We start from the raw sequence: 576,716 nt of genomic DNA on the forward strand, positions 1-576,716 counted from the left end.
CGATATATATAGTGTGTCATGATTATATTGTTGTTTACACACATTTACCACATTAAAACAGGAAATGTCTGACGATGGATATTGCGAGTGTGAATATTGCAGCGACTCTCGGGGTATGTGCGACATGCCTCTTCAGCATGAAGCTTGACGAGAACGGCGATATGTGCCTCCCTTGCCATACAAGAAGATATGTGTTGGAGAGGCTCGGTTTCAAAGACCACGAGAGAATTGAGACGAGGAGCACTAAGCTATGGACTATACATGGTCACACATTTGTTATCCAAGTATTTAATTCAGTTTTTCAAATAGAATTTGTGTGCCCAAAGTGCGAAGATATTTGCAAGGCATATGGATTTCAGAAGGGAATGGAAATCACCTTCGATCTTCGTCCTAAAGATAATATGTCAGACAACATCGACATTTGGGTGGTTGTCGATGATATGCTTCCTGTTTTACCTCCATTTTAGTTTCTCAACCATATTTGTCAAGTAATTTGCATTTATATTTAGAAATAGTTGGTGTAGTCAACCTGTTTTCCTCTCGCAATTTACATGTCATGTGGTGTTCATCATCTATTAAAACTTTGGCCACACGTTGCAGGTTCCTATTTATTGGGCCATAGTTATAATTTTCTCATGTTACATGTTGTACAAACAACAACAACAACCCAAATTGCCCTTTGATTGATCGTAGCACATGTGGTCGCTTTGAATGGTTTATATAATGCCCACATTGTGTGGAACTGTTTAGAGCTCAAGGTGTACTATTCCAAAACTGAATTTTATGTTTTAACAAGTTATACTCATATCTTGTGGACAATTACAAAATTTCTAAGTATTTTTGAAACATTAAATTATTACAAAATTTGGGTGGTTGTCGATGATATGCTTCCTCTTTTACCTCCATGTGAAGTAATTTGTATTTATATTTTGAACTAGTTGGTGTTCATCTATATACTAAATTTCTAAATTATAATTTACAGCTTATTTTGTTGCTTCGACTGAATTACGGAAATTATTGGACACGACACACTACACGTATGGATCACATCTAACTTGGGAGGAGAAGGATGATCTTCTCCACTTTCTTGTTGCTGGTGTACTGGCTTCTAGGGATACCTTCCCTTATCATTTTGGAATTGGCCAAAATTATTCATTTTACATGCCACTAGTGCATAGGTTGAGTCCATATGACATTCGCCGAAATGTCTTGGTAAGAGTTTCCTAATTAAGTACGCTCCACTATTGCATAAATGGTGTTGATTACATTGCTAACTAGGTTATTATTATGTTCTTCAACAACAATTGCCACATGATGTAGTGCCTCCGTTAATGGACCCCGAAGGTCAAATGAGAATTAGAAGCCCGCTGAGGGCTGAGTTCTATGCTCCATACTTGATTAACTTCAAATCAAGATCAAAAAGACTCCAAATTGAAGCATGGAGAGAAATAAAGAAGGTTCGCAAGCCACAAGCTGGAGACCGTTGGATCTCTGTGATTCATCATGGAGCCATAGGTCGTATTCTGTTTTATGACATTATATCTAAGAGCAAGAACTAGGTATTATGAGAGACAAGTTATTCTAGTTTATATTATTACTTGACATGATCGATTAATTAGGATGCATGATGCGTATGATGACTATATATATATTATGATGTTTCTCTGTTTTATTTTATGTGTATCATATGATAACTTGGTATATGATTAAGTTGATGATGAGTTGTTAGATGATCGGTTAGAATACTATTGCCATTCTACGGAAATGATATGAAATGATATAGTGTAAAAAAGATGCATATATGTGCATGTAACTCGTGTCTACATTTTGTAAATATGTTCGACAAAGCACGACGGATGACCAAGCACGGAGATATATAAGAGAGGACACTTTTCTCTATTAGCTAGCTAATAATAACCTAAATTAACCCCTAAACCGACCCCTTTAAAAAAAACCTCAACTCCAGCCAGGTGCTGACGCGTGGATGCCTTCTGGTCCCGGTTGGTGTCACCAACCGGGACTAAAGGCCCCCCTGCCTGTCCTGGCCACAGCGGCCACGTGGAGGCCCATCTGTCCCGGTTCGTGTAAGAACTGGGAGTAAAGGCAAAGGGCATTAGTAACGACCTTTTTGTGCGAGTTCCAAAACCGGGACAGAAGGCCCTGATGAACCGGGACAAAAGGCCGTTTTTCTACTAGTGCTAGAAGCATCGGTAAGTCCATTATAGAAGTTATCAAGTATTTCATTCTTCTCAAGAGGGTGATCAGGCAAAGCATTCAGTAGCTGGACGAGCCTCCCCCAAGCTTGTGGGAGACCCTCTTCTTCAGCTTGAGCAAAGTTGTATAGTTCCTGCAAGACAGCTTGCTTCTTATGGGCAGGGAAATATTTTTCTGAGAAGTAGTAGACCATATCCTAGGGGCTACGCACACAACCAGGAGCAAGAGAAGTGAACCAAGTCTTAGCAGCATCCTTTAGCGAGAAAGGAAACAGCTTGAGGATATAGTAGTGGCGGATCTTTTCCTCACTAGTGAATAGGGTGGCTATATCGTGGAGTTTGGTAAGATGGGCTACAACCATTTCAGACTCATAACCGTGAAAAGGATCAGATTCGACCAGAGTGATTAACTCAGGGTCGACACAGAATTCATAATCCTTATCGGTCACAAAGATAGGCGAAGTAGCAAACTTCGGGTCGTATTTCATCCTAGCGTTCAAAGATTTTTCTTTCCACTTGCGCAGTAAATTCTCAACATCATAGCTATCCTTACAAGCAAGAAAGTCCTCAGCTATCTCTCCCTCCATAACATAACACTCAGGCATATTAGGCAATTCATGTCTAGGAGAGCTAGTTCTAGCAGGCAAAATAGCAGGTTCTACTTCAATAGTATTAGTAGTTTCAGAAGTATCATCACATCTGGCAGCAACTCTAGCAATTTGTGCATCAAGGAATGCACCTAGTGGCAAAGCAGTATCAAGGATAGCATCATCATAAGCATCATGAGCAGCAGAAGTAGCATCATCAAGCACAGGCGACATATCACGATTTGTAGCAGGAGGTGGTGTCGCAAACTTACTCATAACCGAAGGTGAATCAAGTGCAGAGCTACATGGCAGTTCCTTACCTGTCCTCGTAGTGGAGGGCAAGACTTTGGTTTTTGGATCTATCAGATTCCTCATAGTGACCAGCAGACGTAAATCTCAATTGACTCAAAGAATATAGTTGTGCTTCCCCGGCAACGGCGCCAGAAAAAGGACTTGATAACCCACAAGTATAGGGGATCACAACCGTTTTTGAGGGTAGGTTACTCAACCCAAATTTATTTATTTGACTCAAGGGGAAGCTAAAGAATATCCTCAAGTATTAGCAGTTGAGTTGTCAATTCGACCACACCTGAAAAATTTAGTATCTGCAGCAAAGTATCAGTAGCAAAGTAGTATGATAGCAGCTGTAGCAACAGTAACTAGTAGCAGCAAAGTGACAACAGTAGCAGCAAAGTAACAACAATAGCAACAGAGTAACAGTAGCAGCAGTGACAGAAGTAGGAAAAACTCGTAGGAATTGGATTCATCATGTAACACTTATAACACGGAGAGATAGGATGAAGAACACACATATATTGGCGACAACATAATAGGTTCAGATCTGAAATCATGGCACTCGGGCCCTAGTGACAAGCATTAAGCATCGCAAAGTAGTAGCAACATCAATCTCAGAACATAGTGGATACTAGGGATCAATCCATCACCACCCAGCAAGCTGATACGTCTCCAACGTATCTATAATTTTTTATGGTTCCATGCTATTATCTTGTCGAGTTTGGATGTTTTATATGCATGAATATGCTATTTTATATCTTCTTTGGGACTAACCTATTAACTCAGTGCCAAGTGCTAGCTTCTGTTTTTTCCGTGTTTTTGGCCCATTTTCAGACGTAGTACAAATGGAATGAAACTTTACGATGATTTGTTTTGGACCAAAAGAGACCCCCGAAGCTTTGTAAGAAGGCTAGAAGAGCCACGAGGGAGTCACAAGCTCTAACGCCGCCACCACCCCCCTATGTGGCGTAGGCCAGGCTTGTGACCTCGTCGTTGGCCCAACTGACGCAATTCCACCGCCATAAATTCCTATAAATTCAGAAACCCCTGGAAAGAAACCTAGATCGGGAGTTCCGCCACCGCAAGCCTCTGTAGCCACCAAAAACCAATCTGGAGCCCGTTCTGGCATCCTGCCGGAGGGGGAATCCATCTCCGGTGGCCATCTTCATCATCCCGACGATCTCCATGATAAGGAGGGAGTAGTTCTTCTTCGGGGCTGACGGTATGTACCAGTAGCTATGTATTTGATCTCTCTCTCTCTCGTGTTCTTGAGATGTCTTGATCTTGATGTACCATGGGCTTTGCTACTATAGTTGGATCTTATGATGTTCTTCCCCCTCCCCTTCTTGTAATGAATTGAGTTTCCCCTTTGGAGTTATCTTATTGGATTGAGTCTTTGAGAACACTTGATGTATGTCTTGCACGTGTCTATCTGCTGTGATCAACTTGCGGGTTTGCGACAATTGGGAACCTATGCATATGAGTTGGCACACGTGGATTCATGTGAGTACTCGATGTATGTTTTGGTGATCAACTTGCGGGTTCGTAACATTGGGAACCTATGCACAGGGGTTGGCACACGTTTTGACTCTCTGGTAGAAACATTGGGGCACTCTTTGAAGTTCTATGTGTTGGTTGAATAGATGATTCTGAGATTGTGTGATGCATATCGTATAATCATACCCACGGGTACTTGAGGTGACAATGGAGTATCTAGGTGACATTAGGGTCTTGGTTGATAAGTATCTTAAGGTGTTATTATAATACGAACTCTATGAAAGATTGAACGGAAAGAATAGCTTCGTGCTATTTTACTACGGACTCTTGAATAGATTGATCAGAAAGAATAACTTTGTGGTGGTTTCGTACCCGACAGTAATCTCTTCGTTTGTTCTCCGCTATTAGTGACTTTGGAGTGACTCTTTGTTGCATGTTGAGGGCTAGTTATATGATCCAATTATGTTATCATTGTTGAGAGAACTTCACTAGTGAAAGTATGAACCCTAGGCCTTGTTTCCACGCATTGCAATACCGTTCGTGCTCACTTTTACCATTTGTTACCTTGCTGTTTTTGTAATTTCAGATTACGAAAACCTATATCTACCTCCATATTGCACTTGTATCACCTTCTCTTCGGCGAACTAGTGCACCTATACAACTTACCATTGTATTAGGTGTGTTGGGGACACAAGAGACTCTTTGTTATTTGGTTGCAGGGTTGCTTGAGAGAGACCAGCTTGATCGTACGCCTCCTGCGGATTGATAAACCGTAGGACACCCACTTGATGGAAAATTGCTACTGTCCTACTACCCTCTGCACTTGGAGGCCCAACAACGTCTACAAGGAGAAGGTTGCGTAGTAGACATCAAGCTCTTTTCTGGCGCCGTTGCCAGGGAGGTTAGCGATTGAAGGTATATATTTAGATCTTGCAATCGAATATTTTTTTTTCTTGTTCTTTCGCTAGAAAACTACAAAAAAATGGAATTGAGGATGCCTCATATGCTCCACCTTTTCAATGTCTTTCGTGAGCATGATGGGAAGGAAAATTGTTCTCAAGTGCTGAAAGAAGAATTACATAGAATGCTTGACATAGAATATGTGAATGATGAGCATGATTGCAATGTTGTTAGCATGAATTCTATGAATACCCATGATGCTAATGATATGCAAGGCCACGAGCTTGGGGATGCTATATTTGATGAAGATGATATTTTTAGTTCTTCCACTTTGAATGATCAAAATTATTTTGATGAAAGCATGCCCCCTATCTATGATGATTATTGTGAGGATACTTATGCTTTGAAGAAGAGGGATGATAAAGCTTGTCATACTTTCAAAAACCCCTTTGCTAAACCTTGCTTTTTCATTGTGGACACAATTTGTAGTGCTCAAGTCTTTTACGATACTCCCACTACTATTCTTGAGAATAGATTTCCTTATGTAGAGAGTAGTAAAATTTCTATGCTTGTAGATCATGAAAATAAAGCTTTAGGGGCTGGTTATCTTGTTGAATTCATTCATGATGCTACTGAAAATTACTATGAGAGAGGATCATATGCTTCTACTTATTGCAATAGTATCAAGCTTCCTCTCCATATGTTGAAATTTTTCAAGCTATGCTTGTTTTGCCTTCCTATGCAAGTTGATTCTTGCTCCAATAAATTGTTTGATCACAAAATACCTATGCATAGGAAGTGGGTTAGACTTAAATGTGCTAGCCATTTGCTCCATGATGCTCTCATTGTGTTTCAATTCTTACCTTTTATGTGAGCATCATTGAAATCAATGCCTAGCTAAGGGCGTAAAACGATAGCGCTTGTTGGGAGGCAACACAATGAATAAATTTTTTTTGCTTTTTGCTTCCTGTTTTGTTTTATCCACACCATCATAATTCTGTTATGATTGTCTTTTTTGTGTTTCTTTTTGCGTTTGTGCCAAGCAAAACCGTTATGATTAGTCTTGGGGATGATCGTTTGGTCATGCTGGAAAAGACAGAAACTTTCTGCTCACGAAAACAATTTTCAATTTTTTTCTGTAAGAGATTTTGAGTTGATTCTTTTTGCTTCTGATTTCTACGCAAATTCTTATGACTGTCGTAATTTTTCAGAATTTTGAAGTACCAGTAGTATACGAAATATAAAGATTGCTACAGACTGGTCTGCTGTTAACATATTTGGTTTTTGTTGTGTTGGTTGCTTATTTTGATGAAACTATGGATAGTATCGTGGGGGGGGTATTAGCCATGGAAGATTTAAAGTAAAGTAAACCAACATCAGCATAAGTAGAATTGAAGTTTGCTACAGTACCTAAGGAATTGGTGGTTTGCTTTCTCATACTAATATTATCACGAGTTTCTGTTTAAGTTTTGTGTTGTGAAGTTTTCAAGTTTCGGGTGAAGTTCTTATGGAAAAAGAGATAAAGAGTGGCAATAGCTCAAGCTTGGGGATGCCCAAGGTACCCCAAGAGATTCAAGGATGCCGTAAAAGCCTAAGCTTGGGGATGCCCCGGGTAGGCATCCCCTCTTTCGTCTTCAATCCATCGGTAACGTTACTTGGGGCTATATTTTTATTCACCACATGTTATGTGTTTTTGCTTGGAGCGTCTTGTATCGTAGGAGTCTTTTATTTTTGTTGTGTCACAATCATCCTTGCTGCACACCTAGATAGAGAGACATGCACTCACCGTGATTTTGTCGAGCTTCACTTATATCCTTTGGTAGACAATTCAGCTGACATGTGCTTCACTTATATCTTTTGAGCAAGATACTTTTGCTCTGTGTGCTTCACTTTTATCTTTTAGAGCACAGTGGTGCGTGGCTTGGTAGTTGATATATTCTTTGAAAGTAGTCTCAAAAGGGGTAGTTATCCAAAGGGATACGAAAACTTCCACCTTCATGTGCATTGAATAGTTAGAGAACTTTGATTCCTCTCAATTAGTTTTGAGATATGGTTGTGGTAATATTGAAGTTATGCTAGTAAGGTGTTGTGGATCTAGAAATACTTGTGTTGAAGTTAGTGATTCCCATAGCATGCACGTATGGTGAACCGCTATGTGATGAAGTCTGAGCATGATTAGTCTTTTGATTGTCATCCTTTGTGTGGCGGTCGGGATCGCGCGATGGTTTATACCTACCAACCCTTCCCCTAGGAGTATGCGTTTAATGCTTTGTTTTGGTTACTAATAAAACTTTTGCAAAAAGTATATGAGTTCTTCATGACTAATGTTGAATCCATGGTTTAGATGCACTTTCACCTTCCACCATCACTATCTTCTTAGTGCCGTGCAACTTTCGCCGGTGCACAAAACCCACCATTAGCCTCCCTCAAAACAGCCACCATACCTACCTACTTTGGCTTTTTCAAAGTCATTCCGAGATATATTGCCATGCAACTACCACCATGACATGTGCCACCACGTCTACATTGCCATTGCATGATGGTAAGATAGCTAGCATGATGTTTCCATTAATGTCTATGCCATGCTAGATCATTGTCACGGTACACTACCGAAGGCATTTCAGATAGAGTCATCATTCCTCTAAGTTTTGAGTTGTAAGTGTGATGATCATCATTGATGGAGCATTGTCCCATGTGAGGAAATAAAAGAGGCCAAAGATGCCCACACAAAAAAAGAGAGGCCAAAGATCCCACCAAAAAAATGAGAGAAAAAGAGAGAAGGGACAATGCTACTATCTCCTTTCCGCACTTGTGCTTCGTATTAAGCACCATGGTCTTAATGATTGAGAGTCTCTCGTTTTGTCACCACCATATAGCTAGTGGAAATTTTTTATTATATAACTTGGCTTGTATATTCCAATGATGGGCTTCCTCAAAATTGCCTTAGGTCTTCGTCAGCAAGCAAGTTGGATGCACACGCACTAGTTTCCTTTAAGAGCTTTCACATACTTTTAGCTCTAGTGCATCATTTGTATGGCAATCCCTACTCATTCACATCGATGTCTATTGATGAGCATCTCCACGGCTTATTGATATGCCTAGTTAATGTGATCATCTTCTCCTTTTTTGTCTTGCACCCTCCACCACACTCCACACCACTTATAGTGCTAAAACCATGGCTCACGCTCATGTATTGCGTGAGAGTTGAAAAGGTTTGAGAAAGTAAAGGTGTGAAACAATTACTTGGCCAATACCTAGGTTGTGCATGATTTAAATTCGTTGTGCAATGATGATAGAGCATAGCCAGACTATATGCTTTTGTAGGGATAACTTTCTTTTGGCCTTGTTATTTTGAAAATTCATGATTACCTTGCTAGTTTGCTTGAATTATTATTGTTTCCACGTCAATAGCAAACTATTGTTTTGAATCTAATGGATCTGAACATTCACGTCACATAAGAGGAGTTACAAAGGACATCAATGCTAGGTAGCATGAAAGCATCAAAAATTCATTCTTTATCACTTCCCTACTCGAGGACGAGCAGGAGTTAAGCTTGGGGACGCTTGATACGTCTCCAACGTATCTATAATTTTTTATGGTTCCATGCTATTATCTTGTCAACTTTGGATGTTTTCTATGCATGAATATGCAATTTTATATCTTTTTGGGGACTAAACTATTAACTCAGTGGCAAGTGCAAGTTTCTGTTTTTTCCGTGTTTTTGGCCCATTTTCAGACGTAGTCCAAATGCAATGAAACTTTACGATGATTTTTTTGGACCAAAAGAGACCCCCGAAGCTTTGGAAGAAGCCCGGAAGAGGCACGAGGGAGTCACAAGCCCTGACGCCGCCACCACCCCCCTAGGTGGCGCAGGCCAGGCTTGTGACCTCCTCGTTGGCCCAACTGACGCAATTCCACCGCCATAAATTCCTGTAAATTCAGAAACCCCCAGAAAGAAACCTAGATCGGGAGTTCCGCTGCCGCAAGCCTATGTAGCCCGTTCTGGCACCCTGCCGGAGGAGGAATCCATCTCCGGCGGCCATCTTTATCATCCCGGCGACCTCCATGACAAGGAGGGAGTAGTCCTCCCTCGGGGCTGAGGGTATGTACTAGTAGCTATGTGTTTGATCTCTCTCTCTCATGTTCTTGAGATGTCTTGATCTCGATTTACCATGGGCTTTGCTACTATAGTTGGATCTTATGATGTTCTTTCCCCTCTCCTTCTTGTAATGAATTGAGTTTCCCCTTTGGAGTTATCTTATCAGATTGAGTCTTTGACAACCCTTGATGTATGTCTTGCACGTGTCTATCTGCTGTGATCAACTTGCGGGTTTGTGACAATTGGGAAACTATGCATATGGGTTGGCACACGTGGATTCATGTGAGTACTCGATGTATGTTTTGGTGATCAACTTGCGGGTTCATGACATTGGGAACCTATGCACAGGGGTTGGCACACGTTTTGACTCTCTGGTAGAAACTTTGGGGCACTCTTTGAAGTTCTATGTGTTGGTTGAATAGATGATTCTGAGATTGTGTGATGCATATCATATAATCATACCCACGGATACTTGAGGTGACAATGGAGTATCTAGGTAACATTAGGGTCTTGGTTGATAAGTATCTTAAGGTGTTATTCTACTACGAACTCTATGAAAGATTGAATGGAAAGAATAGCTTCGTGCTATTTTACTACGAACTCTTGAATAGATCGATCAGAAAGAATAACTTTATGGTGGTTTCGTACCCAACAATAATCTCTTCTTTTGTTCTCTGCTATTAGTGACATTGGAGTGACTCTTTGTTGCATGTTGAGGGCTAGTTATATGATCCAATTATGTTATCCTTGTTGAGAGAACTTCACTAGTGAAAGTATGAACCCTAGGCCTTGTTTCCACGCATTGCAATACCGTTCGTGATCACTTTTACCATTTGTTACCTTGCTGTTTTTGTAATTTCAGATTACAAAAACCTATATCTACCATCCATATTGCCCTTGTATCACCTTCTCTTTGCCGAACTAGGGCACCTATACAACTTACCATTGTATTAGGTGTGTTGGGGACACAAGAGACTCTTTGTTATTGGGTTGCAGGGTTGCTTGAGAGAGGCCATCTTCATCCTACGCCTCCTACGGATTGATAAACCTTAGGTCACCCACTTGAGGGAAAATTCCTACTGTCCTACTACCCTCTGCACTTGGAGGCCCAAGAACGTCTACAAGGAGAAGGTCGTGTAGTACACATCAAGCTCTTTTCTGCGCCGTTGCCGGGGAGGTTAGCGCTTAAAAGTATATCTTTAGATCTTGCAATCGAATCTTTTTGTTTCTTGTTCTTTCAGTAGAAAACTACAAAAAAATGGAATTGAGGATGCCTCATATGCTCCACCTTTTCAATGTCTTTCGTGAGCATGATGGGAAGGAAAATTGTGCTCAAGTTCTAAAAGAAGAATTACATAGAGTGCTTGGCATAGAATATGTGAATGATGAGCATGATTTCAATGTTGTTAGCATGAATTATATGAATACCCATGATGCTAATGATATGCAAAGCCACAAGCTTGGGGATGCTATATTTGATGAAGATGATATTTTTAGTTCTTCCACTTTGAATGATCAAAATTATTTTGATGAAAGCATGCCCCCGATCTATGATGATTATTGTGAGGATACTTATGCTTTGAAGAAGAGGGATGATAAAGCTTGTCATACTTTCGAAAACCCCTTTGCTAAACCTTGCTTTTTCATTGTGGACACAATTTGTAGTGCTCAAGTCTTTTACGATACTCCCACTACTGTTCTTGAGAATAGATTTCCTTATGTGGAGAGAACTTCACTGGTGAAAGTATGAACCCTAGGCCTTGTTTCCACGCATTGCAATACCGTTCATGCTCACTTTTACCATTTGTTACCTTGCTGTTCTTGTAATTTAAGATTACAGAAACCTATATCTACCATCCATATTGCACTTGTATCACCTTCTCTTCGCCGAACAAGTGCACCTATACAACTTACCATTGTACTAGGTGTCTTGGGGACACAAGGGAATCTTTGTTATTTGGTTGCAAGGTTGGTTGAGAGGGACCATCTTCATCCTACGCCTCCCGCGGATTGATAAACCTTAGGTGAACCACTTGAGGGAAAATTGCTATTGTCCTACTACCCTCTGCACTTGGAGGCCCAACAAAGTCTACAAGGAGAAGGTTGCGTAGTAGACATCACAAGCCTACGATGAGATTACTCACAAAAGGTGAAGAGCATCATGGAATTGGCGATGAAGGAAGGTTGGTGATGAAGATGGTGATGATCTCCCCTCTCCAGAGCCCAGAACGGTCTCCAGATCTGCCCTCCAGAGGAAGAACATGAGGTGGTGGAGCCTCCGTGTCGTAAAACGCGATGAACTCTTCTCCTTGATTTTTTTCCGGACGAAACGGACTAAATAGAACTGGATTTGGAGGCGGTTGAGCTTTGTGGGGCCCACAAGCCTGCGAGGCGTGGCAGGGGGGCCGCGCCTGGTGGGCTTGTGGGCTCCACGCTCCACTTCCTCCGTTGATTCTTGCGCCAGTATTTTTTATGCGTTCCACAAAAATTCTCCGTAAATTTTCAGGTCATTCCGAGAACTTTTATTTCTGCGCAAAAACAACACCATGGCAATAATGTTGAAAACAGCGTTAGTCCGGGTTAGTTCCATTCAAATTATGCAAATTAGAGTCCAAAACAAGGGCAAAAGAGTTTGGAAAAGTAGATACGATGGAGACGTATCAGATATCTATTCAGAACATATCAAAGGTATTAAGTTGCGAGCCCCACCCTAAGTGTAAATTGTGGCACCCCGGCTGAGAGGAAACCAGAACACCCCGTATTCCATCCCAAGGACAAGTCTTCTAGAATACAGAACCATTGACACAAAACAAATCAGCTCTTTATTACTATGGAAAAGATTACAAGGATACATGGATTGCATCGCCTTGGCGATACTACACTTGCCTACGGTAAATCCTACACTAGCAGAGGAACAATGACCGAAGTGATGAACTCCACTCTGTAGGGACTCTGGCTGGAACGTGCATCCTAGGTCGCAACTCGGAATTCTCAACAATCAAGCAATCAAGGCATGACCTGCAATCTGGCATGACAAGCCAGGTGAGTGCTTTGAATGTACTCGCAAGCTCACAACAAACATTAGCATTAAGGCAAGACAGCATCATAGCAATCGAGATTAGTTAAGGGTTTGTGATTACTAAGGGAGTAGTAGACAACTGGATATACCAGGCTACTCCCACCGTACTCGGGTGATACGAACTCTTGTGATCTTACTAAGATCATCCAGCTAGTATCCTCAAGAAAGATACAAGACTTATCACCGACACGATGCCCAACTGTTACCATACTCAGACGAGTTCTTTCATCATTAGTAATATTAACATGGTTGACCATCTACTGAGGTCTGGTCGGGCTGTCCATTACCGTGGACTCGACTATTCGAATAGGTTTGACACTCTATAGAGGTTGCACACTTTACCCACATCATGGAGCACTCACCTCGTGATCCCATTCAGGTGGGCCAGTGTTGCTCTAACGAAACTTGCCTTACCCATGACTCTTTCATCGTACCACCATCAATAATCCTCCCTCGGAGTCCTGCCCTGGGTGGCCCTGTGTCCTCATGACATCTGCCATCGTCGTTCCCAAAAAAAACTCTCCCAAACGGGGAAAGGTACCCCAAACAAATCAACTGGCTCACAGGGTTATCACCACCTACAGGGACAAGGTATCACGCATGCATAACCCTCCCTCTTTCAAGGTACCGGTGAAAGATCACGCGATCAGACCAAGTCAAAGCCGTCCCATATCGGCAAATGTGGTTGCACTGATGAGCCCGGATAGGTGACTCTGATCAACCAACTAGGTATCTTATCCCAAATAATATGTTTGTTAAAGCTGACGCTCCGACGTCACAGTAATCTGGTAAATAATAAGCTCAAGCCACTACTGTTGATCCATATTCACAAAGTAATCATAGACAGTAATCTCAATCTCATGTTATCGACTAGTGCGTAAGACACTAACGATCCCGTACTCATCTCAGTAATAATTTATTCAACAGTGCATACCCACATTCCATACTCTAGATAGATATGTTTATTATTAAAATATTAAATTAGACTATGATATTGCAATGCAATGAAGCAAATGAAAGTTGTGGCTTGCCTAGGATGAGGGAACCACCGGGAAGAAGGGCGAGAAGCTCGCGGAAAGAATTGCCGAAAACAGTTCTCTCTCGGAGAAGGGGCTGTTTACGGTAAGGGCAACATGGTCCTTTCTAGTGTGTGATCACATGGTGGAAATGTTACCATCTTGCCGGGATCGACGAGACGAATACGTGGGCTTGGGAATCACTGGAATCGGAGTCCCGAGCAAAAAGATATAAGGGTTTTGGAGTCACGTACTATTCTACAACAAAAGATATTCACAACGGGGTCCCTGGCAGCTAAGATGGTCGCGCACTCAGGGAGAATACGCTTTCCCTTGGGGAAAGCGTGAACGCTCCCGAGGCGTTTCCACTTAACTGACGTGACAAGGCGGGGCCGACCTCTTGGCCACTGACGTCTGGGGCCCGCGCTGACCCTGGCCCTTTCTCTCTCCTCCTCGTCATGTTTTCTTCTTCCTCCCGACATAAGGAGCTGGGGAGGCTGGGCAGAGCACGGCTGGCGAGGGCCACGGCGGCTCGACCATCCCCGGCCAAGGCAAGACCGTCGGCGGCTGCCGGGGACCAGGCCACACTCGTCCGAACCCTAGATGGGCGCCGAAGGGGCTCGGAGCAGCGGCGCCGCGCGGAGGCAGCGAGCGGCGGCGACCGGATCCAGGGCACGCCACCACATGGCCTCCGGCGACGAGGCGAGGGAATGGGGAGAGTCATCGGTGCTTGGGTGCTCCTCTGGGCACCAAAGATGGAGAGAAGAAGCCCGACACCAGTCGAATTTGAGAGGGCCTTGGCGGTGGCCATGGCGACAATGCAGGGCGAGGAAAGCTCCGGGAGCTCAGGGGAGGGGGCTGGGAGGTTGCTGGGTGGAGGAGAGGATGATGGGGAGCTCGAGGCATGCCGACGCTGCTTAAATAGCCGCGAAGACGGAAGCAGATGAGGACGACCGCCGTGGCGAGCTTAGTCGCGCACTAGAGCTCCAGGGCGACGTGGCTGGCCTTTAGCAGCGTCGAACAACTTCGAGGAGGGTAGGGGACAGCTGAGGCAAGCTCGGGAAGGCTCGGGGAGGAAAATGACATGTATGCAACTGGAGCAACAGGACAGAGCTCGTCGCGATGCTGCAAGGCAGAATCCAGAGGGGGAGAGGGCTCCAGGAGGAAGGGAACGATGAGCCGGTGCTGCTAGACATGACTAGAGCTTGAGGGGGAGGGGAATCGACAAAACCAAGAGCTCCATTGAAAAGAGCACGGTTATTGCATGCCGAAGGCGTGGTAACCACGTGCACTAGCACTGAGAGGACAAGAGAGGCTGACACACTATGTCTAGAAGATAGACCATCCAAAGAGGTGTCCAATGGAGCTGATAGATCACCAAAAGGAGCTAAGGGTTGATGGGAGGCTTCACTGGAAGTTTCCTGCAGTAGACTTGGCCTGATTACTGTGGTCAACAGAGAAGGGATAAGTGCAAAGCACCATGTCTGGGAGGTTTAGGGTAGCAAGGACTATGATCCTGTGAAATTTGAGGAGCACATGACCAATATTTGATAGGGTTGCTTTGCACCTAGAAGTCCAGAATAGAGATTTTGATGTGGCACTCACATACTGGCTTGGATGGAGCTGAAACTTGGGAGGATATGAATATTTTAGGGTTATGAAGATGTTGTATAAATATCATGCCATCTTGATAAGCCCAAGTGGCACTTCCTTCACACAGTATGCCACTGGAGAGAAACTTAGGAGAATTACTAGGAATACTTGGCAAGATAAAATGAGCTCAAAATTGGTTTAGAAAGGTTTTATAGATAGGCGAATGTCCTGTAAAAATTTCAGAATTTATGGAGCAAAATAAAATATAGTTGCTTCACAATCCAAAATAATGACCAGAGACCAAGATTTGATGCTATGGTCACATGGTTGAAGGACCGATGCTCAAATTTGGTGGAGAGGCATTATTTGAGCATATTAAGATTATGGCAAAGTTTCAACTCATTTAAACACTCCTAGCTAGCACTTCCTTCACAAAGCTTACTCTGGATCAGAAACTTTGGAAATTTGCCAATAATTCTTTACTAGCCAAATGAGGTAGAATTTTGTCATGACGCAATGATATGAATAGGAAAGAGTGCCCAAATTTTGAGATCAACCAAGCAAATAAAAAGGGTACTTGCTTCACAACTTGACAAATAGGGCAGAATCAGAAAAGGGAATATTTGAGAAATATTTTTGAACATGGGAAGGAAAGATATTGTCATATCTGAGAAAGATATGACCCAAGAGATTTATGAGAATTATTTGGGAATTTTTGGAGAGATAGAAATGGGGGTTGCATCATAACTCAACGAAACACAGGTTATTCCTTCAAAAGAAAAAGGAATATTCCCACGGAAAAGAATATTGGGATGGGCTCAAGATGGAACTGGCTAGGTCTGGGGATGATTTGAAGGTTGGCAAGCCACTAAGAAAAAGAAATTAAGGGTAATCCCTTTAGGTTTCAAAACTAAAAAGCCACAAAAAGAAAAACCAGATCAAATTCAAAGGAAAAAAGAAATGGGCAAAATCCAAGGTGTTACATAAACTCAAAGCAACGGACAACTACATTAACGAACTTTGCGGAAGGTAAACAATACTTTCAACCGCGGTCACAAGCACCATTGTTTTCTCCCTCGTGCCAACAACACATCACCTAGTCTCATGTTTCTGTCACTCAAGCTAGACATCAGGTGGTGAACCCACAATCATGCATAACGCTCCCTCTTGGAGTTACAATCTACTACTCGGCCAAAGCAATAAAGAGCAACAGAGAACATGCATGAATCACGAAAGAACATAATATAAAAGGATAATCAAATATATAACTCATCACAATCTGAACATAATCTCATAATCCATCGGATCCCAGCAAACCGAGCATAGCAATAGCAGGAAAATTACATAGATGCCTTGATCATGTAGGGCAGCTCACAAGGGCTAATCATTTAAGCACAAGATTGGAGAGAAGACATCACATAGCTACTGGTCATGGTCTCATGGTCCAAGGAGGACTACTCACACTACTAGAAAAAGGTTGTTAGTGGCGCACCAGTTTTTGCTATTAATGGTGCACTATAGGTGCGCCACTATTAACACGCCACTAGTAACTATTAGTAATGGCGCACATTTGGTGCGCCATTAGTATCACAGATAGTAATGGCGCACTATGACTTAGTAATGGCGCACCACATAGAAGTGCGCTATTACTAACAATTTTGTTTTCAAAATTTTATTTCAAAGAAAAATTCCAAAAAAAAAATTCCACAATTTTTTCCCTTTTTTCATAATCTCGGGTCACTATGGCTTAATCTCGGGTCAATATGCTTAATCTCAAGTCAAATCACTTAACTTCTCAGTTCTATCCAACCACAGCACCAGCTCACTTAACATGCACTTGTTGATATATCTATCATATCAATCCTATTAAACCTTGTTGATGTCTAGGACTTTGTTCATCTTATGAGTGTGATGAAATTTTGAAAAAATATTTCAAACTTCCCGGTCATATTACGTATCATATTTTGAACATTTTTTCCAAAAAAAATTGAAACCAATTTTTTTCTGTTACTAGTGGCACACCTAGCAAATGGTGCGCCATTACTAAGTTTGAATTTTTTTTCATTTCCCCCCTCTAGATCTTAAAAGCCCCGTATCTTTTATTCTGTTAGGTTTTTGGGGATTCTAAAAATATTCAACTTGAATTCGGATGTAACTTTTCAAGTAGATGATTTTTCATATAAAAAACTTTTTAATCCGAGTTCGTATGCAAAAGTTATGCCCATTTTACTAAATTCCAAAGAGATTTTGCAAATAAAGTCGAAATTCATAGTTGTAAATTTTCCCAACAGCTAGACCACATATCACATGGGAAACTTATTTTCTTTTATTTTTTTGACATTTCCATCACTTTCTTTTATTTATTTTTAAACTAAAAAGGCGGTCCACACGGGTGGTGGATTTGGTGATGGCGTGATACGTCCATTTTGCATCATATTTTCATGTTGATATTTATCGCTTCTTCGGCTGTTATTTCACTTCACGGTACAATACTTATGCCTTTTCTCTCTTATTTTGGAAGGTTTACATGAAGAGGGAGAATGCCGGCAGCTGGAATTCTAGCGTGAAAAAGGAGCAAGTTTGAGATACCTATTCTGCGCCACTCCAAACGCCGTAAAAATTAAAAAAAATCGGGAATTATAAAAAATACTAGGCCGAAGAAGTGCCAGAGGGGCGCCAGCAGGTGTCCACAAGCCTGGTAGGCGCGGCCACCCCCCTGTCCGCGCCTAGGGGCTTGTGGGCACCCAGCTGACCTTCTGCCCCCCTCTTCTGCTATATGAAGGGTTTCGTCCGAAAAAAAATCTGGAGGAAGCTTTTTCAAGGATTCGCCGCTGCCACGAGGCAGAACTTGAGCAGAACTAATCTAGAGCTCCGTCAGGACGATCCTGCCGAGGAAACTTTCCTCCCGGAGGGGGAAATCGTCGCCATCGTTATCACCAACACTCCTCTCATCGGAGGGGACTCATCACCATCAACATCTTCATCAGCACCATTTCATCTCCAAATCCTAGTTCATCCCTTGTAACCAATCTCTGTCTAGCGACTCTGATTGGTACTTGTAAGGTTGCTAATAGTGTTAATTACTCTTTGTAGTTGATGCTAGTTGGATTACTTGGTGGAAGAGTTTATGTTCAGATCCTTGATGCTACTCATTAAATCTCTCGTCATGAATATGATTATGCTTTGTGAGTAGTTACTTTTGTTCCTGAGGACATGGGAAAAGTCATGCTAATTGTAGTCATGTGAATTTGGTATTCGTTCGGTATTTTGATGTGTTGTATGTTGTTTTTCCTCTAGTGGTGTTATGTGAACGTCGACTACATAACAGTTCACCATTATTTGGGCCTAGAGGAAGGCATTGGGAAGTAGTAAGTAGATGATGGGTTGCTAGAGTGACAGAAGCTTAAATCCTAGTTTATGCATTACTTCGTAAGGGGCTGACTTGGATCCACTAGTTTAATGCTATGGTTAGACTTTGTCTTAATACTTTTTTCATAGTTGCAGATGCTTGCGAGGGGGGTTAATCATAAGTGGGATGCTTGTACAAGTAAGGGGAGTACCCAGACGCCGGTCCACCCACATATCAAACTATCAAAGTAACGAATGTGAATCATATGAACATGATGAAAACTAGCATGATAGAAATTCCCGGGTGTCCTCGGAAGCGTTTTTTACTCCTATAAGACTTTGTCCAGGCTTGTCCCTTGCTACAAAAGGGATTGGGGCACTTTGCTGCACCGTTTCTACTTTTGTTACTTGTTGCTTGCTGCGAATCATCTCAACACTCAATTACTTGTTACCGATAATTTCAGTGCTTGCAGATATTACCTTGCTGAAAACCACTTGTCAGATCCTTCTGCTCCTCATTGGGTTTGACACTCTTACTTAACGAAAGGACTACGATTGAGCCCCTATACTTGTGGGTCATCAAGACTATTTACTGGCGCCATTGCCGGGGAGTGAAGCGCCTTTGGTAAGTGGAACTTGGTAAGGAAACATTCATATAGTGTGCTGAAATTTATTGTCACTTGTCACTATGGACACTAATCCTTTGAGGGGCTTGTTCGGGGTATCTTCACCTCAAACGGAAGCACAAAGAGTTTGCTGCTCAACCTGCTGCACCTACTGAAAATATTTTCTTTGAATTTCCGTCGGGTATGCTTGAGAAACTGCTGGCTCATCCTTTTACAGGAGATGGAACATCACATCCAGACTTGCATATAATCTATGTAAATGAAGTTTGTGGTTTATTTAAGCTTGTAGGTTTGCCCGAGGATGAGGTCAAGAAGGTCTTTCCTTTATCTTTGAAGGATAAGGCGTTCACATGGTATAGGCTATGTGACGATACTGGATCATGGGACTACAATCGGTTGAAATTGGAATTTCATCAAAAGTTTTATCCTATGCATTTAGTACATCATGATCGGAATTATATTTATAACTTTTTGCCGCTTGACACAGAAAGCATCGCTCAATCTTGGGGGAGGCTTAAATCAATGTTATATTCATGCCCCAATCATGAGCTCTCGAGAGAAATTATCATTCAGAACTTCTATGCTCGGCTTTCTCATGATGATCGCACCATGCTTGACACTTCTTGTATCGGTTCTTTTATGAAGAGAGATATTGACTTCAAATGGAATTTATTGGAGAGAATTAAACGCAACTCTGAAGATTGGGAGCTTGAAGAAGGTAAGGAGTCAGGTATGATGTTCAAGTTTGATCGCGTTAAATCCTTTGTTGAAACAAATACTTTTTGTGACTTTAGCGCTAAGTATGGACTTGACTTTGAGATAGTAGCTTCTTTGTGTGAATCCTTTGCTGCTCATATTGATCTCCCCAAAGACAAGTGATTTAAATATCATCCTCCCTTAGAAGTCAATGTGGTTAAACCAAATCCAGTTGAAGAGAAAGTCATTGCCTATAATGATCTTGTTGTTCCCAGTGCTTACATTGAGAAACCACCTTTCCCTGTTAGGATACATTCAGATATTACCTTCCTGAAAACCACTTGTCAGATCCTTCTGCTCCTTGTTGGGTTCGACACTCTTACTTATCGAAAGGACTAGGATTGATCCCCTATATGTGTCGGTCATCATGGCGCACCTTCACAAAGTGTGCCATTAATATGTGTATGACTTCGTCAAACCTTGGTCAAAGTTAGTAATGATGCACCTATGCAAAGTGCGCCATTACTAAGTTTGACATAGTAATGGCGCACCTATGCAAAGTGCGCCATTACTAAGTTTGACCAAGGTTTGACCCAGTCATACACATAGTTATGGCACACTTTGTAAAGGTGCGCCATTACTATATGTCAACTTAGTAATGGCGCACCTATACAAAGTGCGCCATTACTATGTGTGTGACTGGGTCAAACCTTGGTCAAACTTAGTAATGGCGCAATTTTCACCTGGTGCGCCATTACTGTTTTGGTTACTAATGGCGCACCTACACATGGTGTGCCTTTACTATTTAGTAATGGCGCACCACATGTATAGTACACCATTAGTGTCCATATTGGCTATAGTTGTTTTTCTAGTAGTGTCACGGCATGTCCGAGAAGCGTCCATGGCGGTGGAGAAGCGCCCGGAGGGCAATTCTCCCTCCGGTAGGGTGCCGGGAAGAGGTCTCATGATGCTCCCAATCTTGGAAGCGCTACAGCGGCGGAATGATGGAGAAATTCGCAATTCTAGATGTTCTGGAAGGGTTTCCTCATGGAGGAGTAAATATAGGCCAAAGTAGGGCTATGGAAATTTGGGTAAAAGTCCCTGCAAAAAAGAAATCAGCAGACAAAAACTGGCACTCGGTGCACTGAGTTAGTAGGTTAGTCCAAATATGTGTAAAAAGATATAAAAGTGTAGCAAAACATATAACAATGTCACCCAAAAGATCATGGAACAAGCAGAAATTATAGATACGTTTGGGACGTATCAACATCCCAAGCTTAATTCCTTCTCGTCCTCGAGTAGGTAAATGATAACACAAATAATTTATGTGGTGACATGTTAACACACATATAAGAACTTCAAAGTAAAGCAAGTAAGATATGCAATTCAAGTCAAGACAATAACAAGAAAGAGTCTATATCTATTATTGAAATTAGCAAAGTAAGAACATAAAGGTGCAAGAGCTCTCGCTGTCCAAGAACTGAATGTCTCCAAATGGTGTTTGCGTGCAAGAAATGGGAGATGGGTTTAGATCCTAAAAATATATTTTTTAATTGAGAACTCAATCTACTAAAACTTCAGACTTAGTCTCCATCGGAATCTTATTTTGACTCATCCCAAGACCACTAGTCAGGCACTAGTCAAAATGATCCTCTCCCTTTCGACTTTGAGCCCTCATGCAATGGATGAGCGCAAGCAAGATATGTTGGCACTTAGGATGGAAAATATAACAATGATGGCGAAGGAAGACAAAAAGGTGTGAAAGTCTCACATCAATGAGGACAACCATAGGCGAGAGAAAGCCAAATGATAGATATGATGTGAGGAGTAGGGATTGCCATGCAAAGGATGCACATATGAGTAAGCTCTCCTATGGAACTAGTGGGGGTGCATCCAACTTGCTTGCTCATGAAGACCTAGAGCTCATTTGAGGAGGCTCATCATTGGAATATACAAGCCAAGTTCTATAGTGTAAGGATCCCGACATAGTTATGCATGAATGATAATCTCTATGTAGTACAAATATAACGATGGAGTACGAGTGTGGATCTATCAAAAGGAATAGTAGTGTTGCCCCCTTCTCTCTTTTTATTTCCTTTATTTCCTTTTTCTTTTTCTTCCTTTTTTTCTTTTTTGTGACATCTTTGGCTCTTTCAATTTTTCTCTCATTTGTCCTCTTTGGGATCTTTTAATTTGTCCTCTTTGGGACCTTTTAATTTGTCCTCTTTGGGATCTTTTCCTCACTTAAGGACAACACTCTATGTTTTATAAGATTAAAAAGAAGATCATCACACTTTATAAGAAGTACTTAACATAAAGACAAATGAAAACTATCATGATGTATGCAAATGTATGCCTCTGCCAGTGTAGCAGGATATGCAATAATACTAGCGCGTCATGTAGCAATATTAAGGGTAAGGCACAACTAGCATGCGGCTCCTCGATCAAGCAAAAGTATGTATGACATGAAGATCAAGTCATGAGATGGTGGATGTTGCATGGCAATGTATCTGAGAAAGGTTATGGAAATGCCTTAATAGGTAGGTATGGTGGCTGTTTTGAGGAAAGATATAATGAGGCTTAGGATGATAGAGCATATCATGCCAAGGGTTTGGATGCACCGGAGAAGTTCGCATCAACTGTCAAGATGAGAAAGGGCAATGCATGGTACCGTAGAGGCTAGCAAAATATGGATGGTGGAAGTGCCAACAATCGAATACTCACATTAGTCCGAAGAAATCATTCACTTATTATCGGTAACTCTCTATCTAGTCAGGAAATTCACAAAGAGACATGTACCCCGAGGAGGAGTGTTTGGGGGTTTGGTTATCCTTGCGCATCCTCGACACATGGTAACGTGAGGGTACTCTATATATTCCAACCCCTCCAGAGGTTAGCGATCAATCTAGTAGCTAGAGTTCTCAACTAACTTTTTAGTTTTTGAAAAACACACGGATTTCCCAAAATACGACAACTGTAACTAATAGGCTCAAGCTCTTGGCATCAATAGTCCAAATATTACTCAAATCAATACCAAACTATTGCAAGTTACTACTATACTTAAATAGCAACCTCAGTTACCTACTCATGCAGGACACACAACTCAGTGCAACAAGCCAACTCTCTAAACAAGATAAGCATGATAACTCAAGAGAGTTCCAGAAGCAACCTAAATAAAATCTCTTAAAAAGATAAATCATGAAAAATAAGAGCTAAGCATGATAGCAGCTATAAAAAGATAAAGATCACACAAAAAGATAAGCATGAAAACCTATGTTGTGTTCTAGGGTGGATTGGAGCGTGTTTCTCTCCGGAACAAGGAAGGCTAGGTTCCAACTTGTTATGAACAGCAAGCAAAACTAAAACAAACTAAGAAGTAAAGAGCATGACGCTCCAAGCATAGCACATAACATATAAAGTGATAAAAATATAGCATGGACATGGATGAACTGATGATTGTTGATGGAGAAGGGGATGCATGAGGGCATCCCCAAGCTTAGACGCTTGAGTCTCCTTGAATATTTCTTGGGGGTGCATGGGGTCATCCCCAAGCTTGAGCGCTTGACACTCCTGGATCATCTTTCATCATATTCCATCGCATACTTGAAAACTCCCTTCATACGAAACTCATCATAAGCTGATTAGAGTGGTTAGTACCAATGACAAAATAATTCATTTCCTACCGAAAATGAAGATTTTCATGAAAACCTACTGTTTCTCATGATTGCCAAAAGATTTTTGCAAAGGAAAAGCAAGCTTATGATTTGCAAAATGAAGAAAACGCAAAACATGGCAGAATCTGTGAAAAAACAGAACAACTGGTAGTAAATAATTTTTTCCGGGCACTTCTGCAACTCAAATAAAAAAACTCAGAACAGATGCGAGAAATACAATTATATAGATAATGTTTTCAAACAAATTGAGATCAATAAGATGATCTGGTGTTTTTTGGTGAATTTTTCCGTCAAGCAAACATAATCTGTTTCTGGACAGTATGTCACAACTTTTGAACTTTCTTGCAATCGGAGGCTAAAACTTGGCACAAAGCTTGAAAATAAAGATACAATAATGTTGCTACAGTAGTAACACACATCAAGACCACTAAAAATGAAAGTAAAAACTCAAAGTAAAGATAACAAGGGTTGTGTCCCTAGAGCTCTTTCTTTATAGCCATAACGATAGGCTTAAGATTTTAATGAAACTCTTGTAGGAATAAGAGTTGTACAATAAAAGAGAGCATCAAGAAGCAAATACCAAACACTTTTAAGTCTAACATGCTTCCTATGCATAGGAATATTGCAATAGAATAATTCATTGAAGCACAAATCAATAAGCATATGAAGGCCAAACAAGTGCAGCTCCAAAACCTTCGACATAAAGAGGGGAAACTTCTTATTTTTTAGATATTTAGAACCATGTCCCCCCTCTCATTATAAATTTCAGTGGCATCATGCATGAGCTCAACAATATAACTATCACATAAGGCATTATTTCCATGATCCAAAAGCATAAAAGTATCATTACTCTTCTTATAAGCAAAATCTTTCTTCTTAGGAATAGTGAGAGTAAAGCAATCATTATCATCATGGTAATCTTCATATTTAGGATGCATAGTACCATCCAAGCAAATTTTCTCCTCAAAAGTTGGGGGACTAAAAATATCATGTTCATGAATCCCGTCATCCCCAAGCTTAGAGCTTTCCAAGTCATTAGCAATATTGATATTCAAAGAAAGCATACTAATAACATTGCCACCATCATAATTCTCATGCAAATAATAAAGTTCCATAGGTTTTTGAATTTTCTCCTCAAACAATTCATGTCCTAGTTCAAGATAAAGCTTATAAAGCTCTCTCATATTTTTGTTGTTTTCCATTAAGCCTAACTAGCAAGACTAAAAGCAAAGGTAAAAGATAGTGTGCAACTCCCCTATCTTGAAGACTGGTGTCCCCGGCAACGGCGCTAGAAAACTTGCTTGATAACGAGTTGATGAATATACTTCTCGCTCCTTGTTGGTTAACCCAAGTGGAAGGTGGAGATGTAGTGAGCAACAACTTTTCCCTTACACGGAGACTGTAAGGTTTATCGAACCAGGAGAACTCTGAGGATCAACAAGTAGGTGTCCCCTGCCCTGGCGCAAGCAGAAGACATGGACCTGCACACACAAAAAATAACTTTGCTCCCAACGTGTACATACAGGTTGTCAATCTCTCCGGCCTTGTATTTTGCAAAGGATCAAAACACAAGCGAGAATAGTGATAGTGATTGTAACGGAAAAGTAAATGAAAGCAGTAAATAATGGAGGTGTAAGCGATGGTGGTGATATGGACCGGAGTCACATGATGTTCACTAGTGATGTCTCTCTGCCAAAAGACGATAAACAACTATGCTTGGGTAAACAAATTACAGATGGGAAATTGACAAAATTATAAACGCATCGCAATGCTAATTATACTACTTGAAAGTTAGAGGCTCAATACTAATGGGAAATACGCCAAGACAAGTAGACCATTTATTCATCAGCATATACTTAGTAATCATCCACCTTGAGATATCTATCCAGAACATCTCGTTGGTATTAAGTTGCGAGCCCCACCCAAAGTGTAAACTCAAAGCAACGGACAACTGCATTAACGAACTTTGCCCAAGGTAAACAATACTTGCAACCGCGATCACAAGCACCTTGTTTTCTCCCTGGTGGCAACAACACATCCCCTAGTCTCATGTTTCAGTCACTCAAGCAAGACATCAGGGGGCATGAACCCACAATCATGCATAACGCTCCCTCTTGGAGTTACAATCTACTACTCGGCTAAAGCAATAAAGAGCAACGGAGAACATGCATGAATCACTAAAGAACATAATATAAAAGGATAATCAAATATATAACTCATAACAATCTGAACATAATCTCATAATCCATCGGATCCTGGCAAACCGAGCATAGAAATAGCAGGAAAATTTCATAGATGCCTTGATCATGTAGGGCAGCTCACAAGGGCTAATCATCGAAGCACAAGATTGGAGATAAGACATCACATAGCTACTGGTCATGGACTCATGGTCCAAGGAGGAGTACTCATGGCACGTCCGGGAAGCGTCATTGGCGATGGACAAGCTCTCGGAGGTCAATCCTCCCTCCGGGAGGGTGCCGGGAAGAGGTCTCTAGACGCTGCCGGTCTCGAAAGCATTGTGGTGGCGGCACGATCGAGAAATTCGCGATTCTGGATGTTCTGGAAGGGTTTCCTCACGGAGGAGTAAATATAGACCAAAGGAGGGCGTGAGAAGAGGTGGGACCCACCCAGACGGCATGTCGGCGCGGCCAGGCCCTGGCCCCACTGTGGCCCATCTTCGGTGCTCCAGAAGATTTTGTCATGCTCATGTTTATATATTTTTCTCATGATTTTTTGGGCTCTGAAAATTAGGGTAGAAGTCCCTGCAAAAAAGACATCAACAGACAGATACTGGCACTGGGTGCACTGAGTTAGTAGGTTACTCCAAAAATATGTAAAAATATATAGAAGTGTAGCAAAACATATAACAATGTCACCCAAAAGATCATGGAACAAGGAGAAATTATAGATACGTTTGGGACGTATCAGTGTCCTTTTTCCCATTCTTGTTTGTTGCATCATAGTGGACACCGATGTTTTGGTTGGTGATTCTTTTATCTTGGGCAGTCGTGTAAAATGTATTTTCGTTTATCTCGTACCCTTTGAAATGTAATGTAGTCGAAGAAGGTGATGCGGCCAACAAGTAGAGTTGATCTCCAACAATGTTGTCGTTCATGAGATGTGCTTGCAACCAACTGCCGGAAGTATCCATGTGTTTTTCTTCAATCCAGCAGTCAGCCTTCCCCGGGATCTCGGAGCGTACAAAATTCTTGTGTTCCTCGATATACGAAGCCATGAAGGTGGAACCTTTTAGAATTGTGTATTGTGCTTGAGTGAAAGAATGTTCGTCCCTACATATCTCTGCTTTCTTTCCAAGTGTGCCTTTTCCACTTAGTCTCTCCTCATGCCGCGATTCAGGAACACCAATCGGCTTAAAGTCAGGAAGAAAGTCTACACAGAATCCAATGACCTCCTCTGTTCCATAGCCCTTGGAGATGCTTCCTTCTAGCCTAGCACGGTTATGAACATATTTCTTTAAGACTCCCATGAACCTCTCGAAGGGGAACATATTGTGTAGAAATACATGACCGAGAATGGAAATCTCATAGACTAGGTGAACCAGGAGATGCGTCATAATATTGAAGAAGGACGGGAGGGAACACCAACTCAAAACTGACAAGACATTGGACTTCATCCCTCCGTAGCCTTTCCAGACGTTCTCGATCGATTACCTTCTGACATATTGCATTGAGGAATGCACATAGCTTCACACTGGGTAATCCAACATTTTCCGGTAGAAGCCCCCTGAATGTAACCGGAAGCAACTGCGTCATAATCACCTGGAAATCATGAGAATTTAGGTTCTGGAATTTCTTCTCTGCCATATTTATTATTCCCTTTATATTAGACGAGAAATCAGCGGGGAACTTCATACTGCTCAAGCATTCAAAACAGATTTCCTTCTCTGCTTTAGAAAGAGCGTAGCTACTTAAGTATTGACGCCCTTTATCAGTCTTCTTGTCATATGGGTCTTCCATACGTTGCTGCTCCTCCCGTGCTTCTGGTGTATCTTTTGTCTTCCCATACACACGCAGGAAGCCTATCAGGTTCACGCAAATATTCTTCGTCACGTGCATCACGTCGATTGAAGACCGGATGTCACATCCCTAACCCTTAAGCTAGTTAGCCTTGTGCTCATGTCTTCTTTGCATTTGCATCTAAGAAGTTTCAACAAAAACAATAAAGTGGCAAAGGAAATACTCAAAACCCTAGCCACCATTTCAATTAAAGGAAATCTCAAACTAGTTCAAAATCAATGAACCCAAAATGGCCTCAAGAAATGTTCAAACTTTCTGACAAATCATGAAAGTAAATGAGCATTGGAGATAACTATTTCCTTGACACCTTAAGCTTTTTAAATTAATGCAAAACCCACTGGTTTCAAATTTAAAAATTGAAATCAGAAACTATAATTTTCCAAAAATGTTGGAAACCTTGGAAATGGTTGGGGATATTATAACAAATATTTCAGGAGGTCTAAAATAGTTTTTACTTTTTGTTTTGGAGCTGAAATAATTAGCAAAACAATAGTTAGCAAAACACAAAAAACAAAAATAGAAAAAAATGGGAAACCTTACCTGTCGCCTAAGCCTTGCCCGGCCCATCTCCCCGCTCGTCCCCTCCCTCGCGCCAGTAGGCAGCAGGAGGTGGCCGCCGCCTACTCCTGCGCGGCCACGCACCTGCGTGCCTGCCTGGCCGCCGCCTCGCGCTGGCGACGATGGGGATAAGCTCCCCAGAGCCTCCCCTATCCATTACCCGCCTCGGTTCTCCTCCTCCTCGAGCTCGAGCTGCCCATGCCCCTGGCCAAAGGATCCCCTCTGAGAGCACGCCATAAGCTCCGCCTCGTCGCCCTAGTCATCTCTGCAGAAGTCGAAGCTTCCTCGAGCCCTGCAACGCCCGCAACGCCGTCGTCTTCCACCTCCGGCCGCCGGACCTCTCTCGTCGATTCGCTTCCTCCGGCGCATCCCCGAGCCCCTCTTCAGCACCATCGGAACCGCCGTGAGCTCGTCGTTGTTTCCCCTCTTGCCCCACGCTCTCCCGTGCATCGTATCCTAGTTCCCCACCAAGGCCGAGAGCTTCTCGCCGCCGGCCATGTCGCTGCCGACGCTGTGATGGCTGATCCACGCGCCCGAGCTAGGATTCGAGCTCCTGGAGCCTCCAGGACCGTCTCGAGCCCTCCAGCTGCCCTCCCCGTGCCCTAGAACCGCCCCGTATAGAAGGCCGAGCTTCGGCCGCCGCTCCGGCTCATCGCCGACGCCTCTTCCGGCAACCCTAGCCTCCCCAGATGGTCCTGCCAGATCGGCCACTTCGCGAGCATGCTGTAGCTGCCAACCGCGTGCGTTTTGGTGCTGTGCAGCGCCGTCTAGGTCGCCTCCGGCGAGCCCTCCGCCGCGGGTCTGGTCGCCGGCGACCACCCTCCGGTGGGCGTCGACGTGGCCGACCATTAGGGCGTAATCGCCCTCCCCTCAGTCGCTGCCAGAGGGCCCCACGCCTGGTCAAACCCAATTAGGGGCTGGTCAGCGCGGGATTAGTCCCAGAGAGGCTGACCAGTGGGGCCCCCCTGTCAGGTTTGACCTGAACAGGTCGGCTGACCAGCTGACGTCAGCCTGAGGCAATAAATAGAATTTCCAGTTTAAAACTAATTCAGGAAATTGCTAAAATTTGTAAAAATCATAGAAATTAATCTGTAACTCCAATGAAAATAATTCATATATGAAAAAGTATCAGAAAAATTCAAGGATTCTGATTATGCGATTTTCAACCATGTTTGAAAAAGTTAAAGAACCCTAAATTGTGAAATAAGGAATAATTCAATTCTTTTAATCACTTTATAAATGGAATTTGCAAAAATATTCAAATTTCATTATAAATGCAATGATCACACACTGCCCTAATTACAAATCAGTATCATAACATGACATTTCATGCATGTTAACATCAAGTTGATCTGAGCATTAGGTCGAATCAATTAAACCGGTATCCGAGAATACCCCGTTTGAATTGCTATTCGAATGTGATTCAAATCAACTCTAAACCTAATACATGTTGAAAATAATAACTTATCACCTTGCATTCTCATGCTATGCTCATGCATAATTTTGAGTGCATATGATTGTTATTGAATGTGGCCATCCTTTTCGGTAGGCTCCGCACCCCCGGATTCCACCGAATATCCGTCTGACGGATATCGTTCCTCCTCTGAGAAACAAGGCAAGCAACCCCTTTTGATCACCCTGATAAATCCCATGTTCTTGCTCCTGCACCTATTTATTGCATTTAAGATCAAATGCTTCAACTGCTTTTGCCACGATATTTGAACCCACTTCCTTTGCATGACTTAACCTTATCACAGTAAATAGCCAAACCTTGCAACCTCGCATACCTGGTAGTAGCTTGAGCTATGATTTGCCTTATCCTGCTATGCATGCTATGCTTAGAGTTGTGTATGGTCTGTCATCTGGGAGATGAACAAAATTGTGAAATGTGTTTGATGAGAAAATGTGTGTTGAACTTGATTTGGTAAAGGTACCGGTGAAAGGTTGTGTAGGAGTACATGGCGGGTTGTTTCATTGGAACCGTCCTTAGGAACTGAGTTCCGTGTATGTAATCCAAGACTAGATACTACCACATGCTGGGCCCTGAAATATGACCCCGCTCGGCCTATTAATCGCGTAGTACTCGGTCCAGGAGTTGCAAGTAGTTTCTGGTGTTTATAGTGATGCGGTAGGCAGTGGCACGGTGTACCAAGTGGCACCCGGATGGTGGGCTTGGGAACCCTGCGCACATCGTTTGAGGTCGTGGCGGAAACCCCGGCCGGACTTCTGTACGGGTTACTCTCAGATAGGCGATAAACCTGGACTAGGTACTAGTGTGGTTAACGGTCGTGGCCGACTCCCTCGCTGGGCTTCCGCTTGAAGGTTGCCGAGGTGCATGACGTGCAGATGGCGATAAGTGGCGAGAGCGTGTGTGACGAAGTACACCCCTGCAGGGTTATGATTTATTCGAATAGCCGCGTCCGCGGATATGGACTACTTGGAGACATATGTTGTTCATAGATAATTTCAATGGTTACTCATAAAATTTTCAAGATAAGCGTGAGTGTCGTGGACGGCATTTCCGTATGGAGACGGAATGATTCCACGATAGTGTATTGTTGTGGTGTTAGTGGACTCGTGTGCGAGAAATCAAGTTGTCAAAACTAATTTCAAAGTGCAAGTTGTCTAGCCACGAGTCAAATGCTGGCTTCCCGCATGAAACCCCACAATACCTTTTGATACCTTGGATGAGTAGTTAGTTCTCCTAAAGTCTTGCTGAGTATCTTCGTACTCATGTTTTCTTAATAAATGTTGCAGAGGTTGCTAATGACCCTAATGGAGGGTTCTTCGTAGACATCGACGACGACGAGTAGCTGGTGTCCCAGCTACGATCTGGCCCTACGTCGGCTGTGTAGTATAGTCAGGCCATGTGCCTTCTAGTTGCCCTGTCTGTACCCAGACAGTTTATAACTCTTCCGCTGGCTTGTATTGTATGACTACTATTATGGGTCGTGAGACCCTTAATATGTAATATTATGTGTGTGGCTCTTCCGAGCCTCTTAAATAAAGCTTGTATGTTTATGGTTATGTTGTGATGCCATCGATGTATCTATACATATCGGTATGCCATGCGTACGTGTGTCTTACTTGGTATGTATGGGGTTCGAATACCTAGTCGTGAACTTTAGTAGCACTCCTTACAAGGAAATGCCCCTTTGTGATCCAACGAGCCTTGGTAGTTCGCTACTGCTCCGGACACATTGGTTGACCGGCATGTGTCCTTCTTAGTTGCTGTGTCTGTCCCCTTTGGGGAAATGTCACGCGATGTAATGGAGTCCTTGTAGCTTGCTACGACTCGTCTACATTCGCCGATGACCGACACCTGCTTTGTTGGGTCATGTATGCCTGTCCTTGTGCGGTACTGCCACTTTGGTTCATGACTAGACATGTCGATCCGGGTTCTTTGGCATTGGATTGCTAGCGACACTATCGCATACGTGAGTCAAAAGACGCAAACGGTCCTGGCTAAGGTAAGGCTGCAGCCGTGGAGTTAACCGTGCGTGAGACCACAAAGGGATGCGATGTGTTACAGGCTAGATTCCTATGGCTTAGGATCGGGGTCCCGACAGCGTTGGTATCAGAGCCTGACTGACTGTAGGATTACTAAGCCAAACTGGTCGAAGTTGAGTCTAGAATTTCTTAGTTATATATAAGGGAATTGTTTGTGGAAGGGAACGTAACACTCTTGTTCCCTTCTCAAGATATTCTATCCTGGTCATCCTCGTCTTTTCCGCGGGAATTAAGGACTAGATTTCTCATCTTCTCCTAGGCTCGTGTTTCCGATCGGTAGCTTATAGGACTACGGGTCGTGAGATATTGGGTTTCTTTTATCCCTAGGAAGCAGGAAGTAAGTTTGATGATCAGAGAGTTGAACTTGATACTTGAGTGGTGACGCTATTTCATTTTGGGTTGTCTCAAAATTTGTTTTTGAGCATTTACAGCCGTTATGCTGCCCAATTTTGCATTCGGAGCTCTAATGCTTTTGCATTACTCTCTATTTACAGATGCATGGCCGTCCTTCTCGTCAGGTGGTACTTCTGACCAGGTGCATTGATGTGCCGGGTCATACGGCCATGCTGGTCAGGGTGATGTCGGTGTGCGGTTACCGCTGGTACCCCGAGTACACGGTAGAGGAACAGTACCGAGACTTCAACCAGAGCCAGTACATCTGCACTGTTAGGGTATTCCCAGACTACCCTGGAGCGGAGAAGCCAATCCATTGGTCCTATGGGTTGGGGGTCACCGTTGACATGGCAGTACAGGATGCTGCCTATTCAATGCTGACTATTATGAGAGCGAGACCTGCACTGCTGCAGAATTCAGAGTTCTGCTATGTTCTGGCCTCTCAGTCTGGTGAAGAGGGATACCTCAGTGGAGTCTATTTTGATTCTTCTATGGAGGATCCACTTCTGCAGTCCACTGTTGAGATGCTAGAGAACAGAGACAGGGATGCTAGTGCTCTCCGCATGGAGCTTTATGCTACCCGTGCCCGTCTGTGGACAGTTTTGACGCAACTGGCACCGGTAGTCCAGACAGGGTATGGAGAGATGGAGATGCTGAACCCTGTTAGGACCCATGTTCCGGCTCACGTTGACTGGCCAGCTATAGGAGGAGTCACACCTCTTCGGGGACCCCTCTTACGACCAGTCAGGGGACCAAGGCCACATCCGTGTCCTTATGGATCCCAGGGATCTCAGGCTAGAGTGTTTCCTGATCCGCAGGTTGAGCTTCCAGGTCATGGAGGTAATCTCTGTGAGATGTTCTATGCGGATGCCTGAGCTGCGAGCGGAAGGATAATATGGTAGTAGCCGTACATTCACAGTCCTGCATGACTTGTGAAGTATGGTAGTAATGTGAAATGAATTCCGGAGGCCTAGATAAATAATGTATAGGAAGCTTGTAAGCCTCTGATGAGTAGTTCCACCATTTCAGTAGTTTGCTCTTCGAGTAAGTGTGTACTGAACTATGTAAGGGTGTGTATGAATCATGGTGTATATATAGCAGTTGCTTGTTACCATGTTGTTCGGATATTCATTTCCGCATTCCGCGTGTTCAGTACATTCTTAATCCATAGCTAGTATTGATATGATATTGGTCTAAGCTATGAGTTTGTTTGTCAGGATGGTGTTCACCAGGTTGAACCGTGCCCCTGCTCATGAGCAAGGCGAGGGTAGTCAAGCGTCGCAGGAAGACCTGCCTCACCCACCTTCTCTGGTGGAAGTGATGCTTGAGGCAGAAAGAAACAAAAGGGAGACCAACCGACTGCTAGAGCGTATTGAGCAGAATAAGGCTCGACAGCCTAGGAATGATGCAGTGTCCCTCAACGACTTCGTGAAGTTGAATCCTCCAAAGTTTCATCATTCTGTCGATCCCCTCGACGCTGATGACTGGCTGTGCAGCATCTCACGCAAGATTCGCTCTGCGAATGTGTCTGAGGCCGACAAGGTGACCTTCGCGACGTATTTCCTGGAGGGACCCGCCAATCTGTGGTGGGAGAATTTTGAAGCTATGCGTCCCGCTGAACCAGTGGCCACATGGGCAGACTCCAGCGCAGCTTTTCTTCTGCACCATATTCCAGAGGGCCTGATGGACAGAAAGAGAGAGGAGTTTTGTGCCTTCACTCAGGGCAAGTTGTCTGTGGATGCCTATAGCCGCGAGTTCGGTAACCTTGCCCGCTATGCAACAGAGGAGGTGTCTACTGACGCCAAGAAGCAAGCAAGATTCCGTAAGGGTCTGAGCCCTGAGCTCCATCGAGACCTGCGCCTCCATGAGTGTGCAAGTTTTCAAGCCCTGCTCAACAAAGCGATCAGTGCGGAGACTGGTCATACTGACTTCGAAGCCACAAGGAAGCACTCCTGTGAATTTGGCTCATCTTCTGGTTCCGCGTTTCCAAAACGCAGGCTGTGGGTTCCAAACAGTTCTCTGCCGCCAAGATACACTTCGAGGCCATCCTACATGGCGCCTCAGATGAATCAGGCCAACCCTCCAGCAAAAGCTTATGGTGGTCCAGCTGGCAATGCTGCACCACGTGCCAACCAGGTGATATGCTACAAGTGTGGAGAACGAGGGCATTATTCCCGTGAGTGTCCTCAGAATGTGGGTGCCAAGCAACCCGAAAAGTCCATCGGGCAGGCCAAGTCGGGCAAAGATTATTATGTAAAGCCAACTCCTGCACGTGGCCGTGTGAACTATGTGTCAGCAGAAGAAGCCGCAGAGGATCTCGACGTCATGCTGGGTACGCTTCTTGTTAATCATCACCCAGCGTCCGTTCTCTTTGACACTGGGTCTTCTCATTCCTTCATTTCAGAAAGTTATGCACAGTTGCATAACATGTCATTTTGTGATATGCCAATCCCATTGGTCGTCCAAACCCCTGGTAGTAAATGGCAAACCTCTAGGATAACCTATGACAATGAAATTCTAGTAGACAGGCTAGTTTTTCTAGCCTCATTGATAACATTGAAATCTTCGGATATTAATATCATCTTGGGCATGGACTGGATGTCAGCTCACTATGCCAAGATTGATACTCATTCTAGAAATGTCCAGCTTACCCATCCCTCAGGTGAGATAGTAAATGTCTCTACTCGAGTTGCCAAATGCCAACCCTCTTTCGGAACTTGAAGACATTCCGGTAGTCCGTGACTTCCCGTATGTTTTTCCAGAGGAACTGCCAGGAATTCCACCTGACAGAGATGTAGAGTTTGTGATAGATCTTGTTCTGGGAACTGTTCCAATAGCCAGAAGACCTTATAAGATGGCACCCCTGGAGCTAGCCGAACTTAAGAAGCAATTAGATGAGGCCTTGAACAAGGGTTTCATTCGTCCTAGCTCTTCTCCTTGGGCTTGCCCCGTCCTCTTCGTCAAGAAGAAAGACGGAACGGATCGGATGGTTGTAGATTACCGACCAGTTAATCTGGTCACCATTAAGAACAAGTATCCGCTCCCCAGGATCAACGACTTGTACGATCAGCTCGCTGGATCCTCAGTCTTCTCCAAAATGGATTTGAGGTTGGGATACCATCAAATCAAGATCAAGAACGGGGACATTCAAAAAACGGCTTTTGTTACTCGTTATGGCCAATATGAGTACACCGTTATGTCCTTCGGTTTAACCAATGCCCCAGCCACCTTCTCTCGGCTGATGAATTCAATCTTTATGGAGTATTTGGATAAATTCGACGTAGTATACCTCGATGATATTCTCATCTACTCAAAGAATGAACAAGAACATGCCGAGCATCTAAGACTGGTATTGATGAAACTTCGAGAGCATCGCCTTTATGCCAAATTTTCAAAATGTGAATTCTGGTTACCAGAAGTGACCTATCTAGGCCACGTAATCTCTGGTAAGGGTATTGCTGTCAATCCCGAGAGAGTTCAAGCTGTCCTTGATTGGACTCAACCTGAATCGGTTAAGCAAGTTAGGAGTTTTCTTGGTCTAGCGAGCTATTGTCACCGCTTCGTCGAGAATTTCTCCAAGGTTGCAAAGCCTCTAACTGAACTCCTCAAGAAGGATAAAAAGTTCGAGTGGACACCACAGTGTGAGCATAGTTTTCAGGAACTGAAAAGACGCCTGACTTCCGCACCTGTGTTGCTACCACCAGATTTTTCTAAGGACTTTGTTATCTATTGCTACGCCTCGCGACAAGGATTACGTTGCATTCTCATGCAAGATCGTCATGTGATCGCATACGCATCTCGACAGTGTCGTCCACATGAGGATAATTATCCCACACATGACCTTGAGCTTGCAGCTATGGTCCATGCACTCAAAACCTGGCGACATTACCTTTTGGGTAATCGTTGCGAAATATTCACTGATCACCAAAGTCTGAAATATATCTTCACCCAGCCGGATTTGAATCTCAGGCAAAGACGGTGGGTTGAGTTGATCTCGGATTACGACTTAGGGATAACTTACACCCCGGGGAAGGCCAATGTTATGGCCGATGCACTAAGTCGTAAATCTTATTGTAACAATTTGATGCTACAACAAGGTCAACCACATCTCCATGAGGACTTTCGGAAGTTGAATCTTCATATTGTTCCTCAAGGATTCCTTTCTACCCTGGTGGCGAAGCCTACTCTTAAGGATCAAATTATAACTGGCCAAAAGCGTGACAAGGGTATATCACGGATCAAGGAGAATATTTTTTGCAGAAACGCTAAAGAATTTTTCATGAATGATCAAGGTGTTGTGTTCTTCGAGAATCGTTTAGTGGTTCCTAAGAACCCACATCTAAGGCAGTTAATCCTTAAGGAGGCTCATGATTTTCCTCTCACCATTCATCCCGGTAGTACTAAGATGTATCAGGACCTACGCCAGAGGTTCTGGTGGACTAGGATGAAGAGAGAAATTGTTGAGTTCATTGCTAACTGTGACGTTTGTCGCCGAGTTAAGGCAGAACATCAAAGGCCTGCTGGCACCCTTCAACCTTTAGCTATTCCTGAATGGAAATGGGATAAAATTAGCATGGATTTCATTACCGGATTTCCCAAGACCAAGAAAGGAAATAATGATATCTTTGTGGTCATTGACCGTCTTTCCAAAGTGGCTCATTTTCTTCCTGTTCGTGAGAGTATAACAGCTAGCCAGCTAGCAGAGTTATATATCTCTCGAATAGTGTCTCTTCATGGTGTTCCCCTGGAAATTAACTCGGACCGTGGAAATATATTTACTTCTCGCTTCTGGGAAAGTTTTCAGAATGGGGACTCACTTATCTTTTAGCACTGCTTTCCATCCTCAATCAAGTGGTCAAGTAGAAAGAGTGAATCAAATCTTAGAACATATGCTCCGAGCCTGTGTTATTTCGTTCGGTATGAATTGGGAGAAGTGCCTTCCATTCGCCGAATTCGCTTATAACAATAGTTATCAATCAAGCTTGGGCAAAGCCCCTTTTGAAGTTCTCTATTGACGAAGATGTCGAACCCATCTTAATTGGTCAAAAACCGGAGAGAGGCAACTCTTTGGCCCGGACAAGATCCAGGATGCAGAAGAGCAGGTTCGCATTATTCGTGAAAAGTTGAAAACAGCCCAGTCTCGTCAAAAGAGCCAATATGATCGTCATCATAAGGCTGTGACCTTTGACGTTGACGAGAAGGCTTACCTTCGGGTTACACCTTTGAAGGGTACCCATCGATTCGGTATCAAGGGCAAATTGGCTCCTCGTTACATTGGTCCTTTTCGCATTCTTGCCAAACGAGGAGAAGTTGCCTACCAGTTGGAACTTCCTCCGCATCTTTCCAAGGTTCATGATGTTTTCCACGTCTCGCAACTCAGGCGTTGCTTTTCGGATCCTATCCGTGAAGTGGACCACGAAACGCTTGATCTACAAGATAACCTTTCTTACCGAGAATACCCCGTGCGTATTCTTTATCAAGCTGAGCGTACCACTCGACGTCGAAACCTGATGTTTCTTAAAGTTCAATGGTCAAATCATTCTGAAAAGGAGGCAACTTGGGAAAGAGAGGATCGTCTCCGACTTGAGTATCCTGCGTTATTCCCGACGTCTTCTAAATCTCGGGACGAGATTCTTTTGAGTGGGGGTGAGTTGTCACATCCCTAACCCTTCAGCTAGTTAGCCTTGTGCTCATGTCTTCTTTGCATTTGCATCTAAGAAGTTTCAGCAAAAACAACAAAGTGGCAAAGGAAATACTCAAAACCCTAGCCACCATTTCAATTAAAGGAAATCTCAAACTAGTCCAAAATCAACGAACCCAAAATGGCCTCAAGAAATGTTCAAATTTTCTGATAAATCATGAAAGTAAATGAGCATTGGAGAAAACTATTTCCTTTACACCTTAAGCTTTTTAAATTAATGCAAAAGCCAGTGGTTTCAAATTTAAAAATTGAAATCAGAAACTATAATTTTCCAAAAATGTTGGAAACCTTGGAAATGGTTGGGGATATTATAACAAATATTTCAGGAGGTCTAAAATAGTTTTTACTTTTTGTTTTGGAGCTGAAATAATTAGCAAAACAATAGTTAGCAAAACAGAAAAAACAAAAAGAGAAAAAAATGGGAAACCTTACCTGTCGCCTAAGCCTGGCCCCACCCATCTCCCCGCTCGTCCCCTCCCTCGCGCCAGTAGGCAGCAGGAGGTGGCCGCCGCCTCCTCCGGCGCGGCCACGCACCTGCGTGCCTGCCTGGCCGCCGCCTCGCGCTGGCGACGACGGGGATAAGCTCCCCAGAGCCTCCCCTATCCATTCCCCGCCTCGGTTCTCCTCCTCCTCCCGGATCTCCTCCTCCTCCTTGCTGCAGCCATTAGAGCCGAGCTCGAGCTCGAGCTGCCCGTGCCCCTGGCCATAGGATCCCCTCCCAGAGCACGCCATTAGCTCCGCCTCCTCACCCTGGTCATCTCTGCAGAAGCCGAAGCTTCCTCGAGCCCTGCAACGCCCGCAATGCCGTCGTCTTCCACCTCCGGCCGCCGGACCTCTCCCGTCGATTCGCTTCCTCCGGCGCATCCCCGAGCCCCTCTTCAGCACCATCGGAACCGCCGTGAGCTCGTCGTCGTTTCCCCTCTCGCCCCACGCTCTCCCGTGCATCGTATCCTAGTTCCCCACCAAGGCCGAGAGCTTCTCGCCGCCGGCCATGTCGCTGCCGACGCTGTGATGGCTGATCCACGCGCCCGAGCTAGGATTCGAGCTCCTGGAGCCTCCACGAGCGTGTCGAGCCCTCCAGCTGCCCTCCCCGTGCCCTAGAACCGCCCCGTATAGAAGGACGAGCTTCGGCCGCCGCTCCGGCTCGTCGCCGACGCCTCTTCCAGCGACCCTAGCCTCCCCAGATGGTCCTGCCAGATCGGCCACTTCGCGAGCATGCTGTAGCTGCCAACCGCGTGCGTTTTGGTGCTGTGCAGCGCCGTCTAGGTCGCCTCCGGTGAGCCCTCCGCCGCAGGTCTGGTCGCCGGCGACCACCCTCCGGTGGGCGTCGACGTGGCCGACCATTAGGGCGTAATCGCCCTCCCCTCAGTCGCTGCCAGAGGGCCCCACGCCTGGTCAAACCCCAATTAGGGGCTGGTCTGCGCGAGATTAGTCCCAGAGAGGCTGACCAGTGGGGCCCCCCTGTCAGGTTTGACCTGAACAGGTCGGCTGACCTGCTGACGTCAGCCTGAGGCAATAAATAGAATTTCCAGTTTAAAACTAATTCAGGAAATTGCTAAAATTTGTAAAAAACATAGAAATTAATCTGTAACTCCAATGAAAATAATTTATATATGAAAAAGTATCAGAAAAATTCAAGGATTCTGATTATGCTATTTTCAACCATGTTTGAAAAAGTTACAGAACCCTAAATTGTGAAATAAGGAATAATTCAATTCTTTTAATCACTTTATAAATGGAATTTGCAAAAATATTCAAATTTCATTATAAATGCAATGATCACACACTGCCCTAATTACAAATCAGTATCATAACATGACATTTCATCCATGTTAACGTCAAGTTGATCTAAGCATCAGGTCGAATCAATTAAACCGGTATCCGAGAATACCCCGTTTGAATTGCTATTCGAATGTGATTCAAATCAACTCTAAACCTAATACATGTTGAAAATAATAACTTATCACCTTGCATTCTCATGCTATGCTCATGCATCATTTTGAGTGCATATGATTGTTATTGAATCTTGCCATTCTTTTCGGTAGGCTCCGCACCCCCGGATTCCACCGAATATCCGTCTGACGGATATCGTTCCTCCTCTGAGCAACAAGGCAAGCAACCCCTTTTGATCATCCCGATAAATCCCATGTTCTTGCTCCTGCACCTATTTATTGCATTTAAGATCAAATGCTTCAACTGCTTTTGCCACGATATTTGAACCCACTTCCTTTGCATGACTTAACCTTGTCACAGTAAATAGCCAAACCTTGCAACCTAGCATACCTGGTAGTAGCTTGAGCTATGATGTGCCTTATCCTGCTATGCATGCTATGCTTAGAGTTGTGTATGGTCTGTCATCTGGGAGATGAACAGAATTGTGAAATGTGTTTGATGAGCAAAGGTTGTGTGTTGAACTTGATTCGGTAAAGGTACCGGTGAAAGGCTGTGTAGGAGTACATGGCGGGTTGTTTCATTGGAACCGTCCTTAGGAACTGAGTTCCGTGTATGTAATCCAAGACTAGATACTACCACATGCTGGGCCCTGAAATATGACCCCGCTCGGCCTATTAATCGCGTAGTACTTGGTCCAGGAGCTGCAAGTAGTTTCTGGTGTTTATAGTAATGCTGGAGGCCGTGCATGGTGCTGACCTGAGAGGTGGGCCGTGATGCGGTAGGCAGTGGCACGGTGTACCAAGTGGCACCCGGATGGTGGGCTTGGGAACCCTGCGCACATCGTTTGAGGCCGTGGCGGAAACCCCGGCCGGACTTCCGTACGGGTTACTCTCAGATAGGCGATAAACCTGGACTAGGTACTAGTGTGGTTAACGGTCGTGGCCGACTCCCTCGCTGGGCTTCCGCTTGAAGGTTGCCGAGGTGCATGACGTGCACATGGCGATAAGTGGCGAGAGCGTGTGTGACGAAGTACACCCCTGCAGGGTTATGATCTATTCGAATCGCCGCTTCCGCGGATATGGACTACTTGGAAACATATGTTGTTCATAGATAATTTCAATGGTTACTCATAAAATTGTCAAGATAAGCGTGAGTGTCGTGGACGGCATTTCCGTATGGAGACGGAATGATTCCACGATAGTGTATTGTTGTGGTGTTAGTGGACTCGTGTGCGAGAAATCAAGTTGTCAAAACTAATTTCAAAGTGCAAGTTGTCTAGCCACGAGTGAAATGCTGGCTTCCCGCATGAAACCCCACAATAACTTTTCATACCTTGCATGAGTAGTTAGTTCTCCTAAAGTCTTGCTGAGTACCTTCGTACTCATGTTTTCTTAATAAATGTTGCAGAGGTTGCTAATGACCCTAATGGAGGGTTCTTCATAGACATCGACGACGACGAGTAGCTGGTGTCCCAGCTACGATCTGGCCCTACGTCGGCTCTGTAGTATAGTCAGGCCATGTGCCTTCTAGTTGCCCTGTCTGTACCCAGACAGTTTATAACTCTTCCGCTGGCTTGTATTGTATGACTACTATTATGGGTCGTGAGACCCTTAATGTGTAATATTATGTGTGTGGCTCTTCCGAGCCTCTTAAATAAAGCTTGTATGTTTATGGTTATGTTGTGATGCCATCGATGTATCTATACATATCGGTATGCCATGCGTACGTGTGTCTTAGTTGGTATGTATGGGGTTCGAATACCTAGTCGTGAACTTTAGTAGCACTCCTTACAAGGAAATGCCCCTTTGTGATCCAACGAGCCTTGGTAGTTCGCTACTGCTCCGGACACATTGGTTGACCGGCATGTGTCCTTCTTAGCTGCTGTGTCTGTCCCCTTTGGGGAAATGTCACGCGATGTAATGAAGTCCTTGTAGCTTGCTACGACTCGTCTACATTCGCCGATGACCGACACCTGCTATGTTGGGTCATGTATGCCCGTCCTTGTGCGGTACTGCCACTTTGGTTCATGACTAGAAATGTTGATCCGGGTTCTTTGACATTGGATTGCTAGCGACACTATCGCATACGTGAGTCAAAAGACGCAAACGGTCCGGGCTAAGGTAAGGCTGCAGCCGTGGAGTTAACCGTGCGTGAGACCACAAAGGGATGCGATGTGTTACAGGCTAGATTCCTATGGCTTAGGATCGGGGTCCCGACACCGGACCTCTAGGTGTTCCTAATAGGGTAGCTCCCCAAATAAAGATTTCCTTTTACACACGGGAACGTGTCCGGTAACGACGTCTTTCCAAACAGATTGGCCGCCAGAACCCTTTCCAAATAATACTATTTGATCCAAATGCTTGACCTTATCCAATAACGCATCACTAGTAAGGAGGTTAGGCTTCTTCCGGTGATCTGTCTCAACGCTGAAATGCTTGCCTTTTTTTTCTTACGTATGATTGGTTGGAACAAATTGACGACACCCGAGGTAGACAACCTTCTTAGATTTTTCCAAATATTTACCTTTAGTCTTATCTAAATAGTGTGTGCATGCATTGTATGCCTTGTTTGACTGTCCTGAAATGTTACTAAGAGCAGGGCAATCATTGATGGCTACAAAGAGCACTGCTCGTAGGTCAAATTCCCGCTGTTTGTGCTCATCTCACACACGCACAGCTGGTTTGGGTCACAACTTCAGAAGTTCATCAACTAACGGCCTTAGGTACACATCAATGTCGTTGTCGGGTTGCGTTAGTCCTTGGATGAGCACTGACATCATAATGAACTTCCACTTCATGCACAACCAAGGAGGAAGGTTGTAGATACATAGAGTCACATGCCAGGTGTTGTGACCGCAGCGCTGCTCCCCAAAAGGATTCATGCCATCTGTACTTAGACCAAGCCATAAGTTCCGGCGTCACCTGCAATGTCTGGGTACTTTGTATCGATTTTTCTCCACTGTGACCCATCGGCGAGGTGCCAAACGGATTCATGCCGTCTGTACTTAGACCAGGCCATAAGTTCCTCGCGTCACCTGCAAAGTCCGGGTGCTTTCTCTCGATCTTTATCCACTCCGACCCATCGATGAGGTGTCTCAACTTCCCATCTTTCTTACGCTTTTCTTTGTGCCATAGCAACAATTTGGCATGCTCATTGTTCCTGAACAGACGTTTCAACCGTGGTATTATAGGAGCATACCACATAACCTTAGCAGGAACCTTCTTCCTGGGGGATCGTCATCACCCTCAACATCACCAGGGTCATCTTGTCTGATCTTGTACCAACATGCAGTGCATACCGGACATTTATCAATATTCTCGTACTTCTCACCATGGTACAGGATGTAGTCATTAATGCATGTCTGTATCTTCTGCACATCTAATCCAAGAGGGAAGATAGCCTTCTTTGCTTTGTACGTAGTCTCGGGAAATTCGTTATCCTTTGGAAGCTTTGGCTTCAATATTTTCAGTAACTTCTAAAATCCCTTGTTAGATAAACCAGTTTCTGCCTTCCATTTCAACAGTTCTAGTGTGGTACCGAGCTTTGTGCTGTCATCTTTGCAATTTGGGTATAACACATTTTTATGATCCTTTAGCATGGCCTCCAACTTCAGCTTCTCCTTGTCTATACCGCATTCTCGCTTTGTATCAGAAATGACCCGACCAAGACCATCGGCGGGCTCATCTGATGTCGGTTGTTCTTCACCTCCTTCTTCTTCATTGTCTTCCATTGTAGTATCACGGTATTCATCAGCGAACATAGGATATTTGTCATCACCATCTTCTTCTTCATTGTCTTCCATACTAACCCCTCTTTCTCTGTGCATGGTCCAACAATAATATCTAGGCATGAAACCTCTCTGAAGCACGTGGCCTTGAACGGTTTTCGAGATAGAGTACTCCCTCACGTTTCGACAGTCAACACATGGACAAGGCATAAAATTATCCACTTTGTTTGCTTCAGCCACATCGATAAACTTATGCACGCCTATAATAAATCTGGAACCACGTCGTTCACCGTACATCCATCGCTTCCGTGCATCGATCTGCATCATACATCAATACTTAAATTACCACCGTACATGGACACATGCAATATTTTTGTATCAACTACAAATTAAAAGGATAAGGTTGCTAACCTCGGTCGAGGATATCATTTTGTGTGAACTTAAGTGTGATTCGAGCATTAGTCCTGTTTCATAATATACTCCGAGGTGCGTCAGTCATCGTGCATCCATTGGTGGTTCATCTATATTATGAAATTAAATATATCAAAAATGTTGGGGAACGTCGCATGGGAAACAAAAAAATTCCTACGCGCACGAAGACCTATCATGGTGATGTCCATCTACGAGAGGGTATTTCCGATATACGTACCCTTGTAGATTGCACAATAGAAGCATTAAGAAACGCGGTTGATGTAGTGGAATGTCCTCACGTCCCTCGATCCGCCCCGCGAACCGTCCCACGAACCGTCCCGCGATCCGTTCCACGATCCGCTCCGATCTACTTCCGAACGGACGGCACCTCCGTGTTCAGCAGACGTACAGCTCGACGATGATATCGGCCTTCTTGATCCATCAAGAGAGACGGAAAGGTAGATGAGTTCTCCGGCAGCATCACAGCGCTCTGGAGGTTGGTGGTGATTTAATCTCAGCAGGGCTCCGCCCGAGCTCTGCAGAAACGCGATCTAGAGGTAAAACCATGGAGGTATGTGGTCGGGCTGCCGTGGCAAAAGTTGTCTCAAATCAGCCCTAAAACCCCACTATATATAGGAGGGAGGGAGGGGAGGAGGCAGCCTCAAAACCTAAAGGTTTGTCCGAAATTGGAGGTGGAGGACTCCTACTCCAATCCTACTTGGAGTAGGATTCCATCTTCCCACTTGGAAACTCTTTCCACCTTGTGTTTTTCCTTCTCAAACCTTATGGGCCTTAGTGGGAACTTATTCCAGCCCACTTGTGGCTGGTTTATCTCTTCCCATATCCCATGAGACCCCTTGGGGCGTGACACCCCTCCTGATGGTCCCCGGCACCCCTCCCGGCACTCCCAGTACACTACCGATGAGCCCGAAACTTTTCCGGTAATGCACGAAAACCATCCGGTAACCAAATGAGGTCATCCTATATATCAATCTTTGTTTCCGGACCATTCCGGAAACGCTCGTGACATCCGTGATCTCATCCGGGACTTCAAACAACATTCGTTAACGAACCATATAACTCAAATACGCATAAAACAACGTCGAACCTTAAGTGTGCAGACCCCGCGGGTTCGAGAACTATGTAGACATGCCCCGAGAGACTCCTCGGTCAATGTCCAATAGCGGGACCTGGATGCCCATATTGGATCCTACATATTCTACAAAGATCTTATCGTTTGAACCTCAGTGCCAAGGATTCATATAATGCCGTATGTCATTCCCTTTGTCCTTCGGTATGTTACTTGCCTGAGATTCGATCGTCAGTATCCGCATACCTATTTCAATCTCGTTTACCGCAAGTCTCTTTACTCGTTCCGTAACACAAGATCCCGCAACTTACACTAAGTCACATTGCTTGCAAGGCTTGTTTGTGATGTTGTATTACCGAGTGGGCCCCAAGATACCTCTCCGTCATACGGAGTGACAAATCCCAGTCTTGATCCATACTAACTCAACGAACACCTTCGGAGATACCTGTAGAGCATCTTTATAGTCACCCACTTACGTTGCGACGTTTGATACACACAAAGCATTCCTCCGGTGTCAGTGAGTTATATGATCTCATGGTCATAGGAACAAATACTTGACACGCAGAAAACAGTAGCAACAAAATGACACGATCAACATGCTACGTCTATTAGTTTGGGTCTAGTCCATCACATGATTCTCCTAATGATGTGATCCCGTTATCAACTAACAACACTTGCCTATGGCCAGGAAACATTGACCATCTTAGATCAACGAGCTAGTCAACCAGAGGCTTAGTAGGGATAGTGTTTTGTCTATGTATCCACACAAGTATTGTGTTTCCAATCAATACAATTATAGCATGGATAATAAACGATTATCATGAACAAAGAAATATAATAATAACTAATTATTATTGCCTCTAGGGCATATTTCCAACAAAAAAACCATTGCAGAACATCATGAATAGAGAAATGACCAAATTAATACAAGTTCATCATCACATTAAAACCAAAGTACAGTAGTTATCAAATGTTATTATTGCAAAAAATAAATATATAAAGTTCTCTCATAAAACAACATATAACTATGTAAAACATTTAAATGCAACAACAAATGCGATCAAAATCGCAACTAAGATAACAATTCACCCAACAACATAATGATACCAAGCCTCTTAATCAATGGCATATTTTCTAATATTCTTAATCTTCAAGCGCATTGCATCCATCTTCAACCGCATTGCATCCATCTTGATCTTGTGATCATCGACGACATTGGCAACATGCAACTCCAGTTCCATAGTATTTTCCTCAATTATTTTCATTTTTTATTCCAGTAATTATTTTCTTTTTCAACTAAATTTAACCTATCGACAAGAGGGTCGTTTGTAATTTCCGGTTCATGACATCCTAGATAAAAACATCCATGTCACGTTGGACGGCATAATTATCGCCATAAACACTAAATGAAACAAATAGTAATAAAAGAAAATATACCACATCCGAATCATAGGACGGATGAGGGCCGACGTGGACGGATACCAAAACCATCGCACTATATAATAACAAAAAATAATAAAAGTAAGTAATTTATATAAGTACTTATCTAAGTCGTACAAGTAAGATTTTTTTCTTATAAAAAGAAGATAAGAACAAAAGGCTCGCCATAGTGGTGCTGGCGACGAGATCGGCGCGGGTGATCCACAACGGTGAGGACGGTCACGGGACGGCACCCTACACATGTGCAGATTCTAAGAAGTTAATTTGAGCTCGAATTTTGCATCTAAATCAAAAGAACTCCCACATACACTCCTATACTAAAACCCACAATCAACTCTACTTATAGAGCATTTGAAATGAGCTAAACTAGCAGTCAGAGATGAAAGGATGAAGTAGCTAACCTTTTAGACAAATATTGAGTAAAATGGAGCTTGGAGATCGAGCTTGGAGAGGAGAAAGCTTAAGTGTGGCTCGGGCATTTCACCAAACACCTCACGTGCATGCATAGAATGGTGGCAACAAGAGCATGGCATGCACACCGCCAGGCAAAAAAACAAAGGAGAGGGTGGGCAGGGTGCGGGTATATATAAGAATCTCTGTGGTCCCGGTTGGTGGCCAGAATCGGGACAGAAGACTAACCATTAGTCCTGGTTCCAGCCCCCAACTGGGACTAATGCTCAGCGGCACGCCACGTGTAAGTCGCTGGATCTTTAGTCTCAGTTTTTGGCACAAAGGTGGAGAGAAGGCAAGGAAAGATAAAAGGGAAGCACGGCCTCAATCCTAGCGCAGGCCGGACTTATATAATCGCCCGAGTGAGTCGCTGACCGGTGGGCCCCCCATATCCCAGCCTATCCTGATAACAGAGGAAATGTGACCCGTGCCGATAATCAAGGCGTCGTTGCCCCACTTGCCCTGACAGTTGCATCATCACCGGGCAGCGCGTGCAAACCAAAATTTTGAATCCCTTTAATTCCGGACCTGCCGAAGTGATCCATCGCATCCCAAGATCTCGTCAGTCACTCGGAATAACTCCAAGCAGTTAAGTTCATTCGGATATGCATCGCAACACAATCGATCAAGGTGAATGACGAAGCTTTCAGTCAACTCAAAGATTTAACAAATCTAGAAGTATGTCCAAGGTCAGTATGGCTTGACAGACTGTGCGTCAATCCCGTCTTCACTCAAACCCCGATCCATTCGGGGGCTAATGATGGGGATATGTACCTAGGATAGGATCACGGGCCTGTCCTAAGCGTCCTACCTAAAGAAACCTCATTATTAGCTAGAGGGTCACAAAGAAGATTCCGACTTAGTGCACATATCACCTAAAAAGTCACTCGGTACTAATATAAGTCATGTCCACAGAGGCAGCGCTTCACGCGGAAAAATTTCACATGTTTGCAAATAAATCTATGAACAGAATAGTACAAACCAGGAACAGTATTATTCGGCGGGGTGGAGGTACGAGTTCGGCGGCGCAGCGAGCCTGTGTCGGGGGGTGCGGATCCAAGGAGCGCGACGACTCGGCGGCACGGGATCCGCCGCTGGAGGCCGCGGATCTGCACAGCGGCGGCTTGGGGACGCGAGCTCCCTCCCACCCGCGCCGCCGCATGATGCTGGCGTTGCGTGGCTGCTCTGGCGACCGGCAGCGCCAGATCTGGCCGCTGTCCTTCGGCCCTGATATGTGGGCCTATCTCCCGTGGGTTTTGCTGCGGGTGAAGCTGGTGGAGGAGATTCAGATTAGGGGAAATTCCTTGTTTGGCCCAGGCCGGCAGCGCCGACAATGATGGTCAAGGGCGCCATTTTTCTCCTTGGAGACGTCGGTCTACATCTGCTCCTCTGCTCCCTCCCACTCATTGTCTCTCGGATGAAAACCCTAAATCCGGTGGGCGGCGGCGGCATCCTTGTGCCGTGACCTTCCCGAAGGCGTCGCCTTGAGGGCTGAGTGGTGGTGGGCACTGTGTGGGTTCTTGACGGTTGCTGGTGGTGGGCACTGCTTCTGGGGAAACCCTAGGATCTGGTCTTCCATGTCGGATGATGACGGTACTGCGGTGTTGTTTCTCTCTTGGGAGTATAGTATGTGCAGCAGCACTGGGAGACTGAGGCAGGAAGTCGAGCGGCATCGTCTTGCAAGGAATTTCGGTGGAGCTGTCAAGTCACGCTTGGCCAACAGGTGCTACGTTGAGTCAAGTCTGTTTGGCAGGTGCTACGCACGACAGATCTTTCAGAGTTTTCGCTTCTGGACGGATGAGCGCAAGGCGGCAGCGTCGTTGGGTGCCGTGGTGGCGTCGACGGATGTTTGGACTGGCAAGAATGATGAGGATCTCTTTTCTGAAGATGGGTCAGTGGTTCGATGATGATGGCGGCTTGTAAAATGTGTGCGTGAGGTGTGCATTTTAGGTGTGCTGCATGGGCGACTGTTCCCGATACATTATGTGGATGGATTGGCTACAACACCGATTTTTTATATATGGAGTGAGAGCACTCCTTATTATCGAGTTTGTAGGTGCGAGAGGTGGCTTTGGATGGATTGATGTATGTTCTTGTTAGACCTTTGTGGAATAATTAATAAAGATTGCTGCATGCATCGATTGATCCAGAGGTCGAGGATTAACATATTTTTTCCAAAAAAAAGGAACAATATTATTCGAAAAAAAAATTAACACTACTAGAAAAATAGTTATAGCGAATATGGACACTAATGGCGCACTATACATGTGGTGCGCCATTACTATTGGTGCGCCATTAGTAACCGAAACAGTAATAGTGCACTAGGTGAAAAGTACGTCATTACTAAGTTTGACCAAGGTTTGACCAAGTCATACACATAGTAATGACGCATTTTGTATATGTTCCCCATTACTAAATGCAACCCCTGTGGACCGCTTTTTCAGTTTAAAAAAAATAAAAAAAATGATGGAAATGTCAAAAAAATAAAAGAAAATAAGTTTCCCATGTGATATGTGCACTACTAGGAAAAGGGCTATAGATGATATAGATACTAATGGCGCACCACACAAGCAGTGCGCCACTACTATATAGTAATGGCGCACCATGTGAGGTGTGTCATTAGTGTGGTGGATACTAATGGCGCACCACACTCTCGGTGCGCCACTACTATCTTTTTTTTTTTTGCAAAACTACTAGTGGCGCACGAGAAGCTGGTGCGCCATTAGTAACCTGCTTACTAATGGCGCATCTCTTAGTAGTGCGCCACTACTATAAAAAAAAAATTTGTTTTTTTTTGCAAACTACTAATGGCGCACCACAGCTAGTGCGCCATTAGTAACCAGTGTTACTAATGGCGCATCTGTTGGTGGTGCGCCACTACTATTTTTTTCCAGAACTACTAATGGCGCACCAGAGGAGGTGCACCATTATTAACCAGGGTTACTAATGGCGCATATGTAGGTGGTGCGCCACTACTATAATTTTTTTTTGCAAAACTACTAATGGCGCACCACCACCCTCGCCGCCGAGCACCCCCCGCACCCTCCCCCGCTCCACCGCCGCCGAGTACCCCCCGCACCCACCCCCGCTCCACCGCCGCCGAGTACCCCCCGCACCCTCCCCCGCTCCACCGCCGCCGACGAGCCCCCGCACCCTCCCCCGCTCCACCGCCGCCGAGCACCCACCGCACCCTCCCCTGGTCCACCGCCGCCGCCGACCCCCCGCACCCTCGCCGACCCGCTCCAACGCCCCCGACGACCCCCTGCACCCTCCCCCGCTCCACCGCCGCCGCCGACCCCCCGCACCCTCCCTCGCTCCACCGCCGCCGACGACCTCCCGCACCCTCCCCTGCTCCACCGCCGCCGACGACCCCCCACACCCTCCCCGCTCCACCGGCGCCGATGACCCCCCGCACCCTCCCCTGTCTCCTCGCTCGGTTCCCCCGAACAGAATCGGCCGAGCGCACCACCCACCCCCTCCCTCCCCCCGAGCGCCATTGCTATCCAAACAAAATAATATTATTAATGTTGCACCTCTTTGGGGTGCGCCATTGCTATCCAAAAAAAGATTACTAATGGCGAACCTCTGTGAAATGCGTCATTGCTATATAAAAAAAATATTTACTAATGGCACATTGTATAGGGATGCGCCATTACTATCAAAAAAATCTAATGGCGCACCGCTCCGGGGTGCGCCATTGCTAACCGGCAGTGCCAGCCCCGGATCCCGTCCCCCGGATCCGCCCAGGATCCCGTCCCCCGGATCCGCCCCGCTTCGCTGTGCCCGCGCGCAGCCCCGGATCCCGTCCCCCAGATTCGCCCCGCCTCTCCGGCCCAAGCTCATCAGGAGGAGGAGGAGCATCCGTCCTCCGGCAGCGGGATGGAGGGTCACGGAGGAGGAGGGCTGCTGCGGGAATCCCTTCGATGGCCGCCTCTCCGCGCTCGACGCTGCAATGCGCCCCATCCAGCTCCACACCGACGTCGTTCGCACCGTCCACAAGAACATCGACCGCACCCTCCGCTCCATTACTCGTAGCCATCTCTTGACGCTTCGGCGCCTCCCACCTCGGCGCCCCCGCCTCAGCCGCCAGGACCTTCGCCGCGTCCCGCCGACAAGGAAACTGTGAGTTCCCAGTACCTTGGGTGATGATTGCTCGGCGATCTTTTCTCCAAAATCTCGCTTGTCTTGTGAGATTTGGCGCGTCTGGGTGTTCTTTATGCCATTCTTGGCATGTTTCTTGTGCCCAACTGGTGGGGATTTAGAGTTCTTGGCTGTAGGATCTCGGGCACCCCATTTGTGCTGGAGCTGGAAAGAACTTTTTACAAGTAATGCTCTGCCATTTTGTAGGATGAAGGACGGGACGATGAGGATTGGCAGGAGGTGGAAGGTGATGAGGTGAAAATTTGTGTTCCCTCGCTGCTAGTTCACTTGAGTTGTGTGTCCAATTGTTCTGAACCTAGAGGATTGAAGGATGCGGTGAGTCCTCATCGTCCCCTAGCATCTTCCTCATGTGCAAATGCAGACCTCTTTCAGCAGCAGCTTCTCCCTATTTTGACACGTCTTATGCTCCACCTATCCTGCACATTTTCCTGGCTCTTTCATGAAGACCTAGAAATGGAGAAATCTGCTAAAAAACAATTCTCCTTTCCTATAAACAATATGATGTTTTTTTTATCTATTTCAGGTCGTCTTTTGAATTACATCAGATTGATCTTTGCTATTTGTGGGCAATGTGCCAGAAGACAATCTCTAAAAGAAATATGTATGGGCCATATGATGTTTCTTTTTCTACATATTTAATATTTGTAATGTCAATATATCATATAAAATCATTTTCCCTATGCAGAAGTAGGCCGGCTTATGCAAGTTTTCTTCGAATTTTCTGTATCCAAGCATGTTCTAACATGTAGAAATACCTGGCTTACAACTACAACCGCAGAGAAATAGCATAAAAAATTCTGTCTTTTTTCATTGATCATGGTTCATATTCTTGCCTCATAGCTAGATATTTTGGACAACCACCTACCACACTCACATTCCCCACTTTCATTCTCTCCACCTCCTCCTCCAAGCTTGTCTCGGGTGCCTTCTCCTCCTCACCTCATTTGCATCATAGTGTCACAATAGTGTCCCCCGCACCCTCCCCCGCTCGACCGCGGCCGAGCACCCAGAGCACCCTCCCCCGCTCCACCGCTGTCGACGACCCCCCGCACACTCCCCGGCCCGTTCCATCGCGGCCGAAGACCCCCCGCACCCTCCCCCGCGCCACCGCCGCCGATGACCCCCCGCACCCTCCCCGGCCAGCTCCACCGTCGTCGACGACCCCCCGCACCCTCCCCCGCTCCACGATCGACGACGACCCCCCGCACCCTCCCCCCTCCACCGCTGCCGACGATCCCCCGCACCCTCCCCCGCTCCACCACTGCCGCCGACCCCCCCGCACCCTCCCTCGCTCCACTGCCGCTGACGACCCCGTGCACCCTCCCCTGTCTCCTAGCTCGGTTCCCCCGAACGGAATCGGCCGAGCGCACCAACCACCCCCTCCCTCCCCCTCGAGCGCCATTGCTATCCCAAAAAAATACTAATGGCGCACCTCTCTGGGGTGCGCCATTGTTATCCCAAAAATAATTACTAATGGCGCACCTCTGTGGGGTGCGCCATTGCTATCCAAAATAAGATTACTAATAGCGCACCTCTCTGGGATGCGCCATTACTAATGGCGCACCTCTCTGAGAAGAAAAATTTCCAAATCCCGCCAATAAGCCCACAACCAACCAGCACACCCTCACGCCTCTCTATCCCGAAAACCTAGCCAAGTCCCACAGCCGCCTCCTTCTCCCAATCCTTCCCGACCACCCCTCTTTGGCCCCTCCAGATCCCACCTCGTCGCCGCCGCGACCCATCGCCGCCACCATCCATGGATTTCCGACGCGCCATCGTGTCCCTCGCCGTCCACTCCCAGGCATCATATTGCCTCCACCGCGCCGCCGCCTCACCTCCCACCCTCAAGCCGCCTCCGCCCCCGCTGCCCACCTTGAGTTGCCCGGTCATCGTCCCGTGCTGCTCCTTCACCGCCCCGCCCCATCACGTACGTATCCTCCCTCCCTCCACCCTCTCCTCCATCGCCCTAGATTCTCTTCCCCTCACCCCCTTTTCGATTTCGGTGCTCGGAAGGTCAAGGAGGTGTTCAAGGACAACGAAGACGACGCCGGCCCCGACTCAACAATGACATCACCGCCATATTCCTTAGGCTCGTCACCGATGAAGGTGTTGACGATCCCACATCCCACCCTCCTCCTCCTCCATTCACCATTCGGATGTTGAATATATGTCTTGTTCCATTTTTGCAGGGCATGATGTTATCCCCAGGTACAAGGCGCTTTAGATAGCTGTCAGGATGGGCTTGGACTTGGTCGAGCTACTGCATGTTTCCTTCAGTTTTTCGGTTGTTTGTGCCCAAGTGCTGGCAATTTTCAATTCTCGTGGTTATCTCGCCACCCGCGCAGATCCACCGGAAATCAAACCGTTCAGGTATACAATCATTTGTATGAGCCGTGGTTCACTAAGTCGCAAGCACAAAATGATACTTAAATTGTATACAATCTCATTTGTATGAGTCGTGGTTCACTAAGTCGCAAGCACAAAATATCTTTTCTGTCCAAAGTGTTGTTCGCCCTAGTATAAATACTAAACAAATGCATAGAGTGTCAACCTCATATCAAATTACTAATCAACTTGCTGTATATCACGTGCAGCACCCGTTTTTATTTGTTCGAGAGACATTATCCACATCCTGAAAGAGAGAGAGAGGGAGTTGGTCCATGGTCCAATGCGTAGCAGGGGATGCTGCAGAGAGGCAACGTACTAGGACTTTACATACTGCTGTGACGCTTGCACACGGGGCCGCTGGAGGTCAGAAAACCATATTTTAGTGAGTTAGAGCATTGTGTCCGCATCCAAAACTAATATATCGCCGACAATAGCAGGCTGAGAGATGCAATAGCGGACGCATTATACCAAAGCCGCTATATACAAACGCAACGCAAAAGACATAGCGTTAGAGATGCGCTATCGCAATAGTGGACGCAATAGCGGGTGTAGCGAACGCTATTTAAAACCATGCCTCTAGATATATGGTTATTGTGAGACTTAAAAACATAATATTCTCATGTCAGTAGGATAGACATAATATTCTCACTACGGCTATCGTTGATACCTCCTGTTCAGATACAATTGTCGGGACCCCGATCCTAAGCCATAGGAATCCAGCCTGTAACACATCGCATCTCTTTGTGGTCTCAAGTACGGTTAACTCCACGGCTGCAGCCTTACCTTAGCCGGGACCGTTTGCGTCTTTTGACTCACGTATGCGATAGGTGTCGCTGGCAATCCAATGTCAAAGAACCCGGATCGACATGTCTAGTCCTAAACCAAAGTGGCAGTTCCACACAAGGAGAGGCATACATGACCCAACAAAGCAGGTGTCGGTCATCAATGAACGTAGACGAGTCGTAGCAAGCTACAAGGACTCCATTACGTCGCGTGACATTTCCCCAAAGAGGACAGACACAACAGCTAAGAAGGACACATGCCGGTCAACCAATGTGTCCGGAGCAGTAGCGGACTACCAAGGCTCGTTGGATCACAAGGGGTATTTCCTTGTAAAGAGTGCTACTAAAGTTCACGACTAGGTATTCGAACCCCATACATATCAAGTATGACACACGTACGCACGGCATACCGATATGTATAGATACATCGATGGCATCACAACATAACCATAAACATACAACCTTTATTCAAGAGGCTCGGAAGAGCCACACACATAATATTACACATTAAGGTCTCTCGACCCATAATAGCAGTCATACAAATACAAGCCAGCGGAAGAGTTATAAACTGTCTGGGTACAGACAGTGCAACTAGAAGGCACATGGCCTGACTATACTACAGGGCCGACGTAGGGCCAGATCGTAGCTGGGACACCAGCTACTCGTCGTCGTCGATGTCTACGAAGAACCCTCCATTAGGGTCATTAGCAACCTCTACAACATTTATTAAGCAAACATGAGTACGAAGGTACTCAGCAAGACTTTAGGAGAACTAACTACTCATGCAAGGTATCAAAAGGTATTGTGGGGTTTCATGCGGGAAGCCAGCATTTGACTCGTGGCTAGACAACTTGCATTTTGAAATTAGTTTTGACAACTTGATTTCTCGCACACGAGTCCACTAACACCACAACAATACACTATCGTGGAATCATTCCGTCTCCATACGGAAATGCCGTCCACGACACTCACGCTTATCTTGACAAATTTTATGAGTAGCCATTGAAGTTATCTATGAACAACATATGTCTCCAAGTAGTCCATATCCGCGGACGCGGCTATTCGAATAGATCATAACCCTGCAGGGGTGTACTTCGTCACACACGCTCTCGCCACTTATCGCCATGTGCACGTCATGCACCTCGGCAACCTTCAAGCGGAAGCCCAGCAAGGGAGTCGGCCACGACCGTTAACCACACTAGTACCTAGTCCAGGTTTATCGCCTATCTGAGAGTAACCCGTACGGAAGTCCGGCCGAGGTTTCCGCCACGGCCTCGAACGATGTGCGCAGGGTTCCCAAGCCCACCATCCGGGTGCCACTTGGTACATCGTGCCACTGCCTACCGCATCACGGCCCACCTCTCAGGTCAGCACCATGCATGGCCTCCAGCATTACTATAAACACCAGAAACTACCTGCAACTCCTGGACCGAGTACTACGCGATTAATAGGCCGAGCGGGGTCATATTTCAGGGCCCAGCATGTGGTAGTATCTAGTCTTGGATTACATACACGGAACTCAGTTCCTAAGGACGGTTCCAATGAAACAACCCGCCATGTACTCCTACACAGCCTTTCACTGGTACCTTTACCAAATCAAGTTCAACACACAACCTTTGCTCACCGAACACATTCCACATTTCTGTTCATCTCCCAGATGACAGACCATACACAACTCTAAGCATAGCATGCATAGCAGGATAAGGCACATCATAGCTCAAGCAACTACCAGGTATGCTAGGTTGCAAGGTTCGGCTATTTACTCTGACAAGGTTAAGTCATGCAAACGAAGTGGGTCCAACTGTCGTGGCAAAAGCAGTTGAAGCATTTGATCCTAATGCAATGAATAGGTGCAGGAGCAATAACATAGGAGTTATCGGGATGATCAAAAGGGTTGCTTGCATTGTTGCTCAGAGGAGGAATGATATCCGTCAGACGGATATTCGGTGGAATCCGGGGGTGCGGAGCCTACCGAAATGAATGGCAACATTCAATAACAATCATATGCACTCAAAATGATGCATGAGCATGGCATGAGAATGCAAGGTGATAAGTTATTATTTTCAACATGTAATAGGTTTAGAGTTGATTTGAATCACATTCGAATAGCAATTCAAACGGGTATTCTCGGATACCGGTTTAATTGATTCGACCTGATGCTCGGTTCAACTTGATGTTAACATGCATGAAATGTCATGTTATGGTACTGATTTGTAATTAGGGCAGTGTGTGATCATTGCATATATAATGAAATTTGAATATTTTTGCAAATTCCATTTACAAAGTGATTAAAAGAATTGAATTATTCCTTATTTCACTATTTACGGTACTGTAACTTTTTCAAACATGGTTGAAAATAGCATAATCAGAATCCTTGAATTTTTCTGATACTTTTTCATATATAAATTATTTTCATTGGAGTTACAGATTAATTCCTCTGATTTTTACAAATTTTAGCAATTTCCTGAATTAGTTTTAAACTGGAAATTCTAATTATTGCCTCAGGCTGACGTCAGCAGGTCAGCCGACCTGTTCAGGTCAAACCTGACAGGGGGGCCCCACTAGTCAGCCTCTCTGGGACTAATCCCGCGCTGACCAGCCCTAACTGAGGTTTGACATGGCCTTAGGCCCACTGGTCAGCGAGTGATTAGGTCACTAATCGGCTGGGTTAGCTTGCCACGTCGACATCCACCGGCGGCGAGGTCGTCCTCGCCGGCGGGGAGCCTCCGGCGACCACCAGCACGTCGGAGGGGCTCGAAAACGGCGCACAGGGGGCCAAATGCCGCGCGGAGAGCACCAGAGGAACGACACGTCTCCCGCAGCTTCATTTCTGCGCCTAGCCGGGGCCGATCTGGCCGGACATGAGGCCGACGACGAGCTTGGCGGCGGCCAAGGCTCGGGCGTCATCGGGGTCTTTGAATTAGGGGGATCTACGCTCGGTTCTTAGCTGCTACGGCATCTACGCATCGTCCTGGAGTTGCTGGTGCCCTCGGAAGGACGAGCTAATCATCGGAGGGCTACCGGCGACGAGCGGCAGCGGCGGTCCTCGTCGGGCTCCGGTGAAACTTGAGCTAGAGGAGGGGATCGACGGGGAAAACTTAGGGGAAACGACCGCATGCTCACGGGGAGTGCAGAGCACAGCTTAGATGGCTCGGGGAAGGCCTGGGGGCGACGAATCGACGGGAAAGGTCCGGCGGCCGGAGGTGGAAGACGACGGCGTTGCGGGCGTTGCAGGGCTCGAGGAAGCTTCGGCTTCTGCAGAGATGACCAGGGCGACGAGGCGGAGCTAAAGGCATGCTCTGGGAGGGAATCCTATGGCCAGGGGCACGGGCAGCTCGAGCTCGAGCTCGGCTCTAATGGCGGCAGCAAGGAGGAGGAGGAGATCCTGGAGGAGGAGGAAAACCGAGGCGGGGAATGGATAGGGGAGGCTCTGGGGAGCTTATCCCCGTCGTCGCCAGCGCGAGGCGGCGGCCAGGCAGGCACGCAGGTGCGTGGCCGCGCCGGAGGAGGCGGCGGCCACCTCCTGCTGCCTACTGGCGCGAGGGAGGGGACGAGCGGGGAGATGGGCCGGGCCAGGCTTAGGCGACAGGTAAGGTTTCCCATTTTTTTTCTGTTTTGTTTTTTTCTGTTTTTTTTTTGTTTTGCTAACTAGTGTTTTGCTAATTATTTCAGCTCCAAAACAAAAAGTAAAAACTATTTTAGACCTCCTAAAATATTTGTTATAATATCCCCACTCATTTCCAAGGTTTTCAACATTTTTGGAAATTTATAGATTCTGATTTCAAATTTTAAAGTTTGAAACCAGTGGCTTTTGCATTTATTTAAAATGCTTAAAGTGTCAAGAAAATAGTTTTCTCCAATGCTCATTTACTTTCATGATTTATCAGAAAGTTTGAACATTTCTTGAGGCCATTTTGGGTTCATTGATTTTGAACTAGTTTGAGATTTCCTTTAATTAAAATGGTGGCTAGGGTTTTGAGTATTTCCTTTGCCACTTTGTTGTTTTTGTTGAAACTTCTTAGATGCAAATGCAAAGAAGACATGAGCACAATGCTATCTTGCTTAAGGGTTAGGGATGTGACAACAATTAAGTTTTCATGTCTCTCACTTGAGCTGTGTGTGATATGGCGTTTGAGCAGTGCTGGTTTGGCATGTCGACCATATTGGATAACATATCGCTTCATGGATTGGTGCTTGTTATGTTTGCTGACACTTGGATGTTCATAATTTGGTTTCTCGAGCTACGAATTTATCACTTGTATCACATTTCTATCACATGTTAAACTGATGGTTTTGCTACAATCCTCCATTCAAATTAATAAAACCGTTGGCAATGCACTTTGCTTGTAGAGTATAGAGTAGATACCGAATGATGCGCTTAGAAAGTACGATACATATCTTTTTTATTTATTTTTCTCTCCTGATTTTACCATGTTCCATACCACTGGACCGCCTTTTCCAGTATCTCTACAGCTAATCATTCCTGTAGTTTCATTGTCTTGCAGTTTTAGTTTGTTTTCATCTCTTTACTCAACGCTGTTTCTTTTGGCGTAATGCAGTGGGATTGTTAACCCTTTCATTTGCTTAGCTCCCGAGTAGAATTTAGAGGTTTGACTGAATTGTGGAGAGGAATGGCGATTCATTGCTGGTGCAGAGTCAGGAGTGCTTGGAGAAGGTTGGCAAGACGTCTCCTTCCTCGCGCAGCCTCAAGGCTCATTCCTGCTGTTGCTCACAGGTAATTCAGTTCTGATGCATCTGTTCTAATACTTTTATGGAGTTATATATAGGGGCTGCTGATTGTGTGCGTTTACTAGTTAGATTTTTTTTGCAATCAAGGGTGAACACTACGATCGTAGTATCATCTCCATGACTGGAAAGTTTGTTCCGATACCATTGCTTCTTTCCTTCAGGCTTAAACATTTGGTGTCACATCTCATTAGAGCGAGGGTGTGATCTATGTAGCTGGGATTACTTTGGATTCAGCGCAACATCGGCAGCTTATATTTATAATTTGAACCAAACATCATGTGCTTATGCTTGTATGTGAATGTTCTCTTGAAAATCTTAGCTGTATTATTTGGAGCTTATGTGTATATATCTCTGTGTGTGTGTAGTCGTCACTAGTTGACAATTTAAGTATCTTGATACCTCCTAAATTTTGTAACAAACATTGCTTGGTGTTGTTATGTTAGAAGTCAATATGTATCAAAATTTGTAATTCTGAATCATCTGTTTTCTTTCTCTAACGCTTTTGATTCATGCTTCTTTTCCGAGGGGAAGTTCAAAAGGACCGCGCGCTGGAGCTCCTAAACGTGCGCCCCTTCTACTTCGTTTACTTATGTGGCGTGAAGACATAAAGCAAACCTTTGGAGCCATAGTTGTCGTTTTTGTCATCTAAAATAATAATGGTAACATATTAATGCAAACAAAATAATATTGTAGCTCAAAAAATTGTATGTGAATAATGAATGGATGCTATGGAACTATATTTGTTATGGAGCTATGTATGTATGGATGCTATGGAACTATATGTATATATGGATGCTATGGAATTTTGGATGTATGGATGCTATGGAGTTTTGATATATGGATCATGAAATTTGTTATGCAACTTTGCATATATGTTATGTGTTGTGGATCAGTAAAACTATTGGGCACATATTATGTATTATATATTTGATATATATGTTATGTGTTGTTGAATTTGTGGTTTTGAAAAAAACATATATATGCTAGAATACCAGATACTAATGGAGCACCATGGGCTATACTAATGGCACACCTAGGAGCCATACTAATGGCGCACCTGGGATGCGTACTAATGGCGCACCTCGAAGGTATACTAATGGCGCACTAGGGAGGCATACTAATGGCGCACCTGAGAGGAATAATAATGGCGCACCTGGGAGGCATAGTAATGGCGCACCTGAGAGGCATACTGATGGCGCACCTAGGAGGCATACTAATGGCGCACCGTGAGCAATACTAATGGCGCACTACCTGGTGAGCCATTAGTATACCAGATACTAATGGCGCACTTGTGGTGCGCCATTACTAAAAAAATCTAATGGCGTGATGCTAGTGGTGCACCTATAGTGCGCCATTAGTAGCAAAAATAGGTGCGCCATTAGCAAGCCTTTTCCTAGTAGTGGTGGTCTAGTTGTTGGGAAAATTTACAAATATGAATTTCGACTTTATTTGCAAAATCTCTCTCGAATTTAGTAAAATGGGCATAACTTTTGCATACAACTAGGATTAAAAAAAATTATATGTAAAATCATCGACTTGAAAAGTTCCATCTAAATAAAAGATACGGGGCTTTTAAGATCTAGAGAAGGGGAATGGAAAAAAATTCAAACTTAGTAATGGCGCACCATTTGCTAGGCGCGCAACTAGTAAGAGAAAAACAAATTGGTTTCGAACAAAAATTTCTGGAAAAAATGTTCGAATTATGATACGTAATATGACCGGGAAGTTTGAAATATTTTTTCAAACTTTCCTCACACTCATAACATGAACAAAGTCCTAGACATCATCAACGTTTAATAGGATTGATATGATATATATATCAACAAGTGCGTGTTAAGTCAGCTGGTGCCGGGTTGGATAGAACTGAGAAGTTAAGCGTGCTGGGGCTGGAGTAGTGTGAGGATGGGTGACCTTCCGGAAAGTTTGACCAAATGTGCGCCATTACTAACAATTACTAATGGCGTGTTAATAGTGGCGCACCTATAGTGCGCATTAATAGCAAAAACTGGTGCGCCAGTAACAACCTTTTTTCTAGTAGTGTAACTTGTGCGCCATTAATAGCAAAAATTGGTACACTTGATCATTCCATTGATTCGTGATGATCACCCAAAAAGCTCTTAATGAAAGCACAAATATCGGTGTCAAATCCGACATATCTCGTAGTAGAGGTCCTTAGCTAGGTGTTTTGGCGCGATGGTAACATGGAAATAGGATTTTACCCAGGTTTGGGATCTCTATCAAGGAGATAATACCCTACGTCCTGCTTTGATTGTATTGATATGGAAATAGTACATTGTATAGATATCTATCACGAGATTGTCGTAATGAATATGAGATTGTCTATTAACTAGACTAATCTCGGTTTATATAATGCACCGTAGGCCTAGGGTTTAGAAGAGTCCTTGTCTTATGTGTCAAGTCTTGTCCCTTGTATGCATCATGGGCTGTCCGAAGTGGCTCATTAATAAACCGCCATGGGGTCCTCGGCCCGACCCACCTGATCGAAAGACGATGTGGTGAGTACCCCTTGTCCGGGACACCATCACCTCCTCTCCCACTTGCAAAGCAAAAGTAGCATATAATGCAATCCAACTTTTTTTATTAATTGAATAAGTAGGTATCCCAAAACATATTATTACATTTGAAACTCGAGTAGAATAAGGTACGCATTCACCAACATTAACACGATGTGAAAATTTTGTGAAAACTACAACAGCATGTCTTTGTCTTCACCTAGAGAAAATAAAATCACAAATCCATTTGTCACCTTATAAAGATACACTCCGAACCTAATAGTAGCACACATATAACGATGCATGAACAAGATGTTCACACAATCAACTCAACAATGTAGATATGACATTTGTAATAGGTATCATATTCCTATCTATATCTCCAATGAATAACAATGAGAACAATCCGCAAACTGAATCCTTGTAGCCTTTGGGCACTAATTTTTGGGGGTGGTGCTATGGCTGATGTGTATCAATAGAATATATAAGAGATCAGAATTGTGTGCGTGACCACATAGGCACACCACATTCAACATCAAGATCATCTGGATATCATTTAGGATCAAGAAATAATGCATTTTCCCTTGGCTTGTTCCCATTTCAATTATTCTATGTTATTCATAACGTAAATCACTATAGCCAAATGCACAATAGTTTGTGGATACCTACGCATGTTCATAGCATGATATTTCCCATACAGAAATTCTCAAACTATATATTCAGACGACATTCTTACCAGCTGAACGAGATTAGCACATTTAACACACAAAACCACACAAGCATCTATCTATCTTGCAACATTTCAGTTCCACTACGAACATCGGTAATGGTTGTGCCTAGAAGCATAAGAAGTCAGAGCATTCGGAGAACAATTCTGAGAGAAATAAAGATGATTGGTTAAGAGGGGCCAATAGTGACACAATTAAAAAGATGGGCTGTAAAACTATAGCTACATCAAAATAACTAATTTGTATTGATATTTTATAACTCAATATCCATGGTAACAATAGATAAGCTAAACATGCAGAGAATGTTCATTAATACTATACACTTATCTAATTCAAAATATATACTTTAGCACTAGTAGAAAAAGGCCCATTTGTCCCGGTTCGAGAGGATCATTAGCCCCGATTTCAGGACCGGGACTAAAGGGTCCGGACTAAATGACAAAACCTTTAGTCCCGGTTCGCTTTGTATAATTTCTGGAACAATGGATAATCCAAGAGACATGGACCAAGAGACATGGACAAAACCTTTAGTCCCGGTTCGCTTTGGGGGATATAATCCACGGCAACGGTAATGTTGATTTTTTCTCAGCGATGGTGTGGAAGGAATGAATTACGGCTCAGGTGATCGAACAATGGAGGAGGAAGGACATCAGTAGTAGAAAAATGCCCATTTGTCCCGGTTCCATAGCGTCATTAGCCCAGGTTCCTAAACCGGGACTAAAGTTTCGGGACTAAAGCCCAAAACCTTTAGTCCCGGTTTGCTTAGCAACCCGGACCGAATGGTCTCCACGTGGCCGCTGCGGGGAGGCCGGGCAGGAGGGCCTTTAATCCCGGTTGGTCACACCAACCGGGACAACATGGCATCCACGCGTCAGCATCTGGCCGGAGCCGGGGTTTTTGTTTTTTTTAAATGGGGGGTGGGAGGGGGTTTTGGAGGGTTAATTTAGTGGTTTCATATTGAGTTAGCTAGCTAATAGAGAGAAGTGTCATCTCTTTCTCCGTGCTTGGTCAACACTAGCTACTATACATATAGAGAGAACATGACGCTAGCTAATATGAAAATGAAGGAAACCATTTACAATCCCTAACATCTTATATACAATATAACATCTTTTACAATGCTAAACATCATCTACCTAGTATCCAATCATAAATAGCTCACATGGTATTCTCCTTCTTTAGGTATGACGTGGTCAAGAAAGAATCCTGCCATTCCTCTTGAATTGCTCGGATGCCATCATCTGATAGGGGTTCATCCCGCTTCTTCCAGATCTAATTTAAATAAGGGAGTCAATACATGCATATATATGAATAAAAGTCAACACAATTGATGGTAATATATAAAATAAAATTGTGAATATTATTTACGTACTTCAACTTGTTTGTCAGAGATGCCCCACCCAGATGTCGAGAGGTGAATGAACTCCCATACGTAGTATGCACATTTTTCAGTCCCAGCTACCTGGTACAAGCACTTTACGAGAATAGAGTTCAATCAAACTGATAAGAAAGCATGGTAATGATATATTGATGAAAATTTCAATCAATTAGAGATGCGCGGAACTAGCTAGTACTACTTAATGGGGGTGCATAAATTTCAACTCTTTGTTTAGACTGGGTGACTTTGAGGTGAACTTCTTCAAACCTTGCGAGGCAAATAAAATGATTACTTGATATCAGGAAATTAACGAAAGATGCATGTCGGTATGGTCCCGGTATTGACCGAACTTACTTCTTGAGCATTGCAGTCATGTCCGCATAATCCTCGGGATCTTTACGTCTCGATTCTAAGATAGTTACTTTTGCCCCGTCAAGCTTAATGGATAGCAGAATAAAGTGGTAATTGCGCACGCATATATAACTCATCAACTACATTTACTTAACCTCGAGTAAGAGAAACCGAGTATACAGAGAAGACAGCAACACTCACTTGAAGTTGTAAGGAAAGAGTATTTCCCTTTTGTTTTGATTTGCATGCAACGAGTTTAGCAAGCTAACCTCGGTCTCTTTGGTTTCATTTCGTACCAGTAATATATTTATGGCTTCTCGGCTAATGAACCCAACATCGAAGATTCCTGCTTTTTTTAATTCGACGATCTTCAATCTGCATAATATATATAGTGAGGATAATTATATATACATGCAATGAACGAGCTGTAGAGACTTAACTATAGAAGTAATACTTACAAAAAGTAGGAAGTCAAGAGTTGTTTGTCGAGGGCCAGTTGATTGTATAACTGAAATAACTCCTCAAATTGAACAAGCATCATTGAAGTTCCAATGAAATCGTGATCTTTTTTCACTGCGATATAGATAGCTTCTTTCCCAGACTCCCTGCAGATGTTCATGTACCACTCATGCAATTCGCGCATCCTCGGTGTTAGAGGAGGATGACCAGGTTTGACGTGAGGCTTCGCGTGCACATATTCATATTTTCCTTTATTTGTTACCTCAGCTATATCAAAAATTGCTAAATCCTTCATGTAATCACCAAGATTGGTTTCGGGCAGCAACCCCGGATCATTAGCGACGATGATATCACTAGACACATTGAGCGGGGGTCACGATTGCTTCTTCTGTTGGCCGAGCGGGGGAATTGTTTTCCCACTTCTTCATTTTGCTAACCTTGCATCACTGCTAGCCGCCAGAGTGGCGGCAAAATCTGTCTTCCGCTTGAGAGGAGGAGGAGACGACATGTTTCTTACTTGTGTAATTTTCGGTGGAGAGGTGAGGATGCATGTCTTCCGCCGTTGCGGGGGAGGCGGACCGCTCCGACGCGCCTGAGGAGGAGCCGAAGGAGGCGGACTGCTCCGACGCGCCTGAGGAGGAGCCAAAGGAGGAGGACTGCTATGACGCGCCTGAGGAGGAGCCAAAGAGGTGGACTGCTCCGACGCGCTGGAGGAGGAGCCGAAGAAGGAGGCGGAGTGCTCCGACGCGCCGGAGCAGGAGCCGAAGAAGGAGCCGGACTGCTCCGACGCGCCAGAGGAGGAGTCGAAGAAGGAGGCGGAGTGCCCTCACGCACCGGAGGAGGATGAGGAGTGCCCTAATCACTTGTTGGAGGAGGAGGAGGCGTCTGTTGATGCAACAAAAGACCTTCCAACGGTGCCAGAAACACGTGCTGACGGGAGACTGTTCTTGATACTCCTCAGCAACGGCACCAGGAATCCTTCTGCTATAGCTACGCCTTTAAGGACTTCCTAGGCAAATATGCAAAGGAATTCCCCGTGGATTTGGAGCCTTGCGTTGGTGTTCCCTCGAAGCAGAAAGGGTGATGTAGCACAGTGGTGGTAAGTATTTCTCTTAGTTTTGAGAACCAAGGTATCGATCCAGTGAAGGAGTATCACAAGTGCCTGCACAAACACAAAAAGCTTGCTCCCAACGCTATGAAGGGGTTGTCAATCCCTTATAGATTGTTTGCCAAGTGAGAACTGAAAGCAACAAAGTAACAAAGCAAAGTAAAAGCGGAGGTGTAAACGATAGGTCTGAATAGACCCGGGGGCCATAGTGTTTACTAGTGTCTTCTCTCATGAAAGCAAGTAGACAGTGGGTGAACGAATTTCTGTCGAGCAATTGATAGAACCGCACAAAGTCGTGACGTCATCTATGGCAATGATTATATCTATAGGCATCAAGTCCAGAACAAGTAGACCGATACTTTCTGCATCTACTACTATTACTCCACACGTCGACCGCTATGCAGCATGCATCTAGTGTATTAAGTCCAAAAGAACAGAGTAACGGCTTAAGCAAGATGACATGATGTAGATGGATAATCTCATATCTACGATAAAGCCCACCTTGTTACCCTTGATGGCAACTACATGATGTGTGCCTTGCTGCCCCTACTGTCACTGGGAAAGGTCACCACACGGTAAGAACCAAAAACCAAGCACTTCTCCCATTGCAAGAGTCATAGATCTAGTTGGCCAAACAAAACCCAAGACTTGGAGAGACTTACAAGGATATCAAATCATGCATATAAGAAATCAGCAAAGACTCAAATATATATCATAGATAATCTGATCACAAATCCACAATTTATCGGATCTCGACAAACACACCACCAAAGAGGATGACATCGGATAGATCTCCATGAAGATCATGGAGAACTTTGTATTGAAGATCCAAGAGAGAGAAGAAGCCATCTACCTACTAACTACGGACCCGTAGGTCTGAAGTGAACTACTCATGAGACATTGGAGGGGCGATGATGTTGATGAAGAAGCCATCCAACTCCGAAGTCCCCTCCGGCAGGGCACCGGGAAGGGTCTCCAGATGAGATCTCGCGGAAACGGAAGCTTGCGGCGGCGGAAAAGTGTTTTCGTGGACGCCCTGATTTTTTCTGGATTTTTAGGGAATATATAGGCCAAAGACCTAGGGCAGGGGAGCGCCGGGGAGGCCACAAGCTTGGTTGCCGCGGCCTCCCCCCTTGCCGCGGCAACAGGGCTTGTGTGCTCCTTGTGGGCCTACTTGCTTGGCCCTCAAGCCTCCTGATCTTCTTCCGTTCTAGAAAAAATCATTTTGGGGATTTTATTCCGTTGGGACACGGTTCCAAAATCAGATCTGAAAAGAGTCAAAAACACAGAAAAAACAGGAACTGGAACTTGGGACTGAGTTAATAAAAGTTAAACAAAACATCCAAAGTTTACAAGATAACATCGTGAAACCATCAAAAATTATAGATACGTTTGAGAAGTATCAGCATCATGTTTGGAAGCTTAATGTACTCCTTCAGCCATAGACATGTACTCCTCACAGCATGAACCAACTTATTCTCCCCTTCAACAACAGGGTGGTCTAGCTCGAGCTACTCAAATCCCTTCTTTACTTCATCCACCATCACAATAGCATTGAGGAGGTGCCACGTGGAATCTAAAGGTAGTGAAAAGTTCCATTGGATTGAGGAGGTGCAACAAAGTCGATAGCAGCCTTGAAAGTGAGGTCTCGGCATTTCGTCAAAAGATCTTAAGGTTGAGACTCCGTGATAGTATCCACGGGGTAGCTAGGAGCCGTGAAGTCATGATGAACGAGCTTCGTGGAAGCCACGTTGCTTCTCCGCTGAGATTATGGGGTAACTTCTGGGGTAGTTTCGTGCCGCTGAGATGATTGGTCGGTAGCTCGCTGGCTCTCAAGTTCCTCTAGAATTTGTAATCTTGCATTGATCTTCTCCATGTCGCTCAGCTCCGCTTTCCTCTTTCTCTCTCGGCTTCTGTAACCGTTTGCATCGGGAAACCCAACCTTCCGTAGAATGGAGCCTGGTGTGCCTCTTGTTCGTCCAGGGTGCTCAGCATTCCCTAGGGCCTCAGTCAGCTCGTCGTTCTCTCTGTCGGGAAAGAACGTCCCTTTTTGCGTTGCGGTGATACACTTCTGAAGCTTGTTGATGGGTGTTGCAAGTTGCTCGTCCGTCCAACGACACTTCCCTGTTTCAGGGTCTAATGTTCCCCCAACCCCGAAGAACCAATTCCTTCAACAGTCAGGCCAGTTCCATATCTGTAGTTGGACCCCTTTAACAATCAAGTCATTCTCAGCTTTGTCCCACAACGGACGGCCTTTGAGGTAGCCACCCGACCCCGTGTGATGGTGATACTGATTCTTTGTAGCATTGTTCTTGTTTGCCTATGATATTTTCTTACTCTTGTCCGATGTCTGGTAGGCCACAAATGCGGGCCAGTGATCTCTCATCTTATCAAATCGGCCGACGAATTCTGGAGTCTTCCCTTTGTCAACAAAATTTCGTTTGAACTCATTCTTCCACCTCCTGAATTGATCAGCCATCTTTTTAAGACCACACGCGTTGACTAGTGATGCTATTGTCGGGGAACGTCGCATGGGAAACAAAAAATTTCCTACGCGCACGAAGACCTATTATGGTGATGTCCATCTACGAGAGGGGATGAGTGATCGACGTACCCTTGTAGACCGTACAGCAGAAGCGTTAGTGAACGCGGTTGATGTTGTGGAACGTCCTCACGTCCCTCGATCCGCCCCGCGAACAATCCCGCGATCAGTCCCACGATCTAGTACCGAACGGACGACACCTCCGCGTTCAGCACACGTACAGCTCAACGATGATCTCGGCCTTCTTGATCCAGCAAGAGAGACGGAGAGGTAGAAGAGTTCTCCGGCAGCGTGACGGCGCTCCGGAGGTTGGTGATGATCTCGTCTCAGCAGGGCTCCGCCCGAGCTCCGTAGAAACGCGATCTAGAGGAAAAACCGTGGAGGTATGTGGTCGGGCTGTCGTGGAAAAGTCGTCTCAAATCAGCCCTAAAACCTCCGTATATATAGGTGGGAGGGAGGGGACCTTGCCTTGGGGCTCAAGGAGCCCCAAGGGGGTCGACAGAGCCAAGGGGGGAAGGCTCCCCCCAAACCGAGTTGGACTTGGTTTGGTGGGTGGGAGTCCTTCCTTCCCTTCCCACCTCCTTTTTTTTCTTTCTCTTTGATTTTTCTTTCTTAGCCGCATAGGGCCCCTTTGGGCTGTCCCACCAGCCCACTAAGGGCTGGTGCGCCACCCTCATGGCCTATGGGCTTCTCCGGGGTGGGTTGCCCCCCCCCCCCCCCGTTGAACTCCCGGAACCCATTCGTCTTTCCCGGTACATTCCCGGTAACTCCGAAAACCTTCCGATAATCAAATGAGGTCATCCTATATATCAATCTTCGTTTCTGGACCATTCCGGAAACCCTCGTGACGTCCGTGATCTCATCCGGGACTCCGAACAACATTCGGCAACCAACCATATAACTCAAATACGCATAAAACAACGTCGAACCTTAAGTGTGCAGACCCTGCGGGTTCGAGAACTATGTAGACATGACCCGAGAGACTTCTCGGTCAATATCCAATAGCGGGACCTGGATGCCCATATTGGATCCTACATATTCTACGAAGGTCTTATCGATTGAACCTCAGTGCCAAGGATTCATATAATCCCGTATGTCATTCCCTTTGTCCTTCGGTATGTTACATGCCCGAGATTCGATCGTCAGTATCCGCATACCTATTTCAATCTCGTTTACTGGCAAGTCTCTTTACTCATTCCGTAATACAAGATCCCGCAACTTACACTAAGTTACATTGCTTGTAAGGCTTGTGTGTGATGTTGTATTACCGAGTGGGCCCCGAGATACCTCTCCGTTACACGGAGTGACAAATCCCAGTCTTGATCCATACTAACTCAACTAACACCTTCGGAGATACCTGTAGAGCATCTTTATAGTCACCCAGTTACGTTGCGACGTTTGATACACACAAAGTATTCCTCCGGTGTCAGTGAGTTATATGATCTCATGGTCATAGGAACAAATACTTGACACGCAGAAAACAGTAGCAACAAAATGACACGATCAACATGCTACGTCTATTAGTTTGGGTCTAGTCCATCACGTGATTCTCCTAATGACGTGATCCAGTTATCAAGCAACAACACCTTGTTCATAATCAGAAGACACTGACTATCTTTGATCAACTGGCTAGCCAACTAGAGGCTTGCTAGGGACAGTGTTTTGTCTATGTATCCACACATGTAAATGAGTCTTCATTCAATACAATTATAGCATGGATAATAAACGATTATCTTGATACAGGAATTATAATAGTAACTATATTTATTATTGCCTCTAGGGCATAATTCCAACAGCTATAACTGGCTTACTCGGATCCTCCTCTGGCGGAAGGGTGAAATTTTCCTTCAGCTTGGTCCAAGGATCATCTTTCTGCCTATCGGTGACATAATCACCATCAGGGACGTCGTCGCCCTTAGGCTTATTCCATTGCTTGATGTTGATGACAATAGCACTGCACTGAGCAGAAAATGCATCCTTGGTCCGCTTGGGTTTAATCGGTAGGCCATCGTCTGTGAGTGTTGTGATCGTGAACTTTTGATCCTTGTCCAACCTTATCTTCGGGCCTCATCTCGTTACCGAAGATTGGCTCGATCCGGACATTTCAATAGCTCCCTCCTCCGTTCGGTCACCGCAGCCGTCATCATGGTCTCCTTCCTCCGGGATTCGGTAGACACCGAAGCAATTATGATAATGCACTAGTCGAAAAGAGGGATTTGGTCCACTTGATGAAATCCCATTAGTTCCGGTTCAATTACGAACCGGGACCCATGGGGGCATCGGTGCCGGTTCATGAGGCCAGGGCGCCGGCCAGGCCACGTGGGACATTGGTCCCGGTTCGTCTGGCCCTTTTGGTCCCGGTTCCAGACATGAACCGGGACGAATGTGCCTCGCTCGTGGCCCACAAGCACTAGTCCCGTTTTTTGGCTGGAATCACGGCCCTATGTTGATCTTTAGTCTCGGTTCTGTCCACAAACCCGGACCAATGCTTGGCCTATACATACTCCCTGCCCGCGACCAGAGCAGTGCACTACTTTATTTTTTTGGACCGCGTTGGGAGAGCTTTGTGGTACTCTAGCTCACCTCCTATGCAGATGAGGTGCTCGATGAAATGCCCAAGCCACACTTAAGCTTTCTTCTCTCGAAGCTCCTTCTCCAAGCTCCATTTTCATCTAGTTTTGTGTAGCTTTGGAGGTCTGTCCGTGTCCCGTCCCCGTCCTCACCGCCGTCGATCGCCCGCGCCCATCTCACCACCGTGGTTAGTCTCTTCTTCTAATCTTCTTTCTAAAAGAAAAAAGTTCTTACTTGTATGATTTAGATAGATACTTTTGTAATTTTCTTGCTTCTATTATTGTTTGTTATTATATAGTGCGATGGTTTTGGTATCCGCCTGCGTCGGCCCTTAGCCTATCTATGATTCGGATCTGGTATATATTATATTTTATAACTCTTTGTTTTATTTAGTTTTTATGACAATTATGCCGACCAACGTGACATAGATTTTTTAATCTAGGAAGTTGATACGTCTCCAACGTATCTATAATTTTTTATGGTTCCATGCTACTATCTTGTCAAACTTTGGATGTTTTGTATGCCTTTTATATCTTTTTTGGGACTAACTTATTAACTCAGTGCCAAGTGACAGTTCCTGTTTTTTTCGTGTTTTTACCCTTTTCAGAGGAGGATTTTAAACGGTGTCCAAACGGAATAAAACTTCCAAAAGATTTTTTCCGGAACAGAAGATACGCACGGGACGTGAGAACCAAGGCAGGGGCCACCAGGGGACCCCACAAGCCCCCTAGGCGCGGATAGGGGGCCCGCGCCTAGCAGGCTTTTGGCCCCCCTGTGGCTCATCTGCCGTACCTCTTCTGCCTATAAATTCCTGAAAAATCCAAAACTGCGCGAGAGATCCATGAAAATACTTTTCAGCCACCGCAAGCTTCTGTCTCCGCAAGATCCCTTCTGGGGCATGTTCTCGTGCCCTGTCGGAGGGGGATTCGGATACGAAGGGCTTCTTCATCAACACCATGACCTCTTCGATGATGCATGAGTAGTTCACCATAGACCTTCGGGTCCATAGCTAGTAGCTAGATGGCTTCTTTACTCTCTTGGATCTTCAATACAAAGTTTTCCATGATCTTCATGGAGATCTATCCGATGTAATCTTCTTTTGCGGTGTGTTTGTCGAGATCCGATGAATTGTGGATTTATGATCAGATTATCTATGAATCTTAATTGAGCTTCTTCTGATCTCTTATATGCATGATTTCATATCCTAGTAATTCTCTTTGAGTTGTGGGTTTTCTTTGTCCAACTTGATCTATGATTCTTGCAATGGGAGAAGTGCTTGGTTTTGGGTTCATACTGTGTGGTGACATCACCCAGTGACAGAAGGGGTAGCGAGGCACGCATCGTGTTATTGCCATGAAGCGTAAAAAGATGGGGTTTACATCATTGGTTTGAGTTTATCCCTCTACATCATGTCATCTTGCTTAAGGCGTTACTCTCTTCATCATGAACTCAATACACTAGATGCATGCTGGATAGCGGTCGATGTGTGGAGTAATAGTAGTAGATGTAGAAAGTATCGGTCTACTTGTCTCAGACGGGATGCCTATATGTATAATCATTGCCTTAGATATCGTCATGACATTGCGCGGTTCTATCAATTGCTCGACAGTAATTTGTTCACCCACCATAATATTTGTTATTTTGAGAGAAGCCTCTAGTGAACACTATGGCCCCAGGGTCTACTTCACACCATATTTTCAGCCTTACACTTTTTACTTCGTTGCACTTTCCGCCTTCAGATCTCATTTTGCAATCAATCTTGAAGGGATTGACAACCCCTTTTAGCGTTGGGTGCAAGCTCGTTTGTGTTTGCACAGGTACTCTGGACTTGGCCTGATTCTCCTACTGGATTGATACCTTGGTTCTCAAACTGAGGGAAATACTTACTGCTCTTGTGTTGCATCACCCTTTCCTCTTCAAGGGAAAAACCAACGCAAGCTCAAGAGGCAGCAGAAGGATTTCTGGCGCCGTTGTCGGGGAGGATCAAGTCAAGAACTCATCCAAGTAAGTGCCGCAAACTCATCTCTTGCATTTACTTTTTTGCCTCTTGTTTTCCTCTCCCCCACTTCTGAAAAACAAAAAATTACAAAAAATATTTTCCTTTTTCGTTTGCCTTTTTCGTTCGCCCTTTTCTCTCCCTTGCTTTCTGTTCGCTTGTGTGCTTCTTTGCTTGCTGAAGTCACCATCACTGAAAGCACCAAACTTTGTGACTTCTAGATACTAATAATAATGATTTTATTAGTACTCCGATTGCTCCCGCCACTAGTGCGGAATCATACAAAATCAATGCTGCTTTGCTGAATCTTGTTATGAAAGAGCAATTCTCCGGCCTTCCTAGTGAAGATGTCGCATCCCATCTTAATACCTTCATTGAGCATTGTGATTTGCAAAAGAAGAAATATGTGGACAATGATGTGATTAAATTGAAGCTTTTTCCATTCTCGTTGCGAGATCGAGCAAAAACATGGTTTTCGTCTTTGCCCAAAAATAGTATTGATTCTTGGAACAAGTGCAAAGATGCTCATATATCCAAGTATTTTCCGCCAGCTAAGATTATCTCTCTCCGTAATGATATCATGAATTTTAAGCACCTTGATCATGAACATGTTGCACAATCTTGGGAGACAATGAAATTGATGATTAGAAATTGTCCCGCTCATGGCTTGAGACTTTGGATGATTATACAAATCTTCTATGCTGGTTTGAATTTCGCTTCTAGAAATATCTTGGACTCCGCCTCAGGTGGAACGTTCATGGAAATCACATTAGGGGAAGCCACAAAACTCCTAGACAATATCATGATGAACTACTCTCAATGGCACACTGAAAGGTCACCTACTAGTAGGAAGGTACACGCTATAGAAGAAATTAACTCGTTGAGTGCTAAGATGGACTTGTTAATGAAACTGGTTGCTAGTAAAGGTACTCCTTTAGATCCTAATAATATGCCCTTGTCTTCCTTGATTGATAGTATCAATGCGAGCTTGGATGTTAATTTTGTTGGTAGGAATAATTTTGGCAACAACAATGCTTTTAGAGGAAACTATGTTCGTAGGCCTTTTCCTAGTAACCCCTCTAATAACTTTGGCAACTCCTACAACAATACTCATGGAAATTACAATAAATTACCCTCTGATCTAGAGAGTAATATCAAAGAGTTTATCAACTCGCAAAAGATTTTCAATGCGTCCATAGAGGAAAAACTACTCAAAATTGACGATTTGGCTCGGAGCGTTGATAGAATGTCTATTGATATTGATGCTTTGGAAGTTAGATGTGCTGCTCCTAAGATCAATATGGATGAAACTTTGATAGCTATGCGTGTTTCCATGGGTGAGAGCAAAGAAAGAACCGCCCAAATTTGTGCTAGGCATGAATGGCTTAAAAAGGCGTGTTCTCGTGATAAGAATAACGAAGATCTTAAAGTGCTTGGTGTGACTCCCATTGAATCCTTTTTTTCTAGTGTCAAACGTAATGATGATGGGGCTGGATATGAATCCACTTTGGTTGAAAAATGCCCCAATGATTCGGAGTTCATCTATCTTGATGCTAAAAGCATTGAACGTGGAGTAGAAGATAACAAAACTTTGAGTAGTAATGAAACTACTACTTTGGATTTAAAGGAATTCAATTATGATAGTTGCTCCTTGATTGAATGCATTTCCTTGATGCAATCCGTGCTAAACTCTCCACACGCTTATAGCCAAAACAAGGCCTTCACCGATCATATCATCGAAGCTATGATAAAATCTCTTAAAGAGAAACTTGAGTTGGAAGTTCTATTCCTAGAAAGCTTCATGATGAGTGGGAACCTACTATCAAAATAAAAATCAAAAACTATTAACGCAATGCTTTGTGTGATTTGGGTTCTAGTGTTTCCGCGATTCCAAAGTCTTTATGTGATGTTCTAGGATTTAATGAGATTGAGGAGTGTTCTCTTAAATTGCATCTTGCGGATTCTACTGTCAAGAAACCCATGGTAAGGATCAATGATGTTCTTATTATTTCAAATAGGAACTATGTACCCGTGGATTTCATTGTGCTTGATATTGATTGCAATCCTACATGCCCTATCATTCTTGGTAGACCTTTCCTATGGACTATTGGTGCTATCATCGATATGAAAGAAGGGAATATTAGATTTCAATTTCCTTTAAAGAAGGGCGTGGAGCATTTTCCTAGAAAGAAAATAAGATTTCCTTATGAATCCATGATGAGGGCTACTTATAGTTTGACCACCAAAGACGACGATACATGATTCTCTCGCCTTATGCCTAGCTAAGGGCGTTAAACAATAGCGCTTGTTGGGAGGCAACGCAATGAATTTATCTTTTTCTTTTTGTTTTTTTTGCGTCCACACCATCATAATTCTGTTATGATTGTGTTTTCTGTGTTTATTTTTGTGTTTGAGCCAAGCAAAACCTTTATGACTAGTTTTGGTGATGGTTGTTTGATCCTGCTGGAAAAAGACAGAAACTTTTCGCTCACGAAATTATTTTTCATTTTTATTCAGAAAGAGATTTTGAGTTGATTATTTTTGCTGCTGGTTTATATGCTTTTTCCCAGGCTGTCGTAATTGTTCAGAATATTTGAGGTACCATACGTATACGAAGTATACAGATTGCTACAGATTGGTCTGTTTTTGACAGATTCTATTTTTGTTGTGTTGGTTGCTTGTTTTGATGAAACTATGGACAGTATCGGGGGGTACTAGCCATGGAAAAGTTATAATACAGTAATCTAACACCAATATAAATAGAAATCAAGATTTCTACAGTACCTAAAGAGGTGGTCGTTTCTTTTCTTGTGCTAATGATATCACGAGTTTCTGTTTAAGTTTTGTGTTGTGAAGTTTTCAAGTTTTGAGTGATGTTCTCATGGACAAAGGGATAAAGAGTGGAAAGAGCTCAAACTTGGGGATTACCAAGGCATCCCAAGCCAAATTCAAGGACACCGAAAAGCCTAAGCTTGGGGATGCCCCGGGAAGGCATCCCCTCTTTCGTCTTCAATCCATCGGTAACATTACTTGGAGCTATATTTTTATTCACCACATGATATGTGTTTTGCTTGGAGCGTCTTGTATCATAGGAGTCTTTTCTTTTTGTTGTGTCACAATCATCCTTGCTGCACACCTTTTGAGATAGACATGCACTCATCGTGATTTTGCTAGAATACTCATTGTGCTTCACTTATATCTTTTGAGCTAGACAATTTTGCTCTGTGTGCTTCACTTAGATCTTTTAGACCACGGCGGTGTGTACCTTGGTAGTTGGCTTGTGCTATGAAAGTAGTCCCAAATGTGATAGGTACCCAAATAGGATACAATAAAACCTCCATCTTCATGTGCATTGACTAGAAAGAGAAGTTTGATTCCTCTCAATTGGTTTTGAGACATGGATTTGGTAATATTAAGAGTTATGTTAGTAGGGTGTTGTGAATATAGAAATACTTGTGTTGAAGTTAGTGATTCCCGTAACATGCACGTATGGTGAACCGCTATGTTAGGAAGTCGGAGCATAATTGATCTATTGATTGTCATCCTTTGTGTTGCGGTCGGGATCGCGCGATGGTTTACGCCTACCAACCCTTCCCCTAGGAGTATGCGTTTAGAACTAAGTTTCGACTACTAATAAAAACTTTCATAATAAGTATGTGAGTTCTTCATGACTAATGTGAGTCCATGGTATAGATACACTTTCACCTTCCACCATTGCTAGCCTCTCTAGTACCGTGCAATTTTCCCCGGTGCACAAACCCACCATATGCCTTCCTCAAAACAGCCACCATACCTACCTACTATGGCATTTTCATAGCCATTCCGACATATATTGCCATACAACTCCCACCTTTCCATCTCATTACTTGTGTCGTCACTCTCATATTGCCATTGCCTGATCGTAAGATAGCTAGCGAGATGTTTCAACGTCATACGCCAAGCTAGATCGTTGAACATCCCGGTACTCTGCCGGAGGCATTTCCTATAGAGTCATCATCCCTCTAAGCTTTGAGCTGTGAGTAAATAGATGTGTGATGATCATCATTATTAGAGCATTTTCCTATGTGAGGAAATAAAATAAAAAGGAGGCCAAAGTTGCCCACACAAAAAAGAGAGATATGAAAAGAGGCCAAAGAGCCCAAACAAAAAAAGAGAGAAAAAGAGAGAAGGGACAATGCTACTATCTCTTTCCACACTTGTGCTTCATGATAGCACCATGTTCTTCATGACTGAGAGCCTCTCGTTTTCTCACCACCATATACTAGTGGGAATCTTTACTATATAACTTGGCTTGTATATTCCAATGATGGGCTTCCTCAAAATTGCCCTAGGTCTTCGTGAGCAAGCAAGTTGGATGCACACCCACTAGTTCTCCTTTTGAGCTTTCACATACTTATAGCTCTAGTGCATCCTTTGTATGGCAATCCCTACTCATTCCCATTGATACCTATTAATGGTCATCTCCATAGCCCTTTAATACGCCGAGTCAATGTGACCATCTCCTCCTTTTTGTCTCACAACCTCCACCACACTCTATTCCACCTATAGTGCTATATCCATGGCTCACGCTCATGTATTGCGTGAGAGTTGAAAAAGGTTTGAGAAAGTAAGAGTGAGAAGACAATTACTTGGCCAATATCGGGGTTGTGCATGATTTAAATTAGTTGTGTGGGGATGATGGAGCATAGCCAGACTATATGATTTTGTAGGGATAAATTTCTTTGGCCTTGTTATTTCAAAAGTTCATGATTACCTTGCTAGTTTCCTTGAAGTATTATTATTTTCATGTCAATAGCAAACTATTGTTTTGACTCTTACGAATCTGAACATTCATGTCACATGAAAGAAGTTACAAAGGACAACTATGCTAGGTAGCATTCCACATCAAAAATTCAGTCTTTATCACTTCCCTACTCGAGGACGAGCAGGAGTTAAGCTTGGGGATGCTTGATACGTCTCCAACGTATCTATATTTTTTTATGGTTCCATGCTATTATCTTGTGAAACATTGGATGTTTTGTATGCCTTTTATATCTTTTTTGGGACTAACTTATTAACTCAGTGCCAAGTGCCAGTTCCTGTTTTTTCCGTGTTTTTGACCCTTTTCAGAGGAGGATTTTAAACGGTGTCCAAACAGAATAAAACTTCCGAAAAGATTTTTTTCCGGAACAGAAGATACGTAGGGTACGTGAGAACCAAGGCAGGGCCACCAGGGGACCCCACAAGCCCCCTAGGCGCAGCCAGGGTGTCGGGACCCTGATCCTAAGCCATAGGAATCCAGCATGTAACACATCGCATCCCTTTGTGGTCTCACGCACGGTTAACTCCACGGCTGCAGCCTTACCTTAGCCGGGACCGTTTGCGTCTTTTGACTCACGTATGCGATAGTGTCGCTAGCAATCCAATGTCAAAGAACCCGGATCGACATGTCTAGTCATAAACCAAATTGGCAGTACCGCACAAGGACAGGCATACATATATGTCCCAACAAAGCAGGTGTCGGTCATCAGCAATTGTAGACGAGTCGTAGCAAGCTACAAGGACTCCATTACATCGCGTGACATTTCCCCAAAGGGGACAAACACAGCAGCTAAGAAGGACACATGTCGGTCAACCAATGTGTCCGGAGCAGTAGCGAACTACCAAGGCTCGTTGGATCACAAAGGGGCATTTCCTTGTAAGTGGTGCTACTAAAGTTCACGACTAGGTAATCAAACCCCATACATATCAAGTACGACACACGTACGCATGGCATACCGATATGTATAGATACATCGATGGCATCACAACATAACCATAAACATACAACCTTTATTTAAGAGGCTCGGAAGAGCCACACACATAATATTATACATCAAGGGTCTCATGACCCGTAATAGCAGTCATACAATTACAAGCCAGCGGAAGAGTTATAAACTGTCTGGGCACAGACAGGGCAACTAGAAGGCACATGGCCTGACTATACTACAGAGCCGACGTAGGGCCGGATCGTAGCTGGGACACCAGCTACTCGTCGTCGTCGATGTCTACGAAGAACCCTCCATTAGGGTCATTAGCAACCTCTGCAACATTATTAAGCAAACATGAGTATGAAGGTACTCAGCAAGACTTTAGGAGAACTAACTACTCATGCAAGGTATCAAAAGGTACTATGGGGTTTCATGCGGGAAGCCAGCATTTGACTCGTGGCTAGACAACTTGCTCTTTGAAATTAGTTTTGACAACTTGATTTCTCGCACACGAGTCCACTAACACCACAACAATACACTATTGTGGAATCATTCCGTCTCCATGCGGAAATGCCGTCCACGACACTCACGCTTATCTTGACAATTTTATGAGTAGCCATTGAAGTTATCTATGAACAACATATGTCTCCAACTAGTCCATATCTGCGGACGCGGCTATTCGAATAGATCATAACCCTGCAGGGGTGTACTTCGTCACACACGCTCTTGCCACTTATCGCCAAGTGCACGTCATGCACCTCGGCAACCTTCAAGCGGAAGCCCAGCGAGGGAGTCGGCCACGACCGTTAACCACACTAGTACCTAGTCCAGGTTTATCGCCTATCTGAGAGTAACCCATACGGAAGTCCGGCCGAGGTTTCCGCCACGGCCTCAAACGATGTGTGCAGGGTTCCCAAGCCCACCATCCGGGTGCCACTTGGTACACCGTGCCACTGCCTACCGCATCACGGTCCACCTCTCAGGTCAGCACCATGCACGGCCTCCAGCATTACTATAAACACCAGAAACTAATTGCAACTCCTGGACCGAGTACTAAGCGATTAATAGGCCGAGCGGGGTCATATTTCAGGGCCCAGCATGTGGTAGTATCTAGTCTTGGATTACATACACGGAACTCAGTTCCTATGGACGGTTCCAATGAAACAACCCGCCATGTACTCCTACACAGCCTTTCACCGGTACCTTTACCAAATCAGGTTCAACACATGACCTTTGCTCACCGAACACATTCCACATTTCTGTTCATCTCCCAGATGACAGACCATACACAACTCTAAGCATAGCATGCATAGCAGGATACGGCACATCATAGCTCAAGCAACTACCAGGTATGCTAGGTTGCAAGGTTTGGCTATTTACTGTGACAAGGTTAGGTCATGCAAAGGAAGTGGGTCCAACTATCGTGGCAAAAGCAGTTGAAGCATTTGATCCTAATGCAATAATTAGGTGCAGGAGCAAGAACATGGGATTTATCGGGATGATCAAAAGGGTTGCTTGCCTTGTTGCTCAGAGGAGGAACGATATCCGTCAGACGGATATTCGGTGGAATCCGGGGGTGCGGAGCCTACCGAAATGAATGGCAACATTCAATAACAATCATATGCAATCAAAATGATGCATGAGCATGGCATGAGAATGCAAAGTGATAAGTTATTATAATCAAGATGTTTTAGGTTTAGAGTTGATTTGAATCACATACGAATAGCAATTCAAACGGGTATTCTCGGATACCGGTTTAATTGATTCGACCTGATGCTCAGATCAACCTAATGTTAACATGCATGAAATGTCATGTTATGGTACTGATTTATATCTAGGGCAGTGTGTGATCATTGCATTTATAATGAAATTTGGATATTTTTGCAAATTCCATTTATAAAGTGATTAAAGAATTAAATTAATCCTTATTTCACAATTTAGGGTCCTGTCACTTTTTCAAACATAGTTGAAAATAGCATAATCAGAATCCTTGAATTTTTCTGATACTTTTTCATATATAATTTATTTTCATTGGAGTTACAGATTAATTTCTATGATTTTTGCAATTTTTAGCAATTTCCTGAATTAGTTTTAAACTGGAAATTCCATTTATTGCATCAGGCTGACGTCAGCAGGTCAGCCGACCTGTTCAGGTCAAACCTGACAGGGGGGCCCCACTGGTCAGCCTCTCTGGGACTAATCCCGCGCTGACCAGCCCCTAATTGGGGTTTGACCAGGCGTGGGGCCCTTTGTCAGCGATTGAGGGGAGGGCGATTACGCCCTAATGGTCGGCCACGTCGACGCCCACCGGAGGGTGGTCGCCGGCGACCAGACCCGCGGCAGAGGGCTCGCCGGAGGCGACCTAGACGGCGCTGCACAGCACCAAAACGCACGCGGTTTGCAGCTACAGCATACTCGCGAAGTGGCCGATCTGGCAGGACCATCTGGGGAGGGTAGGGTCGCCGGAAGAGGCGTCGGCGATGAGCCGGAGCGGCGGCCGAAGCTCGGGCGTCCTCGGGGTCTTTGAATTAGGGGGATCTACGCTCGGTTCTTAGCTGCTACGGCATCTACGCGTCGTCCTGGAGCTGCTGGTGCTCTCGGAAGGACGAGCTGATCATCGGAGGGCTACCGGCGACGAGCGGCAGCGGCGGTCCTCGTCGGGCTCCGGTGAAACTAGGGCTAGAGGAGGGGATCGAGGGGGAAAACTTAGGGGAAACGACCGCATGCTCACAGGGAGTGCAGAGCAGATCTTAGACGGCTCGGGGAAGGCCTGGGGGCGACGAATCGACGGGAAAGGTCCGGCGGCCGGAGGAGGAAGACGACGGCATTGCGGGCGTTGCAGGGCTCGAGGAATCTTCGGCTTCTGCAGAGACGACCAGGGCGACGAGGCGGAGCTAATGGCATGCTCTGGGAGGGGATCCTATGGCCAAGGGCACGGGCAGCTCGAGCTCGAGCTCGGCTCTAATGGCGGCAGCAGGGAGAAGGAGGGGATCCGGGAGGAGGGGAAGAACCGAGGCGGGGAATGGATAGGGGAAGCTCTGGGGAGCTTACCTCCGTCGTCGCCAGCGCGAACCGGCGGCCAGGCAGGCACGCAGGTGCGCGGCCGCGCCGGAGGGGGCGGCGGCCACCTCCTGCTGCCTACTGGCGCGAGGGAGGGGACGAGCGGGGAGATGGGCCGGGCCAGGCTTAGGCGACACGTAAGTCTTTTTCCATTTCCTCTGCTTTTGTTTTTCTGTTTTGCTGATTATTGTATTGCTAATTAATTCAGCTCCAAAACAAAAAGTAAAAACTATTTTAGACCTCCTGAAATAATTGTTATAATATCCCCACTCATTTCCAAGACTTTCAACATTTTTGGAAAATTATAGTTTCTGATTTCAAATTTCAAATTGGAAACCAGTGGCTTTTGCATTTATTTAAAATGCTTAAAGTGTCAAGAAAAATAGTTTTCTCCAATGCTCATTTACTTTCATGATTTATCAGAAAGTTTGAACATTTCTTGAGGCCATTTTGGGTTCATTGATTTTGAACTAGTTGAAATTTCCTTTAATTGAAATGGTGGCTAGGGTTTTGAGTTTTTCCTTTGCCACTTTGTTGTTTTTGTTGAAACTTCTTAGATGCAAATGCAAAGAAGACAGGAGCACAATGCTATCTTGCTTAAGGGTTAGGGATGTGACACACGGGCGCGCGCCTAGCAAGCTTGTGGGCCCCCTGTGGCTTGTCTGCCCTACCTCTTCCGCCTATAAATTCCTCAAAAATCGAAAACTGCGTGAGAGATCCACGAAAATATTTTCAGCCGCTGCAAGCTTCTGTCTCCGCAAGATCCCATCAGGGCACTTTCTGGTGCCCTGTCAGAGGGGGATTCAGATATGGAGGGCTTCTTCATCAACACCATGACCTCTCCGATGATGCGTGAGTAGTTGACCATAGACCTTCTGGTCCTTAGCTAGTAGCTAGATGGCTTCTTCTCTCTCTTGGATCTTGAATACAAAGTTCTCCATGATCTTCATGGAGATCTATGCGATGTAATCTTCTTTTGCGGTGTGTTTGTCGAGATCCGATGAATTGTGGATTTATGATCAGATTATCTATGAATCTTATTTGAGTTTCTTCTGATATCTTATATGCATCATTTCATATCCTTGTAATTCTCTTCGAGTTGTGGGTTTTGTTTGGCCAACTTGATCTATGATTCTTGCAATGGGAGAAGTGCTTGGTTTTCGGTACATACCGTGTGGTGACCTCACCCAGTGACAGAAGGTGTAGCGAGGCACACATCATGTTGTTGCCATCAAGGGTAAAAAGATGGGGTTTACATCATTGGTTTGAGTTTATCCCTCTACATCATGTCATCTTTCTTAAGGCGTTACTCTGTTAGTCATGAACTCAATACACTAGATGCATGCTGGATCGCGGTCGATGTGTGGAGTAATAGTAGTAGATGCAGAAAGTATCAGTCTACTTGTCTCGGATGTGATGCCTATATGTATGATCATTGCCTTAGATATCGTCATGACTTTGCGCGGTTCTACGAATTGCTCGACAGTAATTTGTTCACCCACCATAATAGTTTCTATTTTTTGAGAAGCCTCTAGTGAACACTATGGCCCTCGGGTCTACTTCACACCATATTTTCAGCCTTACACTTCTTACTTTGTTGCACTTTCCGCCTTCAGATCTCACTTTTAGCGTTGGGTGCAAGCTCGTTTGTGGTTGCGCAGGTACTCTGGACTTGGCCTGATTCTCCTACTGGATTGATACCTTGGTTCTCAAACTGAGGGAAATACTTACTGCTCCTGTGCTGCATCACCCTTTCCTCTTCATGAAAAAAACCAACGCAAGCTCAAGAGGCAGCAAAGGTATGTGAACCGGAAATTCAGACCGACATAGAAATTCTTGCCGAGAAGTTAAATTTGGTTGAAAAAGAAAATAGTTACTTGAAAGAAAAATTGTTGATGATGATCTTTGTCGGGTCATTGTTGATCAAGAGGAACCATATGATGTGCCCGATGATGATCTTCGTCGGGTCATTGTTGATGCACATAGAGAATGTGAAAGTGAAAGGGAGAAGTTGAAGTTCGATCGCATGTTATAGGATCACAAAAAAGGGTTACACCCAAATTGCGAAGATGACAACACAAAGCTCGGTACCACACTGGAATTGCGGCAATAGAAGGCACACAATGGTGTATCTGACAAGGGATTTAGTTCGCTACTGAAATTAATGAAGAAGAAGCTTCCAAAGGATAATGAATTGCCCGGCAGTACGTACGAAGCAAAGACGGTTCTATGCCCTATAGGATTGGAGGTGCAGAAGATACATGCATTCCCTAATGAGTGCGTCCTCTACCGCGTTGCGTATGAGGATTTGAACGCATGCCCGGTATGCGGCGCATTGCGGTACAAGATCTGCAGTGATGACCCTGCTGATGTTGAGGGCCAGCGCACCGGGAAGATGGTTCCTGCCAAGGTGATGTGGTATGCTCCTATAATACCACGGTTGAAACGTGTGTTCAGAAACAAAAATCATGCCGAGTTGATGCAATGGCACATAAAAGACCGTCAGAAAGACGAGAAGTTGAGAGTACCCGCTGACGGGTCGCTGTGGACAAAGATCGAGATAAAGTGGAGCGATTTTACACGTGACCCAAGGAACGTATGGTTTGGTTTAAGTGCACATGGCATTAATCCTTTTGGGGAGCATAGGAGAAAGCATATCACATGGCATGTGACTCTATGTATGTATAACCTTCCTCCTTGCTTGTGCATGAAGCGGAAGTTCATTATGACGCTAGTGCTCATCCAAGGCCCTAGGCAACCCGGTGTCGGTGATGCTAGGTCAACATCTATGGGAATCAACATGAAACCCTTGTGATCATAGGGCGGGGACAGACGATGTCAAGAGCAGAGCTAACGATTGGCACCCGGCAAGCCTTTTTACCCAGGTTCGGGCCACTTGTGCGTAAAACCCTACGTCATGCTCGTCTGGTTGTATTAAGCATTTTGTTGTTTGTTAAAGTGACTGATGAAAACCGTCTTCTGGCCAATCTCCTAAGAGTCTAACCCCTTGTGACTGAGCTAAGGGCCTCCTTTTATAGGCAAAGGGGTCACCTACAGTTCTTAGTGGTAGGTTCACGAGAAGTTACAGTGAACCTAGAGCGGTGCTTATCCATCTACCGGTGGCAGGTGCATTAAATGCACGTCTTGTCCTTGTCAGCAACATGCTGGTGAAGACATGTGTCCAGTCGTTTCGACACCTGGACGCCACGCTGGCGCATGCGGAATGCGCTGGAACTTGGGGGCGGTGGCACTGTGGCAAGGGCGGTCGCCCTCCAGTGCCTAGCCTGGTCATCCCGGCAAGGGAGCTTGCGAGGGCCCTGGGTCTTCGTCCCAGCAAGGAAGGTTGCCGGGGCTTCGATTGTCATCCCGAAAAGAGAGGCTTGCCGAGGACTTGTGCTTGGTGCGTTCATCACGTCCACTAAACAGCTGTGGCCTTGGTTATCTTCCCGGCAAGGCAGGCATGCCAGGGCCTTGGTAATCTTGGGGGTGCATCTTGTGTGGATCCTGCCATACCCTGCCGGCAGGGGCTCTTTGCGCCCGTGCACAAGTCTGGGGCACTAGCAACCCTAGTCTTTAGTGCACCGACACCCGGCAATGACATTGATGAACTTTTACAGTTATGGATTGGAAATGGTGTACGTGTGTGGGATGAGAACGGACAGGAAGAATTTGTCCTACATGTGTTGCTGTTTGTAACCATCAACAATTGGCCTGCTCTCAGTAACCTTTCAAGATAGACAAACAAGGGATACAACGGATGCACACACTGTTTAGATGACACCGACAATATATATTTGGACAAATGCAGGAAGAATGTGTACCTGGGGCATCGTCAATTTCTTCCGACCAACCATCAATGTTGAAAGAAAGGAAAGCATTGCAAAGGTGAGGCAAATCACCGGAAGAAGCCTGCCTTCCATACTAGTGATCACATACTTGATATGGTCAATGATTTACAAGTAATCTTTGGAAATGGTCCAGGCGGACTATCTGTTCCGAATGACGATGTGGGACACGCAATCATGTGGAAGAAGAAATCTATATTTTGGGACCTACCCTATTGGAAAGACCTAGAGGTCCACTCTGCAATCGACGTGATGCACGTGAAGAACAATCTTTGCGTGAACCTGCTAGTCTTCTTGGGAGAGTATGGGAAGACAAAAGATACACTGGAGGCACGGGAGGAACATCAATGTGTGCATGAAAAAGACGGCATGCATCCAAAGCAGTATGAAGGTCCTGCCAGCTACGCTCTTACCAAAGAAGAGAAGGAAATCTTCTTTGAATGCCTGCTCAGTATGAATGTCCCGTGTGGCTTCTCGTCGAATATAAAGGGAATAATAAATATGGCAGAGAAAAAGTTTCAAAAACCTAAAGTCTCATGACTACCACGTGATTACGACGCAACTACTTCCGGTTGCATTGAGGGGGCTTCTACCGAAAAACGTTCGATTAGTCATTGTGAAGCTATGTGCATTCCTCAATGCAATCTCTCAAAAGGTGATCGATCCAGAAATCCTGCCAAGGATAATGAGTGACTTGGTGCAATGTCTTGATAGTTTCGAGCTGGTGTTCCCACCATCCTTCTTCAATATCATGACGCACCTCCTAGTTCATCTAGTCGACAAGATTGTCGTTCTAGGCCTTGTATTTCTACACAATATGTTCCCCTTAGAGAGATTCATGGGAGTCTTAAAGAAATATATTCGTAACCGCGCTAGGCCAGAAGGAAGCATCTCCATGGGCCATCAAACGGAGGATGTCATTGGATTTTATGTTGACTTCATTCCTGACCTTAAGAAGATTTGTCTCCCTCAATCGCGGTATGAGGGGAGCCTGACTGGAAAAGGCACGCTAGTAGCGGACTCAATAATATGTCTAGACAGGCATTCTTGGTCTCAAGCACATTAAACAGTTCTACAGAATTTTACCTTGGTGACCCCGTATGTCGATGAACACAAGAATATTCTGAGCTCCAAACACCCGGAGCAGTGTGACGACTGGATTACATTTGAACACATGAGGACTTTCGGTAGTTGGTTGCAAAAACGTCTCATGTGTCACAACACTGTCTCTGGTGAGCTATACTCGTTGGCCGGGGGACCATGTTCGACTGTATTGACTTACCAAGGGTACAAGATAAATGAGAATACATTTTACACGATCACCCAAGATCAAAACAGCGGTGTCAGCTTTGATTTAGCAACCAAGAGGGGAAAGGACACATATTATGGTTACATAGTGGTCATATGGGAATTTGACTATGGAGATGATTTCAAGGTCCCATTGTTTCAGTGCAAATGGGTCAATCTACCAGGAGGCAGGGTACAGATAGACCCGCAATACGGAATGACAACAATGGATCTGAACAATCTTGCGCACGCAGAGGAACCATTCGTCCTAGCCAATGATGTGGCGCAGGTTTTCCATGTGAAGGACATGTCTACCAAACCGAGAAAAAGAAAATATAAGGAAGCGAATACATCATATGATGAGCCAAAGGGCCACATAGTTCTTTCAGGAAAAAGAGATATCGTGGGATTGGAGGGCAAGACAAACCTGTCGGAAGATTATGAAAAGTTTCATGAAATTCCATCCTTCAAAGTCAAGGCTGACCCAAGCAACCTGTTAAACGATGAAGATTATCCATGGCTACGCCGCAATAAGCAAACAACACAAGCGAAGGAAAATTGAATAAAGGAAATGCCCTTTGTAACATATGAGTTTTCGTATGAAACCTTGATACTTCAAAAGAGATTGTCCGTTTTATACACGAAGTGCATCCAATTTTTGCCGCAACCCTCTCAACTTTTTAGCACATGTTATGTGGGTGAAATGATGATACCATGCCAACTTTCAACATTTTCAGAGCTCAGTTGTAGTGCTTTTCAATTTAAGGGTCATTTAGCTAAACAAATCAGTAAATGCATGAAAAATACCAAATGAAGTCAGAAATAGTTGAAAATTGATGATGTGGTTTTAAATGGTGCATTTTGAACACACAAAAAGTCTTGAGTTCAAATAAGTTCAAAAAAATGAAATCCCTTTGTAAGAGATGAGTTTTCGTATGAAACACTAATACATCGAAAGAGATTGTCCGTTTTGTACACGAAGTGCATCCAGTTTTTTCCACAACCCCCTCAACTTTTTAGCACATGCTATGGGGGTGAAAGGATGATACTATGCCAACTTTCAACATTTTCTGAGTTCATTTGTAGTGCTTTCCAATTTAAGGGTCATTTAGCTCAAAAAAATCAGTAAATGCATGAAAGATACCAAATGAAATCAGAAATAGTTGAAAATTGATGATGTATATTTGAATGGTGCATTTTGAACACACACAAAAGTCTTGAGTTCAAATAAGTTCCAAAATATGAAATCCCTTTGTAACAGATGAGTTTTCGTATGAAACCCTAATACTTCTAAAGAGATTGTCTGTTTTGTACACAAAGTGCATCAAGTTTTTGTCGTAACCCTCTCAACTTTTTAGCACATGCTATGTGGGTGACATGATGATACCATGCCAACTTTCAACATTTTCAGAGTTCACTTGTAGTGCTTTTCAATTTAAGGGTCATTTAGCTCAAAAAACCTATAAATGCATGAAAAATACCAAATCAAGTGAGAAAGAGTAGAAAATTGATGATGTGGCTTTGAATGGTGCATTTTGAACACACAAAAAGTCTTGAGTTCAAATAAGTTCAAAAAATGAAAACCCTTTGTAACACATGAGTTTTCGTATGAAACCCTAATACTTCGAAAGGGATTGTCCGTTTTATACATGAAGTGCATCCAGTTTTTTACGCAACCCTCTCAACTTTGTAGCACATGCTATGTGGGTGAAATGATGATATCATGCCAACTTTCAATATTTTCAAAGTTCATTTGTACTACTTTTCAATTTAAGAGTTATTTAGCTCAAGAAAATCAGTAAATGAATGAAAAGTACCAAATGAAGTCAGAAATAGTTGAATTTTGTGACCTAAAAGCAAAAAGAATCACTGAAAAACAGTAAGCAGGAACAAAATAAAATAAATAAAGTAAAAACAAAAAAATAGATTTTTATTAAATGCCACCTACTGGGCGACCACGGCCTGAAAATGACTAGAAACTCAACAAACCTATTGGTCCAGGATTCAGGCCCGTAGTAGTCCCAATAGGCCGACAGGCAGTGCCAGATTAGGCCCGGAAGCCTGCAATTGAGAGGAGCTTGAGAGGTTGTGCACAGCAGCGCCTATGAAACACTCGCTACCTCTCTCGGCTAGAGATGTGGGACTAAACTTTTAGCCCCGGGCAGCAGAACACTTTGGTCCCAGTTGGTGGCTCCAACCGGGAACGTCGCGTGGGAAACAAAAAATTTCCTACGCACACGCAATACCTATCCATGGTGATGATCATCTACGAGAGGGGAGAGTGCATCTACATACCCTTGTAAATTGCTAAGCGGAAGCGTATATAATGTGGTGCATGTAGTGGAATATCTTTGCGATCCAAATCGCAGCCCATCCGGCGATCTCATCACGATCCGTCCCGCGATCCCATCACGATCCATCCCGTTCTAGTGCCAAACGGACGGCACCTCCGCGGTCAGCACACGCACAACTCGATGACGATCTCCGCCTTCTTGATCCAGCAAGAGGGGTGAAGAGATAGATGAGTCCTCCAGCACGACGGCATGCTGGTGGTGGTGGTGGAGCTATTCCAGCACGGCTTCGCCTAAGCACCATTGAAACTAGACTAGAGGAGAAACAGATCTAGAGAGAGTGCAGCACGTGGCTGTTTTTCTGTCTCAAAAACCCACAATACCTCTAGTATATATACGAGGGAGGGGAGGAGGCAGCCTCAAGCCCTCAAGGTTTGGCCGAAATTGGAGTTGGAGGAGTCCTACTCCAATCCTACTAGGAGTTGGATTCCTCCTTTCCACTTAGAAACCCTTTCCACCTTTTCCACCTTTGGGTTTTTTGCCTCTCAAACCTCATGGGCCTTAGTGGGATATTATGACAGCCCACTAGGGGCCAGTTTGTATCCTCCCGCAGCCCATAAGGCCCCTCGGGGCGTGACACCTCTCCCGATGGTCCCGGTACCCTCCCGGCACTCCCGGTACACTACCGATGAGCCCGAAACATTTTCGGGAACCAAAAAAGGACTTCCTGTATATCAATATTTACCACCGGACCATTCCGGAGCTCCTCGTGACGTCTGGGATCTCATTCGGGACTCCGAACAACTTTCGGTTACCAACACCTATAACTCAACTATACTGAAACGTCACCAAACCTTAAGTGTGCAGATCCTACGGGTTCGAGAACTATGCAGACATGACTGAGACACCTCTACGGTCAATAACCAATAGCGGGACCTGGATGCCCATATTGGCTCCTACATATTCTACTAAGATTTTTATCAGTTGAACATCTATGTCAAGGATTCAGTTAATCCCGTATGTTGTTCCCTTTGTCCTTCGGCATGTTAGTTGCCCGGTATTCGATCATCGGTATTTCCATACCTAGTTCAATCTCGTTATCGGCAAGTCTCTTTACTCGTTTTGTAAGACAAGATCTCATGGCGAACTCCTTAGTCACATTGCTTGCAACGCTTATTGTGATGTTGTATTACCGAGTGGGCCCCGAGATACCTTGATGACCCACAAGTATAGGGGATCAATCGTAGTCCTTTCGATAAGTAAGAGTGTCGAACCCAACAAGGAGCAGAAGGCTCTGATATACAGTTATCAGCAAGGTAATAACTGCAAGCACTGAAAGTAGCGGTAACAAGTGATGATGTAGTGAGGTGAAACGAAGCAGGTGAAAAGTAACAAGAAACAAGAGTAGCAACGAAGCAGCAAAGTGGCCCAATCCCTTTTGTAGCAAGGGACAAGCCTGAACAAAGTCTTATAAGAGGAAAAACGCTCCCGAGGACACACGGGAATTTCTGTCATGCTAGTTTCATCATGTTCATGTGATTCGCGTTCGTTACTTTGATAGTTTGATATGTGGGTGGACCGGCTATTGGGTACTGCCCTTACTTGGATAAGCATCCCACTTATGATTAACCCGTCTCGCAAGAATCCCCAACTACGAAAGAAGAATTAAGACAACGTCTAACCATAGCATTAAACTAGTGGATCCAAATCAGCCCCTTACGAAGCAACGCATAGACTGGAGTTTAAGCTTCTGTCACTCTAGCAACCCATCATCTACTTACTACTCCCCAATGCCTCCTCTAGGCCCAAATATGGTGAAGTGTTATGTAGTCGACGTTCACATAAAACCACTAGAGGAAAAGACAACATACAACATATCAAAATACCGAACGAATACCAAATTCACATGACTATTATCAGCATGACTTATCCCATGTCCTCAGGAACAAAAGTAACTACTCACAAAGCATAATCATAATCATGATCAGAGGTGTAATGAGTAGCATCAAGGATCCGAACATAAACTATTCCACCAAGTAATCCAACTAGCATCAACTACAAAAAGTAATCAACACTACTAGCAACCTTACAAGTACCAATAGGAGTAGTGAGACAGAGATTGGTTACAAGAGATGAACTAGGGTTTGGAGAGGAGATGGTGCTGATGAAGATGTTGATGGAGATGACTCCCCTCCAACGAGAGGAGTGTTGGTGATGACGATGGCGATGAATTCCCCCTCTGGGAGGGATGTTTCCCCGGCAGGATCATCCTGCCGGAGCTCTAGATTGGTTCTGCTCAAGTTCCGCCTCGTGGCGGCGGAGAATCCACGAAAAAGATCCACCTTGATTTTTTTTTGGACGAACCCCTTCATATAGCAAAAGAGGGGGGCCAGTGGGCCACCAAGGTGCCCACAAGCCCTGTAGCCGCCGCTACGGGGGTAGGTGGCGGCTACCAGGCTTGTGGGCCCCTGGTAGCTCCCCTCTGGCACTTCTTTCGCCGAGTATTTTTTATATAATCCCAAAAAATTCCATATTGATTTTCAGGGCATTTGGAGTTGCGCAGAATAGAGAACTAAGACTTGCTCCTTTTCTAGTCCAGAATTCCAGCTGCCGGTATTCTCCCTCTTCAAATAAACCTTGCAAAATAAGAGAGAAAAGGCATAAGTATGGTACCACAAAGTAATATAACAAACTGTAACGCGATAAATATCAACATGAAAGCATGATGCAAAATGGATGTATCAACTCCCCCAAGGTTAGACCTCGCTTGTCCTCAAGTGAAAACCAAGATCCATAAACATGTCCACATGTTTAGGGATGAAGGTGTCGATAAAACATAATACATACATCAGGGCATCATGATCACACATAGAACAACAATACCTCATAAAGATTCTTATGGGAAAGTAACAATTCCTTCACAAAGCAAAGTATGAAGCAAAAACCTTACCGAGAAGTAGCCAACTACAGTCCATAATCATTGAAGCAGTTGCAATTTATCATAACATCAGAAAGAGTCACATAAGAGCTTGTAAAGCAAACCCACATACTCAATCATCTCTTTTGTTTTCCACAATTGTTACAACTCACGTGGTACTCATGGTATCAAAGTTTTAGCTGGACACAGAGAAAGATAGGGGCTTATAGTTTTGCCTCCCAACAATTTACCTCAAGGGTAAAGTCAACAATAATAAAGCATAAGTAATCATCTCCAAGTTGATATATGAATATAGATCTTTCCCTAGCTTGTGACGGTAGCCAAGACGAAGGCAAAATAGGGACTTGGTGAAGATCACCATGAATCTTTCAAGGGCAAAAATTAAAGGTACAAGATAGGTCCTTCGCAGAGGGAAGCAGAGGTTGTCATGAGCTTTTGAGGTTTGGATGCGTGTCCTCTTAGTGCGGTGGAACGTCACTTTATATTGCCTCCTGTGATAAAGAACTTTATTATGTAGTCTGTCGCTTTTATGTCTTCCTCATCACAGGTTCATATAAAGCTTATTTTCCACACACTAATAGATCATACATATTAGAGAGCAATTTTATTGCTTGCACCGATGACAACTTACTTGAGGGATCTTATTCAATCCATAAGGAGGTATGGTGGACTCTCATGGCAAAACTGGGTTGAAGGTTTATGGATGCACAAGTAGTATCTCTACTTGGTGCGGGAGTTTTGGCTAATATGAGGTGGAAGCAATAATCACATGCTATGGGATCTCTAATCATATAACATTGTTTGGAACCAAGCAAACACAATTCATTATGTTGTCTTCCTTGTCCAACATCTACTTCTAAGCATGTAATAGTTTGGTGAGTGTTCACAATTGTAAAAATTGTCTAAGATGATATATTTATATGTGAACCTCTCTTTCCTTATTACTTATTAATTGCAACAATGACTGGGGGGTATGTTGGTCTATTCTCAACAAGTTTCAATCATCATACTTGTTATATGTGAAGCTATCACTTTCCATAAGATCATCTCATGATCTTTCATACTATCGTTCTTTTAATACTTTTGATCACGGCACAAAACAAAGCCCTTGACTAAGATACTCTTTATTATATAGCTCGCAAACTCTAATATATCGGGGGAGACACAAGGCAAAAGACTCAAACTAAACACTAAAGACTTATTCCACTAAGAGAAGAAATAAAACCTGAAAAGGAAAGAACTAAAACAAAGGTAAAAGCAAAAGATATAAAGGTGATACGATACCAGGGCAACTCCCCCAAGCTTGGCAAAAGCCAAGGGGATTGCCCATACCAATGCTTAGTTGTCTTCCTTTAGTGGTGATGGTGGTGGTGTTGTCGAAGCAATCTGATCGTCCGTCTTCCAAGGCATAGGTGCTCCATCATGGCAGGATGAACGAGTCGCCGGAATCCTCAAATCTGCAGCCAACCGTATTGATTTAAATCTATACTCATACTCACAGTTTTGGTTCTGCATGTCATAGATCTGGCCCTGAAATTGGTCAACCCTGTCATAGAGCCTGGAGAGGTGCTTCCCAATGTCAATGGCATCCATCTTGTGATTGTTTGTGAACTCCGTTATCATCATGTGGTTGGCGTTGAGTCCACGCTCCACCATCCCTTGGCACTTGAAGACTTGTTGCTCCATTGCTTCGAGCCTCGTCCCCACGCTTTCGGTCTTCTTAGGCCCCTCAACATCACGGATGTGCAACATCCCCTCACTCATCTTGATAGATTGAGGGTGCTGCAACACTTCCGCGAGGTAAGGATTGATGACCTTCTCGAAGATCTTGTCCTTAGGAGCTTTTGGGGAAGTCATGACGATCTAGATCTGCAACAGAAACAGGCTCGAAACAAAAACAGAGGAAAACTGCGCGATACGGAGATCAAAACCCTCGGGCGTATATATAATGATATTTTCTAGACCAGAAGGAGTGCTCCGCAAGAAAACGGAGTCCGGGAGGCACACGAGGTGCCCACAAGCCCTGTAGCCGCCGCCAGGGGGGCAGGTGGCGGCTACCAAGCTTGTGGCCGCCTCGTGCGCTCTCTGGACTACTTTTTATTTTTCTAATTTTCCATAAATTCCAAAACAGAAAAAATTTCCTACTGGAAAAGTTTTGGAGTCCAATTACTTACCGAAACACATACCTCTTTATTTTCAGGGTCTGAAACAGGCTGATAAACATCCCTTATGTACTCCTATGGAGTTATGATATTGATGATATTGGTCTCAACATTTATGGGAGTACCAGAGATATAATGCTTGATTCTTTGCCCATTTACCACTCTAGGAAAATTACCTTCCGTGTTATTGATTTTCATGGCACCGGAACGATATACTTCCTCGACAACGTAGGGACCTTCCGATTCAGAGAGAAGCTTGCCTGCGAAGAATCTTAAGCGAGAATTGTATAGCAGGACATAATCACCTACATTGAACGCACGTTTTTGTATTCTTTTATCGTGCCATCTCTTAACCTTTTCCTTGAACAACTTGGCATTCTCATATGCCTGGGCCCTCCATTCATCTAATGAGCTGATATCAAACAACTGCTTCTCACCGACAAGTTTGAAATCGAAGTTGAGCTCTTTGATTGCCCAATAAGCTTTGTGTTCCAGCTCAAAAGGTAAGTGACAGGCCTTACCGTAAACCATTTTATACGGCGACATGCCCATGGGATTCTTATAAGCAGTCCTATAAGCCCATAGTGCATCATCAAGTTTGCTAGACCAATTCTTTCGAGATCTATTGACAGTCTTTTGTAAGATCAATTTGATCTCGCTATTACTCAACTCCACATGACCACTAGACTCAGGATGATAAGGAGATGCAACTCTATGGTTGACATCATACTTAGCAAACATCTTGCAGAAAACACCATGAATGAAGTGTGAACCGCCATCAGTCAACAAATATCTAGGGACTCCAAATCTTGGGAAAATGACTTCTTTAAGCATCTTAATAGAGGTGTGATGATCAGCATTTCTAGTGGGGATAGCTTCTACGCACTTAGTGACATAATCAACAGCGACTAAGATGTGAGTATACCCATTGGAACTCGGGAAGGGTCCCATATAATCAAAGCCCCAGACATCAAATGGTTCAATGACAAGTGAATAGTCCATAGGCATTTCCTGACGTTTACTGATGTTCCCTATTCTTTGGCACTCGTCACAAGACAGGACAAACTTATGGGCATCCTTGAAGAGAGTGGGCCAATAGAAACCTGATTGCAATACCTTATGAGCAGTTCTATCTCCAGCATGGTGTCCTCCGTAGGCTTCGGAATGACACTTCTGCAGGATCTGTCCCTGTTCATGTTCAGGCACACAACGTCTAATAACACCATCTACTCCTTCATTATAAAGGTGAGGATAATCCCAAAAGTAGTGTCTCAAATCAAAGAAGAATTTCTTCTTTTGCTGGTAGGAGAAACTGGGTGGTATGTATTTGGCTAGGATATAGTTTGCGTAATCAGCATACCATGGTGCACTATGTGAAGTGTGGATGACATTTAATTGCTCATCAGGAAAGCTGTCATCAATAGGTCGTGGGTCATCAAGGACATTGTCTAGCCTGGACAAGTTATCTGCTACAGGGTTATCAGCACCCTTTCGGTCAACAACGTGCAAATCAAATTCCTGTAGCTGGAGAACCCATCTGATTAGCCTAGGCTTAGCGTCCTTCTTCTCCATAAGGTACTTAATAGCAGCATGATCAGAATGAATAATTACTTTGGAGTCAACTATATAAGATGTGAACTTTTCACATGCAAACACGACTGCTAAAAATTCCTTCTCCGTAGTGGCACAGGTTCTTTGGGCACTGTCTAGTGTTTTACTAGCGTAGTGAATGACATTCAACTTCTTGTCAACTCTTTGTCCCGGAACAACACCAATAGCATAATCACTAGCATCACTCATGATTTCAAAGGGCAAGTTCCAATCAGGTGGTTGAACAATAGGTGCGGTTATCAAGGCCTTCTTAAGTATTTCGAAAGCTTCCTCACAATCCTCATCAAAAACAAACGGAACATCCTTCTGTAAGAGGTTGGTAAGAGGCCTAGAAATCTTAGAGAATTCTTTAATGCACCTTCTATAGAAACCAGCATGACCTAGGAAACTTTGTATACCTCTGATATCTGTGGGGCAAGGCATTTTCTCAACTGCATCAACCTTAGCCTGATCAACTTCAATGCCTTTCTCCAAGATTTTGTGTCCTAAGACGATGCCTTCATCAACCATGAAGTGGCACTTCTCCCAGTTCAAGACGAGGTTGGTATCTTTGCATCTCTGTAAGACTCGATCAAGGTTGCTGAGGCAATCGTCAAAGGAAGAACCGTAAACGGAGAAATCATCCATGAAAACCTCAACAATATTTTCACAAATGTCAAAGAATATAGCTATCATACATCTTTGAAAGGTGGCAGGTGCATTGCACAAGCCAAAAGGCATACGTCTATAAGCAAAGGTACCGAAGGGGCAGGTGAAAGTGGCTTTCTCCTGATCAGATTGTGCAACAGGTGTTTGCGAGAAACCTGAATAACTGTCTAGAAAGCAGAAATGTGTGTGTTTAGATAGCCTTTCTAGCATTTGGTCGATAAACGGCAAACGATAATGGTCTTTCCTGGTTGCCTTGTTCAGTTTCCGGATGTCTATCACCATTCTATAGACAGTAATAATCCTCTAGGGGATTAGTTCATTCTTATCATTAGGAACGACGGTGATACCTCCCTTCCTAGGTACGCAATGTACTCGACTTACACAATCACTATCAGCAACAGGATAAATGATTCCTGCTTCCAGAAGCTTTAATATTTCTTTTCTCACGACCTCTTTCATCCTAGGATTTAATCTCCTTTGATTATCGGCAACTGGTTTAGAATCAGGATCGGTTTCAATCTTGTGCTAACATAGAGTGGGACTAATACCCTTAAGATCATCAAGAGTATATCCAATAGTCGCATGGTGATTTCTCAAAGTTTTTAATAATTTCTTCTCTTCGTGATCCGAGAGGCGAGCACTAATAATAACAGGATATATCTCCTTCTCATCAAGATAGGCATACTTAAGAGTATCTGGTAACTGTTTTAGCTCGAGCACAGGATCACCCTTTGGTGGGGGAGGATCCCCAAGCAGTTCAACAGGCAGATTATTCTTGAGAATAGGGTATTGTTCTAAAACAATTTTATCTATCTCATCTCTTTCATCCATATGCATATCATTTTCATGCTCAAGCAGATATTGCTCTAAAGGATCCGTAGGAGGTATGGCAATAGAGGCAAGAGCAATGATTTCATCCCTACCAGACGACTCTTTTTCATGGGGTTGTCTTCCAAACTTGGAGAAGTTAAATTCATGAGACACACCCTCGAAACTAACAGTGACAGTCTATTTAATGCAATCAATATGAGCATTGACAGTGTTGAGAAAGGGTCTACCAAATATGATGGGACAAAAGCTATCTTGTAAAGTAGCAAGGACGAGGAAATCAGTAGAATACTTCGTCTTACTACACAGGACTTCTACGTCTCTCACAATTCCCATCGGGCAAATAGTGTCTCTATTAGCTAGCGCAATAGGGACATCAATTGGTTCTAACTCAACAGGTGCAATCTCATCTTTGATTTCATCAAATAGGGACCGGGGTATTGCACTAACACTAGCACCCATATCACATAAACCATGATAACAGTGATCTCCTATCTTGACAGAAACAACGGGGAGGCCAACTACACGTCTGTATTTGTCTTTCGCGTGAGGTTTAGCAATTCTAGCAGAGTCCTCACAGAATTTGATAACATGCATGTCTATGTCTTCGGTTAAGATATCTTTGATAATAGCAACACTAGGTTCAACTCTTATTTCCTCAGGGGATGCAAGTGGTCTAATGTAACCCCTACGTATCACAGTTGGAGCTTTAGAATAATCCTTTTTCCTAGCAGGGTAAGGTGGTTTCTGAGCATAGGCACAAGGAACAATAGGATCACTAAAGGCAATTACTTTCTCTTCAACTAGATTGGTTTTAACTATGTTGACTTCTACATGAGGATGATACTTAAACCACTTCTCTTTGGGAAGATCAACATGAGCAGCAAAAGATTCACATAGAGAAGCTACTATCTCAGATTCAAGTCCATACATAGCGCTAAAATCTCTAGAAGTGTTTGTTACAACAAAAGGTTGACAAGCAGCCTAGGTCTGACGCGCCTAAACCCCGGAAGGCCCTGCCACGTATGAGGATTGTCGTGCCAGTTGCTTCAGCATGAGTATTCTTCTCTTTTGTTTCGTCATTGTGACTTTCTGGGTTTCTAACGGCCGAGTGTAATTTTCCTGCCAGGGTTGCTACCTCGGCGACGACGCGTGTCGAAGTCGAAGAAGACTAGATGGACTTGGATGTCGTGGATATGCCTGCTCCTCAACCAGATATGGTAGTAGAAATACAACATCTGTGTTTTGCCTCCTCCTATACCATCAATACAAGGAGGGATGATTTCTAAGGGATACTACCTACTCCTATGCATCCATCCTACCAACAGATTTAGCAATTCTAAAAACAACAAGACAAACAAACGAATCTTGAGGACAACAAAAAGCTCCCATCCATCGTCATGGCTTTAGGCTTGGCCATGATGACGTTCGTCCGTGATTCTTCAATCACACCACAAACTCAAGAGATAGGGAGAATCACATTTTTAAGAGAAAAAAGACACAAAATCTACCCATAAATCAGGCCCACGCCCCCGGAACTGATGATCCACACCACCAGAACATCACATCCAATATCAACAAGAAGCTTAGTTTTACACCATCCAGTCTTCTCGCCCTCCCATCGTGCAGTCCAGAGAGAGAACCAGACTTTAATTAATGGCCATGTTACAACATGTTCCTACAAAAAATAAAGAATGTAGAAACTGTGGCAGATACAAATAATTTTGTTTTACTATGACAATGAAGAAACAATAAAGGGAATGGTTTTGGAATCCAATCTGGAACCAACCAACCCCATCTATGAAAACTACCAAAGCGACCCCCAAAAGGGCTCTTGAAGGCCAACATCTCGCACTCCAAGTCCAAAAATATTAGAAAAATTCAAAAAAATATAATTTTTATGTGATAGATAATTTGATGTGTGAGGAACGTTTAAAATTTTAACTTATTTAGACATCTGAGCAGCTCTCACGAGAAAAGACAAATCAGGGTCTGTAAAAAAGGTTTACTATTCGCGAGCTATTCTGGCCTGGTTTGTCTTTTTGCCGAGAGCTTCTCATATGTCCAAATAAGTTCAAATTTGTAGCGGACCTCACCACACAATTTTCTTTAGAGTTTGTTGAATTTTTTAGTATTTGTTTTCATTTTTTCGTGAGAGGAAGCACATGAACCTAAGAGCGGACTTGGATTTTGGGAGTTGTATGGCTTTCTGTTGGGTCCTCTCAGTACTCTCGCTCACCATGCTCACTCTCTCTGATACTCCCTGACCCTAACTGGAGGAAGAAGAGAGGGAGGAAGGAGACGGCAAAGGACATGGTGGTTTCCAGCGCAACGACGCCCGCCGCATTGTGACAGCCCGAGACCGACGTTCGAGAAGAATTCCCCTTCTATTCCATTTTCGTCGTGTGTCTATTTTCTTTTGTCGCATCATCATCGCATCATGAGCATCATCAGCATTGCATCGGCGTTCCGTTGCCGCCAGTTTACAAAACTTGCATCCGTTGTTAGTTGCCGGTTCCCCTCGTTGTCCGTTCTGAGCCCGACCGCACACGCACGCGCCCGGGGCATCGTCGAAACCCTGTTTTAAAAGTGTGGTGAAAAACTTTCTCTAATCGGGGTGAAACTTGGCGTGCGGTCTTTAGTAGTTATAGCTAGGCCGCCTGTCAAGTTTCGTCGCAGTCGGTGTCCGTTTGGTACCCGAGCGGTCGACCATAGCGGCACCGTATTCGGTCTATCGTCGGAAGTGTGTCGGTGTTTTAAATCATGTTGTCGCGCCGCGCTATTTCCCTCTCTCCCCTACTTAGCCTGTCTACATAGGTCGGTAGTGCCACCTAGCCACTTCCTCCGTTCGAGGTCGTCGGATCGCGATCGGACGGACGAGGTCCACCCACCAAAGGCCAAACCCTATATTACTATCACCCCCTAGAGAGACCCCTCTCACTTCACTAGGGTTTCCCCCTAGTCATTCTTGCAGCCAACCCCCTCAAAAACTCCACCTGCTAGCCCTCACCCTTCTAAATCCCGCAGCCCAAACCCTCTGGACAAATCTGGGCATTGGATTCACATCTAATGGATCAGTTCGCCCAAAACTCCAACACCGGACATGTCCGTGGTCAAATTGTACATGTCCGGGCGACCACAACTTCTCCCAAGCCCTCCCCGTGCAGCCCGAGCCTCCCATGGTTTCCCCTCAATCCGCGCGCCCTAGCCGAGTTCCTCCTCCCTGCAGCCGACCGCTGCAGCGGCTCGCCGGAGCACATCGCCGGCCGGAGCCGCATCCGCCGTTCCCCACTCTCTCCGTGCCATCCCCGTCCCCAGTCAACCGCCGGCAACCCCCGGATCGGCCCCGTTGAGCCCTAGCAGGAGGAGCGGTCGCTCCCCGCAACCACTCTGGATCCCGGGCGCAACCGCCGCCAGCCGGCCGCTCCTGGCTGCCCCCGCACCGGAGCCTTGCTCTGCCTCCTGCTCTCGTGCACGAGAGAATGAGGGCCAGCAGCAGCCGCAAGTCCTTCTGCCGAGGAGGACGACACCGAGCATAGCCGCCTCGCCTGGGCCGGCTTCCCCCAGCAGCCCTAGCCGGCCCAGGTCCCGCGCCCCTTCGGCCCAAGGCCGGCCGGCTCCCTCCAGATCGGTTGAGCCAGCCCGCAAGGTGAGTGCCTCATGCCGCCCTATCTTGCACCGCGGCGCGTTATAGCTATATAACGCTCGCTGTCCTTTTGTCCTAGACTAGGAATTCGGCCCGTTGTTTTTTTAGATTCCTGTGAATTAAATTATTTTCAGGAATTACCTAAATAATAGAACGTTCGTATCTTTTTAACCGTTAGGCGGATCGCGACTTATTGTATATGGTTTTGGTGTAGAAGTTCGCGTAGAGTCCGATTTAACAACTTGCATAATTGTTTAACGTGGTTTGCCGTGCGAAATGCATAGATTTCCGTGTGGTCTCAATAGGATAGTGCCCGCATTTATTTTCCGCGCGTGTTTAAATAGATCGTATGTCGTAGTAGAAATGTCCATGTTTTAGGAACCCCCTTGCCATGTATTTTAGAGTAGTCATTGTTATTTTTGCATGTAGAGATTTGCCGCTAGATTATTTTCCGTGTTTAGGACGTTATCTCGTATTTACGTGTGGCAATATTTTTTTGTTGCAACCCCACATGTTTTATATGTTTTCGGCATAGATTGATTTTTCTGTGCAATTAGTTTTAGCATTTGAGCAAGTCAATTCGCGCGATATTTTGCCATGTTGCCCTCTTGTCTTTTTCGTAAGATTTATTCCGTGCTTCGTTTGTAGGAGTTGTCAACTAGGGAGTTGTTCTTTGATGTTTACACTACCCCCTGGTATTTTTGGTTGCAATACAAACGCATGTTTAGGTGTGGTATGCTTTCTCTGAAGTTGCTAGAAATAGTGATGATTTGGAGGTGCTGAAATATTTCTAAGTCTGAGATCTGTTATATTTTGTTGCTGTCTTGTTTTGCTTCTATCTTGTGATCTGTAGCTCTTTTGAGGTTGGTGCAATGGAGTAATTGTAGACATTGTGATTCTCTAGCATATTGTGAATTTTCATGCCATTTGGAGTCCTGAAGTTTATGGTTTTGCTGCTGTCAATATGCCTTCAGATTGAAAACTGCAGCTTCCTAAACGGCTATTTTCACTAAGTCTGAAATAGTGTGTGAGATGCCATTTTGTGACTTCTTTTCCTAGTGATCCCTGATGCCATGCTAGATGTTGTTGGTTGTATGTTGTAGTGCTTCTTGCCCTCTTTCGTGTCATGCCTTGGTTGAGTAGATTGGAGTTGTGTAGCTCGTAGTTGTGTGGTGTAGAAAGTCCTATGTGGCTGATTTTGGCAGATTGTAGTGATATCTTGTTTTTCTCGTAGTTGTTGAACCGTAGCTCCGATTTGATCTTGTCCTATATGGAACTTGCTTAGAATCTCGTGTAGTTTCATTTTCTTTTGCTGGTTGTATATTTTGAAGTGCTCGTGACCGTCATTGCCCACATACTGCATTCATGCCGTCATATCTTGCGGTGCTTGTATCTTTTGAACCGTAGCTCCGTTGGAGAAGTTCTTTATGTGTAAATTGCTTGTAAAAACACGTAGAATCACGTGAACCTATTTGTATTGCTGTTTAACAACTAATGAAATGTGTTAGTTCAGATCTGGACAGAATTGTAAATTAACATGTGAGGTTGTCTCGGAGATGCTATATGTCGTTTCCGACCTCATTTAAAATGCCTAGATAGGTAGTTTAAATTACGCTTCACCTCTTTCCATGTTAACCCACATTTAATATTGTCGTGTACCTAATCGGGATAGAACTAAATAATAAACGTGGAGTTTCGTCAATATGCAACTCGTTGCATATTGAACTTCACTTAATGTGTAGTGTTTGTTTGTGTGATTTGCCATGCCGTGACTAGCATGTACTCAGCTGCTCATGCATCATTTGTGTTGTGCATTGTGTGGTGAATTCCATGTGTTGATTTGTGTTTCCGGTTTGCTTCGTCTTGATAGAGTTCTGCAGCGTGCCGGATTGTGAGGACCTGTTCGACTACGTCGGCTCGTCTGCTTCACGGAGGCATTCTTCTTCCAAGCGGGATCTCAGGCAAGATGACCATTTTGCCAGATACCATTACTATCATTGCCATGCCAGTTTTATCGCTTCTGTCGATTATGTCTCGTTGCCTACCACATGTTAAATATCAGCCTCTCAACAATGCCATGGAAACCCTCAACCTGATCAACCTAGCAAACCACTGTTTGGCTATGTTACTGCTTGCTTAACCATGTTGCTAGCGTTGCTAGTTGCAGGTGCAGTTGCTTCCATGTGATAACATTGGTTCCTTGTTATATCACCATATTAAATGCTATTTAATTTAATGCACCTATATACTTGGTAAAAGGAGGAAGGCTCGGCCTTTCTAGCCTGATGTTTTGTTCCACCTTTGCCCCCCTTAGTTTCTGCTACCGGTGTTATGTTCTATAATTGAGCGCTCCTAACACGATCGGGGTTGTTATGGGGACCCCCTTGATAATTCGTTTTAGATTAAAGTTGGTCTAGCAAGGCCCAACTTTGGTACTACATTTGCCTAATAACCTAATAAAATTGCATAGGGACTTTCCGGACCCCGAGGATAATTTAATCAACCCCCGGGCCAGTGCTCCGCATGAGTGTTGGTCCACACACCTACCAGTTAGCGTTGCCACCTCGGGGCAACTCGAGGTTTGGCTACCGTCCACTATGCACAGACGATGTGTCCTGAGAACGAGATACGCGGCTCCTATCGGGTTCGTCGACACACTGGGTGGCCTTGCTGGATTAGTTTAACCTTTGACGAGATATCTAGTGCATCGGGATTCCGATGATGCTTTGGGTAATCTCAGAGTTGAGGTTTTCCACTAGGGAATCCGACGAGATCGCGAGATTCGTGATTGAGGCTTTCTATGCGGCTTGTGGTAACTTGTGATGGACTAGTTGGAGCACCCCTGCTGGGTTAAATCTTTTCAGAAAGCCGTGCCCGCGGTTATGTGGCAACGTGGATACTTTGTTTAACACTGGTTCTAGATAACTTGAAGTTAACTTAATTAAAATATGCCAACTGTGTGCCTAACCATGATTGACTATTTCGTGAGTTCCTTGTCCTATCGAGGACACGGTGGGGTTATGTGTGACGTAGGTAGGTGTTCAGGATCATTCATTCGATCATCAGTAGTTCACGTCCATTATGTGTAGATCTTCCCCCTCTTATTTCTTGTACTCGTAAGTTAGCCACCATATACATATGCTTAGCCGCTACTGCAACCTCACCACTTAACCATGCCTCACCCATTAAGCTTTGCTAGTCTTGATAACTTTGGAAATGAGATTACTGAGTCCCCCGTGGCTCACAGATTACTACAACTCCAGTTGCAGGTACAGGTAAAGGTTACTTGATGCGAGCGCGTTGATTGTTCATTTGGAGTTGCTTCTTCTTCTTCTTCTTCATCGATGTAGGATGGGTTCCAGGCCAGCAGCCTGGGATAGCAAGGATGGACGTCATTCTTCTTTTCGCGTTTGATTTCGTCCGTAGTCGGACCCTGCTCTTCTTCATGATGTTAATGTATTGTACTGCCATGACTCTGATGTAGCTTGTGGCGAGTGTCAGCCAATTCTATATATATATCTCTTCTTTTGAGTACATGTACTTGTAATGATATCCATTCTTGTGACACGACGAGATGCGCTTCTATCCCTGACGAGGCCTTCATGCCAAATTGAGGATAGGGTCGCATCTTGGGCATGACAAGTTGGTATCAGAGCAGTACCGACCTAGGAGCCCCCTTGATTGATCGAACTTGTCCGAGTTGAATCTAGTGAATAACTGCTTTGAGTCTAGTTATATATCGGAGAGTAGGATTCTTTTTTCTCCTCTTCTATGCTCTAGTGAGGAATCTTGACGTAATAATTTATTCTACTCCTCTTCTCACTCAAATTTTTTTTAGGATCAGGCGGATATTTTTGGAATCTATAAGATGCCGATGTGACGGAGTTCTGTCTTGGTGCCTCCTGTCTGACTTGATTTTATTCTGGGGAGTTGAGCTCTAGGGGAATCTCGAGCACATCATTATCATTCAGATTTCTTAGTATCTAAGAACGAAGGATGTTCGTAATTGCTTCAATACTAGTAGTAGCGAGATAACCCCGATGTCCCAAGTACTGGTGCAGATTGTTCGGGAGTACTGCCATACTTTGTATCGTTGTGATCACGAGGGTCTGATGTAGATGAAGTTCCGAGATTCTGGATGTGTGTTGACGGATGTGATACAGGTGATGCGTTAGAATAGGAGTTGTGTGATATTACTCCTTGTATCCGTGTACCTGATTGCATGACCAGGTATTTCGGGAATTCTTAGGTTGGAATTCTACTAGTTGCTTATAGGACAACCTTCCAACGAATGCATGATGTTAGGTTGGGGTTCGACATCTAGTGGATTCGTTTGTTGACGGTCGACTTATAGCGGTTCTCGTTGTGTCTTAAACAGTCCTTGTAGCTTGCTACGACTCGGGGACGCTTCGTATGTCTGGTGCACTGCCTTGCACTTGATGGCTACTGTAAGGATCGAAGCCATGCGATCCTGTCCACGAAAATATCGAACGGAAATCTCTATCATGAGTTTGTTCTGGCTAATTGTAAGCTTCATCCCTTTGTTTTTGCTGAATATGGTAATTCAAGTTGCTTCGATGTCAGATGGTGATTTCATATCTTTCCAAGAGGTGTACTCATAATTTTTATGTGAATGCATATTCTTTTGTTCAATCAGGTTGTGATATCAATTCTTGTCAACCGGAGTCGTCATGTTAATTATTTTCCATCCTGTGTGTTTCTCTCCAAGTGTAGTCTATCCTCTCCAATTTTGCAAGATCATTCTCTCATTTTATTCCGGAGTTCATCTCATCTAGCCCAAGTTGTCTTTATATTTCCCCACCCTCCCTCCCTTTTCTTCAGTGCTTGGATTTCATCCAAGTGCATTCCATTTTAGTGATGCTTCCGCTATTTTTTCTTCCGTGTCCTATCCGGTGATTCATTGTGAAGATTCCCAGGAGCTTTTGTTCATCGTTATTCATTCTTATGATTTTTCCGGTGAAATCAATTCAATTATCCGTGTTTATTATATCCTATTCATCCTTGTAATTTTTCCCATGTTGGAAATTCTTTTCAGTCTATCTTGTTATTCATCCTCTCTAGTCTATCCGGAGTGCTGAAGATATCTCTAAATTTCATATTTTCAATTCCTTTAATTATTTCGAGCTGCTAACCTCATCTATTCTTCATTTGTACCGGTGCAATATCTATCTTCCTAAGCAATCTTTTCGACGGTGGTTTCGTTTTAGTGGGCCCATAACCCACAGGTTCTTTCCCAGGATCTTTCCTGGTGCTTTTAATCTTTTCCCGGGGATCATTAAATATTTTCAACTATGACGTAAGTATGAATTTCATCAGTCTTATTCCTTCTTCAAATTTATTTGTCGTCATTGGCTATATTTGTCCTTGTTCTTATTCCGGAGTGTCTCATCTATTCTTGGCGTTGTTTCTCGTCATCATTCTCACCTTGCAAATTCGAAGGAGTGTTCCTCGTAAATCTTGGTTCATTCTCTTGGAGATTCATCATTTCAGCTTTGTGCCATTATCTTAATTGTTGTCAATCATGAGTATCCCTTTGTTGCTATCCGGTGCATTTCTGAATTGTTTCATTCTCGATTCTCCGAAGGCCATCATTTCAGAAGATTCTTCGTTCTCAGCTTTCAGCTTTCAGCCTCAAATCTTCTCAATTGTTGCTTCTTCGTTCGTCTCTTGATTATTCCGGTGCCTTATTCAAGTTTTCTGTTAGGTGGATCACGATCTCTTCATTCTCATGTGTTTCCATGCATTCTTCGAATTCCCATTCAGTTATGAATTCTTACCGGTGCGTCCTTCAATCATGCCTCAAGTGGTGCTTATCTCTTTGTCTATTCAAGATTCATTTCTAGTAGAATAAGTGATATGCTAAATCCGTTTCTTGTCATCAATTAAACTTGATGAAGGATAAGCATAACATAATTCTTATTCTTGTTCATAGTAATCTGAATTCTTCTGCTGGAGTGGCTCTTGATATCTATTCCTTTTCTCAAGTGTTCTTATCTTTCTTTTCTCTCAAGTATCTCTTTGTGAGGCTTCTTCTAAATCCTGGCAAGGTCATAATCTTATTCTTTTATACCTTGTTATCTTTGCATCATTCATTCGTATACGGAGGTCCTTCATGGTGGTTCATCAAGGTTTCAATTCATTCTCAAGTATTCTTCAAGATTCATGTTGGAGTACCTCAAGCATTCTTTCCCTTGCATTTCAGTGCATTTGTTCTTCCTTTATCCTTTGAGGTGGTATTATAGCGTTCTTGTTAGTGTAGGAGTCCCGAAGAGATTTCCTTTCAAGAATGAGATAATTAAATCCACCAATTATTTGATCATGAGATATTTTCAACCCATGATTTCTTCATTGAGCTATCTTGGTTTGGGATTTCACCTAAAGCTTTTCCAATGGATTGTGCTATCATGGTGCTTGTCATTAATCCCAGTTCTCAATGCACCCTCTTTGTGTAAGAAGTTTCGATATCTTTGCTTTCTTCTATCCTTAGTTCTTGTAGTGGTTGGTTGTCACTTCATAAATGTTGAGATGATTTTCATAAGCCCACTACTATCTTGTTCTTGTCGTTGTTGGTTTTCCAACTACTACGTCAATTCTCTGTCCGGTGGCTCTTCAATTCTATTGTGATGATAGTTGTCATTATTTTCTTCATTCTCTTCTTCCGCTTGAGCTAGTTCATAATCTCTTGTTCCGGAGGCATTGTTATGTTGCTCTTTTGGGTCTATCATCTTGTTCTGTCAAGATTGTGGAGTTCCCTTGTTCTATTTAGTTGTTTGTTATGTATAATGTCTATTTCTCCTACCTTATCGAATTTTTTGTCCCATTTTCCTACCGAAGTGCTGCCGAAATTTTCCGTGAATTTTTGCTTGGTTCTCATATCATTCCTCATCTCTTTCCTACCTTCAAGGATCTTTGGTTTCACTCGTTTGTCAAAGAAGCGACTAAGTTTTTACCTCTTGTTCTTTCTCATCCTCTCCCCCTTTCATTCTTAGATCTCGGGGCGAGATCTCTTGTAGTGTAGGAGAGTTGTGACAGCCCGAGACCAACGTTCCAGAAGAATTCCCCTTCTATTCCGTTTTCGTCGTGTGTCTATTTTCTTTTGTCGCATCATCATCGTGTCATGCGCATCATCAGCATTGCATCGGCATTCCGTTGTCGACAGTTTTCCAAACTTGCATCCGTTGTTTGTTGCTGGTTCTTGTCGTTGTCCATTCTGAGCCCGACCACATACGCACGCGCTCGCGGCATCGTCGAAACCCTGTTTTAAAAGTGTGTTGAAAAACTTTCTCTGATCGGGGTGAAACTTGGCGTGCGGTCTTTATTAGTTATAGCTAGGCCGACTGTCAAGTTTCGTCGTAATCGGAGTCCGTATGTTTCCCGAACGGTCGACCGTAGCGACACCGTATTCGGTCTATCGTCGGAAATGTGTCGGTGTTTTAAATCATGTTGCCGCGCCTCGCTATTTCCCTCTCTCCCCTACTTAGCCCATCTACACAAGTCGATAGTGCCACCTAGCCACTTCCTCCGTTCGTGGTCGCCGGATCGCGATCCGACGGACGAGGTCCACCCCACTAGAGGCCAAACCCTATATTAGTATCACCCCCTAGAGAGACCCCTCTCACTTCACTAGGGTTTCCCCCTAGTCATTCTTGCAGCCAACCCCCTCAAAAACTCCACCTGCTAGCCCTCACCCTTCTAAATCCCGCAGCCCAAACCCTCTGGACAAATCTGGCCATTGGATTCACATCTAATGGCTCAAATTCGCCGAAAACCCCACCACCGGACATGTCCGTGGTCAAATCAGACATGTCTGGGCGACCACAACTTCTCCCAAGCCCTCCCCGTGCAGCCCGAGCCTCCCATGGCTGCCCCTCGATCTACGCGCCCTAGCCAAGTTCCTCCTCCCTGTAGCCGACCCCGCAGCGGCTCGCCAGAGTACATCGCTGGCCGGAGCCGCATCCGCCGTTCCCCAGCCTCTCTGCGGCCTCCCCATCCCCAGTTAACCGCCGGCAACCACCGGATCAGCCCCGTCGAGCCCTAGCAGGAGGAGCGGTCGCTCCTCGCAGCCACGCCGGATCCCGGGCGCAACCGCCGCCAGCTGGCCGCTCCTGGCCGCCCCCGCGCCGGAGCCTCGCCCTGCCTCCTGCTCTCGTCCACGAGAGAACGAGGGCCAGTAGCCGCCGCCAGTCCTTCTGCCGAGGAGGAAGACGCCGAGCACAGCCGCCTCGCCTGGGCCGGCTTCGCCCAGCAGCCCCGGGCCGGCCCAGGTCCCGCGCCCCTTCGGCCCAAGGCCGGCCGCCTCCCTCCAGATTGGTTGAGCCAGCCCGCAAGGTGAGTGCCCCCTGCCGCCCTATCTTGCACCATGGCGCATTATAGCTATATAACGCTCGCTGTCCTTTTGGCCTAGACTAGGAATTCGGCCCCTTGTTTTTTTAGATTCCTGTGAATTTAATTATTTTCAGGAATTAGCTAAATAATAAAACGTCCGTATCTTTTTAACCGTTAGGCGCATCACGACGTATTGTATATGGTTTTGGTGTAGAATTTCGCGTAGAGTCCGATTTAACAACTTGCATAATTGTTTGACGTGGTTTGCCGTGCCAAATGCATAGATTTACGTGCTGTCTCAATAGGATAGTGCCCGCATTTATTTTCCACGCGTGTTCGAATAGATCGTATGCCGTAGTAGAAATGTCCATGTTTTAGGAACCCCCTTGCCATGTATTTTAGAGTAGTCAGTGGTATTTTTGCGTGTAGAGATTTTCCGCTAGATTGTTTTCCGTGTATAGGACGTTATCTCGCATTTACGTGTGGCAATATTTTCGTGTTGTATCCCCTCATGTTTTATATGTTTTCGGGGTAGAAAAATCAATAGGAATTTTCTGTGCAATTAGTTTTAGCTTTTGAGCAAGTGAGTTTGCCCGATATTTTGTCATGTTCCCCTCTTGTCTTTTTCGTAGGATTTATTCCGTGCTTCGTTTGTAGGAGTTTTCAACTAGGGAGTTGTTCTTTGATGTCTACTCTAGCCCCTGATATTTTTGGTTGCAATAGAAATGCATGTTTAGGTGTGGTATGGTTGCTCTCAACTCTGAGATCTGTTATATTTTGTTGCTGTTTTGTTTTGCTTCTATCTTGTGATCTGTAGCTCTTTTGATGTTGGTGCAATGGAGTTAGTTGTAGACATTGTGATTCTCTAGCATAATGTGAATTTTCATGCCATTTGGAGTCCTGTACCTTATGGTTTTGCTGCTGTCAATATGCCTTCAGATTAAAAAATGTAGCTTCATAAACTGCTATTTTCACTAAGTCTGAAATAGTGTGTGAGATGCCATTTTGTGACTTCTTTTCCTAGTGATCCCTGATGCCATGCTAGATGTTGTTGGTTGTATGTTGTAGTGCTGCTTGCCCTCTTTCGTGTCATGCCTTGCTTGAGTAGATTGGAGTTGTGTAGCTCGTAGTTGTGGGGTGTAGAAAGTGATATGTGGCTGATCTTGGCAGATTGTGGTGATATCTAGTTTTGCTCGTAGTTGTTGAACCGTATCTCCGATTTGATCGTGTCCTATATGGAACTTGCTTAGAATATCGTGTAGTTTCATTTTCTTTTTCTGGTTGTATGTTTTGAAGTGCTCGTGACCGTCGTTGCACACATATTGCATTCATGCCATCATATCTTGCGGTGCTTGTATCGTTTGAACCGTAGCTCCGTTGGAGAAGTTCTGTATGTGTAAATGGCTTGTAACGATGCGTAGAATCACGTGAACCTATTTGTTTTGCTGTTTAACAACTAATTAAATGTGTTAATTCAGATCTCGACGGAATTGTAAATTAACATGTGAGGTCGTCTCAGGGATGCTATATGTCGTTTCCGACCTCATTTAAAATGCCTACATAGGTAGTTTAAATTACGCTTCACCTCTTGGCATGTTAACCCACATTTAATATTGTTACGTATCTAATCGGGATATAACTAAATAATAAACGTGGAGTTTCGTCAATATGCAACTCGTTGCATATTGAACTTCACTTAATGTGTAGATTTTATTTGTGTGATTTGCCATGCCGTGACTTGCATGTACTCAGCTGCTCATGCATCATTTGTGTTGTGCATTGTGTGGTGAATTCCGTGTGCTGATTTGTGTTTCCGGTTTCCTTCGTCTCGATAGAGTTCCGCAGTGTGCCGGATTGTGAGGACTCGTTCGACTACGTCGGTTCGTCTGCTTCACGGACGCATTCTTCTTCTAAGCGGGATCTCAGACAAGATGACCATTTCCCTAGATACCATTACTATCATTGCCATGCTAGTTTTATCGCTTCTGTCGATTATGTCTCGTTGCCTACGACATGTTAAATATCAGCCTCTCAACAATGTCATGGAAACCCTCAACCTGATCAACCTAGCAAACCACTGTTTGGCTATGTTACTGCTTGCTTAACTATGTTGTTAGTGTTGCTAGTTGCAGGTGTAGTTGCTTCCATGTGATAACATGAGTTCCTTATTATATCACCATATTAAATGTTATTTAATTTAATGCACCTATGTACTTGGTAAACGGTGGAAGGCTCGGCCTTTCTAGCCTGGTGTTTTGTTCCACCTTTGCCCTCCTTAGTTTCGGCTACCGGTGTTATGTTCCATAATTGAGCGCTCCTAACACGATCGGGGTTGTTATGGGGACCCCCTTGATAATTCGTTTTAGATTAAAGATGGTCTGGCAAGGCCCAACTTTGGTACTACATTTGCCTAATAACCTAATAGAATTGCATAGGGACTTTTCGGACCCCGAGGATAATTTAATCAAAGCTCGGGCCAGTGCTCCGCATGAGTGTTGGTCCACCCACCTAGCAGTCGGCGGTGCCACCTCGGGGCAACTCGAGGTTTGGTTACCGTCCAATATGTATAGACGGTGTGTCCTGAGAACGAGATACGCGGCACCTATCGGGTTCGTCGACACACCGGGTGACCTTGCTGGATTAGTTTTACCTTTGTTGAGATATCTTGTGCATCGGGATTCCGGTGATGCTTTGGGTAATCTCAGAGTTGAGGTTTTCCACTAGGGAATCCGACGAGATCGCTAGCTTCGTGATTGAGGATTTCTATGCGGCTTGTGCTAATTTGTGATGGACTTGTTGGAGCACCCCTGCTGGGTTAAGTCTTTTTGGAAAGCCGTGCCCGCGGTTATGTGGCAACGTGGATACTTTGTTTAACACTGGTTCTAGATAACTTGAAGTTAACTTAATTAAAATATGCCAATTGTGTGCGTAACCGTGACTGTCTCTTTCGTGAGTTCCTTCTCCGATCGAGGACACGGTGGGGTTATGTCTGACGTAGGTAGGTGTTCAGGGTCATTCATTTGATCATCAGTAGTTCACGTCTGTTATGCGTAGATATTCCCCCCTGTTATTTCTTGTACTCGTAAGTTAGCCATAATATACATATGCTTAGCCATTGCTGCAACCTCACCACTTAACCATGCCTCACTCATTAAGCATTGCTAGTCTTGATACATTTGCAAATGAGATTGCTGAGTCCCCCGTGGCTCACAGATTACTACAACACCAGTTGCAGGTACATGTAAAGGTTACTTGACGCGAGCGCGTTGATTTTTCATTTGGGATTGCTTCTTCTTCTTCTTCCTCATCGACCTACGATGGGTTCCAGACCGGCAGCCTGGGATAGCAAGGATGGACGTCGTTCTTCTTTTCGCATTTGATTTCGTCCGTAGTCGGACCCTGCTCTCCTTCATGATGTTAATGTATTGTACTGCTGTGACTCTGATGTATCTTGTGGCGAGTGCAAGCCAATTCTATATATATATATATATATATCTCTTCTTTTCAGTACATGTACTTGTAACGATATCCATTCTTGCGACACGACGAGCTGCGCTTCTATCCCTGACGAGGCCTTCGTGCCTAATTGATGATAGGGTCGCATCTTGGGCGTGACACGCATCAACAGAGATTTTTTTCCTTTTCAAGCACACACTCGAGTCCACACCACGCCATTACATCGACCCCCATACGGGTTCTATATCTAGGTCAGCACTAGAAACGACCCATGCGCCTCCACCATCCTGCGCTCATGATCTGGCCTACTCTGCCTGCACCCACCACACGCACACATGCGCATGGCTCGCTTCAAGCTCGCCCTGATCGCCACGCTCACCCAGACCAGGTCGCCCAATGACTTCTCCCTACTACGGTGTGTCACGTGTGCACACACGCGACACCAAACGCAACACACACGCACCCCACCACGGACCAGACACGGCTCAACGGCATCTGACGTGCCCAGTGCACGCGCACACGCATGCTGACGCGCCCCTCGTGGCTTATTGCGCCAACATTCATCCCCTAAGCCACTGCCTAGAGGAGCGCGAGCCCGACGTTTTCGTCGACCGTCGTGACGAGCCCCTATTCCCTCGCCTCCGCCTGATGCGACTTAGCATGAACCTGGTTGCGACGACACCCTAGCCTCGGTGGTAATTTGCAATCCACACCCTAGCATTTTGCAGCAGAGACACCGAAGTTATGATTGTGTTACAAACAAGGCCAAAATTTTGACAAGTCATTTTCGCTAGAAATTTTTGGCAGCATAACACGTTTGGGATAATCCAAATTAAACAATGGTATTATAACAGATATACCAGAAATAAGAGTATAAATACAACAAGTGTTTTTTGCCTCCTCCTATGCCATCAACACCAGGATGGATGATTTCTAAGAGCTACTACCTACTCCTATGCATCTATCCTACCAACACAGCTAGCAATTTTGAAAACAACAAGACAAACTAACGAATCTTGAGGACAACGAACAGTTCCCATCCATCGTCATGGCTTCAGGCTTCACCATGACGACGTCCGTCCGTCATTCTTCAGTCACACCAAAAACTCAAGAGCCAGGGAGGACCACATTTTTGAATAGAAAAAAGACCCAAAATCTACCCATCAATCAGGTCCTCGCCCCTGGATCCAGCAGCAACAACATGCTCAGTTTTACACCATCCATCTGACTTCTTGCCCTCCCGTCGCTCCAGTCTAGAGAGAGAACGAGATTTGAATTAATGGACAAGTTACAACAAATTCCTACCAAAATAAAGAATTTAAAAACTATGGCAGATACAATGACCATGAAGAAAGAATAAAGTGAATGGTTTGGAATCCAATCTGAAACCAACCAATCCCATCATGCAAACTACCAAAGGAACCCCCAAAAGGACTCTTGGAGGCCAACCCGTTGCACTCCAAGTCCTACTGATCCACACCACTAGCTACCACCCAGCAAAACAAGACCACATCCAGGCACTCGTCAGAAGTGATCCATACCACTAGAACAACATCACATTCAACAGTAACCCAAAACGACTAGCTCGGGTTTATACTATTGGATGGTAACCACATCATCATCAATCAATCAATCTCTATGGAACTAACACCAAGTGATGGGACAAACACCACACTTCGATGGCTAGCAGAAAGAGCGGCCATAGATTGAAGGCCAAGCCCAAGAGCAAGTGGAACAAGATCAATACTTACCAGAATGGATGTCTGGGGCGCGCCATCGCGTCAAAGAAGAAGAAGAAGAAGAACCCAAGTTGATGAAGGCAGACATGTCCTCGCTTGCCATCCTGTTATAGTATTCATCCCCATGGCCTTGCCACCGAAGGTGCTGTTCAACAATTAAGTAAATAAATGTTCAGATCAGGGCAATGCTTAAACCTAGACAAAAAAATCAGGGAAGAAGGTATGCATTGAACAACCTATAAGCTATAGCAACTAAAAGCAACATAACATATATTCATAGAAACATTTGCTTGACTAACCATAAATTAAAGTGGGTTTTCTACAATTCAATGTGGCTCTCTGCAGAAAAATGAATTAAATTAAATTGGTTGAATGATCTTATAACTGGACCAGTCAAGTAGCTTATATTCCTTCTGCATGTTTGACTTGAACAATGGATCATTTGCGGGCTCTTGTGCATGTCAGTTACAGGGTGGCAAGTTAAGGATACGTCAAAAAGGACAACTGAAACCCAAGACCAGATGAGGTGGACAAAGGTGGTCTAAATTAATAAACAAGAATCTCCATGCAGCTGATGCAAAAAAGAATGATGCTAAAATGGTTGGAGTAAGGCACTGGAGTAATTAACCACAAATGGTACATTTAAAAACAACCAAAACATTTAGGACCATTTATGAATAATTAGATTGCTGAGATGATGGTTTGTAGAGACTTCAGCTTATTTAAATTAGTAACTTCACAAAGCTTGCATCTGCATTATCACTATTCAAAGTATGATCGAGAAGTGCATGGTTCATTCAAAGAAAAAAAAATCTTTTCTGTGGACAAACCAAACTGAAAATCTTCAAAACCTGACACCATCTATAAAATTAGCAAACATGTTAATCTTAAATGACATGCTTTGCCTATAACTGCAATAATTTTGTTCACGCTGCTATACCTAGGAAGAAATTAAAAGCTGGAGGTCTGCATGTGTGTGTGTGTGTGAGAGAGAGAGAACCTGACGTTCTGAATGCGGGCAACGGACCTCTTCTCCTGTGTGAACACTGCAAGTTTCCATAACTGGAGAAATAGTGGGCAACAATCAAGCATGTCACAATGTCGAGGGCTGAGTAGAGAGATCTATTTTACCTATAGCTCCTGCCAATCCAGGAGATCCTGGAAGGTGCTTCTGTTGGCTTTGTAAGACCATGTGAGATGGAGTTACCGCCATGGCACCTCGTCGTGGCTGAAACCACGTCCTTACAGCCAAAGGACCTCAAGAGACTATACGGATTAAAACCATCTAGCTTCATAAACCGATATTGGCGATTCATTACGATGAGAAAACTGAAATGATTGAATTAACTCGTTACCTCTTCAAGCTCTATGGTGTACCTAAAGCTGCATATGGGCAGGCAGCAAAATAAGCATCAATGCCAGGATCAGACCATTCCAAGCAACGCTCCTTCAGAAATCGCACAAGGCAAGAGGAGCATCCTTCATTCCCGAAAAGTAGATAGTAAGCAAACAAGATAAGCATGTGACTCCAAGATCGCCATAACATCCTACATTACCCAAAATACAATATATTTCTTCCTTCCTGTAAACATCCCTAAACTGATATACGAGTTGCAGCATTTACTCCAACAAACATGTTATAGTCCAACTTGCGGTGCAAAACCAAAAATTAAATCCGCTCAATGTTGACTGATACTATCAATTTTCAGCCTCATGAGCCATCACGCTGTAGAATTTGATGGCCAACAACATCTAATTTAACCGTAGACCAAGTTAGGTAAAAGGACTTGTTCCTTTCATATAAAGGTACAACATAAACAGTAGCATACCAAGGCCTAACCAGCACAAGTATATATAGCAGCACACAGGCCTAACCAGCAAAAGGGACAATTTCTATGACAAGCTCATCACAATCACGATATTGTGATGGCCAGAAGACCACCACCACATACAACAAGACCGCATAAGCAAACCCTAAATCATTGGCTCGATGGCCCGACCATCTTAGGGCACCGGGAGAGAGGAAAGAGAGCAGGCACTCACGAGAACCCATATAGTCGTCCATGGATTACGATGCAACCACCTTCACCGCATAGGTGTCAGGTTAGTATACACTGAGAACACATACACTTATGATATGCCTTGCATGATCTCTCAGCTTATCAATTTTCTGGAGATAAACAACAATGACCGACAGTTAGATATGACATGTAACTTTGTTAGCAGACATGAAGTACTTTATTGACAGATACTCTTAACTCTACATCAACACACTCAAGAGTAAATCACATCTGTTTTCTGAACAAGCATTATGGTTTTCAATTTTTCAAGAGTTTGCCAGACAAAATGTTCAACAACCAAAGAATGTTGAAGACACTATACGATAGCAGTAAACATAAATCAACATTACAATGCTTGCTAAAAAATAGTGCTACTTGATAGGGCTAGATGAATCATTAAGAAACAATATCTACTAACTAGATAAATTCATAGCAGAAAAGCTAAGCTATAACATAGACCAAGGGCCACTTTTGCTCTACTCCGTCGGCCACATAGTTATTGCATGATAGCTGGGATATAGCCAGGTGCTCAGAGAGACTCAGCATCATAAAACAACAAAATATTGATGGTGTGGATGATTCGTCGATAGTGACACTTCATTACCCAAGTAACTACAGTAAATTTCAGCACCCCAAAACAGGACATTGCAGTTATTACTTGAGTTGAGACACTTCCAACCCCTGTTCAAGAATTCATCCGATTAACCAATTAACATCCCGATTAATCAATACTACTCATAGGGTCACCGAGTAGTCGATAAACTGATAAATCGGCCGATTATTTGATTAAATGAGTGACTAACTTATCGATTATCCTATTAATCCCCCCTACTCACGGGCGAACAGAGCAGCCAACGGTTAACGATTTCCTCAACAATGCTTCCAACCCAAGAAAAATGTTAGCAAAGTCACCAGTTAACAGTGTGCAAATGAACCACAACTAAGCAAGAAAAATATTAGCAAAGTCACCAGTTAACAGTGTGCAAAGACACATCAAGTGCCCTTTCAAGCACCACTTGTCAGATTACTACAACCGCAGAACCTGAATAAAGATCAACATTCATATTAGTTGCAGTTAGTAGTGTTGCCTCAAGTAGTAGATTTGGAAGAAAATGAAATTGAATTAATTAGTCTAGTTCTTTCGCTAACACCATAGCTTTCTATACAGTATCAAAATGCCAACATGGAGGAGCATCTCATTCTCTAAAATACAAACAGTAATAAATACAGAAGTCAATAACCATGTTTGAACAAAAATGTTGCCATGACACTACCCAACATAGAGTTGCCATGACACTACCCAACATAGAATTTCAATGGCTCGATGACTGTGGGGATGAGAGCATGACAGGGCAAAGGAGAACCAACAACTTACTTATGCCGGAGGTGAAGAAGAAGCAACAGACACCAGAGGGGAAGGGCTGGAGACATCGGAGTAAGCGCCAGAGCAGGCAGAACCGCTTCGCCGACCAAACTTGTGTCAAATGGCGTCGTCTCCGTGCCGTGGTACGGCCACAAACAAGGTTGGGACAAGGTTTTGCCGTTGGCTTAAGTAATGATGGAGGGAATGTGCCAGACAGGTTGTTGCCATTATGCCTCCTGTTAGACACAAACCGGGACTAAAGGCTCCTTACGGGCCGGGACCAAAGCCTCGTGGGCGGCATTGCGATTCGGGGCGACGTGGCCGGGCCTTTAGTCCCGGCCCAGAGGGAGGCCGGGACTAAAGGGTCCATGCCAAAGGCCCGTTTTCCACTAGTGCATATTAGGTGAGGAACTTGGTGGGAAATTTGCCGGGGCATGTCTTGAATTTCTATTGGTTTTTTTGGTGTTTTACGGTCTGTCCTAATACAAAGTCCTAAATTTGTTTGAAACAGTTAAACATGACTTGGTATCAATCTTGTTTGTTGAGGCCAATAATACTACTCCCAGACAAGAAACACATGGCATATGAGATTGTGACGGGACGTGGATGGGGCGTCACCGATGGAGGCCGTGGCGGGATCCGGAAGGCCAACGGCGTGGTTCCTGGGCCGGGTGGTTCGTGGTTGGCCGAACCAAGGACAATCAGTATAACGTGTCGCTTAACTAGGACATGCCAGTGATCACTGACGGGAGACCTGTTGGGTACAACGAGCAGGTTGAGTACGGCGAACGCGACTACATGTTAACATTGAATAATGAAGTCAACATCGTGTCCTTTGTCATCTACCTCACCAGTCCAAGTAGATGACGCGCGAGCTGCAGAACCTTTCGTAGACATTTGGCCTTTGTCAACGGGGACAACAAAAAGAGTTTGATCCAAATGCATCTTCTATATATGCCAGAAGAGGCTACCTTATTCGGTGGTTTCATTACTATGCCATCAGATGATATTTGACCTTTGTTGTCACCGGTCGACAATAACGTCTGTTGAGGATATATGCACTTGTAGTATTACCTAATGTGCACCCACGTCCTCTTTAGAATACCCTCTGCCTCCTGGCTGTTGGGGCATGTGTGTGTTGTGTTGTCGACTGAACTCTGTCAATCAAATCAAAAAGATGAAAACTGATTGCTTGGTGAGTATTCGTTGGATTGGGTCAAAGGGGCGTCGCTCATTGCTTGGTGAGTATTCGTTGGATTGGATCGATGTTTGGGGCTTGGCGGAGGAGGAATTGGTTTGCCGCCACCGGAAGCTGTTGTTGTCGCGCGCTGTGGTGTGGACAGTAGCATGCCCTTCTCAAAATCCATGCATGCATGAAAGATGGTAACTTTATTGCTCTACGTACTTGGCATTTTTCCTGTGGCTTTTTTACTGGGACAAAAAAATCCGACGAACTGGAGTTGCAACCAAACGTATATGCAGCTTTTTTACTGAGACAAAAAATAGTAAAAAAACGCTTGCAGCAAAAAGGACGCTGGTTGCAACATATTTGGACGAAAAATGTTGCATCCATTGACCAGAGAAGCACGCGGATGGGAAAAAAGTTGTAAGGGCCCGTGCGCGAGGAGGCGACCGGCGCGTCAGTTCGGCCCGCGCGCGGGTGGAAAACGATTCCCTTCTCGAAAACGTTTCATCTTGCATAAAAAAGTACATGCACGAGACCTTCTTCTGCGTCGCTCGCTGCAGCCGCCTCAAGCGCTCTCGCGACTCTCCGCAACTGCCCCTGCCTCAAGCGCTCTCGCGACTCTCCCCTGTCATGGCGGCCGCCTTCGTCGCCACTTTGTGCAGCACAAAACCGCCGTCCGGGCCGCGTGCTGTAACTGCTCATCGGGACCGAGCGTCATGGATGCAGCTCCACCGCCCACGCTCGCCATGGATGGATCCTGCGCTCGCCGTCCGCGCAAGCCATGGACACCATCTTCAGCCTCCGCCCGTGCCGGCCAGCAGGATATTCCTCAAGGTCGACTCCTCCGGCCGCCTACGCAAGCTCAGCACGGCCTACTCCCCCACGGCGGCGCGCGCCACGCTCCCCGTCGGATGTAACTTTTACAAGCGCCGGCTGCAGGCATTCTAGCAAAAAATGATACCGATTGTAGCAAAAATCGATATCGGTTGTAGCAAAAAAATCGTTCGATGGCCGTGGCTGCAACTCCGACGAACCCGGGTTGCAACTCTCACGAACGTGGATGTTGATTTTTTTTATGGACGGTTGTAGAAAAAGTCGACAACTGTTGTAGCAAAAATCAACACAGGTTGTAGCAAAAAATCCATCGAATTCTGGTTGCATCTTTGACGAACATGAATGCAACTTTTTTAATGGACGGTTGTAGCAAAAAATGACACCGGTTGAAGCTTTTTTATCTCCGGTTGAAGATTGTTTCGTCAACAGTAGAAACTTTTTTCATGATTTAAACCTTTCACGCTCATTGAAGCTTTTACATGATTGAAGCTTTTTCACATCATGGTTGAAGTTTTTTTGTCCCCGGTTGAAGCTTTTTCGTCAACGGTTCCAGCTTTCGCGGTTGCATGGTAGCCGGTCCCAAAATTCCATCGCCTTTGATTGAAGCTTCCTAGGATGCTGGTTGTAGTTTTTTTTTTGTTACTATTTACAGCTCTGTCCGCGCCATTCACAACCTCGTCTCTCTCTCCATATATATATATGGTTCCAGCAAAATGAAAAGCCACTCACAACATTTTGAAACACTGGTTGCAACTTCTTCCATGGTCGGATGAAACTCCATCATTGTGAGGGTGTCGGTTCCAGCAAAAAAAAAACGATCGTAGCATTTTTTACAGCCGGTTGCAGCTCTGTCGGCTGCCGGTGGAGCTTATGCATGGGAGATGAAGGTTCGCACGGAAAAGGGGACCGAAGAGCGCCCTGGTTCTTCGCCCCGTCGCGGGACCAGTGGCCGCAGCGTCGTGGGAAGAAAAAAAAAGAGAAGAAAAAATAATTCGTTTGGGTTGCCTACAAAGGACTCCTGATGTGGGGGACGCACGATCGAGATGGATCGCGTGGCTCGTGTTGAGCCGGCCTAAATCTTTCGCCGGCGTGTCGTACCTAAACAGTTCCCTTCTTCCTTTCCCCCTCACACAACCCTCATTTTTTCTGGAAAAATGAGATTGCAACGACACCAGTGGGCAGATGTAACAACGATGATGGGGGTGCTGGGAACCTGCGGGCATACTAGTGTTGCAACCTTCAATAAAAAAGCTTCAACCATATATGAAAAAAGCTTCATCATAGATAAAAAATGCTTCTACCGGCGCCGCTCAACAAGTAAAAGTTACAATCATTAATAGAAAAGCTTCAACTGTATTGTAAAAAGCTTCAAACTGAGAAGCACCATGCAACCGGAAGAAGCTGCAACCATTGATGAAAAAAGCTTCCACCGTATATAAATAAGCTTCAAACACGGATAAAGAAAGCTTTAACAAGAGCACCGCACAATCGAAAAAGATGCAACCATTGGTATAAAAAGCTTCAACCGTAGATAAATAAGCTTCAAACGCGGATAAAGAAAGCTTCAACTAGAGCACCGCGCAACCATAAAAGCTGCAACCATTGGTATAAAAACTTTCATGTGTAGCTAAAAAAAAGCTTCAAACGCGGATAAAGAAAGCTTCAACCAGAGCACCATGCAACCATAAAAGCTACAACCATTGGTATAAAAAGCTTCATCCGTAGTTGAAAAAACACTAGTAGAAAACAGGCCTTTGGCTTGGACCATTTAGTCCCGGAGTGCCTCTGGGCCGGGACTAAAGGCCCGGCCACGTCGCCCCAATTCTCAATGCCTCCCTCGAGGCTTTAGTCCCGGGCCGTAAGGAGCCTTTAGTCCCGGTTCGTGTCCCAAACCGGGACTAAAGGGCTACGCGGCGGGCAGTGGTGGTGGCAACCGTTCGTATCCCCCTTTAGTCCCGGTTGGTGGCTCAACCCGGGACTAAAGGGCTAACACGTGGCCTGCCATAGTGGGGCGACCGTTGGCATACCTCTTTAGTCCCGGTTGGTGGTTGAACCCGGGACTAATAGCCTAACACGTGGCCTACAGTAGTGGTGGCAACCGTTTGGTATACCTCTTTAGTCCCGGTTGGTGGCTCAACCCGGGATTAATGGCCCAAACGGTTTGCATCCCGCGTCGTTTCGGGCGATGAAAAGCACGAACCGAAGCGTACAGTCGCCATTTCTCTGTTCTTCTTCTCTCTCGTGTCGCCCTCTCTGTTCTTCTTCTTTCTCGCGTCGCCCTCTCTGTTCTTCTCCTCTCTTCTTCCCTTCTCTTCTTCCACCATGCCAACTATCTTTCGTGAGGTGGTCGCGCATGGCGCGACGAAGCTCCGTGTCGTGTACACGAACCTGAGCACGGAGGTGCCGTATTTCCTTCAACAGTTGAAGGAACGATGGTTTAACCACGCACCGGATCATGAGAAGTTCTTCGGGCTTGATCTGGAGTACATGGCCGATCAACGTGGTGTTGCCGTCATCCAAATATGCTTCGCAAACCATGTCTTGATCTTCCAATGGGCGAAGTAAGTTTTGAGGCTTTCTTTGATCCAAGATAATCCCTCCCCTAGGGTCACTACTCCCATGTTCACATGGATTTTGTGTATTTGTGTGTCTGATTAAGTAGCGTAGTAGATTTTGCGTATTTGTACATTTGATTTAGTAGTGTAGTATGTGTGGAATTAGTTTTAGTAGTGTAGTATCCAATTATATTTAGTAGAAATTAATTTGTTAGTGTACAATTTTTTAGTGTTCAATATGTTTTAGTGTTGAATAGGACATGCTACTCTTTTGTGTTGATTTAGTAGTGTAGCTAGAGTCCGATTATACTTAATATTATATTTAGTAGGAATTGATTTATTTGTGTTCATTTATAATTCACATTGGATCGAATTTTGTCAATTCGATAAGACTTAGTTGGTAGTTTGGATTTACTAGTTAACAAGCTTTCTTTTGTTTGCATATTATGCATAATGTCCATAATCTATCATAGTGAATTCCACGTATAAGTTTATTTGTTTCTATCATAGTTGGTTCCCTTCAAATAGTTGTAGTGAAACAATTTTGATTAGTTGAAGGGGAGCACATTCTAATTGGAAAAGTTTTCCATAATCTGAAAAATCGTATTAGAATGAACTAGTGTTTAATATGTTCCATTGGAATCATAGTTGGTTCGCTTCAAATAGTTGTAGTGAAACAATTCTGATTAGTTGAAGGGGAACACAATCTAATTGGAATAGTGTTCCATAATCTGAAAAATCATATTAGAATGAACTAGTGTTTAATATGTTCCATTGGAATCATAGTTGGTTCGCTTCAAATAGTTGTAGTGATCTCTCTAGGTTCCATTGCATATGTTCTATATGAATCCTAAAGATAAGTTTCTCTTTAGTTGTAGTGAAACATGTTTCCTTATTGCAGCAGTATGTAACACTTGGTCCATTTTAATTTGTTTCTGTTGCAGGAGTGACAAGCATTGTCCAGGACTCATGGAGTTCTTTCGCAGCGGCGTCACTTTTGCTTCCGTTGACATAAGGAACGACAGGCTGAAGATGAGGCACAGCTTCGGTATTGAGATACCAGCTGGTTGCCTCGTTGATATCCAAACGATATTCATGCTTCAACATGACAGGACTTCCATGGCTCGTATGGCAGTTGCCTTGATCGACGATTCATATGCTCATATGAAGACCAGTTTCCCAAGGTCTCAGCACAGACTTTGGGAGAAGGGCCCACTTGATGATATCAATATTGAGTATGCAACAAAAGATGCATATGTTTCATACGAGTTGTACCGCAAGATTCGAGTCGTCCACTATGGCCAGCGTCACCTCGAGGAAGGTGGACATTCTGATTCAGATGATTCAGACGAGTAGTGTTCTTAACGTCGAACACTTGTATATATATCTATTGTAGCTATTATTATGTACTGTTTGGACTAGTATCATGTACTTCTTCGACCAATTTATATATGTCTAGTTTCTGTTTGTGCCATTATAGTTTCCAAATTTGAATGGTTTAGCCCTTTCTAACTTCATTTGCTACTTTTGAATGGTTTAGCCCTTTCTAACTTCATGGTATCATACTTCGAGAGAGATTGTCAGTTTTGTACACGAAGTGCATCCAGTTTTTGTCATAGCCCTCTCAACTTTTTAACACATGCTATGTGGGTGAAATGATGATAGCATGCCAACTTTCAACATTTTCAGAGTTCATTTGTAGTGCTTTTCAATTTCAAGGTCAACTAGCTCAAAAAAAAGTAAATGCAAGAAATATACCAAATGAAGTCAGAAATTGTTGAAATTTTGTGATGTGCCTTTGAATGGTGCATTTTGAACACACAAAAAGTATGGAGTCCAAATAAGTTTAAAAAAAATGAAATCCCTTTGTAAGAGATGAGTTCTCGTTTGAAACCCTGCTACTTCCAGAGAGATTGTCAGTTTTGTACACGAACTGCATCCAGTCTTTGTCGTAGCCCTCTCAACTTTTTAACACATGCTATGTGGGTGAAATGATGATAGCATGCCAACTTTCAACATTTCCAGAGTTCATTTGTAGTGCTTTTCAATTTCAGGGTCAACTAGGTCAAAAAAAATAAGTAAATGCACGAAATATACCAAATTAAGTCAGAAATTGTTGAAATTTTGTGATGCGCCTTTGAATGGTGCATTTTGAACACACAAAAAGTATGGAGTTCAAATAAGTTTAACAAAAATGAAATCCCTTTGTAAGAGATGAGTTCTCGTTTGAAACCCTGCTACTTCGAGAGAGATTGTCAGTTTTGTACACGAACTGCATCCAGTCTTTGTCGTAGCCCTCTCAACTTTTTAACACATGCTATGTGGGTGAAATGATAATAGCATGCCAACTTTCAACATTTCCAGAGTTCATTTGTAGTGCTTTTCAATTTCAGGGTCAACTAGCTCAAAAATAAATAAGTAAATGCACGAAATATAACAAATGAAGTCAGAAATTGTTGAAATTTTGTGATGTGCGTTTGAATGGTGCATTTTGAACACACAAAAAGAATGGAGTTCAAATAAGTTTCAAAAAATGAAATCCCTTTGTAAGAGATGAGTTCTCGTTCGAAACCCTGCTACTTCGAGAGAGATTGTCAGTTTTGTACACGAACTGCATCCAGTCTTTGTCGTCGCCCTCTCAACTTTTTAACACATGCTATGTGGGTGAAATAATGATAGCATGCCAACTTTCAACATTTCCAGAGTTCATTTGTAGTGCTTTTCAATTTCAGGGTCAACTATCTCAAAAAAAATAAGTAAAAGCACGAAATATAACAAATGAAGTCAGAAATTGTTGAAATTTTGTGATGTGCCTTTGAATGGTGCATTTTGAACACACAAAAAGTATGGAGTTCAAATAAGTTTAAAAAAATGAAATCCCTTTGTAAGAGATGAGTTCTCGTTCGAAACCCTGCTACTTCGAGAGACATTGTCAGTTTTGTACACGAACTGCATCCAGTCTTTCTCGTAGCCCTCTCAACTTTTTAACACATGATATGTGGGTGAAATGATGATAGCATGCCAACTTTCAAGATTTCCAGAGTTCATTTGTAGTGCTTTTCAATTTCAGGGTCAACTAGCTCAAAAAAATTAAGTAAATGCACGAAATATAACAAATTAAGTCAGAAATTGTTGAATTTTGGTGATGTGCCTTTTAATGGTGCATTTTGAACACACAAAAAGTATGGAGTTCAAATAAGTTTAAAAATATGAAATCCCTTCGTAAGAGATGAGTTGTCGTTCGAAACCCTCCTACTTCGAGAGAGATTGTATGTTTTGTACACGAACTGCATCCAGTCTTTGTCGTAGCCCTCTCAACTTTTTAACACATGCTATGTGGGTGAAATGATGATAGCAGGCCAACTTTCAAGATTTCCAGAGTTCATTTGTAGTGCTTTTCAATTTCAGGGTCAACTAGCTCAAAAAAAATAAGTAAATGCACGAAATATAACAAATGAAGTCAGAAATTGTTGAAATTTTGTGATGTGCCTTTGAATGGTGCATTTTGAACACACAAAAAGTATGGAGTTCAACTATGTTTAAAAAAATGAAATCCCTTTGTAAGCGATGAGTTCTCGTTCGAAACCCTGCTACTTCGAGAGAGATTGTCAATTTTGTACACGAAGTGCATCCAGTCTTTGTCGTAGCCCTCTCAACTTTTTAACAGATGCTATGTGGGTGAAATGATGATAGCATGCCAACTTTCAAGATTTCCAGAGTTCATTTGTAGTGCTTTTCAATTTCAGGGTCAACTAGCTCAAAAAAAAAAAGTAAAAGCACGAAATATAACAAATGAAGTCAGAAATTGTTGAAATTTTGTGATGTGCCTTTGAATGGTGCATTTTGAACACAGAAAAAGTATGGAGTTCAAATAAGTTCAAAAAAAATGAAATCCCTTTGTAAGAGATGAGTTCTCGTTCGAAACCCTGCTACTTCGAGAGACATTGTCAGTTTTGTACACGAACTGCATCCAGTCTTTGTCGTAGCCCTCTTAACTTTTTAACACATGATATGTGGGTAAAATGATGATAGCATGCCAACTTTCAAGATTTCTAGAGTTCATTTGTAGTGCTTTTCAATTTCAGGGTCAACTAGCTCAAAAAAATTAAGTAAATGCACGAAATATAACAAATTAAGTCAGAAATTGTTCAAACTTTGTGATGTGCCTTTTAATGGTGCATTTTAAACACACAAAAAGTATGGAGTTCAAATAAGTTTAAAAAAATGAAATCCCTTCGTAAGAGATGAGTTGTCGTTCGAAACCCTCCTACTTCGAGAGAGATTGTCTGTTTTGTACACGAACTGCATCCAGTCTTTGTCGTAGCCCTCTCAACTTTTTAACACATGCTATGTGGGTGAAATGATGATAGCAGGCCAACTTTCAAGATTTCCAGAGTTCATTTGTAGTGCCTTTCAATTTCAGGGTCAACTAGCTCAAAAAAAAATAAGTAAATGCACGAAATATAACAAATGAAGTCAGAAATTGTTGAAATTTTGTGATGTGCCTTTGAATGGTGCATTTTGAACACACAAAAAGTATGGAGTTCAACTATGTTTAGAAAAATGAAATCCCTTTGTAAGAGATGAGTTCTCGTTCGAAACCCTGCTACTTCGAGAGAGATTGTCAATTTTGTACACGAAGTGCATCCAGTCTTTGTCGTAGCCCTCTCAACTTTTTAACAGATGCTATGTGGGTGAAATGATGATAGCATGCCAACTTTCAAGATTTCCAGAGTTCATTTGTAGTGCTTTTCAATTTCAGGGTCAACTAGCTCAAAAAAATAAGTAAATGCACGAAATATAACAAATGAAGTCAGAAATTGTTGAAATTTTGTGATGTGCCTTTGAATGGTGCATTTTGAACACACAAAAAGTATGGAGTTCAAATAAGTTTAAAAAATGAAATCCCTTTGTAAGAGATGAGTTCTCGTTCGAAACCCTGCTACTTCGAGAGAGATTGTCAGTTTTGTACACGAAGTGCATCCAGTCTTTGTCGTAGCCCTCTCAAGTTTTTAACAGATGCTATGTGGGTGAAATGATGATATTATGCCAACTTTCAAGATTTTCAGAGTTCGTTTGTAGTGCTTTTCAATTTCAGGGTCAACTAGCTCAAAAAAAAAAGTAAATGCACGAAATATAACAAATGAAGTCAGAAATTGTTGAAATTTTGTGATGTGCCTTTGAATGGTGCATTTTGAACACACAAAAAGTATGGAGTTCAGATAAGTTAAAAAAAAATGAAATCCCTTTGTAAGAGATGAGTTCTCGTTTGAAACCCTGCTACTTCGAGAGAGATTGTCAGTTTTGTAACCGAAGTGCATCCAGTCTTTGTCGTAGCCCTCTCAACTTTTTAAAACATGCTATGTGGGTGAAATAATGATAGCATGCCAACTTTCAAGATTTCCAGATTTCATTTGTAGTGCTTTTCAATTTCAGCGTCAACTAGCTCAAAAAAAAATAAGTAAATGCACGAAATATAGCAAATTAAGTCAGAAATTGTTGAAATTTTGTGATGTGCCTTTGAATGGTGCATTTTGAAGACACAAAAAGTATGGAGTTCAAATAATTTAAAAAAAAATGAAATCCCTTTGTAAGAGATGAGTTCTCGTTCGAAACCCTGCTACTTCGAGAGAGATTGTCAGTTTTGTACACGAACTACATCCAGTCTTTGTCGTAGCCCTCTCAACTTTTTAACACATGCTATGTTGGTGAAATGATGATAGCATGCCAACTTTTAAGATTTCCAGAGTTCATTTGTAGTGCTTTTCAATTTCAGGGTCAACTAGCTCAAAAAGAATAAGTAAATGCACGAAATATAACAAATGAAGTCAGAAATTGTTGAAATTTTGTGATGTGCCTTTGAATGGTGCATTTTGAACACACAGAAAGTATGGAGTTCAAATAAGTTTAAAAAAAATGAAATCCCTTTGTAAGAGATGAGTTCTCGTTCGAAACCCTGCTGCTTCGAGAGAGATTGTCACTTTTGTACACGAACTGCATCCAGTCTTTGTCGTAGCCCTCTCAAATTTTTAACACATGCTATGTGGGTGAAATGATGATAGCATGCCAACTTTCAAGATTTCGAGAGTTCATTTGTAGTGCTTTCCAATTTCAGGGTCAACTAGCTCAAAAAAAATAAGTAAATGCACGAAATATAACAAATGAAGTCAGAAATTGTTGAAATTTTGGGATGTGCCTTTGAATGGTGAATTTTGAACACACAAAAAGTATGGAGTTCAAATAAGTTTTAAAAAAATGAAATCCCTTTGTAAGAGATGAGTTCTCGTTCGAAACCCTACTACTTCGAGAGAGATTGTCAGTTTTGTACACGAAGTGCATCCAGTCTTTGTCGTAGCCCTCTCAACTTTTTTACACATGCTATGTGGGTGAAATGATGATCGCATGCCAACTTTCAACATTTCCAGAGTTCATTTGTAGTGCTTTTCAATTTCAGGGTCAACTAGCTCAAAAAAAATAAGTAAATGCACAAAATGTAACAAATGAAGTCAGAAATTGTTGAAATTTTGTGATGTGCCTTTGAATGGTGCATTTTGAACACACAAAAATTATGGAGTTCAAATAAGTTTAAATAAATGAAATTCCTTTGTAAGAGATGAGTTCTCGTTCGAAACCTTGGTACAAAGGTTAAGAGAATCCGTTTTTCGCAGAACTATTGATCCACATATCAGGAACCTGAAAGAGGAAGAACTTCTGGAAGATATAATCAAAGACGGCCCCGACGTTGAACCAGCTGAATCTCCGTCGTTATATCTAAACGAGGACGTTGGAATGGAGGTCGAGCGACACGAAGATGAAGCCGATGGGGCAGGAGATAGGTCCAATGACGGAGAAGGTGATAGCTCCACTGATGGAGAAGCCGGTGAAGAGGAGAAGTCCGGCGAGGTATACATATGAAGTTCGACAATCACTTGTAATATGTGAAAAATATTGGAGATAGCTCTATATTGTATACATATACATTCATTTGACAAATGTTTCTCCCTCTTAGGCCTCCACATCGAGCAAAACTACGAAATGAGTCCCGACTAGAAAGTTGGATGCACGGACGCATTACACATTTGAGGTGATATTTCCTACGGGTGAACCCAAGCTTCCTAAGAATGCTGCTGACACATTCGAGAAGCAATGCGGAGTTCTCGTTAGGGATCACGTCCCGATCAGCGTTCGGGAGTGGAACAAGCGCAAAGGGGTAGCCGATAGGGACTATGTCGCCGAAAGGTGCAAAGATAATCTTTGGAATGATCTCATGTCACATTTCAACCTGCCAGAATGTGAGAATGAAGACGCCGCACACAAACTGAGGGCCAAAGTCAAGCAGTGGACTCTGAAGAAGATGGCTGAACTGTTCCGTAGCTGGAAGAAGAAGCTATCGAAAAACTATCTGAAGACACGGAAACTGCCAGTATTCGAGGGGTATCTAGCCAAGCAAGCGAATCACTGGAAGGCATTTCAAGAGTACAAGGATTCAGAAGATGCCCAGGCATTATCAGAAAAGAACAAGATAAATGCCGACAAGAAGATATATCACCACAAGCTGGGGCGAGGGGGCTGTGAGACTGCCATCCCAAAGAGGGATAAGAAAGAGCAAGATCTGATAGATAAAGGCGTCGTACCTGAACCACTCCGTGATGAGTGGGAATTGAGAGCAAGAAATTGGTTCCTTGCGCATGATGGGTCGTACGACGAAACAACAGGGGACCTCATCTGCAATGAAAATCTTAGGATACCCAGGGAGAATTGGAAAAGGATAGTGAAAGAAATTAAGGAGGGAAGAAGAATGTTCACTGCAGATAGAGAGAAAGATTTGCTCACACTGGTCCTCGGCAATGACGAACATGGAGGACGAACGCGAGGCTTAGGTCCTTCTTACCCGTGGTGTCTTGGGTTTGCCAGAGACCAAGACACTTACAGAAGCCGAGAGAGAGCAAAGAAGCGGCAGCGGGATGAGGAGAATGACAAGTTCAACCAGTTGCTTGCTAGGATTAACGAGCAACAAAAGCAGATTGATGAGCTTAGAGGAGTACCGCGCCAGGAAGGTGATATTACCGGCGCCCCATCTAAGCGGAAAAGCAGCGTGGCTGAATCTGAGGCCCCGCCCGACGATGAACGAAGAATGATAGAGGGCGGTCCCGTCTACCCCGTGGATGGAATCAAGGAGTCAACATCATGTGAACTCCATCAGAAATTAAAGAACATATCCATGAAGGTGGCCGTCGGACAAGCTTTACCTTCTGGCCCTGATGCACGCTAGCATGGCCGTGAGATTCCAGCTGGCTTTGCTAAAGTCGGGGTGGATGAAATCATGACGGGGTTTAATGATATGGAGCTCGACATAGCTGGACCCGAATATGAGACGACACTCGGAGAAGTACTGGGTGGAGTCATCCTATGGGACAAGAACTACATCAAGCTTCTAGGCTCGGTCCCAAGGACAACACCGCCTCCGAGTCGTCGCAGGTCACCTACACCTCCATTACCTTCAAGCCCTCCACATGACGTCGGCCAGCACAACACGAGTCCATCTCGATCACCGCCGCCGGACTTGGGTCGTCCGTCTCCGCCGCCGCCCGCACATGATACTAAGCGGAAGCGTGCCAGCAAGAACGCTTCGTCGATGATTTCTAAGCGACGGAGCTCCCCAAAGCGCAAACTGTCGCCCCTCCCTAAGGTACCTCATGCTAATCTTCCTATCAGACCTTATGATCGTACCCCCGAGGAAAATGCTAGGATAGCAAAGGAACAACATGAGGCGCAGATGAAAAGGAAGGAACCCGAGCCCCGCCCGAAATACACCGAGAAGAACATAGCATGGGCAAAAGACTTCATAACCACTCCATCACAGTATGACTTACACTATAAGACTGATGACTATACACGCACATTGCAGAAGGAAGTGAAAAAGAGCAAGTCACATGCAAGTGCAAGTGGGAGCAAATCAAGTTCAACTACAAGCAAGAAAAAATCAGACGTTCCTCAGCTTGGACAACAGGCCAAACTGTCGATCCCACCCCTCAAGGTGTTAACCTAGAATGTTCCCCCTCTGGTGCAGGGACAAGCTTTTGAAAACGCAAAGGAGTTGGTGGATGAATGTGGTATCTCGGTTGAAAATGTGCTGACTAATTCCCAAGACGACAGGATACCCAAGGCTGTGGTAGCCCCTAAGCCACCGTTTGTCATGGCAGAGCCTTTGGTCGGCAAAGATGATCTCCCAACAAATATGCGTTAGTTGCATAAATGGTACTTAAGTGAATCAAAGAATGGGAGAACGATGATCGTGCTGAGTGTCCCATAGGAGTACTACGGCCGCTCCGAAGAAATCCATATCGACTTTGATGAACTCTTCCTGATGTACAATGGCGACTTCCTCGACAAATTGCTTATGAGTTGCTATTGTCTGTAAGTTTTTCAATTCGTTGTCTAGATATAACTTGTTTAGTTATTTAAATTCATTGTCTATATATAACTTGTACTCTATTATGCAGAATGAAGATTCTGGAGTGTAAAAGTAAGAGCATCATAAATATTGGGTTTATTGATCCAGATAAAATACATATAGCGACGCTAACTAATTATCCCAAGGAGACGGAGGAAAACCTTCTAAGGTTTCTAAGAGATGAAAATTTCTGTGACCACATACTATTTCCATACAACTTCAGGTGAGGGTCTTTACTCTGTTGTGTCCATTCACTTATAAGTGTAATTGATAAGTTACTCACACACACACATATATATATATATATACATGTGCAGCTTCCATTGGATTCTGTTGGACATTCAAATTGATAAGGGAATAGTTGATGCCTTCGACCCATTATCGAGACCCTTGGAACAGTTCCAAAGCCTACAGGACATGCTCCAAGTGTAATTTTAATCATTCTTGCGCTCTATCAGTCTCTTCCGATGATTTTCTGATATATCAATTAATGAAAAACTTAGCAAATCATTATCCTTGTCGGGCAGGGTTTGGAATCGGTTCAAGTGCGTGACTCCCGGTAACTTTCCTGAGAAGCTGACCTTTAGAGCGGCTCAGGTAAGTAGTAGTATGATATACTTCTATTAATTTTCAATACATTTGTGATGCTAGATTATTATTTTGATTATATATATTCCATTCTCGTAAAGTGCGACCAGCAGCCACGGGGAACGCATTTATGCGGATACTATGTTTGCGAGACCATTCACACGTTTACCTGTGAGTTCAAGGAGCACAGATTCGACGTAAGCAACGAACATTCACACCTCTATTTTTACCCGTCATTCTTTGTTATCATGATTGATATTCATATTCATCTCCTCTTCTTATATAGCACATGGCCATGAGGACGAAGGTCCTACCAGAGCAACGCGCGATTGCTGTTGCAGAGGAGCTTGCGGGATTTCTGAGGACGGAAGCTATAGAAGACAAAGGACGATTTAGTGTAGCTAAGGGCCATTAGTGATGTTCATCCATTTAATCGAATAGACGGGCTCTAGTCCCGATAATTCAGATCTTCATATAATTGTATATATATGATCGCTTGTAAGATAAGTTAATCTTATATATATATATGCATAATTATTTCTATTTTAAATTATATGAAAACTAATTCCCGAACACAAAACGAGGCATCACGTTAATCTCCTGAACACCTAAACCCTAAAACCCTCAAACCCGAAAATAATTTCATACAAAAAAAAACCCAAAAGCCAGCAAAATCTGAAAATCTTTAGTCCCGGACCGTGTAACGAACCGGGACTAAAGGGCCTGCCCCTGGGGCGCTACGAGGAGCCCACGTGGAGCACCTTTAGTCCCAGCTTGTAAGAGGGCCGGGACGAAAAGGTTAGGCCTTTAGTCCTGCCCCTTTAGTCCCGGTTGGTGAACCGGGACTAAAGCCCCTTACGGGCCGGGGCTATAGGCCCCGTCCCCACTAGTGAAAGCTTCAACCGGCGTGCAGCGACGGAAAACGTTGTGTGCGAGCCGACGACGCCCATGAAGGTTTGTACCTACGTGCTACGACGATAGCGAGTGTTGTGCCGAGCTATGAGGCCAGTGAAGGCGTTCGCCGGTGCTGCGATGGGAGACGCAACAATCCAACGTGAGCAACTTGGCAACCGGCGACGAGGAGTGCTGCTAGCGAGATTTTACTAATCTCTGGAGACCCTTGTGTAAGGGGTAATGGCGGATGAGTCACGAGCAGCGCTGCTGTCGAGCTATGCCGACCGGTGGCTCGATTTTCATCTCGTGGAGTTTCTTTCCCCGGCTGCAAGCGCGCATACTGTTGCGTGTGGATAAAATCAAGAGAAGTGTAATGTTAAGGAAGATGTGATTGCTTTGGGGTTGCCTTGTGCATCCAACGCCTGATATTGGTTTAATCGTAGGGCGTTCAACCGACCGGCCGAACCTCCAGCCTGTCCACCGGCGCCTATTACTCCCCTTTAGAATAAGCTGAAATCCAAACGCTAATGAACGCGTGCGCGTGATCCGTGTGTTACCAGCAGCCACTCCTCGGCCGTATGATGCAGTCACGCACGAGGAGCGATGAGTGGGGTCGATGAAAAGTTGTGGGACAGATGCTCGTTTTTGTCGGCTAGCACCCATTCTTCTTCCCCGTTTCCCTTTCCCCATCTCCTTCCGTGATAGGGATTTCATCGGGCGGCAATCCAACAAGGGAGGAAGACAAGCTGAGAAAAAGGTTGGACGGCTGATCCGGTGGCGACATGTCCTGCACCTCGACCACACCTACGTGGTTCTCGTCGCCACAGCTGCTGCCACCGGGAGAGAGGGGAAAGAGCCCCCCTCTTTCTTATTCTTCCATGGCCTCCCCGTAGATGGGGGGAGAGTTCCCCCTCTGGTCCATGGCCTCCATGGCGGCGGAGGGGCAGGAGCCCCTCCGAGATTGAATCTCCCTCTATGTTTTCTTCTGTTTCACGTTCTTGTTTTCTGGCCCTTTGCCGCTTCTTAAAATTCCTAAAGAACCGTAACTCCGTTCGGGCTGAATTTTTTATGCAATTTGTTTCCATAAATTTTCTTTCTTATGCCCACAGTAGAGCACCAACTGACTTAAGGGGTAGCCACTAACCACCACCATGCGGCAGCGGTGTGGGTCGCGCCTTGGTATCTAGTGGAGGTCGTGGGCCTCTGTTGACGTTGATTCCATCTCCCAAAAATCACATATATCCCAACATAATTCTCCGTAATTATTTGTCACATTTGGAATTCATTTGATATGAATTCTGTGAAACAAAAAACATGCAATAAACAGGAACTAGCACTAGCCACCAGATCAATATGTTAGTCCAATAAATCATATCAAATGTTGCCAAAAGTATGTGAAAGTTGTATAATATTAGCTTGGAACAATAAAAAATTACAGATACGATGGAGATGTATGAAAACACACTTTGATGAGGTGATCTAAGCTTTTAGGTTTAAACTAAGTTTATGAAGAAACTTATAATTACAAGAATGTGAGTAGGAGCACTATAGCATTTCTGATAAGTATATGTGGATCACATATTTTTGATTGAAAATAATGTACAATTTCTGGAAAGCATAAAGGGTTGTTTGAAAGGAGTTTTTCACAGGAAGACATGGGTAAAGCTTCTTGCATATTGAGCATAAAGATCTATAGAGATAGATCAAGATGCTTAATAAGACTTTCTCAAAGCACACACCTTGGAATGATTTTGATGGAGTTCAAAATAGATCGGTCAAAGAAGGAGTTCTTGCATGTATTGTAAGGTGTGGAGCTGAGTAAGACTCAAAGCTTGACCACAACAGAAGAAAGAGAAAGGACAAAGGTCGTCCCCTATGGATCGGCCATAGGTTCGATACTGGATGCCATGTTGTGCACCGCATCTGATGTGTGAATTGCCATAAGTCTGGCAAGGGGGTACAACAGTGATCCAGAGTGGATCACTTGACAACGGTCAAAATTATCCTTAGGTACCTAAAGAGGACTAAGGAAATTTTTCTCAGTAATGGAGGTGATAAAGAGTTCATCGTTAAGCGTTGCAGTGATGCATGCTTTGACACCAATCTAGATGACTGTGAGGAGAAAACTAGATATGTATAGTGGAGAAGTCATTTAGAATAGCTCTAAGTAGATCACGGTAGTAGCATCTACAGTATGACATATGGATTTGCAAAGTACACATGGGTCTGAATGTTTCAGACCCATTGACTAAGACCTCTCTCACAAGCAGAACATGATCAAACCCGAGAACTCATTGCATATGAATCACATGGATATGTGAACTAGATTATTGACTCTAGTGCAAGTGGGAGACTATTGGGAATATGCCCTAGAGGAAATAATAAATTATTTATTATTATATTTCCTTATTCATGATAATAATTTATTATCCATAGTAGAATTGTATTGATGGAAATTGAGATACATGTGTAGATACATGGACAACGCCGTGTCCCTGGTGAGCCTCTACTAGACTAGCTCGTATATCAAAGATGGTTAAAGTTTCCTAACCATCAACAGGAGTTGTCATTTGATAACGGGATCACATCATTAGAAGAATGATGTGATGGACGAGACCAACTGTAAGCATAACATTTGATCATATCACTTAGTTTATTGCTACTGTTTTCCTCATGTCAAGTATATGTTCCTAAGACCATGATATCATGAAACTCCATGACACCGGAGGAATGTCTTGTGTGTGACAAACATCAATTCTTAACTAGATGATCATAAACATATTCTACAGGTTTCTCTGAGGGTGTCTGTTGGGTTGGCAACGATCAAGACTGGGATTTTTCACTTCGTATGATGGAGAGGTACCTGTGGACCCTCTAGGTAATACAACATCACATGAAGCTTGCAATAAATGTGAGTAAGGATTTAGTCACAGGATCTTGTATTACAGAACGACTAAAGAAACTTGTCGGTAACGAGATTGAACTAGGTATAAGATATCGACGATCGTATCTCACGCAAGTAACATATCGCTAGACAAAGGGAATTGCATATGGGATTAACTGAATCCTTGACATCGTGGTTCAACCGATGAAGATCTTTGCTGCATATGTAGGAACCAATATGGGCATCCAGGTCCAGCTATTGGTTATTGATCAGAGAGGTGTCTCGGTCATGTCTACATGGTTCTCAAACTCGTATGGCCGCACGCTTAACGTTTAGTAGCGCTAGGGTAATATTGAGATATTAATAGTGGAATTTCTGAAAGTTGTTGGGAGTATCGGATGTGATCCAGGACATCACGAGGAGCTCTGGAATGGTCGAAGGTAATTATTTATATATGGGAAGTCATATTCAGGGTTCCGGCAAAGTTCAGGAATTTTACGGTAGAGTACCAGGAAGGTTCTAAATGTTCTGGGGGTTCCACCATGGGGCCCAATGACCTGGAAGGGCGCACATGAACCAAGGAGTGGGACTAGAGCCCACATGGGCTGGCTGCACCGTTCCCCAAGGCACATGTTGTTTAAATCTAGAGATAAGATCTTATCTCTAAATTTAAAGGGTCGAATCTAGAGATGACATGTTATCTTCATGTATAAAGGGTTTTCTCCCTTGTGGCCGGACCCTCCCCTACCCTCTAGCCTATATATATATGGGGAGGTGCATGGGTCAGCGAACCCTTCAACCTTGGCCATTGGCTCTCCCAACTCCTCCCACGTGCCTCTGGTACACGCTTGGCAAAGCCGTCTCAGAATTCAGCTGCCACCATGTTCATCACGTTGTTATGTTGGTTCAGGTCTCGTCTACCTATTCTCATTCTCTTGTTGGATAAAGAAACAGGATACTCTACCGAGCCTGACATGTACTGAATTCGGAAGTGTCGCACGTGCGGTGCTTCGGCAGGATTGGATAGCATTGCCATAATCTATAGATCACTAACGCTTTCGGTCTACAAAGGTTTGTAGACACCACTCCCTCTCATTGATAGCATTGCCATAGAATAGATGTTCGATGTTTCGTAAGAAAAAAATTGTTTCTCATGCAACATTCCCCAAAAAGTCCTTCCCCGGGTACCCCCGTAAAGCCCAGAGTTTAGTCCCACTCACCCGTGGAAGGGTGCGACGACCGGCCTAAATAGCCACATCGCCGTGTGCCCTTAAGCTCCTCTTGTTAGTCACTCCCTGCCGCTGCCCTGTGGGGGCACCTATTGCTCGCGAGGCCAGCCATAGGAAGGCGCCCGCATAAAAGCTATATCTTAGAGATGGCGTCCGCTCTACTTATCCGCTCCTCTCAACTTTGATGATGATGAAATCCGGCTCAACAATTTCAGGCTCTCCCCCATCGACTCCAGCATCCTCTGTGATCACTCTGGCCCAGGTTGTTGCTTCGCGTTCAACCACATCCGCGTGTACACAACCAGACTAAATGGTTAGTCGAGGACGCTACTCAGGTCGAGAGCTAGTTTTGCTCCGAATGCCTCCGCAACCTTGAGGAATTCGATCTCTTCGAGTTCTGGGGTGGATCACATATGTAAGTGAGTCGCTACCAGCTTCCATTATGATCCATGCTCCCATTTCCAGTCAAGCTACTTCGATATCGGATTCTCAGGGATACGCCTAGTTGCTAGTCAAGCCACTTTTATGTCGGGACCCCGATCCTAAGCCATAGGAATCCATCCTGTAACACATCGCATCTCTTTGTGGTCTCATGCACGGTTAACTCCACGGCTGCAGCCTTACCTTAGCCGGGACCGTTTGCGACTTTTGACTCGCGTATGCGACAGGTGTCGCTGGCAATCCCATGTCAAAGAACCCGGATCGACATGTCTAGTCATAAACCAAAGTGGCATTTCCGCACAAGGACAGGCATACATGACCCAACAAAGCAGGTGTCGGTCATCAGCGAACGTAGACGAGTCGTAGCAAGCTACAAGGACTCCATTACGTCGCGTGACATTTCCCCAAAGAGGACAGACACAGCAGCTAAGAAGGACACATGCCGGTCAACCAATGTGTCCGGAGCAGTAGCGGACTACCAAGGCTCGTTGGATCACAAAGGGGCATTTCCTTGTAAGGAGTGCTACTAAGGTTCACGACTAGGTATTCGAACCCCATACATATCAAGTATGACACACGTATGCATGGCATACCGATATGTATAGATACATCGATGGCATCACAACATAACCATAAATATACAACCTTTATTCGAGAGGCTCGGAAGAGCCACACACATAATATTACACATTAAGGTCTCTCGACCCATAATAGCAGTCATACAAATACAAGCCAGCGGAAGAGTTATAAACTGTCTGGGTACAGACAATGCAACTAGAAGGCACATGGCCTTACTATACTACAGAGCCGACGTAGGGCCAGATCGTAGCTGGGACACCAGCTACTCGTCGTCGTCGATGTCTACGAAGAACCCTCCATTAGGGTCATTAGCAACCTCTGCAACATTTATTAAGCAAACATGAGTACGAAGGTACTCAGCAAGACTTTAGGAGTACTAACTACTCATGCAAGGTATCAAAAGGTATTGTGGGGTTTCATGCGGGAAGCCAGCATTTTACTCGTGGCTAGACAACTTGCATTTTGAAATTAGTTTTGACAACTTGATTTCTCGCACACGAGTCCACTAACACCACAACAATACACTATCGTGGAATCATTCCGTCTCCATACAGAAATGCCGTCCATGACACTCACGCTTATCTTGACAAATTTTATGAGTAGCCATTGAAGTTATCTATGAACAACATATGTCTCCAAGTAGTCCATATCCGCGGACGCGGCTATTCGAATAGATCATAACCCTGCAGGGGTGTACTTTGTCACACACGCTCTCGCCACTTATCGCCATGTGCACGTCATGCACCTCGGCTACCTTCAAGCGGAAGCCCAACGAGGGAGTCGGCCACGACCGTTAACCACACTAGTACCTAGTCCAGGTTTATCGCCTATCTGAGAGTAACCCATACGGAAGTCCGGCCGAGGTTTCCACCATGGCCTCAAACGATGTGCGCAGGGTTCCCAAGCCCACCATCCAGGTGCCACTTGGTACACCGTGCCACTGCCTACCGCATCACGGCACACCTCTCATGTCAGCACCATGCACGGCCTCCAGCATTACTATAAACACCAGAAACTACCTCCAACTCCTGGACCGAGTACTACGCGATTAATAGGCCGAGCGGGGTCATATTTCAGGGCCCATCATGTGGTAGTATCTAGTCTTGGATTACATACACGGAACTCAGTTCCTAAGGACGGTTCCAATGAAACAACCCGCCATGTACTCCTACACAGCCTTTCACCGGTACCTTTACCAAATCAAGTTCAACACACAACGTTTGCTCACCGAACACATTCCACATTTCTGTTCATCTCCCAGATGACAGACCATACACAACTCTAAGCATAGCATGCATAGCAGGATAAGGCACATCATAGCTCAAGCAACTACCAGGTATGCTATGTTGCAAGGTTCGGCTATTTACTGTGACAAGGTTAAGTCATGCAAAGGAAGTGGGTCCAACTATCGTGGCAAAAGCAGTTGAAGCATTTGATCCTAATGCAATGAATAGGTGCAGGAGCAAGGACATAGGAGTTATCGGGATGATCAAAAGGGTTGCTTGCCTTGTTGCTCAGAGGAGGAACGATATCCGTCAGACGGATATTCGGTGGAATCCGGGGGTGCGGAGCCTACCGAAATGAACGGCAACATTCAATAACAATCATATGCACTCAAAATGATGCATGAGCATGGCATGAGAATGCAAGGTGAGAAGTTATTATTTTCAACATGTAATAGGTTTAGAGTTGATTTGAATCACATTCGAATAGCAATTCAAACGGGTATTCTCGGATACCTGTTTAATTGATTCGACCTGATGCTCGGTTCAACTTGATGTTAACATGCATGAAATGTCATTTATGATACTGATTTGTAATTAGGGCAGTGTGTGATCATTGCATATATAATGAAATTTGAATATTTTTGCACATTCCATTTACAAAGTGATTAAAAGAATTGAATTATTCCTTATTTCATAATTTAGGGTTCTTTAACTTTTTCAAACATGGTTGAAAATAGCATAATCAGAATCCTTGAATTTTTCTGATACTTTTTCATATATAAATTATTTTCATTGGAGTTACAGATTAATTTCTATGATTTTTACAAATTTTAGCAATTTCCTTAATTAGTTTTAAACTGGAAATTCTATTTATTGCCTCAGGCTGACGTCAGCAGGTCAGCCGACCTGTTCAGGTCAAACCTGACAGGGGGGCCCCACTGGTCCGCCTCTCTGGGACTAATCCCGCGCTGACCAGCCCTAACTGAGGTTTGACTTGGCCTTGAGCCAACCTGTCAGCGAGTGATTAGGTCACTAATCGGCTGGGTTAGCTTGCCACGTCGACATCCACCGGCGGCGAGGTCGTCCTCGCCGGCGGGGAGCCTCCGGCGACCACCAGCACGGCGGAGGGGCTCGAAAACGGCGCACAGGGGGCCAAATGCTGCGCGGAGAGCACCAGAGGAACGTCACGTCTCCCGCAGCTTCATTTCTGCGCCTAGCCGGGGCTGATCTGGCCGGAGATGACGCCGGCGACGAGCTTGGCGGCGGCCAAGGCTCGAGCGTCATCGGGGTCTTTGAATCAGGGGCATCTACGCTCGGTTCTTAGCTGCTACGTCATCTACGCGTCGTCCTGGAGCTGTTGGTGCCCTCGGAAGGACGAGCCGATCATCGGAGGGCTACTGGCGACGAGCGGCAGCGGCGGTCCTCGTCGGGCTCCGTTGAAACTAGAGCTAGAGGAGGGGATCGACGGGGAAAACTTAGGGGAAACGACCGCATGCTCACGGGGAGTGCAGAGCAGAGCTTAGACGGCTCGGGGAATGCCTGGGGGCGACGAATCGACGGGAGAGGTCCGGCGGCCGGAGGTGGAAGACGACGGCGTTGCGGGCGTTGCAGGGCTCGAGGAAGCTTCGGCTTCTGCAGAGATGACCAGGGCGACGAGGCGGAGCTAAAGGCGTGCTCTGGGAGGGAATCCTATGGCCAGGGGCACGGGCAGCTCGAGCTCGAGCTCGGCTCTAATGGCGGGAGCAAGGAGGAGGAGGAGATCCGGGAGGAGGAGGAGAACCGAGGCGGGGAATGGATAGGGGAGGCTCTGGGGAGCTTATCCCCGTCGTCGCCAGCGCGAGGCGGCGGCCAGGCAGGCACGCAGGTGGGTGGCCGCGCCGGAGGAGGCGGCGGCCACCTCCTGCTGCCTACTGGCGCGAGGGAGGGGACTAGCTGGGAGATGGGCCGGGCCAGGCTTAGGCGACAGGTAAGGTTTCCCATTTTTTTCTGTTTTGTTTTTTTCTGTTTTGCTAACTAGTGTTTTGCTAATTATTTCAGCTCCAAAACAAAAAGTAAAAACTATTTTAGACCTCCTGAAATATTTTTTATAATATCCCCACTCATTTCCAAGGTTTTCAACATTTTTGGAAATTTATAGATTCTGATTTCAAATTTTGAAGTTTGAAACCAGTAGCTTTTGCATTTATTTAAAATGCTTAAAGTGTCAAGAAAATAGTTTTCTCCAATGCTCATTTACTTTCATGATTTATCAGAAAGTTTGAACATATCTTGAGGCCATTTTGGGTTCATTGATTTTGAACTAGTTTGAGATTTCCTTTAATTAAAATGGTGGCTAGGGTTTTGAGTATTTCCTTTGCCACTTTGTTGTTTTTGTTGAAACTTCTTAGATGCAAATGCAAAGAAGACATGAGCACAATGCTATCTTGCTTAAGGGTTAGGGATGTGACATTTTACCATTGCAATCTCGAAATAGGGTTAAGTCACACTCCAACGAGGTGACTAACCCTGTTAATATTACAAACTCTTGTGCTAGTTGTATCATTTTTCAAATTTTTTTAAAATTTCACCAATTCATTTAGAAGATGTGTCGTATGATTAAAACACTATAATCTATATAATGGACAAAACAGACATTACACGAATGACAAAATCCAAGTACACCGGTACAAACGAATTACCCTCGATTTGTGGGTGAACATACGTCTAACTGATATACCACTTGTCTTTCTCTTCCTCTCCCCCTCCATCTCATCACATTTACCAAATTAAGTTGTATATGGAGCTTTGCATCAGTCAGGAATGCAAGTTACTATGGCAAAAAAATTGTTGAGATCGGGCATAAATGAACCCATTGAATTTGGATATAAAAAGCACATAAAAGTTGTTTCCTTAATTATTCCAATTTCTTCTAATATCTTTCAACAACCACAAGTCGTAATTAGAACCAAAAAAATACTATATGAGCAAAGATAATTTAGACAATTTGAGGAGAAGACTTTATTATATATTTAACAAACGTTCTCACATAATGCTTAACATAAACTTATTTTAGCACAACCTCACAAATTACATATCTCAAAGGAAAGTTGTTGTGAGGCCAGCAACATGGAATATAAAAGCCGACGCTTCTCCCGCTGACAAATTAGTCACTACGCTAGAGGAGGGAATGTGTAACCTGCAAGACCATTCAATTTGACACAACATATGATCAGAAAAGCACAACAATCATATAAAATGCATAACTAAAATCAAGAACCTGTGAATCCGAAGAAAGAATAATACAAAAAGTGCATGTATGCAATGCCCATTATCATAATTCACTTAATATATTTCACTTACTTCCACACTTGTAGCCATGTGGGAACGGCTTCTTGCAGAAATTGGCAACGTAGCCAACCTTCTCCATGCTCCATATCTTCTCTTTCTCCTTGGTGACACCAGCGCAAAGGCATGGGATGTTCGCCTTCTGCCACACGGCGCAGCACGCATCTGATGGAGCTAGCTTCGGCTCTGCTGGGAATTTCTGATACTTACCACACTCCCTGATCATGTCTTGTCGATCACCGTCGCATCCGCCAGCTGACACGACTACCGCAATAGTGAGGATGATGAAGCATAAGCACATGAGTTTCGCCATGGCTATGGCTTTTGTGTCTGCTGCACTAGAGCCTTCTCTATGCCTTTGATGTTAGAATCTTACAATGTAGGATTTGTATGGCTTCTTTGTGACTGTGTGGGGTACATGACTTCCTTAGCTATGGCTTGGTTTATATAGCCTTGTTTGAGATGATGATACGGGGGTATAAATTAGTATTATATCTTGAAGATATAGCACTTTGTCCAACAATTAATGTGTACATTAATTGCAGAACTATAGGATAAATAATACATTAGTTATATTTCTTGAAGATACCATAGTGCATAAAACAATGAATGTGTATGTTAACTCCACACCGACACGTTATACATATAATAGTTCTCTATATGATATATCTTGAACATATGGTACTACATCAAAGAAATGAATGTGTAAACTAACTCTATATTTACATGCTATACCTTGAACATATGAAATAACATCAAGAAATGAATGTGTACATTAACTCCACATCGACACGTTATACATACAATAGTTGTATATATGATATATCTTGTAGATATGGTACTACATCAAAGAAGTGAATTTGTATATTAACTCTATATATACGGTTTGTACCTTGAAGAAAGGAAATAGCATAAAACAATGAATGTGTACATTAACTCCACATTGACAAGATATAACAATAGTTGTATATATAATGTATCTTGAAGGTATTGTTCTAATCAAAAAAATGGATTTGTGCATTTACTCTATATCTACAGGATATACATTGAAGATATGAAATAACATCAAACAATGAAGGGGTACATTCACTCCACATCCGCATGTTATACATACATTAGTTGTATATGATTTATCTTGAAGATATGGTACTGCATCAAAGAAATGAATGCATACATTAATGCACATCTATATGCTACAACATTACATTAATTACAAATATCTGGAAGATATGTTATTTAATATTTATTTGAATGTGTATATTGATTGCACATATGTAGACTATAACATTACATCAAATAGCTACAATAGTATATCACAATTTGGAAATATGCACTAAATCCTATATATCTCACTACATAAGATAATGTACATGTACATTAATGGACCCATATCTCATGTAAAAAATAAGGTTGAACCGAGAGACGGAGATTTTTGAGGACCATACACTAGTAGAAAAAGGGCCTTTTGTCCCGGTTCGTAAGGGTCTTCTGTCCCGGTTTCGGAACTCAGACTAAAAGGTCGTTACTAATGCCCTTGGCCTTTAGTCCCGGTTCTTACATGAACCGAGACAGATGGGCCTCCACATGGCCGGTGCGGCGATCCCGGGCAGGGGGGCCTTTAGTCCCGGTTGGTGACACCAACCGGGACCAAAAGGCATCCACGCGTCAGCATTTCAGGTGATGGATTTTTTTTTGAAGGGGGGGGTTTAGGGGGTTTTTGGGGGTTAATTTAGGTGTTTCATATATTGTGTTAGCTAGCTAATGAATAGGGAGAAGTGTCCTCTCTTATCTCCGTGCTTGGTCGATGCTGCTTACTATACGTATAGAGAGGACTAGACACGCTAGCTAGTAAGAGAATGAAGGAAACAGAACATCGTCATGAACATATGCATACAAAGAGAAGTGATATCGACCACCTCTCCTTCTCTGGGAGATTGGTCGAACAACAAGTTCTCGTATATCTATCCGACGCTACTAGCTACATATATACAATATAAGTATCTCTTACAATATAATCTCCTAATTAAAATTCAACTGATTAGGGTTCACATGGTATTCTCCGTCTTTAGCGATCACGTGGTCAAGAAAGAATGCCGCCAATTCCTCTTGAATTCCTCGCATACGATCTGCTGGTAGGAGTTCATTCCGCATCCGATATATCTAATTTGGAGAAGGGGGTCAATACATATATATATGAATAAATGGAACTGAACACAAATGATCGTAATAAAATAAAATTGTGAATATTATTATTTACGCACGCCATATTGTTTGTCAGAGTAGCCCCGCTCACAGGTCATGTGGCGGATGGACTCAAAAATGTAGTATCGACAGTAATCATTCCCTGGTTCCTGCCACAACCACTTTACAAGAAATAGAGGTCAATCAAACTGATAGTTAGCAAGCATGCTAAATGGTATTGATGAAACTAGCGCTTGAATCACTAGGAGATGCGTGGAACATGCTACTATCGTACTTACTTTCGGGTGTCTAAATTGCAACTTCTTCGACAGTCCCGAGGTTTTTGCGGTGCATTTTTTCCAAACCCTGTCAGACAAAGAAAACAATTACTTGATATCAGGAAATGAACAAAGTTGCCGATATGGTGCGATAATGATCGATTTAACTTACTTCTCTAGAATTTCAGTCATGTCCGCATACTCGTTGGGATCTTTTCGTCTCGAGTCTAAGACGGTTACTAGTCCCTGCTCAAGCTTAATCTCTAGGAGAATATAGTGGAAGTTGCACACGCATGCATAACTCATCAATTATATTACTATAACCTTGACTAATAAGGAAAACCGAATATGCACAAGACAGTAACACTCACTGGAACTCGTAAGGGAAGAGTATTATAGCTTTGCTTTGATTCAATACAAACGATTGTAGTAGGTTGGCCTCGGTATCTTTGGCCTGAGATTTAATCATAAATGCATCTACGAGATTTGTGTTAATGAACCCAATATCACCGATTTGTCTTTTCTTCAATTCGACAATCTTCAATCTGCATATAATATAGTGAGGATAATTAAAAATACATGCAATGAAAGAGCTGACCTATATATAGAGACTTAATGACAGAAGTAGTACTACTTACAGGCAGTAGCAAGTGATCATTAGTTTATCAAGGGCCTTTAGATTGAAAAACAGGAAGAACTCCTCAAATGGAACCATCAACAGTTCAAGTCGAACGAGGTCATGCTCCTTTCTAACTACCAACGTCAAAATATTACTCCCCCCAGACTCCTTGCAAGTTTTCATGTACCAATCATGGAATCTTCGCATCATCATTGTTAGAGATCTTTCATCTTTGATGAGAGGCTTCCCGTACACGTATTTGTGTTCGTCCACCTCCAATAAATCAAAATGTGCATCATCGGGCAGGTAATCTGTAGGATTGGTACCGGGCAACAAGATCCCCGGATGATTAGCAACGATATCGCTAGACACCACTAGTGGAAAACGGGCCTTTGGCCTGGACCCTTTAGTCCCGGCCTGCCTCTGGGCCGGGACTAAAGGCCCGGCCACGTCGCCCCAATTCTCAATGCCTCCCTCGAGGCTTTAGTCCCGGCCCGTAAGGAGCCTTTAGTCCCGGTTCGTGTCCCAAACCGGGACTAAAGGGCTACGCAGTGGGCAGCCCGCATGTGCGCCACATTTAGTCCCGGTTTGTGTCTCAAACCGGGACTAAACTCCTCTGCCTGTATATAGCATAGCCCCCCTCTCCCCTCTTCGTTGCATTTTTCTTGGATGGTGGATTGTGGCTGGGTGCTTGCTCTCCACTTCTTTTGATGCACTAGAGGTGTTTGTTTAAATGTGTGTTAGAGCAATGCCGCTTCAGTTCACCGAACACAACTACGATATGAGATGCCTGAGCCACGCTTAAACCTCTTCCTCTTTATTTCTACTTATTCTAAAAGGTTAGCAACTATATTTCCTCGTTTAGACCGTGCGGTACTAATTTTTAGGATCGTGATTGTATTTGATATGCTGTCGTATAACACAGATGAGTCATCCATGGATGTTCGATGATCGACGCACAGCGGCTTACAGAGAAGGCGTGCATTCTTTTCGAGATGCAACCGATGCGAACAAGCATGGTGGTGGCTATATGTTTTGTCCATGTGTTGAATGTCGGAATGACAAGGATTACACTTCCTCAAGAGTCATTCAGAGACACCTGCTTCGGTCCGGTTTTATGTCGGGCTATAATGTTTGGACCAAGCACGAAGAAAGAGGGGTTATGATGGAAGACGACGATGAAGAAGAAGAGAACGATGATGACAACTACCGATCTATGTTCCCTGAGTATGCTGATACCGCAATGGAAAACAATGAAGAAGAAGATCAGGATGAAGAACGGGAACCAGATGAGCCCGCTGATCATCTTGGCCGGGTCATTTCTGATGCACGGCGAGGTTGCGACACAGAAAAGGAGAGGTTGCAGTTCGAGCAGATGTTACAAGACCACAACAAATTGTTGTACCCAACTTGTGAAGATGGCCAGAAGAAGCTGGGTAGCACACTGGAATTGCTGAAGTGGAAGGCAGAGACCGGTGTGACTGACTCGTCATTCGAAAAGTTGCTGGTACAGATGAAGAAGATGCTTCTAAGAAAGAACGAATTGCCCGCCAGCACGTACGAAGCAAAGAAACTTGTCTGCCCTCTAGGATTAGACGTGCAGAAGATACATGCATGCCCTAATGACTGCATCCTCTACCGCGGTGAGAAGTACGAGAATATGGATAAATGCCCGGTTTGCACTGCATTGCGGTATAAGATCATAAAAGATGACCCTGGTGATATTGAGGGCGAGCCACCCAGGAAGAGGGTTCCTGCCAAGGTGATGTGGTATGCTCCTATAATACCAGGGTTGAAACGTCTGTTCAGAAATAAAGATCATGCGAAGTTGTTGCGATGGCACATGGAAGATCGTATGAAAGACGATAAGTTGAGGCACACCGCTGATGGTCGGCAGTGGAGAAAAATCGAGAGAGAGTTCCCGAGATTTGCAGCTGACGCAAGGAACTTATGGTTAGGTCTGAGTACAGATGGCATGAATCCTTTTGGGGAGCAGAGTTGCAGTCACAGCACCTGGCCCGTTACTCTATGTATCTACAACCTTCCTCCTTGGTTGTGCATGAAGCGGAAGTTCATTATGATGCCAGTGCTTATACAAGGTCCAAAGCAACCCGACAACGATATTGATGTGTACCTAAGGCCATTAGTTGATGAACTTTTACAGCTGTGGGGCGAACCAGGTGTACGTGTGTGGGACGAGCACAAAGAAGAGGAATTTGACCTTCGAGCGTTGCTTTTCGTAACCATCAATAATTGGCCTGCTCTTAGTAACATTTCAGGACAGTCAAACAAGGGATACAATGCATGCACACACTGTTTGGATCAGACAAAAAGTATATATCTCGACAACTGTAGGAAGAATGTGTATCCGTACAATCGTTGTTTTCTTCCGCCCAAGCATCCCTTAAAGAAAAAAGGAAAGCATTTCAATGGCAAGGCAGAACCCCGGGGGAAGCCTGTCATCCGTACTCGTGCTGAAGTATTTGATATGGTCAAAGATTTAAAAGTAATCTTTGGAAAGGGTCCTGGCAGCCAACCTGTTCCTAACGGCCCTGATAAGCGCATACCCATGTGGAAGAAGAAATCTATATTTTGGGAGCTACCCTACTGGGAAGTCCATGAGGTCCGCTCGGCAATCGACGTGATGCACCTGACGAAGAATCTCTGCGTGAATATTCTAGGCTTCCTGGGCTTGTATGGGAAGTCAAAAGATACACCGGAAGCACGGGACGACCAGGAACATCATAAAGGAAGAGATGGCATGCATCCAGGGCAGTTTCAAGGGCGTGCCAGCTACGCTCTTACTAAGGAAGAGAAGGAAATCTTCTTTGAAGTCCTTTTCAGTATCAAGGTCCCGACTGGCTTCTCGTCGAATATAAAGGGAATTGTAAATATGAAAGACAAAAAATTCCAAAACCTAAAGTCTCATGACTGCCACGTGCTTATGACGCATTTGCTTCCGGTTGCATTGAGGGGAATTCTACCGGAAAATGTTCGCCTGGCAATTGTGAAGGTATGTGCATTCCTCAATGCAACTTCTAAGAAGGTAATCGATCGAGAAAGTCTATCAGGGTTACAGATTGATGTGATCCAATGTCTGGTCAGCTTTGAGTTGTTGTTCCCGCCATCCTTCTTCAATATAATTACACACCTCCTAGTTCACCTAGGCGAAGAGATTAGAATTCTTGGTCCTGTGTTTCTACACAATATGTTCCCCTTCGAGAGGCTCATGGGAGTCTTAAAGAAATATGTTCGTAACCGTGCTAGACCAGAAGGAAGCATCTCTAAGGGCTATGGAACAGAGGAGGTCATTGAGTTTTGTCTGGACTTTCTTCCTGACCTTAAGTCGATTGGTGTTCCTGAATCTCGGTATGAGGTTAGGCTAACAGGAAAAGGCACACTAGGAAGGAAAGCAAAAGTATGTATGGACGGGCATTCTTTCTCTCAAGAACACTACACAGTTCTACACAATTCCACCGTGGTGGCTCCGTATATCATGAGACACAAGAATATTCTACGCTCCGAAAACCCGGGGAAGGCTGACTCTTAGATTAAAGGGGAACACGAGAAGACTTTCGGCAGTTGGTTGCAGACACATCTCATGAATGACGACACCGTTGGAGATGAGCTATACTGTTTGGCCACGCCACCATCTTCGACTATATGTACTTTCCAAGGGTATGAGATAAATGGGAATACATTTTACACGGTTGCCCAAGATAAAAAGAGCACCAACCAAAATAGTGGTGTCCGCTTTGATGCAACAGACGAGAATGGGCACTGTTTGGAAACATATTACGGGTACATAGAGGAGATATGGTAACTTGACTATGGACCTACTTTTACGATCCCTTTATTTCGATGCAAATGGGTGAAGCTGACAGGAGGCGGGGTAGTTGTAGACCAAAAGTACGGCATGACAACAGTGGATCTTAACAATCTTGCGTACATGGACGAACCATTTGTCCTAGCCAATGATGTCGCTCAGGTTTTTTCTGTGAAGGACATGTCTACATTAACGAGGAAAAGAAATCAGCAAAAGAAGATATCATCTGATGAGTCAAAACGGCACATAGTTCTTTCAGGGAAAAGAAACATCGTGTGAGTAGATGACAAGACAGACATGTCAGAAGATTATAATAAGTTTCATGAAATTCCGCCCTTCAAAGTGAAATAATGTATTAATGTATTAAACCTTTTATGTAATGCATGTATCGACCGTACTAAATTTCAAACACTTTTCATTTTCATATTATCCATGGAAGAGATGAGTTCTCGTTCGAAACCCTGATACTTCGAGAGAGATTGTCCGTTTTGTACACGAAGTCTATCCAGTTTTTGTCGTAGCCCTCTCAACTTTTCAACACATGCTATGTGTCTGAAATGATGATAGCATGCCAACTTTCAACATTTTCAGAGTTCATTTGTAGTGCTTTTCAATTTCACGGTCAACTAGCTCAAAAAAAATAAGTAAATCCACGAAACATACCAAACGAAGTCATAAATTGTTGAAATTTTGTGTTGCGCCTTTGAATGGTGCATTTTGAACACACAAAAAGTATGGAGTTCAAATAAGTTCACAGAAATGAAATCCCTTTGTAAGAGATGAGTTCTCGTTCGAAACCCTGATACTTCGAGAGAGATTGTCCGTTTGGTACACGAAGTGCATCCAGTTTTTGTCGTAGCCCTCTCAACTTTTTAACACATTCTATGTGGGTGAAATGATGATAGCATGCCAACTCTCAACATTTTCAGAGTTCATTTGTATTGCTTTTCAATTTCAGGGTGAACTAGCTCAAAAAAAAAGTAAATCCACGAAATATACCAAATGAAGTCAGAAATTGTTGAAATTTTGTGTTGTGCCTTTGAATGGTGCATTTTGAACACACAAAAAGTATGGAGTTCAAATAAGTTCACAAAAATGAAATCCCTTTGTAAGAGATGAGTTCTCGTTCGAAACCCTGATACTTCGAGAGAGATTGTCCGTTTTGTACACGAAGTGCATCCAGTTTTTGTCGTAGCCCTCTCAACTTTTTAACACATGCTATGTGGGTGAAATGATGATAGCATCCCAACTTTCAACATTTCCAGAGTTCATTTGTAGTGCTTTTCAATTTCAGGGTCAACTAGCTAAAAAAAAGTAAATCCATGAAATATACCAAACGAAGTCATAAATTGTTGAAATTTTGTGCTGTGCCTTTGAATGGTGCATTTTGAACACACAAAAAGTATGGAGTTCAAATAAGTTCACAAAAATGAAATCCCTTTGTAAGAGATGAGTTCTCGTTCGAAACCCTGATACTTCGAGAGAGATTGTCCGTTTTGTACACGAAGTCTATCCAGTTTTTGTCGTAGCCCTCTCAACTTTTCAACACATGCTATGTGTGTGAAATGATGATAGCATGCCAACTTTCAACATTTTCAGAGTTCATTTGTAGTGCTTTTCAATTTCAAGGTCAACTAGCTCAAAAAAAATAAGTAAATCCACGAAACATACCAAATGAAGTCATAAATTGTTGAAATTTTGTGTTGCGCCTTTGAATGGTGCATTTTGAACACACAAAAAGTATGGAGTTCAAATAAGTTCACAGAAATGAAATCCCTTTGTAAGAGATGAGTTCTCGTTCGAAACCCTGATACTTCGAGAGAGATTGTCCGTTTTGTACACGAAGTGCATCCAGTTTTTGTCGTAGCCCTCTCAACTTTTTAACACATGCTATGTGGGTGAAATGATGATAGCATTCCAACTTTCAACATTTTCAGAGTTCATTTGTATTGCTTTTCAATTTCAGGGTGAACTAGCTCAAAAAAAAAGTAAATCCACGAAATATACCAAATGAAGTCAGAAATTGTTGAAATTTTGTGTTGTGCCTTTGAATGGTGCATTTTGAACACACAAAAAGTATGGAGTTCAAATAAGTTCACAAAAATGAAATCCCTTTGTAAGAGATGAGTTCTCGTTCGAAACCCTGATACTTCTAGAGAGATTGTCCGTTTTGTACACGAAGTGCATCCAGTTTTTGTCGTAGCCCTCTCAACTTTTTAACACATGCTATGTGGGTGAAATGATGATAGCATCCCAACTTTCAACATTTTCAGAGTTCATTTGTAGTGCTTTTCAATTTCAGGGTCAACTAGCTAAAAAAAAATCAAATCCATGAAATATACCAAACGAAGTCATAAATTGTTGAAATTTTGTGCTGTGCCTTTGAATGGTGCATTTTGAACACACAAAAAGTATGGAGTTCAAATAAGTTCACAAAAATGAAATCCCTTTGTAAGAGATGAGTTCTCGTTCGAAACCCTGATACTTCGAGAGAGATTGTCCGTTTTGTACACGAAGTCTATCCAGTTTTTGTCGTAGCCCTCTCAACTTTTCAACACATGCTATGTGTGTGAAATGATGATAGCATGCCAACTTTCAACATTTTCAGAGTTCATTTGTAGTGCTTTTCAATTTCACGGTCAACTAGCTCAAAAAAAATAAGTAAATCCACGAAACATACCAAATGAAGTCATAAATTGTTGAAATTTTGTGTTGCGCCTTTGAATGGTGCATTTTGAACACACAAAAAGTATGGAGTTCAAATAAGTTCACAGAAATGAAATCCCTTTGTAAGAGATGAGTTCTCGTTCGAAACCCTGATACTTCGAGAGAGATTGTCCGTTTTGTACACGAAGTGCATCCAGTTTTTGTCGTAGCCCTCTCAACTTTTTAACACATGCTATGTGGGTGAAATGATGATAGCATTCCAACTTACAACATTTTCAGAGTTCATTTGTATTGCTTTTCAATTTCAGGGTGAACTAGCTCAAAAAAAAAGTAAATCCACGAAATATACCAAATGAAGTCAGAAATTGTTGAAATTTTGTGCTGTGCCTTTGAATGGTGCATTTTGAACACACAAAAAGTATGGAGTTCAAATAAGTTCATAAAAATGAAATCCCTTTTAAGGGATGAGTTCTCGTTCGAAACCCTGATACTTCGAGAGAGATTGTCCGTTTTGTACACGAAGTGCATCCAGTTTTTGTCGTAGCCCTCTCAACTTTTTAACACATGCTATGTGGGTGAAATGATGATAGCATCCCAACTTTCAACATTTTCAGAGTTCATTTGTAGTGCTTTTCAATTTCATGGTCAACTAGCTCAAAAAAAGTAAATCCATGAAATATACCAAACGAAGTCATAAATTGTTGAAATTTTGTGTTGTGCCTTTGAATGGTGCATTTTGAACACACAAAAAGTATGGAGTTCAAATAAGTTCAAAAAAATGAAATCCCTTTGTAAGAGATGAGTTCTCGTTCGAAACCCTGATACTTCGAGAGAGATTGTCCGTTTTGTACACGAAGTGCATCCAGTTTTTGTCGTAGCCCTCTCAACTTTTTAACACATCCTATGTGGGTGAAATGATGATAGCATGCCAACTTTCAACATTTTTAGAGTTCATTTGTAGTGCTTTTCAATTTCAGGGTCAACTAGCTCAAAAAAAAAAGTAAATCCACGAAACATACCAAATGAAGTCATAAACTGTTGAAATTTTGTGCTGTGCCTTTGAATGGTGCATTTTGAACACACAAAAAGTATGTAGTTCAAATAAGTTCACAGAAATGAAATCCCTTTGTAAGAGATGAGTTCTCGTTCGAAACCCTGATACTTCGAGAGAGATTGTCCGTTTTGTATAAGAAGTGCATCCAGTTTTTGTCGTAGCCCTCTCAACTTTTTAACACATGCTATGTGGGTGAAATGATGATAGCATGCCAACTTTCAACATTTTCAGAGTTCATTTTTATTGCTTTTCAATTTCAGGGTGAACTAGCTCAAAAAAAAAGTAAATCCACGAAATATACCAAATGAAGTCAGAAACTGTTGAAATTTTGTGATGTGACTTTGAATGGTGCATTTTGAACACATAAAAAGTATGGAGTTGAAATAAGTTCACAAAAATGAAATCCCTTCGTAAGGGATGAGTTCTCGTTCGAAACCCTGATACTTCGAGAGAGATTGTCCGTTTTGTACACGAAGTGCATCCAGTTTTCTTCGTAGCCCTCTCAACTTTTTAACACATGCTATTTGGGTGAAATTATGATAGCATGCCAACTTTCAACATTTTCAGAGTTCATTTGTATTGCTTTTCAATTTCAGGGTGAACTAGCTCAAAAAAATAAGTAAATCCACGAAATATACCAAATGAAGTCAAAAAGTATGGAGTTCAAAAAACCATATTATGAAATTAAATATTATCATTGGCGATTCATCTTTATTATGAAATCAAATATATCAAAAAACCATTGTAGAACATATGACCAAATTAATACAAGTTCATCATCACATTAAAGCCAAAGAACAGTAGTGATCAAATGTTATTATTGCAAAAAATAAATACATAAAGTTCTCTCATAAAACAACATACAACTATGTAAAACATTTAAATGCAACAACAAACGCGATCAAAATCGCAACTAAGGTAACAATTGACCCAACAGCATAATGATACCAAGCCTCTTCATCAATGGCATATTTTCTAATATTCCTAATCTTCAAGCGCATTTCATCCATTTTCAAGCGCATTGCATCCATCTTCAACCGCATCGCATCGATCTTCATCTTGCGATCATCGATGACATCGGCAACATGCTACTCTAGTTCCATATTCTTATCCTCAATTATTTTCAATTTTTTGTTCAAGTATTTTTTTTCTTTTTCAACCAAATTTAACTTCTCAACAAGAATTTTTATGTGGGTTGGAATTTCCGGTTCACATACCTCCTAGATTAAAAAAATATATGTCACATTGGTCGTCATAATTGTCATAAACACTAAGTAAAACAAATATTTATAAAAGATAATATATACCACATCCGAATTATAGACAGGATGAGGACCGATAGAGGCGGATACCAAAACCATCGCACTATATAATATCAAAAAATAATGAAAGTGAGTAATTTATACAAGTATGTATCTAAATCATACAAGTAAGATTTTTTTGATTTTAAAAAGAAGATAAGAACAAGAGGCTCACCACGGTGGTGCTCGCAGTTGGCGCACGGCCAAACCTAGACAAATATTAAGGAAAATGGAGCTTGGTGGTCGAGATTGGAGAGGAGAAAACTTAAGTAGAGTGGCTCGGGCATTTCATCGAACACGTCATGTGCATGAACTAGAGTGGCAAGAGCATGGCATGGTCACACTTCAACAACCAAAAAACAGGGGATATGGTGGGCAGGGGCGAGGGTTTATATAGGCAAAACTTTAGTCCCGGTTCTTTCCACGCCCCAGGACTAAAGGCCCCTGCTTCCCGCCTTCTGGTCAGCCGAAAAAGGGCCTTTAGTCCCTGGTCGTGGCTCCACCCGGGACTAAAGGGGGGCTTTAGTCCCGGATCGAGCCACGAACCGGGACTAAAGGCCCCTGCTTCCCGCCTTCTGGTCAGCCGAAAAAGGGTCTTTAGTCCCGGGTCGTGGCTCCACCCGGGACTAAAGAGGCTTTAGTCCCGGATCGAGCCACGAACCGGGACTAAAGATTCACCTGTATAAGCGGGAGTTAGAAAATTTCGAACCCAAATCGTCCGTTTTCTCTTCTTCTTCCTCTCGTTCTCCTGCCCGGCGCGGCAAGGAACAAACTCGACGACGCCGTCAGGCTGCCCGCCGTCCTGCTCGCCGCCGCCTGCCGTCCTCCTCGCCGTCGCCGTCATCCTGATCGCCGCCGTCGTCCTCCTCGCCGTGCGCCGCCGTCCTCCTCGCCGCACGCCGTCGACACCTCCGGCTGGTATGCCCCACGCCCCCTCCTCCCCAACACTCTGGCCAGCACAAGCAAAGAAGAAAAAGGAGAAGAAAGGAAGAAAAAGGAGAAGAAAGGAAGAAAAAAGAGAAGAAAAGAAGAAAAAGGAGAAGAAAGGAAGAAAATGGAGAAGAAAGAAAGAAAAAGGAGAAGAAAGGAAGAAAAAGGAGAAGAAAAGAAGAAAAAGGAGAAGAAAGGAAGGAAAAGGAGAAGAAAGGAAGAAAAATATAAGAAAGGAAGAAAAAGGAGAAGAAAGGAAGAAAAAGGAGATGAAAGGAAGAAAAAGGGAAGGAGAAGAAAAGAAGAAAAAGGAGAAGAAAAGAAGAAAAAGGTACGAAAGGAAGAAAAAGGAGAAGAAAGGAAGAAAAAGGAGAATAAGAAGAGGAGGAGAAGAAAAGAAGAAAAATGAGAATAAAAAGAAGAAGAGAGGAGAAGAAGAGGAAAATAGAAGAAGATGAGAGGAGAAGTAGTAGAAGAAGAGGAGAAGTAGAAGTAGAAGAAGAGGAGAAATAGAAGAAGAGGAAAAATTAGATAAGGGTTACAAGAAGAAGAAATATTTTTTTTGTCATTTAATTTTGCTATTGTATAGTGTATATGCTTAAGTGTTAATAGTGTTTCTTAGATTATTGCTTAATTTTGCTATTGTATATGCTTAAGTGTTAATAGTTTAATTTTTCTATTATATATGCTTAAGTGTTAATAGTTTATTTTTAGCACGAAAATTAATAGAACTAGTTTAATTTTGCTATTGTATATGCTTAAGTGTCCGGGACTGGGCTCCGCCCGGCTGGTATTTTAGAGTTTAGGTTCTAGCCAAGACCCGGGACTAAAGGTCTTCCTATATAAAACGAGCCTTCGAAGTTTCCAACCCCTCTTATATAGTTTGTTAGTTTATTAGTTAATCAAATGTCCGTTTTTTGCAGAACTATGGATCTACATATCAGGAACCTCGGAGAGGAAGAACTTCTCGAAGATATAATCAAAGACGGCCCCGACGTTGAACCAGCCGAATCTCCGACGTCATATCTAAACGTCTCCGGATATGGAATGGAGGTCGAGCGACACGAAGATGAAGCCGATGGGGCAGGAGATAGGTCCAATGACGGAGAAGGCGATATCTAAACGTTTTTTATTTCCTTTATTTCCTTTTTCTTTTTCTTCCTTTTTTTCTTTTTTGTGACATCTTTGGCTCTTTCAATTTTTTTCTCATTTGTCCTCTTTGGGATCTTTTAATTTGTCCTCTTTGGGACCTTTTAATTTGTCCTCTTTGGGATCTTTTCCTCACTTAAGGACAACACTCTATGTTTTATAAGATTAAAAAGAAGATCATCACACTTTATAAGAAGTACTCAACATAAAGACAAATGAAAACTATCATGATGTATGCAAATGTATGCCTCTGCGAGTGTAGCAGGATATGCAATAATACTAGCGCGTCATGTAGCAATATTAAGGGTAAGGCGCAACTAGCATGCGGCTCCTCGATCAAGCAAAAGTATGTATGACATGAAGATCAAGTCATGAGATGGTGGATGTTGCATGGCAATGTATCTCAGGAAGGCTATGGAAATGTCTTAATAGGTAGGTATGGTGGCTGTTTTGAGGAAAGATATAATGAGGCTTAGGATGATAGAGCATATCATGCCAAGGGTTTGGATGCACCGGAGAAGTTCGCATCAACTGTCAAGATGAGAAAGGGCAATGCATGGTACCGTAGAGGCTAGCAAAATATGGATGGTGGAAGTGCCAACAATCGAATACTCACATTAGTCCGAAGAAATCATTCACTTATTATCGGTAACTCTCTATCTAGTCAGGAAATTCACAAAGAGACATGTACCCCAAGGAGGAGTGTTTGGGGGTTTGGTTATCCTTGCGCATCCTCGACACATGGTAACGTGAGGGTACTCTATATATTCCAACCCTCCAGAGGTTAGCGATCAATCTAGTAGCTAGAGTTCTCAACTAACTTTTTAGTTTTTGAAAAACACACGGATTTCCCAAAATACGACAACTGTAACTAATAGGCTCAAGCTCTTGGCATCAATAGTCCAAATATTACTCAAATCAATACCAAACTATTGCAAGTTACTACTATACTTAAATAGCAACCTCAGTTACCTACTCATGCAGGACACACAACTCAGTGCAACAAGCCAACTCTCTAAACAAGATAAGCATGATAACTCAAGAGAGTTCCAAAAGCAACCTACATAAAATCTCTTAAAAAGATAAATCATGAAAAATAAGAGCTAAGCATGATAGCAGCTATAAAAAGATAAAGATCACACAAAAAGATAAGCATGAAAACCTATGTTGTGTTCTAGGGTGGATTGGAGCGTGTTTCTCTCTGGAACAAGGAAGGCTAGGTTCCAACTTGTTATGAACAGCAAGCAAAACTAAAACAAACTAAGAAGTAAAGAGTGTGACGCTCCAAGCATAGCACATAACATATAAAGTGATAAAAATATAGCATGGACATGGACGAACTGATGATTGTTGATGGAGAAGGGGATGCATGAGGGCATCCCCAAGCTTAGACGCTTGAGTCTCCTTGAATATTTATTGGGGGTGCATGGGGTCACCCCCAAGCTTGAGCGCTTGACACTCCTGGATCTTCTTTCATCATATTCCATCGCATACTTGAAAACTCCCTTCATACGAAACTCATCATAAGCTGATTAGAGTGGTTAGTACCAATGACAAAATAATTCATTTCCTACAGAAAATGAAGATTTTCAAGAAAACCTACTGTTTCTCATGATTGCCAAAAGATTTTTGCAAAGGAAAAGCAAGCTTATGATTTGCGAAATGAAGAAAACGCAAAACATGGCAGAATCTGTGAAAAACAGAACAACTGGTAGTAAATAATTTTTTCCGGGCACTTCTGCAACTCAAATAAAAAAACTCAGAACAGATGCGAGAAATACAATTATATAGATAATGTTTTCAAACAAATTGAGATCAATAAGATGATCTGGTGTTTTTTGGCGAATTTTTCCGTCAAGCAAACAGAATCTGTTTCTGGACACTATGTCACAACTTTTGAACTTTCTTGCAATCGGAGGCTAAAACTTGGCACAAAGCTTGAAAATAAAGATACAATAATGTTGCTCCAGTAGTAACACACATCAAGACCACTAAAACTGAAAGTAAAAACTCAAAGTAAAGATAACAAGGGTTGTGTCCCTAGAGCTCTTTCTTTATAGCCATAACGATAGGCTTAAGATTTTAATGAAACTCTTGTAGGAATAAGAGTTGTACAATAAAAGAGAGCATCAAGAAGCAAATACCAAACACATTTAAGTCTAACATGCTTCCTATGCATAGGAATATTGCAATAGAATAATTCATTGAAGCACAAATCAATAAGCATAGGAAGGCAAAACAAGTGCAGCTCCAAAACCTTCGACATAAAGAGGGGAAACTTCTTATTTTTTAGATATTTAGAACCATGTCCCCCCTCTCATTATAAATTTCAGTGGCATCATGGATGAGCTCAACAATATAACTATCACATAAGGCATTATTTCCATGATCCAAAAGCATAAAAGTATCATTACTCTTCTTATAAGCAAAATCTTTCTTCTTAGGAATAGTGAGAGTAAAGCAATCATTATCATCATGGTAATCTTCATATTTAGGATGCATAGTATCATCCAAGCAAATTTTCTCCTCAAAAGTTGGGGGACTAAAAATATCATGTTCATGAATCCCGTCATCCCCAAGCTTTCCAAGTCATTAGCAATATTGATATTCAAAGAAAGCATACTAATAACATTGCCACCATCATAATTCTCATGCAAATAATAAAGTTCCATAGGTTTTTGAATTTTCTCCTCAAACAATTCATGTCCTAGTTCAAGATAAAGCTTATAAAGCTCTCTCATATTTTTGTTGTTTTCCATTAAGCCTAACTAGCAAGACTAAAATCAAAGGTAAAAGATAGTGTGCAACTCCCCTATCTTGAAGACTGGAGTCCCCGGCAACGGCGCTAGAAAACTTGCTTGATAACGAGTTGATGAATATACTTCTCGCTCCTTGTTGGTTAACCCAAGTGGAAGGTGGAGATGTAGTGAGCAACAAGTTTTCCCTTACACGGAGACTGTAAGGTTTATCGAACCAGGAGAACTCTGAGGATCAACAAGTAGGTGTCCCCTGCCCTGGCGCAAGCAGAAGACATGGACCTACACACACAAAAAATAACTTTGCTCCCAACGTGTACATACAGGTTGTCAATCTCTCCGGCCTTGTATTTTGCAAAGGATCAAAACACAAGCGAGAATAGTGATAGTGATTGTAACGGAAAAGTAAATGAAAGCAGTAAATAATGGAGGTGTAAGCGATGGTGGTGATATGGACCGAAGTCACATGATGTTCACTAGTGATGTCTCTCTGCCAAAAGACGATAAACAACTATGGTTGGGTAAACAAATTACAGCTGGGAAATTGACAAAATTATAGACGCATCGCAATGCTAATTATACTACTTGAAAGTTAGAGGCTCAATACTAATGGGAAATACGCCAAGACAAGTAGACCATTTATTCATCAGCATATACTTACTAATCATCCACCTTGAGATATCTATCCAGAACATCTCGCTGGTATTAAGTTGCGAGCCCCACCCAAAGTGTAAACTCAAAGCAACGGACAACTGCATTAACGAACTTTGCGCAAGGTAAACAATACTTGCAACCGCGATCACAAGCACCGTTGTTTTCTCCCTGGTGGCAACAACACATCCCCTAGTCTCATGTTTCAGTCACTCAAGCAAGACATCAGGGGGCATGAACCCACAATCATGCATAACGCTCCCTCTTGGAGTTACAATCTACTACTCGGCTAAAGCAATAAAGAGCAACGGAGAACATGCATGAATCACTAAAGAACATAATATAAAAGGATAATCAAATATATAACTCATAACAATCTGAACATAATCTCATAATCCATCGGATCTTGGCAAACCGAGCATAGAAATAGCAGGAAAATTTCATAGATGCCTTGATCATGTAGGGCAGCTCACAAGGGCTAATCATCGAAGCACAAGATTGGAGATAAGACATCACATAGCTACTGGTCATGGACTCATGGTCCAAGGAGGAGTACTCATGGCACGTCCGGGAAGCGTCCATGGCGATGGAGAAGCTCTCGGAGGTCAATCCTCCCTCCGGGAGGGTGCCGGGAAGAGGTCTCTAGACGCTGCCGGTCTCGAAAGCATTGTGGTGGCGGAACGATCGAGAAATTCGCGATTTTGGATGTTCTGGAAGGGTTTCCTCGCGGAGGAGTAAATATAGGCCAAAGGAAGGTGTGAGAAGAGGTGGGACCCACCCAGACGGCATGTCGGCGCAGCCAGGCCCTGGCCCCCCTGTGGCCCATCTTCGGTGCTCCAAAATATTTTGTCACACTCATGTTTATATATTTTTCTCGTGATTTTTTGGGCTCTGAAAATTAGGGTAGAAGTCCCTGCAAAAAAGACATCAACAGACAGAAACTGGCACTGGGTGCACTGAGTTAGTAGGTTACTCCAAAAATATGTAAAAAGACATAGAAGTGTAGCAAAACATATAACAATGTCACCCAAAAGATCATGGAACAAGCAGAAATTATAGATACGTTTGGGACGTATCAGTGTCCTTTTTCCCATTCTTGTTTGTTGCATCATAGTGGACACCGATGTTTTGGTTGGTGATCTTTTTATCTTGGGCGGTCGTGTAAAATGTATTTTCGTTTATCTCGTACCCTTTGAAATGTAATGTAGTCGAAGAAGGTGATGCGGCCAACAAGTAGAGTTGATCTCCAACAATGTTGTCATTCATGAGATGTGCTTGCAACCAACTGCCGGAAGTATCCATGTGTTTTTCTTCAATCCAGCAGTCAGCCTTCCCCGGGATCTCGGAGCGTACAAAATTCTTGTGTTCCTCGATATACGAAGCCATGAAGGTGGAACTTTTTAGAATTGTGTATTGTGCTTGAGTGAAAGAATGTTCGTCCCTACATATCTCTGCTTTCTTTCCAAGCGTGCCTTTTCCACTTAGTCTCTCCTCATGCTGCGATTCAGGAACACCAATCGGCTTAAGGTCAGGAAGAAAGTCTACACAGAATCCAATGACCTCCTCTGTTCCATAGCCCTTGGAGAAGCTTCCTTCTAGCCTAGCACGGTTATGAACATATTTCTTTAAGACTCCCATGAACCTCTCGAAGGGGAACATATTGTGTAGAAATACATGACCGAGAATGGAAATCTCATAGACCAGGTGAACCAGGAGATGCGTCATAATATTGAAGAAGGACGGGAGGGAACACCAACTCAAAACTGACAAGACATTGGACTTCATCCCTCCGTAGCCTTTCCAGATGTTCTCGATCGATTACCTTCTGACATATTGCATTGAGGAATGCACATAGCTTCACAGTGGGTAATCCAACATTTTCCGGTAGAAGCCTCCTGAATGTAACCGGAAGCAACTGCGTCATAATCACCTGGAAATCATGAGACTTCAGGTTCTGGAATTTCTTCTCTGCCATATTTATTATTCCCTTTATATTAGACGAGAAATCAGCGGGGAACTTCATACTGCTCAAGCATTCAAAACAGATTTCCTTCTCTGCTTTAGTAAGAGCGTAGCTACTTAAGTATTGACGCCCTTTATCAGTCTTCTTGTCATATGGGTCTTCCATACGTTGCTGCTCCTCCCGTGCTTCTGGTGTATCTTTTGTCTTCCCATACACACGCAGGAAGCCTATCAGGTTCACGCCAAGATTCTTCGTCACGTGCATCACGTCGATTGAAGACCGGATGTCACATCCCTAACCCTTAAGCTAGTTAGCCTTGTGCTCATGTCTTCTTTGCATTTGCATCTAAGAAGTTTCAACAAAAACAACAAAGTGGCAAAGGAAATACTCAAAACCCTAGCCACCATTTCAATTAAAGGAAATCTCAAACTAGTTCAAAATCAATGAACCCAAAATGGCCTCAAGAAATGTTCAAACTTTCTGACAAATCATGAAAGTAAATGAGCATTGGAGAAAACTATTTCCTTGACACCTTAAGCTTTTTAAATTAATGCAAAAGCCACTGGTTTCAAATTAAAAAATTGAAATCAGAAACTATAATTTTCCAAAAATGTTGGAAACCTTGGAAATGGTTGGGGATATTATAACAAATATTTCAGGAGGTCTAAAATAGTTTTTACTTTTTGTTTTGGAGCTGAAATAATTAGCAAAACAATAGTTAGCAAAACAGAAAAAACAAAAACAGAAAAAAATGGGAAACCTTACGTGTCGCCTAAGCCTGGCCCGGCCCATCTCCCCGCTCGTCCCCTCCCTCGCTCCAGTAGGCAGCAGGAGGTGGCCGCCGCCTCCTCCGGCGCGGCCACGCACCTGCGTGCCTGCCTGGCCGCCGCCTCGCGCTGGCGACGATGGGGATAAGCTCCCCAGAGCCTCCCCTATCCATTACCCACCTCGGTTCTGCTCCTCCTCCCGGATCTCCTCCTCCTCCTTGCTGCCGCCATTAGAGCCGAGCTTGAGCTCGAGCTGCCCGTGCCCCTGGCCAAAGGATCCCCTCCCAGAGCACGCCATTAGCTCCGCCTCGTCGCTCTGGTCATCTCTGTAGAAGCCGAAGCTTCCTCGAGCCCTGCAACGCCCGCAACGCCGTCGTCTTCCACCTCCGGCCGCCGGACCTCTCCCGTCGATTCGCTTCCTCCGGCGCATCCCCGAGCCCCTCTTCAACACCATCAGAACCGCCGTGAGCTCGTCGTCATTTTCCCTCTCGCCCCACGCTCTCCCGTGCAACGTATCCTAGTTCCCCACCAAGGCCGAGAGCTTCTCGCCGCCGGCCATGTCGCTGCCGACGCTGTGATGGCTGATCCACGCGCCCGAGCTAGGATTCGAGCTCCTGGAGCCTCCAGGACCGTGTCGAGCCCTCCAGCTGCCCTCCCCGTGCCCGAGAACTGCCCCGTATAGAAGGCCGAGCTTCGGCCGCTGCTCCGGCTCGTCGCCGACGCCTCTTCCGGCGACCCTAGCCTCCCAAGATGGTCCTGCCAGATCGGCCACTTCGCGAGCATGCTGTAGCTGCCAACCGCGTGCGTTTTGGTGCTGTGCAGCGCCGTCTAGGTCGCCTCCGGCAAGCCCTCCGCCGCGGGTCTGGTCGCCGGCGACCACGCTCCGGTGGGCGTCGACGTGGCCGACCATTAGGGCGTAATCGCCCTCCCCTCAGTCGCTGCCAGAGGGCCCCACGCCTGGTCAAACCCCAATTAGGGGCTGGTCAGCGCGGGATTAGTCCCAGAGAGGCTGACCAGTGGGGCCCCCCTGTCAGGTTTGACCTGAACAGGTCGGCTGACCTGCTGACGTCAGCCTGAGGCAATAAATAGAATTTCCAGTTTAAAACTAATTCAGGAAATTGCTAAAATTTGTAAAAATCAAAGAAATTAATCTGTAACTCCAATGAAAATAATTTATATATGAAAAAGTATCAGAAAAATTCAAGGATTCTGATTATGCGATTTTCAACCATGTTTGAAAAAGTTACAGAACCCTAAATTGTGAAATAAGGAATAATTCAATTCTTTTAATCACTTTATAAATGGAATTTGCAAAAATATTCAAATTTCATTATAAATGCAATGATCACACACTGCCCTAATTACAAATCAGTATCATAACATGACATTTCATGCATGTTAACATCAAGTTGATCTGAGCATCAGGTCGAATCAATTAAACCGGTATCCAAGAATACCCCGTTTGAATTGTTATTCGAATGTGATTCAAATCAACTCTAAACCTAATACATGTTGAAAATAATAACTTATCACCTTGCATTCTCATGCTATGCTCATGCATCATTTTGAGTGCATATGATTGTTATTGAATGTGGCCATTCTTTTCGGTAGGCTCCGCACCCCCGGATTCCACCGAATATCCGTCTGACGGATATCGTTCCTCCTCTGAGCAACAAGGCAAGCAACCCCTTTTGATCACCCCGATAAATCCCATGTTCTTGCTCCTGCACCTATTTATTGCATTTAAGATCAAATGCTTCAACTGCTTTTGCCACGATATTTGAACCCACTTCCTTTGCATGACTTAACCTTGTCACAGTAAATAGCCAAACCTTGCAACCTAGCATACCTGGTTGTAGCTTGAGCTATGATGTGCCTTATCCTGCTATGCATGCTATGCTTAGAGTTGTGTATGGTCTGTCATCTGGGAGATGAACAGAATTGTGAAATGTGTTTGATGAGCAAAGGTTGTGTGTTGAACTTGATTTGGTAAAGGTACCGGTGAAAGGCTGTGTAGGAGTACATGGCGGGTTGTTTCATTGGAACCGTCCTAAGGAACTGAGTTCCGTGTATGTAATCCAAGACTAGATACTACCACATGCTGGGCCCTGAAATATGACCCCGCTCGGCCTATTAATCGCGTAGTACTCGGTCCAGGAGCTGCAAGTAGTTTCTGGTGTTTATAGTAATGCTGGAGGCCGTGCATGGTGCTGACCTGAGAGGTGGGCCGTGATGCGGTAGGCAGTGGCACGGTGTACCAAGTGGCACCCGGATGGTGGGCTTGGGAACCCTGCGCACATTGTTTGAGGCCGTGGCGGAAACCCCGGCCGGACTTCCGTACGGGTTACTCTCAGATAGGCGATAAACCTGGACTAGGTACTAGTGTGGTTAACGGTCCTGGCCGACTCCCTCGCTGGGCTTCCGTTTGAAGGTTGCCGAGGTGCATGACGTGCACATGCGATAAGTGGCGACAGCGTGTGTGATGAAGTACACCCCTGCAGGGTTATGATCTATTCGAATAGCCGCATCCGCGGATATGGACTACTTGGAGACATATGTTGTCCATAGATAATTTCAATGGTTACACATAAAATTGTCAAGATAAGCGTGAGTGTCGTGGACGGCATTTCTGTATGGAGACGGAATGATTCCACGATAGTGTATTGTTGTGGTGTTAGTGGACTCGTGTGCGAGAAATCAAGTTGTCAAAACTAATTTCAAAGTGCAAGTTGTCTAGCCACGAGTCAAATGCTGGCTTCCCGCATGAAACCCCACAATACCTTTTGATACCTTGCATGAGTAGTTAGTTCTCCTAAAGTCTTGCTGAGTACCTTCGTACTCATGTTTTCTTAATAAATCTTGCAGAGGTTGCTAATGACCCTAATGGAGGGTTCTTCATAGACATCGACGACGACGAGTAGCTGGTGTCCCAGCTACGATCTGGCCCTACGTCGGCTCTGTAGTATAGTCAGGCTATGTGCCTTCTAGTTGCCCTGTCTGTACCCAAACAGTTTATAACTCTTCCGCTGGCTTGTATTGTATGACTACTATCATGGGTCGTGAGACCCTTAATGTGTAATATTATGTGTGTGGCTCTTCCGAGCCTCTTAAATAAAGCTTGTATGTTTATGGTTATGTTGTGATGCCATCGATGTATCTATACATATCGGTATGCCATGCGTACGTGTGTCTTACTTGGTATGTATGGGGTTCGAATACCTAGTCGTGAACTTTAGTAGCACTCCTTACAAGGAAATTCCCCTTTGTGATCCAACGATCCTTGGTAGTTTGCTACTGCTCCGGACACATTGGTTGACCGGCATGTGTCCTTCTTAGCTGCTGTGTTTGTCCCCTTTGGGGAAATGTCACGCGATGTAATGGAGTACTTGTAGCTTGCTATGACTCGTCTACATTCGCCGATGACCGACACCTGCTTTGTTGGGTCATGTATGCCTGTCCTTGTGCGGTACTACCACTTTGGTTCAAGACTAGACATGTCGATCCGGGTTCTTTGACATTGGATTGCTAGCGACACTATCGCATACGTGAGTCAAAAGACGCAAACGGTCCGGGCTAAGGTAAGGCTGCAGCCGTGGAGTTAACCGTGCGTGAGACCACAAAGGGATGCGATGTGTTATAGGCTAGATTCCTATGGCTTAGGATCGGGGTCCCGACACCGGACCTCTAGGTGTTCCTAATAGGGTAGCTCCCAAAATAAAGATTTCCTTTTACACACGGGAACGTCTCCGGTAACGACGTCTTTCGAAACAGATTGGCCGCCAGAACCCTTTCCAAATAATACTATTTGATCCAAATGCTTGACCTTATCCAATAACGCATCACTAGTAAGGAGGTTAGGCTTCTTCCGGTGATCTGTCTCAACGCTGAAATGCTTGCCTTTTTTTCTTACGTATGATTGGTTGGAACAAATTGACGACACCCGAGGTAGACAACCTTCTTAGATTTTTCCAAATATTTACCTTTAGTCTTATCTAAATAGTGTGTGCTTGCATTGTATGCCTTGTTTGACTGTCCTGAAATTTTACTAAGAGCAGGGCAATCATTGATGGCTACAAAGAGCACTGCTCGTAGGTCAAATTCCCGCTGTTTGTGCTCATCTCACACACGTACAGCTGGTTTGGGCCACAACTTCAGAAGTTCATCAACTAACGGCCTTAGGTACACATCAATGTCGTTGTCGGGTTGCGTTAGTCCTTGGATGAGCACTGACATCATAATGAACTTCCGCTTCATGCACAACCAAGGAGGAAGGTTGTAGATACATAGAGTCACGTGCCAGGTGTTGTGACCGCAGCGCTGCTCCCCAAAAGGATTCATTCCGTCTGTACTTAGACCAAGCCATAAGTTCCGCGCGTCACCTGCAATGTCTAGGTACTTTGTATCGATTTTTCTCCACTGTGACCCATCGGCGAGGTGCCAAACGGATTCATGTCGTGTGTACTTAGACCAGGCCATAAGTTCGTCGCGTCACCTGCAAAGTCCGGGTGCTTTCTCTCGATCTTTATCCACTCCGACCCATCGGTGAGGTGTCTCAACTTCCCATCTTTCTTACGCTTTTCTTTGTGCCATAGCAACAACTTGGCATGCTCATTGTTCCTGAACAGACGTTTCAACCGTGGTATTATAGGAGCATACCACATAACCTTAGCAGGAACCTTCTTCCTCGGGGATCGTCATCACCCTCAACATCACCAGGGTCATCTTGTCTGATCTTGTACCGACATGCAGTGCATACCGGACATTTATCAATATTCTCGTACTTCTCACCACGGTATAGGATGTAGTCATTAATGCATGTCTGTATCTTCTGCACATCTAATCCAAGAGGGAAGATAGCCTTCTTTGCTTTGTACGTAGTCTCGGGAAATTCGTTATCCTTTGGAAGCTTCGGCTTCAATATTTTAAGTAACTTCTAAAATCCCTTGTTAGATAAACCAGTTTGTGCCTTCCATTTCAACAGTTGTAGTGTGGTACCGAGCTTTGTGCTGTCATCTTTGCAATTTGGGTATAACACATTTTTATGATCCTTTAGCATGGCCTCCAACTTCAGCTTCTCCTTGTCTATACCGCATTCTCGCTTTGTATCAGAAATGACCCGACCAAGACCATCGGCGGGCTCATCTGATGTCGGTTGTTCTTCACCTCCTTCTTCTTCATTGTCTTCCATTGTAGTATCACGGTATTCATCAGTGAACATAGGATATTTGTCATCACCATCTTCTTCTTCATTGTCTTCCATACTAACCCCTCTTTCTCTGTGCATGGTCCAACAATAATATCTAGGCATGAAACCTCTCTGAAGCACGTGGCCTTGAATGGTTTTCGAGATAGAGTACTCCCTTCCGTTTCGACAGTCAACACATGGACAAGGCATAAAATTATCCACTTTGTTTGCTTCAGCCACATCGATAAACTTATGCACGCCTATAATAAATCCGGAACCACGTCGTTCACCGTACATCCATCGCTTCCGTGCATCGATCCGCATCATACATGAATACTTAAATTACCACCGTACATGGACACATGCAATATTTTTGTATCAACTACAAATTAAAAGAATAAGGTTGCTAACCTTGGTCGAGGATATCATTTTGTGTGAACTTAACTGTGATTCGAGCATTAGTCCTGTTTCATAATATACTCCGAGGTGCGTCAGTCATCGTGCATCCATTGGTGGTTCATCTATATTATGAAATTAAATATATCAAAAATGTTGGGGAACGTCGCATGGGAAACATAAAAATTCCTACGCGCACGAAGACCTATCATGGTGATGTCCATCTACGAGAGGGTATTTCCGATATACGTACCCTTGTAGATTGCACAATAGAAGCATTAAGAAACGCGGTTGATGTACTGGAATGTCCTCACGTCCCTCGATCCGCCCCGCGAACCGTCCCACGAACCGTCCCGCGATCCGTTCCACGATCCGCTCCGATCTACTGCCGAACGGACGGCACCTCCGCGTTCAGCACACGTACAACTCGACGATGATCTCGGACTTCTTGATCCAGCAAGAGAGACGGAAAGGTAGATGAGTTCTCCGGCAGCGTCACAACGCTCTGGATGTTGGTGGTGATCTAATCTCAGCAGGGCTCCGCCCGAGCTCTGCAGAAACGCGATCTAGAGGTAAAACGATGGAGGTATGTGGTCGGGCTGCCGTGGCAAAAGTTGTCTCAAATCAGCCCTAAAACCCCACTATATATAGGAGGGAGGGAGGGGAGGAGGCAGCCTCAAAACCTAAAGGTTTGGCCGAAATTAGAGGTGGAGGAGTCCTACTCCAATCCTACTTGGAGTAGGATTCCATCTTCCCACTTGGAAACTCTTTCCACCTTGTGTTTTTCCTTCTCAAACCTTATGGGTCTTAGTGGGAACTTATTGAAGCCCACTTGTGGCTGGTTTATCTCTTCCCATATCCCATGAGACCCCTTGGGGCGTGACACCCCTCCTGATGGTCCCCGGCACCCCTCCCAGCACTCCCAGTACACTACCGATGAGCCCGAAACTTTTCCGGTAATGCACGAAAACCTTCCGGTAACCAAATGAGGTCATCCTATATATCAATCTTTGTTTCCGGACCATTCCGGAAACCCTCGTGACATCCGTGATCTCATCCGGGACTTCAAACAACATTCATTAACCAACCATATAACTCAAATACGCATAAAACAACGTCGAACCTTAAGTGTGCAGACCCTGCGGGTTCGAGAACTATGTAGACATGACCCGAGAGACTCCTCGGTCAATATCCAATAGCGGGACCTGGATGCCCATATTGGATCCTACATATTCTACAAAGATCTTATCGTTTGAACCTCAGTGCCAAGGATTCATATAATGCCGTATGTCATTCCCTTTGTCCTTCGGTATGTTACTTGCCTGAGATTCGATCGTCAATATCCGCATACCTATTTCAATCTCGTTTACCGCAAGTCTCTTTACTCGTTCCGTAACACAAGATCCCGCAACTTACACTAAGGCACAATGCTTGCAAGGCTTGTGTGTGATGTTGTATTACCGAGTGGGCCCGGAGATACCTCTCCGTCATATGGAGTGACAAATCCCAGTGTTGATCCATACTAACTCAACGAACACCTTCGGAGATACCTGTAGAGCATCTTTATAGTCACCCAGTTACGTTGCGACATTTGATAGACACAAAGCATTCCTCCGGTGTCAGTGAGTTATATGATCTCATGGTCATAGGAACAAATACATGACACGCAGAACACAGTAGCAACAAAATGACACGATCAACATGCTACGTCTATTAGTTTGGGTCTAGTCCATCACATTATTCTCCTAATCATGTGATCTCGTTATCAACTAACAAAACTTGCCTATGGCCAGGAAACCTTGACCATCTTTGATCAACGAGCTAGTTAGCTAGAGGCTTACTAGGGACAATGTTTTGTCTATGTATCCACACAAGTATTGTGTTTCCAATCAATACAATTATAGCATGGATAATAAACGATTATCATGAACAAAGAAATATAATAATAACTAATTATTATTGCCTCTAGGGCATATTTCCAATAGTCTCCCACTTGCACTAGAGTCAATAATCTAGTTCACGTCACCATGTGATTTCAACGAATCCAACACCCATACAGTTCTGGGATCTGATCACGTCTTGCTCGTGAGAGAGGTTTTAGTCAACGGTTCTGAAACTTTCTGATCCGTGCGTTCTTTACAAATCTTTATGTCATCATATAGATGCTGCTACTACGTGCTATTCGGAAATGCTCCAAATATCTACTCTACTATACGAATCCATTTCACTACTCATAGTTATTCGGATTAGTGTCAAAGCTTGCATCGACGTAACCCCTTACGATGAACTCTTTAACCACCTCCATAATCGAGAAAAATTCCTTAGTCTATATAGTTACTAAGGATAACTTTGACCGCTGATCAGTGATTCAATCCTGGATCACTCTGTGTACCTATTAACAGACTTGCTGCAAGGTACACATCAGGTGCGGTACTCAGCATGGCATAGTTTAGAGTGTACGGCTAAGGCATAGAAGACGACCTTCGTCTGTTCTCTTTATTCTGCCGTGGTCAGGTTTTGAGTCTTACTCAAATTCACACCTTACAACACAGTCAAGAACTCCTTCTTTGCTGATCTATTTCGAATTCCTTCAAAAACTTGGTAAGGCATGCATCTTGTCGAAACTTCTATTAAGCGTTTTGATCTATCTAGATAGATCTTGATGCTGAACGTTCAAGTAGCTCAATCCAGGTATTCCTTTGAAAAAATCCTTTCAAACAACCTTTTATGCTTCACAGAAATTCGACATTACTTTTGATCAACAATATGTCAACCACATATACTTATCAGAAATTCTATAGTGCTCCCACTCACTTCTTTGGAAATACAAGTTTCTCATAAACCTTGTACAAACCCAAAATCTTTGATCATCTCATCAAAGTGTATATTCCAACTCCGAGATGCTTGCACCAGTCCAATGAAGGATCGCTGGAGCTTGCATACTTGTTAGTATCTTTAGGATCGACAAAACCTCCTGGTTGTATCACATACAATGTTTGCTCAAGGAAACCGTCGAGGAAACAATGTTTTGTCTTCCTATGTGCAATATTTCACAAATAATGCAACAACTACTAAAATAATTCCAACAGACTTTTAGCATCACTATGAGTGAGAAAGTCTCATCATAGTCAACTATTTGATCTTGTCAGAAACATCTTTGCGACAAGTCGAGCTTTTCTTAATAGTGACTTATCACCATCATCGTCTGTCTTCCTTACAAAGATCCATGTTTACTCAATAGTCTTACTACCATCAAGTAGTTCCTCCAAAGTCTACACTTTGTTTTATACATGGATCCTCTCTCGGATTTCATGGCCTCAAGCCATTTGTCGGAATCCGGGCCCACCATTGCTTCTCCATAACTCGTAGGTTCACTGTTGCTCAACAACATGACCTCCAAGACAGGGTTACCGTACCACTATGGAGTAGTACGCGACCTTGTCAACCTACGAGGTTTGTAGTAACTTGATCCGATGCTCGATGATCACCATCATCAGCTTTCACTTCAATTGGTGTAGGCGCCACAGGAACAACTTCCTGCGCCCTGCTACACAATGGTTGAAGTGATGGTTCAATAATCTCATCAAGTTCTACCACCCTCCCACTCAATTCTTTTGAGAGAAACCTTTCCTGGAGAAAGGATCCGTTTCTAGAAACAAACACTTTGCTTTCGAATCTGAGATAGGAGATGTACCCAAGTGTTTTGGATATCCTATGAAGATGCATTTATCCGCTTTGGGTTCGAGCTTATCAGACTGAAATTTTTTCACATAAGTGTCGAAGCCCCAAAATTTCAAGAAACGACGGTTTAGATTTCTCTAAACCTCAGTCTATACGGTGTCATCTCAACGTAAATACGCGGTGCCCTATTTAAAGTGAATGCGGTTGTCTCTAATGCATAACCCATAAACGATAGTGGTAATTCGATAAGAGACATTATAGCATGCACCATACCAAATAGTGCGTGGCTATGACGTTCAGACACATCGTCACACTTTGATGTTCCAGGTGGCATGAACTGCGAAACAATTTCCACATTGTCTTAACTGCATACCAAAACTCGTAACTCAGATATTCATTTCTATGATCATATCGTAGACAATTTATCCTCTTGTTACGACGAACATCACTCTTGAAACAGAATTGAACTTTTCAATATTTCAGACTTGTGATTCATTAAGTAAATACTCTTGTATCTACTCAAATTGTCATTGAAGTAAGAACATAATGATATCCACTGCGTGCCTCAGCACCCATTGGACTGCATACATCAAAATGTATCACTTCCAACAAGTTACTATCTTGTTTCATCTCAAGGAAAACAAGGCCTTGCTCATGTGGTATGATTTGCATGTCACTAGTGATTCAAAATCAAGTGAGTATAAAGATCCATCAGCATGGAGCCTCTTCATGCAATTTATACCAACATGACTCAAGCGGCAGTGCCACAAGTAAGTGGTACTATCATCATTACCTTGTATCTTTTGGCACCAATATCATGAACATGTGTAACACTACGATCGAGATTCAGTAAACCATTGAAGGTGATTATTCAAGCAAATAGAGTAACCATTATTCTCTTTAAATGAATAATCGTATTGCAACAAACACGGTCCAATCATGTTCATGCTCAACGCAAACACCAAATAACAATTATTTGGGTTTCACCACCAATCCTGATGATAGAGGGAGCGTGCGACGTTTGATCATATCAACCTTGGAAACACTTCCAACACGTATCGTCACCTCACATTTAGCTAGTCTCTGTTTATTCCGTAGCTTTCATTTCGTGTTGCCAATCACTGAGCAATTGAACCGGTATTCAATACCCTCGCGCTACTAGGAGTACTAGTAAAGCACACATCAACATCATGTATATCAAATATACTACTTTTGACTTTGTCAGCCTACTTATCTACCAAGCATCTAGGGTAGCTCCGCCTCAGTGACCGTTCCCCTCATAAAAGAAGCACTTAGTCTCGGGTTTGGGTTTAGACTTGGGTCTCTTCATTAGTGCAGCAACTGTTTTGTTGTTTCATGAAGTATCCCTTCTAGCCCTTGCCTTTCATGAAACTTAGTGGTTTTACTAACCATCAACCATTGATGCTCCTTCTTGATTTCTACTTTCGCAGTGTCATACATCATGAATCTCTCAAGGATCATTCTATCTATCCTTGATATGTTATAGTTCATCACAAAGCTCTCACAGCTTGGTGGCAGTGACTTTGGAGAACCATCACTATCTCATCTGGAAGATTAACTCCCACTTGATTCAAGCGATTGTCGTACTCGGACAATCTGAACACACGCTGAACGATTGAGTTTTTATCCTTTACTTCATGGACAAAGAATCTTGTCAGAGGTCTCATACCTCTTAACAAGGGCACAAGCATGAAATCACAATTTCATCTCTTTAGAACATCACTCATGTTCCGTGACGTTTTAAAACATCTTCGGCGCCACGCTTCTAAGCCATTAAGTATTTTGCACCGAACTATCGCGTAATCATCAGAAATGTGTATGTTGGATGTTCACAACATCCACAGACGACGCTGGAGGTGTAGCACACTGAGTGGTGCAATAAGGACATAAGCCTTATGCGCAGCAACGAGGACAATCCTTAGTTTTACAGACTCAGTCCGCAAAGTTTGCTACTATCAACTTTCAACTAAATTTTCTCTAGGAACATATTAAAAACAGTAGAGCTATAGCGCAAGCTACATCGTAATTCGCAAAGACCATTAGACTATGTTAATGACAATTAGTTCAATTAATCATATTACTTAAGAACTCCCACTCGAAAAGTACATCTCTCTAGTCATTTGAGTGGTACATGATCCAAATCCACTATCTCCAGTCCGATCATCACGTGAGTCGAGAATAGTTTTAGTGGTAAGCATCTCTATGCTAATCATATCAACTATACGATTCATGCTCGTCCTTTCGGTCTCATGTGTTCCGAGGCCATATCTGCAACCGTTTTGCACCCGTTGTATGTGAACGTTGAGTTTATCACACCCGATCATCACGTGGTGTCTCGAAACGAAGAACTGTCGCAACGGTGCACAATCGGGGAGAACACAATTTCGTCTTGAAATTTTAGTGAGAGATCACCTCATAATGCTACCGTCATTCTAAGCAAGATAAGGTGCATAAAGGATTAACATCACATGCAATTCATAAGTGACATGATATGGCCATCATCATGTGCTTCTTGATCTCCATCACCAAAGCACCGACACGATCTTCTTGTCACCGGCGTCACACCATGATCTCCATCATCATCATCTCCATCAATGTGTCGCCATCGGGGTTGTCGTGCTACTCATGCTATTACTACTAAAGCTACGTCCTAGCAATATAGTAAACGCATCTGCAAGCACAAACGTTAGTTTAAAGACAACCCTATGGCTCCTGCTGGTTGCCGTACCATCGACGTGCAAGTCGATATTAACTATTACAACATGATCATCTCATACATCCAATATATCACATCACATCGTTGGCCATATCACATCACAAGCATACCCTGCAAAAACAAGTTCGACATCCTCTAATTGTTGTTGCATGTTTTACGTGGTGACCATGGGTATCTAGTAGGATCGCATCTTACTTACGCAAACACCACAACGGAGATATATGAATTGCTATTTAACCTCATCCAAGGACCTCCTCGGTCAAATCCGATTCAACTAAAGTTGGAGAAACCGACACTCGCTGGTCATCTTTGAGCAACGGAGTTACTCGTACAGATGAAACCAGTCTCTCGTAAGCGTACGAGTAATGTCGGTCCGAGCCGCTTCGATCCAACAATACCGCGGAATCAAGAAAAGACTAAGGAGGGCAGCAAAACGCACATCACCGCCCACAAAAACTTTTGTGTTCTACTCGAGAAGACATCTACGCATGAACCTAGCTCTGATACCACTGTTGGGGAACGTCGCATGGGAAACAAAAATTTTCCTACGCGCAGGAAGACCTATCATGGTGATGTCCATCTACGAGAGGGGATTTCCGATCTACGTACCCTTGTAGATCGCACAGCTGAAACGCGGTTGATGTAGTGGAACGTCCTCACGTCCCTCGATCCGCCCCACGAACCGTCCCACAAACCGTCCCGCGATCCGTCCCACAATCCGCTACGGTGTAGTGTCGAAGGGACGGCACCTCCGTGTTCAGCACACGTACAGCTCGACGATGATATCGGCCTTCTTGATCCAGCAAGAGAGACAGAGAGGTAGATGAGTTCTACGGCAGTGTGACGACGCTCCGGAGGTTGGTGATGATCTAATCTCAGCAGGGCTCCGCCCGAGCTCTGCAGAAACACGATCTAGAGGTAAAACCGTGGAGGTATGTGGTCGGGCTGCCATGGCAAAAGTTGTCTCAAATCAGCCCTAATACCCCCACTATATAAAGGAGGGGGGAGGGGAGAAGTCAGCCTCAAAACCTAAAGGTTTGGCCGAAATTGGAGGTGGAGGAGTCCTACTCCAATCCTACTTGGAGTAGGATTCCACCTTCCCACATGGAAACTCTTTCCACCTTGTGTTTTTCCTTCTCAAACCTTATGGGCCTTGGTGGGAACTTATTCCAGCCCACTAGGGGCTGGTTTATCTCTTCCCATAGCCCATGAGACCCCTTGGAACGTGACACCCCTCCTGATGGTCCCCGGCACCCCTCCCGGCACTCCCAGTACACTACCGATGAGCCCGAAACTTTTCCGGTAATGCACGAAAACCTTCCGGTAACCAAATGAGGTCATCCTATATATCAATCTTTGTCTCCGGACCATTCCGGAAACCCTCGTGACGTCCATAATCTCATCCGGGACTTCGAACAACATTCCTTAACCAACCATATAACTCAAATACGCATAAAACAATGTCGAACCTTAAGTGTGCAGACCCTGCGGGTTCGAGAACTATGTAGACATGACCCGAGAGACTCCTCGGTCAATATCCAATAGCGGGACCTGGATTCCCATATTGGATCCTACATATTCTACGAAGATCTTATCATTTGAACCTCAGTGCCAAGGATTCATATGATCCCGTATGTCATTCCCTTTGTCCTTCGGTATGTTACTTGCCTGAGATTCGATCGTCAGTATCCGCATACCTATTTCAATCTCGTTTACCAGCAAGTCTCTTTACTCGTTCCGTAATACAAGATACCGCAACTTACACTAAGTCAGATTGCTTTTAAGACTTGTTTGTGATGTTGTATTACCGAGTGGGCCCCAAGATACCTCTCCGTCATACGGAGTGACAAATCCCAGTCTTGATCCATACTAACTCAACGAAAACCTTCGGAGATACCTGTAGAGCATCTTTATAGTCACCCACTTACGTTGCAACGTTTGATACACACAAAGCATTCCTTCGGTGTCAGTGAGTTATATGATCTCATGGTCATAGGAACAAATACTTGACACGCAGAAAACAGTAGCAACAAAATGACACGATCAACATGCTACGTCTATTAGTTTGGGTCTAGTCCATTACATGATTCTCCTAATGATGTGATCCCGTTATCAACTAACAACACTTGCCTATGGCCAGGAAACATTGACCATCTTTGATCAACGAGCTAGTCAACTAGAGGCTTAGTAGGGATAGTGTTTTGTCTATGTATCCACACAAGTATTATGTTTCCAATCAATACAATTATAGCATGGATAATAAACGATTATCATGAACAAAGAAATATAATAATAACTAATTATTATTGCCTCTAGGGCATATTTCCAACAAAAAAACCATTGCAGAACATCATGAATAGAGAAATGACCAAATTAATACAAGTTCATCATCACATTAAAACCAAAGTACAGTAGTTATCAAATGTTATTATTGCAAAAAATAAATATATAAAGTTCTCTCATAAAACAACATATAACTATGTAAAACATTTAAATGCAACAACAAATGCGACCAAAATCGCAACTAAGATAACAATTCACCCAACAACATAATGATACCAAGCCTCTTAATCAATGGCATATTTTCTAATATTCTTAATCTTCAAGCGCATTGCATCCATCTTCAACCGCATTGCATCCATCTTGATCTTGTGATCATCGACGACATTGGCAACATGCAACTCCAGTTCCATAGTATTTTCCTCAATTATTTTCATTTTTTATTCCAGTAATTATTTTCTTTTTCAACTAAATTTAACCTATCGACAAGAGGGTCGTTTGTAATTTCCGGTTCATGACATCCTAGATAAAAACATCCATGTCACGTTGGGCGGCATAATTATCGCCATAAACACTAAATGAAACAAATAGTAATAAAAGAAAATATACCACATCCGAATCATAGGACGGATGAGGGCCGACGTGGACGGATACCAAAACCATCGCACTATATAATAACAAAAAATAATAAAAGTAAGTAATTTATTTAAGTACTTATCTAAATCGTACAAGTAAGATTTTTTCTTATAAAAAGAAGATAAGAACAAGAGGCTCGCCATGGTGGTGCTGGCGACGAGATCGGCGCGGGTGATCCACAACGGTGAGGACGGTCACGGGACGGCACCCTACACATGTGCAGATTCTAAGAAGTTAATTTGAGCTCGAATTTTGCATCTAAATCAAAAGAACTCCAACATACACTCCTATACTAAAACCCACAACCAACTCTACTTATAGAGCATTTGAAATGAGCTAAACTAGCAGTCAGAGATGAAAGGATGAAGTAGCTAACCTTTTAGACAAATATTGAGTAAAATGGAGCTTGGAGATCGAGCTTGGAGAGGAGAAAGCTTAAGTGTGGCTCGGGCATTTCATCAAACACCTCACGTGCATGCATAGAAGGGTGGAAACAAGAGCATGGCATGCACACCGCCAGGCAAAAAAACAAAGGAGAGGGTGGGCAGGGTGCGGGTATATATAAGAATCTCTTTGGTCCCGGTTGGTGGCCAGAATCGGGACAGAAGACTAACCATTAGTCCTGGTTCCAGCCCCCAACCAGGACTAATGCTCAGTGGCACGCCACGTGTAAGTCGCTGGATCTTTAGTCTCAGTTTTTGGCACAAAGGTGGAGAGAAGGCAAGGAAAGATAAAAGGGAAGCACGGCCTCAATCCTAGCGCAGGCCGGACTTATATAATCGCCCGAGTGAGTCGCTGACCGGTGGGCTCCCCATATCCCAGCCTATCCTGATAACAGAGGAAATGTGACCCGTGCCGATAATCAAGGCGTCATTGCCCCACTTGCCCTGACAGTTGCATCATCACCGGGCAGCGCGTGCAAACCAAAATTTTGAATCCCTTTAATTCCGGACCTGCCGAAGTGATCCATCACATCCCAAGATCTCATCAGTCACTCGGAATAACTCCAAGCAGTTAAGTTCATTCGGATATGCATCGCAACACAATCGATCAAGGTGAATGACGAAGCTTTCAGTCAACTCAAAGGTTTAACAAATCCAGAAGTATGTCCAAGGTCAGTATGGCTTGACAGACTGCGCGTCAATCCCGTCTTCACTCAAACCCCGATCCATTCGGGGGCTAATGATGGGGATATGTACCTAGGATAGGATCACGGGCCTGTCCTAAGCGTCCTACCTAAGGAAACCTCATTATTAGCTAGAGGGTCACAAAGAAGATTCCGACTTAGTGCACATAGCACCTAAAAAGTCACTCGGTACTAATATAATTCATGTCCACAGAGGCAGCGCTTCACGCGGAAAAATTTCACATGTTTGCAAATAAATCTATGAACAAAATAGTACAAACCAGGAACAGTATTATTCGGCGGGGTGGAGGTACGAGTTCGGCGGCGCAGCGAGCCTGTGTCGGGGGGTGCGGATCCAAGGAGCGCGACGACTCAGCGGCACGGGATCCGGCGCTGGAGGCCGCGGATCTGCACGGCGGCGGCTTGGGGACGCGAGCTCCCTCCCACCCGCGCTGCCGCATGAGGCTGGCGTTGCGTGGCTGCTCTGGCGACCGGCGGCGCCAGATCTGGCCGCTGTCCTTCGGCCCTGATATGTGGGCCTATCTCCCGTGGAGGAGATTCGGATTAGGGGAAATTCCTTGTTTGGCCCAGGCCGGCAGGGCCGACAATGACGGTCAAGGGCGCCATTTTTCTCCTTGGAGACGTCGGTCTACATCTGCTCCTCTGCTCCCTCCCACTCATTGTCTCTCGGATGAAAACCCTAAATCCGGTGGGCGGCGGCGGCATCCTTGTGCCGTGACCTTCCTGAAGGCGTCGCCTTGAGGGCTGAGTGCTGGTGGGCACTGTGTGGGTTCTTGACGGTTGCTGGTGGTGGGCACTGCTTCGGGGGAAACCCTAGGATCTGGTCTTCCATGTCGGATGATGACGGTACTGCGGTGTTGTTTCTCTCTCTGGAGTATAGTATGTGCAGCAGTACTGGGAGACTGAGGCAGGAAGTTGAGCGGCATCGTCTTGCAAGGAATTTCGGTGGATCTGTCAAGTCACGCTTGGCCAACAGGTGCTACGTTGAGTCATGTCTGTTTGGCAGGTGCTACGCACGACAGATCTTTCAGAGTTTTCGCTTCTGGACGGATGAGCGCAAGGCGGCAGCGTCGTTGGGTGCCGTGGTGGCGTCGACGGATGTTTGGACTAGCAAGAATGATGCGGATCTCTTTTCTGAAGATGGGTCAGTGGTTCGATGATGATGGCGGCTTGTAGAATGTGTGCGTGAGGTGTGCATTTTAGGTGTGCTGCATGGGCGACTGTTCCCGATACGTTATGTGGATGGATTGGCTACAACACCGATTTTTTATATATGGAGTGAGAGCACTCCTTATTATCGAGTTTGTAGGTGCGAGAGGTGGCTTTGGATGGATTGATGTATGTTCTTGTTAGACCTTTGTGGAATAATTAATAAAGATGGCTGCATGCATCGATTGATCCAGAGGTCGAGGATTAACATGTTTTTTCCAAAAAAAAGGAACAATATTATTCGAAAAGAAAATTAACACTACTAGGAAAATAGTTATAGCGAATATGGACACTAATGGCGCACTATACATGTGGTGCGCCATTACTAAATAGTAATGGCGCACCATGTGTAGGTGCGCCATTAGTAACCGAAACAGTAATGGTGCACCAGGTGAAAAGTACGTCATTACTAAGTTTGACCAAGGTTTGACCAAGTCATACACATAGTAATGACGCATTTTGTATATGTTCCCCATTACTAAATGCAACCCCTGTGGACCGCTTTTTCAATTTAAAAAAAATAAAAAAAAATGATGGAAATGTCAAAAAAATAAAAGAAAATAAGTTTCCCATGTGATACGTGCACTACTAGGAAAAGGGCTATAGATGATATAGATACTAATGGCGCACCACACAAGCAGTGCGCCACTACTATATAGTAATGCGCACCATGTGAGGTGTGTCATTAGTGTGGTGGATACTAATGGCGCACCACACTCTCGGTGCGCCACTACTATCTTTTTTTTTTCTTTTTTTTTGCAAAACTACTAATGGCGCACCAGAAGCTGGTGCGCCATTAGTAACCTGCTTACTAATGGTGCATCTGTTAGTAGTGCGCCACTACTATAAATTTTTTTTTGTTTTTTTTGCAAACTACTAATGGCGCACCACAGCTAGTGCGCCATTAGTAACCAGTGTTACTAATGGCGCATCTGTTGGTTGTGCGCCACTACTATTTTTTTCAAGAACTACTAATGGCGCACCAGAGGAGGTGCGCCATTATTAACCACGGTTACTAATGGCGCATATGTAGGTGGTGCGCCACTACTATAATTTTTTTTTGCAAAACTACTAATGGCGCACCACCACCCTCGCCGCCGAGCACCCCCCGCACCCTCCCCCGCTCCACCGCCGCCGAGTACCCCCCGCACCCTCCCCCGCTCCACCGCCGCCAACTACCCCCCGCACCCTCCCCCGCTCCACCGCCGCCGACGAGCCCCCGCACCCTCCCCCGCTCCACCGCCGCCGAGCACCCACCGCACCCTCCCCCGGTCCACCGCCGCCGCCGACCCCCCGCACCCTCCCCGACCCGCTCCACCGCCCCCGACGACCCCTCACACCCTCCCCCGCTCCACCGCCGCCGCCGACCCCCGCACCCTCCCCTGCTCCACCGCCGCCGGCGACCTCCCACACCCTCCCCTACTCCACCGCCGCCGACGACCCCCCACACCCTCCCCCGCTCCACCACCGCCGATGACCCCCCGCACCCTCCCCTGTCTCCTCGCTCGGTTCCCCCGAACAGAATCGGCCGAGCGCACCACCCACCCACTCCCTCCCCCCCGAGGGCTGTTGCTATCCAAAAAAAATAATATTACTAATGTTGCACCTCTTTGGGGTGCGCCATTGCTTTCCAAAGAAAAGATTACTAATGGCGAACCTCTGTGAAATGCGTCATTGCTATATAAAAAAATATTTACTAATGGCGCATTGTATGGGCATGCGCCATTACTATCAAAAAAATCTAATGGCGCACCGCTCCGGGGTGCGCCATTGCTAACCGGCAGTGCCTGCCCCGGATCCCGTCCCCTCGATCCGCCCCGGATCCCGTCCCCCGGATCCGCCCCGCTCCGCTGTGCCCGCGCGCAGCCCCGATCCCGTCCCCCAGATTCGCCCCGCCTCTCCGGCCCAAGCTCTCCAGGAGGAGGAGGAGCATCCGTCCTCGGGCAGCGGGATGGAGGGTCACGGAGGAGGAGGGCTGCCGCGGGAATCCCTTCGACGGCCGCCTCTCCGCGCTCGACGCTGCCATGCGCCCCATCCAGCTCCACACCCACGTCGTTCGCACCGTCCACAAGAACATCGACCGCACCCTCCGCTCCATTACTCGTAGCCATCTCTCGACGCTTCGGCGCCTCCCACCTCGGCGCCCCCGCCTCAGCCGCCAGGACCTTCGCCGCGTCCCGCCTACAAGGAAACGGTGAGTTCCCAGTACCTTGGGTGATGATTTCTCAGCGATCTTTTCTCCAAAATCTCGCTTGTCTTGTGAGATTTGGCGCGTCTGGGTGTTCTTTATGCCATTCTTGCATGTTTCTTGTGCCCAACTGGTGGGGATTTAGAGTTCTTGGCTGTAGGATCTCGGGCACCCCATTTGTGCTGGAGTTGGAAAGAACTTTTTACAAGTAATGCTCTGCCATTTTGTAGGATGAAGGACGGGACGATCAGCATTGGCAGGAGGTGGAAGATGATGAGGTGAAAATTTGTGTTCCCTCGCTGCTAGTTCACTTGAGTTGTCTATCCAATTGTTCTGAACCTAGAGGACTGAAGGATGCGGTGAGTCCTCATCGTCCCCTAGCATCTTCCTCATGTGCAAATGCAGACCTCTTTCAGCAGCAGCTTCTCCATATTTTGACACGTCCTATGCTCCACCTATCCTGCACATTTTCCTGGCTCTTTCATGAAGACCTAGAAATGGAGAAATCTGCTAAAAAACAATTCTCCTTGCCTATAAACAATATGATGTTTTTTTTATCTATTTCAGGTCGTCTTTTGAATTACATCAGATTGATCTTTGCTATTTATGGGCAATGTGCCAGAAGACAATCTCTAAAAGAAATATGTATGGGCCATATGATGTTTATTTTTCTACATATTTAATATTTGTAATGTCAATATATCATATAAAATCATTTTCCCTATGCAGAAGTAGGCCGGCTTATGCAAGTTTTCTTCGAATTTTCTGTATCCAAGCATGTAATAACATGTAGAAATACCTGGCTTACAACTACAACCACAGAGAAATAGCATAACAAAATCTGTCTTTTTTCATTGATCATGGTTCATATTCTTGCCTCATAGCTAGATATTTTGGACAACCACCTACCACACTCACTTTCCCCACTTTCATTCTCTCCACCTCCTCCTCCAAGCTTGTCTCCGGTGCCTTCTCCTCCTCACCTCATTTGCATCATAGTGTCACAATAGTGTCCCCCGCACCCTCCCCCGCTCGACCGCGGCCGAGCACCCACAGCACCCTCCCCCGCTCCACCGCTGTCGACCACCCCCCGCACACTCCCCGGCCCGTTCCATCGCCGCCGAAGACCCCCCGCACCCTCCCCCGCTCCACCGCCGCCGATGACCCCCCGCACCCTCCCCGGCCAGCTCCACCGTCGTCGACGACCCCCCGCACCCTCCCCCGCTCCACCACCGACGATGACCCCCCGCACCCTCCCCCCTCCACCGCCGCCGACGATCCCCCGGAACCTCCCCCGCTCCACCACTGCCGCCGACCCCCCCGCACCCTCCCCCACTCCACCGCCGCCGATGACCCCCTGCACCCTCCCCTGTCTCTTAGCTCGGTTCCCCCGAACGGAATCGTCCGAGCGCACCACCCACCCCCTCCCTCCCCCTCGAGCGCCATTGATATCCCAAAAAAATACTAATGGCGCACCTCTCTGGGGTGCGCCATTGTTATCCCAAAAATAATTATTAATGGCGCACCTCTGTGGGGTGCGCCATTGCTATCCAAAAAAAGATTACTAATGGCGCACCTCTCTGGGATGCGCCATTACTAATGGCGCACCTCTCTGAGAAGAAAAATTTCCAAATCCCGCCAATAAGCCCACAACCGACCAGCAGACCTTCACGCCTCTCTATCCCGAAAACCTAGCCAAGTCCCACAGCCGCCTCCATCTCCCAATCCTTCCCGACCACCCCTCTTTGGCCCCTCCAGATCCCACCTCGTCGCCGCCGCGACCCATCGCCGCCACCATCCATCGATTTCCGACGCGCCATCGTGTCCCTCGCCGTCCACTCCCAGGCATCATATTGCTTCCACCGCGCCGCCGCCTCACCTCCCACCCTCAAGACGCCTCCGCCCCCGCCGCCCACCTTGAGTTGCCCGGTCATCGTCCCGTGCAGCTCCTTTGCCGCCCTTCCCCATCACGTACGTATCCTCCCTCCCTCCCCCCTCTCCTCCATCGCCCTAGATTCTCTTCCCCTCACCCCCTTTTCGATTTCGGTGCTCGGAAGGTCAAGGAGGTGTTCAAGGACAACGAAGACGACGCCGGCCCCGACTCAACAATGACATCACCGCCATATTCCTTAGGCTCGTCACCAATGAAGGTGCTGACGATCCCACATCCCACCCTCCTCCTCCTACATTCACCATTCGGATGTTGAATATATGTCTTGTTCCATTTTTGCAGGGCATGATGTTATCCCCAGGTACAAGGCGCTTCAGATAGCTGTCAGGATGGGCTTGGACTTGGTCGAGCTACTGCATGTTTCCTTCAGTTTTTCGGTAGTTTGTGCCCAAGTGCTGGCAATTTTCAATTCTCATGGTTATCTCGCCACCCGCGCAGATCCACCGGAAATCAAACCGTTCAGGTATACAATCATTTGTATGAGCCGTGGTTCACTAAGTCGCAAGCACAAAATGATACTTAAATTGTATACAATCTCATTTGTATGAGCCGTGGTTCACTAAGTAGCAAGCACAAAATATCTTTTCTGTCCAAAGTGTTGTTCGCCCTAGTATAAATACTAAACAAATGCATAGAATGTCAACATCATATCAAATTACTAATCAACTTGCTGTATATCACGTGCAACACCCGTTTTTATTTGTCCGAGAGACATTACCCACATCCTGAAAGAGAGAGAGAGGGAGTTGGTCCATGGTCCAATGCGTAGCAGGGGATGCTGCAGAAAGGCAACGTACTAGGACTTTACATACTGCTGTGACGCTTGCACACGGGGCCGCTGGAGGTCAGAAAACCATATTTTAGTGAGTTAGAGCGTTGTGTCCGCATCCAAAACTAATATATCGCCCACAATAGCAGGCTGAGAGATGCAATAGCGGACGCATTATACCAAAGCCGCTATATACAAACGCAACGCAAAAGACATAGCGTTAGAGGTGCGCTATCGCAATAGTGGACGCAATAGCGGGTGTAGCGAACGCTATTTAAAACCATGCCTCTAGATATATGGTTATTGTGAGACTTAAAAACATAATATTCTCATGTCAGTAGGATAGACATAATATTCTCACTACGGCTATCGTTGATACCTCCTGTTCAGATACAATTGTCGGGACCCCGATCCTAAGCCATAGGAATCCAGCCTGTAACACATCGCACCTCTTTGTGGTCTCAAGTACGGTTAACTCCACGGCTGCAGCCTTACCTTAGCCGGGACCGTTTGCATCTTTTGACTCACGTATGCGATAGGTGTCGCTGGCAATCCAATGTCAAAGAACCCGGATCGACATGTCTAGTCCTAAACCAAAGTGGCAGTTCCGCACAAGGACAGGCATACATGACCCAACAAAGCAGGTGTCGGTCATCAGCGAACGTAGACGAGTCGTAGCAAGCTACAAGGACTCCATTACGTCGCGTGACATTTCCCCAAAGAGGACAGACACAGCAGCTAAGAAGGACACATGCCGGTGAACCAATGTGTCCGGAGCAGTAGCGGACTACCAAGGCTCGTTGGATCACAAGGGGGCATTTCCTTGTAAGGAGTGCTACTAAAGTTCACGAATAGGTTTTCGAACCCCATACATATCAAGTATGACACACGTACGCACGGCATACCGATATGTATAGATACATCGATGGCATCACAACATAACCATAAACATACAACCTTTATTCAAGAGGCTCGGAAGAGCCACACACATAATATTACACATTAAGGTCTCTCGACCCATAATAGCAGTCATACAAATACAAGCCAGCGGAAGAGTTATAAACTGTCTGGGTACAGACAGTGCAACTAGAACGCACATGGCCTGACTATACTAAAGGGCCGACGTAGGTCCAGATCGTAGCTGGGACACCAGCTACTCGTCGTCGTCGATGTCTACGAAGAACCCTCCATTAGGGTCATTAGCAACCCCTGCAACATTTATTAAGAAAACATGAGTACGAAGGTACTCAGCAAGACTTTAGGAGAAATAACTACTCATGCAAGGTATCAAAAGGTATTGTGGGGTTTCATGCGGGAAGCCAACATTTGACTCGTGGCAAGACAACTTGCATTTTGAAATTAGTTTTGACAACTTGATTTCTCGCACACGAGTCCACTAACACCACAACAATACACTATCGTGGAATCATTCCGTCTCCATACAGAAATGCCGTCCACGACACTCACGCTTATCTTGACAAATTTTATGAGTAGCCATTGAAGTTATCTATGAACAACATATGTCTCCAAGTAGTCCATATCCGCGGACGCGGCTATTCGAATAGATCATAACCCTGCAGGGGTGTACTTCGTCACACACGCTCTCGCCACCTATCGCCATGTGCACGTCATGCACCTCGGCAACCTTCAAGCGGAAGCCCAGCGAGGGAGTCGGTCACGACCGTTAACCACACTAGTACCTAGTCCAGGTTTATCGCCTATCTGAGAGTAACCCGTACGGAAGTCCGGCCGAGGTTTCCGCCACGGCCTCAAACGATGTGCGCAGGGTTCCCAAGCCCACCATCCGGGTGCCACTTGGTACACCGTGCCACTGCCTACCGCATCACGGCCCACCTCTCAGGTCAGCACCATGCACGGCCTCCAGCATTACTATAAACACCAGAAACTACCTGCAACTCCTGGACCGAGTACTACGCGATTAATAGGCCGAGCGGGGTCATATTTCAGGGCCCAGCATGTGGTAGTATCTAGTCTTGGATTACATACACGGAACTCAGTTCCTAAGGACGGTTCCAATGAAACAACCCGCCATGTACTCCTACACAGCCTTTCACCGGTACCTTTACCAAATCAAGTTCAACACACAACCTTTGCTCACCGAACACATTCCACATTTCTGTTCATCTCCTAGATGACAGACCATACACAACTCTAAGCATAGCATGCATAGCAGGATAAGGCACATCATAGCTCAAGCAACTACCAGGTATGCTAGGTTGCAAGGTTCGGCTATTTACTGTGACAAGGTTAGGTCATGCAAAGGAAGTGGGTCCAACTATCGTGGCAAAAGCAGTTGAAGCATTTGATCCTAATGCAATGAATAGGTGCAGGAGCAAGAACATAGGAGTTATCGGGATGATCAGAAGGGTTGCTTGCCTTGTTGCTGAGAGGAGGAATGATATCCGCCAGACGGATATTCGGTGGAATCCGGGGGTGCGGAGCCTACCGAAATGAATGGCAACATTCAATAACAATCATATGCACTCAAAATGATGCATGAGCATGGCATGAGAATGCAAGGTGATAAGTTACTATTTTCAACATGTAATAGGTTTAGAGTTGATTTGAATCACATTCGAATAGCAATTCAAACGGGTATTCTTGGATACCGGTTTAATTGATTCGAGCTGATGCTCGGTTCAACTTGATGTTAACATGCATGAAATGTCATGTTATGATACTGATTTGTAATTAGGGCAGTGTGTGATCATTGCATATATAATGAAATTTGAATATTTTTGCAAATTCCATTTATAAAGTGATTAAAAGAATTGAATTATTCCTTATTTCACAATTTAGGGTTCTGTAACTTTTTCAAACATGGTTCCTTATGATCAGAATCCTTGAATTTTTCTGATACTTTTTCATATATAAATTATTTTCATAGGAGTTACAGATTAATTCCTATGATTTTTACAAATTTTAGCATTTTCCTGAATTAGTTTTAAACTGGAAATTCTATTTATTGCCTCAGGCTGACGTCAGCAAGTCAGCCGACCTGTTCAGGTCAAACATGACAGGGGGCCCCACTGGTCAGCCTCTCTGGGACTAATCCCGCGCTGACCAGGGCTAACTGAGGTTTGACTTGGCCTTGGGCCGACTTGTCAGCGAGTGATTAGGTCACTAATCGGCTGGGTTAGCTTGCCACGTCGACATCCACCGGCGGCGAGGTCGTCCTCGCAGGCGGGGAGCCTCCGGCAACCACCAGCACGGCGGAGGGGCTCGGAAACGGCGCACAGGGGGCCAAATGCCGCGCGGAGAGCACCAGAGGAACGGCACGTCTCCCGCAGCTTCATTTCTGCGCCTAGCCGGGGCTGATCTGGCCGGAGATGACGCCGGCGACGAGCTTGGCGGCGGCCAAGGCTCGGGCGTCATCGGGGTCTTTGAATCAGGGGGATCTACGCTTGGTTCTTAGCTGCTACGGCATCTACGCGTCGTCCTGGAGTTGCTGGTGCCCTCGGAAGGACGAGCTCATCATCGGAGGGCTACCGGCGACGAGCGGAAGCGGCGGTCCTCGTCAGGCTCCGGTGAAACTAGAGCTAGAGGAGGGGATCGACGGGCAAAACTTAGGGGAAACGACCGCATGCTCACGGGGAGTGCAGAGCAGAGCTTAGACGGCTCGGGGAAGGCCTGGGGGCGACGAATCGACGGGAAAGGTCCGGCGGCCGGAGGTGGAAGACGACGGCGTTGCGGGCGTTGCAGGGCTCAAGGAAGCTTCGGCTTCTGGAGAGATGACCAGGGCGACGAGGCGGAGCTAAAGGCGTGCTCTGGGAGGGAATCCTATGGCCAGGGGCACGGGCAGCTCGAGCTCGAGCTCGGCTCTAATGGCGGCAGCAAGGAGGAGGAGGAGATCCGGGAGGAGGAGGAGAACCGAGGCGGGGAATGGATAGGGGAGGCTCTGGGGAGCTTATCCCCGTCGTCGCCAGCGCGAGGCGGCGGCCAGGCAGGCACGCAGGTGCGTGGCCGCACCGGAGGAGGTGGCGGCCACCTCCTGCTGCCTACTGGCGCGAGGGAGGGGACGAGCGGGGAGATGGGCCGGGCCAGGCTTAGGCGACAGGTAAGGTTTCCCATTTTTTTTCTGTTTGTTTTTTTCTGTTTTGCTAACTAGTGTTTTGCTAATTATTTCAGCTCCAAAACAAAAAGTAAAAACTATTTTAGACCTCCTGAAATATTTGTTATAATATCCCCACTCATTTCCAAGGTTTTCAACATTTTTGGAAATTTATAGATTCTGATTTCAAATTTTAAAGTTTGAAACCAGTGGCTTTTGCATTTATTTAAAATGCTTAAAGTGTCAAGAAAATAGTTTTCTCCAATGCTCATTTACTTTCATGATTTATCAGAAAGTTTGAACATTTCTTGAGGCCATTTTGGGTTCATTGATTTTGAACTAGTTTGAGATTTCCTTTAATTAAAATGGTGGCTAGGGTTTTGAGTATTTCCTTTGCCACTTTGTTGTTTTTGTAGAAACTTCTTAGATGCAAATGCAAAGAAGACATGAGCACAATGCTATCTTGCTTAAGGGTTAGGGATGTGACAACAATTAAGTTTTCATGTCTCTCACTTGAGCTGTGTGTGATATGGCGTTTGAGCAGTGCTGGTTTGGCATGTGGACCATATTGGATAACATATCGCTTCATGGATTGGTGCTTGTTCTGTTTGCTGACACTTGGATGTTCATAACTTGGTTTCTCGAGCTACGAATTTATCACTTGTATCACATTTCTATCACATGTTAAACTGATGGTTTTGCTACAATCCTCCAATCAAATTAATAAAACCGTTGGCATTGCACTTTGCTTGTAGAGTATAGAGTAGATACCGAATGATGTGCTTAGAAAGTACGATACATATCTTTTTTATTTATTTTCCTCTCCTGATTTTACCATGTTCCATACCATTGGACCGCCTTTTCCAGTATCACTACAGCTAATCATTCCTGTAGTTTCATTGTCTTGCAGTTTTAGTTTGTTTTCATCTCTTTACTCAACGCTGTTTCTTTTGGCGTAATGCAGTGGGATTGTTAACCCTTTCATTTGCTTAGCTCCCGAGTAGAATTTAGAGGTTTGACTGAATTGTGGAGAGGAATGGCGATTCATTGCTGGTGCAGAGTCAGGAGTGCTTGGAGAAGGTTGGCAAGACGTCTCCTTCCTCGCGCAGCCTCAAGGCTCATTCCTGCTGTTGCTCACAGGTAATTCAGTTCCGATGCATCTGTTCTAATACTTTTATGGAGTTATATATAGGGGCTGCTGATTGTGTGCGATTACTAGTTAGATTTTTTTTGCAATCAAGGGTGAACACTATGATCGTAGTATCATCTCCATGACTGGAAAGTTTGTTCCGATACCATTGCTTCTTTCCTTCAGGCTTAAACATTTGGTGTCACATCTCATTAGAGCGAGCGTGTGATCTATGTAGCTGGGATTACTTTGGATTCAGCGCAACATCGGAAGCTTATATTTATAATTTGGAACCAAACATCATGTGCTTATTCTTGTATGTGAATGTTTCTTGAAAATCTTAGTTGTATTCTTTGGAGCTTATGTGTATATATCTCTGTGTGTGTGTAGTCGTCACTAGTTAACAATTTAAGTATCTTGATACCTCCTAAATTTTGTAACAAACATTGCTTGGTGCTGTTATGTTAGAAGTCAATATGTATCAAAATTTGTAATTCTGAATCATCTGTTTTCTTTCTCTAACGCTTTTGATTCATGCTTCTTTTCCGAGGGGAAGTTCAAAAGGACCGCGCGCTGGAGCTCCTAAACGTGCGCCCCTTCTACTTCGTTTACTTATGTGGCGTGAAGACATAAAGCAAACCTTTGGAGCCATAGTTGTCGTTTTTGTCATCTAAAATAATAATGGTAACATATTAATGCAAACAAAATAATATTGTAGCTCAAAAAATTGTATGTGAATAATGAATGGATGCTATGGAACTATATTTGTTATGGAGCTATGTATGTATGGATGGTATGGAACTATATGTATATATGGATGCTATGGAATTTTGGATGTATGGATGCTATGGAGTTTTGATATATGGATCATGAAATTTGTTATGCAACTTTGCATATATGTTATGTGTTGTGGATCAGTAAAACTATTGGGCACATATTATGTATTATATATTTGATATATATGTTATGTGTTGTTGAATTTGTGGTTTTGAAAAAAAACATATATATGCTAGAATACCAGATACTAATGGAGCACCATGGGCTATACTAATGGCACACCTAGGAGCCATACTAATGGCGCACCTGGGATGCATACTAATGGCGCACCTCGAGGGCATACTAATGGCGCACTAGGGAGGCATACTAATGGCGCACCTGAGAGGAATAATAATGGCGCACCTGGGAGGCATACTAACGGCGCACCTGAGAGGCATACTGATGGCGCACCTGGGAGGCATACTAATGGCGCACCGTGAGCAATACTAATGGTGCACTACCTGGTGAGCCATTAGTATACCAGATACTAATGGCGCACTTGTGGTGCGCCATTACTAAAAAAATCTAATGGCGTGATGCTAGTGGTGCACCTATAGTGCGCCATTAGTAGCAAAAATAGGTGCGCCATTAGCAAGCCTTTTCCTAGTAGTGGTGGTCTAGTTGTTGGGAAAATTTACAAATATGAATTTCGACTTTATTTGCAAAATCTCTCTGGAATTTAGTAAAATGGGCATAACTTTTGCATACAACTAGGATTAAAAAAAATTATATGTAAAATCATCGACTTGAAAAGTTACATCCGAATAAAAGATACGGGGCTTTTAAGATCTAGAGAGGGGGAATGGAAAAAAATTCAAACTTAGTAATGGCGCACCATTTTCTAGGTGCGCCACTAGTAAGAGAAAAACAAATTGGTTTCGAACAAAAATTTCTGGAAAAAATGTTTGAATTATGATACGTAATATGACCGGGAAGTTTGAAATATTTTTTCAAACTTTCCTCACACTCATAACATGAACAAAGTCCTAGACATCATCAACGTTTAATAGGATTGATATGATATATATATCAACAAGTGCGTGTTAAGTCAGCTGGTGTCGGGTTGGATAGAACTGAGAAGTTAAGCGTGCTGGGGCTGGAGTAGTGTGAGGATGGGTGACCTTCCGGAAAGTTTGACCAAATGTGCGCCATTACTAACAATTACTAATGGAGTGTTAATAGTGGCGCACCTATAGTGCGCATTAATAGCAAAAACTGGTGCGCCAGTAACAACCTTTTTTCTAGTAGTGTAACTTGTGCGCCATTAATAGCAAAAATTGGTACACTTGATCATTCCATTGATTCGTGATGATCACCCAAAAAGCTCTTTATGAAAGTACAAATATCGGTGTCAAATCCGACATATCTCGTAGTAGAGGTCCTTAGCTAGGTGTCTTGGCGCGATGGTAACATGGAAATAGGATTTTACCCAGGTTCGGGATCTCTATCAAGGAGATAATACCCTACGTCCTGCTTTGATTGTATTGATATGGAAATAGTACATTGTATAGATATCTATCACGAGATTGTCGTAATGAATATGAGATTGTCTATTAACTAGACTGATCTCGGTTTATATAATGCACCGTAGGCCTAGGGTTTAGAAGAGTCCTTGTCTTATGTGTCAAGTCTTGTCCCTTGTATGCATCATGGGCTGTCCGAAGTGGCTCATTAATAAACCGCCATGGGGTCCTCGGCCCGACCCACCTGATCGGAAGACGATGTGGTGAGTACCCCTAGTCCGGGACACCATCACCTCCTCTCCCACTTGCAAAGCAAAAGTAGCATATAACGCAATCCAACTTTTTTTATTAATTGAATAAGTAGGTATCCCAAAACATATTATTACATTTGAAACTCGAGTAGAATAAGGTACGCATTCACCAACATTAACACGATGTGAAAATTTTGTGAAAACTACAACAGCATGTCTTTGTCTTCACCTAGAGAAAATAAAATCACAAATCCATTTGTCACCTTATAAAGATACACTCCGAACCTAATAGTAGCACACATATGACGATGCATGAACAAGATGTTCACACAATCAACTCAACAATGTAGATATGACATTTGTAATAGGTATCATATTCCTATCTATATCTCCAATGAATAATAATGAGAACAATCCGCAAACTGAATCCTTGTAGCTTTTGGGCACTAATTTTTGGGGGTGGTGCTATGGCTGATGTGTATCAATAGAATATATAAGAGATCAAAATTGTGTGCGTGACCACATAGGCACACCACATTCAACATCAAGATCATCTGGATATCATTTAGGATCAAGAAAGAATGCATTTTCCATTGGCTTGTTCCCATTTCAATTATTCTATGTTATTCATAATGTAAATCACTATAGCCAAATGCACAATAGTTTGTGGATACCTACGCATGTTCATAGCATGATATTTCCCATACAGAAATTCTCAAACTATATATTCAGACGACATTCTTACCAGCTGAACGAGATTAGCACATTTAACACAAAAAACCACACAAGCATCTATCTATCTTGCAACATTTCAGTTCCACTACGAACATCGGTAATGGTTGTGCCTAGAAGCATAAGAAGTCAGAGCATTCGGAGAACAATTCTGAGAGAAATAAAGATGATTGGTTAAGAGGGGCCAATAGTGACACAATTAAAAAGATGGGCTGTAAAACTATAGCTACATCAAAATAACTAATTTGTATTGATATTTTATAACTCAATATCCATGGTAACAATAGATAAGCTAAACATGCAGAGAATGTTCATTAAGACTATACACTTATCTAATTCAAAATATATACTTTAGCACTAGTAGAAAAAGGCCCATTTGTCCCGGTTCGAGAGGATCATTAGCCCCGATTTCAGGACCGGGACTAAAGGGTCCGGACTAAAGGACAAAACCTTTAGTCCCGGTTCGCTTTGTAATATTTTCTGGAACAATGGATAATCCAAGAGACATGGACAAAACCTTTAGTCCCGGTTCGCTTTGGGGGATATAATCCACGGCAACGGTAATGTTGATTTTTTCTCAGCGACATCGACGGTGTGGAAGGAATGGATTACGGCTCAGGTGATCGAACAATGGAGGAGGAAGGACATCAGTAGTAGAAAAATGCCCATTTGTCCCGGTTCCATAGCGTCATTAGCCCAGGTTCCTAAACCGGGACTAAAGTGTCGGTACTAAAGCCCAAAACCTTTAGTCCCGGTTTGCTTAGCAACCGGGACCGAATGGTCTCCACGTGGCCGCTGCGGGGAGGCCGGGCAGGAGGGCCTTTAATCCCGGTTGGTCACACCAACCGGGACAACATGGCATCCACGCGTCAGCATCTGGCCGGAGCTGGGGTTTTTGTTTTTGTTTTAAATGGGGGGGGGAGGGTGGGAGGGGGTTTTGGAGGGTTAATTTAGTGGTTTCATATGGAGTTAGCTAGCTAATAGAGAGAAGTGTCCTCTCTTTCTCCGTGCTTGGTCAACACTAGCTACTATACATATAGAGAGAACATGACGCTAGCTAATAAGAAAATGAAGGAAACCATTTACAATCCCTAACATCTTATATACAATATAACATCTTTTACAATGCTAAACATCATCTACCTAGTATCCAATCACGAATAGCTCACATGGTATTCTCCTTCTTTAGGTATGACGTGGTCAAGAAAGAATCCTGCCATTCCTCTTGAATTGCTCGGATGCCATCATCTGATAGGGGTTCATCCCGCTTCTTCCAGATCTAATTTAAATAAGGGAGTCAATACATGCATATATATGAATAAAAGTCAACACAATTGATGGTAATATATAAAATAAAATTGTGAATATTATTTACGTACTTCAACTTGTTGGTCAGAGATGCCCCACCCAGATGTCGAGAGGTGAATGAACTCCCATACGTAGTATGCACATTTTTCAGTCCCAGCTACCTGGTACAAGCACTTTACGAGAATAGAGTTCAATCAAACTGATAAGCAAGCATGGTAATGATATATTGATGAAAATTTCAATCAATTAGAGATGCGCGGAACTAGCTAGTACTACTTAATGGGGGTGCATAAATTTCAACTCTTTGTTTAGACTGGGTGACTTTGAGGTAAACTTCTTCAAACCTTGCGAGGCAAATAAAATGATTACTTGATATCAGGAAATTAACGAAAGATGCATGTCGGTATGGTCCCGGTATTGACCGAACTTACTTCTTGAGCATTGCAGTCATGTCCGCATAATCCTCGGGATCTCTACGTCTCGATTCTAAGATAGTTACTTTTGCCCCGTCAAGCTTAATGGATAGCAGAATAAAGTGGTAATTGCGCACGCATATATAACTCATCAACTACATTTACCTAACCTCGAGTAAGAGAAACCGAGTATACAGAGAAGACAGCAACACTCACTTGAAGTTGTAAGGAAAGAGTATTTCCCTTTTGTTTTGATTTGCAAGCAACGAGTTTAGCAAGCTAACCTCGGTCTCTTTGGTTTCATTTCGTACCGGTAATATATTTATGGCTTCTGGGCTAATAAACCCAACATCGAAGATTCCTGCATTTTTTAATTCGACGATCTTCAATCTGCATAATATATATAGTGAGGATAATTATATATACATGCAATGAACGAGCTGTAGAGACTTAACTATAGAAGTAATACTTACAAAAAGTAGGAAGTCAAGAGTTGTTTGTCGAGGGCCAGTTGATTGTATAACTGAAATAACTCCTCAAATTGAACAAGCATCATTGAAGTTCCAATGAAATCGTGATCTTTTTTCACTGCGATATAGATAGCTTCTTTCCCAGACTCCCTGCAGATGTTCATGTACCACTCATGCAATTCGTGCATCCTCGGTGTTAGAGGAGGATGACCAGGTTTGACGTGAGGCTTCGCGTGCACGTATTCATATTTTCCTTTATTTTTTACCTCAGCTATATCAAAAATTGCTAAATCCTTCATGTAATCACCAAGATTGGTTTCGGCTGGCAACCCCGGATCATTAGCGACGATGATATCGCTAGACACATTGAGCGGGGGTCACGATTTCTTCTTCTGTTGGCCGAGCTGGGGAATTGTTTTCCCACTTCTTCATTTTGCTAACCTTGCATCACTGCTAGCCGCCAGATTGGCGGCAAAATCTGTCTTCCGCTTGAGAGGAGGAGGAGACGACATGTTTCTTACTTGTGTAATTTTCGGTGGAGAGGTGAGGATGCATGTCTTCCGCCGTTGCGGGGGAGGCAGACTGCTCCGACGCGCCTGAGGAGGAGCCGAAGGAGGCGGACTGCTCCGATGCGCCTGAGGAGGAGCCAAAGGAGGAGGACTGCTACGACGCGCCTGAGGAGGAGCCAAAGGAGGAGGACTGCTATGACGCGCCTGAGGAGGAGCCAAAGAGGTGGACTGCTCCGACGCGCTGGAGGAGGAGCCGAAGAAGGAGGCGAAGTGCTCCGACGCGCCGGAGCAGGAGCCGAACAAGGAGCCGGACTGCTCCGACGCGCCAGAGGAGGAGTCGAAGAAGGAGGCGGAGTGCCCTCACGCACCGGAGGAGGATGAGGAGTGCCCTAATCACTTGTCGGAGGAGGAGGTGGCGTCTGTTGATGCAACAAAAGACCTTCCAACGGCGCGAGAAACACGTGCTGACGGGAGACTGTTCTTGATACTCCTCAGCAATGGCACGAGGAATCCTTCTGCTATAGCTACGCCTTTAAGGACTTCCTAGGCAAATATGCAAAGGAATTCCCCGTGGATTTGGAGCCTTGCGTTGGTGTTCCCTCGAAGCAGAAAGGGTGATGTAGCACAGTGGTGGTAAGTATTTCTCTTAGTTTTGAGAACCAAGGTATCGATCGAGTGAAGGAGTATCACAAGTGCCTGCACAAACACAAAAAGCTTGCTCCCAACGCTATGAAGGGGTTGTCAATCCCTTATAGATTGTTTGCCAAGTGAGAACTGAAAGCAACAAAGTAACAAAGCAAAGTAAAAGCGGAGGTGTAAACGATAGGTCTGAATAGACCCGGGGGCCATAGTGTTTACTAGTGTCTTCTCTCATGAAAGCAAGTAGACAGTGGGTGAACGAATTACTGTCGAGCAATTGATAGAACCGCACAAAGTCGTGACGTCATCTATGGCAATGATTATATCTATATGCATCAAGTCCAGAACAAGTAGACCGATACTTTCTGCATCTACTACTATTACTCCACACGTCGACCGCTATCCAGCATGCATCTAGTGTATTAAGTCCAAAAGAACAGAGTAACGCCTTAAGCAAGATGACATGATGTAGATGGACAATCTCATATCTACGACAAAGGCCACCTTGTTACCCTTGATGGCAACTACACGATGTGTGCCTTGCTGCCCCTACTGTCACCGGGAAAGGTCACCACACGGTAAGAACCAAAAACCAAGCACTTCTCCCATTGCAAGAGTCATAGATCTAGTTGGCCAAACAAAACCCAAGACTTGGAGAGACTTACAAGGATATCAAATCATGCATATAAGAAATCAGCAAAGACTCAAATATATATCATAGATAATCTGATCACAAATCCACAATTTATCGGATCTCGACAAACACACCACCAAAGAGGATGACATCGGATAGATCTCCATGAAGATCATGGAGAACTTTGTATTGAAGATCCAAGAGAGAGAAGAAGCCATCTACCTACTAACTACGGACCCGTAGGTCTGAAGTGAACTACTCATGAGTCATTGGAGGGGCGATGATGTTGATGAAGAAGCCATCCAACTCCGAAGTCCCCTCCGCCAGGGCACCGGGAAGGGTCTCCAGATGAGATCTCGCGGAAACGGAAGCTTGCGGCGGCGGAAAAGTGTTTGCGTGGATTTTTTCTGGATTTTTAGGGAATATATAGGCCAAAGACCTAGGGCAGGGGAGCGCCGGGGAGGCCACAAGCTTGGTTGCCGCGGCCTCCCCCCTTGCCGCGGCAACAGGGCTTGTGTGCTCCTTGTGGGCCTACTTGCTTGGCCCTCAAGCCTCCTGATCTTCTTCCGTTCTAGAAAAAATCATTTTGGGGATTTTATTCCGTTTGGACACGGTTCCAAAATCAGATCTGAAAAGAGTCAAAAACACAGAAAAAACAGGAACTGGCACTTGGGACTGAGTTAATAAAAGTTAAACAAAACATCCAAAATTTACAAGATAACATCGTGAAACCATAAAAAATTATAGATACGTTTGAGACGTATCAGCATCAAGTTTGGAAGCTTAATGTACTCCTTCAGCCATAGACATGTACTCCTCACAGCATGACCCAACTTATTCTCCCCTTCAACAACAGGGTGGTCTAGCTCGAGCTACTCAAATCCCTCCTTTACTTCATCCACCATCACAATAGCATTGAGGAGATGCCACGTGGAATCTAAAGGTAGTGAAAAGTTCCATTGGATTGAGGAGGTGCAACAAAGTCGATAGCAGCCTTGAAAGTGAGGTCTCGGCATTTTGTCAAAAGATCGCAAGGTTGAGACTCCGTGATAGTATCCACGGGGTAGCTAGGAGCCGTGAAGTCATGATGAACGAGCTTCGTGGAAGCCACGTTGCTTCTCCGCTGAGATGACGGGGTAACTTCTGGGGTAGTTTCGTGCCGCTGAGATGGTTGGTCGGTAGCTCGCTGGCTCTCAAGTTCATCTAGAATTTGTAGTCTTGCATTGATCTTCTCCATGTCGCTCAGCTCTGCTTTCCTCTTTCTCTCTCGGCTTCTGTAACCGTTTGCATCGGGAAACCCAACCTTCCGCAGAATGGAGCCTGGTGTGCCTCTTGTTCGTCCAGGGTGCTCAGCATTCCCTAGGGCCTCAGTCAGCTCGTCGTTCTCTCTGTCGGGAAAGAACGTCCCTTTCTGCGTTGCGGTGATACACTTCTGAAGCTTGTTGATGGGTGTTGCAAGTTGCTCGTCCGTCCAACAACAATTCCCTGTTTAAGGGTCTAATGTTCCCCCTACCCCGAAGAACCAATTCCTTCAACAGTCAGGCCAGTTCCATATCTGTAGTTCGACCCCTTTAACAATCAGGTCATTCTCAGCTTTGTCCCACAACGGACGGCCTTTGAGGTAGCCACCCGACCCCGTGTGATGGTGATACTGATTCTTTGCAGCATTGTTCTTGTTTGCCTATGACATTTTCTTACTCTTGTCCGATGTCTGGTAGGCCACAAATGCGGGCCAGTGATCTCTCATCTTATCAAATCGGCCGACGAATTCTGGAGTCTTCCCTTTGTCAACAAAATTTCGTTTGAACTCATTCTTCCACCTCCTGAATTGATCTGCCATCTTTTTAAGACCACACGCGTTGACTAGTGACGCTATTGTTGGGGAACGTCGCATGGGAAACAAAAAATTTCCTACGCGCACGAAGACCTATTATGGTGATGTCCATCTACGAGAGGGGATGAGTGATACGTACCCTTGTAGACCGTACAGCAGAAGCATTAGTGAACGCGGTTGATGTAGTGGAACGTCCTCACGTCCCTCGATCCGCCCCGTGAACAATCCTGTGATCAGTCCCACGATCTAGTACCGAACGGACGGCACCTCCGCGTTCAGCACACGTACAGCTCGACGATGATCTCGGCCTTCTTGATCCAGCAAGAGAGACGGAGAGGTAGAAGAGTTCTCCAGCAGCGTGACGGCGCTCCGGAGGTTGGTGATGATCTCGTCTCAGCAGGGCTGCGCCCGAGCTCCGTAGAAACGCGATCTAGAGGAAAAACCGTGGAGGTATGTGGTCGGGCTGTCGTGGAAAAGTCATCTCAAATCAGCCCTAAAACCTCCGTATATATAGGTGGGAGGGAGGGGACCTTGCCTTGGGGCTCAAGGAGCCCCAAGGGGGTCGACAGAGCCAAGGGGGGAAGGCTCCCCCCAAACCGAGTTGGACTTGGTTTGGTGGGTGGGAGTCCTTCCTTCCCTTCCCACCTCCTTTTTTTTCTTTCTCTTTGATTTTTCTTTCTTAGGCGCATAGGGCCCCTTTGGGCTGTCCCACCAGCCCACTAAGGGCTGGTGCGCCACCCTCATGGCCTATGGGCTTCTCCGGGGTGGGTTGCCCCCCCCCGTTGAACTCCCGGAACCCATTCGTCATTCCCGGTAACTCCCAAAACCTTCCCATAATCAAATGAGGTCATCCTATATATCAATCTTCGTTTCCGGACCATTCCGGAAACCCTCGTGACGTCTGTGATCTCATCCGGGACTCCGAACAACATTCGGTAACCAACCATATAACTCAAATACGCATAAAACAACGTCGAACCTTAAGTGTGCAGACCCTGCGGGTTCGAGAACTATCTAGACATGACCCGAGAGACTTCTCGGTCAATATCCAATAGCGGGACTTGGATGCCCATATTGGATCCTACATATTCTACGAAGATCTTATCGTTTGAACCTCAGTGCCAAGGATTCATATAATCCCGTATGTCATTCCCTTTGTCCTTCGGTATGTTACTTGCCCGAGATTCGATCGTCAGTATCCGCATACCTATTTCAATCTCGTTTACCGGCAAGTCTCTTTACTCGTTCCGTAATACAAGATCCCGCAACTTACACTAAGTTACATTGCTTGCAAGGCTTGTGTGTGATGTTGTATTACCGAGTTGGCCCCGAGATACCTCTCCGTCACACGGAGTGACAAATCCCAGTCTTGATCCATACTAACTCAACTAACACCTTCGGAGATACCTGTAGAGCATCTCTATAGTCACCCAGTTACGTTGCGACGTTTGATACACACAAAGTATTCCTCCGGTGTCAGTGAGTTATATGATCTCATGGTCATAGGAACAAATACGTTGTTCATAGTCAGTTATCAAGCAACAACACGTTGTTCATAATCAGAAGACACTGACTATCTTTGATCAACTGGCTAGCCAACTAGAGGCTTGCTAGGGACAGTGTTTTGTCTATGTATCCACACATGTAAATGAGTCTTCATTCAATACAATTATAGCATGGATAATAAACGATTATCTTGATATAGGAATTATAATAATAACTATATTTATTATTGCCTCTAGGGCATAATTCCAACAGTCTCCCACTTGCACTAGAGTCAAAAATCTAGCCCTCACATCATCATGTGAATTACATTGTAATAAATCTAACACCCATACAGTTCTGGTGTTGATCATGCTTTGGCCGTGGAAGAGGTTTAGTCAGCGGGTCTGCTACATTCAGATCCGTGTGCACCTTGCATATATTTACGTCCTCCCCTTCGACGTAGTCGCGGATGAGGTTGAAGCGTCGTTTGATGTGTCTGGACTTCTTGTGAAACCGTTGTTCCTTTGCTAGGGCAATGGCACCCGTGTTGTCACAGAACAAGGTTATTGGATTCAGTGCGCTTGGCACCACTCCAAGATCCGTCATGAATTGCTTCATCCAGACAGCCTCCTTAGCTGCCTCCGAGGCAGCCATGTACTCCGCTTCACATGTAGAATCTGCTACGACGCTCTCCTTGGAACTGCACCAGCTTATCGCACCCCCATTAAGAATAAATACGTATCCGGTTTGCGACTTAGAGTCGTCCGGATCTGTGTCAAAGCTTGCATCGACGTAACCTTTTACGGCGAGCTCTTCGTCACCTCCATACATGAGAAACATCTCCTTAGTCCTTTTCAGGTACTTCAGGATATTCTTGACCGTTGTCCAGTGATCCACTCCTGGATTACTCTGGAACCTACCAGCCATACTTATGGCCAGGCTAACATCCGGTCTAGTGCACAGCATAGCATACATGATAGATCCTATGGCTGAAGCATAGGGGACGGAGCGCATATGCTCTCTATCTTCATCAATTGCTGGGCACTGAGTCTTACTCAATCTCGTACCTTGTAAAACTGGCAATTACCCTTTCTTGGACTGTTCCATTTTGAACCTCTTCAAAACTTTAACAAGGTATGTGCTCTGTGAAAGTCCTATCAGGCGTTTTGATCTATCCCTGTAGGTCTTAATGCCTAGAATGTAAGCAGCTTCTCCTAGGTCCTTCATAGAGAAACTTTTATTCAAGTAATCCTTTATGCTCTCCAAAAACTCTACGTTGTTTCCAATCAGCAATATCTCATCCACATATAATATTAGAAACGCCACAGAGCTCCCACTCACTTTCTTGTAAATACAAGATTCTCCAACCACTTGTATAAACACAAATGCTTTGATCACCTCATCAAAGCATTTGTTCCAACTCCGAGATACTTGCACCAGTCCATAAATGGATCGCTGGAGTTTGCACACCTTTGTTAGCATTCTTAGGATCGACAAAACCTTCGGGTTGCATCATATACAACTCTTCCTTAAGGAAACCGTTAAGGAACGCCGTTTTGACATCCATCTGCTAGATTTCATAATCGAAAAATGCAGCTATTGCTAACATGATTCTGACGGATTTAAGCATCGCTACGGGTGAGAATGTCTCATCGTAGTCAACTCCTTGAACTTGTGAAAAACCCTTTGCCACAAATCGAGCTTTATAAACGGTTACATTTCCGTCAGCGTCCATCTTCCTCTTAAAGATCCATTTGTTCGGAATAGCCTTGCGGCCCTCAGGCAGTACTTCCAAAGTCCACACTTTGTTCTCATACATGGATCCTATCTCGGACTTCATGGCTTCTAGCCATTTGTTGGAATCTGGGCCCACCATTGCTTCTTCATAATTTGCAGGTTCATTGTTGTCTAACAACATGATCGATAAGACGGGATTGCCGTACCACTCTGGAGCAGGACGTGGTCTCGTCGACCTGCGTGGTTCGACAGAAACTTGAATCGGAGTTTCATGATCATCATCATTAACTTCCTCCTCAACTGGCGTCGCAACGACAGAGGTTTCCCCTTGTCCTGCGCCACCATCCAGAGGGATGAGAGGTTCTACAACCTCGTCAAGTTCTATCTTCCTCCCACTCAATTCTCTCAAGAGAAACTCCTTCTCGAGAAAAGCTCCGTTTTTAGCAACAAACACTTTGCCCTCGGATTTGAGATAGAAGGTGTACCCAACTTTCTCTTTTGGGTAACCTATGAAGACGCAATTTTCCGCTTTGGGTTCCAGCTTTTCAGGCTGAACCTTTTTGATATAAGCATCACATCCCCAAACTTTAAGAAATCACAACTTTGGCCTTTTGCCATACCCCAGTTCGTATGGTGTCGTCTCAACGGATTTTGATGGTGCCCTATTTAAAGTGAATGCAGATGTTTCTAATGCATAACCCCAAAATAATAACGACAAATCGGTAAGAGACATCATAGATCGCACCATCTCCAATAAAGTACGATTACGACGTTCGGACACACCATTACGCTGTGGTGTTCGAGGCGGTGTCAACTGTGAAACAATTCCACATTGTCTTAAGTGAGCACCAAACTCGAAACTCAGATATTCACCCCCACGATCAGACCGTAGGAACTTGATCTTCTTGTTACGATGATTTTCCAATTTACTCTGAAATTGCTTGAACTTTTCAAATGTTTCAGACTTGTGCTTCATCAAGTAGACATAACCATATCTACTCAAATCGTCAGTGAAGGTGAGAAAATAACGATATCCGCCGCGTGCCTCTATACTCATCGGACCACACACATCGGTGTGTATGATTTCCAACAAGTCACTTGCACGCTCCATTGTTCCGGAGAACGGAGTCTTAGTCATCTTGCCCATGAGGCATGGTTCGCACGTGTCAAGTGAATCAAAGTCAAGTGACTCCAAAAGTCCATCAGCATGGAGTTTCTTCATGCGCTTTACACCAATATGACCTAAGCGGCAGTGCCAAAAAAATATGGCGCTATCATTGTTAACTCTAACCCTTTTGGTCTCAATGTTATGTATGTGTGTATCTCTATCAAGATTCAATATGAACAATCCTCTCACATTGGGTGCATGACCATAAAAGATGTTACTCATAGAAATAGAACAACCATTATTCTCTGACTTAAAAGAGTAACTGTCTCGCAATAAACAAGATCCAGATATAATGTTCATGCTCAACGCAGGCACTAAATAACAATGTTTTAAGTTCATCACTAATCCTGATGGTAACTGAAGTGACACTGTGCCGACGGCGATTGCATCAACCTTGGAACCATTTCCTACGCGCATCGTCACTTCATCTTTCGCCAGCCTTCGTCTATTCCGCAGTTCCTGTTTCGAGTTGCAAATATGAGCAACAGAACCGGTATCGAATACCCAGGCACTACTACGAGAGCCGGTTAAGTACACATCAATAACATGTATATCAAATATACCTGATTTTTCTTTGGCCGCCTTCTTATCTGCCAGATACTTGGGGCAATTCCGCTTCCAGTGACCCATACCCTTGCAATAGTAACACTCCGTTTCAGGCTTAGGTCCAGCTTTGGGCTTCTTCGTCGGATTGGCAACAGGCTTGCCGCTCTTCTTTGAATTACCCTTCTTGCCTATGCCGTTTCTCTTGAAACTAGTGGTCTTATTCACCATCAACACTTGATGCTCTTTACGGAGTTCTGACTCTCCGACTTTCAGCATCGCAAACAACTCGCCGGGTGACTTGTTCATCCCTTGCATGTTGTAGTTCAACACAAAGCCTTTATAGCTTGGCGGCAGTGATTGAAGGATTCTGTCAGTGATAGCTTCTTGCGGGAGCTCAATCCCCAGCTCAGCTAGACGGTTTGAGTACCCAGACATTTTGAGCACATGTTCACTGACAGACGAGTTCTTCCATCTTGCAAGCATAGAATTTATCGGAGGTCTCATACCTCTCGGTCCGGGCGTTCTTCTGAAAGATAAACTTCAACTCTTGGAACATCTCAAATGCTCCATGACGCTCAAAGCGACGTTGAAGTCCCAGTTCTAAGCCATACAAGACTGCACATTGAACTACTGAGTAGTCCTCCTTACGTGCTAACCAAGCGTTCTTAACATCCTGATCAGCCGTAGCGGGTGGTTCATCTCCTAGCGCAGCATTAAGGACATAATCCTTCTTCCCAGCTTGTAAGATTAGCTTAAGATTACGAGCCCAGTCTACAAAGTTGCTTCCATCATCTTTCAACTTAGCTTTCTCTAGGAACGTATTAAAATTCAGGGTGACTGTCACGTGAGCCATGATCTACAACACAAATATATTCAAAGTGGACTTAGACTATGTTCAAGATAATTAGAGTTTAACTTCATCAAATTATTTGCTAAACTCCCACTCAAAAAGTACATCTCTCTAGTCATTTGAGTGGTTCATGATCCACTTACACTAGCTCAAGTCCGATCATCACGTGAGTTGAGTATAGTTTCAGTGGTAAGCATCCCTATGCTAATCATATCATCTATATGATTCATGATCGACCTTTTGGTCTCATGTGTTCTGAGGCCATGTCTGCACATGCTAGGCTCGTCAAGCTTAACCCGAGTGTTCCGCGTGCGCAACTGTTTTGCACCCGTTGTATGTGAACGTTGAGTCTATCACACCCGATCATCACGTGGTGTCTCGAAACGACGAACTGTAGCAACGGTGCACAGTCGGGGAGAACACAATTTCGTCTTGAAATTTTAGTGAGAGATCACCTCATAATGCTACCGTCGTTCTAAGCAAAATAAGGTGCATAAAAGGATTAACATCACATGCAATTCATAAGTGACATGATATGGCCATCATCACGTGCTTCTTGATCTCCATCACCAAAGCACCGGCACGATCTTCTTGTCACCGACGCCACACCATGATCTCCATCAACGTGTTGCCATCGGGGTTGTCGTGCTACTCATGCTATTACTACTAAAGCTACATCCTAGCAAAATAGTAAACGCATCTGCAAGCACAGACGTTAGTATAAAGACAACCCTATGGCTCCTGCCGGTTGCCGTACCATCGACGTGCAAGTCGATATTATCTATTACAACATGATCATCTCATACATCCAATATATCACATCACATCGTTGGCCATATCACATCACAAGCATACCCTGCAAAAACAAGTTAGACGTCCTCTAATATGTTGTTGCATGTTTTACGTGGTGACCATGGGTATCTAGTAGGATCGCATCTTACTTACACAAACACCACAACGGAGATATATGAGTTGCTATCTAACCTCATACAAGGACCTCCTCGGTCAAATCCGATTCAACTAAGGTTGGAGAAACCGACACTTGCCACTCATCTTTGAGCAACGGGGTTACTCGTCGCGATGAAACCAGTCTCTCGTAAGCGTACGAGTAATGTCGGTCCAAGCCGCTTCAATCCAACAATACCGCGGAATCAAGAAAAGACTAAGGAGGGCAGCAAAACGCACATCACCGCCCACAAAAACTTTTGTGTTCTACTCGAGAAGACATCTACGCATGAACCTAGCTCATGATGCCACTGTTGGGGAACATCGCATGGGAAACAAAATTTTCCTACGCGCACGAAGACCTATTATGGTGATGTCCATCTACGAGAGGGGATGAGTGATCTACGTACCCTTGTAGACCGTACAGCAGAAGCATTAGTGAACGCGGTTGATGTAGTGGAACGTCCTCACGTCCCTCGATCCGCCCCGCGAACAATCCCGCGATCAGTCCCACGATCTAGTACTGAACGGACGGCACCTCCGCGTTCAGCACACGTACAGCTCGACGATGATCTCGGCCTTCTTGATCCAGCAAGAGAGACGGAGAGGTAGAAGAGTTCTCCGGCAGCGTGACGGCGCTCCGGAGGTTGGTGATGATCTCGTCTCAGCAGGGCTCTGCCCGAGCTCCGTAGAAACGCGATCTAGAGGAAAAACCGTGGAGGTATGTGGTCGGGCTGCCGTGGAAAAGTCGTCTCAAATCAGCCCTAAAACCTCCGTATATATAGGTGGGAGGGAGGGGACCTTGCCTTGGGGCTCAAGGAGCCCCAAGGGGGTCGACAGAGCCAAGGGGGGAAGGCTCCCCCCCCCAAACCGAGTTGGACTTGGTTTGGTGGGTGGGAGTCCTTCCTTCCCTTCCCACCTCCTTTTTTTTCTTTCTCTTTGATTTTTCTTTCTTAGGCGCATAGGGCCCCTTTGGGCTGTCCCACCAGCCCACTAAGGGCTGGTGCCTCACCCTCATGGCCTATGGGCTTGTCCGGGGTGGGTGCCCCCCCCCCCCGGTGAACTCCCGAAACCCATTCGTCATTCCCGGTACATTCCCGGTATCTCCGAAAACCTTCCGGTAATCAAATGAGGTCATCCTATATATCAATCTTCGTTTTCGGACCATTCCGGAAACCCTCGTGACGTCCGTGATCTCATCCGGGACTCCGAACAACATTCGGTAACCAACCATATAACTCAAATACGCATAAAACAACGTCGAACCTTAAGTGTGCAGACCCTGCGGGTTCGAGAACTATGTAGACATGACCCGAGAGACTTCTCGGTCAATATACAATAGCGGGACCTGGATGCCCATATTGGATCCTACATATTCTACGAAGATCTTGTCGTTTGAACCTCAGTGCCAAGGATTCATATAATCCCGTATGTCATTCCCTTTGTCCTTCGGTATGTTACATGCCCGAGATTCGATCGTCAGTATCCGCATACCTATTTCAATCTCGTTTACTGGCAAGTCTCTTTACTCGTTCCGTAATACAAGATCCCGCAACTTACACTAAGTTACATTTCTTGCAAGGCTTGTGTGTGATGTTGTATTACCGAGTGGGCCCCGAGATACCTCTCCGTCACACGGAGTGACAAATCCCAGTCTTGATCCATACTAACTCAACTAACACCTTCGGAGATACCTGTAGAGCATCTTTATAGTCACCCAGTTACGTTGCGACGTTTGATACACACAAAGTATTCCTCCGGTGTCAGTGAGTTATATGATCTCATGGTCATAGGAAAAAAAATACTTGACACGGAGAAAACAGTAGCAACAAAATGACACGATCAACATGCTACGTCTATTAGTTTGGGTCGAGTCCATCACGTGATTCTCCTAATGACGTGATCCAGTTATCAAGCAACAACACCTTGTTCATAATCAGAAGACACTGACTATCTTTGATCAACTCGCTAGCCAACTAGAGGCTTGCTAGGGACAATGTTTTGTCTATGTATCCACACATGTAAAAGAGTCTTCATTCAATACAATTATAGCATTGATAATAAACGATTATCTTGATACAGGAATTATAATAAGAACTATATTTATTATTGCCTCTAGGGCATAATTCCAACAGCTATAACTGGCTTATTCGGATCCTCCTCTCGCGGAAGGGTGAAATTTTCCTTCAGCTTGGTCCAAGGATCATCTTTCTGCCTATCGGTGACATAATCACCATCAGGGACGTCGTCGCCCTTAGGCTTATTCCATTGCTTGATATTGATGACAATAGCACTGCACTGAGCAGAAAATGCATCCTTGGTCCGCTTGGGTTCAATCGGTAGGCCATCGTCTGCGAGTGTTGTGATCGTGAACTTTTGATCCTTGCCCAACCTTATCTTCGGGCCTCATCTCGTTACCGAAGTTTGGCTCGATCCAGACTTTTCAATAGCTCCCTCCTCCGTTCGGTCACCGCAGCCGTCATCATGGTCTCCTTCCTCCGGGATTCGGTAGACACCGAAGCAATTATGATAATGCACTAGTAGAAAAGAGGGATTTGGTCCACTTGATGAAATCCAATTAGTTCCCGTTCAATTACGAACCGGGACCCATGGGGGCATCGGTGCCGGTTCATGAGGCCAGGGCGCCAGCCAGGCCTCGTGGGACATTGGTCCCGGTTCGTCTGGCCCTTTTGGTCCCGGTTCCAGACACGAACCGGGACGAATGTGCCTCGCTCGTGGCCCACAAGCACTAGTCCCGGTTTTTGGCTGGAATCACGGCCCTATGTTGAACTTTAGTCTCGGTTCTGTGCACAAACCCGGACCAATGCTTGGCCTATACATACTCCGTGCCCGCGACCAGAGCAGTGCACTACTTTATTTTTTTGGACGGCGTTGGGAGAGCTTTGTGGTACTCTAGCTCACCTCCTGTGCAGATGAGGTGCTCGATGAAATGCCCAAGCCACACTTAAGCTTTCTTCTCTCGAAGCTCCTTCTCCAAGCTCCATTTTCATCTAGTTTTGTGTAGCTTTGGAGGTCTGTCCGTGTCCCGTCCCCGTCCTCACCGCCGTCGATCGCCCGCGCCCATCTCACCACCGTGGTTAGTCTCTTCTTCTAATCTTCTTTCTAAAAGAAAAAAGTTCTTACTTGTATGATTTAGATAGATACTTTTGTAATTTTCTTGCTTCTATTATTGTTTGTTATTATATAGTGCGATGGTTTTGGTATCCGCCTGCGTCGGCCCTTATCCTATCTATGATTCGGATCTGGTATATATTATATTTTATAACTCTTTGTTTTATTTAGTTTTTATGACAATTATGCCGACCAACGTGACATAGATTTTTTAATCTAGGAAGTTGATACGTCTCCAACGCATCTATAATTTTTTATGGTTCCATGCTACTATCTTGTCAAACTTTGGATGTTTTGTATGCCTTTTATATCTTTTTTGGGACTAACTTATTAACTCAGTGCCAAGTGACAGTTCCTGTTTTTGTCGTGTTTTTACCCTTTTCAGAGGAGCATTTTAAACGGTGTCCAAACGGAATAAAACTTCCAAAAGATTTTTTTCGGAACAGAAGATACGCACGGGACGTGAGAACCAAGGCAGGGGCCACCAGGGGACCCCACAAGCCCCCTAGGCGCGGCTAGGGGGCCCGCGCCTAGCAGGCTTTTGGCCCCCCAGTGGCTCATCTGCCCTACCTTTTCAGCCACCGCAAGCTTCTGTCTCCGCAAGATCCCTTCTGGGGCATGTTCTCGTGCCCTGTCGGAGGGGGATTCGGATACGGAGGGCTTCTTCATCAACACCATGACCTCTTCGATGATGCGTGAGTAGTTCACCATAGACCTTCGGGTCCATAGCTAGTAGCTAGATGGCTTCTTTACTCTCTTGGATCTTCAATACAAAGTTCTCCATGATTTTCATGGAGATCTATCCGATGTAATCTTCTTTTGCGGTGTGTTTGTCGAGATCCGATGAATTGTGGATTTATGATCAGATTATCTATGAATCTTAATTGATCTTCTTCTGATCTCTTATATGCATGATTTCATATCCTAGTAATTCTCTTTGAGTTGTGGGTTTTCTTTGGCCAACTTGATCTATGATTCTTGCAATGGGAGAAGTGCTTGCTTTTGGGTTCATACTGTGCGGTGACCTCACCCAGTGACAGAAGGGGTAGCGAGGCACGCATCGTGTTATTGCCATGAAGCGTAAAAAGATGGGGTTTACATCATTGGTTTGAGTTTATCCCTCTACATCATGTCATCTTGCTTAAGGCGTTACTCTCTTCGTCATGAACTCAATACACTAGATGCATGCTGGATAGAGGTCGATGTGTGGAGTAATAGTAGTAGATGCAGAAAGTATCGGTCTACTTGACTCAGACGGGATGCCTATATGTATAATCATTGCCTTAGATATCGTCATGACTTTGCGCGGTTCTATCAATTGCTCGACAGTAATTTGTTCACCCACCATAATATTTGTTATTTTGAGAGAAGCCTCTAGTGAACACTATGGCCCCAGGGTCTACTTCACACCATATTTTCAGCCTTACACTTTTTACTTCGTTGCACTTTCCGCCTTGAGATCTCATTTTGCAATCAATCTTGAAGGGATTGACAACCCCTTTTAGCGTTGGGTGCAAGCTCGTTTGTGTTTGCACAGGTACTCTGGACTTGGCCTGATTCTCCTACTGGATTGATACCTTGGTTCTCAAACTGAGGGAAATACTTACTGCTCCTGTGTTGCATCACCCTTTCCTCTTCAAGGGAAAAACCAACGCAAGCTCAAGAGGCAGCAGAAGGATTTCTAGCGCCGTTGTCGGGGAGGATCAAGTCAAGAACTCATCCAAGTAAGTGCCGCAAACTCATCTCTTGCATTTACTTTTTTGCCTCTTGTTTTCCTCTCCCCCACTTATGAAAAACAAAAAATTACAAAAAATATTTGCCTTTTTCATTTGCCTTTTTCGTTCGCCCTTTTCTCTCCCTTGCTTTCTGTTCGCTTGTGTGCTTGTTTGCTTGCTGAAGTCACCATCACTGAAAGCACCAAACTTTGTGACTTCTAGATACTAATAATAATGATTTTATTAGTACTCCGATTGCTCCCGCCACTAGTGCGGAATCATACAAAATCAATGCTGCTTTGCTGAATCTTGTTATGAAAGAGAAATTCTCCGGCCTTCCTAGTGAAGATGTCGCATCCCATCTTAATACCTTCATTGAGCATTGTGATTTGCAAAAGAAGAAATATGTGGACAATGATGTGATTAAATTGAAGCTTTTTCCATTCTCGTTGCGAGATCGAGCAAAAACATGGTTTTCGTCTTTGCCCAAAAATAGTATTGATTCTTGGAACAAGTGCAAAGATGCTCATATATCCAAGTATTTTCCGCCAGCTAAGATTATCTCTCTCCGTAATGATATCATGAATTTTAAGCAACTTGATCATGAACATGTTGCACAATCTTGGGAGACAATGAAATTGATGATTAGAAATTGTCCCGCTCATGGCTTGAGACTTTGGATGATTATACAAATCTTCTATGCTGGTTTGAATTTCGCTTCTAGAAATATCTTGGACTCCGCCTCAGGTGGAACGTTCATGGAAATCACATTAGGGGAAGCCACAAAACTACTAGACAATATCATGATGAACTACTCTCAATGGCACACTGAAAGGTCACCTACTAGTAAGAAGGTACACGCTATAGAAGAAATTAACTCGTTGAGTGCTAAGATGGACGAGTTAATGAAATTGGTTTCTAGTAAAGGTCCTCCTTTAGATCCTAATAATATGCCCTTTTCTTCCTTGATTGATAGTATCAATGCGAGCTTGGATGTTAATTTTGTTGGTAGGAATAATTTTGGCAACAACAATGCTTTTAGAGGAAACTATGTTCGTAGGCCTTTTCCTAGTAACCCCTCTAATAACTTTGGCAACTCCTACAACAATACTCATAGAAATTACAATAAATTACCCTCTGATCTAGAGAGTAATATCAAAGAGTTTATCAACTCGCAAAAGATTTTCAATGCGTCCATAGAGGAAAAACTACTCAAAATTGACGATTTGGCTCGGAGCGTTGATAGAATGTCTATTGATATTGATGCTTTGGAAGTTAGATGTGCTCCTCCTAAGATCAATATGGATGAAACTTTGATAGCTATGCGTGTTTCCATGGGTGAGAGCAAAGAAAGAACCGCCCAAATTTGTGCTAGGCATGAATGGCTTAAAAAGGCGTGTTCTCGTGATAAGAATAACGAAGATCTTAAAGTGCTTGGTGTGACTCCCATTGAATCCTTTTTTTCTAGTGTCAAACGTAATGATGATGGGGCTGGACATGAATCCACTTTGGTTGAAAAATGCCCCAATGATTCGGAGTTCATCTATCTTGATGCTAAAAACATTGAACGTGTAGTAGAAGATAACAAAACTTTGAGTAGTAATGAAACTACTACTTTGGATTTAAAGGAATTCAATTATGATAGTTGCTCCTTGATTGAATGCATTTCCTTGATGCAATCCGTGCTAAACTCTCCACACGCTTATACCCAAAACAAGGCCTTCACCGATCATATCGTCGAAGCTATGATAAAATCTCTTGAAGAGAAACTTGAGTTGGAAGTTCTATTCCTAGAAAGCTTCATGATGAGTGGGAACCTACTATCAAAATCAAAATCAAAAACTATTAACGCAATGCTTTGTGTGATTTGGGTTCTAGTGTTTCCGCGATTCCAAAGTCTTTATGTGATGTTCTAGGATTTAATGAGATTGAGGAGTGTTCTCTTAATTTGCATCTTGCAGATTCTACTGTCAAGAAACCCATGGGAAGGATCAATGATTTTCTTATTATTTCAAATAGGAACTATGTACCCGTGGATTTCATTGTGCTTGATATTGATTGCAATCCTACATGCCCTATCATTCTTGGTAGACCTTTCCTATGGACTATTGGTGCTATCATCGATATGAAGGAAGGGAATATTAGATTTCAATTTCCTTTAAAGAAGGGCATGGAGCATTTTCCTAGAAAGAAAATAAGATTTCCTTATGAATCCATGATGAGGGCTACTTATAGTTTGAGCACCAAAGACGACGATACATGATTCTCTCGCCTTATGCCTAGCTAAGGGCGTTAAACAATAGCGCTTGTTGGGAGGCAATGCAATGAATTTATATTTTTGTTTTTGTTTTTTTGCATCCACACCATCATAATTCTGTTATGATTGTGTTTTCTGTGTTTCTTTTTGTGTTTGAGCCAAGCAAAACCTTTATGACTAGTTTTGGTGATGGTTGTTTGATCCTGCTGGAAAAAGACAGAAACTTTTCGCTCACGAAATTATTTTTCATTTTTATTCAGAAAGAGATTTTGAGTTGATTATTTTTGCTGCTGGTTTATATGCTTTTTTCCCAGGCTGTCGTAATTGTTTAGAATATTTGAGGTACCATACGTATACGAAGTATACAGATTGCTACAGACTGGTCTGGTTTTGACAGATTCTATTTTTGTTGTGTTGGTTGCTTGTTTTGATGAAACTATGGACAGTATCGGGGGGTACTAGCCATGGAAAAGTGATAATACAGTAATCTAACACCAATATAAATAGAAATCAAGATTTCTACAGTACCTAAAGAGGTGGTCGTTTCTTTTCTTGTGCTAATGATATCACGAGTTTCTGTTTAAGTTTTGTGTTGTGAAGTTTTCAAGTTTTGGGTGATGTTCTCATGGACAAAGGGATAAAGAGTGGAAAGAGCTCATACTTGGGGATTACCAAGGCATCCCAAGCCAAATTCAAGGACACCAAAAAGCCTAAGCTTGGGGATGCCCCGGGAAGGCATCCCCTCTTTCGTCTTCAATCCATCGGTAACATTACTTGGAGCTATATTTTTATTCACCACATGATATGTGTTTTGCTTGGAGCGTCTTGTATCATAGGAGTCTTTTCTTTTTGTTGTGTCACAATCATCCTTGCTGCACACCTTTTGAGATAGACATGCACTCATCGTGATTTTGCTAGAATACTCATTGTGCTTCACTTATATCTTTTGAGCTAGACAATTTTGCTCTGTGTGCTTCACTTAGATCTTTTAGACCACGGCGGTGTGTACCTTGGTAGTTGGCTTGTGCTATGAAAGTAGTCCCAAATGTGATAGGTACCCAAATAGGATACAATAAAACCTCCATCTTCATGTGCATTGAGTAGAAAGAGAAGTTTGATTCCTCTCAATTGGTTTTGAGACGTGGATTTGGTAATATTAAGAGTTATGTTAGTAGGGTGTTGTGAATATAGAAATACTTGTGTTGAAGTTAGTGATTCCCGTAACATGCACGTATGGTGAACCGCTATGTTAGGAAGTCGGAGCATAATTGATCTATTGATTGTCATCCTTTGTGTTGCGGTCGGGATCGCGCGATGGTTTACGCCTACCAACCCTTCCCCTAGGAGTATGCGTTTAGCACTAAGTTTCGACTACTAATAAAAACTTCATAATAAGTATGTGAGTTCTTCATGACTAATGTGAGTCCATGGTATAGATACACTTTCACCTTCCACCATTGCTAGCCTCTCTTGTACCGTGAATTTTCGCCGGTGCACAAACCCACCATATGCCTTCCTCAAAACAGCCACCATACCTACCTACTATGGCATTTTCATAGCCATTCCGACATATATTGCCATACAACTCCCACCTTTCCATCTCATTACTTGTGTCGTAACTCTCATATTGCCATTGCATGATCGTAAGATAGCTAGCGAGATGTTTCAACGTCATACACCAAGCTAGATCGTTGAACATCCAGGTACTCTGCCGGAGGCATTTCCTATAGAGTCATCATCGCTCTGAGCTTTGAGCTATGAGTAAATAGAAGTGTGATGATCATCATTATTAGAGCATTGTCCCATGTGAGGAAATAAAATAAAAAGGAGGCCAAAGTTGCCCACACAAAAAAGAGAGATATGAAAAGAGGCCAAAGAGCCCAAACAAAAAAAGAGAGAAAAAGAGAGAAGGGACAATGCTACTATCTCTTTCCACACTTGTGCTTCATGATAGCACCATGTTCTTCATGATTGAGAGCCTCTCGTTTTCTCATCACCATATACTAGTGGGAATCTTTACTATATAACTTGGCTTGTATATTCCAATGATGGGCTTCCTCGAAATTGCCCTAGGTCTTCGTGAGCAAGCAAGTTGGATGCACACCCACTAGTTCTCCTTTTGAGCTTTCACATACTTATAGCTCTAGTGCATCCTTTGTATGGCAATCCCTACTCATTACCATTGATATCTATTAATGGGCATCTCCATAGCCCTTTAATACGCCGAGTCAATGTGACCATCTCCTCCTTTTTGTCTCACAACCTCCACCACACTCTATTCCACCTATAGTGCTATATCCATGGCTCACGCTCATGTATTGCGTGAGAGTTGAAAAAGGTTTGAGAAAGTAAGAGTGAGAAGACAATTACTTGGCCAATATCGGGGTTGTGCATGATTTAAATTAGTTGTGTGGGGATGATGGAGCATAGCCAGACTATATGATTTTGTAGGGATAAATTTCTTTGGCCTTGTTATTTCAAAAGTTCATGATTACCTTGCTAGTTTCCTTGAAGTATTATTGTTTTCATGTCAATAGCAAACTATTGTTTTGACTCTTACGAATCTGAACATTCATGTCACATGAAAGAAGTTACAAAGGACAACTATGCTAGGTAGCATTCCACATCAAAAATTCAGTCTTTATCACTTCCCTACTCGAGGACGAGCAGTAGTTAAGCTTGGGGATGCTTGATACGTCTCCAACGTATCTATAATTTTTTATGGTTCCATGCTATTATCTTGTGAAACTTTGGATGTTTTGTATGCCTTTTATATCTTTTTTGGGACTAACTTATTAACTCAGTGCCAAGTGCCAGTTCCTGTTTTTTCCGTGTTTTTGACCCTTTTCAGAGGAGGATTTTAAACGGTGTCCAAACAGAATAAAACTTCCGAAAAGATTTTTTTCCGGAACAAAAGATACATAGGGTACGTGAGAACCAAGGCAGGGCCACCAGGGGACCCAACAAGCCCCCTAGGCGCATCCAGGGTGTCTGGACCCCGATCCTAAGCCATAGGAATCCAGCCTGTAACACATCGCATCCCTTTGTGGTCTCACGCACGGTTAACTCCACGGCTGCAGCCTTACCTTAGCCGGGACCGTTTGCGTCTTTTGACTCACGTATGCGATAGTGTCGCTAGCAATCCAATGTCAAAGAACCCGGATCGACATGTCTAGTCATAAACCAAAGTGGCAGTACCGCACAAGGACAGGCATACATGACCCAACAAAGCAGGTGTCGGTCATCAGCGAATGTAGACGAGTCGTAGCAAGCTACAAGGACTCCATTACATCGCGTGACATTTCCCCAAAGGGGACAGACACAACAGCTAAGAAGGACACATGCCGGTCAACCAATGTGTCCGGAGCAGTAGCGAACTACCAAGGCTCGTTGGATCACAAAGGGGCATTTCCTTGTAAGGGGTGCTACTAAAGTTCACGACTAGGTAATCGAACCCCATACATATCAAGTACGACACACGTACGCATGGCATACCGATATGTATAGATACATCGATGGCATCACAACATAACCATAAACATACAACCTTTATTTAAGAGGCTCGGAAGAGCCACACACATAATATTATACATCAAGGGTCTCATGACCCGTAATAACAGTCATACAATTACAAACCAGCGGAAGAGTTATAAACTGTCTGGGCACAGACAGGGCAACTAGAAGGCACATGGCCTGACTATACTACAGAGCCGACGTAGGGCCAGATCGTAGCTGGGACACCAGCTACTCGTCGTCGTCGATGTCTACGAAGAACCCTCCATTAGGGTCATTAGCAACCTCTGCAACATTATTAAGCAAACATGAGTACGAAGGTACACAGCAAGACTTTAGGAGAACTAACTACTCATGCAAGGTATCAAAAGGTACTGTGGGGTTTCATGCGGGAAGCCAGCATTTGACTCGTGGCTAGACAACTTGCTCTTTGAAATTAGTTTTGACAACTTGATTTCTCGCACACGAGTCCACTAACACCACAACAATACACTATCGTGGAATCATTCCGTCTCCATGCGGAAATGCCGTCCACGATACTCACGCTTATCTTGACAATTTTATGAGTAGCCATTGAAGTTATCTATGAACAACATATGTCTCCAAGTAGTCCATATCCGCGGACGCGGCTATTCGAATAGATCATAACCCTGCAGGGGTGTACTTCGTCACACACGCTCTCGCCACTTATCGCCAAGTGCACGTCATGCACCTTGGCAACCTTCAAGCGGAAGCCCAGCGAGGGAGTCGGCCACGACCGTTAACCACACTAGTACCTAGTCCAGGTTTATCGCCTATCTGAGAGTAACCCGTACGGATGTCCGGTCGAGGTTTCCGCCACGGCCTCAAACGATTTGCGCAGGGTTCCCAAGCCCACCATCCGGGTGCCACTTGGTACACCATGCCACTGCCTACCGCATCACGGTCCACCTCTCAGGTCAGCACCATGCACGGCCTCCAGCATTACTATAAACACCAGAAACTAATTGCAACTCCTGGACCGAGTACCAAGCGATTAATAGGCCGAGCGGGGTCATATTTCAGGGCCCAGCATGTGGTAGTATCTAGTCTTGGATTACATACACGGAACTCAGTTCCTATGGACGGTTCCAATGAAACAACCCGCCATGTACTCCTACACAACCTTTCACCGGTACCTTTACCAAATCAAGTTCAACACACGACCTTTGCTCACCGAACACATTCCACATTTCTGTTCATCTCCCAGATGACAGACCATACACAACTCTAAGCATAGCATGCATAGCAAGATAAGGCACATCATAGCTCAAGCAACTACCAGGTATGCTAGGTTGCAAGGTTTGGCTATTTACTCTGACAAGGTTAGGTCATGCAAAGGAAGTGGGTCCAACTATCGTGGCAAAAGCAGTTGAAGCATTTGATCCTAATGCAATAATTAGGTGCAGGAGCAAGAACATGGGATTTATCGGGATGATCAAAAGGGTTGCTTGCCTTGTTGCTCAGAGGAGGAACGATATCCGTCAAACAGATATTCGGTGGAATCCGGGGGTGCGGAGCCTACCGAAATGAATGGCAACATTCAATAACAATCATATGCAATCAAAATGATGCATGAGCATGGCATGAGAATGCAAAGTGATAAGTTATTATAATCAAGATGTTTTAGGTTTAGACTTGATTTGAATCACAATCGAATAGCAATTCAAACGGGTATTCTCGGATACCGGTTTAATTGATTCGACCTGATGCTCAGATCAACCTAATGTTAACATGCATGAAATTTCATGTTATGGTACTGATTTATATCTAGGGCAGTGTGTGATCATTGCATTTATAATGAAATTTGGATATTTTTGCAAATTGCATTTATAAAGTGATTAAAGAATTTAATTATTCCTTATTTCACAATTTAGGGTCCTGTAACTTTTTCAAACATAGTTGAAAATAGCATAATCAGAATCCTTGAATTTTTCTGATACTTTTTCATATATAATTTATTTTCATTGGAGTTACAGATTAATTTCTATGATTTTTGCAATTTTTAGCAATTTCCTGAATTAGTTTTAAACTGGAAATTCCATTTATTGCATCAGGCTGACGTCAGCAGGTCAGCCGACCTGTTCAGGTCAAACCTGACAGGGGGGCCCCACTGGTCAGCCTCTCTGGGACTAATCCCGCGCTGACCAGCCCCTAATTGGGGTTTGACCAGGCGTGAGGCCCTCTGTCAGCGACTGAGGGGAGGGCGATTACGCCCTAATGGTCGGCCACGTCGACGCCCACCGGAGGGTGGTCACCGGCGACCAGACCCGCGGCGGAGGGCTCGCCGGAGGCGACCTAGACGGCGCTGCACAGCACCAAAACGCACGCGGTTTGCAGCTACCGCATACTTGCGAAGTGGCCGATCTGGCAGGACCATCTGGGGAGGCTAGGGTCGCCGGAAGAGGCGTCGGCGACGAGCCGGAGCGACGGCCGAAGCTCGGGCGTCCTCGGGGTCTTTGAATTAGGGGGATCTACGCTCGGTTCTTAGCTGCTACGGCATCTACGCGTCGTCCTGGAGCTACTGGTGCTCTCGGAAGGACGAGCTGATCATCGGAGGGCTACCGGCGACGAGCGGCAGCGGCGGTCCTCGTCGGGCTCCGGTGAAACTAGGACTAGAGGAGGGGATCGAGGGGGAAAACTTAGGGGAAACGACCGCATGCTCACAGGGAGTGCAGAGCAGATCTTAGACGGCTCGGGGAAGGCCTGGGGGCGACGAATCGACGGGAAAGGTCCGGCGGCCGGAGGAGGAAGACGACGGCGTTGCGGGCGTTGCAGGGCTCGAGGAAGCTTCGGCTTCTGCAGAGACGACCAGGGCGACGAGGCGGAGCTAATGGCGTGCTCTGGGAGGGGATCCTATGGCCAGGGGCACGGGCAGCTCGAGCTCGAGCTCGACTCTAATGGCGGCAGCAGGGAGAAGGAGGGGATCCGGGAGGAGGGGAAGAACCGAGGCGGGGAATGGATAGGCGAAGCTCTGGGGAGCTTACCCCCATCGTCGCCAGCGTGAACCAGCGGCCAGGCAGGCACGCAGGTGCGTGGCCGCGTCGGAGGGGGCGGCGGCCACCTCCTGCTGCCTACTGGCGCGAGGGAGGGGACGAGCGGGGAGATGGGCCGGGCCAGGCTTAGGTGACAGGTAAGTCTTTTTCCATTTCCTCTGCTTTTGTTTTTCTGTTTTGCTAATTATTGTATTGCTAATTAATTCAGCTGCAAAACAAAAAGTAAAAACTATTTTAGACCTCCTGAAATAATTGTTATAATATCCCCACTCATTTCCAAGACTTTCAACATTTGAAACCAGTGGCTTTTGCATTTATTTGAAATGCTTAAAGTGTCAACAAAAATAGTTTTCTCCAATGCTCATTTACTTTCATGATTTATCAGAAAGTTTGAACATTTCTTGAGGCCATTTTGTGTTCATTGATTTTGAACTAGTTGAAATTTCCTTTAGTTGAAATGGTGGCTAGGGTTTTGAGTTTTTCCTTTGCCACTTTGTTGTTTTTGTTGAAACTTCTTAGATGCAAATGCAAAGAAGACATGAGCACAATGCTATCTTGCTTAAGGGTTAGGGATGTGACAACTCACCCCCACTCAAAAGAATCTCGTCCCGAGATTTAGAAGTCGTCGGGAATAACGCAGGATATTCGAGTCGGAGACGATCCTCTCCTTCCCAAGTTGCCTCCTTTTCAGAATGATTTGACCACTGAACTTTAAGAAACTTGAGGTTTCGACGTCGACTGGTACGCTCAGCTTGATCAAGAATGCGCACGGGGTATTCTCGGTAAGAGAGGTTATCTTGTAGATCAAGTGTTTCGTGGTCCACTTCACGGATAGGATCCGAAAAGCAACGCCTCAGTTGTGAGACGTGGAAAACATCATGAACCTTGGAAAGATGCGGAGGAAGTTCCAACTGGTAGGCAACTTCTCCTCGTTTGGCAAGAATGCGAAAAGGACCAATGTAACGAGGAGCCAATTTGCCCTTCATACCGAATCGATGGGTACCCTTCAAAGGTGTAACCCGAAGGTAAGCCTTCTCGTCAACTTCAAAGGTCACAGCCTTATGATGACGATCATATTGGCTCTTTTGACGAGACTGGGCTGTTTTCAACTTTTCACGAATAATGCGAACCTGCTCTTCTGCATCCTGGATCATATCCGGACCAAAGAGTTGCCTCTCTCCGGTTTCTGACCAATTAAGAGGTGTTCGACATCTTCGTCCATAGAGAACTTCAAAAGGGGCTTTGCCCAAGCTTGATTGATAACTATTGTTATAAGAGAATTCGGCGAATGGAAGACACTTCTCCCAATTCATACCGAACGATATAACACAAGCTCGGAGCATATCTTCTAGAATTTGATTCACTCTTTCTACTTGACCACTTGATTGGGGATGGAAAGTAGTGCTAAAAGATAAGTGAGTCCCCATGGCTTTCTGAAAACTTTCCCAGAAGCGAGAAGTAAAGATACTTCCACGGTCCGAGTTAATCTCCAGGGGAACACCATGAAGAGACACTATTCGAGAGATATATAACTCTGCTAGCTGGCTAGCTGTTATACTCTCGCGAACAGGAAGAAAATGAGCCACTTTGGAAAGACGGTCAATGACCACAAAGATAGCATTATTTCCTTTCTTGGTCTTGGGAAATCCGGTAATGAAATCCATGCTAACTTTATCCCATTTCCATTCAGGAATAGCTAAAGGTTGAAGGGTGCCAGCAGGCCTTTGATGTTCTGCCTTAACTCGACGACAAACATCGCAGTTAGCAATGAACTCAGCAATTTCTCTCTTCATCCTAGTCCACCAGAACCTCTGGCGTAGGTCCTGATACATCTTAGTACTACCGGGATGAATGGTGAGAGGGGAATCATGAGCCTCCTTAAGGATTAACTGCCTTAGATGTGGGTTCTTAGGAACCACTAAACGATTCTGAAAGAACACCACACCTTGATCATTCATGGAAAATTCTTTAGCGTTTCCGCTAAAAATATTCTCCTTGATCCGTGATATACCCTTGTCACGCTTTTGGCCAGCTATAATTTGATCCTTAAGAGTAGGCTTTGCCACCAGGGTAGAAAGGAATCCTTGAGGAACAATATGAAGATTCAACTTCCGAAAGTCCTCATGGAGAAGTGGTTGACCTTGTTGTAGCATCAAATTGTTACAATAAGATTTACGACTTAGTGCATCGGCCATAACATTGGCCTTCCCCGGGGTGTAAGTTATCCCTAAGTCGTAATCCGAGATCATCTCAACCCACCGTCTTTGCCTGAGATTCAAATCCGGCTGGGTGAAGATATATTTCAGACTTTGGTGATCAGTGAATATTTCGCAACGATTACCCAAAAGGTAATGTCACCAGGTTTTTAGTGCATGGACCACAGCTGCAAGCTCAAGGTCATGTGTGGGATAATTATCCTCATGTGGACGCAACTGTCGAGATGCGTATGCGATCACATGACGATCTTGCATGAGAATGCAACCTAATCCTTGTCGTGAGGCGTCGCAATAGATAACAAAGTCCTTAGAAAAATCTGGTGGTAGCAACACAGGTGCGGAAGTCAGGCGTCTTTTTAGTTCCTGAAAACTATGCTCACACTGTGGTGTCCACTCGAACTTTTTATCCTTCTTGAGGAGTTGAGCCAGAGGCTTTGCAACCTTGGAGAAATTCTCGACGAAGCGGCGACAATAGCTCGCTAGACCAAGAAAACTCCTAACTTGCTTAACCGATTCAGGTTGAGTCCAATCAAGGACAGCTTGAACTCTCTCGGGATTGACAGCAATACCCTTACCAGAGATTACGTGGCCTAGATAGGTCACTTCTGGTAACCAGAATTCACATTTTGAAAATTTGGCATAAAGGCGATGCTCTCGAAGTTTCGTCAATACCAGCCTTAGATGCTCGGCATGTTCTTGTTCATTCTTTGAGTAGATGAGAATATCATCGAGGTATACTACGACGAATTTATCCAAATACCCCATAAAGATTGAATTCATCACTCGAGAGAAGGTGGCTGGGGCATTGGTTAAACCGAAGGACATAACGGTGTACTCATATTGGCCATAACGAGTAACAAAGGCCGTTTTTGGAATGTCCCCGTTCTTAATCTTGATTTGATGGTATCCCAACCTCAAATCCATTTTGGAGAAGACTGAGGATCCAGCAAGTTGATCGTACAGGTCGTTGATCCTGGGGAGCGGATACTTGTTCTTAATGGTGACCAGGTTAACTGGTCGATAATCTACAACCATCCGATCCGTTCCGTCTTTCTTCTTGACGAAGAGGACGGGACAAGCCCAAGGAGAAGAGCTAGGACGAACGAAACCTTTGTTCAAGGCCTCATCTAATTGCTTATTAAGTTCGGCTAGCTCTAGGGGTGCCATCTTATAAGGTCTTCTGGCTATTGGGACAGTTCCCGGAACAAGATCTATCACAAACTCTACATCTCTGTCAGGTGGAATTCCTGGTAGTTCCTCTGGAAAAACATCCGGAAAGTCACGGACTACCGGAATGTCTTCAAAATTCTCCCACCACAGATTGGCGGGTCCCTCCAGGAAATACGCCGCAAAGGTCACCTTGTCGGCCTCTGACACATTCGCAGAGCGAATCTTGCGTGAAATGCTGCACAGCCAGTCATCAGCGTCGAGGGGATCGACGGAATGATGGAACTTTGGAGGATTCAGCTTCACAAAGTCATTGAGGGACACTGCAGCATTCCTAGGCTGTCGAGCCGTATTCTGCTCAATACGCTCTAGCAGTCGGTTGGTCTCCCTTTTATTTCTTTCTGCCTCAAGCATCACTTCTACCAGAGAAGGTGGGTGAGGCAGGTCTTCCTGCGACGCTTGACTACCCTCACCTTGCTCATGAGCAGGGGCACGGTTCAACCTGGTGAACACCATCCTGACAAACAAACTCATAGCTTAGACCAATATCATATCAATACTAGCTATGGATTAAGAATGTACTGAACACACGGAATGCGGAAATGAATATCCGAACAACATGGTAACAAGCAACTGCTATATATACACCATGGTTCATACACACCCTTACATAGTTCAGTACAAACTTACTCGAAGAGCAAACTACTGAAATGGTGGAACTACTCATCAGAGGCTTACAAGCTTCCTATACATTATTTATCTAGGCCTCCGGAATTCATTTCACATTACTACCATACTCCACAAGTCACGCAGGACTGTGAACGTACGGCTACTACCATACTATCCTTCCGCTCACAGCTCAGGCATCCGCATAGAACATCTCATAGAGATTACCTCCATGACCTGGAAGCTCAACCTGCGGATCAGGAAACACTCTAGCCTGAGATCCGTGGGATCCATAAGCACACGGATGTGGCCTTGGTCCCCTGACTGGTGGTAAGAGGGGTCCTCGAAGAGGTGTGACTCCTCCTATAGCTGGCCAGTCAACGTGGGCCGGAAGATGGTTCCTAACAGGGTTCAGCATCTCCATCTCTCCATACCCAGTCTGGACTACCGGTGCCACCTGCGTCAAAGCTGTCCACAGACGGGCACGGGTAGCATAAAGCTCCATGCGGAGAGCACGAGCATCCCTATCTCTGTTCTCTAGCATCTCAACAGTGGACTGCAGAAGTGGATCCTCCATAGAAGAATCAAAATAGACACCACTGAGGTATCCCTCTTCACCAGACTGAGAGGCCGGAACATAGCAGAACTCTGAATTCTGCAGCAGTGCATGTCTCGCTCTCATAATGGTCAGCATTAAATAGGCAGCATCTTGTACTGCCATGTCAACAGTGACTCCCAACCCATAGGACCAATGGATTGGCTTCTCCGCTCCAGGGTAGTCTGGAAATACCCTAACAGTGCAGATGTACTGGCTCTGGTTGAAGTCTCGGTACTGTTCCTCTACCGTGTACTCGGGGTACCAGCGGTAACCGCACACCGACATCACCCTGACCAGCATGGCCGTATGACCCGGTACATCAATGCACCTGGTCAAACGTACCACCTGACGAGAAGGACGGCCAGGCATCTGTAAGTAGAGAGTAATGCAAAAGCATTAGAGCTCTGAATGCAAAATTAGGCAGCATAACGGCTGTAAATGCTCAAAAACAAATTTTGAGACAACCAAAAATAGAATAGCGTAACCACTCAACTATCAAGTTCAACTCTCTGATCATCAAACTTACTTCCTGGTTCCTAGGAATAAAAGAAACCCAATATCTCTCGACCCGTAATCCTATAAGCTACCGATCGGAAACACGAGCCTAGGAGAAGATGAGAAATCTAGTCCTTAATTCCCGCGGAAAAGACGAGGATGACCAGGATAGAATATCTTGAGAAGAGAACAAGAGTGTTACGTTCCCTTCCACAAACAATTCCCTTATATATAACTAAGAAATTCTAGACTCAACTTCGACCAGTTTGGCTAAGTAATCCTACAGTCAGTCAGGCTCTGATACCAACGCTGTCGGGACACCGATCCTAAGCCATAGGAATCCAGCCTGTAACACATCGCATCCCTTTGTGGTCTCACGCATGGTTAACTCCACGGCTGCAGCCTTACCTTAGCCGGGACCGTTTGCGTCTTTTGACTCACGTATGCGATAGTGTCGCTAGCAATCCAATGTCAAAGAACCCGGATCGACATGTCTAGTCATAAACCAAAGTGGCAGTACCGCACAAGGACAGGCATACATGACCCAACAAAGCAGGTGTCGGTCATCAGCGAATGTAGACGAGTCGTAGCAAGCTACAAGGACTCCATTACATCGCGTGACATTTCCCCAAAGGGGACAGACACAGCAGCTAAGAAGGACACATGCCGGTCAAGCAATGTGTCCGGAGCAGTAGCGAACTACCAGGGCTCGTTGGATCACAAAGGGGCATTTCCTTGTAAGGGGTGCTACTAAAGTTCACGACTAGGTAATCGAACCCCATACATATCAAGTACGACACACGTACGCATGGCATACCGATATGTATAGATACATCGATGGCATCACAACATAACCATAAACATACAACCTTTATTTAAGAGGCTCAGAAGAGCCACACACATAATATTATACATCAAGGGTGTCATGACCCGTAATAGCAGTCATACAATGACAAGCCAGCGGAAGAGTTATAAACTGTCTGGGCACAGACAGGGCAACTAGAAGGCACATGGCCTGACTATACTACACAGCCGACGTAGGGCCAGATCGTAGCTGGGACACCAGCTACTCGTCGTCGTCGATGTCTACGAAGAACCCTCCATTAGGGTCATTAGCAACCTCTGCAACATTATTAAGCAAACATGAGTTCGAAGGTACTCAGCAAGACTTTAGGAGAACTAACTACTCATGCAAGGTATCAAAAGGTACTGTGTGGTTTCATGCGGGAAGCCAGCATTTGACTCGTGGCTAGACAACTTGCTCTTTGAAATTAGTTTTGACAACTTGATTTCTCGCACACGAGTCCACTAACACCACAACAATACACTATCGTGGAATCATTCCGTCTCCATGCGGAAATGCCGTCCACGACACTCACGCTTATCTTGACTATTTTATGAGTAGCCATTGAAGTTATGTATGAACAACATATGTCTCCAAGTAGTCCATATCCGCGGACGCGGCTATTCGAATAGATCATAACCCTGCAGGGGTGTACTTCGTCACACACGCTCTCGCCACTTATCGCCAAGTGCACGTCATGCACCTCGGCAATCTTCAAGCGGAAGCCCAGCGAGGGAGTCGGCCACGACCGTTAACCACACTAGTACCTAGTCCAGGTTTATCGCCTATCTGACAGTAACCCGTACGGAAGTCCGGCCGAGGTTTCCGCCACGGCCTCAAACGATGTGCGCAGGGTTCCCAAGCCCACCATCCGGGTGCCACTTGGTAAACCGTGCCACTGCCTACCGCATCACGGTCCACCTCTCAGGTCAGCACCATGCACGGCCTCCAGCATTACTATAAACACCAGAAACTAATTGCAACTCCTGGACCGAGTACTAAGCAATTAATAGGCCGAGCGGGGTCATATTTCAGGGCCCAGCATGTGGTAGTATCTAGTCTTGGATTACATACACGGAATTCAGTTCCTATGGACGGTTCCAATGAAACAACCCGCCATGTACTCCTACACAGCCTTTCACCGGTACCTTTACCAAATCAAGTTCAACACACAACCTTTGCTCACCGAACACATTCCACATTTCTGTTCATCTCCCAAATGACAGACCATACACAACTCTAAGCATAGCATGCATAGCAGGATAAGGCACATCATAGCTCAAGCAACTACCAGGTATGCTAGGTTGCAAGGTTTGGCTATTTACTGTGACAAGGTTAGGTCATGCAAAGGAAGTGGGTCCAACTATCGTGGCAAAAGCAGTTGAAGCATTTGATCCTAATGCAATAATTAGGTGCAGGAGCAAGAACATGGGATTTATCGGGATGATCAAAAGGGTTGCTTGCCTTGTTGCTCAGAGGAGGAACGATATCCGTCACACGGATATTCGGTGGAATCCGGGGGTGCGGAGCCTACCGAAATGAATGGCAACATTTAATAACAATCATATGCAATCAAAATGATGCATGAGCATGGCATGAGACTGCAAAGTGATAAGTTATTATAATCAAGATGTTTTAGGTTTAGAGTTGATTTGAATCACATTCGAATAGCAATTCAAACGGGTATTCTCGGATACCGGTTTAATTGATTCGACCTGATGCTCAGATCAACCTAATGTTAACATGCATGAAATTTCATGTTATGGTACTGATTTATATCTAGGGCAGTGTGTGATCATCGCATTTATAATGAAATTTGGATATTTTTGCAAATTCCATTTATAAAGTGATTAAAGAATTTAATTATTCCTTATTTCACAATTTAGGGTCCTGTAACTTTTTCAAACATAGTTGAAAATAGCATAATCAGAATCCTTGAATTTTTCTGACACTTTTTCATATATAATTTATTTTCATTGGAGTTACAGATTAATTTCTATGATTTTTGCAATTTTTAGCAATTTCCTGAATTAGTTTTAAACTGGAAATTCCATTTATTGCATCAGGCTGACGTCAGCAGGTCAGCCGACCTGTTCAGGTCAAACCTTACAGGGGGGCCCCACTGGTCAGCCTCTCTGGGACTAATCCCGCGCTGACCAGCCCCTAATTGGGGTTTGACCAGGCGTGGGGCCCTTTGTCAGCGACTGAGGGGAGGGCGATTACGCCCTAATGGTCGGCCACGTCGACGCCCACCGGAGGGTGGTCGCCGGCGACCAGACCCGCGGCGGAGGGCTCGCCGGAGGCGACCTAGACGGCGCTGCACAGCACCAAAACGCACGCGGTTTGCAGCTACAGCCTGCTCGCGAAGTGGCCGATCTAGCAGGACCATCTGGGGAGGCTAGGGTCACCGGAAGAGGCGTCGGCGACGAGCCGGAGCGGCAGCCGAAGCTCGGGCGTCCTCGGGGTCTTTGAATTAGGGGGATCTACGCTCGGTTCTTAGCTGCTACGACATCTACGCGTCGTCCTGGAGCTGCTGGTGCTCTCGGAAGGACGAGCTGATCATCGGAGGTCTACCGGCGACGAGCGGCAGCGGCGGTCCTCGTCGGGCTCCGATGAAACTACGGCTAGAGGAGGGGATCGAGGGGGAAAACTTAGGGGAACGACCGCATGCTCACAGGGAGTGCAGAGCAGATCTTAGACGGCTCGGGGAAGGCCTGGGGACGACGGCGTTGCGGGCGTTGCAGGGCTCGAGGAAGCTTCGGCTTCTGCAGAGACGACCAGGGCGACAAGGCGGAGCTAATGGCGTGCTCTGGGAGGGGATCCTATGGCCAGGGGCACGGGCAGCTCGAGCTCAAGCTCGGCTCTAATGGCGGCAGCAGGGAGAAGGAGGGGATCCGGGAGGAGGGGAAGAACCGAGGCGGGGAATGGATAGGGGAAGCTCTGGGGAGCTTATCCCCGTCGTCGCCAGCGCGAACCGGCGGCCAGGCAGGCACGCAGGTGCGTGGCCGCGCCGGAGGGGGCGGCGGCCACCTCCTGCTGCCTACTGGCGCGAGGGAGGGGACGAGCGGGGAGATGGGCCGGGCCAGGCTTAGGCGACAGGTAAGTCTTTTTCCATTTCCTCTGCTTTTGTTTTTCTGTTTTGCTAATTATTGTATTGCTAATTAATTCAGCTCCAAAACAAAAAGTAAAAACTATTTTAGACCTCCTGAAATAATTGTTATAATATCCCCACTCATTTCCAAGACTTTCAACATTTTTGGAAAATTATAGTTTCTGATTTCAAATTTCAAATTTGAAACCAGTGGCTTTTGCATTTATTTAAAATGCTTAAAGTGTCAAGAAAAATTGTTTTCTCCAATGCTCATTTACTTTCATGATTTATCAGAAAGTTTGAACATTTCTTGAGGCCATTTTGGGTTCATTGATTTTGAACTAGTTGAAATTTCCTTTAATTGAAATGGTGGCTAGGGTTTTGAGTTTTTCCTTTGCCACTTTGTTGTTTTTGTTGAATCTTCTTAGATGCAAATGCAAAGAAGACATGAGCACAATGCTATTTTGCTTAAGGGTTAGGGATGTGACACACGGGCGCGCGCCTAGCAAGCTTGTGGGCCCCCTGTGGCTTGTCTGCCCTACCTCTTCCGCCAATAAATTCCTGAAAAATCGAAAACTGCGCGAGAGATCCACGAAAATATTTTCAGCCGCTGCAAGCTTCTGTCTCCGCAAGATCCCATCTGGGCACTTTCTGGTGCCCTGTTGGAGGGGGATTCAGATATGGAGGGCTTCTTCATCAACACCATGACCTCTCCGATGATGCGTGAGTAGTTGACCATAGACCTTCTGGTCCATAGCTAGTAGCTAGATGGCTTCTTTGTCTCTTGGATCTTGAATACAAAGTTCTCCATGATCTTCATGGAGATCTATGCGATGTAATCTTCTTTTGCGATGTGTTTGTCGAGATCCGATGAATTGTGGATTTATGATCAGATTATCTATGAATCTTATTTGAGTTTCTTGTGATCTCTTATATGCATCATTTCATATCCTTGTAATTCTCTTGGAGTTGTGGGTTTTGTTTGGCCAACTTGATCTATGATTCTTGCAATGGGAGAAGTGCTTGGTTTTCGGTACATACCATGTGGTGACCTCACCTAGTGACAGAAGGTGTAGCGAGGCACGCATCATGTTGTTGCCATCAAGGGTAAAAATATGGGGTTTACATCATTGGTTTGAGTTTATCCCTCTACATGATGTCATCTTTCTTAAGGCGTTACTCAGTTAGTCATGAACTCAATACACTAGATGCATGCCGGATAGCGGTCGATGTGTGGAGTAATAGTAGTAGATGCAGAAAGTATCGGTCTACTTGTCTCGGATGTGATGCCTATATGTATGATCATTGCCTTAGATATCGTCATGACTTTGCGCGGTTCTATCAATTGCTCGACAGTAATTTGTTCACCCACCATAATAGTTTCTATTTTTTGAGAAGCCTCTAGTGAACACTATGGCCCTTGGGTCTACTTCACACCATATTTTCAGCCTTACACTTCTTACTTTGTTGCACTTTCCGCCTTCAGATCTCACTTTTAGCGTTGGGTGCAAGCTCGTTTGTGGTTGCGCAGGTACTCTGGACTTGGCCTGATTCTCCTACTGGATTGATACCTTGGTTCTCAAACTGAGGGAAATACTTACTGCTCCTGTGCTGCATCACCCTTTCCTCTTCATGGAAAAAACCAACGCAAGCTCAAGAGGCAGCAAAGGTATGTGAACCGGAAATTTGAACCGACATAGAAATTCTTGCCGAGAAGTTAAATTTGGTTGAAAAAGAAAATAGTTACTTGAAAGAAAAATTGTTGATGATGATCTTCGTCGATTCATTGTTGATCAAGAGGAACCATATGATGTGCCCGATGATGATCTTCGTCGGGTCATTGTTGATGCACATAGAGAATGTGAAAGTGAAAGGGAGAAGTTGAAGTTCGATCGCATGTTATAGGATCACAAAAAAGGGTTACACCCAAATTGCGAAGATGACAACACAAAGCTCGGTACCACACTGGAATTGCGGCAATAGAAGGCGCACAATGGTGTATCTGACAAGGGATTTAGTTCGCTACTGAAATTAATGAAGAAGAAGCTTCCAAAGGATAATGAATTGCCCGGAAGTACGTACGAAGCAAAGACGGTTCTATGCCCTATAGGATTGGAGGTGCAGAAGATACATGCATTCCCTAATGACTGCGTCCTCTACCGCGGTGCGTACGAGGATTTGAACGCATGCCCGGTATGCGGCGCATTGCGGTACAAGATCAGCAGTGATGACCCTGCTGATGTTGAGGGCCAGCGCACCGGGAAGATGGTTCCTGCCAAGGTGATGTGGTATGCTCCTATAATACCACGGTTGAAACATGTGTTCAGAAACAAAAATCATGCCGAGTTGATGCAATGGCACATAAAAGACCGTCAGAAAGACGAGAAGTTGAGAGTACCCGCTGACGGGTCGCTGTGGACAAAGATCGAGATAAAGTGGAGCGATTTTACACGTGACCCAAGGAACGTATGGTTTGGTTTAAGTGCAGATGGCATTAATCCTTTTGGGGAGCATAGGAGAAAGCATATCACATGGCATGTGACTCTATGTATGTATAAACTTCCTCGTTGCTTGTGCATGAAGCGGAAGTTCATTATGATGCTAGTGCTCATCCAAGGCCCTAGGCAACCCGGTGTCGGTGATGCTAGGTCAACATCTATGGGAATCAACATGAAACCCTTGTGATCGTAGGGCGGGGACAGACGATGTCAAGAGCAGAGCTAACGATAGGCACCCGGCAAGCCTTTTTACCCAGGTTCGGGCCACTTGTGCGTAAAACCCTACGTCATGCTCGTCTGGTTGTATTAAGCATTTTGTTGTTTGTTAAAGTGACTGATGACAACCGTCTTCTGGCCAATCTCCTAAGAGTCTAACCCCTTGTGACTGAGCTAAGGGCCTCCTTTTATAGGCAAAGGGGTCACCTACAGTGCTTAGTGGTAGGTTCACGAGAAGTTACAGTGAACCCAGAGCGTGGTTATCCATCTACCGGTGGCAGGTGCATTATATGCACGTCTTGTCCTTGTCAGCAACATGCTGGTGAAGACATGTGTCCAGTCGTTTCGACACCTGGACGCCGCGCTGGCGCATGCAGAATGCGCTGGAACTTGGGGGCGGTGGCACTGTGGCAAGGGCGGTCGCCCTCCAGTGCCTAGCCTGGTCATCTCGGCAAGGGAGCTTGCGAGGGCCCTGGGTCTTCGTCCCAGCAAGGAAGCTTGCCGGGGCTTCGATTGTCATCCCAAAAGGAGAGGCTTTCCGAGGACTTGTGCTTGGTGCGTTCATCACGTCCACTAAACAGCCGTGGCCTTGGTTATCTTCCCGGCAAGGCAGGCTTGCCAAGGCCTTGGTAATCTTGGGGGTGCATCATGTCTGGATCCTGCCATACCCTGCCGACAGGGGCTCTTTGCGCCCGTGCACAAGTCTGGGGCACTAGCAACCCTAGTCTTTAGTGCACCGACACCCGGCAATGACATTGATGTGTACCTAAGGCCATAAGTTGATGAACTTTTACAGCTATGGGTTGGAAATGGTGTACGTGTGTGGGATGAGAACGGATAGGAGGAATTTGGCCTACATGTGTTGTTGTTTGTAACCATCAACAATTGGCCTGCTCTCAGTAACCTTTCAAGATAGACAAACAAGGGATACAACGCATGCACACACTGTTTAGATGACACCGACAATATATATTTGGACAAATGCAGGAAGAATGTGTACCTGGGGCATCGTCAATTTCTTCCGACCAACCATCAATGTCGAAAGAAAGGAAAGCATTTCAAAGGTGAGGCAAATCACCGGAAGAAGCCTGCCTTCCACACTAGTGATCACATACTTGATATGGTCAATGATTTACAAGTAATCTTTGGAAAGGGTCCAGGCGGACTATCTGTTCCGAATGACGATGTGGGACACGCAATCATGTGGAAGAAGAAATCTATATTTTGGGACCTACCCTATTGGAAAGACCTAGAGGTCCACTCTGCAATCGACGTGATGCACGTGACGAACAATCTTTGCATGAACCTCCTAGTCTTCTTGGGAGTGTATGGGAAGATAAAAGATACACTGGAGGCACGGGAGGAACATCAACGTGTGCATGAAAAAGACGGCATGCATCCAAAGCAGTATGAAGGTCCTGCCAGCTACGCTCTTACCAAAGAAGAGAAGGAAATCTTCTTTGAATGCCTGCTCAGTATGAATGTCCCGTCTGGCTTCTCGTCGAATATAAAGGGAATAATAAATATGGCAGAGAAAAAGTTTCAAAAACCTAAAGTCTCATGACTACCACGTGATTACGACGCAACTACTTCCGGTTGCATTGAGGGGGCTTCTACCGAAAAACGTTCGATTAATCATTGTGAAGCTATGTGCATTCCTCAATGCAATCTCTCAAAAGGTGATCGATCCAGAAATCCTGCCAAGGATAATGAGTAATTTGGTGCAATGTCTTGATAGTTTCGAGCTGGTGTTCCCACCATCCTTCTTCAATATCATGACGCACGTCCTAGTTCATCTAGTCGACAAGATTGTCGTTCTAGGCCTTGTATTTCTACACAATATGTTCCCCTTAGAGAGATTCATGGGAGTCTTAAAGAAATATATTCGTAACCGCGCTAGGCCAGAAGGAAGCATCTCCATGGGCCATCAAACGGAGGATGTCATTGGATTTTATGTTGACTTCATTCCTGACCTTAAGAAGATTGCTCTCCCTCTATCGCGGTATGAGGGGAGACTGACTGGAAAAGGCACGCTAGTAGCGGACTCAATAATATGTCTAGACAGGCATTCTTGGTCTCAAGCACACTAAACAGTTCTACATAATTTTACCTTGGTGACCCCGTATGTCGATGAACACAAGTATATTCTGAGCTCCAAACACCCGGAGGAGTGTGACGACTGGATTACATTTGAACACATGAGGACTTTCGGCAGTTGGTTGCAAAAACGTCTCATGTGTCGCAACACTGTTTCTGGTGAGCTATACTCGCTGGCCGGGGGACCATGTTCGACTGTATTGACTTACCAAGGGTACAAGATAAATGAGAATACATTTTACACGATCACCCAAGATCAAAACAGCGGTGTCAGCTTTGATTTAGCAACCAAGAGGGGAAAGGACACATATTATGGTTACATAGTGGACATATGGGAATTTGACTATGGAGATGATTTCAAGGTCCCGTTGTTTCAGTGCAAATGGGTCAATCTACCAGGAGGCAGGGTACAGATAGACCCGCAATACGGAATGACAACAATGGATCTCAACAATCTTGCGCACGCAGAGGAACCATTCGTCCTAGCCAATGATGTGGCGCAGGTTTTCCATGTGAAGGACATGTCTACCAAACCGAGAAAAAGAAAATATAAGGAAGCGAATACATCATATGATGAGCCAAAGGGCCACATAGTTCTTTCAGGAAAAAGAGATATCGTGGGATTGGAGGGCAAGACAAACCTGTCGGAAGATTATGAAAAGTTTCATGAAATTCCATCCTTCAAAGTCAAGGCTGACCCAAGCACCCTGTTAAACGATGAAGATTATCCATGTCTACGGCGCAATAAGCAAACAACACAAGCGAAGGAAAATTGAATAAAGGAAATGCCCTTTGTAACATATGAGTTTTCGTATGAAACCCTGATACTTCAAAAGAGATTGTCCGTTTTATACACGAAGTGCATCCAGTTTTTGCCGCAACCCTCTCAACTTTTTAGTACATGTTATGTGGGTGAAATGATGATACCATGCCAACTTTCAACATTTTCAGAGCTCACTTGTAGTGCTTTTCAATTTAAGGGTCATTTAGTTAAACAAATCAGTAAATACATGAAAAATACCAAATGAAGTCAGAAATAGTTGAAAATTGATGATGTGGTTTTAAATGGTGCATTTTGAACACACAAAAAGTCTTGAGTTCAAATAAGTTCAAAAAAATGAAATCCCTTTGTAAGAGATGAGTTTTCGTATGAAACACTAATACATCGAAAGAGATTGTCCGTTTTGTACACGAAGTGCATCCAGTTTTTTCCACAACCCCCTCAACTTTTTAGCACATGCTATGTGGGTGAAAGGATGATACTATGCCAACTTTCAACATTTTCTGAGTTCATTTGTAGTGCTTTCCAATTTAAGGGTCATTTCGCTCAAAAAAATCAGTAAATGCATGAAAGATACCAAATGAAATCAGAAATAGTTGAAAATTGATGATGTATATTTCAATGGTGCATTTTGAACACACACAAAAGTCTTGAGTTCAAATAAGTTCCAAAATACGAAATCCCTTTGTAACAGATGAGTTTTCGTATGAAACCCTAATACTTCTAAAGAGATTGTCTGTTTTGTACACAAAGTGCATCAAGTTTTTGCCGTAACCCTCTCAACTTTTTAGCACATGCTATGTGGGTGACATGATGATACCATGCCAACTTTCAACATTTTCAGAGTTCACTTGTAGTGCTTTTCAATTTAAGGGTCATTTAGCTCAAAAAATCTATAAATGCATGAAAAATACCAAATGAAGTGAGAAAGAGTTGAAAATTGATGATGTGGCTTTGAATGGTGCATTTTGAACACACAAAAAGTCTTGAGTTCAAATAAGTTCAAAAAATGAAAACCCTTTGTAACACATGAGTTTTCGTATGAAACCCTGATACTTCGAAAGGGATTGTCCGTTTTATACATGAAGTGCATCCAGTTTTTTACGCAACCCTCTCAACTTTGTAGCACATGCTATGTGGGTGAAATGAGGATATCATGCCAACTTTCAATATTTTCAAAGTTCATTTGTACTACTTTTCAAGTTAAGGGTTATTTAGCTCAAGAAAATCAGTAAATGAATGAAAAGTACCGAATGAAGTCAGAAATAGTTGAATTTTGTGACCTAAAAGCAAAAAGAATCACTAAAAAACAGTAAGCAGGAACAAAATAAAATAAATAAAGTAAAAACAAAAAAATAGATTTTTTTTAAATGCCACCTACTGGGCGACCACGGCCTGAATATGACTAGAAACTCAGCAAACCTATTGGTCCAGGATTCAGGCCCGTAGTAGTCCCAATAGGCCGACAGGCAGTGCCAGATTAGGCCCGGAAGCCTGCAATTGAGAGGAGCTTGAGAGGTTGTGCACAGCAGCGCCTATGAAACACTCGCTACCTCTCTCGGCTAGAGATGTGGGACTAAACTTTTAGCCCCGGGCAGCAGAACACTTTGGTCCCAGTTGGTGGCTCCAACCGGGAACGTCGCGTGGGAAACAAAAAATTTCCTACGCACACGCAATACCTATCCATGGTGATGATCATCTACGAGAGGGGAGAGTGCATCTACATACCATTGTAAATTGCTAAGCGGAAGCGTATATAATGTGGTGCATGTAGTGGAATATCTTTGCGATCCAAATCGCAGCCCATCCGGCGATCTCATCACGATCTGTCCCGCGATCCCATCACGATCCATCCCGTTCTAGTGCCAAACGGACCGCACCTCCGCGGTCAGCACACGCACAACTCGATGACGATCTCCGCCTTCTTGATCCAGCAAGAGGGGCGAAGAGATAGATGAGTCCTCCAGCACGACGGCATGGTGGTGGTGGTGGTGGAGCTATTCCAGCACGGCTTCGCCTAAGCACCGTTGAAACTAGACTAGAGGAGAAACAGATCTAGAGAGAGTGCAGCACGTGGCTGTTTTTCTGTCTCAAAAACCCACAATACCTCTAGTATATATACGAGGGAGGGGAGGAGGCAGCCTCAAGCCCTCAAGGTTTGGCCGAAATTGGAGTTGGAGGAGTCCTACTCCAATCCTACTAGGAGTTGGATTCCTCCTTTCCACTTAGAAACCCTTTCCACCTTTTCCACCTTTGGGTTTTTTGCCTCTCAAACCTCATGGGCCTTAGTGGGATATTATGACAGCCCACTAGGGGCCAGTTTGTATCCTCCCGCAGCCCATAAGGCCCCTCGGGGCGTGACACCCGTCCCGATGGTCCCGGTACCCTCCCGGCACTCCCGGTACACTACCGATGAGCCCGAACATTTTCGTGGACCAAAACAGGACTTCCTGTATATCAATATTTACCACCGGACCATTCCAGAGCTCCTCGTGACGTCTGGGATCTCATTCGAGACTCCGAACAACTTTCGGTTACCAACACCTATAACTCAACTATACTGAAACGTCACCAAACCTTAAGTGTGCAGACCCTACGGGTTCGAGAACTATGCAGACATGACTGAGACACCTCTACGGTCAATAACCAATAGCGGGACCTGGATGCCCATATTGGCTCCTACATATTCTACTAAGATTTTTATCAGTTGAACATCTATGTCAAGGATTCAGTTAATCCCGTATGTTGTTCCCTTTGTCGTTCGGCATGTTAGTTGCCCAGTATTCGATCATCGGTATTTCCATACCTAGTTGAATCTCATTATCGGCAAGTCTCTTTACTCGTTTTGTAAGACAAGATCTCATGGCGAACTCCTTAGTCACATTGCTTGCAACGCTTATTGTGATGTTGTATTACCGAGTGGGCCCCGAGATACCTTGATAACCCACAAGTATAGGGGATCAATCGTAGTCCTTTCGATAAGTAAGAGTGTCGAACCCAACAAGGAGCAGAAGGCTCTGATATACAGTTTTCAGCAAGGTAATAACTGCAAGCACTGAAAGTAGCGGTAACAAGTGATGATGTAGTGAGGTGAAACGAAGCAGGTGAAAAGTAACAAGAAACAAGAGTAGCAATGAAGCAGCAAATGGCCCAATCCCTTTTGTAGCAAGGGCCAAGCCTGAACAAAGTCTTATAAGAGGAAAAACGCTCCCGAGGACACACGGGAATTTCTGTCATGCTAGTTTCATCATGTTCATGTGATTCGCGTTCGTTACTTTGATAGTTTGATATGTGGGTGGACCGGCTATTGGGTACTGCCCTTACATGGATAAGCATCCCACTTATGATTAACCCATCTCGCAAGAATCCCCAACTACGAAAGAAGAATTAAGACAACGTCTAACCATAGCATTAAACTAGTGGATCCAAATCAGCCCCTTACGAAGCAACGCATAGACTGGAGTTTAAGCTTCTGTCACTCTAGCAACCCATCATCTACTTACTACTCCCCAATGCCTCCTCTAGGCCCAAATATGGTGAAGTGTTATGTAGTCGACGTTCACATAAAACCACTAGAGGAAAAGACAACATACAACATATCAAAATACCGAACGAATACCAAATTCACATGACTATTATCAGCATGACTTATCCCATGTCCTCAGGAACAAAAGTAACTACTCACAAAGCATAATCATAATCATGATCAGAGGTGTAATGAGTAGCATCAAGGATCCGAACATAAACTATTCCACCAAGTAATCCAACTAGCATCAACTACAAAGAGTAATCAACACTACTAGCAACCTTACAAGTACCAATAGGAGTCGCGAGACGGAGATTGGTTACAAGAGATGAACTAGGGTTTGGAGAGGAGATGGTGCTGATGAATATGTTGATGGAGATGACTCCCCTCCGACGAGAGGAGTGTTGGTGATGACGATGGCGACGAATTCCTCCTCTGGGAGGGATGTTTCCCCGGCAGGATCATCCTGCCGGAGCTCTAGATCGGTTCTGCTCAAGTTCCGCCTCGTGGCGGCGGACAATCCACGAAAAAGATCCACCTTGATTTTTTTTCGGACGAACCCCTTCAAATAGCAAAAGAGGGGGGCCAGTGGGCCACCAGGGTGCCCACAAGCCCTGTAGCCGCCGCTACGGGGTAGGTGGCGGCTACCAGGCTTGTGGGCCCCTGGTAGCTCCCCTCTGGCACTTCTTTCGCCGAGTATTTTTTATATATTCCCAAAAAATTCCACATTGATTTTCAGGGCATTTGGAGTTGCGCAGAATAGAGAACTAAGACTTGCTCCTTTTCTAGTCCAGAATTCTAGCTGCCGGTATTCTCCCTCTTCAAATAAACCTTGCAAAATAAGAGAGAAAAGGCATAAGTATGGTACCTCAAAGTAATATAACAAACTGTAAAGCGATAAATATCAACATGAAAGCATGATGCAAAATGGATGTATCAACTCCCCCAAGGTTAGACCTCGCTTGTCCTCAAGCGAAAACCAAGATCCATAAACATGTCCACATGTTTAGGGATGAAGGTGTCGATAAAACATAATACAGACATGAGGGCATCATGATCACACATAGAACAATAATACCTCATAAAGATTCTTATGGGAAAGTAACAATTCCTTCACAAAGCAAAGTATGAAGCAAAAACCTTACCGAGAAGTAGCCAACTAGAGTCCATAGTCATTGAAGCAGTTGCAATTTATCATAACATCAGAAAGAGTCACATAAGAGCTTGTAAAGCAAACCCACATACTCAATCATCTCTTTTGTTTTCAACAATTGTTACAACTCACGTGGTACTCATGGTATCAAAGTATTAGCTGGACACAGAGAAAGATAGGGGCTTATAGTTTTGCCTCCCAACAATTTACCTCAAGGGTAAAGTCAACAATAATAAAGCATAAGTAATCATCTCCAAGTTGATATATGAATATAGATCTTTCCCTAGCTTGTGACGGTAGCCAAGACGAAGGCAAAATAGGGACTTGGTGAAGATCACCATGAATCTTTCAAGGGCAAAAATTAAAGGTACAAGATAGGTCCTTCGCAGAGGGAAGCAGAGGTTGTCATGCGCTTTTGAGGTTTGGATGCGTGTCCTCTTAGTGCGGTGGAACGTCACTTTATATTGCCTCCTGTGATAAAGAACTTTATTATGCAGTCTGTCGCTTTTATGTCTTCCTCATCACAGGTTCATATAAAGCTTATTTTCCACACACTATTAGATCATACATATTAGATAGAAATTTTATTGCTTGCACCGATGACAACTTACTTGAGGGATCTTATTCAATCCATAAGCAGGTATGGTGGACTCTCATGGCAAAACTGGGTTGAAGGTTTATGGATGCACATGTAGTATCTCTACTTGGTGCGGGAGTTTTGGCTAATATGAGGTGGAAGCAATCATCACATGCTATGGGATCTCTAATCATATAACATTGTTTGGAACCAAGCAAACACAATTCATTATGTTGTCTTCCTTGTCCAACATCTACTTCTAAGCATGTAATAGTTTGGTGAGTGTTCACAATTGTAAAAATTGTCTAAGATGATAGATTTATATGTGAACCTCTCTTTCCTTATTACTTCTTATTAATTGCAACAATGACTGGGGTCTATGTTGGTCTATTCTCAACAAGTTTCAATCATCATACTTGTTATATGTGAATCTATCACTTTCCATAAGATCATCTCATGATCTTTCATACTATCGTTCTTTTAATACTTTTGATCACGGCACAAAACAAAGCCCTTGACTAAGATACTCTTTATTATATAGCTCGCAAACTCTAATACATCGGGGGAGACACAAGGAAAAAGACTCAAACTAAACACTAAAGACTTATTCCACTAAGAGAAGAAATAAAAACTGAAAAGAAAAGAACTAAAACAAAGGTAAAAGCAAAAGATATAAAGGTGATACGATACCAGGGCAACTCCCCCAAGCTTGGCAAAAGCCAAGGGGATTGCCCATACCAATGCTTAGTTGTCTTCCATTAGTGGTGATGGTGGTGGTGTTGTCGAAGCAATCTGATCGTCCGTCTTCCAAGGCATAGGTGCTCCATCATGGCAGGATGAACGAGTCGCCGGAATCCTCAAATCTGCAGCCAACCGTATTGATTTAAATCTATACTCATACTCACAGTTTTGGTTCTGCAGGTCATAGATCTGGCCCTGAAATTGGTCAACCCTGTCATAGAGCCTGGAGAGGTGCTTCCCAATGTCAATGGCATCCATCTTGTGATTGTTTGTGAACTCCGTTATCATCATGTGGTTGGCGTTGAGTCCACGCTCCACCATCCCTTGGCACTTGAAGACTTGTTGCTCCATTGCTTCGAGCCTCATCCCCATGCTTTCGGTCTTCTTAGGCCCCTCAATATCACGGATGTGCAACATCCCCTCACTCATCTTGATAGATTGAGGGTGTTGCAACACTTCCGCGAGGTAAGGATTGATGACCTTCTCGAAGATCTTGTCCTTAGGAGCTTTTGGGGAAGTCATGACGATCTAGATCTGCAACAGAAACAGGCTCGAAACGAAAACAGAGGAAAACTGCGCGATACGGAGATCAAAACCCTCGGGCGTATATATAATGATATTTTCTGGACCAGAAGGAGTGCTCCGCAAGAAAACGGAGTCCGGGAGGCACACGAGGTGCCCACAAGCCCTGTAGCCGCCGCCAGGGGGCAGGTGGCGGCTACCAAGCTTGTGGCCGCCTCGTGCGCTCTCCGGACTGCTTTTTATTTTTCTAATTTTCCATAAATTCCAAAACAGAAAAAAATTCCTACTCGAAAAGTTTCGGAGTCCGATTACTTACCGAAACACATACCTCTTTCTTTTCAGGGTCTGAAACAGGCTGATAAACATCCCTTATGTACTCCTATGGAGTTATGATATTGATGATATTGGTCTCAACATTTATGGGAGTACCAGAGATATAATGCTTGATTCTTTGCCCATTTACCACTCTAGGAAAATTACCTTCCGTGTTATTGATTTTCGTGGCACCGGAACGATATACTTCCTCGACAACGTAGGGACCTTCCGATTCAGAGAGAAGCTTGCCTGCGAAGAATCTTAAGCGAGAATTGTATAGCAGGACATAATCACCTACATTGAACGCACGTTTTTGTATTCTTTTATCGTGCCATCTCTTAACCTTTTCCTTGAACAACTTGGCATTCTCATATGCCTGGGCCCTCCATTCATCTGATGAGCTGATATCAAACAACTGCTTCTCACCGACAAGTTTGAAATCGAAGTTGAGCTCTTTGATTGCCCAATAAGCTTTGTGTTCCAGCTCAAAAGGTAAGTGACAGGCCTTACCATAAACCATTTTATACGGCGACATGCCCATGGGATTCTTATAAGCAGTCCTATAAGCCCATAGTGCATCATCAAGTTTGCTAGACCAATTCTTTCGAGATCTATTGATAGTCTTTTGTAAGATCAATTTGATCTCCCTATTACTCAACTCCACATGACCACTAGACTCAGGATGATAAGGAGATGCAACTCTATGGTTGACATCATACTTAGCAAACATCTTGCAGAAAACACCATGAATGAAGTGTGAACCGCCATCAGTCATCAAATATCTAGGGACTCCAAATCTTGGGAAAATGACTTCTTTAAGCATCTTAATAGAGGTGTGATGATCAGCATTTCTAGTGGGGATAGCTTCTACGCACTTAGTGACATAATCAACAGCGACTAATATGTGAGTATACCCATTGGAACTCGGGAAGGGTCCCATATAATCAAAGCCCCAGACATCAAATGGTTCAATGACAAGTGAATAGTCCATAGGCATTTCCTGATGTTTACTGATGTTCCCTATTCTTTGGCACTCGTCACAAGACATGACAAACTTATGGGCATCCTTGAAGAGAGTGGGCCAATAGAAACCTGATTGCAATACCTTATGAGCAGTTCTATCTCCAGCATGGTGTCCTCCGTAGGCTTCGGAATGACACTTCTGCAGGATCTGTCCCTGTTCATGTTTAGGCACACAACGTCTAATAACACCATCTACTCCTTCATTATAAAGGTGAGGATCATCCCAAAAGTAGTGTCTCAAATCAAAGAAGAATTTCTTCTTTTGCTGGTAGGAGAAACTGGGTGGTATGTATTTGGCTAGGATATAGTTTGCGTAATCAGCATACCATGGTGCACTATGTGAAGTGTGGATGACATTTAATTGTTCATCAGGAAAGCTGTCATCAATAGGTCGTGGGTCATCAAGGACATTGTCTAGCCTGGACAAGTTATCTGCTACAGGGTTATCAGCACCCTTTCGGTCAACAACGTGCAAATCAAATTCCTGTAGTAGGAGAACCCATCTGATTAGCCTAGGCTTAGGGTCCTTCTTCTCCATAAGGTACTTAATAGCAGCATGATCAGAATGAATAATTACTTTGGAGTCAACTATATAAGATCTGAACTTTTCACATGCAAACACGACTGCTAAAAATTCCTTCTCCATAGTGGCACAGGTTCTTTGGGCACTGTCTAGAGTTTTACTAGCGTAGTGAATGACATTCAACTTCTTGTCAACTCTTTGTCCCGGAACAACACCAATAGCATAATCACTAGCATCACACATGATTTCAAAGGGCAAGTTCCAATCAGGTGGTTGAACAATAGGTGCAGTTATCAAGGCCTTCTTAAGTATTTCGAAAGCTTCCTCACAATCCTCATCAAAAACAAACGGAACATCCTTTTGTAAGAGGTTGGTAAGAGGCCTAGAAATCTTAGAGAATTCTTTAATGCACCTTCTATAGAAACCAGCATGACCTAGGAAACTTTGTATACCTCTGATATCTGTGGGGCAAGGCATTTTCTCAACTGCATCAACCTTAGCCTGATCAACTTCAATGCCTTCCTCCGAGATTTTGTGTCCTAAGGCGATGCCTTAATCAACCATGAAGTGGCACTTCTCCCAGTTCAAGACGAGGTTGGTATCTTTGCATCTCTGTAAGACTCGATCAAGGTTGCTGAGGCAATCGTCAAAGGAAGAACCGTAAACGGAGAAATCATCCATGAAAACCTCAACAATATTTTCACAAATGTCAAAGAATATAGCTATCATACATCTTTGAAAGGTGGCAGGTGCATTGCACAAGCCAAAAGGCATACGTCTATAAGCAAAGGTACCGAAGGGGCAGGTGAAAGTGGCTTTCTCCTGATCAGATTGTGCAACAGGTATTTGCGAGAAACCTGAATAACTGTCTAGAAAGTAGAAATGTGTGTGTTTAGATAGCCTTTCTAGAATTTGGTCGATAAACGACAAAAGATAATGGTCTTTCCTGGTTGCCTTGTTCAGTTTCCGGATGTCTATCACCATTCTATAGGCAGTAGTAATCCTCTAGGGGATTAGTTCATTCTTATCATTAGGAACGACGGTGATACCTCCCTTCCTAGGTACACAATGTACTCGACTTACACAATCACTATGAGCAACAGGATAAATGATTCCTGCTTCCAGAAGCTTTAATATTTCTTTTCTCACGACCTCTTTCATCCTAGGATTTAATCTCCTTTGATTATCGGCAACTGGTTTAGAATCAGGATAGGTTTCAATCTTGTGCTGACATAGAGTGGGACTAATACCCTTAAGATCATCAAGAGTATATCCAATAGCCGCATGGTGCTTCCTCAAAGTTTTTAATAATTTCTTCTCTTCATGATCCGAGAGGCGAGCACTAATAATAACAGGATATATCTCCTTCTCATCAAGATAGGCATACTTAAGAGTATCTGGTAACTGTTTTGGCTCGAGCACAGGATCACCCTTTGGTGGGGGAGGATCCCCAAGCAGTTCGACAGGCAGATTATTCTTGAGAATAGGGTATTGTTCTAAAACAATTTTATCTATCTCATCTCTTTCATCCATATGCATATCATTTTCATGCTCAAGCAGATATTGCTCTAAAGGATCCGTAGGAGGTATGGCAATAGAGGCAAGAGCAATGATTTCATCCCTACCAGACGACTCTTTTTCATGGGGTTGTCTTCCAAACTTGGAGAAGTTAAATTCATGAGACACACCCTCGAAACTAACAGTGACAGTCTGTTTAATGCAATCAATATGAGCATTGACAGTGTTGAGAAAGGGTCTACTAAATATGATGGGACAAAAGCTATCTTGTAATGTAGCAAGGACGAGGAAATCAGTAGGATACTTCGTCTTACTACACAGGACTTCTACGTCTCTCACAATTCCCATCGGGCAAATAGTGTCTCTATTAGCTAGCGTAATAGGGACATCAATTGGTTCTAACTCAACAGGTGCAATCTCATCTTTGATTTCATCATATAGGGACCGGGGTATTGCACTAACACTAGCACCCATATCACATAAACCATGATAACAGTGATCTCCTATCTTGACAGAAACAACGGGGAGGCCAACTACACGTCTATATTTGTCTTTCGTGTGAGGTTTAGCAATTCTAGCAGAGTCCTCACAGAATTTGATACCATGCATGTCTATGTCTTCGGTTAAGATATCTTTGATAATAGCAACACTAGGTTCAACTCTTATTTCCTCAGGGGATGCAAGTGGTCTAATGACCCCTACGTATCACAGTTGGAGCTTTAGAATAATCCTTTTTCCTAGCAGGGTAAGGTGGTTTCTGAGCATAGGCACAAGGAACAATAGGATCACTAAAGGCAATTACTTTCTCTTCAACTAGATTGGGTTTAACTATGTTGACTTCTACATGAGGATGATACTTAAACCACTTCTCTTTGGGAAGATCAACATGAGCAGCAAAAGATTCACGTAGAGAAGCTACTATCTCAGATTCAAGTCCATACATAGCGCTAAAATCTCTAGAAGTGTTTGTTACAACAAAAGGTTGACAAGCAACCTAGGTCTGACGCGCCTAAACCCCGGAAGGCCCTGCCACGTATGAGGATTGTCGTGCCAGTTGCTTCAGCATGAGTATTCTTCTCTTTTGTTTCGTCATTGTGACTTTCTGGGTTTCTAACGGCCGAGTGTAATTTTCCTGCCAGGGTTGCTACCTCGGCGACGACGCGTGTCGAAGTCGAAGAAGACTTGATGGACTTGGATGTCGTGGATATGCCTGCTCCTCAACCAGATATGGTAGTAGAAATACAACATCTGTGTTTTGCCTCCTCCTATACCATCAATACCAGGAGGGATGATTTCTAAGGGCTACTACCTACTCCTATGCATCCATCCTACCAACAGATTTAGCAATTCTAAAAACAACAAGACCAACAGATTTGAGGACAACAAAAAGCTCCCATCCATCGTCATGGCTTTAGGCTTGGCCATGATGACGTTCGTCCGTGATTCTTCAATCACACCACAAACTCAAGAGACAGGGAGAATCACATTTTTAAGAGAAAAAAGACACAAAATCTACCCATAAATCAGGCCCTCTCCCCCGGAACTGATGATCCACACCACCAGAACATCACATCCAATATCAACAAGAAGCTTAGTTTTACACCATCCAGTCTTCTCGCCCTCCCATCGCTGCAGTCCAGAGAGAGAACCAGACTTTAATTAATGGCCATGTTACAACATGTTCCTACAAAAAATAAAGAATGTAGAAACTATGGCAGATACAAATAATTTTGTTTTACTATGACAATGAAGAAGCAATAAAGGGAATGGTTTTGGAATCCAATCTGGAACCAACCAACCCCATCTATGAAAACTACCAAAGCGACCCCCAAAAGGGCTCTTGAAGGCCAACATCTCGCACTCCAAGTCCAAAAATATTAGAAAAATTCAAAAAAATATAATTTTTATGTGATAGATCATTTGATGTGTGAGGAACGTTTAAAATTTTAACTTATTTAGACATCTGAGCAGCTCTCACGAGAAAAGACAAATCAGGGTCTGTAAAAAAGGTTTACTATTCGCGAGCTATTCTGGCCTGGTTTGTCTTTTTGCCGAGAGCTTCTCATATGTCCAAATAAGTTCAAATTTGTAGCGGACCTCACCACACAATTTTCTTTAGAGTTTGTTGAATTTTTTAGTATTTGTTTTCTTTTTTTCGTGAGAGGAAGCACATGAACCTAAGAGCGGACTTGGATTTTGGGAGTTGTATGGCTTTCTGTTGGGTCCTCTCACTACTCTCGCTCACCATGCTCACTCTCTCTGATACTCCCTGACCCTAACTGGAGGAAGAAGAGAGGGAGGAAGGAGACGGCAAAGGACATGGTGGTTTCCAGCGCAACGACGCCCGCCGCATTGTGACAGCCCGAGACCGACGTTCGAGAAGAATTCCCCTTCTATTCCGTTTTCGTCGTGTGTCTATTTTCTTTTGTCGCATCATCATCGCATCATGAGCATCATCAGCATTGCATCGGCGTTCCGTTGCCGCCAGTTTACAAAACTTGCATCCGTTGTTAGTTGCCGGTTCCCGTCGTTGTCCGTTCTGAGACTGCCCGCACACGCACGCGCCCGCGGCATCGTCGAAACCCTGTTTTAAAGGTGTGGTGAAAAACTTTCTCTCATCGGGGTGAAACTTGGCGTGCGGTCTTTAGTAGTTATAGCTAGGCCGCCTGTCAAGTTTCGTCGCAGTCGGTGTCCGTTTGGTACCCGAACGGTCGACCGTAGCGGCACCGTATTCGGTCTATCGTCGGAAGTGTGTCGGTGTTTTAAATCATGTTGTCGCGCCACGCTATTTCCCTCTCTCCCCTACTTAGCCTATCTACATAGGTCGGTAGTGCCACCTAGCCACTTCCTCCGTTCGAGGTCGTCGGATCGCGATCGGACGGACGAGGTCCACCCAGCAAAGGCCAAACCCTATATTACTATCACCCCCTAGAGAGACCCCTCTCACTTCACTAGGGTTTCCCCCTAGTCATTCTTGCAGCCAACCCCCTCAAAAACTCCACCTGCTAGCCCTCACCCTTCTAAATCCCGCAGCCCAAACCCTCTGGACAAATCTGGGCATTGGATTCACATCTAATGGATCAGTTCGCCCAAAACTCCAACACCGGACATGTCCGTGGTCAAATCGTACATGTACGGGCGACCACAACTTCTCCCAAGCCCTCCCCGTGCAGCCCGAGCCTCCCATGGTTTCCCCTCAATCCGCGCGCCCGAGCCGAGTTCCTCCTCACTACAGCCGACCGCCGCAGTGGCTCGCCGGAGCACATCGCCGGCCGGAGCCGCATCCGCCGTTCCCCAGCCTCTCCGCGGCATCCCCGTCCCCAGTCAACCGCCGGCAACCCGCGGATCGGCCCCGTTGAGCCCTAGCAGGAGGAGCGGTCGCTCCCCGCAACCACTCTGGATCCCAGCGCAACCGCCGCCAGCCGGCCGCTCCTGGCTGCCCCCGCACCGGAGCCTTGCCCTGCCTCCTACTCTCGTCCACGAGAGAACGAGGGCCAGCAGCAGCCGCAAGTCCTTCTGCCGAGGAGGACGACACCGAGCATAGCCGCCTCGCCTGGGCCGGCTTCCCCCAGCAGCCCTAGGCCGGCCCAGGTCCCGCGCCCCTTCGGCCCAAGGCCGGCCGGCTCCCTCCAGATCGGTTGAGCCAGCCCGCAAGGTGAGTGCCTCCTGCCGCCCTATCTTGCACCGCGGCGCGTTATAGCTATATAACGCTAGCTGTCCTTTTGTCCTAGACTAGGAATTCGGCCCGTAGTTTTTTTCGATTCCTGTGAATTTAATTATTTTCAGGAATTAGCTAAATAATAGAACGTTCGTATCTTTTTAACTGTTAGGCGGATCGCGACTTATTGTATATGGTTTTGGTGTAGAAGTAAGCGTAGAGTCCGATTTAACAACTTGCATAATTGTTTAACGTGGTTTGCCATGCCAAATGCATAGATTTCCGTGCGGTCTCAATAGGATAGTGCCCGCATTTATTTTCCGCGCGTGTTTAAATAGATCGTATGTCGTAGTAGAAATGTCCATGTTTTAGGAACCCCCTTGCCATGTATTTTACAGTAGTCATTGTTATTTTTGCATGTAGAAATTTGCCGCTAGATTATTTTCCGTGTTTAGGACGTTATCTCGTATTTACGTGTGGCAATATTTTTTTGTTGCAACCCCACATGTTTTATATGTTTTCGGCGTAGATTGATTTTTCTGTGCAATTAGTTTTAGCTTTTGAGCAAGTCAGTTCGCACGATATTTTGCCATGTTGCCCTCTTGTCTTTTTCGTAAGATTTATTCCGTGCTTCGTTTGTAGGAGTTGTCAACTAGGGAGTTGTTCTTTGATGTTTACACTACCCCCTGGTATTTTTGGTTGCAATACAAACGCATGTTTAGGTGTGGTATGCTTGCTCTGAAGTTGCTAGAAATAGTGATGATTTGGAGGCGCTGAAATATTTCTAAGTCTGAGATCTGTTATATTTTGTTGCTGTCTTGTTTTGCTTCTATCTTGTGATCTGTAGCTCTTTTGAGGTTGGTGCAATGGAGTAATTGTAGACATTGTGATTCTCTAGCATATTGTGAATTTTCATGCCATTTGGAGTCCTGAAGATTATGGTTTTGCTGCTGTCAATATGCCTTCAGATTGAAAACTGCAGCTTCCTAAACGGCTATTTTCACTATGTCTGAAATAGTGTGTGAGATGCCATTTTGTGACTTCTTTTCCTAGTGATCCCTGATGCCATGCTAGATGTTGTTGGTTGTATGTTGTAGTGCTTCTTGCCCTCTTTCGTTTCATGCCTTGGTTGAGTAGATTGGAGTTGTGTAGCTCGTAGTTGTGTGGTGTAGAAAGTCCTATGTGGTTGATTTTGGCAGATTGTAGTGATATCTTGTTTTGCTCGTAGTTGTTGAACCGTAGCTCCGATTTGATCTTGTCCTATATGGAACTTTCTTAGAATCTCGTGTAGTTTCATTTTCTTTTGCTGGTTGTATGTTTTGAAGTGCTCGTGACCGTCATTGCCCACATATTGCATTCATGCCATCATATCTTGCGGTGCTTGTATCTTTTGAACCGTAGCTCCGTTGGAGAAGTTCTTTATGTGTAAATTGCTTGTAAAAACACGTAGAATCACGTGAACCTATTTGTATTGCTTTTTAACAACTAATTAAATGTGTCAGTTCAGATCTGGACAGAATTGTAAATTAACATGTGAGGTTGTCTCGGAGATGCTATATGTCGTTTCCAACCTCATTTAAAATGCCTAGATAGGTAGTTTAAATTACGCTTCACCTCTTTCCATGTTAACCCACATTTAATATTGTCGTGTACCTAATCGGGATAGAACTAAATAATAAACATGGAGTTTCGTCAATATGCAACTCGTTGCATATTGAACTTCACTTAATGTGTAGTGTTTGTTTGTGTGATTTGCCATGCCGTGACTAGCATGTACTCAGCTTCTCATGCATCATTTGTGATGTGCATTGTGTGGTGAATTCCATGTGTTGATTTGTGTTTCCGGTCTGCTTCGTCTCAATAGAGTTCCGCAGCGTGCCGGATTGTGAGGACCCGTTCGACTACGTCGGTTCGTCTGCTTCACGGAGGCATTCTTCTTCCAAGCGGGATCTCAGGCAAGATGACCATTTCGCCAGATACCATTACTATCATTGCCATGCTAGTTTTATCGCTTCTGTCGATTATGTCTCGTTGCCTACCACATGTTAAATATCAGCCTCTCAACAATGCCATGGAAACCCTCAACCTGATTAACCTAGCAAACCACTGTTTGGCTATGTTACTGCTTGCTTAACCATGTTGCTAGCGTTGCTAGTTGCAGGTGCAGTTTCTTCCATGTGATAACATTGGTTCCTTGTTATATCACCATATTAAATGTTATTTAATTTAATGCACCTATATACTTGGTAAAAGGAGGAAGGCTCGGCCTTTCTAGCCTGGTGTTTTGTTCCACCTTTGCCCCCCTTAGTTTCTGCTATCGGTGTTATGTTCTATAATTGAGCGCACCTAACACGATCGGGGTTGTTATGGGGACCCCCTTGATAATTCGTTTTAGATTAAAGCTGGTCTAGCAAGGCCCAACTTTGGTACTACATTTGCCTAATAACCTAATAAAATTGCATAGGGACTTTCCGGACCCCGAGGATAATTTAATCAACCCCCGGGCCAGTGCTCCGCATGAGTGTTGGTCCACACACCTAGCAGTTGGCGTTGCCACCTCGGGGCAACTCGATGTTTGGCTACCGTCCACTATGCATAGACGATGTGTCCTGAGAACGAGATACGCGGCTCCTATCGGGTTTGTCGACACACCGGGTGGCCTTGCTGGATTAGTTTAACCTTTGACGAGATATCCAGTGCATCGGGATTCCGATGTTTCTTTGGGTAATCTCAGAGTTGAGGTTTTCCACTAGGGAATCCGACGAGATCGCGAGATTCGTGATTGAGGATTTCTATGCGGCTTGTGGTAACTTGTGATGGACTAGTTGGAGCACCCCTGCAGGGTTAAATCTTTTCGGAAAGTCGTGCCCGCGGTTATGTGGCAACGTGGATACTTTGTTTAACACTGGTTCTAGATAACTTGAAGTTAACTTAATTAAAATATGCCAACTGTGTGCCTAACCATGATTGACTATTTCGTGAGTTCCTTGTCCTATCGAGGACACAGTGGGGTTATGTGTGACGTAGGTAGGTGTTCAGGATCATTCATTTGAACATCAGTAGTTCACGTCCATTATGTGTAGATCTTCCCCCTCTTATTTCTTGTACTCGTAAGTTAGCCACCATATACATATGCTTAGCCGCTGCTGCAACCTCACCACTTAACCATGCCTCACCCATTAAGCTTTGCTAGTCTTGATAACTTTGGAAATGAGATTACTGAGTCCCCCGTGGCTCACAGATTACTACAACTCCAGTTGCAGGTACAGGTAAAGGTTACTTGATGCGAGCGCGTTGATTGTTCATTTGGAGTTGCTTCTTCTTCTTCTTCTTCATCGATGTAGGATGGGTTCCAGGCCAGCAGCCTGGGATAGCAAGGATGGACGTCATTCTTCTTTTCACGTTTGATTTTGTCCGTAGTCGGACCCTGCTCTTCTTCATGATGTTAATGTATTGTACTGCCATGACTCTGATGTAGCTTGTGGCGAGTGTCAGCCAATTCTATATATATATCTCTTCTTTTCAGTACATGTACTTGTAATGATATCCATTCTTGTGACACGACGAGATGCGCTTCTATCCCTGACGAGGCCTTCATGCCAAATTGAGGATAGGGTCGCATCTTGGGCATGACAAGTTGGTATCAGAGCAGTACCGACCTAGGAGCCCCCTTGATTGATCGAACTTGTCCGAGTTGAATCTAGTGAATAACTGCTTTGAGTCTAGTTATATATCGGAGAGTAGGATTCTTTTTTCTCCTCTTCTATGCTCTAGTGAGGAATCTTGACGTAATAATTTATTCTACTCCTCTTCTCACTCAAAATTTTTTTAGGATCACGCGGATATTTTTGTAATCTATATGATGCCGATGTGACGGAGTTCTGTCTTGGTGCCTCCTGTCTGACTTGATTTTATTCCGGGGAGTTGAGCTCTAGGGGAATCTCGAGCACATCATTATCATTCAGATTTCTTAGTATCTAAGAATGAAGGATGTTCATAATTGCTTCAATACTAGTAGTGGCGAGATAACCCCGATGTCCCAAGTACTGGTGCAGATTGTTCGGGAGTACTGCCATACTTTGTATCGTTGTGATCACGAGGGTCTGATGTAGATGAAGTTCCAAGATTCTGGTTGTGTGTTGACGGATGTGATACAGGTGATGGGTTAGAATAGGAGTTGTGTGATATTACTCCTTGTATCCGTGTACCTGATTGCATGACCAGGTATTTCGGGAATTCTTAGGTTGGAATTCTACTAGTTGCTTATAGGACAACCTTCCAACAAATGCATGATGTTAGGTTGGGGTTCGACATCTAGTGGATTCGTTTGTTGACGGTCGACTTATAGCGGTTCTCGTTGTGTCTTAAACAGTCCTTGTAGCTTGCTACGACTCGGGGACGCTTCGTATGTCTGGTGCACTGCCTTGCACTTGATGGCTACTGTAAGGATCGAAGCCATGCGATCCTGTCCACGAAAATATCGAACGGAAATCTCTATCATGAGTTTGTTCTGGCTAATTGTAAGCCTCATCCCTTTGCTTTTGCTGAATATGGTAATTCAAGTTGCTTCGATGTCAGATGGTGATTTCATATCTTTCCAAGAGGTGTACTCATAATTTTTATATGAATGCATATTCTTTTGTTCAATCAGGTTGTGATATCAATTCTTGTCAACCGGAGTCTTCATGTTAATTATTTTCCATCCGGTGTGTTTCTCTCCAAGTGTAGTCTATCCTCTCCAATTTTGCAAGATCATTCTCTCATTTTATTCCGGAGTTCATCTCATCTAGCCCAAGTTGTCTTTATATTTCCCCACCCTCCCTCCCTTTTCTTCAGTGTTTGGATTTCATCCAAGTGCATTCCATTTTAGTGATGCTTCCGCTATTTTTTCTTCCGTGTCCTATCCGGTGATTCATTGTGAAGATTCTCAGGAGCTTTTGTTCATCGTTATTCATTCTTATGAATTTTCCGGTGAAATCAATTCAATTATCCGTGTTTATTATATCCTATTCATCCTTGTAAATTTTCACATGTTGGAAATTCTTTTCAGTCTATCTTGTTATTCATTCTCTCTAGTCTATCCGGAGTGCTGAAGATATCTCTAAATTTCATATTTTCAATTCTTTTAATTATTTCGAGCTGCTAACCTCATCTATTCTTCATTTGTACCGGTGCAATATCTATCTTCCTAAGCAATCTTTTCGACGGTGGTTTCGTTTTAGTGGGCCCATAACCCACAGGTTCTTTCCCAGGATCTTTCCTGGTGCTTTTAATCTTTTCCCGGGGATCATTAAATCTTTTCAACTATGAAGTAAGTATGAATTTCATCAGTCTTATTCCTTCTTCAAATTTATTTGTCGTCATTGGCTATATTTGTCCTTGTTCTTATTCTGGAGTGTCTCATCTATTCTTGGTGTTGTTTCTCGTCATCATTCTCACCTTGCAAATTCGAAGGAGTGTTCCTCGTAAATCTTGGTTCATTCTCTTGGAGATTCATCATTTCAGCTGTGTGCCATTATCTTAATTATTGTCAATCTTGAGTATCCCTTTGTTGCTATCCGGTGCATTTCTGAATTGTTTCATTCTCGATTCTCCGAAGGCCATCATTTCAGAAGATTCTTCGTTCTCAGCTTTCAGCTTTCATCCTCAAATCTTCTCAATTGTTGCTTCTTCGTTCGTCTCTTGATTATTCCGGTGCCTTATTCAAGTTTTCTGTTAGGTGGATCACGATCTCTTCATTCTCATGTGTTTCCATGCATTCTTTGAATTCCCATTCAGTTATGAATTCTTACCGGTGCGTCCTTCAATCATGCCTCAAGTTGTGCTTATCTCTTTGCCTATTCAAGATTCATTTCTAGTAGAATAAGTGATATGCTAAATACGTTTCTTGTCATCAATTAAACTTGATGAAGGATAAGCATAACATAGTTCTTATTCTTGTTCATAGTAATCTGAATTCTTCTGTCGGAGTGGATCTTGATATCTATTCCTTTTCGCAAGTGTTCTTATCTTTCTTTTCTCTCAAGTATGTCTTTGTGAGGCTTCTTCTAAATCCTGGCAAGGTCATAATATTATTCTTTTATACCTTGTTATCTTTGCATCATTCATTCGTATACGGAGGTCCTTCATGGTGGTTCATCAAGGTTTCAATTCACTCTCAAGTATTCTTCAAGATTCATGTTGGAGTACCTCAAGCATTCTTTCCCTTGCATTTCAGTGCATTTGTTCTTCCTTTATCCTTTGAGGTGGTATTATAGCGTTCTTGTTAGTGTAGGAGTCCCGAAGAGATTTCCTTTCAAGAATGAGATAATTAAATCCACCAATTCTTTGATCATGAGATATTTTCAACCCATGATTTCTTCATTGAGCTATCTTGGTTTGGGATTTCACCTAAAGCTTTTCCAATGGATTGTGCTATCATGGTGCTTGTCATTAATCCCAGTTCTCAATGCACCCTCTTGGTGTAAGAAGTTTCGATATCTTTGCTTTCTTCTATCCTTAGTTCTTGTAGTGGTTGGTTGTCACTTCATAAATGTTGAGATGATTTTCATAAGCCCACTACTATCTTGTTCTTGTCGTTGTTGGTTTTCCAACTACTACGTCAATTCTCTGTCCGGTGGCTCTTCAATTCTATTGTGATGATAGTTGTCATTATTTTCTTCATTCTCTTCTTCCGCTTGAGCTAGTTCATAATCTCTTGTTCCGGAGGCATTGTGATGTTGCTCTTTTGGGTCTATCATCTTGTTCTGTCAAGATTGTGGAGTTCCCTTGTTCTATTTAGTTGTTTGTTATGTATAATGTCTATTTCTCCTACCTTATCGAATTTTTTGTCCCATTTTCCTACCGAAGTGCTGCCGAAATTTTCCGTGAATTTTTGCTTGGTTCTCATATCATTCCTCATCTCTTTCCTACCTTCAAGGATCTTTGGTTTCACTCGTTTGTCAAAGAAGCGACTAAGTTTTTACCTCTTGTTCTTTCTCATCCTCTCCCCCTTTCATTCTTAGATCTCGGGGCGAGATCTCTTGTAGTGTACGAGAGTTGTGACAGCCCGAGACCAACGTTCCAGACTAATTCCCCTTCTATTCCGTTTTCGTCGTGTGTCTATTTTCTTTTGTCGCATCATCATCGTGTCATGCGCATCATCAGCATTGCATCGACATTCCGTTGTCGCCAGTTTTCCAAACTTGCATCCGTTGTTAGTTGTCGGTTCTTGTCGTTGTCCATTCTGAGCCCGACCGCATACGCACGCGCCCGCGGCATCGTCGAAACCCTGTTTTAAAAGTGTGTTGAAAAACTTTCTCTGATCGGGGTGAAACTTGGCGTGCGGTCTTTATTAGTTATAGCTAGGCCGACTGTCAAGTTTCATCGTAATCGGAGTCCGTATGTTTCCCGAACGGTCGACCGTAGCGGCACCGTATTCGGTCTATCGTCGGAAGTGTGTCGGTGTTTTAAATCATGTTGCCGCGCCGCGCTATTTCCCTCTCTCCCCTACTTAGCCCATCTACACAGGTCGATAGTGCCACCTAGCCACTTCCTCCGTTCGTGGTCGCCGGATCGCGATCCGACGGACGAGGTCCACCCCACTAGAGGCCAAACCCTATATTAGTATCACCCCCTAGAGAGACCCCTCTCACTTCACTAGGGTTTCCCCCTAGTCATTCTTGCAGCCAACCCCCTCAAAAACTCCACCTGCTAGCCCTCACCCTTCTAAATCCCGCAGCCCAAACCCTCTGGACAAATCTGGCCATTGGATTCACATCTAATGGCTCAAATTCGCCGAAAACCCCACCACCGGACATGTCCGTGGTCAAATCAGACATGTCCGGGCGACCACAACTTCTCCCAAGCCCTTCCCGTGCAGCCCGAGCCTCCCATGGCTGCCCCTCGATCTACGCGCCCTAGCCAAGTTCCTCCTCCCTGTAGCCGACCCCCGCAGCGGCTCGCCAGAGTACATCGCTGGCCGGAGCCGCATCCGCCGTTCCCCAGCCTCTCCGCGGCCTCCCCATCCCCAGTCAACCGCCGGCAACCACCGGATCAGCCCCGTCGAGCCCTAGCAGGAGGAGCGGTCGCTCCTCGCAGCCACGCCGGATCCCGGGCGCAACCGCCGCCAGCCGGCCGCTCCTGGCCGCCCCCGCGCCGGAGCCTCGCCCTGCCTCCTGCTCTCGTCCACGAGAGAACGAGGGCCAGTAGCCGTCGCCAGTCCTTCTGCCGAGGAGGAAGACGCCGAGCACAGCCGCCTCGCCTGGGCCGGCTTCCCCCAGCAGCCCCGGGCCGGCCCAGGTCCCGCGCCCCTTCGGCCCAAGGCCGGCCGCCTCCCTCCAGATTGGTTGAGCCAGCCCGCAAGGTGAGTGCCCCCTGCTGCCCTATCTTGCACCATGGCGCATTATAGCTATATAACGCTCGCTGTCCTTTTAGCCTAGACTAGGAATTCGGCCCCTTGTTTTTTTAGATTCCTGTGAATTTAATTATTTTCAGGAATTAGCTAAATAATAAAACGTCCGTATCTTTTTAACCGATAGGCGCATCGCGACGTATTGTATATGGTTTTGGTGTAGAATTTCGCGTAGAGTCCGATTTAACAACTTGCATAATTGTTTGACGTGGTTTGCCGTGCCAAATGCATAGATTTACGTGCTGTCTCAATAGGATAGTGCCCGCATTTATTTTCCACGCGTGTTCGAATAGATCGTATGCCGTGGTAGAAATGTCCATGTTTTCGGAACCCCCTTGCCATGTATTTTAGAGTAGTCAGTGGTATTTTTGCGTGTAGAGATTTGCCGCTAGATTATTTTCCGTGTATAGGACGTTATCTCGCATTTACGTGTGGCAATATTTTCGTGTTGTATCCCCACATGTTTTATAAGTTTTCGGGGTAGAAAAATCGATAGGAATTTTCTGTGCAATTAGTTTTAGCTTTTGAGCAAGTGAGTTTGCCCGATATTTTGTCATGTTCCCCTCTTGTCTTTTTCGTAGGATTTATTCCGTGCTTCGTTTGTAGGAGTTTTCAACTAGGGAGTTGTTCTTTGATGTTTACTCTAGCCCTTCATATTTTTGGTTGCAATAGAAATGCATGTTTAGGTGTGGTACGGTTGCTCTCAAGTCTGAGATCTGTTATATTTTGCTTCTATCTTGTCATCTGTAGCTCTTTTGATGTTGGCGCAATGGAGTTAGTTGTAGACATTGTGATTCTCTAGCATAATGTGAATTTTCATGCCATTTGGAGTCCTGTACCTTATGGGTTTGCTGCTGTCAATATGCCTTCAGATTAAAAACTGTAGCTTCATAAACTGTTATTTTCACTAAGTCTGAAATAGTGTGTGAGATGCCATTTTGTGACTTCTTTTCCAAGTGATCCCTGATGCCATGCTAGATGTTGTTGGTTGTATGTTGTAGTGCTGCTTGCCCTCTTTCGTGTCATGCCTTGCTTGAGTAGATTGGAGTTGTGTAGCTCGTAGCTGTGGGGTGTAGAAAGTGATATGTGGCTGATTTTGGCAGATTGTGGTGATATCTTGTTTTGCTCGTAGTTGTTGAACCGTATCTCCGATTTGATCGTGTCCTATATGGAACTTGCTTAGAATATCGTGTAGTTTCATTTTCTTTTTCTGGTTGTATGTTTTGAAGTGCTCGTGACCTTCGTTGCACACATATTGCATTCATGCCATCATATCTTGCGGTGCTTGTATCGTTTGAACCGTAGCTCCGTTGGAGAAGTTCTGTATGTGTAAATGGCTTGTAACGACGCGTAGAATCACGTGAACCTATTTGTTTTGCTGTTTAACAACTAATTAAATGTGTTAATTCAGATCTCGACAGAATTGTAAATTAACATGTGAGGTCGTCTCGGGGATGCTATATGTCGTTTCCGACCTCATTTAAAATGCCTGCATAGGTAGTTTAAATTACGCTTCACCTCTTGGCATGTTAACCCACATTTAATATTGTTATGTACCTAATCGGGATATAACTAAATAATAAACGTGGAGTTTCGTCAATATGCAACTCGTTGCATATTGAACTTCACTTAATGTGTAGATTTTATTTGTGTGATTTGCCATGCCGTGACTTGCATGTACTCAGCTGCTCATGCATCATTTGTGTTGTGCATTGTGTGGTGAATTCAGTGTGCTGATTTGTGTGTCCGGTTTCCTTCGTCTCGATAGAGTTCCGCAGTGTGCCGGATTGTGAGGACTCGTTCGACTACGTCGGTTCGTCTGCTTCACGGACGCATTCTTCTTCCAAGCGGGATCTCAGGCAAGATGACCATTTCCCTAGATACCATTATTATCATTGCCATGCTAGTTTTATCGCTTCTGTCGATTATGTCTCGTTGCCTACGACATGTTAAATATCAGCCTCTCAACAATGTCATGGAAACCCTCAACCTGATCAACCTAGCAAACCACTGTTTGGCTATGTTACTGCTTGCTTAACCATGTTGTTTGTGTTGCTAGTTGCAGGTGTAGTTGCTTCCATGTGATAACATGAGTTCCTTATTATATCACCATATTAAATGTTATTTAATTTAATGCACCTATGTACTTGGTAAAAGGTGGAAGGCTCGGCCTTTCTAGCCTGGTGTTTCGTTCCACCTTTGCCCTCCTTAGTTTCGGCTACCGGTGTTATGTTCCATAATTGAGCGCTCCTAACACGATCGGGGTTGTTATGGGGACCCCTTGATAATTCGTTTTAGATTAAAGCTGGTCTGGCAAGGCCCAACTTTGGTACTACATTTGCCTAATAACCTAATAAAATTGCATAGGGACTTTCCGGACCCGGAGGATAATTTAATCAAACCTCGGGCCAGTGCTCCGCATGAGTGTTGGTCCACCCACCTAGCAGTCGGCGGTGCCACCTCGGGGCAACTCGAGGTTTGGCTACCGTCCACTATGTATAGACGGTGTGTCCTGAGAACGAGATACGCGGCTCCTATCGGGTTTGTCGACACACCGGGTGACCTTGCTGGATTAGTTTTACCTTTGTTGAGATATCTTGTGCATCGGGATTCCGGTGATGCTTTGGGTAATCTTAGTGTTGAGGTTTTCCACTAGGGAATCCGACGAGATCGCTAGCTTCGTGATTGAGGATTTCTATGCGGCTTGTGCTAATTTGTGATGGACTTGTTGGAGCACCCCTGCAGGGTTAAATCTTTTTGGAAAGCCGTGCCCGCAGTTATGTGGCAACGTGGATACTTTGTTTAACACTGGTTCTAGATAACTTGAAGTTAACTTAATTAAAATATGCCAACTGTGTGCGTAACCGTGACTGTCTCTTTCGTGAGTTCCTTCTCCGATCGAGGACACGGTGGGGTTATGTCTGACGTAGGTAGGTGTTCAGGGTCATTCATTTGATCATCAGTAGTTCACGTCTGTTATGCGTAGATATTCCCCCCTGTTATTTCTTGTACTCGTAAGTTAGCCACCATATACATATGCTTAGCCATTGCTGCAACCTCACCACTTAACCATGCCTCACTCATTAAGCATTGCTAGTCTTGATACATTTGCAAATGAGATTGCTGAGTCCCCCGTGGCTCACAGATTACTACAACACCAGTTGCAGGTACATGTAAAGGTTACTTGACGCGAGCGCGTTGATTTTTCATTTGGGATTGCTTCTTCTTCTTCTTCTTCATCGACCTAGGATGGGTTCCAGACCGGCAGCCTGGGATAGCAAGGATGGACGTCGTTCTTCTTTTCGCATTTGATTTCGTCCGTAGTCGGACCCTGCTCTCCTTCATGATGTTAATGTATTGTACTGCTGTGACTCTGATGTAGCTTGTGGCGAGTGTAAGCCAATTCTATATATATATATATATATATATATCTCTTCTTTTTAGTACATGTACTTGTAACGATATCCATTCTTGCGACACGACGAGATGCGCTTCTATCCCTGACGAGGCCTTCGTGCCTAATTGATGATAGGGTCGCATCTTGGGCGTGACACGCATCAACAGAGATTTTTTTTTCTTTTCAAGCACACACTCGAGTCCACACCACGCCATTACATCGACCCCCATACGGGTTCTATATCTAGGTCAGCACTAGAAACGACCCATGCGCCTCCACCATCCTGCGCTCATGATCTGGCCTACTCTGCCTGCACCCACCACACGCACACATGCGCATGGCTCGCTTCAAGCTCGCCCCGATCGCCACGCTCACCCGGACCAGGTCGCCCAATGACTTCTCCCTACTACGGTGTGTCACGTGTGCACACACGCGACACCAAACGCAACACACACGCACCCCACCACGGACCAGACATGGCTCAACGGCATCTGACGTGCCCAGTGCACGCACACAAGCATACTGATGCGCCCCTCGTGGCTTATTGCGCCAACATTCATCCCCTAAGCCACTGCCTAGAGGAGCGCGAGCCCGACGTTTTCGTCGACCGTCGTGACGAGCCCCTATTCCCTCGCCTCCGCCTGATGCGACTTAGCATGAACCTGGTTGCGACGACACCCTATCCTCGGTGGTAATTTGCAATCCACACCCTAGCATTTTGCAGCAGAGACACCGAAGTTATGATTGTGTTACAAACAAGGCCAAAATTTTGACAAGTCATTTTCGCTAGAAATTTTGGCAGCATAACACGTTTGGGATAATCCAAATTAAACAATGGTATTATAACAGATATACCAGAAATAAGAGTATAAATACAACAAGTGTTTTTTGCCTCCTCCTATACCATCAACACCAGGATGGATGATTTCTAAGGGCTACTACCTACTCCTATGCATCTATCCTACCAACACAGCTAGCAATTTTGAAAACAACAAGACAAACTAACGAATCTTGAGGACAACGAACGGTTCCCATCCATCGTCATGGCTTCAGGCTTCACCATGACGACGTCCGTCCGTCATTCTTCAGTCACACCAAAAACTCAAGAGCCAGGGAGGACCACATTTTTTAATAGAAAAAAGACCCAAAATCTACCCATCAATCAGGTCCTCGCCCCTGGATCCAGCAGCAACAACATGCTCAGTTTTACACCATCCATCTGACTTCTTGCCCTCCCGTCGCTCCAGTCTAGAGAGAGAACGAGATTTGAATTAATGGACAAGTTACAACAAATTCCTACCAAAATAAAGAATTTAAAAACTGTGGCAGATACAATGACCATGAAGAAAGAATAAAGTGAATGGTTTGGAATTCAATCTGAAACCAACCAATCCCATCATGCAAACTACCAAAGGAACCCCCAAAAGGACTCTTGGAGGCCAACCCCTTGCACTCCAAGTCCTACTGATCCACACCACTAGCTACCACCCAGCAAAACAAGACCACATCCAGGCACTCGTCAGAAGTGATCCATACCACTAGAACAACATCACATTCAACAGTAACCCAAAACGACTATCTCAGGTTTATACTATTGGATGGTAACCACATCATCATCAATCAATCAATCTCTATGGAACCAACACCAAGTGATGGGACAAACACCACACTTCGATGGCTAGCCGAAAGAGCGGCCATATATTGAAGTCCAAGCCCATGAGCAAGTGGAACAAGATCAATACTTACCAGAATGGATGTCTGGGGCGCGCCATCGCGTCAAAGAAGAAGAAGAAGAAGAACCCAAGTTGATGAAGGCAGACATGTCCTCGCTTGCCATCCTGTTATAGTATTCATCCCCATGGCCTTGCCACCGAAGGTGCTATTCAACAATTAAGTAAATAAATGTTCAGATCAGGGCAATGCTTAAACCAAGACAAAAAAATCAGGGAAGAAGGTATGCATTGAACAACCTATAAGCTATAGCAACTAAAAGCAACATAACATATATTCATAGAAACATTTGCTTGACTAACCATAAATTAAAGTGGGTTTTCTACAATTCAATGTGGCTCTGTGCAGAAAAATGAATTAAATTAAATTGGTTGAATGATCTTATAACTGGACCAGTCAAGTAGCTTATATTCCTTCTGCATGTTTGACTTGAACAATGGATCATTTGCGGGCTCTTGTGCATGTCAGTTACAGGGTGGCAAGTTAAGGATACGTCAAAAAGGACAACTGAAACCCAAGACCAGATGAGGTGGACAAAGGTGGTCTAAATTAATAAACAAGAATCTCCATGCAGCTGATGCAAAAAACAATGATGCTAAAATGGTTGGAGTAAGGCACTGGAGTAATTAACCACAAATGGTACATTTAAAAACAACCAAAACATTTAGGACCATTTATGAATAATTAGATTGCTGAGATGATGGTTTGTAGAGACTTCAGCTTATTTAAATTAGTAACTTCACAAAGCTTGCATCTGCATTATCACTATTCAAAGTATGATCGAGAAGTGCATGGTTCATTCAAAGAAAAAAAAATCTTTTTTGTGGACAAACCAAACTGAAAATCTTCAAAACGTGACACCATCTATAAAATTAGCAAACATGTTAATCTTAAATGACATGCTTTGCCTATAACTGCAATAATTTTGTTCACGCTGCTATACCTAGGAAGAAATTAAAAGCTGGAGGTCTACATGTGTGTGTGTGTGAGAGAGAGAGAACCTGACGTTCTGAATGCGAGCAACGGACTTCTTCTCCTGTGTGAACACTGCAAGTTTCCATAACTGGAGAAACAGTGGGCAACAAACAAGCATGTCACAATGTCGAGGGCTGAGTGGAGAGATCTATTTTACCTATAGCTCCTGCCAATCCAGGAGATCCTGGAAGGTGCTTCTGTTGGCTTTGTAAGACCATGTGAGATGGAGTTACCGCCATGGCACCTCGTCGTGGCTGAAACCACGTCCTTACAGCCAAAGGACCTCAAGAGACTATACGGATTAAAACCATCTAGCTTCATAAACTGATATTGGCGATTCATTACGATGAGAAAACTGAAATGATTGAATTAACTCGTTACCTCTTCAAGCTCTATGGTGTACCTAAAGCTGCATATGGGCAGGCAGCAAAATAAGCATCAATGATAGGATCAGACCATTCCAATTAACGCTCCTTCAGAAATCGCACAAGGCAAGAGGAACATCCTTCATTCCCGAAAAGTAGATAGTAAGCAAACAAGATAAGCATGTGACTCCAAGATCGCCATAACATCCTACATTACCCAAAATACCATATATTTCTTCCTTCCTGTAAACATCCCTAAACTGATATACGAGTTGCAGCATTTACTCCAACAAACATGTTATAGTCCAACTTGCGGTGCAAAACCAAAAATTAAATCCGCTCAATGTTGAGTGATACTATCAATTTTCAGCCTCATGAGCCATCACGCTGTAGAATTTGATGGCCAACAACATCTAATTTAACCGTAGACCAAGTTAGGTAAAAGGACTTGTTCCTTTCATATAAAGGTACAACATAAACAGTAGCATACCAAGGCCTAACCAGCACAAGTATATATAGCAGCACACAGGCCTAACCAGCAAAAGGGACAATTTCTATGACAAGCTCATCACAATCACGATATTGTGATGGCCAGAAGACCACCACCACATACAACAAGACCCCATAAGCAAACCCTAAATCATTGGCTCGATGGCCCGACCATCTTAGGGCACCGGGAGAGAGGAAAGAGAGCAGTCACTCACCAGAACCCATATAGTCGTCCATGGATTACGCTGCAACCACCTTCACCGCATAGGTGTCAGGTTAGCATACACTGAAAACACATACACTTATGATATGCCTTGGCATGATCTCTCAGCTTATCAATTTTCTGGAGAAAAACAACAATGACCGACAGTTAGATATGACATGTAACTTTGTTAGCAGACATGAAGTACTTTATTGACAGATACTCTTAACTCTACATCAACACACTCAAGAGTAAATCACATCTGTTTTCTGAACAAGCATTATGGTTTTCAATTTTTCAAGAGTTTGCCAGACAAAATGTTCAACAACCAAGAATGTTGAAGACACTATACGATAGCAGTAAACATAAATCAACATTACAATGCTTGATAAAAAATAGTGCTACTTGATAGGGCTAGTTGAATCATTAAGAAACAATATCTACTAACTGGATAAATTCATAGCAGAAAAGCTAAGCTATAACATAGACCAGGGGCCACTTTTGCTCTACTCCGTCGGCCACATAGTTATTGCATGATAGCTGGGATATAGCCAGGTGCTCAGAGAGACTCAGCATCATAAAACAACAAAATATTGATGGCGTGGATGATTCGTCGATAGTGACACTTCATTACCCAAGTAACTACAGTAACTTTCAGCACCCCAAAACAGGACATTGCAGTTATTACTTGAGTTGAGACACTTCCAACACCTGTTCAAGAATTCATCCGATTAACCAATTAACATCCCGATTAATCAATACTACTCATAGGGTCACCGAGTAGTCGATAAACTGATAAATCGGCCGATTATTTGATTAAATGAGCGACTAACTTATCGATTATCCTATTAATCCCCCCTACTCACGGGCCAACAGAGCAGCCAACGGTTAACGATTTCCTCAACAATGCTTCCAACCAAAGAAAAATGTTAGCAAAGTCACCAGTTAACAGTGTGCAAATGAACCACAACTAAGCAAGAAAAATATTAGCAAAGTCACCAGTTAACAGTGTGCATAGACACATCAAGTGCCCTTTCAAGCACCACTTGTCAGATTACTACAACCGCAGAACCTGAATAAAGATCAACATTCATATTAGTTGCAGTTAGTAGTGTTGCCTCAAGTAGTAGATTTGGAAGAAAATGAAATTGAATTAATTAGTCTAGTTCTTTCGCTAACACCATAGCTTTCTATACAGTATCAAAATCCCACAATGGAGGAGCATCTCATTCTCTAAAATACAAACAGTAATAAATACAGAAGTCAATAACCATGTTTGAACAAAAATGTTGCCATGACACTACCCAACATAGAGTTGCCATGACACTACCCAACATAGAATTTCAATGGCTCGATGACTGTGGGGATAGAGAGCATGACAGGGCAAAGGAGAACCAACAACTTACTTATGCCGGAGGTGAAGAAGAAGCAACAGACACCAGAGGGGAAGGGCTGGAGACATCGGAGTAAGCGCCAGAGCAGGCAGAACCGCTTCGCCGACCAAACTTGTGTCAAATGGCGTCGTCTCCGTGCCGTGGTACGGCCACAAACAAGGTTGTGACCATGTTTCGCCGTTGGCTTAAGTAATGATGGAGGGAATGTGCCAGACAGGTTGTTGCCATTATGCCTCCTGTTAGACACAAACCGGGACTAAAGGCTCCTTACGGGCCGGGACCAAAGCCTCGTGGGCGGCATTGCGATTTGGGGCGACGTGGCCGGGCCTTTAGTCCCGGCCCAGAGGGAGGCCGGGACTAAAGGGTCCATGCCAAAGGCCCGTTTTCCACTAGTGCATATTAGGTGAGGAACTTGGTGGGAAATTTGCCGGGGCATGTCTTGAATTTCTATTGGTTTTTTTGGTGTTTTACGGTCTGTCCTAATACAAAGTCCTGAATTTGTTTGAAACAGTTAAACATGACTTGGTATCAATCTTGTTTGTTGAGGCCAATAATACTACTCCCAGACAAGAAACACATGGCATATGAGATTGTGACGGGACGTGGATGGGGCGTCACCGATGGAGGCCGTGGCGGGATCCGGAAGGCCAACGGCGTGGTTCCTGGGCCGGGTGGTTCGTGGTTGGCCGAACCAAGGACAATCAGTATAACCTGTCGCTTAACTAGGACATGCCAGTGATCACTGACGGGAGACCTGTTGGGTACAACGAGCAGGTTGAGTACGGCGAGCGCGACTACATGTTAACATTGAATAATGAAGTCAACATCGTGTCCTTTGTCATCTACCTCACCAGTCCAAGTAGATGACGCGCGAGCTGCAGAACCTTGCGTAGACATTTGGCCTTTGTCAACGGGGACAACAAAAAGAGTTTGATCCAAATGCATCTTCTATATATGCCAGAAGAGGCTACCTTATTCGGTGGTTTCATTACTATGCCATCAGATGATATTTGACCTTTGTTGTCACCGGTCGACAATAACGTCTGTTGAGGATATATGCACTTGTAGTATTACCTAATGTGCACCCACGTCCTCTTTAGAATACCCTCTGCCTCCTGGCTGTTGGGGCATGTGTGTGTTGTGTTGTCGACTGAACTCTGTCAATCAAATCAAAAAGATGAAAACTGATTGCTTGGTGAGTATTCGTTGGATTGGATCAAAGGGGCGTCGCTCATTGCTTGGTGAGTATTCGTTGGATTGGATCGATGTTTGGGGCTTGGCGGAGGAGGAATTGGTTTGCCGCCACCGGAAGCTGTTGTTGTCGCGCGCTGTGGTGTGGACAGTAGCATGCCCTTCTCAAAATCCATGCATGCATGAAAGATGGAAACTTTATTGCTCTACGTACTTGGCATTTTTCCTGTGGCTTTTTTACTGGGAAAAAAAATTCCGACGAACTGGAGTTGCAACCAAACGTATATGCAGCTTTTTCACTGGGACAAAAAATAGTAAAAAAACGCTTGCAGCAAAAAGGACGCTGGTTGCAACATATTTGGACGAAAAATGTTGCATCCATTGACCAGAGAAGCACGCGGATGGGAAAAAAGTTGTAAGGGCCCGTGCGCGAGGAGGCGACCGGCGCGTCGGTTCAGCCGGCGCGCGGGTGGAAAACGATTCCCTTCTCGAAAACGTTTCATCTTGCATAAAAAAGTACATGCACGAGACCTTCTTCTGCATCGCTCGCTGCAGCCGCCTCAAGCGCTCTCGCGACTCTCCGCAACTGCCCCTGCCTCAAGCGCTCTCGCGACTCTCCGCAACTGCCCCTGTCCTGTCATGGTGGCCGCCTTCGTCGCCAGTTTGTGCAGCACAAAACCGCCGTCCGGGCCGCGTGCTGTAACTGCTCATCGGGACCGAGCGTCATGGATGTAGCTCCACCGCCCACGCTCGCCATGGATGGATCCTGCGCTTGCCGTCTGCGGAAGCCATGGACACCGTCTTCAGCCTCCGCCCGTGCCGGCCAGCAGGATATTCCTCAAGGTCGACTCCTCCGGCCGCCTACGCAAGCTCAGCACGGCCTACTCCCCCACGGCGGCGCGCGCCACGCTCCCCGTCGGATGTAACTTTTACAAGCGCCGGCTGCAGGCATTCTAGCAAAAAATGATACCGATTGTAGCAAAAATCGATATCGGTTGTAGCAAAAAAATCGTTCGATGGCCGTGGCTGCAACTCCGACGAACCCGGGTTGCAACTCTCACGAACGTGGATGTTGATTTTTTTTATGGACGGTTGTAGAAAAAGTCGACAACTGTTGTAGCAAAAATCAACACAGGTTGTAGCAAAAATCCATCGAATTCTGGTTGCATCTTTGACGAACATGAATGCAACTTTTTTAATGGACGGTTGTAGCAAAAAATGACACCGGTTGAAGCTTTTTTATCTCCGGTTGAAGATTGTTTGGTCAACAGTTGAAACTTTTTTCATGATTTAAACCTTTCACGCTCATTGAAGCTTTTACATGATTGAAGCTTTTTCACATCATGGTTGAAGTTTTTTTGTCCCCGGTTGAAGCTTTTTCGTCAACGGTTCCAGCTTTCGCGGTTGCATGGTAGCCGGTCCCAAAATTCCATCGCCTTTGATTGAAGCTTCCTAGGATGCTGGTTGTAGTTTTTTTTTGTTACTATTTGCAGCTCTGTCCGCGCCATTCACAACCTCGTCTCTCTCTCCATATATATATATGGTTCCAGCAAAATGAAAAGCCACTCACAACATTTTGAAACACTGGTTGCAACTTCTTCCATGGTCGGATGAAACTCCATCATTGTGAGGGTGTCGGTTCCAGCAAAAAAAAACGATCGTAGCATTTTTTACAGCTGGTTGCAGCTCTATCGGCTGCCGGTGGAGCTGATGGATGGGAGATGAAGGTTCGCACGGAAAAGGGGACCGAAGAGCGCCCTGGTTCTTCGCCCCGTCGCGGGACCAGTGGCCGCAGCGTCGTGGGAAGAAAAAAAAAAGAGAAGAAAAAATAATTCGTTTGGGTTGCCTACAAAGGACTCCTGATGTGGGGGACGCACGATCAAGATGGATCGCGCGGCTCGTGTTGAGCCGGCCTAAATCTTTCGTCGGCGTGTCGTACCTAAACAGTTCCCTTCTTCCTTTCCCCCTCACACAACCCTCATTTTTTCTGGAAAAATGAGATTGCAACGACACCAGTGGGCAGATGTTACAACGATGATGGGGGTGCTGGGAACCTGCGGGCATACTAGTGTTGCAACCTTCAATAAAAAAGCTTCAACCATATATGAAAAAAGCTTCATCATAGATAAAAAATGCTTCTACCGGCGCCGCTCAACAAGTAAAAGTTACAATCATTAATAGAAAAGCTTCACCTGTATTGTAAAAAGCTTCAAACTGAGAAGCACCATGCAACCGGAAGAAGCTGCAACCATTGATGAAAAAAGCTTCCACTGTATATAAATAAGCTTCAAACACGGATAAAGAAAGCTTTAACAAGAGCACCGCACAATCGAAAAAGTTGCAACCATTGGTATAAAAAGCTTCAACCGTAGATAAATAAGCTTCAAACGCGGATAAAGAAAGCTTCAACTAGAGCACCGCGCAACCATAAAAGCTGCAACCATTGGTATAAAAACTTTCATGTGTAGCTAAAAAAAAGCTTCAAACGCGGATAAAGAAAGCTTCAACCAGAGCACCATGCAACCATAAAAGCTACAACCATTGGTATAAAAAGCTTCATCCGTAGTTGAAAAAACACTAGTAGAAAACGGGCCTTTGGCCTGGACCATTTAGTCCCGGAGTGCCTCTGGGCCGGGACTAAAGGCCCGGCCACGTCGCCCCAATTCTCAATGCCTCCCTCGAGGCTTTAGTCCCGGGCCGTAAGGAGACTTTAGTCCCGGTTCGTGTCCCAAACCGGGACTAAAGGGCTACGCGGCGGGCAGTGGTGGTGGCAACCGTTCGTATCCCCCTTTAGTCCCGGTTGGTGGCTCAACCCGGGACTAAAGGGCTAACACGTGGCCTGCCGTAGTGCGGCAACCGTTTGGTATACCTCTTTAGTCCCGGTTGGTGGCTCAACCCGGGATTAATGGCCCAAACGGTTTGCATCCCGCGTCGTTTCGGGCGATGAAAAGCACGAACCGAAGCGTACAGTCGCCATTTCTCTGTTCTTCTTCTCTCTCGCGTCGCCCTCTCTGTTCTTCTTCTTTCTCGCGTCGCCCTCTCTGTTCTTCTCCTCTCTTCTTCCCTTCTCTTCTTCCACCATGCCAACTATCTTTCGTGAGGTGGTCGTGCATGGCGCGACGAAGCTCCGTGTCGTGTACACGAACCTGAGCACGGAGGTGCCGTATTTCCTTCAACAGTCGAAGGAACGATGGTTTAACCACGCACCGGATCATGAGAAGTTCTTCGGGCTTGATCTGGAGTACACGGCCGATCAACGTGGTGTTGCCGTCATCCAAATATGCTTCGCAAACCATGTCTTGATCTTCCAATGGGCGAAGTAAGTTTTGAGGCTTTCTTTGATGCAAGATAATCCCTCCCCTAGGGTCACTACTCCCATGTTCACATGGATTTTGTGTATTTGTGTGTCTGATTAAGTAGCGTAGTAGATTTTGCGTATTTGTACATTTGATTTAGTAGTGTAGTATGTGTGGAATTAGTTTTAGTAGTGTAGTATCCAATTAAATTTAGTAGAAATTAATTTGTTAGTGTACAATTTTTTAGTGTTCAATATGTTTTAGTGTTGAATAGGACATGCTACTCTTTTGTGTTGATTTAGTAGTGTAGCTAGAGTCCGATTATACTTAATATTATATTTAGTAGGAATTGATTTATTTGTGTTCATTTATAATTCACATTGGATCGAATTTTGTCAATTCGATAAGACTTAGTTGGTAGTTTGGATTTACTAGTTAACAAGCTTTCTTCTGTTTGCATATTATGCATAATGTCCATAATCTATCATAGTGAATTCCACGTATAAGTTTATTTGTTTCTATCATAGTTGGTTCCCTTCAAATAGTTGTAGTGAAACAATTTTGATTAGTTGAAGGGGAGCACATTCTAATTGGAAAAGTTTTCCATAATCTGAAAAATCGTATTAGAATGAACTAGTGTTTAATATGTTCCATTGGAATCATAGTTGGTTCGCTTCAAATAGTTGTAGTGAAACAATTCTGATTAGTTGAAGGGGAACACAATCTAATTGGAATAGTGTTCCATAATCTGAAAAATCATATTAGAATGAACTAGTGTTTAATATGTTCCATTGGAATCATAGTTGGTTCACTTCAAATAGTTGTAGTGATCTCTCTAGGTTCCATTGCATATGTTCTATATGAATCCTAAAGATAAGTTTCTCTTTAGTTGTAGTGAAACATGTTTCCTTATTGCAGCAGTATGTAACATTTGGTCCATTTTAATTTGTTTCTGTTGCAGGAGTGACAAGCATTGTCCAGGACTCATGGAGTTCTTTCGCAGCGGCGTCACTTTTGCTTCCGTTGACATAAGGAACGACAGGCTGAAGATGAGGCACAACTTCGGTATTGAGATACCAGCTGATTGCCTCGTTGATATCCAAACGATATTCATGCTTCAACATGACAGGACTTCCATTGCTCGTATGGCAGTTGCCTTGATCGACGATTCATATGCTGATATGAAGACCAGTTTCCCAAGGTCTCAGCACAGACTTTGGGAGAAGGGCCCACTTGATGATATCAACATTGAGTATGCAGCAAAAGATGCATATGTTTCATACGAGTTGTACCGCAAGATTCGAGTCGTCCACTATGGCCAGCGTCACCTCGAGGAAGGTGGACATTCTGATTCAGATGATTCAGACGAGTAGTGTTCTTAACGTCGAACACTTGTATATATATCTATTGTAGCTATTATTATGTACTGTTTGGACTAGTATCATGTACTTCTTGGACCAATTTATATATGTCTAGTTTCTGTTTGTGCCATTATAGTTTCCAAATTTGAATGGTTTAGCCCTTTCTAACTTCATTTGCTACTTTTGAATGGTTTAGCCCTTTCTAACTTCATGGTATCATACTTCGAGAGAGATTGTCAGTTTTGTACACGAAGTGCATCCAGTCTTTGTCGTAGCCCTCTCAACTTTTTAACAGATGTTATGTGGGTGAAATGATGATAGCATGCCAACTTTCAAGATTTCCAGAGTTCATTTGTAGTGCTTTTCAATTTCAGGGTCAACTAGCTCAAAAAAAATATGTAAATGCACGAAATAGAACAAATGAAGTCAGAGATTGTAGAAATTTTGTGATGTGCCTTTGAATGGTGCATTTTGAACACACAAAAAGTATGGAGTTCAAATAAGTTTAAAAAAAATGAAATCCCTTTGTAAGAGATGAGTTCTCGTTCGAAACCCTGCTACTTCGAGAGAGATTGTCAGTTTTGTACACGAAGTGCATCCAGTCTTTGTCGTAGCCCTCTCAACTTTTTAACACATGCCATGTGGGTGAAATGATGATAGCATGCCAACTTTCAACATTTCCAGAGTTCATTTGTAGTGCTTTTCAATTTCAGGGTCAACTAGCTCAAAAAAAATAAGTAAATGCACGAAATATACCAAACTAAGTCAGAAATTGTTGAAATTTTGTGATGTGCCTTTGAATGGTGCATTTTGAACACACAAAAAGTATGGAGTTCAAATAAGTTTAACAAAAATGAAATCCCTTTGTAAGAGATGAGTTCCCGTTTGAAACCCTGCTACTTCGAGAGAGATTGTCAGTTTTGTACACGAACTGCATCCAGTCTTTGTCGTAGCCCTCTCAACTTTTTAACACATGCTATGTGGGTGAAATGATAATAGCATGCCAACTTTCAACATTTCCAGAGTTCATTTGTAGTGCTTTTCAATTTCAGGGTCAACTAGCTCAAAAATAAATAAGTAAATGCACGAAATATAACAAATGAAGTCGGAAATTGTTGAAATTTTGTGATGTGCGTTTGAATGTTGCATTTTGAACACACAAAAAGAATGGAGTTCAAATAAGTTTCAAAAAAATGAAATCCCTTTGTAAGAGAAGAGTTCTCGTTCGAAACCCTGCTACTTCGAGAGAGATTGTCAGTTTTGTACACGAACTGCATCCAGTCTTTGTCGTAGCCCTCTCAACTTTTTAACACATGCTATGTGGGTGAAATAATGATAGCATGCCAACTTTCAACATTTCCAGAGTTCATTTGTAGTGCTTTTCAATTTCAGGGTCAACTAGCTCAAAAAAAAATAAGTAAAAGCACGAAATATAACAAATGAAGTCAGAAATTGTTGAAATTTTGTGATGTCCCTTTGAATGGTGCATTTTGAACACACAAAAAGTATGGAGTTCAAACGAGTTTAAAAAAAAGAAATCCCTTTGTAAGAGATGAGTTCTCGTTCGAAACCCTGCTACTTCGAGAGACATTGTCAGTTTTGTACACGAACTGCATCCAGTCTTTGTCGTAGCCATCTCAACTTTTTAACACATGCTATGTGGGTGAAATGATGATAGCATGCCAACTTTAAAGATTTCCAGAGTTCATTTGTAGTGCTTTTCAATTTCAGGGTAAACTAGCTCAAAAAAAAGTAAATGCACGAAATATACCAAATTAAGTCAGAAATTGTTGAAATTTTGTGATGTGCCTTTTAATGGTGCATTTTGAACACACAAAAAGTATGGAGTTCAAATAAGTTTAAAAAAATGAAATCCCTTCGTAAGAGATGAGTTCTCGTTCGAAACCCTGCTACTTCGAGAGAGATTGTCAGTTTTGTACACGAACTGCATCCAGTCTTTGTCGTAGCCCTCTCAACTTTTTAACACATGCTATGTCGGTGAAATGATGATAGCATGCCAGCTTTCAAGATTTCCAGAGTTCATTTGTAGTGCTTTTAAATTTCAGGGTCAACTAGCTCAAAAAAAAAAAGTAAATGCACGAAATATAACAAATGAAGTCAGAAATTGTTGAAATTTTGTGATGTGCCTTTGAATGGTGCATTTTGAACACACAAAAAGTATGGAGTTCAACTATGTTTAAAAAAATGAAATCCCTTTGTAAGAGATGAGTTCTCGTTCGAAACCCTGCTACTTCGAGAGAGATTGTCAGTTTTGTACACGAAGTGCATCTAGTCTTTGTCGTAGCCCTCTCAACTTTTTAACAGATGCTATGTGGGTGAAATGATGATAGCATGCCAACTTTCAAGATTTCCAGAGTTCATTTGTAGTGCTTTTCAATTTCAGGGTCAACTAGCTCAAAAAAAATATGTAAATGCAGGAAATATAACAAATGAAGTCAGAAATTGTAGAAATTTTGTGATGTGCCTTTGAATGGTGCATTTTGAACACACAAAAAGTATTGAGTTCAAATAAGTTTAAAAAAAATGAAATCCCTTTGTAAGAGATGAGTTCTCGTTCGAAACCCTGCTACTTCGAGAGAGATTGTCAGTTTTGTACACGAAGTGCATCCAGTCTTTGTCGTAGCCCTCTCAACTTTTTAACACATGCCATGTGGGTGAAATGATGATAGCATGCCAACTTTCAACATTTCCAGAGTTCATTTGTAGTGCTTTTCAATTTCAGGGTCAACTAGCTCAAAAAAAATAAGTAAATGCACGAAATATACCAAATTAAGTCAGAAATTGTTGAAATTTTGTGACGTGCCTTTGAATGGTGCATTTTGAACACACAAAAAGTATGGAGTTCAAATAAGTTTAACAAAAATGAAATCCCTTTGTAAGAGATGAGTTCTCGTTTGAAACCCTCCTACTTCGAGAGAGATTGTCAGTTTTGTACACGAACTGCATCCAGTGTTTGTCGTAGCCCTCTCAACTTTTTAACACATGCTATGTGGGTGAAATGATAATAGCATGCCAACTTTCAACATTTCCAGAGTTCATTTGTAGTGCTTTTCAATTTCAGGGTCAACTAGCTCAAAAATAAATAAGTAAATGCACGAAATATAACAAATGAAGTCAGAAATTGTTGAAATTTTGTGATGTGCGTTTGAATGGTGCATTTTGAACACACAAAAAGAATGGAGTTCAAATAAGTTTCAAAAAAATGAAATCCCTTTGTAAGAGATGAGTTCTCGTTCGAAACCCTGCTACTTCGAGAGAGATTGTCAATTTTGTACATGAACTGCATCCAGTCTTTATCGTAGCCCTCTCAACTTTTTAACACATGCTATGTGGGTGAAATGATGATAGCATTCCAACTTTCTAGATTTCCACAATTCATTTGTAGTGCTTTTCAATTTCAGGGTCAACTAGCTCAAAAAAAAGAAGTAAATGCATGAAATATACCAAATTAAGTCAGAAATTGTTGAAATTTTGTGATGTGCCTTTGAATGGTGCATTTTGAACACACAAAAAGTATGGAGTTCAAATAAGTTTAAAAAAAATGAAATCCCTTTGTAAGAGATGAGTTCTCGTTCGAAACCCTGCTACTTCGAGAGAGATTATCAGTTTTGTACCCGAACTGCATAAAGTCTTTGTCGTAGCCCTCTCAACTTTTCAACACATGCTATGTGTGTGAAATGATGATAGCATGCCAACTTTCCAGATTTCCAGAGTTCATTTGTAGTGCTTTTCAATTTCAGGGTCAACTAGCTCAAAAAAATAAGTAAATGCACGAAATATAACAAATGAAGTCAGAAATTGTTGAAATTTTGTGATGTTCCTTTGAATGGTGCATTTTGAACACACAAAAAGTTTGGAGTTCAAATAAGTTTAAAAAATGAAATCCCTTTGTAAGAGATGAGTTCTCGTTCGAAACCCTGCTACTTCGAGAGAGATTGTCAGTTTAGTACACGAAGTGCATCCAGTCTTTGTCGTAGCCCTCTCAACTTTTTAAAACATGCTATGTGGGTGAAATGATGATAGCATGCCAACTTTCAAGATTTCCAGAGTTCATTTGTAGTGCTTTTCAATTTCAGGGTCAACTAGCTCAAAAAAATAAGTAAATGCACGAAATATAGCAAATTAAGTCAGAAATTGTTCAAATTTTGTGATGTGCCTTTGAATGGTGCATTTTGAAGACACAAAAAGTATGGAGTTCAAATAAGTTTCAAAAAAATGAAATCCCTTTGAAAGAGATGAGTTCTCGTTCGAAACCCTGCTACTTCGAGAGAGATTGTCAGTTTTGTACACGAACTACATCCAGTCTTTGTCGTAGCCCTCTCAACTTTTTAACACATGGTATGTGGGTGAAATGATGATAGCATGCCAACTTTTAAGATTTCCAGAGTTCATTTGTAGTGCTTTTCAATTTCAGGGTCAACTAGCTCAAAAAGAATAAGTAAATGCACGAAATATAACAAATGAAGTCAGAAATTGTTGAAATTTTGTGATGTGCCTTTGAATGGTGCATTTTGAACACACAAAAAGTATGGAGTTCAAATAAGTTTCAAAAAATGAAATCCCTTTGTAAGAGATGAGTTCTCGTTTGAAACCCTGCTACTTCGAGAGAGATTGTCAGTTTTGTACACGAACTGCATCCAGTCTTTGTCGTAGCCCTCTCAAATTTTTAACACATTCTATGTGGGTGAAATGATGATAGCATGCCAACTTTCAAGATTTCCAGAGTTCATTTGTAGTGCTTTTCAATTTCAGGGTCAACTAGCTCAAAAATAAATAAGTAAATGCACGAAATATAACAAATGAAGTCAGAAATTGTTGAAATTTTTTGATGTGCGTTTTTATGGTGCATTTTGAACACACAAAAAGAATGGAGTTCAAATAAGTTTCAAAAAAATGAAATCCCTTTGTAAGAGATGAGTTCTCGTTTGAAACCCTGCTACTTCGAGAGAGATTGTCAATTTTGTACACGAACTGCATCCAGTCTTTATCGTAGCCCCCTCAACTTTTTAACACATGCTATGTGGGTGAAATGATGATAGCATTCCAACTTTCTAGATTTCCACAGTTCATTTGTAGTGCTTTTCAATTTCAGGGTCAACTAGCTCAAAAAAAAGAAGTAAATGCATGAAATATACCAAATTAAGTCAGAAATTGTTGAAATTTTGTGATGTGCCTTTGAATGGTGCATTTTGAACACACAAAAAGTATGGAGTTCAAATAAGTTTAAAAAAAAGAAATCCCTTTGTAAGAGATGAGTTCTCGTTCGAAACCCTGCTACTTCGAGAGAGATTATCAGTTTTGTACCCGAACTGCATCCAGTCTTTGTCGTAGCCCTCTCAACTTTTTAACACATGCTATGTGTGTGAAATGATGATAGCATGCCAACTTTCCAGATTTCCAGAGTTCATTTGTAGTCCTTTTCAATTTCAGGGTCAACTAGCTCAAAAAAATAAGTAAATGCACGAAATATAACAAATGAAGTCAGAAATTGTTGAAATTTTCTGATGTTCCTTTGAATGGTGCATTTTGAACACACAAAAAGTTTGGAGTTCAAATAAGTTTAAAAAATGAAATCCCTTTGTAAGAGATGAGTTCTCGTTCGAAACCCTGCAACTTCGAGAGAGATTGTCAGTTTTGTACACGAAGTGCATCCAGTCTTTGTCGTAGCCCTCTCAACTTTTTAAAACATGCTATGTGGGTGAAATGATGATAGCATGCCAACTTTCAAGATTTCCAGAGTTCATTTGTAGTGCTTTTCAATTTCAGGGTAAACTAGCTCAAAAAAAGAAAGTAAATGCACGAAATATAGCAAATTAAGTCAGAAATTGTTGAAATTTTGTGATGTGCCTTTGAATGGTGCATTTTGAAGACACAGAAAGTATGGAGTTCAAATAATTTTTAAAAAAATGAAATCCCTTTGTAAGATATGAGTTCTCGTTCGAAACCCTGCTACTTCGAGAGAGATTGTCAGTTTTGTACACGAACTACATCCAGTCTTTGTCGTAGCCCTCTCAACTTTTTAACACATGGTATGTGGGTGAAATGATGATAGCATGCCAACTTTTAAGATTTCCAGAGTTCATTTGTAGTGCTTTTCAATTTCAGGGTCAACTAGCTCAAAAAGAATAAGTAAATGCACGAAATATAACAAATCAAGTCAGAAATTTTTGAAATTTTGTGATGTGCCTTTGAATGGTGCATTTTGAACACACAAAAAGTATGGAGTTCAAATAAGTTTAAAAAAATGAAATCCCTTTGTAAGAGATGAGTTCTCGTTCGAAACCCTACTACTTCGAGAGAGATTGTCAGTTTTGTACACGAACTGCATCCAGTCTTTGTCGTAGCCCTCTCAAATTTTTAACACATTCTATGTGGGTGAAATGATGATAGCATGCCAACTTTCAAGATTTCCAGAGTTCATTTGTAGTGCTTTTCAATTTCAGGGTCAACTAGCTCAAAAATAAATAAGTAAATGCACGAAATATAACAAATGAAGTCAGAAATTGTTGAAATTTTGTGATGTGCGTTTGAATGGTGCATTTTGAACACACAAAAAGAATGGAGTTCAAATAAGTTTCAAAAAAATGAAATCCCTTTGTAAGAGATGAGTTCTCGTTCGAAACCCTGCTACTTCGAGAGAGATTGTCAATTTTGTACACGAACTGCATCCAGTCTTTATCGTAGCCCTCTCAACTTTTTAACACATGCTATGTGGGTGAAATGATGATAGCATTCCAACTTTCTAGATTTCCACAGTTCATTTGTAGTGCTTTTCAATTTCAGGGTCAACTAGCTCAAAAAAAAGAAGTAAATGCATGAAATATACCAAATTAAGTCAGAAATTGTTGAAATTTTGTGATGTGCCTTTGAATGGTGCATTTTGAACACACAAAAAGTATGGAGTTCAAATAAGTTTAAAAAAAATGAAATCCCTTTGTAAGAGATGAGTTCTCGTTCAAAACCCTGCTACTTCGAGAGAGATTATCAGTTTTGTACCCGAACTGCATCCAGTCTTTGTCGTAGCCCTCTCAACTTTTCAACACATGCTATGTGTGTGAAATGATGATAGCATGCCAACTTTCCAGATTTCCAGAGTTCATTTGTAGTGCTTTTCAATTTCAGGGTCAACTAGCTCAAAAAAATAAGTAAATGCACGAAATATAACAAATGAAGTCAGAAATTGTGGAAATTTTGTGATGTTCCTTTGAATGGTGCATTTTGAACACACAAAAAGTTTGGAGTTCAAATAAGTTAAAAAAATGAAATCCCTTTGTAAGAGATGAGTTCTCGTTCGAAACCCTGCTACTTCGAGAGAGATTGTCAGTTTTGTACACGAAGTGCATCCAGTCTTTGTCGTAGCCCTCTCAACTTTTTGAAACATGCTATGTGGGTGAAATGATGATAGCATGCCAACTTTCAAGATTTCCAGAGTTCATTTGTAGTGCTTTTCAATTTCAGGGTAAACTAGCTCAAAAAATATAAGTAAATGCACGAAATATAGCAAATTAAGTCAGAAATTGTTGAAATTTTGTGATGTGCCTTTGAATGGTGCATTTTGAAGACACAAAAAGTATGGAGTTCAAATAATTTTTAAAAAAATGAAATCCCTTTGTAAGATATGAGTTCTCGTTCGAAACCCTGCTACTTCGAGAGAGATTGTCAGTTTTGTACACGAACGACATCCAGTCTTTGTCGTAGCCCTCTCAACTTTTTAACACATGGTATGTGGGTGAAATGATGATAGCATGCCAACTTTTAAGATTTCCAGAGTTCATTTGTAGTGCTTTTCAATTTCAGGGTCAACTAGCTCAAAAAGAATAAGTAAATGCACGAAATATAACAAATGAAGTCAGAAATTGTTGAAATTTTGTGATGTGCCTTTGAATGGTGCATTTTGAACACACAAAAAGTATGGAGTTCAAATAAGTTTAAAAAAATGAAATCCCTTTGTAAGAGATGAGTTCTCGTTCGAAACCCTACTACTTCGAGAGAGATTGTCAGTTTTGTACACGAACTGCATCCAGTCTTTGTCGTAGCCCTCTCAAATTTTTAACACATTCTATGTGGGTGAAATGATGATAGCATGCCAACTTTCAAGATTTCCAGAGTTCATTTGTAGTGCTTTTCAATTTCAGGGTCAACTAGCTCAAAAATAAATAAGTAAATGCACGAAATATAACAAATGAAGTCAGAAATTGTTGAAATTTTGTGATGTGCGTTTGAATGGTGCATTTTGAACACACAAAAAGAATGGAGTTCAAATAAGTTTCAAAAAAATGAAATCCCTTTGTAAGAGATGAGTTCTCGTTCGAAACCCTGCTACTTCGAGAGAGATTGTCAATTTTGTACACGAACTGCATCCAGTCTTTATCGTAGCCCTCTCAACTTTTTAACACATGCTATGTGGGTGAAATGATGATAGCATTCCAACTTTCTAGATTTCCACAGTTCATTTGTAGTGCTTTTCAATTTCAGGGTCAACTAGCTCAAAAAAAAGAAGTAAATGCATGAAATATACCAAATTAAGTCAGAAATTGTTGAAATTTTGTGATGTGCCTTTGAATGGTGCATTTTGAACACACAAAAAGTATGGAGTTCAAATAAGTTTAAAAAAAATGAAATCCCTTTGTAAGAGATGAGTTCTCGTTCAAAACCCTGCTACTTCGAGAGAGATTATCAGTTTTGTACCCGAACTGCATCCAGTCTTTGTCGTAGCCCTCTCAACTTTTCAACACATGCTATGTGTGTGAAATGATGATAGCATGCCAACTTTCCAGATTTCCAGAGTTCATTTGTAGTGCTTTTCAATTTCAGGGTCAACTAGCTCAAAAAAATAAGTAAATGCACGAAATATAACAAATGAAGTCAGAAATTGTGGAAATTTTGTGATGTTCCTTTGAATGGTGCATTTTGAACACACAAAAAGTTTGGAGTTCAAATAAGTTAAAAAAATGAAATCCCTTTGTAAGAGATGAGTTCTCGTTCGAAACCCTGCTACTTCGAGAGAGATTGTCAGTTTTGTACACGAAGTGCATCCAGTCTTTGTCGTAGCCCTCTCAACTTTTTGAAACATGCTATGTGGGTGAAATGATGATAGCATGCCAACTTTCAAGATTTCCAGAGTTCATTTGTAGTGCTTTTCAATTTCAGGGTAAACTAGCTCAAAAAATATAAGTAAATGCACGAAATATAGCAAATTAAGTCAGAAATTGTTGAAATTTTGTGATGTGCCTTTGAATGGTGCATTTTGAAGACACAAAAAGTATGGAGTTCAAATAATTTTTAAAAAAATGAAATCCCTTTGTAAGATATGAGTTCTCGTTCGAAACCCTGCTACTTCGAGAGAGATTGTCAGTTTTGTACACGAACGACATCCAGTCTTTGTCGTAGCCCTCTCAACTTTTTAACACATGGTATGTGGGTGAAATGATGATAGCATGCCAACTTTTAAGATTTCCAGAGTTCATTTGTAGTGCTTTTCAATTTCAGGGTCAACTAGCTCAAAAAGAATAAGTAAATGCACGAAATATAACAAATGAAGTCAGAAATTGTTGAAATTTTGTGATGTGCCTTTGAATGGTGCATTTTGAACACACAAAAAGTATGGAGTTCAAATAAGTTTAAAAAAAATGAAATCCCTTTGTAAGAGATGAGTTCTCGTTCGAAACCCTGCTACTTCGAGAGAGATTGTCAGTTTTGTACACGAACTGCATCGAGTCTTTGTCGTAGCCCTCTCAAATTTTTAACACATTCTATGTGGGTGAAATGATGATAGCATGCCAACTTTCAAGATTTCCAGAGTTCATTTGTAGTGCTTTTCAATTTCAGGGTCAACTAGCTCAAAAATAAATAAGTAAATGCACGAAATATAACAAATGAAGTCAGAAATTGTTGAAATTTTGTGATGTGCGTTTGAATGGTGCATTTTGAACACACAAAAAGAATGGAGTTCAAATAAGTTTCAAAAAAATGAAATCCCTTTGAAAGAGATGAGTTCTCGTTCGAAACCCTGCTACTTCGAGAGAGATTGTCAATTTTGTACACGAACTGCATCCAGTCTTTATCGTAGCCCTCTCAACTTTTTAACACATGCTATGTGGGTGAAATGATGATAGCATTCCAACTTTCTAGATTTCCACAGTTCATTTGAAGTGCTTTTCAATTTCAGGGTCAACTAGCTCAAAAAAAAGAAGTAAATGCATGAAATATACCAAATTAAGTCAGAAATTGTTGAAATTTTGTGATGTGCCTTTGAATGGTGCATTTTGAACACACAAAAAGTATGGAGTTCAAATAAGTTTAAAAAAAATGAAATCCCTTTGTAAGAGATGAGTTCTCGTTCGAAACCCTGCTACTTCGAGAGAGATTATCAGTTTAGTACCCGAACTGCATCCAGTCTTTGTCGTAGCCCTCTCAACTTTTTAACACATGCTATGTGTGTGAAATGATGATAGCATGCCAACTTTCCAGATTTCCAGAGTTCATTTGTAGTGCTTTTCAATTTCAGGGTCAACTAGCTCAAAAAAATAAGTAAATGCACGAAATATAACAAATGAAGTCAGAAATTGTTGAAATTTTGTGATGTTCCTTTGAATGGTGCATTTTGAACACACAAAAAGTTTGGAGTTCAAATAAGTTCAAAAAATGAAATCCCTTTGTAAGAGATGAGTTCTCGTTCGAAACCCTGCTACTTCGAGAGAGATTGTCAGTTTTGTACACGAAGTGCATCCAGTCTTTGTCGTAGCCCTCTCAACTTTTTAAAACATGCTATGTGGGTGAAATGATGATAGCATGCCAACTTTCAAGATTTCCAGAGTTCATTTGTAGTGCTTTTCAATTTCAGGGTAAACTAGCTCAAAAAAAATAAGTAAATGCACGAAATATAGCAAATTAAGTCAGAAATTGTTGAAATTTTGTGATGTGCCTTTGAATGGTGCATTTTGAAGACACAAAAAGTATGGAGTTCAAATAATTTTTAAAAAAATGAAATCCCTTTGTAAGATATGAGTTCTCGTTCGAAACCCTGCTACTTCGAGAGAGATTGTCAATTTTGTACACGAACTACATCCAGTCCTTGTCGTAGCCCTCTCAACTTTTTAACACATGCTATGTGGGTGAAATGATGATAGCATGCCAACTTTTAAGATTTCCAGAGTTCATTTGTAGTGCTTTTCAATTTCAGGGTCAACTAGCTCAAAAAGAATAAGTAAATGCACGAAATATGACAAATGAAGTCAGAAATTGTTGAAATTTTGTGATGTGCCTTTGAATGGTGCATTTTGAACACACAAAAAGTATGGAGTTCAAATAAGTTTAAAAAAAATGAAATCCCTTTGTAAGAGATGAGTTCTCGTTCGAAACCCTGCTACTTCGAGAGAGATTGTCAGTTTTGTACACGAACTGCATCCAGTCTTTGTCGTAGCCCTCTCAAATTTTTAACACATTCTATGTGGGTGAAATGATGATAGCATGCCAACTTTCAAGATTTCGAGAGTTCATTTGTAGTGCTTTCCAATTTCAGGGTCAACTAGCTCAAAAAAAATAAGTAAATGCACGAAATATAACAAATAAAGTCAGAAATTGTTGAAATTTTGTGATGTGCCTTTGAATGGTGCATTTTGAACACACAAAAAGTATGGAGTTAAAATAAGTTTAAAAAAAATGAAATCCCTTTGTAAGAGATGAGTTCTCGTTCGAAACCCTACTACTTCGAGAGAGATTGTCAGTTTTGTACACGAACTGCATCCAGTCTTTGTCGTAGCCCTCTCAAATTTTTAACACATGCTATGTGGGTGAAATGATGATAGCATGCCAACTTTCAAGATTTCGAGAGTTCATTTGTAGTGCTTTCCAATTTCAGGGTCAACTAGCTCAAAAAAAAATAAGTAAATGCACGAAATATAACAAATAAAGTCAGAAATTGTTGAAATTTTGGGATGTGCCTTTGAATGGTGAATTTTGAACACACAAAAAGTATGGAGTTCAAATAAGTTTAAAAAAAATGAAATCCCTTTGTAAGAGATGAGTTCTCGTTCGAAACCCTACTACTTCGAGAGAGATTGTCAGTTTTACATGAAGTGCATCCAGTCTTTGTCGTAGCCCTCTCAACTTTTTAACACATGCTATGTGGGTGAAATGATGATAGCATGCCAACTTTCAAGATTTCCAGAGTTCATTTGTAGTGCTTTTCAATTTCAGGGTCAACTCGCTCAAAAAAAATAAGTAAATGCACGAAATATAACAAATGAAGTCAGAAATTGTTGAAATTTTGTGATGTGCCTTTGAATGGTGCATTTTGAACACACAAAAAGTATGGAGTTCAAATAAGTTTAAAAAAATGAAATCCCTTTGTAAGAGATGAGTTCTCGTTCGAAACCCTGCTACTTCGATAGAGATTGTCAGTTTTGTACACGAAGTGCATCCAGTCTTTGTCGTAGCCCTCTCAACTTTTTTACGCATGCTATGTGGGTGAAATGATGATAGCATGCCAACTTTCAACATTTCCAGAGTTCATTTGTAGTGCTTTTCAATTTCAGGGTCAACTAGCTCAAAAAAATAAGTAAATGCACGAAATATAACAAATGAAGTCAGAAATTGTTGAAATTTTGTGATGTGCCTTTGAATGGTGCATTTTGAACACACAAAAATTATGGAGTTCAAATAAGTTTAAAAAAATGAAATTCCTTTGTAAGAGATGAGTTCTCGTTCGAAACCTTGGTACAAAGGTTAAGAGAATCCGTTTTTCGCAGAACTATGGATCCACATATCAGGAACCTCAAAGAGGAAGAACTTCTGGAAGATATAATCAAAGACGGCCCCGACGTTGAACCAGCTGAATCTCCGTCGTTATATCTAAACGAGGACATTGGAATGGAGGTCGAGCGACACGAAGATGAAGCCGATGGGGCAGGAGATAGGTCCAATGACGGAGAAGGTGATAGCTCCACTGATGGAGAAGCCGGTGAAGAGGAGAAGTCCGGCGAGGTATACATATGAAGTTCGACAATCACTTGTAATATGTGAAAATATTGGAGATAGCTCTATATTGTATACATATACATTCATTTGACAAATGTTTCTCCCTCTTAGGCCTCCACATCGAGCAAACCTACGAAACGAGGCCCGACTAGAAAGTTGGATGCACGGACGCATTACACATTTGAGGTGATATTTCCTACGGGTGAACCCAAGCTTCCTAAGAATGTTGCTGACACATTCGAGAAGCAATGCGGAGTTCTCGTTAGGGATCACGTCCCCATCAGCGTTCGGGAGTGGAACAAGCGCAAAGGGGTAGCCGATAGTGACTATGTCGCCGAAAGGTGCAAAGATAATCTTTGGAATGATCTCATGTCACATTTCAACCTGCCAGAATTTGAGAATGAAGACGCCGCAGACAAACTGAGGGCCAAAGTCAAGCAGTGGACTCTGAAGAAGATGGCTGAACTGTTCTGTAGCTGGAAGAAGAAGCTATCGAAAAACAATCTGAAGACACAGAAACTGCCAGTTTCGAGGGGTATCTAGCCAAGCAAGCGAATCACTGGAAGGCATTTCAAGAGTACAAGGATTCAGAAGATGCCTAGGCATTTTCAGAAAAGAACAAGATAAATGCCGACAAGAAGATATATCACCACAAGCTGGGGCCAGGGGGCTGTGAGACTGCCATCCCAAAGTGGGATAAGAAAGAGCAAGATCTGATAGATAAAGGCGTCGTACCTGAACCACTCCGTCATGAGTGGGAATTGAGAGCAAGAAATTGGTTCCTTGCGCATGATGGGTCGTACGACGAAACAACAGGGGACCTCATCTGCAATGACAATCTTAGGATACCCAGGGAGAATTGGAAAAGGATAGTGAAAGAAATTAAGGAGGGAAGAAGAAAGTTCACTGCAGATAGAGAGAAAGATTTGCTCACACTGGTCCTCGGCAATGACGAACATGGAGGACGAACGCTAGGCTTAGGTCCTTCTTACCCGTGGTGTCTTGGGTTTGCCAGAGACCAAGACACTTACAGAAGCCGAGAGAGAGCAAAGAAGCGGCAGCGGGATGAGGAGAATGACAAGTTCAACCAGTTGCTTGCCAGGATTAACGAGCAACAGAAGCAGATTGATGAGCTTAGAGGAGTACCGCGCCAGGAAGGTGATATTACCGGCGCCCCATCTAAGCGGAAAAGCAGCGTGGCTGAATCTGAGGCCCCGCCCGACGATGAACGAAGAATGATAGAGGGCGGTCCCGTCTACCCCGTGGATGGAATCAAGGAGTCAACATCATGTGAACTCCATCAGAAATTCAAGAACATATCCATGAAGGTGGCCGTCGGACAAGCTTTACCTTCTGGCCCTGATGCACGCTAACATGGCCGTGAGATTCCAGGTGGCTTTGCTAAAGTCGGGGTGGATGAAATCATGACGGGGTTTAATGATATGGAGCTCGACATAGCTGGACCCGAATATGAGACGACACTCGGAGAAGTACTGGGTGGAGTCATCCTATGGGACAAGAACTACATCAAGCATCTAGGCTCGGTCCCAAGGACAACACCGCCTCCGAGTCATCGCAGGTCACCTACACCTCCATTACCTCCAAGCCCTCCACATGACATTGGCCAGCACAACACGAGTCCATCTCGATCACCGCCGCCGGACTTGGGTCGTCCGTCTCCGCCGCGGCCCGCACATGATACTAAGCGGAAGCGTGCCAGCAAGAACGCTTCGTCGATGATTTCTAAGCGACGGAGCTGCCCAAAGCGCAAACTGTCGCCCCTCCCAAAGGTACCTCATGCTAATCTTCCTATCAGACCTTATGATCGTACCCCCAAGGAAAACGCTAGGATAGCAAAGGAACAACACGAGGCGCAGATGAAAAGGAAGGAACCCGAGCCCCGCCCGAAATACACCGAGAAGAACATAGCATGGGCAAAAGACTTCATAACCACTCCATCACAGTATGACTTACACTATAAGCCTGATGACTATACACGCACATTGCAGAAGGAAGTGAAAAAGAGAAAGTCACATGCAAGTGCAAGTGGGAGCAAATCAAGTTCAACTACAAGCAAGAAAAAATCAGACGTTCCTCAGCTTGGACAACAGGCCAAACAGTCGATCCCACCCCTCAAGGTGTTAAACTAGAATGTTCCCCCTCTGGTGCAGGGACAAGCTTTTGAAAACGCAAAGGAGTTGGTGGATGAATGTGGTATCTCGGTTGAAAATGTGCTGGCTAATTCCCAAGACGACAGGATACCCAAGGCTGTGGTAGCCCCTAAGCCACCGTTTGTCATGGCAGAGCCTTTGGTCGGCAAAGATGATCTCCCAACAAATATGCGTTAGTTGCATAAATGGTATTTAAGTGAATCAAAGAATGGGAGAACGAAGATCGTGCTGAGTGTCCCACAGGAGTACTACGGCCGCTCCGAAGAAATCCATATCGACTTTGATGAACTCTTCCAGATGTACAATGGCGACGTCCTCGACAAATTGCTTATGAGTTGCTATTTTATGTAAGTTTTTCAATTCGTTGTCTAGATATAACTTGTTTAGTTATTTCAATTCATTGTCTATATATAACTTGTACTCTATTATGCAGAATGAAGATTCTGGAGTGTAAAAGTAAGAGCATCATAAATATTGGGTTTATTGATCCAGATAAAATACATATAGCGACGCTAACTAATTATCCCAAGGAGATGGAGGAAAACCTTCTAAGGTTTCTAAGAGATGAAAATTTCTGTGACCACATACTGTTTCCATACAACTTCAGGTGAGGGTCTTTACTCTGTTGTGTCCATTCACTTATAAGTGTAATTGATAAGTTACTCACACACACACACACACATATATATATATACATGTGCAGCTTCCATTGGATTCTCTTGGACATTCAAATTGATAAGGGAATAGTTGATGCCTTCGACCCATTATCGAGACCCTTGGAACAGTTCCAAAGCGTGCATGACATGCTCCAAGTGTAATTTTAATCATTCTTGCGCTCTATCGGTCTCTTTCGATGATTTTCTGATATATCAATTAATGGAAAACTTAGCAAATCATTATCCTTGTCGGGCAGGGTTTGGAATCGGTTCAAGTGCGTGACTCCCGGTAACTTTCCTGAGAAGCTGACCTTTAGAGCGGCTCAGGTAAGTAGTAGTATGATATACTTCTATTAATTTTCAATACATTTATGATGCTAGATTATTATTTTGATTATATATATTCCATTCTCGTAAAGTGCGACCAGCAGCCACGGGGAACGCATCTATGCGGATACTATGTTTGCGAGACCATTCGCACGTTTACCTCTGAGTTCAAGGAGCACAAATTCGACGTAAGCAATGAACATTCACACCTCTATTTTTACCCGTCATTCTTTGTTATCATGATTGATATTCATATTCATCTCCTCTTCTTATATAGCACATGGCCATGAGGACGAAGGTCCTACCAGAGCAACGCGCGATTGCTGTTGCAGAGGAGCTTGCGGGATTTCTGAGGACGGAAGCTATAGAAGACAAAGGACGATTTAGTGTAGCTAAGGGCTATTAGTGATGTTCGTCCATTTAATCGAATAGACGGGCTCTAGTCCCGATAATTCAGATCTTCATATAATTGTATATATATGATCGCTTGTAAGATAAGTTAATATTATATATATATATGCATAATTATTTCTATTTTAAATTATATGAAAACTAATTACCGAACACAAAACGAGGCATCACGTTAATCTCCTGAACACCTAAACCCTAAAACCCTAAAACCCGAAAATAATTTCATACAAAAAAAAACCCAAAAGCCAGCAAAATCTGAAAATCTTTAGTCCCGGACCGTGTAACGAACCGGGACTAAAGGGCCTGCCCCTGGGGCGCTACGAGGAGCCCACGTGGAGCACCTTTAGTCCCGGCTTGTAAGAGGGCCGGGACGAAAAGGTTAGGCCTTTAGTCCCGCCCCTTTAGTCCCGGTTGGTGAACCGGGACTAAAGCCCCTTACGGGCCGGGGCTATAGGCCCTGTCCCACTAGTGAAAGCTTTAACCGGCGTGCAGCGACGGAAAACGTTGTGTGCGAGCCGACGACGCCCATGAAGGTTTGTACCTACGTGCTACGACGATAGCGAGTGTTGTGCCGAGCTATGAGGCCAGTGAAGGCGTTCGCCGGTGCTGCGATGGGAGACGCAACACTCCAACGTGAGCAACTTGGCAACCGGCGACGAGGAGTGCTGCTAGCGAGATTTTACTAATCTCTGGAGACCCTTGTGTAAGGGGTAATGGCGAATGAGTCAGGAGCAGCGCTGCTGTCGAGTTATGCCGACCGGTGGCTCGATTTTCATCTCGTGGAGTTTCTTTCCCTGGCTGCAAGCGCGCATACTGTTGCGTGTGGATAAAATCAAGAGAAGTGTAATGTTAAGGAAGATGTGATTGCTTTGGGGTTGCCTCGTGCATCCAACGCCTGATATTGGTTTAATCGTAGGGCGTTCAACCGACCGGCCGAACCTCGAGCCTGTCCGCCGGCGCCTATTACTCCCCTTTAGAATAAGCTGAAATCCAAATGCTAATGAACGCGTGCGCGCGATCCATGTGTTACCAGCAGCCACTCCTCGGCCGTATGATGCAGTCACGCACGAGGAGCGATGAGTGGGGTCGATGAAAAGCTGTGGGACACATGCTCGTTTTTGACGGCTAGCACCCATTCTTGTTCCCCGTTTCCCTTTCCCCATCTCCTTCTGTGATAGGGATTTCATCCGGCAGCAATCCAACAAGGGAGGAAGACAAGCTGAGAAAAAGGGTGGACGGCTGATCCGGTGGCGACATGTCCTGCACCTCGACCACACCTACCTATTGCTCGTCGCCACAGCTGCTGCCACCGGGAGAGAGGGGAAAGAGCCCCCCTCTTTCTTATTCTTCCATGGCCTCCCCCTAGATGGGGGAGAGTTCCCCCTCTGGTCCATCGCCTCCATGGCGGCGGAGGGGCAGGAGCCCCTCCGAGATTGGATCTCCCTCTATGTTTTCTTCTGTTTCACGTTCTTGTTTTCTGGCCCTTTGCCGCTTCTTAAAATTCCTAAAGAACCGTAACTCCGTTCGGGCTGAATTTTTTATGCAATTTGTTTCCATAAATTTTCTTTCTTATGCCCATAGTAGAGCACCAACTGACTTAAGGGGTAGCCACTAACCACCACCATGCGGCAGGGGTGTGGGTCGCGCCTTGTTATCTAGTGGAGGTCGTGGGCCTCTGTTGACGTTGATTCCATCTCCCAAAAATCACATATATCCCAACATAATTCTCCGTAATTATTTGTCGCATTTGGAATTCATTTGATATGGATATTCTGTGAAACAAAAAACATGCAATAAACAGGAACTGGCACTAGCCACCAGATCAATATGTTAGTCCAATAAATCATATCAAATGTTGCCAAAAGTATGTGAAAGTTGTATAATATTAGCTTGGAACAATAAAAAATTACAGATACGATGGAGATGTATGAAAACACACTTTGATGAGGTGATCTAAGCTTTTAGGTTTAAACAAAGTTTATGAAGAAACTTATAATTACAAGAATGTTAGTAGGAGCACTATAGCATTTCTGATAAGTATATGTGGATAACATTTTGTTGATTGAAAATAATGTACAATTTCTGGAAAGCATAAAGGGTTGTTTGAAAGGAGTTTTTCACAGGAAGACATGGGCAAAGCTTCTTGCATATTGAGCATAAAGATCTATAGAGATAGATCAAGATGCTTAATAAGACTTTGTCAAAGCACACACCTTGGAATAATTTTGAAGGAGTTCAAAATAGATCGGTCAAAGAAGGAGTTCTTGCATGTATTGTAAGGTGTGAAGCTGAGTAAGACTCAAAGCATGACCAGAACAGAAGAAAGAGAAAGTACAAAGGTCGTCCCCTATGGATCGGCCATAGGCTCGATACTGGATGCCATGTTGTGCACCGCATCTGATGTGTGAATTGCCATAAGTCTGGCAAGGGGGTACAACAGTGATCCAGAGTGGATCACTTGACAACGGTCAAAATTATCCTTAGGTACCTACAGAGGACAAAGGAAATTTTTCTCAGTAATGGAGGTGATAAAGAGTTCATCGTTAAGCGTTGCATTGATGCATGCTTTGACACCAATCTAGATGACTGTGAGGAGAAAACTAGATATGTATAGTGGAGAAGTCATTTAGAATAGCTCTAAATAGATCACGGTAGTAGCATCTACAGTATGACATATGGATTTGCAAAGTACACATGGGTCTGAATGTTTCAGACCCATTGACTAAGACCTCTCTCACAAGCAGAACATGATCAAACCCGAGAAATCATTGCATATGAATCACATGGATATGTGAACTAGATTATTGACTCTAGTGCAAGTGGGAGACTATTGGGAATATGCCCTAGAGGAAATAATAAATTGTTTATTATTATATTTCCTTATTCATGATAATAATTTATTATCCATAGTAGAATTGTATTGATGGAAATTGAGATACATGTGTAGATACATGGACAACGCCGTGTCCCTGGTGAGCCTCTACTAGACTAGCTCGTATATCAAAGATGGTTAAAGTTTCCTAACCATCAACAGGAGTTGTCATTTGATAACGGGATCACATCATTAGAAGAATGATGTGATGGACGAGACCAACTGTAAGCATAACATTTGATCATATCACTTAGTTTATTGCTACTGTTTTCCTCATGTCAAGTATATGTTCCTAAGACCATGATATCATGAAACTCCCTGACACCGGAGGAATGTCTTGTGTGTGACAAACATCAATTCTTAACTAGATGATCATAAACATATACTACAGGTATCTCTGAGGGTGTCTGTTGGGTTGGCAACGATCAAGACTGGGATTTTTCACTTCGTATGACGGAGAGGTACCTGTGGACCCTCTAGGTAATACAACATCACATGAAGCTAGCAATAAATGTGAGTAAGGATTTAGTCACAGGATCTTGTATTACAGAACGACTAAAGAAACTTGTCGGTAACGAGATTGAACTATGTATAAGATATCGACGATCGTATCTCACGCAAGTAACATATCGCTAGACAAAGGGAATTGCATATGGGATTAACTGAATCCTTGACATCGTGGTTCAACCGATGAAGATCTTCGCTGCATATGTAGGAACCAATATGGGCATCCAGGTCCAGCTATTGGTTATTGATCAGAGAGGTCTCTCGGTCATGTCTACATGGTTCTCAAACTCGTATGGCCGCACGCTTAACGTTCAGTAGCGCTAGGGTAATATTGAGATATTAATAGTGGAATTTCTGAAAGTTGTTGGGAGTATCGGATGGGATCCAGACATCACGAGGAGCTCTGGAATGGTCAAAGGTAATTATTTATATATGGGAAGTCATATTCAGGATTCCGGAAAAGTTCAGGAATTTTACGGTAGAGTACCAGGAAGGTTCTACATGTTCTGGGGGTTCCACCATGGGGCCCAATGACATAGAAGGGCGCACATGAACCAAGGAGTGGGACTAGAGCCCACATGGGCTGGCTGCACCATTCCCCAAGGCACATGTTGTTTAAATCTAGAGATAAGATCTTATCTCTAAATTTAAAGTGTCGAATCTAGAGATGACATGTTATCTTCATGTATAAAGGGTTTTCTCCCTTGTGGCCGGACCTAGGAGAGTTTTGTACGCCCTCCCCTACCCTCTAGCCTATATATATATGGGGAGGTGCATGGGTCAACGAACCCTTCAACCTTGGCCATTGGCTCTCCCAACTCCTCCCACGTGCCTCTGGTACACGCTTGGCAAAGCCGTCTCAGAATTCAGCTGCCACCATGTTCATCACGTTGTTATGTTGGTTCAGGTCTCGTCTACCTATTCTCATTCTCTTGTTGGATAAAAAAAGAGGATACTCTACCGAGCCTGACATGTACTGAATTCGGAAGTGTCGCACGTGCGGTGCTTCGGTAGGATTGGATCACGACGCGAGTACAACTACGCCAACCATAATCTATAGATCACTAACGCTTTCGGTCTACAAAGGTTTGTAGACACCACTCCCTCTCATTGATAGCATTGCCATAGAATAGATGTTCGATGTTTCGTAAGAAAAAAATTGTTTCTCATGCAACATTCCCCAAAAAGTCCTTCCCCGGGCACCCCCGTAAAGCCCCGAGTTTAGTCCCACTCACCCGTGGAAGGGTGCGACGACCGGCCTAAATAGCCACATCGGCGTGTGCCCTTAAGCTCCTCTTGTTAGTCACTCCCTGTCGCTGCCCTGTGGGGGCACCTATTGCTCGCGAGGCCAGCCATAGGAAGGCGCCCGCATACAAGCTATATCTTAGAGATGGCGTCCGCTCTACTTATCCGCTCCTCTCAACTTTGATGATGATGAAATCCGGCTCAACAATTTCAGGCTCTCCCCCATCGACTCCAGCATCCTCTGTGATCACTCTGGCCCAGGTTGTTGCTTCGCGTTCAACCACATCCGCGTGTACACAACCAGACTAAATGGTTAGTCGAGGACGCTACTCAGGTCGAGAGATAGTTTTGCTCCGAATGCCTCCGCAACCTTGAGGATTTCGATCTCTTCGAGTTCTAGGGTGGATCACATATGTAAGTGAGTCGCTACCAGCTTCCATTATGATCCATTCTCCCATTGCCAGTCAAGCTACTTCGATATCGGATTCTCAGGGATACGCCTAGTTGCTAGTCAAGCCACTTTTATGTCGGGACCCCGATCCTAAGCCATAGGAATCCAGCCTGTAACACATCGCATCTCTTTGTGGTCTCACGCACGGTTAACTCCACGGCTGCAGCCTTACCTTAGCCGGGACCGTTTGCGTCTTTTGACTCACGTATGCGATAGGTGTCGCTGGCAATCCAATGTCAAAGAACCCGGATCGACATGTCTAGTCATAAACCAAAGTGGCAGTTCCGCACAAGGACAGGCATACATGACCCAACAAAGCAGGTGTCGGTCATCAGCGAACGTAGATGAGTCATAGCAAGCTACAAGGACTCCATTATGTTGCGTGACATTTCCCCAAAGAGGACAGACACAACAGCTAAGAAGGAGACATGCCGGTCAACCAATGTGTCCGGAGCAGTAGCGGACTACCAAGGCTCGTTGGATCACAAAGGGGCATTTCCTTGTAAGGAGTGCTACTAAGGTTCACGACTAGGTATTCGAACCCCATACATATCAAGTATGACACACGTATGCATGGCATACCGATATGTATAGATACATCGATGGCATCACAACATAACCATAAACATACAACCTTTATTCGAGAGGCTCGGAAGAGCCACACACATAATATTACACATTAAGGTCTCTCGACCCATAATAGCAGTCATACAAATACAAGCCAGCGGAAGAGTTATAAACTGTCTGGGTACAGACAGTGCAAATAGAAGGCACATGGCCTCACTATACTACAGAGCCGACGTAGGGCCAAATCGTAGCTAGGACACCAGCTACTCGTCGTCGTCGATGTCTACGAAGAACCCTCCATTAGGGTCATTAGCAACCTCTGCAACATTTATTAAGCAAACATGAGTACGAAGGTACTCAGCAAGACTTTAGGAGAACTAACTACTCATGCAAGGTATCAAAAGGTATTGTGGGGTTTCATGCGGGAAGCCAGCATTTTACTCGTGGCTAGACAACTTGCATTTTGAAATTAGTTTTGACAACTTGATTTCTCGCACACGAGTCCACTAACACCACAACAATACACTATCGTGGAATCATTCCGTCTCCATACAGAAATGTCGTCCATGACACTCACGCATATCTTGAAAAATTTTATGAGTAGCCATTGAAGTTATCTATGAACAACATATGTCTCCAAGTATTCCATATCCGCGGACGCGGCTATTCGAATAGAACATAACTCTGCAGGGGTGTACTTCGTCACACACGCTCTCGCCACTTATCGCCATGTGCACGTCATGCTCCTCGGCAACCTTCAAGTGGAAGCCCAGTGAGGGAGTCGGCCACGACCGTTAACCACACTAGTACCTAGTCCAGGTTTATCGCCTATCTGAGAGTAACCCATACGGAAGTCCGGCCGAGGTTTCCGCCATGGCCTCAAACGATGTGCACAGGGTTCCCAAGCCCACCATCCAGGTGCCACTTGGTACACCGTGCCACTGCCTACCGCATCACGGCCCACCTCTCAGGTCAGCACCATGCACGGCCTCCAGCATTACTATAAACACCAGAAACTACCTGCAACTCCTGGACCGAGTACTACGCGATTAATAGGCCGAGCGGGGTCATATTTCAGGGCCCATCATGTGGTAGTATCTAGACTTGGATTACATACACGGAACTCAGTTCCTAAGGACGGTTCCAATGAAACAACCCGCCATGTACTCCTACACAGCCTTTCACCGGTACCTTTACCAAATCAAGTTCAACACACAACGTTTGCTCACCGAACACATTCCACATTTCTGTTCATCTCCCAGATGACAGACCATACACAACTCTAAGCATAGCATGCATAGCAGGATAAGGCACATCATAGCTCAAGCAACTACCAGGTATGCTAGGTTGCAAGGTTCGGCTATTTACTGTGACAAGGTTAAGTCATGCAAAGGAAGTGGGTCCAACTATCGTGGCAAAAGCAGTTGAAGCATTTGATCCTAATGCAATGAATAGGTGCAGGAGCAAGAACATAGGAGTTATCGGGATGATCAAAAGGGTTGCTTGCCTTGTTGCTCAGAGGAGGAACGATATCCGTCAGACGGATATTCGGTGGAATCCGGGGGTGCGGAGCCTACCGAAATGAACGGCAACATTCAATAACAATCATATGCACTCAAAATGATGCATGAGCATGGCATGAAAATGCAAGGTGATAAGTTATTATTTTCAACATGTAATTGGTTTAGAGTTGATTTGAATCACATTCGAATAGCAATTCAAACGGGTATTCTCGGATACCGGTTTAATTGATTCGACCTGATGCTCGGTTCAACTTGATGTTAACATGCATGAAATGTCATGTTATGATACTGATTTGTAATTAGGGCAGTGTGTGATCATTGCATATATAATGAAATTTGAATATTTTTCCAAATTCCATTTACAAAGTGATTAAAAGAATTGAATTATTCCTTATTTCACAATTTAGGGTTCTGTAACTTTTTCAAACATGGTTGAAAATAGCATAATCAGGATCCTTGAATTTTTCTGATACTTTTTCATATATAAATTATTTTCATTGGAGTTACAGATTAATTTCTATGATTTTTACAAATTTTAGCAATTTCCTGAATTAGTTTTAAACTGGAAATTCTATTTATTGCCTCAGGCTGACGTCAGCAGGTCAGCCGACCTGTTCAGGTCAAACCTGACAGGGGGGCCCCACTGGTCAGCCTCTCTGGGACTAATCCCGCGCTGACCAGCCCTAACTGAGGTTTGACTTGGCCTTGGGCCCACTTGTCAGCGAGTGATTAGGTCACTAATCGGCTGGGTTAGCTTGCCACGTCGACATCCACCGGCGGCGAGATCGTCCTCGCCGGCGGGGAGCCTCCGGCGACCACCAGCACGGCAGAGGGGCTCGGAAACGGCGCACAGGGGGAGAAATGCTGCGCGGAGAGCACCAGAGGAACGGCATGTCTCCCGCAGCTTCATTTCTGCGCCTAGCCGGGGCTGATCTGGCCGGAGATGACGCCGGCGACGAGCTTGGCGGCGGCCAAGGCTCGGGCGTCATCGGGGTCTTTGAATCAGGGGATCTACGCTCGGTTCTTAGCTGCTACGTCATCTACGCGTCGTCCTGGAGCTGCTGGTGCCCTCGGAAGGACGAGCTGATCATCGGAGGGCTACCGGCGACGAGCGGCAGCGGCGGTCCTCGTCGGGCTCTGGTGAAACTAGAGCTAGAGGACGGGATCGACGGGGAAAACTTAGGGGAAACGACCGCATGCTCACGGGGAGTGCAGAGCAGAGCTTAGACGGCTCGGGGAAGGCCTGGGGGCGACGAATCGACGGGAGAGGTCCGGCGGCCGGAGGTGGAAGACGACGGCGTTGCGGGCGTTGCAGGGCTCGAGGAAGCTTCGGCTTCTGCAGAGATGACCAGGGCGACGAGGCGGAGCTCAAGGCGTGCTCTGGGAGGGAATCCTATGGCCAGGGGCACGGGCAGCTAGAGCTCGAGCTCGGCTCTAATGGCGGCAGCAAGGAGGAGGAGGAGATCCGGGAGGAGGAGGAGAACCGAGGCGGGGAATGGATAGGGGAGGCTGTGGGGAGCTTATCCCCGTCGTCGCCAGCGCGAGGCGGCAGCCAGGCAGGCACGCAGGTGCGTGGCCGCGCCGGAGGAAGCGGCGGCCACCTCCTGCTGCCTATTGGCGCGAGGGAGGGGACGAGCTGGGACATGGGCCGGGCCAGGCTTAGGCGACAGGTAAGGTTTCCCATTTTTTTCTGTTTTGTTTTTTTCTGTTTTGCTAACTAGTGTTTTTCTAATTATTTCAGCTCCCAAACAAAAAGTAAAAACTATTTTAGACCTCCTGAAATATTTTTCATAATATCCCCACTCATTTCCAAGGTTTTCAACATTTTTGGAAATTTATAGATTCTGATTTCAAATTTTAAAGTTTGAAACCAGTGGCTTTTGCATTTATCTAAAATGCTTAAAGTGTCAAGAAAATAGTTTTCTCCAATGCTCATTTACTTTCATGATTTATCAGAAAGTTTGAACATTTCTTGAGGCCATTTTGGGTTCATTGATTTTGAACTAGTTTGAGATTTCCTTTAATTAAAATGGTGGCTAGGGTTTTGAGTATTTCCTTTGCCACTTTGTTGTTTTTGTTGAAACTTCTTAGATGCAAATGCAAAGAAGACATGAGCACAATGCTATCTGGCTTAAGGGTTAGGGATGTGACATCTTACCATTGCAATCTCGAAATAGGGTTAAGTCACACTCCAACGAGGTGACTAACCCTGTTAATATTACAAACTCTTGTGCTAGTTGTATCATCTTTCAATTTTTTTTAAAATTTCACCAATTCATTTAGAAGATGTGTCGTATGATTAAAACACTATAATCTATATAATGGACAAAACAGACATTACACGAATGACAAAATCCAAGTACACCGGTACAATCGAATTACCCTCGATTTGTGGGTGAACATACGTCTAACTGATATACCACTTGTCTTTCTCTTCCTCTCCCCCTCCATCTCATCACATTTACCAAATTAAGTTGTATATGGAGCTTTGCATCAGTCAGGAATGCAAGTTACTATGGCAAAAAAATTGTTGAGATCGGGCATAAATGAACCCATTGAATTTGGATATAAAAAGCACATAAAAGTTGTTTCCTTAATTATTCCAATTTCTTCTAATATCTTTCAACAACCACAAGTCGTAATTAGAACCAAAAAAATACTATATGAGCAAAGATAATTTAGACAATTTGAGGAGAAGACTTTATTATATATTTAACAAACGTTCTCACATAATGCTTAACATAAACTTATTTTAGCACAACCTCACAAATTACATATCTCAAAGGAAAGTTGTTGTGAGGCCAGCAACATGGAATATAAAAGCCGACGCTTCTCCCGCTGATAAATTAGCCACTACGCTAGAGGAGGGAATGTGTAACCTGCAAGACCATTCAATTTCACACAACATATGATCAGAAAAGCACAACAATCATATAAAATGCATAACTAAAATCAAGAACCTGTGAATCCGAAGAAAGAATAATACAAAAAGTGCATGTATGCAATGCCCATTATCATAATTCACTTAATATATTTCACTTACTTCCACACTTGTAGCCATGTGGGAACGGCTTCTTGCAGAAATTGGCAACGTAGCCAACCTTCTCCATGCTCCATATCTTCTCTTTCTCCTTGGTGACACCAGCGCAAAGGCATGGGATGTTCGCCTTCTGCCACACGGCGCAGCACGCATCTGATGGAGCTAGCTTCGGCTCTGCTGGGAATTTCTGATACTTACCACACTCCCTGATCATGTCTTGTCGATCACCGTCGCATCCGCCAGCTGACACGACTACCGCAATAGTGAGGATGATGAAGCATAAGCACATGAGTTTCGCCATGGCTATGGCTTTTGTGTCTGCTGCACTAGAGCCTTCTCTATGCCTTTGATGTTAGAATCTTACAATGTAGGATTTGTATGGCTTCTTTGTGACTGTGTGGGGTACATGACTTCCTTAGCTATGGCTTGGTTTATATAGCCTTGTTTGAGATGATGATACGGGCGTATAAATTAGTATTATATCTTGAAGATATAGCACTTTGTCCAACAATTAATGTGTACATTAATTGCAGAACTATAGGATAAATAATACATTAGTTATATTTCTTGAAGATACCATAGTGCATAAAACAATGAATGTGTATGTTAACTCCACACCGACACGTTATACATATAATAGTTCTCTATATGATATATCTTGAACATATGGTACTACATCAAAGAAATGAATGTGTAAACTAACTCTATATTTACATGCTATACCTTGAACATATGAAATAACATCAAGAAATGAATGTGTACATTAACTCCACATCGACACGTTATACATACAATAGTTGTATATATGATATATCTTGTAGATATGGTACTACATAAAAGAAGTGAATTTGTATATTAACTCTATATATACGGTTTGTACCTTGAAGAAAGGAAATAGCATAAAACAATGAATGTGTACATTAACTCCACATTGACAAGATATAACAATAGTTGTATATATAATGTATCTTGAAGGTATGGTTCTAATCAAAAAAATGGATTTGTGCATTTACTCTATATCTACAGGATATACATTGAAGATATGAAATAACATCAAACAGTGAAGGCGTACATTCACTCCACATCCGCATGTTATACATACATTAGTTGTATATGATTTATCTTGAAGATATGGTACTGCATCAAAGAAATGAATGCATACATTAATGCACATCTATATGCTACAACATTACATTAATTACAAATATCTGGAAGATATGTTATTTAATATTTATTTGAATGTGTATATTGATTGCACATATGTAGACTATAACATTACATCAAATAGCTACAATAGTATATCACAATTTGGAAATATGCACTAAATCCTATATATCTCACTACATAAGATAATGTGCATGTACATTAATGGACCCATATCTCATGTAAAAAATAAGGTTGAACCGAGAGACCGAGATTTTTGAGGACCATACACTAGTAGAAAAAGGGCCTTTTGTCCCGGTTCATAAGGGCCTTCTGTCCCGGTTTCGGAAATCGGACTAAAAGGTCGTTACTAATGCCCTTGGCCTTTAGTCCCGGTTCTTACACGAACCGAGACAGATGGGCCTCCACATGGCCGGTGCGGCGATCCCGGGCAGGGGGGCCTTTAGTCCCGGTTGGTGACACCAACCGGGACCAAAAGGGATCCACGCGTCAGCATTTCAGGTGATGGATTTTTTTTGAAGGGGGGGGGGTTAGGGGGTTTTTGGGGGTTAATTTAGGTGTTTCATATATTGTGTTAGCTAGCTAATGAATTGAGAGAAGTGTCCTCTCTTATCTCCGTGCTTGGTCGATGCTTCTTACTATACGTATAGAGAGGACTAGACACGCTAGCTAGTAAGAGAATGAAGGAAACAGAACATCGTCATGAACATATGCATACAAAGAGAAGTGATATCGACCACCTCTCCTTCTCTGGGAGATTGGTCGAACAACAAGTTCTCGTATATCTATCCGACGCTACTAGCTACATATATACAATATAAGTATCTCTTACAATATAATCTCCTAATTAAAATTCAACTGATTAGGGTTCACATGGTATTCTCCGTCTTTAGCGATCACGTGGTCAAGAAAGAATGCCGCCAATTCCTCTTGAATTCCTCGCATACGATCTGCTGGTAGGAGTTCATTCCGCATCCGATATATCTAATTTGAAGAAGGGGGTCAATACATATATATGAATAAATGAAACTGAACACAAATGATCGTAATAAAATAAAATTGTGAATATTATTATTTACGCACGCCATATTGTTTGTCAGAGTAGCCCTGCTCACAGGTCACGTGGCGGATGGACTCGCAAATGTAGTATCGACAGTAATCATTCCCTGGTTCCTGCCACAACCACTTTACAAGAAATAGAGGTCAATCAAACTGATAGTTAGCAAGCATGCTAAATGGTATTGATGAAACTAGCGCTTGAATCACTAGGAGATGCGTGGAACATGCTACTATAGTACTTACTTTCGGGTGTCTAAATTGCAACTTCTTCGACAGTCCCGAGGTTTTTGCGGTGAATTTTTTCCAAACCCTGTCAGACAAAGAAAACAATTACTTGATATGAGGAAATGAACAAAGTTGCCGATATGGTGCGATAATGATCGATTTAACTTACTTCTCTAGAATTTCAGTCATGTCCGCATACTCGTTGGGATCTTTTCGTCTCGAGTCTAAGACGGTTACTAGTCCCTGCTCAAGCTTAATCTCTAGGAGAATATAGTGGAAGTTGCACACGCATGCATAACTCATCAATTATATTACTATAACCTTGACTAATAAGGGAAACCGAATATGCACAAGACAGTAACACTCACTGGAACTCGTAAGGGAAGAGTATTATAGCTTTGCTTTGATTCAATACAAACGATTGTAGTAGGTTGGCCTCGGTATCTTTGGCCTGAGATTTAATCATAAATGCATCTACGAGATTTGTGTTAATGAACCCAATATCACCGATTTGTCTTTTCTTCAATTCGACAATCTTCAATCTGCATATAATATAGTGAGGATAATTAAAAATACATGCAATGAAAGAGCTGACCTATATATAGAGACTTAATGACAGAAGTAGTACTACTTACAGGCAGTAGCAAGTGATCATTAGTTTATCAAGGGCCTTTAGATTGAAAAACAGGAAGAACTCCTCAAATGGAACCATCAACAGTTCAAGTCGAACGAGGTCATGCTCCTTTCTAACTCCCAGCGTCAAAATATTACTCCCCCAGACTCCTTGCAAGTTTTCATGTACCAATCATGGAATCTTCGCATCATCGTTGTTAGAGATCTTTCATCTTTGACGAGAGGCTTCCCGTACACGTATTTGTGTTCGTCCACCTCCAATAAATCAAAATGTGCATCATCGGGCAGGTAATCTGCAGGATTGGTACCGGGCAACAAGATCCCCGGATGATTAGCAACGATATCGCTAGACACCTACTAGTGGAAAACGGGCCTTTGGCCTGGACCCTTTAGTCCCGGCATGCCTCTGGGCCGGGACTAAAGGCCCGGCCAAGTCGCCCCAATTCTCAATGCCTCCCTCGAGGCTTTAGTCCCGGCCCGTAAGGAGCCTTTAGTTCCGGTTCGTGTCCCAAACCGGGACTAAAGGGCTACGCGGTGGGCAGCCCGCATGTGCGCCACCTTTAGTCCCGGTTTGTGTCTCAAACCGGGACTAAAGTCCTCTGCCTATATATAGCACAACCCCCCTCTCCCCTCTTCCTTGCATTTTTCTTGGATGGTGGATTGTGGCTGGGTGCTTGCTCTCCACTTCTTTTGATGCACTAGAGGTGTTTGTTGAAATGTGTGTTAGAGCAATGCCGCTTCAGTTCACCGAACACAACTACGATATGAGATGCCTGAGCCAAGCTTAAACCTCTTCCTCTTTATTTCTACTTATTCTAAAAGGTTAGCAACTATATTTCCTCGTTTAGACCGTGCGTTACTAATTTTTAGGATCGTGATTGTATTTGATATACTGTCGTATAACACAGATGAGTCATCCATGGATGTTCGGTGATCGACGCACAACGGCTTACAGAGAAGGCGTGCATTCTTTTCGAGATGCAACCGATGCGAACAAGCATGGTGGTGGCTATATGTTTTGTCCATGTGTTGAATGTCGGAATGACAAGGATTACACTTCCTCAAGAGTCATTCAGAGACACCTGCTTCGGTACGGTTTTATGTCGGTCTATAATGTTTGGACCAAGCACGAAGAAAGAGGGGTTATGATGGAAGACGACGATGAAGAAGAAGAGAACGATGATGAAAACTACCGATCTATGTTCCCTGAGTATGCTGATACCGCAATGGAAGACAATGAAGAAGAAGATCAGGATGAAGAACGGGAACCAGATGAGCCCGCTGATCATCTTGGCCGGGTCATTTCTGATGCACGGCGAGGTTGCGACACAGAAAAGGAGAGGTTGTAGTTCGAGCAGATGTTACAGGACCACAACAAATTGTTGTACCCAACTTGTGAAGATGGCCAGAAGAAGCTGGGTAGCACACTGGAATTGCTAAAGTGGAAGGCAGAGACCGGTGTGACTGACTCGTCATTCGAAAAGTTGCTGGTACACATGAAGAAGATGCTTCTAAGAAAGAACGAATTGCCCGCCAGCACGTACGAAGCAAAGAAGCTTGTCTGCCCTCTAGGATTAGACGTGCAGAAGATACATGCATGCCCTAATGACTGCATCCTCTACCGCGGTGAGAAGTACGAGAATATGGATAAATGCCCGGTTTGCACTGCATTGCGGTATAAGATCATAAAAGATGACCCTGGTGATATTGAGGGCGAGCCACCCAGGAAGAGGGTTCCTGCCAAGGTGATGTGGTATGCTCCTATAATACCAGGGTTGAAACCTGTGGTCAGAAATAAAGATCATGCGAAGTTGTTGCGATGGTACATGGAAGATCGTATGAAAGACGATAAGTTGAGGCACACCGCTGATGGTCGGCAGTGGAGAAAAATCGAGAGAGAGTTCCCGAGATTTGCAGCTGACACAAGGAACTTATGCTTAGGTCTGAGTACAGATGGCATGAATCCTTTTGGGGAGCAGAGTTACAGTCACAGCACCTGGCCCGTTACTCTATGTATCTACAACCTTCCTCCTTGGTTGTGCATGAAGCGGAAGTTCATTATGATGCCAGTGCTTATACAAGGTCCAAAGCAACCCGGCAACGATATTGATGTGTACCTAAGGCCATTAGTTGATGAAATTTTACAGCTGTGGGGCGAACCAGGTGTACGTGTGTGGGACGAGCACAAACAAGAGGAATTTGACCTTCGAGCGTTGCTTTTCGTAACCATCAATAATTGGCCTGCTCTTAGTAACATTTCAGGACAGTCAAACAAGGGATACAATGCATGCACACACTGTTTGGATCAGACAGAAAGTAAATATCTCGACAACTGTAGGAAGAATGTGTATCCGTACAATCGTTGTTTTCTTCCGCCCAAGCATCCCTTAAAGAAAAAAGGAAAGAATTTCAATGGCAAGGCAGAACCCCGGGGGAAGCCTGTCATCCGTACTCGTGCTGAAGTATTTGATATGGTCAAAGATTTAAAAGTAATCTTTGGAAAGGGTCCTGGCAGCCAACCTGTTCCTAACGGCCCTGATAAGCGCGTACCCATGTGGAAGAAGAAATCTATATTTTGGGAGCTACCCTACTGGGAAGTCCATGAGGTCCGCTCGGCAATCGACGTGATGCACCTGACGAAGAATCTCTGCGTGAATATTCTAGGCTTCCTGGGCTTGTATGGGAAGTCAAAAGATACACCGGAAGCACGGGACGGCCAGGAACATCATAAAGGAAGAGATGGCATGCATCCAGGGCAGTTTCAAGGGCGTGCCAGCTACGCTCTTACTAAGGAAGAGAAGAAAATCTTCTTTGAAGTCCTTTTCAGTATCAAGGTCCCGACTGGCTTCTCGTCGAATATAAAGGGAATTGTAAATATGAAAGACAAAAAATTCCAAAACCTAAAGTCTCATGACTGCCACGTGCTTATGAAGCAATTGCTTCCGGTTGCATTGAGGGGAATTCTACCGGAAAATGTTCGCCTGGCAATTGTGAAGGTATGTGCATTCCTCAATGCAATTTCTCAGAAGGTAATCGATCGAGAAAGTCTATCAGGGTTACAGATTGATGTGGTCCAATGTCTGGTCAGCTTTGAGTTGTTGTTCCTGCCATCCTTCTTCAATATAATTACACACCTCCTAGTTCACCTAGGCGAAGAGATTAGAATTCTTGGTCCTGTGTTTCTACGAAATATGTTCCCCTTCGAGAGGTTCATGGGAGTCTTAAAGAAATATGTTCGTAACCGTGCTAGGCCAGAAGGAAGCATCTCTAAGGGCTATGGAACAGAGGAGGTCATTGAGTTTTGTGTGGACTTTCTTCCTGACCTTAAGTCGATTGGTGTTCCTGAATCTCGGTATGAGGTTAGGCTGACAGGAAAAGGCACACTAGGAAGGAAAGAAAAAGTATGTATGGACGGGCATTCTTTCTCTCAAGAACACTACACAGTTCTACACAATTCCACCGTGGTGGCTCCGTATATCGTGAGACACAAGAATATTCTACGCTCCGAAAACCCGGGGAAGGCTGACTCTTGGATTAAAGGGGAACACGAGAAGACTTTCGGCAGTTGGTTGCAGACACATCTCATGAATGACGACACCATTGGAGATGAGCTGTACTGTTTGGCCACGCCACCATCTTCGACTATATGTACTTTCCAAGGGTATGAGATAAATGGGAATACATTTTACACGGTTGCCCAAGATAAAAAGAGCACCAACCAAAATAGTGGTGTCCGCTTTGATGCAACAGACGAGAATGGGCACTGTTTGGAAACATATTACGGGTACATAGAGGAGATATGGTAACTTGACTATGGACCTACTTTTACGATCCCTTTATTTCGGTGCAAATGGGTGAAGCTGACAGGAGGCGGGGTAGTTGTAGACCAAAAGTACGGCATGACAACAGTGGATCTTAACAATCTTGCGTACATGGACGAACCATTTGTCCTAGCCAATGATGTCGCTCAGGTTTTTTATGTGAAGGACATGTCTACATTAACGAGAAAAAGAAATCAGCAAAAGAAGATATCATCCGATGAGCCAAAACGGCACATAGTTCTTTCAGGGAAAAGAAACATCGTGTGAGTAGATGACAAGACAAACATGTCAGAAGATTATAATAAGTTTCATGAAATTCCGCCCTTCAAAGTGAAATAATGTAATAATGTATTAAACCTTTTATGTAATGCATGTATCGAACGTACTAAATTTCAAACACTTTTCATTTTCATATTATCCATGGAAGAGATGAGTTCTCGTTCGAAACCGTGATACTTCGAGAGAGATTGTCCGTTTTGTACACGAAGTCTATCCAGTTTTTGTCGTAGCCCTCTCAACTTTTCAACACATGCTATGTGGGTGAAATTATGATAGCATGCCAACTTTCAACATTTTCAGAGTTCATTTGCAGTGCTTTTCAATTTCACGGTCAACTAGCTCAAAAAAAATAAGTAAATCCACGAAACATACCAAATGAAGTCATAAATTGTTGAAATTTTGTGTTGCGCCTTTGAATGGTGCATTTTGAACACACAAAAAGTATGGAGTTCAAATAAGTTCACAGAAATGAAATCCCTTTGTAAGAGATGAGTTCTCGTTCGAAACCCTGATACTTCGAGAGAGATTGTCCGTTTTGTACACGAAGTGCATCCAGTTTTTGTCGTAGCCCTCTCAACTTTTTAACACATGCTATGTGGGTGAAATGATGATAGCATGCCAACTTTCAACATTTTCAGAGTTCATTTGTATTGCTTTTCAATTTCAGGGTGAACTAGCTCAAAAAAAAAAGTAAATCCACGAAATATACCAAATGAAGTCAGAAATTGTTGAAATTTTGTGTTGTGCCTTTGAATGGTGCATTTTGAACACACAAAAAGTATGGAGTTCAAATAAGTTCACAAAAATGAAATCCCTTTGTAAGAGATGAGTTCTCGTTCGAAACCCTGATACTTCGAGAGAGATTGTCCGTTTTGTACACGAAGTGCATCCAGTTTTTGTCGTAGCCCTCTCAACTTTTTAACACATGCTATGTGGGTGAAATGATGATAGCATCCAAACTTTCAACATTTTCAGAGTTCATTTGTAGTGCCTTTCAATTTCAGGGTCAACTAGCTAAAAAAAATAAAATCCATGAAATATACCAAACGAAGTCATAAATTATTGAAATTTTGTGTTGTGCCTTTGAATGGTGCATTATGAACACACAAAAAGTATGGAGTTCGAATAAGTTCACAAAAATGAAATCCCTTTGTAAGAGATGAGTTCTCGTTCGAAACCCTGATACTTCGAGAGAGATTGTCCGTTTTGTACACGAAGTCTATCCAGTTTTTGTCGTAGCCCTCTCAACTTTTTAACACATGCTATGTGGGTGAAATGATGATAGCATGCCAACTTTCAACATTTTCACAGTTCATTTGTAGTGCTTTTCAATTTCAGGGTCAACTAGCTCAAAAAAAAAAAGTAAATCCACGAAATATACCAAATGAAGTCATAAATTGTTGAAATTTTGTGTTGTGCCTTTGAATGGTGCATTTTGAACACACAAAAAGTATGGAGTTCAAATAAGTTCACAGAAATGAAATCCCTTTGTAAGAGATGAGTTCTCGTTCGAAACCCTGATACTTCAAGAGAGATTGTCCGTTTTGTACAAGAAGTGCATCCAGTTTTTGTCGTAGCCCTCTCAACTTTTTAACACATGCTATGTGGGTGAAGTGATGATAGCATGCCAACTTTCAACATTTTCAGAGTTCATTTTTATTGCTTTTCAATTTCAGGGTGAATTAGCTCAAAAAAAAAGTAAATCCACGAAATATACCAAATGAAGTCAGAAATTGTTGAAATTTTGTGTTGTGCCTTTGAATGGTGTGTTGAACAAACAAAAAGTATTGAGTTCAAATAAGTTCACAAAAATGAAATCCTTTTGTAAGAGATGAGTTCTCGTTCGAAACCCTGATACTTCGAGAGAGATTGTCCGTTTTGTACACGAAGTCTATTCAGTTTTTGTCGTAGCCCTCTCAACTTTTTAACATATGCTATGTGGGTGAAATGATGATAGCAAGCCAACTTTCAACATTTTCAGAGTTCATTTGTAGTGCTTTTCAATTTCAGGGTCAACTAGCTCAAAAAAAATAAGTAAATCCACGAAGTATACAAAATGAAGTCATAAATTGTTGAAATTTTGTGCTGTGACTTTGAATGGTGCATTTTGAACACATAAAAAGTATGGAGTTGAAATAAATTCACAAAAATGAAATCCCTTTGTAAGAGATGAGTTCTCGTTCGAGACCCTGATACTTCGAGAGAGATTGTCCGTTTTGTACATGAAGTGCATCCAGTTTTTGTCGTAGCCCTCTCAACTTTTTAACACATGCTATGTGGGTGAAATTATGATAGCATCCCAACTTTCAACATTTTCAGAGTTCATTTGTATTGCTTTTCAATTTCAGGGTGAACTAGCTCAAAAAATAAGTAAATCCACGAAATATACCAAATGAAGTCAAAAAGTATGGAGTTCAAAAAACCATATTATGAAATTAAATATTATCATTGGCGATTCATCTTTATTATGAAATCAAATATATCAAAAAACCATTGCAGAACATATGACCAAATTAATACAAGTTCATCATCACATTAAAGCCAAAGAACACTAGTGATCAAATGTTATTATTGCAAAAAATAAATACATAAAGTTCTCTCATAAAACAACATACAACTATGTAAAACATTTAAATGCAACAACAAACGCGATCAAAATCGCAACTAAGGTAACAATTGACCCAACAGCATAATGATACCAAGCCTCTTCATCAATGGCATATTTTCTAATATTCCTAATCTTCAAGCGCATTTCATCCATTTTCAAGTGCATTGCATCCATCTTCAACCGCATCGCATCGATCTTCATCTTGCGATCATCGATGACATCGGCGACATGCTACTCTAGTTCCATATTCTTATCCTCAATTATTTTCAATTTTTTCTTCAAGTATTTGTTTTCTTTTTCAACCAAATTTAACTTCTCAACAAGAATTTTTATGTGGGTTGGAATTTCCGGTTCACATACCTCCTAGATTAAAAAATTATATGTCACATTGGTCGTCATAATTGTCATAAACACTAAGTAAAACAAATAGTTATAAAAGATAATATATACCACATCCGAATTATAGACAGGATGAGGACCGACGGAGGCGGATACCAAAACCATCGCACCATATAATAACAAAAAATAATGAAAGTGAGTAACTTATACAAGTATGTATCTAAATCATACAAGTAAGATTTTTTTGATTTTAAAAAGAAGATAAGAAAAAGTGGCTCACCACGGTGGTGCTCGCAGTTGGCGCATGGCCAAACCTAGACAAATATTAAGGAAAATGGAGCTTGGTGGTCGAGATTGGAGAGGAGAAAACTTAAGTAGAGTGGCTCGGGCATTTCATCGAACACGTCATGTGCATGAACTAGAGTGGCAAGAGCATGGCATGGTCACACTTCAACAACCAAAAAACAGGGGATATGGTGGGCAGGGGCGAGGGTTTATATAGGCAAAACTTTAGTCCCGGTTCTTTCCACGCCCCAGGACTAAAGGCCCCTGCTTCTCGCCTTCTGGTCAGCCGAAAAAGGGCCTTTAGTCCCTGGTCGTGGCTCCTCCCGGGACTAAAGGGGGGCTTTAGTCCCGGATCGAGCCATGAACCGGGACTAAAGGCCCCTGCTTCCCGCCTTCTGGTCAGCCGAAAAAGGGTCTTTAGTCCCGGGTTGTGGCTCCACCCGGGACTAAAGGGGCTTTAGTCCCGGATCGAGCCACGAACCGGGACTAAAGATTCACCTGTATAAGCGGAAGTTAGAAAATTTCGAACCCAAATCATCCATTTTCTCTTCTTCTTCCTCTCGTTCTCCTGCCCGGCGCGGCAAGGAACAAACTCGACGACACCGTCAGGCAGCCCGCCGTCCTGCTCGCCGCCGCCTGCCGTCCTCCTCGCCGTCGCCGTCGTCCTGCTCGCCGCCGTCGTCCTCCTCGCCGCGCGCCGCCGTCCTCCTCGCCGCACGCCGTCGACACCTCCGGCTGGTATGCCCCACGCCCCCTCCTCCCCAACACTCTGGCCAGCACAAGCAAACAAGAAAAAGGAGAAGAAAGGAAGAAAAAGGAGAAGAAAGGAAGAAAAAAGAGAAGAAAAGAAGAAAAAGTAGAAGAAAGGAAGAAAATGGAGAAGAAAGGAAGAAAAAGGAGAAGAAAGGAAGAAAAAGGAGAAGAAAAGAAGAAAAATGAGAAGAAAGGAAGGAAAAGGAGAAGAAAGGAAGAAAAATATAAGAAAGGAAGAAAAAGGAGAAGAAAGGAAGAAAAAGGAGAAGAAAGGAAGAAAAAGGGAAGGAGAAGAAAAGAAGAAAAAGGAGAAGAAAAGAAGAAAAAGGAGAAGAAAAGAAGAAAAAGGGACGAAAGGAAGAAAAAGGAGAAGAAAGGAAGAAAAAGGAGAATAAGAAGAGGAGGAGAAGAAAAGAAGAAAAATGAGAATAAGAAGAAGAAGAGAGGAGAAGAAGAGGAAAATAGAAGAAGATGAGAGGAGAAGTAGTAGAAGAAGAGGAGAAGTAGAAGTAGAAAAAGAGGAGAAATAGAAGAAGAGGAAAAATTAGATAAGGGTTACAAGAAGAAGAAATATTTTTTTTGTCATTTAATTTTGCTATTGTATAGTGTATATGCTTAAGTGTTAATAGTGTTTCTTAGATTATTGCTTAATTTTGCTATTGTATATGCTTAAGTGTTAATAGTTTAATTTTTCTATTATATATGCTTAAGTGTTAATAGTTTATTTTTAGCACGAAAATTAATAGAACTAGTTTAATTTTGCTATTGTATATGCTTAAGTGTCCGGGACTGGGCTCCGCCCGGCTGGTATTTTAGAGTTTAGGTTCTAGCCAAGACCCGGGACTAAAGGTCCTCCTATATAAAACGAGCCTTCGAAGTTTCCAACCCCTCTTATATAGTTTGTTAGTTTATTAGTTAATCAAATGTCCGTTTTTTGCAGAACTATGGATCCACATATCAGGAACCTCGGAGAGGAAGAACTTCTCGAAGATATAATCAAAGACGGCCCCGACGTTGAACCAGCCGAATCTCCGACGTCATATCTAGACGTCTCCGGATATGGAATGGAGGTCGAGCGACACGAACATGAAGCCGATGGGGCAGGAGATAGGTCCAATGACGGAGAAGGTGATAGCTCCACTGATGGAGAAGCCGGTGAAGAAATAATAAAGTCCGGCAAGGTATACATATGAAGTTCGACAATCGCTTGTAACATGTGAAAAATATTGGAGATAGCTCTATATTGTATACATATACATTCATTTGACGAATGTTTCTCCCTCTTAGGCCTCCACATCGAGCAAATCTACGAAACGAGGCCCGACTAGAAAGTTGGATGCACGGACGCATTACATCTTTGAGCTGATAATGCCTATGGGCGAACCCAAGCTTCCTAAGAATGCTGCTGACACATTCAAGAAGCAATGCGGAGTTCTCGTTAGGGATCACGTCCCGATCAGCGTTCCGGAGTGGAACAAGCGCAAAGGGGCAGCCGATAGTGACTATGTCGCTGAAAGGTACAAAGATAATCTTTGGAATGATCTCATGTCACATTTCAACTTGCTAGAATGTGAGAATGAAGACGCCGCAGACAAACTGAGGGCCAAAGTCAAGCAGTGGACTCTAAAGAAGATGGCCGAACTGTTCCGTAGCTGGAAGAAGAAGCTATGGAAAAACTATCTGAAGACAAAGAAAGTGCCAGTATTCGAGGGGTATCTAGCCCAGCAGGCGAATCACTGGAAGGAATTTCAAGAGTACAAGGAGTCAGAAGATGCCTAGGCATTATCAGAAAAGAACAAGATAAATGCCGACAAGAAGATATATCACCACAAGCTGGGGCCAGGGGGCTGTGAGACTGCCATCCCAAAGTGGGATAAGAAAGAGCAAGATCTGATAGATAAAGGCGTCGTACCTGAACCACTCCGTCATGAGTGGTAATTGAGAGTAAGAAATTGGTTCCTTGCGCATGATGGGTCGTACGACGAAACAACAGGGGACCTCATCTGCAATGACAATCTTAGGATACCCAGGGAGAATTGGAAAAGGATAGTGAAAGAAATTAAGGAGGGAAGAAGAAAGTTCACTACAGATAGAGAGAAAGATTTGCTCACACTGGTCCTCGGCAATGACGAACATGGAGGACGAACGCTAGGCTTAGGTCCTTCTTACCCGTGGTGTCTTGGGTTTGCCAGAGACCAAGACACTTACAGAAGCCGAGAGAGAGCAAAGAAGCGGCAGCGGGATGAGGAGAATGACAAGTTCAACCAGTTGCTTGCCAGGATTAACGAGCAACAGAAGCAGATTGATGAGCTTAGAGGAGTACCGCGCCAGGAAGGTGATATTACCGGCGCCCCATCTAAGCGGAAAAGCAGCGTGGCTGAATCTGAGGCCCCGCCCGACGATGAACGAAGAATGATAGAGGGCGGTCCCGTCTACCCCGTGGATGGAATCAAGGAGTCAACATCATGTGAACTCCATCAGAAATTCAAGAACATATCCATGAAGGTGGCCGTCGGACAAGCTTTACCTTCTGGCCCTGATGCACGCTAGCATGGCCGTGAGATTCCAGCTGGCTTTGCTAAAGTCGGGGTGGATGAAATCATGACGGGGTTTAATGATATGGAGCTCGACATAGCTGGACCCGAATATGAGACGACACTCGGAGAAGTACTGGGTGGAGTCATCCTATGGGACAAGAACTACATCAAGCATCTAGGCTCGGTCCCAAGGACAACACCGCCTCCGAGTCGTCGCAGGTCACCTACACCTCCATTACCTCCAAGCCCTCCACATGACATTGGCCAGCACAACACGAGTCCATCTCGATCACCGCCGCCGGACTTGGGTCGTCCGTCTCCGCCGCGGCCCGTACATGATACTAAGCGGAAGCGTGCCAGCAAGAACGCTTCGTCGATGATTTCTAAGCGACGGAGCTGCCCAAAGCGCAAACTGTCGCCCCTCCCAAAGGTACCTCATGCTAATCTTCCTATCAGACCTTATGATCATACCCCCGAGGAAAACGCTAGGATAGCAAAGGAACAACATGAGGCGCAGATGAAAAGGAAGGAACCCGAGCCCCGCCCGAAATACACCGAGAAGAACATAGCATGGGCAAAAGACTTCATAACCACTCCATCACAGTATGACTTACACTATAAGCCTGATGACTATACACGCACATTGCAGAAGGAAGTGAAAAAGAGAAAGTCACATGCAAGTGCAAGTGGGAGCAAATCAAGTTCAACTACAAGCAAGAAAAAATCAGACGTTCCTCAGCTTGGACAACAGGACAAACAGTCGATCCCACCCCTCAAGGTGTTAACCTAGAATGTTCCCCCTCTGGTGCAGGGACAAGCTTTTGAAAACGCAAAGGAGTTGGTGGATGAATGTGGTATCTCGGTTGAAAATGTGCTGGCTAATTCCCAAGACGACAGGATACCCAAGGCTGTGGTAGCCCCTAAGCCACCGTTTGTCATGGCAGAGCCTTTGGTCGGCAAAGATGATCTCCCAACAAATATGCGTTAGTTGCATAAATGGTACTTAAGTGAATCAAAGAATTGGAGAACGATGATCGTGCTGAGTGTCCCACAGGAGTACTACGGCCGCTCCGAAGAAATCCATATCGACTTTGATGAACTCTTCCAGATGTACAATGGCGACGTCCTCGACAAATTGCTTATGAGTTGCTATTTTATGTAAGTTTTTCAATTCGTTGTCTAGATATAACTTGTTTAGTTATTTCAATTCATTGTCTATATATAACTTGTACTCTATTATGCAGAATGAAGATTCTGGAGTGTAAAAGTAAGAGCATCATAAATATTGGGTTTATTGATCCAGATAAAATACATATAGCGACGCTAACTAATTATCCCAAGGAGATGCAGGAAAACCTTCTAAGGTTTCTAAGAGATGAAAATTTCTGTGACCACATACTGTTTCCATACAACTTCAGGTGAGGGTCTTTACTCTGTTGTGTCCATTCACTTATAAGTGTAATTGATAAGTTACTCACACACACACACACACATATATATATATACATGTGCAGCTTCCATTGGATTCTCTTGGACATTCAAATTGATAAGGGAATAGTTGATGCCTTCGACCCATTATCGAGACCCTTGGAACAGTTCCAAAGCGTGCAGGACATGCTCCAAGTGTAATTTTAATCATTCTTGCGCTCTATCGGTCTCTTTCGATGATTTTCTGATATATCAATTAATGGAAAACTTAGCAAATCATTATCCTTGTCGGGCAGGGTTTGGAATCGGTTCAAGTGCGTGACTCCCGGTAACTTTCCTGAGAAGCTGACCTTTAGAGTGGCTCAGGTAAGTAGTAGTATGATATACTTCTATTAATTTTCAATACATTTATGATGCTAGATTATTATTTTGATTATATATATTCCATTCTCGTAAAGTGCGACCAGCAGCCACGGGGAACGCATCTATGCGGATACTATGTTTGCGAGACCATTCGCACGTTTACCTCTGAGTTCAAGGAGCACAAATTCGACGTAAGCAATGAACATTCACACCTCTATTTTTACCCGTCATTCTTTGTTATCATGATTGATATTCATATTCATCTCCTCTTCTTATATAGCACATGGCCATGAGGACGAAGGTCCTACCAGAGCAACGCGCGATTGCTGTTGCAGAGGAGCTTGCGGGATTTCTGAGGACGGAAGCTATAGAAGACAAAGGACGATTTAGTGTAGCTAAGGGCTATTAGTGATGTTCGTCCATTTAATCGAATAGACGGGCTCTAGTCCCGATAATTCAGATCTTCATATAATTGTATATATATGATCGCTTGTAAGATAAGTTAATATTATATATATATATGCATAATTATTTCTATTTTAAATTATATGAAAACTAATTACCGAACACAAAACGAGGCATCACGTTAATCTCCTGAACACCTAAACCCTAAAACCCTAAAACCCGAAAATAATTTCATACAAAAAAAAACCCAAAAGCCAGCAAAATCTGAAAATCTTTAGTCCCGGACCGTGTAACGAACCGGGACTAAAGGGCCTGCCCCTGGGGCGCTACGAGGAGCCCACGTGGAGCACCTTTAGTCCCGGCTTGTAAGAGGGCCGGGACGAAAAGGTTAGGCCTTTAGTCCCGCCCCTTTAGTCCCGGTTGGTGAACCGGGACTAAAGCCCCTTACGGGCCGGGGCTATAGGCCCTGTCCCACTAGTGAAAGCTTTAACCGGCGTGCAGCGACGGAAAACGTTGTGTGCGAGCCGACGACGCCCATGAAGGTTTGTACCTACGTGCTACGACGATAGCGAGTGTTGTGCCGAGCTATGAGGCCAGTGAAGGCGTTCGCCGGTGCTGCGATGGGAGACGCAACACTCCAATGTGAGCAACTTGGCAACCGGCGACGAGGAGTGCTGCTAGCGAGATTTTACTAATCTCTGGAGACCCTTGTGTAAGGGGTAATGGCGGATGAGTCAGGAGCAGCGCTGCTGTCGAGTTATGCCGACCGGTGGCTCGATTTTCATCTCGTGGAGTTTCTTTCCCCGGCTGCAAGCGCGCATACTGTTGCGTGTGGATAAAATCAAGAGAAGTGTAATGTTAAGGAAGATGTGATTGCTTTGGGGTTGCCTCGTGCATCCAACGCCTGATATTGGTTTAATCGTAGGGCGTTCAACCGACCGGCCGAACCTCCAGCCTGTCCGCCGGCGCCTATTACTCCCCTTTAGAGTAAGCTGAAATCCAAACGCTAATGAACGCGTGCGCGCGATCCATGTGTTACCAGCAGCCACTCCTCGGCCGTATGATGCAGTCACGCACGAGGAGCGATGAGTGGGGTCGATGAAAAGCTGTGGGACACATGCTCGTTTTTGACGGCTAGCACCCATTCTTGTTCCCCGTTTCCCTTTCCCCATATCCTTCTGTGACAGGGATTTCATCCGGCGGCAATCCAACAAGGGAGGAAGACAAGCTGAGAAAAAGGGTGGACGGCTGATCCGGTGGCGACATGTCCTGCACCTCGACCACACCTACCTGTTGCTCGTCGCCACAGCTGCTGCCACCGGGAGAGAGGGGAAAGAGCCCCCCTCTTTCTTATTCTTCCATGGCCTCCCCCTAGATGGGGGAGAGTTCCCCCTCTGGTCCATCGCCTCCATGGCGGCGGAGGGGCAGGAGCCCCTCCGAGATAGGATCTCCCTCTATGTTTTCTTCTGTTTCACGTTCTTGTTTTCTGGCCCTTTGCCGCTTCTTATAATTCCTAAAGAACCGTAACTCCGTTCGGGATGAATTTTTTATGCAATTTGTTTCCATAAATTTTCTTTCTTATGCCCACAGTAGAGCACCAACTGACTTAAGGGGTAGCCACTAACCACCACCATGCGGCAGGGGTGTGGGTCGCGCCTTGTTATCTAGTGGAGGTCGTGGGCCTCTGTTGACGTTGATTCCATCTCCCAAAAATCACATATATCCCAACATAATTCTCCGTAATTATTTGTCGCATTTGGAATTCAGTTGATATGGATATTCTGTGAAACAAAAAACATGCAATAAACAGGAACTGGCACTAGCCACCAGATCAATATGTTAGTCCAATAAATCATATCAAATGTTGCCAAAAGTATGTGAAAGTTGTATAATATTAGCTTGGAACAATAAAAAATTACAGATACGATGGAGATGTATGAAAACACACTTTGATGAGGTGATCTAAGCTTTTAGGTTTAAACAAAGTTTATGAAGAAACTTATAATTACAAGAATGTGAGTAGGAGCACTATAGCATTTCTGATAAGTATATGTGGATAACATTTTGTTGATTGAAAATAATGTACAATTTCTGGAAAGCATAAAGGGTTGTTTGAAAGGAGTTTTTCACAGGAAGACATGGGCAAAGCTTCTTGCATATTGAGCATAAAGATCTATAGAGATAGATCAAGATGCTTAATAAGACTTTGTCAAAGCACACACCTTGGAATAATTTTGAAGGAGTTCAAAATAGATCGGTCAAAGAAGGAGTTCTTGCATGTATTGTAAGGTGTGAAGCTCAGTAAGACTCAAAGCTTGACCACAACAGAAGAAAGAGAAAGTACAAAGGTCGTCCCCTATGGATCGGCCATAGGCTCGATACTGGATGCCATGTTGTGCACCGCATCTGATGTGTGAATTGCCATAAGTCTGGCAAGGGGGTACAACAGTGATCCAGAGTGGATCACTTGACAACGGTCAAAATTATCCTTAGGTACCTACAGAGGACTAAGGAAATTTTTCTCAGTAATGGCGGTGATAAAGAGTTCATCGTTAAGCGTTGCATTGATGCATGCTTTGACACCAATCTAGATGACTGTGAGGAGAAAACTAGATATGTATAGTGGAGAAGTCATTTAGAATAGCTCTAAATAGATCACGGTAGTAGCATCTACAGTATGACATATGGATTTGCAAAGTACACATGGGTCTGAATGTTTCAGACCCATTGACTAAGACCTCTCTCACAAGCAGAACATGATCAAACCCGAGAAATCATTGCATATGAATCACATGGATATGTGAACTAGATTATTGACTCTAGTGCAAGTGGGAGACTATTGGGAATATGCCCTAGAGGAAATAATAAATTGTTTATTATTATATTTCCTTATTCATGATAATAATTTATTATCCATAGTAGAATTGTATTGATGGAAATTGAGATACATGTGTAGATACATGGACAACGCCGTGTCCCTGGTGAGCCTCTACTAGACTAGCTCGTATATCAAAGATGGTTAAAGTTTCCTAACCATCAACAGGAGTTGTCATTTGATAACGGGATCACATCATTAGAAGAATGATGTGATGGACGAGACCAACTGTAAGCATAACATTTGATCATATCACTTAGTTTATTGCTACTGTTTTCCTCATGTCAAGTATATGTTCCTAAGACCATGATATCATGAAACTCCCTGACACCGGAGGAATGTCTTGTGTGTGACAAACATCAATTCTTAACTAGATGATCATAAACATATACTACAGGTATCTCTGAGGGTGTCTGTTGGGTTGGCAACGATCAAGAGTGGGATTTTTCACTTCGTATGACGGAGAGGTACCTGTGGACCCTCTAGGTAATACAACATCACATGAAGCTAGCAATAAATGTGAGTAAGGATTTAGTCACAGGATCTTGTATTACAGAACGACTAAAGAAACTTGTCGGTAACGAGATTGAACTATGTATAAGATATCGACGATCGTATCTCACGCAAGTAACATATCGCTAGACAAAGGGAATTGCATATGGGATTAACTGAATCCTTGACATCGTGGTTCAACCGATGAAGATCTTCGCTGCATATGTAGGAACCAATATGGGCATCCAGGTCCAGCTATTGGTTATTGATCAGAGAGGTGTCTCGGTCATGTCTACATGGTTCTCAAACTCGTATGGCCGCACGCTTAACGTTCAGTAGCGCTAGGGTAATATTGAGATATTAATAGTGGAATTTCTGAAAGTTGTTGGGAGTATCGGATGGGATCCAGACATCACGAGGAGCTCTGGAATGGTCGAAGGTAATTATTTATATATGGGAAGTCATATTCAGGATTCCAGAAAAGTTCAGGAATTTTACGGTAGAGTACCAGGAAGGTTCTACATGTTCTGGGGGTTCCACCATGGGGCCCAATGACATAGAAGGGCGCACATGAACCAAGGAGTGGGACTAGAGCCCACATGGGCTGGCTGCACCATTCCCCAAGGCACATGTTGTTTAAATCTAGAGATAAGATCTTATCTCTAAATTTAAAGGGTCGAATCTAGAGATGACATGTTATCTTCATGTATAAAGGGTTTTCTCCCTTGTGGCCGGACCTAGGAGAGTTTCGTACGCCCTCCCCTACCCTCTAGCCTATATATATATGGGGAGGTGCATGGGTCAACGAACCCTTCAACCTTGGCCATTGGCTCTCCCAACTCCTCCCACGTGCCTCTGGTACACGCTTGGCAAAGCCGTCTCAGAATTCAGCTGCCACCATGTTCATCACGTTGTTATGTTGGTTCAGGTCTCGTCTACCTATTCTCATTCTCTTGTTGGATAAAAAAAGAGGATACTCTACCGAGCCTGACATGTACTGAATTCGGAAGTGTTGCACGTGCGGTGCTTCGGTAGGATTGGATCACGACGCGAGTACAACTACGCCAACCATAATCTATAGATCACTAACGCTTTCGGTCTACAAAGGTTTGTAGACACCACTCCCTCTCATTGATAGCATTGCCATAGAATAGATGTTCGATGTTTCGTAAGAAAAAAATTGTTTCTCATGCAACATTCCCCAAAAAGTCCTTCCCCGGGCACCCCCGTAAAGCCCCGAGTTTAGTCCCACTCACCCGTGGAAGGGTGCGACGACCGGCCTAAATAGCCACATCGGCGTGTGCCCTTAAGCTCCTCTTGTTAGTCACTCCCTGTCGCTGCCCTGTGGGGGCACCTATTGCTCGCGAGGCCAGCCATAGGAAGGCGCCCGCATACAAGCTATATCTTAGAGATGGCGTCCGCTCTACTTATCCGCTCCTCTCAACTTTGATGATGATGAAATCCGGCTCAACAATTTCAGGCTCTCCCCCATCGACTCCAGCATCCTCTGTGATCACTCTGGCCCAGGTTGTTGCTTTGCGTTCAACCACATCCGCGTGTACACAACCAGACTAAATGGTTAGTCGAGGACGCTACTCAGGTCGAGAGCTAGTTTTGCTCCGAATGCCTCCGCAACCTTGAGGATTTCGATCTCTTCGAGTTCTGGGGTGGATCACATATGTAAGTGAGTCGCTACCAGCTTCCATTATGATCCATTCTCCCATTGCCAGTCAAGCTACTTCGATATCGGATTCTCAGGGATACGCCTAGTTGCTAGTCAAGCCACTTTTATGTCGGGACCCCGATCCTAAGCCATAGGAATCCAGCCTGTAACACATCGCATCTCTTTGTGGTCTCACGCACGGTTAACTCCACGGCTGTAGCCTTACCTTAGCCGGGACCGTTTGCGTCTTTTGACTCACGTATGCGATAGGTGTCGCTGGCAATCCAATGTCAAAGAACCCGGATCGACATGTCTAGTCATAAACCAAAGTGGCAGTTCCGCACAAGGACAGGCATACATGACCCAACAAAGCAGGTGTCGGTCATCAGCGAACGTAGATGAGTCGTAGCAAGCTACAAGGACTCCATTACGTTGCGTGACATTTCCCCAAAGAGGACAGACACAACAGCTAAGAAGGACACATGCCGGTCAACCAATGTGTCCGGAGCAGTAGCGGACTACCAAGGCTCGTTGGATCACAAAGGGGCATTTCCTTGTAAGGAGTGATACTAAGGTTCACGACTAGGTATTCGAACCCCATACATATCAAGTATGACACACGTATGCATGGCATACCGATATGTATAGATACATCGATGGCATCACAACATAACCATAAACATACAACCTTTATTCGAGAGGCTCGGAAGAGCCACACACATAATATTACACATTAAGGTCTCTCGACCCATAATAGCAGTCATACAAATACAAGCCAGCGGAAGAGTTATAAACTGTCTGGGTACAAACAGTGCAACTAGAAGGCACATGGCCTCACTATACTACAGAGCGGACGTAGGGCCAAATCGTAGCTAGGACACCAGCTACTCGTCGTCGTCGATGTCTACGAAGAACCCTCCATTAGGGTCATTAGCAACCTCTGCAACATTTATTAAGCAAACATGAGTACGAAGGTACTCAGCAAGACTTTAGGAGAACTAACTACTCATGCAAGGTATCAAAAGGTATTGTGGGGTTTCATGCGGGAAGCCAGCATTTTACTCGTGGCTAGACAACTTGCATTTTGAAATTAGTTTTGACAACTTGATTTCTCGCACACGAGTCCACTAACACCACAACAATACACTATCGTGGAATCATTCCGTCTCCATACAGAAATGTCGTCCATGACACTCACGCTTATCTTGAAAAATTTTATGAGTAGCCATTGAAGTTATCTATGAACAACATATGTCTCCAAGTATTCCATATCCGCGGACGCGGCTATTCGAATAGAACATAACTCTGCAGGGGTGTACTTCGTCACACACGCTCTCGCCACTTATCGCCATGTGCACGTCATGCTCCTCGGCAACCTTCAAGCGGAAGCCCAGTGAGGGAGTCGGCCACGACCGTTAACCACACTAGTACCTAGTCCAGGTTTATCGCCTATCTGAGAGTAACCCATAGGGAAGTCCGGCCGAGGTTTCCGCCACGGCCTCAAACGATGTGCGCAGGGTTCCCAAGCCCACCATCCAGGTGCCACTTGGTACACCGTGCCACTGCCTACCGCATCACGGCCCACCTCTCAGGTCAGCACCATGCACGGCCTCCAGCATTACTATAAACACCAGAAACTACCTGCAACTCCTGGACCGAGTACTACGCGATTAATAGGCCGAGCGGGGTCATATTTTAGGGCCCATCATGTGGTAGTATCTAGACTTGGATTACATACACGGAACTCAGTTCCTAAGGACGGTTCCAATGAAACAACCCGCCATGTACTCCTACACAGCCTTTCACCGGTACCTTTACCAAATCAAGTTCAACACACAACGTTTGCTCACCGAACACATTCCACATTTCTGTTCATCTCCCAGATGACAGACCATACACAACTCTAAGCATAGCATGCATAGCAGGATAAGGCACATCATAGCTCAAGCAACTACCAGGTATGCTAGGTTGCAAGGTTCGGCTATTTACTGTGACAAGGTTAAGTCATGCAAAGGAAGTGGGTCCAACTATCGTGGCAAAAGCAGTTGAAGCATTTGATCCTAATGCAATGAATAGGTGCAGGAGCAAGAACATAGGAGTTATCGGGATGATCAAAAGGGTTGCTTGCCTTGTTGCTCAGAGGAGGAACGATATCCGTCAGACGGATATTCGGTGGAATCCGGGGGTGCGGAGCCTACCGAAATGAACGGCAACATTCAATAACAATCATATGCACTCAAAATGATGCATGAGCATGGCATGAGAATGCAAGGTGATAAGTTATTATTTTCAACATGTAATAGGTTTAGAGTTGATTTGAATCACATTCGAATAGCAATTCAAACGGGTATTCTCGGATACCGGTTTAATTGATTCGACCTGATGCTCGGTTCAACTTGATGTTAACATGCATGAAATGTCATGTTATCATACTGATTTGTAATTAGGGCAGTGTGTGATCATTGCATATATAATGAAATTTGAATATTTTTCCAAATTCCATTTACAAAGTGATTAAAAGAATTGAATTATTCCTTATTTCACAATTTAGGGTTCTGTAACTTTTTCAAACATGGTTGAAAATAGCATAATCAGGATCCTTGAATTTTTCTGATACTTTTTCATATATAAATTATTTTCATTGGAGTTACAGATTAATTTCTATGATTTTTACAAATTTTAGCAATTTCCTGAATTAGTTTTAAACTGGAAATTCTATTTATTGCCTCAGGCTGACGTCAGCAGGTCAGCCGACCTGTTCAGGTCAAACCTGACAGGGGGGCCCCACTGGTCAGCCTCTCTGGGACTAATCCCGCGCTGACCAGCCCTAACTGAGGTTTGACTTGGCCTTGGGCCCACTTGTCAGCGAGTGATTAGGTCACTAATCGGCTGGGTTAGCTTGCCACGTCGACATCCACCGGCGGCGAGATCGTCCTCGCCGGCGGGGAGCCTCCGGCGACCACCAGCACGGCGGAGGGGCTCGGAAACGGCGCACAGGGGGAGAAATGCTGCGCGGAGAGCACCAGAGGAACGACATGTCTCCCGCAGCTTCATTTCTGCGCCTAGCCGGGGCTGATCTGGCCGGAGATGACGCCGGCGACGAGCTTGGCGGCGGCCAAGGCTCGGGCGTCATCGGGGTCTTTGAATCAGGGGGATCTACGCTCGGTTCTTAGCTGCTACGTCATCTACGCGTCGTCCTGGAGCTGCTGGTGCCCTCGGAAGGACGAGCTGATCATCGGAGGGCTACCGGCGACGAGCGGCAGCGGCGGTCCTCGTCGGGCTCTGGTGAAACTAGAGCTAGAGGAGGGGATCGACGGGGAAAACTTAGGGGAAACGACCGCATGCTCACGGGGAGTGCAGAGCAGAGCTTAGACGGCTCGGGGAAGGCCTGGGGGCGACGAATCGACGGGAGAGGTCCGGCGGCCGGAGGTGGAAGACGACGGCGTTGCGGGCGTTGCAGGGCTCGAGGAAGCTTCGGCTTCTGCAGAGATGACCAGGGCGACGAGGCGGAGCTCAAGGCGTGCTCTGGGAGGGAATCCTATGGCCAGGGGCACGGGCAGCTAGAGCTCGAGCTCGGCTCTAATGGCGGCAGCAAGGAGGAGGAGGAGATCCGGGAGGAGGAGGAGAACCGAGGCGGGGAATGGATAGGGGAGGCTCTGGGGAGCTTATCCCCGTCGTCGGCAGCGCGAGGCGGCAGCCAGGCAGGCACGCAGGTGCGTGGCCGCGCCGGAGGAGGCGGCGGCCACCTCCTGCTGCCTATTGGCGCGAGGGAGGGGACGAGCTGGGACATGGGCCGGGCCAGGCTTAGGCGACAGGTAAGGTTTCCCATTTTTTTCTGTTTTGTTTTTTTCTGTTTTGCTAACTAGTGTTTTTCTAATTATTTCAGCTCCCAAACAAAAAGTAAAAACTATTTTAGACCTCCTGAAATATTTGTCATAATATCCCCACTCATTTCCAAGGTTTTCAACATTTTTGGAAATTTGTAGATTCTGATTTCAAATTTTAAAGTTTGAAACCAGTGGCTTTTGCATTTATCTAAAATGCTTAAAGTGTCAAGAAAATAGTTTTCTCCAATGCTCATTTACTTTCATGATTTATCAGAAAGTTTGAACATTTCTTGAGGCCATTTTGGGTTCATTGATTTTGAACTAGTTTGAGATTTCCTTTAATTAAAATGGTGGCTAGGGTTTTGAGTATTTCCTTTGCCACTTTGTTGTTTTTGTTGAAACTTCTTAGATGCAAATGCAAAGAAGACATGAGCACAATGCTATCTGGCTTAAGGGTTAGGGATGTGACATCTTACCATTGCAATCTCGAAATAGGGTTAAGTCACACTCCAACGAGGTGACTAACCCTGTTAATATTACAAACTCTTGTGCTAGTTGTATCATCTTTCAATTTTTTTTAAAATTTCACCAATTCATTTAGAAGATGTGTCGTATGATTAAAACACTATAATCTATATAATGGACAAAACAGACATTACACGAATGACAAAATCCAAGTACACCGGTACAATCGAATTACCCTCGATTTGTGGGTGAACATACGTCTAACTGATATACCACTTGTCTTTCTCTTCCTCTCCCCCTCCATCTCATCACATTTACCAAATTAAGTTGTATATGGAGCTTTGCATCAGTCAGGAATGCAAGTTACTATGGCAAAAAAATTGTTGAGATCGGGCATAAAGGAACCCATTGAATTTGGATATAAAAAGCACATAAAAGTTGTTTCCTTAATTATTCCAATTTCTTCTAATATCTTTCAACAACCACAAGTCGTAATTAGAACCAAAAAAATACTATATGAGCAAAGATAATTTAGACAATTTGAGGAGAAGACTTTATTATATATTTAACAAACGTTCTCACATAATGCTTAACATAAACTTATTTTAGCACAACCTCACAAATTACATATCTCAAAGGAAAGTTGTTGTGAGGCCAGCAACATGGAATATAAAAGCCGACGCTTCTCCCGCTGATAAATTAGCCACTACGCTAGAGGAGGGAATGTGTAACCTGCAAGACCATTCAATTTCACACAACATATGATCAGAAAAGCACAACAATCATATAAAATGCATAACTAAAATCAAGAACCTGTGAATCCGAAGAAAGAATAATACAAAAAGTGCATGTATGCAATGCCCATTATCATAATTCACTTAATATATTTCACTTACTTCCACACTTGTAGCCATGTGGGAACGGCTTCTTGCAGAAATTGGCAACGTAGCCAACCTTCTCCATGCTCCATATCTTCTCTTTCTCCTTGGTGACACCAGCGCAAAGGCATGGGATGTTCGCCTTCTGCCACACGGCGCAGCACGCATCTGATGGAGCTAGCTTCGGCTCTGCTGGGAATTTCTGATACTTACCACACTCCCTGATCATGTCTTGTCGATCACCGTCGCATCCGCCAGCTGACACGACTACCGCAATAGTGAGGATGATGAAGCATAAGCACATGAGTTTCGCCATGGCTATGGCTTTTGTGTCTGCTGCACTAGAGCCTTCTCTATGCCTTTGATGTTAGAATCTTACAATGTAGGATTTGTATGGCTTCTTTGTGACTGTGTGGGGTACATGACTTCCTTAGCTATGGCTTGGTTTATATAGCCTTGTTTGAGATGATGATACGGGCGTATAAATTAGTATTATATCTTGAAGATATAGCACTTTGTCCAACAATTAATGTGTACATTAATTGCAGAACTATAGGATAAATAATACATTAGTTATATTTCTTGAAGATACCATAGTGCATAAAACAATGAATGTGTATGTTAACTCCACACCGACACGTTATACATATAATAGTTCTCTATATGATATATCTTGAACATATGGTACTACATCAAAGAAATGAATGTGTAAACTAACTCTATATTTACATGCTATACCTTGAACATATGAAATAACATCAAGAAATGAATGTGTACATTAACTCCACATCGACACGTTATACATACAATAGTTGTATATATGATATATCTTGTAGATATGGTACTACATAAAAGAAGTGAATTTGTATATTAACTCTATATATACGGTTTGTACCTTGAAGAAAGGAAATAGCATAAAACAATGAATGTGTACATTAACTCCACATTGACAAGATATAACAATAGTTGTATATATAATGTATCTTGAAGGTATGGTTCTAATCAAAAAAATGGATTTGTGCATTTACTCTATATCTACAGGATATACATTGAAGATATGAAATAACATCAAACAGTGAAGGCGTACATTCACTCCACATCCGCATGTTATACATACATTAGTTGTATATGATTTATCTTGAAGATATGGTACTGCATCAAAGAAATGAATGCATACATTAATGCACATCTATATGCTACAACATTACATTAATTACAAATATCTGGAAGATATGTTATTTAATATTTATTTGAATGTGTATATTGATTGCACATATGTAGACTATAACATTACATCAAATAGCTACAATAGTATATCACAATTTGGAAATATGCACTAAATCCTATATATCTCACTACATAAGATAATGTGCATGTACATTAATGGACCCATATCTCATGTAAAAAATAAGGTTGAACCGAGAGACCGAGATTTTTGAGGACCATACACTAGTAGAAAAAGGGCCTTTTGTCCCGGTTCATAAGGGCCTTCTGTCCCGGTTTCGGAAATCGGACTAAAAGGTCGTTACTAATGCCCTTGGCCTTTAGTCCCGGTTCTTACACGAACCGAGACAGATGGGCCTCCACATGGCCGGTGCGGCGATCCCGGGCAGGGGGGCCTTTAGTCCCGGTTGGTGACACCAACCGGGACCAAAAGGGATCCACGCGTCAGCATTTCAGGTGATGGATTTTTTTTGAAGGGGGGGGGGTTAGGGGGTTTTTGGGGGTTAATTTAGGTGTTTCATATATTGTGTTAGCTAGCTAATGAATTGAGAGAAGTGTCCTCTCTTATCTCCGTGCTTGGTCGATGCTTCTTACTATACGTATAGAGAGGACTAGACACGCTAGCTAGTAAGAGAATGAAGGAAACAGAACATCGTCATGAACATATGCATACAAAGAGAAGTGATATCGACCACCTCTCCTTCTCTGGGAGATTGGTCGAACAACAAGTTCTCGTATATCTATCCGACGCTACTAGCTACATATATACAATATAAGTATCTCTTACAATATAATCTCCTAATTAAAATTCAACTGATTAGGGTTCACATGGTATTCTCCGTATTTAGCGATCACGTGGTCAAGAAAGAATGCCGCCAATTCCTCTTGAATTCCTCGCATACGATCTGCTGGTAGGAGTTCATTCCGCATCCGATATATCTAATTTGAAGAAGGGGGTCAATACATATATATGAATAAATGAAACTGAACACAAATGATCGTAATAAAATAAAATTGTGAATATTATTATTTACGCACGCCATATTGTTTGTCAGAGTAGCCCCGCTCACAGGTCACGTGGCGGATGGACTCGCAAATGTAGTATCGACAGTAATCATTCCCTGGTTCCTGCCACAACCACTTTACAAGAAATAGAGGTCAATCAAACTGATAGTTAGCAAGCATGCTAAATGGTATTGATGAAACTAGCGCTTGAATCACTAGGAGATGCGTGGAACATGCTACTATAGTATTTACTTTCGGGTGTCTAAATTGCAACTTCTTCGACAGTCCCGAGGTTTTTGCGGTGAATTTTTTCCAAACCCTGTCAGACAAAGAAAACAATTACTTGATATCAGGAAATGAACAAAGTTGCCGATATGGTGCGATAATGATCGATTTAACTTACTTCTCTAGAATTTCAGTCATGTCCGCATACTCGTTGGGATCTTTTCGTCTCGAGTCTAAGACGGTTACTAGTCCCTGCTCAAGCTTAATCTCTAGGAGAATATAGTGGAAGTTGCACACGCATGCATAACTCATCAATTATATTACTATAACCTTGACTAATAAGGGAAACCGAATATGCACAAGACAGTAACACTCACTGGAACTCGTAAGGGAAGAGTATTATAGCTTTGCTTTGATTCAATACAAACGATTGTAGTAGGTTGGCCTCGGTATCTTTGGCCTGAGATTTAATCATAAATGCATCTACGAGATTTGTGTTAATGAACCCAATATCACCGATTTGTCTTTTCTTCAATTCGACAATCTTCAATCTGCATATAATATAGTGAGGATAATTAAAAATACATGCAATGAAAGAGCTGACCTATATATAGACACTTAATGACAGAAGTAGTACTACTTACAGGCAGTAGCAAGTGATCATTAGTTTATCAAGGGCCTTTAGATTGAAAAACAGGAAGAACTCCTCAAATGGAACCATCAACAGTTCAAGTCGAACGAGGTCATGCTCCTTTCTAACTCCCAGCGTCAAAATATTACTCCCCCCCAGACTCCTTGCAAGTTTTCATGTACCAATCATGGAATCTTCGCATCATCGTTGTTAGAGATCTTTCATCTTTGACGAGAGGCTTCCCGTACACGTATTTGTGTTCGTCCACCTCCAATAAATCAAAATGTGCATCATCGGGCAGGTAATCTGCAGGATTGGTACCGGGCAACAAGATCCCCGGATGATTAGCAACGATATCGCTAGACACCTACTAGTGGAAAACGGGCCTTTGGCCTGGACCCTTTAGTCCCGGCCTGCCTCTGGGCCGGGACTTTAGGCCCGGCATAGTCGCCCCAATTCTCAATGCCTCCCTCGAGGCTTTAGTCCCGGCCCGTAAGGAGCCTTTAGTCCCGGTTCGTGTCCCAAACCGGGACTAAAGGGCTACGCGGTGGGCAGCCCGCATGTGCGCCACCTTTAGTCCCGGTTTGTGTCTCAAACCGGGACTAAAGTCCTGTGCCTATATATAGCACAACCCCCCTCTCCCCTCTTCCTTGCATTTTTCTTGGATGGTGGATTGTGGCTGGGTGCTTGCTCTCCACTTCTTTTGATGCACTAGAGGTGTTTGTTGAAATGTGTGTTAGAGCAATGCCGCTTCAGTTCACCGAACACAACTACGATATGAGATGCCTGAGCCAAGCTTAAACCTCTTCCTCTTTATTTCTACTTATTCTAAAAGGTTAGCAACTATATTTCCTCGTTTAGACCGTGCGTTACTAATTTTTAGGATCGTGATTGTATTTGATATACTGTCGTATAACACAGATGAGTCATCCATGGATGTTCGGTGATCGACGCACAACGGCTTACAGAGAAGGCGTGCATTCTTTTCGAGATGCAACCGATGCGAACAAGCATGGTGGTGGCTATATGTTTTGTCCATGTGTTGAATGTCGGAATGACAAGGATTACACTTCCTCAAGAGTCATTCAGAGACACCTGCTTCGGTACGGTTTTATGTCGGTCTATAATGTTTGGACCAAGCACGAAGAAAGAGGGGTTATGATGGAAGACGACGATGAAGAAGAAGAGAACGATGATGAAAACTACCGATCTATGTTCCCTGAGTATGCTGATACCGCAATGGAAGACAATGAAGAAGAAGATCAGGATGAAGAACGGGAACCAGATGAGCCCGCTGATCATCTTGGCCGGGTCATTTCTGATGCACGGCGAGGTTGCGACACAGAAAAGGAGAGGTTGTAGTTCGAGCAGATGTTACAGGACCACAACAAATTGTTGTACCCAACTTGTGAAGATGGCCAGAAGAAGCTGGGTAGCACACTGGAATTGCTAAAGTGGAAGGCAGAGACCGGTGTGACTGACTCGTCATTCGAAAAGTTGCTGGTACACATGAAGAAGATGCTTCTAAGAAAGAACGAATTGCCCGCGAGCACGTACGAAGCAAAGAAGCTTGTCTGCCCTCTAGGATTAGACGTGCAGAAGATACATGCATGCCCTAATGACTGCATCCTCTACCGCGGTGAGAAGTACGAGAATATGGATAAATGCCCGGTTTGCACTGCATTGCGGTATAAGGTCATAAAAGATGACCCTGGTGATATTGAGGGCGAGCCACCCAGGAAGAGGGTTCCTGCCAAGGTGATGTGGTATGCTCCTATAATACCAGGGTTGAAACCTGTGGTCAGAAATAAAGATCATGCGAAGTTGTTGCGATGGCACATGGAAGATCGTATGAAAGACGATAAGTTGAGGCACACCGCTGATGGTCGGCAGTGGAGAAAAATCGAGAGAGAGTTCCCGAGATTTGCAGCTGACACAAGGAACTTATGCTTAGGTCTGAGTACAGATGGCATGAATCCTTTTGGGGAGCAGAGTTACAGTCACAGCACCTGGCCCGTTACTCTATGTATCTACAACCTTCCTCCTTGGTTGTGCATGAAGCGGAAGTTCATTATGATGCCAGTGCTTATACAAGGTCCAAAGCAACCCGGCAACGATATTGATGTGTACCTAAGGCCATTAGTTGATGAAATTTTACAGCTGTGGGGCGAACCAGGTGTACGTGTGTGGGACGAGCACAAACAAGAGGAATTTGACCTTCGAGCGTTGCTTTTCGTAACCATCAATAATTGGCCTGCTCTTAGTAACATTTCAGGACAGTCAAACAAGGGATACAATGCATGCACACACTGTTTGGATCAGACAGAAAGTAAATATCTCGACAACTGTAGGAAGAATGTGTATCCGTACAATCGTTGTTTTCTTCCGCCCAAGCATCCCTTAAAGAAAAAAGGATAGAATTTCAATGGCAAGGCAGAACCCCGGGGGAAGCCTGTCATCCGTACTCATGCTGAAGTATTTGATATGGTCAAAGATTTAAAAGTAATCTTTGGAAAGGGTCCTGGCAGCCAACCTGTTCCTAACGGCCCTGATAAGCGCGTACCCATGTGGAAGAAGAAATCTATATTTTGGGAGCTACCCTACTGGGAAGTCCATGAGGTCCGCTCGGCAATCGACGTGATGCACCTGACGAAGAATCTCTGCGTGAATATTCTAGGCTTCCTGGGCTTGTATGGGAAGTCAAAAGATACACCGGAAGCACGGGACGACCAGGAACATCATAAAGGAAGAGATGGCATGCATCCAGGGCAGTTTCAAGGGCGTGCCAGCTACGCTCTTACTAAGGAAGAGAAGAAAATCTTCTTTGAAGTCCTTTTCAGTATCAAGGTCCCGACTGGCTTCTCGTCGAATATAAAGGGAATTGTAAATATGAAAGACAAAAAATTCCAAAACCTAAAGTCTCATGACTGCCACGTGCTTATGAAGCAATTGCTTCCGGTTGCATTGAGGGGAATTCTACCGGAAAATGTTCGCCTCGCAATTGTGAAGGTATGTGCATTCCTCAATGCAATTTCTCAGAAGGTAATCGATCGAGAAAGTCTATCAGGGTTACAGATTGATGTGGTCCAATGTCTGGTCAGCTTTGAGTTGTTGTTCCCGCCATCCTTCTTCAATATAATTACACACCTCCTAGTTCACCTAGGCGAAGAGATTAGAATTCTTGGTCCTGTGTTTCTACACAATATGTTCCCCTTCGAGAGGTTCATGGGAGTCTTAAAGAAATATGTTCGTAACCGTGCTAGGACAGAAGGAAGCATCTCTAAGGGCTATGGAACAGAGGAGGTCATTGAGTTTTGTGTGGACTTTCTTCCTGACCTTAAGTCGATTGGTGTTCCTGAATCTCGGTATGAGGTTAGGCTGACAGGAAAAGGCACACTAGGAAGGAAAGAAAAAGTATGTATGGACGGGCATTCTTTCTCTCAAGAACACTACACAGTTCTACACAATTCCACCGTGGTGGCTCCGTATATCGTGAGACACAAGAATATTCTACGCTCCGAAAACCCGGGGAAGGCTGACTCTTGGATTAAAGGGGAACACGAGAAGACTTTCGGCAGTTGGTTGCAGACACATCTCATGAATGACGACACCATTGGAGATGAGCTGTACTGTTTGGCCACGCCACCATCTTGGACTATATGTACTTTCCAAGGGTATGAGATAAATGGGAATACATTTTACACTGTTGCCCAAGATAAAAAGAGCACCAACCAAAATAGTGGTGTCCGCTTTGATGCAACAGACGAGAATGGGCACTGTTTGGAAACATATTACGGGTACATAGAGGAGATATGGTAACTTGACTATGGACCTACTTTTACGATCCCTTTATTTCGATGCAAATGGGTGAAGCTGACAGGAGGCGGGGTAGTTGTAGACCAAAAGTACGGCATGACAACAGTGGATCTTAACAATCTTGCGTACATGGACGAACCATTTGTCCTAGCCAATGATGTCGCTCAGGTTTTTTATGTGAAGGACATGTCTACATTAACGAGAAAAAGAAATCAGCAAAAGAAGATATCATCCGATGAGCCAAAACGGCACATAGTTCTTTCAGGGAAAAGAAACATCGTGTGAGTAGATGACAAGACAAACATGTCAGAAGATTATAATAAGTTTCATGAAATTCCGCCCTTCAAAGTGAAATAATGTAATAATGTATTAAACCTTTTATGTAATGCATGTATCGAACGTACTAAATTTCAAACACTTTTCATTTTCATATTATCCATGGAAGAGATGAGTTCTCGTTCGAAACCGTGATACTTCGAGAGAGATTGTCCGTTTTGTACACGAAGTCTATCCAGTTTTTGTCGTAGCCCTCTCAACTTTTCAACACATGCTATGTGGGTGAAATTATGATAGCATGCCAACTTTCAACATTTTCAGAGTTCATTTGCAGTGCTTTTCAATTTCACGGTCAACTAGCTCAAAAAAAATAAGTAAATCCACGAAACATACCAAATGAAGTCATAAATTGTTGAAATTTTGTGTTGCGCCTTTGAATGGTGCATTATGAACACACAAAAAGTATGGAGTTCGAATAAGTTCACAAAAATGAAATCCCTTTGTAAGAGATGAGTTCTCGTTCGAAACCCTGATACTTCGAGAGAGATTGTCCGTTTTGTACACGAAGTCTATCCAGTTTTTGTCGTAGCCCTCTCAACTTTTTAACACATGCTATGTGGGTGAAATGATGATAGCATGCCAACTTTCAACATTTTCACAGTTCATTTGTAGTGCTTTTCAATTTCAGGGTCAACTAGCTCAAAAAAAAAAGTAAATCCACGAAATATACCAAATGAAGTCATAAATTGTTGAAATTTTGTGCTGTGCCTTTGAATGGTGCATTTTGAACACACAAAAAGTATGGAGTTCAAATAAGTTCACAGAAATGAAATCCCTTTGTAAGAGATGAGTTCTCGTTCGAAACCCTGATACTTCAAGAGAGATTGTCCGTTTTGTACAAGAAGTGCATCCAGTTTTTGTCGTAGCCCTCTCAACTTTTTAACACATGCTATGTGGGTGAAATGATGATAGCATGCCAACTTTCAACATTTTCAGAGTTCATTTTTATTGCTTTTCAATTTCAGGGTGAATTAGCTCAAAAAAAAGTAAATCCACGAAATATACCAAATGAAGTCAGAAATTGTTGAAATTTTGTGTTGTGCCTTTGAATGGTGCATTGAACAAACAAAAAGTATTGAGTTCAAATAAGTTCACAAAAATGAAATCCTTTTGTAAGAGATGAGTTCTCGTTCGAAACCCTGATACTTCGAGAGAGATTGTCCGTTTTGTACACGAAGTCTATTCAGTCTTTGTCGTAGCCCTCTCAACTTTTTAACACATGCTATGTGGGTGAAATGATGATAGCATGCCAACTTTCAACATTTTCAGAGTTCATTTGTAGTGCTTTTCAATTTCAGGGTCAACTAGCTCAAAAAAAATAAGTAAATCCACGAAGTATACAAAATGAAGTCATAAATTGTTGAAATTTTGTGCTGTGACTTTGAATGGTGCATTTTGAACACATAAAAAGTATGGAGTTGAAATAAGTTCACAAAAATGAAATCCCTTTGTAAGAGATGAGTTCTCGTTCGAGACCCTGATACTTCGAGAGAGATTGTCCGTTTTGTACACGAAGTGCATCCAGTTTTTGTCGTAGCCCTCTCAACTTTTTAACACATGCTATGTGGGTGAAATTATGATAGCATCCCAACTTTCAACATTTTCAGAGTTCATTTGTATTGCTTTTCAATTTCAGGGTGAACTAGCTCAAAAAAATAAGTAAATCCACGAAATATACCAAATGAAGTCAAAAAGTATGGAGTTCAAAAAACCATATTATGAAATTAAATATTATCATTGGCGTTTCATCTTTATTATGAAATCAAATATATCAAAAAACCATTGCAGAACATATGACCAAATTAATACAAGTTCATCATCACATTAAAGCCAAAGAACACTAGTGATCAAATGTTATTATTGCAAAAAATAAATACATAAAGTTCTCTCATAAAACAACATACAACTATGTAAAACATTTAAATGCAACAACAAACGCGATCAAAATCGCAACTAAGGTAACAATTGACCCAACAGCATAATGATACCAAGCCTCTTCATCAATGGCATATTTTCTAATATTCCTAATCTTCAAGCGCATTTCATCCATTTTCAAGTGCATTGCATCCATCTTCAACCGCATCGCATCGATCTTCATCTTGCGATCATCGATGACATCGGCGACATGCTACTCTAGTTCCATATTCTTATCCTCAATTATTTTCAATTTTTTCTTCAAGTATTTGTTTTCTTTTTCAACCAAATTTAACTTCTCAACAAGAATTTTTATGTGGGTTGGAATTTCCGGTTCACATACCTCCTAGATTAAAAAATTATATGTCACATTGGTCGTCATAATTGTCATAAACACTAAGTAAAACAAATAGTTATAAAAGATAATATATACCACATCCGAATTATAGACAGGATGAGGACCGACGGAGGCGGATACCAAAACCATCGCACCATATAATAACAAAAAATAATGAAAGTGAGTAACTTATACAAGTATGTATCTAAATCATACAAGTAAGATTTTTTTGATTTTAAAAAGAAGATAAGAAAAAGTGGCTCACCACGGTGGTGCTCGCAGTTGGCGCATGGCCAAACCTAGACAAATATTAAGGAAAATGGAGCTTGGTGGTCGAGATTGGAGAGGAGAAAACTTAAGTAGAGTGGCTCGGGCATTTCATCGAACACGTCATGTGCATGAACTAGAGTGGCAAGAGCATGGCATGGTCACACTTCAACAACCAAAAAACAGGGGATATGGTGGGCAGGGGCGAGGGTTTATATAGGCAAAACTTTAGTCCCGGTTCTTTCCACGCCCCAGGACTAAAGGCCCCTGCTTCTCGCCTTCTGGTCAGCCGAAAAAGGGCCTTTAGTCCCTGGTCGTGGCTCCACCCGGGACTAAAGGGGGGCTTTAGTCCCGGATCGAGCCACGAACCGGGACTAAAGGCCCCTGCTTCCCGCCTTCTGGTCAGCCGAAAAAGGGTCTTTAGTCCCGGGTCGTGGCTCCACCCGGGACTAAAGGGGCTTTAGTCCCGGATCGAGCCACGAACCGGGACTAAAGATTCACCTGTATAAGCGGGAGTTAGAAAATTTCGAACCCAAATCGTCCATTTTCTCTTCTTCTTCCTCTCGTTCTCCTGCCCGGCGCGGCAAGGAACAAACTCGACGACACCGTCAGGCAGCCCGCCGTCCTGCTCGCCGCCGCCTGCCGTCCTCCTCGCCGTCGCCGTCGTCCTGCTCGCCGCCGTCGTCCTCCTCGCCGCGCGCCGTCGTCCTCCTCGCCGCACGCCGTCGACACCTCCGGCTGGTATGCCCCACGCCCCCTCCTCCCCAACACTCTGGCCAGCACAAGCAAAGAAGAAAAAGGAGAAGAAAGGAAGAAAAAGGAGAAGAAAGGAAGAAAAAAGAGAAGAAAAGAAGAAAAAGTAGAAGAAAGGAAGAAAATGGAGAAGAAAGGAAGAAAAAGGAGAAGAAAGGAAGAAAAAGGAGAAGAAAAGAAGAAAAATGAGAAGAAAGGAAGGAAAAGGAGAAGAAAGGAAGAAAAATATAAGAAAGGAAGAAAAAGGAGAAGAAAGGAAGAAAAAGGAGAAGAAAGGAAGAAAAAGGGAAGGAGAAGAAAAGAAGAAAAAGGAGAAGAAAAGAAGAAAAAGGGACGAAAGGAAGAAAAAGGAGAAGAAAGGAAGAAAAAGGAGAATAAGAAGAGGAGGAGAAGAAAAGAAGAAAAATGAGAATAAGAAGAAGAAGAGAGGAGAAGAAGAGGAAAATAGAAGAAGATGAGAGGAGAAGTAGTAGAAGAAGAGGAGAAGTAGAAGTAGAAAAAGAGGAGAAATAGAAGAAGAGGAAAAATTAGATAAGGGTTACAAGAAGAAGAAATATTTTTTTTGTCATTTAATTTTGCTATTGTATAGTGTATATGCTTAAGTGTTAATAGTGTTTCTTAGATTATTGCTTAATTTTGCTATTGTATATGCTTAAGTGTTAATAGTTTAATTTTTCTATTATATATGCTTAAGTGTTAATAGTTTATTTTTAGCACGAAAATTAATAGAACTAGTTTAATTTTGCTATTGTATATGCTTAAGTGTCCGCGACTAGGCTCCGCCCGGCTGGTATTTTAGAGTTTAGGTTCTAGCCAAGACCCGGGACTAAAGGTCCTCCTATATAAAACGAGCCTTCGAAGTTTCCAACCCCTCTTATATAGTTTGTTAGTTTATTAGTTAATCAAATGTCCGTTTTTTGCAGAACTATGGATCCACATATCAGGAACCTCGGAGAGGAAGAACTTCTCGAAGATATAATCAAAGACGGCCCCGACGTTGAACCAGCCGAATCTCCGACGTCATATCTAGACGTCTCCGGATATGGAATGGAGGTCGAGCGACACGAACATGAAGCCGATGGGGCAGGAGATAGGTCCAATGACGGAGAAGGTGATAGCTCCACTGATGGAGAAGCCGGTGAAGAAATAATAAAGTCCGGCAAGGTATACATATGAAGTTCGACAATCACTTGTAACATGTGAAAAATATTGGAGATAGCTGTATATTGTATACATATACATTCATTTGACGAATGTTTCTCCCTCTTAGGCCTCCACATCGAGCAAATCTACGAAACGAGGCCCGACTAGAAAGTTGGATGCACGGACGCATTACATCTTTGAGCTGATAATGCCTATGGGCGAACCCAAGCTTCCTAAGAATGCTGCTGACACATTCAAGAAGCAATGCGGAGTTCTTGTTAGGGATCACGTCCCGATCAGCGTTCCGGAGTGGAACAAGCGCAAAGGGGCAGCCGATAGTGACTATGTCGCTGAAAGGTACAAAGATAATCTTTGGAATGATCTCATGTCACATTTCAACTTGCCAGAATGTGAGAATGAAGACGCCGCAGACAAACTGAGGGCCAAAGTCAAGCAGTGGACTCTAAAGAAGATGGCCGAACTGTTCTGTAGCTGGAAGAAGAAGCTATGGAAAAACTATCTGAAGACAAAGAAAGTGCCAGTATTCGAGGGGTATCTAGCCCAGCAGGCGAATCACTGGAAGGAATTTCAAGAGTACAAGGAGTCAGAAGATGCCCAGGCATTATCAGAAAAGAACAAGATAAATGCCGACAAGAAGAAATATCACCACAAGCTGGGGCCAGGGGGCTATGAGACTGCCATCCAAAGTGGGAAAAGAAAGAGCAAGATCTGATAGATAAAGGCATCATACCTGAACCACTCCGTGATGAGTGGGAATTGAGAGCAAGAAATTGGTTCCTTGCGCATGGTGGGTCGTACGACGAAAAAACAGGGGACCTCATCTGCAATGACAATCTTAGGATACCCAGGGAGAATTGGAAAAGGATAGTGAAAGAAATTAAGGAGGGACAAAGAAAGTTCACTGCAGATAGAGATAAAGATTTGCTCACATTGGTCCTCGGCAATGACGAACATGGAGGACGAACGCGAGGCTTCGGTCCATCTTACCCGTGGTGGCTTGGGTTTGCCAGAGACCAAGACACTTACAGAAGCTGAGAGAGAGCAAAGAAGCGGCAGCAGGATGAGGAGAATGACAAGTTCAACCAGTTGCTTGCCAGGATTAACGAGCAATAGAAGCAGATTGATGAGCTTAGAGGAGTACCGCGCCAGGAAGATCCTACACTTGATATTACCGGCGCCCCATCTAAGCGGAAAAGCAGCGTGGCTGAATCTGAGGCCCCGCCCGACGATGAACGAAGAATGATAGAGGGCGGTCCCGGCTACCCCGTGGATGGAATCAAGGATTCAAGATCATGTGAACTTCATCAGAAATTCAAGAACATATCCATGAAGGTGGCTGTCGGAGAAGCTTTACCTTCTGTCCCTAATGCACGCTGGCATGGCCGTGACATTCCAGCTGGCTTTGCTAAAGTCGGGGTGGATGAAATCATGACGGGGTTTAATGATATGGAGCTCGACATATCTGGACCCGAAGATGAGAGGACACTCGGAGAAGTACTCGGTGGAGTCATCCTATGGGACAAGAACTACATCAAGCTTCCAGGCTCGGCCCCAAGGACAACACCGCCTCTGAGTCGTCGCAGGTCACCTACACCTCCATTACCTCCAAGCCCTCCACATGACGTCGGCCAGCACAACACGAGTCCATCTCGATCATCGCCGCCAGACTTGGGTCGTCCGTCTCCGCCGCTGCCCGCTCCGGATACAAACCGTGAGCCTGCCACGGATACAAAGCAGGAGCGTGCCACCAAGAACGCTCCACCGCTGCCCGCTCCGGATACAAACCCTGAGCCTCCCACGGATACAAAGCAGGAGCGTGCCACCAAGAACGCTCCACTGCTGCCCGCTTCGGATACAAACCCTGAGCCTGCCACGGATACAAAGCGGGAGCGTGCCACCAAGAACGCTCCGCCGCCGCCCGCTCCGGATACAAACCCTGAGCCTGCCACAGATACAAAGCGGGAGCATGCCACCAAGAACGCTCCGCCGCCGCCCGCTCCGGATACAATCCCTCAGCCTGCCACGGATACAAAGCGGGAGCGTGCCACCAAGAACGCTCCGCCGCTGCCCACTCCGGATACAAAGCCTGAGCCTGCCATGGATACAAAGCGGGAGCGTGCAACCAAGAACGCTACGCCGCCGCCCGCTCCGGATACAAAGCCTGAGCCTGCCACGGATACAAAGCGGGAGCGTGCCACCAAGAACGCAACGCCGACGCCCGCTCCGGATACAAATCCTGAGCCTGCCACGGATACAAAGCGGGAGCGTGCCACCAAGAACGCTCCGCCGACGATTCCTAAGCCACAGAGCACCCCAAAGCGCAAACGGTCGCCCCTCCCAAAGGTACGTCATGCTAATCTTCCTATCGGACCTTATGATCGTACCCTCGAGGAAAACGCCAGGATAGCAAAGGAACATCATGATGCGCAGATGAAAAAGAAGGAACCCGAGCCCCGCCCGGAATACACCTAGAAGCAAATAGCATTTGCAAAATACTTCACGACCCTTCCATCACAGTATGACTTACACCATAAGCCTGATGACTATACACGCACATTCCAGAAGGAAGTGAAAAAGAGCAGATCTCGATCACCGCCGCCGAACTTGGGTCTCTCCGTCTCCGCCGCCGCCCGCTCCGGATACTAAGCGGGAGCGTGCCACCAAGAACGCTCCGCCGACGATTCCTAAGCCACAGAGCACCCCAAAGCGCAAACGGTCGCCCCTCCCAAAGGTACTTCATGCTAATCTTCCTACCAGACCTTATGACTTACACCATAAGCCTGATGAGTATACACGCACATTGCAGAAGGAAGTGAAAAAGAGCAGTTCAACTACAAGCAAGAAAAATCAGACGTTCCTCAGCTTGGACAACACGCCAAACAGTCGATCCCACCCCTTAAGGTGTTAACCGAGAATGTTCCCCCTCCGGTGCAGGGGCTAGCTTTAGAAAGAGCAAAGGAGTTGGCGGCTGCATGTGGTATCTCGGTTGAAGAATTGCTATCTTCCCAAGATGAAAAGATACCCAAGGCTGTGGTAGCCCCTAAGCCAAAGTTTGTCATGGGTGAGCCTTTGGTCAGCAAAAATGATCTCCCAACAAATATGCGTTACTTGCATAAATGGTACTTAAGTGAATCAAAGAATGGGAGAATGATGATCATGCTGAGTGTCCCACAGGAGTACTACGGCCGCCCCGAAGAAATCCATATCGACTTTGATGAACTCTTCCAGATGTACAATGGCGACGCCCTCGACAAATCGCTTATGAGTTGCTATTGTCTGTAAGTTTTTCAATTCGTTGTCTACATATAACTTGTTTAGTTATTTCAATTCATTGTCTATATATAACTTGTACTCTATTATGTAGAATGAAGATTCTGGAGTGTAAAAGTAAGAGCATCATAAATATTGGGTTTATTGACCCTGATAAAATACATATAGCGACGCTAACTAGTTATCCCAAGGAGAAGGAGGAAAACCTTCTAAGCTTTTTAACACATCAAAATTTCTGTGACCACATACTGTTTCCATAAAACTTCAAGTGAGGGTCTTTACTCTGTTGTGTCCATTCACTTATAAGTGTAATTGATAAGTTACTGACACACACATATATATATATATATACACATGTGCAGCTTCCATTGGATTATGTTGGACATTCAAATTGATAAGGGAAGAATTGATGCCTTCGACCCATTATCGAGACCCTTGGAACTGTTCCAAAGCCTGCAGGACATGCTCCAAGGGTAATTTTAATCATTCTTGCGCTCTATCGGTCTTTTTCGATGATTTTCTGATATATCAATTAATGAAAAACTTAGCAAATCATTATCCTTATCGAGCAGGGTTTGGAAGCGGTTCAAGTGCGTGACTCCCGGTAAATTTCCTGAGAAGCTGACCTTTAGAGCGGCTCAGGTAAGTAGTAGTATGATATGCTTCTATTAATTTTCAATATATTTATGATGCTAGATTATTATTTTGATTATATATATTCTATTCTCGTAAAGTGCGACCAGCAGCCACAGGGAACACATCTATGCGGCTACTATGTTTGCGAGACCATTCGCACGTTTACCTCTGAGCTCAAGGATCACAGATTCGACGTAAGCAATGAACATTCACACCTCTATTTTTACCCGTCATTCTTTGTTATCATGATTGATATTCATATTCATCTCCTCTTCTTATATAGCACACGGCCATGAGGACGAAGGTCCTACCAGAGCAACGCGCGATTGCTGTTGCAGAGGAGCTTGCGAGATTTCTGAGGACGGAAGCTATAGATGACAAAGGACGATTTAATGTAAATAGGGGCCATTACTAATGTTCGTCCATGTAATCGAATAGACGGGCTCTAGTCCCGATAATTCAGATCTGCATATAATTGTATATATATGCTCGCTTGTAAGATAAGTTAATCTTATATATATATGCATAATTATTTCTATTTAAATTACATGAAAACTAATTCCCGAACACCAAACGAGGCATCACGTTAATCTCCCGAACACCTAAACCCTAAAACCCCTAAAACCCAAAAATAATTTCATTCAAAAAAAACCCAAAAACCAGCAAAATCTGAAAATCTTTAGTCCCGGCCCGTGTAACGAACCTAGACTAAAGATCCTGCCCATGGGGCGCTACTAGGCGCCCACGTGGAGCACCTTTAGTCCCGGCTTGTAACAGGGCCGGGTCTAAAGGTTAGGCCTTTAGTCCCGCCCCTTTAGTCCCGGTTGGTGAACCGGGACTAAAGCCCCTTACGGGCCGGGGCTATAGGCCCTGTCCCCACTAGTGACCTTGAGTGGGGGGAACGATTGGTTCGCTTGTTCGCCGAGTTGGGCAACTTTTTTCCCAGCTCGTCGTTCTGCTAACCTTTAATTACTGCCAGTACTTCCCGACCGCTGCGCTTCAATAAATGACTTTGTAATAATGCGCTCATAGTTGCCTTTCGTCGGAGACTTTGGTGGTTTCTTCAGGGCAGCAAGAGTACGCTTTGCTTTTACCGGATCTATCTTCTCCTCCGGAGGTGGATGTTTTTTGCTTTCACCCCTTCAAAGAAGTTCTTCACTTCGGCTTCCCCGATCCTCTCGTATGGTAACTTCTCTAGAGGCTTCAGAGAAGGACCGTATTTGTATTGCCTGCCTCTGGCTGTACTGCTACACGTTGGAGCAGACGGAGCGGCTGCCACTGTCTTTCCTTTCTTACCAGGCGTAGGAGAAGGACTACGCGCCGGAGGAGCCGCAGCAGCGGCGGGTCTCTTCAACCCTTGTTGACGAGGTGGAGAAGGAGGAGGCAGCTGGCTGCTCGGGCGCGCTGGCGCAGGCGGAGTGCCGTCACGCGCTAGAGAAGGAGGCTGAGTGCCCTGATCACTCGCCGGAGGAGGCGGAGGAGGAGGCGGGCCCTGACTCGCCGTACGAGGAGGAGGAGGCGGAGGCGTCTAGTTCGGAAGGTGGATGAGCTCCTTCCGCCATAGGCATGGAGTCTTCAGAGAATAAGCCAGCCGAATCTCCCCTTCACCCGTATGGTGGTCACGCTCAAGCTCCTCAAATCCTTCCGTTATTTGATCCACCATCACCCTAGCATATCATTTTGGAATCGGCTGGCCGTGGTAGGTTGAGCCAGGTTCATTAGGTAAAACAGAGCCAACAACCGCCTTGACTTTAAATGTCATCCGTCGCGTCATAAGGTGGCAATGTTGAGACTCTGTGATAGGATCCACGGGGTAGCACGTGAAGACAGGCTCCAGCTGCAGAGTCTGCTCGATGGAAGCCATGTTGCTTCTCCGCTGAGATGGCGGGGTAGCTTCAGGGGAAGCTTCGGCAGGTCGTTTGCTGCGATCTTCTTCTCGTTCCTCTAGCCCTTGTACCCTTTCGTGCAGCGCCTGCAGTTGGCTATGCTCCGCTTTCTTCCTCCTCTCCTGGGTTTTGTAACCCCGTGCGTCCGGAAACCCAGCTTTCCATGGAAGGGAGCCTGCGTGCCTCGTGTCTGTCCAGGGTGCTTAGGATTCCCGAGGGCCATTGTGAGCTCGTCATTCTCTCTGTATGGAATGAACGCCCCCTCCTGTGCTGCGGCGATATAGTGCTGAATCTTCCTGACGGGTATTCGCAGTTGCTCTTCCGTCCAAACGCACTCCCCTGATACAGGGTCCAAGGTTCCGCCAACCCCGAAGAACCAAGTCCGGCAATGGTCTGGCCATCTCAATGTCTCTGGTTCGACCCCTTTAGCAATCAGTTCATTCTTAGCCTTGTCCCACAAAGGTCGGGCTTTGAGGTAACCACCTGACCCCGTGCGATGCTGATGCCTCTTCTTGGAAGCATTTTTCTTGTTTGTCGCTGACATCTTCTTACTCTTTTCCGATGTCTTGTGGGCCACAAATGCGAGCCATTGATCTCTGATCTTCTCAAACCGACCGGTGAATTCTGGTGTCTCTTCTTTATCGACAAACGTTTTCAGCTCATTCTTCCACCTCCTGAATAGTTCTGCCATGTTCTTAAGAGCATGAGACTTGATCAATTCCTCTTTAACTGGCTTCTCTGGAGGGTCGAAAGATCTTCTTTCTGTTTATCGGAGACGTAAGACGTCGGCACCTCAGGGTCTTCCTTCTTTGGCTTTAAACATTGCTGGATACTGATCGGGATCTTGTCCCTAACAAGAACCCCGCAGTGAGCACGAAATGCATCCCTTGTCCGGATGGGTTCAATCGGCTTGCCATCGCGCACGATTGCTGTGATCTCAAACTTTTCATCCGAGCGCAACTTTTTCTTCGGGCCTCGTTTCTTTATCGAAGTTGAGGTCGATCCTGAGGGCTTGGGAAAAAAGAAGAAAGACGAGAGTTAATTAATATGTGTACATATGAAAACAATGAATGCATCAATTAACTAGTCAGCACGGGCTTAACTAATATATATATACCTGGTCGGACTCGGTTCGGTCAATGGTGCCGTCATGAACGCCCTCTTCTTCACCCGGTCCTTCCAGATCATCATGAACGCCCTCTTCTTCACCCGGTCCTTCCAGATCATCATGAACATAGCCCTCTTCTTCACCCGTTCCTTCCAGACCATCGATGTCTCTGAGAAACGACGCACTGACATCACTTCCTTGTGCGATTATCTACCCCAACATTGCTTCTGTTGCTTCGTCTTGGGAGTGATCCATAGTTTCTACAAATATTAACAACATGTCAATTATTATTCAAACATGGTACAGATGGATATATATATTAGTGGAAAACGTAGAACTAGCTAGCTAATCACAATAAGGAATCATGTTAGTGGCCTCGACGTTGCTTCTCTAGGGTTTGGGGTGGCCTAGACAACGCTTCAAGGGTTTGGGGTGGCCTCGACACAACGCTTCAAGGGTTTGGGGTGGCCTCGACGACAACGCTCTTTTAACATGGTAAATTTGGGTGGCCTCGAGAGAGTTTGTCGGGCAGGGGCACGGCGGGAGGGGGTAGGAGACCAACATCGTTTTTTCTCTAGGGTTTGGTTGTCCTCGAGAGTTTTGGTCGAGCGAGTGGGCCGAGGGGAGTGCTCCCGTGGTATAAGTTATGACGGTCGAGTGTGCGTATATATATCGACCGCCCCTCATGTCAAAGTTATCCGGGAGGGGGTTATATCGACAACGACGCGACATACATATACATGGGAAAATAATGTTATCGGGGAGGGGGTATATCGGTACCCCCCCCTCGTGTTGAAGTTCGATCGGGAGGGGGTATATCGACAACGACATACCCGATAAAAAATAAGAAGACAAAAAGAAGAAATAGAAAGAGGAGAAGAAAAAAGGAATAGAAGAGAAGCAATCGAACAAAAAAAGAAGAAAAAAAGGAGAAGAAGAAAGGAATAGAGGAGAAAGAAGAAAAAAAATTCTTCTTTCTCCTCTATTCCTTTCTTCTTCTCCTCTTATTTTTCTTCTTTTTTCCTCTTCTTATTTATTTCTCCTCTTCTTCCTCTCCTCTTCTTCTCCTTACTTCCTCTTCTTATTTTCCTTTTTCTCCTCTCATTCTTTTCCTTCTTCTTCGTTATCTTCCTAGCTATATATAATACTTTTCTAAAAATGTAACTTTTGCATATATAAAATTTTTTCTTCTTCTTGCTTCTTCCTTCGCTTCCTTCTTTTCCTAAATATATAAAACTTATCTAAAAATGAAACTAACCTAAAATGTTCTAAATCAGAGAACATATATAGATAAAACTAACCTAAAATGTACCCAAATGTACTAAAAATCTAACTTTTATATGCACAAAGAACATACATACATATATACATTTTTATAAAAATGCAAAAAACAAATCATAATTTATATGAACAAAGGAGAGGATAGGGTGGGCGGCGCCGGCCTGACCAAGGAGAGGCACGGCGCCAGCGTCGGTGTAGAAGGCGGCAACGGCGGCGTGGTCGGGGCAGGGGCGACGGCAGCATGGTCGGGGAAGGGGCGACGGCGATCGACGGGGCAAAGGGCGGCGACGGCATCGACAGGGCGGGTCGGCGCACGGTAGTGGCACAGCGAGGGTGCGCGGCGTGGTCAGGGGGCAGGGGCGACGACGGCGTGGTCGGGCCGGGCAACGGCGGCGTGGTCGGGGGCAGGGGCGACGACGGCGGCGTGGTCGTGGGCAGGGCCGGGAAACGGCGGTGTCGTCGGAGGAATCGAAGAAACTCACGAAATTTTCACAACTGCTGGCTTATATAGCAAAGCCATTGGTACCGGTTCATGGCACCAACCGGTACCAGTGCCCCCCTTTAGTCCCGGTTGGTTCCACCAACCAGGACCAAAGGTCACTTTTCAGCAGCCCAAAGGGCGAGAAGCGGGGGACCTTTTGGTCCATATTGGTGGCACCAACCGGGACTAAGGGGTGGGCATTGGTACCGGTTGGTGCCACGAACAGGTACCAAAGGCCCCTGTGTTGCCCGCGTCGCGGCCAAAGTTTAGTCCCACCTCGCTAGTTGAGAGGGGGGCGCAGTGGTTTATAAGCCCCACTGCCGCACCCCTCTCGAGCTCCTCTCCACTGCAGGCTTACAGGCCTACTTACTAATGCTTTGCGTGATGGGCCTTCTGAGCCTACTTCGGGCCTGAATCCTGGCCCATGGATGGGTTTCTAGTCGTATTCAGGCCGTGGTGGCCCACTTGGTGGCAATTTTTTTATTTTTTCCCAGTGTTTTTTGTTTTTTTTTGCTTTTTTTTTTGCATTGGTACCGGTTTCCTGCCACAGCCGTGGTGCGGTTGAATGTTTAGTCCCACCTCGCCAAGCGAAGGGCTTCCGGGCCTGTTTATAAGCTCCGTCGCGGCTGCAACATGGAGAGGAACATCTATTTTTTAATTTTTTTCCATAATTTTTCCATAATTTTTGTTTTGTTTTTGTTTTGTTTATTTTTTTAGTTAGCTTATTTTGTTTTGTTTCTCCTTACAAAAAAATACTTATTTTTTTTTGTTTCTAATTACTTATTTATTTTATTTTATGATAATTCTTTTTGCCATTAAGACCATGAAATTGAAAAGCATTTGAAATGAACTCTGAAAAGGTTCCAAGTTGGCATGGTATCATCATTTCACCCACATAGCATGTGCGAGAAAGTCGAGAGGGTTACGGCAAAAACTAGATGCACTTCGTGTACAAAACGGACAATCTCTTTCGAAGTATCAGGGTTTCAGACGGAAACTCGTCTGTTACAAAGGGATTTAATTTTTTTGAACTTATTTGAACTCCATAGTTTTTCTATGTTTAATATGCACCATTCAAAGCCACATCATCAATTTACAACCCTTTTTGACTTCATTTGTTATTTTTCATGCATTTACTGATTATTTTGAGCTATAAGACCATAAAATTGAAAAGCATTTGAAACGAACTCTAAAAAGGTTCCAAGTTGGCATGGTATCATCATTTCACCCACATAGCATGTGCGAGAAAGTTGAGAGGGTAACGGCAAAAACTGGATGCACTTCGTGTACAAAACGGACAATCTCTTAAGGATCAGGGTTTCATACGGAAACTCGTCTGTTACAAAGGGATTTCATTTTTTGGAACTTATTTGAACTCCATAGTTTTTCTCTGTTCAAAATGCACCATTCAAAGCCACATCATCAATTTACAACCCTTTTTGACTTCATTTGTTATTTTTCATAAATTTACTAATATTATGAGCTATAAGACCATGAAATTGAAAAGCATTTGAAATGAACTCTGAAAAGGTTCCAAGTTGGCATGGTATCATCATTTCACCCACATAGCATGTGCAAGAAAGTTGAGAGGGTTACGACAAAAACTGGATGCACTTCGTGTACAAAACGGAGAATCTCTTTCGAAGTATCAGGGTTTCATACGGAAACTCGTCTGTTACAAAGGGATTTCATTTTTTGGAACTTATTTGAACTCCATAGTTTTTCTCTGTTCAAAATGCACCATTCAAAGCCACATCATCAATTTAAAACCCTTTCTGACTTCATTTGTTATTTTTCATGCATTTACTGATTATTTTGAGCTATAAGACCATGAAATTGAAAAGCATTTGAAATGAACTCTGAAAAGGTTCCAAGTTGGCATGGTATCATCATTTCACCCACATAGCATGTGCGAGAAATTGAGAGGGTTTCCGCAAAAACTAGATGCACTTCATGTACAAAACGGACAATCTCTTTCGAAGTATCAGGGTTTCATACGGAAACTCGTCTGTTACAAAGGGATTTCATTTTTTTGAACTTATTTTAACTCCATAGTTTTTCTATGTTCAAAATGCACCATTCAAAGCCACATCATCAATTTACAACCATTTCTGACTCCATTTGTTATTTTTCATGCATTTACTGATTATTATGAGCTACAAGACCATGAAATTGAAAAGCATTTGAAATGAACTCTGAAAAGGTTCCAAGTCGGCATGGTATCATCATTTCACCCACATAGCATGTGCGAGAATGTTGAGAGGGTTACGGCAAAAACTAGATGCACTTCGTGTACAAAACGGACAATCTCTTTCGAAGTATCAGGGTTTGAGATGGAAACTCGTCTGTTACAAAGGGATTTCATTTTTTTGAACTTATTTGAACTCCATAGTTTTTCTATGTTTAAAATGCACCATTCAAAGCCACATCATCAATTTACTACCCTTTCTCACTTCATTAGTTATTTTCATGCATTTACTGATTATTTTGAGCTATAAGACCATGAAATTGAAATGCATTTGAAATGAACTCTGAAAAGGTTCCAAGTCGGCATGGTATCATCATTTCACCCACATAGCATGTGCAAGAAAGTTGAGAGGGTTACGGCAAAATCTGGATGCACTTCATGTACAAAACGGACAATCTCTTTCGAAGTATCAGGGTTTCATACGGAAACTCGTCTGTTACAAAGGGATTTCATTTTTTGGAACTTATTTGAACTCCATAGTTTTTCTCTGTTCAAAATGCACCATTCAAAGCCACATCATCAATTTACAACCCTTTTTGACTTCATTTGTTATTTTTCATACATTTACTAATATTATGAGCTATAAGACCATGAAATTGAAAAGCATTTGAAATGAACTCTGAAAAGGTTCCAAGTTGGCATGGTATCATCATTTCACCCACATAGCATGTGCAAGAAAGTTGAGAGGGTTACGGCAAAAACTGGATGCACTTCGTGTACAAAACGGACAATCTCTTTTGGAGTATGAGGGTTTCATACGGAAACTCATCTATTTCAAAGGGATTTCATTTTTTGAACTTATTTGAACTCCATAGTTTTTATGTGTTCAAAATGCACCATTCAAAGCCACATCATCAATTTACAACCCTTTCTAACTTCATTTGTTATTTTTCATGCATTTACCGATTATTTTGAGCTATAAGACCATGAAATTGAAAAGCATTAGAAATGCACTCTGAAAAGGTTCCAAGTCGGCATGGTATCATCATTTCACTCACATAGCATCTGCGAGAAAGTTGAGAGGGTTACGGCAAAAACTGGATGAACTTCGTGTACAAAACGGACAATCTATTTTGAAGTATCACGGTTTCATACAGAAACTCGTCTATTTCAAAGGGATTTCATTTTTTGAACTTATTTGAACTCCATAGTTTTTATGTGTTCAAAATGCACCATTCAAAGCCACATCATCAATTTACAACCATTTCTGACTCCATTTGTTATTTTTCATGCATTTACCGATTATTTTGAGCTATAAGACCATGAAATTGAAAAGCATTAGAAATGAACTCTGAAAAGGTCCCAAGTTGGCATGGTATCATCATTTCACCCACATAGCATGTGCGAGAAATTGAGAGGGTTACCGCAAAAACTAGATGCACTTCATGTACAAAACGGACAATCTCTTTCGAAGTATCAGGGTTTCATACGGAAACTCGTCTGTTACAAAGGGATTTCATTTTTTTGAACTTATTTGAACTCCATAGTTTTTCTGTGTTCAAAATGCACCATTCAAAGCCACATCATCAATTTACTACCCTTTCTCACTTCATTTGTTATTTTTCATGCATTTACTGAATATTTTCAGCTATAAGACCATGAAATTGAAAAGCATTTGAAATGAACTCTGAAAAGGTTCCAAGTCGGCATGGTATCATCATTTCACCCACATAGCATGTGCAAGAAAGTTGAGAGGGTTACGGCAAAAACTGGATGCACTTCATGTACAAAACGGACAATCTCTTTCGAAGTATCAGGGTTTCATACGGAAACTCGTCTGTTACAAAGGGATTTCATTTTTTGGAACTTATTTGAACTCCATAGTTTTTCTCTGTTCAAAATGCACCATTCAAAGCCACATCAGCAATTTACAACCCTTTTTGACTTCATTTGTTATTTTTCATACATTTACTAATATTATGAGCTTAAGACCATGAAATTGAAAAGCATTTGAAATGAACTCTGAAAAGGTTCCAAGGTGGCATGGTATCATCATTTCACCCACATAGCATGTGCAAGAAAGTTGAGAGGGTTACGGCAAAAACTGGATGCACTTCGTGTACAAAACGGACAATCTCTTTTGAAGTATGAGGGTTTCATACGGAAACTCGTCTATTTCAAAGGGATTTCATTTTTTGAACTTACTTGAACTCCATAGTTTTTATGTGTTCAAAATGCACCATTCAAAGCCACATCATCAATTTACAACCCTTTCTGACTTCATTTGTTATTTTTCATGCATTTACCGATTATTTTGAGCTATAAGACCATGAAATTGAAAAGCATTAGAAATGAACTCTGAAAAGGTTCCAAGTCGGCATGGTATCATCATTTCACCCACATAGCATGTGCAAGAAAGTTGAGAGGGTTACGGCAAAAGCTGGATGCACTTCGTGTACAAAACGGACAATCTCTTTTGAAGTATTAGGGTTTCATACGGAAACTCGTCTGTTACAAAGGGATTTCATTTTTTTGAACTTATTTGAACTCGATAGTTTTTCTGTGTTCAAAATGCACCATTCAAAGCCACATCATCAATTTACAACCCTTTCTGACTCCATTTGTTATTTTTCATGGATTTACTGATTATTATGAGCTATAGGACCATGAAATTGAAAAGCATTTGAAATGAACTCTGAAAAGGTTCCAAGTCCGCATGGTATCATCATTTCACCCACATAGCATGTGCGAGAAAGTTGAGAGGGTTACGGCAAAAACTGGATGAACTTCGTGTACAAAACGGACAATCTATTTTGAAGTATCACGGTTTCATACAGAAACTCGTCTATTTCAAAGGGATTTCATTTTTTGAACTTATTTGAACTCCATAGTTTTTATGTGTTCAAAATGCACCATTCAAAGCCACATCATCAATTTACAACCCTTTCTGACTTCATTTGTTATTTTTCATGCATTTACCGATTATTTTGAGCTATAAGACCATGAAATCGAAAAGCATTAGAAATGAACTCTGAAAAGGTCCCAAGTTGGCATGGTATCATCATTTCACCCACATAACATGTGCGAGAAATTGAGAGGGTTACCGCAAAAACTAGGTGCACTTCATGTACAAAACGGACAATCTCTTTCGAAGTATCAGGGTTTCATACGGAAACTCGTCTGTTACAAAGGGATTTCATTTTTTTGAACTTATTTGAACTCCATAGTTTTTCTGTGTTCAAAATGCACCATTCAAAGCCACATCATCAATTTACTAACCTTTCTCACTTCATTTGTTATTTTTCATGCATTTACTGATTATTTTGAGCTATAAGACCAGGAAATTGAAAAGCATTTGAAATGAACTCTGAAAAGGTTCCAAGTCGGCATGGTATCATCATTTCACCCACATAGCATGTGCAATAAAGTTGAGAGGGTTACGGCAAAATCTGGATGCACTTCATGTACAAAACGGACAATCTCTTTCGAAGTATCAGGGTTTCATACGGAAACTCGTCTGTTACAAAGGGATTTCATTTTTTGGAACTTATTTGAACTCCATAGTTTTTCTTTGTTCAAAATGCACCATTCAAAGCCACATCATCAATTTACAACCCTTTCTCACTCCATTTGTTATTTTTCATGGATTTACTGATTATTATGAGCTATAAGACCATGAAATTGAAAAGCATTTGAAATGAACTCTGAAAAGGTTCCAAGTCGGCATGGTATCATCATTTCACCCACATAGCATGTGCGAGAAAGTTGAGAGGGTTGCGGCAAAAACTGGATGAACTTCGTGTACAAAACGGACAATCTATTTTGAAGTATCAGGGTTTCATACAGAAACTCGTCTATTTCAAAGGGATTTCATTTTTTGAACTTATTTGAACTCCATAGTTTTTATGTGTTCAAAATGCACCATTCAAAGCCACATCATCAATTTACAACCCTTTCTGACTTCATTTGTTATTTTTCATGCATTTACCGATTATTTTGAGCTATAAGACCATGTAATCGAAAAGCATTAGAAATGAACTCTGAAAAGGTCCCAAGTTGGCATGGTATCATCATTTCACCCACATAGCATGTGCGAGAAAGTTGAGAGGGTTACGGCAAAAACTAGATGCACTTCATGTACAAAACGGACAATCTCTTTCGAAGTTTCAGGGTTTCATACGGAAACTCGTCTGTTACAAAGGGATTTCATTTTTTTGAACTTATTTGAACTCGATAGTTTTTCTGTGTTCAAAATGCACCATTCAAAGCCACATCATCAATTTACTACCCTTTCTCACATCATTTGTTATTTTTCATGCATTTACTGATTATTTTGAGCTCTAAGACCATGAAATTGAAAAGCATTTGAAATGAACTCTGAAAAGGTTCCAAGTCGGCATGGTATCATCATTTCACCCACATAGCATGTGCAAGAAAGTTGAGAGGGTTACGGCAAAAACTGGATGCACTTAATGTACAAAACGGACAATCTCTTTCGACGTATCAGGGTTTCATACGGAAACTCGTCTGTTACAAAGGGATTTCATTTTTTGGAACTTATTTGAACTCCATAGTTTTTCTTTGTTCAAAATGCACCATTCAAAGCCACATCATCAATTTACAACCCTTTTTGACATCATTTGTTATTTTTCATACATTTACTAATATTATGAGCTATAAGACCATGAAATTGAAAAGCATTTGAAATGAACTCTGAAAAGGTTCCAAGTTGGCATGGTATCATCATTTCACCCACATAGCATGTGCAAGAAAGTTGAGAGGGTTACGGCAAAAACTGGATGCACTTCGTGTACAAAACGGACAATCTCTTTTGGAGTATGAGGGTTTCATACGGAAACTTGTCTATTTCAAAGGGATTTCATTTTTTGACCTTATTTGAACTCCATAGTTTTTATGTGTTCAAAATGCACCATTCAAAGCCACATCATCAATTTACAACCCTTTCTGACTTCATTTGTTATTTTTCATGCATTTACCGATTATTTTGAGCTATAAGACCATGAAATTGAAAAGCATTAGAAATGCACTCCGAAAAGGTTCCAAGTCGGCATGGTATCATCATTTCACTCACATAGCATCTGCGAGAAAGTTGAGAGGGTTACGGCAAAAACTGGATGAACTTCGTGTACAAAACGGACAATCTATTTTGAAGTATCACGGTTTCATACAGAAACTCGTCTATTTCAAAGGGATTTCATTTTTTGAACTTATTTGAACTCCATAGTTTTTATGTGTTCAAAATGCACCATTCAAAGCCACATCATCAATTTACAACCATTTCTGACTCCATTTGTTATTTTTCATGCATTTACCGATATTTTGAGCTATAAGACCATGAAATTGAAAAGCATTAGAAATGAACTTTGAAAAGGTCCCAAGTTGGCATGGTATCATCATTTCACCCACATAGCATGTGCGAGAAATTGGGAGGGTTACCGCAAAAACTAGATGCACTTCATGTACAAAACGGACAATCTCTTTCGAAGTATCAGGGTTTCATACGGAAACTCGTCTGTTACAAAGGGATTTCATTTTTTTGAACTTATTTGAACTCCATAGTTTTTCTGTGTTCAAAATGCACCATTCAAAGCCACATCATCAATTTACTACCCTTTCTCACTTCATTTGTTATTTTTCATGCATTTACTGAATATTTTCAGCTATAAGACCATGAAATTGAAAAGCATTTGAAATGAACTCTGAAAAGGTTCCAAGTCGGCATGGTATCATCATTTCACCCACATAGCATGTGCAAGAAAGTTGAGAGGGTTACGGCAAAAACTGGATGCACTTCATGTACAAAACGGACAATCTCTTTCGAAGTGTCAGGGTTTCATACGGAAACTCGTCTGTTACAAAGGGATTTCATTTTTTGGAACTTATTTGAACTCCATAGTTTTTCTCTGTTCAAAATGCACCATTCAAAGCCACATCAGCAATTTACAACCCTTTTTGACTTCATTTGTTATTTTTCATACATTTACTAATATTATGAGCTTAAGACCATGAAATTGAAAAGCATTTGAAATGAACTCTGAAAAGGTTCCAAGGTGGCATGGTATCATCATTTCACCCACATAGCATGTGCAAGAAAGTTGAGAGGGTTACGGCAAAAACTGGATGCACTTCGTGTACAAAACGGACAATCTCTTTTGAAGTATGAGGGTTTCATACGGAAACTCGTCTATTTCAAAGGGATTTCATTTTTTGAACTTACTTGAACTCCATAGTTTTTATGTGTTCAAAATGCACCATTCAAAGCCACATCATCAATTTACAACCCTTTCTGACTTCATTTGTTATTTTTCATGCATTTACCGATTATTTTGAGCTATAAGACCATGAAATTGAAAAGCATTAGAAATGAACTCTGAAAAGGTTCCAAGTCGGCATGGTATCATCATTTCACCCACATAGCATGTGCAAGAAAGTTGAGAGGGTTACGGCAAAAGCTGGATGCACTTCGTGTACAAAACGGACAATCTCTTTTGAAGTATTAGGGTTTCATACGGAAACTCGTCTGTTACAAAGGGATTTCATTTTTTTCAACTTATTTGAACTCGATAGTTTTTCTGTGTTCAAAATGCACCATTCAAAGCCACATCATCAATTTACAACCCTTTCTGACTCCATTTGTTATTTTTCATGGATTTACTGATTATTATGAGCTATAGGACCATGAAATTGAAAAGCATTTGAAATGAACTCTGAAAAGGTTCCAAGTCCGCATGGTATCATCATTTCACCCACATAGCATGTGCGAGAAAGTTGAGAGGGTTACGGCAAAAACTGGATGAACTTCGTGTACAAAACGGACAATCTATTTTGAAGGATCACGGTTTCTTACAGAAACTCGTCTATTTCAAAGGGATTTCATTTTTTGAACTTATTTGAACTCCATAGTTTTTATGTGTTCAAAATGCACCATTCAAAGCCACATCATCAATTTACAACCCTTTCTGACTTCATTTGTTATTTTTCATGCATTTACCGATTATTTTGAGCTATAAGACCATGAAATCGAAAAGCATTAGAAATGAACTCTGAAAATGTCCCAAGTTGGCATGGTATCATCATTTCACCCACATAACATGTGCGAGAAATTGAGAGGGTTACCGCAAAAACTAGGTGCACTTCATGTACAAAACGGACAATCTCTTTCGAAGTATCAGGGTTTCATACGGAAACTCGTCTGTTACAAAGGGATTTCATTTTTTTGAACTTATTTGAACTCCATAGTTTTTCTGTGTTCAAAATGCACCATTCAAAGCCACATCATCAATTTACTAACCTTTCTCACTTCATTTGTTATTTTTCATGCATTTACTGATTATTTTGAGCTATAAGACCAGGAAATTGAAAAGCATTTGAAATGAACTCTGAAAAGGTTCCAAGTCGGCATGGTATCATCATTTCACCCACATAGCATGTGCAATAAAGTTGAGAGGGTTACGGCAAAATTTGGATGCACTTCATGTACAAAACGGACAATCTCTTTCGAAGTATCAGGGTTTCATACGGAAACTCGTCTGTTACAAAGGGATTTCATTTTTTGGAACTTATTTGAACTCCATAGTTTTTCTTTGTTCAGAATGCACCATTCAAAGCCACATCATCAATTTACAACCCTTTCTCACTCCATTTGTTATTTTTCATGGATTTACTGATTATTATGAGCTATAAGACCATGAAATTGAAAAGCATTTGAAATGAACTCTGAAAAGGTTCCAAGTCGGCATGGTATCATCATTTCACCCACATAGCATGTGCGAGAAAGTTGAGAGGGTTGCGGCAAAAACTGGATGAACTTCGTGTACAAAACGGACAATCTATTTTGAAGTATCAGGGTTTCATACAGAAACTCGTCTATTTCAAAGGGATTTCATTTTTTGAACTTATTTGAACTCCATAGTTTTTATGTGTTCAAAATGCACCATTCAAAGCCACATCATCAATTTACAACCCTTTCTGACTTCATTTGTTATTTTTCATGCATTTACCGATTATTTTGAGCTATAAGACCATGTAATCGAAAAGCATTAGAAATGAACTCTGAAAAGGTCCCAAGTGGGCATGGTATCATCATTTCACCCACATAGCATGTGCGAGAAAGTTGAGAGGGTTACGGCAAAAACTAGATGCACTTCATGTACAAAACGGACAATCTCTTTCGAAGTTTCAGGGTTTCATACGGAAACTCGTCTGTTACAAAGGGATTTCATTTTTTTGAACTTATTTGAACTCGATAGTTTTTCTGTGTTCAAAATGCACCATTCAAAGCCACATCATCAATTTACTACCCTTTCTCACATCATTTGTTATTTTTCATGCATTTACTGATTATTTTGAGCTCTAAGACCATGAAATTGAAAAGCATTTGAAATGAACTCTGAAAAGGTTCCAAGTCGGCATGGTATCATCATTTCACCCACATAGCATGTGCAAGAAAGTTGAGAGGGTTACGGCAAAAACTGGATGCACTTAATGTACAAAACGGACAATCTCTTTCGAAGTATCAGGGTTTCATACGGAAACTCGTCTGTTACAAAGGGATTTCATTTTTTGGAACTTATTTGAACTCCATAGTTTTTCTTTGTTCAAAATGCACCATTCAAAGCCACATCATCAATTTACAACCCTTTTTGACATCATTTGTTGTTTTTCATACATTTACTAATATTATGAGCTATAAGACCATGAAATTGAAAAGCATTTGAAATGAACTCTGAAAAGGTTCCAAGTTGGCATGGTATCATCATTTCACCCACATAGCATGTGCAAGAAAGTTGAGAGGGTTACGGCAAAAACTGGATGCACTTCGTGTACAAAACGGACAATCTCTTTTGGAGTATGAGGGTTTCATACGGAAACTTGTCTATTTCAAAGGGATTTCATTTTTTGACCTTATTTGAACTCCATAGTTTTTATGTGTTCAAAATGCACCATTCAAAGCCACATCATCAATTTACAACCCTTTCTGACTCCATTTGTTATTTTTCATGGATTTACTGATTATTATGAGCTATAGGACCATGAAATTGAAAAGCATTTGAAATGAACTCTGAAAAGGTTCCAAGTCCGCATGGTATCATCATTTCACCCACATAGCATGTGCGAGAAAGTTGAGAGGGTTACGGCAAAAACTGGATGAACTTCGTGTACAAAACGGACAATCTATTTTGAAGTATCACGGTTTCATACAGAAACTCGTCTATTTCAAAGGGATTTCATTTTTTGAACTTATTTGAACTCCATAGTTTTTATGTGTTCAAAATGCACCATTCAAAGCCACATCATCAATTTACAACCCTTTCTGACTTCATTTGTTATTTTTCATGCATTTACCGATTATTTTGAGCTATAAGACCATGAAATCGAAAAGCATTAGAAATGAACTCTGAAAAGGTCCCAAGTTGGCATGGTATCATCATTTCACCCACATAACATGTGCGAGAAATTGAGAGGGTTACCGCGAAAACTAGGTGCACTTCATGTACAAAACGGACAATCTCTTTCGAAGTATCAGGGTTTCATACGGAAACTCGTATGTTACAAAGGGATTTCATTTTTTTGAACTTATTTGAACTCCATAGTTTTTCTGTGTTCAAAATGCACCATTCAAAGCCACATCATCAATTTACTAACCTTTCTCACTTCATTTGTTATTTTTCATGCATTTACTGATTATTTTGAGCTATAAGACCAGGAAATTGAAAAGCATTTGAAATGAACTCTGAAAAGGTTCCAAGTCGGCATGGTATCATCATTTCACCCACATAGCATGTGCAATAAAGTTGAGAGGGTTACGGCAAAATCTGGATGCACTTCATGTACAAAACGGACAATCTCTTTCGAAGTATCAGGGTTTCATACGGAAACTCGTCTGTTACAAAGGGATTTCATTTTTTGGAACTTATTTGAACTCCATAGTTTTTCTTTGTTCAAAATGCACCATTCAAAGCCACATCATCAATTTACAACCCTTTCTCACTCCATTTGTTATTTTTCATGGATTTACTGATTATTATGAGCTATAAGACCATGAAATTGAAAAGCATTTGAAATGAACTCTGAAAAGGTTCCAAGTCGGCATGGTATCATCATTTCACCCACATAGCATGTGCGAGAAAGTTGAGAGGGTTGCGGCAAAAACTGGATGAACTTCGTGTACAAAACGGACAATCTATTTTGAAGTATCAGGGTTTCATACAGAAACTCATCTATTTCAAAGGGATTTCATTTTTTGAACTTATTTGAACTCCATAGTTTTTATGTGTTCAAAATGCACCATTCAAAGCCACATCATCAATTTACAACCCTTTCTGACTTCATTTGTTATTTTTCATGCATTTACCGATTATTTTGAGCTATAAGACCATGTAATCGAAAAGCATTAGAAATGAACTCTGAAAAGGTCCCAAGTTGGCATGGTATCATCATTTCACCCACATAGCATGTGCGAGAAAGTTGAGAGGGTTACGGCAAAAACTAGATGCACTTCATGTACAAAACGGACAATCTCTTTCGAAGTTTCAGGGTTTCATAAGGAAACTCGTCTGTTACAAAGGGATTTCATTTTTTTGAACTTATTTGAACTCGATAGTTTTTCTGTGTTCAAAATGCACCATTCAAAGCCACATCATCAATTTACTACCCTTTCTCACATCATTTGTTATTTTTCATGCATTTACTGATTATTTTGAGCTCTAAGACCATGAAATTGAAAAGCATTTGAAATGAACTCTGAAAAGGTTCCAAGTCGGCATGGTATCATCATTTCACCCACATAGCATGTGCAAGAAAGTTGAGAGGGTTACGGCAAAAACTGGATGCACTTAATGTACAAAACGGACAATCTCTTTCGAAGTATCAGGGTTTCATACGGAAACTCGTCTGTTACAAAGGGATTTCATTTTTTGGAACTTATTTGAACTCCATAGTTTTTCTTTGTTCAAAATGCACCATTCAAAGCCACATCATCAATTTACAACCCTTTTTGACATCATTTGTTATTTTTCATACATTTACTAATATTATGAGCTATAAGACCATGAAATTGAAAAGCATTTGAAATGAACTCTGAAAAGGTTCCAAGTTGGCATGGTATCATCATTTCACCCACATAGCATGTGCAAGAAAGTTGAGAGGGTTACGGCAAAAACTGGATGCACTTCGTGTACAAAACGGACAATCTCTTTTGGAGTATGAGGGTTTCATACGGAAACTTGTCTATTTCAAAGGGATTTCATTTTTTGACCTGATTTGAACTCCATAGTTTTTATGTGTTCAAAATGCACCATTCAAAGCCACATCATCAATTTACAACCCTTTCTGACTTCATTTGTTATTTTTCATGCATTTACCGATTATTTTGAGCTATAAGACCATGAAATTGAAAAGCATTAGAAATGAACTCTGAAAAGGTTCCAAGTCGGCATGGTATCATCATTGCACCCACATAGCATCTGCGAGAAAGTTGAGAGGGTTACGGCAAAAACTGGATGAACTTCGTGTACAAAACGGACAATCTATTTTGAAGTATCAGGGTTTCATACAGAAACTCGTCTATTTCAAAGGGATTTCATTTTTTGAACTTATTTGAACTCCATAGTTTTTATGTATTCAAAATGCACCATTCAAAGCCGCATCATCAATTTACAACCCTTTCTGACTTCATTTGTTATTTTTCATGCATTTACCGATTATTTTGAGCTATAAGACCATGAAATAGAAAAGCATTAGAAATGAACTCTGAAAAGGTTCCAAGTTGGCATGGTATCATCATTTCACCCACATAGCATGTCCGAGAAATTGAGAGGGTTACCGCAAAAACTAGATGCACTTCATGTACAAAACGGACAATCTCTTTCGAAGTATCAGGGTTTCATACGGAAACTCGTCTGTTACAAAGGGATTTCATTTTTTGAACTTATTTGGACTCCATAGTTTTTCTGTGTTCAAAATGCACCATTCAAAGCCACATCATCAATTTACTACCCTTTCTCACTTCATGTGTTATTTTTCATGCATTTACTGATTATTTTGAGCTCTAAGACCATGAAATTGAAAAGCATTTGAAATGAACTCTGAAAAGGTTCCAAGTCGGCATGGTATCATCATTTCACCCACATAGCATGTGCAGAAAGTTGAGAGGGTTACGGCAAAAACTGGATGCCCTTCATGTACAAAACGGACAATCTCTTTCGAAGTATTAGGGTTTCATACGGAAACTCGTCTGTTACAAAGGGATTTCATTTTTTGGAACTTATTTGAACTCCATAGTTTTTCTCTGTTCAAAATGCACCATTCAAAGACACATCATCAATTTACACCCCTTTTTGACTTCATTTGTTATTTTTCATGCATTTACTAATATTATGAGCTATAAGACCATGAAATTGAAAAGCATTTGAAATGAACTCTGAAAAGGTTCCAAGTTGGCATGGTATCATCATTTCACCCACATAGCATGTGCAAGAAAGTTGAGAGGGTTACGGCAAAAACTGGATGCACTTCGTGTACAAAACGGACAATCTCTTTTGAAGTATTAGGGTTTCATACGGAAACTCGTCTGTTACAAAGGGATTTCATTTTTTTGAACTTATTTGAACTCGATAGTTTTTCTGTGTTCAAAATGCACCATTCAAAGCCACATCATCAATTTACAACCCTTTCTGACTCCATTTGTTATTTTTCATGGATTTACTAATTATTATGAGCTATAAGACCATGAAATTGAAAAGCATTTGAAATGAACTCTGAAAAGGTTCCAAGTCGGCATGGTATCATCATTTCACCCACATAGCATGTGCGAGAAAGTTGAGAGGGTTGCGGCAAAAACTGGATGAACTTCGTGTACAAAACGGACAATCTATTTTGAAGTATCACGGTTTCATACAGAAACTCGTCTATTTCAAAGGGGTTTCATTTTTTGAACTTATTTGAACTCCATAGTTTTTATGTGTTCAAAATGCACCATTCAAAGCCACATCATCAATTTACAACCCTTTCTGACTTCATTTGTTATTTTTCATGCATTTACCGATTATTTTGAGCTATAAGACCATGTAATCGAAAAGCATTAGAAATGAACTCTGAAAAGGTCCCAAGTTGGCATGGTATCATCATTTCACCCACATAGGATGTTCGAGAAAGTTGAGAGGGTTACGGCAAAAACTAGATGCACTTCATGTACAAAACGGACAATCTCTTTCGAAGTATGAGGGTTTCATACGGAAACTCGTCTGTTACAAAGGGATTTCATTTTTTTGAACATATTTGAACTCCATAGTTTTTCTGTGTTCAAAATGCACCATTCAAAGCCACATCATCAATTTACTACCCTTTCTCACTTCATTTGTTATTTTTCATGCATTTACTGATTATTTTGAGCTCTAAGACCATGAAATTGAAAAGCATTTGAAATGAACTCTGAAAAGGTTCCAAGTCGGCATGGTATCATCATTTCACCCACATAGCATGTGCAAGAAAGTTGAGAGGGTTACGGCAAAAACTGGATGCACTTAATGTACAAAACGGACAATCTCTTTCGAAGTATCAGGGTTTCATACGGAAACTCGTCTGTTACAAAGGGATTTCATTTTTTGGAACTTATTTTAACTCCATAGTTTTTCTCTGTTCAAAATGCACCATTCAAAGCCACATCATCAATTTACACCCCTTTTTGACTTCATTTGTTATTTTTCATGCATTTACTAATATTATGAGCTATAAGACCATGAAATTGAAAAGCATTTGAAATGAACTCTGAAAAGGTTCCAAGTTGGCATGGTATCATCATTTCACCCACATAGCATGTGCAAGAAAGTTGAGAGGGTTACGGCAAAAACTGGATGCACTTCGTGTACAAAACGGACAATCTCTTTTGAAGTATTAGGGTTTCATACGGAAACTCGTCTCTTACAAAGGGATTTCATTTTTTTGAACTTATTTGAACTCAATAGTTTTTCTGTGTTCAAAATGCACCATTCAAAGCCACATCATCAATTTACTACCCTTTCTCACTTCATTTGTTATTTTTCATGCATTTACTGATTATTTTGAGCTCTAAGACCATGAAATTGAAAAGCATTTGAGATGAACTCTGAAAAGGTTCCAAGTCGGCATGGTATCATCATTTCACCCACATAGCATGTGCAAGAAAGTTGAGAGGGTTACGGCAAAAACTGGATGCACTTCATGTACAAAACGGACAATCTCTTTCGAAGTATCAGGGTTTCATATCGAAACTCGTCTGTTACAAAGGGATTTCATTTTTTGGAACTTATTTGAACTCCATAGTTTTTCTCTGTTCAAAATGCACCATTCAAAGCCACATCATCAATTTACACCCCTTTTTGACTTCATTTGTTATTTTTCATGCATTTACTAATATTATGAGCTATAAGACCATGAAATTGAAAAGCATTTGAAATGAACTCTCAAAAGGTTCCAAGTTGGCATGGTATCATCATTTCACCCACATAGCATGTGCAAGAAAGTTGAGAGGGTTACGGCAAAAACTGGATGCACTTCGTGTACAAAACGGACAATCTCTTTTGAAGTATTAGGGTTTCATAGGGAAACTCTTCTGTTACAAAGGGATTTCATTTTTTTGAACTTATTTGAACTCGATAGTTTTTCTGTGTTCAAAATGCACCATTCAAAGCCACATCATCAATTTACAACCCTTTCTAACTCCATTTGTTATTTTTCATGGATTTACTGATTATTATGAGCTATAAGACCATGAAATTGAAAAGCATTTGAAATGAACTCTGAAAAGGTTCCAAGTCGGCATGGTATCATCATTTCACCCACATAGCATGTGTGAGAAAGTTGATAGGGTTGCGGCAAAAACTGGATGAACTTCGTGTACAAAACGGACAATCTATTTTGAAGTATCACGGTTTCATACAGAAACTCGTCTATTTCAAAGGGATTTCATTTTTTGAACTTATTTGAACTCCATAGTTTTTCTGTGTTCAAAATGCACCATTCAAAGCCACATCATCAATTTACAACCCTTTCTGACTTCATTTGTTATTTTTCATGCATTTACCGATTATTTTGAGCTATAAGACCATGTAATCGAAAAGCATTAGAAATGAACTCTGAAAAGGTCCCAAGTTGGCATGGTATCATCATTTCACCCACATAGCATGTGCGAGAAAGTTGAGAGGGTTACGGCAAAAACTAGATGCACTTCATGTACAAAACGGACAATCTCTTTCGAAGTTTCAGGGTTTCATACGGAAACTCATCTGTTACAAAGGGATTTCATTTTTTTGAACTTATTTGAACTCGATAGTTTTTCTGTGTTCAAAATGCACCATTCAAAGCCACATCATCAATTTACTACCCTTTCTCACATCATTTGTTATTTTTCATGCATTTACTGATTATTTTGAGCTCTAAGACCATGAAATTGAAAAGCATTTGAAATGAACTCTGAAAAGGTTCCAAGTCGGCATGGTATCATCATTTCACCCACATAGCATGTGCAAGAAAGTTGAGAGGGTTACGGCAAAAACTGGATGCACTTAATGTACAAAACGGACAATCTCTTTCGAAGTATCAGGGTTTCATACGGAAACTCGTCTGTTACAAAGGGATTTCATTTTTTGGAACTTATTTGAACTCCATAGTTTTTCTCTGTTCAAAATGCACCATTCAAAGCCACATCATCAATTTACACCCCTTTTTGACTTCATTTGTTATTTTTCATGCATTTACTAATATTATGAGCTATAAGACCATGAAATTGAAAAGCATTTGAAATGAACTCTGAAAAGGTTCCAAGTTGGCATGGTATCATCATTTCACCCACATAGCATGTGCAAGAAAGTTGAGAGGGTTACGGCAAAAACTGGATGCACTTCGTGTACAAAACGGACAATCTCTTTTGAAGTATTAGGGTTTCATAGGGAAACTCTTCTGTTACAAAGGGATTTCATTTTTTTGAACTTATTTGAACTCTATAGTTTTTCTGTGTTCAAAATGCACAATTCAAAGCCACATCATCAATTTACAACCCTTTCTGACTCCATTTGTTATTTTTCATGGATTTACTGATTATTATGAGCTATAAGACCATGAAATTGAAAAGCATTTGAAATGAACTCTGAAAAGGTTCCAAGTCGGCATGGTATCATCATTTCACCCACATAGCATGTGCGAGAAAGTTGAGAGGGTTGCGGCAAAAACTGGATGAACTTCGTGTACAAAACGGACAATCTATTTTGAAGTATCAGGGTTTCATACAGAAACTCGTCTATTTCAAAGGGATTTCATTTTTTGAACTTATTTGAACTCCATAGTTTTTATGTGTTCAAAATGCACCATTCAAAGCCACATCATCAATTTACAACCCTTTCTGACTTCATTTGTTATTTTTCATGCATTTACCGATTATTTTGAGCTATAAGACCATGTAATCGAAAAGCATTAGAAATGAACTCTGAAAAGGTCCCAAGTTGGCATGGTATCATCATTTCACCCACATAGCATGTGCGAGAAAGTTGAGAGGGTTACGGCAAAAACTAGATGCACTTCATGTACAAAACGGACAATCTCTTTCGAAGTTTCAGGGTTTCATACGGAAACTCGTCTGTTACAAAGGGATTTCATTTTTTTGAACTTATTTGAACTCCATAGTTTTTCTTTGTTCAAAATGCACCATTCAAAGCCACATCATCAATTTACTACCCTTTCTCACATCATTTGTTATTTTTCATGCATTTACTGATTATTTTGAGCTCTAAGACCATGAAATTGAAAAGCATTTGAAATGAACTCTGAAAAGGTTCCAAGTCGGCATGGTATCATCATTTCACCCACATAGCATGTGCAAGAAAGTTGAGAGGGTTACGGCAAAAACTGGATGCACTTAATGTACAAAACGGACAATCTCTTTCGAAGTATCAGGGTTTCATACGGAAACTCGTCTGTTACAAAGGGATTTCATTTTTTGGAACTTATTTGAACTCCATAGTTTTTCTCTGTTCAAAATGCACCATTCAAAGCCACATCATCAATTTACACCCCTTTTTGACTTCATTTGTTATTTTTCATGCATTTACTAATATTATGAGCTATAAGACCATGAAATTGAAAAGCATTTGAAATGAACTCTGAAAAGGTTCCAAGTTGGCATGGTATCATCATTTCACCCACATAGCATGTGCAAGAAAGTTGAGAGGGTTACGGCAAAAACTGGATGCACTTCGTGTACAAAACGGACAATCTCTTTTGAAGTATTAGGGTTTCATACGGAAACTCGTCTGTTACAAAGGGATTTCATTTTTTTGAACTTATTTGAACTCGATAGTTTTTCTGTGTTCAAAATGCACCATTCAAAGCCACATCATCAATTTACAACCCTTTCTGACTCCATTTGTTATTTTTCATGGATTTACTGATTATTATGAGCTATAAGACCATAAAATTGAAAAGCATTTGAAATGAACTCTGAAAAGGTTCCAAGTCGGCATGGTATCATCATTTCACCCACATAGCATGTGCGAGAAAGTTGAGAGGGTTGCGGCAAAAACTGGATGAACTTCGTGTACAAAACGGACAATCTATTTTGAAGTATCACGGTTTCATACAGAAACTCGTCTATTTCAAAGGGATTTCATTTTTTGAACTTATTTGAACTCCATAGTTTTTATGTGTCCAAAATGCACCATTCAAAGCCACATCATCAATTTACAACCCTTTCTGACTTCATTTGTTATTTTTCATGCATTTACCGATTATTTTCAGCTATAAGACCATGTAATCGGAAAGCATTAGAAATGAACTCTGAAAAGGTCCCAAGTTGGCATGGTATCATCATTTCACCCACATAGCATGTGCGAGAAAGTTGAGAGGGTTACGGCAAAAACTAGATGCACTTCATGTACAAAACGGACAATCTCTTTCGAAGTATGAGGGTTTCATACGGAAACTCGTCTGTTACAAAGGGATTTCATTTTTTTGAACTTATTTGAACTCCATAGTTTTTCTGTGTTCAAAATGCACCATTCAAAGCCACATCATCAATTTACTACCCTTTCTCACTTCATTTGTTATTTTTCATGCATTTACTGATTATTTTGAGCTCTAAGACCATGAAATTGAAAAGCATTTGAAATGAACTCTGAAAAGGTTCCAAGTCGGCATGGTATCACCATTTCACCCACATAGCATGTGCAAGAAAGTTGAGAGGGTTACGGCAAAAACTGGATGCACTTAATGTACAAAACGGACAATCTCTTTCGAAGTATCAGGGTTTCATACGGAAACTCGTCTGTTACAAAGGGATTTCATTTTTTGGAACTTATTTGAACTCCATAGTTTTTCTCTGTTCAAAATGCACCATTCAAAGCCACATCATCAATTTACACCCCTTTTTGACTTCATTTGTTATTTTTCATGCATTTACTAATATTATGAGCAATAAGACCATGAAATTGAAAAGCATTTGAAATGAACTCTGAAAAGGTTCCAAGTTGGCATGGTATCATCATTTCACCCACATAGCATGTGCAAGAAAGTTGAGAGGGTTACGGCAAAAACTGGATGCACTTCGTGTACAAAACGGACAATCTCTTTTGAAGTATTAGGGTTTCATACGGAAACTCGTCTGTTACAAAGGGATTTCACTTTTTTGAACTTATTTGAACTCGATAGTTTTTCTGTGTTCAAAATGCACCATTCAAAGCCACATCATCAATTTACAACCCTTTCTGACTCCATTTGTTATTTTTCATGGATTTACTGATTATTATGAGCTATAAGACCATGAAATTGAAAATCATTTGAAATGAACTCTGAAAAGGTTCCAAGTCGGCATGGTATCATCATTTCACCCACATAGCATGTGCGAGAAAGGTGAGAGGGTTGCGGCAAAAACTGGATGAACTTCGTGTACAAAACGGACAATCTATTTTGAAGTATCACGGTTTCATACAGAAACTCGTCTATTTCAAAGGGGTTTCATTTTTTGAACTTATTTGAACTCCATAGTTTTTCTGTGTTCAAAATGCACCATTCAAAGCCACATCATCAATTTACAACCCTTTCTGACTTCATTTGTTATTTTTCATGCATTTACCGATTATTTTGAGCTATAAGACCATGTAATCGAAAAGCATTAGAAATGAACTCTGAAAAGGTCCCAAGTTGGCATGGTATCATCATTTCACCCACATAGCATGTGCGAGAAAGTTGAGAGGGTTACGGCAAAAACTAGATGCACTTCATGTACAAAACGGACAATCTCTTTCGAAGTTTCAGGGTTTCATACGGAAACTCGTCTGTTACAAAGGGATTTCATTTTTTTGAACTTATTTGAACTCGATAGTTTTTCTGTGTTCAAAATGCACCATTCAAAGCCACATCATCAATTTACTACCCTTTCTCACATCATTTGTTATTTTTCATGCATTTACTGATTATTTTGAGCTCTAAGACCATGAAATTGAAAAGCATTTGAAATGAACTCTGAAAAGGTTCCAAGTCGGCATGGTATCATCATTTCACCCACATAGCATGTGCAAGAAAGTTGAGAGGGTTACGGCAAAAACTGGATGCACTTAATGTACAAAACGGACAATCTCTTTCGAAGTATCAGGGTTTCATACGGAAACTCGTCTGTTACAAAGGGATTTCATTTTTTGGAACTTATTTGAACTCCATAGTTTTTCTCTGTTCAAAATGCACCATTCAAAGCCACATCATCAATTTACACCCCTTTTTGACTTCATTTGTTATTTTTCATGCATTTACTGATTATTTTGAGCTCTAAGACCATGAAATTGAAAAGCATTTGAAATGAACTCTGAAAAGGTTCCAAGTTGGCATGGTATCATCATTTCACCCACATAGCATGTGCAAGAAAGTTGAGAGGGTTACGGCAAAAACTGGATGCACTTCGTGTACAAAACGGACAATCTCTTTTGAAGTATTAGGGTTTCATACGGAAACTCTTCTGTTACAAAGGGATTTCACTTTTTTGAACTTATTTGAACTCGATAGTTTTTCTGTGTTCAAAATGCACCATTCAAAGCCACATCATCAATTTACAACCCTTTCTGACTCCATTTGTTATTTTTCATGGATTTACTGATTATTATGAGCTATAAGACCATGAAATTGAAAAGCATTTGAAATGAACTCTGAAAAGGTTCCAAGTCGGCATGGTATCATCATTTCACCCACATAGCATGTGCGAGAAAGTAGAGAGGGTTGCGGCAAAAACTGGATGAACTTCGTGTACAAAACGGACAATCTATTTTGAAGTATCAGGGTTTCATACAGAAACTCGTCTATTTCAAAGGGATTTCATTTTTTGAACTTATTTGAACTCCATAGTTTTTATGTGTTCAAAATGCACCATTCAAAGCCACATCATCAATTTACAACCCTTTCTGACTTCATTTGTTATTTTTCATGCATTTACCGATTATTTTGAGCTATAAGACCATGTAATCGAAAAGCATTAGAAATGAACTCTGAAAAGGTCCCAAGTTGGCATGGTATCATCATTTCACCCACATAGCATGTGCGAGAAAGTTGAGAGGGTTACGGCAAAAACTAGATGCACTTCATGTACAAAACGGACAATCTCTTTCGAAGTTTCAGGGTTTCATACGGAAACTCGTCTGTTACAAAGGGATTTCATTTTTTTGAACTTATTTGAACTCCATAGTTTTTCTTTGTTCAAAATGCACCATTCAAAGCCACATCATCAATTTACTACCCTTTCTCACATCATTTGTTATTTTTCATGCATTTACTGATTATTTTGAGCTCTAAGACCATGAAATTGAAAAGCATTTGAAATGAACTCTGAAAAGGTTCCAAGTCGGCATGGTATCATCATTTCACCCACATAGCATGTGCGAGAAAGTTGAGAGGGTTACGGCAAAAACTGGATGCACTTAATGTACAAAACGGACAATCTCTTTCGAAGTATCAGGGTTTCATACGGAAACTCGTCTGTTACAAAGGGATTTCATTTTTTGGAACTTATTTGAACTCCATAGTTTTTCTCTGTTCAAAATGCACCATTCAAAGCCACATCATCAATTTACACCCCTTTTTGACTTCATTTGTTATTTTTCATGCATTTACTAATATTATGAGCTATAAGACCATGAAATTGAAAAGCATTTGAAATGAACTCTGAAAAGGTTCCAAGTTGGCATGGTATCATCATTTCACCCACATAGCATGTGCAAGAAAGTTGAGAGGGTTACGGCAAAAACTGGATGCACTTCGTGTACAAAACGGACAATCTCTTTTGAAGTATTAGGGTTTCATACGGAAACTCGTCTGTTACAAAGGGATTTCATTTTTTTGAACTTATTTGAACTCGATAGTTTTTCTGTGTTCAAAATGCACCATTCAAAGCCACATCATCAATTTACAACCCTTTCTGACTCCATTTGTTATTTTTCATGGATTTACTGATTATTATGAGCTATAAGACCATAAAATTGAAAAGCATTTGAAATGAACTCTGAAAAGGTTCCAAGTCGGCATGGTATCATCATTTCACCCACATAGCATGTGCGAGAAAGTTGAGAGGGTTGCGGCAAAAACTGGATGAACTTCGTGTACAAAACGGACAATCTATTTTGAAGTATCACGGTTTCATACAGAAACTCGTCTATTTCAAAGGGATTTCATTTTTTGAACTTATTTGAACTCCATAGTTTTTATGTGTCCAAAATGCACCATTCAAAGCCACATCATCAATTTACAACCCTTTCTGACTTCATTTGTTATTTTTCATGCATTTACCGATTATTTTCAGCTATAAGACCATGTAATCGGAAAGCATTAGAAATGAACTCTGAAAAGGTCCCAAGTTGGCATGGTATCATCATTTCACCCACATAGCATGTGCGAGAAAGTTGAGAGGGTTACGGCAAAAACTAGATGCACTTCATGTACAAAACGGACAATCTCTTTCGAAGTATGAGGGTTTCATACGGAAACTCGTCTGTTACAAAGGGATTTCATTTTTTTGAACTTATTTGAACTCCATAGTTTTTCTGTGTTCAAAATGCACCATTCAAAGCCACATCATCAATTTACTACCCTTTCTCACTTCATTTGTTATTTTTCATGCATTTACTGATTATTTTGAGCTCTAAGACCATGAAATTGAAAAGCATTTGAAATGAACTCTGAAAAGGTTCCAAGTCGGCATGGTATCACCATTTCACCCACATAGCATGTGCAAGAAAGTTGAGAGGGTTACGGCAAAAACTGGATGCACTTAATGTACAAAACGGACAATCTCTTTCGAAGTATCAGGGTTTCATACGGAAACTCGTCTGTTACAAAGGGATTTCATTTTTTGGAACTTATTTGAACTCCATAGTTTTTCTCTGTTCAAAATGCACCATTCAAAGCCACATCATCAATTTACACCCCTTTTTGACTTCATTTGTTATTTTTCATGCATTTACTAATATTATGAGCAATAAGACCATGAAATTGAAAAGCATTTGAAATGAACTCTGAAAAGGTTCCAAGTTGGCATGGTATCATCATTTCACCCACATAGCATGTGCAAGAAAGTTGAGAGGGTTACGGCAAAAACTGGATGCACTTCGTGTACAAAACGGACAATCTCTTTTGAAGTATTAGGGTTTCATACGGAAACTCGTCTGTTACAAAGGGATTTCACTTTTTTGAACTTATTTGAACTCGATAGTTTTTCTGTGTTCAAAATGCACCATTCAAAGCCACATCATCAATTTACAACCCTTTCTGACTCCATTTGTTATTTTTCATGGATTTACTGATTATTATGAGCTATAAGACCATGAAATTGAAAAGCATTTGAAATGAACTCTGAAAAGGTTCCAAGTCGGCATGGTATCATCATTTCACCCACATAACATGTGCGAGAAAGGTGAGAGGGTTGCGGCAAAAACTGGATGAACTTCATGTACAAAACGGACAATCTATTTTGAAGTATCACGGTTTCATACAGAAACTCGTCTATTTCAAAGGGGTTTCATTTTTTGAACTTATTTGAACTCTATAGTTTTTATGTGTTCAAAATGCACCATTCAAAGCCACATCATCAATTTACAACCCTTTCTGACTTCATTTGTTATTTTTCATGCATTTACCGATTATTTTGAGATATAAGACCATGTAATCGAAAAGCATTAGAAATGAACTCTGAAAAGGTCCCAAGTTGGCATGGTATCATCATTTCACCCACATAGCATGTGCGAGAAATTGAGAGGGTTACCGCAAAAACTAGATGCACTTCATGTACAAAACGGACAATCTCTTTCGAAGTATCGGGGTTTCATACGGAAACTCGTCTGTTACAAAGGGATTTCATTTTTTTGAACTTATTTGAACTCGATAGTTTTTCTGTGTTCAAAATGCACCATTCAAAGCCACATCATCAATTTACTACCCTTTCTCACTTCATTTGTTATTTTTCATGCATTTACTGATTATTTTGAGCTCTAAGACCATGAAATTGAAAAGCATTTGAAATGAACTCTGAAAAGGTTCCAAGTCGGCATGGTATCATCATTTCACCCACATAGCATGTGCAAGAAAGTTGAGAGGGTTACGGCAAAAACTGGATGCACTTAATGTACAAAACGGACAATCTCTTTCGAAGTATCAGGGTTTCATACGGAAACTCGTCTGTTACAAAGGGATTTCATTTTTTGGAACTTATTTGAACTCCATAGTTTTTCTCTGTTCAAAATGCACCATTCAAAGCCACATCATCAATTTACACCCCTTTTTGACTTCATTTGTTATTTTTCATGCATTTACTGATTATTTTGAGCTCTAAGACCATGAAATTGAAAAGCATTTGAAATGAACTCTGAAAAGGTTCCAAGTTGGCATGGTATCATCATTTCACCCACATAGCATGTGCAAGAAAGTTGAGAGGGTTACGGCAAAAACTGGATGCACTTCGTGTACAAAACGGACAATCTCTTTTGAAGTATTAGGGTTTCATACGGAAACTCGTCTGTTACAAAGGGATTTCACTTTTTTGAACTTATTTGAACTCGATAGTTTTTCTGTGTTCAAAATGCACCATTCAAAGCCACATCATCAATTTACAACCCTTTCTGACTCCATTTGTTATTTTTCATGGATTTACTGATTATTATGAGCTATAAGACCATGAAATTGAAAAGCATTTGAAATGAACTCTGAAAAGGTTCCAAGTCGGCATGGTATCATCATTTCACCCACATAGCATGTGCGAGAAAGTAGAGAGGGTTGCGGCAAAAACTGGATGAACTTCGTGTACAAAACGGACAATCTATTTTGAAGTATCACGGTTTCATACAGAAACTCGTCTATTTCAAAGGGGTTTCATTTTTTGAACTTATTTGAACTCCATAGTTTTTATGTGTTCAAAATGCACCATTCAAAGCCACATCATCAATTTACAACCCTTTCTGACTTCATTTGTTATTTTTCATGCATTTACCGATTATTTTGAGATATAAGACCATGTAATCGAAAAGCATTAGAAATGAACTCTGAAAAGGTCCCAATTTGGCATGGTATCATCATTTCACCCACATAGCATGTGCGAGAAATTGAGAGGGTTACCGCAAAAACTAGATGCACTTCATGTACAAAACGGACAATCTCTTTCGAAGTATCAGGGTTTCATACGGAAACTCGTCTGTTACAAAGGGATTTCATTTTTTTGAACTTATTTGAACTGCATAGTTTTTCTGTGTTCAAAATGCACCATTCAAAGCCACATCATCAATTTACAACCCTTTTTGACTTCATTTGTTATTTTTCATGCATTTACCGATTATTTTGAGCTATAAGACCATGTAATCGAAAAGCATTAGAAATGAACTCTGAAAAGGTCCCAAGTTGGCATGGTATCATCATTTCACCCACATAGCATGTGCGAGAAAGTTGAGAGGGTTACGGCAAAAACTGGATGCACTTCATGTACAAAACGGACAATCTCTTTCGAAGTTTCAGGGTTTCATACGGAAACTCATCTGTTACAAAGGGATTTCATTTTTTAGAACTTATTTGAACTCGATAGTTTTTCTGTGTTCAAAATGCACCATTCAAAGCCACATCATCAATTTACTACCCTTTCTCACATCATTTGTTATTTTTCATGCATTTACTGATTATTTTGAGCTCTAAGACCATGAAATTGAAAAGCATTTGAAATGAACTCTGAAAAGGTTCCAAGTCGGCATGGTATCATCATTTCACCCACATAGCATGTGCAAGAAAGTTGAGAGGGTTACGGCAAAAACTGGATGCACTTAATGTACAAAACGGACAATCTCTTTCGAAGTATCAGGGTTTCATACGGAAACTCGTCTGTTACAAAGGGATTTCATTTTTTGGAACTTATTTGAACTCCATAGTTTTTCTCTGTTCAAAATGCACCATTCAAAGCCACATCATCAATTTACACCCCTTTTTGACTTCATTTGTTATTTTTCATGCATTTACTAATATTATGAGCTATAAGACCATGAAATTGAAAAGCATTTGAAATGAACTCTGAAAAGGTTCCAAGTTGGCATGGTATCATCATTTCACCCACATAGCATGTGCAAGAAAGTTGAGAGGGTTACGGCAAAAACTGGATGCACTTCGTGTACAAAACGGACAATCTCTTTTGAAGTATTAGGGTTTCATACGGAAACTCGTCTGTTACAAAGGGATTTCATTTTTTTGAACTTATTTGAACTCGATAGTTTTTCTGTGTTCAAAATGCACCATTCAAAGCCACATCATCAATTTACAACCCTTTCTGACTCCATTTGTTATTTTTCATGGATTTACTGATTATTATGAGCTATAAGACCATGAAATTGAAAAGCATTTGAAATGAACTCTGAAAAGGTTCCAAGTCGGCATGGTATCATCATTTCACCCACATAGCATGTGCGAGAAAGTTGAGAGGGTTGCGGCAAAAACTGGATGAACTTCGTGTACAAAACGGACAATCTATTTTGAAGTATCAGGGTTTCATACAGAAACTCGTCTATTTCAAAGGGATTTCATTTTTTGAACTTATTTGAACTCCATAGTTTTTATGTGTTCAAAATGCACCATTCAAAGCCACATCATCAATTTACAACCCTTTCTGACTTCATTTGTTATTTTTCATGCATTTACCGATTATTTTCAGCTATAAGACCATGTAATCGGAAAGCATTAGAAATGAACTCTGAAAAGGTCCCAAGTTGGCATGGTATCATCATTTCACCCACATAGCATGTGCGAGAAAGTTGAGAGGGTTACGGCAAAAACTAGATGCACTTCATGTACAAAACGGACAATCTCTTTCGAAGTATGAGGGTTTCATACGGAAACTCGTCTGTTACAAAGGGATTTCATTTTTTTGAACTTATTTGAACTCCATAGTTTTTCTGTGTTCAAAATGCACCATTCAAAGCCACATCATCAATTTACTACCCTTTCTCACTTCATTTGTTATTTTTCATGCATTTACTGATTATTTTGAGCTCTAAGACCATGAAATTGAAAAGCATTTGAAATGAACTCTGAAAAGGTTCCAAGTCGGCATGGTATCATCATTTCACCCACATAGCATGTGCAAGAAAGTTGAGAGGGTTACGGCAAAAACTGGATGCACTTAATGTACAAAACGGACAATCTCTTTCGAAGTATCAGGGTTTCATACTGAAACTCGTCTGTTACAAAGGGATTTCATTTTTTGGAACTTATTTGAACTCCATAGTTTTTCTCTGTTCAAAATGCACCAATCAAAGCCACATCATCAATTTACACCCCTTTTTGACTTCATTTGTTATTTTTCATGCATTTACTAATATTATGAGCAATAAGACCATGAAATTGAAAAGCATTTGAAATGAACTCTGAAAAGGTTCCAAGTTGGCATGGTATCATCATTTCACCCACATAGCATGTGCAAGAAAGTTGAGAGGGTTACGGCAAAAACTGGATGCACTTCGTGTACAAAACGGACAATCTCTTTTGAAGTATTAGGGTTTCATACGGAAACTCGTCTGTTACAAAGGGATTTCATTTTTTTGAACTTATTTGAACTCGATAGTTTTTCTGTGTTCAAAATGCACCATTCAAAGCCACATCATCAATTTACAACCCTTTCTGACTCCATTTGTTATTTTTCATGGATTTACTGATTATTATGAGCTATAAGACCATGAAATTGAAAAGCATTTGAAATGAACTCTGAAAAGGTTCCAAGTCGGCATGGTATCATCATTTCACCCACATAGCATGTGCGAGAAAGGTGAGAGGGTTGCGGCAAAAACTGGATGAACTTCATGTACAAAACGGACAATCTATTTTGAAGTATCACGGTTTCGTACAGAAACTCGTCTATTTCAAAGGGGTTTCATTTTTTGAACTTATTTGAACTCTATAGTTTTTATGTGTTCAAAATGCACCATTCAAAGCCACATCATCAATTTACAACCCTTTCTGACTTCATTTGTTATTTTTCATGCATTTACCGATTATTTTGAGATATAAGACCATGTAATCGAAAAGCATTAGAAATGAACTCTGAAAAGGTCCCAAGTTGGCATGGTATCATCATTTCACCCACATAGCATGTGCGAGAAATTGAGAGGGTTACCGCAAAAACTAGATGCACTTCATGTACAAAACGGACAATCTCTTTCGAAGTATCGGGGTTTCATACGGAAACTCGTCTGTTACAAAGGGATTTCATTTTTTTGAACTTATTTGAACTCGATAGTTTTTCTGTGTTCAAAATGAACCATTCAAAGCCACATCATCAATTTACTACCCTTTCTCACTTCATTTGTTATTTTTCATGCATTTACTGATTATTTTGAGCTCTAAGACCATGAAATTGAAAAGCATTTGAAATGAACTCTGAAAAGGTTCCAAGTCGGCATGGTATCATCATTTCACCCACATAGCATGTGCAAGAAAGTTGAGAGGGTTACGGCAAAAACTGGATGCACTTAATGTACAAAACGGACAATCTCTTTCGAAGTATCAGGGTTTCATACGGAAACTCGTCTGTTACAAAGGGATTTCATTTTTTGGAACTTATTTGAACTCCATAGTTTTTCTCTGTTCAAAATGCACCATTCAAAGCCACATCATCAATTTACACCCCTTTTTGACTTCATTTGTTATTTTTCATGCATTTACTGATTATTTTGAGCTCTAAGACCATGAAATTGAAAAGCATTTGAAATGAACTCTGAAAAGGTTCCAAGTTGGCATGGTATCATCATTTCACCCACATAGCATGTGCAAGAAAGTTGAGAGGGTTACGGCAAAAACTGGATGCACTTCGTGTACAAAACGGACAATCTCTTTTGAAGTATTAGGGTTTCATACGGAAACTCGTCTGTTACAAAGGGATTTCACTTTTTTGAACTTATTTGAACTCGATAGTTTTTCTGTGTTCAAAATGCACCATTCAAAGCCACATCATCAATTTACAACCCTTTCTGACTCCATTTGTTATTTTTCATGGATTTACTGACTATTATGAGCTATAAGACCATGAAATTGAAAAGCATTTGAAATGAACTCTGAAAAGGTTCCAAGTCGGCATGGTATCATCATTTCACCCACATAGCATGTGCGAGAAAGTAGAGAGGGTTGCGGCAAAAACTGGATGAACTTCGTGTACAAAACGGACAATCTATTTTGAAGTATCACGGTTTCATACAGAAACTCGTCTATTTCAAAGGGGTTTCATTTTTTGAACTTATTTGAACTCCATAGTTTTTATGTGTTCAAAATGCACCATTCAAAGCCACATCATCAATTTACAACCCTTTCTGACTTCATTTGTTATTTTTCATGCATTTACCGATTATTTTGAGATATAAGACCATGTAATCGAAAAGCATTAGAAATGAACTCTGAAAAGGTCCCAAGTTGGCATGGTATCATCATTTCACCCACATAGCATGTGCGAGAAATTGAGAGGGTTACCGCAAAAACTAGATGCACTTCATGTACAAAACGGACAATCTCTTTCGAAGTATCATGGTTTCATACGGAAACTCGTCTGTTACAAAGGGATTTCATTTTTTTGAACTTATTTGAACTGCATAGTTTTTCTGTGTTCAAAATGCACCATTCAAAGCCACATCATCAATTTACAACCCTTTTTGACTTCATTTGTTATTTTTCATGCATTTACCGATTATTTTGAGCTATAAGACCATGTAATCGAAAAGCATTAGAAATGAACTCTGAAAAGGTCCCAAGTTGGCATGGCATCATCATTTCACCCACATAGCATGTGCGAGAAAGTTGAGAGGGTTACGGCAAAAACTGGATGCACTTCATGTACAAAACGGACAATCTCTTTCGAAGTTTCAGGGTTTCATACGGAAACTCATCTGTTACAAAGGGATTTCATTTTTTTGAACTTATTTGAACTCGATAGTTTTTCTGTGTTCAAAATGCACCATTCAAAGCCACATCATCAATTTACTACCCTTTCTCACATCATTTGTTATTTTTCATGCATTTACTGATTATTTTGAGCTCTAAGACCATGAAATTGAAAAGCATTTGAAATGAACTCTGAAAAGGTTCCAAGTCGGCATGGTATCATCATTTCACCCACATAGCATGTGCAAGAAAGTTGAGAGGGTTACGGCAAAAACTGGATGCACTTAATGTACAAAACGGACAATCTCTTTCGAAGTATCAGGGTTTCATACGGAAACTCGTCTGTTACAAAGGGATTTCATTTTTTGGAACTTATTTGAACTCCATAGTTTTTCTCTATTCAAAATGCACCATTCAAAGCCACATCATCAATTTACACCCCTTTTTGACTTCATTTGTTATTTTTCATGGATTTACTAATATTATGAGCTATAAGACCATGAAATTGAAAAGCATTTGAAATGAACTCTGAAAAGGTTCCAAGTTGGCATGGTATCATCATTTCACCCACATAGCATGTGCAAGAAAGTTGAGAGGGTTACGGCAAAAACTGGATGCACTTCGTGTACAAAACGGACAATCTCTTTTGAAGTATTAGGGTTTCATACGGAAACTCGTCTGTTACAAAGGGATTTCATTTTTTTGAACTTATTTGAACTCGATAGTTTTTCTGTGTTCAAAATGCACCATTCAAAGCCACATCATCAATTTACAACCCTTTCTGACTCCATTTGTTATTTTTCATGGATTTACTGATTATTATGAGCTATAAGACCATGAAATTGAAAAGCATTTGAAATGAACTCTGAAAAGGTTCCAAGTCGGCATGGTATCATCATTTCACCCACATAGCATGTGCGAGAAAGTTGAGAGGGTTGCGGCAAAAACTGGATGAACTTCGTGTACAAAACGGACAATCTATTTTGAAGTATCAGGGTTTCATACAGAAACTCGTCTATTTCAAAGGGATTTCATTTTTTGAACTTATTTGAACTCCATAGTTTTTATGTGTTCAAAATGCACCATTCAAAGCCACATCATCAATTTACAACCCTTTCTGACTTCATTTGTTATTTTTCATGCATTTACCGATTATTTTGAGCTATAAGACCATGTAATCGAAAAGCATTAGAAATGAACTCTGAAAAGGTCCCAAGTTGGCATGGTATCATCATTTCACCCACATAGCATGTGCGAGAAAGTTGAGAGGGTTACGGCAAAAACTAGATGCACTTCATGTACAAAACGGACAATCTCTTTCGAAGTATGAGGGTTTCATACGGAAACTCGTCTGTTACAAAGGGATTTCATTTTTTTGAACTTATTTGAACTCCATAGTTTTTCTGTGTTCAAAATGCACCATTCAAAGCCACATCATCAATTTACTACCCTTTCTCACAGCATTTGTTATTTTTCATGCATTTACTGATTATTTTGAGCTCTAAGACCATGAAATTGAAAAGCATTTGAAATGAACTCTGAAAAGGTTCCAAGTCGGCATGGTATCATCATTTCACCCACATAGCATGTGCAAGAAAGTTGAGAGGGTTACGGCAAAAACTGGATGCACTTAATGTACAAAACGGACAATCTCTTTCGAAGTATCAGGGTTTCATACGGAAACTCGTCTGTTACAAAGGGATTTCATTTTTTGGAACTTATTTGAACTCCATAGTTTTTCTCTGTTCAAAATGCACCATTCAAAGCCACATCATCAATTTACACCCCTTTTTGACTTCATTTGTTATTTTTCATGCATTTACTAATATTATGAGCTATAAGACCATGAAATTGAAAAGCATTTCAAATGAACTCTGAAAAGGTTCCAAGTTGGCATGGTATCATCATTTCACCCACATAGCATGTGCAAGAAAGTTGAGAGGGTTACGGCAAAAACTGGATGCACTTCGTGTACAAAACGGACAATCTCTTTTGAAGTATTAGGGTTTCATACGGAAACTCGTCTGTTACAAAGGGATTTCATTTCTTTGAACTTATTTGAACTCGATAGTTTTTCTGTGTTCAAAATGCACCATTCAAAGCCACATCATCAATTTACAACCCTTTCTGACTCCATTTGTTATTTTTCATGGATTTACTGATTATTATGAGCTATAAGACCATGAAATTGAAAAGCATTTGAAATGAACTCTGAAAAGGTTCCAAGTCGGCATGGTATCATCATTTCACCCACATAGCATGTGCGAGAAAGTTGAGAGGGTTGCGGCAAAAACTGGATGAACTTCGTGTACAAAACGGACAATCTATTTTGAAGTATCACGGTTTCATACAGAAACTCGTCTATTTCAAAGGGATTTCATTTTTTGAACTTATTTGAACTCCATAGTTTTTATGTGTTCAAAATGCACCATTCAAAGCCACATCATCAATTTACAACCCTTTCTGACTTCATTTGTTATTTTTCATGCATTTACCGATTATTTTGAGCTATAAGACCATGTAATCGAAAAGCATTAGAAATGAACTCTGAAAAGGTCCCAAGTTGGCATGGTATCATCATTTCACCCACATAGCATGTGCGAGAAAGTTGAGAGGGTTACGGCAAAAACTAGATGCACTTCATGTACAAAACGGACAATCTCTTTCGAAGTATGAGGGTTTCATACGGAAACTCGTCTGTTACAAAGGGATTTCATTTTTTTGAACTTATTTGAACTCGATAGTTTTTCTGTGTTCAAAATGCACCATTCAAAGCCACATCATCAATTTACTACCCTTTCTCACTTCATTTGTTATTTTTCATGCATTTACTGATTATTTTGAGCTCTAAGACCATGAAATTGAAAAGCATTTGAAATGAACTCTGAAAAGGTTCCAAGTCGGCATGGTATCATCATTTCACCCACATAGCATGTGCAAGAAAGTTCAGAGGGTTACGGCAAAAACTGGATGCACTTAATGTACAAAACGGACAATCTCTTTCGAAGTATCAGGGTTTCATACGGAAACTCGTCTGTTACAAAGGGATTTCATTTTTTGGAACTTATTTGAACTCCATAGTTTTTCTCTGTTCAAAATGCACCATTCAAAGCCACATCATCAATTTACACCCCTTTTTGACTTCATTTGTTATTTTTCATGCATTTACTAATATTATGAGCTATAAGACCATGAAATTGAAAAGCATTTGAAATGAACTCTGAAAAGGTTCCAAGTTGGCATGGTATCATCATTTCACCCACATAGCATGTGCAAGAAAGTTGAGAGGGTTACGGCAAAAACTGGATGCACTTCGTGTACAAAACGGACAATCTCTTTTGAAGTATTAGGGTTTCATACGGAAACTCGTCTGTTACAAAGGGATTTCACTTTTTTGAACTTATTTGAACTCGATAGTTTCTCTGTGTTCAAAATGCACCATTCAAAGCCACATCATCAATTTACAACCCTTTCTGACTCCATTTGTTATTTTTCATGGATTTACTAATTATTATGAGCTATAAGACCATGAAATTGAAAAGCATTTGAAATGAACTCTGAAAAGGTTCCAAGTCGGCATGGTATCATCATTTCACCCACATAGCATGTGCGAGAAAGGTGAGAGGGTTGCGGCAAAAACTGGATGAACTTCGTGTACAAAACGGACAATCTATTTTGAAGTATCACGGTTTCATACAGAAACTCGTCTATTTCAAAGGGGTTTCATTTTTTGAACTTATTTGAACTCCATAGTTTTTATGTGTTCAAAATGCACCATTCAAAGCCACATCATCAATTTACAACCCTTTCTGACTTCATTTGTTATTTTTCATGCATTTACCGATTATTTTGAGATATAAGACCATGTAATCGAAAAGCATTAGAAATGAACTCTGAAAAGGTCCCAAGTTGGCATGGTATCATCATTTCACCCACATAGCATGTGCGAGAAATTGAGAGGGTTACCGCAAAAACTAGATGCACTTCATGTACAAAACGGACAATCTCTTTCGAAGTATCGGGGTTTCATACGGAAACTCGTCTGTTACAAAGGGATTTCATTTTTTTGAACTTATTTGAACTCGATAGTTTTTCTGTGTTCAAAATGCACCATTCAAAGCCACATCATCAATTTACTACCCTTTCTCACTTCATTTGTTATTTTTCATGCATTTACTGATTATTTTGAGCTCTAAGACCATGAAATTGAAAAGCATTTGAAATGAACTCTGAAAAGGTTCCAAGTCGGCATGGTATCATCATTTCACCCACATAGCATGTGCGAGAAAGTTGAGAGGGTTACGGCAAAAACTGGATGCACTTAATGTACAAAACGGACGATCTCTTTCGAAGTATCAGGGTTTCATACGGAAACTCGTCTGTTACAAAGGGATTTCATTTTTTGGAACTTATTTGAACTCCATAGTTTTTCTCTGTTCAAAATGCACCATTCAAAGCCACATCATCAATTTACACCCCTTTTTGACTTCATTTGTTATTTTTCATGCATTTACTAATATTATGAGCTATAAGACCATGAAATTGAAAAGCATTTGAAATGAACTCTGAAAAGGTTCCAAGTTGGCATGGTATCATCATTTCACCCACATAGCATGTGCAAGAAAGTTGAGAGGGTTACGGCAAAAACTGGATGCACTTCGTGTACAAAACGGACAATCTCTTTTGAAGTATTAGGGTTTCATACGGAAACTCGTCTGTTACAAAGAGATTTCACTTTTTTGAACTTATTTGAACTCGATAGTTTTTCTGTGTTCAAAATGCACCATTCAAAGCCACATCATCAATTTACAACCCTTTCTGACTCCATTTGTTATTTTTCATGGATTTACTGATTATTATGAGCTATAAGACCATGAAATTGAAAAGCATTTGAAATGAACTCTGAAAAGGTTACAAGTCGGCATGGTATCATCATTTCACCCACATAGCATGTGCGAGAAAGGTGAGAGGGTTGTGGCAAAAACTGGATGAACTTCGTGTACAAAACGGACAATCATTTTGAAGTATCACGGTTTCATACAGAAACTCGTCTATTTCAAAGGGGTTTCATTTTTTGAACTTATTTGAACTCCATAGTTTTTATGTGTTCAAAATGCACCATTCAAAGCCACATCATCAATTTACAACCCTTTCTGACTTCATTTGTTATTTTTCATGCATTTACCGATTATTTTGAGATATAAGACCATGTAATCGAAAAGCATTAGAAATGAACTCTGAAAAGGTCCCAAGTTGGCATGGTATCATCATTTCACCCACATAGCATGTGCGAGAAATTGAGAGGGTTACCGCAAAAACTAGATGCACTTCATGTACAAAACGGACAATCTCTTTCGAAGTATCGGGGTTTCATACGGAAACTCGTCTGTTACAAAGGGATTTCATTTTTTTGAACTTATTTGAACTCGATAGTTTTTCTGTGTTCAAAATGCACCATTCAAAGCCACATCATCAATTTACTACCCTTTCTCACTTCATTTGTTATTTTTCATGCATTTACTGATTATTTTGAGCTCTAAGACCATGAAATTGAAAAGCATTTGAAATGAACTCTGAAAAGGTTCCAAGTCGGCATGGTATCATCATTTCACCCACATAGCATGTGCAAGAAAGTTGAGAGGGTTACGGCAAAAACTGGATGCACTTAATGTACAAAACGGACAATCTCTTTCGAAGTATCAGGGTTTCATACGGAAACTCGTCTGTTACAAAGGGATTTCATTTTTTGGAACTTATTTGAACTCCATAGTTTTTCTCTGTTCAAAATGCACCATTCAAAGCCACATCATCAATTTACACCCCTTTTTGACTTCATTTGTTATTTTTCATGCATTTACTAATATTATGAGCTATAAGACCATGAAATTGAAAAGCATTTGAAATGAACTCTGAAAAGGTTCCAAGTTGGCATGGTATCATCATTTCACCCACATAGCATGTGCAGGAAAGTTGAGAGGGTTACGGCAAAAACTGGATGCACTTCGTGTACAAAACGGACAATCTCTTTTGAAGTATTAGGGTTTCATACGGAAACTCGTCTGTTACAAAGGGATTTCACTTTTTTGAACTTATTTGAACTCGATAGTTTTTCTGTGTTCAAAATGCACCATTCAAAGCCACATCATCAATTTACAACCCTTTCTGACTCCATTTGTTATTTTTCATGGATTTACTGATTATTATGAGCTATAAGACCATGAAATTGAAAAGCATTTGAAATGAACTCTGAAAAGGTTACAAGTCGGCATGGTATCATCATTTCACCCACATAGCATGTGCGAGAAAGGTGAGAGGGTTGTGGCAAAAACTGGATGAACTTCGTGTACAAAACGGACAATCATTTTGAAGTATCACGGTTTCATACAGAAACTCGTCTATTTCAAAGGGGTTTCATTTTTTGAACTTATTTGAACTCCATAGTTTTTATGTGTTCAAAATGCACCATTCAAAGCCACATCATCAATTTACAACCCTTTCTGACTTCATTTGTTATTTTTCATGCATTTACCGATTATTTTGAGATATAAGACCATGTAATCGAAAAGCATTAGAAATGAACTCTGAAAAGGTCCCAAGTTGGCATGGTATCATCATTTCACCCACATAGCATGTGCGAGAAATTGAGAGGGTTACCGCAAAAACTAGATGCACTTCATGTACAAAACGGACAATCTCTTTCGAAGTATCGAGGTTTCATACGGAAACTCGTCTGTTACAAAGGGATTTCATTTTTTTGAACTTATTTGAACTCGATAGTTTTTCTGTGTTCAAAATGCACCATTCAAAGCCACATCATCAATTTACTACCCTTTCTCACTTCATTTGTTATTTTTCATGCATTTACTGATTATTTTGAGCTCTAAGACCATGAAATTGAAAAGCATTTGAAATGAACTCTGAAAAGGTTCCAAGTCAGCATGGTATCATCATTTCACCCACATAGCATGTGCAAGAAAGTTGAGAGGGTTACGGCAAAAACTGGATGCACTTAATGTACAAAACGGACAATCTCTTTCGAAGTATCAGGGTTTCATACGGAAACTCGTCTGTTACAAAGGGATTTCATTTTTTGGAACTTATTTGAACTCCATAGTTTTTCTCTGTTCAAAATGCACCATTCAAAGCCACATCATCAATTTACACCCCTTTTTGACTTCATTTGTTATTTTTCATGCATTTACTAATATTATGAGCTATAAGACCATGAAATTGAAAAGCATTTGAAATGAACTCTGAAAAGGTTCCAAGTTGGCATGGTATCATCATTTCACCCACATAGCATGTGCAAGAAAGTTGAGAGGGTTACGGCAAAAACTGGATGCACTTCGTGTACAAAACGGACAATCTCTTTTGAAGTATTAGGGTTTCATACGGAAACTCGTCTGTTACAAAGGGATTTCACTTTTTTGAACTTATTTGAACTCGATAGTTTTTCTGTGTTCAAAATGCACCATTCAAAGCCACATCATCAATTTACAACCCTTTCTGACTCCATTTGTTATTTTTCATGGGTTTACTGATTATTATGAGCTATAAGACCATGAAATTGAAAAGCATTTGAAATGAACTCTGAAAAGGTTCCAAGTCGGCATGGTATCATCATTTCACCCACATAGCATGTGCGAGAAAGTTGAGAGGGTTGCGGCAAAAACTGGATGAACTTCGTGTACAAAACGGACAATCTATTTTGAAGTATCACGGTTTCATACAGAAACTCGTCTATTTCAAAGGGGTTTCATTTTTTCAACTTATTTGAACTCCATAGTTTTTATGTGTTCAAAATGCACCATTCAAAGCCACATCATCAATTTACAACCCTTTCTGACTTCATTTGTTATTTTTCATGCATTTACCGATTATTTTGAGATATAAGACCATGTAATCGAAAAGCATTAGAAATGAACTATGAAAAGGTCCCAAGTTGGCATGGTATCATCATTTCACCCACATAGCATGTGCGAGAAATTGAGAGGGTTACCGCAAAAACTAGATGCACTTCATGTACAAAACGGACAATCTCTTTCGAAGTATCAGGGTTTCATACGGAAACTCGTCTGTTACAAAGGGATTTCATTTTTTTGAACTTATTTGAACTGCATAGTTTTTCTGTGTTCAAAATGCACCATTCAAAGCCACATCATCAATTTACAACCCTTTCTGACTTCATTTGTTATTTTTCATGCATTTACCGATTATTTTGAGCTATAAGACCATGTAATCGAAAAGCATTAGAAATGAACTCTGAAAAGGTCCCAAGTTGGCATGGTATCATCATTTCACCCACATAGCATGTGCGAGAAAGTTGAGAGGGTTACGGCAAAAACTGGATGCACTTCGTGTACAAAACGGACAATCTCTTTTGAAGTATTAGGGTTTCATACGGAAACTCGTCTCTTACAAAGGGATTTCATTTTTTTGAACTTATTTGAACTCGATAGTTTTTCTGTGTTCAAAATGCACCATTCAAAGCCACATCATCAATTTACTACCCTTTCTCACTTCATTTGTTATTTTTCATGCATTTACTGATTATTTTGAGCTCTAAGACCATGAAATTGAAAAGCATTTGAAATGAACTCTGAAAAGGTTCCAAGTCGGCATGGTATCATCATTTCACCCACATAGCATGTGCAAGAAAGTTGAGAGGGTTACGGCAAAAACTGGATGCACTTCATGTACAAAACGGACAATCTCTTTCGAAGTATCAGGGTTTCATACGGAAACTCGTCTGTTACAAAGGGATTTCATTTTTTGGAACTTATTTGAACTCCATAGTTTTTCTCTGTTCAAAATGCACCATTCAAAGCCACATCATCAATTTACACCCCTTTTTGACTTCATTTGTTATTTTTCATGCATTTACTAATATTATGAGCTATAAGACCATGAAATTGAAAAGCATTTGAAATGAACTCTGAAAAGGTTCCAAATTGGCATGGTATCATCATTTCACCCACATAGCATGTGCAAGAAAGTTGAGAGGGTTACGGCAAAAACTGGATGCACTTTGTGTACAAAACGGACAATCTCTTTTGAAGTATTAGGGTTTCATACGGAAACTCGTCTGTTACAAAGGGATTTCATTTTTTTGAACTTATTTGAACTCGATAGTTTTTCTGTGTTCAAAATGCACCATTCAAAGCCACATCATCAATTTACAACCCTTTCTGACTCCATTTGTTATTTTTCATGGATTTACTGATTATTATAAGCTATAAGACCATGAAATTGAAAAGCATTTGAAATGAACTCTGAAAAGGTTCCAAGTCGGCATGGTATCATCATTTCACCCACATAGCATGTGCGAGAAAGTTGAGAGGGTTGCGGCAAAAACTGGATGAACTTCGTGTACAAAACGGACAATCTATTTTGAAGTATCAGGGTTTCATACAGAAACTCGTCTATTTCAAAGGGATTTCATTTTTTGAACTTATTTGAACTCCATAGTTTTTATGTGTTCAAAATGCACCATTCAAAGCCACATCATCAATTTACAACCCTTTCTGACTTCATTTGTTATTTTTCATGCATTTACCGATTATTTTGAGCTATAAGACCATGTAATCGAAAAGCATTAGAAATGAACTCTGAAAAGGTCCCAAGTTGGCATGGTATCATTATTTCACCCACATAGCATGTGCGAGAAAGTTGAGAGGGTTACGGCAAAAACTAGATGCACTTCATGTACAAAACGGACAATCTCTTTCGAAGTATCAGGGTTTCATACGGAAACTCGTCTGTTACAAAGGGATTTCATTTTTTTGAACTTATTTGAACTCGATAGTTTTTCTGTGTTCAAAATGCACCATTCAAAGCCACATCATCAATTTACTACCCTTTCTCACTTCATTTGTTATTTTTCATGCATTTACTGATTATTTTGAGCTCTAAGACCATGAAATTGAAAAGCATTTGAAATGAACTCTGAAAAGGTTCCAAGTCGGCATGGTATCATCATTTCACCCACATAGCATGTGCAAGAAAGTTGAGAGGGTTACGACAAAAACTGGATGCACTTAATGTACAAAACGGACAATCTCTTTCGAAGTATCAGGGTTTCATACGGAAACTCGTCTGTTACAAAGGGATTTCATTTTTTGGAACTTATTTGAACTCCATAGTTTTTCTCTGTTCAAAATGCACCATTCAAAGCCACATCATCAATTTACACCCCTTTTTGACTTCATTTGTTATTTTTCGTGCATTTACTAATATTATGAGCTATAAGACCATGAAATTGAAAAGCATTTGAAATGAACTCTGAAAAGGTTCCAAGTTGGCATGGTATCATCATTTCACCCACATAGCATGTGCAAGAAAGTTGAGAGGGTTACGGCAAAAACTGGATGCACTTCGTGTACAAAACGGACAATCTCTTTTGAAGTATTAGGGTTTCATACGGAAACTCGTCTGTTACAAAGGGATTTCATTTTTTTGAACTTATTTGAACTCGATAGTTTTTCTGTGTTCAAAATGCACCATTCAAAGCCACATCATCAATTTACAACCCTTTCTGACTCCATTTGTTATTTTTCATGGATTTACTGATTATTATGAGCTATAAGACCATGAAATTGAAAAGCATTTGAAATGAACTCTGAAAAGGTTCCAAGTCGGCATGGTATCATCATTTCACCCACATAGCATGTGCGAGAAAGTTGAGAGGGTTGCGGCATAAACTGGATGAACTTCATGTACAAAACGGACAATCTATTTTGAAGTATCACGGTTTCATACAGAAACTCGTCTATTTCAAAGGGGTTTCATTTTTTGAACTTATTTGAACTCCATAGTTTTTATGTGTTCAAAATGCACCATTCAAAGCCACATCATCAATTTACAACCCTTTCTGACTTCATTTGTTATTTTTCATGCGTTTACCGATTATTTTGAGCTATAAGACCATGTTATCGAAAAGCATTAGAAATGAACTCTGAAAAGGTCCCAAGTTGGCATGGTATCATCATTTCACCCACATAGCATGTGCGAGAAAGTTGAGAGGGTTACGACAAAAACTAGATGCACTTCATGTACAAAACGGACAATCTCTTTCGAAGTATCAGGGTTTCATACGGAAACTCGTCTGTTACAAAGGGATTTCATTTTTTTGAACTTATTTGAACTCCATAGTTTTTCTGTGTTCAAAATGCACCATTCAAAGCCACATCATCAATTTACTACCCTTTCTCACTTCATTTGTTATTTTTCATGCATTTACTGATTATTTTGAGCTCTAAGACCATGAAATTGAAAAGCATTTGAAATGAACTATAAAAAGGTTCCAAGTCGGCATGGTATCATCATTTCACCCACATAGCATGTGCAAGAAAGTTGAGAGGGTTACGGCAAAAACTGGATGCACTTAATGTACAAAACGGACAATCTCTTTCGAAGTATCAGGGTTTCATACGGAAACTCGTCTGTTACAAAGGGATTTCATTTTTTGGAACTTATTTGAACTCCATAGTTTTTCTCTGTTCAAAATGCACCATTCAAAGCCACATCATCAATTTACACCCCTTTTTGACTTCATTTGTTATTTTTCGTGCATTTACTAATATTATGAGCTATAAGACCATGAAATTGAAAAGCATTTGAAATGAACTCTGAAAAGGTTCCAAGTTGGCATGGTATCATCATTTCACCCACATAGCATGTGCAAGAAAGTTGAGAGGGTTACGGCAAAAACTGGATGCACTTCGTGTACAAAACGGACAATCTCTTTTGAAGTATTAGGGTTTCATACGGAAACTCGTCTGTTACAAAGGGATTTCATTTTTTTGAACTTATTTGAACTCGATAGTTTTTCTGTGTTCAAAATGCACCATTCAAAGCCACATCATCAATTTACAACCCTTTCTGACTCCATTTGTTATTTTTCATGGATTTACTGATTATTATGAGCTATAAGACCATGAAATTGAAAAGCATTTGAAATGAACTCTGAAAAGGTTCCAAGTCGGCATGGTATCATCATTTCACCCACATAGCATGTGCGAGAAAGTTGAGAGGGTTGCGGCATAAACTGGATGAACTTCGTGTACAAAACGGACAATCTATTTTGAAGTATCACGGTTTCATACAGAAACTCGTATATTTCAAAGGGGTTTCATTTTTTGAACTTATTTGAACTCCATAGTTTTTATGTGTTCAAAATGCACCATTCAAAGCCACATCATCACTTTACAACCCTTTCTGACTTCATTTGTTTTTTTTCATGCATTTACCGATTATTTTGAGATATAAGACCATGTAATCGAAAAGCATTAGAAATGAACTCTGAAAAGGTCCCAAGTTGGCATAGTATCATCATTTCACCCACATAGCATGTGCGAGAAATTGAGAGGGTTACCGCAAAAACTAGATGCACTTCATGTACAAAACGGACAATCTCTTTCGAAGTATCAGGGTTTCATACGGAAACTCGTCTGTTACAAAGGGATTTCATTTTTTTGAACTTATTTGAACTCCATAGTTTTTCTGTGTTCAAAATGCACCATTCAAAGCCACATCATCAATTTACTACCCTTTCTCACTTCATTTGTTATTTTTCATGCATTTACTGATTATTTTGAGCTCTAAGACCATGAAATTGAAAAGCATTTGAAATGAACTATAAAAAGGTTCCAAGTCGGCATGGTATCATCATTTCACCCACATAGCATGTGCAAGAAAGTTGAGAGGGTTACGGCAAAAACTGGATGCACTTAATGTACAAAACGGACAATCTCTTTCGAAGTATCAGGGTTTCATACGGAAACTCGTCTGTTACAAAGGGATTTCATTTTTTGGAACTTATTTGAACTCCATAGTTTTTCTCTGTTCAAAATGCACCATTCAAAGCCACATCATCAATTTACACCCCTTTTTGACTTCATTTGTTATTTTTCGTGCATTTACTAATATTATGAGCTATAAGACCATGAAATTGAAAAGCATTTGAAATGAACTCTGAAAAGGTTCCAAGTTGGCATGGTATCATCATTTCACCCACATAGCATGTGCAAGAAAGTTGAGAGGGTTACGGCAAAAACTGGATGCACTTCGTGTACAAAACGGACAATCTCTTTTGAAGTATTAGGGTTTCATACGGAAACTCGTCTGTTACAAAGGGATTTCATTTTTTTGAACTTATTTGAACTCGATAGTTTTTCTGTGTTCAAAATGCACCATTCAAAGCCACATCATCAATTTACAACCCTTTCTGACTCCATTTGTTATTTTTCATGGATTTACTGATTATTATGAGCTATAAGACCATGAAATTGAAAAGCATTTGAAATGAACTCTGAAAAGGTTCCAAGTCGGCATGGTATCATCATTTCACCCACATAGCATGTGCGAGAAAGTTGAGAGGGTTGCGGCATAAACTGGATGAACTTCGTGTACAAAACGGACAATCTATTTTGAAGTATCACGGTTTCATACAGAAACTCGTATATTTCAAAGGGGTTTCATTTTTTGAACTTATTTGAACTCCATAGTTTTTATGTGTTCAAAATGCACCATTCAAAGCCACATCATCACTTTACAACCCTTTCTGACTTCATTTGTTTTTTTTCATGCATTTACCGATTATTTTGAGATATAAGACCATGTAATCGAAAAGCATTAGAAATGAACTCTGAAAAGGTCCCAAGTTGGCATAGTATCATCATTTCACCCACATAGCATGTGCGAGAAATTGAGAGGGTTACCGCAAAAACTAGATGCACTTCATGTACAAAACGGACAATCTCTTTCGAAGTATCAGGGTTTCATACGGAAACTCGTCTGTTACAAAGGGATTTCATTTTTTTGAACTTATTTGGACTGCATAGTTTTTCTGTGTTCAAAATGCACCATTCAAAGCCACATCATCAATTTACACCCCTTTTTGACTTCATTTGTTATTTTTCATGCATTTACCGATTATTTTGAGCTATAAGACCATGTAATCGAAAAGCATTAGAAATGAACTCTGAAAAGGTCCCAAGTTGGCATGGTATCATCATTTCACCCACATAGCATGTGCGAGAAAGTTGAGAGGGTTACGGCAAAAACTGGATGCACTTCGTGTACAAAACGGACAATCTCTTTTGAAGTATTAGGGTTTCATACGGAAACTCGTCTGTTACAAAGGGATTTCATTTTTTTGAACTTATTTGAACTCGATAGTTTTTCTGTGTTCAAAATGCACCATTCAAAGCCACATCATCAATTTACTACCCTTTCTCACTTCATTTGTTATTTTTCATGCATTTACTGATTATTTTGAGCTCTAAGACCATGAAATTGAAAAGCATTTGAAATGAACTCTGAAAAGGTTCCAAGTCGGCATGGTATCATCATTTCACCCACATAGCATGTGCAAGAAAGTTGAGAGGGTTACGGCAAAAACTGGATGCACTTAATGTACAAAACGGACAATCTCTTTCGAAGTATCAGGGTTTCATACGGAAACTCGTCTGTTACAAAGGGATTTCATTTTTTGGAACTTATTTGAACTCCATAGTTTTTCTCTGTTCAAGATGCACCATTCAAAGCCACATCATCAATTTACACCCCTTTTTGACTTCATTTGTTATTTTTCATGCATTTACTAATATTATGAGCTATAAGACCATGAAATTGAAAAGCATTTGAAATGAACTCTGAAAAGGTTCCAAGTTGGCATGGTATCATCATTTCACCCACATAGCATGTGCAAGAAAGTTGAGAGGGTTACGGCAAAAACTGGATGCACTTCGTGTACAAAACGGACAATCTCTTTTGAAGTATTAGGGTTTCATACGGAAACTCGTCTGTTACAAAGGGATTTCATTTTTTTGAACTTATTTGAACTCGATAGTTTTTCTGTGTTCAAAATGCACTATTCAAAGCCACATCATCAATTTACAACCCTTTCTGACTCCATTTGTTATTTTTCATGGATTTACTGATTATTATGAGCTATAAGACCATGAAATTGAAAAGCATTTGAAATGAACTCTGAAAAGGTTCCAAGTCGGCATGGTATCATCATTTCACCCACATAGCATGTGCGAGAAAGTTGAGAGGGTTGCGGCAAAAACTGGATGAACTTCGTGTACAAAACGGACAATCTATTTTGAAGTATCACGGTTTCATACAGAAACTCGTCTATTTCAAATGGATTTCATTTTTTGAACTTATTTGAACTCCATAGTTTTTATGTGTTCAAAATGCACCATTCAAAGCCACATCATCAATTTACAACCCTTTCTGACTTCATTTGTTATTTTTCATGCATTTACCGATTATTTTGAGCTATAAGACCATGTAATCGAAAAGCATTAGAAATGAACTCTGAAAAGGTCCCAAGTTGGCATGGTATCATCATTTCACCCACATAGCATGTGCGAGAAATTGAGAGGGTTACCGCAAAAACTAGATGCACTTCATGTACAAAACGGACAATCTCTTTCGAAGTATGAGGGTTTCATACGGAAACTCATCTGTTACAAAGGGATTTCATTTTTTTGAACTTATTTGAACTCCATAGTTTTTCTGTGTTCAAAATGCACCATTCGAAGCCACATCATCAATTTACTACCCTTTCTCACTTCATTTGTTATTTTTCATGCATTTACTGATTATTTTGAGCTCTAAGACCATGAAATTGAAAAGCATTTGAAATGAACTCTGAAAAGGTTCCAAGTCGGCATGGTATCATCATTTCACCCACATAGCATGTGCAAGAAAGTTGAGAGGGTTACGGCAAAAACTGGATGCACTTCATGTACAAAACGGACAATCTGTTTCGAAGTATCAGGGTTTCATACGGAAACTCGTCTGTTACAAAGGGATTTCATTTTTTGGAACTTATTTGAACTCCATAGTTTTTCTCTGTTCAAAATGCACCATTCAAAGCCACATCATCAATTTACACCCCTTTTTGACTTCATTTGTTATTTTTCATACATTTACTAATATTATGAGCTATAAGACCATGAAATTGAAAAGCATTTGAAATGAACTCTGAAAAGGTTCCAAGGTGGCATGGTATCATCATTTCACCCACATAGCATGTGCAAGAAAGTTGAGAGGGTTACGGCAAAAACTGGATGCACTTCGTGTACAAAACGGACAATCTCTTTTGAAGTATTAGGGTTTCATACGGAAACTCGTCTGTTACAAAGGGATTTCATTTTTTTGAACTTATTTGAACTCGATAGTTTTTCTGTGTTCAAAATGCACCATTCAAAGCCACATCATCAATTTACAACCCTTTCTGACTCCATTTGTTATTTTTCATGGATTTACTGATTATTATGAGCTATAAGACCATGAAATTGAAAAGCATTTGAAATGAACTCTGAAAAGGTTCCAAGTCGGCATGGTATCATCATTTCACCCACATAGCATGTGCGAGAAAGTTGAGAGGGTTGCGGCAAAAACTGGATGAACTTCGTGTACAAAACGGACAATCTATTTTGAAGTATCACGGTTTCATACAGAAACTCGTCTATTTCAAATTGATTTCATTTTTTGAACTTATTTGAACTCCATAGTTTTTATGTGTTCAAAATGCACCATTCAAAGCCACATCATCAATTTACAACCCTTTCTGACTTCATTTGTTATTTTTCATGCATTTACCGATTATTTTGAGCTATAAGACCATGTAATCGAAAAGCATTAGAAATGAACTCTGAAAAGGTCCCAAGTTGGCATGGTATCATCATTTCACCCACATAGCATGTGCGAGAAATTGAGAGGGTTACCGCAAAAACTAGATGCACTTCATGTACAAAACGGACAATCTCTTTCGAAGTATGAGGGTTTCATACGGAAACTCATCTGTTACAAAGGGATTTCATTTTTTTGAACTTATTTGAACTCCATAGTTTTTCTGTGTTCGAAATGCACCATTCGAAGCCACATCATCAATTTACTACCCTTTCTCACTTCATTTGTTATTTTTCATGCATTTACTGATTATTTTGAGCTCTAAGACCATGAAATTGAAAAGCATTTGAAATGAACTCTGAAAAGGTTCCAAGTCGGCATGGTATCATCATTTCACCCACATAGCATGTGCAAGAAAGTTGAGAGGGTTACGGCAAAAACTGGATGCACTTCATGTACAAAACGGACAATCTGTTTCGAAGTATCAGGGTTTCATACGGAAACTCGTCTGTTACAAAGGGATTTCATTTTTTGGAACTTATTTGAACTCCATAGTTTTTCTCTGTTCAAAATGCACCATTCAAAGCCACATCATCAATTTACACCCCTTTTTGACTTCATTTGTTATTTTTCATACATTTACTAATATTATGAGCTATAAGACCATGAAATTGAAAAGCATTTGAAATGAACTCTGAAAAGGTTCCAAGGTGGCATGGTATCATCATTTCACCCACATAGCATGTGCAAGAAAGTTGAGAGGGTTACGGCAAAAACTGGATGCACTTCGTGTACAAAACGGACAATCTCTTTTGAAGTATTATGGTTTCATACGGAAACTCGTCTGTTACAAAGGGATTTCATTTTTTTGAACTTATTTGAACTCGATAGTTTTTCTGTGTTCAAAATGCACCATTCAAAGCCACATCATCAATTTACAACCCTTTCTGACTCCATTTGTTATTTTTCATGGATTTACTGATTATTATGAGCTATAAGACCATGAAATTGAAAAGCATTTGAAATGAACTCTGAAAAGGTTCCAAGTCGGCATGGTATCATCATTTCACCCACATAGCATGTGCGAGAAAGTTGAGAGGGTTGCGGCAAAAACTGGATGAACTTCGTGTACAAAACGGACAATCTATTTTGAAGTATCACGGTTTCATACAGAAACTCGTCTATTTCAAATGGATTTCATTTTTTGAACTTATTTGAACTCCATAGTTTTTATGTGTTCAAAATGCACCATTCAAAGCCACATCATCAATTTACAACCCTTTCTGACTTCATTTGTTATTTTTCATGCATTTACCGATTATTTTGAGCTATAAGACCATGTAATCGAAAAGCATTAGAAATGAACTCTGAAAAGGTCCCAAGTTGGCATGGTATCATCATTTCACCCACATAGCATGTGCGAGAAATTGAGAGGGTTACCGCAAAAACTAGATGCACTTCATGTACAAACCGGACAATCTCTTTCGAAGTATCAGGGTTTCATACGGAAACTCATCTGTTACAAAGGGATTTCATTTTTTTGAACTTATTTGAACTCCATAGTTTTTCTGTGTTCAAAATGCACCATTCAAAGCCACATCATCAATTCACTACCCTTTCTCACTTCATTTGTTATTTTTCATGCATTTACTGATTATTTTGAGCTATAAGACCATGAAATTGAAAAGCATTTGAAATGAACTCTGAAAAGGTTCCAAGTCGGCATGGTATCATTATTTCACCCACATAGCATGTGCAAGAAAGTTGAGAAGGTTACGGCAAAAACTGGATGCACTTCATGTACAAAACGGACAATCTGTTTCGAAGTATCAGGGTTTCATACGGAAACTCGTCTGTTACAAAGGGATTTCATTTTTTGGAACTTGTTTGAACTCCATAGTTTTTCTCTGTTCAAAATGCACCATTCAAAGCCACATCATCAATTTACAACCCTTTTTGACTTCATTTGTTATTTTTCATACATTTACTAATATTATGAGCTATAAGACCATGAAATTGAAAAGCATTTGAAATGAACTCTGAAAAGGTTCCAAGGTGGCATGGTATCATCATTTCACCCACATAGCATGTGCAAGAAAGTTGAGAGGGTTACGGCAAAAACTGGATGCACTTCATGTACAAAACGGACAATCTCTTTTGAAGTATGAGGGTTTCATACGGAAACTCGTCTATTTCAAAGGGATTTCATTTTTTGAACTTACTTGAACTCCATAGTTTTTATGTGTTCAAAATGCACCATTCAAAGCCACATCATCAATTTACAACCCTTTCTAACTCCATTTGTTATTTTTCAAGGATTTACTGATTATTATGAGCTATAAGACCATGAAATTGAAAAGCATTTGAAATGAACTCTGAAAAGGTTCCAAGTCGGCATGGTATCATCATTTCACCCACATAGCATGTGCGAGAAAGTTGAGAGGGTTGCGGCAAAAACTGGATGAACTTCGTGTACAAAACGGACAATCTATTTTGAAGTATCACGGTTTCATACAGAAACTCGTCTATTTCAAAGGGATTTCATTTTTTGAACTTATTTGAACTCCATAGTTTTTATGTGTTCAAAATGCACCATTCAAAGCCACATCATCAATTTACAACCCTTTCTGACTTCATTTGTTATTTTTCATGCATTTACCGATTATTTTGAGCTATAAGACCATGTAATCGAAAAGAATTAGAAATGAACTCTGAAAAGGTCCCAAGTTGGCATGGTATCATCATTTCACCCACATAGCATGTGCGAGAAATTGAGAGGGTTACCGCAAAAACTAGATGCACTTCATGTACAAAACGGACAATCTCTTTCGAAGTATCAGGGTTTCATACGGAAACTCATCTGTTACAAAGGGATTTCATTTTTTGAACTTATTTGAACTCCATAGTTTTTCTGTGTTCAAAATGCACCATTCAAAGCCACATCATCAATTTACTACCCTTTCTCACTTCATTTGTTATTTTTCATGCATTTACTGATTATTTTGAGCTATAAGACCATGAAATTGAAAAGCATTTGAAATGAACTCTGAAAAGGTTCCAAGTCGGCATGGTATCATCATTTCACCCACATAGCATGTGCAAGAAAGTTGAGAGGGTTACGGCAAAAACTGGATGCACTTCATGTACAAAACGGACAATCTGTTTCGAAGTATCAGGGTTTCATACGGAAACTCGTCTGTTACAAAGGGATTTCATTTTTTGGAACTTATTTGAACTCCATAGTTTTTCTCTGTTCAAAATGCACCATTCAAAGCCACATCATCAATTTACAACCCTTTTTGACTTCATTTGTTATTTTTCATACATTTACTAATATTATGAGCTATAAGACCATGAAATTGGAAAGCATTTGAAATGAACTCTGAAAAGGTCCCAAGGTGGCATGGTATCATCATTTCACCCACATAGCATGTGCAAGAAAGTTGAGAGGGTTACGGCAAAAACTGGATGCACTTCATGTACAAAACGGACAATCTCTTTTGAAGTATGAGGGTTTCATACGGAAACTCGTCTATTTCAAAGGGATTTCATTTTTTGAACTTAATTGAACTCCATAGTTTTTATGTGTTTAAAATGCACCATTCAAAGCCACATCATCAATTTACAACCCTTTCTGACTTCATTTGTTATTTTTCATGCATTTACCGATTATTTTGAGCTATAAGACCATGAAATTGAAAAGCATTAGAAATGAACTCTGAAAAGGTTCCAAGTCGGCATGGTATCATCATTTCACCCACATAGCATGTGCGAGAAAGTTGAGAGGGTTATGGCCAAAACTGGATTGAACTTCGTGTACAAAACGGACAATCTATTTTGAAGTATCACGGTTTCATACAGAAACTCGTCTATTTCAAAAGGATTTCATTTTTTGGACTTATTTGAACTCCATAGTTTTTACGTGTTCAAAATGCACCATTCAAAGCCACATCATCAATTTACAACCCTTTCTGACTTCATTTGTTATTTTTCATGCATTTACCGATTATTTTGAGCTATAAGACCATGAAATTGAAAAGCATTAGAAATAAACTCTCAAAAGGTTCCAAGTTGGCATGGTATCATCATTTCACCCACATAGCATGTGCGAGAAATTGAGAGGGTTACCGCAAAAACTAGATGCACTTCATGTACAAAACGGACAATCTCTTTCGAAGTACCAGGGTTTCATACGGAAACTCGTCTGTTACAAAGGGATTTCATTTTTTGGAACTTATTTGAACTCCATAGTTTTTCTCTGCTCAAAAAGCCCCATTCAAAGCCACATCATCAATTTACAGCCCTTTTTGACTTCATTTGTTATTTTTCATACATTTACTAATATTATGAGCTATAAGACCATGAAATTGAAAAGCATTAGAAATAAACTCTAAAAAGGTTCCAAGTTGGCATGGTATCATCATTTCACCCACATAGCATGTGCGAGAAATTGAGAGGGTTACCGCAAAAACTAGATGCACTTCATGTACAAAACGGACAATCTCTTTCGAAGTACCAGGGTTTCATACGGAAACTCGTCTGTTACAAAGGGATTTCATTTTTTGGAACTTATTTGAACTCCATAGGTTTTCTCTGCTCAAAAAGCCCCATTCAAAGCCAAATCATCAATTTACAGCCCTTTTTGACTTCATTTGTTATTTTTCATACATTTACTAATATTATGAGCTATAAGACCATGAAATTGAAAAGCATTTGAAATGAACTCTGAAAAGGTTCCAAGTTGGCATGGTATCATCATTTCACCCACATAGCATGTGCAAGAAAGTTGAGAGGGTTACGGCAAAAACTGGATGCACTTCATGTACAAAACGGACAATCTCTTTCGAAGTATCAGGGTTTCATACGGAAACTCGTCTGTTACAAAGGGATTTCATTTTTTGGAACTTATTTGAACTCCATAGTTTTTCTCTGTTCAAAATGCACCATTCAAAGCCACATCATCAATTTACACCCCTTTTTGACTTCATTTGTTACTTTTCATGCATTTAATAATATTATGAGCTATAAGACCATGAAATTGAAAAGCATTTGAAATGAACTCTGAAAAGGTTCCAAGTCGGCATGGTATCATCATTTCACCCACATAGCATGTGCAAGAAAGTTGAGAGGGTTACGGCAAAAACTGGATGCACTTCGTGTACAAAACGGACAATCTCTTTTGAAGTATTAGGGTTTCATACGGAAACTCGTCTCTTACAAAGGGATTTCATTTTTTTGAACTTATTTGAACTCGATAGTTTTTCTGTGTTCAAAATGCACCATTCAAAGCCACATCATCAATTTACAACCCTTTCTAACTCCATTTGTTATTTTTCATGGATTTACTGATTATTATGAGCTATAAGACCATGAAATTGAAAAGCATTTGAAATGAACTCTGAAAAGGTTCCAAGTCGGCATGGTATCATCATTTCACCCACATAGCATGTGCGAGAAAGTTGAGAGGGTTGCGGCAAAAACTGGATGAACTTAGTGTACAAAACGGACAATCTATTTTGAAGTATCACGGTTTCATACAGAAACTCGTCTATTTCAAAGGGATTTCATTTTTTGAACTTATTTGAACTCCATAGTTTTTATGTGTTCAAAATGCACCATTCAAAGCCACATCATCAATTTACAACCCTTTCTGACTTCATTTGTTATTTTTCATGCATTTACCGATTATTTTGAGCTATAAGACCATGTAATCGAAAAGCATTAGAAATGAACTCTGAAAAGGTCCCAAGTTGGCATGGTATCATCATTTCACCCACATAGCATGTGCGAGAAATTGAGAGGATTACCGCAAAAACTAGATGCACTTCATGTAAAAACGGACAATCTCTTTCGAAGTATTAGGGTTAAATACGGAAACTCGTCTGTTACAAATGGATTTCATTTTTTTGAACTTATTTGAACTCCATAGTTTTTCTGTGTTCAAAATGCACCATTCAAAGCCACATCATCAATTTACTACCCTTTCTCACTTCATTTGTTATTTTTCATGCATTTACTGATTATTTTGAGCTATAAGACCATGAAATTGAAAAGCATTTGAAATGAACTCTGAAAAGGTTCCAAGTCGGCATGGTATCATCATTTCACCCACATAGCATGTGCAAGAAAGTTGAGAGGGTTACGGCAAAAACTGGATGCACTTCATGTACAAAACGGACAATCTCTTTCGAAGTATCAGGGTTTCATACGGAAACTCGTCTGTTACAAAGGGATTTCATTTTTTGGAACTTATTTGAACTCCATAGTTTTTCTCTGTTCAAAATGCACCATTCAAAGCCACATCATCAATTTAAAACCGTTTTTGACTTCATTTGTTATTTTTCATACATTTACTAATATTATGATCTATAAGACCATGAAATTGAAAAGCATTTGAAATGAACTCTGAAAAGGTTCCAAGGTGGCATGGTATCATCATTTCACCCACATAGCATGTGTAAGAAAGTTGAGAGGGTTACGGCAAAAACTGGATGCACTTCGTGTACAAAACGGACAATCCCTTTTGAAGTATGAGGGTTTTATACGGAAACTCGTCTATTTCAAAGGGATTTCATTTTTTGAACTTACTTGAACTCCATAGTTTTTATGTGTTCAAAATGCACCATTCAAAGCCACATCATCAATTTACAACCCTTTCTGACTTCATTTGTTATTTTTCATGCATTTACCGATTATTTTGAGCTATAAGACCATGAAATTGAAAAGCATTAGAAATGAACTCTGAAAAGGTTCCAAGTCGGCATGGTATCATCATTTCACCCACATAGCATGTGCGAGAAAGTTGAGAGGGTTACGGCCAAAACTGGATGAACTTCGTGTACAAAACGGACAATCTATTTTGAAGTATCAGGGTTTCATACAGAAACTCGTCTATTTCAAAAGGATTTCATTTTTTGGACTTATTTGAACTCCATAGTTTTTACGTGTTCAAAATGCACCATTCAAAGCCACATCATCAATTTACAACCATTTCTGACTTCATTTGTTATTTTTCATGCATTTACCGATTCTTTTGAGCTATAAGACCATGAAATTGAAAAGCATTAGAAATAAACTCTGAAAAGGTTCCAAGTTGGCATGGTATCATCATTTCACCCACATAGCATGTGCGAGAGATTGAGAGGGTTACCGCAAAAACTAGATGCACTTCATGTACAAAACGGACAATCTCTTTCGAAGTACCAGGGTTTCATACGGAAACTCGTCTCTTACAAAGGGATTTCATTTTTTGGAACTTATTTGAACTCCATAGTTTTTATCTGCTCAAAAAGCCCCATTCAAAGCCACATCATCAATTTACAACCCTTTTTGACTTCATTTGTTATTTTTCATACATTTACTAATATTATGAGCTATAAGACCATGAAATTGAAAAGCATTTGAAATGAACTCTGAAAAGGTTCCAAGTTGGCATGGTATCATCATTTCACCCACATAGCATGTGCAAGAAAGTTGAGAGGGTTACGGCAAAAACTGGATGCACTTCGTGTACAAAACGGAAATCTCTTTTGAAGTATTAGGGTTTAATACGGAAGCTCGTCTGTTACAAACGGATTTCATTTTTTTGAACTTATTTGAACTCGATAGTTTTTCTGTGTTCAAAACGCACCATTCAAAGCCACATCATCAATTTACAACCCTTTCTGACTCCATTTGTTATTTTTCATGGATTTACTGATTATTATGAGCTATAAGACCATGAAATTGAAAAGCATTTGAAATGAACTCTGAAAAGGTTCCAAGTCGGCATGGTATCATCATTTCACCCACATAGCATGTGCGAGAAAGTTGAGAGGGTTACGGCAAAAACTGGATGAACTTCGTCTACAAAACGGACAATCTCTTTCGAAGTATCAGGGTTTCATACGGAAACTCGTCTGTTACAAAGGGATTTCATTTTTTTGAACTTATTTGAACTCCATAGTTTTTCTGTGTTCAAAATGCACCATTCAAAGCCACATCATCAATTTACAACCATTTCTGACTTCATTTGTTATTTTTCATGCATTTGTTGATTATTATGAGCTATAAGACCATGAAATTGAAAAGCATTTGAAATGAACTCTGAAAAGGTTCCAAGTTGGCATGGTATCATCATTTCACCCACATAGCATGTGCAAGAAAGTTGAGAGGGTTACGGCAAAAACTGGATGCACTTCGTGTACAAAACGGACAATCTCTTTTGAAGTATTAGGGTTTCATACGGAAACTCGTCTCTTACAAAGGGATTTCATTTTTTTGAACTTATTTGAACTCGATAGTTTTTCTGTGTTCAAAATGCACCATTCAAAGCCACATCATCAATTTACAACCCTTTCTAACTCCATTTGTTATTTTTCATGGATTTACTGATTATTATGAGCTATAAGACCATGAAATTGAAAAGCATTTGAAATGAACTCTGAAAAGGTTCCAAGTCGGCATGGTATCATCATTTCACCCACATAGCATGTGCGAGAAAGTTGAGAGGGTTGCGGCAAAAACTGGATGAACTTAGTGTACAAAACGGACAATCTATTTTGAAGTATCACGGTTTCATACAGAAACTCGTCTATTTCAAAGGGATTTCATTTTTTGAACTTATTTGAACTCCATAGTTTTTATGTGTTCAAAATGCACCATTCAAAGCCACATCATCAATTTACAACCCTTTCTGACTTCATTTGTTATTTTTCATGCATTTACCGATTATTTTGAGCTATAAGACCATTTAATCGAAAAGCATTAGAAATGAACTCTGAAAAGGTCCCAAGTTGGCATGGTATCATCATTTCACCCACATAGCATGTGCGAGAAATTGAGAGGATTACCGCAAAAACTAGATGCACTTCATGTAAAAACGGACAATCTCTTTCGAAGTATTAGGGTTAAATACGGAAACTCGTCTGTTACAAATGGATTTCATTTTTTTGAACTTATTTGAACTCCATAGTTTTTCTGTGTTCAAAATGCACCATTCAAAGCCACATCATCAATTTACTACCCTTTCTCACTTCATTTGTTATTTTTCATGCATTTACTGATTATTTTGAGCTATAAGACCATGAAATTGAAAAGCATTTGAAATGAACTCTGAAAAGGTTCCAAGTCGGCATGGTATCATCATTTCACCCACATAGCATGTGCAAGAAAGTTGAGAGGGTTACGGCAAAAACTGGATGCACTTCATGTACAAAACGGACAATCTCTTTCGAAGTATCAGGGTTTCATACGGAAACTCGTCTGTTACAAAGGGATTTCATTTTTTGGAACTTATTTGAACTCCATAGTTTTTCTCTGTTCAAAATGCACCATTCAAAGCCACATCATCAATTTAAAACCGTTTTTGACTTCATTTGTTATTTTTCATACATTTACTAATATTATGATCTATAAGACCATGAAATTGAAAAGCATTTGAAATGAACTCTGAAAAGGTTCCAAGGTGGCATGGTATCATCATTTCACCCACATAGCATGTGTAAGAAAGTTGAGAGGGTTACGGCAAAAACTGGATGCACTTCGTGTACAAAACGGACAATCCCTTTTGAAGTATGAGGGTTTTATACGGAAACTCGTCTATTTCAAAGGGATTTCATTTTTTGAACTTACTTGAACTCCATAGTTTTTATGTGTTCAAAATGCACCATTCAAAGCCACATCATCAATTTACAACCCTTTCTGACTTCATTTGTTATTTTTCATGCATTTACCGATTATTTTGAGCTATAAGACCATGAAATTGAAAAGCATTAGAAATGAACTCTGAAAAGGTTCCAAGTCGGCATGGTATCATCATTTCACCCACATAGCATGTGCGAGAAAGTTGAGAGGGTTACGGCCAAAACTGGATGAACTTCGTGTACAAAACGGACAATCTATTTTGAAGTATCAGGGTTTCATACAGAAACTCGTCTATTTCAAAAGGATTTCATTTTTTGGACTTATTTGAACTCCATAGTTTTTACGTGTTCAAAATGCACCATTCAAAGCCACATCATCAATTTACAACCATTTCTGACTTCATTTGTTATTTTTCATGCATTTACCGATTCTTTTGAGCTATAAGACCATGAAATTGAAAAGCATTAGAAATAAACTCTGAAAAGGTTCCAAGTTGGCATGGTATCATCATTTCACCCACATAGCATGTGCGAGAGATTGAGAGGGTTACCGCAAAAACTAGATGCACTTCATGTACAAAACGGACAATCTCTTTCGAAGTACCAGGGTTTCATACGGAAACTCGTCTCTTACAAAGGGATTTCATTTTTTGGAACTTATTTGAACTCCATAGTTTTTATCTGCTCAAAAAGCCCCATTCAAAGCCACATCATCAATTTACAACCCTTTTTTGACTTCATTTGTTATTTTTCATACATTTACTAATATTATGAGCTATAAGACCATGAAATTGAAAAGCATTTGAAATGAACTCTGAAAAGGTTCCAAGTTGGCATGGTATCATCATTTCACCCACATAGCATGTGCAAGAAAGTTGAGAGGGTTACGGCAAAAACTGGATGCACTTCGTGTACAAAACGGAAATCTCTTTTGAAGTATTAGGGTTTCATACGGAAGCTCGTCTGTTACAAACGGATTTCATTTTTTTGAACTTATTTGAACTCGATAGTTTTTCTGTGTTCAAAACGCACCATTCAAAGCCACATCATCAATTTACAACCCTTTCTGACTCCATTTGTTATTTTTCATGGATTTACTGATTATTATGAGCTATAAGACCATGAAATTGAAAAGCATTTGAAATGAACTCTGAAAAGGTTCCAAGTCGGCATGGTATCATCATTTCACCCACATAGCATGTGCGAGAAAGTTGAGAGGGTTACGGCAAAAACTGGATGAACTTCGTCTACAAAACGGACAATCTCTTTCGAAGTATCAGGGTTTCATACGGAAACTCGTCTGTTACAAAGGGATTTCATTTTTTTGAACTTATTTGAACTCCATAGTTTTTCTGTGTTCAAAATGCACCATTCAAAGCCACATCATCAATTTACAACCATTTCTGACTTCATTTGTTATTTTTCATGCATTTGTTGATTATTATGAGCTATAAGACCATGAAATTGAAAAGCATTTGAAATGAACTCTGAAAAGGTTCCAAGTTGGCATGGTATCATCATTTCACCCACATAGCATGTGCGAGAAAGTTGAGAGGGTTACGGAAAAAACTGGATGCACTTCGTGTACAAAATGGACAGTCTCTTTCGAAGTATCAGGGTTTCATACGGAAACTCGTCTGTTACAAAGGGATTTCATTTTTGTTAACTTATTTGAAGTCCATAGTTTTTCTCTGTTCAAAATGCACCATTCAAAGCCACATCATCAATTTACAACCCTTTTTGACTTCATTTGTTATTTTTCATACATTTACTAATATTATGAGCTATAAGACCATGAAATTGAAAAGCATTTGAAATGAACTCTGAAAAGGTTCCAAGTTGGCATGGTATCATCATTTCACCCACATAGCATGTGCAAGAAAGTTGAGAGGGTTACGACAAAAACTGGATGCACTTCGTGTACAAAACGGACAATCTCTTTTGAAGTATTAGGGTTTCATACGGAAACTCGTCTGTTACAAAGGGATTTCATTTTTTTGAACTTATTTGAACTCGATAGTTTTTCTGTGTTCAAAATGCACCATTCAAAGCCACATCATCAATTTAGAACCCTTTCTGACACCATTTGTTATTTTTCATGCATTTACTGATTATTATGAGCTATAAGACCATGAAATTGAAAAGCATTTGAAATGAACTCTGAAAAGGTTCCAAGTCGGCATGGTATCATCATTTCACCCACATAGCATGTGCGAGAAAGTTGAGAGGGTTACGGCAAAACTGGATGCACTTCGTGTACAAAACGAACAATCTCTTTCGAAGTATCAGGGTTTCATACGGTAACTCGTCTGTTACAAAGGGATTTCATTTTTTGGAACTTATTTGAACTCCATAGTTTTTCTCTGTTCAAAATGCACCATTCAAAGCCACATCATCAATTTACAACCCTTTCTGACTTCATTTGTTATTTTTCATGCATTTACAGATTATTTTGAGCTATAAGACCATGAAATTGAAAAGCATTTGAAATGAACTCTGAAAAGGTTCCAAGTTGGCATGGTATCATCATTTCACCCACATAGCATGTGCGAGAAATTGAGAGGGTTACCGCAAAAACTAGATGCATTTCATGTACAAAACGGACAATCTCTTTTGAAGTATCACGGTTTCATACGGAAACTCGTCTGTTACAAAGGGATTTCATTTTTTTGAACTTATTTGAACTCCATAGTTTTTCTGTGTTCAAAATGCCCCATTCAAAGCCACATCATCAATTTACAACCCTTTATGACTTCATTTGTTATTTTTCATGCATTTACAGATTATTTTGAGCTATAAGACCATGAAATTGAAAAGCATTTGAAATGAACTCTGAAAAGGTTCCAAGTTGGCATGGTATCATCATTTCACCCACATAGCATGTGCAAGAGAGTTGAGAGGGTTACGGAAAAAACTGGATGCACTTCGTGTACAAAACGGACAATCTCTTTTGAAGTATTAGGGTTTCATACGGAAACTCGTCTGTTACAAACAGATTTCATTTTTTTGAACTTATTTGAACTCGATAGTTTTTCCATGTTCAAAACGCACCATTCAAAGCCACATCATCAATTTACAACCCTTTCTGACTCCATTTGTTATTTTTCATGGATTTACTGATTATTATGAGCTATAAGACCATGAAATTGAAAAGCATTTGAAATGAACTCTGAAAAGGTTCCAAGTCGGCATGGTATCATCATTTCACCCACATAGCATGTGCGAGAAAGTTGAGAGGGTTACGGCAAAAACTGGATGAACTTCGTCTACAAAACGGACAATCTATTTTGAAGTATCAGGGTTTGATACAGAAACTCGTTTGTTACAAAGCGATTTTATTTTTTGAACTTATTTGAACTCCATAGTTTTTATGTGTTCAAAATGCACCATTCAAAGCCACATCATCAATTCACAACCCTTTCTGACTTCATTTGTTATTTTTCATGCATTTACAGATTATTTTGAGCTATAAGACCATGAAATTGAAAAGCATTTGAAATGAACTCTGAAAAGGTTCCAAGTTGGCATGGTATCATCATTTCACCCACATAGCATGTGCGAGAAATTGAGAGGGTTACCGCAAAAACTAGATGCACTTCATGTACAAAACGGACAATCTCTTTCGAAGTACCAGGGTTTCATACGGAAACTCGTCTCTTACAAAGGGATTTCATTTTTTGGAACTTATTTGAACTCCATAGTTTTTATCTGCTCAAAAAGCCCCATTCAAAGCCACATCATCAATTTACAACCCTTTTTTGACTTCATTTGTTATTTTTCATACATTTACTAATATTATGAGCTATAAGACCATGAAATTGAAAAGCATTTGAAATGAACTCTGAAAAGGTTCCAAGTTGGCATGGTATCATCATTTCACCCACATAGCATGTGCAAGAAAGTTGAGAGGGTTACGGCAAAAACTGGATGCACTTCGTGTACAAAACGGAAATCTCTTTTGAAGTATTAGGGTTTCATACGGAAGCTCGTCTGTTACAAACGGATTTCATTTTTTTGAACTTATTTGAACTCGATAGTTTTTCTGTGTTCAAAACGCACCATTCAAAGCCACATCATCAATTTACAACCCTTTCTGACTCCATTTGTTATTTTTCATGGATTTACTGATTATTATGAGCTATAAGACCATGAAATTGAAAAGCATTTGAAATGAACTCTGAAAAGGTTCCAAGTCGGCATGGTATCATCATTTCACCCACATAGCATGTGCGAGAAAGTTGAGAGGGTTACGGCAAAAACTGGATGAACTTCGTCTACAAAACGGACAATCTCTTTCGAAGTATCAGGGTTTCATACGGAAACTCGTCTGTTACAAAGGGATTTCATTTTTTTGAACTTATTTGAACTCCATAGTTTTTCTGTGTTCAAAATGCACCATTCAAAGCCACATCATCAATTTACAACCATTTCTGACTTCATTTGTTATTTTTCATGCATTTGTTGATTATTATGAGCTATAAGACCATGAAATTGAAAAGCATTTGAAATGAACTCTGAAAAGGTTCCAAGTTGGCATGGTATCATCATTTCACCCACATAGCATGTGCGAGAAAGTTGAGAGGGTTACGGAAAAAACTGGATGCACTTCGTGTACAAAATGGACAGTCTCTTTCGAAGTATCAGGGTTTCATACGGAAACTCGTCTGTTACAAAGGGATTTCATTTTTGTTAACTTATTTGAAGTCCATAGTTTTTCTCTGTTCAAAATGCACCATTCAAAGCCACATCATCAATTTACAACCCTTTTTGACTTCATTTGTTATTTTTCATACATTTACTAATATTATGAGCTATAAGACCATGAAATTGAAAAGCATTTGAAATGAACTCTGAAAAGGTTCCAAGTTGGCATGGTATCATCATTTCACCCACATAGCATGTGCAAGAAAGTTGAGAGGGTTACGACAAAAACTGGATGCACTTCGTGTACAAAACGGACAATCTCTTTTGAAGTATTAGGGTTTCATACGGAAACTCGTCTGTTACAAAGGGATTTCATTTTTTTGAACTTATTTGAACTCGATAGTTTTTCTGTGTTCAAAATGCACCATTCAAAGCCACATCATCAATTTAGAACCCTTTCTGACACCATTTGTTATTTTTCATGCATTTACTGATTATTATGAGCTATAAGACCATGAAATTGAAAAGCATTTGAAATGAACTCTGAAAAGGTTCCAAGTCGGCATGGTATCATCATTTCACCCACATAGCATGTGCGAGAAAGTTGAGAGGGTTACGGCAAAAACTGGATGCACTTCGTGTACAAAACGAACAATCTCTTTCGAAGTATCAGGGTTTCATACGGTAACTCGTCTGTTACAAAGGGATTTCATTTTTTGGAACTTATTTGAACTCCATAGTTTTTCTCTGTTCAAAATGCACCATTCAAAGCCACATCATCAATTTACAACCCTTTCTGACTTCATTTGTTATTTTTCATGCATTTACAGATTATTTTGAGCTATAAGACCATGAAATTGAAAAGCATTTGAAATGAACTCTGAAAAGGTTCCAAGTTGGCATGGTATCATCATTTCACCCACATAGCATGTGCGAGAAATTGAGAGGGTTACCGCAAAAACTAGATGCATTTCATGTACAAAACGGACAATCTCTTTTGAAGTATCACGGTTTCATACGGAAACTCGTCTGTTACAAAGGGATTTCATTTTTTTGAACTTATTTGAACTCCATAGTTTTTCTGTGTTCAAAATGCCCCATTCAAAGCCACATCATCAATTTACAACCCTTTATGACTTCATTTGTTATTTTTCATGCATTTACAGATTATTTTGAGCTATAAGACCATGAAATTGAAAAGCATTTGAAATGAACTCTGAAAAGGTTCCAAGTTGGCATGGTATCATCATTTCACCCACATAGCATGTGCAAGAGAGTTGAGAGGGTTACGGAAAAAACTGGATGCACTTCGTGTACAAAACGGACAATCTCTTTTGAAGTATTAGGGTTTCATACGGAAACTCGTCTGTTACAAACAGATTTCATTTTTTTGAACTTATTTGAACTCGATAGTTTTTCCATGTTCAAAACGCACCATTCAAAGCCACATCATCAATTTACAACCCTTTCTGACTCCATTTGTTATTTTTCATGGATTTACTGATTATTATGAGCTATAAGACCATGAAATTGAAAAGCATTTGAAATGAACTCTGAAAAGGTTCCAAGTCGGCATGGTATCATCATTTCACCCACATAGCATGTGCGAGAAAGTTGAGAGGGTTACGGCAAAAACTGGATGAACTTCGTCTACAAAACGGACAATCTATTTTGAAGTATCAGGGTTTGATACAGAAACTCGTTTGTTACAAAGCGATTTTATTTTTTGAACTTATTTGAACTCCATAGTTTTTATGTGTTCAAAATGCACCATTCAAAGCCACATCATCAATTCACAACCCTTTCTGACTTCATTTGTTATTTTTCATGCATTTACAGATTATTTTGAGCTATAAGACCATGAAATTGAAAAGCATTTGAAATGAACTCTGAAAAGGTTCCAAGTTGGCATGGTATCATCATTTCACCCACATAGCATGTGCGAGAAATTGAGAGGGTTACCGCAAAAACTAGATGCACTTCATGTACAAAACGGACAATCTCTTTTGAAGTATCAGGGTTTCATACGGAAACTCGTCTGTTACAAAGGGATTTCATTTTTTTGAACTTATTTGAACTCCATAGTTTTTCTGTGTTCAAAATGCCCCATTCAAAGCCACATCATCAATTTACAACCCTTTATGACTTCATTTGTTATTTTTCATGCATTTACAGATTATTTTGAGCTATAAGACCATGAAATTGAAAAGCATTTGAAATGAACTCTGAAAAGGTTCCAAGTCGGCATGGTATCATCATTTCACCCACATAGCATGTGCAAGAAAGTTGAGAGGGTTACGGCAAAAACTGGATGCACTTCGTGTACAAAACGGACAATCTCTTTCGAAGTATCAGGGTTTCATACGGAAACTCGTCTGTTACAAACAGATTTCATTTTTTTGAACTTATTTGAACTCGATAGTTTTTCCATGTTCAAAATGCACCATTCAAAGCCACATCATCAATTTACAACCCTTTCTGACTTCATTTGTTATTTTTCATGCATTTACAGATTATTTTGAGCTATAAGACCATGAAATTGAAAAGCATTTGAAATGAACTCTGAAAAGGTTCCAAGTTGGCATGGTATCATCATTTCACCCACATAGCATGTGCGAGAAATTGAGAGGGTTACCGCAAAAACTAGATGCATTTCATGTACAAAACGGACAATCTCTTTTGAAGTATCACGGTTTCATACGGAAACTCGTCTGTTACAAAGGGATTTCATTTTTTTGAACTTATTTGAACTCCATAGTTTTTCTGTGTTCAAAATGCCCCATTCAAAGCCACATCATCAATTTACAACCCTTTATGACTTCATTTGTTATTTTTCATGCATTTACAGATTATTTTGAGCTATAAGACCATGAAATTGAAAAGCATTTGAAATGAACTCTGAAAAGGTTCCAAGTTGGCATGGTATCATCATTTCACCCACATAGCATGTGCAAGAGAGTTGAGAGGGTTACGGAAAAAACTGGATGCACTTCGTGTACAAAACGGACAATCTCTTTTGAAGTATTAGGGTTTCATACGGAAACTCGTCTGTTACAAACAGATTTCATTTTTTTGAACTTATTTGAACTCGATAGTTTTTCCATGTTCAAAACGCACCATTCAAAGCCACATCATCAATTTACAACCCTTTCTGACTCCATTTGTTATTTTTCATGGATTTACTGATTATTATGAGCTATAAGACCATGAAATTGAAAAGCATTTGAAATGAACTCTGAAAAGGTTCCAAGTCGGCATGGTATCATCATTTCACCCACATAGCATGTGCGAGAAAGTTGAGAGGGTTACGGCAAAAACTGGATGAACTTCGTCTACAAAACGGACAATCTATTTTGAAGTATCAGGGTTTGATACAGAAACTCGTTTGTTACAAAGCGATTTTATTTTTTGAACTTATTTGAACTCCATAGTTTTTATGTGTTCAAAATGCACCATTCAAAGCCACATCATCAATTCACAACCCTTTCTGACTTCATTTGTTATTTTTCATGCATTTACAGATTATTTTGAGCTATAAGACCATGAAATTGAAAAGCATTTGAAATGAACTCTGAAAAGGTTCCAAGTTGGCATGGTATCATCATTTCACCCACATAGCATGTGCGAGAAATTGAGAGGGTTACCGCAAAAACTAGATGCACTTCATGTACAAAACGGACAATCTCTTTTGAAGTATCACGGTTTCATACGGAAACTCGTCTGTTACAAAGGGATTTCATTTTTTTGAACTTATTTGAACTCCATAGTTTTTCTGTGTTCAAAATGCCCCATTCAAAGCCACATCATCAATTTACAACCCTTTATGACTTCATTTGTTATTTTTCATGCATTTACAGATTATTTTGAGCTATAAGACCATGAAATTGAAAAGCATTTGAAATGAACTCTGAAAAGGTTCCAAGTTGGCATGGTATCATCATTTCACCCACATAGCATGTGCAAGAAAGTTGAGAGGGTTACGGAAAAAACTGGATGCACTTCGTGTACAAAACGGACAATCTCTTTTGAAGTATTAGGGTTTCATACGGAAACTCGTCTGTTACAAACAGATTTCATTTTTTTGAACTTATTTGAACTCGATAGTTTTTCCATGTTCAAAATGCACCATTCAAAGCCACATCATCAATTTACAACCCTTTCTGACTCCATTTGTTATTTTTCATGGATTTACTGATTATTATGAGCTATAAGACCATGAAATTGAAAAGCATTTGAAATGAACTCTGAAAAGGTTCCAAGTCGGCATGGTATCATCATTTCACCCACATAGCATGTGCGAGAAAGTTGAGAGGGTTACGGCAAAAACTGGATGAACTTCGTCTACAAAACGGACAATCTATTTTGAAGTATCAGGGTTTGATACAGAAACTCGTTTGTTACAAAGCGATTTCATTTTTTGAACTTATTTGAACTCCATAGTTTTTATGTGTTCAAAATGCACCATTCAAAGCCACATCATCAATTCACAACCCTTTCTGACTTCATTTGTTATTTTTCATGCATTTACTGATTATTTTGAGCTATAAGACCATGAAATTGAAAAGCATTTGAAAAGAACTCTGAAAAGGTTCCAAGTTGGCATGGTATCATCATTTCACCCACATAGCATGTGCGAGAAATTGAGAGGGTTACCGCAAAAACTAGATGCACTTCATGTACAAAACGGACAATCTCTTTCGAAGTATCAGGGTTTCATACGGAAACTCGTTTGTTACAAAGGGATTTCATTTTTTTGAACTTATTTGAACTCCGTAGTTTTTCAGTGTTCAAAATGCACCATTCGAAGCCACATCATCAATTTACAACCCTTTCTGACACCATTTGTTATTTTTCATGCATTTACTGATTATTATGAGCTATAAGACCATGAAATTGAAAAGCATTAGAAATGAACTCTGAAAAGGTTCCAAGTCGGCATGGTATCATCATTTCACCCACATAGCATGTGCGAGAAAGTTGAGAGGGTTACGGCAAAAACTGGATTCACTTCGTGTACAAAACGAAAAATCTCTTTCGAAGTATCAGGGTTTCATACGGTAACTCGTCTGTTACAAAGGGATTTCATTTTTTGGAACTTATTTGAACTCCATAGTTTTTCTCTGTTCAAAATGCACCATTCAAAGCCACATCATCAATTTACAACCCTTTCTGACTTCATTTGTTATTTTTCATGCATTTACAGATTATTTTGAGCTATAAGACCATGAAATTGAAAAGCATTTGAAATGAACTCTGAAAAGGTTCCAAGTTGGCATGGTATCATCATTTCACCCAGATAGCATGTGCGAGAAATTGAGAGGGTTACCGCAAAAACTAGATGCACTTCATGTACAAAACGGGCAATCTCTTTTGAAGTATCAGGGTTTCATACGGAAACTCGTCTGTTACAAAGGGATTTCATTTTTTGAACTTATTTGAACTCCATAGTTTTTCTGTGTTCAAAATGCACCATTCAAATCTACATCATCAATTTACTACCCTTTCTCACTTCATTTTTTATTTTTCATGCATTTACTGATTATTTTGAGCTATAAGACCATGAAATTGAAAATCATTTGAAATGAACTCTGAAAAGGTTCCAAGTCGGCATGGTATCATCATTTCACCCACATAGCATGTGAAGAAAGTTGAGAGGGTTACGGCAAGAACTGGATGCACTTCATGTACAAAACGGACAATCTCTTTCGAAGTACCAGGGTTTCATACGGAAACTCGTCTGTTACAAATAGATTTCATTTTTTGGAACTTATTTGAACTCCATAGTTTTTCTCTGTTCAAAATGCACCATTCAAAGCCACATCATCAATTTACAACCCTTTCTGACTTCATTTGTTATTTTTCATGCATTTACAGATTATGTTGAGCTATAAGACCATGAAATTGAAAAGCATTTGAAATGAACTCTGAAAAGGTTCCAAGTTGGCATGGTATCATCATTTCACCCACATAGCATGTGCAAGAAAGTTGAGAGGGTTACGGAAAAAACTGGATGCACTTCGTGTACAAAACGGACAATCTCTTTTGAAGTATTAGGGTTTCATACGGAAACTCGTCTGTTACAAACAGATTTCATTTTTTTGAACTTATTTGAACTCGATAGTTTTTCCATGTTCAAAATGCACCATTCAAAGCCACATCATCAATTTACAACCCTTTCTGACTCCATTTGTTATTTTTCATGGATTTACTGATTATCATGAGCTATAAGACCATGAAATTGAAAAGCATTTGAAATGAACTCTGAAAAGGTTCCAAGTCGGCATGGTATCATCATTTCACCCACATAGCATGTGCGAGAAAGTTGAGAGGGTTACGGCAAAAACTGGATGAACTTCGTCTACAAAACGGACAATCTATTTTGAAGTATCACGGTTTCATACACAAACTCGTCTATTTCAAAGGGATTTCATTTTTTGAACTTATTTGAACTCCGTAGTTTTTCTGTGTTCAAAATGCACCATTCAAAGCCACATCATCAATTTACAACCCTTTCTGACTTCATTTGTTATTTTTCATGCATTTACTAATTATTTTGAGCTATAAGACCATGAAATTGAAAACATTTGAAATGAACTCTGAAAAGGTTCCAAGTTGGCATGGTATCATCATTTCACCCACATACCATGTGCGAGAAATTGAGAGGGTTACCGCAAAAACTAGATGCACTTCATGTACAAAACGGACAATCTCTTTCGAAGTATCAGGGTTTCATACGGAAACTCGTCTGTTACAAAGGGATGTCATTTTTTGAACTTATTTGAACTCCATAGTTTTTCTGTGTTCAAAATGCACCATTCAAATCTACATCATCAATTTACTACCCTTTCTCACTTCATTTTTTATTTTTCATGCATTTACTGATTATTTTGAGCTATAAGACCATGAAATTGAAAATCATTTGAAATGAACTCTGAAAAGGTTCCAAGTCGGCATGGTATCATCATTTCACCCACATAGCATGTGAAGAAAGTTGAGAGGGTTACGGCAAGAACTGGATGCACTTCATGTACAAAACGGACAATCTCTTTCGAAGTACCAGGGTTTCATACGGAAACTCGTCTGTTACAAATAGATTTCATTTTTTGGAACTTATTTGAACTCCATAGTTTTTCTCTGTTCAAAATGCACCATTCAAAGCCACATCATCAATTTACAACCCTTTTTGACTTCATTTGTTATTTTTCATACATTTACTAATATTATGAGCTATAAGACCATGAAATTGAAAAGCATTTGAAATGAACTCTGAAAAGGTTCCAAGTTGGCATGGTATCATCATTTCACCCACATAGCATGTGCAAGAAAATTGAGAGGGTTAAGGCAAAAACTGGATGCACTTCGTGTACAAAACGGACAATCTCTTTTGAAGTATTAGGGTTTCATACGGAAACTCGTCTGTTACAAAGGGATTTCATTTTTTTGAACTTACTTGAACTCGATAGTTTTTCTGTGTTCAAAATGCACCATTCAAAGCCACATCATCAATTTACAACCCTTTCTGACTCCATTTGTTATTTTTCATGGATTTACTGATTATTATGAGCTATAAGACCATGAAATTGAAAAGCATTTGAAATGAACTCTGAAAAGGTTCCAAGTCGGCATGGTATCGTCATTTCACCCACATAGCATGTGCGAGAAAGTTGAGAGGGTTACGGCAAAAACTGGATGAACTTCGTCTACAAAACGGACAATCAATTTTGAACTATCACGGTTTCATACAGAAACTCGTCTATTTCAAAGGGATTTCATTTTTTGAACTTATTCGAACTCCATAGTTTTTATGTGTTCAAAATGCACCATTCAAAGCCACATCATCAATTTACAACCCTTTCTGACTCCATTTGTTATTTTTCATGGATTTACTGATTATTATGAGCTATAAGACCATGAAATTGAAAAGCATTTGAAATGAACTCTGAAAAGGTTCCAAGTCGGCATGGTATCATCATTTCACCCACATAGCATGTGCGAGAAAGTTGAGAGGGTTACGGCAAAAACTGGATGAACTTCGTCTACAAAACGGACAATCTCTTTCGAAGTATCAGGGTTTCATACGGAAACTCGTCTGTTACAAAGGGATTTCATTTTTTTGAACTTATTTGAACTCCATAGTTTTTCTGTGTTCAAAATGCACCAGTCAAAGCCACATCATCAATTTACAACCATTTCTCACTTCATTTGTTATTTTTCATGCATTTGTTGATTATTATGAGCTATAAGACCATGAAATTGAAAAGCATTTGAAATGAACTCTGAAAAGGTTCCAAGTTGCCATGGTATCATCATTTCACCCACATAGCATGTGCGAGAAAGTTGAGAGGGTTACGGAAAAAACTGGATGCACTTCGTGTACAAAACGGACAGTCTCTTTCGAAGTATCAGGGTTTCATACGGAAACTCGTCTGTTACAAAGGGATTTCATTTTTGTGAACTTATTTGAAGTCCATAGTTTTTCTTTGTTCAAAATGCACCATTCAAAGCCACATCATCAATTTACAACCCTTTTTGACTTCATTTGTTATTTTTCATACATTTACTAATATTATGAGCTATAAGACCATGAAATTGAAAAGCATTTGAAATGAACTCTGAAAAGGTTCCAAGTTGGCATGGTATCATCATTTCACCCACATAGCATGTGCAAGAAAGTTGAGAGGGTTACGACAAAAACTGGATGCACTTCGTGTACAAAACGGACAATCTCTTTTGAAGTATTAGGGTTTCATACGAAAACTCGTCTGTTACAAAGGGATTTCATTTTTTTGAACTTATTTGAACTCGATAGTTTTTCCGTGTTCAAAATGCACCATTGAAAGCCACATCATCAATTTACAACCCTTTCTGACTCCATTTGTTATTTTTCATGTATTTACTGATTATCATGAGCTATAACACCATGAAATTGAAAAGCATTTGAAATGAACTCTGAAAAGGTTCCAAGTTGGCATGGTATCATCATTTCACCCACATAGCATGTGCGAGAAAGTTGAGAGGGTTACGGCAAAAACTGGATGAACTTCGTCTACAAAACGGACAATCTCTTTCGAAGTACCAGGGTTTCATACGGAAACTCGTCTGTTACAAAGGGATTTCATTTTTTGGAACTTATTTGAACTCCATAGTTTTTCTCTGTTCAAAATGCACCATTCGAAGCCACATCATCAATTTACAACCCTTTCTGACACCATTTGTTATTTTTCATGCATTTACTGATTATTATGAGCTATAAGACCATGAAATTGAAAAGCATTTGAAATGAACTCTGAAAAGGTTCCAAGTCGGCATGGTATCATCATTTCACCCACATAGCATGTGCGAGAAAGTTGAGAGGGTTACGGCAAAAACTGGATTCACTTCGTGTACAAAACGAAAAATCTCTTTCGAAGTATCAGGGTTTCATACGGTAACTCGTCTGTTACAAAGGGATTTCATTTTTTGGAACTTATTTGAACTCCATAGTTTTTCTCTGTTCAAAATGCACCATTCAAAGCCACATCATCAATTTACAACCCTTTCTGACTTCATTTGTTATTTTTCATGCATTTACAAATTATTTTGAGCTATAAGACCATGAAATTGAAAAGCATTTGAAATGAACTCTGAAAAGGTTCCAAGTCGGCATGGTATCATCATTTCACCCACATAGCATGTGCAAGAAAGTTGAGAGGGTTACGGAAAAAACTGGATGCACTTCGTGTACAAAACGGACAATCTCTTTTGAAGTATCACGGTTTCATACGGAAACTCGTCTGTTACAAACATATTTCGTTTTTTTGATCTTATTTGAACTCGATAGTTTTTCCATGTTCAAAATGCACCATTCAAAGCCACATCATCAATTTACAACCCTTTCTGACTTCATTTGTTATTTTTCATGGATTTACTGATTATTATGAGCTATAAGACCATGAAATTGAAAAGCATTTGAAATGAACTCTGAAAAGGTTCCAAGTCGGCATGGTATCATCATTTCACCCACATAGCATGTGCGAGAAAGTTGAGAGGGTTACGGCAAAAACTGGATGAACTTCGTCTACAAAACGGACAATCTCTTTCCAAGTATCAGGGTTTCATACGGAAACTCGTCTGTTACAAAGGGATTTCATTTTTTTGAACTTATTTGAACTCCATAGTTTTTCTGTGTTCAAAATGCACCATTCAAAGCCACATCATCAATTTACAACCATTTCTCACTTCATTTGTTATTTTTCATGCATTTGTTGATTATTATGAGCTATAAGACCATGAAATTGAAAAGCATTTGAAATGAACTCTGAAAAGGTTCCAAGTTGGCATGGTATCATCATTTCACCCACATAGCATGTGCGAGAAAGTTGAGAGGGTTACGGAAAAAACTGGATGCACTTCGTGTACAAAATGGACAGTCTCTTTCGAAGTATCAGGGTTTCATACGGAAACTCGTCTGTTACAAAGGGATTTCATTTTTGTGAACTTATTTGAAGTCCATGGTTTTTCTTTGTTCAAAATGCACCATTCAAAGCCACATCATCAATTTACAACCCTTTTTGACTTCATTTGTTATTTTTCATACATTTACTAATATTATGAGCTATAAGACCATGAAATTGAAAAGCATTTGAAATGAACTCTGAAAAGGTTCCAAGTTGGCATGGTATCATCATTTCACCCACATAGCATGTGCAAGAAAGTTGAGAGGGTTACGACAAAAACTGGATGCACTTCGTGTACAAAACGGACAATCTCTTTTGAAGTATTAGGGTTTCATACGAAAACTCGTCTGTTACAAAGGGATTTCATTTTTTTGAACTTATTTGAACTCGATAGTTTTTCCGTGTCCAAAATGCACCATTGAAAGCCACATCATCAATTTACAACCCTTTCTGACTCCATTTGTTATTTTTCATGTATTTACTGATTATCATGAGCTATAACACCATGAAATTGAAAAGCATTTGAAATGAACTCTGAAAAGGTTCCAAGTTGGCATGGTATCATCATTTCACCCAGATAGCATGTGCGAGAAAGTTGAGAGGGTTACGGCAAAAACTGGATGAACTTCGTCTACAAAACGGACAATCTCTTTCGAAGTACCAGGGTTTCATACGGAAACTCGTCTGTTACAAAGGGATTTCATTTTTTGGAACTTATTTGAACTCCATAGTTTTTCTCTGTTCAAAATGCACCATTCGAAGCCACATCATCAATTTACAACCCTTTCTGACACCATTTGTTATTTTTCATGCATTTACTGATTATTATGAGCTATAAGACCATGAAATTGAAAAGCATTTGAAATGAACTCTGAAAAGGTTCCAAGTCGGCATGGTATCATCATTTCACCCACATAGCATGTGCGAGAAAGTTGAGAGGGTTACGGCAAAAACTGGATTCACTTCGTGTACAAAACGAAAAATCTCTTTTGAAGTATCAGGGTTTCATACGGTAACTCGTCTGTTACAAAGGGATTTCATTTTTTGGAACTTATTTGAACTCCATAGTTTTTCTCTGTTCAAAATGCACCATTCAAAGCCACATCATCAATTTACAACCCTTTCTGACTTCATTTGTTATTTTTCATGCATTTACAAATTATTTTGAGCTATAAGACCATGAAATTGAAAAGCATTTGAAATGAACTCTGAAAAGGTTCCAAGTCGGCATGGTATCATCATTTCACCCACATAGCATGTGCAAGAAAGTTGAGAGGGTTACGGAAAAAACTGGATGCACTTCGTGTACAAAACGGACAATCTCTTTTGAAGTATCACGGTTTCATACGGAAACTCGTCTGTTACAAACATATTTCGTTTTTTTGATCTTATTTGAACTCGATAGTTTTTCCATGTTCAAAATGCACCATTCAAAGCCACATCATCAATTTACAACCCTTTCTGACTTCATTTGTTATTTTTCATGGATTTACTGATTATTATGAGCTATAAGACCATGAAATTGAAAAGCATTTGAAATGAACTCTGAAAAGGTTCCAAGTCGGCATGGTATCATCATTTCACCCACATAGCATGTGCGAGAAAGTTGAGAGGGTTACGGCAAAAACTGGATGAACTTCGTCTACAAAACGGACAATCTCTTTCCAAGTATCAGGGTTTCATACGGAAACTCGTCTGTTACAAAGGGATTTCATTTTTTTGAACTTATTTGAACTCCATAGTTTTTCTGTGTTCAAAATGCACCATTCAAAGCCACATCATCAATTTACAACCATTTCTCACTTCATTTGTTATTTTTCATGCATTTGTTGATTATTATGAGCTATAAGACCATGAAATTGAAAAGCATTTGAAATGAACTCTGAAAAGGTTCCAAGTTGGCATGGTATCATCATTTCACCCACATAGCATGTGCGAGAAAGTTGAGAGGGTTACGGAAAAAACTGGATGCACTTCGTGTACAAAATGGACAGTCTCTTTCGAAGTATCAGGGTTTCATACGGAAACTCGTCTGTTACAAAGGGATTTCATTTTTGTGAACTTATTTGAAGTCCATAGTTTTTCTTTGTTCAAAATGCACCATTCAAAGCCACATCATCAATTTACAACCCTTTTTGACTTCATTTGTTATTTTTCATACATTTACTAATATTATGAGCTATAAGACCATTAAATTGAAAAGCATTTGAAATGAACTCTGAAAAGGTTCCAAGTTGGCATGGTATCATCATTTCACCCACATAGCATGTGCAAGAAAGTTGAGAGGGTTACGACAAAAACTGGATGCACTTCGTGTACAAAACGGACAATCTCTTTTGAAGTATTAGGGTTTCATACGAAAACTCGTCTGTTACAAAGGGATTTCATTTTTTTGAACTTATTTGAACTCGATAGTTTTTCTGTGTTCAAAATGCACCATTGAAAGCCACATCATCAATTTACAACCCTTTCTGACTCCATTTGTTATTTTTCATGTATTTACTAATTATTATGAGCTATAAGACCATGAAATTGAAAAGCATTTGAAATGAACTCAGAAAAGGTTCCAAGTCGGCATGGTATCATCATTTCACCCACATAGCATGTGCGAGAAAGTTGAGAGGGTTACGGCAAAAACTGGATGAACTTCGTCTACAAAACGGACAATCAATTTTGAACTATCACGGTTTCATACAGAAACTCGTCTATTTCAAAGGGATTTCATTTTTTGAACTTATTCGAACTCCATAGTTTTTATGTGTTCAAAATGCACCATTCAAAGCCACATCATCAATTTACAACCCTTTCTGACTCCATTTGTTATTTTTCATGGATTTACTGATTATTATGAGCTATAAGACCATGAAATTGAAAAGCATTTGAAATGAACTCTGAAAAGGTTCCAAGTCGGCATGGTATCATCATTTCACCCACATAGCATGTGCGAGAAAGTTGAGAGGGTTACGGCAAAAACTGGATGAACTTCGTCTACAAAACGGACAATCTCTTTCGAAGTATCAGGGTTTCATACGGAAACTCGTCTGTTACAAAGGGATTTCATTTTTTTGAACTTATTTGAACTCCATAGTTTTTCTGTGTTCAAAATGCACCATTCAAAGCCACATCATCAATTTACAACCATTTCTCACTTCATTTGTTATTTTTCATGCATTTGTTGATTATTATGAGCTATAAGACCATGAAATTGAAAAGCATTTGAAATGAACTCTGAAAAGGTTCCAAGTTGGCATGGTATCATCATTTCACCCACATAGCATGTGCGAGAAAGTTGAGAGGGTTACGGAAAAAACTGGATGCACTTCGTGTACAAAACGGACAGTCTCTTTCGAAGTATCAGGGTTTCATACGGAAACTCGTCTGTTACAAAGGGATTTCATTTTTGTGAACTTATTTGAAGTCCATAGTTTTTCTTTGTTCAAAATGCACCATTCAAAGCCACATCATCAATTTACAACCCTTTTTGACTTCATTTGTTATTTTTCATACATTTACTAATATTATGAGCTATAAGACCATGAAATTGAAAAGCATTTGAAATGAACTCTGAAAAGGTTCCAAGTTGGCATGGTATCATCATTTCACCCACATAGCATGTGCAAGAAAGTTGAGAGGGTTACGACAAAAACTGGATGCACTTCGTGTACAAAACGGACAATCTCTTTTGAAGTATTAGGGTTTCATACGAAAACTCGTCTGTTACAAAGGGATTTCATTTTTTTGAACTTATTTGAAATCGATAGTTTTTCCGTGTTCAAAATGCACCATTGAAAGCCACATCATCAATTTACAACCCTTTCTGACTCCATTTGTTATTTTTCATGTATTTACTGATTATCATGAGCTATAACACCATGAAATTGAAAAGCATTTGAAATGAACTCTGAAAAGGTTCCAAGTTGGCATGGTATCATCATTTCACCCACATAGCATGTGCGAGAAAGTTGAGAGGGTTACGGCAAAAACTGGATGAACTTCGTCTACAAAACGGACAATCTCTTTCGAAGTACCAGGGTTTCATACGGAAACTCGTCTGTTACAAAGGGATTTCATTTTTTGGAACTTATTTGAACTCCATAGTTTTTCTCTGTTCAAAATGCACCATTCGAAGCCACATCATCAATTTACAACCCTTTCTGACACCATTTGTTATTTTTCATGCATTTACTGATTATTATGAGCTATAAGACCATGAAATTGAAAAGCATTTGAAATGAACTCTGAAAAGGTTCCAAGTCGGCATGGTATCATCATTTCACCCACATAGCATGTGCGAGAAAGTTGAGAGGGTTACGGCAAAAACTGGATTCACTTCGTGTACAAAACGAAAACTCTCTTTCGAAGTATCAGGGTTTCATACGGTAACTCGTCTGTTACAAAGGGATTTCATTTTTTGGAACTTATTTGAACTCCATAGTTTTTCTCTGTTCAAAATGCACCATTCAAAGCCACATCATCAATTTACAACCCTTTCTGACTTCATTTGTTATTTTTCATGCATTTACAGATTATTTTGAGCTATAAGACCATGAAATTGAAAAGCATTTGAAATGAACTCTGAAAAGGTTCCAAGTCGGCATGGTATCATCATTTCACCCACATAGCATGTGCAAGAAAGTTGAGAGGGTTACGGAAAAAACTGGATGCACTTCGTGTACAAAACGGACAATCTCTTTTGAAGTATCACGGTTTCATACGGAAACTCGTCTGTTACAAACATATTTCGTTTTTTTGAACTTATTTGAACTCGATAGTTTTTCCATGTTCAAAATGCACCATTCAAAGCCACATCATCAATTTACAACCCTTTCTGACTTCATTTGTTATTTTTCATGGATTTACTGATTATTATGAGCTATAAGACCATGAAATTGAAAAGCATTTGAAATGAACTCTGAAAAGGTTCCAAGTCGGCATGGTATCATCATTTCACCCACATAGCATGTGTGAGAAAGTTGAGAGGGTTACGGCAAAAACTGGATGAACTTCGTCTACAAAACGGACAATCTCTTTCGAAGTATCAGGGTTTCATACGGAAACTCGTCTGTTACAAAGGGATTTCATTTTTTTGAACTTATTTGAACTCCATAGTTTTTCTGTGTTCAAAATGCACCATTCAAAGCCACATCATCAATTTACAACAATTTCTCACTTCATTTGTTATTTTTCATGCATTTGTTGATTATTATGAGCTATAAGACCATGAAATTGAAAAGCATTTGAAATGAACTCTGAAAAGGTTCCAAGTTGGCATGGTATCATCATTTCACCCACATAGCATGTGCGAGAAAGTTGAGAGGGTTACGGAAAAAACTGGATGCACTTCGTGTACAAAATGGACAGTCTCTTTCGAAGTATCAGGGTTTCATACGGAAACTCGTCTGTTACAAAGGGATTTCATTTTTGTGAACTTATTTGAAGTCCATAGTTTTTCTTTGTTCAAAATGCACCATTCAAAGCCACATCATCAATTTACAACCCTTTTTGACTTCATTTGTTATTTTTCATACATTTACTAATATTATGAGCTATAAGACCATGAAATTGAAAAGCATTTGAAATGAACTCTGAAAAGGTTCCAAGTTGGCATGGTATCATCATTTCACCCACATAGCATGTGCAAGAAAGTTGAGAGGGTTACGACAAAAACTGGATGCACTTCGTGTACAAAACGGACAATCTCTTTTGAAGTATTAGGGTTTCATACGAAAACTCGTCTGTTACAAAGGGATTTCATTTTTTTGAACTTATTTGAACTCGATAGTTTTTCTGTGTTCAAAATGCACCATTGAAAGCCACATCATCAATTTACAACCCTTTCTGACTCCATTTGTTATTTTTCATGTATTTACTAATTATTATGAGCTATAAGACCATGAAATTGAAAAGCATTTGAAATGAACTCAGAAAAGGTTCCAAGTCGGCATGGTATCATCATTTCACCCACATAGCATGTGCGAGAAAGTTGAGAGGGTTACGGCAAAAACTGGATGAACTTCGTGTACAAAACGGACAATCTATTTTGAAGTATCAGGGTTTCAAACAGAAACTCGTCTATTTCAAAGGGATTGCATTTTTTGAACTTATTTGAACTCCATAGTTTTTATGTGTTCAAAATGCACCATTCAAAGCCACATCATCAATTTACAACCCTTTCTGACTTCATTTGTTATTTTTCATGCATTTACCGATTATTATGAGCTATAAGACCATGAAATTGAAAAGCATTTGAAATGAACTCTGAAAAGGTTCCAAGTCGGCATGGTATCATCATTTCACCCACATAGCATGTGCGAGAAAGTTGAGAGGGTTACGGCAAAAACTGGATGAACTTCATGTACAAAACGGACAATCTCTTTCGAAGTATCAGGGTTTCATACGGAAACTCGTCTGTTACAAAGGGATTTCATTTTTTTGAAATTATTTGAACTCCATAGTTTTTCTGTGTTCAAAATGCACCATTCAAAGCCACATCATCAATTTACAACCCTTTCTGACTTCATTTGTTATTTTTCATGCATTTGTTGATTATTATGAGCTATAAGACCATGAAATTGAAAAGCATTTGAAATGAACTCTGAAAAGGTTCCAAGTTGGCATGGTATCATCATTTCACCCACATAGCATGTGCGAGAAAGTTGAGAGGGTTACGGAAAAAACTGGATGCACTTCGTGTACAAAATGGACAGTCTCTTTCGAAGTATCAGGGTTTCATACGGAAACTCGTCTGTTACAAAGGGATTTCATTTTTGTGAACTTATTTGAAGTCCATAGTTTTTCTTTGTTCAAAATGCACCATTCAAAGCCACATCATCAATTTACAACCCTTTTTGACTTCATTTGTTATTTTTCATACATTTACTAATATTATGAGCTATAAGACCATGAAATTGAAAAGCATTTGAAATGAACTCTGAAAAGGTTCCAAGTTGGCATGGTATCATCATTTCACCCACATAGCATGTGCAAGAAAGTTGAGAGGGTTACGACAAAAACTGGATGCACTTCGTGTACAAAACGGACAATCTCTTTTGAAGTATTAGGGTTTCATACGAAAACTCGTCTGTTACAAAGGGATTTCATTTTTTTGAACTTATTTGAACTCCATAGTTTTTCTGTGTTCAAAATGCACCATTCAAAGCCACATCATCAATTTACAACCATTTCTGACTTCATTTGTTATTTTTCATGCATTTGTTGATTATTATGAGCTATAAGACCATGAAATTGAAAAGCATTTGAAATGAACTCTGAAAAGGTTCCAAGTTGGCATGGTATCATCATTTCACCCACATAGCATGTGCAAGAAAGTTGAGAGGGTTACGACAAAAACTGGATGCACTTCGTGTACAAAACGGACAATCTCTTTTGAAGTATTAGGGTTTCATACGGAAACTCGTCTGTTACAAAGGGATTTCATTTTTTTGAACTTATTTGAACTCGATAGTTTTTCTGTGTTCAAAATGCACCATTCAAAGCCACATCATCAATTTACAACCCTTTATGACTTCATTTGTTATTTTTCATGCATTTACTGATTATTTTGAGCTATAAGACCATGAAATTGAAAAGCATTTGAAATGAACTCTGAAAAGGTTCCAAGTTGGCATGGTATCATCATTTCACCCACATAGCATGTGCGAGAAAGTTGAGAGGGTTACGGAAAAAACTGGATGCACTTCGTGTACAAAATGGACAGTCTCTTTCGAAGTATCAGGGTTTCATACGGAAACTCGTCTGTTACAAAGGGATTTCATTTTTGTTAACTTATTTGAAGTCCATAGTTTTTCTCTGTTCAAAATGCACCATTCAAAGCCACATCATCAATTTACAACCCTTTTTGACTTCATTTGTTATTTTTCATACATTTACTAATATTATGAGCTATAAGACCATGAAATTGAAAAGCATTTGAATTGAACTCTGAAAAGGTTCCAAGTTGGCATGGTATCATCATTTCACCCACATAGCATGTGCAAGAAAGTTGAGAGGGTTACGACAAAAACTGGATGCACTTCGTGTACAAAACGGACAATCTCTTTTGAAGTATTAGGGTTTCATACGGAAACTCGTGTGTTACAAAGGGATTTCATTGTTTTTGAACTTATTTGAACTCGATAGTTTTTCTGTGTTCAAAATGCACCATTCAAAGCCACATCATCAATTTACAACCCTTTCTGACACCATTTGTTATTTTTCATGCATTTACTGATTATTATGAGCTATAAGACCATGAAATTGAAAAGCATTTGAAATGAACTCTGAAAAGGTTCCAAGTCGGCATGGTATCATCATTTCACCCACATAGCATGTGCGAGAAAGTTGAGAGGGTTACGGCAAAAACTGGATGCACTTCGTGTACAAAACGAACAATCTCTTTCGAAGTATCAGGGTTTCATACGGTAACTCGTCTGTTACAAAGGGATTTCATTTTTTGGAACTTATTTGAACTCCATAGTTTTTCTCTGTTCAAAATGCACCATTCAAAGCCACATCATCAATTTACAACCCTTTCTGACTTCATTTGTTATTTTTCATGCATTTACAGATTATTTTGAGCTATAAGGCCATGAAATTGAAAAGCATTTGAAATGAACTCTGAAAAGGTTCCAAGTTGGCATGGTATCATCATTTCACCCAGATAGCATGTGCGAGAAATTGAGAGGGTTACCGCAAAAACTAGATGCACTTCATGTACAAAATGGACAATCTCTTTTGAAGTATCAGGGTTTGATACGGAAACTCGTCTGTTACAAAGGGATTTCATTTTTTTGAACTTATTTGAACTCCATAGTTTTTCTGTGTTCAAAATGCCCCATTCAAAGCCACATCATCAATTTAGAACCCTTTATGACTTCATTTGTTATTTTTCATGCATTTACAGATTATTTTGAGCTATAAGACCATGAAATTGAAAAGCATTTGAAATGAACTCTGAAAAGGTTCCAAGTTGGCTTGGTATCATCATTTCACCCACATAGCATGTGCAAGAAAGTTGAGAGGGTTACGGAAAAAACTGGATGCACTTCGTGTACAAAACGGACAATCTCTTTTGAAGTATTAGGGTTTCATACGGAAACTCGTCTGTTACAAACAGATTTCATTTTTTTGAACTTATTTGAACTCGATAGTTTTTCCATGTTCAAAATGCACCATTCAAAGCCACATCATCAATTTACAACCCTTTCTGACTCCATTTGTTATTTTTCATGGATTTACTGATTATTATGAGCTATAAGACCATGAAATTGAAAAGCATTTGAAATGAACTCTGAAAAGGTTCCAAGTCGGCATGGTATCATCATTTCACCCACATAGCATGTGCGAGAAAGTTGAGAGGGTTACGGCAAAAACTGGATGAACTTCGTCTACAAAACGGACAATCTATTTTGAAGTATCAGGGTTTGATACAGAAACTCGTTTGTTACAAAGCGATTTCATTTTTTGAACTTATTTGAACTCCATAGTTTTTCTGTGTTCAAAATGCACCATTCAAATCTACATCATCAATTTACTACCCTTTCTCACTTCATTTGTTATTTTTCATGCATTTACTGATAATTTTGAGCTATAAGACCATGAAATTGAAAATCATTTGAAATGAACTCTGAAAAGGTTCCAAGTCGGCATGGTATCATCATTTCACCCACATAGCATGTGAAGAAAGTTGAGAGGGTTACGGCAAAAACTGGATGCACTTCGTGTACAAAACGGACAATCTATTTTGAAGTATCACGGTTTCATACACAAACTCGTCTATTTCAAAGGGATTTCATTTTTCGAACTTATTTGAACTCCATAGTTTTTCTGTGTTCAAAATGCACCATTCAAAGCCACATCATCAATTTACAACCCTTTCTGACTTCATTTGTTATTTTTCATGCATTTACTAATTATTTTGAGCTATAAGACCATGAAATTGAAAACATTTGAAATGAACTCTGAAAAGGTTCCAAGTTGGCATGGTATCATCATTTCACCCACATACCATGTGCGAGAAATTGAGAGGGTTACCGCAAAAACTAGATGCACTTCATGTACAAAACGGACAATCTCTTTCGAAGTATCAGGGTTTCATACGGAAACTCGTCTGTTACCTAGGGATTTCATTTTTTTGAACTTATTTGAACTCCATAGTTTTTCTGTGTTCAAAATGCACCATTCAAATCTACATCATCAATTTACTACCCTTTCTCACTTCATTTGTTATTTTTCATGCATTTACTGATAATTTTGAGCTATATGACCATGAAATTGAAAATCATTTGAAATGAACTCTGAAAAGGTTCCAAGTCGGCATGGTATCATCATTTCACCCACATAGCATGTGAAGAAAGTTGAGAGGGTTACGGCAAAAACTGGATGCACTTCATGTACAAAACGGACAATCTCTTTCGAAGTACCAGGGTTTCATACGGAAACTCGTCTCTTACAAAGGGATTTCATTTTTTGGAACTTATTTGAACTCCATAGTTTTTCTCTGTTCAAAATGCACCATTCAAAGCCACATCATCAATTTACAACCCTTTTTGACTTCATTTGTTATTTTTCATACATTTACTAATATTATGAGCTATAAGACCATGAAATTGAAAAGCATTTGAAATGAACTCTGAAAAGGTTCCAAGTTGGCATGGTATCATCATTTCACCCACATAGCATGTGCAAGAAAATTGAGAGGGTTAAGGCAAAAACTGGATGCACTTCGTGTACAAAACGGACAATCTCTTTTGAAGTATTAGGGTTTCATACGGAAACTCGTCTGTTACAAAGGGATTTCATTTTTTTGAACTTACTTGAACTCGATAGTTTTTCTGTGTTCAAAATGCACCATTCAAAGCCACATCATCAATTTACAACCCTTTCTGACTCCATCTGTTATTTTTCATGGATTTACTGATTATTATGAGCTATAAGACCATGAAATTGAAAAGCATTTGAAATGAACTCTGAAAAGGTTCCAAGTCGGCATGGTATCGTCATTTCACCCACATAGCATGTGCGAGAAAGTTGAGAGGGTTACGGCAAAAACTGGATGAACTTCGTCTACAAAACGGACAATCAATTTTGAAGTATCACGGTTTCATACAGAAACTCGTCTATTTCAAAGGGATTTCATTTTTTGAACTTATTTGAACTCCATAGTTTTTATGTGTTCAAAATGCACCATTCAAAGCCACATCATCAATTTACAACCCTTTCTGACTTCATTTGTTATTTTTCATGCATTTACTGATTATTTTGAGCTATAATACCATGAAATTGGAAACATTTGAAATGAACTCTGAAAAGGTTCCAAGTTGGCATGGTATCATGATTTCACCCACATAGCATGTGCGAGAAATTGAGAGGGTTACCGCAAAAACTAGATGCACTTCATGTACAAAACGGACAATCTCTTTCGAAGTATCAGGGTTTCATACGGAAACTCGTCTGTTACAAAGGGATTTCATTTTTTTGAACTTATTTGAACTCCATAGTTTTTCTGTGTTCAAAATGCACCATTCAAAGCTACATCATCATTTTACTACCCTTTCTCACTTCATTTGTTATTTTTCATGCATTTACTGATTATTTTGAGCTATAAGACCATGAAATTGAATATCATTTGAAATGAACTCTGAAAAGGTTCCAAGTCGGCATGGTATCATCATTTCACCCACATAGCATGTGCGAGAAAGTTGAGAGGGTTACGGCAAAAACTGGATGCACTTCATGTACAAAACGGACAATCTCTTTCGAAGTACCAGGGTTTCATAAGGAAACTCGTCTGTTACAAAGGGAATTCATTTTTTGGAACTTATTTGAACTCCATAGTTTTTCTCTGTTCAAAATGCACCATTCAAAGCCACATCATCAATTTACAACCCTTTTTGACTTCATTTGTTATTTTTCATACATTTACTAATATTATGAGCTATAAGACCATGAAATTGAAAAGCATTTGAAATGAACTCTGAAAAGGTTCCAAGTTGGCATGGTATCATCATTTCACCCACATAGCATGTGCAAGAAAGTTGAGAGGGTTATGGCAAAAACTGGATGCACTTCGTGTACAAAACGGACAATCTCTTTTGAAGTATTAGGGTTTCATACGGAAACTCGTCTGTTACAAAGGGATTTCATTTTTTTTAACTTATTTGAACTCGATAGTTTTTCTGTGTTCAAAATGCACCATTCAAATCCACATCATCAATTTACAACCCTTTCTGACTCCATTTGTTATTTTTCATGGATTTACTGATTATTATGAGCTATAAGACCATGAAATTGAAAAGCATTTGAAATGAACTCTAAAAAGGTTCCAAGTTGGCATGGTATCATCATTTCACCCACATAGCATGTGCAAGAAATTGAGAGGGTTACGGCAAAAACTGGATGCACTTCATGTACAAAACGGACAATCTCTTTCGAAGTATCACGGTTTCATACGGAAACTCGTCTGTTACAAAGGGATTTCATTTTTTTGAACTTATTTGAACTCCATAGTTTTTCTGTGTTCAAAATGCACCATTCAAAGCCACATCATCTATTTACAACCCTTTCTGACTTCATTTGTTATTTTTCATGCATTTACTGATTATTATGAGCTATAAGACCATGAAATTGAAAAGCATTTGAAATGAACTCTGAAAAGGTTCCAAGTTGGCATGGTATCATCATTTCACCCACATAGCATGTCCGAGAAAGTTGAGAGGGTTACGGAAAAAACTGGATGCACTTCGTGTACAAAACGGACAATCTCTTAAGGATCAGGGTTTCATACGGAAACTCGTCTGTTACAAAGGGATTTCATTTTTTGGAACTTATTTGAACTCCATAGTTTTTCTGTGTTCAAAATGCACCATTCAAAGCCACATCACCAATTTACAACCCTTTCTGACTTCATTTGTTATTTTTCATACATTTACTAATTATTATGAGCAATAAGACCATGAAATTGAAAAGCATTTGAAATGAACTCTGAAAAGGTTCCAAGTTGGCATGGTATCATCATTTCACCCACATAGCATGTGCAAGAAAGTTGAGAGGGTTACGGCAAAAACTGGATGCACTTCGTGTACAAAACGGACAATCTCTTTTGAAGTATTAGGGTTTCATACGGAAACTCGTCTGTTACAAAGGGATTTCATTTTTTTGAACTTATTTGAACTCGATAGTTTTTATGTGTTCAAAATGCACCATTCAAACCCAAATCATCAATTTACAACCCTTTCTGACTCCTTTTGTTATTTTTCATGCATTTACTGATTATTATGAGCTCTAAGACCATGAAATTGAAAAGCATTTGAAATTAACTCTGAAAAGGTTCCAAGTCGGCATGGTATCATCATTTACCCACATAGCATGTGCGAGAAAGTTGAGAGGGTTACGGCAAAAACTGGATGAACTTCGTGTACAAAACGGACAATCAATTTTGAAGTACCAGGGTTTCATACGGAAACTCGTCTATTTCAAAGGGATTTCATTTTTTTGAACTTATTTGAGCTCCATAGTTTTTATGTGTTCAAAATGCACCATTCAAAGCCACATCATCAATTTACAACCCTTTCTGACTTCATTTGTTACTTTTCATGCATTTACTGATTATTTTGAGCTATAAGACCATGAAATTGTAAAGCATTTGAAATGAACTCTGAAAAGGATCCAAGTTGGCATGGTATCATCATTTCACCCACATATCATGTGCGAGAAAGTTGAGAGGGTTACGGCAAAAACTGGATGCACTTCGTGTACAAAATGGACAGTCTCTTTCGAAGTATCAGGGTTTATACCGAAACTCGTGTGTTACAAAGGGATTTCATTTTTTTTGAACTTATTTGAACTCCATAGTTCTTCTGTGTTCAAAATGCACCATTCAAAGCCACATCATCAATTTACAACCCTTTCTAGCTTCGTTTGTTATTTTTCATGCATTTACTGATTATTATGAGCTATAAGACCATGAAATTGAAAAGCATTTGAAATGAACTCTGAACAGGTTCCTAGTTGGCATGGTATCATCATTTCACCCACATAGCACGTGCGAGAAAGTTGAGAGGGTTACGGCAAAAACTGGATGCACTTCGTGTACAAAACGGACAATCTCTGTCGAAGTATCAGGGTTTCATACGGAAACTCGTCTCTTACAAAGGGATTTCATTTTTTTGAACTTATTTGTACTCCATAGTTTTTCTGTGTTCAAAATGCACCATTCAAAGCCACATCATCAATTTACAACCCTTTCTCACTTCATTTGTTATTTTTCATGCATTTACTGATTATTTTGAGCTATAAGACCATGAAATTGAAAATCATTTGAAATGAACTCTGAAAAGGTTCCAAGTCGGCATGGTATCATCATTTCACCCACATAGCATGTGCGAGAAAGTTGAGAGGGTTACCGCAAAAACTGGATGCACTTCATGTACAAAACGGACAATCTCTTTCGAAGTACCTGGGTTTCATACGGAAACTCGTCTGTTACAAAGGGATTTCCTTTTTGGAACTTATTTGAACTCCATAGTTTTTCTCTGTTCAAAATGCCCCATTCAAAGCCACATCATCAATTTACAGCCCTTTTTGACTTCATTTGTTATTTTTCATACATTTACTAATATTATGAGCTATAAGACCATGAAATTGAAAAGCATTTGAAATGAACTCTGAAAAGGTTCCAAGTTGGCATGGTATCATCATTTCACTCACATAGCATGTGCAAGAAAGTTGAGAGGATTACGGAAAAAACTGGATGCACTTCGTGTACAAAACGGACAATCTCTTTTGAAGTATTAGGGTTTCATACGGAAACTCGTCTGTTACAAACAGATTTCATTTTTTTGAACTTATTTGAACTCGATAGTTTTTCCGTGTTCAAAATGCACCATTCAAAGCCACATCATCAATTTACAACCCTTTCTGACTCCATTTGTTATTTTTCATGGATTTACTGATTATTATGAGCTATAAGACCATGAAATTGAAAAGCATTTGAAATGAACTCTGAAAAGGTTCCAAGTCGGCATGGTATCATCATTTCACCCACATAGCATGTGCGAGAAAGTTGAGAGGGTTACGGCAAAAACTGGATGAACTTCGTCTACAAAACGGACAATCTATTTTGAAGTATCAGGGTTTGATACAGAAACTCGTCTATTTCAAAGGGATTTCATTTTTTGAACTTATTTGAACTCCATAGTTTTTATGTGTTCAAAATGCACCATTCAAAGCCACATCATCAATTTACAACCCTTTCTGACTTCATTTGTTATTTTTAATGCATTTACTGATTATTTTGAGCTATAAGACCATGAAATTGAAAAGCATTTGAAATGAACTGTGAAAAGGTTCCAAGTTGGCATGGTATCATCATTTCACCCACATAGCATGTGCGAGAAATTGAGAGGGTTACCGCAAAAACTAGATGCACTTCATGTACAAAACGGACAATCTCTTTCGAAGTATCAGGGTTTCATACGGAAACTCGTCTGTTACAAAGGGATTTCATTTTTTTGAACTTATTTGAACTCCGTAGTTTTTCTGTGTTCAAAATGCACCATATAAAGCTACATCATCAATTTACTACACTTTCTCACTTCATTTGTTATTTTTCATGCATTCACTGATTATTTTGAGCTATAAGACCATGAAATTGAAAATCATTTGAAATGAACTCTGAAAAGGTTCCAAGTCGGCATGGTATCATCATTTCACCCACATAGCATGTGAAGAAAGTTGAGAGGGTTACGGCAAAAACTGCATGCACTTCATGTACAAAACGGACAATCTCTTTCGAAGTACTAGGGTTTCATACGGAAACTCGTCTGTTACAAAGGGATTTCATTTTTTGGAACTTATTTGAACTCCATAGTTTTTCTCTGTTCAAAATGCACCATTCAAAGCCACATCATCAATTTACAACCCTTTTTGACTTCATTTGTTATTTTTCATACATTTACTAATATTATGAGCTATAAGACCATGAAATTGAAAAGCATTTGAAATGAACTCTGAAAAGGTTCCAAGTTGGCATGGTATCATCATTTCACCCACATAGCATGTGCAAGAAAGTTGAGATGGTTAAGGCAAAAACTGGATGCACTTCGTGTACAAAACGGACAATCTCTTTTGAAGTATTAGGGTTTCATACGGAAACTCGTCTGTTACAAAGGGATTTCATTTTTTTGAACTTATTTGAACTCGATAGTTTTTCTGTGTTCAAAATGCACCATTCAAAGCCACATCATCAATTTACAACCCTTTCTGACTCCATTTGTTATTTTTCATGGATTTACTGATTATTATGAGCTATAAGACAATGAAATTGAAAAGCATTTGAAATGAACTCTGAAAAGGTTCCAAGTCCGCATGGTATCGTCATTTCACCCACATAGCATGTGCGAGAAAGTTGAGAGGGTTACGGAAAAAACTGGATGAACTTCGTCTACAAAACGGACAATCAATTTTGAAGTATCACGGTTTCATACAGAAACTCGTCTATTTCAAAGGGATTTCATTTTTTGAACTTATTTGAACTCCATAGTTTTTATGTGTTCAAAATGCACCATTCAAAGCCACATCATCAATTTACAACCCTTTCTGACTTCATTTGTTATTTTTCATGCATTTACTGATTATTTTGAGCTATAAGACCATGAAATTGAAAACATTTGAAATGAACTCTGAAAAGGTTCCAAGTTGGCATGGTATCATCATTTCACCCACATAGCATGTGCGAGAAATTGAGAGGGTTACCGCAAAAACTAGATGCACTTCATGTACAAAACGGACAATCTCTTTCGAAGTATCAGGGTTTCATACGGAAACTCATCTGTTACAAAGGGATTTCATTTTTTTGAACTTATTTGAACTCCATAGTTTTTCTGTGTTCAAAATGCACCATTCAAAGCTACATCATCAATTTACTACCCTTTCTCACTTCATTTGTTATTTTTCATGCATTTACTGATTATTTTGAGCTATAAGACCATGAAATTGAAAATCATTTGAAATGAACTCTGAAAAGGTTCCAAGTCGGCATGGTATCATCATTTCACCCACATAGCATGTGCGAGAAAGTTGAGAGGGTTACGGCAAAAACTGGATGCACTTCATGTACAAAACGGACAATCTCTTTTGAAGTATTAGGGTTTCATACGGAAACTCGTCTGTTACAAAGGGATTTCATTTTTTTAACTTATTTGAACTCGATAGTTTTTCTGTGTTCAAAATGCACCATTCAAATCCACATCATCAATTTACAACCCTTTCTGACTCCATTTGTTATTTTTATGGATTTACTGATTATTATGAGCTATAAGACCATGAAATTGAAAAGCATTTGAAATGAACTCTAAAAAGGTTCCAAGTTGGCATGGTATCATCATTTCACCCACATAGCATGTGCAACAAATTGAGAGGGTTACGGCAAAAACTGGATGCACTTCATGTACAAAACGGACAATCTCTTCCGAAGTATCAGGGTTTCATACGGAAACTCGTCTGTTACAAAGGGATTTCATTTCTTTGAACTTATTTGATCTCCATAGTTTTTCTGTGTTCCAAATGCACCATTCAAAGCCACATCATCTATTTACAACCCTTTCTGACTTCATTTGTTATTTTTCATGCATTTACTGATTATTATGAGCTATAAGACCATGAAATTGAAAAGCATTTGAAATGAACTCTGAAAAGGTTCCAAGTTGGCATCGTATCATCATTTCACCCACATAGCATGTGCGAGAAAGTTGAGAGGGTTACGGAAAAAACTGGATGCACTTCGTGTACAAAACGGACAATGTCTTAAGGATCAGGGTTTCATACGGAAACTCATCTGTTACAAAGGGATTTCATTTTTTGGAACTTATTTGAACTCCATAGTTTTTCTGTGTTCAAAATGCACCATTCAAAGCCACATCACTAATTTACAACCCTTTCTGACTTCATTTGTTATTTTTCATACATTTACTAATTATTATGAGCAATAAGACCATGAAATTGAAAAGCATTTGAAATGAACTCTGAAAAGGTTCCAAGTCGGCATGGTATCATCATTTCACCCACATAGCATGTGCGAGAAAGTTGAGAGGGTTACGGCAAAAACTGGATGCACTTCGTGTACAAAACGGACAATCTCTTTTGAAGTATTAGGGTTTGATACAGAAACTCGTCTATTTCAAAGGGATTTCATTTTTTGAACTTATTTGAACTCCATAGTTTTTATGTGTTCAAAATGCACCATCCAAAGCCACATCATCAATTTACAACCCTTTCTGACTTCATTTGTTATTTTTCGTGCATTTACTGATTATTTTGAGCTATAAGACCATGAAATTGAAAATCATTTGAAATGAACTCTGAAAAGGTTCCAAGTCGGCATGGTATCATCATTTCACCCACATAGCATGTGAAGAAACTTGAGAGGGTTACGGCAAAAACTGGATGCACTTCATGTACAAAACGGACAATCTCTTTCGAAGTACCAGGGTTTCATACGGAAACTCGTCTGTTACAAAGGGATTTCATTTTTTGGAACTTATTTGAACTCCATAGTTTTTCTCTGTTCAAAATGCACCATTCAAAGCCACATCATCAATTTACAACCCTTTTTGACTTCATTTGTTATTTTTCATACATTTACTAATATTATGAGCTATAAGACCATGAAATTGAAAAGCATTTGAAATGAACTCTGAAAAGGTTCCAAGTTGCATGGTATCATCATTTCACCCACATAGCATGTGCAAGAAAGTTGAGAGGGTTAAGGCAAAAACTGCATGCACTTCGTGTACAAAACGGACAATCTCTTTTGAAGTATTAGGGTTTCATACGGAAACTCGTCTGTTACAAAGGGATTTCCTTTTTTGATCTTATTTAAACTCGATAGTTTTTCTATGTTCAAAATGCACCATTCAAAGCCACATCATCAATTTACAACCCTTTCTGACTCCATTTGTTATTTTTCATGGATTTACTGATTATTATGAGCTATAAGACCATGAAATTGAAAAGCATTTGAAATGAACTCTGAAAAGGTTCCAAGTCCGCATGGTATCGTCATTTCACCCACATAGCATGTGCGAGAAAGTTGAGAGGGTTACGGCAAAAACTGGATGAACTTCGTCTACAAAACGGACAATCAATTTTGAAGTATCACGGTTTCATACAGAAACTCGTCTATTTCAAAGGGATTTCATTTTTTGAACTTATTTGAACTCCATAGTTTTTATGTGTTCAAAATGCACCATTCAAAGCCACATCATCAATTTACAACCCTTTCTGACTTCATTTGTTATTTTTCATGCATTTACTGACTATTTTGAGCTATAAGACCATGAAATTGAAAACATTTGAAATGAACTCTGAAAAGGTTCCAAGTTGGCATGGTATCATCATTTCACCCACATAGCATGTGCGAGAAATTGAGAGGGTTACGGCAAAAACTGGATGCACTTCGTGTACAAAATGGACAATCTCTTTCGAAGTATCAGGGTTTCATACGGAAACTCGTCTGTTACAAAGGGATTTCATTTTTTTGAACTTATTTGAACTCCATAGTTTTTCTGTGTTCAAAATGCACCATTCAAAGCTACATCATCAATTTACTACCCTTTCTCACTTCATTTGTTATTTTTCATGCATAAACTGATTATTTTGAGCTATAAGACCATGAAATTGAAAATCATTTGAAATGAACTCTGAAAAGGTTCCAAGTCGGCATGGTATCATCATTTCACCCACATAGCATGTGCGAGAAAGTTGAGAGGGTTACGGCAAAAACTGGATGCACTTCATGTACAAAACGGACAATCTCTTTCGAAGTACCAGGGTTTCATACGGAAACTCGTCTGTTACAAAGGGATTTCATTTTTTGGAACTTATTTGACCTCCATAGTTCTTCTGTGTTCAAAATGCACCATTCAAAGCCACATCATCAATTTACAACCCTTTTTGACTTCATTTGTTATTTTTCATACATTTACTGATTATTATGAGCTATAAGACCATGAAATTGAAAAGCATTTGAAATGAACTCTGAAAAGGTTCCAAGTTGGCGTGGTATCATCATTTCACCCACATAGCATGTGCAAGAAATTGAGAGGGTTACGGCAAAAACTGGATGCACTTCATGTACAAAATGGACAATCTCTTTCGAAGCATCAGGATTTCATACGAAAACTCGTCTGTTACAAAGGGATTTCATTTTTTTGAACTTATTTGAACTCCATAGTTTTTCTGTGTTCAAAATGCACCATTAAAGCCACATCATCTATTTACAACCCTTTGTGACTTCATTTGTTATTTTTCATGCATTTACTGATTATTATGAGCTATAAGACCATGAAATTGAAAAGCATTTGAATGAACTCTGAAAAGGTTCCAAGTTGGCATGGAATCATCATTTCACCCACATAGCATGTGCGAGAAAGTTGAGAGGGTTACGGCAAGAACTGGATGCACTTCGTGTACAAAATGGGCAATCTCTTTCGAAGTATCAGGGTTTCATACGAAAACTCGTCTGTTACAAAGGGATTTCATTTTTTTGAACTTATTTGAACTCCATAGTTTTTCTGTGTTCAAAATGCACCATTCAAAGCCACATCATCAACTTCCAACCCTTTCTGACTTCATTTGTTATTTTTCATGCATTTACTGGTTATTATGAGCAATAAGACCATGAAATTGAAAACCATTTGAAATGAACTCTGAAAAGGTTCCAAGTCAGCATGATATCATCATTTCACCCACATAGAATATGCGAGAAAGTTGAGAGGGTTACGGCAAAAACTAGATGAACTTCGGGTACAAAACGGACAATCTATTTTGAAGTATCAGGGTTTCATACGGAAACTCGTCTACGTCAAAGGGATTAAATTTTTTTGAACTTATTTGTACTCCATAGTTTTTATGTGTTCAAAATGCACCATTCAAAGCCACATCATCAATTTACAACCCTTTATGACTTCATTTGTTATTTTTCAGGCATTTACTGATTATTTTGAGCTATAAGACCATGAAATTGAAAAGCATTTGAAATGAACTCTGAAAAGGTTCCAAGTTGGCATGGTATCATCATTTCACCCACATAGCATGTGCGAGAAAGTTGAGAGGGTTACGGCAAAAACTGGATGCACTTCGTCTACAAAATGGACAGTCTCTTTTGAAGTATCAGGGTTTCATACGGAAACTCGTCTGTTACAAAGGGATTTCATTTTTTTGAACTTATTTGACCTCCATTGTTCTTCTGTGTTCAAAATGCACCATTCAAAGCCACATCATCAATTTACAACCCTTTCTAAGTGCATTTGTTATTTTTCGAGCATTTACTGATTATTATGAGCTATAAGACCATGAAATTGAAAAGCATTTGAAATGAACTCTGAAAAGGATCCAAGTTGGCATGGTATCATCATTTCACCCACATAGCACGTGCGAGAAAGTTGAGAGGGTTATGACAAAAACTGGGTGCACTTAGTGTACAAAATGGATAGTCTCTTTCGAAGTATCAGGGTTTCATACGGAAACTCGTCTGTTACAAAGGGATTTCATTTTTTTGAACTTATGTGAACCCCATAGTTATTTTGTGTTTAAAATGCACCATTCCAAGCCACATCATCAATTTACAACCCTTTCTAACTTCATTTGTTATTTTGCATGCATTTACTGATTATTATGACCTATAAGACCATGAAATTGAAAAGCATTTGAAATAAACTCTGAAAAGGTTCCTAGTTGGCATGGTATCATCATTTCACCCACATAGCACGTGCGAGAAAGTTGAGAGGGTTACGGCAAAAACAGGAAACACTTCGTGTACAAAACGGACAATCTCTTTCGAAGTATCATGGTTTCAAACGGAAACTCGTCTGTTACAAAGGGATTTCATTTTTTTGAACTTATTTGAACTCCATTGTTTTTCTGTGTTCAAAATGCACCATTCAAAGCCACATCATCAATTTACAACCATTTCTGACTTCATTTGTTATTTTTCATGCATTTACTGATTATTTTGAGCTATAAGACCATGAAATTGAAAAGCATTTAAAATGAACTCTGAAAAGGTTCCAAGTTGGCATGGTATCATCATTTCACCCACATAGCTTGTGCGAGAAAGTTGAGAGGGTTACGGGAAAAACTGGATGCACTTCATGTACAAAACAGACAATCTCTTTCGAAGTATCAGGGTTTCATACGGAAACTCATCTGTTACAAAGGGATTTCATTTTTTGAACTTATTTGAACTCCATAGTTTTTCTGTGTTCAAAATGCACCACTCAAAGCCACATCATCAATTTACAACCCTTTTTGACTTCATTTGTTATTTTTCATGCATTTACCGATTATTATGAGCTATAAGACCATGAAATTGAAAAGCATTTGAAATGAACTCCGAAAAGGTTCCAAGTAGGCATGGTATCATCATTTCACCCACATAGCATGTGCGAGAAAGTTGACAGGGTCATGGCAAAAACTGGATGCACTTCGTGTACAAAATGGACAATCTCTTTCGAAGTATCAGGGTTTCATACGGAACTCGTGTGTTACAAAGGGATTTCATTTATTTGAACTTATTTGAACTCCATAGTTCTCCTGTCTTCAAAATGCACCATTCAAAGCCACATCATCAATTTACAACCCTTTCTAACTTCATTTGTTATTTTTCATGCATTTACTGTTTATTATGAGCTATAAGACCATGAAATTGAAAAGCATTTGAAATGAACTCTGAAAAGTTTCCAAGTTGGCATGGTATCATCATTTCACCCACATAGCACATGCGAGAAAGTTGAGAGGGTTACGGCACAAACTTGATGCACTTCGTGTACAAAACGGACAATCTCTTTCGAAGTATCAGGGTTTCATACGGAAACTCGTCTGTTACAAAGGGATTTCATTTTTTTGAACTTATTTGAACTCCATAGTTTTTCTGTGTTCAAAATGCACCATTCAAAGCCACATCATCAATTTACAGCCCTTTCTGACTTCATTTGTTATTTTTCTTGCATTTACTGATTATTTTGAGCTATAAGACCATGAAATTGAAAAGCATTTGAAATGAACTCTGAAAAGGTTCCAAGTTGGCATGGTATCATCATTTCACCCACATAGCATGCGCGAGAAAGTTCATAGGGTTACGGCAAAAACTGGATGCACTTCGTGTACAAAACGGACACTCTCTTTCGAAGTATCAGGGTTTCATACGGAATCTCATCTGTTGCAAAGGGATTTCATTTTTGTGAACTTATTTGAACTCCGTAGTTTTGCTGTGTTCAAAATGCACCATTCAAAGCCACATCATCAATTTACAACCCTTTCTGACTTCATTTGTTATTTTTCATGCATTTACCGATTATTATGAGCTATAAGACCATGAAATTGAAAAGCATTTGAAATGAACTCTGGAAAGGTTCCAAGTTGGCATGGTATCATCATTTCACCCACATAGCATGTGCGAGAAAGTTGACAGGGTTACGGCAAAAACTGGATGCACTTCGTGTACAAAATGGACAATCTCTTTCGAAGTATCAAGGTTTCATACGGAAACTCGTCTGTTACAAAGGGATTTCATTTTTTTGAACTTATTTGAACTCCATAGTTCTTTTGTGTTCAAAATGCACCATTCAAAGCCACATCATCAATTTACAACCCTTTCTGACTTCATTTGCTATTTTTCATGCATTTAGCGTTTATTATGAGCTATAAGACCATCAAATTGAAAAGCATTTGAAATGAACTCTGAAAAGGTTCCAAGTTGGCATGGTATCATCATTTCACCCACATAGCACATGCGAGAAAGTTGAGAGGGTTACGGCAAAAACTGGATGCCCTTCGTGTACAAAACGGACAATCTCTTTCGAAGTATCAGGGTTTCATACGGAAACTCGTCTGTTACAAAGGAATTTCAGTTTTTGAACTTATTTGAACTCCATAGTTTTTCAGTGTTCAAAATGCACCATTCAAAGCCACATCATTAATTTACAGCCTTTCTGACTTCATTTGTTATTTTTCATGCATTTACTTATTATTTTGAGCTATAAGACCATGAAATTGAAAAGCATTTGAAATGAACTCTGAAAAGGTTCCAAGTTGGCATGGTATCATCATTTCACCCACATAGCATGCGCGAGAAAGTTCAGAGGGTTACGGCAAAAACTGGATGCACTTCGTGTACAAAACGGACAATCTCTTTCGAAGTATCAGGGTTTCATACGGAAACTCATCTCTTGCAAAGGGATTTCATTTTTGTGAACTTATTTGAACTCCATAGTTTTTCTGTGTTCAAAATGCACCATTCAAACCCACATCATCAATTTACAACCCTTTCTGACTTCATTTGTTATTTTTCATGCATTTACCGATTATTATGAGCTATAAGACCATGAAATTGAAAAGCATTTGAAATGAACTCTGAAAGGTTCCAAGTTGGCATGGTATCATCATTTCACCCACATAGCATGTGCGAGAAAGTTGACAGGGTTACGGCAAAAACTGGATGCACTTCGTGTACAAAATGGACAATCTCTTTCGAAGTATCAGGGTTTCATAAGGAAACTCGTCTGTTACAAAGGGATTTCATTTTTTTGAACTTATTTGAACTCCATAGTTCTTCTGTGTTCAAAATGAACCATTCAAAGCCACATCATCAATTTACAACCCTTTCTGACTTCATTTGTTATTTTTCATGCATTTACCGTTTATTATGAGCTATGAGACCATGAAGTTGAAAAGCATTTGAAATGAAATCTGAAAAGGTTCCAAGTTGGCATGGTATCATCATTTCACCCACATAGCACGTGCGAGAAAGTTGAGAGGGTTACGGCAAAAACTGGATGCCCTTCGTGTACAAAACGGACAATCCCTTTCGAAGTATCAGGGTTTCATACGGAAACTCGTCTTTTACAAAGGGATTTCATTTTTTTGAACTTATTTGAACTCCATAGTTTTTCAGTGTTCAAAATGCACCATTCAAAGCCACATCATCAATTTACAGCCTTTCTGACTTCATTTGTTATTTTTCATGCATTTACTTATTATTTTGAGCTATAAGACCATGAAATTGAAAAGCATTTGAAATGAACTCTGAAAAGGTTCCAAGTTGGCATGGTATCATCATTTCACCCACATAGCATGCGCGAGAAAGTTCAGAGGGTTACGGCAAAAACTGGATGCACTTCGTGTACAAAACGGACAATCTCTTTCGAAGTATCAGGGTTTCATACGGAAACTCATCTGTTGCAAAGGGATTTCATTTTTGTGAACTTATTTGAACTCCATAGTTTTTCTGTGTTCAAAATGCACCATTCAAACCCACATCATCAATTTACAACCCTTTCTGACTTCATTTGTTATTTTTCATGCATTTACCGATTATTATGAGCTATAAGACCATGAAATTGAAAAGCATTTCAAATGAACTCTGAAAGGTTCCAAGTTGGCATGGTATCATCATTTCACCCACATAGCATGTGCGAGAAAGTTGACAGGGTTACGGCAAAAACTGGATGCACTTCGTGTACAAAATGGACAATCTCTTTCGAAGTATAAGGGTTTCATACGAAAACTCGTCTGTTACAAAGGGATTTCATTTTTTTGAACTTATTTGAACTCCATAGTTCTTCTGTGTTCAAAATGCACCATTCAAAGCCACATCATCAATTTACAACCCTTTCTGACTTCATTTGTTATTTTTCATGCATTTACCCTTTATTATGAGCTATAAGACCATGAAATTGAAAAGCATTTGAAAAGAACTCTGAAAAGGTTCCCAGTTGGCATTGTATCATCATTTCACCAAGATAGCACGTGCGAGAAAGTTGAGAGGGTTACGGCAAAAACTGCATGCACTTCGTGTACAAAACGGACAATCTCTTTCGAAGTATCACGGTTTCATACGGAAACTCATCTGTTACAAAAGGATTTCATTTTTTTAACTTATTTCAACTCCATAGTTTTTCTGTGTTCAAAATGCACCATTCAAAGCCAGATCATCAATTTACAGCCCTTTCTGAATTCATGCGGGATGTATCTGAAAGGGCTCTCCTCCAGGTGAGGGTACGCTCCACGGAGTCGGGTGATGGCGATGTAGGCCGCATCGTGGACGGCCATCTCGACCGACACTCCAATACCACAGAACACGTGGCGCTCGAGGGTCTCGCCGCCCCTCTGGTCGAAGACGCGAACCTCAGCCTGGTACTGGCACTGGTTGTACTCGCGGAAATCCTCGAACACAGTGTACTCGGGGTACCAGCGATATCCCAGCCTGGTCAGGAGATCGACCAAAATGGCCGGGAACCCAGTCGTCTCGGTGGCCTGTGTCAGGCGCACGTGCTGTCTTGCGGGACGCATCTGAAAATAAGATTGACGAATGTCAATGACAGTGTGTGTAATACATATTCAGGAGAAAAAGAGTAGATAGTCCAGCGCTCCGGATTGATGTGATTCGAGAACCTAATGTTAGAGTTAGTAAAATTCTTTGACCCGAAAGAGAAGAGAAAGTAGAGCCCAGAGTATAGGAAAGGAGTAAAAGATACTAATACCACCCAATTGAGATGTGGGCCCGTAAGCCACAACATCAGTGTTAGTAAAGTTTTTCAAACACTAGACTCAACTTCGGCCAAGGAGTTGGAAAGGGGGCTACCTACAGGCAGTTGGCTCTGATACCAACTTGTGACGCCCTCGGCTTAATCGTACGCTAATCATACACGCAAATGCGTACGATCAAACCCAAGGACTCACGGGGAGATATCACAACACAACTCTAGACACAAATAAAATAACATCAGCTTCATATTACAAGCCAGGGGCCTCGAGGGCTAGAATACGAAAGCTCGAAAAACACACGAGTCAGCGGAAGCAACAAATATCTGAGTACAGACATAAAACATGGGGTGCCTTAGAGAAGGCTAGCACAAAAGATACAACGATCGAACGAGGCGAGGCCTCCTGCCTGGGAACCTCCTAACTACTCCTGATCATCAGCGGCCTCCACGTAGTAATAGGCACCGTCGGGGTAGCAGTCGTCGGTGGCGGGGACCTCCATCTCCTGGGCTTCATCATCTGGTCGCAGCAAACGGATCAAGGGAACAAAGGGGGAGCAAAGCAGCGGTGAGTACTCATCCAAAGTACTCGCAAGTCTTACATCAGAACTATTCTAATTATGCATCAGTATCAAAGAAGGGGGTTATATGTGGACTGACTGCAGCAATGCAAGGATAGAGAGAGAAGGCCTAGTCCTATCGAAGACTAGCATCTTCAGGGTCTTGCAGCAATAGACGAGAGTAGAGCAGGGGGGTAAAACATTAATAGTCATATTGTTGCAGCAATATTAAAGTGAGGTCACGCCTAAAGATCCTCCCACGACTCCCTGCGAGGAAGCAATCCCGAGGCAAACTAAATCCAGTTAAGTAACAATTGTAGTTGTATAAGATCGGGGCACAACTCCAAGTCGTCCTGTAACCGTGGACACGGCTATCCGAATAGTTAATTTTCATCCCTGCAGGGGTGCACCACATGTCCCGTCACGCTCGATAACACTCTGGCCGGACATACTTTTCTGGGTCCTGCCCGGCCTCGGAATGTCGACACGTCGCAGCCCCACCTAAGACAAATCAGAGAGGCCAGCCCGCCGGTCTAAATCCTAAGCACAAAGGGTTCATGGGCCCAGTTCCCCTTCACGCTCCTGCACGTGGCGTGGGCGGCCGACGTCAGTCCTAGCATCCCTTAATCACAAGCGCGATGCATCTCGGGACCACTCGGGCGCGCGCCGCTACACTGCTGGCATCTGAAAAGCTTCGGCTGATACCGCGACGTCGAGTACCCATAATTCTTCCCGCGTAGCCGGTTAGTGCGAAAAGGTCTCCGACCAACCCAGATCAAATACCCAAATCCATTAGCATTTTAATTAGGCCAACAACACAGTCTCGCGGGAATCCACCCGTCTTACAACTAATCACCGAAGATCCCAATAACATGGTCGAGTAACTGTGTGGTTGTAACATCGGGGGGAATCCGAGGTATCACCCTCGTTGGATTCCGAACGATGTACCCGTCAAGGTGGGCTTAGAGGAATCACCCTCGGGGGTCCCACACTCGCGGGGTGGCACGACAGAGACGTCATCGGGAATGGTGAAAGAGGAATCACCCTCGATAACCACGACCGACTAGCTATACTACAGAGATATCATCAGGAGTACTTAGCGAGGTGTCACCCTCGGTACCCGATAGTATCCCTGTAGCGTCGTACAACGAAGGGGGGTGAACATGCTGTGTCGGGTCTGGCTCGTCGATCAGAGATCGAGATTTGAAAACAAGCGGGGCAACTGATCTACGGGGTCAGAGGGGATGACTGCTCCACCTATACTAAGCAGGTAAAAAGGTACAGGACTGAAAGTAGCAGTTCATCAAAAACAGGCTATGCATCAGATATAGGAGCTAACTACAACAGTAGCAAAATACTAATGCAAGCAGTAGGAAGAAGGACATAGGCGATATAGGAATGATCAAGGGGAGTTTGCTTGCCTTGCTGCTCTGCGGCAATGGACTGATCAGCAGGGTCGTAGATGTACCCGGCAGCAGCGTCAGTCTCGGGGTCTACCGGTAAGAAGAGGGGGAAGAAACAATAAATAATAGCACCGATGCACACAAAACACGACATGGAAATATGCAGGCTAGGCATGAGCTAACGCAGGAACATCCGTCATAGACGGGTCGGAAGAATATCTGACGATATTTTCCCGGGTCTCGGGCTACTATCGGTTACACTGGAAACGATGGAAAAGTTCCATGTTTACTATGCTAGGGACGCGTGACAGACGAACGGACCGTGTATCCGGGTTCGTCTCGCTTTGCTGATCAACTTTCATGTTGAAATAATTTTGATCTGACTTACGGATTATTTAATATTAATTTTTAAAGTTTTATTAATTATTTAGGAATTAAAAACAGATTTAAAAGATTTAGTAAAATCCTATTATGACATCATCGCGATGTCAGGCTGACATCACATTTGACCGGTCAACTGACCAGCGGGTCCCGAACGTCATAGGCACAAGTTTTTATTAAGATTAATTATTTATTAATCAGATTAATTCAACGAGGGACCCACGTGTCATACTCTAATTATGTTAATTAATTATTTTAACTAAATATCTATTTATTTATCTATTTTAAGAAAAACATTATTTTTAATTATCGCGCGGGGCCTCACTGTCATTGACAGCGGTGCATTGGCCCCACCGGTAAGTGGCTTAAGGTTATTTTCACATTTATTTTTATTAGATACCTAACCGTTCAAATACCGTATTCCTCTAATTATCCAAATACACAAATACATACATCACATCTCATACATACATACATACATACGCATCTAATACACCATTTATTCTTTTTTCATTTTTCTTTTCTCTCAACACTCATCTCTCATCTCTCTGTTAACAGAGACAGAGAAGTTCCTTAGCTACTCCACCTAGAAGAACACGAACTTCGAATCCTCCTACCGGAGTCCACCGTCGACGGATCGAGGCCCCGTTTGCCGGAACGGAACCGTGACGTCGAGGAGAACGGTAAGGTGGGAGGAGCCCGAGGAGGGGCTCACCGACGGTGACGTGACGGCCCGGTGAAGCCGGAGTTCGCACGAAGTGACGGTGGGGACGGTGACGGTGAGGTTCCGGTGGTGATGACGTGCCGGCGAGGAGGAGCCGGTGAGGAGGGCCCCGGTGAGGAGAGGCCCTCGGAGGTGGAGCCGCCGACGGGGAGGGGCGGCCACCGTAGAGAGGGCCGCCGGAGAGGGACCTCCCGGAAGGGCCGGCCGCCGAGATGGGGGGGCCGAGGTGGCCGGCACCCCTGCCGGCGGGGTGGAGGCCGAGAGGTGGGGGGGGGCCGCCGGGAGAAGGAGGGGCCGTGGGGTGGGGCGGCTCGGTGTAGGAGGTGGCCGTGGGGTGGGGAGGAGGCCGGCGGGGGAGAGGGCTGGCCGTGGGGGATGGAAGGGGGCCGCCGGCGGGAGGAGGGGGGTGGCCGCCGGCGTGGTGAGGGGCGGCCAGGGAGGGGCGAGATGGAGAGGAGGAGGCGACGGGATGGGGTGGGGGCGTGGCTCTCGTGGGGAGGGGTGGCCGAGAGAGAGGGAGGGAGTTACGGGACTGGGAGGAGATGGCGCGTGGGGTGGGGGGCGTCGGTGGGTGGAGGTGGGGCCCCCACGAGGGGGGGGGGCTGGCGGCGGCGGCGTGGGGGAAAGGAGGGAGTAGCGAGGGAAGGGGGGTCGGTCGCCAGGGGGGTTTAGGGTTTGCGGGGAGGGGGCGCGGGAGGTGGCCGGCTGGGCCCTTTTTGGCCCAGCTGGGCCACGGGGGAGTGGGGGTTGTTTCTTTTTTTTTTTTTTTTTTTTTTATTTGTTTTGTTTTATTTTCTCTTTTCCCTTTTCTTTTTATTATTTCTTTCTTTCAGTTTTCTTTCCTTTCTTTTATTATTATTTCTTTAATACTTTCCCCTTACATATATATCCTTTTAACACTTGTAATGAACCGATAAAGTGCTTCCCATTGCTTTCAAATCATCGATCCGGACAGACGCGAATCCACGCGGGTCTGAGATGGGAATTCGGTGACGTGGCATCATTAGCGGTGATCACTGTAGCTTAATTACAATTACTACTGTAGCAAAAGTCGAGGATGTCACAATTCTCCCCTACTAACAAGAATTCTCGTCCCGAGAATTAAGAGGTAGAGGGAAAAAGCCCGGGGTATTCATCACGAAGATGATCCTCGCGTTCCCAAGTGGCTTCATCTTCAGAGTGATTTGACCATTGCACCTTAAGGAACTTAGTGACCTTGCGACGAGTCTTACGTTCAGCTTGGTCGAGAATGCGGACCGGATGCTCTTTATAAGAGAGGTCTTGTTGTAGCTCAAGCATATCGTGATCCACTGCTCGAATAGGGTCCTTGAAGCAGCGACGGAGTTGAGAAACATGGAAGACATCGTGAACCTGAGAAAGGTTCGCCGGCAGTTCCAATTGATAAGCCACTCTTCCACGCCTTTCGAGAACAGTGAAAGGACCAATATAACGAGGAGCTAACTTGCCCTTGATTCCGAAACGGTGTGCACCTCTCATTGGTGTGACACGAAGATAAGCCTTTTCGCCAGGTTGATAGACCATATCTTGATGATGACGGTCATACTGACTCTTCTGACGAGACTGAGCAGCCTTCAGATTCTCATGAATAATGCGGACTTGATCTTCGGCATGTTGAATAATATCCGGACCGAAGAGTGATCGTTCCCCAGTTTCTGACCAATTCAGAGGAGTTCGACACCTTCGCCCATACAATACTTCGAAAGGGGCCATCTTCAGACTAGCTTGATAGCTATTGTTGTACGAGAACTCGGCATACGGGAGAGATTCCTCCCATTTCTTACCGAAAGAAATGACACAAGCTCGAAGCATGTCTTCGAGAATTTGGTTGACTCGTTCAACTTGTCCCTGGGATTGAGGATGAAATGCAGTGCTGAAGGACAGATGAGTCCCCATAGCCTTCTGAAAACTTTCCCAGAATTTTGAAGTAAACAAGCTGCCACGGTCCGAACTGATCACCAACGGAATACCGTGCAGTGAAACAACTCTTGACATATAAAGATCTGCCAGCTGACTAGCATTAATCGTTTCCTTGACGGCCAGAAAATGTGCAACTTTGGACAGTCGATCAATGACGACAAGAATAGCATCATTACCTTTCTGAGACCTGGGAAAACCAGTGACGAAGTCCATTTCAACGTGATCCCATTTCCACTCGGGAATAGAGATAGGTTGCAGAGTTCCAGCAGGCTTTTGGTGCTCTGCCTTGATACGCCGGCATATATCACATTCTGCCACATAGCGTGCAATGTCTTGTTTCATATTGGGCCACCAGAATCTTTGCCGGATGTCTTGGTACATCTTGGTACTACCCGGGTGAATAGACAATGGTGTGTCATGAGCTTCTTCCATCACCTTCCCAGTCATCCTGAGATTTTCCTTCTTATTTGGAACGAATAGGCGACCCTTGAAATACAAGGCACCACCTTCATCAACAGTGAAAAAGGAGGGTTTACCCTTCGCAATATAACTCTTAATCCTGTCGACATCATCGTCAAAGTTTTGTATATTCTTTATGGAGCTCACAAGATCTGGTTCAACCACTAGGTTACTGAGGGAACCCTGATTAACAACACGAAGGTTCATCTTTTGATACTCTTCAGGGGGAGGAACAAGGTAACCCTGAGGAACAATGTGGAGGTTCAGCTTACGGAATTCCTCTTGCAGACGATCGTGAACCTGATGAACCTGGAGGTGGTTGCAGTATGACTTGCGACTTAAGGCATCAGCCATTACGTTAGCCTTGCCAGGGGTATATGATATACTACAGTCAAAATCTGCTATACGCTCCATCCATCTTTGTTGGCGCAGGTTCAGCTCCGGTTGAGTGAACAAGTACTTCAGACTTTGATGGTCGGTGTAGATTTCACAGCGATTACCGACAAGGTATTGTCGCCATTCCTTCAATGCATGAATGACTGCGGCAAGCTCGAGATCATGAACTGGGTAGTTCTCTTCATGAGCACGCAGTTGACGTGAAGCATAAGCGATCACCTTGCGATCCTGCATTAGGACACAACCTATTCCTTGACGAGAAGCATCACAGTATATGACGAAATCCCTTTTCGTATCTGGAGGAGCAAGTACTGGAGCGGACGTCAGTTTGTCCTTGAGTGCCTGAAAACTTTCCTGACATTTATCAGTCCATTCATACTTAACACCTTTGTGAAGCAGGTTGGTTAAGGGCTTCGCAATCTTGGAGAAGTTCTCGACGAATCGACGGCAATAGCTGGCGAGTCCGAGAAAACTTCTGACTTGCTTGACATTCTTTGGGGGAGTCCAGTCAAGAATAGCTTGAATTCGTTCGGGGTTGACCGCAATACCATTCTTGGAAATCACATGACCAAGGTAAGTCACTTCATCTAGCCAGAACTCACATTTGGAATACTTCGCATAGAGTTTATGCTCCCGAAGCTTATCCAGTACAAGACGAAGATGTTCAGCATGCTCTTCTTTGTTCTTCGAAAACACCAGAATATCATCCAGATATACCACGACAAATTTGTCGAGGTAGTCCATGAATATATAATTCATCAATCGAGAGAAGGTTGCCGGTGCATTGGTTAAGCCGAAGGACATGACGGTGTACTCGTATGATCCATATCGAGTAACAAAGGCGGTCTTTGGAATATCCTCCTTGCGAACACGGATCTGGTGGTATCCCAATCTCAAGTCGAGCTTAGAGAAAACGGTGGAACCAGCAAGTTGATCATACAAATCATTTATCCGAGGGAGAGGATATTTGTTTTGAATAGTGGCCTGGTTGATAGGACGATAGTCTTGAACCAATCGATTTGTCCCATCCTTCTTCTTAACAAAGAGAGAAGGTGCTCCCCAAGCAGAGGAACTCGGACGGATGAAACCCAGACGGAGCGAGTTGTCAATTTCTTGTTTAAGTTCAAGGAGTTCATGTGGTGGCATTTTATAAGGACGCTTGGCAATAGGAGTGGTACCGGGTACCAAGTCAATGACAAACTCGACAGCTCGAGCAGGGGGAATCCCCGGAAGTTCTTCTGGGAAGACATCTTGGAACTCTCGGACCACTGGAATGTTTTCAATCCCTTCAAGAGGCGACGCATTTAATGCATTCAAGGCATACAGCCGTGCCTCAGCATTACGGACGAGATGAGCATGGTAGCTTACTAGTTCATCTGAAGGGTGTAGGAGGTGGACGGTTTTGGTGGCACAAACGATCGATGCCGTATGAGCTCTCAACCAGTCCATCCCCAATATGAGATCAATGTTGGATGACTTTAGTAGGATGGGGTTGGCAAGGAATTCTAATCCTTCAATTTCAACTGGAACATGGGGGCAAACCACAGAGGTTCGACATTCGCCCCCAGGGGTGTTTACCACTATCGGGAGGTTCATCTCTTCGCTCCTAATGTCATGCATGTATGCAAAATTTTCCGACATAAAGGAATGCGATGCTCCTGTATCAAACAATACAGAAGCAGGTACTGAGTTAACGAGAAGTGTACCCATCACGGTAGCAGGCTGGTCTTGAGCTTGACCCATATCAATGTTGTTGGCCTGACCACGAACATAAGCAGGCTTAGCGTTGAAGTTGCGGTTCTGGTTGTTGCCACGGCCAGTTGCGGGAAGTGCCAGCTGATTCTGATTCTGCCTGCAGTCTCTAGCACGGTGACCTGGACGGCCACACTTGAAGCACAGCCCGTCCTCAGGACGGGATGGAGGAACTCGAGGTGGTGGAGCTGGAAGCCTCGGCTGCCTAGGTGGTGGAGGAGGCAGGCGAGGTGCAGCATAGGACGGCCTCGGAGTAGGAGCAGGTGCATGGTACATGTTGTTGGGGATCCAGATCTTCCGCTTCTGTGCAGATGAGCCCGAAGATGAGCCCATGTCACGGTTGCGCTTGCTGCTATCTTTGTATTCCTGCAGACCAGTCTCAACCTGAATAGCCTTGTTCACGAGGGTGGCGAAATCAGCATAGTCCTGAACGAGGAGTGTCAGCTTGATATCAGGGTGGAGGCCTTCACGGAACTTCTCCTGCCTGCGTGCATCAGTCGCAATGTCTTCTTCAGCATAGCGAGATAATTCCAGAAATTCCCGCTGATAAGCATCCACAGTCTTGTTGCCCTGGACTAAGTTGCGGAACTCACGCTTCTTCCGATCCATGATTCCCTGGGGAATGTATCGAGCACGGAAAGCAGCCTTGAACTCTTCCCAAGTGATGATAGCTCCAACGGGCTGAGAGCGCCTGTGGCTGTCCCACCATTGAGCAGCGGGACCCTTCAGAAAGTATGCGGCAAAGTTGACATAGCTCTCCAGGGGCACATTGGCAGACTCTAGCTCATAAGAAATGTCACGGAGCCAGTCATCAGCATCTAGAGGCTGAGTTGAGCTGCGGTAGATCGCAGGGTTGAGACGGCAGAAGTCTTGCAGTGTCACGCCTTGTGGTTGGTTCATGTTTGGCCTTTGAAACTGATCCATGAGCCCTTGCATAAACTGGCGGTTCAGCTCAAACTGTTGGATCATCCCCGCCATATACTCAGGAGGCGGGGGTGGTGCATCGTTGGCACGGCCACGCGGGCGGCCAGCTGGTCTAACCATCCTGTTAAATATTTAGCAGGGGTAGTTTAGCTTAAGTAATCGAAAGGCATCGCACGCATTCATGAAGTATTCAAGCATAATGAAAGGGAAATGCGATAGATACTCCATAGTAGTTGAGTTCGACATACACACCCATACATAAGTTCGATTACAGACTAACGATTAAAAACTCGAAATTTGGCGATAGCCCGGACGCATTTGACGATACCCTAGACTCAGTAGGCGGCGCGCAGGCACGCGGTGGAAGAGTACCACAACGAGATGTAGCGATAAGGCTACATCAACGTCGGAGAGGACGATCGAATCCTGGTAGCTGGCGGTGATAGAAGGTAGGGACAGGACCCTGTGTCCCGTTGTGACTCTGATGAGGGTACCGCATCCAGTCGAGCAGCTGAGGTCCAAGTGCAGGGGTTCTACCCCCAACATCAGTCCACTCGAGAGCTGATGGTAGCTCTGTCCTGCTCGGCTCGCGGATGCGCATAGGTGGAACCCTCGGACAGTGTGATGGCTGCAGCTCTGTCAACGCGTCGTAAAGACGAGCGCGTGTAGCATACAACTCCACAGTCAGAGCTCGGAAAGCACGATCCATTGCCTCAGTGTACTGCACCAGAATCCGCGCGGCGTACCGACGCGTCACGTAGGGGGCGCAGACAGCGACGTAGGAACGGTCGCTGCGCTCCCGAACGTCAGAAGCGTAGGCAGTGAGATCAGACCCAGTCTCATCCCCAGCAGGAGCATGCGGGATGTATCTGAAAGGGCTCTCCTCCAGGTGAGGGTACGCTCCACGGAGTCGGGTGATGGCGATGTAGGCCGCATCGTGGACGGCCATCTCGACCGACACTCCAATACCACAGAACACGTGGCGCTCGAGGGTCTCGCCGCCCCTCTGGTCGAAGACGCGAACCTCAGCCTGGTACTGGCACTGGTTGTACTCGCGGAAATCCTCGAACACAGTGTACTCGGGGTACCAGCGATATCCCAGCCTGGTCAGGAGATCGACCAAAATGGCCGGGAACCCAGTCGTCTCGGTGGCCTGTGTCAGGCGCACGTGCTGTCTTGCGGGACGCATCTGAAAATAAGATTGACGAATGTCAATGACAGTGTGTGTAATACATATTCAGGAGAAAAAGAGTAGATAGTCCAGCGCTCCGGATTGATGTGATTCGAGAACCTAATGTTAGAGTTAGTAAAATTCTTTGACCCGAAAGAGAAGAGAAAGTAGAGCCCAGAGTATAGGAAAGGAGTAAAAGATACTAATACCACCCAATTGAGATGTGGGCCCGTAAGCCACAACATCAGTGTTAGTAAAGTTTTTCAAACACTAGACTCAACTTCGGCCAAGGAGTTGGAAAGGGGGCTACCTACAGGCAGTTGGCTCTGATACCAACTTGTGACGCCCTCGGCTTAATCGTACGCTAATCATACACGCAAATGCGTACGATCAAACCCAAGGACTCACGGGGAGATATCACAACACAACTCTAGACACAAATAAAATAACATCAGCTTCATATTACAAGCCAGGGGCCTCGAGGGCTAGAATACGAAAGCTCGAAAAACACACGAGTCAGCGGAAGCAACAAATATCTGAGTACAGACATAAAACATGGGGTGCCTTAGAGAAGGCTAGCACAAAAGATACAACGATCGAACGAGGCGAGGCCTCCTGCCTGGGAACCTCCTAACTACTCCTGATCATCAGCGGCCTCCACGTAGTAATAGGCACCGTCGGGGTAGCAGTCGTCGGTGGCGGGGACCTCCATCTCCTGGGCTTCATCATCTGGTCGCAGCAAACGGATCAAGGGAACAAAGGGGGAGCAAAGCAGCGGTGAGTACTCATCCAAAGTACTCGCAAGTCTTACATCAGAACTATTCTAATTATGCATCAGTATCAAAGAAGGGGGTTATATGTGGACTGACTGCAGCAATGCGAGGATAGAGAGAGAAGGCCTAGTCCTATCGAAGACTAGCATCTTCAGGGTCTTGCAGCAATAGACGAGAGTAGAGCAGGGGGGTAAAACATTAATAGTCATATTGTTGCAGCAATATTAAAGTGAGGTCACGCCTAAAGATCCTCCCACGACTCCCTGCGAGGAAGCAATCCCGAGGCAAACTAAATCCAGTTAAGTAACAATTGTAGTTGTATAAGATCGGGGCACAACTCCAAGTCGTCCTGTAACCGTGGACACGGCTATCCGAATAGTTAATTTTCATCCCTGCAGGGGTGCACCACATGTCCCGTCACGCTCGATAACACTCTGGCCGGACATACTTTTCTGGGTCCTGCCCGGCCTCGGAATGTCGACACGTCGCAGCCCCACCTAAGACAAATCAGAGAGGCCAGCCCGCCGGTCTAAATCCTAAGCACAAAGGGTTCATGGGCCCAGTTCCCCTTCACGCTCCTGCACGTGGCGTGGGCGGCCGACGTCAGTCCTAGCATCCCTTAATCACAAGCGCGATGCATCTCGGGACCACTCGGGCGCGCGCCGCTACACTGCTGGCATCTGAAAAGCTTCGGCTGATACCGCGACGTCGAGTACCCATAATTCTTCCCGCGTAGCCGGTTAGTGCGAAAAGGTCTCCGACCAACCCAGATCAAATACCCAAATCCATTAGCATTTTAATTAGGCCAACAACACAGTCTCGCGGGAATCCACCCGTCTTACAACTAATCACCGAAGATCCCAATAACATGGTCGAGTAACTGTGTGGTTGTAACATCGGGGGGAATCCGAGGTATCACCCTCGTTGGATTCCGAACGATGTACCCGTCAAGGTGGGCTTAGAGGAATCACCCTCGGGGGTCCCACACTCGCGGGGTGGCACGACAGAGACGTCATCGGGAATGGTGAAAGAGGAATCACCCTCGATAACCACGACCGACTAGCTATACTACAGAGATATCATCAGGAGTACTTAGCGAGGTGTCACCCTCGGTACCCGATAGTATCCCTGTAGCGTCGTACAACGAAGGGGGGTGAACGTGCTGTGTCGGGTCTGGCTCGTCGATCAGAGATCGAGATTTGAAAACAAGCGGGGCAACTGATCTACGGGGTCAGAGGGGATGACTGCTCCACCTATACTAAGCAGGTAAAAAGGTACAGGACTGAAAGTAGCAGTTCATCAAAAACAGGCTATGCATCAGATATAGGAGCTAACTACAACAGTAGCAAAATACTAATGCAAGCAGTAGGAAGAAGGACATAGGCGATATAGGAATGATCAAGGGGAGTTTGCTTGCCTTGCTGCTCTGCGGCAATGGACTGATCAGCAGGGTCGTAGATGTACCCGGCAGCAGCGTCAGTCTCGGGGTCTACCGGTAAGAAGAGGGGGAAGAAACAATAAATAATAGCACCGATGCACACAAAACACGACATGGAAATATGCAGGCTAGGCATGAGCTAACGCAGGAACATCCGTCATAGACGGGTCGGAAGAATATCTGACGATATTTTCCCGGGTCTCGGGCTACTATCGGTTACACTGGAAACGATGGAAAAGTTCCATGTTTACTATGCTAGGGACGCGTGACAGACGAACGGACCGTGTATCCGGGTTCGTCTCGCTTTGCTGATCAACTTTCATGTTGAAATAATTTTGATCTGACTTACGGATTATTTAATATTAATTTTTAAAGTTTTATTAATTATTTAGGAATTAAAAACAGATTTAAAAGATTTAGTAAAATCCTATTATGACATCATCGCGATGTCAGGCTGACATCACATTTGACCGGTCAACTGACCAGCGGGTCCCGAACGTCATAGGCACAAGTTTTTATTAAGATTAATTATTTATTAATTAGATTAATTCAACGAGGGACCCACGTGTCATACTCTAATTATGTTAATTAATTATTTTAACTAAATATCTATTTATTTATCTATTTTAAGAAAAACATTATTTTTAATTATCGCGCGGGGCCTCACTGTCATTGACAGCGGTGCATTGGCCCCACCGGTAAGTGGCTTAAGGTTATTTTCACATTTATTTTTATTAGATACCTAACCGTTCAAATACCGTATTCCTCTAATTATCCAAATACACAAATACATACATCACATCTCATACATACATACATACATACGCATCTAATACACCATTTATTCTTTTTTCATTTTTCTTTTCTCTCAACACTCATCTCTCATCTCTCTGTTAACAGAGACAGAGAAGTTCCTTAGCTACTCCACCTAGAAGAACACGAACTTCGAATCCTCCTACCGGAGTCCACCGTCGACGGATCGAGGCCCCGTTTGCCGGAACGGAACCGTGACGTCGAGGAGAACGGTAAGGTGGGAGGAGCCCGAGGAGGGGCTCACCGACGGTGACGTGACGGCCCGGTGAAGCCGGAGTTCGCACGAAGTGACGGTGGGGACGGTGACGGTGAGGTTCCGGTGGTGATGACGTGCCGGCGAGGAGGAGCCGGTGAGGAGGGCCCCGGTGAGGAGAGGCCCCCGGAGGTGGAGCCGCCGACGGGGAGGGGCGGCCACCGTAGAGAGGGCCGCCGGAGAGGGACCTCCCGGAAGGGCCGGCCGCCGAGATGGGGGGGCCGAGGTGGCCGGCACCCCTGCCGGCGGGGTGGAGGCCGAGAGGTGGGGGGGGGCCGCCGGGAGAAGGAGGGGCCGTGGGGTGGGGCGGCTCGGTGTAGGAGGTGGCCGTGGGGTGGGGAGGAGGCCGGCGGGGGAGAGGGCTGGCCGTGGGGGATGGAAGGGGGCCGCCGGCGGGAGGAGGGGGGTGGCCGCCGGCGTGGTGAGGGGCGGCCAGGGAGGGGCGAGATGGAGAGGAGGAGGCGACGGGATGGGGTGGGGGCGTGGCTCTCGTGGGGAGGGGTGGCCGAGAGAGAGGGAGGGAGTTACGGGACTGGGAGGAGATGGCGCGTGGGGTGGGGGGCGTCGGTGGGTGGAGGTGGGGCCCCCACGAGGGGGGGGGGGCTGGCGGCGGCGGCGTGGGGGAAAGGAGGGAGTAGCGAGGGAAGGGGGGTCGGTCGCCAGGGGGGTTTAGGGTTTGCGGGGAGGGGGCGCGGGAGGTGGCCGGCTGGGCCCTTTTTGGCCCAGCTGGGCCACGGGGGAGTGGGGGTTGTTTCTTTTTTTTTTTTTTTTTTTTTTTATTTGTTTTGTTTTATTTTCTCTTTTCCCTTTTCTTTTTATTATTTCTTTCTTTCAGTTTTCTTTCCTTTCTTTTATTATTATTTCTTTAATACTTTCCCCTTACATATATATCCTTTTAACACTTGTAATGAACCGATAAAGTGCTTCCCATTGCTTTCAAATCATCGATCCGGACAGACGCGAATCCACGCGGGTCTGAGATGGGAATTCGGTGACGTGGCATCATTAGCGGTGATCACTGTAGCTTAATTACAATTACTACTGTAGCAAAAGTCGAGGATGTCACAAAATTGAAAAGTATTTGAAATGAACTCTGAAAAGGTTCCAAGTTGGCATGGTATCATCATTTCACCCACATAGCATGTGCCAGAAGGTTAATAGGGTTACGGCAAAAACTGGATGCACTTCGTGTACCAAATGGACAATCTCTTTCGAAGTATCACGGTTTCATACGGAAACTCGTCTGTTACAAAGGGATTTCATTTTTTGAACTTATGTGAACTCCATAGTTCTTTTGTGTTCAAAATGCACCATTAAAAGCCACATCATCAATTTACAACCCTTTCTAACTTCATTTGTTATTTTTGAAGCATTTACTGATTATTATGACCTATAAGACCATGAAATTGAAAAGCATTTGAAATGAACTCTGAAAAGGTTCCTAGTTGGCATGGTATCATCATTTCACCCACATAGCACGTGCGAGAAAGTTGAGAGGGTTATGGCAAAAACTGGATGCACTTCATGTACAAAACGGACAATCTCTTTCGAAGTATCAGGGTTTCATACGGAAACTCATGTGTTGCAAAGGGATTTCATTTTTGTGAACTTATTTGAACTCCATAGTTTTTCTGTGTTCAAAATGCACCATTCAAAGCCACATCATCAATTTACAACCCTTTCTGACTTCATTTGTTATTTTTCATGCATTTACCGATTATTATGAGCTATAAGACCATGAAATTGAAAAGCATTTGAAATGAACTCTGAAAAGGTTCGAAGTTGGCATGGTATCATCATTTCACCCACATAGCATGTGCGAGAAAGTTGACAGGGTTACAGCAAAAACTGGATGCCCTTCATGTACAAAACGAACAATGTCTTTCGAAGTATCAGGGTTTCATACGGAAACTCATCTGTTGCAAAGGGATTTCATTTTTTTGAACTTATTTGAAATCCATAGTTTTTCTGTGTTCAAAATGCACCATTCAAAGCCACATCATCAATTTACAACCCTTTCTGACTTCATTTGCTATTTTTCATGCATTTACCGTTTATTATGAGCTATAAGACCATGAAATTGAAAAGCATTTGAAATGAACTCTGAAAAGGTTCCAAGTTGGCATGGTATCATCATTTCACCCACATAGCACGTGCGAGAAAGTTGAGAGGGTTACGGCAAAAACTGGATGCACTTCGTGTACAAAACGGACAATCTCTTTCGAAGTATCAGGGTTTCATACGGAAACTCGTCTGTTACAAAGGAATTTCATTTTTTGAACATTTTTGAACTCCATAGTTTTTCAGTGTTCAAAATGCACCATTCAAAGCCACATCATCAATTTACAGCCTTTCTGACTTCATTTGTTATTTTTCATGCATTTACTTATTATTTTGAGCTATAAGACCATGAAATTGAAAAGCATTTGAAATGAACTCTGAAAAGGTTCCAAGTTGGCATGGTATCATCATTTCACCCACATAGCATGCGCGAGAAAGTTCAGAGGGTTACGGCAAAAACTGGATGCACTTCGTGTACAAAACGGACAATCTCTTTAGACGTATCAGGGTTTCATACGGAAACTCATCTCTTGCAAAGGGATTTCATTTTTGTGAAGTTATTTGAACTCCATAGTTTTTCTGTGTTCAAAATGCACCATTCAAACCCACATCATCAATTTACAACCCTTTCTGACTTCATTTGTTATTTTTCATGCATTTACTTATTATTTTGAGCTATAAGACCATGAAATTGAAAAGCATTTGAAATGAACTCTGAAAAGGTTCCAAGTTGGCATGGTATCATCATTTCACCCACATAGCATGCGCGAGAAAGTTCAGAGGGTTACGGCAAAAACTGGATGCACTTCGTGTACAAAACGGACAATCTCTTTAGACGTATCAGGGTTTCATACGGAAACTCGTCTGTTACAAAGGGATTTCATTTTTTTGAACTTATTAGAACTCCATAGTTCTTCTGTGTTCAAAATGCACCATTCAAAGCCACATCATCAATTTACAACCCTTTCTGACTTCATTTGTTATTTTTCATGCATTTACCCTTTATTATGAGCTATAAGACCATGAAGTTGAAAAGCATTTGAAATGAACTCTGAAAAGGTTCCAAGTTGGCATGGTATCATCATTTCACCCACATAGCATGTGCGAGAAAGTTGACAGGGTTAGAGCAAAAACTGGATGCCCTTCATGTACAAAACGAACAATGTCTTTCGAAGTATCAGGGTTTCATACGGAAACTCATCTGTTGCAAAGGGATTTCATTTTTTTGAACTTATTTGAACTCCATAGTTTTTCTGTGTTCAAAATGCACTATTCAAAGCCACATCATCAATTTACAACCCTTTCTGACTTCATTTGCTATTTTTCATGCATTTACCGTTTATTATGAGCTATAAGACCATGAAATTGAAAAGCATTTGAAATGAACTCTGAAAAGGTTCCAAGTTGGCATGGTATCATCATTTCACCCACATAGCACGTGCGAGAAAGTTGAGAGGGTTACGGCAAAAACTGGATGCACTTCGTGTACAAAACGGACAATCTCTTTCGAAGTATCGGGGTTTCATACGGAAACTCGTCTGTTACAAAGGAATTTCATTTTTTGAACTTATTTGAACTCCATAGTTTTTCAGTGTTCAAAATGCACCATTCAAAGCCACATCATCAATTTACAGCCTTTCTGACTTCATTTGTTATTTTTCATGCATTTACTTATTATTTTGAGCTATAAGACCATGAAATTGAAAAGCATTTGAAATGAACTCTGAAAAGGTTCCAAGTTGGCATGGTATCATCATTTCACCCACATAGCATGCGCGAGAAAGTTCAGAGGGTTACGGCAAAAACTGGATGCACTTCGTGTACAAAACGGACAATCTCTTTCGAAGTATCAGGGTTTCATACGGAAACTCATCTGTTGCAAAGGGATTTCATTTTTGTGAACTTATTTGAACTCCATAGTTTTTCTGTGTTCAAAATGCACCATTCAAACCCACATCATCAATTTACAACCCTTTCTGACTTCATTTGTTATTTTTCATGCATTTACCGATTATTATGAGCTATAAGACCATGAAATTGAAAAGCATTTCAAATGAACTCTGAAAGGTTCCAAGTTGGCATGGTATCATCATTTCACCCACATAGCATGTGCGAGAAAGTTGACAGGGTTACGGCAAAAACTGGATGCACTTCGTGTACAAAATGGACAATCTCTTTCGAAGTATAAGGGTTTCATACGGAAACTCGTCTGTTACACAGGGATTTCATTTTTTTGAACTTATTTGAACTCCATAGTTCTTCTGTGTTCAAAATGCACCATTCAAAGCCACATCATCAATTTACAACCCTTTCTGACTTCATTTGTTATTTTTCATGCATTTACCCTTTATTATGAGCTATAAGACCATGAAATTGAAAAGCATTTGAAATGAACTCTGAAAAGGTTCCCAGTTGGCATTGTATCATCATTTCACCAAGATAGCACGTGCGAGAAAGTTGAGAGGGTTACGGCAAAAACTGGATGCACTTCGTGTACAAAACGGACAATCTCTTTCGAAGTATCACGGTTTCATACGGAAACTCATCTGTTACAAAAGGATTTCATTTTTTTAACTTATTTGAACTCCATAGTTTTTCTGTGTTCAAAATGCACCATTCAAAGCCACATCATCAATTTACAGCCCTTTCTGACTTCATTTGTTATTTTTCATGCATTTACTGATTATTTTGAGCTATAAGACCATGAAATTGAAAAGTATTTGAAATGAGCTCTGAAAAGGTTCCAAGTTGGCATGGTATCATCATTTCACCCACATAGCATGTGCCAGAAGGTTGATAGGGTTACGGCAAAAACTGGATGCACTTCGTGTACCAAATGGACAATCTCTTTCGAAGTATCACGGTTTCATACGGAAACTAATCTGTTACAAAGGGATTTCATTTTTTTGAACTTATGTGAACTCCATAGTTCTTTTGTGTTCAAAATGCAACATTAAAAGCCACATCATCAATTTACAACCCTTTCTAACTTCATTTGTTATTTTTGAAGCATTTACTGATTATTATGACCTATAAGACCATGAAATTGAAAAGCATTTGAAATGAACTCTGAAAAGGTTCCTAGTTGGCATGGTATCATCATTTCACCCACATAGCACGTGCAAGAAAGTTGAGAGGGTTACGGCAAAAACTGGATGCACTTCATGTACAAAACGGACAATCTCTTTCGAAGTATCAGGGTTTCATACGGAAACTCATGTGTTGCAAAGGGATTTCATTTTTGTGAACTTATTTGAACTCCATAGTTTTTCTGTGTTCAAAATGCACCATTCAAAGCGACATTATCAATTTACAACCCTTTCTGACTTCATTTGTTATTTTTCATGCATTTACCGATTATTATGAGCTATAAGACCATGAAATTGAAAAGCATTTGAAATGAACTCTGAAAAGGTTCGAAGTTGGCATGGTATCATCATTTCACCCACATAGCATGTGCGAGAAAGTTGACAGGGTTAGAGCAAAAACTGGATGCCCTTCATGTACAAAACGAACAATGTCTTTCGAAGTATCAGGGTTTCATACGGAAACTCATCTGTTGCAAAGGGATTTCATTTTTTTGAACTTATTTGAACTCCATAGTTTTTCTGTGTTCAAAATGCACTATTCAAAGCCACATCATCAATTTACAACCCTTTCTGACTTCATTTGCTATTTTTCATGCATTTACCGTTTATTATGAGCTATAAGACCATGAAATTGAAAAGCATTTGAAATGAACTCTGAAAAGGTTCCAAGTTGGCATGGTATCATCATTTCACCCACATAGCACGTGCGAGAAAGTTGAGAGGGTTACGGCAAAAACTGGATGCACTTCGTGTACAAAACGGACAATCTCTTTCGAAGTATCGGGGTTTCATACGGAAACTCGTCTGTTACAAAGGAATTTCATTTTTTGAACTTATTTGAACTCCATAGTTTTTCAGTGTTCAAAATGCACCATTCAAAGCCACATCATCAATTTACAGCCTTTCTGACTTCATTTGTTATTTTTCATGCATTTACTTATTATTTTGAGCTATAAGACCATGAAATTGAAAAGCATTTGAAATGAACTCTGAAAAGGTTCCAAGTTGGCATGGTATCATCATTTCACCCACATAGCATGCGCGAGAAAGTTCAGAGGGTTACGGCAAAAACTGGATGCACTTCGTGTACAAAACGGACAATCTCTTTCGAAGTATCAGGGTTTCATACGGAAACTCATCTGTTGCAAAGGGATTTCATTTTTGTGAACTTATTTGAACTCCATAGTTTTTCTGTGTTCAAAATGCACCATTCAAACCCACATCATCAATTTACAACCCTTTCTGACTTCATTTGTTATTTTTCATGCATTTACCGATTATTATGAGCTATAAGACCATGAAATTGAAAAGCATTTCAAATGAACTCTGAAAGGTTCCAAGTTGGCATGGTATCATCATTTCACCCACATAGCATGTGCGAGAAAGTTGACAGGGTTACGGCAAAAACTGGATGCACTTCGTGTACAAAATGGACAATCTCTTTCGAAGTATAAGGGTTTCATACGGAAACTCGTCTGTTACACAGGGATTTCATTTTTTTGAACTTATTTGAACTCCATAGTTCTTCTGTGTTCAAAATGCACCATTCAAAGCCACATCATCAATTTACAACCCTTTCTGACTTCATTTGTTATTTTTCATGCATTTACCCTTTATTATGAGCTATAAGACCATGAAATTGAAAAGCATTTGAAATGAACTCTGAAAAGGTTCCCAGTTGGCATTGTATCATCATTTCACCAAGATAGCACGTGCGAGAAAGTTGAGAGGGTTACGGCAAAAACTGGATGCACTTCGTGTACAAAACGGACAATCTCTTTCGAAGTATCACGGTTTCATACGGAAACTCATCTGTTACAAAAGGATTTCATTTTTTTAACTTATTTGAACTCCATAGTTTTTCTGTGTTCAAAATGCACCATTCAAAGCCACATCATCAATTTACAGCCCTTTCTGACTTCATTTGTTATTTTTCATGCATTTACTGATTATTTTGAGCTATAAGACCATGAAATTGAAAAGTATTTGAAATGAGCTCTGAAAAGGTTCCAAGTTGGCATGGTATCATCATTTCACCCACATAGCATGTGCCAGAAGGTTGATAGGGTTACGGCAAAAACTGGATGCACTTCGTGTACCAAATGGACAATCTCTTTCGAAGTATCACGGTTTCATACGGAAACTAATCTGTTACAAAGGGATTTCATTTTTTTGAACTTATGTGAACTCCATAGTTCTTTTGTGTTCAAAATGCAACATTAAAAGCCACATCATCAATTTACAACCCTTTCTAACTTCATTTGTTATTTTTGAAGCATTTACTGATTATTATGACCTATAAGACCATGAAATTGAAAAGCATTTGAAATGAACTCTGAAAAGGTTCCTAGTTGGCATGGTATCATCATTTCACCCACATAGCACGTGCAAGAAAGTTGAGAGGGTTACGGCAAAAACTGGATGCACTTCATGTACAAAACGGACAATCTCTTTCGAAGTATCAGGGTTTCATACGGAAACTCATGTGTTGCAAAGGGATTTCATTTTTGTGAACTTATTTGAACTCCATAGTTTTTCTGTGTTCAAAATGCACCATTCAAAGCGACATTATCAATTTACAACCCTTTCTGACTTCATTTGTTATTTTTCATGCATTTACCGATTATTATGAGCTATAAGACCATGAAATTGAAAAGCATTTGAAATGAACTCTGAAAAGGTTCGAAGTTGGCATGGTATCATCATTTCACCCACATAGCATGTGCGAGAAAGTTGACAGGGTTAGAGCAAAAACTGGATGCCCTTCATGTACAAAACGAACAATGTCTTTCGAAGTATCAGGGTTTCATACGGAAACTCATCTGTTGCAAAGGGATTTCATTTTTTTGAACTTATTTGAACTCCATAGTTTTTCTGTGTTCAAAATGCACTATTCAAAGCCACATCATCAATTTACAACCCTTTCTGACTTCATTTGCTATTTTTCATGCATTTACCGTTTATTATGAGCTATAAGACCATGAAATTGAAAAGCATTTGAAATGAACTCTGAAAAGGTTCCAAGTTGGCATGGTATCATCATTTCACCCACATAGCACGTGCGAGAAAGTTGAGAGGGTTACGGCAAAAACTGGATGCACTTCGTGTACAAAACGGACAATCTCTTTCGAAGTATCGGGGTTTCATACGGAAACTCGTCTGTTACAAAGGAATTTCATTTTTTGAACTTATTTGAACTCCATAGTTTTTCAGTGTTCAAAATGCACCATTCAAAGCCACATCATCAATTTACAGCCTTTCTGACTTCATTTGTTATTTTTCATGCATTTACTTATTATTTTGAGCTATAAGACCATGAAATTGAAAAGCATTTGAAATGAACTCTGAAAAGGTTCCAAGTTGGCATGGTATCATCATTTCACCCACATAGCATGCGCGAGAAAGTTCAGAGGGTTACGGCAAAAACTGGATGCACTTCGTGTACAAAACGGACAATCTCTTTCGAAGTATCAGGGTTTCATACGGAAACTCATCTGTTGCAAAGGGATTTCATTTTTGTGAACTTATTTGAACTCCATAGTTTTTCTGTGTTCAAAATGCACCATTCAAACCCACATCATCAATTTACAACCCTTTCTGACTTCATTTGTTATTTTTCATGCATTTACCGATTATTATGAGCTATAAGACCATGAAATTGAAAAGCATTTCAAATGAACTCTGAAAGGTTCCAAGTTGGCATGGTATCATCATTTCACCCACATAGCATGTGCGAGAAAGTTGACAGGGTTACGGCAAAAACTGGATGCACTTCGTGTACAAAATGGACAATCTCTTTCGAAGTATAAGGGTTTCATACGGAAACTCGTCTGTTACACAGGGATTTCATTTTTTTGAACTTATTTGAACTCCATAGTTCTTCTGTGTTCAAAATGCACCATTCAAAGCCACATCATCAATTTACAACCCTTTCTGACTTCATTTGTTATTTTTCATGCATTTACCCTTTATTATGAGCTATAAGACCATGAAATTGAAAAGCATTTGAAATGAACTCTGAAAAGGTTCCCAGTTGGCATTGTATCATCATTTCACCAAGATAGCACGTGCGAGAAAGTTGAGAGGGTTACGGCAAAAACTGGATGCACTTCGTGTACAAAACGGACAATCTCTTTCGAAGTATCACGGTTTCATACGGAAACTCGTCTGTTACAAAAGGATTTCATTTTTTTAACTTATTTGAACTCCATAGTTTTTCTGTGTTCAAAATGCACCATTCAAAGCCACATCATCAATTTACAGCCCTTTCTGACTTCATTTGTTATTTTTCATGCATTTACTGATTATTTTGAGCTATAAGACCATGAAATTGAAAAGCATTTGAAATGAACTCTGAAAAGGTTCCAAGTTGGCATGGTATCATCATTTCACCCACATAGCATGCGCGAGAAAGTTCAGAGGGTTACGGCAAAAACTGGATGCACTTCGTGTACAAAACGGACAATCTCTTTCGAAGTATCAGGGTTTCATACGGAAACTCATCTGTTGCAAAGGGATTTCATTTTTGTGAACTTATTTGAACTCCATAGTTTTTCTGTGTTCAAAATGCACCATTCAAACCCACATCATCAATTTACAACCCTTTTTGACTTCATTTGTTATTTTTCATGCATTTACCGATTATTATGAGCTATAAGACCATGAAATTGAAAAGCATTTCAAATGAACTCTGAAAGGTTCCAAGTTGGCATGGTATCATCATTTCACCCACATAGCATGTGCGAGAAAGTTGACAGGGTTACGGCAAAAACTGGATGCACTTCGTGTACAAAATGGACAATCTCTTTCGAAGTATAAGGGTTTCATACGGAAACTCGTCTGTTACAAAGGGATTTCATTTTTTTGAACTTATTTGAACTCCATAGTTCTTCTGTGTTCAAAATGCACCATTCAAAGCCACATCATCAATTTACAACCCTTTCTGACTTCATTTGTTATTTTTCATGCATTTACCCTTTATTATGAGCTATAAGACCATGAAATTGAAAAGCATTTGAAATGAACTCTGAAAAGGTTCCCAGTTGGCATTGTATCATCATTTCACCAACATAGCACGTGCGAGAAAGTTGAGAGGGTTACGGCAAAAACTGGATGCACTTCGTGTACAAAACGGACAATCTCTTTCGAAGTATCACGGTTTCATACGGAAACTCATCTGTTACAAAAGGATTTCATTTTTTTAACTTATTTGAACTCCATAGTTTTTCTGTGTTCAAAATGCACCATTCAAAGCCACATCATCAATTTACAGCCCTTTCTGACTTCATTTGTTATTTTTCATGCATTTACTGATTATTTTGAGCTATAAGACCATGAAATTGAAAAGCATTTGAAATGAACTCTGAAAAGGTTCCAAGTTGGCATGGTATCATCATTTCACCCACATAGCATGCGCGAGAAAGTTCAGAGGGTTACGGCAAAAACTGGATGCACTTCGTGTACAAAACGGACAATCTCTTTCGAAGTATCAGGGTTTCATACGGAAACTCATCTGTTGCAAAGGGATTTCATTTTTGTGAACTTATTTGAACTCCATAGTTTTTCTGTGTTCAAAATGCACCATTCAAACCCACATCATCAATTTACAACCCTTTCTGACTTCATTTGTTATTTTTCATGCATTTACCGATTATTATGAGCTATAAGACCATGAAATTGAAAAGCATTTCAAATGAACTCTGAAAGGTTCCAAGTTGGCATGGTATCATCATTTCACCCACATAGCATGTGCGAGAAAGTTGACAGGGTTACGGCAAAAACTGGATGCACTTCGTGTACAAAATGGACAATCTCTTTCGAAGTATAAGGGTTTCATACGGAAACTCGTCTGTTACAAAGGGATTTCATTTTTTTGAACTTATTTGAACTCCATAGTTCTTCTGTGTTCAAAATGCACCATTCAAAGCCACATCATCAATTTACAACCCTTTCTGACTTCATTTGTTATTTTTCATGCATTTACCCTTTATTATGAGCTATAAGACCATGAAATTGAAAAGCATTTGAAATGAACTCTGAAAAGGTTCCCAGTTGGCATTGTATCATCATTTCACCAACATAGCACGTGCGAGAAAGTTGAGAGGGTTACGGCAAAAACTGGATGCACTTCGTGTACAAAACGGACAATCTCTTTCGAAGTATCACGGTTTCATACGGAAACTCATCTGTTACAAAAGGATTTCATTTTTTTAACTTATTTGAACTCCATAGTTTTTCTGTGTTCAAAATGCACCATTCAAAGCCAGATCATCAATTTACAGCCCTTTCTGAATTCATTTGTTATTTTTCATGCATTTACTGATTATTTTGAGCTATAAGACCATGAAATTGAAAAGTATTTGAAATGAACTCTGAAAAGGTTCCAAGTTGGCATGGTATCATCATTTCACCCACATAGCATGTGCTAGAAGGTTGATAGGGTTACGGCAAAAACTGGATGCACTTCGTGTACCAAATGGACAATCTCTTTCGAAGTATCACGGTTTCATACGGAAACTCGTCTGTTACAAAGGGATTTCATTTTTTTGAACTTATGTGAACTCCATAGTTCTTTTTTGTTCAAAATGCAACATTAAAAGCCACATCATCAATTTACAACCCTTTCTAACTTCATTTGTTATTTTTGAAGCATTTACTGATTATTATGACCTATAAGACCATGAAATTGAAAAGCATTTGAAATGAACTCTGAAAAGGTTCCTAGTTGGCATGGTATCATCATTTCACCCACATAGCACGTGCAAGAAAGTTGAGAGGGTTACGGCAAAAACTGGATGCACTTCATGTACAAAACGGACAATCTCTTTCGAAGTATGAGGGTTTCATACGGAAACTCATGTGTTGCAAAGGGATTTCATTTTTGTGAACTTATTTGAACTCCATAGTTTTTCTGTGTTCAAAATGCACCATTCAAAGCCACATCATCAATTTACAACCCTTTCTGACTTCATTTGTTATTTTTCATGCATTTACCGATTATTATGAGCTATAAGACCATGAAATTGAAAAGCATTTGAAATGAACTCTGAAAAGGTTCGAAGTTGGCATGGTATCATCATTTCACCCACATAGCATGTGCGAGAAAGTTGACAGGGTTACAGCAAAAACTGGATGCCCTTCATGTACAAAACGAACAATGTCTTTCGAAGTATCATGGTTTCATACGGAAACTCATCTGTTGCAAAGGGATTTCATTTTTTTTGAACTTATTTGAAATCCATAGTTTTTCTGTGTTCAAAATGCACCATTGAAAGCCACATCATCAATTTACAACCCTTTCTGACTTCATTTGCTATTTTTCATGCATTTACCGTTTATTATGAGCTATAAGACCATGAAATTGAAAAGCATTTGAAATGAACTCTGAAAAGGTTCCAAGTTGGCATGGTATCATCATTTCACCCACGTAGCACGTGCGAGAAAGTTGAGAGGGTTACGGCAAAAACTGGATGCACTTCGTGTACAAAACGGACAATCTCTTTCGAAGTATCAGGGTTTCATACGGAAACTCGTCTGTTACAAAGGAATTTCATTTTTTGAACTTATTTGAACTCCATAGTTTTTCAGTGTTCAAAATGCACCATTCAAAGCCACATCATCAATTTACAGCCTTTCTGACTTCATTTGTTATTTTTCATGCATTTACTTATTATTTTGAGCTATAAGACCATGAAATTGAAAAGCATTTGAAATGAACTCTGAAAAGGTTCCAAGTTGGCATGGTATCATCATTTCACCCACATAGCATGCGCGAGAAAGTTCAGAGGGTTACGGCAAAAACTGGATGCACTTCGTGTACAAAACGGACAATCTCTTTAGACGTATCAGGGTTTCATACGGAAACTCATCTCTTGCAAAGGGATTTCATTTTTGTGAACTTATTTGAACTCCATAGTTTTTCTGTGTTCAAAATGCACCATTCAAACCCACATCATCTATTTACAACCCTTTCTGACTTCATTTGTTATTTTTCATGCATTTACCGATTATTATGAGCTATAAGACCATGAAATTGAAAAGCATTTGAAATGAACTCTGAAAGGTTCCAAGTTGGCATGGTATCATCATTTCACCCACATAGCATGTGCGAGAAAGTTGACAGGGTTACGGCAAAAACTGGATGCACTTCGTGTACAAAATGGACAATCTCTTTCGAAGTATCAGGGTTTCATACGGAAACTCGTCTGTTACAAAGGGATTTCATTTTTTTGAACTTATTTGAACTCCATAGTTCTTCTGTGTTCAAAATGCACCATTCAAAGCCACATCATCAATTTACAACCCTTTCTGACTTCATTTGTTATTTTTCATGCATTTACCGTTTATTATGAGCTATAAGACCATGAAGTTGAAAAGCATTTGAAATGAACTCTGAAAAGGTTCCAAGTTGGCATGGTATCATCATTTCACCCACATAGCACGTGCGAGAAAGTTGAGAGGGTTACGGCAAAAACTGGATGCCCTTCGTGTACAAAACGGACAATCTCTTTCGAAGTATCACGGTTTCATACGGAAACTCGTCTGTTACAAAGGGATTTCATTTTTTTTTAACTTATTTGAACTCCATAGTTTATCAGTGTTCAAAATGCACCATTCAAAGCCACATCATCAATTTACAGCCTTTCTGACTTCATTTGTTATTTTTCATGCATTTACTTATTATTTTGAGCTATGAGACCACGAAATTGAAAAGCATTTGAAATGAACTCTGAAAAGGTTCCAAGTTGGCATGGTATCATCATTTCACCCACATAGCATGCGCGAGAAAGTTCAGAGGGTTACGGCAAAAACTGGATGCACTTCGTGTACAAAACGGACAATCTCTTTCGAAGTATCAGGGTTTCATACGGAAACTCATCTGTTGCAAAGGGATTTCATTTCTGTGAACTTATTTGAACTCCATAGTTTTTCTGTGTTCAAAATGCACCATTCAAACCCACATCATCAATTTACAACCCTTTCTGACTTCATTTGTTATTTTTCATGCATTTACCGATTATTATGAGCTATAAGACCATGAAATTGAAAAGCATTTCAAATGAACTCTGAAAGGTTCCAAGTTGGCATGGTATCATCATTTCACCCACACAGCATGTGCGAGAAAGTTGACAGGGTTACGGCAAAAACTGGATGCACTTCGTGTACAAAATGGACAATCTCTTTCGAAGTATAAGGGTTTCATACGGAAACTCGTCTGTTACAAAGGGATTTCATTTTTTTGAACTTATTTGAACTCCATAGTTCTTCTGTGTTCAAAATGCACCATTCAAAGCCACATCATCAATTTACAACCCTTTCTGACTTCATTTGTTATTTTTCATGCATTTACCCTTTATTATGAGCTATAAGACCATGAAATTGAAAAGCATTTGAAATGAACTCTGAAAAGGTTCCCAGTTGGCATTGTATCATCATTTCACCAACATAGCACGTGCGAGAAAGTTGAGAGGGTTACGGCAAAAACTGGATGCACTTCGTGTAAAAAACGGACAATCTCTTTCGAAGTATCACGGTTTCATACGGAAACTCATCTGTTACAAAAGGATTTCATTTTTTTTAACTTATTTGAACTCCATAGTTTTTCTGTGTTCAAAATGCACCATTCAAAGCCACATCATCAATTTACAGCCCTTTCTGACTTCATTTGTTATTTTTCATGCATTTACTGATTATTTTGAGCTATAAGACCATGAAATTGAAAAGCATTTGAAATGAACTCTGAAAAGGTTCCAAGTTGGCATGGTATCATCATTTCACCCACATAGCATGTGCCAGAAAGTTGAGAGGGTTACGGCAAAAACTGGATGAACTTCGTGTAGAAAACAGACAATCTCTTTCGAACTATCAGGGTTTCATACGGAAACTCATCTGTTGCAAAGGGATTTCATTTTTGTGAACTTATTTGAACTCCATAGTTTTTCTGTGTTCAAAATGCACCATTCAAAGCCACATCATCAATTTACAACCCTTTCTGACTTCATTTGTTATTTTTCATGCATTTACCGATTATTATGAGCTATAAGACCATGAAATTGAAAAGCATTTGAAATGAACTCTGAAAAGGTTCCAAGTTGGCATGGTATCATCATTTCACCCACATAGCATGTGCCAGAAGGTTGATAGGGTTACGGCAAAAACTGGATGCACTTCGTGTACCAAATGGACAATCTCTTTCGAAGTATCACGGTTTCATACGGAAACTCGTCTGTTACAAAAGGATTTCATTTTTTTGAACTTATGTGAACTCCATAGTTCTTTTGTGTTCAAAATGCACCATTAAAAGCCACATCATCAATTTACAACCCTTTCTAACTTCATTTGTTATTTTTGAAGCATTTACTGATTATTATGACCTATAAGACGATGAAATTGAAAAGCATTTGAAATGAACTCTGAAAAGGTTCCTAGTTGGCATGGTATCATCATTTCACCCACATAGCACGTGCGAGAAAGTTGAGAGGGTTACGGCAAAAACTGGATGCACTTCATGTACAAAACGGACAATCTCTTTCGAAGTATCAGGGTTTCATACGGAAACTCATGTGTTGCAAAGGGATTTCATGTTTGTGAACTTATTTGAACTCCATAGTTTTTCTGTGTTCAAAATGCACCATTCAAAGCCACATCATCAATTTACAACCCTTTCTGACTTCATTTGTTATTTTTCATGCATTTACCGATTATTATGAGCTATAAGACCATGAAATTGAAAAGCATTTGAAATGAACTCTGAAAAGGTTCGAAGTTGGCATGGTATCATCATTTCACCCACATAGCATGTGCGAGAAAGTTGACAGGGTTACAGCAAAAACTGGATGCCCTTCATGTACAAAACGAACAATGTCTTTCGAAGTATCAGGGTTTCATACGGAAACTCATCTGTTGCAAAGGGATTTCATTTTTTTGAACTTATTTGAACTCCATAGTTCTTCTGTGTTCAAAATGCACCATTCAAAGCCACATCATCAATTTACAACCCTTTCTGACTTCATTTGTTATTTTTCATGCATTTACTGTTTATTATGAGCTATAAGACCATGAAATTGAAAAGCATTTGAAATGAACTCTGAAAAGGTTCCAAGTTGGCATGGTATCATCATTTCACCCACATAGCACGTGCGAGAAAGTTGAGAGGGTTACGGCAAAAAGTGGATGCACTTCATGTACAAAACGGACAATCTCTTTCGAAGTATCAGGGTTTCATACGGAAACTCATGTGTTACAAAGGGATTTCATTTTTTTGAACTTACTTGAACTCCATAGTTTTTCTGTGTTCAAAATGCACCATTCAAAGCGACATCATATATTTACAGCCCTTTTTGACTTCATTTGTTATTTTTCATGCATTTACTGATTATTTTGAGCTATAAAACCATGAAATTGAAAAGCATTTGAAATGAACTCTGAAAAGGTTCCAAGTTGGCATGGTATCATCATTTCACCCACATAGCATGCGCGAGAAAGTTCAGAGGGTTAAGGCAAAAACTGGATGCACTTCGTGTACAAAACGGACAATCTCTTTCGAAGTATCAGGGTTTCATACGGAAACTCATCTCTTGGAAAGGAATTTCATTTTTGTGAACTTATTTGAACTCCATAGTTTTTGTGTGTTCAAAATGCACCATTCAAAGCCACATCATCAATTTACAACCCTTTCTGACTTTATTTGTTATTTTTCATGCATTTACCGATTATTATGAGCTATAAGACCATGAAATTGAAAAGCATTTGAAATGAACTCTGAAAAGGTTCCAAGTTGGCATGGTATCATCATTTCACCCACATAGCATGTGCGAGAAAGTTGATAGGGTTACAGCAAAAACAAGATGCACTTCGTGTACAAAACGAACAATCTCTTTCGAAGTATCAGGGTTTCATACAGAAACTCATCTGTTGCAAAGGGATTTCATTTTTTTTGTACTTATTTGAACTCCGTAGTTCTTGTGTGTTCAAAATGCACCATTCAAAGCCACATCATCAATTTACAAGCCTTTCTGACTTCATTTGTTATTTTTCATGCATTTACTGTTTATTATGAGCTATAAGACCATGAAATTGAAAAGCATTTGAAATGAACTCTGAAAAGGTTCCAAGTTGGCATGGTATCATCATTTCACCCAGATAGCATGTGCGAGAAAGTTGACAGGGTTACAGCAAAAACTGGATGCACTTCGTGTACAAAACGAACAATCTCTTTCGAAGTATCAGGGTTTCATACGGAAACTCATCTGTTGCAAAGGGATTTCATTTTTTTGAACTTATTTGAACTCCGTAGTTCTTCTGTGTTCAAAATGCACAATTCAAAGCCACATCATCAATTTACAACCCTTTCTGACTTCATTTGTTATTTTTCATGCATTTACTGTTTATTATGAGCTATAAGACCATGAAATTGAAAAGCATTTGAAATGAACTCTGAAAAGGTTCCATGGCATGGTAACATCATTTCACCCACATAGCACGTGCGAGAAAGTTGAGAGGGTTACGGCAAAAACTGGATGCACTTCGTGTACAAAACGGACAATCTCTTTCGAAGTATCAGGGTTTCATACGGAAACTCGTCTGTTACAAAGGGATTTCATTTTTTTGAACTTACTTGAACTCCATAGTTTTTCTGTGTTCAAAATGCACCATTCAAGCCACATCATCAATTTACAGCCCTTTCTGACTTCATTTGTTATTTTTCATGCATTTACTGATTATTTTGAGCTATAAGACCATGAAATTGAAAAGCATTTGAAATGAATTCTAAAAACGTTCCAAGTTGGCATGGTATCATCATTTGACCCACATAGCATGCGCGAGAAAGTTCAGAGGGTTAAGGGAAAAATTGGATGCACTTCGTGTACAAAACGGATGATCTCTTACGAAGTATCAGGGTTTCATACGGAAACTCATCTGTTGCAAAGGGATTTCATTTTTGTGAACTTATTTGAACTCCATAGTTTTTCTGTGTTCAAAATGCACCATTCAAAGCCACATCATCAATTTACAACCCTTTCTCACTACATTTGTTATTTTTCATGCATTTACCGATTACTATGAGCTATAAGACCATGAAATTGAAAATAATTTGAAATGAACTCTGAAAAGGTTCCTAGTTGGCATGGTATCATCATTTCACCCACATAGCATGTGCGAGAAAGTTGAGAGGGTTACGGCATAAACTGGATGCACTTCATGTACAAAACGGACAATCTCTTTCGAAGTATCAGGGTTTCATACGGAAACTCATCTGTTGCAAAGGGATTTCATTTTTGTGAACTTATTTGAACTCCATAGTTTTTCTGTGTTCAAAATGCACCATTCAAAGTCACATCATCAATTTACAACCCTTTCTGACTTCATTTGTTGTTTTTCATGCATTTTCCGATTATTATGAGCTATAAGACCATGAAATTGAAAAGCATTTGAAATAAACTCTGAAAAGGTTCCAAGTTGGCATGGTATCATCATTTCACCCACATAGCATGCGCGAGAAAGTTCAGAGGGTTACGGCAAAAACTGGATGCACTTCGTGTACAAAACGGGCAATCTCTTTCGAAGTATCACGGTCTCATACGGAAACTCATCTGTTGCAAAGGGATTTCATTTTTGTGAACTCATTTGAACTCCATAGTTTTTCTGTGTTCAAAATGCACCATTCAAAGCCACATCATCAATTTACAACCCTTTCTGACTTCATTTGTTATTTTTCATGCATTTACGGATTATTATGAGCTATAAGACCATGCAATTGAAAAGCATTTGAAATGAACTCTTAAAGGTTCCAAGTTGGCATGGTATCATCATGTCACCCACATAGCATGTGCGAGAAAGTTGACAGTGTTACGGTAAAAACTGGATGCACTTCGTGTACAAAATGGACAATCTCTTTCGAAGTATCAGGGTTTCATACGGAAACTCGTCTGTTACAAAGGGATTTCATTTTTTTGAACTTATTTGAACTCCATAGTTCTTCTGTGTTCAAAATGCACCATTCAAAGCCACATCATCAATTTACAACCCTTTCTGACTTCATTTGTTATTTTTCATGCATTTACTGTTTATTATGAGCTATAAGACCATGAAGTTGAAAAGCATTTGAAATGAACTATGAAAAGGTTCCAAGTTGGCATGGTATCATCATTTCACCCACATAGCATGCGCGAGAAAGTTCAGAGGGTTACGGCAAAAACTGGATGCACTTCGTGTATAAAACGGAAAATCTCTTTCCAAGTATAAGGGTTTCATACGGAAACTCATCTGTTGCAAAGGGATTTCATTTTTGTGAACTTATTTGAACTCCATAGTTTTTCTGTGTTCAAAATGCACCATTCAAAGCCACATCATCAATTTACAACCCTTTCTGACTTCATTTGTTATTTTTCATGCATTTACCGATTATTATGAGCTATAAGACCATGAAATTGAAAAGCATTTGAAATGAACTCTGAAAAGGTTCGAAGTTGGCATGGTATCATCATTTCACCCACATAGCATGTGCGAGAAAGTTGACAGGGTTACGGCAAAAACTGGATGCACTTCGTGTACAAAATGGACAATCTCTTTCGAAGTATCAAGGTTTCATACGGAAACTCGTCTGTTACAAAGGGATTTCATTTTTTTGAACTTATTTGAACTCCATAGTTTTTCTGTGTTCAAAATGCACCATTCAAAGCCACATCATCAATTTACAGCGCTTTCTGACTTCATTTGTTATTTTTCATGCATTTACTGATTATTTTGAGCTATAAGACCATGAAATTAAAAAGCATTTGAAATGAACTCCGATAAGGTTCCAAGTTGGCATGGTATCATCATTTCACCCACATAGCATGCGCGAGAAAGTTCAGAGGGTTACGGCAAAAACTGGATGCACTCCGTGTACAAAACGGACAATCTCTTTCGAAGTATCAGGGTTTCATACGGAAACTCATCTGTTGCAAAGGGATTTCATTTTTGTGAACTTATTTGAACTCCATACTTTTTCTGTGTTCAAAATGCACCATTCAAAGCCACATCATCAATTTACAACCCTTTCTGACTTCATTTGTTATTTTTCATGCATTTACAAATTATTATGAGCTATAAGACCATGAAATTGAAAAGCATTTGAAATAAACTCTGAAAAGGTTCGAAGTTCGCATGGTATCATCATTTCACCCACATAGCATGTGCGAGAAAGTTGACAGGGTTACGGCAAAAACTGGATGCACTTTGTGTACAAAATGAACAATCTCTTTCGAAGTATCACGGTTTCATACGGAAACTCGTCTCTTACAAAGGGATTTCATTTTTTTGAACTTATTTGAACTCCATAGTTTTTCTGTGTTCAAAATGCACCATTCAAAGCCAGATCATCAATTTACAGCGCTTTCTGACTTCATTTGTTATTTTTCATGCATTTACTAATTATTTTGAGCTATAAGACCATGAAATTGAAAAGCATTTGAAATGAACTCTGAAAAGGTTCCAAGTTGTCATGGTATCATCATTTCACCCACATAGCACGTGCGAGAAAGTTGAGAGGGTTACGGCAAAAACTGGATGCACTTCGTGTACAAAACGGACAATCTCTTTCGAAGTATCAGGGTTTCATACGGAAACTCATCTGTTGCAAAGGGATTTCATTTTTGCGAACTTATTTGAACTCCATAGTTTTTCTGTGTTCAAAATGCACCATTCAAAGCCACATCATCAATTTACAACCCTTTCTGACTTCATTTGTTATTTTTCATGCATTTACAAATTATTAAGAGCTATAAGACCATGAAATTGAAAAGCATTTGAAATGAACTCTGAAAAGGTTCCAAGTTGGCATGGTATCATCATTTCACCCACATAGCATGTGCGAGAAAGTTGACAGGGTTACGGCAAAAACTGGATGCACTTCGTGTACAAAATGGACAATCCCTTTCGAAGTATCAGGGTTTCATACGGAAACTCGTCTGTTACAAAGGGATTTCATTTTTTTGAACTTATGTGAACTCCATAGTTCTTTTGTGTTCAAAATGCACCATTAAAAGCCACATCATCAATTTACAACCCTTTCTAACTTCATTTGTTATTTTTCATGCATTTACTGATTATTTTGAGCTATAAGACCATGAAATTGAAAAGCATTTGAAATGAACTCTGAAAAGGTTCCAAGTTGGCATGGTATCATCATTTCACCCACATAGCATGTGCAAGAAAGTTGAGAGGGTTACGGCAAAAATTGGATGCACTTCATGTACAAAACGGACAATCTCTTTCGAAGTATCAGGATTTCATACGGAAACTCATCTATTGCAAAGGGATTTCATTTTTGTGAACTTATTTGAACTCCATAGTTTTTCTGTGTTCAAAATGCACCATTCAAAGCCACATCATCAATTTACAACCCTTTCTGACTTCATTTGTTATTTTTCATGCATTTACCGATTATTATGAGCTATAAGACCATGAAATTGAAAATCATTTGAAATGAACTCTGAAAAGGTTCCAAGTTGGCATGGTATCATCATTTCACCCACATAGCATGTGCGGGAAAGTTGACACGGTTACGCAAAAACTAGATGCACTTCGTGTACAAAACGGACAATCTCTTTCGAAGTATCAGGGTTTCATACGGAAACTCGTCTCTTACAAAGGGATTTCATTTTTTTGAACTTATTTGAACTCCATAGTTCTTCTGTGTTCAAAATGCACCATTCAAAGCCACATCATCAATTTACAACCCTTTCTGACTTCATTTGTTATTTTTCATGCATTTATTGTTTATTATGAGCTATAAGACCATGAAATTGGAAAGCATTTGAAATGAACTCTGAAAAGGTTCCAAGTTGGCATGGTATCATCATTTCACCCACATAGCACGTGCGAGAAAGTTGAGAGGCTTACGGCAAAAACTGGATGCACTTCGTGTACAAAACGGACAATCTCTTTCGAAGTATCAGGGTTTCATACGGAAACTCGTCTGTTACAAAGGGATTTCATTTTTTTGAACTTATTTGGACTCCATAGTTTTTCTGTGTTCAAAATGCACCATTCAAAGCCACATCATCAATTTACAGCCCTTTCTGACTTCATTTGTTATTTTTCATGCATTTACTGATTATTTTGAGCTATAAGACCATGAAATTGAAAAGCATTTGAAATGAACTCTGAAAAGGTTCCTAGTTGGCATGGTATCATCATTTCACCCACATAGCATGCGCGAGAAAGTTGAGAGGGTTACGGCAAAAACTGGGTGCAGTTCATGTACTGAACGGACAATCTCTTTCGAAGTATCAGGGTTTCATACGGAAACTCATCTGTTGCAAAGGGATTTCATTTTTGTGAACTTATTTGAACTCCATAGTTTTTCTGTGTTCAAAATGCACCATTCAAAGCCACATCATCAATTTACAACCCTTTCTGACTTCATTTGTTATTTTTCATGCATTTACCGATTATTATGAGCTATAAGACCATGAAATTGAAAAGCATTTGAAATGAACTCTGAAAAGGTTCCAAGTTGGCATGGTATCATCATTTGACCAAAATAGCATGTGCGAGAAAGTTGACAGGGTTACGGCAAAACTAGATGCACTTCGTGTACAAAATGGACAATCTCTTTCGAAGTATCAGGGTTTCATACGGAAACTCGTCTATTACAAAGGGATTTCATTTTTTTGAACTTATTTGAACTCCATAGTTCTTCTGTGTTCAAAATGCAATATTCAAAGCCACATCATCAATTTACAACCCTTTCTGACTTCATTTTTTATTTTTCATGCATTTACTGTTTATTATGAACTATAAGACCATGAAATTGAAAAGCATTTGAAATGAACTCTGAAAAGGTTCCAAGTTGTCATGGTATCATCATTTCACCCACATAGCACGTGCGAGAAAGTTGAGAGGGTTACGGCAAAAACTGGATGCACTTCGTGTACAAAACGGACAATCTCTTTCGAAGTATCAGGGTTTCATATGGAAACTCGTCTGTTACAAAGGGATTTCATTTTTTTTAACTTATTTGAACTCCATAGTTCTTCTGTGTTCAAAATGCACAATTCGAAGCCACATCATCAATTTACAACCCTTTCTGACTTCATTTATTATTTTTCACGCATTTACCGATTATTATAAGCTATAAGACCATGAAATTGAAAAGCATTTGAAATGAACTGTGAAACGGTTCCAAGTTGGCATGGTATCATCATTTCACCCACATAGCATGTGCGAGAAAGTTGACAGGGTTACGGCAAAAACTGGATGCACTTCGTGTACAAAATGGACAATCCCTTTCGAAGTATCAGGGTGTCATACGGAAACTCGTCTGTTACAAAGGGATTTCATTTTTTTGAACTTATGTGAACTCCATAGTTCTTTTGTGTTCAAAATGCACCATTAAAAGCCACATCATCAATTTACAACCCTTTCTAACTTCATTTGTTATTTTTCATGCATTTACTGATTATTTTGAGCTATAAGACCATGAAATTGAAAAGCATTTGAAATGAACTCTGAAAAGGTTCCAAGTTGGCATGGTATCATCATTTCACCCACATAGCATGTGCAAGAAAGTTGAGAGGGTTACGGCAAAAATTGGATGCACTTCATGTACAAAACGGACAATCTCTTTCGAAGTATCAGGGTTTCATACGGAAACTCATCTGTTGCAAAGGGATTTCATTTTTGTGAACTTATTTGAACTCCATAGTTTTTCTGTGTTCAAAATGCACCATTCAAAGCCACATCATCAATTTACAACCCTTTCTGACTTCATTTGTTATTTTCATGCATTTAGCGATTATTATGAGCTATAAGACCATGAAATTGAAAAGCATTTGAAATGAACTCTGAAAAGGTTCCAAGTTGGCATGGTATCATCATTTCACCCACATAGCATGTGCGAGAAAGTTGACAGGGTTACGGCAAAACTAGATGCACTTCGTGTACAAAATGGACAATCTCTTTCGAAGTATCACGGTTTCATACGGAAACTCGTTTGTTACAAAGGGATTTCATTTTTTTAACTTATTTGAACTCCATAGTTCTTCTGTGTTCAAAATGAACAATTCGAAGCCACATCATCAATTTACAACCCTTTCTGACTTCATTTGTTATTTTTCATGCATTTACTGTTTATTACGAACTATAAGACCATGAAATTGAAAAGCATTTGAAATGAACTCTGAAAAGGTTCCAAGTTGGCATGGTATCATCATTTCACCCACATAGCACGTGCGGGAAAGTTGATAGGGTTACGGCAAAAACTGCATGCACTTCGTGTACAAAACGGACAATCTCTTTCGAAGTATCAGGGTTTCATACGAAAACTCGTCTGTTACAAAGGGATTTCATTTTTTTGAACTTATTTGGACTCCATAGTTTTTCTGTGTTCAAAATGCACCATTCAAAGCCACATCATCAATTTACAGCCCTTTCTGACTTCATTTGTTATTTTTCATGCATTTACTTATTATTTTGAGCTATAAGACCATGAAATTGAAAAGCATTTGAAATGAACTCTGAAAAGGTTCCAAGTTGGCATGGTATCATCATTTCACCCACATAGCATGTGCGAGAAAGTTGAGAGGGTTACGGCAAAAACTGGATGCACTTCATGTACAAAATGGACAATCTCTTTCGAAGTATGAGGGTTTCATACGGAAACTCGTCTGTTACAAAGGGATTTCATTTTTTTGAACTTATTTGAACTCCATAGTTCTTCTGTGTTCAAAATGCACAATTCGAAGCCACATCATCAATTTACAACCCTTTCTGACTTCATTTGTTATTTTTCATGCATTTACCGATTATTATAAGCTATAAGACCATGAAATTGAAAAGCATTTGAAATGAACTGTGAAAAGGTTCCAAGTTGGCATGGTATCATCATTTCACCCACATAGCATGTGCGAGAAAGTTGACAGGGTTACGGCAAAAACTGGATGCACTTCGTGTACAAAATGGACAATCCCTTTCGAAGTATCAGGGTTTCATACGGAAACTCGTCTCTTACAAAGGGATTTCATTTTTTTGAACTTATGTGAACTCCATAGTTCTTTTGTGTTCAAAATGCACCATTAAAAGCCACATCATCAATTTACAACCCTTTCTAACTTCATTTGTTATTTTTCATGCATTTACTGATTATTTTGAGCTATAAGACCATGAAATTGAAAAGCATTTGAAATGAACTGTGAAACGGTTCCAAGTTGGCATGGTATCATCATTTCACCCACATAGCATGTGCGAGAAAGTTGACAGGGTTACGGCAAAAACTGGATGCACTTCGTGTACAAAATGGACAATCCCTTTCGAAGTATCAGGGTGTCATACGGAAACTCGTCTGTTACAAAGGGATTTCATTTTTTTGAACTTATGTGAACTCCATAGTTCTTTTGTGTTCAAAATGCACCATTAAAAGCCACATCATCAATTTACAACCCTTTCTAACTTCATTTGTTATTTTTCATGCATTTACTGATTATTTTGAGCTATAAGACCATGAAATTGAAAAGCATTTGAAATGAACTCTGAAAAGGTTCCAAGTTGGCATGGTATCATCATTTCACCCACATAGCATGTGCAAGAAAGTTGAGAGGGTTACGGCAAAAATTGGATGCACTTCATGTACAAAACGGACAATCTCTTTCGAAGTATCAGGGTTTCATACGGAAACTCATCTGTTGCAAAGGGATTTCATTTTTGTGAACTTATTTGAACTCCATAGTTTTTCTGTGTTCAAAATGCACCATTCAAAGCCACATCATCAATTTACAACCCTTTCTGACTTCATTTGTTATTTTCATGCATTTAGCGATTATTATGAGCTATAAGACCATGAAATTGAAAAGCATTTGAAATGAACTCTGAAAAGGTTCCAAGTTGGCATGGTATCATCATTTCACCCACATAGCATGTGCGAGAAAGTTGACAGGGTTACGGCAAAACTAGATGCACTTCGTGTACAAAATGGACAATCTCTTTCGAAGTATCACGGTTTCATACGGAAACTCGTTTGTTACAAAGGGATTTCATTTTTTTAACTTATTTGAACTCCATAGTTCTTCTGTGTTCAAAATGAACAATTCGAAGCCACATCATCAATTTACAACCCTTTCTGACTTCATTTGTTATTTTTCATGCATTTACTGTTTATTACGAACTATAAGACCATGAAATTGAAAAGCATTTGAAATGAACTCTGAAAAGGTTCCAAGTTGGCATGGTATCATCATTTCACCCACATAGCACGTGCGGGAAAGTTGATAGGGTTACGGCAAAAACTGCATGCACTTCGTGTACAAAACGGACAATCTCTTTCGAAGTATCAGGGTTTCATACGAAAACTCGTCTGTTACAAAGGGATTTCATTTTTTTGAACTTATTTGGACTCCATAGTTTTTCTGTGTTCAAAATGCACCATTCAAAGCCACATCATCAATTTACAGCCCTTTCTGACTTCATTTGTTATTTTTCATGCATTTACTTATTATTTTGAGCTATAAGACCATGAAATTGAAAAGCATTTGAAATGAACTCTGAAAAGGTTCCAAGTTGGCATGGTATCATCATTTCACCCACATAGCATGTGCGAGAAAGTTGAGAGGGTTACGGCAAAAACTGGATGCACTTCATGTACAAAAGGGACAATCTCTTTCGAAGTATGAGGGTTTCATACGGAAACTCGTCTGTTACAAAGGGATTTCATTTTTTTGAACTTATTTGAACTCCATAGTTCTTCTGTGTTCAAAATGCACAATTCGAAGCCACATCATCAATTTACAACCCTTTCTGACTTCATTTGTTATTTTTCATGCATTTAACGATTATTATAAGCTATAAGACCATGAAATTGAAAAGCATTTGAAATGAACTGTGAAAAGGTTCCAAGTTGGCATGGTATCATCATTTCACCCACATAGCATGTGCGAGAAAGTTGACAGGGTTACGGCAAAAACTGGATGCACTTCGTGTACAAAATGGACAATCCCTTTCGAAGTATCAGGGTTTCTTACGGAAACTCGTCTCTTACAAAGGGATTTCATTTTTTTGAACTTATGTGAACTCCATAGTTCTTTTGTGTTCAAAATGCACCATTAAAAGCCACATCATCAATTTACAACCCTTTCTAACTTCATTTGTTATTTTTCATGCATTTACTGATTATTTTGAGCTATAAGACCATGAAATTGAAAAGCATTTGAAATGAACTCTGAAAAGGTTCCAAGTTGGCATGGTATCATCATTTCACCCACATAGCATGTGCGAGAAAGTTGAGAGGGTTACGGCAAAAATTGGATGCACTTCATGTACAAAACGGACAATCTCTTTCGAAGTATCAGGGTTTCATACGGAAACTCATCTGTTGCAAAGGGATTTCATTTTTGGGAACTTATTTGAACTCCATCGTTTTTTTGTGTTCAAAATGCACCATTCAAAGCCACATCATCAATTTACAACCCTTTCTGACTTCATTTGTTATTTTTCATGCATTTAGCGATTATTATGAGCTATAAGACCATGAAATTGAAAAGCATTTGAAATGAACTCTGAAAAGGTTCCAAGTTGGCATGGTATCATCATTTCACCCACATAGCATGTGCGAGAAAGTTGACAGGGTTACGGCAAAACTAGATGCACTTCGTGTACAAAATGGACAATCTCTTTCGAAGTATCACGGTTTCATACGGAAACTCGTTTGTTACAAAGGGATTTCATTTTTTTAACTTATTTGAACTCCATAGTTCTTCTGTGTTCAAAATGCACAATTCGAAGCCACATCATCAATTTACAACCCTTTCTGACTTCATTTGTTATTTTTCATGCATTTACTGTTTATTATGAACTATAAGACCATGAAATTGAAAAGCATTTGAAATGAACTCTGAAAAGGTTCCAAGTTGGCATGGTATCATCATTTCACCCACATAGCACGTGCGAGAAAGTTGAGAGGGTTACGGCAAAAACTGCATGCACTTCGTGTACGAAACGGACAATCTCTTTCGAAGTATCAGGGTTTCATACGGAAACTCGTCTATTACAAAGGGATTTCATTTTTTTGAACTTATTTGGACTCCATAGTTTTTCTGTGTTCAAAATGCACCATTCAAAGCCACATCATCAATTTACAGCCCTTTCTGACTTCATTTGTTATTTTTCATGCATTTACTTATTATTTTGAGCTATAAGACCATGAAATTGAAAAGCATTTGAAATGAACTCTGAAAAGGTTCCTAGTTGGCATGGTATCATCATTTCACCCACATAGCATGCGCGAGAAAGTTGAGAGGGTTACGGCAAAAACTGGATGCACTTCATGTACTGAACGGACAATCTCTTTCGAAGTATCAGGGTTTCATACGGAAACTCATTTGTTGCAAAGGGATTTCATTTTTGTGAACTTATTTGAACTCCATAGTTTTTCTGTGTTCAAAATGCACCATTCAAAGCCACATCATCAATTTACAACCCTTTCTGACTTCATTTGTTATTTTTCATGCATTTACCGATTATTATGAGCTATAAGACCATGAAATTGAAAAGTATTTGAAATGAACTCTGAAAAGGTTCCAAGTTGGCATGGTATCATCATTTCACCCACATAGCATGTGCGAGAAAGTTGACAGGGTTACGGCAAAACTAGATGCACTTCGTGTACAAAATGGACAATCTCTTTCGAAGTATCACGGTTTCATACGGAAACTCGTTTGTTACAAAGGGATTTCATTTTTTTTAACTTATTTGAACTCCATAGTTCTTCTGTGTTCAAAATGCACAATTCGAAGCCACATCATCAATTTACAACCCTTTCTGACTTCATTTGTTATTTTTCATGCATTTACTGTTTATTACGAACTATAAGACCATGAAATTGAAAAGCATTTGAAATGAACTCTGAAAAGGTTCCAAGTTGGCATGGTATCATCATTTCACCCACATAGCACGTGCGAGAAAGTTGAGAGGGTTACGGCAAAAACTGCATGCACTTCGTGTACAAAACGGACAATCTCTTTCGAAGTATCAGGGTTTCATACGGAAACTCGTCTGTTACAAAGGGATTTCATTTTTTTGAACTTATTTGGACTCCATAGTTTTTCTGTGTTCAAAATGCACCATTCAAAGCCACATCATCAATTTACAGCCCTTTCTGACTTCATTTGTTATTTTTCATGCATTTACTTATTATTTTGAGCTATAAGACCATGAAATTGAAAAGCATTTGAAACGAACTCTGAAAAGGTTCCTAGTTGGCATGGTATCATCATTTCACCCACATAGCATGCGCGAGAAAGTTGAGAGGGTTACGGCAAAAACTGGATGCACTTCATGTACTGAACGGACAATCGCTTTCGAAGTATCAGGGTTTCATACGGAAACTCATTTGTTGCAAAGGGATTTCATTTTTGTGAACTTATTTGAACTCCATAGTTTTTCTGTGTTCAAAATGCACCATTCAAAGCCACATCATCAATTTACAACCCTTTCTGACTTCATTTGTTATTTTTCATGCATTTACCGATTATTATGAGCTATAAGACCATGAAATTGAAAAGTATTTGAAATGAACTCTGAAAAGGTTCCAAGTTGGCATGGTATCATTATTTCACCCACATAGCATGTGCGAGAAAGTTGACAGGGTTACGGCAAAACTAGATGCACTTCGTGTACAAAATGGACAATCTCTTTCGAAGTATCACGGTTTCATACGGAAACTCGTTTGTTACAAAGGGATTTCATTTTTTTTAACTTATTTGAACTCCATAGTTCTTCTGTGTTCAAAATGCACAATTCGAAGCCACATCATCAATTTACAACCCTTTCTGACTTCATTTGTTATTTTTCATGCATTTACTGTTTATTACGAACTATAAGACCATGAAATTGAAAAGCATTTGAAATGAACTCTGAAAAGGTTCCAAGTTGGCATGGTATCATCATTTCACCCACATAGCACGTGCGAGAAAGTTGAGAGGGTTACGGCAAAAACTGCATGCACTTCGTGTACAAAACGGACAATCTCTTTCGAAGTATCAGGGTTTCATACGGAAACTCGTCTGTTACAAAGGGATTTCATTTTTTTGAACTTATTTGGACTCCATAGTTTTTCTGTGTTCAAAATGCACCATTCAAAGCCACATCATCAATTTACAGCCCTTTCTGACTTCATTTGTTATTTTTCATGCATTTACTGATTATTTTGAGCTATAAGACCATGAAATTGAAAAGCATTTGAAATGAACTCTGAAAAGGTTCCTAGTTGGCATGGTATCATCATTTCACCCACATAGCATGCGCGAGAAAGTTGAGAGGGTTACGGCAAAAACTGGATGCACTTCATGTACTGAACGGACAATCTCTTTCGAAGTATCAGGGTTTCATACGGAAACTCATGTGTTGCAAAGGGATTTCATTTTTGTGAACTTATTTGAACTCCATAGTTTTTCTGTGTTCAAAATGCACCATTCAAAGCCACATCATCAATTTACAACCCTTTCTGACTTCATTTGTTATTTTTCATGCATTTACCGATTATTATGAGCTATAAGACCATGAAATTGAAAAGTATTTGAAATGAACTCTGAAAAGGTTCCAAGTTGGCATGCTATCATCATTTCACCCACATAGCATGTGCGAGAAAGTTGACAGGGTTACGGCAAAACTAGATGCACTTCGTGTACAAAATGGACAATCTCTTTCGAAGTATCACGGTTTCATACGGAAACTCGTTTGTTACAAAGGGATTTCATTTTTTTTAACTTATTTGAACTCCATAGTTCTTCTGTGTTCAAAATGCACAATTCGAAGCCACATCATCAATTTACAACCCTTTCTGACTTCATTTGTTATTTTTCATGCATTTACTGTTTATTACGAACTATAAGACCATGAAATTGAAAAGCATTTGAAATGAACTCTGAAAAGGTTCCAAGTTGGCATGGTATCATCATTTCACCCACATAGCACGTGCGAGAAAGTTGAGAGGGTTACGGCAAAAACTGCATGCACTTCGTGTACAAAACGGACAATCTCTTTCGAAGTATCAGGGTTTCATACGGAAACTCGTCTGTTACAAAGGGATTTCATTTTTTTGAACTTATTTGGACTCCATAGTTTTTCTGTGTTCAAAATGCACCATTCAAAGCCACATCATCAATTTACAGCCCTTTCTGACTTCATTTGTTATTTTTCATGCATTTACTGATTATTTTGAGCTATAAGACCATGAAATTGAAAAGCATTTGAAATGAACTCTGAAAAGGTTCCTAGTTGGCATGGTATCATCATTTCACCCACATAGCATGCGCGAGAAAGTTGAGAGGGTTACGGCAAAAACTGGATGCACTTCATGTACTGAACGGACAATCTCTTTCGAAGTATCAGGGTTTCATACGGAAACTCATTTGTTGCAAAGGGATTTCATTTTTGTGAACTTATTTGAACTCCATAGTTTTTCTGTGTTCAAAATGCACCATTCAAAGCCACATCATCAATTTACAACCCTTTCTGACTTCATTTGTTATTTTTCATGCATTTACCGATTATTATGAGCTATAAGACCATGAAATTGAAAAGCATTTGAAATGAACTCTGAAAAGGTTCCAAGTTGGCATGGTATCATCATTTCACCCACATAGCATGTGCGAGAAAGTTGACAGGGTTACGGCAAAACTAGATGCACTTCGTGTACAAAATGGACAATCTCTTTCGAAGTATCAGGGTTTCATACGGAAACTCGTCTATTACAAAGGGATTTCATTTTTTTGAACTTATTTGAACTCCATAGTTCTTCTGTGTTCAAAATGCACAATTCGAAGCCACATCATCAATTTACAACCCTTTCTGACTTCACTTGTTATTTTTCATGCATTTACTGTTTATTATGAACTATAAGACCATGAAATTGAAAAGCATTTGAAATGAACTCTGACAAGGTTCCAAGTTGGCATGGTATCATCATTTCACCCACATAGCACGTGCGAGAAAGTTGAGAGGGTTACGGCAAAAACTGGATGCACTTCGTGTACAAAACGGACAATCTCTTTCGAAGTATCAGGGTTTCATACGGAAACTCGTCTGTTACAAAGGGATTTCATTTTTTTGAACTTATTTGGACTCCATAGTTTTTCTGTGTTCAAAATGCACCATTCAAAGCCACATCATCAATTTTCAGCCCTTTCTGACTTCATTTGTTATTTTTCATGCATTTACTGATTATTTTGAGCTATTAGACCATGAAATTGAAAAGCATTTGAAATGAACTCTGAAAAGGTTCCTAGTTGGCATGGTATCATCATTTCACCCACATAGCATGCGCGAGAAAGTTGAGAGGGTTACGGCAAAAACTGGATGCACTTCATGTACTGAACGGACAATCTCTTTTGAAGTATCACGATTTCATACGGAAACTCATCTGTTGCAAAGGGATATCATTTTTGTGAACTTATTTGAACTCCATAGTTTTTCTGTGTTCAAAATGCACCATTCAAAGCCACATCATCAATTTACAACCCTTTCTGACTTCATTTGTTATTTTTCATGCATTTACCGATTATTATGAGCTATAAGACCATGAAATTGAAAAGCATTTGAAATGAACTCTGAGAAGGTTCCAAGTTGGCATGGTATCATCATTTCAACCACATAGCATGTGCGAGAAAGTTGACAGGGTTACGGCAAAAACTGGATGCACTTCGTGTACGAAATGGACAATCTCTTTCGAAGTATCAGGGTTTCATACGGAAACTCGTCTGTTACAAAGGGATTTCATTTTTTTGAACTTATGTGAACTCCATAGTTCTTTTGTGTTCAAAATGCACCATTAAAAGCCACATCATCAATTTACAACCCTTTCTAACTTCATTTGTTATTTTTCATGCATTTACTGATTATTTTGAGCTATAAGACCATGAAATTGAAAAGCATTTGAAATGAACTCTGAAAAGGTTCCAAGTTGGCATGGTATCATCATTTCACCGACATAGCACGTGCGAGAAAGCTGAGAGGGTTACGGCAAAAACTGGATGCACTTCATGTACAAAACGGACAATCTCTTTCGAAGTATCAGGGTTTCATACGGAAACTCATCTGTTGCAAAGGGATTTCATTTTTGTGAACTTATTTGAACTCCATAGTTTTTCTGTGTTCAAAATGCACCATTCAAAGCCACATCATCAATTTACAACCCTTTCTGACTTCATTTGTTATTTTTCATGCATTTACCGATTATTATGAGCTATGAGACCATGAAATTGAAAAGCATTTGAAATGAACTCTGAAAAGGTTCCAAGTTGGCATGGTATCATCATTTCACCCACATAGCATGTGCGAGAAAGTTGACAGGGTTGCGGCAAAACTAGATGCACTTCGTGTACAAAATGGACAATCTCTTTCAAAGTATCACGGTTTCATACGGAAACTCGTCTGTTACAAAGGGATTTCATTTTTTTTGAACTTATTTGAACTCCATAGTTCTTCTGTGTTCAAAATGCACAATTCGAAGCCACATCATCAATTTACAACCCTTTCTGACTTCATTTGTTATTTTTCATGCATTTACTGTTTATTATGAACTATAAGACCATGAAATTGAAAAGCATTTGAAATGAACTCTGAAAAGGTTCCAAGTTGGCATGGTATCATCATTTCACCCACATAGCACGTGCGAGAAAGTTGAGAGGGTTACGGCAAAAACTGCATACACTTCGTGTACAAAACGGACAATCTCTTTCGAAGTATCAGGGTTTCATACGGAAACTCGTCTGTTACAAAGGGATTTCATTTTTTTGAACTTATTTTGACTCCATAGTTTTTCTGTGTTCAAAATGCACCATTCAAAGCCACATCATCAATTTACAGCCCTTTCTGACTTCATTTGTTATTTTTCATGCATTTACTGATTATTTTGAGCTATAAGACCATGAAATTGAAAAGCATTTGAAATGAACTCTGAAAAGGTTCCTAGTTGGCATGGTATCATCATTTCACCCACATAGGATGCGCGAGAAAGTTGAGAGGGTTACGGCAAAAACTGGATGCACTTCATGTACTGAACGGACAATCTCTTTCGAAGTATCAGGGTTTCATACGGAAACTCGTATGTTACAAAGGGATTTCATTTTTTTGAACTTATGTGAACTCCATAGTTCTTTTGTGTTCAAAATGCACCATTAAAAGCCACATCATCAATTTACAACCCTTTCTAACTTCATTTGTTATTTTTCATGCATTTACAGATTATTTTGAGCTATAAGACCATGAAATTGAAAAGCATTTGAAATGAACTCTGAAAAGGTTCCAAGTTGGTATGGTATCATCATTTCACCCACATAGCACGTGCGAGAAAGTTGAGAGGGTTACGGCAAAAACTGCATGCACTTCGTGTACAAAACGGACAATCTCTTTCGAAGTATTAGGGTTTCATACGGAAACTCGTCTGTTACAAAGGGATTTCATTTTTTTGAACTTATTTGGACTCCATAGTTTTTCTGTGTTCAAAATACACCATTCAAAGCCACATCATCAATTTACAGCCCTTTTTGACTTCATTTGTTATTTTTCATGCATTTACCGATTATTATGAGCTATAAAACCATGAAATTGAAAAGCATTTGAAATGAACTCTGAAAAGGTTCCAAGTTGGCATGGTATCATCATTTCACCCACATAGCATGTGCGAGAAAGTTGACAGGGTTACGGCAAAAACTGGATGCACTTCGTGTACGAAAGGGACAATCTCTTTCGAAGTATCAGGGTTTCATACGGAAACTCGTCTGTTACAAAGGGATTTCATTTTTTTGAACTTATGTGAACTCCATAGTTCTTTTGTGTTCAAAATTCACCATTCAAAGCCACATCATCAATTTACAACCCTTTCTGACTTCATTTGTTATTTTTCACGCATTTACCGATTATTATGAGCTATAAGACCATGAAATTGAAAAGCATTTGAAATGAACTCTGAAAAGGTTCCAAGTTGGCATGGTATCATCATTTCACCCACATAGCATGTGCGAGAAAGTTGATAGGGTTACGGAAAAACTAGATGCACTTCGTGTACAAAATGGACAATCTCTTTCGAAGTATCAGGGTTTCATACGGAAACTCGTCTGTTACAAAGGGATTTCATTTTTTTGAACTTATTTGAACTCCATAGTTCTTGTGTGTTCAAAATGCCCAATTCGAAGCCACATCATCAATTTACAACCCTTTCTGACTTCATTTGTTATTTTTCATGCATTTACTGTTTATTATGAACTATAAGACCATGAAATTGAAAAGCATTTGAAATGAACTCTGAAAAGGTTCCAAGTTGGCATGGTATCATTATTTCACCCACATAGCACGTGCGAGATAGTTGAGAGGGTTACGGGAAAAACTGGATGCACTTCGTGTACAAAGGGATTTCATTTTTTTGAACTTATTTGGACTCCATAGTTTTTCTGTGTTCAAAATGCACCATTCAAAGCCACATCATCAATTTACAGCCCTTTCTGACTTCATTTGTTATTTTTCATGCATTTACAGATTATTTTGAGCTATAAGACCATGAAATTGAAAAGCATTTGAAATGAACTCTGAAAAGGTTCCTAGTTGGCATGGTATCATCATTTCACCCACATAGCATGCGCGAGAAAGTTGAGAGGGTTACGGCAAAAACTGGATGCACTTCATGTACAAAACGGACAATCTCTTTCGAAGTATCAGGGTTTCATACGGAAACTCATCTGTTGCAAAGGGATTTCATTTTTGTGAACTTATTTGAACTCCATAGTTTTTCTGTGTTCAAAATGCACCATTCAAAGCCACATCATCAATTTACAACCCTTTCTGACTTCATTTGTTATTTTTCACGCATTTACCGATTATTATGAGCTATAAGACCATGAAATTGAAAAGCATTTGAAATGAACTCTGAAAAGGTTCCAAGTTGGCATGGTATCATCATTTCACCCACATAGCATGTGCGAGAAAGTTGATAGGGTTACGGAAAAACTAGATGCACTTCGTGTACAAAATGGACAATCTCTTTCGAAGTATCAGGGTTTCATACGGAAACTCGTCTGTTACAAAGGGATTTCATTTTTTTGAACTTATTTGAACTCCATAGTTCTTGTGTGTTCAAAATGCCCAATTCGAAGCCACATCATCAATTTACAACCCTTTCTGACTTCATTTGTTATTTTTCATGCATTTACTGTTTATTATGAACTATAAGACCATGAAATTGAAAAGCATTTGAAATGAACTCTGAAAAGGTTCCAAGTTGGCATGGTATCATTATTTCACCCACATAGCACGTGCGAGATAGTTGAGAGGGTTACGGCAAAAACTGGATGCACTTCGTGTACAAAACGGATAATCTCTTTCGAAGTATGAGGGTTTCATATGGAAACTCGTCTGTTACAAAGGGATTTCATTTTTTTGAACTTATTTGGACTCCATAGTTTTTCTGTGTTCAAAATGCACCATTCAAAGCCACATCATCAATTTACAGCCCTTTCTGAGTTCATTTGTTATTTTTCATGCATTTACTGATTATTTTGAGCTATAAGACCATGAAATTGAAAAGCATTTGAAATGAACTCTGAAAAGGTTCCTAGTTGGCATGGTATCATCATTTCACCCACATAGCATGCGCGAGAAAGTTGAGAGGGTTACGGCAAAAACTGGATGCACTTCATGTACAAAACGGACAATCTCTTTCGAAGTATCAGGGTTTCATACGGAAACTCATCTGTTGCAAAGGGATTTCATTTTTGTGAACTTATTTGAACTCCATAGTTTTTCTGTGTTCAAAATACACCATTCAAAGCCACATCATCAATTTACAACCCTTTCTGACTTCATTCGTTAATTTTCATGCATTTACCGATTATTATGAGCTATAAAACCATGAAATTGAAAAGCATTTGAAATGAACTCTGAAAAGGTTCCAAGTTGGCATGGTATCATCATTTCACCCACATAGCATGTGCGAGAAAGTTGACAGGGTTACGGCAAAAACTGGATGCACTTCGTGTACGAAATGGACAATCTCTTTCGAAGTATCAGGGTTTCATACGGAAACTCGTCTGTTACAAAGGGATTTCATTTTTTTGAACTTATGTGAACTCCATAGTTCTTTTGTGTTCAAAATTCACCATTAAAAGCCACATCAACAATTTACAACCCTTTCTAACTTCATTTGTTATTATTCATGCATTTACTGATTATTATGACCTATAAGACCATGAAATTGAAAAACATTTGAAATGAACTCTGAAAAGGTTCCTAGTTGGCATGGTATCATCATTTCACCCACATAGCATGTGCGAGAAAGTTGAGAGGGTTACGGCAAAAACTGCATGCAGTTCATGTACAAAACGGACAATCTCTTTCGAAGAATGAGGGTTTCATACGGAAACTCATCTGTTGCAAAGGGATTTCATTTTTGTGAACTTATTTGAACTCCATAGTTTTTCTGTGTTGAAAATGCACCATTCAAAGCCACATCATCAATTTGCAACCCTTTCTGACTTCATTTGTTATTTTTCATGGATTTACCGATTATTATGAGCTATAAGACCATGAAATTGAAAAGCATTTGAAATGAACTCTGAAAAGGTTCCAAGTTGGCATGGTATCATCATTTCACCCACATAGCATGTGCGAGAAAGTTGACAGGGTTACGGCAAAAACTGGATGCACTTCGTGTACAAAATGGACAATCTCTTTCGAAGTATCAGGGATTCATACGGAAACTCGTCTGTTACAAAGGGATTTCATTTTTTTGAACTTATTTGAACTCCGTAGTTTTTCTGTGTTCAAAATGCACCATTCAAAGCCACATCATCAATTTACACCCCTTTCTGACTTCATTTGTTATTTTTCATGCATTTACTGATTATTTTAAGCTATAAGACCATGAAATTGAAAAGCATTTGAAATGAACTCTGAAAAGGTTCCAAGTTGGCATGGTATCATCATTTCACCCACATAGCATGCGCGAGAAAGTTCAGAGGGTTACGGCAAAAACTGGATGCACTTCGTGTACAAAACGGACAATCTCTTTCGACGTATTAGGGTTTCATACGGAAACTCATTTGTTGCAAAGGGATTTCATTTTTGTGAACTTATTTGAACTCCATAGTTTTTCTGTGTTCAAAATGCACCATTCAAAGCCACATCATCAATTTACAACCCTTTCTGACTTCATTTGTTTATTTTCATGCATTTACCGATTATTATGAGCTATAAGACCATGAAATTGAAAAGCATTTGAAATGAACTCTAAAAAGGATCCAAGTTGGCATGGTATCATCATTTCACCGACATAGCATGTACGAGAAAGTTGAGAGGGTTACGGCAAAAACTGGATGCACTTCGTGTACAAAATGGACAATCTCTTTCGAAGTATCAGGGTTTCATACGGAAACTCGTCTGTTACAAAGGGATTTCATTTTTTTGAACTTATGTGAACTCCATAGTTCTTTTGTGTTGAAAATGCACCATTCAAAGCCACATCATCAATTTGCAACCCTTTCTGACTTCATTTGTTATTTTTCATGCATTTACCGATTATTATGAGTTATAAGACCATGAAATTGAAAAGCATTTGAAATGAACTCTGAAAAGGTTCCAAGTTGGCATGGTATCATCATTTCACCCACATAGCATGTGCGAGAAAGTTGACAGGGTTACGGCAAAAACTGGATGCACTTCGTGTACAAAATGGACAATCTCTTTCGAAGTATCAGGGATTCATACGGAAACTCGTCTGTTACAAAGGGATTTCATTTTTTTGAACTTATTTGAACTCCATAGTTCTTCTGTGTCCAAAATGCACCATTCAAAGCCATAACATCAATTTACAACCCTTTCTGACTTCATTTGTTATTTTTCATGCATTTACTGTTTATTATGAGCTATAAGACCATGAAATTGAAAAGCATTTGAAATGGACTCTGAAAAGGTTCCAAGTTGGCATGGTATCTTCATTTCACCAACATAGCACGTGTGAGAAAGTTGAGAGGGTTACGGCAAAAACTGGATGCACTTCATGTACAAAACGGACATTCTCTTTCGAAGTATCTGGGTTTCATACGGAAACTCGTCTGTTACAAAGGGATTTCATTTTTTTGAACTTATTTGAACTCCGTAGTTTTTCTGTGTTCAAAATGCACCATTCCAAGCCACATCATCAATTTACAGCCCTTTCTGACTTCATTTGTTATTTTTCATGCATTTACTGATTATTTTAAGCAATAAGACCATGAAATTGAAAAGCATTTGAAATGAACTATGAAAAGGTTCCAAGTTGGCATGGTATCATCATTTCACCCACATAGCATGCGCGAGAAAGTTCAGAGGGTTACGGCAAAAACTGGATGCACTTCGTGTACAAAACGGACAATCTCTTTCGACGTATTAGGGTTTCATACGGAAACTCATTTGTTGCAAAGGGATTTCATTTTTGTGAACTTATTTGAACTCCATAGTTTTTCTGTGTTCAAAATGCACCATTCAAAGCCACATCATCAATTTACAACCCTTTCTGACTTCGTTTGTTATTTTTCATGCATTTACCGATTATTATGAGCTATAAGACCATGAAATTGAAAAGCATTTGAAATGAACTCTAAAAAGGTTCCAAGTTGGCATGGTATCATCATTTCACCGACATAGCATGTACGAGAAAGTTGAGAGGGTTACGGCAAAAACTGGATGCACTTCGTGTACAAAATGGACAATCTCTTTCGAAGTATCAGGGTTTCATACGGAAACTCGTCTGTTACAAAGGGATTTCATTTTTTTGAACTTATGTGAACTCCATAGTTCTTTTGTGTTCAAAATGCACCATTAAAAGCCACATCATCAATTTACAACCCTTTCTAACTTCATTTGTTATTTTTCATGCATTTACTGATTATTTTGAGGTATAAGACCATGAAATTGAAAAGCATTTGAAATGAACTCTGAAAAGGTTCCAAGTTGGCATGGTATCATCATTTCACCCACATAGCATGTGCGAGAAAGTTGAGAGGGTTACGGCAAAAACTGGATGCACTTCATGTACAAAACGGACAATCTCTTTCGAAGTATCAGGGTTTCATACGGAAACTCATCTGTTGCAAAGGGATTTCATTTTTGTGAACTTATTTGAACTCCATAGTTTTTCTGTGTTCAAAATGCACCATTCAAAGCCACATCATCAATTTACAACCCTTTCTGACTTCATTTGTTATTTTTCATGCATTTACCGATTATTATGAGCTATAAGACCATGAAATTGAAAAGCATTTGAAATGAACTCTAAAAAGGTTCCAAGTTGGCATGGTATCATCATTTCACCCACATAGCATGTGCGAGAAAGTTGACAGGGTTACGGCAAAAACTGGATGCACTTCGTGTACAAAATGGACAATCTCTTTCGAAGTATCAGGGTTTCATACGGAAACTCGTCTGTTACAAAGGGATTTCATTTTTTTGAACTTATGTGAACTCCATAGTTCTTCTGTATTCAAAATGCACCATTAAAAGCCACATCATCAATTTACAACCCTTTCTAACTTCATTTGTTATTTTTCATGCATTTACTGATTATTTTGAGGTATAAGACCATGAAATTGAAAAGCATTTGAAATGAACTCTGAAAAGGTTCCAAGTTGGCATGGTATCATCATTTCACCCACATAGCATGTGCGAGAAAGTTGAGAGGGTTACGGCAAAAACTGGATGCACTTCATGTACAAAACGGACAATCTCTTTCGAAGTATCAGGGTTTCATACGGAAACTCATCTGTTGCAAAGGGATTTCATTTTTGTGAACTTATTTGAACTCCATAGTTTTTCTGTGTTCAAAATGCACCATTCAAAGCCACATCATCAATTTACAACCCTTTCTGACTTCATTTGTTATTTTTCATGCATTTACCGATTATTATGAGCTATAAGACCATGAAATTGAAAAGCATTTGAAATGAACTCTAAAAAGGTTCCAAGTTGGCATGGTATCATCATTTCACCCACATAGCATGTGCGAGAAAGTTGACAGGGTTACGGCAAAAACTGGATGCACTTCGTGTACAAAATGGACAATCTCTTTCGAAGTATCAGGGTTTCATACGGCAACTCGTCTGTTACAAAGGGATTTCATTTTTTTGAACTTATGTGAACTCCATAGTTCTTCTGTATTCAAAATGCACCATTAAAAGCCACATCATCAATTTACAACCCTTTCTAACTTCATTTGTTATTTTTCATGCATTGACTGATTATTTTGAGCTATAAGACCATGAAATTGAAAAGCATTTGAAATGAACTCTGAAAAGGTTCCAAGTTGGCATGGTATCATCATTTCACCCACATAGCACGTGCGAGAAAGTTGAGAGGGTTACGGCAAAAACTGGATGCACTTCGTGTACAAAACGGACAATCTCTTTCGAAGTATCAGGGTTTCATACGGAAACTCGTCTGTTACAAAGGGATTTCATTTTTTTGAACTTATTTGGACTCCATAGTTTTTCTGTGTTCAAAATGCACCATTCAAAGCCACATCATCAATTTACAGCCCTTTCGGACTTCATTTGTTATTTTTCATGCATTTACTGATTATTTTGATCTATAAGACCATGAAATTGAAAAGCATTTGAAATGAACTCTGAAAAGGTTCCAAGTTGGCATGGTATCATCATTTCACCCACATAGCACGTGCGAGAAAGTTGAGAGGGTTACGGCAAAAACTGGATGCACTTCATGTACAAAACGGACAATCTCTTTCGAAGTATTAGGGTTTCATACGGAAACTCATTTGTTGCAAAGGGATTTCATTTTTGTGAACTTATTTGAACTCCATAGCTTTCTGTGTTCAAAATGCACCATTCAAAGCCACATCATCAATTTACAACCCTTTCTGTGTTCATTTGTTATTTTTCATGCATTTACCGATTATTATGAGCTATAAGACCATGAAATTGAAAAGCATTTGAAATGAACTCTAAAAAGGTTCCAAGTTGGCATGGTATCATCATTTCACCGACATAGCATGTGCGAGAAAGTTGAGAGGGTTACGGCAAAAACTGGATGCACTTCGTGTACAAAATGGACAATCTCTTTCGAAGTATCACCGTTTCATACGGAAACTCGTCTGTTACAAAGGGATTTCATTTTTTTGAACTTATGTGAACTCCATAGTTCTTTTGTGTTCAAAAAATTACCATTAAAAGCCACATCATCAATTTACAACCCTTTCTAACTTCATTTGTTATTTTTCATGCATTTACTGATTATTTGAGCTATAAGACCATGAAATTGAAAAGCATTTGAAATGAACTCTGAAAAGATTCCAAGTTGGCATGGTATCATCATTTCACCCACATAGCATGTGCAAGAAAGTTGAGAGGGTTACGGCAAAAACTGGATGCACTTCATGTACAAAACGGACAATCTTTTTCGATGTATCAGGGTTTCATACGGAAACTCATCTGTTGGAAAGCGATTTCATTTTTGTGAACTTATTTGAACTCCATAGTTTTTCTGTGTTCAAAATGCACCATTCAAAGCCACATCATCAATTTACAACCCTTTCTGAGTTCATTTGTTATTGTTCATGCATTTACTGATTATTATGAGCTATAAGACCATGAAATTGAAAAGCATTTGAAATGAACTCTGCAAAGGTTCCAAGTTGGCATGGTATCATCATTTCACCCACATAGCATGTGCGAGAAAGTTGAGAGGGTTAGGCAAAAAATGGATGCACTTCGTGTACAAAACGGACAATCTCTTTCGAAGTATGAGGGTTTCATACGGAAACTCGTCTGTTACAAAAGGATTTCATTTTTTGAGGTTATTTGAACTCCATAGTTTTTCTGTGTTCAAAATGCACCACTCAAAGCCACATCATCAATTTACAACCCTTTTCTACTCGGGCATTAGTCCCGGTTCGTAATGTACTCCAAACTGCATCGGTCACCGTACATCCATTGGCGGTTCATCTTTATTATGAAATTAAGTATATATCAAAAAATCATTGCAGAACAGAATGAATAGAGAATTGACCAAATTAATACAAGTTCATCATCACATTAAAACCAAAGAACAATAGTGATCAAATGTTATTATTGAAAAATAAATACATAAAGTTCTCTCATAAAACAACATAAAACTATGTAAAACATTTAAATGCAACAACAAACGCGATCAGAATCGCAAGTAAGGTAACAATTGACCCAACAGCATAATATACCAAGCCTCTTTATCAATGGCATATTTTCTAATATTCCTAATCTTCAAGCGCATTTCATCCATCTTCAAGCTCATTGCATCCATCTTCAACCGCATCGCATCCATCTTCATCTTGCGATCGTCAATGACCTTGGCAACATGCAACTCCATTTCCATATTCTTATCCTCAATTATTTTCAATTTTTCCTTCAAGTATTTGTTTTCTTTTTCAACCAAAGTTAACTTCTCGAGAAGCATTTCTAGGTGGGTTGGAATTTCCGGTTCACATACCTCCTAGATTAAAAATATATGTCACATTGGTCATCATAATTGTCATAAACAATAAATGAACCAAATAGTTATGAAAAGATAATATATACCACATCTGAATCATAGACAGGACGAGGGCCGAAGGAGGCGGATACCAAAACAATCGCACTATATAATAACAAGGAATAATAAAAGTAAGAAAATTAGACAAGTATCTATTTAAAGTCAGAATTTTTTTCTTTCAGAAAGAAGATAAGAACAAGAGGCTCACGACGGTGGTGCCGGCGACGAGATCGGCGCAAGCGATCGACGGTGGTGAAGACGGGGCGGGGACGGGACGTGACGGACCACTAAATCTAGACAAGTCTCATTAAAAATGGAGCTCGGAGGTCGAGTTTCGAGAGGAGAAAGCTTAACTGGTGTGGCTCGGGCATTTCGTCGAACACCTCATGTGCATAGGAGGTGAACTAGAGCACCCAAATGCCCTCCCCTCGCCGGCTCGACAAAAATAGAGCACTCTGGAGTGCTCAGCCGTGGCGGTGGGTATATATGTAGGCAAGTTATTTGTATCGGTTCGTGGCATGAACCGGGACTAAAGGTTGTGGGCCAGCAGCGATGACCATTGGTCCCGGTTCGTGGCTCGAACCAGGACAAATGGTTCGACACAAACCGGGACCAATGCCCACGAGGACCCGGCCGGCCCCCTGGGCTCAGGAACCGGGTCTAATACCCCCCATTGGTCCTGGTTCTTGAAGAACCGGGACTAATGGGCTCGCCAGGGCCGAACATAACCCTGTTTTCTACTAGTGATATTGGGTCTCGTCCCGATTTTTCCATATAAAAGCATAGGTAATGCCTAATAAATCTATATTATTGGCCCATACAAGACAATTTTTTCATTTTGCTTATGTTATTACTCCGGGCTTATCAATTAGCACCTTCTTACTTTCATGTCACACTAGCTACCTGTTGATCCCACATATCTTTTTTCCATCTGGTTTCCTATTTGTATATACTAGTTGATCCCGGTGCATTGCCACAAGAACTTTATTGAAAGTTACACACAAAGTAGTGATTAAACGGGTAAAACTAATGAAAAACAAATGTAAGTATTCTGACCATGATCGCATGCACCAAGGGAAAACAGCAGGTGTGGATGGAACGTAGAACGTCGAGCTCCAACACGAGGTAGTTGGAGAAGAAATGGACATCACTTTGGAGAGTCCAAGTGTCGTCAAAGATCAGGGTATTTCTCTCACGCCTTACCAAGCACTCGCTCCCCACTAAATCGTACTAGTTCATACAAACATGCAGCTTATAGGAGATGCAATATATGCGGCCACACGAATTTCTCGAGGCGTTCCTGTCTATAGTGCAGAATGCCAAAAACGTGTATGTGCTCTAGTTGATGAGAACACCACCAAACTATTGCACAACTCGCAAGTGTTGGAAATATAACCTAGAGGCAATAATAATGTGGTTATTATTATATTTCCTAGTTCATGATAATTGTCTATTATTCATGCTATAATTGTATTAACCGGAAACCATAATACATGTGTGACTATATAGATCATAATGTGTCCCAAGTGAGCCTCTTGTTGGATAGCTCATTGATCAATAGATAATCATGGTTTCCTGATCATGGACATTGGATGTCATTGATAACAGGATCACATCATAGGGGAATGATGTGATGGACAAGACCCAATCCTAAGCCTAACACTAGATCGTGTTGTTTGTGTGCTAAAGCTTTTCTAATGTCAAGTATCATTTCCTTAGACCATGAGATTGTGCAACTCCTGGATATCGTAGGAGTGCTTTGGGTCTATCAAACGTCACAACGTAACTGGGTGATTATAAAGGTGCACTATAGGTATCTCCAAAAGTATCTATTGGGTTGTACGAATCGAGACAAGGATTTTGGCTTCCGCGCACTGCGCTGAGATGACGCAACTGCCATGGAAAGTGGGGAAACAATGCCTCGATTACCTCGCCGTCATTATCGCCACGCGTCACATCTCCTCGATTATCGCGCCGTCATTATCGCCACGTGTCACATCTCCTCGGAGCACAACTTCACCATCTCCCATCAGACACCGTTGCATATCTCTCTATGTTTATCACACTCTGCGAGTGTTTCCTGGGCTGTCCTCCTCACTGGGGGTTGTTCAAGCACATATTCTCTGTGCGATCCCAGACGGTGAATAAAGGGCGCCCGGGTGACAGTAGGACCAATGTTATCCGAACATGCAGGGGTTTAGGGATCCAGAAAAGGGGTAGGAGTACTGTCACACCTTGTTTTTCACCACAAGTATTTTATGTTGCAAAAACCAGAGCTTGTTAAAACTTTTTCAAATAATGTTGTGAGTGCAATGCCAGCCCTTGTATGAGTGAATGCTTGCTTGCTTGATGACTCAAACCCATGAAAAACTTATTATTTTGCTCTCTTCAAAAACCCTTTTTCCTTTATATCAAGATCACCTTCATCATGTTGGGATACACTACTAGCTCATGAAGCCAAGTGGCACTTCCAACCAAAGTTGGTGATCTGATCCAGATATTATTTTCATTCATTAAAAACATTAATTGGTGATTTAAGATATTATTTTCCTATTTTATAATTATGTCTGTTTCTAAGGCCAGGAATGATATTCGCACAAGGAAAATTGCTTTCCTACCTTAGAAAATTCTGAGTAAATTCATGGAAGCTCACAAGGACATATATTTTCCATATATAATATTTTCAACCCTATTTTATATTAATATTATTTGAGTAAAACCCTTAAAACCATTTCTATCTGTTTTAGCTTTTTGAGATGTTTCCAAAGGAAATGATCTCAATAAATTCCCATAAAATTACAGGAGCCCTCCCAAGCCATATTAGGTGCTCACATAAAATCTCACCCTGATCCAAGGTGGGGAAGTGCACCTAATGAGCCCAGAACCCTCTCTGTCTAGAGAAGAGTTGGAACAACTCTACATTGCAAAGTTTCTCCAATGGAGCTGAAACTTTGCAGAGGTGTTTGACACCCCAAATGAGGACTCCACACCAAAGATGGGATTTGTGAGAATCTGTTTGGCCACACTTTCTTTGTAAAGGATAGTACTGGTCATTTTGAGGCATTTTCAAGTTTACAAAGCTAAACTTGTTCAATGGAGCTCAAATTTGGTGAAACCCCATGTTTTTACCCCAAGACCAAACCTGTTAAGTTCCAGTTCTAGTGGTGGAGTGGAAGCACCCCAAATCACTGTCCGCACCTACTGACAGGAAGGTAAAAACCCTCCTAGCTACTGTTTTACCCAATAGCAAGGCCCCAAACTTGGTGAGTTAGAGCCCCAGAACACCCTGAGCACCCAGTCAACCAGCCCCTCCCCAACTCCAAGCACAAGTGACAAGATCTTCAATTTGAGCCGCAGGCTAGTACTGACAACACTAGTGTTCCTTGCCTCCTTTGACCAGCTCGTGCTCCCACTAACACACAACGGCTAGGCACACTCCCAGAAACACTCAGGACATGGAGGACACGTCCCAAGTTCTCCAGAGCGCGTCAGCATGCCGTGGCATGCCAAAACTACGCTCTGGGCGCGCTGCAGAGAGCCTCCAGCAAGGGGACGTTGCCCCGGCCAGTCCCAACCTCCCCAGTAATGTCCAAACGCTCCCCCGACAGCCATTCAGTGCAAAGCTACCACCAGGAACCCCCTCCCCTCGCGCAAGAGCTCAGGCGACGCGTGCCCGCGCGCGCCCGACGCAGCCAAGCATGCATGGTCGCTGCGGCTCGACCCCACTCGCTTTCCCTCTGCGGCCGATGCACCAGGAGGTCCTAAACAACGTCCCGAACCCATGGTTTCACGGCCAGCACCTCACTGTGCATGCACGCGCGCCACGGTGAGTCACCGGCGCGCCCGAGTCGGCTCACCGTCGTTGGCCTATAAATAGGTCCCCCCGGCACCCCAACACCCCCAGGCAGCTTCAACACAACCACTAGACTCCCCCTAGCCACCCAATCGAGCTCGCAGAGCCCCGGTGCTCGAGATCGACCGAGGCCCCTCCGCCTCGGAGCTCCGGTCGATCTCCGGCTACACGCCGGCTCCTGCGCTGCCCGACCTCCCATTGTACTCCCCTTAACTCTAGGAGCATTTCCCCCAACTCCCCCGAGCGAATCCATGCCCCTAGCCACTAGCTCGACGCCAACCCGAAACCCTTCCGCCACGGTCACCTCGTCGCCGGCGACCCAGACCACCTCCGGTGACGTCCCGACCACGAGCAGGTAGGCGGAGGAACGAGGGACCCATTCCCGCTCCTAGATTGGCCTGAGGACAACGGTAGCCTCGCCAGCGTCCGTCTCCACCTCTCTGGCCGGAGGTAGGAGAAGGACCCGACAGGTGGAGCCCACCTGTCGGTGTCCTGGGGCAGCCAGCGCGCGCAGCCGCTGACACTGACCCCAAGGGCCCGCAGGTCAAGTATGGTGGCCGGTCTGCTGGCTGGGCCGGCTGGGTCTTCCCCCTGGCCTTTTCCTTTTATTTTAAACCTGCAGCTTAAATGATTTTTATAAAATATTTAGCCAGTAGAAAACTATGATTCTTCCACCAGTAATTTTCTAAAAATGTGTAGTAATTGATTCTGTAGTGTTTGACATTTACCAAAAACAGAAACTGTTTTGGTATAATAAAATGATATTAAAAGCATTTGTTTGCTTGTGTTTGCTTTTAAATAAATATGCTTAGCTAATAAAAACTATAGGCAACATTTTCCAAAATAATAAACTGAATTTATTCAAACTTTGCAACATTTTTAAAAGCACCTTGTGATCTGTTTTGGTGTGAGCTATTATTTATTTATTCCTTTCTCGACCGTAGAGTTACCGAGTGACGGAGGATCCGGAGAGGAAGACCTCGAAGACCTCGGATACCTAGCTGACCAAGGCAAGCAGCCCTTTGACCGTGACTTGAGCACAAACATTGTTGCATGCTAGTATAGTTGGTATTTTCCCGTTGCATGTGAACACGATGCCGGTTCATCATTGTGGTGATGGTACCGAAGGCTTCTTTGAAGCACTTGCATGGTAATGATGTTATTCATATGGCTCCTCGGAGCACAAGCATGATGAGCTTGACCCTAACATCTACGAGGATCATGCTACTGTCATGTCGACTAGTAGAGTTAGATCATTGCATTGAGTTTGACCCAACCCTTGACGGTCATGCTAATACCATGTTGACAAGTAAAGTAAAAGCATATGATCACAAGCATGATGATGAGTTAAATCAAAGAGTTTATGAAAACCCCGTCGGGTGCCACTAATGCCCGAGGGTGATGATGAGTTGGTGATCACTTTTGGTGAAGTGATGCACCTGTGTTTTTGTGTGAGTATGGTTTCGGAAATGGGATTAGATTTCTGATGTGTCGACCGTCCCAACCTTACCAGTACGACCACGATACCCCTTTATGGGACGGGGCTTTGTTGATTACTCTGGTCGGTACTAGCAAAGAGCCACATTACTAGTGGCGGGAGTGATCGGTGTCACTCTCGTGATGGGGTCGTGCCATGTAGGACGACTATGCCATTATTATGAGTTCCAGGGACACCGTTGGTCCCCGCATGGTTGATACTGTCCAGAGTCGGTGCTCGTAAGACGTACAACATGTGGGCTGGGTACCAATCGAGTGGACCTCTTTGTCTAGTATCGTCAGGGGAAAGATGATGATCGGGTACTTACCTCGGGTATAAGTGATATACCGCGAGTCGTGGATGACATGGAAGTTTCCCGTTTCTCGTGGGTCCAGCGTACTACCTCTGCAGAGTGTCAAACTACTCGAATATCCGTGTCCACGGTCGAGGACAGTTGGGTGGTGCTGCTTAAACTACGTCCAGCGTTTCCGCATAAACCAAGTGTGTGTGTGTGGTGTTAAAAAGGTGTTGTTATGATAATCACAATAATATGACCAAGTTCGGTGACTTGGCATATAGGGTATACCCGGATGGTTTTAGCCCGCATTAATACGTTGAGATTATGACCAGTCCGATGACTTGGCATATAGGATGAACCCGGTGTGTTCAACCCTTGTCAGATATGTCGATATCTGTAACCTATTCTTAAAGAGTAGTTCTTTAACTTGTTGCATATACCTGATCATCCCACCAAATTGCATTCCACCTAAGATACATGTTATTGTTATTTTTCACTATAAAAGTTCATATCATGGGTTGTATGCGAGTACATTCAAAGTACTCATTGGCTTGCCACTGGTTATATTATTGACCAGACATGGAAGGACCGGAGTTTGGCGACGAGTACGCCTTCGGAGAAGGACCTGCGATCTAGGACCCTTCCAAGTCAGAATGCCTGTCGGTGTAGGCTTGATGGCATGGGCACCGCTTAGCCCTTACAAGTTTCTGCTACTCGATGTATCTGTTTAATTTGGCTTTAGGCCTCGCTCTTGAACCCGACCTTCTGGTCATTTGATGTAATAATTTCGGTACTTGGATGTAAGACTCTATTATTCAGTATCTGTGTTCAGTGAACATTGATCCTTGGGGTCACTGGGCACGGCGAACTCGACTTGCTAGTCGGGGTCCCCAAAGGTACTTATCCACAAATGACCCTTCCTGAATCGTTCCGGAATTGGCAGTCGACATGGTTCTATTGTATTGACGTCGCTTCTCCGAACATGTCGACTGGCCTCCCTCCTTTGACCATGGATCGTTCAACTGCCACTAGAACAATAACTGTATTTGAAGATGAGAAGGCAAAGCTGGAGATGTTGGTAGCCGAGGTGATCAACTTGATCCTGAGTGGATTGATGGGAATGGATCTGCTGGAGACATTACTGGGCTGGCGCATCCAGCCCCTTCAGGCGAGGGACCACGCCATGTGGCACTACTCGGGCCCCGAAGATTCCACTCGGTCGCATCCTGAGGAAGTTTCGGTAGAAACTGTAGCTCAATGGATCATGAGCATCACCGGTCATTGTGACAATCCCATGGGATCCAAGCGAGTAGCGCCCTATTCCGCTGAGAATAAACCACTAAAACTGGTATGTTGTATCCTTTCCGATTGCTTTCATGCTTCTGTCGAGTGACTGAATATTGGTCGGCCTGATTTTGCTACTTTTGTTCCTTGTAGGAGTGGACGAACTTACATTCTCATGTACCCAACGGGGATAAGTTTGACCTCGGGGTGGAAAGTGAAGGCGGCAGCGTCGACATCGATTATGTTGACGATAACGAGGAGAGTGAGGATGACTTGGACGACATGGAAGAAGAAAATCAGACTCCTCCACGCCCCGAGTCGCGGTCCAAACAACGTGACGACCCAACTGCTGCCCCGAGCAAGACCGTGGCATCCAGCAGCAGGAATGTGAGGCGGGTCCGGGCTATCGCGACTGACTCTACAGAGAAGCTTGACAAACAGCCTAGGTCTGACGCGCCTAAATCCCGGAAGGCCCTGCCACGTATGAGGATTGCCGTGCTAGTTGCTTCAGCATGAGTATTCTTCTCTTTTGTTTCGTCATTGTGACTTTCTGGGTTTCTAACGGCCGAGTGTAATTTTCCTGCCAGGGTTGCTACCTCGGCGACGACGCGTGTCAAAATCGAAGAAGACCAGATGGACTTGGATGTCGTGGATATGCCTGCTCCTCAACCAGATATGGTAGTAGAAATACAACATCTGTGTTTTGCCTCCTCCTATACCATCAATACCAGGAGGGATGATTTCTAAGGGCTACTACCTACTCCTATGCATCCATCCTACCAACAGAGTTAGCAATTCTAAAAACAACAAGACAAACAAATGAATCTTGAGGACAACAAAAAGCTCCCATCCATCGTCATGGCTTTAGGCTTGACCATGATGACGTTTGTCCGTGATTCTTCAATCACACCACAAACTCAAGAGACAGGGAGAATCACATTTTTTAAGAGAAAAAAGACACAAAATCTACCCATCAATCAGGTCCTCGCCCCTGGATCCAGCAGCAACAACATGCTCAGTTTTACACCATCCATCTGTCTTCTTGCCCTCCCGTCGCTCCAGTCTAGAGAGAGAACGAGATGGGAATTAATGGACAAGTTACAAAAAATTCCTACTGAAATAAAGAATTTAAAAACTGTGGCAGATACAATGACCATGAAGAAAGAATAAAGTGAATGGTTTGGAATCCAATCTGAAACCATGCAATCCCATCATGCAAACTACCAAAGGAACCCCCAAAAGGCCTCTTGGAGGCCAACCCCTTGCACTCCAAGTCCTACTGATCCACACCACTAGCTACCACCCAGCAAAACAAGACCACATCCAGGCACTCGTCAGAAGTGATCCATACCAGTAGAACAACATCACATTCAACAGTAACCCAAAACGACTATCTCAGGTTTATACTATTGGATGGTAACCACATCATCATCAATCAATCAATCTCTATGGAACCAACACCAAGTAATGGGACAAACACCACACTTCGATGGCTAGCAGAAAGAGCGGCCATAGATTGAAGTCCAAGCCCATGAGCAAGTGGAACAAGATCAATACTTACCAGAATGGATGTCTGGGGCGCGCCATCGCGTCAAAGAAGAAGAAGAAGAAGAACCCAAGTTGATGAAGGCAGACATGTCCTCGCTTGCCATCCTGTTATAGTATTCATCCCCATGGCCTTGCCACCGAAGGTGTTGTTCAACAATTAAGTAAATAAATGTTCAGATCAGGGCAATGCTTAAACCAAGACAAAAAAATCAGGGAAGAAGGTATGCATTGAACAACCTATAAGCTATAGCAACTAAAAGCAACATAACATATATTCATAGAAACATTTGCTTGACTAACCATAAATTAAAGTGGGTTTTCTACAATTCAATGTGGCTCTGTGCAGAAAAATGAATTAAATTAAATTGGTTGAATGATCTTATAACTGGACCAGTCAAGTAGCTTATATTCCTTCTGCATGTTTGACTTGAACAATGGATCATTTGCGGGCTCTTGTGCATGTCAGTTACAGGGTGGCAAGTTAAGGATACGTCAAAAAGGACAACTGAAACCCAAGACCAGATGAGGTGGACAAAGGTGGTCTAAATTAATAAACAAGAATCTCCATGCAGCTGATGCAAAAAACAATGATGCTAAAATGGTTGGAGTAAGGCACTGGAGTAATTAACCACAAATGGTACATTTAAAAACAACCAAAACATTTAGGACCATTTATGAATAATTAGATTGCTGAGATGATGGTTTGTAGAGACTTCAGCTTATTTAAATTAGTAACTTCACAAAGCTTGCATCTGCATTTTCACTATTCAAAGTATGATCGAGAAGTGCATGGTTCATTCAAAGAAAAAAAAATCTTTTTTGTGGACAAACCAAACTGAAAATCTTCAAAACCTGACACCATCTATAAAATTAGCAAACATGTTAATCTTAAATGACATGCTTTGCCTATAACTGCAATAATTTTGTTCACGCTGCTATACCTAGGAAGAAATTAAAAGCTGGAGGTCTACATGTGTGTGTGTGTGAGAGAGAGAGAGAACATGACGTTCTGAATGCGAGCAACGGACCTCTTCTCCTGTGTGAACACTGCAAGTTTCCATAACTGGAGAAACAGTGGGCAACAAACAAGCATGTCACAATGTCGAGGGCTGAGTGGAGAGATCTATTTTACCTATAGCTCCTGCCAATCCAGGAGATCCTGGAAGGTGCTTCTGTTGGCTTTGTAAGACCATGTGAGATGGAGTTACCGCCATGGCACCTCGTCGTGGCTGAAACCACGTCCTTACAGCCAAAGGACCTCAAGAGACTATACGGATTAAAACCATCTAGCTTCATAAACTGATATTGGCGATTCATTACGATGAGAAAACTGAAATGATTGAATTAACTCGTTACCTCTTCAAGCTCTATGGTGTACCTAAAGCTGCATATGGGCAGGCAGCAAAATAAGCATCAATGATAGGATCAGACCATTCCAATTAACGCTCCTTCAGAAATCGCACAAGGCAAGAGGAACATCCTTCATTCCCGAAAAGTAGATAGTAAGCAAACAAGATAAGCATGTGACTCCAAGATCCCCATAACATCCTACATTACCCAAAATACAATATATTTCTTCCTTCCTGTAAACATCCCTAAACTGATATACGAGTTGCAGCATTTACTCCAACAAACATGTTATAGTCCAACTTGCGGTGCAAAACCAAAAATTAAATCCGCTCAATGTTGACTGATACTATCAATTTTCAGCCTCATGAGCCATCACGCTGTAGAATTTGATGGCCAACAACATCTAATTTAACCGTAGACCAAGTTAGGTAAAAGGACTTGTTCCTTTCATATAAAGGTACAACATAAACAGTAGCATACCAAGGCCTAACCAGCACAAGTATATATAGCAGCACACAGGCCTAACCAGCAAAAGGGACAATTTCTATGACAAGCTCATCACAATCACGATATTGTGATGGCCAGAAGACCACCACCACATACAACAAGACCCCATAAGCAAACCCTAAATCATTGGCTCGATGGCCCGACCATCTTAGGGCACCGGGAGAGAGGAAAGAGAGCAGTCACTCACCAGAACCCATATAGTCGTCCATGGATTACGCTGCAACCACCTTCACCGCATAGGTGTCAGGTTAGTATACACTGAAAACACATACACTTATGATATGCCTTGGCATGATCTCTCAGCTTATCAATTTTCTGGAGAAAAACAACAATGACCGACAGTTAGATATGACATGTAACTTTGTTAGCAGACATGAAGTACTTTATTGACAGATACTCTTAACTCTACATCAACACACTCAAGAGTAAATCACATCTGTTTTCTGAACAAGCATTATGGTTTTCAATTTTTCAAGAGTTTGCCAGACAAAATGTTCAACAACCAAGAATGTTGAAGACACTATACGATAGCAGTAAACATAAATCAACATTACAATGCTTGATAAAAAATAGTGCTACTTGATAGGGCTAGTTGAATCATTAAGAAACAATATCTACTAACTGGATAAATTCATAGCAGAAAAGCTAAGCTATAACATAGACCAGGGGCCACTTTTGCTCTACTCCGTCGGCCACATAGTTATTGCATGATAGCTGGGATATAGCCAGGTGCTCAGAGAGACTCAGCATCATAAAACAACAAAATATTGATGGCGTGGATGATTCGTCGATAGTGACACTTCATTACCCAAGTAACTACAGTAACTTTCAGCACCCCAAAACAGGACATTGCAGTTATTACTTGAGTTGAGACACTTCCAACACCTGTTCAAGAATTCATCCGATTAACCAATTAACATCCCGATTAATCAATACTACTCATAGGGTCACCGAGTAGTCGATAAACTGATAAATCGGCCGATTATTTGATTAAATGAGCGACTAACTTATCGATTATCCTATTAATCCCCCCTACTCACGGGCCAACAGAGCAGCCAACGGTTAACGATTTCCTCAACAATGCTTCCAACCAAAGAAAAATGTTAGCAAAGTCACCAGTTAACAGTGTGCAAATGAACCACAACTAAGCAAGAAAAATATTAGCAAAGTCACCAGTTAACAGTGTGCATAGACACATCAAGTGCCCTTTCAAGCACCACTTGTCAGATTACTACAACCGCAGAACCTGAATAAAGATCAACATTCATATTAGTTGTAGTTAGTAGTGTTGCCTCAAGTAGTAGATTTGGAAGAAAATGAAATTGAATTAATTAGTCTAGTTCTTTCGCTAACACCATAGCTTTCTATACAGTATCAAAATCCCACAATGGAGGAGCATCTCATTCTCTAAAATACAAACAGTAATAAATACAGAAGTCAATAACCATGTTTGAACAAAAATGTTGCCATGACACTACCCAACATAGAGTTGCCATGACACTACCCAACATAGAATTTCAATGGCTCGATGACTGTGGGGATAGAGAGCATGACAGGGCAAAGGAGAACCAACAACTTACTTATGCCGGAGGTGAAGAAGAAGCAACAGACACCAGAGGGGAAGGGCTGGAGACATCGGAGTAAGCGCCAGAGCAGGCAGAACCGCTTCGCCGACCAAACTTGTGTCAAATGGCGTCGTCTCCGTGCCGTGGTACGGCCACAAACAAGGTTGTGACCATGTTTCGCCGTTGGCTTAAGTAATGATGGAGGGAATGTGCCAGACAGGTTGTTGCCATTATGCCTCCTGTTAGACACAAACCGGGACTAAAGGCTCCTTACGGGCCGGGACCAAAGCCTCGTGGGCGGCATTGCGATTTGGGGCGACGTGGCCGGGCCTTTAGTCCCGGCCCAGAGGGAGGCCGGGACTAAAGGGTCCATGCCAAAGGCCCGTTTTCCACTAGTGCATATTAGGTGAGGAACTTGGTGGGAAATTTGCCGGGGCATGTCTTGAATTTCTATTGGTTTTTTTGGTGTTTTACGGTCTGTCCTAATACAAAGTCCTAAATTTGTTTGAAACAGTTAAACATGACTTGGTATCAATCTTGTTTGTTGAGGCCAATAATACTACTCCCAGACAAGAAACACATGGCATATGAGATTGTGACGGGACGTGGATGGGGCGTCACCGATGGAGGCCGTGGCGGGATCCGGAAGGCCAACGGCGTGGTTCCTGGGCCGGGTGGTTCGTGGTTGGCCGAACCAAGGACAATCAGTATAACGTGTCGCTTATTTGTTTTGTTTTATTTTCTCTTTTCCCTTTTCTTTTTATTATTTCTTTCTTTCAGTTTTCTTTCCTTTCTTTTATTATTATTTCTTTAATACTTTCCCCTTACATATATATCCTTTTAACACTTGTAATGAACCGATAAAGTGCTTCCCATTGCTTTCAAATCATCGATCCGGACAGACGCGAATCCACGCGGGTCTGAGATGGGAATTCGGTGACGTGGCATCATTAGCGGTGATCACTGTAGCTTAATTACAATTACTACTGTAGCAAAAGTCGAGGATGTCACAAAATTGAAAAGTATTTGAAATGAACTCTGAAAAGGTTCCAAGTTGGCATGGTATCATCATTTCACCCACATAGCATGTGCCAGAAGGTTAATAGGGTTACGGCAAAAACTGGATGCACTTCGTGTACCAAATGGACAATCTCTTTCGAAGTATCACGGTTTCATACGGAAACTCGTCTGTTACAAAGGGATTTCATTTTTTGAACTTATGTGAACTCCATAGTTCTTTTGTGTTCAAAATGCACCATTAAAAGCCACATCATCAATTTACAACCCTTTCTAACTTCATTTGTTATTTTTGAAGCATTTACTGATTATTATGACCTATAAGACCATGAAATTGAAAAGCATTTGAAATGAACTCTGAAAAGGTTCCTAGTTGGCATGGTATCATCATTTCACCCACATAGCACGTGCGAGAAAGTTGAGAGGGTTATGGCAAAAACTGGATGCACTTCATGTACAAAACGGACAATCTCTTTCGAAGTATCAGGGTTTCATACGGAAACTCATGTGTTGCAAAGGGATTTCATTTTTGTGAACTTATTTGAACTCCATAGTTTTTCTGTGTTCAAAATGCACCATTCAAAGCCACATCATCAATTTACAACCCTTTCTGACTTCATTTGTTATTTTTCATGCATTTACCGATTATTATGAGCTATAAGACCATGAAATTGAAAAGCATTTGAAATGAACTCTGAAAAGGTTCGAAGTTGGCATGGTATCATCATTTCACCCACATAGCATGTGCGAGAAAGTTGACAGGGTTACAGCAAAAACTGGATGCCCTTCATGTACAAAACGAACAATGTCTTTCGAAGTATCAGGGTTTCATACGGAAACTCATCTGTTGCAAAGGGATTTCATTTTTTTGAACTTATTTGAAATCCATAGTTTTTCTGTGTTCAAAATGCACCATTCAAAGCCACATCATCAATTTACAACCCTTTCTGACTTCATTTGCTATTTTTCATGCATTTACCGTTTATTATGAGCTATAAGACCATGAAATTGAAAAGCATTTGAAATGAACTCTGAAAAGGTTCCAAGTTGGCATGGTATCATCATTTCACCCACATAGCACGTGCGAGAAAGTTGAGAGGGTTACGGCAAAAACTGGATGCACTTCGTGTACAAAACGGACAATCTCTTTCGAAGTATCAGGGTTTCATACGGAAACTCGTCTGTTACAAAGGAATTTCATTTTTTGAACATTTTTGAACTCCATAGTTTTTCAGTGTTCAAAATGCACCATTCAAAGCCACATCATCAATTTACAGCCTTTCTGACTTCATTTGTTATTTTTCATGCATTTACTTATTATTTTGAGCTATAAGACCATGAAATTGAAAAGCATTTGAAATGAACTCTGAAAAGGTTCCAAGTTGGCATGGTATCATCATTTCACCCACATAGCATGCGCGAGAAAGTTCAGAGGGTTACGGCAAAAACTGGATGCACTTCGTGTACAAAACGGACAATCTCTTTAGACGTATCAGGGTTTCATACGGAAACTCATCTCTTGCAAAGGGATTTCATTTTTGTGAAGTTATTTGAACTCCATAGTTTTTCTGTGTTCAAAATGCACCATTCAAACCCACATCATCAATTTACAACCCTTTCTGACTTCATTTGTTATTTTTCATGCATTTACTTATTATTTTGAGCTATAAGACCATGAAATTGAAAAGCATTTGAAATGAACTCTGAAAAGGTTCCAAGTTGGCATGGTATCATCATTTCACCCACATAGCATGCGCGAGAAAGTTCAGAGGGTTACGGCAAAAACTGGATGCACTTCGTGTACAAAACGGACAATCTCTTTAGACGTATCAGGGTTTCATACGGAAACTCGTCTGTTACAAAGGGATTTCATTTTTTTGAACTTATTAGAACTCCATAGTTCTTCTGTGTTCAAAATGCACCATTCAAAGCCACATCATCAATTTACAACCCTTTCTGACTTCATTTGTTATTTTTCATGCATTTACCCTTTATTATGAGCTATAAGACCATGAAGTTGAAAAGCATTTGAAATGAACTCTGAAAAGGTTCCAAGTTGGCATGGTATCATCATTTCACCCACATAGCATGTGCGAGAAAGTTGACAGGGTTAGAGCAAAAACTGGATGCCCTTCATGTACAAAACGAACAATGTCTTTCGAAGTATCAGGGTTTCATACGGAAACTCATCTGTTGCAAAGGGATTTCATTTTTTTGAACTTATTTGAACTCCATAGTTTTTCTGTGTTCAAAATGCACTATTCAAAGCCACATCATCAATTTACAACCCTTTCTGACTTCATTTGCTATTTTTCATGCATTTACCGTTTATTATGAGCTATAAGACCATGAAATTGAAAAGCATTTGAAATGAACTCTGAAAAGGTTCCAAGTTGGCATGGTATCATCATTTCACCCACATAGCACGTGCGAGAAAGTTGAGAGGGTTACGGCAAAAACTGGATGCACTTCGTGTACAAAACGGACAATCTCTTTCGAAGTATCGGGGTTTCATACGGAAACTCGTCTGTTACAAAGGAATTTCATTTTTTGAACTTATTTGAACTCCATAGTTTTTCAGTGTTCAAAATGCACCATTCAAAGCCACATCATCAATTTACAGCCTTTCTGACTTCATTTGTTATTTTTCATGCATTTACTTATTATTTTGAGCTATAAGACCATGAAATTGAAAAGCATTTGAAATGAACTCTGAAAAGGTTCCAAGTTGGCATGGTATCATCATTTCACCCACATAGCATGCGCGAGAAAGTTCAGAGGGTTACGGCAAAAACTGGATGCACTTCGTGTACAAAACGGACAATCTCTTTCGAAGTATCAGGGTTTCATACGGAAACTCATCTGTTGCAAAGGGATTTCATTTTTGTGAACTTATTTGAACTCCATAGTTTTTCTGTGTTCAAAATGCACCATTCAAACCCACATCATCAATTTACAACCCTTTCTGACTTCATTTGTTATTTTTCATGCATTTACCGATTATTATGAGCTATAAGACCATGAAATTGAAAAGCATTTCAAATGAACTCTGAAAGGTTCCAAGTTGGCATGGTATCATCATTTCACCCACATAGCATGTGCGAGAAAGTTGACAGGGTTACGGCAAAAACTGGATGCACTTCGTGTACAAAATGGACAATCTCTTTCGAAGTATAAGGGTTTCATACGGAAACTCGTCTGTTACACAGGGATTTCATTTTTTTGAACTTATTTGAACTCCATAGTTCTTCTGTGTTCAAAATGCACCATTCAAAGCCACATCATCAATTTACAACCCTTTCTGACTTCATTTGTTATTTTTCATGCATTTACCCTTTATTATGAGCTATAAGACCATGAAATTGAAAAGCATTTGAAATGAACTCTGAAAAGGTTCCCAGTTGGCATTGTATCATCATTTCACCAAGATAGCACGTGCGAGAAAGTTGAGAGGGTTACGGCAAAAACTGGATGCACTTCGTGTACAAAACGGACAATCTCTTTCGAAGTATCACGGTTTCATACGGAAACTCATCTGTTACAAAAGGATTTCATTTTTTTAACTTATTTGAACTCCATAGTTTTTCTGTGTTCAAAATGCACCATTCAAAGCCACATCATCAATTTACAGCCCTTTCTGACTTCATTTGTTATTTTTCATGCATTTACTGATTATTTTGAGCTATAAGACCATGAAATTGAAAAGTATTTGAAATGAGCTCTGAAAAGGTTCCAAGTTGGCATGGTATCATCATTTCACCCACATAGCATGTGCCAGAAGGTTGATAGGGTTACGGCAAAAACTGGATGCACTTCGTGTACCAAATGGACAATCTCTTTCGAAGTATCACGGTTTCATACGGAAACTAATCTGTTACAAAGGGATTTCATTTTTTTGAACTTATGTGAACTCCATAGTTCTTTTGTGTTCAAAATGCAACATTAAAAGCCACATCATCAATTTACAACCCTTTCTAACTTCATTTGTTATTTTTGAAGCATTTACTGATTATTATGACCTATAAGACCATGAAATTGAAAAGCATTTGAAATGAACTCTGAAAAGGTTCCTAGTTGGCATGGTATCATCATTTCACCCACATAGCACGTGCAAGAAAGTTGAGAGGGTTACGGCAAAAACTGGATGCACTTCATGTACAAAACGGACAATCTCTTTCGAAGTATCAGGGTTTCATACGGAAACTCATGTGTTGCAAAGGGATTTCATTTTTGTGAACTTATTTGAACTCCATAGTTTTTCTGTGTTCAAAATGCACCATTCAAAGCGACATTATCAATTTACAACCCTTTCTGACTTCATTTGTTATTTTTCATGCATTTACCGATTATTATGAGCTATAAGACCATGAAATTGAAAAGCATTTGAAATGAACTCTGAAAAGGTTCGAAGTTGGCATGGTATCATCATTTCACCCACATAGCATGTGCGAGAAAGTTGACAGGGTTAGAGCAAAAACTGGATGCCCTTCATGTACAAAACGAACAATGTCTTTCGAAGTATCAGGGTTTCATACGGAAACTCATCTGTTGCAAAGGGATTTCATTTTTTTGAACTTATTTGAACTCCATAGTTTTTCTGTGTTCAAAATGCACTATTCAAAGCCACATCATCAATTTACAACCCTTTCTGACTTCATTTGCTATTTTTCATGCATTTACCGTTTATTATGAGCTATAAGACCATGAAATTGAAAAGCATTTGAAATGAACTCTGAAAAGGTTCCAAGTTGGCATGGTATCATCATTTCACCCACATAGCACGTGCGAGAAAGTTGAGAGGGTTACGGCAAAAACTGGATGCACTTCGTGTACAAAACGGACAATCTCTTTCGAAGTATCGGGGTTTCATACGGAAACTCGTCTGTTACAAAGGAATTTCATTTTTTGAACTTATTTGAACTCCATAGTTTTTCAGTGTTCAAAATGCACCATTCAAAGCCACATCATCAATTTACAGCCTTTCTGACTTCATTTGTTATTTTTCATGCATTTACTTATTATTTTGAGCTATAAGACCATGAAATTGAAAAGCATTTGAAATGAACTCTGAAAAGGTTCCAAGTTGGCATGGTATCATCATTTCACCCACATAGCATGCGCGAGAAAGTTCAGAGGGTTACGGCAAAAACTGGATGCACTTCGTGTACAAAACGGACAATCTCTTTCGAAGTATCAGGGTTTCATACGGAAACTCATCTGTTGCAAAGGGATTTCATTTTTGTGAACTTATTTGAACTCCATAGTTTTTCTGTGTTCAAAATGCACCATTCAAACCCACATCATCAATTTACAACCCTTTCTGACTTCATTTGTTATTTTTCATGCATTTACCAATTATTATGAGCTATAAGACCATGAAATTGAAAAGCATTTCAAATGAACTCTGAAAGGTTCCAAGTTGGCATGGTATCATCATTTCACCCACATAGCATGTGCGAGAAAGTTGACAGGGTTACGGCAAAAACTGGATGCACTTCGTGTACAAAATGGACAATCTCTTTCGAAGTATAAGGGTTTCATACGGAAACTCGTCTGTTACACAGGGATTTCATTTTTTTGAACTTATTTGAACTCCATAGTTCTTCTGTGTTCAAAATGCACCATTCAAAGCCACATCATCAATTTACAACCCTTTCTGACTTCATTTGTTATTTTTCATGCATTTACCCTTTATTATGAGCTATAAGACCATGAAATTGAAAAGCATTTGAAATGAACTCTGAAAAGGTTCCCAGTTGGCATTGTATCATCATTTCACCAAGATAGCACGTGCGAGAAAGTTGAGAGGGTTACGGCAAAAACTGGATGCACTTCGTGTACAAAACGGACAATCTCTTTCGAAGTATCACGGTTTCATACGGAAACTCATCTGTTACAAAAGGATTTCATTTTTTTAACTTATTTGAACTCCATAGTTTTTCTGTGTTCAAAATGCACCATTCAAAGCCACATCATCAATTTACAGCCCTTTCTGACTTCATTTGTTATTTTTCATGCATTTACTGATTATTTTGAGCTATAAGACCATGAAATTGAAAAGTATTTGAAATGAGCTCTGAAAAGGTTCCAAGTTGGCATGGTATCATCATTTCACCCACATAGCATGTGCCAGAAGGTTGATAGGGTTACGGCAAAAACTGGATGCACTTCGTGTACCAAATGGACAATCTCTTTCGAAGTATCACGGTTTCATACGGAAACTAATCTGTTACAAAGGGATTTCATTTTTTTGAACTTATGTGAACTCCATAGTTCTTTTGTGTTCAAAATGCAACATTAAAAGCCACATCATCAATTTACAACCCTTTCTAACTTCATTTGTTATTTTTGAAGCATTTACTGATTATTATGACCTATAAGACCATGAAATTGAAAAGCATTTGAAATGAACTCTGAAAAGGTTCCTAGTTGGCATGGTATCATCATTTCACCCACATAGCACGTGCAAGAAAGTTGAGAGGGTTACGGCAAAAACTGGATGCACTTCATGTACAAAACGGACAATCTCTTTCGAAGTATCAGGGTTTCATACGGAAACTCATGTGTTGCAAAGGGATTTCATTTTTGTGAACTTATTTGAACTCCATAGTTTTTCTGTGTTCAAAATGCACCATTCAAAGCGACATTATCAATTTACAACCCTTTCTGACTTCATTTGTTATTTTTCATGCATTTACCGATTATTATGAGCTATAAGACCATGAAATTGAAAAGCATTTGAAATGAACTCTGAAAAGGTTCGAAGTTGGCATGGTATCATCATTTCACCCACATAGCATGTGCGAGAAAGTTGACAGGGTTAGAGCAAAAACTGGATGCCCTTCATGTACAAAACGAACAATGTCTTTCGAAGTATCAGGGTTTCATACGGAAACTCATCTGTTGCAAAGGGATTTCATTTTTTTGAACTTATTTGAACTCCATAGTTTTTCTGTGTTCAAAATGCACTATTCAAAGCCACATCATCAATTTACAACCCTTTCTGACTTCATTTGCTATTTTTCATGCATTTACCGTTTATTATGAGCTATAAGACCATGAAATTGAAAAGCATTTGAAATGAACTCTGAAAAGGTTCCAAGTTGGCATGGTATCATCATTTCACCCACATAGCACGTGCGAGAAAGTTGAGAGGGTTACGGCAAAAACTGGATGCACTTCGTGTACAAAACGGACAATCTCTTTCGAAGTATCGGGGTTTCATACGGAAACTCGTCTGTTACAAAGGAATTTCATTTTTTGAACTTATTTGAACTCCATAGTTTTTCAGTGTTCAAAATGCACCATTCAAAGCCACATCATCAATTTACAGCCTTTCTGACTTCATTTGTTATTTTTCATGCATTTACTTATTATTTTGAGCTATAAGACCATGAAATTGAAAAGCATTTGAAATGAACTCTGAAAAGGTTCCAAGTTGGCATGGTATCATCATTTCACCCACATAGCATGCGCGAGAAAGTTCAGAGGGTTACGGCAAAAACTGGATGCACTTCGTGTACAAAACGGACAATCTCTTTCGAAGTATCAGGGTTTCATACGGAAACTCATCTGTTGCAAAGGGATTTCATTTTTGTGAACTTATTTGAACTCCATAGTTTTTCTGTGTTCAAAATGCACCATTCAAACCCACATCATCAATTTACAACCCTTTCTGACTTCATTTGTTATTTTTCATGCATTTACCGATTATTATGAGCTATAAGACCATGAAATTGAAAAGCATTTCAAATGAACTCTGAAAGGTTCCAAGTTGGCATGGTATCATCATTTCACCCACATAGCATGTGCGAGAAAGTTGACAGGGTTACGGCAAAAACTGGATGCACTTCGTGTACAAAATGGACAATCTCTTTCGAAGTATAAGGGTTTCATACGGAAACTCGTCTGTTACACAGGGATTTCATTTTTTTGAACTTATTTGAACTCCATAGTTCTTCTGTGTTCAAAATGCACCATTCAAAGCCACATCATCAATTTACAACCCTTTCTGACTTCATTTGTTATTTTTCATGCATTTACCCTTTATTATGAGCTATAAGACCATGAAATTGAAAAGCATTTGAAATGAACTCTGAAAAGGTTCCCAGTTGGCATTGTATCATCATTTCACCAAGATAGCACGTGCGAGAAAGTTGAGAGGGTTACGGCAAAAATTGGATGCACTTCGTGTACAAAACGGACAATCTCTTTCGAAGTATCACGGTTTCATACGGAAACTCGTCTGTTACAAAAGGATTTCATTTTTTTAACTTATTTGAACTCCATAGTTTTTCTGTGTTCAAAATGCACCATTCAAAGCCACATCATCAATTTACAGCCCTTTCTGACTTCATTTGTTATTTTTCATGCATTTACTGATTATTTTGAGCTATAAGACCATGAAATTGAAAAGCATTTGAAATGAACTCTGAAAAGGTTCCAAGTTGGCATGGTATCATCATTTCACCCACATAGCATGCGCGAGAAAGTTCAGAGGGTTACGGCAAAAACTGGATGCACTTCGTGTACAAAACGGACAATCTCTTTCGAAGTATCAGGGTTTCATACGGAAACTCATCTGTTGCAAAGGGATTTCATTTTTGTGAACTTATTTGAACTCCATAGTTTTTCTGTGTTCAAAATGCACCATTCAAACCCACATCATCAATTTACAACCCTTTTTGACTTCATTTGTTATTTTTCATGCATTTACCGATTATTATGAGCTATAAGACCATGAAATTGAAAAGCATTTCAAATGAACTCTGAAAGGTTCCAAGTTGGCATGGTATCATCATTTCACCCACATAGCATGTGCGAGAAAGTTGACAGGGTTACGGCAAAAACTGGATGCACTTCGTGTACAAAATGGACAATCTCTTTCGAAGTATAAGGGTTTCATACGGAAACTCGTCTGTTACAAAGGGATTTCATTTTTTTGAACTTATTTGAACTCCATAGTTCTTCTGTGTTCAAAATGCACCATTCAAAGCCACATCATCAATTTACAACCCTTTCTGACTTCATTTGTTATTTTTCATGCATTTACCCTTTATTATGAGCTATAAGACCATGAAATTGAAAAGCATTTGAAATGAACTCTGAAAAGGTTCCCAGTTGGCATTGTATCATCATTTCACCAACATAGCACGTGCGAGAAAGTTGAGAGGGTTACGGCAAAAACTGGATGCACTTCGTGTACAAAACGGACAATCTCTTTCGAAGTATCACGGTTTCATACGGAAACTCATCTGTTACAAAAGGATTTCATTTTTTTAACTTATTTGAACTCCATAGTTTTTCTGTGTTCAAAATGCACCATTCAAAGCCACATCATCAATTTACAGCCCTTTCTGACTTCATTTGTTATTTTTCATGCATTTACTGATTATTTTGAGCTATAAGACCATGAAATTGAAAAGCATTTGAAATGAACTCTGAAAAGGTTCCAAGTTGGCATGGTATCATCATTTCACCCACATAGCATGCGCGAGAAAGTTCAGAGGGTTACGGCAAAAACTGGATGCACTTCGTGTACAAAACGGACAATCTCTTTCGAAGTATCAGGGTTTCATACGGAAACTCATCTGTTGCAAAGGGATTTCATTTTTGTGAACTTATTTGAACTCCATAGTTTTTCTGTGTTCAAAATGCACCATTCAAACCCACATCATCAATTTACAACCCTTTCTGACTTCATTTGTTATTTTTCATGCATTTACCGATTATTATGAGCTATAAGACCATGAAATTGAAAAGCATTTCAAATGAACTCTGAAAGGTTCCAAGTTGGCATGGTATCATCATTTCACCCACATAGCATGTGCGAGAAAGTTGACAGGGTTACGGCAAAAACTGGATGCACTTCGTGTACAAAATGGACAATCTCTTTCGAAGTATAAGGGTTTCATACGGAAACTCGTCTGTTACAAAGGGATTTCATTTTTTTGAACTTATTTGAACTCCATAGTTCTTCTGTGTTCAAAATGCACCATTCAAAGCCACATCATCAATTTACAACCCTTTCTGACTTCATTTGTTATTTTTCATGCATTTACCCTTTATTATGAGCTATAAGACCATGAAATTGAAAAGCATTTGAAATGAACTCTGAAAAGGTTCCCAGTTGGCATTGTATCATCATTTCACCAACATAGCACGTGCGAGAAAGTTGAGAGGGTTACGGCAAAAACTGGATGCACTTCGTGTACAAAACGGACAATCTCTTTCGAAGTATCACGGTTTCATACGGAAACTCATCTGTTACAAAAGGATTTCATTTTTTTAACTTATTTGAACTCCATAGTTTTTCTGTGTTCAAAATGCACCATTCAAAGCCAGATCATCAATTTACAGCCCTTTCTGAATTCATTTGTTATTTTTCATGCATTTACTGATTATTTTGAGCTATAAGACCATGAAATTGAAAAGTATTTGAAATGAACTCTGAAAAGGTTCCAAGTTGGCATGGTATCATCATTTCACCCACATAGCATGTGCTAGAAGGTTGATAGGGTTACGGCAAAAACTGGATGCACTTCGTGTACCAAATGGACAATCTCTTTCGAAGTATCACGGTTTCATACGGAAACTCGTCTGTTACAAAGGGATTTCATTTTTTTGAACTTATGTGAACTCCATAGTTCTTTTTTGTTCAAAATGCAACATTAAAAGCCACATCATCAATTTACAACCCTTTCTAACTTCATTTGTTATTTTTGAAGCATTTACTGATTATTATGACCTATAAGACCATGAAATTGAAAAGCATTTGAAATGAACTCTGAAAAGGTTCCTAGTTGGCATGGTATCATCATTTCACCCACATAGCACGTGCAAGAAAGTTGAGAGGGTTACGGCAAAAACTGGATGCACTTCATGTACAAAACGGACAATCTCTTTCGAAGTATGAGGGTTTCATACGGAAACTCATGTGTTGCAAAGGGATTTCATTTTTGTGAACTTATTTGAACTCCATAGTTTTTCTGTGTTCAAAATGCACCATTCAAAGCCACATCATCAATTTACAACCCTTTCTGACTTCATTTGTTATTTTTCATGCATTTACCGATTATTATGAGCTATAAGACCATGAAATTGAAAAGCATTTGAAATGAACTCTGAAAAGGTTCGAAGTTGGCATGGTATCATCATTTCACCCACATAGCATGTGCGAGAAAGTTGACAGGGTTACAGCAAAAACTGGATGCCCTTCATGTACAAAACGAACAATGTCTTTCGAAGTATCATGGTTTCATACGGAAACTCATCTGTTGCAAAGGGATTTCATTTTTTTTGAACTTATTTGAAATCCATAGTTTTTCTGTGTTCAAAATGCACCATTGAAAGCCACATCATCAATTTACAACCCTTTCTGACTTCATTTGCTATTTTTCATGCATTTACCGTTTATTATGAGCTATAAGACCATGAAATTGAAAAGCATTTGAAATGAACTCTGAAAAGGTTCCAAGTTGGCATGGTATCATCATTTCACCCACGTAGCACGTGCGAGAAAGTTGAGAGGGTTACGGCAAAAACTGGATGCACTTCGTGTACAAAACGGACAATCTCTTTCGAAGTATCAGGGTTTCATACGGAAACTCGTCTGTTACAAAGGAATTTCATTTTTTGAACTTATTTGAACTCCATAGTTTTTCAGTGTTCAAAATGCACCATTCAAAGCCACATCATCAATTTACAGCCTTTCTGACTTCATTTGTTATTTTTCATGCATTTACTTATTATTTTGAGCTATAAGACCATGAAATTGAAAAGCATTTGAAATGAACTCTGAAAAGGTTCCAAGTTGGCATGGTATCATCATTTCACCCACATAGCATGCGCGAGAAAGTTCAGAGGGTTACGGCAAAAACTGGATGCACTTCGTGTACAAAACGGACAATCTCTTTAGACGTATCAGGGTTTCATACGGAAACTCATCTCTTGCAAAGGGATTTCATTTTTGTGAACTTATTTGAACTCCATAGTTTTTCTGTGTTCAAAATGCACCATTCAAACCCACATCATCTATTTACAACCCTTTCTGACTTCATTTGTTATTTTTCATGCATTTACCGATTATTATGAGCTATAAGACCATGAAATTGAAAAGCATTTGAAATGAACTCTGAAAGGTTCCAAGTTGGCATGGTATCATCATTTCACCCACATAGCATGTGCGAGAAAGTTGACAGGGTTACGGCAAAAACTGGATGCACTTCGTGTACAAAATGGACAATCTCTTTCGAAGTATCAGGGTTTCATACGGAAACTCGTCTGTTACAAAGGGATTTCATTTTTTTGAACTTATTTGAACTCCATAGTTCTTCTGTGTTCAAAATGCACCATTCAAAGCCACATCATCAATTTACAACCCTTTCTGACTTCATTTGTTATTTTTCATGCATTTACCGTTTATTATGAGCTATAAGACCATGAAGTTGAAAAGCATTTGAAATGAACTCTGAAAAGGTTCCAAGTTGGCATGGTATCATCATTTCACCCACATAGCACGTGCGAGAAAGTTGAGAGGGTTACGGCAAAAACTGGATGCCCTTCGTGTACAAAACGGACAATCTCTTTCGAAGTATCACGGTTTCATACGGAAACTCGTCTGTTACAAAGGGATTTCATTTTTTTTAACTTATTTGAACTCCATAGTTTATCAGTGTTCAAAATGCACCATTCAAAGCCACATCATCAATTTACAGCCTTTCTGACTTCATTTGTTATTTTTCATGCATTTACTTATTATTTTGAGCTATGAGACCACGAAATTGAAAAGCATTTGAAATGAACTCTGAAAAGGTTCCAAGTTGGCATGGTATCATCATTTCACCCACATAGCATGCGCGAGAAAGTTCAGAGGGTTACGGCAAAAACTGGATGCACTTCGTGTACAAAACGGACAATCTCTTTCGAAGTATCAGGGTTTCATACGGAAACTCATCTGTTGCAAAGGGATTTCATTTCTGTGAACTTATTTGAACTCCATAGTTTTTCTGTGTTCAAAATGCACCATTCAAACCCACATCATCAATTTACAACCCTTTCTGACTTCATTTGTTATTTTTCATGCATTTACCGATTATTATGAGCTATAAGACCATGAAATTGAAAAGCATTTCAAATGAACTCTGAAAGGTTCCAAGTTGGCATGGTATCATCATTTCACCCACACAGCATGTGCGAGAAAGTTGACAGGGTTACGGCAAAAACTGGATGCACTTCGTGTACAAAATGGACAATCTCTTTCGAAGTATAAGGGTTTCATACGGAAACTCGTCTGTTACAAAGGGATTTCATTTTTTTGAACTTATTTGAACTCCATAGTTCTTCTGTGTTCAAAATGCACCATTCAAAGCCACATCATCAATTTACAACCCTTTCTGACTTCATTTGTTATTTTTCATGCATTTACCCTTTATTATGAGCTATAAGACCATGAAATTGAAAAGCATTTGAAATGAACTCTGAAAAGGTTCCCAGTTGGCATTGTATCATCATTTCACCAACATAGCACGTGCGAGAAAGTTGAGAGGGTTACGGCAAAAACTGGATGCACTTCGTGTAAAAAACGGACAATCTCTTTCGAAGTATCACGGTTTCATACGGAAACTCATCTGTTACAAAAGGATTTCATTTTTTTTAACTTATTTGAACTCCATAGTTTTTCTGTGTTCAAAATGCACCATTCAAAGCCACATCATCAATTTACAGCCCTTTCTGACTTCATTTGTTATTTTTCATGCATTTACTGATTATTTTGAGCTATAAGACCATGAAATTGAAAAGCATTTGAAATGAACTCTGAAAAGGTTCCAAGTTGGCATGGTATCATCATTTCACCCACATAGCATGTGCCAGAAAGTTGAGAGGGTTACGGCAAAAACTGGATGAACTTCGTGTAGAAAACAGACAATCTCTTTCGAACTATCAGGGTTTCATACGGAAACTCATCTGTTGCAAAGGGATTTCATTTTTGTGAACTTATTTGAACTCCATAGTTTTTCTGTGTTCAAAATGCACCATTCAAAGCCACATCATCAATTTACAACCCTTTCTGACTTCATTTGTTATTTTTCATGCATTTACCGATTATTATGAGCTATAAGACCATGAAATTGAAAAGCATTTGAAATGAACTCTGAAAAGGTTCCAAGTTGGCATGGTATCATCATTTCACCCACATAGCATGTGCCAGAAGGTTGATAGGGTTACGGCAAAAACTGGATGCACTTCGTGTACCAAATGGACAATCTCTTTCGAAGTATCACGGTTTCATACGGAAACTCGTCTGTTACAAAAGGATTTCATTTTTTTGAACTTATGTGAACTCCATAGTTCTTTTGTGTTCAAAATGCACCATTAAAAGCCACATCATCAATTTACAACCCTTTCTAACTTCATTTGTTATTTTTGAAGCATTTACTGATTATTATGACCTATAAGACGATGAAATTGAAAAGCATTTGAAATGAACTCTGAAAAGGTTCCTAGTTGGCATGGTATCATCATTTCACCCACATAGCACGTGCGAGAAAGTTGAGAGGGTTACGGCAAAAACTGGATGCACTTCATGTACAAAACGGACAATCTCTTTCGAAGTATCAGGGTTTCATACGGAAACTCATGTGTTGCAAAGGGATTTCATGTTTGTGAACTTATTTGAACTCCATAGTTTTTCTGTGTTCAAAATGCACCATTCAAAGCCACATCATCAATTTACAACCCTTTCTGACTTCATTTGTTATTTTTCATGCATTTACCGATTATTATGAGCTATAAGACCATGAAATTGAAAAGCATTTGAAATGAACTCTGAAAAGGTTCGAAGTTGGCATGGTATCATCATTTCACCCACATAGCATGTGCGAGAAAGTTGACAGGGTTACAGCAAAAACTGGATGCCCTTCATGTACAAAACGAACAATGTCTTTCGAAGTATCAGGGTTTCATACGGAAACTCATCTGTTGCAAAGGGATTTCATTTTTTTGAACTTATTTGAACTCCATAGTTCTTCTGTGTTCAAAATGCACCATTCAAAGCCACATCATCAATTTACAACCCTTTCTGACTTCATTTGTTATTTTTCATGCATTTACTGTTTATTATGAGCTATAAGACCATGAAATTGAAAAGCATTTGAAATGAACTCTGAAAAGGTTCCAAGTTGGCATGGTATCATCATTTCACCCACATAGCACGTGCGAGAAAGTTGAGAGGGTTACGGCAAAAAGTGGATGCACTTCATGTACAAAACGGACAATCTCTTTCGAAGTATCAGGGTTTCATACGGAAACTCATGTGTTACAAAGGGATTTCATTTTTTTGAACTTACTTGAACTCCATAGTTTTTCTGTGTTCAAAATGCACCATTCAAAGCGACATCATATATTTACAGCCCTTTTTGACTTCATTTGTTATTTTTCATGCATTTACTGATTATTTTGAGCTATAAAACCATGAAATTGAAAAGCATTTGAAATGAACTCTGAAAAGGTTCCAAGTTGGCATGGTATCATCATTTCACCCACATAGCATGCGCGAGAAAGTTCAGAGGGTTAAGGCAAAAACTGGATGCACTTCGTGTACAAAACGGACAATCTCTTTCGAAGTATCAGGGTTTCATACGGAAACTCATCTCTTGGAAAGGAATTTCATTTTTGTGAACTTATTTGAACTCCATAGTTTTTGTGTGTTCAAAATGCACCATTCAAAGCCACATCATCAATTTACAACCCTTTCTGACTTTATTTGTTATTTTTCATGCATTTACCGATTATTATGAGCTATAAGACCATGAAATTGAAAAGCATTTGAAATGAACTCTGAAAAGGTTCCAAGTTGGCATGGTATCATCATTTCACCCACATAGCATGTGCGAGAAAGTTGATAGGGTTACAGCAAAAACAAGATGCACTTCGTGTACAAAACGAACAATCTCTTTCGAAGTATCAGGGTTTCATACAGAAACTCATCTGTTGCAAAGGGATTTCATTTTTTTTGTACTTATTTGAACTCCGTAGTTCTTGTGTGTTCAAAATGCACCATTCAAAGCCACATCATCAATTTACAAGCCTTTCTGACTTCATTTGTTATTTTTCATGCATTTACTGTTTATTATGAGCTATAAGACCATGAAATTGAAAAGCATTTGAAATGAACTCTGAAAAGGTTCCAAGTTGGCATGGTATCATCATTTCACCCAGATAGCATGTGCGAGAAAGTTGACAGGGTTACAGCAAAAACTGGATGCACTTCGTGTACAAAACGAACAATCTCTTTCGAAGTATCAGGGTTTCATACGGAAACTCATCTGTTGCAAAGGGATTTCATTTTTTTGAACTTATTTGAACTCCGTAGTTCTTCTGTGTTCAAAATGCACAATTCAAAGCCACATCATCAATTTACAACCCTTTCTGACTTCATTTGTTATTTTTCATGCATTTACTGTTTATTATGAGCTATAAGACCATGAAATTGAAAAGCATTTGAAATGAACTCTGAAAAGGTTCCATGGCATGGTAACATCATTTCACCCACATAGCACGTGCGAGAAAGTTGAGAGGGTTACGGCAAAAACTGGATGCACTTCGTGTACAAAACGGACAATCTCTTTCGAAGTATCAGGGTTTCATACGGAAACTCGTCTGTTACAAAGGGATTTCATTTTTTTGAACTTACTTGAACTCCATAGTTTTTCTGTGTTCAAAATGCACCATTCAAGCCACATCATCAATTTACAGCCCTTTCTGACTTCATTTGTTATTTTTCATGCATTTACTGATTATTTTGAGCTATAAGACCATGAAATTGAAAAGCATTTGAAATGAATTCTAAAAACGTTCCAAGTTGGCATGGTATCATCATTTGACCCACATAGCATGCGCGAGAAAGTTCAGAGGGTTAAGGGAAAAATTGGATGCACTTCGTGTACAAAACGGATGATCTCTTACGAAGTATCAGGGTTTCATACGGAAACTCATCTGTTGCAAAGGGATTTCATTTTTGTGAACTTATTTGAACTCCATAGTTTTTCTGTGTTCAAAATGCACCATTCAAAGCCACATCATCAATTTACAACCCTTTCTCACTACATTTGTTATTTTTCATGCATTTACCGATTACTATGAGCTATAAGACCATGAAATTGAAAATAATTTGAAATGAACTCTGAAAAGGTTCCTAGTTGGCATGGTATCATCATTTCACCCACATAGCATGTGCGAGAAAGTTGAGAGGGTTACGGCATAAACTGGATGCACTTCATGTACAAAACGGACAATCTCTTTCGAAGTATCAGGGTTTCATACGGAAACTCATCTGTTGCAAAGGGATTTCATTTTTGTGAACTTATTTGAACTCCATAGTTTTTCTGTGTTCAAAATGCACCATTCAAAGTCACATCATCAATTTACAACCCTTTCTGACTTCATTTGTTGTTTTTCATGCATTTTCCGATTATTATGAGCTATAAGACCATGAAATTGAAAAGCATTTGAAATAAACTCTGAAAAGGTTCCAAGTTGGCATGGTATCATCATTTCACCCACATAGCATGCGCGAGAAAGTTCAGAGGGTTACGGCAAAAACTGGATGCACTTCGTGTACAAAACGGGCAATCTCTTTCGAAGTATCACGGTCTCATACGGAAACTCATCTGTTGCAAAGGGATTTCATTTTTGTGAACTCATTTGAACTCCATAGTTTTTCTGTGTTCAAAATGCACCATTCAAAGCCACATCATCAATTTACAACCCTTTCTGACTTCATTTGTTATTTTTCATGCATTTACGGATTATTATGAGCTATAAGACCATGCAATTGAAAAGCATTTGAAATGAACTCTTAAAGGTTCCAAGTTGGCATGGTATCATCATGTCACCCACATAGCATGTGCGAGAAAGTTGACAGTGTTACGGTAAAAACTGGATGCACTTCGTGTACAAAATGGACAATCTCTTTCGAAGTATCAGGGTTTCATACGGAAACTCGTCTGTTACAAAGGGATTTCATTTTTTTGAACTTATTTGAACTCCATAGTTCTTCTGTGTTCAAAATGCACCATTCAAAGCCACATCATCAATTTACAACCCTTTCTGACTTCATTTGTTATTTTTCATGCATTTACTGTTTATTATGAGCTATAAGACCATGAAGTTGAAAAGCATTTGAAATGAACTATGAAAAGGTTCCAAGTTGGCATGGTATCATCATTTCACCCACATAGCATGCGCGAGAAAGTTCAGAGGGTTACGGCAAAAACTGGATGCACTTCGTGTATAAAACGGAAAATCTCTTTCCAAGTATAAGGGTTTCATACGGAAACTCATCTGTTGCAAAGGGATTTCATTTTTGTGAACTTATTTGAACTCCATAGTTTTTCTGTGTTCAAAATGCACCATTCAAAGCCACATCATCAATTTACAACCCTTTCTGACTTCATTTGTTATTTTTCATGCATTTACCGATTATTATGAGCTATAAGACCATGAAATTGAAAAGCATTTGAAATGAACTCTGAAAAGGTTCGAAGTTGGCATGGTATCATCATTTCACCCACATAGCATGTGCGAGAAAGTTGACAGGGTTACGGCAAAAACTGGATGCACTTCGTGTACAAAATGGACAATCTCTTTCGAAGTATCAAGGTTTCATACGGAAACTCGTCTGTTACAAAGGGATTTCATTTTTTTGAACTTATTTGAACTCCATAGTTTTTCTGTGTTCAAAATGCACCATTCAAAGCCACATCATCAATTTACAGCGCTTTCTGACTTCATTTGTTATTTTTCATGCATTTACTGATTATTTTGAGCTATAAGACCATGAAATTAAAAAGCATTTGAAATGAACTCCGATAAGGTTCCAAGTTGGCATGGTATCATCATTTCACCCACATAGCATGCGCGAGAAAGTTCAGAGGGTTACGGCAAAAACTGGATGCACTCCGTGTACAAAACGGACAATCTCTTTCGAAGTATCAGGGTTTCATACGGAAACTCATCTGTTGCAAAGGGATTTCATTTTTGTGAACTTATTTGAACTCCATACTTTTTCTGTGTTCAAAATGCACCATTCAAAGCCACATCATCAATTTACAACCCTTTCTGACTTCATTTGTTATTTTTCATGCATTTACAAATTATTATGAGCTATAAGACCATGAAATTGAAAAGCATTTGAAATAAACTCTGAAAAGGTTCGAAGTTCGCATGGTATCATCATTTCACCCACATAGCATGTGCGAGAAAGTTGACAGGGTTACGGCAAAAACTGGATGCACTTTGTGTACAAAATGAACAATCTCTTTCGAAGTATCACGGTTTCATACGGAAACTCGTCTCTTACAAAGGGATTTCATTTTTTTGAACTTATTTGAACTCCATAGTTTTTCTGTGTTCAAAATGCACCATTCAAAGCCAGATCATCAATTTACAGCGCTTTCTGACTTCATTTGTTATTTTTCATGCATTTACTAATTATTTTGAGCTATAAGACCATGAAATTGAAAAGCATTTGAAATGAACTCTGAAAAGGTTCCAAGTTGTCATGGTATCATCATTTCACCCACATAGCACGTGCGAGAAAGTTGAGAGGGTTACGGCAAAAACTGGATGCACTTCGTGTACAAAACGGACAATCTCTTTCGAAGTATCAGGGTTTCATACGGAAACTCATCTGTTGCAAAGGGATTTCATTTTTGCGAACTTATTTGAACTCCATAGTTTTTCTGTGTTCAAAATGCACCATTCAAAGCCACATCATCAATTTACAACCCTTTCTGACTTCATTTGTTATTTTTCATGCATTTACAAATTATTAAGAGCTATAAGACCATGAAATTGAAAAGCATTTGAAATGAACTCTGAAAAGGTTCCAAGTTGGCATGGTATCATCATTTCACCCACATAGCATGTGCGAGAAAGTTGACAGGGTTACGGCAAAAACTGGATGCACTTCGTGTACAAAATGGACAATCCCTTTCGAAGTATCAGGGTTTCATACGGAAACTCGTCTGTTACAAAGGGATTTCATTTTTTTGAACTTATGTGAACTCCATAGTTCTTTTGTGTTCAAAATGCACCATTAAAAGCCACATCATCAATTTACAACCCTTTCTAACTTCATTTGTTATTTTTCATGCATTTACTGATTATTTTGAGCTATAAGACCATGAAATTGAAAAGCATTTGAAATGAACTCTGAAAAGGTTCCAAGTTGGCATGGTATCATCATTTCACCCACATAGCATGTGCAAGAAAGTTGAGAGGGTTACGGCAAAAATTGGATGCACTTCATGTACAAAACGGACAATCTCTTTCGAAGTATCAGGATTTCATACGGAAACTCATCTATTGCAAAGGGATTTCATTTTTGTGAACTTATTTGAACTCCATAGTTTTTCTGTGTTCAAAATGCACCATTCAAAGCCACATCATCAATTTACAACCCTTTCTGACTTCATTTGTTATTTTTCATGCATTTACCGATTATTATGAGCTATAAGACCATGAAATTGAAAATCATTTGAAATGAACTCTGAAAAGGTTCCAAGTTGGCATGGTATCATCATTTCACCCACATAGCATGTGCGGGAAAGTTGACACGGTTACGCAAAAACTAGATGCACTTCGTGTACAAAACGGACAATCTCTTTCGAAGTATCAGGGTTTCATACGGAAACTCGTCTCTTACAAAGGGATTTCATTTTTTTGAACTTATTTGAACTCCATAGTTCTTCTGTGTTCAAAATGCACCATTCAAAGCCACATCATCAATTTACAACCCTTTCTGACTTCATTTGTTATTTTTCATGCATTTATTGTTTATTATGAGCTATAAGACCATGAAATTGGAAAGCATTTGAAATGAACTCTGAAAAGGTTCCAAGTTGGCATGGTATCATCATTTCACCCACATAGCACGTGCGAGAAAGTTGAGAGGCTTACGGCAAAAACTGGATGCACTTCGTGTACAAAACGGACAATCTCTTTCGAAGTATCAGGGTTTCATACGGAAACTCGTCTGTTACAAAGGGATTTCATTTTTTTGAACTTATTTGGACTCCATAGTTTTTCTGTGTTCAAAATGCACCATTCAAAGCCACATCATCAATTTACAGCCCTTTCTGACTTCATTTGTTATTTTTCATGCATTTACTGATTATTTTGAGCTATAAGACCATGAAATTGAAAAGCATTTGAAATGAACTCTGAAAAGGTTCCTAGTTGGCATGGTATCATCATTTCACCCACATAGCATGCGCGAGAAAGTTGAGAGGGTTACGGCAAAAACTGGGTGCAGTTCATGTACTGAACGGACAATCTCTTTCGAAGTATCAGGGTTTCATACGGAAACTCATCTGTTGCAAAGGGATTTCATTTTTGTGAACTTATTTGAACTCCATAGTTTTTCTGTGTTCAAAATGCACCATTCAAAGCCACATCATCAATTTACAACCCTTTCTGACTTCATTTGTTATTTTTCATGCATTTACCGATTATTATGAGCTATAAGACCATGAAATTGAAAAGCATTTGAAATGAACTCTGAAAAGGTTCCAAGTTGGCATGGTATCATCATTTGACCAAAATAGCATGTGCGAGAAAGTTGACAGGGTTACGGCAAAACTAGATGCACTTCGTGTACAAAATGGACAATCTCTTTCGAAGTATCAGGGTTTCATACGGAAACTCGTCTATTACAAAGGGATTTCATTTTTTTGAACTTATTTGAACTCCATAGTTCTTCTGTGTTCAAAATGCAATATTCAAAGCCACATCATCAATTTACAACCCTTTCTGACTTCATTTTTTATTTTTCATGCATTTACTGTTTATTATGAACTATAAGACCATGAAATTGAAAAGCATTTGAAATGAACTCTGAAAAGGTTCCAAGTTGTCATGGTATCATCATTTCACCCACATAGCACGTGCGAGAAAGTTGAGAGGGTTACGGCAAAAACTGGATGCACTTCGTGTACAAAACGGACAATCTCTTTCGAAGTATCAGGGTTTCATATGGAAACTCGTCTGTTACAAAGGGATTTCATTTTTTTTAACTTATTTGAACTCCATAGTTCTTCTGTGTTCAAAATGCACAATTCGAAGCCACATCATCAATTTACAACCCTTTCTGACTTCATTTATTATTTTTCACGCATTTACCGATTATTATAAGCTATAAGACCATGAAATTGAAAAGCATTTGAAATGAACTGTGAAACGGTTCCAAGTTGGCATGGTATCATCATTTCACCCACATAGCATGTGCGAGAAAGTTGACAGGGTTACGGCAAAAACTGGATGCACTTCGTGTACAAAATGGACAATCCCTTTCGAAGTATCAGGGTGTCATACGGAAACTCGTCTGTTACAAAGGGATTTCATTTTTTTGAACTTATGTGAACTCCATAGTTCTTTTGTGTTCAAAATGCACCATTAAAAGCCACATCATCAATTTACAACCCTTTCTAACTTCATTTGTTATTTTTCATGCATTTACTGATTATTTTGAGCTATAAGACCATGAAATTGAAAAGCATTTGAAATGAACTCTGAAAAGGTTCCAAGTTGGCATGGTATCATCATTTCACCCACATAGCATGTGCAAGAAAGTTGAGAGGGTTACGGCAAAAATTGGATGCACTTCATGTACAAAACGGACAATCTCTTTCGAAGTATCAGGGTTTCATACGGAAACTCATCTGTTGCAAAGGGATTTCATTTTTGTGAACTTATTTGAACTCCATAGTTTTTCTGTGTTCAAAATGCACCATTCAAAGCCACATCATCAATTTACAACCCTTTCTGACTTCATTTGTTATTTTCATGCATTTAGCGATTATTATGAGCTATAAGACCATGAAATTGAAAAGCATTTGAAATGAACTCTGAAAAGGTTCCAAGTTGGCATGGTATCATCATTTCACCCACATAGCATGTGCGAGAAAGTTGACAGGGTTACGGCAAAACTAGATGCACTTCGTGTACAAAATGGACAATCTCTTTCGAAGTATCACGGTTTCATACGGAAACTCGTTTGTTACAAAGGGATTTCATTTTTTTAACTTATTTGAACTCCATAGTTCTTCTGTGTTCAAAATGAACAATTCGAAGCCACATCATCAATTTACAACCCTTTCTGACTTCATTTGTTATTTTTCATGCATTTACTGTTTATTACGAACTATAAGACCATGAAATTGAAAAGCATTTGAAATGAACTCTGAAAAGGTTCCAAGTTGGCATGGTATCATCATTTCACCCACATAGCACGTGCGGGAAAGTTGATAGGGTTACGGCAAAAACTGCATGCACTTCGTGTACAAAACGGACAATCTCTTTCGAAGTATCAGGGTTTCATACGAAAACTCGTCTGTTACAAAGGGATTTCATTTTTTTGAACTTATTTGGACTCCATAGTTTTTCTGTGTTCAAAATGCACCATTCAAAGCCACATCATCAATTTACAGCCCTTTCTGACTTCATTTGTTATTTTTCATGCATTTACTTATTATTTTGAGCTATAAGACCATGAAATTGAAAAGCATTTGAAATGAACTCTGAAAAGGTTCCAAGTTGGCATGGTATCATCATTTCACCCACATAGCATGTGCGAGAAAGTTGAGAGGGTTACGGCAAAAACTGGATGCACTTCATGTACAAAATGGACAATCTCTTTCGAAGTATGAGGGTTTCATACGGAAACTCGTCTGTTACAAAGGGATTTCATTTTTTTGAACTTATTTGAACTCCATAGTTCTTCTGTGTTCAAAATGCACAATTCGAAGCCACATCATCAATTTACAACCCTTTCTGACTTCATTTGTTATTTTTCATGCATTTACCGATTATTATAAGCTATAAGACCATGAAATTGAAAAGCATTTGAAATGAACTGTGAAAAGGTTCCAAGTTGGCATGGTATCATCATTTCACCCACATAGCATGTGCGAGAAAGTTGACAGGGTTACGGCAAAAACTGGATGCACTTCGTGTACAAAATGGACAATCCCTTTCGAAGTATCAGGGTTTCATACGGAAACTCGTCTCTTACAAAGGGATTTCATTTTTTTGAACTTATGTGAACTCCATAGTTCTTTTGTGTTCAAAATGCACCATTAAAAGCCACATCATCAATTTACAACCCTTTCTAACTTCATTTGTTATTTTTCATGCATTTACTGATTATTTTGAGCTATAAGACCATGAAATTGAAAAGCATTTGAAATGAACTGTGAAACGGTTCCAAGTTGGCATGGTATCATCATTTCACCCACATAGCATGTGCGAGAAAGTTGACAGGGTTACGGCAAAAACTGGATGCACTTCGTGTACAAAATGGACAATCCCTTTCGAAGTATCAGGGTGTCATACGGAAACTCGTCTGTTACAAAGGGATTTCATTTTTTTGAACTTATGTGAACTCCATAGTTCTTTTGTGTTCAAAATGCACCATTAAAAGCCACATCATCAATTTACAACCCTTTCTAACTTCATTTGTTATTTTTCATGCATTTACTGATTATTTTGAGCTATAAGACCATGAAATTGAAAAGCATTTGAAATGAACTCTGAAAAGGTTCCAAGTTGGCATGGTATCATCATTTCACCCACATAGCATGTGCAAGAAAGTTGAGAGGGTTACGGCAAAAATTGGATGCACTTCATGTACAAAACGGACAATCTCTTTCGAAGTATCAGGGTTTCATACGGAAACTCATCTGTTGCAAAGGGATTTCATTTTTGTGAACTTATTTGAACTCCATAGTTTTTCTGTGTTCAAAATGCACCATTCAAAGCCACATCATCAATTTACAACCCTTTCTGACTTCATTTGTTATTTTCATGCATTTAGCGATTATTATGAGCTATAAGACCATGAAATTGAAAAGCATTTGAAATGAACTCTGAAAAGGTTCCAAGTTGGCATGGTATCATCATTTCACCCACATAGCATGTGCGAGAAAGTTGACAGGGTTACGGCAAAACTAGATGCACTTCGTGTACAAAATGGACAATCTCTTTCGAAGTATCACGGTTTCATACGGAAACTCGTTTGTTACAAAGGGATTTCATTTTTTTAACTTATTTGAACTCCATAGTTCTTCTGTGTTCAAAATGAACAATTCGAAGCCACATCATCAATTTACAACCCTTTCTGACTTCATTTGTTATTTTTCATGCATTTACTGTTTATTACGAACTATAAGACCATGAAATTGAAAAGCATTTGAAATAAACTCTGAAAAGGTTCCAAGTTGGCATGGTATCATCATTTCACCCACATAGCACGTGCGGGAAAGTTGATAGGGTTACGGCAAAAACTGCATGCACTTCGTGTACAAAACGGACAATCTCTTTCGAAGTATCAGGGTTTCATACGAAAACTCGTCTGTTACAAAGGGATTTCATTTTTTTGAACTTATTTGGACTCCATAGTTTTTCTGTGTTCAAAATGCACCATTCAAAGCCACATCATCAATTTACAGCCCTTTCTGACTTCATTTGTTATTTTTCATGCATTTACTTATTATTTTGAGCTATAAGACCATGAAATTGAAAAGCATTTGAAATGAACTCTGAAAAGGTTCCAAGTTGGCATGGTATCATCATTTCACCCACATAGCATGTGCGAGAAAGTTGAGAGGGTTACGGCAAAAACTGGATGCACTTCATGTACAAAAGGGACAATCTCTTTCGAAGTATGAGGGTTTCATACGGAAACTCGTCTGTTACAAAGGGATTTCATTTTTTTGAACTTATTTGAACTCCATAGTTCTTCTGTGTTCAAAATGCACAATTCGAAGCCACATCATCAATTTACAACCCTTTCTGACTTCATTTGTTATTTTTCATGCATTTAACGATTATTATAAGCTATAAGACCATGAAATTGAAAAGCATTTGAAATGAACTGTGAAAAGGTTCCAAGTTGGCATGGTATCATCATTTCACCCACATAGCATGTGCGAGAAAGTTGACAGGGTTACGGCAAAAACTGGATGCACTTCGTGTACAAAATGGACAATCCCTTTCGAAGTATCAGGGTTTCTTACGGAAACTCGTCTCTTACAAAGGGATTTCATTTTTTTGAACTTATGTGAACTCCATAGTTCTTTTGTGTTCAAAATGCACCATTAAAAGCCACATCATCAATTTACAACCCTTTCTAACTTCATTTGTTATTTTTCATGCATTTACTGATTATTTTGAGCTATAAGACCATGAAATTGAAAAGCATTTGAAATGAACTCTGAAAAGGTTCCAAGTTGGCATGGTATCATCATTTCACCCACATAGCATGTGCGAGAAAGTTGAGAGGGTTACGGCAAAAATTGGATGCACTTCATGTACAAAACGGACAATCTCTTTCGAAGTATCAGGGTTTCATACGGAAACTCATCTGTTGCAAAGGGATTTCATTTTTGGGAACTTATTTGAACTCCATCGTTTTTTTGTGTTCAAAATGCACCATTCAAAGCCACATCATCAATTTACAACCCTTTCTGACTTCATTTGTTATTTTTCATGCATTTAGCGATTATTATGAGCTATAAGACCATGAAATTGAAAAGCATTTGAAATGAACTCTGAAAAGGTTCCAAGTTGGCATGGTATCATCATTTCACCCACATAGCATGTGCGAGAAAGTTGACAGGGTTACGGCAAAACTAGATGCACTTCGTGTACAAAATGGACAATCTCTTTCGAAGTATCACGGTTTCATACGGAAACTCGTTTGTTACAAAGGGATTTCATTTTTTTAACTTATTTGAACTCCATAGTTCTTCTGTGTTCAAAATGCACAATTCGAAGCCACATCATCAATTTACAACCCTTTCTGACTTCATTTGTTATTTTTCATGCATTTACTGTTTATTATGAACTATAAGACCATGAAATTGAAAAGCATTTGAAATGAACTCTGAAAAGGTTCCAAGTTGGCATGGTATCATCATTTCACCCACATAGCACGTGCGAGAAAGTTGAGAGGGTTACGGCAAAAACTGCATGCACTTCGTGTACGAAACGGACAATCTCTTTCGAAGTATCAGGGTTTCATACGGAAACTCGTCTATTACAAAGGGATTTCATTTTTTTGAACTTATTTGGACTCCATAGTTTTTCTGTGTTCAAAATGCACCATTCAAAGCCACATCATCAATTTACAGCCCTTTCTGACTTCATTTGTTATTTTTCATGCATTTACTTATTATTTTGAGCTATAAGACCATGAAATTGAAAAGCATTTGAAATGAACTCTGAAAAGGTTCCTAGTTGGCATGGTATCATCATTTCACCCACATAGCATGCGCGAGAAAGTTGAGAGGGTTACGGCAAAAACTGGATGCACTTCATGTACTGAACGGACAATCTCTTTCGAAGTATCAGGGTTTCATACGGAAACTCATTTGTTGCAAAGGGATTTCATTTTTGTGAACTTATTTGAACTCCATAGTTTTTCTGTGTTCAAAATGCACCATTCAAAGCCACATCATCAATTTACAACCCTTTCTGACTTCATTTGTTATTTTTCATGCATTTACCGATTATTATGAGCTATAAGACCATGAAATTGAAAAGTATTTGAAATGAACTCTGAAAAGGTTCCAAGTTGGCATGGTATCATCATTTCACCCACATAGCATGTGCGAGAAAGTTGACAGGGTTACGGCAAAACTAGATGCACTTCGTGTACAAAATGGACAATCTCTTTCGAAGTATCACGGTTTCATACGGAAACTCGTTTGTTACAAAGGGATTTCATTTTTTTAACTTATTTGAACTCCATAGTTCTTCTGTGTTCAAAATGCACAATTCGAAGCCACATCATCAATTTACAACCCTTTCTGACTTCATTTGTTATTTTTCATGCATTTACTGTTTATTACGAACTATAAGACCATGAAATTGAAAAGCATTTGAAATGAACTCTGAAAAGGTTCCAAGTTGGCATGGTATCATCATTTCACCCACATAGCACGTGCGAGAAAGTTGAGAGGGTTACGGCAAAAACTGCATGCACTTCGTGTACAAAACGGACAATCTCTTTCGAAGTATCAGGGTTTCATACGGAAACTCGTCTGTTACAAAGGGATTTCATTTTTTTGAACTTATTTGGACTCCATAGTTTTTCTGTGTTCAAAATGCACCATTCAAAGCCACATCATCAATTTACAGCCCTTTCTGACTTCATTTGTTATTTTTCATGCATTTACTTATTATTTTGAGCTATAAGACCATGAAATTGAAAAGCATTTGAAACGAACTCTGAAAAGGTTCCTAGTTGGCATGGTATCATCATTTCACCCACATAGCATGCGCGAGAAAGTTGAGAGGGTTACGGCAAAAACTGGATGCACTTCATGTACTGAACGGACAATCGCTTTCGAAGTATCAGGGTTTCATACGGAAACTCATTTGTTGCAAAGGGATTTCATTTTTGTGAACTTATTTGAACTCCATAGTTTTTCTGTGTTCAAAATGCACCATTCAAAGCCACATCATCAATTTACAACCCTTTCTGACTTCATTTGTTATTTTTCATGCATTTACCGATTATTATGAGCTATAAGACCATGAAATTGAAAAGTATTTGAAATGAACTCTGAAAAGGTTCCAAGTTGGCATGGTATCATTATTTCACCCACATAGCATGTGCGAGAAAGTTGACAGGGTTACGGCAAAACTAGATGCACTTCGTGTACAAAATGGACAATCTCTTTCGAAGTATCACGGTTTCATACGGAAACTCGTTTGTTACAAAGGGATTTCATTTTTTTTAACTTATTTGAACTCCATAGTTCTTCTGTGTTCAAAATGCACAATTCGAAGCCACATCATCAATTTACAACCCTTTCTGACTTCATTTGTTATTTTTCATGCATTTACTGTTTATTACGAACTATAAGACCATGAAATTGAAAAGCATTTGAAATGAACTCTGAAAAGGTTCCAAGTTGGCATGGTATCATCATTTCACCCACATAGCACGTGCGAGAAAGTTGAGAGGGTTACGGCAAAAACTGCATGCACTTCGTGTACAAAACGGACAATCTCTTTCGAAGTATCAGGGTTTCATACGGAAACTCGTCTGTTACAAAGGGATTTCATTTTTTTGAACTTATTTGGACTCCATAGTTTTTCTGTGTTCAAAATGCACCATTCAAAGCCACATCATCAATTTACAGCCCTTTCTGACTTCATTTGTTATTTTTCATGCATTTACTGATTATTTTGAGCTATAAGACCATGAAATTGAAAAGCATTTGAAATGAACTCTGAAAAGGTTCCTAGTTGGCATGGTATCATCATTTCACCCACATAGCATGCGCGAGAAAGTTGAGAGGGTTACGGCAAAAACTGGATGCACTTCATGTACTGAACGGACAATCTCTTTCGAAGTATCAGGGTTTCATACGGAAACTCATGTGTTGCAAAGGGATTTCATTTTTGTGAACTTATTTGAACTCCATAGTTTTTCTGTGTTCAAAATGCACCATTCAAAGCCACATCATCAATTTACAACCCTTTCTGACTTCATTTGTTATTTTTCATGCATTTACCGATTATTATGAGCTATAAGACCATGAAATTGAAAAGTATTTGAAATGAACTCTGAAAAGGTTCCAAGTTGGCATGCTATCATCATTTCACCCACATAGCATGTGCGAGAAAGTTGACAGGGTTACGGCAAAACTAGATGCACTTCGTGTACAAAATGGACAATCTCTTTCGAAGTATCACGGTTTCATACGGAAACTCGTTTGTTACAAAGGGATTTCATTTTTTTTAACTTATTTGAACTCCATAGTTCTTCTGTGTTCAAAATGCACAATTCGAAGCCACATCATCAATTTACAACCCTTTCTGACTTCATTTGTTATTTTTCATGCATTTACTGTTTATTACGAACTATAAGACCATGAAATTGAAAAGCATTTGAAATGAACTCTGAAAAGGTTCCAAGTTGGCATGGTATCATCATTTCACCCACATAGCACGTGCGAGAAAGTTGAGAGGGTTACGGCAAAAACTGCATGCACTTCGTGTACAAAACGGACAATCTCTTTCGAAGTATCAGGGTTTCATACGGAAACTCGTCTGTTACAAAGGGATTTCATTTTTTTGAACTTATTTGGACTCCATAGTTTTTCTGTGTTCAAAATGCACCATTCAAAGCCACATCATCAATTTACAGCCCTTTCTGACTTCATTTGTTATTTTTCATGCATTTACTGATTATTTTGAGCTATAAGACCATGAAATTGAAAAGCATTTGAAATGAACTCTGAAAAGGTTCCTAGTTGGCATGGTATCATCATTTCACCCACATAGCATGCGCGAGAAAGTTGAGAGGGTTACGGCAAAAACTGGATGCACTTCATGTACTGAACGGACAATCTCTTTCGAAGTATCAGGGTTTCATACGGAAACTCATTTGTTGCAAAGGGATTTCATTTTTGTGAACTTATTTGAACTCCATAGTTTTTCTGTGTTCAAAATGCACCATTCAAAGCCACATCATCAATTTACAACCCTTTCTGACTTCATTTGTTATTTTTCATGCATTTACCGATTATTATGAGCTATAAGACCATGAAATTGAAAAGCATTTGAAATGAACTCTGAAAAGGTTCCAAGTTGGCATGGTATCATCATTTCACCCACATAGCATGTGCGAGAAAGTTGACAGGGTTACGGCAAAACTAGATGCACTTCGTGTACAAAATGGACAATCTCTTTCGAAGTATCAGGGTTTCATACGGAAACTCGTCTATTACAAAGGGATTTCATTTTTTTGAACTTATTTGAACTCCATAGTTCTTCTGTGTTCAAAATGCACAATTCGAAGCCACATCATCAATTTACAACCCTTTCTGACTTCACTTGTTATTTTTCATGCATTTACTGTTTATTATGAACTATAAGACCATGAAATTGAAAAGCATTTGAAATGAACTCTGACAAGGTTCCAAGTTGGCATGGTATCATCATTTCACCCACATAGCACGTGCGAGAAAGTTGAGAGGGTTACGGCAAAAACTGGATGCACTTCGTGTACAAAACGGACAATCTCTTTCGAAGTATCAGGGTTTCATACGGAAACTCGTCTGTTACAAAGGGATTTCATTTTTTTGAACTTATTTGGACTCCATAGTTTTTCTGTGTTCAAAATGCACCATTCAAAGCCACATCATCAATTTTCAGCCCTTTCTGACTTCATTTGTTATTTTTCATGCATTTACTGATTATTTTGAGCTATTAGACCATGAAATTGAAAAGCATTTGAAATGAACTCTGAAAAGGTTCCTAGTTGGCATGGTATCATCATTTCACCCACATAGCATGCGCGAGAAAGTTGAGAGGGTTACGGCAAAAACTGGATGCACTTCATGTACTGAACGGACAATCTCTTTTGAAGTATCACGATTTCATACGGAAACTCATCTGTTGCAAAGGGATATCATTTTTGTGAACTTATTTGAACTCCATAGTTTTTCTGTGTTCAAAATGCACCATTCAAAGCCACATCATCAATTTACAACCCTTTCTGACTTCATTTGTTATTTTTCATGCATTTACCGATTATTATGAGCTATAAGACCATGAAATTGAAAAGCATTTGAAATGAACTCTGAGAAGGTTCCAAGTTGGCATGGTATCATCATTTCAACCACATAGCATGTGCGAGAAAGTTGACAGGGTTACGGCAAAAACTGGATGCACTTCGTGTACGAAATGGACAATCTCTTTCGAAGTATCAGGGTTTCATACGGAAACTCGTCTGTTACAAAGGGATTTCATTTTTTTGAACTTATGTGAACTCCATAGTTCTTTTGTGTTCAAAATGCACCATTAAAAGCCACATCATCAATTTACAACCCTTTCTAACTTCATTTGTTATTTTTCATGCATTTACTGATTATTTTGAGCTATAAGACCATGAAATTGAAAAGCATTTGAAATGAACTCTGAAAAGGTTCCAAGTTGGCATGGTATCATCATTTCACCGACATAGCACGTGCGAGAAAGCTGAGAGGGTTACGGCAAAAACTGGATGCACTTCATGTACAAAACGGACAATCTCTTTCGAAGTATCAGGGTTTCATACGGAAACTCATCTGTTGCAAAGGGATTTCATTTTTGTGAACTTATTTGAACTCCATAGTTTTTCTGTGTTCAAAATGCACCATTCAAAGCCACATCATCAATTTACAACCCTTTCTGACTTCATTTGTTATTTTTCATGCATTTACCGATTATTATGAGCTATGAGACCATGAAATTGAAAAGCATTTGAAATGAACTCTGAAAAGGTTCCAAGTTGGCATGGTATCATCATTTCACCCACATAGCATGTGCGAGAAAGTTGACAGGGTTGCGGCAAAACTAGATGCACTTCGTGTACAAAATGGACAATCTCTTTCAAAGTATCACGGTTTCATACGGAAACTCGTCTGTTACAAAGGGATTTCATTTTTTTTGAACTTATTTGAACTCCATAGTTCTTCTGTGTTCAAAATGCACAATTCGAAGCCACATCATCAATTTACAACCCTTTCTGACTTCATTTGTTATTTTTCATGCATTTACTGTTTATTATGAACTATAAGACCATGAAATTGAAAAGCATTTGAAATGAACTCTGAAAAGGTTCCAAGTTGGCATGGTATCATCATTTCACCCACATAGCACGTGCGAGAAAGTTGAGAGGGTTACGGCAAAAACTGCATACACTTCGTGTACAAAACGGACAATCTCTTTCGAAGTATCAGGGTTTCATACGGAAACTCGTCTGTTACAAAGGGATTTCATTTTTTTGAACTTATTTTGACTCCATAGTTTTTCTGTGTTCAAAATGCACCATTCAAAGCCACATCATCAATTTACAGCCCTTTCTGACTTCATTTGTTATTTTTCATGCATTTACTGATTATTTTGAGCTATAAGACCATGAAATTGAAAAGCATTTGAAATGAACTCTGAAAAGGTTCCTAGTTGGCATGGTATCATCATTTCACCCACATAGGATGCGCGAGAAAGTTGAGAGGGTTACGGCAAAAACTGGATGCACTTCATGTACTGAACGGACAATCTCTTTCGAAGTATCAGGGTTTCATACGGAAACTCGTATGTTACAAAGGGATTTCATTTTTTTGAACTTATGTGAACTCCATAGTTCTTTTGTGTTCAAAATGCACCATTAAAAGCCACATCATCAATTTACAACCCTTTCTAACTTCATTTGTTATTTTTCATGCATTTACAGATTATTTTGAGCTATAAGACCATGAAATTGAAAAGCATTTGAAATGAACTCTGAAAAGGTTCCAAGTTGGTATGGTATCATCATTTCACCCACATAGCACGTGCGAGAAAGTTGAGAGGGTTACGGCAAAAACTGCATGCACTTCGTGTACAAAACGGACAATCTCTTTCGAAGTATTAGGGTTTCATACGGAAACTCGTCTGTTACAAAGGGATTTCATTTTTTTGAACTTATTTGGACTCCATAGTTTTTCTGTGTTCAAAATACACCATTCAAAGCCACATCATCAATTTACAACCCTTTTTGACTTCATTTGTTATTTTTCATGCATTTACCGATTATTATGAGCTATAAAACCATGAAATTGAAAAGCATTTGAAATGAACTCTGAAAAGGTTCCAAGTTGGCATGGTATCATCATTTCACCCACATAGCATGTGCGAGAAAGTTGACAGGGTTACGGCAAAAACTGGATGCACTTCGTGTACGAAAGGGACAATCTCTTTCGAAGTATCAGGGTTTCATACGGAAACTCGTCTGTTACAAAGGGATTTCATTTTTTTGAACTTATGTGAACTCCATAGTTCTTTTGTGTTCAAAATTCACCATTCAAAGCCACATCATCAATTTACAACCCTTTCTGACTTCATTTGTTATTTTTCACGCATTTACCGATTATTATGAGCTATAAGACCATGAAATTGAAAAGCATTTGAAATGAACTCTGAAAAGGTTCCAAGTTGGCATGGTATCATCATTTCACCCACATAGCATGTGCGAGAAAGTTGATAGGGTTACGGAAAAACTAGATGCACTTCGTGTACAAAATGGACAATCTCTTTCGAAGTATCAGGGTTTCATACGGAAACTCGTCTGTTACAAAGGGATTTCATTTTTTTGAACTTATTTGAACTCCATAGTTCTTGTGTGTTCAAAATGCCCAATTCGAAGCCACATCATCAATTTACAACCCTTTCTGACTTCATTTGTTATTTTTCATGCATTTACTGTTTATTATGAACTATAAGACCATGAAATTGAAAAGCATTTGAAATGAACTCTGAAAAGGTTCCAAGTTGGCATGGTATCATTATTTCACCCACATAGCACGTGCGAGATAGTTGAGAGGGTTACGGGAAAAACTGGATGCACTTCGTGTACAAAGGGATTTCATTTTTTTGAACTTATTTGGACTCCATAGTTTTTCTGTGTTCAAAATGCACCATTCAAAGCCACATCATCAATTTACAGCCCTTTCTGACTTCATTTGTTATTTTTCATGCATTTACAGATTATTTTGAGCTATAAGACCATGAAATTGAAAAGCATTTGAAATGAACTCTGAAAAGGTTCCTAGTTGGCATGGTATCATCATTTCACCCACATAGCATGCGCGAGAAAGTTGAGAGGGTTACGGCAAAAACTGGATGCACTTCATGTACAAAACGGACAATCTCTTTCGAAGTATCAGGGTTTCATACGGAAACTCATCTGTTGCAAAGGGATTTCATTTTTGTGAACTTATTTGAACTCCATAGTTTTTCTGTGTTCAAAATGCACCATTCAAAGCCACATCATCAATTTACAACCCTTTCTGACTTCATTTGTTATTTTTCACGCATTTACCGATTATTATGAGCTATAAGACCATGAAATTGAAAAGCATTTGAAATGAACTCTGAAAAGGTTCCAAGTTGGCATGGTATCATCATTTCACCCACATAGCATGTGCGAGAAAGTTGATAGGGTTACGGAAAAACTAGATGCACTTCGTGTACAAAATGGACAATCTCTTTCGAAGTATCAGGGTTTCATACGGAAACTCGTCTGTTACAAAGGGATTTCATTTTTTTGAACTTATTTGAACTCCATAGTTCTTGTGTGTTCAAAATGCCCAATTCGAAGCCACATCATCAATTTACAACCCTTTCTGACTTCATTTGTTATTTTTCATGCATTTACTGTTTATTATGAACTATAAGACCATGAAATTGAAAAGCATTTGAAATGAACTCTGAAAAGGTTCCAAGTTGGCATGGTATCATTATTTCACCCACATAGCACGTGCGAGATAGTTGAGAGGGTTACGGCAAAAACTGGATGCACTTCGTGTACAAAACGGATAATCTCTTTCGAAGTATGAGGGTTTCATATGGAAACTCGTCTGTTACAAAGGGATTTCATTTTTTTGAACTTATTTGGACTCCATAGTTTTTCTGTGTTCAAAATGCACCATTCAAAGCCACATCATCAATTTACAGCCCTTTCTGAGTTCATTTGTTATTTTTCATGCATTTACTGATTATTTTGAGCTATAAGACCATGAAATTGAAAAGCATTTGAAATGAACTCTGAAAAGGTTCCTAGTTGGCATGGTATCATCATTTCACCCACATAGCATGCGCGAGAAAGTTGAGAGGGTTACGGCAAAAACTGGATGCACTTCATGTACAAAACGGACAATCTCTTTCGAAGTATCAGGGTTTCATACGGAAACTCATCTGTTGCAAAGGGATTTCATTTTTGTGAACTTATTTGAACTCCATAGTTTTTCTGTGTTCAAAATACACCATTCAAAGCCACATCATCAATTTACAACCCTTTCTGACTTCATTCGTTAATTTTCATGCATTTACCGATTATTATGAGCTATAAAACCATGAAATTGAAAAGCATTTGAAATGAACTCTGAAAAGGTTCCAAGTTGGCATGGTATCATCATTTCACCCACATAGCATGTGCGAGAAAGTTGACAGGGTTACGGCAAAAACTGGATGCACTTCGTGTACGAAATGGACAATCTCTTTCGAAGTATCAGGGTTTCATACGGAAACTCGTCTGTTACAAAGGGATTTCATTTTTTTGAACTTATGTGAACTCCATAGTTCTTTTGTGTTCAAAATTCACCATTAAAAGCCACATCAACAATTTACAACCCTTTCTAACTTCATTTGTTATTATTCATGCATTTACTGATTATTATGACCTATAAGACCATGAAATTGAAAAACATTTGAAATGAACTCTGAAAAGGTTCCTAGTTGGCATGGTATCATCATTTCACCCACATAGCATGTGCGAGAAAGTTGAGAGGGTTACGGCAAAAACTGCATGCAGTTCATGTACAAAACGGACAATCTCTTTCGAAGAATGAGGGTTTCATACGGAAACTCATCTGTTGCAAAGGGATTTCATTTTTGTGAACTTATTTGAACTCCATAGTTTTTCTGTGTTGAAAATGCACCATTCAAAGCCACATCATCAATTTGCAACCCTTTCTGACTTCATTTGTTATTTTTCATGCATTTACCGATTATTATGAGCTATAAGACCATGAAATTGAAAAGCATTTGAAATGAACTCTGAAAAGGTTCCAAGTTGGCATGGTATCATCATTTCACCCACATAGCATGTGCGAGAAAGTTGACAGGGTTACGGCAAAAACTGGATGCACTTCGTGTACAAAATGGACAATCTCTTTCGAAGTATCAGGGATTCATACGGAAACTCGTCTGTTACAAAGGGATTTCATTTTTTTGAACTTATTTGAACTCCGTAGTTTTTCTGTGTTCAAAATGCACCATTCAAAGCCACATCATCAATTTACACCCCTTTCTGACTTCATTTGTTATTTTTCATGCATTTACTGATTATTTTAAGCTATAAGACCATGAAATTGAAAAGCATTTGAAATGAACTCTGAAAAGGTTCCAAGTTGGCATGGTATCATCATTTCACCCACATAGCATGCGCGAGAAAGTTCAGAGGGTTACGGCAAAAACTGGATGCACTTCGTGTACAAAACGGACAATCTCTTTCGACGTATTAGGGTTTCATACGGAAACTCATTTGTTGCAAAGGGATTTCATTTTTGTGAACTTATTTGAACTCCATAGTTTTTCTGTGTTCAAAATGCACCATTCAAAGCCACATCATCAATTTACAACCCTTTCTGACTTCATTTGTTTATTTTCATGCATTTACCGATTATTATGAGCTATAAGACCATGAAATTGAAAAGCATTTGAAATGAACTCTAAAAAGGATCCAAGTTGGCATGGTATCATCATTTCACCGACATAGCATGTACGAGAAAGTTGAGAGGGTTACGGCAAAAACTGGATGCACTTCGTGTACAAAATGGACAATCTCTTTCGAAGTATCAGGGTTTCATACGGAAACTCGTCTGTTACAAAGGGATTTCATTTTTTTGAACTTATGTGAACTCCATAGTTCTTTTGTGTTGAAAATGCACCATTCAAAGCCACATCATCAATTTGCAACCCTTTCTGACTTCATTTGTTATTTTTCATGCATTTACCGATTATTATGAGTTATAAGACCATGAAATTGAAAAGCATTTGAAATGAACTCTGAAAAGGTTCCAAGTTGGCATGGTATCATCATTTCACCCACATAGCATGTGCGAGAAAGTTGACAGGGTTACGGCAAAAACTGGATGCACTTCGTGTACAAAATGGACAATCTCTTTCGAAGTATCAGGGATTCATACGGAAACTCGTCTGTTACAAAGGGATTTCATTTTTTTGAACTTATTTGAACTCCATAGTTCTTCTGTGTCCAAAATGCACCATTCAAAGCCATAACATCAATTTACAACCCTTTCTGACTTCATTTGTTATTTTTCATGCATTTACTGTTTATTATGAGCTATAAGACCATGAAATTGAAAAGCATTTGAAATGGACTCTGAAAAGGTTCCAAGTTGGCATGGTATCTTCATTTCACCAACATAGCACGTGTGAGAAAGTTGAGAGGGTTACGGCAAAAACTGGATGCACTTCATGTACAAAACGGACATTCTCTTTCGAAGTATCTGGGTTTCATACGGAAACTCGTCTGTTACAAAGGGATTTCATTTTTTTGAACTTATTTGAACTCCGTAGTTTTTCTGTGTTCAAAATGCACCATTCCAAGCCACATCATCAATTTACAGCCCTTTCTGACTTCATTTGTTATTTTTCATGCATTTACTGATTATTTTAAGCAATAAGACCATGAAATTGAAAAGCATTTGAAATGAACTATGAAAAGGTTCCAAGTTGGCATGGTATCATCATTTCACCCACATAGCATGCGCGAGAAAGTTCAGAGGGTTACGGCAAAAACTGGATGCACTTCGTGTACAAAACGGACAATCTCTTTCGACGTATTAGGGTTTCATACGGAAACTCATTTGTTGCAAAGGGATTTCATTTTTGTGAACTTATTTGAACTCCATAGTTTTTCTGTGTTCAAAATGCACCATTCAAAGCCACATCATCAATTTACAACCCTTTCTGACTTCGTTTGTTATTTTTCATGCATTTACCGATTATTATGAGCTATAAGACCATGAAATTGAAAAGCATTTGAAATGAACTCTAAAAAGGTTCCAAGTTGGCATGGTATCATCATTTCACCGACATAGCATGTACGAGAAAGTTGAGAGGGTTACGGCAAAAACTGGATGCACTTCGTGTACAAAATGGACAATCTCTTTCGAAGTATCAGGGTTTCATACGGAAACTCGTCTGTTACAAAGGGATTTCATTTTTTTGAACTTATGTGAACTCCATAGTTCTTTTGTGTTCAAAATGCACCATTAAAAGCCACATCATCAATTTACAACCCTTTCTAACTTCATTTGTTATTTTTCATGCATTTACTGATTATTTTGAGGTATAAGACCATGAAATTGAAAAGCATTTGAAATGAACTCTGAAAAGGTTCCAAGTTGGCATGGTATCATCATTTCACCCACATAGCATGTGCGAGAAAGTTGAGAGGGTTACGGCAAAAACTGGATGCACTTCATGTACAAAACGGACAATCTCTTTCGAAGTATCAGGGTTTCATACGGAAACTCATCTGTTGCAAAGGGATTTCATTTTTGTGAACTTATTTGAACTCCATAGTTTTTCTGTGTTCAAAATGCACCATTCAAAGCCACATCATCAATTTACAACCCTTTCTGACTTCATTTGTTATTTTTCATGCATTTACCGATTATTATGAGCTATAAGACCATGAAATTGAAAAGCATTTGAAATGAACTCTAAAAAGGTTCCAAGTTGGCATGGTATCATCATTTCACCCACATAGCATGTGCGAGAAAGTTGACAGGGTTACGGCAAAAACTGGATGCACTTCGTGTACAAAATGGACAATCTCTTTCGAAGTATCAGGGTTTCATACGGAAACTCGTCTGTTACAAAGGGATTTCATTTTTTTGAACTTATGTGAACTCCATAGTTCTTCTGTATTCAAAATGCACCATTAAAAGCCACATCATCAATTTACAACCCTTTCTAACTTCATTTGTTATTTTTCATGCATTTACTGATTATTTTGAGGTATAAGACCATGAAATTGAAAAGCATTTGAAATGAACTCTGAAAAGGTTCCAAGTTGGCATGGTATCATCATTTCACCCACATAGCATGTGCGAGAAAGTTGAGAGGGTTACGGCAAAAACTGGATGCACTTCATGTACAAAACGGACAATCTCTTTCGAAGTATCAGGGTTTCATACGGAAACTCATCTGTTGCAAAGGGATTTCATTTTTGTGAACTTATTTGAACTCCATAGTTTTTCTGTGTTCAAAATGCACCATTCAAAGCCACATCATCAATTTACAACCCTTTCTGACTTCATTTGTTATTTTTCATGCATTTACCGATTATTATGAGCTATAAGACCATGAAATTGAAAAGCATTTGAAATGAACTCTAAAAAGGTTCCAAGTTGGCATGGTATCATCATTTCACCCACATAGCATGTGCGAGAAAGTTGACAGGGTTACGGCAAAAACTGGATGCACTTCGTGTACAAAATGGACAATCTCTTTCGAAGTATCAGGGTTTCATACGGCAACTCGTCTGTTACAAAGGGATTTCATTTTTTTGAACTTATGTGAACTCCATAGTTCTTCTGTATTCAAAATGCACCATTAAAAGCCACATCATCAATTTACAACCCTTTCTAACTTCATTTGTTATTTTTCATGCATTGACTGATTATTTTGAGCTATAAGACCATGAAATTGAAAAGCATTTGAAATGAACTCTGAAAAGGTTCCAAGTTGGCATGGTATCATCATTTCACCCACATAGCACGTGCGAGAAAGTTGAGAGGGTTACGGCAAAAACTGGATGCACTTCGTGTACAAAACGGACAATCTCTTTCGAAGTATCAGGGTTTCATACGGAAACTCGTCTGTTACAAAGGGATTTCATTTTTTTGAACTTATTTGGACTCCATAGTTTTTCTGTGTTCAAAATGCACCATTCAAAGCCACATCATCAATTTACAGCCCTTTCGGACTTCATTTGTTATTTTTCATGCATTTACTGATTATTTTGATCTATAAGACCATGAAATTGAAAAGCATTTGAAATGAACTCTGAAAAGGTTCCAAGTTGGCATGGTATCATCATTTCACCCACATAGCACGTGCGAGAAAGTTGAGAGGGTTACGGCAAAAACTGGATGCACTTCATGTACAAAACGGACAATCTCTTTCGAAGTATTAGGGTTTCATACGGAAACTCATTTGTTGCAAAGGGATTTCATTTTTGTGAACTTATTTGAACTCCATAGCTTTCTGTGTTCAAAATGCACCATTCAAAGCCACATCATCAATTTACAACCCTTTCTGTGTTCATTTGTTATTTTTCATGCATTTACCGATTATTATGAGCTATAAGACCATGAAATTGAAAAGCATTTGAAATGAACTCTAAAAAGGTTCCAAGTTGGCATGGTATCATCATTTCACCGACATAGCATGTGCGAGAAAGTTGAGAGGGTTACGGCAAAAACTGGATGCACTTCGTGTACAAAATGGACAATCTCTTTCGAAGTATCACCGTTTCATACGGAAACTCGTCTGTTACAAAGGGATTTCATTTTTTTGAACTTATGTGAACTCCATAGTTCTTTTGTGTTCAAAAAATTACCATTAAAAGCCACATCATCAATTTACAACCCTTTCTAACTTCATTTGTTATTTTTCATGCATTTACTGATTATTTGAGCTATAAGACCATGAAATTGAAAAGCATTTGAAATGAACTCTGAAAAGATTCCAAGTTGGCATGGTATCATCATTTCACCCACATAGCATGTGCAAGAAAGTTGAGAGGGTTACGGCAAAAACTGGATGCACTTCATGTACAAAACGGACAATCTTTTTCGATGTATCAGGGTTTCATACGGAAACTCATCTGTTGGAAAGCGATTTCATTTTTGTGAACTTATTTGAACTCCATAGTTTTTCTGTGTTCAAAATGCACCATTCAAAGCCACATCATCAATTTACAACCCTTTCTGAGTTCATTTGTTATTGTTCATGCATTTACTGATTATTATGAGCTATAAGACCATGAAATTGAAAAGCATTTGAAATGAACTCTGCAAAGGTTCCAAGTTGGCATGGTATCATCATTTCACCCACATAGCATGTGCGAGAAAGTTGAGAGGGTTAGGCAAAAAATGGATGCACTTCGTGTACAAAACGGACAATCTCTTTCGAAGTATGAGGGTTTCATACGGAAACTCGTCTGTTACAAAAGGATTTCATTTTTTGAGGTTATTTGAACTCCATAGTTTTTCTGTGTTCAAAATGCACCACTCAAAGCCACATCATCAATTTACAACCCTTTTCTACTCGGGCATTAGTCCCGGTTCGTAATGTACTCCAAACTGCATCGGTCACCGTACATCCATTGGCGGTTCATCTTTATTATGAAATTAAGTATATATCAAAAAATCATTGCAGAACAGAATGAATAGAGAATTGACCAAATTAATACAAGTTCATCATCACATTAAAACCAAAGAACAATAGTGATCAAATGTTATTATTGAAAAATAAATACATAAAGTTCTCTCATAAAACAACATAAAACTATGTAAAACATTTAAATGCAACAACAAACGCGATCAGAATCGCAAGTAAGGTAACAATTGACCCAACAGCATAATATACCAAGCCTCTTTATCAATGGCATATTTTCTAATATTCCTAATCTTCAAGCGCATTTCATCCATCTTCAAGCTCATTGCATCCATCTTCAACCGCATCGCATCCATCTTCATCTTGCGATCGTCAATGACCTTGGCAACATGCAACTCCATTTCCATATTCTTATCCTCAATTATTTTCAATTTTTCCTTCAAGTATTTGTTTTCTTTTTCAACCAAAGTTAACTTCTCGAGAAGCATTTCTAGGTGGGTTGGAATTTCCGGTTCACATACCTCCTAGATTAAAAATATATGTCACATTGGTCATCATAATTGTCATAAACAATAAATGAACCAAATAGTTATGAAAAGATAATATATACCACATCTGAATCATAGACAGGACGAGGGCCGAAGGAGGCGGATACCAAAACAATCGCACTATATAATAACAAGGAATAATAAAAGTAAGAAAATTAGACAAGTATCTATTTAAAGTCAGAATTTTTTTCTTTCAGAAAGAAGATAAGAACAAGAGGCTCACGACGGTGGTGCCGGCGACGAGATCGGCGCAAGCGATCGACGGTGGTGAAGACGGGGCGGGGACGGGACGTGACGGACCACTAAATCTAGACAAGTCTCATTAAAAATGGAGCTCGGAGGTCGAGTTTCGAGAGGAGAAAGCTTAACTGGTGTGGCTCGGGCATTTCGTCGAACACCTCATGTGCATAGGAGGTGAACTAGAGCACCCAAATGCCCTCCCCTCGCCGGCTCGACAAAAATAGAGCACTCTGGAGTGCTCAGCCGTGGCGGTGGGTATATATGTAGGCAAGTTATTTGTATCGGTTCGTGGCATGAACCGGGACTAAAGGTTGTGGGCCAGCAGCGATGACCATTGGTCCCGGTTCGTGGCTCGAACCAGGACAAATGGTTCGACACAAACCGGGACCAATGCCCACGAGGACCCGGCCGGCCCCCTGGGCTCAGGAACCGGGTCTAATACCCCCCATTGGTCCTGGTTCTTGAAGAACCGGGACTAATGGGCTCGCCAGGGCCGAACATAACCCTGTTTTCTACTAGTGATATTGGGTCTCGTCCCGATTTTTCCATATAAAAGCATAGGTAATGCCTAATAAATCTATATTATTGGCCCATACAAGACAATTTTTTCATTTTGCTTATGTTATTACTCCGGGCTTATCAATTAGCACCTTCTTACTTTCATGTCACACTAGCTACCTGTTGATCCCACATATCTTTTTTCCATCTGGTTTCCTATTTGTATATACTAGTTGATCCCGGTGCATTGCCACAAGAACTTTATTGAAAGTTACACACAAAGTAGTGATTAAACGGGTAAAACTAATGAAAAACAAATGTAAGTATTCTGACCATGATCGCATGCACCAAGGGAAAACAGCAGGTGTGGATGGAACGTAGAACGTCGAGCTCCAACACGAGGTAGTTGGAGAAGAAATGGACATCACTTTGGAGAGTCCAAGTGTCGTCAAAGATCAGGGTATTTCTCTCACGCCTTACCAAGCACTCGCTCCCCACTAAATCGTACTAGTTCATACAAACATGCAGCTTATAGGAGATGCAATATATGCGGCCACACGAATTTCTCGAGGCGTTCCTGTCTATAGTGCAGAATGCCAAAAACGTGTATGTGCTCTAGTTGATGAGAACACCACCAAACTATTGCACAACTCGCAAGTGTTGGAAATATAACCTAGAGGCAATAATAATGTGGTTATTATTATATTTCCTAGTTCATGATAATTGTCTATTATTCATGCTATAATTGTATTAACCGGAAACCATAATACATGTGTGACTATATAGATCATAATGTGTCCCAAGTGAGCCTCTTGTTGGATAGCTCATTGATCAATAGATAATCATGGTTTCCTGATCATGGACATTGGATGTCATTGATAACAGGATCACATCATAGGGGAATGATGTGATGGACAAGACCCAATCCTAAGCCTAACACTAGATCGTGTTGTTTGTGTGCTAAAGCTTTTCTAATGTCAAGTATCATTTCCTTAGACCATGAGATTGTGCAACTCCTGGATATCGTAGGAGTGCTTTGGGTCTATCAAACGTCACAACGTAACTGGGTGATTATAAAGGTGCACTATAGGTATCTCCAAAAGTATCTATTGGGTTGTACGAATCGAGACAAGGATTTTGGCTTCCGCGCACTGCGCTGAGATGACGCAACTGCCATGGAAAGTGGGGAAACAATGCCTCGATTACCTCGCCGTCATTATCGCCACGCGTCACATCTCCTCGATTATCGCGCCGTCATTATCGCCACGTGTCACATCTCCTCGGAGCACAACTTCACCATCTCCCATCAGACACCGTTGCATATCTCTCTATGTTTATCACACTCTGCGAGTGTTTCCTGGGCTGTCCTCCTCACTGGGGGTTGTTCAAGCACATATTCTCTGTGCGATCCCAGACGGTGAATAAAGGGCGCCCGGGTGACAGTAGGACCAATGTTATCCGAACATGCAGGGGTTTAGGGATCCAGAAAAGGGGTAGGAGTACTGTCACACCTTGTTTTTCACCACAAGTATTTTATGTTGCAAAAACCAGAGCTTGTTAAAACTTTTTCAAATAATGTTGTGAGTGCAATGCCAGCCCTTGTATGAGTGAATGCTTGCTTGCTTGATGACTCAAACCCATGAAAAACTTATTATTTTGCTCTCTTCAAAAACCCTTTTTCCTTTATATCAAGATCACCTTCATCATGTTGGGATACACTACTAGCTCATGAAGCCAAGTGGCACTTCCAACCAAAGTTGGTGATCTGATCCAGATATTATTTTCATTCATTAAAAACATTAATTGGTGATTTAAGATATTATTTTCCTATTTTATAATTATGTCTGTTTCTAAGGCCAGGAATGATATTCGCACAAGGAAAATTGCTTTCCTACCTTAGAAAATTCTGAGTAAATTCATGGAAGCTCACAAGGACATATATTTTCCATATATAATATTTTCAACCCTATTTTATATTAATATTATTTGAGTAAAACCCTTAAAACCATTTCTATCTGTTTTAGCTTTTTGAGATGTTTCCAAAGGAAATGATCTCAATAAATTCCCATAAAATTACAGGAGCCCTCCCAAGCCATATTAGGTGCTCACATAAAATCTCACCCTGATCCAAGGTGGGGAAGTGCACCTAATGAGCCCAGAACCCTCTCTGTCTAGAGAAGAGTTGGAACAACTCTACATTGCAAAGTTTCTCCAATGGAGCTGAAACTTTGCAGAGGTGTTTGACACCCCAAATGAGGACTCCACACCAAAGATGGGATTTGTGAGAATCTGTTTGGCCACACTTTCTTTGTAAAGGATAGTACTGGTCATTTTGAGGCATTTTCAAGTTTACAAAGCTAAACTTGTTCAATGGAGCTCAAATTTGGTGAAACCCCATGTTTTTACCCCAAGACCAAACCTGTTAAGTTCCAGTTCTAGTGGTGGAGTGGAAGCACCCCAAATCACTGTCCGCACCTACTGACAGGAAGGTAAAAACCCTCCTAGCTACTGTTTTACCCAATAGCAAGGCCCCAAACTTGGTGAGTTAGAGCCCCAGAACACCCTGAGCACCCAGTCAACCAGCCCCTCCCCAACTCCAAGCACAAGTGACAAGATCTTCAATTTGAGCCGCAGGCTAGTACTGACAACACTAGTGTTCCTTGCCTCCTTTGACCAGCTCGTGCTCCCACTAACACACAACGGCTAGGCACACTCCCAGAAACACTCAGGACATGGAGGACACGTCCCAAGTTCTCCAGAGCGCGTCAGCATGCCGTGGCATGCCAAAACTACGCTCTGGGCGCGCTGCAGAGAGCCTCCAGCAAGGGGACGTTGCCCCGGCCAGTCCCAACCTCCCCAGTAATGTCCAAACGCTCCCCCGACAGCCATTCAGTGCAAAGCTACCACCAGGAACCCCCTCCCCTCGCGCAAGAGCTCAGGCGACGCGTGCCCGCGCGCGCCCGACGCAGCCAAGCATGCATGGTCGCTGCGGCTCGACCCCACTCGCTTTCCCTCTGCGGCCGATGCACCAGGAGGTCCTAAACAACGTCCCGAACCCATGGTTTCACGGCCAGCACCTCACTGTGCATGCACGCGCGCCACGGTGAGTCACCGGCGCGCCCGAGTCGGCTCACCGTCGTTGGCCTATAAATAGGTCCCCCCGGCACCCCAACACCCCCAGGCAGCTTCAACACAACCACTAGACTCCCCCTAGCCACCCAATCGAGCTCGCAGAGCCCCGGTGCTCGAGATCGACCGAGGCCCCTCCGCCTCGGAGCTCCGGTCGATCTCCGGCTACACGCCGGCTCCTGCGCTGCCCGACCTCCCATTGTACTCCCCTTAACTCTAGGAGCATTTCCCCCAACTCCCCCGAGCGAATCCATGCCCCTAGCCACTAGCTCGACGCCAACCCGAAACCCTTCCGCCACGGTCACCTCGTCGCCGGCGACCCAGACCACCTCCGGTGACGTCCCGACCACGAGCAGGTAGGCGGAGGAACGAGGGACCCATTCCCGCTCCTAGATTGGCCTGAGGACAACGGTAGCCTCGCCAGCGTCCGTCTCCACCTCTCTGGCCGGAGGTAGGAGAAGGACCCGACAGGTGGAGCCCACCTGTCGGTGTCCTGGGGCAGCCAGCGCGCGCAGCCGCTGACACTGACCCCAAGGGCCCGCAGGTCAAGTATGGTGGCCGGTCTGCTGGCTGGGCCGGCTGGGTCTTCCCCCTGGCCTTTTCCTTTTATTTTAAACCTGCAGCTTAAATGATTTTTATAAAATATTTAGCCAGTAGAAAACTATGATTCTTCCACCAGTAATTTTCTAAAAATGTGTAGTAATTGATTCTGTAGTGTTTGACATTTACCAAAAACAGAAACTGTTTTGGTATAATAAAATGATATTAAAAGCATTTGTTTGCTTGTGTTTGCTTTTAAATAAATATGCTTAGCTAATAAAAACTATAGGCAACATTTTCCAAAATAATAAACTGAATTTATTCAAACTTTGCAACATTTTTAAAAGCACCTTGTGATCTGTTTTGGTGTGAGCTATTATTTATTTATTCCTTTCTCGACCGTAGAGTTACCGAGTGACGGAGGATCCGGAGAGGAAGACCTCGAAGACCTCGGATACCTAGCTGACCAAGGCAAGCAGCCCTTTGACCGTGACTTGAGCACAAACATTGTTGCATGCTAGTATAGTTGGTATTTTCCCGTTGCATGTGAACACGATGCCGGTTCATCATTGTGGTGATGGTACCGAAGGCTTCTTTGAAGCACTTGCATGGTAATGATGTTATTCATATGGCTCCTCGGAGCACAAGCATGATGAGCTTGACCCTAACATCTACGAGGATCATGCTACTGTCATGTCGACTAGTAGAGTTAGATCATTGCATTGAGTTTGACCCAACCCTTGACGGTCATGCTAATACCATGTTGACAAGTAAAGTAAAAGCATATGATCACAAGCATGATGATGAGTTAAATCAAAGAGTTTATGAAAACCCCGTCGGGTGCCACTAATGCCCGAGGGTGATGATGAGTTGGTGATCACTTTTGGTGAAGTGATGCACCTGTGTTTTTGTGTGAGTATGGTTTCGGAAATGGGATTAGATTTCTGATGTGTCGACCGTCCCAACCTTACCAGTACGACCACGATACCCCTTTATGGGACGGGGCTTTGTTGATTACTCTGGTCGGTACTAGCAAAGAGCCACATTACTAGTGGCGGGAGTGATCGGTGTCACTCTCGTGATGGGGTCGTGCCATGTAGGACGACTATGCCATTATTATGAGTTCCAGGGACACCGTTGGTCCCCGCATGGTTGATACTGTCCAGAGTCGGTGCTCGTAAGACGTACAACATGTGGGCTGGGTACCAATCGAGTGGACCTCTTTGTCTAGTATCGTCAGGGGAAAGATGATGATCGGGTACTTACCTCGGGTATAAGTGATATACCGCGAGTCGTGGATGACATGGAAGTTTCCCGTTTCTCGTGGGTCCAGCGTACTACCTCTGCAGAGTGTCAAACTACTCGAATATCCGTGTCCACGGTCGAGGACAGTTGGGTGGTGCTGCTTAAACTACGTCCAGCGTTTCCGCATAAACCAAGTGTGTGTGTGTGGTGTTAAAAAGGTGTTGTTATGATAATCACAATAATATGACCAAGTTCGGTGACTTGGCATATAGGGTATACCCGGATGGTTTTAGCCCGCATTAATACGTTGAGATTATGACAAGTCCGATGACTTGGCATATAGGATGAACCCGGTGTGTTCAACCCTTGTCAGATATGTCGATATCTGTAACCTATTCTTAAAGAGTAGTTCTTTAACTTGTTGCATATACCTGATCATCCCACCAAATTGCATTCCACCTAAGATACATGTTATTGTTATTTTTCACTATAAAAGTTCATATCATGGGTTGTATGCGAGTACATTCAAAGTACTCATTGGCTTGCCACTGGTTATATTATTGACCAGACATGGAAGGACCGGAGTTTGGCGACGAGTACGCCTTCGGAGAAGGACCTGCGATCTAGGACCCTTCCAAGTCAGAATGCCTGTCGGTGTAGGCTTGATGGCATGGGCACCGCTTAGCCCTTACAAGTTTCTGCTACTCGATGTATCTGTTTAATTTGGCTTTAGGCCTCGCTCTTGAACCCGACCTTCTGGTCATTTGATGTAATAATTTCGGTACTTGGATGTAAGACTCTATTATTCAGTATCTGTGTTCAGTGAACATTGATCCTTGGGGTCACTGGGCACGGCGAACTCGACTTGCTAGTCGGGGTCCCCAAAGGTACTTATCCACAAATGACCCTTCCTGAATCGTTCCGGAATTGGCAGTCGACATGGTTCTATTGTATTGACGTCGCTTCTCCGAACATGTCGACTGGCCTCCCTCCTTTGACCATGGATCGTTCAACTGCCACTAGAACAATAACTGTATTTGAAGATGAGAAGGCAAAGCTGGAGATGTTGGTAGCCGAGGTGATCAACTTGATCCTGAGTGGATTGATGGGAATGGATCTGCTGGAGACATTACTGGGCTGGCGCATCCAGCCCCTTCAGGCGAGGGACCACGCCATGTGGCACTACTCGGGCCCCGAAGATTCCACTCGGTCGCATCCTGAGGAAGTTTCGGTAGAAACTGTAGCTCAATGGATCATGAGCATCACCGGTCATTGTGACAATCCCATGGGATCCAAGCGAGTAGCGCCCTATTCCGCTGAGAATAAACCACTAAAACTGGTATGTTGTATCCTTTCCGATTGCTTTCATGCTTCTGTCGAGTGACTGAATATTGGTCGGCCTGATTTTGCTACTTTTGTTCCTTGTAGGAGTGGACGAACTTACATTCTCATGTACCCAACGGGGATAAGTTTGACCTCGGGGTGGAAAGTGAAGGCGGCAGCGTCGACATCGATTATGTTGACGATAACGAGGAGAGTGAGGATGACTTGGACGACATGGAAGAAGAAAATCAGACTCCTCCACGCCCCGAGTCGCGGTCCAAACAACGTGACGACCCAACTGCTGCCCCGAGCAAGACCGTGGCATCCAGCAGCAGGAATGTGAGGCGGGTCCGGGCTATCGCGACTGACTCTACAGAGAAGCTTGACAAACAGCCTAGGTCTGACGCGCCTAAATCCCGGAAGGCCCTGCCACGTATGAGGATTGCCGTGCTAGTTGCTTCAGCATGAGTATTCTTCTCTTTTGTTTCGTCATTGTGACTTTCTGGGTTTCTAACGGCCGAGTGTAATTTTCCTGCCAGGGTTGCTACCTCGGCGACGACGCGTGTCAAAATCGAAGAAGACCAGATGGACTTGGATGTCGTGGATATGCCTGCTCCTCAACCAGATATGGTAGTAGAAATACAACATCTGTGTTTTGCCTCCTCCTATACCATCAATACCAGGAGGGATGATTTCTAAGGGCTACTACCTACTCCTATGCATCCATCCTACCAACAGAGTTAGCAATTCTAAAAACAACAAGACAAACAAATGAATCTTGAGGACAACAAAAAGCTCCCATCCATCGTCATGGCTTTAGGCTTGACCATGATGACGTTTGTCCGTGATTCTTCAATCACACCACAAACTCAAGAGACAGGGAGAATCACATTTTTTAAGAGAAAAAAGACACAAAATCTACCCATCAATCAGGTCCTCGCCCCTGGATCCAGCAGCAACAACATGCTCAGTTTTACACCATCCATCTGTCTTCTTGCCCTCCCGTCGCTCCAGTCTAGAGAGAGAACGAGATGGGAATTAATGGACAAGTTACAAAAAATTCCTACTGAAATAAAGAATTTAAAAACTGTGGCAGATACAATGACCATGAAGAAAGAATAAAGTGAATGGTTTGGAATCCAATCTGAAACCATGCAATCCCATCATGCAAACTACCAAAGGAACCCCCAAAAGGCCTCTTGGAGGCCAACCCCTTGCACTCCAAGTCCTACTGATCCACACCACTAGCTACCACCCAGCAAAACAAGACCACATCCAGGCACTCGTCAGAAGTGATCCATACCAGTAGAACAACATCACATTCAACAGTAACCCAAAACGACTATCTCAGGTTTATACTATTGGATGGTAACCACATCATCATCAATCAATCAATCTCTATGGAACCAACACCAAGTAATGGGACAAACACCACACTTCGATGGCTAGCAGAAAGAGCGGCCATAGATTGAAGTCCAAGCCCATGAGCAAGTGGAACAAGATCAATACTTACCAGAATGGATGTCTGGGGCGCGCCATCGCGTCAAAGAAGAAGAAGAAGAAGAACCCAAGTTGATGAAGGCAGACATGTCCTCGCTTGCCATCCTGTTATAGTATTCATCCCCATGGCCTTGCCACCGAAGGTGTTGTTCAACAATTAAGTAAATAAATGTTCAGATCAGGGCAATGCTTAAACCAAGACAAAAAAATCAGGGAAGAAGGTATGCATTGAACAACCTATAAGCTATAGCAACTAAAAGCAACATAACATATATTCATAGAAACATTTGCTTGACTAACCATAAATTAAAGTGGGTTTTCTACAATTCAATGTGGCTCTGTGCAGAAAAATGAATTAAATTAAATTGGTTGAATGATCTTATAACTGGACCAGTCAAGTAGCTTATATTCCTTCTGCATGTTTGACTTGAACAATGGATCATTTGCGGGCTCTTGTGCATGTCAGTTACAGGGTGGCAAGTTAAGGATACGTCAAAAAGGACAACTGAAACCCAAGACCAGATGAGGTGGACAAAGGTGGTCTAAATTAATAAACAAGAATCTCCATGCAGCTGATGCAAAAAACAATGATGCTAAAATGGTTGGAGTAAGGCACTGGAGTAATTAACCACAAATGGTACATTTAAAAACAACCAAAACATTTAGGACCATTTATGAATAATTAGATTGCTGAGATGATGGTTTGTAGAGACTTCAGCTTATTTAAATTAGTAACTTCACAAAGCTTGCATCTGCATTTTCACTATTCAAAGTATGATCGAGAAGTGCATGGTTCATTCAAAGAAAAAAAAATCTTTTTTGTGGACAAACCAAACTGAAAATCTTCAAAACCTGACACCATCTATAAAATTAGCAAACATGTTAATCTTAAATGACATGCTTTGCCTATAACTGCAATAATTTTGTTCACGCTGCTATACCTAGGAAGAAATTAAAAGCTGGAGGTCTACATGTGTGTGTGTGTGAGAGAGAGAGAGAACCTGACGTTCTGAATGCGAGCAACGGACCTCTTCTCCTGTGTGAACACTGCAAGTTTCCATAACTGGAGAAACAGTGGGCAACAAACAAGCATGTCACAATGTCGAGGGCTGAGTGGAGAGATCTATTTTACCTATAGCTCCTGCCAATCCAGGAGATCCTGGAAGGTGCTTCTGTTGGCTTTGTAAGACCATGTGAGATGGAGTTACCGCCATGGCACCTCGTCGTGGCTGAAACCACGTCCTTACAGCCAAAGGACCTCAAGAGACTATACGGATTAAAACCATCTAGCTTCATAAACTGATATTGGCGATTCATTACGATGAGAAAACTGAAATGATTGAATTAACTCGTTACCTCTTCAAGCTCTATGGTGTACCTAAAGCTGCATATGGGCAGGCAGCAAAATAAGCATCAATGATAGGATCAGACCATTCCAATTAACGCTCCTTCAGAAATCGCACAAGGCAAGAGGAACATCCTTCATTCCCGAAAAGTAGATAGTAAGCAAACAAGATAAGCATGTGACTCCAAGATCCCCATAACATCCTACATTACCCAAAATACAATATATTTCTTCCTTCCTGTAAACATCCCTAAACTGATATACGAGTTGCAGCATTTACTCCAACAAACATGTTATAGTCCAACTTGCGGTGCAAAACCAAAAATTAAATCCGCTCAATGTTGACTGATACTATCAATTTTCAGCCTCATGAGCCATCACGCTGTAGAATTTGATGGCCAACAACATCTAATTTAACCGTAGACCAAGTTAGGTAAAAGGACTTGTTCCTTTCATATAAAGGTACAACATAAACAGTAGCATACCAAGGCCTAACCAGCACAAGTATATATAGCAGCACACAGGCCTAACCAGCAAAAGGGACAATTTCTATGACAAGCTCATCACAATCACGATATTGTGATGGCCAGAAGACCACCACCACATACAACAAGACCCCATAAGCAAACCCTAAATCATTGGCTCGATGGCCCGACCATCTTAGGGCACCGGGAGAGAGGAAAGAGAGCAGTCACTCACCAGAACCCATATAGTCGTCCATGGATTACGCTGCAACCACCTTCACCGCATAGGTGTCAGGTTAGTATACACTGAAAACACATACACTTATGATATGCCTTGGCATGATCTCTCAGCTTATCAATTTTCTGGAGAAAAACAACAATGACCGACAGTTAGATATGACATGTAACTTTGTTAGCAGACATGAAGTACTTTATTGACAGATACTCTTAACTCTACATCAACACACTCAAGAGTAAATCACATCTGTTTTCTGAACAAGCATTATGGTTTTCAATTTTTCAAGAGTTTGCCAGACAAAATGTTCAACAACCAAGAATGTTGAAGACACTATACGATAGCAGTAAACATAAATCAACATTACAATGCTTGATAAAAAATAGTGCTACTTGATAGGGCTAGTTGAATCATTAAGAAACAATATCTACTAACTGGATAAATTCATAGCAGAAAAGCTAAGCTATAACATAGACCAGGGGCCACTTTTGCTCTACTCCGTCGGCCACATAGTTATTGCATGATAGCTGGGATATAGCCAGGTGCTCAGAGAGACTCAGCATCATAAAACAACAAAATATTGATGGCGTGGATGATTCGTCGATAGTGACACTTCATTACCCAAGTAACTACAGTAACTTTCAGCACCCCAAAACAGGACATTGCAGTTATTACTTGAGTTGAGACACTTCCAACACCTGTTCAAGAATTCATCCGATTAACCAATTAACATCCCGATTAATCAATACTACTCATAGGGTCACCGAGTAGTCGATAAACTGATAAATCGGCCGATTATTTGATTAAATGAGCGACTAACTTATCGATTATCCTATTAATCCCCCCTACTCACGGGCCAACAGAGCAGCCAACGGTTAACGATTTCCTCAACAATGCTTCCAACCAAAGAAAAATGTTAGCAAAGTCACCAGTTAACAGTGTGCAAATGAACCACAACTAAGCAAGAAAAATATTAGCAAAGTCACCAGTTAACAGTGTGCATAGACACATCAAGTGCCCTTTCAAGCACCACTTGTCAGATTACTACAACCGCAGAACCTGAATAAAGATCAACATTCATATTAGTTGTAGTTAGTAGTGTTGCCTCAAGTAGTAGATTTGGAAGAAAATGAAATTGAATTAATTAGTCTAGTTCTTTCGCTAACACCATAGCTTTCTATACAGTATCAAAATCCCACAATGGAGGAGCATCTCATTCTCTAAAATACAAACAGTAATAAATACAGAAGTCAATAACCATGTTTGAACAAAAATGTTGCCATGACACTACCCAACATAGAGTTGCCATGACACTACCCAACATAGAATTTCAATGGCTCGATGACTGTGGGGATAGAGAGCATGACAGGGCAAAGGAGAACCAACAACTTACTTATGCCGGAGGTGAAGAAGAAGCAACAGACACCAGAGGGGAAGGGCTGGAGACATCGGAGTAAGCGCCAGAGCAGGCAGAACCGCTTCGCCGACCAAACTTGTGTCAAATGGCGTCGTCTCCGTGCCGTGGTACGGCCACAAACAAGGTTGTGACCATGTTTCGCCGTTGGCTTAAGTAATGATGGAGGGAATGTGCCAGACAGGTTGTTGCCATTATGCCTCCTGTTAGACACAAACCGGGACTAAAGGCTCCTTACGGGCCGGGACCAAAGCCTCGTGGGCGGCATTGCGATTTGGGGCGACGTGGCCGGGCCTTTAGTCCCGGCCCAGAGGGAGGCCGGGACTAAAGGGTCCATGCCAAAGGCCCGTTTTCCACTAGTGCATATTAGGTGAGGAACTTGGTGGGAAATTTGCCGGGGCATGTCTTGAATTTCTATTGGTTTTTTTGGTGTTTTACGGTCTGTCCTAATACAAAGTCCTGAATTTGTTTGAAACAGTTAAACATGACTTGGTATCAATCTTGTTTGTTGAGGCCAATAATACTACTCCCAGACAAGAAACACATGGCATATGAGATTGTGACGGGACGTGGATGGGGCGTCACCGATGGAGGCCGTGGCGGGATCCGGAAGGCCAACGGCGTGGTTCCTGGGCCGGGTGGTTCGTGGTTGGCCGAACCAAGGACAATCAGTATAACCTGTCGCTTAACTAGGACATGCCAGTGATCACTGACGGGAGACCTGTTGGGTACAACGAGCAGGTTGAGTACGGCGAGCGCGACTACATGTTAACATTGAATAATGAAGTCAACATCGTGTCCTTTGTCATCTACCTCACCAGTCCAAGTAGATGACGCGCGAGCTGCAGAACCTTGCGTAGACATTTGGCCTTTGTCAACGGGGACAACAAAAAGAGTTTGATCCAAATGCATCTTCTATATATGCCAGAAGAGGCTACCTTATTCGGTGGTTTCATTACTATGCCATCAGATGATATTTGACCTTTGTTGTCACCGGTCGACAATAACGTCTGTTGAGGATATATGCACTTGTAGTATTACCTAATGTGCACCCACGTCCTCTTTAGAATACCCTCTGCCTCCTGGCTGTTGGGGCATGTGTGTGTTGTGTTGTCGACTGAACTCTGTCAATCAAATCAAAAAGATGAAAACTGATTGCTTGGTGAGTATTCGTTGGATTGGATCAAAGGGGCGTCGCTCATTGCTTGGTGAGTATTCGTTGGATTGGATCGATGTTTGGGGCTTGGCGGAGGAGGAATTGGTTTGCCGCCACCGGAAGCTGTTGTTGTCGCGCGCTGTGGTGTGGACAGTAGCATGCCCTTCTCAAAATCCATGCATGCATGAAAGATGGAAACTTTATTGCTCTACGTACTTGGCATTTTTCCTGTGGCTTTTTTACTCGGAAAAAAAAATCCGACGAACTGGAGTTGCAACCAAACGTATATGCAGCTTTTTCACTGGAACAAAAAATAGTAAAAAAACGCTTGCAGCAAAAAGGACGCTGGTTGCAACATATTTGGACGAAAAATGTTGCATCCATTGACCAGAGAAGCACGCGGATGGGAAAAAAGTTGTAAGGGCCCGTGCGCGAGGAGGCGACCGGCGCGTCGGTTCAGCCGGCGCGCGGGTGGAAAACGATTCCCTTCTCGAAAACGTTTCATCTTGCATAAAAAAGTACATGCACGAGACCTTCTTCTGCATCGCTCGCTGCAGCCGCCTCAAGCGCTCTCGCGACTCTCCGCAACTGCCCCTGCCTCAAGCGCTCTCGCGACTCTCCGCAACTGCCCCTGTCCTGTCATGGTGGCCGCCTTCGTCGCCAGTTTGTGCAGCACAAAACCGCCGTCCGGGCCGCGTGCTGTAACTGCTCATCGGGACCGAGCGTCATGGATGTAGCTCCACCGCCCACGCTCGCCATGGATGGATCCTGCGCTTGCCGTCCGCGCAAGCCATGGACACCGTCTTCAGCCTCCGCCCGTGCCGGCCAGCAGGATATTCCTCAAGGTCGACTCCTCCGGCCGCCTACGCAAGCTCAGCACGGCCTACTCCCCCACGGCGGCGCGCGCCACGCTCCCCGTCGGATGTAACTTTTACAAGCGCCGGCTGCAGGCATTCTAGCAAAAAATGATACCGATTCTAGCAAAAATCGATATCGGTTGTAGCAAAAAAATCGTTCGATGGCCGTGGCTGCAACTCCGACGAACCCGGGTTGCAACTCTCACGAACGTGGATGTTGATTTTTTTTATGGACGGTTGTAGAAAAAGTCGACAACTGTTGTAGCAAAAATCAACACAGGTTGTAGCAAAAAATCCATCGAATTCTGGTTGCATCTTTGACGAACATGAATGCAACTTTTTTAATGGACGGTTGTAGCAAAAAATGACACCGGTTGAAGCTTTTTTATCTCCGGTTGAAGATTGTTTCGTCAACAGTTGAAACTTTTTTCATGATTTAAACCTTTCACGCTCATTGAAGCTTTTACATGATTGAAGCTTTTTCACATCATGGTTGAAATTTTTTTGTCCCCGGTTGAAGCTTTTTCGTCAACGGTTCCAGCTTTCGCGGTTGCATGGTAGCCGGTCCCAAAATTCCATCGCCTTTGATTGAAGCTTCCTAGGATGCTGGTTGTAGTTTTTTTTGTTACTATTTGCAGCTCTATCCGCGCCATTCACAACCTCGTCTCTCTCTCCATATATATATATGGTTCCAGCAAAATGAAAAGCCACTCACAACATTTTGAAACACTGGTTGCAACTTCTTCCATGGTCGGATGAAACTCCATCATTGTGAGGGTGTCGGTTCCAGCAAAAAAAAACGATCGTAGCATTTTTTACAGCTGGTTGCAGCTCTGTCGGCTGCCGGTGGAGCTGATGGATGGGAGATGAAGGTTCACACGGAAAAGGGGACCGAAGAGCGCCCTGGTTCTTCGCCCCGTCGCGGGACCAGTGGCCGCAGCGTCGTGGGAAGAAAAAAAAAAGAGAAGAAAAAATAATTCGTTTGGGTTGCCTACAAAGGACTCCTGATGTGGGGGACGCACGATCAAGATGGATCGCGCGGCTCGTGTTGAGCCGGCCTAAATCTTTCGCCGGCGTGTCGTACCTAAACAGTTCCCTTCTTCCTTTCCCCCTCACACAACCCTCATTTTTTCTGGAAAAATGAGATTGCAACGACACCAGTGGGCAGATGTTACAACGATGATGGGGGTGCTGGGAACCTGCGGGCATACTAGTGTTGCAACCTTCAATAAAAAAGCTTCAACCATATATGAAAAAAGCTTCATCATAGATAAAAAATGCTTCTACCGGCGCCGCTCAACAAGTAAAAGTTACAATCATTAATAGAAAAGCTTCACCTGTATTGTAAAAAGCTTCAAACTGAGAAGCACCATGCAACCGGAAGTAGCTGCAACCATTGATGAAAAAAGCTTCCACTGTATATAAATAAGCTTCAAACACGGATAAAGAAAGCTTTAACAAGAGCACCGCACAATCGAAAAAGTTGCAACCATTGGTATAAAAAGCTTCAACCGTAGATAAATAAGCTTCAAACGCGGATAAAGAAAGCTTCAACTAGAGCACCGCGCAACCATAAAAGCTGCAACCATTGGTATAAAAACTTTCATGTGTAGCTAAAAAAAAGCTTCAAACGCGGATAAAGAAAGCTTCAACCAGAGCACCATGCAACCATAAAAGCTACAACCATTGGTATAAAAAGCTTCATCCGTAGTTGAAAAAACACTAGTAGAAAACGGGCCTTTGGCCTGGACCATTTAGTCCCGGAGTGCCTCTGGGCCGGGACTAAAGGCCCGGCCACGTCGCCCCAATTCTCAATGCCTCCCTCGAGGCTTTAGTCCCGGGCCGTAAGGAGACTTTAGTCCCGGTTCGTGTCCCAAACCGGGACTAAAGAGCTACGCGGCGGGCACTGGTGGTGGCAACCGTTCGTATCCCCCTTTAGTCCCGGTTGGTGGCTCAACCCGGGACTAAAGGGCTAACACGTGGCCTGCCGTAGTGGGGCAACCGTTTGGTATACCTCTTTAGTCCCGGTTGGTGGCTCAACCCGGGATTAATGGCCCAAACGGTTTGCATCCCGCGTCGTTTCGGGCGATGAAAAGCACGAACCGAAGCGTACAGTCGCCATTTCTCTGTTCTTCTTCTCTCTCGCGTCGCCCTCTCTGTTCTTCTTCTTTCTCGCGTCGCCCTCTCTGTTCTTCTCCTCTCTTCTTCCCTTCTCTTCTTCCACCATGCCAACTATCTTTCGTGAGGTGGTCGCGCATGGCGCGACGAAGCTCCGTGTCGTGTACACGAACCTGAGCACGGAGGTGCCGTATTTCCTTCAACAGTTGAAGGAACGATGGTTTAACCACGCAGCGGATCATGAGAAGTTCTTCGGGCTTGATCTGGAGTACACGGCCGATCAACGTGGTGTTGCCGTCATCCAAATATGCTTCGCAAACCATGTCTTGATCTTCCAATGGGCGAAGTAAGTTTTGAGGCTTTCTTTGATGCAAGATAATCCCTCCCCTAGGGTCACTACTCCCATGTTCACATGGATTTTGTGTATTTGTGTGTCTGATTAAGTAGCGTAGTAGATTTTGCGTATTTGTACATTTGATTTAGTAGTGTAGTATGTGTGGAATTAGTTTTAGTAGTGTAGTATCCAATTAAATTTAGTAGAAATTAATTTGTTAGTGTACAATTTTTTAGTGTTCAATATGTTTTAGTGTTGAATAGGACATGCTACTCTTTTGTGTTGATTTAGTAGTGTAGCTAGAGTCCGATTATACTTAATATTATATTTAGTAGGAATTGATTTATTTGTGTTCATTTATAATTCACATTGGATCGAATTTTGTCAATTCGATAAGACTTAGTTGGTAGTTTGGATTTACTAGTTAACAAGCTTTCTTCTGTTTGCATATTATGCATAATGTCCATAATCTATCATAGTGAATTCCACGTATAAGTTTATTTGTTTCTATCATAGTTGGTTCCCTTCAAATAGTTGTAGTGAAACAATTTTGATTAGTTGAAGGGGAGCACATTCTAATGGATAAAGTTTTCCATAATCTGAAAAATCGTATTAGAATGAACTAGTGTTTAATATGTTCCATTGGAATCATAGTTGGTTCGCTTCAAATAGTTGTAGTGAAACAATTCTGATTAGTTGAAGGGGAACACAATCTAATTGGAATAGTGTTCCATAATCTGAAAAATCATATTAGAATGAACTAGTGTTTAATATGTTCCATTGGAATCATAGTTGGTTCGCTTCAAATAGTTGTAGTGATCTCTCTAGGTTCCATTGCATATGTTGTATATGAATCCTAAAGATAAGTTTCTCTTTAGTTGTAGTGAAACATGTTTCCTTATTGCAGCAGTATGTAACATTTGGTCCATTTTAATTTGTTTCTGTTGCAGGAGTGACAAGCATTGTCCAGGACTCATGGAGTTCTTTCGCAGCGGCGTCACTTTTGCTTCCGTTGACATAAGGAACGACAGGCTGAAGATGAGGCACAGCTTCGGTATTGAGATCCAAACGATATTCATGCTTCAACATGACAGGACTTCCATTGCTCGTATGGCAGTTGCCTTGATCGACGATTCATATGCTGATATGAAGACCAGTTTCCCAAGGTCTCAGCACAGACTTTGGGAGAAGGGCCCACTTGATGATATCAACATTGAGTATGCAGCAAAAGATGCATATGTTTCATACGAGTTGTACCGCAAGATTCGAGTCGTCCACTATGGCCAGCGTCACCTCGAGGAAGGTGGACATTCTGATTCAGATGATTCAGACGAGTAGTGTTCTTAACGTCGAACACTTGTATATATATCTATTGTAGCTATTATTATGTACTGTTTGGACTAGTATCATGTACTTCTTGGACCAATTTATATATGTCTAGTTTCTGTTTGTGCCATTATAGTTTCCAAATTTGAATGGTTTAGCCCTTTCTAACTTCATTTGCTACTTTTGAATGGTTTAGCCCTTTCTAACTTCATGGTATCATACTTCGAGAGAGATTGTCAGTTTTGTACACGAAGTGCATCCAGTCTTTGTCGTAGCCCTCTCAACATTTTAACAGATGTTATGTGGGTGAAATGATGATAGCATGCCAACTTTCAAGATTTCCAGAGTTCATTTGTAGTGCTTTTCAATTTCAGGGTCAACTAGCTCAAAAAAAATATGTAAATGCACGAAATAGAACAAATGAAGTCAGAGATTGTAGAAATTTTGTGATGTGCCTTTGAATGGTGCATTTTGAACACACAAAAAGTATGGAGTTCAAATAAGTTTTAAAAAAATGAAATCCCTTTGTAAGAGATGAGTTCTTGTTCGAAACCCTGCTACTTCGAGAGAGATTGTCAGTTTTGTACACGAAGTGCATCCAATCTTTGTCGTAGCCCTCTCAACTTTTTAACACATGCCAAGTGGGTGAAATGATGATAGCATGCCAACTTTCAACATTTCCAGAGTTCATTTGTAGTGCTTTTCAATTTCAGGGTCAACTAGCTCAAAAAAAATAAGTAAATGCACGAAATATACCAAATTAAGTCAGAAATTGTTGAAATTTTGTGATGTGCCTTTGAATGGTGCATTTTGAACACACAAAAAGTATGGAGTTCAAATAAGTTTAACAAAAATGAAATCCCTTTGTAAGAGATGAGTTCCCGTTTGAAACCCTGCTACTTCGAGAGAGATTGTCAGTTTTGTACACGAACTGCATCCAGTCTTTGTCGTAGCCCTCTCAACTTTTTAACACATGCTATGTGGGTGAAATGATAATAGCATGCCAACTTTCAACATTTCCAGAGTTCATTTGTAGTGCTTTTCAATTTCAGGGTCAACTAGCTCAAAAATAAATAAGTAAATGCACGAAATATAACAAATGAAGTCGGAAATTGTTGAAATTTTGTGATGTGCGTTTGAATGGTGCATTTTGAACACACAAAAAGAATGGAGTTCAAATAAGTTTCAAAAAAATGAAATCCCTTTGTAAGAGATGAGTTCTCGTTCGAAACCCTGCTACTTCGAGAGAGATTGTCAGTTTTGTACACGAACTGCATCCAGTCTTTGTCGTAGCCCTCTCAACTTTTTAACACATGCTATGTGGGTGAAATAATGATAGCATGCCAACTTTCAACATTTCCAGAGTTCATTTGTAGTGCTTTTCAATTTCAGGGTCAACTAGCTCAAAAAAAAATAAGTAAAAGCATGAAATATAACAAATGAAGTCAGAAATTGTTGAAATTTTGTGATGTCCCTTTGAATGGTGCATTTTGAACACACAAAAAGTATGGAGTTCAAACGAGTTTAAAAAAAAGAAATCCCTTTGTAAGAGATGAGTTCTCGTTCGAAACCCTGCTACTTCGAGAGACATTGTCAGTTTTGTACACGAACTGCATCCAGTCTTTGTCGTAGCCATCTCAACTTTTTAACACATGCTATGTGGGTGAAATGATGATAGCATGCCAACTTTCAAGATTTCCAGAGTTCATTTGTAGTGCTTTTCAATTTCAGGGTAAACTAGCTCAAAAAAAAAGTAAATGCACGAAATATACCAAATTAAGTCAGAAATTGTTGAAATTTTCTGATGTGCCTTTTAATGGTGCATTTTGAACACACAAAAAGTATGGAGTTCAAATAAGTTTAAAAAAATGAAATCCCTTCGTAAGAGATGAGTTCTCGTTCGAAACCCTGCTACTTCGAGAGAGATTGTCAGTTTTGTACACGAACTGCATCCAGTCTTTGTCGTAGCCCTCTCAACTTTTTAACACATGCTATGTCGGTGAAATGATGATAGCATGCCAACTTTCAAGATTTCCAGAGTTCATTTGTAGTGCTTTTAAATTTCAGGGTCAACTAGCTCAAAAAAAATAAGTAAATGCACGAAATATAACAAATGAAGTCAGAAATTGTTGAAATTTTGTGATGTGCCTTTGAATGGTGCATTTTGAACACACAAAAAGTATGGAGTTGAACTATGTTTAAAAAAATGAAATCCCTTTGTAAGAGATGAGTTCTCGTTCGAAACCCTGCTACTTCGAGAGAGATTGTCAGTTTTGTACACGAAGTGCATCTAGTCTTTGTCGTAGCCCTCTCAACTTTTTAACAGATGCTATGTGGGTGAAATGATGATAGCATGCCAACTTTCAAGATTTCCAGAGTTCATTTGTAGTGCTTTTCAATTTCAGGGTCAACTAGCTCAAAAAAAATATGTAAATGCACGAAATATAACAAATGAAGTCAGAAATTGTAGAAATTTTGTGATGTGCCTTTGAATGGTGCATTTTGAACACACAAAAAGTATGGAGTTCAAATAAGTTTTAAAAAAATGAAATCCCTTTGTAAGAGATGAGTTCTCGTTCGAAACCCTGCTACTTCGAGAGAGATTGTCAGTTTTGTACACGAAGTGCATCCAGTCTTTGTCGTAGCCCTCTCAACTTTTTAACACATGCTATGTGGGTGAAATGATGATAGCATGCCAACTTTCAACATTTCCAGAGTTCATTTGTAGTGCTTTTCAATTTCAGGGTCAACTAGCTCAAAAAAAATAAGTAAATGCACGAAATATACCAAATTAAGTTAGAAATTGTTGAAATTTTGTGACGTGCCTTTGAATGGTGCATTTTGAACACACAAAAAGTATGGAGTTCAAATAAGTTTAACAAAAATGAAATCCCTTTGTAAGAGATGAGTTCTCGTTTGAAACCCTGCTACTTCGAGAGAGATTGTCAGTTTTGTACACGAACTGCATCCAGTCTTTGTCGTAGCCCTCTCAACTTTTTAACACATGCTATGTGGGTGAAATGATAATAGCATGCCAACTTTCAACATTTCCAGAGTTCATTTGTAGTGCTTTTCAATTTCAGGGTCAACTAGCTCAAAAATAAATAAGTAAATGCACGAAATATAACAAATGAAGTCAGAAATTGTTGAAATTTTGTGATGTGCGTTTGAATGGTGCATTTTGAACACACAAAAAGAATGGAGTTCAAATAAGTTTCAAAAAAATGAAATCCCTTTGTAAGAGATGAGTTCTCGTTCGAAACCCTGCTACTTCGAGAGAGATTGTCAATTTTGTACACGAACTGCATCCAGTCTTTATCGTAGCCCTCTCAACTTTTTAACACATGCTATGTGGGTGAAATGATGATAGCATTCCAACTTTCTAGATTTCCACAGTTCATTTGTAGTGCTTTTCAATTTCAGGGTCAACTA

The 576,716-nt window shown here is 41.6% G+C and overlaps 3 protein-coding genes across 3 annotated transcripts; all 3 read right to left on the bottom strand.

Moving 5' to 3' along the window:
- Positions 1–142,411: 142,411 nt before the first annotated feature.
- LOC123406035 lies at positions 142,412–143,188 on the bottom strand. The gene is made up of 2 exons (XM_045099539.1): positions 142,778–143,188; positions 142,412–142,613 (listed from the first exon to the last, which is right to left on the bottom strand). Exons 1-2 carry the CDS (start codon positions 143,073–143,075, stop codon positions 142,588–142,590), a joined length of 324 nt encoding a protein of 107 aa, XP_044955474.1. The 5' UTR covers positions 143,076–143,188; the 3' UTR covers positions 142,412–142,587.
- Positions 143,189–297,139: 153,951 nt separating this feature from the next.
- LOC123406047 lies at positions 297,140–297,916 on the bottom strand. Its single transcript, XM_045099548.1, has 2 exons — positions 297,506–297,916; positions 297,140–297,341 (listed from the first exon to the last, which is right to left on the bottom strand). Exons 1-2 carry the CDS (start codon positions 297,801–297,803, stop codon positions 297,316–297,318), a joined length of 324 nt encoding a protein of 107 aa, XP_044955483.1. The 5' UTR covers positions 297,804–297,916; the 3' UTR covers positions 297,140–297,315.
- A 25,337-nt stretch (positions 297,917–323,253) lies between these two features.
- On the bottom strand, positions 323,254–324,030 carry LOC123406058. Its single transcript, XM_045099557.1, has 2 exons — positions 323,620–324,030; positions 323,254–323,455 (listed from the first exon to the last, which is right to left on the bottom strand). Exons 1-2 carry the CDS (start codon positions 323,915–323,917, stop codon positions 323,430–323,432), a joined length of 324 nt encoding a protein of 107 aa, XP_044955492.1. The 5' UTR covers positions 323,918–324,030; the 3' UTR covers positions 323,254–323,429.
- Positions 324,031–576,716: the final 252,686 nt, after the last annotated feature.

This window comes from Hordeum vulgare, chromosome 1H (assembly GCF_904849725.1).
Source record: "Hordeum vulgare subsp. vulgare chromosome 1H, MorexV3_pseudomolecules_assembly, whole genome shotgun sequence".
Classification (NCBI taxonomy): domain Eukaryota; kingdom Viridiplantae; phylum Streptophyta; class Magnoliopsida; order Poales; family Poaceae; genus Hordeum; species Hordeum vulgare.

Bases quoted from the DNA above. Each gene is read 5' to 3' on its own strand.
- LOC123406058 (XM_045099557.1), bottom strand. From the start codon at position 323,917: ATGGCGAAACTCATGTGCTTATGCTTCATCATCCTCACTATTGCGGTA. The intron at 323,456-323,619 runs GTAAGTGAAATA...ATGGTCTTGCAG, and splicing joins ACATGGCTACAAGTGTGGAA to GTTACACATTCCCTCCTCTA.
- LOC123406047 (XM_045099548.1), bottom strand. From the start codon at position 297,803: ATGGCGAAACTCATGTGCTTATGCTTCATCATCCTCACTATTGCGGTA. The intron at 297,342-297,505 runs GTAAGTGAAATA...ATGGTCTTGCAG, and splicing joins ACATGGCTACAAGTGTGGAA to GTTACACATTCCCTCCTCTA.
- LOC123406035 (XM_045099539.1), bottom strand. From the start codon at position 143,075: ATGGCGAAACTCATGTGCTTATGCTTCATCATCCTCACTATTGCGGTA. The intron at 142,614-142,777 runs GTAAGTGAAATA...ATGGTCTTGCAG, and splicing joins ACATGGCTACAAGTGTGGAA to GTTACACATTCCCTCCTCTA.